Here is a 576,716-nt window from a genome sequence, read left to right as displayed (position 1 = left end):
ATCCGGGTCACGGCACCAATGTAACCACTCCGGTTCTATTTGTCCCACTCAGAGTGGGATCTGAACCTACGTCTCCGGCATGGGAGGAAGGCGCGCTAACAAGGACGCTAAAGACTGCAGCCTCTAGTGTCAGTCCTTAGTGCACCTCATGAGACCAGGGCAGTGAGGTTTACATAGCTCTTACTAGATGGCCTCTGTCACATTAGCATATTCTGCAGCGAGGTGTCTTGAGGCGCTTGTTATGGTGAGTTCCCTGGGTCTTCACTGTTTGGGCTTAGTGATTCTGTACTATTACCCAACCTGATTCAGACAAAACAGCAAGGCCAGAAGTGCTCTGAAAACTGTAAACACCAGTGTCATTTTCATGTCTGTTTAATAATGGAGTAAACAGATGCAGTCGTGCCAGCTGAGCGATTTGATACTTTTGATATCTGGGGAACTGTGCTGCAGTGGTCACACAAAACATAAGTAAAGCCATCAATCATTCATTACCAGCCAAAATTTTATAGTAGCATATTCAAGCTGCAAGTAGAAAACAGCTAAAAATAAAGACATCTTAAGATGCTGCTTGCTACATCTCAGGGTATGACTCCTCAGTAAATCATTGTTGTTGTTGTTCTCCACTGAGAGGGATTCCCTCATGATAAAGTGACACCACGTTCTGACATATACACTACTTCCCCTGTCCCACAGATAAAAATAACAGATGAAATGCAAGAGAAACAAACAGAAAGACATTATTTCAAATCTGAAACTGAAAATCTATTAATGTAAGGGCTGAAATCAAACACATGGGAACTCACAACAGAACTGAGACATAGATACACCCCTGCTAGATCCAGATTACAGTTACAAGGCTGGAAAATTTATTTTTATTATATTATAAAAATAATTAAATTTATTACAAATTTGTTTTATTTTATGTATTAATAAAATCAGTTAATTTATAAGTGTAAATATAATAATATTTACAAACTTTTTACAAAATTAAAATGTATATATTTATAATAATAATAATAATAATAACAATAATATTTTTTTTTATTATCAATGTATACAATCTGGAGTGATTTGTAACATAGAAACTACACTTTTCACCATATTTACACGCTACATAGTCTATGTAAACATAAAAGTTTGTGAAGAGGAGGATCAATCATAGAAAAGGAAAGAAAAATCCTGTCAATAAATGAGACCCTTTGGGAGGCTGAGGTGATAGTGTCATCAGCTGGGTGACGAGTGTGTGCTCTCACACAAAGACAAGCTTTCAGCATGCCAGTCAGAGAGCATTTACGTCAACTTACCACCACCACGTCTACTGGGAATACCAGAATAACAGCAATAAGAGAGATTCCTCTGTGAAGTGTGTATATGTCAGAGTGAAAACTTCACAAATACGTAGTGTGGGTATTTAACTTGCTAGATGTAATAAATAGAACCAATTAAAAGATTTTTATGTGTATAAATAAGCAAACAAATGTTACATTTAAAGAAGAAGCGTGTAAATTTGTTCTATATTAAAGCACTTTCTCCTATCCTAGCTTAATGCTCAATGATTGGTACTTTAGTGGGGCAAAAATGAATGACTTTTCAGGTACACTCAAGTAATTTTTTATGTTGTTGTTTGATTATAGAATGAATGACTCTTATGAACTGGTTCTTGTTAGTGAATAAAAAGCATACAGTGCTACCAATGTAGCCTGATTCATGAATGACTATAATGAGTCAGTTCTTTTTAGTGCTTACAGCTCACACTTACCAGAAGACCTAAATCAGTGTAGCTACATATACCAATGCATTTTGTCAGTATTTTATAAATATTAATGAATCTTTTTTTTTTTTTTTTTTCTCTCCAGTTTATTTATTTCTTAAAGGAATAGTTCACAACTAAAATGAAAATTCTGTCACTATTCACTCAGCCTCATGTAATTCTAAACTTGTATGACTTTCTTCTGTGAAACATGAAGAAATTTTTAAAGACAAAAGAGTTGGTGTTCGGACATAAACACAGAAGCACTGCTCTGTGTTCACTACGTGAACAGCATAGGAGACTGACAGGGAAGAGAAAAAATTGTTGAATAAAGTAGTTATTTTTGTTTTGTTTTTGCACACAAAAAAATATTCTTGTATTCATAAAATTAAGGTTGAACCACTGTAGTAACATAGATTTTAACGATGTCTTTAATACCTTTCTGGACCTCAAAAGGTGCAATGACGTTGCTGCCTATGTGTGGTTCAGAAAAACTTGGATTTCATCAAAAATATCTTAATTTGTGTTCCGAAGATGAACGAAGGTCTTACAGGTTTGGGACGACATGAGGGCGAGTACAGAAATTTCATTTTTGGGTGAACTAACCCTTTAAGAAAAATTCCTAATGGCTTAAACTACTTTCGACCCCAGAAGCATTGGACTCTTGCATCCTCTGCTCAGAAATTACATCTGGCAGCTCAAGGTTCAGGTCAGTCGTAGAGCCAGTTTTCTTTCATATGATATTGATTTTCCTCCTGACATCAACGTGCTTCCTCCCATGCAAACAACAGCATTGAAGAAAGACAACCATTGTAAAGCACGCAGGAAAAAAAAAAACATCCTAGTAACAGCAGATGAATTCCTGAGAGCGGAGAGAGGCACTCATCCCCTGAGCTCTGCAACTCAACAGGCTGTAGTTAACATGGTGTTCAAAGAGGCTGATGTCACAGCATGATCTTGCTGCTTGCCCTCTCCATTGCCTGCTGGTGCTCTGCAGGGATAAGCCCAGGAGCTTTGCAGTGCATTCTGTGTGTCAACGAGACTTTCAACAGGAGCTTGAAAGTATCCAACAGGGCATTTTGGCATGATTTAAAACAGTGGAATGTCCTCTTAACTCCATCTATAATTGAAGCGGAGAACCCCTGGATGTCACCTCGCGGTCCACACAAACTGTTTTTAGAGGGCACTTAGACCGCAACATGCTCCATTTGCCTTCAGGTCATATGACACATACCAGTCGCTGGAAGGAAATGGTTCCCGGAGAACACCTATTTATCCTAAAGGTGGAGATAATAGGCACTTAGTGAAGTTCAGAGTTAACACTTCTATACACTGATATTACGCCTGATTGAACAATTACAGGCCACAAAGCTGACTATCAGGCTAAAAATAAAGGGGGCGAGAGCAAACAAAAGACAAAATATATTAATAATTCTGGTCTCCTTGACGACGCTCCCTCTCTGCAGAACGCCCACACAGGCTTGCTGAGCTCTGGGCCGACACCATGTGCGTTTCTGAGGCTTTCCGGGCAATCTTCGCTTTATGTGCCTTTCCTTCTCTCACTTTCACCTTGAAAGCTCTTTGACCAAACTCAGCCAATAGGTTACAGCTGAATTAAATTAAAGGAAACCACCAGCATTCATCATAATGTTTCTGAAACCCCCTTTTTTTTTTATAATATGCCACACAGATCAACTGATTCATCTGAAGTTTTTTTTACACAAAGCTTGACCAGAGAGCAGAAAGTATGATAGGAGCAGATAAAAGCAGATAGGAATAGATATAATTACATTTTCAGGGCCACATGCTTTAAAAAAAACAAAACAAAAAAACAAGAAAAAAAAAAAAAAATGTAATTTCATAAAGCCACCCCCACTTCCCTCTTCACCTGGGTAAGTACCACAAACATCTTCAAATCCTTACTAAAGATGATATTGGTTTCCAGGGCAACCACTTATACTTGCCACACATATTGTGCCAGAGCGATCATCTGCTGTGTATCCATGCAGCACTATCACACTGAATATGTTTCATTCGTGTTTGTGCACGGATGAGAATTTCAGTCCTGTGCGTCAGTAGCACTTATGAAATGTTCCCTGACTTCAGATGTTGTCAAAAAAGGCAAAGACTGCCCCTCAACCCATCAAAGCAAAAGGAGAAAGATGATATTCTTTTAAATGCATCCATAAGTAATTTGAGGGGTCTTTCCTAGATGAATCTCATGAAAGCATGGGAAATGTGAAAGGTCACATTTCACCCCAACTGAAAATACATACAAGATATATGTTGCATAATAAATTAAGCCTTGAAATGAAGATGTTTTGCATTTGGACATTATTTTCATGAACAGTAAACACATTTCCTGCTAGATTCTCATTACTGTAGTAAGTACGGATATATTGTTTCAATTTCTGTTTTTATTTATTTATTTTGGTAATTTGTCCTTCTTTCAATTTCTTTAAAATAATAATAAAAAAATATGGTAACACTATTTTACAGTGCCATTGTTACACATGTTACGTGTAGTTAGTATGGTAAAAACTATAAATTATGCATAATTACATGCAACTAACCCTAAACCAAACAATAATCCTAACCTTATTCCTATAGTATAAGTACATGTAGTTATTTAATATTACTCCATATTTATAATTACACCTTAACATGGACACCATAAAATAAAGTGTAACGATATATGTATTTCTGTCATTACATACTGCCAATACATACACAACATGCTGCTGTGAGCAAGTAAGAAATGCTGCTGCTGTACAATATACCGTACATGAATTACACATAGCAGATCTATACAGGTGGAGCTGGGGAAGGTGGAGGGTTTCTGAAAGCACGCTGCACTGCTAAGGCATATGCTACCCAAGTATTTGAAGGTTGAGCATGCAAGCTCATTGGATACTGATACAGCAGGAACCAATCAGCTGTGCCCTATAGATAACAATGTGGTTATGAACAGGTTGAGTTAAAGGACCTATTAGCCTGAAGTAAACTTTGACTAAAAGCCTTCTTTACGCCGGAAAAAATAGTCCCTGACCGTGAACAGCAACAGAAGTTACATTATTACACCATTAGATGGCGGCAAAGACTGTCTTTATGAGTGTGTCAGTCAGTAGCGAAGACATTTACATTGAAAAGACTGAATTGTTGTGAACACAGAACAAGACACAACTGACAAATGCTTTGACTAGTGCTGTCAGTCACGGGAAAACCCCTTAAATGTTAAAAGGTCAAGATAATACATTGGACATTTAAAAAGATTTTTTATTATGAACATAGGACTGACCTAAAGGAAAATGTTAAATCTGAATGCAGGTAATAAACTCGCTCACTCGATCTCTTTCTCACATCACACTTCTACATAATACAGCAAGCTTCAGTGAACAATATCAATTGAGTACAGTTTATGTTGCTAAGAGTGGTTGCTAAGGGTGTTGTGTAGTGATACACAGAACCGTTGGGTGAAGCGGTCATAGCCGTGTTTTATCGTGAATAAAACACAGCTACTGACCAATCAGAATCAAGGACAGGAACTAACCATTTTATAAATAAATAAATAAATAAATAAGTAATTTTATTTTTTCGGGGTGAAATGTGACTGGAACATGCTCTTGACAGGTTTTGTGAGATTCACCCCCCTGACTGAACACAGAACAGCAGCAGTATATTGATTATGTCTGAATGCTTTTGATTTCTGAGAAATATTCTGCTTGCTAACAGCACATTTTGACAGGGTAATTTAATACCGCCTGTGCTGGGTCCTCCTAGAGAGGCTGTGTAAGCAGCACGGTCCGTTAGATGCAAATTGTATTTAATTCATTTTTATGGAAGAGTGTTATATTTTCAACACTTTTTTGCCTTTTCCAAGCAATCTTGCTGACAGACAGCTTGGAATGGGATATTTCATGCAATAATTCTTTCACTATGGCTCAACTCTATAAGTGAAAATATGTCTCTCTGTGTGTAATGACGTTCCCACTACCCTGATTTTAGAAGCGAAATGAGAGAGAGAGACACTAGTACAGTAAAATGTAATGTACATAAGTCAAATCTTTTTACTCAAGGCACTGACCTTACTGCACTGACAGCATGAGAGCTTTTAGTCTTTAACAGCCCTGCCACTTCCAGTCTGAAGACAGTATACAGCTGCACGCACTGACATCAAGAGCACAAGATTGAAAAGTAGACCTTAATAGACAACGGATGGATCACATTTCAAGCTGAAGCTGTGTGGACATTTCATGCAATACATTTTAGTTACAGAATGTTAGGAGATTTTGACGAAAATAGCAACTGTAGGAGCAACAAAAGGTAAAAGGATCATAAACCTACTTCAAAGGAACAATCCAGGTTCAATACAAGTTAAGCTATTAAATAATTTCAGCTTGTCCAAAACCAATAAAGATTGTGTTGTGTTTTCAGTGAAGTGGATTTCCACTGAAAGACTATGGAACAAGATAATGCACCAGAATAAACTTTAAAATACTGTATTAAATATATAAATATAACCATAAGATTTTACATTACATAACATATACATAACATGTGACTATTGTGACTGAATTGCTTACCAATCTTGTCTGAGCAATCATTCAACCTTTACAACTGAGTAAAGTTGTAAAACAGGAAAGGATGTGACATAACTACTATATGCTTAAAGGGGTCATGAACAGCAATTTTTTTTTATTTTATAATGCTCTCTGAGGTACACTAATAATGTTATCAATATTTTTACATCAAAAAACATGCTAATTTAGAAGTAATAAGCTATTTTCTATCTAGTTTTTGATCCTTTCTTCCAAACACTTCCGATGTTGAAAAATATCTCATTACATAGTTAAAACATTTGCCAACAATGTAAAAAATTTATGTGTATTACATATGTACTACATTAGTATTAGTGGCAAATAAAGTTTAAGTACTTGGAGTTACCACAGTTATAATTGACAAAGGATGACTTACGGTGTTTCTTGTAAACAGAATTAATGTACCATTGTTTGTCACTCTATCATTTTTATAGGCTATTCATAGTTCATTCCTTTTGATAAAGTGAAAAACATATACATTGTCATTTGCAGTGTTGTTTTTAAAATAAAAAGAAATGTGTTGTAATGTCTGACTGATGACAAAACAGAAGATGTAGCTCACTGAAGCTTTTATTCAGGATTACAGAGAATGTCTTAGATCAAAACAATAACAGAAGCAGCATTCTCTATGTGCTCTCTTCCATATTTGGGAATCTAATGCATTAAACTGATAAATGCCGAAGCAAAGAAAAGAACAGCGAATCATAACTATCACAACTATTCAGTTTGACTGCGGTGCTACTGTATATATACTCAGTACATATCAAACAATCTGTAACAGACGAAGCAATAATGTGTTACGACATTACTTTCGGGTCCAATGTAGTCGACACGGCATCATCTTTTATTTTCAGTCTCTCTGAAAAGCCTGCGGCGAACAATTTTGTTTAAAAACGAATCCGCAGTAAAATGAAGCGAACAAAAGAACGGTGTCTTACTGTCGCGATCTGACTGGAACTTTGTTAAAAGTTCATCCATGCTTTCTTAATGTTAAAATCACAATGAAGGCAATGCAAAGACTGTGTTTTTCCACAACTTAACACTTCAAAATGTCTTGTAATCCTCAGAGGCATTTCTATCGTTTTGTTGCTGGAGTAATTCTGTGTTTGCGTCTGTCTCGTATTTACTAGTACATGACATGTGCGAAGTGTTGGGCGGGGCTAAAGAGATAATGATGTACAAGTAGGCGTTGGTCTTCTGTAGAGGCGGTCTTTGGTTACACTATGACGTAATGATGTGACAAAATTCGAAACAAGTCATTTTCTGAGCTTGGTTTCAATAAAAGCTGTTTTTGCACTAACAAGGAAGTTTTGATTTCTGAAACTTACAGGACATTTTTATAGTACAATGACCTTTTATATATGTCAAAAAATCAAGGCAAATTTGATTTCTCAATTCATGACCCTTTTGAAATCACTCACATATCCAGAGTTTCTTATCTATCTGAAACAGCAGTCCCACCACTAAAGTGTTTATTTAGACAACTTTACAGCTCAAACAACACATTTTGTAAGAGAAAGGTTCATTAATATAAATCATAAACCAAGTAAAGCCTCAAATTAGTTACTACCCATTGTAATTTAGAGCTTGTTTTGAAGCCTGAGCATCCCTTTAACTTTCATGAACAAAGTTGTGTATTGTTAGACCATAACAGCACAGTTGAATTAACTGACTTCCATTGACTCCCATGGACAATTCTATACAAACAATTCTTCTTCATTTTGTTGAACATATTTTCTGTGGTAGTGTTGTTAACCAAAATTAAACTAAAACTACTAAAAATCATGTTTGCTAATTGAAATAATAATAAAAAAAAGAAATAAAATAAAACATAAATATTAAGCAGAAACTTAAAAAACCTAAACAAAAATCATAAATGTTGGTTTGTCAACTAGTTGAAATAAAATAAGTTTAAGTTGGAGTACTAAAATTACTAAATCAAAAACTGAAATATAAAATAAATTAAAGCTCATTGGAACAATATTTAAAAAACAAAAACTATTAAAATGACAGAAGCACATAACAAAATTACTAAAACAAACAAAAATTTAAATGAAAACCGAAAACACAAAATAAAAGCTACTTCAAAATATTAATAAATACTATAAAAGTATGTAAATAATAATAATAAAATAACACCATTCTGTGATAATCAACAACATGCCCCACAGATGCAGTCTCAGAGCTTTACTTGAACTGAACAAGAAACATTGGTGTAACTTTCAAGAACAAACTTCAGCGTATGATATGATTATACCACAACCCGTCACAGTTAAGAGTCATTCTTTTAGAGCTTGAGCAAAAACCAATGAAGATATTCAGAGGAAACCCTGGGAAAGCAGCAAAAACAAGCCTCTGGGGTAAAAATCTGGAGTGCATCTCAGTGTAGCACCGTTGTCTCAGTTTATGCGCTTGAATGCTGTGGGGAAACCACAAATTCTTCTGTAATGTCACTACCGAACCTCTGGGACTGTTACTTTTGTCATACAACGTGACGGCAAGACATTCGAAAAACATCCACTCCGTTGATTTTGTTCTTCTTGGTTTCATTAACACACGTACTAACTAAAATCTTGATGTGTTTCATGTCTGTCTCTGGCATGTCAGTCTAGCTAATGAGGTACCACAATTAAACGTTCAACACACACACATGCGCACACACCGCCTGCCCACCTGACACTCTGCAAGTGCGAGCCTCATTGCCATGGCAGCCGGCTATTTATACACTACGCCACACAATCAGGCCTTGTCACAGTCGACAGGGGCGTAAGAAAAGCCGTGGATATGTCAGTCAATCAGGACATGTTTTCCTGTGACTCACTGGCTAATGGCAAGAGTTAACAGGTTGGACTAATCATGACTGGATGAGGCAGTTGTGCAATTCTGTCACTATATTACCTCCAACAATCTATCACACACATCACATACAGTTACACCTGCCGTTTAACAGTCTAAATGTCAACAGTTGAGCATCATTTACTTAAGTGAAATAGACCTGACTCCACTGAGGGGTCAAGATTTGGTTAGTGTGGCCTTGTTAGCCCTTACTTGTAGGCTATACATACTGTTCTGGAAACAGCTCATGGTTGACCAATAGGGGTTTACCTTTAGCCATGTAATGTATATTTACATACACTACCAGTTTGGAGTCAGTATTTTTGAAAGTTTTTGAAAGACGTCTCTTTTGCTCACCAAGGCTGCATTTATTTGATCAAAAATACAGTAATAGTGTCACATGATCCTTCAGAAATCATTCTAATATGCTGATTTGGTGCTCAAGCAACATTTATTATTATTAGCAATGTTGTGTTGCTTAACATTTTTGTGAAACCTTGATACATTTGTTAAGAATCCTTTGATGAATAGAAAGTTCAAACGGAACAGCATTTATTTGAAATCTTTTGTAACATAAAAAATGTCTTTACTGTCATGATCTTTACTGTCATGATTTAAACTAATTTAATGCACTCTTGCTGAATAAAAAGTATTAATTTATTTAAAAAAAAAAAAAAAAAATGATGTTAGCAGATGAGATGCACACAAAATTGCTGATATTAAATGAATACTATAGAATATTTTACACAAAACTTACTCAAATTTCAAGCAAACCTATTATTTTATAATTAAATCAGCATAAGTCAACAATCAACTATTCCATATTCAAGCACCTTTAAACAGTTGAAAAAGCTCTGCCTTGATACAACAATGGGCTATTCAAGCTGGGATGTTGAAGAACAATATCATTTAAAGGCAAGCTGGGGTCGAGGAAATTCTAAATTGAAATTCCTAAAGCCTTTGGTGTTGTCAGCCACACTTACATGAGAATTGAACAAACCAGGACACTTACAGGAGAATCTGTATTGAACACACCAGGGGCCTGGAATTGAAATGAACCAAACACAAAATGAAAGCTGTTTCATGTGACATATTGACAGTGTAAGGTCCTGTTAAATATGTATGTGTGTGCCTGACTATAAATATCAGAATAACAGAACAGAGGTTAGTACATGGTAAAATTACAACTGGGAAATATACTGTCACCAATACATATAGTACAAAGTTCACAAGTACTAAAACAGTTAGTTTTATTTTGTGATATTAATTGTTAAAGAGGACCTATTATGCCCTTTTGCAAAGTCTTTTGGGGTCTACTAGGTTTTCATGCTTCAGTGTTCAAAAAACATCTTATTTTTCACATATTTCACAGTGCTGCAGCATCTCTCTTCCTGGTCTGTAACGCTCTGTTTAGTTTTTGTCTCTATGAAACCCCTCCTTCCGAAAAGCGCATTGTGCTCTGATTGATCGGTTGGATCAGTGTGCTGTGGTTGGTCAACTGCTTTGAGTGTGTTTTTGGAAATGTCATGCCCCTTATCATAACCACTTTAGATCCTGGGTGGAAAAAACAGCACCTCTTGGACATGGTGGCAACACACTACTAATGCAACTCAACCAGGCCTCATCCCCTTTATTGTGTATGCCTTAGGCGGATATTATTTAAATGAGGAATATTGTGACATGCACGATCCAGGAAGAAAACTCAAGACTACAATCAAAGCATTTCATGGAGTTCAGAAACAGTGCTTAGTCTGCTTACTGATAAAGAGAATAACTCCCTTTGGAGTGGACTTTGTGCTTTGTAAATTTGCAGACCTTTTTCATGATCAAACAGCAACATTACACACTAAAGAAAGTTGAAAATCTTCTAGCTGTATCTCAATACTAGTTTTACTTGATCTTAGTGCTGCATTTGATACTACAGATCATAACATACTTTTAGATCGACTACAAAATTAGGGACAGGCATTAAGGTGGTTTAGATCATACCTATCAGACGGTTACCATTTTGTCTAAACAGGGAAAAAAAACAGGGAAAGATAACATCAGTAAATTACATAGTGCCACAAGGATCTGTGTTAGGCCCTCTGTTATTTTCTTCTATTAAATTCAGATAAGACTGAGGTATTACTTATTGGACCAAAAACATGCAGAATCTCTTAGAATACAATTTGCATTTAGAAGGTTCAAGGATGTAATGTTACTTCATCCTCTACAGTAAAAGACCTGGGTGTTATATTTGAAAGCAACTTGTCTTTTCGAAAATCATATTTCATATGTTACAAAAACAGCCTTCTTCCACTTCAGAAACATTGCTAAGCTACGGAACATGCCATCTGTTTCTGATGCAGAAAAGTTAGTTTATGCATTCATGACATCTAGACTGGATTACTGTAATACATTACTAGGTGGTTGTCCTGTATCCTGAATAAACAAGCTACAGTTAGTCCAAAATGCAGCTGCTAGAGTTCTTACCAGGTCAAGAACACCAATTTTATCATCTCTACACTGGTTATCTATTAATTTCCACATCGATTACAAAGTATTGATACTGACCTATAAGGCCCTAAATGGTTTAGCTCCTGTGTTTATAACCGATCTTCTATCGCCCTACAATCCATCACACTCTTCAAGATCACAGGACTTCCGGACTTCTGGTACCTAGGATATCTAAGTCCACTAAAGGAGGGAGCACGTTTTCACATTTGGCTCCTAAACTCTGGAATAGCCTTCCTGATGATGTTCGGGGCTCAGAGACACTACCCCAATTTAAATCTAGACTAAAGACACATCTCTTTAGCCAAGCATTCACATAATACATCTCATAATCTTGTACTCCAGTTATATCAGATCAAATGCACATAATTATCTTTGCTTGAAATGTTATGAACAACGTTAATTACTTTCCATTTGTTTTTCTATTTTATCTCAGGATGCCCATCCCGAGGTAACTAGAGAGTACGTCAGTTCCAGTTTGGATCCAGCCTCTTACGAAGACTTCAGATGCCCAGCACCTGTAAAGAGATAACTCCAACTCCTGCGAGGACTTCAGATGATGCAAACTCCAAATCAACATGCACCAATCCTAATTTTTCTATATATTTTGTAATCATTATGTTCACAACTTGTAATGATTACTTCAATGAGCTCATTGTTTCTGTCTATAATTAATACATGATAACAAATCACTCAATCACACAATTAGCTAACTGCGTGATCTGTATATGTACATTCCTGAAATACATTACTTGGACACAGTCGCCTCTGATAACAAATTACTCCAAATTGTAATGTAGACACATGCATTTTCTGTAAAGCGGCAATTGTTCCAACTGAAATATTGTGTAATGCGTGACCCCCTGTCGCCGATCTGTTGTGTAGCGTGCACACAACAGCAACAAAATAGTACCCCAGACCGTTGTGTAGCGTGAGAAGAACAGCGACCTGACAATTTTGAAAATCGTATAGTGTGTTCCCAGCGTATGTCAGTATCTCAAAATATACAAAATCCTTCTCAAAGCACCACAGACAGCAACATTCCTATACATGTGATGCTATGATTTTGCCTGTATTTACCTATAATCCATTTTCCTTCTCAGAAACAGTAGTTTGTGTAAGTAGTCATTCAACTTTGATGCACATATGAATGAATACTAAGATACTTTTTTTCCTTTCTCACACCAGCAAACACACTCTCAATCATATCACTTCAAAGATAATCTCAAGAGAGCTGAACTATTCCATACGGTCTGCATAAGCAGTCATGTATGCAGGCGGAGTGTGTGCGCCTGTATGCGCGGATATGCCTGTACGGGTAATGTTTCATATTGCTCTCTATTCCTGTCATTCCCTGGATGCTTAACTGTCTCACAGAATAATAATCACACTGACTGCTGTAATCCCTACTGTGCGCAGAGGTTTCCCTGATATCCCCACTGTGCTGGGCTGCGTTGAGCTTTGCTGAGCTGAGCCATCCCCCGCCACACACATACACACACATTCTTGTCCTCACCCTCCCTGGATCACTGCTATTAACAATACGGGCCAAGTAATCCTAATTTGTACCTCTAAAGAAAGCTAATCCATTATACAGAAATAACTAATCTGTAAAGAGCAAACACCATTCTTAGGCTGGAAAATCCTGTTAGCGTCTGCTTGATTACCTTACCATTAGACTTCCTGTGAAAGCGCTCTAAGTTCAGTCACATGGCTAACCTCATCAACCGGGCTAATGTCTGCAGCACTGTTGATTTCGGCTACAAATTGAGTTAATATTTCATGCTGACAGGGTCAGTTTTACTCCACGGGAGAACTAATGCTAAATGTGGCTATAGTGAATAATTCACATACCTGATAAGACTAAGTGTGGCCGTAGTTAATTATTAATGATCTTAATATTGCAAAAATGCACTGATCAATGCATTTCTACAGTGAGTGGGAGAAGTGAGTAAAAGGAAAGATGTGGAAAGAACAGTTGGGCTGAGTGGCATAGCATTGCAGACAGCTCCAATCAGAACAGCACGTCTCACATGACGACAAGTGAAGAATGATGCAATAACTAGTTTGGAGTTTTTTCTTACAGATAGAACTAAATCAAAAGTAGCTTTAACCTGGACAAGCTGCTAAATTTCAGTTACAAATATTCAAAATGAAAAACTATGCCATATCTGGGCTGATTTTTCAAGTTGTAAGAGTACAGGTTTTTTTTTTTGATTGCATGTGACTTTCACTGCTCTGAGCTCCAACAGACGTGTTTTGGGGTTAATCTAGGATTAGTGCACCTTGTTCAAACTCTCACCTTTAAAGGTAAGATCAGTGGCAGTCTTAAAAGTAAAGTAACATATCAAAATTCTAGCACACATATCCTCTGATTTGACACAATGGCAGAGCGAATCAAAGTCAAAGTATCTGAGATCAGACATAACAACTGTCATAAAGAATACAATATTGAAAAATTGAAGTGCAAATATGTCAAAACTGTTTTGATCCACACTGCGACAATTGTCTGACATATCATGCTACGTACTGTAGATGGATACATACAGATACTGAACAATTTCATCATGTCAGTTTCTATCAACTTTACAAGTGAATAAACAAAGGTCCAGGTGACTGATGATCACTTCTTGTGTCACAGTCAAGCTGCATCCTTAGCATATGCGCCCATCCGCTTGTGGGACTCTAAGCTGACAGCATCCTCCTTTCAGTGCCCAGGTGAGAGGGCTAACCTATCTGCATATTCATGACTGTGAAATGGACACGGTCGCCATGGAGACAACTCTGTCTCATACGCTGATGTGGACACGGACCACTGAGGACTTTTGATACGATGTTTCATACAGGTATAATCAAATCTGCATGAGTTCTACAGCCAAAACTTCATATAGTATCCACTAAATAAAACTTTTTAACTGCGTTTACCATGTATTCATGAATCGTAAACACTTCAGTACAGAATACAAACTTTTATTCACTCAAAATGCACCCCTACAGTTTCTAATCCTAAAACGTGGGATATTTTTCAAGTTTTTTTTTTTTTTTTTTTTTAATTCAAATCAGAATAAAAGCTATCATCTGACATTGGAAGTGATTTGCTGGTGCTGATCTGCACTGCGAAAGCATTAACATGATGAAACACCACATCCTCAACAATGAAGTCCTGGCAGGATTTTAATTTTAAAAAACACTTCCCTTACTGGACCTTGGCACTAAAAGAGATTGAGTAAATCTCTATCACTCACAGGCAGAAGACACTAAGCTATGTGGTTTCAGAACCATGGACAGCACCATGGAAAGTTCTTTTACAAATTCACAGGACATGCCCAAAAGTCTGCTTATGCTACTTATCAATGCCTTGATAAATAATTAAATATGGAAACAGACATACCATGTTGACCTCAGACACCATGTCTATGCTCGCCACATCGATGCTCATGCCAACCGCCACTGGTGCACCTTAAATGAGAAGAAAAACATAATCCTCAAGTTCACTGAAACATTTATTCATTTTATATCAATATTTAAAACAATCTTTAAATTTTTATGTAACATTAAAAGTAAGAAATAATGAAGTGAGCCACAACATACCTCCAAAGTCTGGTCGAAGACGAATGTCATAGCCTTTCAAAAGCTTGTCTACTGTCTCTTTGACAAAAGACATGTTTCCTGGTTCATTGGCGCTGTAAAGAAATAATAAAGAGGGTTATTCCGTCATATTAGAGCCCGGGAGTTCTATGCTCTCGCGCCATGGTCTTCACCAGCTCTTCTTACCTTTGAGCACAGCACATCACTGCCACAATTACCGGTAATGAAAGAACACCAAACAGCCTTCGTTTCTGTATTCCAAACATTCCTTATACTCTATCAGACAAGGAATCGAGCGACAAAACGGACGTTGTAAGGTTTCCTTGCGTAGGTAACAGGTTACGTTATTCCATCAGTGGGTCTTTGCTAAAGAACTCCAATTACTGTCAAACACGCGTAAACAAATCGCTGCGATCCGCGTTTTCGCTTTCTTGCGGAGACTGCGTTATTTGGTTAGGTGCTCGGTGAATACAATGCATTTTGCCCAAGACACTACCGGAGCTTGCAGCAGGGGAGTCGGTGTTTGGGGCACAGCCAGATCTCCATCCTTCGGTTTTGACGCTCGTAGCTGTGCTGTCCCGAATCTACACCCTCTGTTGAAGTCTCAGTCTTACGCCTCTTTTTTGTTTCAGCTATAAGCAAAGCAAGGTCTTATGACTTATTTTCCCACATATAGCCAACAAAATACGCTTGTTATCAAATGTTCGCTCGGGAAAATGTGAGAATTGGAAACTGAAACTGAAATTTCGGCTACTGATTTCGAAAATGATGACCGAGTCTACCGGAGTGTGATGAAATTGACATGTGAGCACGAGGACTTCACTATAAGTAAAGTGGTCACGTGACATTCCACAAGCTACGCCGTTTTGTTTTGTGTGTAGTACGGAGTTTATCGAAATAACGCTTTTGAGTGTCAATTCAAACAAAAACTGAACTGTATATCACACCAAAACACAGGTGTTGTTTCGTTGGGCTTGTTATCTAGTAGAAAAAGTTTATATACACGCGAGTAAACGTTGAAGAGAATAACTGGGAAGGGTTTCCACAACTTTTCGTTCATGGAGAGCGACGGTGAGTATTTTAGGCGATTTATTAAAAAGCTCGTGAATTCTTGCCGTTGCTGCTGGTGGGTGTACATCAAAAATCTTTGTGAGGAGAAAGCAGCCTGGCTACAACAAATCCGCATGGATGATGACCAAATCACAACTTCTTGCGTTGTAAATTCATCATTTGCTGTTCAAGTGCAGGAAATGTAAACATCAGGTTTGGGGCTTTCTTACCTTGATTGGAAGACAGGAACCAAAGAATGGTTGAGGAGGGGCCATAAACAATTGATTCGTTTTAAATATACGTAAGTATATATATATATATATATATTAAATAGATATCTCATCAGTATTTTCAACAAAATTTCAGTAAATCACAAAATCTCTTGCAACCAGAATGCGCAAAAATCGCACTAGCCCTAAAATTCGCTAGTATGTAACCATATAAACATGGTTAAAACATGGCTTAAAAACATTTTACCTTTATAAAGTAACCATAATCACTTTCTCATAGATATAGAAATAAATATATTATTAAAAACGTAGCTTTAAAAAAATGCCTTTAAGGTGTGCTAATAATAATGATTAAACATGTTACTGTCATAATTGTTAAGTAACTACTCGGCTCATTCTTTCCATTTGAGTGTTATGGACACTAGTAGGCTAATCTTTCTCTTTCTCAGAAGATCATTTTAGCTGCACAATACATCAAGGTATGGTGGTATCAAATTGCAGTGCTTTATAATTTTATTAGAACATTACATTTATAAGAACACCTCCTGTACTGTACGCACATACTGTACGTGCACGCTATAGTGATAAATAGAACATCATAGCACAGAGTGGAAGAAAAATGCTTTATTGACACCTTCTGTGATACAATCAATCTGATATATTACTTGTTCTCACTACCACTCCCCATCAATGGATATTAAGGCTCCTCCATTGAGCCTCTAGACAATTTTATTATACATAATCAGATTTTCAGTGAGGCTTGACAGTCTGCTGGAGATTAAGCCGAAGTGTAATGGCTTCTACCAAGCTTTAAAAACTAATTAAACTAATCCTGTTAATTTGACCTGTGTTCAAAACTGGTCTGCATTGTTCTGACTGAAAGGTTGTTTAAGGGAGCTGCTGGTGGATTTGACATGGTCAATGGTCGAAGTTAGTGGCCTTCTTAAATCTCTCAAGCTGCATTAGACTAGTGTGCAGACTGATGCCTGCCTAATGCTTTTAGAAGCAGATGCCGGATGCAGAGGGATGTGGCTGTGCTTCCTGGTACTGTTTCAGAAGCTTTATTCCAGAGAGGCGAGGGCTGAGACTCCACTGAGATGCTTGTTTTTTTCAGCTTTCTGTACATACTATTCTGTTCTAGCATGGCAACATTTAGCATTTGATCCACTGCCTGAAAAAGTGTTAGATATCTAGAATTGTTAACCAATATTAATCTGTTTTAGGACAGCTAGTTCTGTCTGTACCAGGGTAACCATTCGAAACTGAATGACTTTTAAATTCCCATTAAGTTTGAATTTATAATTTGAATGTAAAGAAAATAGAATTACAATAGAATTGATGTTCTAAGAAAATTATAAAACAGTAATTTTTAACTAGGAAAGTAAAGATTATTAAGTTCTTGAATGTTAGATGTTAAAATTTTTATTGAAATTTGAAATTTTGCAACTTTTTTTGGAAGGGGAAAGCGCACTTCATTTCCCATTGTTGAATTTCTTTGAATTGCCAGTTCCTATCATTCCATTTCAATTTACAGTTTAACTTTGTGTGTGGCCAGTTCCAAACTCATGGATTGGCATGGTGCAAATTCTTTAGTTCTGAAATTTGCAACAACCCTTTTCTGTACAAAACTAAAACTTAAAGTTTTAAAATTATGCTCAGTCAGTGCCCTTGTACCTTTTAATGTCCCGTTGGCATTAATAGAGTATAATGTATTCAATATTGTTGCAAAAAAGTTTCTAAGATTTTTTTTTTTTTTATAGCTGTACATGTGTAGCTGGAATGATTTCTATGCTTCTTGCAGCATAAACATTTATCAAGAGCAGCTACTATAAGGAGAGAGATAGAAAGCGAGGGTAGCTCTGAACAGCACTTACCCACACACACCCACATCCCATCATCCAAACAAAGCACTCCACTCACACATCATCTGCAAATGCAAAGGCTCCTCAGTGTGTGGGCTGAGCAAATGGCACCAAGTCATGGTCACACACCAAGCCAAATGCTGTTAATGCTGTAGATTGCCTTTAAAGCAACACTAGTCAAACACGCTGTGGGAGGACTAGAACCTTTCACTATGATCCCTGTCTCTGCCTTTAAAATGACCAGTGTCCCCTGACCTCTCTAATTGTGAGGTAAAAGGCCACGTTCACAAGTTCACAAGGCACTTTGCCTTATTTCGCCCACTATCAAAGCAGTTTTGTGATCTACTATATAGGGGTGAGGTAGTATCACCAAGAGGGGAATAAAAACATGGTTATACTGGTTTCCACTGAAAGGGTTTTTCCTTCCATTTGTGTCAAATTGCAGATGCAGAAGACCTCTCTCCTCTGCACGCCCCCACCACCCCCTCCAGATTAAATGGACACAGATAAATAGATCCTCTGGATGGAGTGAATATTGCTCTGTGCTGAATGAATAATGTATGTACGTGGCTGACATTGTGGGTCTGATTTGTTTTAGATTGAGACAGAACTCTGCAAAATTACTCGTAATGTCCATTGAAAATATTCAGACCCCTGCGATACTACGGAAAAGATGCATGGACTTATCCTGAGACGTTAACAACATGCAGTAGACAATGTGTAGGAAACAAAGATTATTGGAGTAAGTCTTACAAGAAAATACTATTGCAGTCTTTCTACTTCAAAATGTCATGTTTAATTTACTTGTTTTTTTATTTACCATACACAATGAGTAACTCACCTTGTGTCATAGATTGCAAACAGCTTTTTATTCCCATCCACAGCATTCCTGCAAAACAGAACAGAAAAGGAGGTGATGTTACTATTCCCATCATTCAATGCCATGTTACTATTTTTGGAATCTACGCACTCTCTAACAATTGTGATGTTTCTGATTGTGTAGAGTGAAAAAAGAATCCCAAAAAACATTACGAAATATATCACTTTTAAATCATAACAAACAGTATGTCTTGGGTTCAAACAGGCTGCTTTTGTGTCTTTCTAGTGATCTTAGTTATTCAAGCTCCATTTAACGTGCACATACACACTAAACTAGATCAGGTTTATCAGATGCTCGCAGGACACAGGTGGACCGTAGAAGTAACAGCTGCTCTTGTGTGAAAATCTCTGGAGTGCACATCAGTGGAGTCAATCAGCAGTCAGACAAAAGCGCTTCAAATCCCCAAATCACATTACTACAATATCACATTATGCTTATTCAACAAACTGTCTGTACTGTCTTTATTAACCTAGAAATAATCTTGTCCTAACGAATGCATGTTTTTTTTTTCTTTTCTCGATAGCACTGTGACCATTAAAACCAACCCAAAGCAGATGTTTAATTTACTCAGTTGAATCAAAGACTTTCTTTGATTCTCTTGCTGTAAATTGATGTAACGCCTTCAACGTGAATTACCCATAGTGTGTGCATTTTATTGAGATTCTTTAATACACAAGCTTGTTTATTTTTGAAGTTGTAATCTTAATGCATTTATAGTGTTTTGCTTGATCACTAGAATAGTAGTAATGTGTATGACACTGCAGACATTTCCCAGTTGTCTTGTCACCCCAAATAAGCATAAAATGTGTCATTATAAAGAAACTAGTTCAATAAGTTCTTTTCACTTATGCACAACATGAAATTGGAGCAGGTAGAGCTTTTTAAGGTTTTCATTTATTGACTGAGACACTGCAGTGATATCAGCATCAGAAAAAAATGGGATTAGAGTTCCCTCTGATGGCTGTCCTCATTACTACTCCATTCTGTTTCTTAGAAAACAATACTTGCTCTCAAACCATTTTTATATAGTCTTACCAAATCAATATTATGTATATTTGACTGATACCTTGATATCTTTATATAGCCTACCTAGACTTCATATATATTTTAACTCATTTATACGCAGGACTATTCTATAATTTACAACCCGTTATAATTGGGCAAAACTGGTACTTTTAAACCATAAATATCCCCAGTGGAGATATAATGATCCGCATGTAGAGAAAGCCAGTCTTCATTAAACAGCCTGGCGCAGGGGGGCTGCCTAAGGGTAAACGCTCGCGCGCAAAATGCATAGTAAGCAGAATTGTTGGGAAATCCACTCATTTTCTAGCGTCCGCGCGCCGGCGACGGGGTAATCGCGCTTTTCTCTGAATAAGCTCAAACAAGATAAGTTTCAAAACCCAATGGCCGCTTAAATTTCCCTCGGGGGGTAATTATGCAGCGCGAGCGGAGGTGACGTCCTATTACTTTGGTCCCAAATACGAACAAATGCCACTAGAGTGACAGTCGGGCTAGAGTGAGGAGAGCAACGGACGTCCAAACTGGCGACCCGGTAAGCGGAGAATCCTGTTAAACTCTGTAACGCCTCAACGGTTGCGCAGATAAGCGTTGAGATGTCGTGCTAGGCTACCACAGAGGAAAGAAGGGGGAAAAGTAATGGTCTGTTAAAGGGAATGTGTTGACTAGAGGGAGAATAGGGGAAGAGAGAAAAAGTCTATTTTAAGGGCTGTCTGGTTACTATCGTTCAATTGGATTTAGGAGTGATGAAGAGGTCTTTGGGATGCGGGGGAAAGGAAGGGATGCTCTGCAGCGGTTGTTCAGTCACTGAATCGTAAAAGAGGACAGAACAATGAGCCTGTATGGTTGAGACTGGATATATCTGAAGAACAACGCATCATACTACTGCTGTAAGCTGAACGTTGCGGGATTTTGCTCACTGCTTCAAAAGGAATTCATTGCCATTTTTTTTTTCAACGTGGATCTACTGCACCATTCAGGTATTTAAGGTAAGATACGAGGCTTTTACTGTAAACTATCTCTGCACTACTCTGCTTTGTAGGACTTACTGTAAATGTTCGACAAGTTTATACGCCAGAGGCTGTTAAAACTAAGCATTACAGCTGCTGCAAACTCAGCGCTCCCACAGCTTTTTACAAACCATCACGTTGAAAGAAATGTTGCAAACTGGCATTCAAGGGAAATGCACAAAACATGGTTGTTTGACAGAACGGATTCTTAAAGTTTAAATTTGAAATAACTTGTATAGTATCTGATATTGGCAAATTAATAGTTAAAAATAAAGACATTTGAATTATTATTATTTATTTATTTATTTATTATTATTATGATTTTTATTAAAATAAATAATAAAAAAGTCCCAATTTTAACTGTAACATGGCTGATCAGAGCTGTTTGTTCAACACTTTTGGTTAATTACTATATTTATTGTTTTTAAGTTTACTGATCATCCTATTTTAGGGATTTTGAATGCACATCTATTTTTATCTTTCCTTCTTGATTTATTTTAAATTAATGTGTGCATAATTTCATTGAGAATGGTCAGATTATCATGCTTGTATGAATGACTCCATATGCTGGACTCTTTGCAGGTATGGGATATGGACCACACTGCAGCACCAAAATGAGAAGTCTGTGGGTCGGTGTTTTGTTCATAACTTTCACCTGCCATCTGAGGTAGATTACATGTTTAATGTAACTTTCTATTTCTTGTTGACTTCATATTATCTTCTAGTTAATTGCAGGAGTAAATTAATTAATGTATGCATGTATGTCTATTGATTCATATCTTAAGAATGCACATTTTCCAGACCATTTTATCAGTGTGGTCACCTAATGGATGGGAACTAATACTTGTAGTTATTAATTATCTGTGGGGTCTTGTGCATCAGCCTCTCCCAGTCTACTACAGGGACTCCTAAAGAGTCAGAGCTCAATGATAACATCACAGTATTTACACGAATCCTGGATGGATTGCTGGATGGCTACGATAACAGACTGCGACCTGGGCTTGGAGGTAAACTCTGCCTAGATACCATTTTCATCAAAAAAAAAAACAAACAAAAAAACAAAAAAAACAATCTGTAGCAAGATCGTGATTTAGTGAGAGGCGTTTTTTTTCTTTGTATATTAGGGCAATTTATGTCTGGCATTGACCTCCAGTAGTTATTCTGAATAGATGTCTTCAGATAGATGGTTTTTGAAAAACAGAGAGAACGCCTGCACATTCCATCGTGACCAGCAGCATGAAGGACTTTCAAAAAAAAAAAAAAAAAAAGAGAGCGAGAGAGAGAGGGAGAGATGCTGCTTCTATTCAATCCATTAACTGTGAAGAAAAGTACATAAAAAAAAAAAAAAAAGAATCTGTGTTTTCATACAGGAGATGTTTGCACAGAGCAGCAGTGATCACTGAAATTGCCTGGTCCTCTGTGAAAATCAAACGGCCACTATTTCCCAGCACTCGCAATTACAGTGTTCTTGCAAGAGACAGAGAGAGAGAGAGAGGGTGGGAGAGAGAGAAAGGATATGAATGTTGCTGCTGACCTTGAGAAAGCTATCGTTCTTTGCAAAAGGTGCAGGTTCATTGTTCTCAGAGGTCGAAACCATGCCATTATGGCAGAGAAAGAGAATAAACACAGGCTGCTTTGTTTCCATGTGAGAGAGTTCAAGGAAGCACATCTCATAACTGTAGCAGCAGCAACATGATGTCAGTTGATAAATGATGGATTTGGACTTGATTTAGTGCTTTGAGAAGGAAAGTGCAGTCAGCAGCCTGAAATTAATTGCTTTTCATTTAAAATGAATGCAACTAACAGAAATAATGTGGGTGAATCAATGAGTACTTTAATGGAAATTCTGCATGTATTTTATATAATATATACATTCTCTATATATATTTACTATATATGTTTGTATGTGTGTGTATACACAGACACACACACACACACACACACTATTTACATATATATTTATATATATATTTATACGGTAACACTTTACAATAAGGTTCATTAGTTAACTAGTTAACATGATCTAATAATCAACAACATTTATTAATTTTAACTTTGTTAATGTTAATTTCAACATTTACATGCAACATTATTAAAATCAAGAGTTGTATTTGTTAACATTAGTTAATGCACTGTTAACTAACATGAACAAACAATGAATTGCTGTATTTTTATTAACTTTAACGTTAACAAAGTTTAACAAATACAGTAAAAAATTTATTTGCTCATGGTTAGTTCATGTTTGTTAATACATGAACTAATGTTAACTAATGAAACCTTATTGTAAAGTGTTACCATTTATACTTTATTGGAAATTCTCTCTCTCTCTCTCTCTCTCTCTATATATATATAGTAAATGAATATAAAAAAATGTGTAAATATAATATAAAATATGCAGAATTTCGATTATAGTATAAATATATAACATCCAAAATTAAACTTAATCTAACAAATCACTTTTTTTGTGACTTTACAGAGAAAGTGACTGAAATTAAGACCAACATCTTTGTCACCAGCTTTGGGCCAGTGTCAGATACTGAGATGGTAAGTATTTAAACCATATTCTTTCTTCATGATGAAACACCATTCATTCACCTCTACAGCTGGAAATTCCCAACTGAGATCACTCTTCATCAAGACCCCCTTCATTAAATCCTGCCTCCATCTGTAACATTACTTCACCTCTGCAACATTTCCTGAAATTCTGCATGCAATATCTTAGGTAGGTCACAGTATGATCTGATGAATGAAACTATTGTTCATTTTTATATTCAGTCATGTGACACATTTGATTTTGCCTTCAGGCAAGGTCGTCGCTGTAAATCATGGGCCCCTGGAGAAAAAGTTTATGGGGAGGCCTTAGTGGGCCCCTCCTCCTCATCACAGGGCCTGGGGTCCCCTCACGACGACCCTGCCTTCCACTGCACACTAAATGAACATTTTCCTTTGAACAGGAATACACCATTGATGTGTTTTTCCGTCAAAGCTGGAAAGATGAGCGTTTGTGTTTCAAAGGGCCAATGGAGATGCTACCTCTGAATAACCTGCTGGCCAGCAACATCTGGACACCTGACACCTTTTTCCTTAATGGCAAAAAATCCATTGCTCACAACATGACTACGCCCAACAAGCTTCTAAGACTGAAGGATGATGGGACATTGCTATACACCATGAGGTACCAGTTTAAGCTACAATGCCTTGTCATTTCACAATATGAACTGCTGTCTGCACGAATGGATTAGATTAGTTATGGGTAGTGCAGCCATACATTTAACCTTCATCTCATTTATGGCCTCCTCACCCTTGTTTTGCACTGCTGAACCCTCTGCCATGTGACAGATGTGTTAAGCACACATGAACTCGGCTCCTGCTGTACTCAGCATCTCATGTTCCACATCGTACAATCTCAGTGGGAATGTTCAGCTTGCCCCTGCTAAAGCTTTTTCTCTATACTTTTTGTCTTCTCACAAGAGGACACATGAGTTGTTTTCATTAGTGGTTCCACATGCTTTAGATTCCTCATGCTTATTTATTCTCTTTATATTTCACAGACAAAATTCTTCTTGCTCTGTTTATGCTATAGACTTGATACTTCAAATCACCCTGCTTATTGAGGAGAGGTGTGCTATTACTTCTTTTAAGCAATCACAGTGATTTTCCCAACAGGCAAAGAATTCACATAGCCTTGCATTGAAAATGGATCAGAAGCATCATCTCTCGGGTTCAGAATATCATAGAAGCTTTGAGGTGGGCTCTTTTGATTTGGTACCTCATGTCCTGAGGCCATGTGTGGGATCTTTCAGGCCCCTAGGCAGGGTTCAGCAGTAACCTTGTTTGTTTTTTAGTTTATTTATTTATGCCCTGCTGACATTTTTACAGGCCCTAACACAAAAAATTACAAATTAATATTTTTTTTATTTTTTAAAATTTGTATATTTATTATTTAAATAATTACTACTTTTTATATGCATTAATAAATATTTATTATTAAACATATTATTTTATATTCCCTTTTTTTTTACAAATTATTTTTAAAATAAAAAATTATATCATAAACTATGGAGCTCTACTCATGACATGCAAGAAAAAAAAGTAAATCGTGCATACGATTTACTAATTCGTTCCCTTGATTTACTAAATTGTGCGCACGATTTACTATTTTGTTCCCTTGATTTACTAAATCATGCGCGCAATTTACTAATTCGTTCCCTCAATTAGCTAGTAAACAGCAATTAATTCATAAACACTTTTGCTGGAAAATGATGGAATGCGGTATACTGCAAAATCTTAAAAAAAAAAAAAAAAACTTGTATTATAATTTTCAATCTATTATTACTGAAGCTACCAAGACTAATCACATTCTTGCACTTTTGACTAAACCTCATTTATGTTAGCCAGTAAGATTCGCAATTTTAAAAAATCTTTTGACTTTTGTTAGTGTACTGATGCCCCAAAGGCTCTATTTGGGAACCCTGCAATAACGCAGAGGCAGATTCAAAATTTGTTGAAACTCCACACACATTTTTTTTAGAAAATGTACCTACTGTATCTAGTTTTTTTTTTTTATGCCTTAGAACCAGTTATCCAAGGGTGTTTCAACCTAAGGGTGTTCCAGAGAAAAGAAAGTCAGAGGGGGGTGAGGCAAAATAAGAGACAGAAACAAAGGAAAAAGAGAAAACGGAAGAGATTTTGTGGCTGTATGTTTTATGCCCCTGTTGTTGAGTTGTTCTTCACAGACTGTCTGCTCCATTACTCGCAGTACCAGGGTAGAGCGAGAGAACACACACACACACACACACACATGCACACACTTACAGTCACATACACACACAGTTTCTGCTCTCCAAGCTATCATCAGCAACAATCTACTGCCAAGTGCCGTGCACTGCTGTGTTAGTGCTGTATAAAAGCCGCTATTGTTGTTCTCGAAATGGCATCAATACTAAATCCTCTCTATAGTAGAACCTGCTTGTTTAAGTGCTGAATTTTGAGGCACACAATCGTAATAGTGTTTAGATTGTGGTGGTTATGTATTAGTTATTTTTATTCTCCGAGGTTACAGTTATGATGATCCATTATGTAATGAGTTTTTAGCCGTTATTAACTCAAATTCAAATGCAATGGGGGATTTGGTGAGTTTTCCATAGAGGTAACAATTAGATTTCATGTAGTGGGGCTAAAGTAATATAAAATAAATGAAAAAGGCAAAGAACATGGATCATTTCATTTACACAAAACACATTCTTTTCTCATTTGCGAAGCTTTGCTGTTTCAGTTTTATTGTGATGTATATTGTGAGACCAAACACATGTTACAAAATTATTCAATTGATAAAGCCTTAGATAGAGCTGCTTTTTAGACTGTAGATGGAATGAGACCATCAATCAAACATTAATGACTCTGAGAGGAAATGACTTGGAGCATGTCATTTAGAAATCAATGGTGGAGCTATTGTAGCTTGCCTACAATAAACTCTGCCCAGTGTTGCATTTCCTAACAGTGCAAACCATTAAAAGGGCTTTTTACCACTCACTAATGCGCACATTGTTTCCGGAAAAGTGATCAGCAGTAAGGTTTTTTTTTCTTGTTGAGATGGAAAGGAGCACCTTAGCTGCCATGAAAAAGCAGGGCAAAACAGTTTCACCACCCACATTCTAAAAGTGGAATGCAGTCTACAGGCTTTTATTAGAGTTAAAAAGGAGGTTATGAGACCGAACAAAAGGGAGATGTTCTAGAAACTGTCAAATCTTCTGAAGGATCTGCCATGTTTTTAAAATAACTGCTTAGCTTGAGTTTGATGTTGAGAAAAATGGTGCAGTAGGCAAACATGCATTGTAAAAATTGCAAATATAAAATAAACATTTTAAAAGATGTTAATAAAACAACAGGGCTTTAATTTTTTATTTTTATACATTTTAACATATCCAACATAGACATTGAGGGGGACACATCCACTTCACTATTCAGATTAATGGTTGACCAATATGAGTTTTTCAGTAAGCGATCCTAAAATTTTACCTTAAAATTTAATATCTGTTTATATTCTTGTGTATGTAAATAACTGTTAAAAATACCACTTGATAATGACACATATCTGATTCTCCATGTTTTTCAAACAGCTACTTGACTGTGAATGTGCAAATTAATGCAAAGTCCTGTCGTGATAGCATAATTTCCATATATTGCAATGACATACATGCACTGTATATGCAACCTGAAAGATAAATACCTTTAATATTAAAAAGCACAAACTATTACTCTTCAATAACTATATCTCTTCAATATTTAAGGAAATAGTAAGAAAGTAGTATTTTAAGTCGGGCATTATTTAAATAAACCTGAGGTTTGTATCTTAATATTGTGTTAGCACAGAATCAGCCACCATTATTTATAGATACAGACTTTTTCTATCCACCTTTTTCCTGAGGGGCCTACTGCATTTTGAATTATTGGTGGAACTTCCGGTTTGGGGAACTTCAAATAATAAATAATCCTTATCAGCCAGTTTGACTGTATGAGCTGTCAATTTCCCTTCATGTTTTATTTTCAGACGTCAGAAGAATAACGTAACACTTGGTATTTTAATGTGACATGGTATCACAAGAATATCTACGGCAAGAGCTCTTTTCAGTCGCTGCATTCTTTTCCTCCTGATTATTTTCCTTTTTCATTGTATTCTGCTGTAAAAATATGAAAAAAGACAACATATACTGCGCATTTGTGGTCTGCTCTCCTGATTTAATTTACGATATATCCCATGAATAATTCACTGGAATGCACTAAGAATCTCTCGTTTTTCTCCCAAAACCCCACGTCTCCTTTCAGGTTTGTTTTCACACAGATGCTTTAAAATGTAATTGTCTTCCCGTTTCACTTAAAATCCCTATCAGCAGCATTTACTGGAATGTTTCTAAAGCAGGTAAATACAGTATTTGTTATCTGTCAAAATGACGGAAAGCACTTTGAGATCAATGCTAAAATTAATGAAATTTTTTGATTAAAGGCACAATATATATATGAGTAAAGTATCCAAAAACCACTAGAACAGTGTTATATATTTTGTTGACTTGTGTACTTACATTATCCCAGATGTTTCCAAGAATGTTTAAATCCAGAGAAATAAGCAATTTTAACCAAGACATGTGCGTCGCCTATGAATGACATCATACCTACGTTACCCTCAATTTCCGGTTTTATTTCATAGAAACCATGTAAACACCAAAAACGCTTTAATATATTGCGTTTTATTAGACAAGGGAACAACTGTTTGGGAACAACTGTTCTGTCTAAAAATACATTTATAGACAGAAAACTAATCATTGTTATATAGCTCAACACGTCTTATTGTTTGAATCTCATTTTCTTGATTATATTAATGTGATATTCAAATATCAATCTAGCTTACTGCAGTGTGCAACAAATGTCTCATAGCAGCCGCTGCAGAGTGAACGCACAGAGTAACGCTCTCAAATGTATCTAATATGATAAAACAGCACTGTGTTACCCCACATACACTTGACCGGAAGAAGAGGAAGCGGCGACTGTGGCATAATAAAAGTTCCGCTGCTCTCGAGGCGTGTCGCGCTCGTGTCTCATTAACAATCGCTCCAGCGGCCACGTTCAGCTCCAACATCACTTGCCCTGCTCTGCTTCATACTACAGTAATGTTAATAATCTCATCCATGAACATGATTTCTGTCCGAGTCCTTTTGGATTCTTTTCCCCTGGCTGTGAGGTGAAGACGACATCTCCCATGATTCCGCGCTCAATCTCGGCATCATCAAGTTACGCCTTTGTTTTGAATAGGTGACCTCTAGTGGTGAAAAATTACATATTGTGCCTTTAAGGCAACATACATAATACTGACATATATTACTACAGTGATATTTAACACATCCGTAATATTGCTGCAGAAATAATCAAGATTTTGGGGCTATTCATTGTCTGTTGTAGTAATTTGATAATGCTTTTACACTTTTAAAGTTCCTTTTAATGTTCGAAGGTTAAAGGATGAGAAGAATAATGTCACTTCATTGTACCCAGTTTTTTAAAGCTTATTATTGTGTTCATAGAGCAAACCTTTTTTCTGATTGTTTACAGTTTAACAGAAGTTACTCCCATAATTCGCGCAAAGCATCTTGGGGCATAGGAAAAAGGTGGATAGAATGCTCTATGATATATAATTTATGAGCTTTAATGGGCTATCACAGACCAAATAAAGCTCACCGTCAGGATAAAGCTCTGAGCGCTCACCATTTGTCAAGGCCCCAGTGCCACATCATTTCGTCTCCACATCCAGCAATGCTGACCTCAGCACTAACTGTGTTCAGTAAGTACATAGCGAGCCCTTCGCCTCCCATATGGCTGGTTTTGATAAAGTTGTGTGAGCTGGTCGAATGGAGGTTGAGTTTAGAGGACAGTCCTTGATTTTTCCAATACAGCAATTCATCATGGAGCTGTCAGAGATGAAGGCCCTGTGCTGATTAAGTGAAGGAACAGCGCCTCACGTGTCCCGCCCCATTAATTACATTCTTGCAGGACTTTCAGTCAGAGATGCAACCACGGGCCCTTCAACCCTGGTCCCATCCTCAGTTGCTGATGATGGAGGTTTTAAGCAGTTCCAGTTCCGTGGCAATATCAAGCCCTTCATTACACTGTCAGCTGAGGGTCAGTGCTGACATCTTATTGCATTGCTTACACCAAAGCACTGAATAGGCTCCAGTCGGGACATTAAGGGAGGGCTTAATGGCCACAGGGTGGCATAATAAGCCAGCCATCCTGTTCTCATTATGGTAATGCTAGCTATGATTAGCCTTGATCTCATATAATTGCTTTGCTAAATGGCCTTGCTGATGACTTTCTTTAGCAGCAGACTTTGGACATTGATTTAAATAGACTGTATGCAACCAGACATTGTAAATATCATGGACGAGTCTGTTGGATGCATGAACATTTCTTTGTTACACGCTTCTTTGCAGCAGGAAATTCCTGAAACCTTTAGCTGTTTGACAGAGGGACAAATTATGTGATGCTGCTTCCATTTCATATTTCTAATGTCATGTTAGATCATTTATATACTCTATAACATCCAGCTATTGGATTCAAGGGCACTCTCTCTGTTAGGATGAATTAATGTTGTCCAGTTGCAAAATCCATCTGTCACATTTAATGTGTTTGGCCACAGATCTTTTCAGGAAATCATAGAGTTATAAAAAAAAAAAAAAAAAAAAAAAACTGTTTCATAAGTGGTCCACTAGAGGGGGCTACAGGACAGTGGATTTAGCCACTGCAGAACCACTGCAGCGTTCTCCACATCAGGGGTTTTCAAACTTTTTGATACCAATGATCCCCTTGTGGGGAACACCATAAAATATAAAGGCAGCTATCGGTTTTCATAAGACTTATTTATACTGTGTGTGAAATAAAGTGATTTTTATTTATATGTAAAGACGACATGTATGCAAAAATAAATAATTTACTTTTATGTTGTCACTGTACTAAAGCCAATTATTAACAGTACTTTAATAATTTAATTTAATTATTAAATGCATTAAAATTTCTTTTATTACTTAATTTATTAAAATATTATTTGGAAAAGTTAAGCAGGGTTTCTGTGGTGTTAAAAAGGATCATAAATCAGCTGCCAAAATTCATAAAGTCATGATATAAATATTGCATGCATTGAGAAAAAGTGAATATCTTCCTCAGTATTTTTGTCCTGTTTTCCAACGCAGATATCTTTAAATAAAGATACATTTACTTGAGATGTTAAACGAAGTCTTGAAAAATTGAGCAAAATTGAGTTTATACTTAAAACAAGAAAATATCTGTCAATGAGTTATGACAACTTCCCTTTGAATTAAGCTGATTTTTTTCTGAGCCCATTGGCAGATATTTGTTCTTGTTTTAATCATAAACTCACTTTATTTCAATTAATTTCACATAAAACAAGACTTCATATTTGATGTCATTTTGCATCTCAAGTAAATGTATCTTGATTTAAGAATCTTTAGACAATTGCACTGAAAAGAAGACAATTCAATGGGAGCAGAGCAATTCGAGCTTATTTGTAAGATGAATTAAAAAGTAATGGATATCTGTTGGAAGTTGTATTTTCAAACTCTGAAGTGTTGCTAATACAACTCATTGTGTTTCTCCTTAGACATAAATATTGACGTATATTGGGTTCCCTGAAATGTATTCTTTAAATTTTCTTTACTCTGTCTTAAAAAGTCTTAACATTTACCTTCATAAAACCTGCAGAAACCCTGGTTAAGTTTACAGAATTTTCTTTCTTACCTACTATTAGAATAATATTAGATGTATACCTGAACAGAAACAATTAAATTTGTATTGCACTTTTCACAATAAATGTCATTCCAAAGCAGCTATAATCAGTAAACATTAAAATTATTGCTTTTAAGTTCACAAGTGAAAATCACATTGTACAGATTCATTTTCTCTCTCTCAAAAAAAAAAAAAAAAAAAACCAAGCGAAAAATAAAAATAAATTAAAAAGATTTTTTTTTTTTTTTTTAAAAGACTGGCTGACAGTGAAAATGAAACTGCAAAAAGTTTAACCAAAACCAGAAGTTATTCTATGAAGTGAAAGCATGTATAATATCCCTTAAAATGAAAAACTAAATAATGAAAAGCAACAACAATAGTAATTTTATGTACAACATAAAAAAAATATTTTTCGAAGTAAATAAAACAAAGATTATTGGAGTATGCTTTACAAGAAAATAGTATGTCAGTCTTTCTACTTCTTTTAGTTTATGTCATTTAATAATTAGATAATTGAATAATTTAATTGGGCTGAAACTGAATCAGTCTTCACTAGTTGGTGACAGAACTGAATGTAGTATTTCAAAAAAAAAAAAAATTCTTGTATTCCTCAAATATTTCAATAGGTGGCGCTGTCAGCTCAAAATAGGTCTTTTAAATCCTGCAGTATGCATGAATGAAAACTGAGAATAATTGAATAGGAAATGGCATTTGTATGTATGTGTTTATGCAGTGTGTGTGTGTGTGTGTGTGTGTGTGTGTGTGGTTATGAGCAAAGCCAGAATTAGCAGTGATTTACTTCACCGATTTGGCAGCATTCCTACTTCTGGCACATGATGGCACCCTTGTTCTATAAATACATCTAAGAGCTCTCAACACAAGCAAGCTCAGTCTTCCTATTAATATACACTCGTTATTCAATCCTATTGCTTACTTTAAGACGATTTTCAATCAGAAAATTGATTGAATCATCAGTGTTGCAGTGATGATTGTCACTATGGTGATGATAACTTAAGGCATGTTTATATTAACAACTGATCTCTAAAACATATCCTCAAAAGTGCTGATCTAGATTTAATCATATCTTAATGTTTCTCTCTTCAGATTGACCATATCAGCCGAGTGTCCCATGCAGTTGGAGGATTTCCCTATGGATGCTCATGCCTGCCCACTCAAATTTGGCAGCTGTAAGTCCATGAGGTTTTATGTTGAATGTGGAAAAATCCCCCTTGCCACACATAAAGTAACTCTTGTACATGTTTCATTGGCATTACAAAAAGATTTTAAAATAGCGGATTCCAAGAAATCTTAACAGATCCCTCTAATGCTATAGTGTGTAGTCACTCAAAATGCACAATTACATCTGTTATTCAGTTAATGTGAATAGCATCTTATATTCTTATTTAGATGCAAGTATAAAATTGTGGAATATATACAGTACATTGGTTGTCTTAGCACAGCATGGTTTCATTTATGAAACATTAGCATGGTAACAGGAGCAACATTTTTCAAGTGAAATTCCCACTACGGGAGATGAAGGGAATTCATCTTTCTGATATTACGTACCAAACACCTTTGCATTAGTTTTTCTCTCTGCATATTTTCTTAATACGTTTTAGCTATTGAAATATTGAGTAAAAAATTGTGTACTAATTTGACCCATTCTTGGCAGACTGGTGTTTAAGGTATGTCTAAACATATATTGAGTTCAGTTTAGTCTCATTATCACGTGGCATCCTGTCCAAGAGCAGGATTAAGATTATCACCTGGTGCTTGCAGGGAGGAGGGTGACTTGAGGACTGGATTAGTAGGAAGGTGTCCTGCCATCCCTCCCACACTCACGTACACACTGCACACATATAAAAGAAAGGCTTTTTTGGTTCTAAGAAGCTAGGAATGACCTGAGATGAGCTCAGCTTTCTTTGATGTTTAGGGCATTACAGGATAGTGCTGTACATGGAGTTAGGATACTGCAGAAACCATGACAGACAGCGCTTAAGAGGGGTGTCACTCATGTTTCAGGATTGTGCATATCAGAATATTTGATCAATTGTACTTTCGGAGCTGCATAGTAAAATCCTAAATCCTGATCTGACTTTCTTTAGGTTTTGAAGACCTCTCATTGGCTCATAGGTGTTAAACACAGATAAGAATACAGAAGAAATCAGTTTGGCCCGTGGGATGATTTGAACGTTTAAACATTTAAATTAAATCATGCTAAAAAGGTTCACGTTTATTATACTGGTATGATTCGTAATATTAATTTTTCTTTTTTGGTACAGCAGGTCAGATAAGCTCTTTCATTTGTGTTAAATGTTACAGTTATAGTCATGGGGTAATAAATATTTCCATTTATCAATTTTGTATGTGTATTTCATTTTGTGAAAGTTGCTCTTGAAATGTAATAGTTGCATAAGACCATGTATTTATGCTCTCCATGGGTACATCAAGGTTTATCAAATAAAAAATCGGCCAGCATAAGGTGACGTTTAATCTAATCTGGCCCGTGACCTAAAATGAGTCTGATGCCGTGCATTTGGACATCTCGTAGGCTTCCCAATGCGATTGGATGGATTGTTAAATTAGAACATCAGTTAGAAGTACAGTAGGGTATAAAAGGTAATCACACTAGTCTGTATGGTTTGACCTTGATGTATGTAGACAACCCTTCAAACTAATATTGAACCAGCCACACTGCATCAATTTAAGTGAAAATATTTCTCCAACAAGGCTTAGTAGTTCAAAAGATCTCTTATTGTCAGTTCTGGAGACTGGCTTAAGTTCTCCAGGATTTTTTTTCCTCAGCAAATTCTTGTTTGTTCTGACATTTCAGATCTTTCTTATGGACGATAGCATATCCAACAACATTAATTGTTTTAATTTTTTCCCTCTTATTGATTGTATCATATATCATCTATTTGATCATAGAAACAAGAACTACCTTACCCACCATAAATATTTAATGAAGGCTGAGCATGACTTTTATAAATGAAGAGTACGGTGTTAATAAACATGAACTATTCTGTACAGAAATCATTGGCTTTTAGTCATTTTGTTTAATTAGTAATTTCTCTGCTTTTTTTGAGATTTTTTAATTTTACATTCTACTTAAGAATTAAAACACCCTGTGAGCTATCTCAAATGTCTCAAATGGTATTAATTATTCATTGTCAGGTGGTAATTGAAAATTTAGCCTTCATTAAGACTTAGGAACGCTCTTACCTCGAGTTCACAGACTTGTTTAACAGCATTTTCCCTGCGAGAGTTACTCGATATACAGGCGGCAGAGAATTAGTGATTTAACTTGTAAATCGCACAACAAATGTGTTTACTTGAAGTATTGTGCTGTGTTATGTAAAGGGTTATATAAATTCTGTCTGCACTTAGCAGCTTTTGTTTGGCTGGTTGGATAACAGTGACAGACGCCTGATTTTAACTGTCATCTCAACCAAAATGCCCGAGAAAGGCAACCCTGCCTATTTAAACGACAACAGTTTTGAGTTGTGAAAATATTGTGTGCGTTATGTTAACGTGGAGCCTTTTCAGAAGGAATATTTTGCTCTTCAAAGAGACGCAGACAATCATTCTTGTAGTTAATCTCCACAGACACAATGTACATCTCTGGCTATGGATATTATCCTTTACATGTAAGCATCTTGAGTGAATCCCGTACAAAGGCTTGAATTCAGGATTAATGTATAGTCAGAGGGTCATTATCACAAAATAGCCCCTGACCTGAAGCTGAGGAGTCTTGTATCACCCTGAGAGGGTTTATTTTGCTGTAAAGACTGGCTGACTGCACATTATCCTACTTATTGCATGGCTTGACATGAAATATTGATTTGCGTTGAAATTATTTTATTAGTTGAGATGAAAGAGACCGTCTAGGAGCTCTGAACTCTTCAAATGACTGTCTGACTGTACATTAACCCACATATTACTCGGTTTCTTGACAATTTAATAAATAGAGATTAAATATTGGTTTAAATCTAAATTATTATTTTAGTTTACATATAGAGACTTTGGAGAGAAAACACAAGTACAGCTATGTATTTTTTCTAGATGAGCCATCATTTATACAGTCATTATTCAGCAATAACAACCACAATAGTAATTAGCTATTTTCTGATATTTTTCTCTCTGTCTTTCACTCCATATTCTTCATTCTGTATCTCTTTTTTGACATTTACTTTTTGTCATGTCCATTAAGGTTTATTTTATGACATTAGTACCAATATACTGTATATTTAGCACTTCCCGTACTGCAATACAGCCTTCGGGCTCTCGTGCTATGCAGGCCAGATTCACCTCAAAAGATTATATACTGTAGACCAAAGATTACTGTGGGATGATTCAACCTTGTAAAGGTCCCCAATGATGAATCATATTTTTGTTCAGATTAATCCAATATATCTCTTCCCAGAGAGTTTTGGGAGAGAAATAAGCTAAGGCATAGGTCAGCAATGGAGGATGTACTGTATGAGGCTGGTCTACAAAATAACTTATCGATATATAGGCCTTTTTAAAGGATAGGCAGTAAACAAATATGCGAAATCATTCAAAATACGTCCAAACACAGACATTTCAACAAGCATTTCAACAACCAAACCTTATACAATCACAAACATATTCTGTAGTTTTAAGAATACTATCTGTGTTTGGTTCTCAATCTGCTGAGCTAAAGGCTAAAATTGTGCTAGCTGGTGTATATAGTATTAGATTCACCTTAGGGCAGCCAAGCCTTATAATCTCAGTGTAAAAGAAAGACAGGGTTTAGGGACAGGTTGAAAGGTGCGGAATTTGTAGGAAAGGAAAGAGTGTTATTTCTTTGCATAAATGGAGTTTATATTACTCATGTCATTCTGGGAGTAAAAAAAATATTCATATGTAATTATCAATGCTAATTAAAGGCCACTGTTTCAGGCTAGTGGAAAATATCCTTGGTGAATCTTTGTCTTTCCTGAATGTAGAGAAGTTTAATCACATTAACGGCAAAAGACTATCATCATTATTTTATTGAATTTTGTTAATTTAGCCATTTAATTTTTGCAGATTGTCATTGTTTAGGAATGATTTGAGTGCTAATTTTTATAAGTATAGAAGAGAGAGACTGAAAGAAACCTAGAGGCTAATTCAGTTACTTCACATTGTCATTGATTTTAAATGCTGAAAGGCCTTGAATGTTACATTAAAAGCAAGAGTAGAGATGCACACAAGCAAAATGAAAACCCTGACATTTTATACATGATTAATTTAGAATTTAGAATCAAACAAGCCTCTCCAAGATTTGGCTCTCTCATTTATAGCTAAACCTTTATATGCACACACACATTCTGTCAAGCCAATCTCACTGAACAATTTATTTTAACTGGAAAGTGTTTCGGTCATGTGTGAGTAAGAAGGTGATTCTACAGGCTATTCACTCTGTGGGCTGTGGTGACCCTGTCTAAATGAAGAGCTACATTTGTTTCCCTCAAGTCTAAACACTTGACCTATGAGAAATATTTTGTCCTCCATTTGCTAGACCTTGTCACTTCCTTTGCTGTTTTCAGTATGTCAAAAAAGTATAAAACCTCTCAGAGTGCTCTGAGTATAATATAAACACAAAAAAAATATTTTCCAAATTCACATGTTGTCCATTATACCGTATTTATCATTCTAATATGATTTTTATTATTACCACCATATACAACTTCAGTCTCCTTCTTAGTTCAATCCATCACTGCTGGGTTAAAAATAACCCAAGTTGGGTTAAAAAAGGACAAACCCAGTGGTTGGGTTAAGTGTTTGCCCAACCTGCTGGGTAGTTTTATTTAACTCAACTATTGTTTAAAAAATATTGTATTGCTTGCTTAAAATGAACCAAAAGTATATTGGAAATTAACATGTATTAATATGTTTAATAAATAAACATTTGTTAATAAGTTTAATGAGTAATAATTAAACAATAAACATTTATTAATTCTTTTATTATTTCACCTTTTGATTATTATTGTTGCCTCTATAGTGATATTGTGTCTGATTTTTAATTTTCAACCTATTTTGGGTTCATTTTAAGCCAGCCATATAGTAATTTTTGGGTTAAATAAAACTACCCAGCATGTTGGCCAAACATTTAACCCAACCGCTGGGTTTGTCCATTTTCAACCCAACTCGGGTTGTTTTTAACCCAGCATTTTTTAGAGTTTAGTATTGGACTTGACAAAGTTTATAGTTTTCCATTTTTAACTTACACAAGTTCAGAGCTTATTAGGATCAGCTGATGTCCACTAAATTCAATCCAATTAGATCCACTTACAATCACCACCCATAATTAGTACCAATACTGTCTTCACACTCATTATCTTCATCTCCCCACCTGAACTTGCACCGAGCTCCAAACACTTTTCTTTTTGATATCTAACCTTAAAAAAATAAGTCTCCGGTTTCTAATAAAGTCTGAAATTTCACACATAGTTGGTTAAGGTTTATATCATAAATGCACAATAATTATGACAGCAGTAATGGATAGAAAGGGAAAGGGAAATAACACAGAACACAAGCATGATAACATACTGAAAATATCAAAATATTGAAAAAGCTTGTAGAAGAAGTAGCACTATAGTAACATACAAAAAATACCAGTGGAAGGTAGTTTAGCAACAAGAAATTTAGAGAGATTGATAACTTTCTATAAAATCACTGGTCTTTATTCATGGAACACAGAATTTTTGTTTTGAATCATTGATTCGAATGCAAAAATACTATAGCATAATAAAACCCACTGTGAACTTTTTACAGTAAACATTAAACATACATCTGTCCTAAAAGTGTGTTAACAATGTGCAGTATAAGTGTTTTATAAATTGCTGTACTTTTGAATAGAAAATCATAGGACTTGCCAGCATTTTGCACTAGCTACCTAAATATGCTCTCTGTCCAAGTACTCAGTATTAACTTTAAAATCTCATTTGGCAGGTTCCCTACAGAGTCTTAATAGGCAATGTGTGGACTTGTCCTCAAGTGGACTGTCCATTCTGAGAAGTGTATGAGGATGGCCCAGAAGCTACTTGCCTAAAATTCCTTACATATAACATTTCAACATGCTAAACTCTTTTTTTCTGCAACCATCCAATGAAATATGACAGTTTTTTTTTTGTAAAAGCCATGAACTGTGTTCAGAGGAGCATCTGGTTATGAGTATGTGTTAGTCATGATTTAGTCAGAAGATTTGTAGCAATATCGATAGCGAGTTTGATTTACCTATAATCAAGGGAAGACAATTTTTGAACTTCGAATAAGTTTGCAGGAATTTATTGGGGGTATCTAAGGCTATGTATTGTAGGTCTTTGTGAGTGTGTGTGTGTGTGTAGATTGTTGGCAGAATAATCCCTCAGTCTAGATGGTCGAAGTCAATCTTAATTGTGATGGAGACATCCATCATGAGAGTGGCAGGATAAATGTTTTGTTTCAAGATTGAATGTCACAATGGAAGGAGGGGGCAAAAGTGAAAAAATAGAGTGAAAAGAAAGTCAGTGATAAGAAAGCTGCAGCTATTTTATGTGAAACAATCATCTACTGAAAATTTTATTTCATATTGTGTTGAATCTGTTCTCATGTTGATTACAGTATGTACATTAATACTACTACTAAAATACTATTATTTAAAAAAAAAAAAACTGAAATTAAATTAAATTACAAAATAAAATTTAAAATGTTTATTTGTGGATCAGCGTATTATAAGAGGATTGCCTGCTTTTAGATTTAGTGGCCCTTGCTTTTATTGTATAGGACAAACAATATAAGGTTACACACTTTTTTTTAATTTTTTTTTACATATTTAACAAAGACTTGCTATCTCTTCAATTCATATCATTTGAGGTGGCCTAATACACCTGGCGCTTTGTGACGCCAGGCGTTGTCGCAAGTGTTTTTTGCTAGTTTCAGCCAGAAGCAGTTATCATTAATTTTACGTCCAGCACCCATGTTGTTTAAATAGCAAATGCCTTTGCGCCCTGTTTGCCCATAAAATAGGGCCCGAAGTGTTCCATCTTGTTGTCTTCAACTGAGGTGTAGCTGTCTGTGAAAATCTCTTTTTTTTTAACCTGATGGTCTGATCCTATTATTCAACACAGGTGCAGATGATTAAATTTATTACTCCCAGCTCTACACTTGGCAGGTACACATTGTTGATGAAGCAGATATTTCCCCATGATTGACAGGTGTAGACACTGTACCTCCTTAATATGAAAAATGAGACTTGCCTGCATGCAAATCACAATGCAATCAACTGACAATGACTGTATAATCAAGAGTGAGTAACACTTATATAACCTTATTTAAAGATGGTACTAAACAGATTACATTTAATTTAAACTAATCTTCCAGCCACTCGCTGTGTCTGGTTAATAAGCCATTATCACTGCATAATCTAACTTTGTGGCAGGTATAAAGTGTAAACTACTGTGTGTTTTTTCCAGATGCCTACCCTATCTCAGAAGTTGTGTATAAGTGGACTAAAGGCCCTAGCAAATCTGTGGTAGTGGCAGAGGAAGGGTCACGTCTCAACCAATACCATTTGATTGGCCACAGGGCTGGTACGGAAGATATCAGCACAAGTAGAGGTAAACCACTTTGTCTGACCCAATCCCATTCATTGTAATGAGTGTCACTCAGTCAATTGGTAAAAGATCTGTGAATCAACTTCACTGTTAGGACCAGAGTCCAAAACGTTTTTTTAGTATCTCCCTAAATTGAGAAAATATAATGCCCATAAACAATTCTTACTGGCCACGAAAATGTATTTTGTATTATGTTTCTTTCAGAAAGATTTTACATTTCTTTAAAAAATTCATATAAATCAATATTATTGTTATTGTTGTTATTATTATATTTGTGTCTGTTTTCATTGTTTTATACACAACGTTTTTATTTATTATTTATATTTTATGATTTATGATTTATTTTATGTATTATTAAATATTAATATTTATAATTTACAAATAATAATATATTTTAAATATGTATATTTATAGATAATATTATTGATATATATATATCCAAATCAATATTATTGTTATTGTTGTTATTATTATATTTGTGTCTATTTTATAGTTTTAAACACACAAAATGTTTTGTTTATTTTTTAAATAAATTATTAAATATTAATATTTATAATTTACAAAAATAATATATTTTAAATATTTATATCTATAGATAATATAATTGATTATATATATATATATATATATAATTAATAATAAATTATTAAAATAATTTAGCTTACAGTTTGATTTTCATGAATTACATTGCAGTTCCTTATAAAGTCCACATTGCAATTCATCATACAGCTGTCCACTGACATTTTATTTACTTGCTAGTAAATCATATATATGTATATATTTTTTTCATAGTTGATCTGATCTTCTACCTGATCTACCTGTTGCATCTCATGCATTATTTTCAGGAACAAGATGTGTTGCATCACACCATTTCAGTTTTTTTCTTCTACATTGTGTGACGTTATCTCTCTTAAATAAAGTGATAGCCCTTTGGTGATTATAGCTTTTTCAAATCAAGCTGGATGACAAATGAGTGATGAGGATTTCAGTACACCTCCCACTCATGGCCAGCTGTTTCTAGGGCCAGCGAGAGTACAGGAAGAGATGAAGATGAAAGAGCGAGAGAGAGGGAGGGGAAAAAACAACACTTATCCTGAGCCATTGGGCCTGGAGGGTTAATCCTTGTGCCTCCCCATCAGTTGTGCTTTTACCATGTGACGTCGGTCAGCCGCCATTGGCTCAAGCCGGCAAGAGACACATGGGAGCCTAACGAGGGGGAGAAGGGGGCCTAGGCGGCATCTGCTTAATTCGGTTATGTAAAGAGAACTGGTAATACACTCATATCATTGCTGCCTCTAGCTTTGTAATCATTAAGCATGGGGGTGGGGGTCGGGGGCTTCCCCTTGTTCCGCCTTTCTGGATGTACATATATGGATAACCGTGCTGAGCTGGCATACAGTCATATTCAATAACACATTATCATATTTTGATCATGAGCTAGGAAAACACTATCAACTGCGCTGACCATGTCATGTTTTAAACCCTGCTGAGCCATCGCTCTTTCTCACTGTGATTGATTTACACATCAAAGTTCGCCAGCTGTCATCAGGTAGCCAGAAGCTTTTTCAGAAACAAGCTCCCGGGTCACAGCCTTCCTTTCTGGGAGATCCTCCCCCCTTCCGATTTTTGTTCTGGCTGACTTGCAGGACAAAGGTCAGCTGGTCATTACTGCTGCTAATCTGAGGTGCAAACCTCTTTACAAAGTCAGAAATAGATCCACAGGGACTTCATATCATGAGCGCAGGGTCATTAGCTCAACTTAGAAAACCCAGTGGAGAAGAAAGAAAGAGCAAAAGAGGGAAAAAAGGCTTTCTAGAGTCTGCCAAACAGGGGTGAAATTATCTCCAGTGGAAATGTCAACATTCAATCACATGGCCCGCACTGTAAAGACATCCAGATAACCTGTCACCTTTTATTAATAAGAACTTCCATCCAGAAAATAGCACCTGCCCTTCCCAACTGTTTCAAATTGATTTAGAAGCTGATCCCTGTCGACTTTCAATGCTATGTTATTTTTCTTTGAGTGTAGAAAAGCAAAACACTCACCAGTTGACCAGCATGGCAGCGTTGTTCTCTGCTATGAATGGGAGTTCTCCATAAACACTCCAAAAACTTAGCAGTAAAATCCACCACAGTCGCATGTTTGCAGCTCTCAGAAGATTCCCACCCCGCAGGGCACATCCAAGGCGGAATATCTGAAATGGGGCACTGCCAGTTGTGCTTTCTTCCCTGTCATTGAAATAAAGGGGCGAGCGAGCCGAAGGGGATGCGACGAGCCCCTCTTGAGGAGGACATCTTTGCCCCCAGGGCCCTCACGACGTTCAAACTTTCCTTGACTTCCAAAGCTCAACAGCTTGTCGTCTTCTTCATCTGATCCACTTGATCTATCCCCTCTGATCCCGACTAGATTTAGCGTTTTCACTATGTTGTTTTCGTCCTTCTTTTGTTCCCTCACTCTCTTTCTGCGTGCTGAGAAAGAGTATATCCTAAACACGGATGGCCTGGCCTGACAGAATGGATGGAACTATTGAAAGAGCGAGAGACAGACGTGTGTGTGTGTGTGTATGTGTGTGTGTGAGAGAAGCCTGCAGGATGCAGATTGTGACAAGGGATTAGTGGGACACAAAAATCCGATTTTGCCAGGAGAAAGCAGCAGTCATCAGTGGATTTTCTATAGTTTATCAGACTGTGTGGCTCAAAAGGATTTTTTTAAAAAGCTTCAAATTCAATCTTCGCTTGGTTAACAGGATATATAATGTTTTTTCACTCTGTATTCTCTTTTTTATTCCAGTTAATGATTTACCTCACCATGTTCCAGTGCACAGTGTGACAGCTCTCAAACAGACCATAAATGTTACTTTTATTTAGATGATTCGATCCATCGCAGTTTTTATTCCTTTAAAGTGATTATATTATGTTGTACTTTTTACTAATACACAGTTAAATCATCTTTGTGGTCAGACATTACAGTAACTGTCCACTATTTGGTGCTAATGAGACCACCAACCAGGAAGTCAAAGTGCTTCCCTTTACTCTGTAAGAATACTGACAGTACTGTTGGAAAATTCCATAATCACATCACTTCCCAATTGTTTTGATTTATCTCATATTATTATGTCTCTATCTTCCCTTGACTTGTGTCTCACCACCTCTCTCTCTCTCTCTCTCTCTTTTTCTCATTTTCTTTTTAAACCTCTCAGCTGGTTTGCACTTATCCCCCCAAGAGTTTAATCACACTCTATCCCTCCCTCTCTTAGTCCCTTTGTTTCTTCTCTTACTTATTTTTCCATCACTGTGTTCTATTCTCATCCTTCCTCTCATTTCGTTAGGGCCCGAGCACCGATGGTGAGAGGACCCTCTTGGAATTGCCCCATTTATTCTTCTTCTGTTTCATTGTTCCCCCTGCAGGTCAATACACAGTCATGATGGCCCATTTCTACCTAAAGAGGAAGATCGGTTACTTTGTGATTCAGACTTACATGCCCTGCTTCATGACTGTCATTCTGTCCCAAGTCTCATTCTGGCTCAACCGTGAATCTGTCCCTGCCAGGACTGTCTTCGGTTAGTGCCTCCTTCTACAATTTTTTTTTTTTTTTTTTTTTTTTTTGTACATGTATCAGGTCACCCCATCATGGAAGCTGTCACATTGAGATCACATGCTTTTGTCAAAAAATAAATAAATAAAAAAAAATCTTCATAGTTTTAATAGTTCATTTCTTTTCTTTTTTAGAATTTTTAGTATATAAACTTATTTATTTCTGTTAGTTGCCAAGAAAACATTTGTAATTTTCGTTGTAAGTTTATATATATATTATATATTATATATATATATATATATACATATAACGTTTATAGCTTAGATGATTGACTTGAAAAGTTGAGTAAATTCTAACGTTAATGCTAATGCTAATAGCTTTCTCCGGTTATTATAGATCTCTTAGACTGAATTTTTTTGATAATTCAGGGGGTTTTTTTTTTAAAAAAGAAAAGTTTTTTCTACATGGACTGGGTTTTCATCTAATGAGTGAATCCAAAATTAGCTGTATAGTATTTATAGCTTATGTGATTGGTTAAAAAGTTATGCTAATGCTAATAACTTTCTCCAGTTTTCATAGATCTCTTACACAAAAGCACACACACTGATTGCACCTTTAAAAACTCATTATAGTGTACTTCATAGCATCAGATATTTACTCCCCAAAGCTTGACTGTATGCAGAGGATCTTTTATAACTATATTCCCTTTTCACTTACCTAACATGTATGGATTCTTAGCTATTGTTCCTTTTGGCCATCAGTTAATGTTTTGCTTGATACATCGATAATTCTCATCAAAATGGAAATCAGAATTGACTGATGCAATCAGAGGGAATGAAGAACTAATCCACTCAGATGACTGTTTCTGAATTCACACCGCCATTCCCATTTAATTCTGAGGCCTTGAATTGTATCTTGGCAATAATCAGCAATAATAAGCGAGCAGACAGTCCACAAGGAATATGCCCACGCAAACAACATCTCTATGACTGGCCAACAAAGGATACATCAAAACATAACACTTTCTCACACACATACATATACAAATATCCACGAACAGAGGCTCAAAGGCTTGCTCGCTGATATCGCACATGTGGCCGTGTTTTATTTGCATAGCCCGAGGCTGAGAAATCCCGGAGCCGTGTGCCTAAAAGACTGTAGTACCATAGCTATTTATGTCTAAAAGTCTCTTTGTCCGCTGCCTGGGGCGATCTGCAGATCTCCCTCTGACAGGGACAGAACACCTCCGCACCTTCAGCAATTCTCCAGAACTATTCTCAGGTGCTTTACATAAAGAATTAAATAATAATTCTGTCACACCAAGGGCATGTTAGATATTAAAAACGGTTATATTTGAACTGCATTGCTGTGTTTGACCCTTCACTCCCACCTTTTGTACATTTATTTTTTCTTTGATAGAATAAACCGCATTTCTGGGAATGAAATGATCTTAATGTCAGTATTCCCAGCTGGTTTGCTTTGTTTTGTTGTTAAGATGAGTGTATGATTCATGAACCAATATTTTATTCATGCAAAGTATTTTAAATATTAAAAGAATAATGTTGGATGAAAGACAAAATATCCCTGCTTGCTACTGGTAGCCGCATTCACAAAATGACTGAAAAGATTTTGATGGATTACTGTGATCATTTTCGGCACACAAATTTTAAAATGTTATTTTAAAAGCATTATGTGCCTTGTATGAAGAAGTTATAGTTTAACACTTACATATTTTAAATTAATACCTTTTTTTTTTTAATTAAGCATGTTGTTTGATTTATGAAGTCTTACAAAGATGCAAACCTTAAGAATTTAGATTATATTGTCTATTATATTTTTAATTTAAGATTTTTAAATGTTTTTGATAGAAGTCTCATAAGCTCATCAAAGCTGCATTTATTTAATCAAAAATACAGTAATATTGTAAAATATTCTTACAATCTAAAACAACTGTTTTCTTTTTGCTTATTCTGTTTCTATTTCTGTGATGGTAAAGCTGAATTTTCAGCATCTATTACCTCCCAGGATTCTTCAGAAATAACTCTAATATTCTGATTACTGTTTAATCAAGAAATCTTTTGTAACATTATAAATGTCTATAAATTTAATGCGTCCTTGCTGAATAAATGTATTCATTCATTCAATCATTTATTTTTAAATCGTATCTTATCTCGATGGTATTATGGTTTCCTCAAAAATATTAAGCAGCAGTAGTGTATTTTATTTACTTTGCTTTAGAAATCTCTTATCTTATAATATTCTTAATATCTGTGTTTGATCCATCACAGGTGTGACTACAGTGTTGACCATGACCACCCTCAGCATCAGCGCCCGCAACTCTCTTCCCAAAGTGGCGTATGCCACCGCCATGGATTGGTTTATCGCCGTTTGCTATGCCTTTGTGTTTTCAGCACTTATTGAGTTTGCCACAGTCAACTACTTTACCAAACGCAGCTGGGCATGGGATGGAAAGAAGGCCTTGGAAGCTCAGCAGCCTAAAGTAAGTTAGTTTGTTTTTGAGTGTTTGTGCATATGTGATATTCAACTCTCAGAAAGAGCCTTTTTTGAGTGCAGTTGCATAACATGACAGTTCAGTTCTGTTTGACGTGAAGGTTACAATACATTGCATCCCTCATAATGGTTATATAATGCTCTTTTTTTAATTGTTTTGAGACACCCGAACAGTTTGAGAGAGCTCAGTCACAACATTTCAGAGGGTGACACTAACTCAAATGTCAACAGCTTTATTAGTGCTGCATTTGAGTTAGCTGCTGATGGATGTCACATTTTGAAATTCTACAGGATGAATTTTTAGCCTTTACCCAGAATGCCCTTCAGACCAGCCACTTCATTGAAATTTCTGAGAGCTGCTTGTTTGATGTACATGTAAATGCCAGGTTTCTCCTTATGCAAGATCCATTTTCACCCAGGTGGTAATTTTTCATTCGCACTGGACAAACAGAATTCAAAGAGCAGTCAGTGCACATGTCACTGTGGTGAGTGTGTTAGTAAGGGCTCTACATTCAGACCTCTGAAGGTCAGATCTGGACCTCCAGCACAGCTTTCTTAAATGTCACCCTCACTTTTTTTTATCAAACACCAGCTTATTCCTCCTCTCCTGCTGAGGAGTCTTTCTAAAAGCCCAAAACCACTGCTGTGGGGTCCTTCTTTAGGCAAGAGCAGGAAGTGATGTAGACAAAAGACTGTTCATTATTGGCAGTATGGTTTATACACACATTCGATCAAAAATACAGTAAAAACATTGTAAAAAATTATTACAATTTAAAATAACTTTTTGTTTTCTGTTTAAATATATTTTAAAATGTAAATTGCAAAGCTGAATCAGCCATTACTCCAGTCTTCAGTGTCACATGTTTCCTTTTGAAGTGGAACTTCTGTGCTGCATCTTAGTGTTGACACTATAGGGAATGCCCTTATGTAACCACACACCAAAATATTAATTGGCTGACGGTAGTCCATGACGTCACAAGCTGAGCACCCGTGAGTATAAAAAGCCGCCTGTATTATACTTCAGCTTTTTCGTCTTTAGGACCCGTTTGTTTGTAGTGTGTGATAACAAAGATGAATTATGGAGAAAACAAGCAGCCAATGCTTTAAAAATCACATGCCTCTGTGTCCTTGTTTTACGACACCTGAGGACACCCACGATCTTTGTGTTGTTTTGCTTGAGAGTGGAGCACTCAAGTTCAGCACACGAGGGGGCTGGATGTGTTCACTGTGACAAATTCACAGTGAAGAAGCTTAGCCATCTTCTCGATGGATTAGAGACAAGTATCTGCACCCTGCGGTTCAGGTTAGACTTAGATTGTGGCGATAGCAAGTTCGAGCTGGCAGAGGTGGCTTTCAGAAAGGTGTTTCTCTTTCTCAATCCTCCATTGCCGGCTCGAACGATCTGCTGGATCAGGAAGCCCATTCGTTGGCATCTTCAAATCTAGCAGAGAGCATGTTGCTGGAGACATCTAGGTCTGAGGAGCTGGAAGTAGTAGGAGAGGGCAAAGAGCGTGAGAAACAGAAAGTTGTTGTAGACTCAATGCTGTTTCTCCTGGATCTTCACACTGAGGTGGGGAGATCCTGGAAGAAACCGTATTTAGCACGCATTTTTACTTTTCCACTTTCAAATAATGTGAACATGGAAGGATTGCGCGAGCAGGGATTCGTGAAGATGTCCCATCGAAGAGACTCTTGCTAGCTATCTCTTGCAGAGTGAGGCATCCTCTTTGAAGGCTCCGGTCTTGCCATCTAAACAGTTACAGACCACCTTGTGGTTGAATGGCAAGGTGCGGATCAGGCTGGTGGTGCCCTGCACACAATGGATGTTTTCCAGGCATATCTGCTGAGAGATTTGGATCAGGAGCAGGGATTGTCTCCTGAAGTGGTCGCTGAGCTGCGCCCCACCACAGCTGCTGCTATAATTTCCGTCTATTTCGCCTTTTAGAGCTTCCAATTCTCCTGGCCCGTCTTCAGTGAGCTTGAGACAGGGTCAGAATGCAAGCATGGCCACTCATGTCTGAGAACATCCAGCTCCCTTCACCTGCTCCTTTTAGACAGGTGCCACCTTAGGGTTGATGCAGGGTGAATGGAGTTATGTGGCTAATAGAGTGTCCCTCTACTTTGTTTACCTCCCTCCCCAACTACTGTTGAGTCTTGAAGTAGGGATATTGCTCCCTATATTGGGTGATCCGTGTTGAGAATGCTGACAAGTAGAGGTAGATCGCCTGCGGGGCATCCCTCCTTGTTATCTGTTGCATAATATAGTTTAGCGAACTAAAGAAAGCTTGTTGAATGAGAGCTTGTTGAATTAGAGTTAATGGGCAAACTACAATATGTCCTTCTCTTTTTTTGCCTCCTGTCCTGAATAATGATATGGACGTTTGCTCCTCCTTGGTTTGGTGTAAATGCTGAAGGTTGTAGCTTGGGTATTATGGAGTTAGGCTACATCTTACAAAAACAAGTAATTCCACTCCTATGGAATTACTATGCTGGGGCCCTAATGACCAAGGTTTTTAGCACCCTGCATGCTCCCTTTGGTAATATTGCTCAGGCAATATTGCTAAGGTGATAGCAAGGCATATTACAACACAGCCGAGGCTATGTTGTGTATCTCCCCTTATAGCAAGGGAGGGAGGAAGGTTGTACTAGCCGGGACTTCTGCTATGGAGCATAGAAGCTTGTGGATTTTTTTCCCTAGCACCCGGGATGTTGGCTTAGGGAGTAGCGCCACTATATACCTTTTTGCAAGTCACATTGGATGCGCCCTTGGGGTTGACGTGCTCTTGACTCCGTTTTAGTTCCGTAGGGTCGTTTAATGCTATGCCTACTGTGTTTGTGCATATTCACAGCTTAGTGAGGCAGGCATCCCTTCATCATGGCATAGTGGTTATACGTTCCTCACAACGTCAACACCAAGACACAGTGTCGAAGTTCCACTTCGAAAGGGAATGTCTCAGGTTGCATATGCAACCAGGTTCCCAGAGTAGGAGACACTGCGCCTCATTGCCATACCTCAGACTTTGCTGCACATCTCCTTTAGACAAAAGAGTTGATGACGTGTAATACAGATGCCCTTTAATACTCACAGGATTTCCACGTATGATGTCATGGACTGTCATCCACCAATAAATATTGAAGTGTGGTTAAACACGTGCTTCAGATACTGGTCACGTGTTCCCCATAGTGCCAACCCTAAAGCCCGGGATACACTGCACGATTTTTGGCTGTCCCAGACGAAAGATTGCCATCGTGAAACAATCGTGGCGATTTCTGTGATCGTGGCTCTTAATCGGTGTCATGTTATAGCCTACGATCATTTTCTGACAGCGTCAGAAATTCAGCATGATCAACGCACAGTGTGTTTGCTGCTACGACCTACGTCTACTGACCAGCCAATAAAAATGCGACATGAAATCAACACGACATGGTGCTAAAACTTAAAACTGCTTACCTCAAGCTCTTTTCCCTTCTTCTTTCGCCGCTTCCTTTTTTTCCCAGCGCACATAAAAACTACAACTGCCAAAGTGTGATTCAACATAGTGTTTTGTTTACCAGTAGCGCATGCTGATGACGTTTTATTCTATAGAAACTTGCATCGTAGCCTACGAGTCAGTGGGTGTCATCATCGTACAGTATACATGCATGTCGTACCCAAGTTTAGCAGATCCATGTCGCACAGTGTGATAAAGTAATAATCTTATAGGATTGCTAAAATCGTGCAGTGTATCCCGGGCTTTAGACACAGCGTCTTGTTCCACTTCTCACCGAATCTGGTTGCAACCTGAGTTGATCCTTCAGAAATTATTTTAAAGGGATAGTTCACCGAAAAATGAAAATTCTGTCATCATTTACTCACCCTCAGGTTGTTCCAAACTTGTATAAATTTTTTCGTTATGTTGAACACAAAGGAAGATGTTTTAAAGAATGTTACAAACTGGCTGGCTAAAAACGGCTGGTTACAAACTTTCTTCAAAATATCTTCCTTCGTGTTCAACAGAACAAAGACATTTTTACAGGTTTGGAACAACTTGAGGGTGAGTAAATGATGACAGAATTTTCATTTTTGGGTGAATTATCCCTTTAATATGCTGATTTGACAATATTTTTTCAGCATTCTTTGATGAATAAAAAGTTCAAAAGAACAGCATTTTTCTAACGATTTAGTCTTTACTGTCACTTTTGATCAATTTAATATATCCTTGCTGAATAAAAGTATTAATTTCATTCAAAATATTACTGCCCCCAAACTTTTGAATGGTAGTGTATGTGTGTATAAGTGTTCTGAGTTCTTTACAGCAATTTTGTAAGTTATTCAATGAAAATCTTTCACAGCTGTTAACTGCTGTGACCAGATCATAAAATCTGTTTCTGAGTTGAGTTGAACTTGAGAATGGATCTTTCCAATTTGATCCAGTTCACAATGGTTCATTGAAAAGGCTTGTTTTCAAACCAGGCATCGCTACTTCTCTAATGAACTTGACATAAATTTTGGTCTGTTCCTTTTACTAAGCTTTTGTATGGCTTCAGAAGACTTGTAATACAGCACATAGACTATTTTAATGGTTCTTTTGCATCTCTTTTAAGCTTGAAAGCCAAGGTGAATAGTAATAGTAAATGGGGTTGCTAGAAGTCGGATTCTTTTGTCTGCCACCCCTATAAGCTGGCATGGTGACAGATTACCTCTGCCCACCTGAAAGTACTGGAAGTGCTGGATATATGCAGTACAGCAGGATTTTTAGAGCTGTAATCACTTCTCTTCAATCTAAAGTAATTATACTAATTGTGGAGAAAAATCCTTTAAAAAAAGCATAACTTCTGTAGATGAACATTTGCCCAATGTCTCACTGATTGAGAACAGAAGATTACTGTAATAAACTAAATGACATTTCACTTGGAAAAACTGCCTCGAAGTCACCTGCACATACTCAAGTTCAATCTACCGTCTGAACTGCAGTCTCGACCACTCCATTATTTTACTGTTGCTTTTTTAATTAATCTCTTCTGCTGGCCCTGCAGAGGCCATTGTTTAATGTTCAAAGTCAGATCTCTGTTAACCCTGACTGTATTTCACCTTTAATTAGAAGTTTACGACCTTCAAACTGGTTCATTATCTGGGCTTTCTCCAAACAGATAGTTAGCAGCTTCATTCTTACACTGACAATCTTGTTTAAAATCTCCTGACTCTAACAATATCTTCTCCTCACCTTTCTCAACCACAGAAAAAAGACCCACTGGCGCTCTCCAAGAAGCCAAACAATGCCTGTTCATCCGGAGTTAACTTCACCCCCAACATCACAAAGGATGCAGCTATCTCCACCATCTCCAACAGCACCACTGTTCAGTTGAAGAGTGCTGAGACCAAGCCCGCAATGGACCCCAAAAAGACATACAACAGCGTCAGCAAAATTGACAAGATGTCCCGGATAGTGTTCCCGGTCCTCTTTGGGACTTTTAACTTGGTCTACTGGGCCACATACCTCAACAGGGAACCGGTGATTAAAGGTGCCGTTTAACCCACACAAAATACCCAACGCCACCGCAACATTCCCTTCACAGCCTCTTTTTCTTCTCCACTTCAGTATCCAGTGACAAGCTAATCTTGCAAAAATTGATGACGAGCACTCATTTACTGCACCTCTCACTTCGCTAATCTATAAAAGGAGTGCTCTTGTTGCATTTCCCTCTTGATATCATAAATTGCATGGGAATATAATTGCCATATTTGCCTTGACTTCTTATTTTATATTTCCCTGGTTTCCACTGGTTATTGCATTCATTTTACAACGAAATGAGTGCCATACAAGCTACCATTTCATTCATGAAAAGTTTCCAAAGGACCTGAACAAAAATTAATGCATTTGGCATCAACATTAATCACAGAATAAAAATGATTTTTGAAAAGAAGTACAGCAAGGCCAAATGCTATGCAAAAACCTTTTTCTACTATGTTGTAATGGGTAATTGCTTATAATGAAACCCTTGCTTTGTATTAATGGACTTGAGGCTTCTCTTCTTTATGTTTAATGGCTTTAGCATCAGTGGAGTAAGGCAGACAGATGCTATGCTAAGTTTTTAGCCATGCTAAAAATATTGCCTTCTGAGGGATTACTTCATAAGAGTGCTCGGAAATGTCCCGCAATTACTGATTTCACTTTCATTTGTCATTTTTTCTAAGCTTTTCTGAAGTAGCTAAATAGAATTGCGCACCTTAGGCAGCTTTTCACACTTTAGACCAAGATATTCTGCAAGGTGAACAAGGTCGGGTTGCAGCTAAGACTTTCAAATCATTTGTACATAGCTTGTGTATGCTTTGCTTTTAATGTAGATGCGGCTTAACATTAGTGAGGAAGAGCTGAAAATGGTTCTGCTACGCTACTCTAATGTGCAGCCAAAGCGACATGAATGGGAGCTAGCTTGCCGATGGTGTAAACGCAGATTGTATTGTGAAATATTGTAGGCTTTGACAGAATATGCCATTTCTTTACAGTTAATTGTTTTTAACTTGGCTTTTCATGCTGTTTAGGTGACAGACATTTTCTTACTTTTCTCTTTGTTGTAAATTGGTCAGTGGGTTTTGAGGTTGGAACAAGTCAGCAAAAGCCTTAAATGTTGACACCTAGTGATTTTTTTTTTTTTGCGCTACCAAGACTAATGTGAAATGATCAGGTAAAAAGCTCTGAAAGAAAAATGAAAGAAACATTTACATAGAATAATTCATTTTTTTCAGATTCTAAAAACGTAAAGAAAGGAAAAAAAGAGAGAAAGAAAGTCAGACATATAGTAGAAAGGTGGAACCTGCTGTTGTCAAGCATGTTAAAATGGAAATGTCACACTCTGGCCTTCAACCGAAATGCATGGCTACTTACTTGGGGAATTACATGGAGGAGAGAACAATGACCTTGTTACTGCGAAAATGTGACTCGGGAAGATTCGGTTGTTATCCTGTAATCATTCTATTCTGAACTTGTTACATGGAAGTGAGACAAAAAACTAGGTGAGCCAATAGATGATGTGTAGCTCATTAAGAGGCCAACTACAAGAGCCATTAAGCTCAGCTCCTCTGTATGCCACTCAGGCCTATAGGCGAATGAATCATGGGTAGAGTTCAAGTGAGTCAGTAATGTGCCCTTTTATAACAATGGATGTTTCCAGAAATGTACAGCTGTTCCTCAAAGCATACATGTCTGAAGCAATAAATTCTGCCTGATATGTTTCTTGACCAAGTTCTGTGATTACTTCTGTTCGAAGACATTTCTTAATTGCAATCTTTAGAAATAACCTGACCTAGAATGTTAGTGACATCACCTTACAAGGAAATGTTCCCACATAAATGAGCTCAGTTAAATGAACGAAGATCAACAAGAATCTTATTTACATCAAAAAATATTATGCTGCTCGTTTGCTTTGGTTAACGCTGAACCATGTGCCATGAGATTGTAGGGGTTTTATGTTTATTGGGTTCATGGCTGCTATTCACAGGATCATGGCAATAAGACTGCACATGAAGCTTAGCATGATATTTTCCTAATGGAACAGTTGCTACAGAAGCCACTGTAACTGGAAGAAGGATTCTTCCTGGGATTACTCCTGGGATTATACAAAACGCACACATACATGCGCGAGCAAACACACATGCACACATCAAGACCAGAGTTCCTGGAGCAGGGAGGATGCGGAATCCTTCCTCTGGTCCTGTGTGCAGGCAACATCTGGCCCACATCTGTTTGAGAAGGATTTAGCTTCACTTAAGTTGCTTTTTCCAACCAGTGCTCCTATAAATGGTACCAAATTAAACTAGAACCAGTGCAACCAAGTGACTGCAATTTTGCATTGTGAGTGATATATACTAGCATATTGCTGTACACTGGCAGCTGTGCTCAGTGTGTGATGCCCTGTACAAAGTACACAGAATATACAAATTAAATTTGTGTATTCTACCCATTTACATTTTTTTTTAATCACCATTCTTAGGTAAGCTTTATGAATGTTAAACTATGTTACTTTGTTTCAGAGTCACACTGACATTTATTTGACATGTCACACTGTTGTTGGGGGCTCACGGAAAGACTTTACTTCATTTTATTACATGTAAGGCAAATGTAAGCCACTCCAATATACTGAACTCATCCCTCACACAATAATGCACAGCATGCCAATGGACTTTAAACCTTTAATCCCCTGAGTGGCGGAGTGAGAGCTTGGAATCCTATTCCTGGTGCCGGACCGGAATTCCGCTAGTGTAGAGTTTAGAAGCTGTCACTCAGATATGTCATTACAGATTTATGTTTGTATTGTGGATAGATACCCAGTTGCTTTCATTTTATTATTAAGAAAAAAACATAGATTGCATATCCTAAAGCTGAAAATGCATTTTCTTGTCAAAAAGCGTTTGGTTATGTCACTATTTTGATTTAATCTATTGTGCAGAGATGACAGCTGAAAACCATTTAAAGTGGTAGTGGCACGATTGTTAACATGGAATACATTTTTAAAAAAGTGACAAATTACATTGACCATCCACAATTTAAGCATAGAGATGTCAAAACTAGCAATGATTTAAAAGCAGTGTTTAAAACAGTTTTACACTGTAATATTTTTTATCATTATTGTCCTAATGTTTTTGATTCCATCCATTTAACTATCAATATTTGTTTTCTAACTGATTTTATTCACTTCACTTTTACAGGGTTTTGTTCTGCATTTGTTTTCTCAAAGTTGTTTACTCAAAGTGGTCTAAAAAGTGCACTTTTCTAGAATGTTTGGCACTACTTTGATTGTATATCAAAAATTACGTTTTCAATTCTAGTGAGTCAAAATTTGTGACAGTGCAGTTTTCTTGTGGTTAGCTGCACTCCTTTTTTGCTCTTCCAATGTTTGGTTCAGTATGTGCTGTGGTTAACTGTGTGCTGCACCTCCAATCTGCATTACTGTAATCAGCCACAAGAGGATAGTCTATCATGCGTTTGAACTGGCCGAGTTCATGCTCCCGCTAACCCAAAAAGGGAGACACCATACCGTCATAAGAACTTGAAAACAAAGCGAATCAGGTCGACGTGTAGTTTTATGTGTTATTAAAGCTAGTGTGCAATTTTTTCTATGTTAAAATACTTTATCTTATATTCAGAGACCATTATATGTAAGCAATTTTAGGCTGTTTGCTATGTGGTAACGTTCGATCTCGACAAGCACGTCATAGACTCAACCAATGAGGTGTGTTTGGGGCGGGGCGGGGGAGTGCACGAGGAAACCTGTTTGAAACAATCGCCTTTTTTTTTTTTTTTTTTTTTTTTAATTACGTTGACGCTGGTGGAGTAAAAACTAAACACTTCAGCTTTTTTTGTACATTTTTTAATTAATATTTGATTATATCTTTGTCAAAATGACAAAAGACTTCTTTCAAATAATCAAAAGTAGATTCGCCTGTGGCATTTTTTAAGCGTACCACAGATACTGAACTTTCTAGAGAGAAGTCAGGAAAATCTCACAACACGCAGAGCAAAGAGAGAAAGGGGCTTGTTTTTTTCCAAAGTGCGTGGGCGACTGGGAGCTGCCTGTGGTGATAAATGTCGGCGCTGTCTCTCAAATATTATACTGCATATGTGCACCTGCTCATACAGACGCAACAATGCGAGGACAAAGTACGGATAGACATTTCTCCAGCTTTAAATGTTAAATTAGCAGCAGTAGTTATGTATATCCGAATCAGATAGTAATAGAAAGAAATAAAGAATGACGAATAACATTTCACTGGCAATAATAGCCTACGGAAAATGGCAAAGTACAGAAAACTGCATTTCTATTTATATTTATGTGCCAATGAATAATACCCTGTGATAATTAATTCGACTCCAAATTGGATGATGACATTTTCTTCACCCTCAATCTTGTTCTATTATCGAGTTAATCGCACTGCGATCAATGCACGTGCAAAGTAATTGCTGCAATTATGCGCCAATTTTCATTTCGAACACAGTCCGCGCGGAAATCATTTACCTAGCTGATAGCGATACTGTAAACAGCCGCTTCTTAATGTCTCTCCTCGAAGCATTCTGTCGCTGAAAATATCAGATGTACCCGAAGAGGATCTCAAGTTCCGCTGAAGCGTCTGGGAAAGCAGACTTTGTTTTTTATGACGTAATTTGAAGAAACTAACGGACGCGTTAGAGGTTTGAAGGTGTCCACTTTGGAAGTTTGCGCTCTGTCTCTGTGCGAACGTCAGTATGTGTGTCTGGTGGTGCAACTTCAAGGAGCAGGAGGGGCTCTTCTATTATTTGATCTCGCTAATTGCCAATGTAAGTGAACTTTAAGCACCGGACACTAAGCCGAGGAGGTCTTACCGTTCCCGTTGGACTATAACCTAGACTACTCGCCACTGTTTTAATTGAGCCTGGAAGAAAAGGCTGCAGCTCTGTCACTATTTTTTCTTCTTAGAAGAGTCTCCGTGCAGTGTGCCACATTCAACACGGAGTCAATCTCACCTAAAACATGTCCACCAAATGGTTCCTCTACTTCTTACTTCTGTCAGTGTTTCGTGCATGGTAAGTGACGTTGCTACCCTCTTTGTCTTGACAGGAATTAATTGTTTATAAGGGTAATTCTGTTTATCCGTTGCAGATTTCTTATGCATAGTCTAGCCTGATGCCACATAATATATCACCAATCTGGCGACGATGATGTGATGCACGCACTAAGCACCTAAGTTTAAGAATAAGTCTTTTGATTTGTGCTATTTAAGAAGTTAAGAAGACTTTGTGTATATGTATTTCAATCTTCGAATGTGTTGTTTTTTCTGTCAGCGCTTTTGTAAGACAACTCTATTGTCATGTCTTCAAACATCATATCTGTGGGAGTAATCTATGAGAACGGTCTTTAATGGATGGGTTTCCTGATAACATAGCAAATTACGCTTTTAAAATCATTTTAACTACCGTCGTACGTTATTTTACGGTAGAGATAACGCATGTGTGCGTCGTTACCGGAGCTGTCAGTTCCAAAGGTGCTGTACTAAGTATGTCCAAAAGTTTGTCTTCCTAACCAGAAAATAGCGTGAAAACGTGGAAATTGCATGCTGTTTTGTCGAAAAGTTGTTAAAAAGTTCTGAAATTAATTATAGAAATGATAATGGCTTTGGTAGGAATTGGCTCAACTTGTGATTAATAATTTGCACGCGACGTGTATCATGCATGTTGCATTATGTGACTATGTCTCTGTTATGATACAGTCAAGGCTGCTGGAGCGGATTTGGACCTGCCCTTGTAGGAGGAAGAGACTCAAATGTCCTTTGTTAACATTTTTTATATATTTATTGTGTATTTGTAGAGGTTAAACGATATTGTTTTTCTTTGACCAGTTTAGCTATTATTTTAACAAGTGTCAGATAACTGATATTTAGAACCAATATTTAATTAAATTTTTTTAAATCTATTTATCTTTCTTCTTTTGTTTTATCTCTAACTGACACAATGCTAACTAAATAAACACCTAATATGTATTATGATTTTTTTTATAGTAATAATAATTAGTGTAACAATATATTGCAATACAAAAATGCAACAATGTGTATCGTGGATAGTGACAATATGTATTGTGTATAGTTCACCCAAAATGAAAATTACTGCGTGAGAAAAAATTCAAGTTTACAGAGTTTTAGTGTCAGTACGACATTAAACTACTATATATAATGTTGAATATAATGTATAATGATTCAATGGGGGAATATTTGTGGTAATACCTGATAATACCAAATGTCTTATGTTACCAGTAAAAAGTGGCCTACATTACTTTAAATATATCTAGTCAGTGACAGATTGCAAGCATATTCGAATACAGAATAATTCTGTATTTTCAGCTTCAGAATCATGAATATTTTTATTCTGGTGTCACCATTGTCCTGTGCATTGGGTTACCAGCACTAAGTCCAAGCCTATTCATTTCCACCCCCAATTTAATACCAAATTTAGCATTTTAATCAACAGTAAATTTTTTGTTAAACTTTTACCTATGTCTTGGAATATTGCAATAATATCGTATCGTGAGTTCAGTATCGTGATATGTATTGAATCGTGACATGAGGGTATCGTTACACGCCTAATAATTAGTAATAGTAATCTCTACAGTATGTTTTATTTATTTAAACTTGGTTTTCTTGGTAAAAATCTCTCATAATTTAAGAATATACTGCCTCTTTATTGCAATTAGTTACTTAAACTTGTCAAAGTAGGCCTTTAGAAAGTTGTCAAGTAAATTTAGGTCTTTGAGGTTGTTTTTCTCAGATTTAGTGTACAATGGTTTGCAATGATCAAAATACATTGATATAATTTAATTAGTCCTCTGGTCTCTGATAAAATGTGGAAAAAAGAGAAATGTCCAATTTAGATAGCATGTAATGATGTGATCAGAGGCTATAGTTAATTTATGAAGGCTTTTACAGCCTGGATAATGATGCTTTTGTGAAACATGACATATCACTGTAAAAAAGGATTGTTGGTTTAACTTAAAAAAAGTAAGTTACCTGGTTGCCTTCAAATTTTGAGTTCATTGAAATTTAAAAATTTGACTTAATACAATGAAGGCGATTGGTTTAATCAACAGAAACTCGAAATATTATGTTATCTGAACCACATTAATTATTTAAGTTGATTTGACAAAAGAAAAAATGTTGTGATAACAAACCATGAAAATATTTTTTTTACAGTGTACCTACTGTACATGTGAATAAAGTTCTACTGAGTGCTTTGGGAAACCCAGCCTTTAATTGTCTTTTTTTTTTTTTTGCCAGTGCAACTGTGAAATGGTTTCCACTGCCATATTGTTTTTTTTTTTGTTTTGTTTTTTGTCTGATTGCTAACCAGTCTTCCATGCTCTGAAAAAAATAGAAAGTTTTCTCTGAAAATGGTGACTAATGAGCTTCTGTTATTCCACATTGCTGTAATTGTTCAATTTTGACAGATATAGGCTACTTTTAGTTGAATGTATTAATTGCAATTGTTTTTAAAACCAATTGCAAATGTTGTCTTCAAAACAATTCATTATTGAACTCTTTACACAAGCTGAAACACAGAAAATGACCCCAATGGTGACCTGTGAAATGCATTTTCTTTTATTTCTTTAGTTCTCAAACAGCCGCTTCTGAGGATGATGAGTACGACGACGTTACTGTGAATCAAATGTTGGCCCCCAAAACCCACGAGACAGACGCAACGCAAATACTAAACAACTTACTAAAGGAGTATGACAAAAAACTGCGCCCAGATATTGGAGGTGAGTGGTTTTGCAGATGTGAGCATTGAGCTGTCCATGGTACTGAAATTCAGTCAGCTTTACAGCAGTCAGCCTTACTCAACTTGAGGCTCCATTTACAGGCATTACATGCAAACAAATGTATGTCATACATAAATTGAATTTACTTGAAGTCCAACTGTTGTGTTTACCCCAACAATTCATGCATTTGTAAACTGGTGAAGTGCATTAGCTTTGTACTGTGGAGTAGAGAATACAGCCGCAAATTACACTAAGCGACACAATTTTCCTCGTACTAGTAAGAATAAAAATGTCAAATGTATTCACTGTTTGAGAGACATTGAGAGTGAGCAACAGCTAGACTGCTGGTTTATTGTTTTACATTAAGTAATTGAATTCCTGGAACTGTGAAATATTTTCCTGTGATTTTCTACTTATTTATACAAGCAATTTTTTTTTTTTTTTTCCTTTTTCCTTTTTTAACCATACAGCACTCTTAATAGCCTCATGTACTGCTCTACAATCCACTTTGAATGTAATTTTACAGATTTGCTTGTTTTCATGTGTTTCAAGAGTTATATTAGCTTACAGAGTGCTTCTATGAGAGCAGGATTCATAGATCCGACAGGAAATTTCAGGCATTCCGTCAGAATAACATGAAATTGTCATTTCACTCAGACTAACAACATATCTCAAGGTTGAGATTGATGCTATTTTCTAGTAAATGCAACTAAATAGAGTGCCATGAGAGGAAATCACAATCTGCAATTCAAGCAGCGCATTCTGTACTCAATCTAAAATGTCACCGTAGAACATCACAACCGCTCTTGACACATCTGTCAGGTCTGTTATTGGTTTTGTGGCATTGTTGTGATATATTGCATCTTATTGGATTCGAAGCATTTTGGAAAGCCTATCCCTGCAAAAATCTTACCGTTTCTACATGTTTTTTGTTTCCCTTCAATGAGATGAACAACCTCCATGTTTGATGGATGACAGTCTCAAAATTATACTTCTTATACTACTGTCTGATTTTCAAGAGGAAGACTATGTTTATGTGCTCACTTACACACACACCACACCTACAACAGCCCACACAAATCAAGCATATTGCCTCAGAGCCACCTTGCCGTGAAATAGCTTTTGTTTTTTCCCTTTGTAGCTCGGTCTTTTTGGAGAGAACTGTACCGCTATATAATAATCAAGGATGCCACTGAATGGCTGTGATACTATGTATGAAGACAGCTACATGAGACCCTGTTAAGGAAGTAGAAAGATTCCAGTTGAAGTCCCTAGAAATTGAGAAGCTTAGATGGTGGGCACGTCTCAGATCTGTCAACTCGAGTGCAGAGAGGGTCAATGAACGAGGCTTTAATACACTTTCTACAACTGGACCTTCTGTTTCCACACACACACACACACACACACACACACACACACACACACACACACAGAGAGAGAGAGAGAGAGAGAAAAAGACTCTTTCTCTTTTGTTCATTATTTCTCTCTCTCTCTTTTGCTTTACCACCACTTTAGATTGTTTGTTCGGAGACAGAAATGTCATTTTCTTGTTTTTTTTTCTAGCCACAAATTCTGATAAAAAAAAGAAAGAAAGAGCTCTTGAACCAGATTTTCAAATGCAAGTTATGAAGTACAAGAATAGAGTGCAAATAATAGAATCCTCTTGACCATAATTGTTTATCCAGTGTTTCAGTATTAAGATGGCGTGTTATGCTGTTCTGTCCAGCTTCGTGTTTATTGAATCAGCAGGTCTGCAAATTAGCATTACTGCAAATGGCACAATTACGGATGATTTATGAAGTGTTAAAAACAAACAACTCCTTAGGTACCTTTATAACATCAGCACTAGTTGAAAACTTTTCCTGATTCTTGTTGGACACAGTTTAAGCATGATATTAGCATAAAAAAATGATCTTCTTTGTAGAAACATTCTTTATTTGTGCATAAATCCCAAGATTATTCTGTAAACCCTCCTCAATAAGAATGATTGTGTTTACACTATGGAAAAACCATGCAGATGATTTTATTGCAGAAACTTACAGAACTTAAATTCAGTTTGTTTTCCCTTTTGTCCTCTATAAAATGGTAAAATATCTACAGATGCTGCATGTTCCTTGAGTTTTATTTGTCAAATGTGCACCGACATAGTATTGTGAAATATGCTAACAATGAAAGATTAGAGAACAAAGACCCTCATCAGAGCTCTTCTGGTACATTACAGACTCTTTTACTGTTTATCTGCATATTTTCTGAAATCCCCTTGTACTGAAAACCGGTGTATTGTACATCGTTATTGTCATAATATTACATTTTACTGTGGTTGTACAAAGCACTCTCAGGTTATTTTTCTATTCTATTCTTATTATGCCTGTTACGATAAGAGGAGCTTCTGTAAACACTTGCCACTGCCAATTTCCTGATTCTCCATGATGTTGTCCTCGAACTCGTCTACAAGATTTGATTAGATTATGGGACTGGTGCATTATCCTGAATGCCTGTGATTAATAGTACATTAACGTCACTTAAACATGGTGTTGTTTTATGGAGCTTGTCAACGGATGGTAGTCCATCTGTGGAAGTGAATTAGCTGGAAGGGTGCAAGTTGGGTGCAAAGAACCTGTTGCTTTGAGCTTGTATTTATCAGCTTTGTTTTCTCATTAGGGTCCATTTTGCCAGTGAATTGACCAGTGGTTCACTGACTTCTGGGTATTAGCATCAGATGGCACTCTTCCCTCTTTAGCATTCATTTGTTGTTTTTTGCTTCTTTTGTTGGCCAATGTTCAAGGAGCCATCTGTGCTAAGCTCAATCAGCTAGTTACAAGGTTGTCTTTTAAAAGGGTCACATGGCTACTGCTCTTAGTGTACTGCATTCTAAAAGCATGAAAACGACTGGTGCATTAAAGCTAATATGCAGTGCAATTAGAGAGAGGGGCAAATGCTTTTTTCAACAAGGAATTCAACAGTAATACACTAAATCACACTGACATGTTTTGGAAAAGATGGATGCATATTAAACAGTTACTAACAGGCTAATTAGCTGTTTTGACATGCAGTATAGCATGTTGTTGAGTCCATCTTAAACCAATATCTGTCTATAGGAGTGTTTTAAAGATTATATGATATAATTAAAGGAGCACTTAACCCAAAAATAAAAATTCTCTCATTATTTACTCACTATATATATATATATATATATATATATAGCAACGGCAAGGTCATGGGTTTGATTCCCAGGGAATGCCTGAGTTTGCAATTATTTAATAATTTATACAATAATTTATAATTTATAACTAATTTATACTGCGTGATATTGCATTTATACAACAGTTCGACGGCACAAGTAGGGGAATAAATAAGAAATAACAACAGAATGTCTTCAAAACTCTCTTTTGTGCAGAACTACTTCCTTCCACCACGGATTAAAATCTCAAGCTGACAGTTTGACCAAGGCTCAGTTACTAATTGTAAAACATCACTTTAGAACTAGTAATGAAGGAATGATGAGTCCCTCCATTGAAACTCATTGTACACTACAGTATTAATGAGAGAGAGAGAGAGAGAGAGAGAGAGAGATTGCCTGAGCAATAGAGCTGTGAATCTTTGGGTATACAGCAAATCGATTCGATTCACGATTCATCGGTGTTTGATTCGATTCAAGAACATTTTTTTGCAAATTCAGAACGATTCGAGCTGATTCACATTAAAATTCAATGCGATTCAATTAATTCGATTCGATTCTCCATTTTAATATGCATTCATAGGGTTATTGAAATGCTTCTCCCAATGTGTCTTAGTCAGGATGAGAATTACACAGCGACCTTCAGGCGGTTAGAGAGTGGGGGAAAAAAACAAAACAAAACAGAAACCTTTTGTCCTTTATTAATGTTAGTTCATGTTAGTTCTTAATGATGCTACATAACTTTATTTTAATAGCCTATAAAAATTGGCGTTTGTGGAAATTTACATAAGCCAAAATTTTAAAAGGCTTTAAAAGTGTTGTTAGGCCTAGTTCTAGTAAAGTGTAGGATAGTGTTAATGGCTACACAACCTTATTGAAGTGTTCCAGGTACATTAAACATACTACTGTAATGCTTACATGGAGAGACTACCTTAGAATATCATGCACTTTTCCAACTAATCCTAAACTAACTTTTCTTCACGGAATAGTAAGAAAAGCCCTCTTTGTTCTCTTTATACGGAACATTTCCCTTATGATGATTCTGAAAGAAAACGCGCTGGTTGTTTACTGTTGCTGTAGTAACGAACGCAACTTTAATGCACATCTGACTGATAGATAAATCTTATTTCAGTGTTGTTAATGTTGTAGTTATTTCAGCAGTTTCCTTCGTGCGTTCAGTTTAACGACATTAGGTTCATCATTTCATTTATCATTCATTGGAACTGTGCGTATGCATTTAGACACTTACATTATGTGTTTGCTCCGTCCATGCAATAAATGCGCGCCCTTGAATAAGAAGGGTTTTAACGTTACTTCAGCTGCTCAGGTAATGTCAATGGTATGACCCATTTCCGTAAAACTTGAGTATTTTATCTTACAGAAAACAACGGTGATGTTTCCACACAATAAAAAGCGTTTTATTGCAACAATAGTGACCACGCAATGACCTGGCAGCTTTATCAATGGCTTGAGCAGTGTGACTCAGGACTATTGCTATTATAATAGAGACTGTCATCTGCTCATGTGAACAACAGTGGCCATCCTGAGGAGAGCTCAAACATGGGCTTCTCAAAAATGTGCCAATGAGAGCTACGGACGGAGCGCGAGCGCAATCCAGCAGCGGTAAAGAGTGCAGCGCGTATTTGTGAATGAGAGCTGTGAGGGCGCGAATGATGGCGCACAACGTCTCCATCAATTCGCACGTAGTAATTTAATGTTTATATATTTTAAAGCACTGAATTGCTATAGAATCGCGATTAATCCAATTCTTAACATTTTACATCTATTATTGACCGAAATTAACAATTCACGATTCAAAAAACATGTTTCAAGATTGATGCGTATGCATCGTTAGGATTTGTAATCGATGCATAGAGAAAATGAGTGAATCGTTATACCCCTACTGAGCAAGCATTACCTGTGTCTGATATAACATTCATTCTTTAGGACAATGTCCATAATATTATATCCATTATAAAAATCCATTTGAATGTCCGCTGAGGAAAGCGATCTTTGTATTTGTCCTTTTTACAGGAATTTTCCATAGCAGCGCTAAAACATCATTCTTTTTTTCTTGCGACTGACTCGTAAAGTTTGCCGCTCAATCCATATTACGCATTAATGGACCCTTTCTCAATACCAATACATATTATTTATATAAAATAATATTTATTGAACAATAATAGCCATTATAAATGACAATAGGAAATAAACACAACTGTACAATTCAGTCAAACATACAAAAGCAGTGCTCTACAGGATGTAAGTTAAATACATCCTTAATATTAAATTATTAAATGTAGCATAGCCTAATTCAGTTTCCTCAGGAACAAGTAATAAATTAACAAGACAAAAGATTGCCTGTTTTATGTACCCAAAATGAATTATATCCCATGTTTAACCAATATAAGAGACAGCGGCAAATACCCGAAGCACTGGCCGAGATGAAGCTGTTCTCAGAGGGTACACGAACACTGAACGGCTGCTGCCTGGAGCTCGCCTCTCCAAAAATGTCTAAATAAATTGCAAAATAGTTGCTATTAAATATGAGACACATATTTCAGGTCTAAACAACTACATTCTTGCCAACAAGTGTAGTATTTGTAAAAAATACGCTGGATTTGCTCAGCCGCCATGACAGTCGAAGTGAAAAGGTAGAAGTGCTGTTATCACTAGAATATCGCACGGCTCTCAGCCAATCAGATTCGAGAACCAGAAAGAACTGTTGTGTGTGTGTGTGTGTGTGTGTGTGTGTGTGTGTGTGTGTGTGTGTGCATATATTATATATATATATATAAAATGACTGATTAATTCATGAATTGAATTTGTTTGATTCAATGATCCACTTGACTGGAGGGGAAGACTATCGGCCGTATTTGGTTTTGGTGTTTGAACTGCATTTTATTTTCTCATTTAAAGCCATTGTATAGCTTTAGAAGACTTTGAACATACTACTTAAGACTTATTGACTACTTTAATAGTGCTTTTGATTATTACGAACTGTAAAAAGTATCAATTTGTCATGACAGATTTTTGATGAACTGCTCCTTTAAATGAGATGTCTAAACGGATCTCCGGGGGCGGGCATCTGCACGAGGTGTGAGTGCACTTTTGGTATTGAGCCGCAACTGTCGCAGCAGTAGCAGTGTCACAGTGGCCCAATTGTGTCAGCTCTCTTTTGGGCTGAGCTGTAGGGGAAACCCTTCAAAGTGGGTCAGCCTCCCTCTTCGCTTGCTTTTCATGTACATTGAGCCTCGCTCAGCCGGGCGACATCATTACCAGGGTAAAGGAAAGACTGGGTAAGAGGGAACAGGGACATTAAACGCATGTGACACATGCGCATTGGAATTCAGGAAGCGAATCCTGGGCCATCCATGAGAGTTTCCTTGATATGGCGGATGGCGTATGGTGAGTGGCAGACTTGCTAGAACAATCTGCTGTGTCTGCTGCATAAATAGAGGGAAAAAGAATCGCTTCACTTTGGATAAGCCCCATGACCAGCCCCCTGGAGGAACACTCATTATAAAGTGCTAGTTTGTGTTAGCCCAGATTCATCCATGCAGCAGAGAGATGGAGAGAGCTGGGGGCGTGGTGGAGGTGGTGTGGGAAAGTGGGGGGAGGTGGGCTGGTCATTACTATGTTGTGATTTTTATCGTGGCGGAGAGACAGTGTGAGGTGAGAAAGAAGTAATGATCCAGAAACAAAGAGCCAGAATGTGGGAGGGAGGAAGAGAGAGAGGTACTGTACACAAGCCCTCAGGCAAAAGACTGTTAGTGTGGGAAAATTTGTGTGCATGTATATGTAGTGAGAGTGTGTAAAGCTGACTTGTGTAAAGCACATGCCTCCACCTTTAGGCCGTTCTTGCCATCAGCGAAAGCAACTTTTGTTTCATCATCAGCCACTAAAAAACATGTAAGCATGTGTGTTTGTGTGCCAGAAAGAGTGTGCCAAAAGTAGCACCATAAAAAGATTTGATTCTCACAGGCACAAGCCCAGGTGCAGCACCTCTCTGAACATGAATACTGTGCAGAAACGAATCCCTCGCTCTTTTCTGTTTCTTTTTCCTTTATCCCTTTTCTATATATATATTAGCAGCAGTCCAAAACAGTCCTGGTACTAATCCACAGAAGTCACTTTTTCACTGCCACTGTGCAGTACATGCACTGTACATCTGTGTGACATGTTTGCTCAAGATCTGACTGATTTAGTCACTGTAATCACTGGAGACTGTCAAACTAAAATCATGTGGCATTACAGCCAAATAACCTTTAGGTCGACCGATATAGGGATTTATGTACAGAGAGAAGGTTGGCCAGTTTAATACTGATGTCAATTTACATTTAGCTTGCACAATATTGTTGACTCAAAATTGAAAAAGGTTAAAGAAAAAGTCTATTTCAAAATTATTGCAATATTTTACCTCAAAATACTATCAGTAATTTCATGCCAAAAGTGATATTTTAAATTGTTCAAAGTGACAGTAAGACTTACATTGTTGCAAAAGATTTCTATTTTAAAAGAATGCTGTTCTTTTGAACTTTCTATTTATCAAGTGAAAGTGACCTGATGTGTAGCTAAGTATGGTGTCCCATACTTGGAATTTGTGCTCTGCATTTCACCCATCCAAGTGCACACACACACCGTGAACACACACCCGGAGCGATGGGCAGCCTTTTTTGCTGTGGTGCCTGGGGAGCCATTGGGGTTTAGGTGCCTTGCTCAAGGGAACCTCAGTTGTGGGTAATGAGAGTGGAAGAGAGCGTTATTCATTTACTCCTCCCACCTACATTTCCTGCCGGTACTAAGACTTGAACCAGCATACCTTTGGGTTACATGTAACATGGTTTCCACAAAAATATTTAGCAGCACAAACTATTTTCAAAATTAATAGTAATAAGAAAAAATTAGCATATTTCTGTCATAACTCTCGGAGTGTTTGGCATGGTAATGGATATGACAATGCTGACAAGTTTAGTCTTGGCGGAATAGGTCTGCTATGCTGCTGCTGCTGCTGCAGAGCAAGTACCGGACTTGTTACTGCCAATACGTACACAACACAGTGCTGTGAGCAAGTAAGACATGCTGCTGCTGTACAAAATGGCATACATGAATTACCCCCCATCAGAGCAGGTGACAATGAAGACTGAACAATACAAGCCAAAGGTACGTCATAGAAAATCATCATGCAGGAGACCAGGAGATGACAAAGGAGATGATTCAGGGCCCCCCAGCAGTTGTACCGCCAAAACATATGTACTGCTGCTGCGAAGAGCCATAGGAACCGCGAGTGCTGTTTGGCTCCAGTATGGGCTGGTTGAACATGCTGACGTCAACAGTTTCAAGCAGTTCTCTGCATTTTATTATGACATAAAGCTCATTCAATCTAATCACTGCGTTGTAGTATGCAAAAGATTATAATTAAGGTATTATGCATGAGGAGGTATCACTTCTCTTGCCTCTGTCTCTATTGTTGTCATTCAGAGACATCGTAGGTGCTCGTTTCCTCAGTGCTACAACACAAAAATGCGTTTTTCTGCGCCGCAACCAGAGCAGAAGTTTGGGTGCATGTGGTTTGTTTTGCTGTAATCTACCAGCACAAATGGAAAATATTTTCGCATGAGATCGCATTACAGCGGAGAATTCAAATGTCACAAAAGTGCTAATCATTCACCTATGTGTTCGGACACGCAAGCCCGTGTGTATGTTTCCCTCAGCACAGCAGCACATGAGTGTTGTTTGTTTTTTACCCGTGATGCGGTCAGAACTGGAGTTTGAATACGAACACATGAAAAATACAATTGCTACACGTGGAGCGCGCATATGATCGGTTTCAGCACGGAGCTCCGCGATGAGTTTAACAACTCTAGCCACGTGGCTCATAGCTCATATACAGAATAAAGTATCCGTGTTTAAAGTTTTTATAGACATATTTCACACATTCTCCTGCACCAAACATGAACCAGCACGGTGTATGCACATCAAGTCTTCTTCAAATGAAATATATGTGCAAACTGGACACTGATACAGTGGTGTGAACGTGATGACACAATTATTCTAATAGACAAAAGACTGATTTAGATCGAAAATTCAAAGAAAAATGGAAAAAAAATAAACTATGTCTTTATTCTTTCTGTGTTAAACTACGTGTTGTTTATCATGAGACTGCAGTGCTCGTAAACGTAATCAAAGTATTATTAGCCCTTTTAAATATTCTTTCGCATTTCTCCCTTGTGCTTGGGAGTTTGTTGTCATTTTTCTCTGTGCTCATATATTAATATTCATTATTCTGTATAATGAGTGTGTTGTAGGTCTGTGTTTCATTGGTTATTCTCTCCCCTCTTCCCCCACTCTACACTCCCACTTTTCCAGAGCTTTACACGCCCATTTTCACAGAGTTTTTGAGCTTTGAGGTGTGAACGACCAGGCTAAAACAGGGGGGGTTTCATGACCCTTTAACCCTAGTGGGCTATGCTACTATGCTAACAGGAGGCCATGACTCTGAACTGACGTGCAGCAAAGTCCCTTTAAGACAAGTCATTTCACTGGCATATTCGCTAGTTGATAATATGCTTAGTAATGCAGCCCCAAAGGCATTACAAAATCTTACCAACCCCAAACTTGCATATTTTATATTAATATTTTAAGGACCGTACAGAAACATATTGAGTAAAAGTTTGTATTACTTCAGTTTTACACTAAAATACCAAACATAAAACAAAAAAAACATTTTAACCCACATAGTGTATCGCCAGGACCCTTCTGATTCCCAGCTCTATTCACTAGCATATTAACAGGACATGGCTTAATGTGCTGCCATTAACTTTGTTCAGTCTTTTACTGTGTTCCCTCTCTCTTTGACTCTGTGTCTTCTGTGTATATGTTTATTTAATGAGCTGTGTTCCACCGAAACTCATTCATCTCTACGCAAACTGCACATCCTGTTCTAGGGTCTGTGGAAGCGACGATAAACACTAAATGCATACAGTATGATATAACTGTGACAAATTGGAATCATCAAAATGGTTTAGTTTTGCACAAAATTGTTATTTGAGGTGGAATGTTCTTACAGACCCAAGAGAGCTTGTACATGAAATTGCTAATTTCCCAGGAAAAAATGAATGATGTTGCAGGTTACCTTAATATTCAAAAATGGAACAAATGCAAGGAAATGATTTTGACATTTTCCATCTCACTTGAGGGCATCTTAGTCTTTAAGAGTAGAAAAAGAGCTTCCTTTCAGACATTTCTGAACAATATCCGTAGTATGTGCGGCTGCCGGCAAGGACAGACACATAAGCAACCTTTCAATAATTTAAGTTCTCATCATCAAGGTCTGATTTGCTTACTTCATGCTCAAAATGAACATAGCTGAGTGAACTGAATTATTAACAGTCTTTCGATATTTCGAGAAACAGAAGGAAGCTTTCAATCACAATAATAGTTTGTTCTATAGATATATATATTTTAGACCTTATATAAGTCAATCAAGGTAAACTGGGTAGCTAAAAGTGCAGTTAAAGGGATAGTTCAACCAAAAAATCAAAATTCTGTTATTATTTACTCATGTTGTTACAAACCTATATGCATTTCTTTATTCTGCAAAACACAAAATAAGATATCTTGAAAACATGTTACACTCAAAAATGAGATTAGCTTCTTGTTTAATTTGCTTATTTAAAATGAGCTAAATCAACACAATTGAGCATTTTATCTGTGTAACTTATTACTTAATTTTATCACGTTCAACACACAAATTTGTAAAATGGAAGTTTAATTAATCCTTTTCGTGTTGCAACTACGTGAATAATTTTTGTTGACATAACTTTTTAAATTTCTGTATCCTGACACGCTTTGCTGTTTTCAGAGGGTACATCTTAAAATCAAGTGTTATTTTATGTGTTTTTGAGTAAAGGGAAAGACTGTTCAGTGTTCAGTTATGTTAGAGATTTATAACAATTTTTGTTATGCTAAAGTTCTTATGGTTCTTTTTGTGCTAAAGAGTGGAGCTTGTATCTCTACATGAGGTGAACATTGTTTAACTTGGTGCTTGTTTATTACATATGATAAAAATGAAGTTATATTTAGCATGCTAACATGCGCAATTGCTGGTATATAGTGACTAACGTGAAATTAATTAAATAATCCTTTGTAAACTGAGTTTGACAAACTTAAAATCGAGTTAAAATATTATATTAATTTGACCTAATCCAATTAGCTCAATGAAACTGACTCAATTTAATTGGAGAACATTTTTACAAGATTAAGGGTCAGGGCAGTGTTTTTTTCTCCATACAATGGAAGTCAGTGTTTTGGACCCCACAAACTTTCATTGTAAGGACAACAGTTGATACATTCTTCTAAATATATTCTTTTGTGTTCCCCAGAAGAAAGTTCGTTCCTGTTTGGATTGACATGAGCTTGAGTAAATGATGGCTGTGTCCAAAAGCTTGAGCAGCTGACTTGTTGCATCGCTACCCTATCAGGCAGTGACTTTGCAGGCAGTGTTTGGGCATGAATATACCTCACGAAACTGATTTCAGACAGGCTTCTGAGGCAGCATAACCATTCAATGAGGTACAACAAAATAGAGGGAGCTTTGATGATAACTAAGCAAATATTTAATTACTACAAATTTCTCACTAGAAATGACATCAAAAGTGGACAAACTTTGGTCAAAAAATGTGCATTTACGCACAAACTGACAACCGAATGCAACTTTCAGATGCCCTTTTTAATTTGTAGCTCAACTGTCACACAATGGAATGCAGAGGATTGTGTGATATCAAAGGCATTGAAGGATACATCTATGCTGCCTTCAAAAATTGATCAGATGAAGGTATCTCAGGAGACATGAAGTGAAGCTAACATTAGATTCGCATTTTTATGCTTTCGCATGCAGCCTATTATAGAATTCTTTGGGTGCACTATACCTTTAATGCTATGGTCTGCGGACATTCTTGACTTGTCAACAAATTCCCCTCATTAACACTAATTATTTTCAAGACCCTCCTAGTTAAAGCCTTACCAGTGGTGATTGTCCTGGAATTGGCTGCTAGTCTTTATTAATCCCTATTAATAAAGGTCAGTGAGCCCAGCTGTCAGAGTGTTTCTCCGTTCTCCTCTGGCCCCTCAGCAGGCCGACAGACTGATCCCAGCCATTTCCACTGGCCTGTTACCTCCTTGTCATGCCACCTGCCTCATATGTCTCTTTCTCTCATAGCATCAGTGACATCTTTCAGGTCTTGACTTGGATATCTGCCCCTGCTCATTGAATATTTCAAAACCCCTTGACATTTCATCTTGTAATGATCCTACACGCGTTTGCGGAAGGAGGGCGGGAGCTAAGGAGAGTCAGGCTCAGCTTCATTAATCCAAACCCTTTTGGCTTGAAGCGAAAAAGCATCAGCCAGACACGATTCTGCTGCTCATTCACCTGGACTAGACCCCATTTATTTAGTGTAGTGATGCCGAAATCCTTCATAATCCAGCGAGTGTGCAAGAAGTCTGACGCTCCTGATTAGGTAGAAAAGGTGAGCATGAAGGAACGCTTAACACCTTTCTGCCAGGATGTAAGACTTAAAGATCACCCTCCTCCACAGGATCACGAGTACTTATCGCAGGTTATCACCGCTTCAGACACAGAGTGACGCTGAGATAAGTTACTGTGAAATGCCGTACGTTTATTTCTTCAGCTTTGTTTAATCAGAAGAGCATTCCTCTCTGTATATTTCAGATAAGTCTTCTAGATTTCTTTGACAATGAGAATGGTGCATAAAATAGATAAATAGCATGTTTTTGTAACCAGGGTTTCCACAGAATATCAGAGAATTTTAAATTGTGAATTTCACGCCTGGAAGAGTAATAGAAGGTATTAAAGGGGTCATGAAACAGATTTTTTTTTATTGTTTTATAATGTTTCTGAGGTGCACTTATAATGTTAAAATGATTTTTACGTCAAAAAATTGTCATAATTTAGAAATAAATGGCTATTTTCTACCCTGATTTTAGCCCTCTGATTTGAGAGCTCTGCTTGAAGGGGCGTGTCTGCTGTGAGACTTCAGTGTAAACACCCACTGCTGTGATTGGCTGACATCTTTGCAATTTGCAAATTAGTATTACATGTGGAATCCTTTCGAATACTTTTACCACATTTTTACTATTACAGCTGTTGAGATTAACAATTGATTAACGTTGTTTACTGCATTATATTTAGATCTATTCCTATCACATGGAAGGTTGCAGTGTTTAACATTGAGCAGATGACAGTCTGTTGATCACGTGAATCGCAATGTAATTTCTGCACTCTCACGAAATGCTTTCACCCTAACTAACAAAGCAAACACGATTTAAATACAGTAAGAGATTCATTGGTAGTGTAAGAGCATCACTATAACGGGAGTTTTGGCAAGTGTCCAGATAAACTCGCGCTGTGTGATCGACAGCTTTAGCCATTATAAAGAGAGCGTTCTTTGATGTAAAAATACTAGGATTATATTATTCATTATGAATTTAACTGTTTAAAATTACCAGTTTAAAAATGAAATAAGTTACTTACAGTTTGTGGGGTCTTTGCTGATTCCAGAACAGTTGATTCCTGATCTTTGAGCAGAAGTTTTTTGGGCAAAGCCAGCATCGTATTGCGACCTGTTCTCAAAACAGTCGCTGGTAAAATGTAGGGTACAAACAAGCAAGTCAGCGGTGACGCTACTAGGACGTCCGTTAAAAATAAACTGAATCTATTTTTCTCTGACGTCGGGATCTTTGGGCTTCTTATGCAAAGATGATGTTTTTCCACAGCCAGGAACAGCACAACCTCTGCGTGGCATCGCAATCTTGTTATTATCACAATCTTATCGTAAACAACTATAGGCCTAATTTAGATCCACTCGCTGCTCATCGACTGAACATCAGTGGGCGGGGACAATTAAGCGATGATGTAAAAGAAGGAGTTGTTGTCTTGCGCCAGAGGCAGTCGTATGCAAATGATTGAAACAAAGCTTTTTACAGCTTGATCATATAAACGCTTTTTTATTGATGACGAGAACATTTTAAGTTATGGATCTTGCAGGATGTAATAATGATACAAAGACCTCTTATATGCCAAAAGGCCAAGGAAAATTTGATTTCTCATGTCATGAGAACTTTAAGGGTAACCATCTGTGAGATATGTACTGTATATACCCTACAGTTCACAAGTTTGGGGTCAGTAAGATTTTTAAAATGTTCTTGAAAGACTGCATTTTGAAAGGCTGCATTTATTTGGTCAATACAGTAAAATGTTAATATTGTGAAATATATTATAATTTACAGATTTGTGGGAACCATGATACATCTTTGCATGATACATTTTTTTATAAAAAAAAAAAAAAAAAATTAAAATCAGAAAATGGAACCTTGTTGTAAATTGTTTCCGTTCATTACCGATTATTGGCCAAATCCTTAAAATGCCCAAACAAGGATTAATTGTCCTGCCGATACATTGCTCTGATCAATATTAATAAATATCATTGTTAACTATATCTATTAAGGACTGGTTCCTGACATACAGATGAAAATTAACATTTTTGAAATTGCTTATCCAGTAATCTCACATACTTTTAACGGAAATTTGTAGCTCTAAAGGTGTGTGGGAAGCTTGTTATCATATACCAAATACAATATCATTCACCTATTGCTGTATCATTCATGTCAGCAATCATAGAAGATCTCTGCCAAGCCTCTTAATTTCTTTCCATGGGAATAATGCAATAACTTGTCTTGACAAGGACACTATTTATTTGATCTGCACTAGTAAGGCAAAATTCTGCCTGTGGCCACAAGCTTTGTTTTGTGTGCCGTCTCTGTCAGCGTATGTCACACTAATTGACTAGGGTGTAATTCCAGGACTCTTCTCTGTCTGTCCCTGTCACTTTCTGTCTCTCTTTGTCTCTCTCTCTTTCCTTTCCACACAAACACACACACACACACACACACACACACATACACACACATACTTGTATATGTGGTTTACGGGGACTCTCCATAGGCGTAACAGTTTTTATACTGCACAAACTGTATATTCTGTCCCCCTACACTACCCCTACTCCTAAACCTACCCATCACAGAAAACTGTCTGCATTTTTTGAATTTAAAAAAAAAACACCATTTAGTATGTTTTTGAAGCCATTTGGTTTACGTTATAATACCCATGTCATTATACACATTTGTGTCCAACAATCCAATATTCATGCAGAATTCGTAGAACTCTGACTCCAGTAAAAAACAAACAAACAAAAAAAATGGATGGATGAGAATAAAATGATAAATGCGATGTAGAAACATGAAGGAGAGGATTTGAGAGAGCTGGACATTTTGAGCCCTCATTTATGAAAGATGACAAACATATTTATAACTGGTTTGCATTGGAGCTTAATTAATGTTCACATAGTTTTAAATTTTGGCACATTTTTATTCACCTGCATAATCTTGTTTGTTTAAATAATATTCAGGAATATAGACAAACAATGTGAATGGAAATTTTGAAATTGGTATATTATTGTATACCTGTCAATCAGTGCAGTCAAGTAATAGATTTTAGCATTAGTATTAACTTTTATTAACATTCTATACAGCAATATGCATATTAGAATGTCTTCAACTATTGGCCTTTTAGAAAATAAACTGTTAAAAGGCTCTTCATACTGTTAACTGTGGACATACATCATATTAGAATAGTCTTTTTTTATGAAAAAAAAAGGAAGCAATTTCCACTACATCTGAAATTATGTATTTTGTGAACATTTTAATCACATTTTAAACATTTTTGGAATAAAGCAGCGACTATTTTGTCTTGCTAAGGCAGTTTTTCTATAATATGAACCCCTTGGACATGTTAGTGTCCATAATTGAAGGAATACTGATTAATTTATAAAATTCATAATCATAAATGCAAAGATATGCATATTAACATATCTGCTCTGATGACACTGTGCAAATGTACTGTAATTTATGTTTATGCATTATGCATGACCTAATGTGTGATTGTACGGGGTTGTTGACCAGTGATTATGAACGACTGGATTTTTCAATTAAGGATAGCTGAATTACAGGGAAAAAATGACTGAATTATGTACCGAAGATTACAAACTGGGGTTGATGGGCCAGAAGGAGTAGGTGTCTGTCTGATAGAAATGTGTGTCAGTGGAAGAAGCAGTTTCATTAATGCCAATTTATTTAGGGTGAATTTACACATACGGGGGAAAGTTTCATAAATGAGGCAAGTTATGAAAGCTGAAGACTAGCATGTGAAAGAAGAGGGGGGGAGGTGAGAAATGACAAGAGAGGGAGAAAGAGATGATAGAGAGATCACTTGCCCACTGGTCATATCAGCCTTGTTTATCATGCCCTCCCTATCTTCCCGGATGTCTCCTGTGCGTCTGAGTGTTTGACATTGATATGGTTCAACTTCACTGTGACATAAACTCCTCCTCTGACTGGTCATTACTCTGCTACAGATCAGCTGCACTCACCCCCAAGGGATGTTTACATGCCCCCACATGCCAGCCTTTCCGGAGGCATCATCTGCCTCGCTGAGGTTCTGGCGATGACCACATCATCTGATTAAAATCTGTTGATTCTCTTTCCCTGCAATTTCTTCTCTTGCACCAATACCCAGGATTCTCTCTATGAGTGTGGCATGCAGAGGTGGACAGATGGTGGACAATATGTTTGTTCTGGATATGTTTTAAAATGTAAAAACGAAACAAAAAACTTTTTTTCTAGGCTGTAATCGCCATGTTGCATTACATAAAATACTTATTATACTACTACTATATATTATACTACCTATATATATTAAACTACTACTAAATATTATTTTGTCTTATCTTTATTTATTTGATACAAAATACAGTAAAACTCATAGACTGTAAAAAAAGATTGATGATGCACCTTCATTCTCTTCCATTGTAGAAAAGTAAAGCCGCCAGTGCCCCAAGATGATGCTGAGATCTTGCGCTAATTACATTGTGAGCCCGAGTCTATGCAGTAGTGAGCATGAAGTGGAAGTGCGGTATCAAGGTCCCGTCCACGCAAAATCAATTGCAAGCACACGCCCCTGAACTTTTTTTAAGTAGCCTGACTGCACCAATTTTGATGTCTGCTGATTGTAGTACAATTGAAGGCTTGTTAAAGGTGCAATATGTAAGAATTTTGCAGTAAAATATTCAAAAACCACTAGGCCAGTGTTATATATTTTGCTCACTTGAGTACTTCCGATATCCCAAATGTTTGCAACTATTTATAAATCATGAGAAAATTGCAATTTTAACCAAGGTTCCGGGACGTGTACGGAGTCGCCTGTCAATTGCGTCATATCCGTGTTAATCTCGGTTTCCGGTTTTATTTTGTAGAAACCATGGAAACACCAAAGACGCTTTAATATATTACATGTTTTAATAGACAAGGGAACAACTGTTTTGATATATTTATAGACAGAAAACTAATTATTGTTAGATAGCTCAACACGTTTAGTCTTATTGTTTAAATCTAATTTTCTTTATTATTATTTTTTTTGTGAGTACCATGCTTTACCATGCCTCAGAGAAAAACACTATTTTGTGAAGTAGCTAACATAGCATAATCAGATGCAGCTTTATTTTTAGTAACTGTAATACAGCATTTTCTCCATCATACAATAGGTTTTAAAATTAATTGCATGCCATTTATCAACACAAGCCATCCAGCTTTTAATATGATATTCTAAAATCGATCTCGCTTACTGCAGTGTGCAACAAGTGTCTCACAGCAGCCACCGAGCGAACGTAACATTATAACATCGTTTTCAACACACTCAAATGTATCTAATATGATAAACAGAGCTATGTTACCTCATACTCATGACCGGAAAATCTGAAGCGGCGCCAGCGACTGCGGCATAATAAAATTTCCGCTACTCGTGAGGCGTGTGTTGCACAATCGGTCCAGCGGCCTCGTTCAGCTCCCACAACACTCGGTCCTGCTCTACTTCATACTACAGTAATGTTAATAATCACATCCATGAACATGATTTCTGCCCGAGTCCTATCCCGATTATTTTCCACCGGCTGTGAGGTGAAGACCACATGTTCCAAGATTCCGCGCTCAAACTTGGCATCATCAAGCTACGCCTTTGTTTTGAATAGGCCTCTAGCGACCTCTAGCGGACAGATAATTTTAAATATTGCACCTTTAAAATAAGGTAAATATAACTACTAACCACATAGCCATATCCATCTAGCCACCTGGGGGCGATCCAAATGCTTTGGCTTTAATATGCTTTGGCTTGAATGTGAAATGTTGCAGAGCTGAATTTTCAGCAGCTATTAAGTATTTATTGTCACATGATCCTTCAGAATTCTTTATAATAATAATGCTGATTTGGGTATTATTGTCAATGCAAAAAACAGTTTTGCTGCTTAATATTTTTTGTTGAAATTTTTTTTTCAGGATTCTCTGAAAGTATTAATTTCTTAAGTCTTACTGATACTAAACTTTCGAATTGTGTGTGTGTGTGTGTGTGTATTTTTCTTAATCATTTCACATTGTTTCTTCATTTAAAATTTTCTCAGAATAATATCTCATTCTGCTTATTTCCATTTTGAATCCCAGATTTTTAATGTGTATGAACATGGAGCTGTTATGAGATCCAGATGTGACATTTTATTTTTGGCTAAAATGTATGCTTGGCCAATGTGACAGCAGATATATTGTGTTGCTGTAAACATTGAAGTATTTAAGTTATAATCTGTTAAAACAGCATGGAGTGATGTGTGGATTATGTCATCGGACTTGTTTGAGTGTTTTTTTAACACAAATGCAAGCTGGCCTCAAAGACATCTGCTTGGCTGATGATGCATTCACAGAGTTTACCATCACCCCGAGCAAGAAAATCTGGACGATTAATGCATTCAGTGTTTTTTTTCTTCCCATTGCCAACTTTACACTACACAGAGAACTGGTGTGAGGTTATAAATAATACAGCAATTTGTGGTATTAGTGGGATGTAAAATTCTACAATATTTTGGTACAAATACTAAAATAATCCATTAGAAGCCTCTAGGTGCTATAGGTTTACTAGAAATCAAAGCTTATATGTAAATGGCGAGTAAACACAAGCTTTGCTTTGTTGCAGAACTGTGCTGAAATTTGGATCGCATACTGTGAGAACATTATGAATACACCTACGCCAAACAGGAGGAGATGAAAGGTGTTGGCCAATGATTCTCTGTTGTTGACTCATAAACACCACTATAATGTGAAAGATCTTTCCGGTAAGAAATGCACTTTAAAGAGCATGCAGTACTTTTTATTTCAGCTTTGCAATTTAGAACAATTTGCTGTTATTTTGCAGTTTTGACAGGCATTTCATTGGTGTGTAAATGTTAGTCCACAATGAATCCAAAGGTCTTTTTATAGCCTTAAAAGCAACGTAGAAGCCATCTCCTCTTTAAAGTGTCACATTTACCATTGCTTGGCAAATTTTTGCCAGCTAAATGCAGTCATTTCAGTAGGAAACAACAATGGGTTGAGTTGGTCATGCAAATTTGCCATGTTGATCAACAGAAAACATCTACAACTATTACCAAAAGACAGTTTACCTTTTTCGCCTGCAAAATTTTGCTAATGTGGCTGCAAGGCCCTGAAACACTTCAAGCAAAATCGAAGAACGAACTGGTGTGGCGTCGTTTCGATCAAAATCAGGCTAAAACAAAGTTTGTTTCTAGTTTGTTTTGGGAGTTTAAAACAACATGTCCTCCAACCAATACGCCCATATAGGTCGTTTGTCACTTCCCTGAAATACGACCCATAGGAGCGTTTACTAAAGTTGCGCCCCTATCGACAACAGGACACTTTCATTTTAATGCATTGTACCCTTTTATCTGCATCATATTTCGGGTTTCGCGTAACTCAATTGGTAGAGCATTGCAATATACAACAATATACAATGACGTGATCATGCGATCGTGGGTTCAATCCCAGTACATGCGTTACGCATGTGCTCATAAAGTGTATATGCACTATAAATCACTAAGGGTTAGTTTAGGGTTGGGGTTGGTGTAGTCGTTAATAAAAAAAATGAGTTTTGCTAAATGGAAATAGGACAAATGGCGGATAAGGGACCGTGTAAAAAGTCCACACATTTAATTTAAATGAACACGCATTTTGATTGGTAACAGCGGTCATACGTCATGACAACAGACATAACACGACACTGTCATTATTTTTATGCCAGCTAGAGGGCGCATGACTTTAAAACGTAAATATAGGTCATAATAAGGTGCTTGAAAAAACGTCCTATATGGTCGTTTTTTGGAGGAGGACAGTCTCGTTTAAAAAAGCTTGCCAAAGCAAACTTTCCGGAAAAGTTCACTCCAGTTGGTAAACAACTTCAAACTACCAGTGGCAATTTTGAAATAGGTAGGTGTACTTTGACGTGGAAATCTTCTCCGGTATATTTCTTCTGTTCAGTCCATTGCAGTCAGATGTCCATGAGTAAAAATATGAACACACACTGGAGGCAAGTCATCTTTATTTATATAGCGCTTTATACAATACAGATTGTTTCAAATAGCTTTACAGTGGTAAATAGGAAAATAATGATTCAGTGATGCAAACAGAATTCAATTCTGCTGTAGAGCAGATCTAAAAAGACAATAGTAATCAGTCATTATTCAGCTGAAATCAGTTCAGTGTTGATTCTATGTGGTTTAATAACTGTGTAAAGTTCATTAATTATCGCATGAGTTCGATTCATCTTTAAAGCAGCTTTGAAGAAAACAGTGATCCATCTCAACACCTCCATCAGGGAACGGAGGTTACAACAGTAAGACATTCTCATCCAATAGTGTCAGTGCATTCAAGGCAATAATATTGCAGAATATGCAGAGCTGTTGCATACATATCCACGTCGATATGATCAGATGCTTTCTTAACTGCTATTTTCTCACCGCTGTTGTTTTAGTTGTGTGTTTATTTTGTTATAGAGAGCGCAGCCCATATTTACATATAGGCAATATTTTAAACACTTTCTTGTAAGTGTTTAAATTATTGCAATGACTTTGAAAATACTACGGATATTTTCCAGGAAATGTTTCAAGAGGGACATTCGCCTTGCCCCAAGCCACAGTGCTGATTGGTGAGCGCTCAGCCTTCCCCTGCTGTTATTTCACTTGCACAGGTCAGTTGAGGTTAATGAATAAGAGCACAGACATTTTCCTGAGGGCAACACGCACTTCTCTAATGGAACTAAACAACTACACCAAACTTCACAGCGGTGTAAATTACAAGTAATATCTCCTACTACCCATTGCTCGTGATGGTCCGACCCTTTCTCAGCTCCTCCCTCACAGAGCCCTGTGAATAGCATTAAAAATGTATCACTTTCTAACATGACCAGGCTCTCAGAGCTTCTGCGGTCTTAATATAAGCTCCGACAGGCGGTGGATATTTGCAGGCAGCTGATTGGGATGGAATTTGAATTGCAGCGTCTCAGGCGGCAATGCAGTTTTGGAGACGTGATGGTACACTCTCGATTTGCCTGAGCAATCTTTCATTAGGGTTTGGGCGTAAGTGAAGATGAATGTTAGCCTCCCAGAATCCCTCCTGTCCACTTTTCATTTTGACTGCTGATGAATGGATGTTCACATGGCTTCAGAGAGAATATATACAAGCCATTCATATTTGTAAGCAAAGCACAGCACAGCAGTATTTTAAAAGAGGAAAAGTATTTGGAGGGATATCTATTAAAATTTAATGTGCAAAATGGAATGGAAAAGCTGTCTTTTTCTTTTATTGGATCTTGCTTAGTGTGACTTTGATAAAGTCTAGACATGAAGTAACAGCACTAGCATTGGCCCTTTGGAGGCGGCTGCTGAGATGCCTTTAGTTATCACTCTAAATTGTTACGATCTTTCAGTCAAACCACAGATGCTGAGCTAATTATGCTGTTGCCTGTTAGCAGGTGAAGTACCAGACTAAAGATGTAGTCTTGCTCTCTTTGAGCTTGCAGGTTGACCTTTTGATGCTGGCTTGACATACTGTAATATGCATTCATTGTATGTGTATGTTATGATTATGAAATGTGGGAGGAATTTTCATACAGATTTCATTTTCATCAAGATTTTGTCTTGATTGATGTTATTTACAGTGGGAGCTAAAATGCATTTACGGATTAAAAACCATTTTGGTTACACTTTATTTTGATTATCCACTTTAGGCATTCTGCTAACTATAAGTAACTTTGCAACTACATGTCAACTAACTTTCATTAGAGTATAAGTAGACTGTAGTAGACTGTTAGGTTAGGGTTCGAGTTTGTAGAATACGTTACTTGTAGTCAGTAGGATGTCTGTTGGGGGAACTACAAAATAAAGTGTTAGCAGATATTAAGCAGACAGTCTAATACTCTAATGAGAGTTAGCTGACGTAGTTGCAAAGTTACTTGTAGTTAGTGGACCATCGAAATAAAGTGTAACCATTATTATTTATTTATTAATTTACAGAAGCAATTCACTATGCATGCATTGCATCGGTATTACCCAAAAGCTATTTCTACTGTAGTCCTATAGACGGTAGTCAAAAATGTACACAAAATACATCCCCTTTATGGCTTTATGAACAGATTGCACAAGGGTAGATATTTAATATTTAACATTATTATGCATATTTCTGCATATATAATTTTTCATACATTATATACATGAGTAATATCACACGAGTGGCCGTGCAATATGGCTGTATATCAGCACGGCTGTGATTCGGCTGTAGGTAATCACAGCATGCTGATGCTGATATACAGCAGTATCGCATGGCTACTCACATAATATTGTGTTTATTCAACAGTTCGACGGCACAAGTGAGTAAATAAATAAGAAACAACAACGGAGTGTTTTTAAAAACCCTCTTTTGTGCAGAACTACTTCCTTCTGCCACGGATTCAGTCAAATGTACAAAAGCAGCGCTCTAGGATTGAGGTTAAATATAGCCTAAAAATGAAGTTATAAAACTTAATTTTCTCCTTAACCAAAATCGATTTGCTCTGAAACATGTAATAGATTAATAAGACCAAAGATTGCCCGTTTGAATTGAATCTCATTTTTCACCACTATCTACATAAGAGCCAGCTGCAAATTCCTGAAGGACTAGCCAAAATTAAGCTGTTCTCTGTGGATACATGAGCACTGAGTGGCCGCTGACAGCCTGGAGCTCAAACCTCCGAAAGCCTCTAAACAAATTGTAAAATAGGTGCTATGTTTATATGTGAGTCACATATTTGAGGTCTAAATAACTACATTCTCACCTAAAAAACTTAGGTGACCCAACAGTAGTATTTGTAAAAACTATAGTGGTTTTTCTTAACCACCATGACAGTCGCTCACAAACGGTGAAACGGTTCCAGTGCTTATACTGGGGGAATATCGCACGGCTCTTAGCCAATCAGATTTGAGAACCAGAAAGAACTATGTTTGTGTTTGAGTGTTTAATATATTTGTTTTTGGTCCATTGTCTCAATCCACTTTCTTTTCACACTGTTGTTTTATACCAATATTTAATCGTCATATTAACAGCAACAATAAAATGTTATTCAGTAGTAATCTATTTATGTCCTGAATTCTCTTTATACCAATGATTTTAAAGAGGCAAATTATATGACAAAAATGACAAAAAAAAAAAAAATGCTAATGTTAAAATAAAGCACAACTAAGTTCGTGTTTATTCTTTTGTGTGAGCGTGGCATGAACCAAGGCAGATGGTGGTTTGTACTTCATACATTCTTCTGAAGCTCCTTTGAATGTGGTTTATTTTAACTGTATAGTGCAGGTTGTTGTCTGTGTTTATCTGGAGTGCTTACATAATACTACTGCACTAGAAAGAAAAAAGAAAAATACAAAGGGCATTTCATGGCATTTCTATATTCACTTAAAATTCCGTTTGGATGGTAACGTGATTGAAATTTGAAGTCCTTTCAAATCATTTGTACCCTGCATGTATTCATCATGGATTAGGAAATCTCAGGCATAGCAATAAATTCAACTAAAAGATTTCCATCTTACTTTCATTAGCTATGGGAAACATTAATAATCAATGTAAGTACATTTTCATACTGAACAGTATTGACAGGAAATAGATTGGTCTAATTAAAAATGTAAAACTGTAGTCAATATTTGTATGAGCTATACATTCATTTGTGCTTATTAAAGAGTTGAATTAGCTATATACAAGGTTCTACTATTTGTTCTACTACTTCATTGATGGCCATTCAAAATTAGCCATGTTTTATCAGTGCCTGATTCTTGATTATTTATAAAGTATAAAATTGACTTTTTATTTGACTGCCCAGTCAAGCAAGAGCCACTAAAATGGTTTGGAAAGGTAAAAAATTCTGGCATTATAGGCCTACTTGGTTGCTACATATAAGATTGGTTTCCTATGAACTTCATTTCATATTCAAGATAGCTGTACATGTAGATAGTGGACACAGAGTAAGCTCGTTAGGTTTTGTGACAGACTTTTCATCAAATGTTATTTACCTCTAAATGGTTGCATCATTAACAGGTTCAGGGTTTCTGTGTTTAGAGAGTTTTAATGGCTGTTTATGGGGTGGTGGATGTCATCATTAATGTTCCTGCTCTCGGTCTGTTGCGGGTGATTTAATTAGTGTGTCTATGGTGATTCTGGGCAGAGAGCTTGCATATTAATGCTCTCATCGATGGACACACACAGCTCTGGGAGGAAACATAATGGTGCAGGGGCTAAATGTGGCCATGCAGGGTTGATTGCTGCTAATTTGTTTCTCCCCTATGATGACGGCTGTGCTGACAGAAAACGTAAGACACGACACAATGTCCAGCCACGACGTGGTCACTTAAAAAAAAACAGGATATACTTTGATCGCTTCCTTTGCTTTTGTGGCGACTCTTGTGAGATAGCTGAGAAATTCATGGACACATTGCCTATTATGAGTTCTGTCTCATCTAACCTATCAACATGCCCAGTGCAATTTACATCTTCTTCTTAGCAACACCAACACCAACCTCCCTTGGATAACATTAGAGGGTTGTAAAATTGTAAGAGCATGCATTCTGCTATGCCACTGTCAATACATGTTAGCTAGATAACAATACGACTCAAGCCATTAGTGTCTCAAAGGACTATTTGTCAAATTGCATTTCAAAGCACATGCACTTTATTACAGTGATGTTGGAGAGAAGGGATATCCCTCAGCGGCACAATGGGATATAAATGCATGATGAATCCCTTCGTCTGCATGTGACAAAATCCTGTTGTTAGACTGCAAAACTTTCTGCACTGATTTAATTTGCCAAGACATAAGACCTGTGTTGGACTGGATTGCATAATGATGTTTGTGCAATTTACCACGCGAGCGTGAATGGCTGGTTGTAGCAAGGGAGAGCTAATACATTTAAAAGATTGCTCTTTAAATGTTGGGTGGAAGCTGAGCATGAAATCCCACCGATGAATTGTTCATGACGTGGTTCGATAATGTGGAGGCATGGAAGAGGATGCAGGGAGGCCCAAAGTGCTCCTGCAGGAATACAGATGAATGAGAGGTAGAGCACAAGACTGTCACAGGGTTCAAAGCAGACTTTAGCTTCAGCTAATGTTCCTCTATCTGCTTTCTTTTCTCTTCCTTTTCTTTTTTTCTCCACTTTTCATGCAAAAACTTCTTGTACCATTCCAGGATCATCAAACACCTATACTTATTTCGAAAGCCCCAGAAGTAGTAGCTTAAGACTTAACATGAGGCTTAAATATGCTTAAATAATATCCAAAAACCACTAAAACAATATTTTGTTGACTTGTGTACTTACATTATCCAAATGTTTCCAACAATGTTTAAATCCAGAGAAATCAGCTATTTTAACCAGTGCAATGGCCCATGTTGTTGCATCTCCTGTCAATGACGTCATATCCGCACTACCCTTGATTTCCTACCCTAGAAACCATGGAAAACACCAGACACTTTAATATATTATGTGTTTTATTAGACAGGAGCAACTGTTTGGATACATTTATCGACAGAAAACAAATCATTATGCATTATGCATCATTCAACACGGTTAGTCTTATTGTTTGAATCTCTTGTTTTCTTGATTTACCACGTGTAACATGTAATGTTCATTGGTTAGTTCCATTTAGTTACCTTGATTGTGATCTAGTATGTTTGTTTACTCATTGATTGTAATTCGCTTTGTCTTCCATTGCATATAAATGTTTTACTACTTGTATTCACTTTGTCTTAACTATTTATTTGAAGCACAGAAGATTTTTAGGGACTGAGAAATTTGCTTTTGCTTTCTTCATGCACCTTAAACCTTTTATTTGATCACATATATATTTTATACAACTCTTCAACAAAATTGATCTGATCTTCAATCTTGGACTCAAAGCCTTATGTTTCTTGTATTTATTTGAATTCAATTTTTGTTTTTCGGCTAGGAACGCATATACCTTTTTTCTGATTTATTCATTTTGAATTGAGACACCCAACTTCCATAATATATTCATTATTTTTTAGCTCAGAAGAAGTTTATTTCTCTATTTTTTCTATCATTCTCTCCTGTTATAACTATCTTTTTTCAGTGTCTGCCCAATATTTCCTTGTCGTCAGCTGTTCATTTGTAAATTATGAGGTTACTTAAGAGGTCTTTGGGAATTTACAGTTACTTTGAACATGGTGGCTTATTGGGTACAGATGACTTGTTGCTAAAGCATTGGTTAGTCTCTTAATAACTTGCATAACAAAATTGATTTACTAGCAAAGAACATTTTCTTCATTGTGAGTATATAAATAGTTTAATTTTGTGACTTGGAATGCAACAAATAGCTTGCTCGTGTGTGTGCGTATGTGCCAAATAAAAACGATGGTTAAAGCATGATTAACAAACAAATGAAATGTGTGACTACTTTTTTGTTGATATTTTAAAAGTGAAATGGCAAGTTATTGAGAACATTGTTATTATTCCTTATTTTAATTAAACATACTGGTCATAGCATACATTTCTTTCAAAGTGTATGTGGTGGCGGATTCACTAAAATACTGTAGATACTGGATCTGGGCTACATTTTCTAAAAAGCATTGTAAGCCTAAGTAGATTGTAGAGCCATTGGCGCCAATGGTCTCTACGATCAACTTAGCTCACAATGCTTTTGAGAATTGGAGCCCTGGCTTGTTGCTGCACAAATTAAGGGTCTGTTTTCTACTTTGATTTTCTTCTAGCTTGTCCTCTTGCAAGTATTGTGCCTCCAAATAGTTATTTCTACATTTATTTTTACCTAGTTTTCCCCTCGTCTTCACTTCTTTTGGCTATGTAGGCACATCTGTGTGTGTAGAGCAGTTAATGAGTTAGTGTGACATTTGATGCAGGTGCTTGTCCTCATCCTAACTCTAATGAGTGGACATCCTTTGTCGGAGACAGGCCCATGACCCCCTCACCCGACAGCACCCCACAGCTGCCAGCGGACACCAGACGACGGTTACCAAACAAGAGTTTACATGGAATAATATTAACCAGGCTTCCTCCCTGACTTTGCAAAGTAAGGTGTGAGAGAGGAAGAGTGAAAGCGTGTGGATGGTGATGCTCAGCCGTAATAACATTGGCAGACAACAGGGAGAGATCTATAAATCTTATATGGAAGAGCATCCAAACATTGTGTGTCCAGATCCAAACACTAAGCTCATTAACTTTATTGCACATATCATAGCACAGCAACAATATCTGTCTAATATGTATCATTGCTGTAAATTGAAAGCAATTACAAACTGTAAATGTAATTTTCCAGCTGTGAAATAGGACATTGGATGATGAACTGTGACTTACGTGAGTAATGAAATATTCATGGTACTTAGCTGTTATTTCCCACATCGCATTCAAAGTTGACAGCTATGTGTTATAGTTCTTTATAATTAATCAAACATATCCAATAAAAGTTTAAAACAGGTACGAACTATTGCTCCTGTGCCTAATAAATGCTTAATGTTTATAGCAGTGCATATACTGTACTTAGCCAGGGACATGGTCTTGGTTTCAAATCAAAGCATTCAATGTTTAGTCTAGTCAAAACATGAAAAATGAAGAAAACAAATTAAATTTGTAGTTCAACTAAAATGTCTTTTTAAATCTGTTAAGGATATTTATAGAAGAAAGTCTAAGCTGCTAATACATGTAATAAAATACACATAATAAAAGTGAATGGTGACTAGCTAAATGTTTCAAGCAAGATTTCAAAATGTAGGACCTTACAGCAAATGAGGCAGGGATGTGATCAGAAACTATGCCGAAACAGTGCAAAAAGGAGAATTCCACGAAAGGCCCAAGTCAACACTTCAGGACTGCATAATCTGAGATCTGCCAATGTGGCACGAGTGCGTCTAAAGCTAATTAACTAACTTCTGCATAGCTGCTAAGGCTGTTAGCTGCTTACCTGTTATTATCAAGTGAAATCTACTTACTATTGAATTTAACATTCATAAAGAAATTAAGTAAATGTTACTTATATTTCATTTATTTAATTTCACATAGGCCCGGTTTCACAGACAGGGCTTAGATTAAGCTAGGATTAGCCCTTAGTTCAATTAGGGCATTTAAGTAGCTTTTATAAAGATGCCTTAGAAAAAAAACATTACCGGTGTGCATCTTGAGACAAATCAGTGGCTCTGACATATTTTAAAATATGTCAGTGCAAGTTGCTTTCAGTTAAAACAGCTGAAACATGCATTTTAGTCTGGGACTAGCTTAAAGGGTTAGTTCACCCAAAAATGAAAATTATGTCATTAATTACTCACCCTCATGTCGTTCTACACCCGTAAGACCTTCGTTCATCTTCGGAACACAAATTAAGATATTTTTCATAAAATCAGATGGCTCAGTGAGGCCTGCATTGCCAGCAAGACAATTAACATTTTCAATGCCCAAAAAGCTACTAAAGACGTATTTAAAACAGCTCATGTGACTACAGTGGTTCAACCTTAATGTTATGAAGTGACAAGAATACTTTTTGTGTGCCAAAAAAACAAAATAACGACTTTATTCAACAATACCAATATGATGGGCGATTTCAAAACACTGCTTCATGAAGCTTCAAAGCCTTACGAATCTTTTGTTTCGAATCAGTGGTTCGGAGCGTGCATCAAACTGCCAAAGTCACATGATTTCAGTAAACGAGGCTTCGTTACATCATAAGTGTTTCGAAATTTCAGTGGTTCACCACTGGGGGGGGGCGTGACTTTGGCAGTTTGATACATGCTCCGAACCACTGATTCGAAACAAAGGATTCGTAAAGCTTTGAAGCTTCATGAAGCAGTGTTTTGAAATCGCCCATCACTATATATTGTTGAATAAAGTCGTTATTGTTTTTTTTGGCGCACAAAAAGTATTCTCGTCACTTCATAATATTAAGGTTGAACCACTGTAGTCACATGCACTGTTATATATATCTAACTGATATATCTTTAGTACCTTTCTGGACATCTGAAAGTGTTAATTATCTTGCTGGCAATGCAGGCCTCACTGAGCCATCGGATTTTATGAAAAATATCTTAATTTGTGTTCCGAAGATGAACGAAGGTCTTACGGGTGTGGAATGACATGAGTAATTAATGACAGAATTTTCATTTTTGGGTGAACTAACCCTTTAAGCCTTGTCTGTGAACCCGGGGGTTATAGAATTAAGTAAAATCTACTTAAATAAGTGAAGTAAATTGAACAAAATTAAGTTTTTACTCAAATAATCTAACATTTAATTAAACCATGCTTTTAAAGTGTATACTTAGAAACATCTAAATAAATAATACAATGGATATTGTGAAACACCATATCTACATAATAGAAGTAATGCGGCACTCAAACAAACACAGAGACTTCAATACTTACAATACATAATGACGGTAACATTCAATAGATCATTTGTTGGTATGAATGTGTCATTTTGAGTAGAAAATAACATGTACTTAAGATGTAACGCAAGTTACTAAACCTAACAACAAAAGCAGTGATAAAACAGTGTAAATACTGCTGGTAAAGAGAAAAAAAAAATAAATAAATCAACCTTATTAATTATTCATGCCCCATGTTCTTTTTCTGTATTTTTGATCAAATTGCCTTGGTGAGCAAGAGACTTAACATTAAAAAAAACCTACTGACCTCAAAACTTTTGAACAGGAGTGTACATTATATCAAATCTACGAATGAATGAATGAATGATATTTAGTAAGCTGCATGGCTAACATTTAGTAGAATTGCTACATACAAAAGTCTCATTTTAGAGGATGTGTTCAACTGCATGTGATTAATTGCATAAATCACCAACAATAAACCTTGAAGTCCACACACAATTTAAATGTATCCTCTTTGCATATCATGACCCTAATGTGGTACTGTCTGCATTACTTTGAGACAGCATGTGAGAAATCAAGGCAACTGACACTGTTAATTCTTGCACAGATGGAAATCTTTATTTTGATGCACACTCAGTGAAGAAGGCATTTAGGAAATGAGAGGGGAGATTGAAAATGTCATGCTCATATTTAAGTGTAAGCACACCTGAGGGGGTTGTGCCCACTCGAGCACTGTTGGACTGACAAGTGGTCAGAGGTTGGCTAAGGCAACATGAAAAAAAAAAGGGGGTTTTGTGATACTCTTCTCCATTCCGGTTGTTATATTCTTTAAAGATTATGACAAAATATACTTTTTACATAATCTGTTTTTATATCAAATTAAAGCAACCTGTTTTTTTCTCACCAAATCTACTAGCCTAATATATAATGCCATTTTTTGATTTTCTATTTATTTTATTATATTAAAAAATACATCTATTTTACAAAACATGTTTAAATATTGTGGTGGCTCTCAGGAAAAATGTTTCCGAGCCATGAAAATTAAAAATTCTGAGAACAAATTTAGATGTTTCACAAACATTACCTTGTCTGACACTATATGCTGCTATGAGAATATGATGTTGATCATACTTGACTCAGTGTCTTTTTGTCATTTTGTTGTTTTGTGAAGAATGAACCCCTCCTTCATCTCTTCGGCTACAGAAAATGCTTTCCTAATGGAGGGTTGTCAGACCAGGCTTTCACTCATATTGAAATTCTCACAGTTCTTTTCCTTTTCTTCCCCCCTCCAACTTTCCACTTCATTTCTCAAAAGTGACGAGTGCTTTTCAGCCACGCTTAATGTCAATCAAGCTAATGTTTAAAACTGTAGATTATTGTGATAAACTGCTTAAAGAGGAAATCCTTTAAAAGAGATTTCAAATGGATTCAGGGAGAGAAGATTATGCAATGTGATGACATCTTGGTGCACAGACAGTTCATTCATCAAACTCATTAAACATTGTCATACATAAAGTTGCTTTCACACAGGATGCATAAACAGCTGAAGAGTGAAACAGTTCCTAATTTTAGTTAAAAAAGCAAAACAAAATAAAAACATTTTTGTTTTATGGCAATGAGTCTCATGTCATCTTACTTACTTTCTCTCTCTTTCTCTCTCTCTTTCTCTCTGCAGTTAAACCGACAGTCATTGATGTTGATATCTTCGTAAATAGTATTGGACCTGTGTCATCAATAAATATGGTGAGTGAATGCATGTCCATAAAGCTGTGCTATTTTGGTCATTATGAAGGTCATTTTGATTATTTTAAAGGGATAGTTCACCCCCAAAAATTAAATTCTGTGATTATTTACTCACCCTTAAGTCATTCTGAACCTGTCTATTATATTATATTATATTATATTATTATATTATATTTCTGTCAAACACAGACAGAATTTTTGAAGTATCTGCTGCTATTTTCCATAAAACAGCATAAATAATGAGAGAATTTTTATTTTGGTGTGAACTTTCATTCCTTTTCCCTATTTCTCAGTCACTCTCACATTCTCTCTTTCACACATTCAGTAGCTACAGTTCAATCCCATAGGTGACACATGGCTGTAGGTTTGAGTTGAAAGCAAGGCCACTAGCTATCCCTCTGAGATGTGAGTCCAATGCTTAAGCTTCATCTCCCCTGAGGCACGGAAAAGCTTCAGGGGAAAGACAGAGGAAGAAAAAGTAAGAGACAGAAAGAAAATATGAAGACTTAAAGTGAGACATAGGAAGAGATTATCTGTTTTTTGCACATTAGTTGCCACTTGATATAATAGTTCATCATAAAAATGAATCGACTGGATCTACTGTTATAAAAAATTTAATAAAGCAGCCAGATGTTCCATATTTATGTGCGCTTCGATAGATATAATATGTTAATGTGGACAGCGGTGACAGATCTCTTCAAATGGATGCTAAATTACCCTCGAGCTCAATTCTGTCTTTGGCTCCCAATCCATCAGATTCATCCTTGAAAATCCGAGTGTGTATTCACTTCCAATTATTATGGTCCAGGGCTCAGAGAGCGAGAGAGAATGGTTGGATAATAAGTAGCGCCCAAACAAGCACCTGAAGAAATAGCCGCTATCGATTGATATGTCACCTAACAGTGTGTTAAGGGCTGTTTTAAAGCCTTGAGGGAGATGTTTCTTGGAATTCACAGCAGACAAGAATATTCAAGAATGCTGAAAGTTTTCAAGGTCTAAATGTTAAGTTTAAGTTTGGAACACTGACATTCTCTTTAGACTTGCATCTGAATGGAACAGAGGTTGTGACCTCCCCAACGAACCCATTCATGCATATTCACATGATTTATTTGCATATTCAGCCAAAAGAAGTAACAAACAATTTTTCAGAGGAATTTGGCGTTCACAGCTGTATGAATGGAAGTCAATTAACATGAAATATCTAATTATCTTCCTATCTTTTCATTTTGGTTTATTGCGTGGGTTTTATGAGTTGTCAGAATGCAAAGAGAGTGCGAGAAACATTTAAATATGCTTGCACTAATCTATTATCGTGTGCTCTGCAACACCGTGTCTCTCCATCTCCCAATATCTCATTTATTGTTGGTGACAATTTAATTTTCTTGAAATGCCGCACACACAATTACATTGTCAGGCAGGTTATTTGCACATCTGTGATAGGACCTGCTCAGCCAACAAAGCGAATTGCATTTTATTTATTTATTTATTTTTTTGCAGCTGGCCTTTACACCGTCCACCTTAGTAAATAGAAAGTTTTACACAACAAAACGAGGAGAACGCTAATATATTGTCGAAGTATATATTAAAGGCAGTATATATTGTTGCATGTTTGTCATATTGTACTTGTAGTGGAGATCTTAATGAGATCTTATAATGTTTAGGACTCAACAACACCCTCACCAAGGCATCCTTTCTCCCGTCATGCTTAATTCCTGCTGTTTGTGCTTTCCTTTGTTGGGCCACTACCCTATTACATAGTGTGGAAACTCTAGAAAATGAATAAACACCTACGCAGAAGTCACATCAGTGATTCCAGTGGGAGACTTTTGGTTGTGCTGTGGAACTGAATCACTAAATGCTCTTCTAGAGCATCATCGTGCTGCATGGGTCAGGTGTGACATACAGGGACATACTGTAGCAACCATTTTAACCCTTCCACAACAGTTTTTATGATTTTGGGGGAAAATAATCATTATATTTTAAAATTGTATTCAGACATGTAAAGCAAATGATTAAAGATCAAGCTGAAGCCATTGCCAACAAGTTGCCCTGAAAGTTGATCTAACAAATTTGCAAGCAGTAAGGAATAATAGTCATAAATGATTCAGCAAATCATTTATGTCTATTGGCTGAACATTGTGTCACCTAATTAATATATGTCACCTAATTAATATATTCATAAGCAGTGTTGGGAGTTACACATTACAAGTAACACAAGTTAGTAATCAGATTACTTTTTTCAAGTAACTAGTAAAGTAACGCTATACTTTTAAATGTACAACAAAATATCTGAGTTACTTTTTTTAAATAAGTAACATCTCGGTTACAAAGGTAACCCTCGTTCCCTGAAGGAGGGAACGGAGACGTACGTCGGTCTGTCCGAGATACGTCGAACGTGACCGACTGAATGGAAACGCAAGTTGGTAACACTTTATTATAGGGTATTTTAAGTAGTTGCTTATTAGCATGCATATTACTAGAATATTGGCTATTTATTAGTACTTATTAAGCACATATTAATGCCTTATGCATGACCTTATTCCACATTCTTAATCCTACCCAATACCTAAACTTAACAACTACCTTACTAACTATTAATAAGCAGTAAATTAGGATTTTATTGAGGGAAAAGTCGTAGTTAATAGTTTATATGTGTTCCTTATTCTAAAGTTTTTTTTTTTTCCCCATTTATTGACTGACTCCTGTTTCCATGTTGAGAAAAATTGGGAGTAAATGCAGAGGCATTGTGTGCGCTGTGTAAACATGATGTTTATTGTAGTTCTAGACTAAATGTTAGCATGAATTTACTCATTTCACTTGCACAAAAACAGATTCAGTATTCCTCAAAATGAATAAAAACAGTGAAATGCAATCTCAGAATACTATGCAAACCTGCAATAATTAAATGTTAAAAAACACAAATATGTAAAATGTATTTAATGTATTCACTTTATTTACCAATGGCTTTGCTGCTGACCTTCGATGATCCAATTCAGTCATACCAATAAGCAAAAATTACTTAAGTTAAATATCACTTTTGTGTTTAATTTTTAATTTTTATTTTTATAGATGAAGTAAGAGAGGTGAATTGTTTATCATTTATTAATAATTATATATATATATATATATATATATATATATATTTATTAATAAATGGTAAATGATTTATTATTGATTTATTAAGTAGCATTACAGACAATAATGTTTTTTAAATAATGTCTTTGTTTTAATGCAATTTTAACTATGATTAATTACACTTATTATGGCATATACTCTTTAACTTGTAACTGATGTAAATATTTTGTGTACTCTGCTTTACTTATCCTTGTAATTATCTTTAATGGCATACATCATTTATGGACATTAATAAATACAAAACTATTATCAGCAGCTACCAAATCAGCTTTACTTGTAATGGACAGGAAATACTGTGTGTAATTTACCTGCAATTAAATCAAGCCATTATTATTCAAATTCACGCTGTGATTGTAGATTAGCGAAATAGAGCTTAATAATTGGTATGCAGGATGTGCCAAAACCATTGTCAAACAGGGACAAACTCTCGTTATCTCTTGTTTGTGGCACCAGAATTCCTGCTGGGCCGCTCCATAATTGTGGTAGCTAACACATTTAATATGCCATTGATTTTTGTCTTTAAAGAGGTCTTCATTTGTGCTTCTTGTTATTCTGATTCTGAAAAACTCTGAATAAACTTTTAATACAGGAAAGTGAATGTACAGGTGTCTGTGGAAAGAGCTTGCACAGGTGCAGATCTGGTCCTCTCAATGCTTCACCCATCTTCTCCTCCACCACTCCAGTAGCACAACATTTAGACACAATAAATTAAAGGCCTAGGAGAAAATTGAGGATCGACAGGATCAATTTCCTCCAACACAGCAGGTCGCTTTTAGCTGCACCTAATTCTTCATGTGCCATTTAAAATCCCAAGGATTATAGGTAACAATTATATGAAAGAATGTGGGGATTAGTTAGTTCAGCAGATTATCACCATCACAAAACACAGTTAATACCCCGCAGAGACAGGAAGAGGTCCTGTCTCTCTGTGCTCAGCATCCTTGTCCGGCTCACAACTCCCTCCAGAAAAGGTGAAAAGGTTTAAGCACGGTTCTCAAGCTTCAGTCCTTTTCTGGCTGACTGTGAGTGTGGCCACACCTGATTGCCCCCAGACCTTGGCTCTTTCAACTATCTCATCCTCAGCTTGCACTTCCTTCCTGCTCACCTGTTACAGATTGCAATCATTTCCTGGGGAGAGACAATCACTCACTGCAATTTTTTATTCTTATTTTTTTCGCCAAAGTATTTTGATTTTGATTGATTATTGTAGCCTTAGATTTTCATGCCCACCTGTTTGATATCTAACAGAGATGGTATGTGATTAATAAGCTGTGGTAGTAAGTAGGTTGGCTCAATACCAAACAGACAGCTGAATAGATGTTATATAGTGGGAACATTTGGGAACAATTATTGGATCATAAATCATTAAATGATCATATGCGCATAAAATGTGTTAAAATGATGATGAAAATAAAAATATAGAATTTATATAAAGAGGTGAGAGTGAAATAAACTCTCTAACCTCATGCCACAGTTTTCTACTTCTTCAGAAATGAAGACAGTTAGCCATCAATTGTAGCAAAATTAATTTTTTTTTCAGCTACATACAAACTTTAATCAATATAATCAAGACTATCCATGTACACGTATTAGAGTATTGTTTTAATTGTTCATGCACATAAATGTCTATTTTATCATTTATATTGTTTTATTATTCACTTATTTTAACTTGATTACTTATTTTAATACTATTTTATTATGTATATATATTAAATATTGCATTATTTTTATGCGTGTAATGCATTATTATTTTGACATTAAAATGTAACACATTAAAGTGGTCCTATTTTGCTTTTTCCATTTTCAACTTTCTTTAGTGTGTAATGTTGCTGTTTGAGCATGAAAACAACCACTCCAAATGGAGTTATTCTCTATATCAGTAAGCAATGTTTTTGAACTCAACTTGTCCCAGGAACTTTTCCCCCGAGACCTGTTGCTGTCTGCGTTTCCATAGCGGTCTAAAGTACGGTGAAGATGAGTCTGGTGACGTAGGACTGCGCGTGACTTTCCAGTTCCCGCTAGATTTCGTCCTCCACAGCTTAAAGGGTTAGTTCACCCAAAAATGAAAATAATGTAATTTATTACTCACCCTCATGCCGTTCTACACCCGTAAGACCTTCATTCATCTTCGGAACACAAATTAAGATATTTTTGTTGAAATCCGATGGCTCAGTGAGGCCTCCATAGCCAGCAATGACATTTCCTCTCTCAAGATTCATTAATGTACTAAAAACATATTTAAATCAATTCATGTGAGTACAGTGGTTCAATATTAATATTATAAAGCGACGAGAATATTTTTGGTGAACCAAAAAAACAAAATAACGACTTATATAGTGACGGCCGATTTCAAAACACTGCTTCAGGAAGTTTCGGAGCGTTATGAATCAGCGTATCGAATCATGATTCGGATCGCGTGTCAAACCGCCAAACTGCTGAAATCAGGTGATTTTGGCGCTCCGAACCGCTGATTTGACACAAAAGATTCATAAGATTCGAAGCTTCATGAAGCAGTATTTTGAAATCGGCCATCACTATATAAGTCACTATTTTGTTTTTTTGACGCACCAAAAATATTCTCGTCACTTTATAATATTAATATTGAACCACTGTATTTACATGAACTGATTTAAATATGTTTTTAGTACATTAATGGATCTTGAGAGAGGAAATGTCAGTGTCATGTGGCTATGCAGGCCTCACCGAGCCATCGGATTTCAACAAAAATATCTTAATTTGTGTTCCGAAGATTAACAAAGGTCTTAAGGGGGTGGAACGGCATGAAGGTGAGTAATAAATGACATTATTTTCATTTTTGGATGAACTAACCTTTTAATAAAGCCTGAAGCTCGTCGTCGGTCCATCGTATTTTTAAACTCCAATGTTGATTCGAATAGCAAACAACTCTTACTGCACACACCGCAACAGACTTTTTAAAATGGTGGTTGAAATAAAATGCTGCGTGGAGTCAACCAATCAAAATGCTGGGTGAACTCAACCAATCAGCATGTTCATCACCCAAGTCCCACCCCCGAAAGTTCCTGAACTTTGAAAAAGTACTACCTCGTGAGCAGGGACGTTTTGAGGGGAGAATTTTTATTTTATTCAGACCCTGGTTCCTGCGGGCAAAACATACCGGGTACCACCCCAAAGTCCCTAGTTCCTAGGGAAAGTTCCAGGGCTTTTATAAAAGGTCATAATAGGTCACCTTTAAATTTTAATTCTAAATCAGGCATTAATGTATTTTCACACCGCTAAACAGTAAATTTGCTTTCACGCTTTCTGAACTGCCGAACTGTAATGAACTGCAGAACATTGTTGTCAGGAACCTCAATATGTACAATACAGGTATCATACCAATACTTTTTTATACCACTATACCGTGAAACTCTACCTGTGGGAGAGATATTGAAATTGAAATCCGTTCATCAGTCTACTGCCATTACAAAACTGGCAGTGATTCTGTCTTCTGAATTCAAACATATCAAGACCTGTCAAATCTCTATGTATCTGTCAGTGGTGTTTACATACTGAGACTATATTTTGATAACGCATGCACTGTATTGCATATACATCTAAATCAAATTTTCAGTTGGTTTGGTTGCGCTGATAAGGCCGGGGAGAGCTCATTTCATGATGAAACTTGGCTGTCACTTGTCATTCACTCCTAGGCTCTGAATGAATGGCACATTTTGCACTGCAGCTCATGTGTTTGCTTTACTAATGCTTAGAGAAGAAATACTTTATTGTTTGGTTTAAATGTGCTGCTACAGTTACTATTGATCAAATCTATTTTTGTCCAAAAATATGAGACAAACTGTGTCTGTGGAAAGGGCATCAATAACAGGCAGTTCATGCAAGGGTTCAAGTTTAGTTGGTTAGCATGACCCAGTTTACCCCTGCTGGTAGATGCTGTAACTACTCCCTCTGGCAACTTTTTACATTGACAGCCATTCAAAAGAAAAAGAATAGTGCGATATTCCGTGAAACCACCAGAATCTTTAAAAATACAGTGATACAGATTTTTGGTCATACCGCCCAGCACTACTTAAGAGCATAATCTATGTCCACATGTCATACTAACAAGAAACTACGCTTCGAACCACAGGTCGAAGCTGTAGTTCCAGTCACACAAATCTGTGATGTTAATTGTGAATGTTTGTATGAACTATGGTTTCAGAAAACCAGGGCCTGCACAAGCTCAACTGCCGCTCTAATTCACACTCACAAAATAAACTCGATCTTTGAGATGCAAATGAAAGACTGGAGGTTTTGTTTATTGATAAACTTGCACTAAGATAAAAGCATGCACAAGCATGTTTTTGGATTATTATTGTTTTTTCATTCTGAAAAAAAAAAAAAAAAGAAGCCTGCAACCACTAGCTGCAACTGCAAACTCGGTATTTTATAATAAGCATGTCTCCTGGAAGATTCGGGAGAATTCCCGGTGGGCCGCTGATAAATTGGGCAGGCAGTAGCCTACCACTTTGACATTAAGACAGTTTTACACGGGACGCGCAAGGCACAATTCTAGTTCATTTTCAATATGAAACACATGGAAAGCCGCAAATTGGTGGTAGTTCTAGTAGTGGCGAAGTGACAGTGTGCAAGCGGTGCCAGGTGAGGTTATAAATATATGGCGTATATAAATATTATGCACACAAAATGTGAGCTACGTGACTTCTCCCCCGCTTTCTCTCACACACATGGGATGAGCTAAGTCCAAGGTAAGGCTAAGGAGATGCACTTCCCCTTTAAAAGCACATCAATTTTAATAGTTTCTTTATGTGTTGCCGCACAAACTACACAGCCCAGCATAAACACTCCTGATAAATAATATGTTATTAAACATCTGTTTTCACAAACCACTGTTAATTTTCACAGAAAAGCAGGCATACTGTTTAAGGGATTTGACATGGCAGAAACCGCACAAAGAGTGCTCCCTCTATAATCACTAAAAAGCTGTCATCTTCATCACGATCTCACAAAGTTCTCTTATAATAAATCAAGCTGTCTGCACAATCTCTTACTTACATGTCTACAATTTGTTTGTTATTGTGAGAGGATTTGCAAGCATGCAAAACTCAGAATCCACTCACCTCTCAAAACGCCAGAGTTTTTAATAATTGCTAACTTAAACACCTCTGATTGGCCATTGCTTTCAAGAAATCAACAGATATGTATGTGATTGGCTACATTGCTCAACGCTGCAAAAACACATTGTAAATAGAAACCTTTGATGTTCTTTAGGACGCAAACACATACTTGCATATACGCACTGGATTGTTTGCCAAATCTGTTTTGCCAATATGCTATTATTACAGAATAAACTGATCCTAGACCAGCAGTTTTTCCTCCTAAAAGCAATCAGAAGGAGCAGCATGCAGTGGTTTGAGTGAGAAAATTCCACGCTAGCAAAGAGTATAGAAGCTAAGAGGCAAAACTCTGATGCTTTTTGGGTAACAGCCACTAGGTGAGACTTCGGTAGCGCGGCTGCCATTTTGAGGTGAAAATGCCAACTGGACAATAGAATCCATCACATCTTACGCACCAAAAACCGGCAAATCTCACAGCCAAATCAGAAGTGCAATAGAAAATTTCTCAAATTAAGTCATCAGTAAATTTTATGACACCTACAGTAAATGTTGTATTGTCTTTTATACGTTTTATTTGATCAGTTGTGGAATTCAACCATTACACATTTCAGGTAGGCTATAACCTACTTTATTGAGTATTTCCATTTTATGCAACTTTGCACTTTTACTATTAATAGTAAATTAATAAATTAATAATTAATAAAGTTAAGATCATGATGGCAGAAAAATGGCAGAAGTGTATTGCTGCTGCTGGGTGCTGGTGTTGCAATGGAACATTCTATTGGCTTTCACTTCTTGTCAGTATAAGTTCTTTGACGCTAGCCTCAAGTCCGTGGCCCGGAGAAGGCTATGCACACACACACATACATAAGCCTACCTTTCAGAAGTCTTAAAAATCAGTTGTAGTTGTATTCGTTTTTATGACATTTTTGGATGTAGGCTACATCAGTCTGTTTTGCATGTAGGCCGATATGCCGCTCTTGGGTGGGGGCAGGGCGGATTGTGGCACTTGGTAGAATGAAGGAAATTTGGGTGCTCGGGTGCTAACTTTTTGATATAAGTGAAATAATTCCAAACGAATGTCCAAAAAATAAATTAACTAAATAAAATAAAAAATCCCTCTCTTTCTTGCCACCCTAGGCAGCTGCCTAGTTCACCTATAGGCATGCGCCGGCTCTGCAGAAAACACCAAACACTATTGACCTATGTTAGTAACAACATATAACAATACATTACATTTCGGGAAACATGCCTCAGTTTACAAACAGGCAGATTTCAGATGGGAAAGAGTTTCTCCCTCAGGCTGGAGTGCAGGATTACTAAGAAGGTATTGAATAAGGAAAACAGCCATCAGCCAACATCTGCTTGTCAGTTTGAAGTCAACGGTCATTCCATTCACCGAGCGATTCAAGCTTGGCCTTGGCCAATGACTACCTGAGGGTGTGCAGGCTTATTGGAAGGGTAAGAAATGGCCTGTGTGAGATGATCAAATTATTCAGAGGGCTTCTGTTAAGAGGCAATTCGTGATTATCTGAACGGCAGCACAGGAGGCTTGAATAGATTTGCAATGAAAATAATACTGTAGTTTGCTTACAGTATGATATGATGCTATAAAAGTGCTTCAGAATTCTGAATACTCCTAATAGCTGACCATGATTATCAAAGCTGCATTGAGTGCTGCTTGATTTTTGTCCACATGAGAAATCAGCTTTGCTCATCAATCTAATTGTGTGAAGCTGAAATAGCCAACTTCATAGTATTCACTGCAGAAAACGGGTCTCAAGCGCCATATAATTTGATTTTAATGGCTCTATAGAACATGAGTCAGCTAGCAGCCAGACACTGAATAGGGCTGATAAATTAGCATTAATCATCCCTGTTCCTCGTGTCCCTAAACCGCAACTGATAGTATAATTGTAATTAATGGAGCTTTAAGATCTACATTAAAATGTGAGATCATTCTACTTATCATCTTGATCTGTTACCTGCCGCACAGCTAAAAGCACTGACAACATGATGCAGTTGATGTCGAGGTGGATCCACATTAGCTTGGCTGATGTGTCGAGCTAATGTCAAGCCCTGCATGAAAATCAATGATCCCGTGTGAAAGCCGAGATATGATTGATAGCATCAAACGGAGCATCATCCTTCAGCTTCCTCTGTCGGTGGTCTACAGTTTACATAGTCAGGCAGGAATGTGCTCTCTCAGACAAATGACAGGTGTCATTGTCGTCTGTCAAGAGGAGAAATATTTCTCCCGTGGTACAATAGCTGTCTTTAAGGTGATTTATCAAATGGAGGAAATGAGGGGATTTAGCATTATTTACTCTCTTACTGGGAACATAAATGTGATGTTTTAGTTTTTTGGTAACACTTTACAATAAGGTTCATTAGTTAAACATTAGTTAATGTGTTAAATAACATGAACTAACCATGAGCAATACATTTGTTACTGTATTTACTAATCTTTGTTAACGTTAGTTAATGAAAATACAGCATTAACTAATGTTAACAAGATTTTAATAATGTATTAGTAAATGTTGAAATTAACATTAACAAAGATTAATAAATGCTGTATAAGTGCAGTTCATTATTAGTTCATGTTAACTAACTAATGAACCATATTGTAAAGTGTTACCAGTTTTTGTTTTTTTGTTTTTAGTATTTTTATTTTAGTTTTTGGATGAACTATTCCTTTGTGGTCCTTAATTTTTATTCATACTTTTCATATGAGCTATTGTACTAATCTATTTTCTTTGTTATTAATGTTTATTTTTGATTATGTTTTTTTTTTTTTTTTATTTAAATATTTAAATTTATTTGTGGTTCTTAATTTTTTATTTTTATATATACATTTTTTTTGGTCATTATTTTAATATTATTATTATTATTATTATTATTATTATTGAATTAACTATTCCTTTAAAATCTTTGTCTTTGTGGTTCTTAGTTTATATATATATATATATATATATATATGAAGAGTTTGAGTATAAGAGTGTGTGTGTGTGTGTGTGTGTGTGTGTGTGTGTGTGTGTGCGTGTGTGTATACAGTATCTCACAGAAGTGAGTACACCCCTCACATTTTTGTAAATGTTTTATTATATCTTTTATTGTGACAACACTGAAGAAATGACACTTTGCTACAATGTAAAGTAGTGAGTGTACAGCTTGTATAACAGTGTAAATTTGCTGTCCCCTCAAAATAACTCAACACACAGCCATTAATGTCTAAACCGCTGGCCACAAAAGTGAGTACACCCCTAAGTAAAAATGTCCAAATTGGGCCCAATTAGCCATTTTCTCTCCCCGGTGTCATGTGACTCGTTAGTTTTACAAGGTCTCAGGTGTGAATGGGGAGCAGGTGTGTTAAATTTGGTGTTATCGCTCTCACTCTCTCATACTGGTCACTGGAAGTTCAACATGGCAACTCATGGCAAAGAAGTCTCTGAGGATCTAAAAAAAATAATTGTTGCTCTACATAAAGATGGCGTAGGCTATAAGAAGATTGCCAAGACTCTGAAACTGAGCTGCAGCACGGTGGCCAAGACCATACATTGGTTTAACAGGACAGATTCCACTGAGAACAGGCCTCGCCATGGTCAACCAAAGAAGTTGAGTGCACGTGCTCAGCGTCATATCCAGAGGTTGTGTTTGGGAAATAGACGTATGAGTGCTGCCAGCATTGCTGCAGAGGTTGAAGGGGTGGGTGGTCAGCCTGTCAGTGCTCAAACCATACGCCGCACACTGCTTTAGATTGGTCTGCATGGCTGTCGTCCCAGAAGGAAGCCTCTTCTAAAGATGATGCACAAGAAAGCCTGCAAACAGTTTGCTGAAGACAAGCAGACTAAGGACATGGATTACTGGAACCATGTCCTGTGGTCTGATGAGACCAAGATAGACTTATTTGGTTCAGGTGGGGTCAAGCGTGTGTGGCGGCAACCAGGTGAGGAGTACAAAGACAAGTGTGTCTTGCCTACAGTCAAACATGGTGGTGGGAGTGTCATGGTCTGGGGCTGCATGAGTGCTGCCGGCACTGGGGAGCTACAGTTCATTGAGGGAACCATAAATGCCAACATGTACTGTGACATACTGAAGCAGGGCATGATCTCCTCCCTTCAGAGACTGGGCCGCAGGGCAGTATTCCAACATGGTAACGACCCCAAACATACCTCCAAGATGACCACTGCCTTGCTAAAGAAGCTGAGGGTACCTAAATCATCCTATTGAGCATGTGTGGGGCATCCTCTAACGAAAGGTGGAGGAGCACAAGGTCTCTAACATCCACCAGCTCCGTGATGTCGTCATGGAGGAGTGTGTCAAAATATTGACACTTTGACATTTTCACTTACGGGTGTACTCACTTTTGTGGCCAGCGGTTTAGACATTAATGGCTGTGTGTTTAGTTATTTTGAGGGGACAGCAAATTTACACTGTTATACAAGCTGTACACTCACTACTTTACATTGTAGCAAAGTGTCATTTCTTCAGTGTTGTCACATGAAAAGATATAATAAAATATTTACAAAAATGTGAGGGGTGTACTCACTTCTGTGAGATACTGTATATATATATATATATATATAATTTTTTTTTTTTTTTTTTTTCTCTTTAAATTCTTTTTATATTTTTTAAAAATGTTTTTAAAATCTTGTTCTTATTATTATTATTTTATATATATATTTAGATGTATTATTTCTTTGAAATCTTTGTGGGGTTTTTTTATTTTCTTTTTTTATTATTTTTTTTTTCTATTCCTTTATAATCTCAGCCCTTGTTATTCTGGCATATATTCTATTACACTCTATAAATAGTCATTTTCCATGGCCATCACTTGCCGTCCAGCACCTTCAAAAGATCCTCACTAGTCTCTAGCAGAGCTAGGCGGGATAATTTTTTAATGGAGCTAACTCTTCCTATCTACATACACATCTCCAGCTGTATGAGCTCAGCCACAAGCTTTCTCTTGACATTAGATAAGAGGCTGAAATCTGTCTCTGGCACATCTGAAGAGAATTGCCAGTAATGCGTGCTAGGAAATCACAAGGGCCCTGCATATAACATTGTCTGGATTCTGAATTCTCTTGATCCCAGGTTCAGGCAAATAAAAATAGCTGTTCTCTCTCCACTAAAATGCTCTTGATGTCACAAAATACGTCTCCTGTGAATGTCTTTATAGCATGACACCTCAGTAACAGAGAAAATGAAGACGCAGTGATAAGCTTGTACCAAAATGGGTAAAATTAACTTTGCACTGAATCGATTGTCCTCCTATACTCAGCGTTTGTTATGACCTTCTTTGGTAACAAAGATTTAGTCAGTGATATGGCTAAGATAGCTAAAGCCGAAAGTCATTTAAAAGGCAGTAAGTTCTGGGGCTCTGACAGCTCGTTGTACTCTCTTTTTCTCAGATAGACCTTTGCATTGACTTCTTCTCTGGCTTCTTCTTTTTTTCAGGTAAACAGTGTGAGTATAAGAAGGTGCTATGACTGGGCAAATCACATAGACAATGAGTTTCACCTCATTAACAGGGCATGGCTTGAAAAGCCCTGCTTCAATGTGGCGGTACCAAGGGTGGCTATTTTTAAACGTCTAGGTCAGTCTGTGTCCTAGGCAACCATGTGTAGCTAAGGAAATCCTTCACTGTGGTACCCATCGATAGTAACATGCTGGCAAGCCAGTCTCACCCACACAAACCCTCCAGTACAGTTGGATCTCTTTAGTGCAGCCACCTACTTGCTTTCAGTGAGGTATTTAAAAGTCAGGAGATCATATGAACAACTTTCCTGTCTATGGACGTTTGCAGACATTACTGCAGGTTAGGTCTAGTTTCATATGTGATTGAACCAGTTTCAGGCATGTTTTGACTGCCATTTAACTCTTAGGGCCCTATCATACACCCGGAGCAATGCGAAGCCAGACGCGACGCAAGTGTTTTTTGCTAGTTTCAGCCCGACGCAGTAATCATTTTCACATTCAGCGCCACGTTGTTTAAATAGCAAATGCACTCGCGCCCATCTGTTCGTCCATACAATGAAAGTCAATGGGGTACAAAAAAATTTAGACATTTTGCAAAACATTATGATACTTGTAACACTTTATAGTAAGGTTCTATTTGTTAACATTAGTTAGCTACAATATTTAACATGAACTAACAATGAAAAATACTTTTCATTTATTAATACTGAAAAATACTTAAGCATTTGTTAGGCTTAATGGTAATTTCAGCATTTACTGTACTAATACATTATTCAAATCAAAAGTTGTAACTGTTATTATTATTTAATAGACCTGAGCTAACAAGAATAATTGAACTAATGTAAATAAAGATGAAGAAATACTGTAACAAATGTATTGCTCGTTAGTTATCGTATACATATACAGCACTAGCCTCGAGTACCTTATTGCTTTTATAAAATGGTTACCACACAATACAAATATTAAAGCCAAAAATATGTATCAATGCGACTTTTATGAAGTAAACTTTCAATAAAAGCCTTCCTTCCGCCAGAAAAAAATAGTCCCTGACCGTGAACAGCAACAGAAGTTACATTATTACGCCATTAGATGGCGGCAAAGGCAAAGTCTTTATGAGTGTGTCAGTCAGTAGTGAAGACTTTTACATTGAAAAGACTGAATTGTTGTGAACACAGAACAAGACACAACTGACAAATGCTTTGACTAGCGCTGTCAGTTACGGGAAAGCCCCTCAACTGTTAAAAGGACAAGATATTGCAGCGGACATTTAAACAGATTTTTTTATTATGAACATAGGACTGACCTGAAGGAAAATGCTAAATCTGAATGCAGGTAATAAACTCGCTCACTCAATCTCTTTCTCACAACACTCTTAATACAGTAAGCTTCAATGAACAATATCAATTGAGAACATACAGTTTACGTTGCTAAGAGTGGTTGCTAAGGGTGTTGTGTAGTGATACACAGAACCGTTGGGTGGAGCGGTCATAGCCGTGTTTTATCGTGAATAAAACACAGATATTGACCAATCAGAATCAAGGACAGGAACTAACTGTTTTATAATGTTAGTTAATGCATTAACCATTACTGTTAACTAATCGCAAAACAGAAAGCGTTAATGATATACTTTTACACTAGCAGGTCATGTCGCGGCTGTTTAGCAAAAAAAAAAAAAAAAAAAAAAGATTTACACAGAAGATAGCTTTTATCGCATTGCTTTATCTCATCACGTCTGGTTATGAACCTGCTTCTAAAATCTAACTGGTCGATAGTAATGTTGTTCCAGGACCAGTAAGAATGTTGATCCAGGAATATGTCCTGCTTAGGTAAGTTACATTAAGCATGTCTCCTTGGAACAGTGTGTTGAGGTTATATTTGTATTTGAGCACACAAAAAACAGCATTTTACACTTATCTTGTTGTTCAGATGTGTGGAAAAATCCTTTAAACATTTACAAGCTTAAGTGGAATTAGTCAATGCATTATAAATATTTCAGGTTTTTCAAAACAACAGAGTCAGCCAGTTTCTCATCAGTGTCACTTTGATCATACACATCAACAGCAGTAGCACACATAAAAACACATTAAAATGGGTTTAATAGAGCTGCAAAAACTGTTAATGAGTTAAGCAGCCCCACAAATATGCAGTTCTATCTTATGAGTGGTTATTTTCTTAATGAATGCCTCAGAGAGAACATTATATTATCAGCAATCCAGGTACTGCCATAATCAGCATAGTGCAAATAAATTAGTGTAATACTAATGCTGAATAGAAAATGAGAATAATAACAAAAATCTTTAGGCAAGAAGTGGTTTCTTACATTTTTCTCTTACCCATGGACATCATAGTACCAGAGTGTGTGTGTTTGTGTTGAACAATGATTCAAATGGATAGCTAAGACTTTTATATTATTAAAAAGGGCAGCACTGTTTTATACATTGATAATAATAAGAAATGTTTCTTGAGCACCAAATCAGCAAATTAGAATGATTTTCAAAAGGACTGCTTCACATGAATAAATTGCATGTTGAAGTATATTAAGACAGAAAACAGTTACTAAAACTTCTAATAATTATCTTACTAACAATATTACTGTTTTTACTGTATTTTTGATCAGTGCAGCCTTGTTGAGCACGATAGACATACCTGCAGACTAGTCGCTTTTTGGCGAAATTCGCCATTTTAAATCCAAATATGTAATTTATGTGAATCGTGTAGATACGAAGACTTTTTTTTCCGTGGGGAGTGAGGGGGGTCGGGGTGAAATTGCAAGCACAAAAAACCTCACAAGAATTGAAAATGGGCTACTTTCCCATAGACTGGAGGGATGTCTCTCCAGGTGTCATGATTTTTCTTGGTGCTCTCTGACGCGACAGATCGCTGTAGCACTTCAGTTCAAGCAGAGCACACGTGAACTGACCATCTCTTCCGCTTTACATCAAATAAACATGAATGAACATCCAAAGGTATGTTGAAAGATACAGTATAACGTACCGAAATCAGTATCAGTATCGATTAATCAGTTTCAACCGCGGAAAGGCGTCAATAAAACAGCTTGTACAAATGTCACATTTACCGTCACATTTACCTCAGAAAAGCCATTCAGTGTCCAAAAACTCATTAGTCATTTACAAAAATGAACTTAGAGAGGAGCATTTTGCTAAATATATGCACTACAGGCTATTGCATATTCATTGTATTTGTACTTAACATGTGCTTCAATATTGAATGTATAAATCCGTTTTATGACAGCCACCATTTAAATGGTGAATGCTTTGTTTACATGTTAAAATCACAAACATTTTCTCCTGGGGGAGAATACCCCCCCGACCCCCGTACAACTATTTAGTTCGTAAATATGTCACATTTTTCACCTCTTTTTGCAGGTATGGACAGACTTCTCTGAAAGACATTTTAAAAATCTTACCGATTCCCAAACTTTTGAATGGTAGTGTATACCTTTAATTTTTGATCGTCTTCTTAATAATATTTAAAAATTTCCATTATAGAATTTCCATTATTAAACACCAATGTTCCGACTCTCTGAAAAAAACGTCCTTGCTCTAGGCACAATCCGCTTCCACTCCATAGTGCTCACAAACTCATCATAAATGGCATAGTTCAGGAGCAGTTTATTTTTTTCTTTTCTTACTCTCAAGGTTTTTGCTCATCCTTTTTGCCATTTTTTTTCTAATTGTTTTGCTTTTAGAATGAGTCACCTCAAACTGTCACCACAGTGTTCCAGTCGTGCTGTGATAATCACTAGATTCTGTGTGTAAGCAGGAGATGGAGGAGAACTAGGGGCTAAGACTGAAGCGCTGCACTGAGTTAATGGAGGATGGGTTTACTCACTACTTCAGAATGAGACAGAGCAGATTGAAGTGGACACCATTGACAGAGATTTGGAACAGAAACCAGAGAGACATTCTGCCAGAGAATGTCACCTTGAAGTCAAAGGGTCATTTACGATCAGGAGTGCACTGTTTAGATTAATGGAGTGCAAGACAAGCAAGGCAGACAACAAACCACTTTGCTTGTCTCATTCCTGCACTGCTTCTCGAAAGGCTAAAGGAGACTTTAGACTTCCAACAATCTCAAGGCCGGAACTGAAAGGATCATGGGCGATTTTGTCTGTGTCTGAGTGTTTCGCAGTGTTTTCGAAGCCTGTGCTTTGGTAAGGAGGGTTTCGCTTTAGCTTTAGAGAGAAACTGAACAGAAAACAAGCATGAGAACCTAAATAAAGATACCATGACTGAGGTTTGCACTGATATCTATTACTGGGGATTCCATTGAGATGCCAAAAACCCCTTATGATCCTCTTGTGAGTTCCTAAAATATTTGTACAAAAACAATTATTATATGCTGTTTTCAAAATAGAAAATAGTTTTATATATATATATATATTCAATTTTAATTAAACACTTAATATTTTAATGTTTTTGTTTGTTCACAGAACTTTATGAAGATATTTTATTTTTTCCAGCAATATCTTATCTATAGAAAAAAAAAATCACAATTAATTCCAATTAATTAGTTTCTGACTGTATTTAGAAAGCTGAATTAAATGATAAAACTATTAAATTTGGTGCATATGAATGTAAAAATTAAATATGCTAAACATTCTTTATATGTGAAATTTTCTGATCCTTTCAGGGTCTGGAAAATGTATTGAAGCGAATACTTTCATGCAACCCTGAAAGACATTTAAAACATATAACTCACCAAAGCCTGTTGTCCTTGTTTAAATATTTTGGTATTTTGGCTCAGAATCATTTGCCAGTGGCTTTTGAACCAAAAACGTATGAATTGTTGTGAAGCAAAATTATCTCAGTCTGTGACTCATTTTCTGGTTAAATGGAATGCCAGCATGGGAACTCAGATTAACAAGATTGTTTTTGTGTTTTGTCAGTGTCACGTGATGCACAGAAACAAATCACTTAAAGGAACACTGTTATAACACATAAAAAGCACACTGAGCGTCATTGTGCCTTGGTGTGTTTGTTTTGCTCTTTTATTTTGGAATATTTGTTATATCTTTTCAACCCATTCAATATTATGACACTTTAGTGTCATTACTGAGATTGACATCTTCTTCACACAAGATGTTCAATTGCTTCAAACAGAAGATACTTTTTTTCTGAGATAACACCAACCTCTTACTCATCATCTCACAAAGAAAAGGATTTTAATTTCCTTTGCCCCCAAAACATAGATGATTGCATATAAATACACCAACTGCCATCTGCTTACACTATCATAATCATTATCGCTAGAAAATTATATTTCCTCCTGAGAATCCAGCTGAATGTCATGGGGTCAGTATATTTTAATCATGAATAAATGCATACTTTTAGAACTATCATTGTGAGGTGTTTCTTTCAGCCATAAAAAATAGGTAGTTTCAAACAAAGACACAGCAACGCACTGTAGTAGTGTTTCGATTTGGAATGAATCGACTTTTTTGAACAAATTGTTTAGTGAATGATTCAATGACTCAATGATTCAAACCGCTGCTGAATGAACATTCAGCATTTTGTTTTGTACAAATCGGTTGAATGAATGATTCAGTGGCTCACTCATTAAGACGCACTTGTCTAATTCCTGAATGAATCAGTGTTTTTAAACAAATCATTTGAGTTATTTACAAAGACAGTTACTTGTATCCACCTGTGAAACTAGTGTTGTCACGGTACCAAAATTCCAGTAGTCGGTACCAATACCATTAAAATTTCGGTACTACAGGAAAATCTGTTGGAACTATTTTACTATTTTGTTTAACTAGCCTATTTTTAAAAACATTAAATATGATGGTAATCATACATATAAATATTTGGAGCGTGTGTGTGTGTATGTTTGTGTGAGTATATATATACCTCAATGAAATAAATTTTGAAATATAAAAAAAATAAATAAACAAATGCTCAAACATCCATTTTGTAACAAACATGCATGTTTATTTTAGCTGTTCCATCAGTGAAACAACACACTACAGCCTGTAAAACTATGAAATAAAAATCAGTAAATAATGGTAACCTAAATAATAAGAAAGTTAAGTATTATTCTAAAAAACATCCGTTTTTTTATTTCCACACAAAGATGCGTCATATAGCCTACCGCTCTGCGCTTTGAGAGGGATGTGGGACACGAGCAGGAAAGAGACCATTTCTCTTTAATAATATCTTCATGTTATCTCCTGATGTTACAAGCAACTGACACTTGTTGTAAAAGGTCTGAAGAGCTAGTTTTATCTTCAGCAAGACATTTAGGCTATGTTTGATTTTGCGCTGCCAGAGAAAGCGAAACTAAAAATCACCGCCGTGTGTGAAACGCGCTATACAAATAATGTTGACGCGCCTTATAAAGTCTAATAACAAGCACAAACTGTGTTAAATAGAAATTGACATGCAAGCAAAAAGGTTTCTGTCCTACGGTGTTTTTTCTACTTTACCACAGTAAAAAATGCGAATATAATAGGCCTAATTAAAAGCGAACCAAAGGAAGAAACGTTTATAATCCCCTGAGCGAAGATTTGGGAAAAGAAACAGAGATTCCATGTTCAGTGGAATAACTAATGGAATATTGTTAAATTCTCTGCTAATCGGGTGACCAGATCACGATTCACAAAACAGAATACAAAGCCGACAAAGCCTAAATGTATGGACTCACGTACCTCTCTCATTCGGCATGAATCCGAATGTTTCCATGGCTGCGATGTCACATTTAATATGCTAACCTATTATTTCTTCTGTAAACAAAGCTTTGTGCTTCACTCGTGTCATATTCACGTAAATACTGCCACAGTCCTATCAGTGGGTACCGAATGTACCCGGATACTCGGTACTCCCGGTACTACAGAAAAGCTGGTATCGTCACATTTTCAAAATTTCAGTACCAACTTGGTACCGAAGTACCGGTACTTATAACAACACTATGTGAAACTATATAATCTACAGAAAGGGTCACTGAAAATACATATGTAGCTAAAACTACCCTAGTGCTACTAACAGAACTTATTTTAATACTTAAATTTGCAGCTGCATGTCAACTTGAAACTCAATGATTGGAGGTTGTATTAGATACATTACTGCTACAATCTATTTCATAAAATAATGGGGATTTCACCAGAAATTTTCAATTTTCAAAAATGAAGTAGATTAATTGAAAATACTGATGTGTTAGTTGGAAGTAAATATCAACTTCCTATGTGCTACACTTCACAGATAAAGACACAGCAGAAAAGCATACCACTTGAAGCTATTCCCAAAGGTATCAAGTGCATTCATCCAGAACCTTTCCACATCTAAGACACATATCAGACCAACTGGTCATTTGGGTCCTGACCGACTGACCAGTAGGGAGTTGACCGGAGCCGTAATGTATGGCATAGTTCATTGGCCAGTGTCTCCATTACCTCCAGTGGGTCAACACTATAATCCTTAATGTTGGCATGCTGGATGTTTCACAACAACACAAGGGAACAGATTGTAGCTGTTACATAGAAATCATCTTTTGCCTTTGACAGAACTGCTGGCTGAGAGGCTGAGAAGTGATTTGCTTTTCTATTATGCCTGATATCTAGCAGAGAAGTGCCGCTATTTATGGTCTCAAACTCTTTCCCAGTCCTATGGCGCTCTTGTCTTGTGCTCGCTCACACACATAGACACAAAATTATTTTTGTTCTGTTTCTGTGTTGCCTACAAAAATGCTGTTGAACATTTTCACCGTTATTGCAAAAAGATACAGATTATTGAACACTTTTTGACTTTCGGTATTGTGGTCACTAAAAGTAATTAGAAAAAAGGTAGTAGTAAAAAAAGAAATTGAAAATAAACAGTTTGAGATGAATCTAAACAGTACAAAATTATAAAACTCAGACAATTCATGAAACAGCAAAAGTGTAAAGGTGAAGTGCAGAAATATCAAACTATTAATTTAACCAACAACTATCATAATTAAACGTTGTATAAATGTATAACATTTAAAACACATCTGATAACCATTATATTATATTATTAAAGCTTTGCCTGACTATCTGTGACTATATCTGTGGTTTTATTGTTTATTTATTTTTTACCCAACAGTTATTGTTATTATATTGGATCTTTAGTTTCGAGAGAAAAAATCTGTCGGGTTTTGAACTAGCAAACTAGACAAAACATTTGATTTGTGTAATCAGACTTTTGACTCAAAACCTTATATTTGCTGAAATATAGCCCTTACAACTAACTTGTCTCAGTCTCTCCTATAAAGTACATAAAAACTTATACAGTATACCATCGCTGCCAGGTGGAATAATCGGATGTTCAAAACTTTTCAGGAAATGGAAAAAACGGATTTTTTTTTTTAAAGGGGTGGTTAATTGTGATTTCACTTTTTTAACTTTAGTTGGCTGTGTAATGTTGCTGTTAGAGCATAAACAAAATCTGCAAAGTTACGACGCCCAAAGTTCAATGCAAAGGGAGATATTTTATTTTAAAGAATTCCTTTTAAGGACTACAAAAAACGGCTGGTAGGGACTACAACAAGCTTCTTCCCGGGTTAGTGACATCACTAACCCTAAAATTTACATAAGCCTTGCCCCTGAGAACATGCAACAAAGTGGGCGAGGTCATATTGGGCTGCTTTAGAGAAGAGGAAGAGTTGTTGTAGTAGAGTGTTGTTGCCATGCGGTCATTTTAGGCCGGACTGCTTCACAAACGAGGGTCAATTCAATGCTGGATTTGCACAAAAGATTAACATAACAAACATGCTAGTCCATGAGTTGAATCAACTCCACAGCAACTATATAAATTTATCCACTAACAATTCAGAAAAGTCCAGTTGCATTCTAAAAGTTGTAACTTCTTCCTGAGTCTCTCCATCAGTGTCCGAATGCAGTTTGAACAATGTAAGGCTGAACACCGTTACTGACAATCTTCATTTTGGCTGTGTGAGATTCTCCAGCTTTGTTGTTGTTGTTGAGCAACTTAAGCGTGAGCTGTTAAAGCTCCACCCTCTTCTGGAAAGTGGGCCGGGAGCAGCAGCATATTTGCATTTAAAGGTACACACAAAAATGGCGTGTTTTTGCTCACACCCAAATAGGGGTAAATTTGACAAGCTATAATAAATGATCTGTGGGGTATTTTGAGCTGAAACTTCAGAGCTGAAACTTCAGAGACACATTCTGGGGACACCAGAGACTTATATTACATCTTGTAAAAGAGGCATTATATGTCCCCTTTAAATAATTAATAACTGTGTTGTTGATATTGTGGCTTTATATATTTAAATATATACTGCACACATAAATATATGTGTCAGAGAGATCATTCAACAGGTCCTGTAGGGCAAACAAAAGTCATAGTTTTTTCCCTTTGCATGCAGTAATGACTTAGAACATGATACGCTGAATTAAGCGCTTATCAGGAATGCATTACCAATAGCAAACTCTTCATTAAACATGCATTAATAGCTAATTGACCATAGCACTAGCATTTAAAACGTGTTTATAAGAAAACTGTCTAAAAACTAATAGAACATTTTCAGGATTGATTATTCTGAATGCTTTTCAAAAACTCTCTACAGATTACCACACAATAACAAAAAAATGTTGTCAAAAGAGGGAGTGTGTTTACTCAAAAATAATCAGCTGTCCAGATTATGCTGTTACAAAAAACAACGTGGAACTGAGGTGAACTCAATAATTCAAAGCAAATAAAAGATGCACTGCGTAGAAGAAATACACAGGCCTTGTCATAAATTAATTCCCCTGCCCATTATTAACCATGATAATTAGCTAATTAATGCTGGAGAAGTTGCTCCCCAAACCTCCCACACACAAGGAACACGCAGCAGGCATCGTTCATCCCCTGAGAAGCCAGTGTGAGGGAGGTACACCATTCCCAAACTCCTTCCCTCTTTCATTGCCTAGAGTAAGAGGAGGATGAGAAAGGCCTTCCACAGGATGAAGAAAGGAGGACACGCCGCTCTCAGTGTGTTAACCAGGAGCGATGTTGATCTCTCCTGACGTTAGCTAACCAGGGGTTCGGATCACATGCATTTGCTGCACAAGAGCAACACCTACGCCTTCTGTGCTGTTCGGGCTGTGACGGTTTGGGGGGTGGAGGTGTTACTGAGGAGAGGGGTAGAACTGTTTCATCTGAGCTCAAAGAAAAGGTACAATCTTGTTGCATCAGCCATGTAATTTATTTAGGTCTCAGTTTTATACAGAACAGTCAGCCCCCTGATTCAATAGTGATAGGTTTGTGATGTATTGAGGAAGAATGCTTAAACTAGGGTTGGTAGAAAAAAAAAACGTATTAGTTTGTCCCACTTTAAATGTGATTGTTTTTTTGTTTTTTTTCACACACACACACACACACACACACACATATATATATATATATATAAAATTTGAGCCCATTCTGATGGACAGATGGGCTCAAATTCATCTCACTAATTTCATTACCATTGTGACAAATGCTGACACACAGCTCTTTCTCTATTTCCATGGATTTTTTATTTGAGAAAAAGCTTGAGGGAGCACATTAAGGGCAAGTATGAAAGCATCAGACGAGCATATCAGCTTCTTACATGTCTCATTCTTGCTTTTCCCCTCTGTCAGAGCATAATAGTGATTTTAATGCAATTATTCAAATAACAAGAGCTGAAACTCTCTCGCCACATTGGAGTGATGTGACCGTGGAGTGCACCTGAAGTCATAAGAGCTCATTGTACATGGCTGACTGATGTGAGTTGAATTAGACATGACATCATGGCACTGTACCTGAGTATGATGCTAAATAACTAAAGAACAAATCAGATGAGTCAGAGTAAAATGCCGTTGAACATTTTGTTCTTGGCGTTTCATTTTAGTTCTATGTGCACTCAAGGATGCAACCTTCGGTCACTTTTAAATGAATACTATTGAAAATATGGACACTTAAAAAGCACTGTCCTCTTAAATAAAAATGTTTTCCCCCTCTTATACACTGATTTTGTCTGAACATAATTTTCTTTTTTGAAAAAAAAAAAAAAAAGTAAATGTCATTGAAAGGGTTAGGTCACCAAAAAATGAAAATTCTGTCATTAATTACTCACCCTCATGTCGTTCCACACCTGTAAGACCTTCGTTCATCTCGGAAAACAAATTAAGATATTTTTGATAAAATCCGATGGCTCAGTGAGGCCTGCATTGCCAGCAAGACAATTAACACTTTCCACTGCCCAGAAAGCTGCTAAAGACATATTTAAACAGTTCATGTGACTAGAGTGGTTCAACCTTAATGTTATGAAGCGACGAGAATACTTTTTGCGCACCAAAAAAACAAAATAACGACTTTATTCAACAATACCAATATGATGGGTGATTTCAAAACACTGCTTCATGAAGCTTCGAAGCTTTACGAATTTTTTGTTTCAAATCAGTGGTTCAGAGCGTGCATCAAACTGCCAAAGTCACGTGATTTCAGTAAACGAGGATTCGTTATGTCATAAGTGTTTAGAAACTTCAAAGGTTCACCACTGGGGGCCGTGACCTTGGCAGTTTGATACATCCTCCGAACCACTGATTCGAAACAAAAGCTTTGTAAAGCTTCGAAGCTTCATGAAGCAGTGTTTTGAAATCACCCATCACTAGATATTGTCGTAGTTTTTATTTATTTATTTTTTTTGAACGAATGTCTTACAGGTGTGGAACGACATGAGGGTGAGTAATTAATGACAGAATTTCCATTTTTGGGTGAACTAACCCTTTACATACGCCTTTATACAATTTGGGGTCTATTCTTTAAGTGGTCATGAATTTACATACTACCTTGTAAATTGGAAAAGCAAAAGTCACCAGTTACTAAATTACCATTTCTAAATGGGAAATCTCTTTGGGATACTGTTGCTAATCAGGACCCCAACAGGAGTTAAACACAGAACAGGAAAACATTTTCAAGCCTGTAATTTAGAAGGTTGTTTTTTTTTCCTCTCGTTCATAATTAAACGTGTAATGTTTATGTAAAAATACTTACATGTCCATGCATTCAGCCTTACAGAGTAATGCTTCATTAATAAGCATAAAATAAGTTAAAAGCTTTACCTATTTGTGTGGATGCTTGCATATGGGAGTCTTATCTGTCGGAAGCAATGTGGCCTGCGGTGTTACTTGATAAACTACATCCAAAACTTTAAACAGCATTTACCAAAGTTTAATTTAATTACCGGGCACTTTTATGACCTCATATTTGTTGAGATTCATCATGGGATATGTGCACTTTGTGAATTTATTTGTCACACTGCAGGACCATTTAAAAGAACTAATGAAGGCAAACAATTTATGATTTTAATATGCATTTGGCAACTACCCATTGTGATTTTTACATAATTTATTGATTTATGATTTTAGCTTTTGTTTACAAACTAGAGATAATGGCAGAAAACCACTTGTGATTTCAATCATTTTTGATGCTAGAAGGAAGTTATTATGTAATTTAAATGGAAAATATAAAGAGCATGCTAAAGTTTTGTCTTTAAAGACTTGTCAGTGGTCATATCTGTTAAATGACAAATTTATGATAGCTTCTAAAAAAATTGCTTCCATTTTTAGTACTTCAATGATCTGTGGAAACTGAGAACATGCCACAGATTTTATATACATATAAACCTGTAAAAGTATTAATTTGAGGAAAGTTTACCTCACTAAACAGAGACAGTATCACTGACTTTAAATGTATGTAGTTTTATGTATATAAAAATGGCCAATAATTTGCAAAATAATCAGCTTTATAGGTCATCAGTGGGAACACATTGAATATTATTGGGGGGGTTTTTTCTTTCGTTTTTTTGTTTTGTTTTGTTTTTTCTCTCTATTCACTGTCTTTGCTTAAATAGAAATACAAACGTGGGCTGATAGTTGCAACTGTACGATGACTCTAAACATGAGGAGCACTTAACAAAACACCATTATCATTCCATGAGCATGTGAATGCACCTAGTACAACTCCAAAAGCCTTCAAAACTCATCATAATTCAGTTCACTTCATTACACCGTAAACCATCCAATGATTATTGCAATTCAAGGTCAGTATATAATTACTTTTATTAATTACCTGTGCCGCAGCTGTGTTTTCTGTTTTACCCTAACAGGCGGTTTGATTTCCACCTACTCATCCATTGGTTAGCTGTTGCACTGATTGACACAGCAAAGCGATATGTGTCTTCACTAATACATGGATAAGAGAGGAGACGCTGGTCTCTATATAGATGGCCTTGTTTTGAAAATGTATTGATCACTATGGGAGCTTTTCATCACTCTTGTGGTCTCTCTGCGCTTTTTCATGTGACAAATTGGTCTGCTTATCACACAAGACATTTTCCCTTACGAATCAAATTGTCCATTATCTATCACCAGCCCCCGTCATCTCCCACGCATACACTGATGCAGAGACACCCCTAGTCATGCAAATGACATTGGTACATTGCACTACTACTTGCTATGTATACACAATTAGCTCTAGTAATACTGGATGTTTTTAAGAGAAAGTGGGTTTTAAGAAAGTGTGGATTGTGTATGTTTCATATCAAAATAGTATTTGCATATTCTTCTGCTGGATTGCATTTCCACTTCACGCTCCAATGCAACTAGTGTCGAATAGATCCAATTGCACTGACCTGCATAAAATTGGCATACATTTCCATACACTGATTCAAAATACAGTTTTTTAATGCCCCTGCACAGACCAGGAGAGACACGTGAATAAGAAACGAGTGATGAGTGTTTGTATTGTTTGTCTGTGTTTGTGGTGTTCCAGAACAGAGTAGCCTATGTAAGTGGTGTGGAGTGGAAGCAGAACAAGTTGTTGTGTGATTTTTGCTGTAGCAAGGAGTCTTGCAAGTCTACATATACATTTATTAATTTAGCAGACACTTTTATCCAAAGTGACTTACAAAAGAGAATAATAATGCAGAAGCAATTAACCCAATGCAGACAATGCAAGTAGTGCTACCATACAAAATTACCAATATTTCTTAATTAAATCAACCACAGTGTTTGTTGTCTTGTTCACGTTGCGAAAGCAGAATTAAAAACATAAAAAAGCCAAGAACGTGCCGCAGTGCTTTAATGATTTAAAGATGGAGCATGATGATAAATGTAATGATTATTAGTGCTGACTCACTAATGATTGTATGTAGTTGTATGTGGAAAACAAAAACACATTAGCATTTCTATCTAACCTGTTCCTGACAACCTCTGAATGTGGTTTTAGTAAATTGTTTCTCTCTCTCTCTCTCTCTCTCTCTCTATATATATATATATATATATATATATATATATATTTAAGGGCTGGCGAATTAACGCGTTAATTAGATTAATTAATTACGGGGGAAAAAATTAAATGCGTTGAAAATTTTAACACACTTGCCCCGCCCCCAGACCCGGTCGTCAATGTTAAAATATTTGAGATGACCAGTCAAATCAAACTAGGCGGGCTTTATGTTCACAGAAGCTGCTGAGCGCGAATTCCAACGCGACGTTTCAGTTAGCGGTCGTAAAGTGCGTGATAAGATGTAAGTAACTAAACTACCCATTTCTTGATAACTGTTTTATGCTTTAAATGTTAAACAACCGACAAAAATAATCAGGGATGCAAACTAATAAACTTCAGTCTGATTTCGCCATTTTGAATAGTAGTTGTAATTTACGTGATTCATGTAATAATTAGTAGCCTAACTGTCAATGTGAGGGATCAAGAAACAATAACAAAGCCGATTTGATCATATATTAGGTATATGATTAATGATAAATGCACATATTGTTAATTAATTTAATAAACTTTGTTACCTAGCTTTATATATATATATATATATATATATATATATATATATATATATATATATGTGTGTGTGTGTATATATATATATATATATATATATATATATATATATATATATATTTATTTATATATATGTGTGTGTATATATATATATATATATATATATATATATATATATACACACATATAAATATATATATATATATATATATACACACACATATATATAAATAAATATATATATATATATATGTATATATACACACATGCTAATGCCGAATGAAAGGCTTATGAGTAGATAGATAGATAGATAGATAGCAGAGGTATGTGAATGATTGTGATTGTTAGGCCAGTCTAAGACACTCACACACATGATGGTGTGCTGACCCAATAATCATTACAAAAGAAACCTGTAATCCAGTAATCAGCATCACAGCTGCCAAAGAGACATGTGTCTGACTGTCACATGTATATATATTTCCATTATCATGTAATCAAGAACAAAAATCAAGTTTTTTCCCAAACGCATTTATGAAATTATGATATTTTTATGCTGATATTGTCCATAAAACCTAGGGTGTTTACAAACTTTTGTAGCGCACTGTATGTAGACCACAAAAAAAAAAAAAAAAAAAAAATTGTGTTCTGAAAGTGCCTAAACAAACAAGGTGAGTTTGGTGGAAAATCACTGAAGTATGCTGAAGAAAGTAGGTCATTAATCTAGAACTGTGCATGCAAAAAAATACAGGATATGAAATAGAGACATCTCTCTCAGGGCAGCAGAGCTCACTTTATCTCAGGCGTGAGATTAATATACACACCACTGTCATACAGCAGCAAAGGATGCATACATTAACAAATTTTCACATCTGGCTATTTCAGTACATTTCGGGTTGAGAAGGTCATGAGGAGTGTTCCCGTGTGGGTCCTCTTGGCAGGCTTGGATCTGGCTGATTCAGCAAGATTGTCCCAGTAACTTTTTCCTTTATGTATAGCAGCAAAGTTGGTGAGGTCTGAGAGTTAGCCTGGAGTGTGACACAACGACAACAACGCGATAAAAGAAAAAGAAACATTTAGCAAAAGCACCACAAGTGCTCAAACAACAGCATAAGGGTAGCAAACATGATCAAATACGAAAAGGAAAACATCCCAGAGCTGTTGGTAAGTCCCAAAACTCTCTGTCTTACAAACAGAGTGTGAACGCTAAGACAGTATTCCCTTTGATCTTGCCTTTTAAACGGGATCTGTTCAAACCCCCAACATTGCTGTAGTACAGACAATGCAATCAAGACACAGTTTTCCTGTTTGGAAATAGGCTCGGTTACAGTAGGACACGACACGTGATGACGTAGGATGTGGCAGAAGATCAAAGCAGGTTCCAAATCAAAGCTGCAATTGTGCACCTGCCATTTGATATGGAGATGCAAATTCTGCTTGAGTCTGATGAAGTAGCACAACAACGAAGTAAGCAGTGATGTCATTGAGTGCGCTGAGCTCCATACCTGCTCATTTGTTTGGAATAATGAGGTAGCTTGAAGTTGAACTCGATATTCATGCATAGAACATTGTTTTAAATTAACTTAGCTGTAGATGTGAGTCCCAAATGAGTTGCAAATTGGTGACGATTGAAGAATTGATTGACCTTACACTTTAGTTCATTTCCCACTCATGCAGCACATACAGTCATCCATCAAATGTTTCCTGTTATATTCACCAAGTGTTTCCTGTTATTTTGAATCACAGCTTTGATTTATGATATTACGGTTGGTATGAGTTCAGCTTTCATTTACATGAAGGCTTTGTAATATATTTACATTTATATATTTATTACTCTCTGGAGTGCTTGGTTTTGATTGGTCGATCATGACAATCTGCGGTCTGATATGTCCATGGACTCCAATTTCCTGCATAGTACTATTGCAGTTCCATATAGATTTTATTTTTATCACATATTAAAATTATAAATAAAATTATAACGAAGGGAGTAATTTAAAGTTAGTTATTTATTTCTTATTTTGCAGTACTGACCATCTGGCTGTACTTTGTCATATCCCATAATACCAAACTTTTTAAATCTTATTTACGCAGGAAATCATACTCTTTTTATTGAAGGATGAAGAAATTACATCTTGCTGCTCCTGTAAAACTGTTAAAATATACTTTTTTTGAACAGCTTTTAATGTTGCCAGACAGCAATTTGTTCTGAAGGCTCTTGAAAGGATGTTTAGTCGTGTCAACAGGAAAACAGTATTTTATCTTAAGTTTGCATAAAAATATAATATATATTTTATCTTTCTGTATGTAAACTATTTATCTGGGTTGTCTGTCTCATTTTAAATGTTTAGTTGCTTTTTTAAGCTGATTTTACCCAGTTCTTTCCGTGAATATTAAGCTTAGATGCTGACATGACATAAAACAACAAGAGCAAGCATCATGTAAAATGCTGTGGGTACAAACGAAAGTCGCTGGAATATTTTGAAGACTGAATGTGGCCCAATAGTCATGGGGATCTGTGCTCTCTGATTTTTACAACAGCAAATCTATTTGTGCATGTGCTGTTGCCTGTTTAACCTTGTGTGCCCCCAATTTCATTTCAGATTAAACACACTCAATTTTTGTGGTCGCTGCCATTCTTCTATTTAATTTCCTCCTGAACAATGCAGTGAGGAGGGGGATGAGTGCCTTTCATATGTAATCTGCCTCTGCAGTAGATCAGTTTATTACAGGAAACTATCAAAGAGCACAGGACATGATGATGGGAAAGTGAGATGCATGTCAGTGGGAACTCCATCTATAAGAGTAAAAAAAAACATGCACAGACACATCCAAATTAAACCCTGCGGCTCGTGATGAATTTTTTACCTCTAATACACCACTATGTCCAACTGCCTTGAGCGCACGCACAGCATCCGGTGTGTGAGGTCTGAATGCACTCTGATGCCGGAAGTGATCACTCGCACTCATTGCCATATACGCGCGAGAGATCACTTCCGTCATCAGAGTGCATTCAGACTTCACACACTGGATGCTCAAGGCAGTTGGACATAGTGGTGTATTAGAGGTAAAAAAATGATATAAATACTGTTCGGTTTCTTGCACAAACCGATCGTTTCATGTCTTAGGACATCAATGTGTCATCACGAGCCGCAGGGTTTAATTTGGATTTGTCTGTGCATGTTTTTTTGAGTCTTATAGATGGAGTTGACATGCATTATACGACTGACAGACCGCAACGGTTGGAGTTCAAAATCATCATTTGTGTTCTACTGAAGAAACAAAGTCACCTACATCTTGGATGCCCTGGGGGTAAGCAGATAAACATCAAATTTTCATTTTTGGGTGAACTATCTCTTTAAAACAGTCAACGTGACTGCAGTGGTTCAACCTTAATGTTATGAAGCGACGAGAATACTTTTTGTGCACAAAAACAAAAATAACGACTTTATTCAACAATCTCTGCTCTTCAATGTCATTATTCTTATGTAGTTGCCTTAGTAAGCATGGTGAAGGCTTCCGTGTTTACGTCCGAATGCCGGCTCAGTATTGGCCAAAGCTGCACACACGAGCAGCCAATAATGAGTCGGCGTTCTGACGTAGAACCTGTAAGCGCTGGACGTAAACAACATATGAGAATGACACAGAAGAGAAGGGTGTGGAACAACATTAATGACAGAATTTTCATTTTTGGGTGAACTAACCCTTTAAGAGTGATTTTCAATAAAACATTTTAAAAATCTTTTATTGTGGGCCAGCCTTTATCATCAGTCCTTATTCAAAAACCTGTTTTTGTCTTACCCTAAATCACTATGGTAAGCCTATTTTAAATGTTTATATTTTAGACCTGGTGGGATGGTTTTCATGGGAAATTGCGTACATGCGTCACTCTCCCATGCATTGTCTCGTCATATCTGTAAATAGAGAAAAGTTTTCTGACTCCGGCTTTTTTGATGCGTGTATGGTGTGGGACTGGGATAGGTTAGTTGTTACAATGAGCGAGAAAGGTTGACATGGACCTTGCTAAATCTCCAAATTCCAGAGAATCACCCATTTAAAAAAAAAAAAAAAAACATTGAACAGAGGAGAGTCTGCTTGCAAAAAGAGAATGTGACAGAGCTTGTAATAATACAAGAATCAACATTGACTTGGCTTTTTGGTGATGGGGAGAACTGAGGGATTTGAAAAGCGACGCGGGGATTGTGTTTTTATTACTCAACAAGTGAGTAAGGTATTTAATTGAACAGATAAACTGCCATATGTAGCTTTCTAACAGAGTTCATTGTAAAGCATTATCTATTGTGAAGGATCATTTCATTATGGTTGTTGTAGCGCTGTGTTGGAATTTATTTTCAAGGAAGTACTGTGTCTGTTAATGGGTATAGGTTCAGTAACGTCTTTCAGTCAGCTTGAGATCCTTTCCATCTAAACTGGTTATAGCTCTTAAGCCTAGTAGTGAATGTTTTATGAGCAGTTGGATAAACATATTCATCCACACAGTCAAACAGAGCCAAAGCACAACCAAAACAGTGTTCTTCTGTGAAATGCATTCAGTTTTGTTTTTAACCACTAGAGAGCCTAAAGTTACATAGTGTGCCTTTAACTGCACATTTTAGTATAGCTTTTTTCAGTAATGAGCTACATTTTTCAATTCACATTTATTTGTATAGTGCTTTTCACAATACATATCGTTTCAAAGCAGCTTTACAGAAAATGCTTGTCTATTACAATTTAGAGTGATCTGTTATCAGAGGTGACTGTGTCCAAGTTATTTATTTCAGAATTGTACATATACAAATCATGCAGTTAGCTAACAATGTATTAGTTTAAATAATACGTTGCATGACAAAATGCTCCATCACTTTTTCATCAACCAGCATTGCACACACAACTGCACAGCCCAGTGACCCGAGGCACTTTTCAGACGCTCTCTCCTAAACGTTTCTCTCTGTAGCCTTGAGAGTCCAATTCATTCTAGCAAATCGTTCATTCATATAAATGAACCAATTCAAAACCAATTCACAACCAATTCACAAAATCACTAAGTCACTGCACAACATTTTGGACATTTTCTAAGCAATCTCTGTGATATAAATTAGTGTATTTTAGTTTATTGTTGAATTTTGTAATGTATTTTAGTTTATTGTGCCACAGAAATACAGCTCTGATTAAATTATGAATTACATTTAGAAATATATTGGCCCTTTAAAGAGTTTCAGTGTTGTTATATGTTCATAAATTGTAGTGTAGTTAACTATTTTGTTTCTTGACTGTCATTTTACTGCATTCAATTGTGAGTAGCTTATAGTTTCAAAGGAGCTTCCTCAACATAATTACAGGCTTTAGGTTGCATCATATATTATAACGACAGCTTAATTGATTGAGTTGTTTAATTTGTTTGACCACTTACTGATGATTTAATGGTCTGTTAATGATAAACAACCTCCAGAGTGTGTGTATCTTTGCGTGTTCCTTTTGTGGTATTTGGATGTCATTTATGACATGATCTTTTTAATTAAAGTGCGACTCTCTCACTTAAGGTTAGTGGTGACCTTTTTCTGCTTGTCTAACACTTTAATGGAAACATTTTAAAGACACTTCTTGCTTGAGGAAAGCACAGATGAATGGAATGCATATAGACTAGCTTTATATAGGCTAGAATTTATGTGTATTCCCTGCGAACTGAACCAATGACCTTGGCATTGCTATGACCATGAGTTGAGCTATATATATCTATATTATAATATATATTATTTGTAATAAAATATTTACCTTGAATGGACTTTTGTCTGCATTTTGCATAAATATAAATGTACTATAATTTAGGGATTTCAATAGTAATACTGAAGCCATAGCAAGTCCCACTGTACATTATAATATAAATTGTCAGCCATATTATATAGCTACCTTTTTCAACTAAATTTTCAGCCATATTATATAGTAACTATAGCTCTTTATGTGCATAAAAACAAATATAGCTGACAGTATTTTGACAGAGGATGTCAGGATGCATCATAAAAAGCAGGATTGTGAAGTCAGGGCAAGTGTGTTAACTCATTTATATGTGGCTTCAGGGAGGTTGTGATATTAACAGCATGGCACAGAGGTATGATACAGTTTGTGTATATGAACACTGCAGGGTGATCTTTAGCCATCTGAAAGATTAAGAAGAAAGCAGCATGGAATGTTTAGATCGAGGTTCATGGCTTTGCCTCTAGCTTGGAGCCGTAACCTATTTAGCTGTTTCAGTAAGGCTGGAAAACCCTGTAGTTCCCATCGATAAAATAACCCTGGGGTGTCTGTAATGAGGGCAGCAGCACATGCCACCAGCTCTGCCAGCGAGCATATGCAACCCTCTTTCGGAGGCTGAGGTTGACCCCGCAAAATTCTGCGGCATAATCATGAGCACTGCCAACATTTCTCCACAAGTCAGCGGCCCACTTATCTGTCACTTGGTCTGGGTGGGCTAAGATGATCAGAGAAAAATGCCACTTTTCACGCCTTTGGGAAGGCTGTCTGCTGGAGACCATCACGGTCTCTGTTTCTCTTTCGAGAGGGTGTGAAATGGAGGGTTTGAGTTTTGAAGTACCAGGTAAGCACCTCAGTTAGATGGTGAGTTTGAACATGGAGAGAGATGAAATGATGGAAAGAAGAGAGGGGCGGAGAGAGAGAGAGTGGGAGGAACAAAGATTACTGTGGGTGGAAAGGTGAGCACTTGAGACGGACACAGACAGAGGGGAATGCGACATGGAGAATGTGAATGAGGGTGTGCAGGAGTGGGGAGAAACTGCGGGGAGGTGAGACAGAAAGGGAGTGGAATGAGAAGAGTGTACATGGAGGACAGAGGGAGGGGTGAGAAATGAGTTGGAGTAAAAAGCACTGTAAGCACTTTTTCGCTTCACTGGAAAGTACATGAATCTGAAAGGAGTTTTCTCCAAGAGGGAATTCCTTCAGTGAAACTGGCTTTTTCTTTGAGCGCTATTCACAACTACTTTGTGTCTATTTCGAGTCTTATGTAAAGCTATAGTTCACCTAAAAATGTAAATCCTTTCATTATTTACTCATTCTCATGCCATTTTTGAAGAACATCCTGGACACAAATCAGTATAATGAAACTGAATGAGGGGCTTTCAAGCTCCAAAAAGACCAAAAAAAAAAAAAAAAACACCATACCTTTCGACTCATGTACTATATTCAAAGTCATACAATAGCTTTGTGTGACAAAAAGACCAAAAAAAAAAAGTAAAAAGAGTAAAGTAGTAATTTCCGATTCAAGAACTAATTGTTCTTTTGAATGTGATCTTTTTAATGAATCCAATTCACAAATCAGACAGATCCTAATCTCGAATTCTCACTTGCTCGATAAATATCTTAAAATTCAGCATGTTCTTCACACAAAAGCTATCTTATAACTTGAAGGACTTTTAATAATATTACAAGTCCACATGAGTCATTTGTACCACTTTTATGATACGTTTATTGTGATTTTTTCCATCCTTTTTGAAGCTTGAAAGCTCGAGTCCCATTGTAATTTATTGTAAAAGTTTCATATGAGGGTGAGCAGGATTTTCTTTGTTGGGTGAACTATCCCTTTAAAACATGAACAGAAAAGAACAGGCTTGTTTCTAAAATCCAAAATGTTCACAAGGTCATCCTACTTTCTTTTAATTGGATAAAAATCGAATGCAGAACAGTTCAGACATTTCTTTAACTAGAGACTTTCACCTGGAGGTAAATTCACAGAGTTTCAATGAGGACGAAAACAGCAAGCTCCATTATTAAGCCATAGGGGATGCTAAGTGTTAATTAGCATTGTCTCAAGAGGATGAAAAGTGACTGTTTTTCTTTGAGAGGATAACGTCTTTGAGGAACTCACTCCACATGATCTAAATGGTTGTGGCAGTTATTAAAAACACAGACTATAACACCAATCCAACGCAAATGCTTAGTCAAACTAACAAGCACAACTTATTATCTTAGCAAGCAAAAACCATTGTGCATTGTAATCTGTACCAATGTTGCTGATGCTGTCAACACTGTGAGGAAATGTTACATATTATATTAACATTGGTTTCTCAGTGGTTTAAAGATACAATTTTACAGGTTTGTTGACTGTAATATAAATGCGGCTCCTTGGAGTCCATGGTGTCCTCAGGAGACGTAGCACAGATCTGCAGCTCGGTTGGAAACAGAACTTTTCCACTGACTAATCTAAAGAGTTTACTCAAGCCTTCTGAGAATACATTGTTATTTCCTTTACTCATTTCTCGGGTACAGAAGTTGCTGAATAAATAAATACAAATATCTTTATGCAGTTTTTAATGGAATTTCTCTAATTTAATTTACATTGCTAAGTTTGTAATGTTAAGATTAGCTAAATGATAGTAATAGTTTCTATGGTCTGTTTTCAGAATTACAATTATATAAAAATTTCATAATATACTGTTAAAAAACAAGGAGACATCTTGCTTAACCGCATCTTTATTAACATAAAGGAAGAACTCATTGAAGCTGCACTGACAATAACAGTAGGAAACTTTTGTGTAATTACGTGGATAAAATGTATATTTAATTAAATGGGAAACTGTAGCACAAAAGTATAGTTCCTTTCAGAGTTTGTGCTTTGAGAATGTATTCTTTATTCTTTCCTTTTTTGTATCAAGAAGAGTATTCCCTTTTAGCATAGCTTGCCATCACAGTGGATGAATGCCAATCATGTTAGGTCTTTATAGAGTTGTCTGTGAATTGAGATTGTACTCTTAAAGCTTCAGTCTTTTATAGATCTGTGTAAAGATAATATAATGCCTCGGTACAATATAGAACAATGATCCCTGCCATGTGTGAACAAGCATCATTCAACATTACATTACATTGTGCAGATTGAATGTATAACATTGGATTTCTTTGTGGAATTTGTATTTGGAAGATAAAGTGCTTGTGAAACTTTTCATTACAGTACAAATATGCATCCCTAGTCTTAAATAATGTCCATTATAACTAAATTAAATGGATAAATACATAAATACTTTTGGCTATAGAGAAATATGCTTTTTGGGCCCAGACGGTGGTTTAAAACTTTGACCCCTGACCCCTTTGATTGTACATTGCAATTTCATCAGTTCTTGTTAGACTTTGCATCAACATTCTTGTTTGTTTGTTTGTTTGTTAATTAATGTAATTTAGTTGATAATTCTGCCTTTAACTGCAACTTTTGGTTGTCGTTTGGTTTTTGCATACTATAAGTACATACTTTGAATTACTGGGCACATGAAGGATGGTAACACAGACTAGGATTTCTCTGAATTTCCTAATAAAATTTGGCAAGAAAGAATGAACTTTCTTAACACTTTGGAACACCTCAGACCCGGACTCCCTGCGGTCTATTTCCTGCGGGCCAATCCCCTGTGGTCGTGTCATGGCTAAATGCCATATTCATTTAACGCTGCTCCATACCATCCCCCTGGACATGAGCGTTCCAGAGCTTGCATAACTGTGCCTTGGCCTGTTTTATCATTCATTCAACAGGCCTTTATTTATATATTCTCTTTCTCAGATGATAAATGGCACAAGGAATTTAATTAGAGCTATGGGAGGAGAAGGAGCCTGATGAATCTGATACTGTGTGGCTCTCACACACAAATCAAAGGTGAAAGTGTGCGTGCGTGGGACAGCGGAGCAGGGAGATGTCATTACCACAAATGGCGTGATGTGCCTGTCAGGCGTGGTGGAATTAACTCACTCATTCTGATCTCAACAGCTGAGGGAGCCACTCTGCTCAGGGAAATCACTAATCTGTATGCAGGTCATTTGTGGACACGACTGGAACCGGAGCAGAAAATGATTCCTTACTCACAAGAGCCTGGGCCAGACAATTTACTGTAATGAGTGATATTCCTACTAGTCCTTCAGAAATTTCATATGAAAATATTTCCACTCTCAAATACTTTTGGAGAATATTTTTGAATGAAGCCTTATGGAGGCGAGTACACAGGTGCAAGAAATCTCCCTTGAGGTTACGACACTTTACTGGGTAAAAATAGATTCATATTTGTGGAAAACTGCCATCAAAATGATATGTTCTTTGAGAGCTGACAAAGCCAGGGTGGTTTTGCGTATACTGTAAAAAAAATATTGTTGGTTTAACTTAAAAAAAAAAATAAGTTAACTGGTTGCCTTAAAATTTTGAGTTCATTGAAATTAAAAGTTTGAGTTAATACAATGAAAGTGATTGGTTTAATAAATAGAAACTCAAAATAAAAACCACATTATCTAAGTTAATTTGACAAAAGAAAAAAAAGTTGTGATAACAAATCATGAAAATATTTTTTTACAGTGTATAAGTAATAAGTAATACTGATGTAAACTATGGTAATTGCTTATAAACCTGATTAGGCTAAAAATCACAATTATCCACAAATAATAAAACTTGTCAACACAATAAAACCAAGTGAAACATATTCATTAAGTGATGATAAAAAAAAATAATAATAAAAAAAAACACAGTTCTTGGAAAAAAACAACAACATAAAAGCACTATAAAAGAACCCCTGTGGTCACTATGAACTGTCGTTGTTTGGCAAAAAAAAAAGAAAAAAAAAAAAGGCATAAATCATTAAAAAGGTTTCTGCTGTTTTTCCACTGAAAAACAAAATAGCAGCATATATTATTGGAATGACATCAGGGTGAGTAAATAATAGCCGAATTTTCATTTTTGGGTAAATTAATCCTCAAAAGTGCATTGATATTTAACTCATAGCAATAGTAGATCTAGCAGTAGTAGTCGTTCTTACTGAAATGCAGTTGTACACATTGGTTATTATCCTTTGAATCAACCCCTACATTGAAACCAGCAGCTAATGAATGTGATGATATACAACCACTGACATAAATGTGTCTGTCAGGACCTCCGAGGAAGGGGAAATTAGTTGTTTCATTTCTTATTTATTAAATAAGTCTCCCCAATGCAGTGAACCACAAAGCAGGAACCTTGATTTTATATGTATTCTCCACACATTACCCTTCCCACAGCAGTCCCGAAGGACAAAAACAAGTCTGGTGGATTCAAACTATGGCAGACTGTTAATAACAAAATTATTTCAATGGAAATCCACAAACTGCCAAGCCTGCTGAGTAAATGTGCGACCTAGTAAGTTATGTGAGGGCTTGCCTTGCGATAAGGACATCCGGTGGGACACAAACAAACCTGTTGCCACATTCCACCATTTATAGTCCGTGGGAATTTTGCACTGGCACAAAACATCTTTACACACTTATATACATCATAGTACAATAACTTTGTATACTTTTATTGTGTGAGTCGTGTTTACTAATGTTTCGGCGATGTAATTCCTTGTTTATCACAGCAGTAAAGCTTCTTTGAATCTCTCCCGCATCGGCATCAGCTTTGTGATTTAGAGTGCACACTCAATACTGTAAAACATTCGTTTTTTTTTTTTTTCCTTTTTTTTTTTTTCTCAGCGTTTGATGCTTGCCTGCAGCTTTGAAGCAGCACTCCAAAACCTAATTAATATAACAGATTGTCACAGCACACAGACTGTGAAAGTCTGGAACTCTCAAACAACAAGAAAATGTTTAAACTCATCTTATTATATGGGATCATTCATAATCTTTCTGTTGAAAATAACAAAGTTAATTTTACTTTGTGGCTTATAAAATGGCACCAGTTTGACTTTAGGCTTCTTTGAACAAACAGTCTCTCTCTATTGTCTGTACATTGTTTTTGTCCAGATGTAATGGAATCACTTCACATTAGTTCTGTTTATTCTGACGCTCAACACATTTTCACTTGGATGGCGATTAGACCTGAAGTGATGTTCTTTTCCGCCTACCTCTGAACTCCCTTTAGCTTCTGGAACAAAAGGTCACAATTATGGCCTGACTGCTCTCATGCCCACTGACTTGTGATAAATGAGACTGGTATTATAATGAAGAGACCCACCTTTGGGGAGAGATAGCAAAAGGTCAAATGACTGTCAGGCCAGCGCAGGTACGTGGAGTTGGAGGGTGACAACCACCATTAATTATGAAGGGGGACAATCAGTTTAGAGTTGTAATAGAAGAGGAGATGCCACTATAACAGAGTTTTCAAACTTTTTAATGTCAAGCACTAATGTTGTCAATACCGACTTCGGTACCAAGTCGGCACTGAAATTTTAAAAAATGTGATGTAACCAGGACTTCACGTGCTCAACAGATATGTCTGTGATTGGCTACATTGATCAGCACTGCAAAACATGTTGTAAATAAACATCTTTGACGCTCTTCACTGAGCGCTTACACAGATACACATGGCAGCCTGTGAAAGCAGGCGTCTATCAGCGATCTGTCTATCAGCGGATATATTAGGGATCCGCTGATAGACACCTGCTTTCAAATGCTCCCATGTGTATCTGTGTAAGCGCTCGGTGAAGAGCGTCAAAGATGTCCATTTACAACATGTTTTTGCAGCGTTGATTATTGACATATCTGTTGAGCACGTGAACACAATGGCCAATCAGAGGTGTTTAAGAATCCGCTCATCAGTGCTCAAAATGCTAGAGGGAAATGCTGGTATTGTCACATTTTTAAAACTTGGTACCAAAGTTGGTACTTTTGACAACACTATCAAGGAGAACCCCTAAATATAAAGATCCCCTTATGATCCTGTTTCTTCCTAAAATATAATGGAATATACACTATTACTTTCCTGTAAAAATGTTTGGAAAAATATACATTAATGTATGTTTTCATTAATAAAAGCCAATTTCATGTGAGAGAAATGGTTATAATTAAGACATGCTGTTTGCAAAATAAAATAATTGGCTGTCCTGTCATTGCCCTAAAGCCAAAACAATTATTAAGTGTGTATTAAGTTGGCAGTGTATCTTTTTTCTACCAACTATTAGAGCAATGTTATATTATATACGCAAAGAGAATCATTTTATAGCGCTTTTCACAATAAATACTGTTCCAAAGCAGCTTTACAGAGAATATTGCCTTACAGCTCCCAGTGAGCAAGCTGAAGGCAACAAACACGATGAGAAACTCTCCAGAAAGATATAACACAAATACAAACTCTCCTTGAAAGTATATATACATTGCTAGTACAGAGAAATGAATCCTTAGAAAGAAAAATAAGAAATGTTTGTTAATAGAATACAATAATATTCTCATTATTATTTCCTTTAAACGTAGAATAAAATATGAAATATCAAAATGTTATTTGATTATTTATTTATTGCATTTTTTATTACATTTTTTTCCCCCTCGCACCACCTTTTGGACCCCTGTGGGTCTGCTGACGCCAGTTTGAAAACATTAAGAAACATTCAGAGCTCTTTTTGAATGTATTCAAACAAATATGAAGCCATCACATTGAGTTTGGTATTCAATATGGTGACATTTTAAGGAAGTCTCTGTCATGTAGTGCACACATGCCCACATTTATCTTGCCCATGGATCTTTTACTGAGTTAGCGCAGGTCACATTGATCAGATCTGTGTGGAGGTTTGTGCAGACTTTACTGGGGTCAGTGTACTTAAAGGCTGGCCGGTTGAAACGGATGGAGTAAATTAGCTGGACGTTTATAGGGCTGGATTCAGACATCAAAGCTGGAATAGATAATGAGGCCATTAGTCTTCCTACCTCAAATCACTCTAAAGAAGATAGGTCTTTTTCAAATACACATTCACACACACAATGATTCATAGGCACATATTTTGATTGGACTGCTTCCACAGAATAGTTCTAATCGTGGCAAATGTTTGAAATGGAAATTGATTTTGAGCTATTTATGCACCATTTCAGATGCAGTGACTCTTACACCTCAGAGAGCCTGTCAACTTCTGCATTCAAGTTCTGGCATAGATTCTGCATTAGGGTTATATATCAGTGAGACATTTACATCCTACATAACATTAATTAGTACTGATTAAATGCATATCCTCTATTAGTCTCTGCACCCTATTATGTATTTTTCAACATTCATTCTGACAGTAAAAAAAAACTCCATGGACTTGGATTCAGTGTACCATAGTTAATGTATTAATGGTATGATCTGATTTCAAAATTACCCCTTTTTGGAGGCTAATTCAGACTGTAATGGCAAAGAACATTTATGAAACAGCTGTTTAGCTTTCAGCAAACTCTGGCCTCATTCGTTTTTTGTTTAATTGTTGTTGCCTAGCCCCTTTTAGCTGTGTTAAAAGGATCCATCCTTTAAATTTCCTGCGCAGTAATCCAAGACCTCTTGACCCCGGAACACACTGCTGAAAATATATGATATGAAACACACTGTGGCTTTAACAAATGTGATTAGGCATTTTTCCTCACAGGTTGCATGGGTCAGATTCAATATTTAACCATGTACTCAAGTATTCAGCAGCCTTTGAGGGTATCTGTACAACTGCTGGGATGGTTTATAAAGCCTAAGAAATCCCTGCAAGTTTGTGGACCATGAGGTGTGATAATGTGTCTTTCCCCACATTCAATTCCTGTGGCTCCTACTGCCAGCTTCTACAGTGCCAGAACCTCATAATCCTTGTTAAAGTATCTCAAAGCTGACTCTGACTTCCATCCAAACCACAGTGGGATCAGCGGTGCTATCACTGAATACTGAATAATTCTGGCATTAATTTAAGGTTCTATGAATTCTGACTGCTACTGTAAGGCTCTGTGTTTCCACTCATCAGAGCTGTTTAGGAATAAATCACAGTGGGATTATGTTAAGTGTGCTAAAGAATACTGTAAAGGCAAGGTTGTATTAGAATGGGTTAAATTTTTAATATTCAATGTACAAGAATAGCGACATGTATTTGTGGTTCAAAAGTGATGACTATTAGAGCTGCAATATATTATTAAGTCAATATGTCATTCATCTTCCTTGATACATGACTTTTTTTTTCCTTTCTTATTTCCACAGGAGTACCAGATTGACATAATTTTTGCGCAGACGTGGACAGACAGCCGGCTCAGATATAACAGCACTATGAAAATATTGACTTTGAACAGTAATATGGTTGGACTCATTTGGCTACCGGACACGATCTTCAGAAATTCCAAGAGTGCAGATTCACATTGGATTACTACACCAAATCAGCTACTTAGAATATGGAATGATGGGAAAATACTTTACACTTTGAGGTAAGCCATCTGATCTTTGATAATGAAACTGATAGGAGTAAGAATATGAATAAAAATAAAATGTTATTTATGGTTAAGTGTGTGTGTTTTTGTTTTGTTTGTTTTTTTTTACTCCCAAAACTATCCAATACATTACAAAAAAATGTAAAAAAAAAAAATATATATATATATATATATATATATATATATATATGTAAATATATATATATATATATATATATATATATATGGCTGATTGGCTGGTTAGTAAGGTAATTTGTGGCAAAAAATTATATCAATTTCAATTTTAATATCAATTTTATCAAATATATGTATTATATAATTTATCAGTTGCTTTCTATAATTATGGCACTTGAGCACAAAGAATGCGCACAATTATTTTTTAGAAATCTTAAATAAAAAGTCAGTGTGAACCACTAGTGACAGTGGGTCGTTGATTTTCAATGTCTTTATTGAAAATGTTTTTTATTCACTACTTTTGACCATTGCAAGATAAAAAGTCAAAATAGGGAAATGTTGTTGCTGAACATGACCTGTCGGCTGTGTCGATTCATATAGAATCACCCTGACAAGGCTACCAGAAGAAAAGAAAAGTAGATTTTTAAGACCTACAAGCTTTTGACAAGGTCATAACAGCACTGTAGGTATAAAAGAGAAAAACAGGATGTAATAATAAAGTAGGCAGTAGGTCAGTGTCAGTGGTATAATTTCAGGTTTTTTTTTTTTTTTTTTTTTGCACTTTCTTGAAGTAAGGGGTAAAGTACTTGAGTAATTCTGTGTAATACTTAAGTATTATTTTGTGAATTGTGTACTATTGACACTGAATATTTTAGGTTATATATAAAATTGCCTATATATAATTAAAAATATAAATAAATATCATTTTATATATTGAAAATTACACTTTGTATAATATCTAATGAAATTGTAAGGAGTAAAACGTACATAGTATTATGCATATTTTTCCTATGTATGTCTACCTAACATGTGTATAAAAATACCATTCCAGGTTAATACAGGTTAAATACTTTTGACAGCACTTGTGGTTGATTACCAGAGAATTGAATTTTGACTTGTCCTTCAGTTCATAAAAAAAGAACAGAAATTGTGCTAACAATGGAGACCCAACAGGCAAGATAGCTAGAGGGAAATGTCAAGATGTTTAATTTTCTATTTTTTCAAGTGTTTTAACATATCAATGAATGATTTTTTAAGTTAAATGACTGAATTTTAAGGTACAGTAATGTATTTGGCTGGATGCTAACACACATGCTAACGCAAACGATATGCAACAAAAGGGGCTTTTCGCACCGAATAGTTCTAAGAACTCAGTTATATTCATTGATTGTCGTAGATTTTTTACTTCACGAACATGGAAAACAGCGATAACGGCATTTACCTGTTGTCTGCAGGGTTGTGTTCTTTTCTCCGCCCGATGATATGCAATAGGCTTACTTAAAGTTGTCATAGGAGATTTTGTCTCTTAGCCCCACTTTTTGCTCTTTCAGTCATGTAAATTATGCTTTTACATTCCATCTTCATTATCATGAAACCCACGACACACAACAAACACAACTCCGATCACGGCGTCTTCCATCCACCAATTTGTAGCGTTTGTAAATGCTGCGCTTAAAGACCCTGCTGTCGTCCGCTTCACAGTTCCTATTCTGGGTGCGAATGCAACCAGGAACATGGCCCGGGGAAGAAATTAGTTCTCGGGGAACTATCCTAGTAGCTAGTTCCTAGAACTAAGTTCCTAAAACTATTCGGTGCACCTATTTACGTCACGGATAGTTCCTATAGTGCTGGTTTAGACCCTACTCCAAAAGGAATTCCTAGAACTAAAATTGTTCCTAGTTTCTGCGGTTGTAACACGGCAAAATCCGGGTACTTCAGCCAATAATTCTAGGAACTATGAAAAGGTTCCTCTGGTGTGAAAGGCCCTAAAGAGTGTTATTTGATTTTATCAGTCTATTTCCAAAGCAGGAACTACTTTATTACAATAATAAAAAAAAAAAATTCACTTTCACATTAATTTTTGACTAGATACTTGTGTACGTTTGAATTCTTTTGTACAGTTTCCCTATGCTTTTTACATCCCTGTTTCTGAATTTGAAAGCCTCTGTTACTAAACATGATGTCCAATGCTTTTAATCAGTTACCCAGACTGTCACTTTGCAGATGTCACTTTGACATTTTAGGCGCCTCTATTTCAGATTAGGTCATCTTGTTCACAGTCCTTGATGAAATATCAAGAGCTGGGATGAATTTAGGTCCACAGTCATAAATTTATGCCACTTTCCAGGGGTAAAATCCACAAAAGTCAGAAGTCACTGTCAAAAGCACTATGTCAAAGTGTATTCTCTGACACAGCAAAACACCGGGTTCAGCCCTGATAAGTAATATTTATACTTGATGGATTTGAGATGTCTGTGTTATGATCGGAACATTAAAGCCCACTGGATATGTGAACAAAGATCCACCAATCCTCTATTTTTTCCAAAACTCTCGTCTTTCAGTGACATCACCCCATCTTCTGAGCTCCACTGTGAGATAGCCTTTCGGGGTCTGGTGTGACTCCAATGTCTGTGATGTTGAGATGTGATGACACTTGTTCATATCCAGCTAGCCCAGTTTGGTTCATTGCTTGTATTTGTGACAGATCTATTCAATAAGACTCTAGGCTAGGTTTGACCAAAATTAGGCCAGGAAGCTGCAAAAACTGTCTGTTATATTATTTAACAGTCCACTGCCATTGGGGCTTGTGAACAAACCATTGGATACCCTGCATGGGCAGCAGCACAGTCCTCTGGTTAATCTTTTATAGGGGCCAATCACACTGTGGATGAACTGCACAACAACCTCTATTGCTAGTATTTTGTGGTGGACTTGTGGGAAAATAAAATTCTTTTGATTCAAATGGCAGCTGCAACAAAAGTCCATTTAAGAAAGACTTTGCCCCCCTCTCTTGAGAACCATAAAAACATTGTCTATCCCTTGTTGATGCAGACAAGGAAAACTATTTTGAGTTAGTGGCTTTGAGATAGCCCTCTGTCACATGGCGACTGAGTGACCATGGTAAAGGATCTGTACAGAAATATCTTAATGGTAAATTCAAGTTAGTCAGTCAAATGTGAGAAGAGCTCCTGAATTCCTTTGGGATTTGTGGAAGTACTGGTGAATATCCTTAACGCTGCATTCACACGGGGTGCCGGCGTAGACAGAGGGCGTGTCTGAAGCTTGGTGCTTGCACGACAACAGCCAATAACATTACATTCCGGTGTTACGTGAACGCAATTGGCTAGCTTCTGGGCTAGGGTATTTGCATAAGGGGATCTGATTGGCTGACGCCTGCATTGGTGTTTAAAAAGTTGAAATTTTTTTACCTTCTGCTGTGAGCAATGCCAGTGACACGACGCACCAGAGCCCACAATTCAGTTCGACAATGCATGACGTCACCCATTCAAAGTAAAGGAGAAGCGTTAATGCCGACATAACCGCAATAGCAATACATAACCGCAGTAGTATTAGGAAAAAGAACAAATACAATAAAATTGCATATCTGAAACCATAAAAGTTTTTCTTTCTCTTATTTTTTTTAATAAAGCACTAGAGAGAATATGTGCTAACACCACTGTAGACATTACTAATGAGAGCAGTAATGTGAATTACAGTATATGCTTCTGGCACTTCTCGTTATAAATACATATGTATCATCACGGCAGACTGGGGCGCACATGAGAAAGCATCATTTGCTTATAGCAAACTAACACTGTTGAAAATCTAAGCAAATGGTTCACACATTTTCTTCAGCAGTGAAGTATTATCCCAGTGTCGGCTACACCGACAAAACCCAAAGCTGCTAGTTAGTTACAAAATGCGTAAAACCTTTTTCTCGTTTGAATTGCAGTGCCGAGTTAAGGATTCCAACTTTGATTTGAAGAGAAATGTGAAAATGTGAAAAATATGAGTCTGTCACATGAAACTTGTCTACTGTCTTTTCATAAGTCTGAAACTACTGCTGCGGTTTTCCAAATATAGTCAGATGAGTGGGTGTCCACTGAAGCCGACTCTGCCCTAGTTATTCAAATCGGAACATCCAAACACACACTGCTACGTTGCTTGTCATGTCCTTTTCAAGCTGTCCCATCAGAAAAGCTTACCTCAACGAGAACAACAGCAAGATCAAGACCTTGTCTGCTTAGGTTCAATCATGATTTAAAGGCCATGTGTTCAAATAAATATACTGAGAGAAAGTTGGCATTAACTTGGCAAAGAACAATGAAGCACTTTCACAAGAGTGAGAGTCAAGTCTGATATTCAGCACAAAAACATGAATGCTTTTATATTGCTGTTATAGCCAACATCAATTACAAAGACGTTTATATTGAGTAACATACTTTAACATTCAAAAGTTCAAAAAATACAAATCTTACCGACCCAAACTTTTGAATGTTAAAGAATGTTATATATATATATATATAACGGAGGCCGGCTAGTAGTTGCTGTGCAAGTAAACCTCACTCCTCTGATCTCAAGAGATGCTCTAGCGACTGACGCTAAAGGTTGCAGCCTTTAGCCTCCTTGATAGAGCGTCCGACTCCCACGCCGGAGACCCAGGTTTGAGGCCTGTGCAGAGCGGGGCGAGTAGAACCTGGGTAGATGGGTTACATTGGTGCTGTGACCCGGATGGGAGTGAGGTTTAGGGGGGTGAGTGTAACGGAGGCCAGCTAGTAGTTGCTGTGCGAGTAAACCTCACTCCTCTGATCTCAAGACATGCTCTAGCGACTGGACCTGGGTAGAGGGGTTACATATATATATATATATATATATATATACAGTGGTGGTCAGAATTATTGGCACCCTTGGTAAATATGATCAAAGATGACTATAAAAATAAATCTGCATTGTTTATCCTTTTGATCTTTAATTCATAAAATTAGCAAAAATCTAACCTTTCATTGAAGGAAAAGTATTGAAAGTGGGGGGAAAAACACGTTGGCCACAATTATTGGCACCCTTTTATTCAATACTTTTTGCAACCTCCTTTTGCCAAGAGATAACAGCTCTGAGTCTTCACCTATAATGCCTGATGAGTTTGGAGAACACCTGACGAGATCAGAGAACATTCCTTCATACAGAATCTCTACAGATCCTTCTGATTCCCAGCTCCATGTTGGTGCTTCTTCTCTTCGGTTCACTCCACTAATTTTCTTTAGGGTTCAGGTCAGGGGACTGGGATGGCCATGGCAGAAGCTTCATTTTGTGGTCAGTGACACATTTTTGTGTTGGTTTTGATGTTTGTTTTGGATCATTGTCCTGATGGAAGATCCAACCACGGCCCATTATAAGATTTCTAGCAGAAGCGGTCAGGTTTTGTTTTTTTATCTGTTGGTATTTGATAGAATCCATGATACCATGTATCTGAACAAGATGTCCAGGACCTCCAGCAGAAAAATAGGCCCACACCATTAAAGATCCAGCAGTATATTTAACCATGGGCATGGGGTACTTTTTATCCATGTGTGCACCAAACCCATCTGGTGGGTTTGCTGCCAAAAAGTTCTTTTTTTAGTTTCATCTGACCATAGAAGCCGGTCCTGTTTGAAGTTCCATGCATCTATTTGATAAAAAATACAGTAAAAACAATAATATTGTAAAATATTATTACAATTTACTAGAATTGTTTTCTATTTTAATATATTTTAAAATGTAATTTATTCCAGTCATGAATTTTCAGTTTCCTTTACTCCAGTCTTCAGTGTCACATGATCCTTCAAATATCATTCTAATATGCTGATTTGGTGCTCAAGTAGTCATTTCATATCAATGTTGAAAATATTTTTTAGTAGTACATGTAGTAACATGTAACTATGTCACATTAAAATGAAGTGTTAAGTTAACTTCTTTGAAAAAAAAAAAAAAAACTTTTGAATAGTAGTGTACATTTCAAGTTAAATCGAGTTTAGCCAGTTAGTAAGTTTATTTTCCTTCCTAGTGCTTTTTTAGAAAATGTCAGCACTCTTGGAATGCCTCGTCCAATCAATGTGTAAAAACAAATGTGACTGTTGTATAAAGCTATTTAATAAATCTTTTTATATAGCTTTCCAGACCTATGCTAAATATACTTTAGGATTCTCTAGTACTAATGAAGATGAAGTTAAAACAACAACAACAACAACAGACACAGAACAAACGGTGCTTCTTTGGCGGCAGAGAAGTATTTTAGGAAAACAGCTACTTGGTTAATGCATCTCAGGCAGGGCGATGGCCTATTCAGGTATCTCTCAGCTGCCTGAAGACCACAGCGTCTATTTGGACTAGAGGAAATTTCACAGGCCAGTGGAGAGACTACATCATGCCGTCTCCAGTGCTCCGTGAAATATTTCCTTGGCAACAGGAGAAACAGTGCTGATGCTGAGGGGCAAATTCTGAGGATAAAGCCAATCTGGAACAAAGGCTAACTAGATACTCCCATATGGAGCTCATGATCGATATTCAGTGACACAGCAGACATGCAGCAGTGGTATTTAGGAGGAGTGTGAAGAGAAAAGGGTAGTGCAGACTATGAAATGTCACTCTCTATTTTAATTGCAGTCATCGGAGCTTTGAAGTAAACAATGCTGGATTTTGTGAGTGCTGTAAGCTTTCTGAGCTCCAACGCACAGAGCTCGATGGCACGGATTCAGGTCTGAGCTGAAAAATGAATATTTGATTTGCCATACCTCTCCATAATGCTTAATATGTGCTGTTGGGCCGTTTGTTTACCAATATGGCAATATTTACCATGATGGCTTCTTTGTCACATATTTGTGAAGGCTAAGGTTGCAACAGTAAGCCAATTATCCACTGGCTCTATGTTACTCACTGAAGCAAGGGATTGTGTTTAAGCAGCCAATGGAGCACTGTGTATCTACTTGTCTATTCATTTTAAAAGCTCTAGAAGCTATCCACCAATTTTTCTTGCAGAAGTTGGAATTTACATATAATCTACTTGATGTTTATTTATCATATTACTGTTTCCAGACTTCAGAATAAGGGTCAGGCACATTTAGTGTTTCAACCCATGAAAAAATAAAACATTCCAAATAAGTTTATTTCACACTTTTAATAATTGGGCACAGGCATAACATCTAAAATAGCAAAATATTAGCAATTTAAATGTTTCTATTTCATCAGGATGCATGTCAATTTAGAATTTATTCAGTATCTACCACAATGCTAACTACATGTATAGCCAAAATACAGGTAACAGAATGACTCCATAGATATACAGATGTCAAGGAAGGGGAGAATAATATTTCTGTGTCATATTAACAGTGTCATCCTTATTCATGCTATATGGTTAATAAGCATGCAGTCAACACAGCTGTGGTTCATTATATTCTTCCTGTGGGAGAAAATAATTAAAACTTTAAATCCTACACTAATGTGTGAAACAGACGCTTCAAACGTCAGTGATTTCACCTGAGCGTCACTCATGGGCTGTCAGAGAATTAAAGAGAATTAAACCTGTTTCCGAGTAGACATCTGTCAAACAAGCTTCTTCAAACTGCCAATTTCTCATCCTGAAAATTGAAAGTGAAATAAGTACTTATTTTTTGTCCCTCGTGAGGGCAACAGCTGAATTATCATGAATCAAAATGTAATCATTCACTCCTTTTTTGTTTGCTTAAGTAAAATAGGATTTAGATATTTCACTTACATGCCATGACCATGACTTTTTTATTGTGCACTGCCCTTCTGCTTTATATTGTTCAGACATTTTCTTATGCACTGTAACTGCATGTTGCTTCTTCTCTTCATAGATTGACCATAAACGCAGAGTGCCAGCTTCAACTGCATAACTTCCCTATGGATGAGCACTCCTGCCCCCTCATCTTCTCCAGCTGTGAGTATCTCTTCCCTTTAGTCTCCTCGGATTCACTTTAGATTTCCATTTCTTTTCTTTTTTGGTTGTGAATGTTTTGGTTGTGATTTGTTCTTTGTACAAGACAATCTTATGTATTCATGTAGCTACAACAATATTAACATGCCTTATGAAATGCGTAACTTGAAGCATATTAGTACAGTGTTGCCAGGGCCGTGCATAGACATTTTGGGGGGGCAGGTGCTCAAGTGAGTAAAAGGGCACCCCTCTTATATTTATTTATAAAAATTAAAGTTACATATTGTTGATAATCTTTTAATTAATTACACTATTTAACATTATACTATGGAAGCTTGTTTCCTCCACTAAATAAAAAAGGGTAATTGACTTTTAAGTTAGAATTGCGAGATTTAAACTGCATGTTTTAAAGTGCAATTCTGTTTTGCGAGATATGAACTCACAATTCTGAGAAAAAAGTAAAAATTGCGAGATATAAACTCACAATTCTGAGAAAAAAGTCAGAATTGCGTGTTATAAAGTCAGAATTGCGTGGTATAAAGTCAGAATTGTGAGTTATAAAGTCAGAATTGTGAGTTATAAAGTCAGAATTGTGTGATATAAAGTCAGAATTGCGAGTTATAAAGTCAGAATTGTGTGATATAAAATCAGAATTGCATATTATAAAGTCAGAATTGCGAGTTATGAAGTCAGGATTGTGAGATATAAACTTACAATTGCGTTATGTGCAATTGTGAAGGAAAAAAGACTGACATTTTTTCTCAGAATTGCGAGATATAAACTCACAATTCTGAGAAAAAAAGTCAAAATTGCGAGATATAAACAATTGCAAGTTTATATCATGATATTCTGACTTCATTACTTGCAATTCTGACTTTATATCTCGCAATTCTGACTTTATAACAATTCTGACTTTATAAGTCAAAATTGTTATATCACAAAATTCTGACTTTATAACTCACAATTTTGACTTTATAACTCACAATTCTGGCTTTTAATCAAGCAATTCTCACTTTATAACTCGCAATTCTGACTTTATATCACGCAATTCTGACTTTATAACTCACGAATTAGTTTAAATCTCGCAATTCTGAGAAAAAAGTCAGAATTGTGAGATGCAAACTCGCAATTGCGAGAAAAAAAGTCTGAATTGTGAGATAAAAAGTCACAATTACCTTTTTTATTTAGTGACGGAAACAAGCTTCCATACTAATCCACTGTAACAGTGGTTTAATAGTGGTTTAATTTTACAGCTTTGACAAACAGTGCTGAAGTTTAGGGCAAACACGATTGTTACCTGGCTGTTACTGTCACCAATAAAGGCAGGTCCGGGAGATGCCTGCTCTGCAGAGTGCTGTGGTAGCTGTGACAAGGGATGTTGGAGTGTGTTGTTAAGAATAAGAATAAATTGTTGTGCGCACACTGAGAATTGATGCAACAGATGTAAACAAAAACTAAAATAAAAAAATGTCTTGCAAAAAGGGCACTTGTCTAGTCAGAGGCCTAAAGGGCAGGTGCTTGAGCACCACTTGGGGTCTATCTGCGCACATGCCTGAGTGTTGTGTAATGGAGGCCAGCTAGTAAGAGCTGTGCAAGTAAACCTCACTCCCCTGGCCTCAAGAGGCGGATTAGCGACTGAAGTTAGAGACTGCGGCCTTTACTGTCCTTGTCAGCACGCCTGCCTCTCATGCTGGAGACACCGGTTCTTGAGTAGGACCAGTTACATTGGTGCCGTGACCCGGATGGGATTGAGGTTTAGGGTGGTGAGCATAACAGATGCCGGCTAGTAAGAGCTGTGCAGGTAAACCTCACTCCCCTGATTTTCTTCCAATGTTTCGATTAATAGCAAGTAAACCAGACTTGCCACAAAAGCAATTCAAACTCTATTTGGCAATATTTCACATGTGAAAGGGGCGTTTATATTGGAGTCTCAGCAGCAAAAGAAATGTACTGCATAATTTTAAAGGTGCAAGAGGAAGGAAATTGCCAATGAAAAACAAAATAATGACTGTTTTGGCATAAAAGAAATTACATTATATATGGACTTCAGGGGAAAAAATAAGGGGAAAATGTACGAAATGACCCTCTTAACTGAGAAAGACAATCAGAAGTGATATTTAGCCTGTAAAATTGGATTTTATGGATAATATTGCAAGTGCGCTGTTCTGATGGTAGACCTGGTATTGCTGTAGGGAATGTGTCACAGCTGATTAGGATTTCATGCTTTATGATGTAATATCTCTTTTTTGCTCTCCCTATATTCTCTTACATAGAAACTAGGCCATGGATTTCATTGCATGTATACGCCAAGGGCACGGATAGGCTGGTAATTACTCTGCATGTCCGATGGGCTCTTGAAAGCTGGCTTCATTAGAAGGGTGTCATGAGTGACATTACTCAAGGGTGATGGGTAATGGGTGATGCATCTGTGGTGTTAAGAGTCCAGGCAAAGAAGGACATAAGTAAATTGGAAAAGTTTGTGTCCCTGTGTAATGATTTCTCACTTTTATTTCTCACCTAGCCTCTGTTTCTACCCCCTAACACATATCAAGGCTCTCTGCTCATCTCAAAATGTTTTTTTCATACTCATTTGTGGAGCCATGCTCAGAATGACATACCGTACCAACATCCATTTACAGAAAGCTACTATATGTGTTACACCATTTCAACAGTAATTTTATTAGAGATTGTATGGAAAGTACTAAGCAAAGATGTTCTTCCAAAAAAAAAAAAAAAAAAGTTTTATTGAGAGAAACCTGTTATAATAAATGTTATACAGTTAATGATTGCATTATAGAAGATATAGGGAGTTGGAAAGTATTAGCAGATTTATCATTGCTGATAATTAGTTTTGATTTGATTTGTAATATGTCTGAAAGCTTGACTTTGAGTTGAAACGCTGAAGAAAGTCCTACATCTAGAAATATTTGAGGGTTGCTCTTTCATTGCCATGGAGACTTTTTATCTCAGACTTTTAGTTCTTTTGGCAAATAGTTTGTGTCATTGTTGATATCTCTTTCTCCCCAGGAGGTACTAAAGCAGGTTCCAGGGGTTCTTGAAAAGATTTTGAAAAATTTAAATATATAAATATATAAAGTGGATAATATGACTTATATATGACTTATTTGAATCATGATTATTTCATGAGATATATACACACATATCTAGATATTTCTGCAACAGTGTTCACTCAAAGGGAATAATGTTAATAATGGTCATTGTAGTTATGCTAATGATAATGCTAAATAGTATGCGGTATAATACGAGTTCAAAGAAACACATTTTTGCTTTGGTGTCGATGAAGAGGTACTTGATCCTTACTGATGGGGCTATGAGGTATACAAAAATGGCTGCTCTAGAGGAGAAACATCTGACAATCAGGAGACTGTAAGTAAAAGTCTCTATTCATCTACTTTTAGTTGTATTGCTGTCTAGAAGAAGCATTGATATATTAAATGGATCATTATGCTTGCTATTGCTACTTTTCATACACTTTCTGTTGTACACTTTCATTTATAACTTAATTAGTAAATTGATGACCATGCATCTTAGACTTGTGGTCTGTTTCTTTGAATTACTAATTGTTACTAATTATGAATTCTGGTGTGTAGGTTTTTATCTGTTCTAAATTGGGGCATTCAATTATTTCCACTCCATCTTTAGAGCAGAACACATTTATTTATAAAGTTTTTACTGCAAAACATGATTTTATTCCACCTTTGTCTCATTTTCCAGTACAAACTTAAATCAAGAGACATTTACTTTAGAAGCAAAATGATAGGAAATTAAGTCTTGTTTTCTGAGACTTTAATTTTTCAAAATTAATTGAATTTATGCTTTAAACAAGAAAAACAGCTTATAAAAAAATCATACTAAATGATGTTTTTTGAAAATGTAAAAATGCAGAATATTTTCTGTGATGGTTATGTTTAGCGTAGGGTTGGGATATAGAATATACCATTTGTATAATTTAAAAATTATTATGTTGATGGAAACACATGTGCATGTGTGTGTTCTTCTATATATGGTTTGTGAGGACACAAATGTGTGTAATGACATTGGTATTACAACGTAAACATGGCTTTAAAAAAAAACATGTTTTTTGTTTTTTTTATTCAAAAAATGGCAAGTGTTTTCTGTGATGGGTAGGTTTAGGGTTTAGGGGTAGGGGCTCGAAAATGTCATTAGCTCAGTATAAAACCAATGTCCTCATAATGATAGATGTACCATCAGGGGAAACAAACAGATGGTCAGCCTTTATATAGAAATAAAAAGATTTAAATACTCCTTGACAATTTAGCATTCACAGGTGATTTGGCAAACTTGAATGACTTGGTATTTGTAGAGTGACAGTGTTCAGAAACTCACCCTTTTCAGCCGTCTTTCAGGCTTCTGCAGGAGAATCTTAATTTCAGACAGAGCTCATTCAATACAACATGAGTTATTACTCATGGTTTGAAGATGGCTTCATTAGTAGTAGAACGATGGGAATATCCCCAGCATTTAACCTTATCATGTCACGCAACTCCCAGATTGCTGCGGGAATTGCTTCAGTGAAGGCATGAATTTAGATCACTGAGGGAATCACCTGTCTGATGCTGTGAATCACAATCGCTGTGTGAGTTTGAATTGGAGCGAAATGCCAATGTAGAGATGTCACGACGGCATTGTAAGTAGCTCATAAGATGTCGTTGCACCCCCAACCAACCAACCAACCAACCCTCTCCTCACTGTGCAGGGATGCATCTTTACATGACACCCTTTATGCCTTGGAAACCATCTGTCTTCTCTGTTTTGCCTCTGTACACTTCTGTCCTTGGCACTGGTCCATAAGATGCAGATGCACAGCAGAAGTTGTGGTCCTCCTGTGTACAATATGCTTAAAATTTGTAACATTTTCCTGATGTATAATATCAGGCAGTAATTTTTGCACTGAGCAGGTTGGATTCAACAAAACTTGGACATCAGGGGGATAAATAATCACATAAATAAAAATTTAATGATCAATTTCCCTTTAAATATCAGAGGATAATGACACGTAACAGCCATTTATAATTGCCAGTAGGGTCTGTATTATTCTTTTTTTTCTTTTAGATTGTCAATTGAGCATGACATTATGGCCGAAACCAAGAAGATGGAATATATCTGTATTTAATCATTTGCGAAGATCTGTTTAGGTAGTGTTCCCCTTTAACTCAACATGTTCACTAAAGTGGGACACTTAAGTGTTCAGATGAATTATGATATTAATCAACATACTATTATGAGCTACCATGAATCATGTAATACAATGGTGGGATATTCCTGATAACTTAATTGTAGCAGAAAGTGATACCCTTCTGATTGTAACTGGTTTTACATGACCATGCTAGTCATTTATATTCTTTAGCTAGTTGATTTAAATATTGAATCTGAAGAACTACCATTTAATTGGGCCGAGATTAACCTGAGGAAATGTGATGACTAACTTGTAAGACTAGTCTTAGTAGTTTATGCAACCAGCCCCAGGTATTATATGATGATGTAATTCAGTTGAGGCTTCTTGACAATGGATGTAAGTAATGTTTTTTTTTTTAGGGATAATTTTAATTCTCTTTGTCTAATGGCCAAACTTTCTCCGTAGGGCCTCTAAAACACAGTAAAGGGCCGAATTTTCACTGTTGAGGAAAGGAGAATGAGCCATATTAAGCAATCCCTCAAGCTTCAGGACACCCTCAGACCTTTTCTTTCTCTAAGCTACTTTCTTCCATTTCCCTGCTGCATTTGCCATTTGTTTTTGAGAAACCAGCGCTGGGTTCCAAGCCTTGCATTTTAAATTCAATTGATATGCAAATGAAGGTTAATGCCCATCAGGCAGGACCTTGCAGACCTTTTCATGTTAGCGGCCACATAGGAGCGAACGTACTCGGACTGAAATGCCTCCCCCTGTATCAGTCACAGAGAAAATGGTCCCCCATCTGCACCCGAGAGGAGCAATTTGCCAGAAAGATTATTTTAATATTTCACACCTCGCTGCCCAGCACAGCAGCTTGTCCTCTAAAGCATATTTAACAGACTCAAACATACAGTGCTATAGTCTCTGTGTGCGTAAACAAACAGACAAATGAAATGCTCCCCAGCCATTGTGTCTGTACCTGCCCTGCAGGGAATGAGGAGCTTTCAGGTGTTTAACAGACCTGGCACCAGGCATCAGGTTTGTCCGCTCTGGTCCAGTTGAAACAAGCTGTCGAGTAAAGTGGGCACGTTTCTACCTGTGTTTAGCACCTGCCTCCTGGCTATGACCTTTCACTATCTAATGACATTAAAGTGGCATAATTTTTTATATATTTTTGGGCTTCTTGTCTTTTATTTCATTGGACAGTGAAGTGAAGTCGGAAAAAAGGATGCAGGCCTCACTCTTAACTGGCATGTAATGCAGTCACTCCTACTAGCCACTTTGGTGGGTTGAATTTTATATATAATATATACTTTTTTCAACTGTAGTCTTTTAAAAAGGCATCTGAAATAATAAACTAAGTGCAATGTAGTGCTGTCAAAATTATCAATTTTTCTATATCGATACTGAAATATTTGAAATGCTTTCAATACTCATTTTCCACAGAATAGATACATGATACCAGCTTTCTCGCTCTCTCATCTCTCCGACAGCGAGTTGACACACAAACCCGCCTCCCCTCACTCACTTGTTTCATTTGCTCCGGATGGATATTGTTGGTTTTACAGGGTTTGAATTTCGGTGTGGGATTGCGCGTATTGCACATAATTTTACTCATTCCCACAGATTTTGTGCTCACACATAAAGCGCACATAAAGCCACCTCTCAGTACTAAATTGAGTTCTTTTACGCTGCTTATTGCACTTAAACAGTCAAATACACACAAAATAATGTCAAAATGCTGGTCTTGGCAAGTATCCATGTAAACACAGTCAGTTATGTTTTAAGTGAACATAAACAGTTGAGAAAGAAAACGCATGTGTAACAGTATAATGGATTCGTGCGTCAGGTCTTAAAGTGACAGCAGCCTAATATACCTGCTGCCAAATTATGAGATAATATTAAAAATGTCTATATGGCAATTTTTCCCTATGATATTGATGTCAAAATTGTGGCCAGTGAAAATGATAAGCAGCACTACAGAAGACAATAGTGTCGTTATTCAAGACAATAGTGTCATTATTCAGAATACAAAGTGACATCTGCAAAAAAAATAATGCTAGATGCTATACACATTGCATCACAGCAATGTGTGATTTGTGTTGAAGTGGAAGAATAAACAAATCAGAAAAGTCAGAATTCAAATGGAACAAATATTTACACACTTTTCATATAATGGTCACTACAAAGGCACATTATTCAGATAAAGCAATACCTGGTTGTGTCCATGCAACATGCATCAAATCCATCAAGCAGTATGACCCAAATACTGTTTGGAGACCTGTTGAAAAGTCTTTGGTCATGAAACTCTGTACAGTCGGTAATGAAGATAGATGGAGTGTTCAGACTCATTTAAAAGGTGGGAAAGTGCTGCGTGTGCTTGCAATTCCTGCAAAAACCACCTTTTGTGGCCCTAACCGATGGGAGCTGCTTTTCCTGCCGCACAGAATCACCTTACTGCCATTAACTCATCGAATTGCTTTGACTTCGTTTCATGGATTCGCTTGGAGGGGAAGACATTACCATTATGAACGCTTTCATGCTCTGATGGCACTTCCACTCAGACATGCCAGATCATTTATTGGTCATTTTCAAAGGATGGTCAAAAACAGATCTTGACGGATATTGGGGTTATTAACAGAGAAGCTTCCAGGGAATAATTTGCTTACAATAATGTTCTCAATAATGTGTGAGACTAAAGAAGCGACAGGTGACATAAAATGACGAAGAGATTTGGAAATTAGGAAGGGACTAAGCAGTATGGAAAAATGCAATTCACAAGATTATAATAATTTCCAAAATCAAGTTGATTGGCAGCTTATTTAGCAGCTTTTCGCTTCTGCTGTGCAGCACATAAATCATAATAAACCTTGTCTTTTTTGTGTCAGTATTAGGAAATTCTAAGCTTGTTCCCATTCTTCTGTTAATTTGTTTTATGCTCTCTCCACTCTTTTATCATCTGCAATACACTTATGGTTACGTCTCTATGGTTATGTTTTTAGTGTTTCTAATGTTGTAATAGAATTGTCAACTTCAAAACATCTTTTCTCATTCTATTTAATGCTCCCTCAAGTAATTTAAGGGATCAAATCACTGTCATAATACAAACTTAAAAGGTCTGTGAAATTAGAGGACCTGCCCATTATCTTTACTCAGTTTATAGAATCATCAAAGGCTTGCAATAAAAGGTGATAAAAAGTTTATGCAGCTGAAAGTTTTAAATGAAAATGGTATATACTGTGGTATATTTGACTAAAAATAAAAGTAACACTCTCCTATTTCCAAGCTTTGATTAAAAAGGCAATCAGTAATATTGTGAGTTGAACAAAGGGAGGATGTTATGTTTCAAATTGAGCAACACACTCAGACACCAATTATAGTGCTGATCTAGGACAGAATCAGTTCATTAAATAAAGTGGGAATTTTTAAATGATGATGGGGACTGCTGTGATTGCCTTTTGATCATGCACCTCTTCTGTCTGAAACACAGCTCTTTCTTTCAACAGGCACTAAAAGAGCACATGCTGATCTCTTAATACCTAGAAGTCAGAGGACTTGATGAAGATTAATGATTAAGTATTGCTGGGAAGTGGGAAAAAAAAGTCTTCAAGTAGAACTAAGAAGATCATGTTAACACACAAAAAAGTATTTTACAAACAACAAAAGTTGATGAAATTAATGCCCGACCCTCAATAAAAGCTCAACCCTAGTAAGGTTGCTGCACATTGGAACACCAAATATGGTGTTCCAATGTGCAGCATATGGACTTCTTTGGTGTTCTACAAAAGAACACCAAAGAAGTCCAAACAACATTGGACCCCATTGACCCCATGTTTTGTGTTCCACAGAAGAAAGTCAATCAATCAGTCAGTTTTGACGATTAGAACATTTAAAGCCAGTTAGCTGCTCATTTCTCATTCTCTGTGTTATTGAAAGTTGCCTATTGGTTTGATCAGTGTCCAGATATAGCCTGTTATTTGTCTGGCAGAAGATCTGCAGAAAACCTGAACAATTTGCTAGCAGGACTTGCTAGCTTGCCAAATTAAATTGGTCATAAGTTCTTTTGAGCACTTGAATTGGTTTAAAATAAAGATTGCATGTTAATTTATTTGTGCATAACCTATTTACCATTTATTAGCCTTTGTCATTTTGTGGTTTCCCCACCCCCATCTGTCCCCACAACTTTTTAAAACAAAGTAATGTTTTAGTATGTTTGTTTCTTACTGTTTCTCACATTAATCAATAACTGGGCTAACATGCTGTCATAACTTATGATTTACCTCCTTTGAGCCAGGTCAAAAGATCCTGATCATGTTACACTACTTACAGATACATGTGTGGTAATTTGCTTGGAAAATATGTGTCTGAGATATTGCTTTTTCACAGCAGTTCAGTAAATAAGAATATTGTGCAAGTTGCCAGTTGCTTGGTCTGTTTTTTTTTTTTTTTTTTTGTTTGTTTTTTTTTTTGTTTGTTTTTTTTATCCTCCAATGAATATAGTTCCAAATGAAGCTACAGCCGAACTGTTGCTCATTTCCAAGCAACACACAGTAGGGGGCATTTTATTCCTGAATGAATTAGCGTTTTTGAACAAAACAGTTAAGTGAATGATTCAATGACTCACTGATAAAAAGAGTTACTTGAATTGTTTCTGAATAAATCACGATGTTTGAATGAATACGAATGATTCAATGATTCACTCATTAAGACAGTCACTTGTCGCCACCTACTGGCGTAACATTATAACCTGCAGGAAGTGTCACTGAATATACAGTACATAAATTGATATATTCATGTATATTTGCACTATAGTTCCAACAGCCAGGCTGATATCAAGATTACCTCTTTTGCAACCAGCGTGTTTTTGATTCACTCTTTTCTTTTTTGATTGTTTACTCGTATTTCTTTTCTGTTTTTGCCTTGCCTGTGCATATTTTTATAACTTTTCCCTTCTTGTGTCCTCTGTATGGCCCACAGCTACACTGAAACCCATCTAAAACTCCCTAGTCATTGTTCCTCAATAAGCGTTGTGTCTATTTTCTTCTTTAGTACTTAAGGCCAAATCTGTCACACCAACCTTGACTAAAGCCATTGTTTTACCCATGTCTCAGCTGGTCTGAATGTGACTTTGTCTCTGTGCATATTCATGCTTATGTTGTATGCTAGCTGTGCTGATTATTGAGTGAAGAGGAGATGATTTTGCAATCTCTTTTAAAATGTGTGACTAAAGAATTTACTCGCTCTGCTTTTGTTGGTGAGATGTAAAGCTCCACTCTGCTAGATGATTCCCCACATCTCTGTATCAATGGTGTCACTCAAGATTATTTTCATTGCTGTATTTCTCTTCTCCCCCTTCTTGTTCATCAAATAACAAAAGATAGAGCTCATGCTGATTTTATTCAAATTGTATTTGGAGCTGCTTTTCAAAAAGAAAGAATGTTTTAATCGAAAATTATTAATATCTCATTTTTAAACATCAGAGAAACATGTTTGTTTTTTGCTTACTTATTTTTTCCACAAGCATCTTTGACATATTACCATATTAATATTATTAATATTACATATTATCATCATGACCCTAAAACTAAAATTATATTTTTTACTTAACTTTAAAAAAAAATCACTACCGTTCAAAAGTTTGGAATGTTTTTTAGATTTTTTAAAATGTTTTTAAAAGAAGTGGCTCACCATGGCTGCATTTATTTGATAAAAAAAAAAAAAAATACAATAAAAACAATACTATTGTGAAATATTACAATTTAAAAGAACTGTTTTCTATTTGAATATACATTTTTGGATTCATTTATTCCTGTGAATTTTCAGTAGCCATTACTCCAGTCTTCAGTCACATGATCCTTCAGAAATCATTCTAATATGCCGATTTGATGCTCAAGAACCATTTCTTATTATTTTCAATGTTAAAAACATTGTTTTTGCTGATTAATATTTTTGTGGAATCTGTAATACACTACCATTCAAAAGTTTGGGGTAAGTAATTTTAAAAAGAGAAAGAAAAGAAATTAATACTTTTAATCAAGGACACATTCAATTGATCAATTGTGCCATTAAAGGATTAGTTCACTTCAGAATTAAAATTTCCTGATAGTTTACTCATCCCTATGTCATCCAAGATGCCTTTCTTTCTTCAGTCAAAAAGAAATTAAGGTTTTTGATACCTTGATTTAGGTTTTAATTTAGGTTTTGATATCTTAATTTAGGTTTTAAATTTAAGTTCAAAAACCTTAATTTAATTAACAGGTTGAAGGTCCAAATTGCAGATCAGTGCAGCTTCAAAGAGCTCTACACGATCCCAGCCGAGGAATAAGGGTCTTGTCTAGCAAAACGATCAGTCATTTTCTAAAAAAATATATATATATATATACTTTTTAACCACAAATGCTCATCTTGCACTAGCTCTGTGATGTACCACGCATTATGTAATCACATTGGAAAGTGTCTACAAAGCGAATGAGCAAAGATTAATTCAAAGGCCCTCTACAAAAAAGGTAAAACAATGATGTCGGACGATTTTGAAGTTAGAGTACAAAATGAGTTTTTTGCCCTACCGCAGTACTTCCGCCTACATTACGCGTGACCTTTCCCACGTGATTACGTAATGCGTAATTTTTAAACTTTCGATTCATAAAAGAATCACGGTAAGATGGTCTTGAGCACCAATTCGGCATATTAGAATAAATTCTGAAGGATCATGTGACACTGAAGACAATTCTTTAATTTGCAATAATATTTCACAATATTACACAATGTTTTTACTGTATTTTTGAGCAAATAAATGCAGCCTTGGTGAGCATGAAAGACGTCTTTCAAAAAAGTTTTTTAAAAAGTCTTAAAAATTCCAAACTTTTGAGCGATGGTGTATATCAATGTCAGTTGTTTTTTAGACTGTCCATTATTTTGGAAAGAAGTAGTTTTATCTCTGACAGTGTTCATTCAGAGCTGGTCTGCCTGTCATTGCATTCTCTCTGATTTTAGCCAAATAATCTCAGTGGACACAAAAGCCAACCAGCCAGCTCTGCATACCCTATAAGTCTTTTGCTCTCCTGCTCTGATAAAACCAGTTACTATACAAAAAAAAAAAAAATCATGCCATAGGAGGCTGTAGTGTGCAGTTTTGTGCTTGTGTGTGTGTGTGCGTGCGTGCGTGCGTGCGTGCGTGCGTGCGTACGTGCGTGTGTGTGTGTAAAATGATTGAATGTTAAACTAAGATCAATCTGTTTGTTCTTTCCTTATTTGATGGTATTGCTGCAGGTCATAAGATGAGCCATAAATCTTTTTTTGCCCACATGACCATGACATTCTCAGCCACTTTGGCAGACAGAGGCAGAATGTTTAAACTGGAATGTATGACTCGCATTTAGTCTTTGACAAATCAATAGTAAGCTCCTTTGTTGATGAATGATGAAATTACAAAGTTATTTGTTGTGCTAGCAAGGCATTCTCCACACACCCTATTAGGTTTAAATCTCATAGTCTTCCTCCTGCTGCCTGATGTTTCCACCATCACGGGAAGCTCTTGCATGCTGTGATTCATCAGCACTCCTTTCTTCACCCACTGAAGCCAATGAATGGTGTTCTGGTTCCCATGGCGATGGCTATTTTTTCCTCTGATTAAGTGGAATTTGCTTGTACCTTTTAGCCCATCATGACCTAAGGGTTATACAGTAATGAACCAAGGACAATGCATATGGCGGAGACAGAGACAGAGGGTGGCAGGGCGACTGTTGGGATGAAATGGAGCAGGAATGTATCTTTTACACTGACCATGGATAATTATCAAAAGAAACATAAAGAGATCACCACATCCACCTAATGAACTGAGTATAATGTAACAGAAGTGTGGCATCAAGCTGGACACAGCTGGCTACTTTTTATAATGTCTGAGAAACAAACAGTTCAACAATATGATTGAAAGGAAAACAGCTGTAGGTGTTTTTACTGTTTTGCTTCGAGTGACAACAGAGTTTAACAGAGGCCACGTACAGTATATACTGTTAAGCAACATCTAAAAAGCAAAAATTAATGTTTCCTGCTGGCTTTTGCACAGTAGTGAATGTCTTTAATTTGATTCGTTCACGTGATTAAACATCAGATTAAAACAACAAGGGTCAGACTATTGTTCTCGCTGTTTTAACCATGCACTTATTTAGCAGTTAGTTTCTAATAAAGTCCATCCAAATTACCATTAGCTAAATTTTATTTACTTGCCGAAGCCAATTTTTATTTTGCTTTTGGCGCTTGTTGAGCATTCATTTGGACCGTTATACCACATGAAGAGGGTTTGAGAGTTTAGTTTAGTTATAAACTACTACTATTCACTATTCTACCAGCAATAATACCAATAAAAATATATATTTTTAAAAATATCTTTATTTATTATATTCATACACTCAAACAATGATAATACAGTTTCGGCTCTGGCCCCCCTGGTACCCCCTAAAATCATCTGGAGGCAGCATCTATTTTACTATTGTGTACACAGAATTTTAATTGAAACTATTTTGCTGATCCTTTGCAACCTCTTTATGGCTGATTGAGCCAAGAAGTTGTAAACTCTATACAATACACTACTAATTATTTCTCAAAGTTCACAGGGATGGCACAACGGGATTTACTCAGAGTGAGGATGAAGATTTTTCAGCTTATTTCTGTGCCAATTAATAAAGTGTTTTGTTTTTCCCCCATTTCCTTTAACCCTATATATATATATATATATATATATATATATATATATACTACTGCTCTTGATAGTGCCAATTAACGGGATTGTGAATTTAATGCATGTCCAGCAGGTGTTTATGAAACATCGGCTGTGGCTAAATTAACACTATGTATTCTCCCCAAATTACACAGTAGTAGTATTGCACAGTGTAAGTATAAAACACTTCGTACTTTGAATAGTTCTAGTGATTTGTCTTTAGATTTGTCTTGTCATTGCAAATATATATTTTAAAAATCTGTCTGATTATTATTCACTAGTGAAAAATGTCATCAACCAATTGTGATCAAGACCATCTTCATTGCTACTTGAATGCCCTCTGCAGCACCAAGGAGGTTTTAATGAAATTCAATTCATCAAAAAACAAAATTAGCAATTTTTTTTTCATATTTAGTGTGCTTAATCTTTTAAGAGAATGACAATTACCTCAGATGGCTATTAGTCTTGATTACCATTTAACAGCACAGGTCAGTGTGTGTTCAACAGAATTAATATGTATTTGTGTGAAAGTTTAATCATGCTGTCTGGGTGAAGTGCATCCACTCACTTATCAAAGAATGCTCTAATAACAGAAACTCTTTAAACTATCTTAAGACAATGTGGAACATAAATGGCTTGAACATCAGCATCCTTGCAGCTATGAAAATTCTCTTTTCCCCAACCTATATGAATTTCTTACTTTCTTACTTAATTTTAAAGAATTGTTCTGGTCTCTCTTTGCCATGCAATTACAATGAACAGGTACTGAGTTGTTAACAAATAATTAAAGGGTTAGTTCACCCAAAAATGAAAATTCTGTCATTAATTACTCACCCTCATGTCGTTCCACACCTGTAAGACCTTCATTCATCTTCGGAACACAAATTAAGATATTTTTCATAAAATCCGATGGCTCAGTGAGGGCTGCATTGCCAGCAAGACAATTAACACTTTCAATGCTCAGAAAGCTACTAAAGACATATTTAAAACAGTTCATGTGACTACAGTGGTTGAACCTTAATGTTATATGAAGCGACAAGAATACTTTTTGTGCGCCAAAAAAAAAAAAAATAACGTCTTTATTCAACAATATCTAGTAATGGGCGATTTCAAAACACTGCTTCATGAAGCTTTGAAGCTTTACGAATCTTTTGTTTCTAATCAGTGGTTCGTTTCGGAGTGTGTATCAAACTGCCAAAGTCACGTGATTTCAGTAAACGAGGCATGTGTTTCAAAATTTCAATGGTTCACCACTGGGGGGGGCATGACTTTGGCAGTTTGATACACGCTCCGAACCGAACCACTGATTAGAAACAAAAGATTCGTAAAGCTTTGAAGCTTTATTAAGCAGTGTTTTGAAATTTTCTTCATGGGCATTGAAAATGTTAATTGTCTTACTGACAATGCAGGCCTCCTGAGCCATCGGATTTGATCAAAAATATCTTAATTTGTGTTCTGAAGATGAACAAAGGTCTTGCGGGTATGGAACGACATGAGGGTGAGTGATTAATGACAGATTTTTTTTTTTTTTTTTTGGGTGAACTAACCCTTTAAGAACAGTTTAAGAACTGTATCAACTGATTCATTGAAAAGATCCTAATCAAATCTTACATCACATCTTCTTTCATGAATTAGCCAAGTAGAGGCACTTATCAAGCTTTTCAGTGAGTAAGGATTTAAGTATTGGTCTGTTGCTTTCAGAAGTATGGCTATTGTATTGAAGTGTGGTGAAGTATTGTATGGTTCCAGAAGACTCATGCATCTTTTTGTTTAATCACATTGAAATCAGTCTTTAAAAATTCTCTTTTTTGTGAACGTAAGTAAATGATGACATAATTTTAATTTCTGTGAACTATCCCTTTAAGGCAACATTTAAAAAAAAAGAGTGTGAAATATCATACACTTAGCAATGCTTAAGAGACATGGATAATTGATGCAAGAGCAGCAACGGTGATCAATTTTAAGATTAAAGCTCCTGAGCCTCAAGAGAGGCTGTTTCAAATCTCTTTTCTGGGCCACAGGTTGTACGCGAGAGACATACATCTCAAGGTTGGGTGTCAGCATCAAGATGGATGCTGTGTATAATCGAACCAAACTTCTCATTTACTTGTTCTCTCTCTCTGCCATTGTCTTCCCTGTGCCTGTGATGTGCGTTTTATTAGCATGCTCTGGGCTAGAGACAAATGCTGCAGTTCGATGCCTGGCACTGGGCTGCACTCAGGCATCCATCACAAGTGAAGGGGGCGCTAGGGGTCAATAGCTTATGCTCTATGTAATTACAGATGGATACCCACGAGATGAAATGATTTACAAGTGGAGGAAGAACTCGGTGCAGGCGGCTGATCAGAAGTCATGGAGACTTTACCAGTTCGACTTCATGGGCCTGAGGAACACCACAGATATAATTAAGACAACAGCAGGTAATTTTCTACTATATTGTTTGGATCTAATGAGAGTATGGTTATGAATAAAGTATGATTTATTGGCTATTGATAAATAGAATTTTTTAGAAGGCTGATATACACTACCGTTCAAAAGTTTGGATTTATTTGATAAAAATACTGTGAATTTATTTGATAAAAATACAGTGAAAAAAAATGTAATATTGTGTAATATTATTACACTTTAAAATAACTATCTGTTTGAATATATTTTAAAGTATTATTGATGGTGAAGCTGAATTTTCAGCAGCCATTACTTAAGTTTTCAGTGTCACACGATCCTTCAGAAACATTTTTTATTATTATCAGTGACAGTGGTGAAAAACAGTGCTGTTTAACATTTTTTGCGGGAAACGTGATATATTTTTCTTCATGATTCTTTGATTAATAGAAAGTTCAATGAACAGCATTAATAAACTTTTGTAACATTGTAAAAGTCTGTCACTTTTTGAATTTAATGCATAACTGATTAATAAGGATTATAAGTAGTTATAAGTATTCATTTCTTTTTTTTTTTAAAAATGCTGACCCCACACTTTTGAACGGTGATGTAAATATCATAATGTAAGTTTTAGAGCTATAAAGTTTGGTTCAAAGCAACGTTTCTAACCCAGGTATTCTCATCCAATGTAGTATGATTAAAAATGCTCAATATAATATCTCCCTTTAATTTACATTATTAAATTATGCTAAACTAGTGTTGACCTATTTTCTCATGTAGCTACCTTTACATCCTTGTTATTGTCCTGTATTCATCACACCATTGTATTTTCTGGTAGACAGACATTTGCATTTGTTTAATGTTGGTTTTACTCTCTATAGAAGCGACTAGATCAACCAAAGATGATACATGAGGTTGTTTTGCTTGACAGTAAAAATATAGATATAATTTCTAGTACTGTATGTGTCCCGCCTGCAGTATCTTAATAGACCCCCATTAAGATTGAAATCTCTGGGTCCAAAGATTGTAAGCAGTTGAAATGTCACTTCAGTTAAAGCACTGCTGTACGTGCACTATTGGATGACATTTTCTCAGGGCCTAGTAAATCTTAGTGTGAACATGGTCAATGGACTGAACTAGAAATTTTATATCTTCATATTCATATACCAAATCTGTTATACAAGAATGATGCAGAATGGCATTTTTGGTGCAAACTGATTTTACATTGAAGTTATATTAAATCAAAATATAAAGTAATGTTTCATATTTTCAGAGAGAGATAAAGATTGCACCAAACTTTGCTTTGAGGTAAAACTGATTATATTAACAAATGAAAATTGCATACAGCACAGTAGCGTTCCTATCATTTTTCAAATGATCAATACGAGAGGTCTATATATGAGAACTGCAACATGAATTTAAAAAAAAACCCAATTAGACTGTACTAGGTCTTTTGATCTTTTTCCAAATATTGCAAATCATTTTGACTGTTAAAACAAAATGATTTGCAATATGTGAAAAAAGATCAAAAGACCTAGTACAGTCTAATTGTTTTTTTTTTTCTTCCTATAATTCCACACAGTTTACTCTCAGCCTGTGAAAATGGATAGAAACTGTTTATCACTGTATGGATGATGAAAAAAAACTTCACACTTCTGTAGGCTACAATGAAAAGTTAAAAGGTTTGTTTAGGCCTCCAGACAAAACAGTAATAATGACTAATAATGAAGTTCACAATATCAGTGCAACATGAAAGAAACAAGATCATTTCCAGACATTTCAAAACTTCAGATTAGGCCAAGTATAAGGCCCGTGAGGTTTAAATGAGTAACTATACTGTATATTAGCATAGCTCAAGAATCTCTTCAATTGAGAGTTTTTGCATATTAGCTTAACACCTAGATTTCTCTATTTGTACCATTTCAAATTTCACTTAAAAATAGCCTTGAAATATAAATATAACCATGTCAGTAAAGAAAGGAGAAAAATTCTAAAACATTGCAATTAAATCCAAGCTAAGATATTTTCAAGGTTGGTCAGTCTCTTAAAAAGTACAAAAATGAAAACTGGCAGGAGGGCTTTTCAAAGAAAATATAAAGGCAACAATGACCTTCACATTTCAGAAGTGTTAGACTTGCATTGTCAATGCATGTATGAATAAAGTTTAGTCATAGAAGTACAACAATGTATTTGAGACACCATTGGTTTCTTCTTTTTAGAGATGTTTCATTGGCAAGATCTTTTTCTCTTTCTAGGTGACTATGTGGTGATGACTGTATATTTTGACCTAAGCAGAAGAATGGGATACTTCACAATTCAGACCTATATCCCCTGCATACTTACTGTGGTTCTCTCTTGGGTCTCCTTTTGGATCAAAAAAGATGCAACTCCAGCCAGAACAGCACTAGGTACATGCAGTAAATACAGACACCTGGTCCTTGTGTGATTCATTCATGTGTGACTTGATGTTTGTGTTTCTTTAAAAAAAAAAAAAAACAAAAAAAAAAAAACAGCAGTATTAAAGACACTTTGACATACAATATGTTTACTTTACAATAAGTTACTTTGGCCCTGTACTGTACACACTACAAAGTTTTGGGAGAGATTTAGAGTGCCCCTATTAAACATTTTAAAGGTGCCTAGTTTTGCTTTGGAGGTCTCCTACAAAAGGTTTATATGCATCCAAGCTCAAAAAATGCTTTAATTTCCTCATAATATGCATTGCAGCATCGCCTCTTTTCTCACAGTGTCTGAAATTGTTTGATCAAGGACTTCGTCTCTCTAAACCCCTCCTTTCTGATAGCTACTCTGCTCTGATTGGTCAGATGGCCCAATCTGTTGTGATTGGTCTACGGCTAACAGCGTGTGTTGGAAATTAATGTCCATTACCATACCTGAGGCTTCCTCAACGCTTGTATACACATTGATACGAACTGTAACAATGGCATCGGTTTTACTGTATCAATTTGAGCCCGAGTCCTCATCCTTTAGAAGTGCATGCGAAGTGGATTTGCTTTTGCAGCACAGAAAACGGCGTCTTCTTGACATGACAACATAAACAACACAAACCTTAATCTTCCGGACCTCAGGGACAACAACAGTGCTTGAGGGCGGGTCAAAGTAGATGTTGTTTGCGGGCAGCCAGTGAATACCATAGGCTAGCATTATGCAAATTGGTAACAAACCTACGTAGGTTCATGCAGGTATAAGACTGGAATTACTCATTTTAGGCAGTTCAGAATTGGTTCCGTCTTTCGGGAGAAAATAGCAGTTTTTCTACCATTGGGCCAAACCATTTTCATTGCTTAATTGTTCCATTCCATGCCGATCCGGCCCAGCTGGTACAGATATGGTTACATTTTGCACTGTGGGGCTGATAACGGAGCTCTTAGGAATGTAATCCAAATGCGCCTAGTCATTGCTTTAGTAACACAAGAGTCAACAGACAGTATGAGATAGTATTAATAGTGACTGCGTTATAGAAGATGATTCAATTTCTTTTAATTTTATTATTAACTTGTATTTACTTCGCTCAAATTACACGCTTGGCCAGCTACAGAGAAACTGGTAGCCAGGCTAGGGGTCGAATGAAATGTGTTTTTCAAGGCCGATGCCGATACCGATTATCAAGGGTGTAACTTTGGTTTAAGAAGTGGGGGGACACAAAATGGGGGAAAATGTTTTAGATTTGAATCCCATTTCCTGCATTTACATACATTTAGGGACTATGGTGATACAAAATCCAGGAAATAATTAAGTTGATTTTAATAATAAATTCTGCCAAAAAGAATATTAAACTATGTATAAGAAAAAGATGTCTTACTTTCTTTATTGTTTAATAGGGGCCGATCACCAAGACTTGAGAGAATCATTTTATAAAAGCAAAAATGTTCACCATTAATGTTTTGTGTGTGAGTAAAATTTAAATAATGTGAGACTCAATTTCCTCTGTTAAACAAACTTTTATTTCAAACTAACCTGAAAATGTAATACATTTTCTATCATACATTGCTGACAGAAAATGCTGCAGGTTTACAGTTGACTCATTTTCGTGGTACACAGAATGTTCTACATTAAATATTTAGCTAACAGTCTGAAGTTACTTAGCAACAGTGTATGTTAAAGTTAGCTCAGTCAACATTAGGCTAACATCAACAGGTGTAGACAGAAAATATGATTATCCTGACCTGAGCTAATTTACTGAATCAACCAACTCACATCTCCTTTTTTTCTTTTCATCAATGATTACATTAAAGTCATCTGTTGCTGTTTCTTGCGTTTCATCGCTGACTGTGCCGAAACCGCAATACATGCTCATTAGAACTTTCAGTGAGCTATTTTTAGAGTGTGCATGTGACGTTCCTGGACGCGGACACATGAATCGACACATATAGGCTCTCTGTGTCCTGCTCGGTCCTGCTCCTCTGTGGCGAACTGGCGATGACGGTGTGCGGTTAAAAAATCATAACAAACGGATTTGAAAGTGGGGGACACAAACGGGATTTTTAAAAGTGGGGGGGACATGTCCCCCCTGTCCCCAGTGGAAATTACACCCCTGCCGATTATTACACATCAGGTAGACCGATAACCGATATTTTGAACCGATATATACTGTATGTCTGGTGTAAAAATGAAAATGAATGTCAAAATTAAGAATAACATGGGCTCTGTGAGAGTGTGAGAGTGCAAAACTTTCAGTCCCTTCAGCCTTCCGCGTTGATTGGCCAGACTCGTGACTCCCAACAAATCAGATGAGCAGTGGGCGGACATTGCTCTAGGCCACAGAGTAGTGAGTTCCGACAGAGGTGGCTGCATTAGAGCCAAATAGCGCATTTTAAAATTTAATTATTTTATCGGCAAACCGGTTTTGAAAATGACTGATAACGATATCCATAAAAATCTACCCCTAAGCCAGGCAACAGACGAGTGACCAATCCTGAGTGGTGACGTCAATACACACATTCTACCAGCATGGTTCAGCACGGTTAGCCAATTGTGCTGAGAATTCTGAGCCGAGAACGGTTTGTATTCTTGCCGTGGCGAACAAAGCTCAAGTGGAAATATAACTGGAACCATGCCTTAGTGTTCTTAGAACTGTTCGGCCCAATGGTAGAAAATCGGCTTATAACTCTATTTATCATGAGCTTTGTTCTAAACTTTGTTTATCTTTTACATTCATAAACAGCTATATTACACACTACATGAAAGGTAATATCTGAAAAAGCATTATAGGGGCACTTTAATGTTATAATGAATTTCCTGAATTATCAGTGCATTGTGTGTACAGAATACAGAAGTCATTCACAAAATTGTAATGGTATTTATTTTTATTTATAAATAAAGTTGACATACTATGAGAATGAAAGACAGTTTCATTGCAAAAAAAAAAAAAAAAAAAAAATGTTTTCGTAAGAAGAAAATCTATGTGTTTTCTTTTTGGTGTGTCTGTTTGTTCACATTTATTCTTGTTTCATTACAGCGCTTCATCTGTTTTTTGTTTGCTTTACTCATTTCTTTATAGTTTCCTGCTTTGATTAAGTCCATGTCCTGTCCTGGTAAATGTCACTTTTGTCAAGGTAATTTTGCTTTTTTTCAGTTTTCATGTTTTCATTTATCAAATAATTAGACTTTGATATATATATATTTTTTTTTCTTTACATGTATCCCCATATTATTCAAGAGATCTGCATGTATCTTGCAACATAATTTAGAAAGGCTTTTAATCTGTCTCATGATGTAGCTTGATTAGCTTGCCACTCTAATGCTGTATTGTTGGATTACCTCTGAGCACACAACAGATAACTGTGGCCTGAGATGGTGTTCCCACTGAGTATTCTCAAGCTAACAAGCAGGATCAGTGACGGTCATAAAAAAAAAAAAAAAAAAAAAAGGATCATAGATTGACATAAATTGGGTATCTACACTGATCCTATAGCTAACTGCTAAGAAAACTGGAAGAAAAGGCCCTGCACAATCTATGTTTGGAAGAAAAGAAATAAACTGGCAACATACTCTGAGAAGAAAAAGGATGAATGCAATTAATCTGTCTGACAAAAGAAGTCATTATACCTTCAGTGGAAAGAAAGGGAGTAGGAGAAAAAGTAGAGATTTGCTTTACAGGCGTCCGGTTGATCGATGAAGTCCAGAGAGAAAGGTAGCTGAGATAAAATGTGGGAGAGAGAAAGAGCTTGGGCTCACAGCCATGGAAATGTCAGGTTAGAAAAGGATGTGACCAAGACAGAACCCAGAAAAATAGTGAGGGGTCAAATATAGGGTGGTCAGTCAGACGTTGAAGACATGTCCAACTTAATCTGAAAATGCATTTTGTGTGGTAACATTTAAATAAACTGCTTTTGTACATAGCCAAAAAGTATATAGAAACCCAAACAGCTCACCCATACATGCTTTGTTCATTTTAAAACCATGGGCAATAATAGGAATTTGGTCCTTCTTTTTCTGCTATAACAAATGTCTCTCTGCCGGGAGGACTTTCCACTATGTTGGAACACGGCTGCTGGGATAAGAGCATCAGTGAGGTCAGGCACATTGTTCAGATTTATCCCAGAGGTCTTCAGTGGTGTTCAGGCCTGGGCAATCAATTTCTTCCATGTTCCCCACTTTGTGCAATGGGGAATTAGCATGCCCATTCAACAACATCAACAACAAAAACTCTATTCACTTAATGCTTAATGCTTATATACCTGCTAGCAATAACTAAAATAGTGAGACCTTTTAATTATAAGGGGGTGTCCACATACTTGTAATGTAGTGTATATTATTTAATATGACTAAATCTACCTGACTATATTTAGTTATACAAATGAAAGTAATTTTAAAGGTCAGTCGAGTTAGAAATAGCTCCTTTCAAGGTTTTCAACACCCATATGAAAGTTTTTGGGTGAACTATCCCTTTAAGTCCTAGCTGAAACAGGAGGCCTTTCTGTTTAGAGTTTACATGTTCAAGAGTTGGATACGACTGAAATGGTTAATGAATGAATGAATCTTCCACACAGTTTGACTATCATTTCAATAATCATTTCAGTCAAATTAAAATAAATAAAATAAATTAAAATATAGATATATAAAACAAAGAGAACCAGAAATAAAATATAGTACCATTCAAAAGATTGGAGTCATGAAAATGTTTAAAATTTGTATTCAGCAAGGATGCATTAAATTGATTAGACATTTAAAATGATACAACATTTATTTCTATTTCAAATACATTTTTTGAATTTTCTGTGGAAATGAATTCATTGATTATATTATATGAAATTAATATGACATGAATATATTCAACAAAGAATCTTAAAGTCCCCCTGCGGTGAAAATTAAGTTATGTCTATCTGGTGTTTTTAACATGCTTTAAGATAAAATTCATAAGTCAACACCATTGCTGAGTATTTTCTCTTTAAAACTGCAGTAAACCAAAGACATTCTCAAACCCGCCATTTGAAATCGCTGGTGTTTCTGACGTCACAAACTACCTTGTAACCAATCACGTCAACTTTAGCATATCATTAACTGACCACACAAGGGAGTCTCAAAAGAAGGTTATTCCGGTATTTTATTTATTTTTTTGATATGTAAAATCAGGTAGATTTATCAATATAGCAGGTGTATGATGCATATTATGATGTTATGAACTATACGCCTTTCTCCACTGATGTTGTTCAAAGTGTGCAAATCTAAGGATGCTGCTTGTTAGAAGGCAGCTGTCTGACTCGTGAATGTGAACATGGTTTGTGTAACATTAGCAACACATTATTAGCTGTTTAATAACATAGTCAAGCAAAACGCTAATCATATTAATTACCGTTATGTGTCCGATGTTGTAAAGAGCGATACCATTGTGCAGCGTTTACCTCAGTAAGTTGACCAAGTGGATCTCTGAGCTGGCGCGAGCGAGTGGAGGCGGGGCTAATTATCATATTCATAGATTCATGTATATTAAATGAGGCAAGGGTGTAGAGTTACATTTCAGCTATTTTAAGGCATTAAGAATTTTTTTCACAGGAAAAAATGTTTAAATATGTAATTTTGGTGATCAAAGATGAGTTTTAAGGGATAAAATAATTGACTACAGGGGGACATTAAAAAAGTATCAGTTTTATGGTAATATTTCACAATATTAGTTGTTTTTTAATCAAATAAATGCAGATTTGGTGAGCATAAGAGACATCATTCAACAACAAAATAATAATAATAATAATAAAAATAAATCTTATCGACCCCAAACTTTTGATAGTGTATATTTATAATATTATAATGATATGCATTTTTTCAAAATCAAAATGTCTCACTTTTGAATAGTTGGAAAAGACAGGGGGAAAAAAAGGGAAATTATCTAGGGGAAGAGTAGAAAAGTACCGAACACACCTTACAGCTGGTCTACAATCATTGCAAACTCTTTCAACCCACAAACCAACAGCCTGGGTACCATCACTGATAAGTACAGGAAGTACAGCATAACAGTCATTTGAACATCCAGCCAGTTGTTATGTCATTCTTATCCATCGCAAAAAAACAGATGAGAGAACTAATGAGGCTAAAATGGAGCTAAGCAGTTCAGGAAAGAGTGCCATTTTGAAATGCATATTTCATTCGCAGGCTTTTCTGACTCAGGCAGGCAGTCATTTAACTAAGTGCCACTGTATCAGGGGAAGTCAGTCTAACAGGTGAAGGTAATCACCATGGCCAGCAACAGCAGAGGAAAAAAGGAATGGGGTGCAAAATTTCTCTCTGAAATAGATGAAGCTTGCTTGTTTCCATAGAAACCCTTGCAAAACAGGGGCACAGTCACTGGTTCTCTGAGGCAACTCTAAATGTCCATGCAAGAGTGGAGCTAAGAATGTCTACATGCTTCTAAGATTCTAGGTGTTTGTGTGGGTGGAATTTTTTTAATTTGCAGGTGTCTCTGTTCCTATCATATGCAAGAGAAGGACTTCAGCATCTGGACAGGTGTCAAATTGAAAGGAAAAACAACAATAAAGGCATATAATAGTGTTGTTATTGTTTTTTTCCTTTCCGAGGAATAGAATAATAATTTGCGGTAGTGGTGAATTATGTTGGCGGTTAAAGTATTGCATTACTTTTTTTCTTTTATGTATTGCCTGTATTAAAATCCTGCCTATGTCAAGCCAGTCACTTATGAGGTTCCATTTTAGATAGGCAGCCTAGTGAGGCAGCTCACTAGATATTGGAACAGAGCTATTTTTTATACGTGTCCAACAAGAACCAGAGCAATGGCGTCTTAGATGGAACCTGCTGGAAAGGAATCAGGTCTGCTCAGTGAAAAAGCATCACATAATTAGCTTAGAGCCAAAAAATAACAGTGTTTTGTATTCAGCAGAGATATGAAACTACATTTTACTCATGCTAACCATGTCAGTGTACGCTTTAGATGATTTAGCTCATATTTTTCATTAGCAGGCGTTTCCTTTGTTACCAGCCTTTCCATCTAATATCCTCTTTTGATTATGCAGGAATAACAACAGTATTAACCATGACAACACTCAGCACGGTGGCACGGACATCACTACCCAGGGTCTCATACGTCACAGCAATGGACCTTTTCGTCACTGTCTGTTTCCTGTTTGTTTTTGCGGCTCTCATGGAGTATGCCACACTCAATTATTACTCTTATAGCGCTCGTAGACCAACCTGCAACAAGACGAAAAGATCGGTGAGTACCATGTTCTGCCCGAATCTTTATTCTGCAGAGTTTATGCTGTTCTTTTTTTAGGAGAAAGCTATGCATCCTGTTCACACAATATATGTAAGGGATTTTTTTTTTTTTTCTTACTCTAACAGGGGACTCCTGAGCTTCTAGCCATCTGTCAAAGTTTCATGTCCACCATGTATATTAAAACGAATACTGAAATCTTCCAGGGGAATTTTTAATACAGTCAGTAGACTCATTTTAATTTAGCATCAATGTGCTTTGGTTTGTACGGAACCCCTAAAGGTACATGGTGGTGGAGAAAAAAGTGGGATGGGAGGAAAAAATGTTTTACAAGAGAACGCAAATATATTTGCGTTCTCTCGCAAAACTTTTGCCTTCTGGCAGTGGTTCAGAAAGCTCTGTTCACAATAGAGCAGTTCATATTTTGAACTTGAACAAAAAGAAATGCTTTTTTAAATAGAGATCACTGTTCTCCCACAATTCTGAAAACAAAAACATAAGACAACTAAACAAAATAACATGTAATTTACTTGAGGTTCTGTCAAAATATTCTTTTTATAAATATCTAAAACGTATATATATATATATATATATATATATTCATTTAAATGAATATGTTATGATAAAGAAATGAATTGTTGAAATTAATTAATCAAATACATTTTAACAGCCTCTGGTCCCCACCTACTGGTGTAATAATGTAATAGATATAATCTTTATTTGAAGCGTTACATTAGTTTCAAAGGTCAATTAATAATTTTGATCGCGGCTGCCACAACATCAGTGTTTATATCCAGACTTTAAACTTTTATCCCAATACTTTTGTTACTATTTGAGGTTTGCAACAGTTGTTTTATAACAGTGAATATACAGTTATTTGACAATTACAGGTCACTACATTGTCTGCAAATGCACTATTTCCATAGAATGTAATGCTATGCTAATATGACAAATATGAGAAATTTGCTATGGTTGTATATTTAGTCTCCACATTTAGGGAATGAAGAACATCCAAGCGCCCCATTCCGAGCCAATTCTAAGGTACATTTATCAATATTATTGAATGTTATTAAATTGTAATGGTGCAATTCACTGTTAGCCATATTCCGTGTAGCATTTTAATTGGTCAGTCGTCTATTCTGATCGACTGATAACTTTTGACGTTTAATCCAGAAGCGAAGAGAATGAATTTCTTGTAAAGAGATATCCGTGAGTGCACAGGACAGTTTGAAGTGAACGCGCACATCTGTACACGAGGGGAGGCAGTTCATAAGAGCACAGTAGGCCTATATTGGAGAGCACGCATCCAGTTTTGTGCGAGAGTGAAGGAAAACCGCGGATGTTAGATTCATGGATGCACTCTCGCGTTACAATAATGTGCTCTTGACATGTCATTTCAGCTAAAGTTTTGCAGGAGAACGCATATAGCTTTGCGAGAGAACGCAAAAGTTTTGCACAGGAACGCAAATATCTTTGTGAGAGAATGCAAACGTTTTGTGAGGGAACGCAAAAGCTTTGAAAAATATTTTTTTCCACCACCATGTCCCTTTAGAGAGAGAGAGAGAGTGAAATTATAGAAGAGATATGGAAGTAGCATTGGTAGGGTTTAGCAGTGATTATTAAATATGTATGAATATATACATATACACTACTGTTCAAAAGTTTGGAGTCAGTAAGATTTTTTAAAAAGCTGCATTTATTTGATCAAAAATGCATTAAAAATCGTAATATTGTGATATTATGATTCAGGTAGAGTCTATTATTGTTTTACTTTCATAACATAGTGATGTACTATTGCTATTAAATATATGCAGACAGAAGTCCCTTTTCGCATATGTGTTTGTTATAGGCGATCTCTCAAGACGGCATGGTATGGAAATATGATTTCATTAGGTTGATGTTGTTAGTCTTTGTCAATGTGTGTAATGTGATGCTAAATTATGGTTGAGCAAGCACGTCTTACTTTTTATTCATTGTGTTTCTCCGGTGACAGTCTCCGCAGGTGAAATTTTCCCACTCTCTCGCCGATCACTCATTTTGATTAGATCTTATCTCTGCTGAGAAGCACGGATAATTACCATAGCAATTTTACACGAAACAAATATTACCCTATAGGTGATCTCACATATATTATCTTTCAGTTCTGTAATTACCATGCTTTGCTAGTTATGTCACTATAATGAGACAAATAACTGGGAATAAGTGGCAGAATACTATTGGAGAATTTTCATTGTGTGGTCTTAAAGGGTTTAGACAGCCATGCTAAGGTCATCGTACTTACCCGTGAGAGATTGATGCTGCACTTGACATGCCCACCGAAGAGAAGATAGTTCGAGTGAGTGGGAATCTCTTAGAAGCCACCATGATCTTATGCTTTGATTGACAGCCCACTCTGAAGGATTTGTTTTGCTCATAGATTAGATGCACAAGCATACACTTTAAATACAGTTTTGTTGTTCGATTGGATAAAATATTGTGTACAGTACATGCAAAACACATCCAAATTTATGACTCCAAGGTTTTTTTGGATGCGTATTGCAAACGAGAGCCCTTAAAATTCTAAAAGGATGTTGTTTTTTATCCAACAGAACTACTCAGTGCTGGATGTGGGTCCTCCTCCCACAGTTATCACGCTCAACAACTCCATGTACTGGCAGGAGTTTGATGATGCCTGTGTTTATGAGTGCCTGGATGGAAAAGACTGCCAGAGTTTCTTCTGCTGCTACGAAGAGTGCAAAGATGGAGCATGGCGAAAGGGCCGTGTGCATATAGACATTTTGGAACTCGATGCATACTCTCGTGTCTTCTTTCCCACCTCTTTCCTATTGTTCAATATTGTCTACTGGGTAGGCTATTTGTATCTTTAGCGGTCCCACACACCTCACGACACAAAGGACTTGACTTTCGGTCAAGAGAAGAAACAAAGAATAGACTGAACCAGGACTTTCAAGGTACAGTAAAAAAGAGTGGATACTGGTTATCAGAGTTGAGCTGTGGTGATACAAGGACTTCTCCAATAGGAGATGAAAATGAAAAATGAGACTACAGAAACCGAAAGCTACAGCAGATACGTCAAAACCCTTAAAACCAGGCTGTTTTTATATGGTCAGGAAGGATATTGCCACAAGCTCTTTAAGTGGTTGCAATTCTCTGGCAGAGATCTTTGCCTTTTGTTCTTCAGGTACCAGGGGGGAAAAAAATGATTCACAATGTTCCTCTCCCACAATCTCGTCTTTTTATGGGTGAGAGAGCAACTGTAAGAAGTCAAGGTGCGAAAAATCCTTAGGCCAAGATAACGTGAGAAAAAAAAATGCCTTGTATAGCATGTCACCCTCTGACTTTTGGTGTCTCTTACAATCCTGGTAGATCGTTCACATGACTGGAAACCTGTCATCTAGCCATCAGTCAAAACCAGACCGGCTTTCATGTAAGCGGAGCTTTCAGAGCCATCTATAGTGCCTTCCACTGGAGGAGAAGCCATCAGGCAGAGAAATCTTAGAAATGATGGCAAGAGCATCATCTGGTCTTGACTGACCGCTGATGGTTTTGTTTTGGAGTTTATTCAACCTTTAGTTATAGTCATCCATTATTTTAATGCATTCAACATGTCTAAACCCATTGTCACTGCATGTTATAGTATTAAGCTCTACCCTGAATCAGCACAATAATGGCAAGAGAGTAGAACCATTTTGGAAGATTTGGAATATTAATTAGTATGTAGATTGCAAGTGTTTGCCTATATTTCTAGATTTTTATAGCATAATTTTTCCACACAAAACAAATGTTATTTAAAGATTACATTTATATATTATATAGTAGACTTTATTTTATTTTGAAATGCCTAAAGTCTATTAGCATCAGTTTATTAGTTAAAAAGTGCATGCACAGAATGGATCATAAGTTCCTTAGACTCTCACTCTTCAGTCCAGTCCAGCTGGCAAAATAGTTGCTATCCATGTTTACGCCAAGCATAGCAAAATCAACACCGCCCAAAGGAAATCAAGGAAAGTGGGTGTCTCTGGATCTTCATGGACACATTTGCATTATTTGCAGATTTTATTATTCTGTTTAGGACTTGCAGGTTTATTTACTCTCATATACAGTCAAACCAAAATTTATTCAGACACCTTGAACATTTCATTCATTAATTCAGTTTATTCACTATAGTTTAAAAAAAATGGTAATAAAATATGACAAGATCTCAGAGTTAAACTGTGTCAGAAAAAAAAAAAAAAATCTTAATTATGTTAGATAACACTTGAGCAAAACATGGTCAGGTCGAAGTGTCTGAATAATTTTTGGTTCCAAATTTTTATCAATTTTACTAGAAGTCCACTGTATGAAGAATTTTTGGGTATAATATGTCACAGTTTACTTTATTTTGCTATCCTCACTTACATAAATGAACTATAGTGTTCTGCACCCACTAGTAAAAATATATCAAAAATATAAAAAATGTCTGAATAATTTTTGGTTTGACTGTACATTATTTTTCTCACAGAATACAGGAATTATCTAGCAGAATATCAAGGCTGTGCTTTTCCAAACAATACAATTGGGTTGTGGTCTTTTTCAAAAAACAAACAAAACAAAAGGTTACACTTTATTTTAAGGTGACCGTGTCACGGTGTAATTATACATTTAAGTACTGAGTAATAATAATAACTACATGTACTTACTATAGGCTTGGAATTGAGGCTTGTTTAGGGTTAGTTGCATGAAATTATGCATCATTTATAGCTATTACTATAGTAACTACATGTAACGTGTAACAAGGGCACTATAAAATAAAGTGTTACCGAAAAATCATACAGGTTTGGAGCAACATGAGGGTAAGTAGATAATAACCAATTTTATTTATTTATTTATTTTTGAGTGAACTATCCATTTAATAATAAGATGGAGTGTCAGAATAATACTTAATCAAAACAGTAATCAGTAACACCTTACAAAAAATGGTTCAAATGGTTGCACTAAGTGCATCATTGAAGTAACAATGAACAGCTTTTTTTACAGCCTTTATTAATCTTGGTTAATGTCAGCTTATAAATATACTGATGTTCATTGTTAATTCATGTTCATTCATATTACATTAACTTGTGTTAATTTATACAACTTGAAATGTTAAAATGAATTTATGTATAAATTAACTTTGATTAATAAATGCTGTAAGTGTATCGTTCATTGCTAGTTCATGATACCTAATGCATTAGCGAATGTTAGTGAATTGAAATATGTTGTAAAGTGTTACCAAACAATCTTCAGCACACTGCAGTAAACCCTACATAATCACTGTGCTCATTACCAAACTGTAATTCACAATAAGAGTTGTTACTGTGTTGCCTTAGGGTCACCTGCACAGAGATACTGTGAGATGATCCATTAGGAGGGATCAAATGGATTAATATAAGGTATCTACTTCAAATTATAGTCATTACCAAAGGATTCACATTAGCTGAAAACATTCTGAGGCAATCTCAAGCTCTTTGTCTTCTTTTCTTGATTAATTATTTTGTAGTCATGATCTTCATTATCATTATTGTCTCATAGGTAAAATGTTAATGTGTGATGCACACCAGAGGCAATATTATTGTTATTTTCTTCCTCAATGATTGTAGCATTTTGGTCCGTCTGATACCACTGTGGTGGGCTGTGGATTCTACCTGTGCTCTGCACCAGTTTCAGCTCTAATACATCTGACCAACAGAAGGTATCAACGTTTAATCAATCAAATAATTTCCACCCGCTCTCTGTAACTTTAATCTTTGGAGTCACGTTTTTTATTTGATTTCATCTCTGACACTTACTCATTTTAGTTTGTGCCAAGCGTCTTTGTAAGGTAATCTTTAAGGATTGTTTCGCAGTCTGTTAACGATGTTCTGAATAACCAGAAATGTGCTGTGATTTGCTGCCAAGCCGATTCTCCTCTTGCATTTCATGAGCTATAGTGATTTTTCTGTTGTGGCTTCTTGAAGGTGTCAATCCACTATTGACCTGTTTTGCGATTCTGTTTGATGATAATCTGTGAGTGCTTCAACATGTTGTTATTGCGGCTGTTAACTCAGTTTGACGTACAATAATTATTAGCTGTTCATTTATAGTGGTGCTAGAGCTTCAAACCATCATTCGACTTTAACCACCATTCGAGAGCAGCGGTTTTTGCTCTTTACACCCAAGGAATCAGACAAATCTGACTTTGCCAAAAGTTAATGTTAGTTACCTAAAGCCATATGCTGGAATTAAATCCAATTATACTGCTTTTTATAGTGGCCTAATAATGACATTAATTCCAATGACGAAGTACTCTGTGGAAGGAAATAGAAAATCTTGAGCATTAGCCCTGGATGTATTTCAAGCTTATTTGGTCACGTTTTGTCATTGGGTGTAGACTACTGGATATCATTCTTCACCATTCAAGCTAGGGGATTTTTTAAGCGCAACAGATATAATGTTTAGGTTTTTTTTTATTATTATTATTTATCTATATTTTTTGCAAGGATAAAAAGATTTACACATTCAAGTGACCTTTAAGAGGGTGGATATGCTATCCTTAATGATATATAACATGCATTCACTGAACACTCAGTACTCTGGTGAACATGATTTCACCAAGTATGTTCCTGGATCAATGTTTTTGTTGATCCTAGAACAAAATTGCAATCAACCAATCAGATTTGAGGGATAAGTTTACAGTGTATGTCAAGTTTAGGCTTACAACCAGGGTTTGGTGCTTCTACATCAGTGATATTCACCTACTGTATCATTTCCCTCTGATTTTAGGGAGAAGTTATGGGTAGGGTTGGGTTTAACCTGGTCTCATGGAAAGACGTACCTGTGGGAACATATTTGCGAGTCGCAAACATACGTACCAATACGTACATATCACTGCAGTTTCCAACAGAAATGAACACTAGAGGCAGTAAAACTGCAAGCGCTTTTAATCGTTTTCATACACAGGGTCAGATTATGGATTAATAAAGACTTGTTTTTATGTCTCCTTGCACAATATTATGTTATGACTTCAAAACTCTTTTTACCAAAGTGCACGATTTGTAAACAGATATGTTTCTGATTTGCTCAGTAGGCTAGTTTAGATGATACGGAGGTGGACTTAGAATGAGGAAGTCTTGGGTACGAATCCGGGGAAAAACGAGTCACGGTAAAACAGCTCAAAGATGAGAAATCAAAATAAGCTTATACAGGACGATTACGGATGCTTTTTATGTCACATTTGCTTTTGTTTTGTTGTTGGTGGTACGTTATTTTAAAAAATAATGGAGCATTACACTTTCAGCGCCACTCACCGGACAAAATTTCAAATCAGAACTGCGGTGATTCGTATAAAAACCAACGTCATAAAAACGTACCATATTCACGTTTATCTGTTCCGGCAAAAACATTAACATGCTTTTAGCGTCACTCAGTGGACATTTCACATTGAAACTGCGGTGATTTGTACGTATTGGTACGTATTTTGCGACTCGCGAAAACGTTCCCACATGTACGTTTTTCAAATGAGACCAGGCTCGTTTAGGGGTAGGGATAGGGTTAACACTAAATTTTCAGAGTGGAATGTTGATCCAGGATCAACAAAATATGTTGATCCAGGAACATGTCTTACTTAGAAAAATCACGGTGACCCATATTTTATAGCATCTTTCCCACAGTCCAGCCACTAAGCAGACCAGATTAATCTGGTTTTAAAAGTGGTCATTGCTTACTTTCTTTCTTTTTTTTTCTTTCTTTCTTTCTTTCTTTCTTTCTTTTTAAATCATCGAAATTTGTAAATTATTAATTAACAAAACCTTCAAAGTGCAGGTCGACCGTTAAAGGCTGAATGCCAAAGAAATCTCATTCACCGATCTGCTATGAAGATGGCTCCCCCCCATTCATATCATTCATTTTGCTTAAAAAAAGTTGTTGGGATTTGTTTGTTCCTTACAGTACAGTAAATTACAGCATAATTCCTCACACTTGAAAGTGTCCGAAAGCTTTTTGTTTCAAGTGGTCAGATTAAGTAGCAATCAATGTCAGTGGCCTGTACTGTTTTTGGGAATAGTCTTAAAATATAACCAGTCCTGATAGCGATAATAATAATAATAACTCTTTTCTCTATTGCCCCGGTCACACAGACACACTTTGTGCACCTCTTTTTCACATTAACACACAATCTTTCATTGTAGATTATTGCTTTGTGTTTACAATGACAATTTGGTGTGTATTTCTCATGTTTCTATGGTTTGTGAGTGCTCACAATGTGCAGTGTTGTCAGTGGGGTTGTCATTTGGATTTGATAATAGAGGGTTTATGTGAGTTTTTGGCCTGTCTATAAACTCATTTCTATTTCTTGTGCTATTTTCATATATGTAGTTCTTTTTATAATTGAATTGTAAAGTGCAGAGGTGAATCAGAAGATGTGAAATAAAACTTTGTTTTCTTTTTTCCCATTTCTGTATATCACTGCAATCTTACCTGCACTTTATAAGTGACTTAGTTCAATGTATTTACAACAAATTAAAGGTATTTTGTAAGTAGGAGCAAGTTTCTTTTGCTAGCTGAAAGGTTTGAGTTTTTATTCATTCATCTGTTTTTATCATCTCATTTAACACTGTAATTAACAGTACATGGTCCGATAAGACTGATGTAGGAGAATGTTCAAGTCGATTCCACATTGATTTGTGCCCCAGCAGCTGTCAATAACAACCTCAGTGCCTATGCATTAAAATAACCATTGTTTATATTCAGTGTTATCAATCCTCTTAAAGGGACAGTACACCTAAAAATGAATATTCTGTCATTATTGACTCACCCTCATGTTAATCCAAAGCCGCATGACTTACTTCCATGGAACACACAAATTGTTCTTTTAAGTTGAATTTTCAATAAATCAGTTGATTCAATACAGTTCTGAAGGAATTATTCACATATGGACATCGTTTATGATACTTTCACGGTGATTTTGCCATTATTTTAAAGCTTAAAGGCCGTATGGGTTTAGAATGACATGAGGGTGGATAAATAAGAACAGAATTTTCACTTTTGGGTGAACTATTCCTTTAAAAACACTACCCGGTAGAGAACAGCTTCTGTGTTCTCATGTGTTCTTGATGCAGTGCAGATTACTCAGCAATAGTTGACTGACAAAACTGCATCTCGGCTAAAAGCAAATCACAACTAAAAATGAAAATTTCCTATTTTCTGAGAGGAAATAAACAATGAAAACATCAGAAGCAGTAAGCGTGTAAAACTGGGGATCTAAAAGTAGGTTAATGCTGTTAGTGCTCCGTATGCATCCACAAAGGCCCTGCGCTCTCAAAATTATTCACTGAGCATTACCAACCTTGAGAACGCAGTATTTATAAAATGCAGAGGGAGACGGGTGGATGATTATATTTTATAATGTCACAGATCCGATTCCCTGGGCAAATGGATGGGTGATACATGACGTCAAAATAAGAGATAATGATGTATCTGACATTTCATCTAAAAGACTGTCCCTCTAAAGTTCACTAACCCGGGAGAGACATGTTATTACATATTGTTAAATTACACTTTTTTATGATTTTTTTGAGGGGAAAGGCAATATCAATTGGCATTTGTAATATGAAAAAGGGTTCATTAACACTAGCCCTCGAAATTGCTTCAGTGAAAATGCTGATCTTGAGCATTGCACTTAATTTTAGGGTGTATTTACACGACTACGATGTAATAAAAATGGAAGTTTTTCCTTGCGTTTTCTGCGTACAGATGACAACATTGTCAAAACAATCCCCATTCACATGGATCCGCAAAAAAATGATTAAAAACCCTGTATTTTGCTGCCAGGCCAGTAGTTTACTTTGTTAAGAAACACTACACGCATATAGACTGAACACGTAATACGCATGCGCATGACGCCACTGTTTTCACAAATTCCCATTTTTGTGGTTTACATGGAGACAATAATTGTATCGTTTTCAAAAACTTGCACTTTGAAAAATGTTTTCAAAAGTTTGCATTTTCAGGCCCACAAAACGACGTTGTAGTGAAAATGAATGGCCAAAACACAAAACAACAGTTTTTAGTTGAAAACAGTGTCCCCTTACGTGTATCTCTTTAGAATTATAGCCTAACAAAAATATTCCCTAAATTTAAGCTGGCTGGTGATACAGATAGTTATTAAAAACTAATAATGTAGCAAACAAATTAGGAATGAAAATGAATTTAAACATGTGGAATTGTTTTTGTTTTTTTAAATGTTCCTCTTGCCTCTATTCTGATGAGGCCTGAATCTCTCTAACACTAAACTTGGAATGGTTGCTATGGGAACATTGTTCATTCTGTGTGTAATGAAGTGAAGCCAAAGATGAGAGATGACTGATTTGGAACTGGAGTGTCTGACCTACTTTTTTAAAGACATTTTAACTCCTTGTCTAACTTACATGCTGTTTGACATAATCAGTCAACTCTCACCAATGATGAGTTTCAGTGGTTATATCACATCACACCATCACACACCGTCTCACAGATAGTTTTCCCACCAACTTTCCTGAATGAAGCATTACAGGATTTGTATTTAATACGATATTTAACAGATCTATCTTAAAATTTAATGCTCAGAGGTTTTCGTTAATTTTAGTTTTACCCCTCACCTAATTTTAAAATTTTCTTGAAACCACAGGGGGTAATGACACCATCCACAATCTGAATGCTAAAGGTGATCATTTTTATGTTCAAATATTTGTATCCTCTTTCAATATGCAAACTATATGGAAGCTTCCTTTCACCACTGAATAAAACATTTAAAAAGGTAATTGCGACTTTATATCTCACAAGTAAGATTTAAAGTCGCAATTCTGAGAAATAAAGTCGCAATTCTGAGAAAAAAGTCAAAATTGCAAAATATAAACTCAAAAAACAATAAACTCTAAAACAATTTTGACTTTTTTTCTCAGAATTGTCAGATATGAACACACGATTGTGAGTTAGGAAGGGCTTGACTTGTTAATATTGTAGCCTGAGGATAATTAAATCTCTCGAACTGAGCAGAATAACTTACATTTTTCTGATTAATTCATTGCAAAAGCAGCAAAAATGTTTGATGGATTTGTGTTCGATAATATTATGCAGTCTGATAGGATCATCAGGAGACATGTTTTCTCATATTATAATGAATATGATGCAGCGGTTTTGATCTTCATCACTATATTTACATGGTAAAGTCACTTTATTCACTGAAAGTCTCATAGTTTTTATTTTGCATTATTCTTAATCAAATGGAAAATTGTGGCTTTTAAAAAAGAAAATGAAAAGATGAAGCCTCTTTTTTGTTTTCATCCAGGTTTTCCCAAAACGGATCCTCTGTTATTTATGGAAGCTTGTTTATGCCACGGAATAAAAAAATACAAACGGTAATTGCGAATTTTTATCTCACAATTCTGACTTTTTTTCTCAGAATTGCATGATATAAAGTCGCAATTGCGAGTTACAAAGTCAGAATTGTGAGATATAAACTCACAATTCTGAGAAAAAATTCAGTCTTTTTTTACCTCTCAGAATTGGACTTTATAACTCACAATTTTTGAGTTTATAACTCACAATTCGGAGAAAAGTCAGAATTGCAAGATATAAGCTCGCAATTGTGAGAAAAAAAGTCAAAATTGCGACTTTTTTCATCTCACAATTCTGACTTTTTCTCACAATTGCAAGTTTGTCTCACAATTCTGACTTTTTTATCGTAATTGCAAGTTTATATCTCACAAGTCTGACTTTTTTTTCGCAATTTTGACTTTATATCATGCAATTCTGAGAAAAAAAGTCAGAATTGTGAGATAAAAATTCGCAATTACCGTTTGTATTTTTTTATTCCGTGGCATAAACAAGCTTCCATAAATAACAGAGGATCCGTTTTGGGAAAACCTGGATGAAAACAAAAAAGAGGCTTCATCTTTTCATTTTCTTTTTTAAAAGCCACAATTTTCCATTTGATTAAGAATAATGCAAAATAAAAACTATGAGACTTTCAGTGAATAAAGTGACTACCATGTAAATATAGTGATGAAGATCAAAACCGCTGCATCATATTCATTATAATATGAGAAAACATGTCTCCTGATGATCCTATCAGACTGCATAATATTATCGAACACAAATCCATCAAACATTTTTGCTGCTTTTGCAATGAATTAATCAGAAAAATGTAAGTTATTCTGCTCAGTTCAAGAGATTTAATTATCCTCAGGCTACAATATTAACAAGTCAAGCCCTTCCTATCTCAGAATAACAGCAAATCTTTGTTAACCTCATACATACTCCAAACCTTTGATATGTGCACACACTGTTCCTGCAGGCCGTTCATTTGAATGTATAAATGATTTTATCGCTTTACATAAGCACTTTTTCGTGTCCATAACCTAATAACACCTAAATAAAATTTAAAACACAAATTTAAATTGCCCCAAAACCCTTTTCATCTCAGTTTCAGCTGGCTAGAATTATGAATTATTAACTCTCCATTTGGCTTTCACTTTATGAAGTTATGTCTTCAATGTCCCTGAACACAGTGCAGTGTTTATCTGGGGATGGTGAATTTTTACCTTTTGTCATTCACTTAGAGACTTAACAGTGCGGAACATATTTTTTTCTCTAAAAAACTACATGCATTTTTTATTGAAGTATGCACTCAGTATGAAACATTCATATGTCCTCCTAACCCAGGTACAGCAAGTGTGTGTTTAATGTCTCAGCAAACTTTTTTATTTGTATTTATTTTTATGTTATTTATGTTTTTGTTTTCATAAAACTACAGTCTCTAAATGCTACCAAAGAGCTTTCAGACAAATGAAAAATCTGGGGCTATGTATTGAGAAGGGCACATGACAGCATGACATCTTGTATTGCCAATGTTGACCAACATGAGCATTTCAAGTGTTTTGCAGTCCTAAAAAGCGACTCCAACTGAATCAATACATACAGTGTTCAGAGGCCATGCACAAAATAAATATGGAGTGTTATGACAAATGACCTGATTGCACCGACAGTGTTAAACAACAATATTGTATCTCTGTCATTTGATTCAACGGATTCTGTGCTCTGGAGAAAGTTTTTTCCAATGAAATGGATTCTAAAAATAAGAATTGCACTAGCCTTGATCTTCAGGCATATCTAAACACATCCACGTCCATCTGATCTAATCTAACAACTCTGTGGTAAGTTTTCTGTAAAACACTTTCATCTTAATAGTTAGCTGACATGACAGTCTTTGTTTGTTTGTTCATTATGTATCAAAAATACATTAAAAATGCAGTTCATACAGACAGTGACTTCTTTGATTAACACTTTTTGAATTTCTGTATAGAAAATTAACATTTGTTTAGCAAATTTTGTGGGGCTTAAAAGATTAGTTCACTTTCAAATGAAAATTACCCCAAGCTTTACTCACCTTCAAGCCATCCTAGGTTTATATGACTTTCTTCCTTCTCATGAACACAATCGGAGAAATATTAATAAATATCCTGACGCATCCGAGCTTTATAATGGCAGTAAGCGTTACCAAACGAGTAGGAGCTGAAGAAAGTGTTTCCATCCACATCCATCCATCGTAAACATATTCCACATACGGCTCCGGGGGGTTAATAAAGTCCTTCTGAAGCGAAGCGATGCGTTTGTGTAAAAAAAAAAAAAAATCTAAATTTAACAAGTTATGAAGTGAAATATCAAGCTTCCACCAGACCGCCTTCCGTATACTTACGAAGAAAGTGTAAAACTCTAGCAGTTCAAAAAGCTTACGCTACATCCTACGCCTTCCCCATTCAACTTATAGACTGACGCAACAGCAGTTTACACTTTCTTCGTAACTTGAATATGGAAAGCGGTCTGGCAGAAGCTAGATATTTCACTTCATAACTTGTTAAATATGAGTATTTTTTTACACAAATGCATCGCTTCGCTTCAGAAGGCCTTTATTAACCCCCCGGAGCTGTATGTGGAATATGTTTGATATATGGATGTGGATGGAGACACTTTCTTTAGCTCATGCTCATTTGGTAACGTTCACTGTCATTATAAAGCTTGGATGCGTCAGGATATTTATTAATAAAACTCTGATTGTGTTCATCAGAAAGAAGAAAGTCATATACACCTAGGATGGCTTGAGGGTGAGTAAATCTTGGGGTAATTTTCATTTGAAAGTGAACTAATCCTTTAAATTCAAAATGTCTAGATGGTATATCTGCTCAAAGAAAAAGGTCACACTAAAAGGCATGAAAATATATATATATATGTATTAAAAATCTAACAAATTTTTAAAGTAGTCAGTATAAACAGGAAAAGTTTTGGTTTTATTATTATTATCTGTAAACCAAATAAAAGTGGTGTAAGCAACACTATAGGAGAACTATAATTATAGGAGGATATAATGTTGATTGTTTCAATGTTATTTTTTTTATTTGAGATATTTTTTTATTTTTTTTTATTGGTAAAAGGTTAAAGTTAGTTCATTAATATGTATAAAATATATTTTTGACATGAAATTTTTTTTTCAAAATGTGTACACTTAAGTACTTGAATTCACTTGATGGTTACACTGCTTGAGTCATTACTGTATATGAAAATGGCATGATAATTGCTTTTTTAATGTATGAGACCAACATGAATACAAATATTATATTTCTAAGAACTTGCCACTTACATTTTTAACTGCACATTTACAAGATTTCTCCTGTTCGTCATCTCAGATATCTTAATTTGTCACTGACCCAGTTATTTATATAATTCATCATGTGCATTCAGAATAACACTGACAATTTGGTAATTCTCCCTCTGTCATTTTCACTGCTGTCAGTTCCAGACTTCTAACACATGCTGCTATTTATTTTTATGTAGCCTGGTTTCCAGATTGGGTGATGGATGTTTGTGAATTTAGCAGGACAGAAATGTCACGGTCTGTCTCTCATCTTTCCCATAACCAAGCATTCTGCCTCCATAGAAAAGCCCGATGAAAGTCCATCAGCAGCAACAAGCCTCTACATGAAAGATGGAGCGGTATTGTGTACGCTCCACAGATCCAGCTGAGCTATAGGCCTCTCCTCTTTTAAGGTTATACTGCACCTCCTTCCCATCCCTTGAAAGCTTTTACAGTTCAGTTGTTTAGCTTTCCAGCACTAAGAGCCTTCATATGAGTCCCTCTCTTGTCACATCTATTAGAGGGCGAAAACATGACATTTGTCTATCCAGAGAAAAATTTGCTTTAACACAGTGACCAGTGTCACACAAGATGTTTCAAAATGTTTCCAGGCAAACATTCTTCCGCAAAAGAAGCTGTAATGTGAATGAAATCTGACACACACAAAAAAAGAAGTTTCAAATGGATTCAGTCGCTCTGTACTACACATTTTGAACTCTATTAGCACATTTTTAAAGCTTCAATACTTGGCCAAAGACCTCAGCATTGCAAATTTTCTAGGAGCAATCAATATCTACCCCTTTCTATTTAGTGAAGTCTCAATTGTTACTAAGGCAACAGGGAAGACAATGAGCAAATTGAATAAAGTGATGTCATGAAAAGTCAGAACTGGCACATCAATTTCCTGAGAGAGATTTTCATTGAGAAACATGTCTAAAAGCTTGAGCAGAATTTTTGCTGACCGATTTGAATCGCAAGCTTTGTGCTTTATTGAAAATGTGATTTGATTAGAATAACCTTTTGTTTGACGGGAAATTTTTTTATTAGATGAAATATTTCCATTTACATTCCAATTGCTGAAAAAGACACTACTGAATTATGGCCACTGATTAGTAGCAATAGCAGGTTGGAGGTGGAAGTGGAAGTTCATTGTTCAAGCAATGTCATTATTGAAGCTGTAAAGCACAGAAATGATTATAAGACATACTTTTAACCATTATCATCTCATAAATGGACGGAAACTAGACCACTTCATAATTACATTTTAATCAAGAGAGTGTCTTTAGAAGTTCCTTTCTGGGTCTGTAGTGATAACAAAAATAACAATTTTCCTTTCAGCCTCTGCTTGTCTTTATTCCTCTTTACTTTATATTTTATTCCTGCAGAATCTTGCTCTATTTGCAGATGGTGTAAATCCAGTTAAAAAAAAAGAAAAAATAGAAAAGAAAGTGAGATCTGTTTTTCTGCATTCTCAGCTATTTGCTTCAGCTCAGGACTCCAAAAGTTTTTCCTCTGTCAATACTAATGCCAACAGCTTGACCTTCCAAACAACAAAAGTGTATTAGTTCACGTAGCTCTGAGGCAACCTCTGGTAAGTGAAATCAGTAATGACTGCATCTTTTGATACCTAAGCAATTTGCTTGAGTGTTGTTCTTAATTGGTTATACTTTGGATTGTAATGGTTCAATGGGAATTGTGAGCAATGATGAACCACCCAACTAACTCACACTCTCTTTCGGCTGTTCGCTTAGTTCAGGACAATTGATCATTATGCAGTACAAGGTACAGAGGTAGTAATTGGGACGTCCAGTAAAATGTCTCATGGGGTTTTCAACTGGAACCTTCACGGGCCTCATTGTAAAAAATGATCATGATTTTAACGGTAAAAGTCTGTAAAAATGCTATGGTGAAAAACTGTTAATTGGTTAACAGAATGTTTCTGTACTACGGTGAATAAATGTATTAGATCTAACCGTACATTTAATGCAATTTTACAGTAAAATACCATTACATTTACAGTTTTTGGAAGGGAAAAAGAACGTAATTGTATATTTTACAAAAAAAAAAAAAAACGTAAATTGACTTTCCCAGAGTTCCCTGCATGACACTTCACATTTGATGTATTTTTGTTGAACTGTTTCTTCTTATTTTTTTCTAATCAGTTATGTTCATTAGGGTTTTATGTTACATCTAATGTTGTTAAATTAATGTTTATTGCATTTTTTATTAATTTAATGTGTGTTACCATGATGGTGTTTAGTGTTTGTGTGAATGACACTGCACCTTCTATATATTAGTATTGTCCTTCTCAGCTGCTTGTGATGAACTTTGATTCATCATGTGACTCTCATCACCACTGTGTTTGGTGGTTGTTAGTGTATTATAAAGATGCAAAACAAATATTAGTTTTTCAATAGGTAAATTAACATTCTATCAGTTAATGAAATACAGTATTTTACTGTAAATTTAAGTTAAATCCGCAAAACCTTAAAGGGTTAGTTCACCCAAAAATGAAAATTATGTCATTAATTACTTAGCCTCATGTCGTTTTACACCCGTAAGACCTTCGTTCATCTTCGGAATACAAATTAAGATTTTTGTTGATGAAATCCAATGGCTGTGAGGCTAAAAAAACAAAATAATGACTTTTCTACAACATCTAGTGATGGGCGATTTCAAAACACTGTTTCGAATCTTTTGTTTCAAAACAGTGGTTCGGAGCACCAAAGTCACGTGATTTCAGCAGTTTGGCAGTTTGACATGCAATCCGAACCAGATAAACTCGAAGCAGTGTTTTGAAATAGGCCATCACTAGATATTGTTGAATAGTCATTATTTTGGGCAGTTTTTTTGGTGCACAAAAAGTATTCTCATCGCTTTATAACATTAAGGTTGAACCACTGTAATCACATTAACTGTTTTAAATATGTTTTTATACCTTTCTGGGCATTGAAATTGTAAATTAACTTGCTGGCAATGGAGGCCTCACTGAACCATCAGATTTCATCAAAAATATCTTAATTTGGGTTCCGAAGATGAACGAAGCTTACTGGTGTAGAACTGGTGAGTAATTAATGACATTATTTTCATTTTTTGGGTGAACTAACCCTTTAAAACGCTGCTACCATTTTTTTTTTTTTTTTTTTTACTGTAAATTTCTGGCAACCACAGCTACCGCTTTTTTTACCGTAAATTTAACGGATTTTTTTTTTTTTTTTTTTTTACAGTGAATCAAAGTGAATAGCATTTAAATTCTTTAAAGTGAGTTAAATTTCAATGTTTTTAAAGGTTACTCATGAAAACACAAAACAAAAGCATGCGCATCAATAGCAGATTGCTCAAAGAAGGTGGTCGGCCAAAAATAATTCAAAACAGAAAAAAATATAAAGCCAGCACACTATGGCACCAAAGATATTATATCTTTGGAGCTGTGGTGTGCCGACTTTATATGTTTTTTTTTTTTTTTTTTTTTAAAGGTTACTCATGCACAGTGACTCAAGTTACAGGTTACAAGTATTGTTAAATTTATCTCATACAGAACAAACAGAAGTACTGTAGGCCTATAAATAATACTTGCACACCTTAGAACGTTCATCTGCCAATCAGATTCAAGATTCAAGATTCATAAAAATGAAATATTACACAAAATGGAGTGATGTATTTCTTTGAGCAAATATTTTTTATTTATACATCATGCACACACAGTTCACACAGAGTGGTTGATTCAGAAGGTTAACTAAAAGTTCAAACTGTACATAATTTCAAAGCCAACAATAGTGCATTGTTTCTTTGTATACCCGATTTTCTGATAAGAAATCTAATTAGGTTCAGGCAGAACCTCATTTCCCTTCCCTGCAATTACTTGATACATGTTTATAAATGATAAGCCTTTGTGATTGAAATATGTTTTAGTCATAGATATGCAAATAACTCATTATAGCAGTCGAGAGCAAGAGAGTCCTCTATCAGCTCTGATCAAAAGAGGCATCACTTTGGTACTTGCCTTCTAAAACCTGTATTCTTCTCATCAAAGTATGTTTGGAGAAATTGTGGGGTGCCATACTGTCAGGCTTCAGATATGGTTGACAGTGACACTAAGTCTCCAGGGATCTCAGGAACAGTACCTCTCTCCAATATACGTACTCTAACACCAGCAATTTCATGGGTGAGGATTTACTGCCATTAGCCTTTGTCCAGTTTCTTTTCTCGTGTGTCCTGAGTGACTTTCCGAACACTTTATTTAATTACAGTGCAACATCTTATGAAAGTACACATGCAATTGTTAAAAAACATTAATTCTAAAATGGATAATTCAGACTTTAACCCCAGAAAAAAAGCACACCTGTGAATGAACATTCTATATTAATGTGCCAAACTGCTATACTGCCTGGCAACCGCCTAACAGCCTAATGTTAGTATAATGAACTACTTGGAAGAAGAATTGTTTATTTGATAATTAGCCGTAATAAATGTAACTCTTCATTTAACACCGGTGCCTTTTATCATAGCAGCCTATTGTTTATGCCATTTTATTAAAAAAAGCAAAAAACTGCTTAAAGGGATAGTTCACCCAAAAATGAAAATGTTGTCATCAATTACTCACCCTCAAGTTGTTCCAAACCTGTGTGAATTTTTTTGTTCTGCTGAACACAAAGGAAGATATTTGGAAGAATGTTTGTAACCAAGCAGATCTCGCCCCCCACTGACTACCATAGTACGAAAAATATACTATGGTAGTCAATGAGGGGCGAGATCTGCTTGGTTACAAACATTCTTCCAAATATCCTCCTTTGTGTTCAGCAGAACAAAGAAATTTATACAGGTTTACAACAACTTGAGGGTGAGTAAATGATGAAAAAATATTTATTTTTGGGTGACCTATCCATTTAAGTCTGGATGTACTGTAACAGTGATTTTACCACTGAGTACTCTAAAAAGCATTGTATGTGCACCATACATGTGTCTTATTGCTTTAATATTTTTCTCTCTCTCTCTGTCTCTCTCTCAAATATATGACTTAGAAAAGCAGTCTAATTGCTCATTCCTCATGTTCTCATACTGTATATTTGAGCATAATAACAAGGCATACAGCAGACCACCCACTGAGATATGACACTTTGTGCACAAATCTCAGCACTTGTCAGAGTTGTAGAATTTTTTTTTTTTCAATGCATATACTGTAGTAACCTACATGGTGACATTTTAATGTGTCCTCCAAACCATTGTATAAATGACTGATGGTCATATCAGCCAGCAGGCGGTGATAAAGATAATTAAAGATTGATCTGTCTCAAAAACAAATGACTTACGTGTTATCATCTTCAATCATAAGGCAGCCATTTAAACTCCAGTATATCCCAGAGGACTGTCCCTACATTTATTATACTTCAAGTCACTATGGATAAAAGTCATATAGCAAATAACTAAGCTAACCAGGAATGCTCTGTTTTGACAGTTCGTCAAATTGCAATAGTGCATTCAACATAGATGACGATTACTGGAGGAGTTAAAGATGAAAGATGGACTGCTGGTAAATGTACAGAGTACATACAACATGACAGGGCACAACATCCAACCCAGTTCCCTGAGATATGGGCCTTTGATTTTGAAATGGAGGTGAATTAATTTTTTATTCAGAAAAGTGTTTGTCTATCATCGAGACTTTGGACATCCTTCCCATCCCATCATTCAGTAGGTAAGGAGCAAACTAAATGGAATCTGTCCATCTGAAATGCATCTTTTCAGGCTTTATACATCAGTACGCTGTGGGCTCTCCAGAAAGCTCTAAAATGGCTTTCTTTAGCTTCCATTAGCTTTTCATCTTTTATAAGATGTAGAATACGGCTTCTTCGCAGAGGAAGCAAACTCCAATACCCTCATACACATGTAAAGAAATAGAATTAGATTTAGATAGGTTTTAGTTTGTTACTAGTTTGTATAATTGTTTGTTTAAAGCAATCCAAAATGCATCCAAAAATGAAACATTGTTTACGTCAGCATGACAATATGACTTTCCTTTCCTTTTTTAGTTATATATCTAAATATATTGTAATACTTTCACATCTTTACAGAAAAACATTCATCTTCATTTGTAGGCATGCAGTCATTTTGAGAAATCAATTTGCCTTGATCCTTTGAAATATAAGAGGTCTTTGAACCATTAAAAAATCCTTTCATAGTTTCATAGCTTAAATCATCCTCCTCGTTCAAAACAAAGCATTTATTTAATCAGGCTCCAAAAATAAATAAAAAAAGCTCGTTTTGATATTGCGAGATCTGTGATGTCACATGGGAAAATTCAATTGCATATCTCTCCAGAGCAAGACATTGACGAATAGTTATACGTCATCATCACAACATAGTGTGTCACTTAAAGGGTTAGTTCACCCAAAAATTTAAATTCTGTCATTACTCACCCTCGTTTCATTCCAAACCTGTAAGACTTTTCATTTTCGGAACACAAATAAAGATATTTTTAATGAAATGTGAGAGATTTCTGTCCCTCCATTGACAGTCTGCAACTACCACTTTGAGGGTTCAAAAAGTTCATAAAGAGATCGTAAAAATAATCCATATGAATTGAGCGGTTGCTTTTATTCACTAAAACACAAAACAGAAGCTGAACCGTATTTGTTTGACATGCGAGAACAAACCTTAAGCTTCCGTTTACCGTAACTGATATGCGAGCTGATGAATGTTTATATGTGAATAAAAGCCTAAATTAAACAACAAGATAAGTAAATGAAGACAGAATTTTCATTTTTGGGTGAGCTAACCCTTTAACGACTGACATTTGCCTACACTGGATGTGAGCGTTGCTTCGTGTCAAAAGCAAATAGAACCCATTATAATCACTGATGCTGTCTACACTTTCTACAGTATACACTTTCTGGCATACTCCACGCACTTGAGTCTATCGCAAATGAAAGAGTGAAAGAATGTTCGCTTTGACGGATCTAGTTTAAACAGCTCATTTTGCATCTCTGTATAGACTTCAGAAGGATCCCAGCATCTAAACGTGGAAGGTTTAATTTAATGCTGTCCCGGATCGCGTTGGAGGATTATATGTTTGTTCGGAGCATTTTGTTTTGTAAACGAGGCATAGTGTAATGGAGAGTTCGCAAATAAACTTTTGTTGAAAGATGAAGCAGCCAACTGTATTGTATCTGACAGCAGCTGCACCACAAACTGTAAGCAAATGATTTCATAATGCTTTGTCTGCAAATAATGTTTTTTTTTTTTTTTTTGTGGATAATGTTTTCAAAAAACTTACTCACGTCTTAACAGTTGCCATTTTCTGACAAGCCTTAAAGGAGCCACGCCTTAAAAATGTATCATTTCAGACAGAGGGTCAGAATGAAGGGTGAAAATAATCATTTTTCCACCTATATATTTCTGGGATTTATTTTGTGCAAAAAAAACATTATTAACATTATAAGTGAACCTCAAGGAATATATTAAAATAATGAAAAAATCCATGTCATGACCCCTTTCAAACTTTACATTTTATTTAGAAAAAGATTTCTGGTGATAATATTAATCAGTGAACCAAGTACAACTGTAACTTATATACTAGAATGGTAAGAGCAGTCAAACAACTGCTTTCTGTTTTTGTAGCATAATGTTTGGCTGTGTAACCAGAAGATGTTTAATCTTTCTAAACACCTTCTTTCTCTAGGACAGCAGATGCCTTCTGGTATGAAGAGGCATTTCAGTCTCAATTATTAGATTTTGTGTCTCTTCTTCTCCTATCTAGGGCTGCACTGACAGCCCTACCCTGAGGTTGGATTTCTGCTTTGCGCACCCTAATAGATCTGATTTCTCCTCAGCCTGATGGGATCGGTAGATTGATTGCTTCAGTCTGGCACCACACGGTGGTGTGGGAGCAAGATAGAAGGTGTTCCCATGGAGACATGCCCAGATGTGTCTAACACCAGGAAGGCGAAGTCCAATATACAAAAGCAAAGAGACAAAACAACTGCCAGGACAGTACACGTTCAACAATAAACCTGTCTCTCTTTAAAAATAAATAAATAAAAGTATTTATGGGTCTGTCAAGCATTTCATGCAGGACTGAGAAAAAGAAGGGAAAAAAAAGTGATAACTTCTGGAAAAAAAAAACAGTCAAGGTAGGTACTGTATAGGCTTTCTGTAGCAGGATCACCTCAGGCTGCTTTGCAGAGAATCACAAGCCTATAAACAGAGCATGAATGTTCCCCACCCTCCATTACTCTTATTATGTCTGCAGGGATATCTTACATCTAGAACCTCTGTCAAATGCATCCTCTCATCTCTTGCCTTCCATCGGCAAGCCTGGCTAATGGATGCAGAGATCCAGTACTAATGAGCTTTGACACATTTTCAAATCCTGTCCTATATGCCCCGGACCACTTTTCTGGGATTCACAGGTGAATAAAAGCAACACTGAAGACAGCAGCGCCGAATAAAAAGGAAGGTGAAAGCGAAGTACTGTACATTCTGTATATGAGCAGTAAAAGTGTTAGTTCACCCAAAAATGAAAATTCTGTCACCAATTACTCACCATCATGTCGTTCCACACCTGCAAGACCTTCATTCATCTTCGGAACACAAGTTAAGATATTTTTGATGAAATCCGAGAGCATTTTTTATCTTGCATAGAAAGCAACGAAATGACCACTTTCAAGGTCCAGAGAAATAGTAAAGACATCGTTAAAATAGTCAACGTGACTACATTGGTTCCCTTAAAGGATTAGTTTACATTAAAATGAATATTACCCCAAGATTTACTCAAACTCAAGCCATCCTAGGTGTATTTGTATACTTTCTTCTATCTGATGAACACAATCAGAGTTATATTAATAAATATTCTGACACGTCCAAGCTTTACAATGGCAGTGAACGGGACCAATGAGTATGAAGCTCAAGAAAGTCCATCCATCCATCATAAACGCACTCCACACGGCTCCAGGGGGTTAATAAAGGCCTTCTAAAGTGAAGTGATGTGTTTGTGTAAGAAAAATATCCATATTTAACAAGTTATAAAGTAAATTACAGCTGCAAGCAGCGATGAAAGGGCCCTCACGTAGATTAATGTTAGAATAACGTTATACAAACCAAAAACTAACGTTCTGGGAACGTTAGAATAACGTTAGAATAACATTCTGGGAACGTTAGATTAATGTTAGAATAACGTTATACAAACCAAAAACTAAAATTCTAGGAACGTTAGATTAACATTAGAATAATGTTATACAAACCAAAAACGAACGTTCTGGGAACGTTAGATTCACGTTAGAATAACGTTATACAAACCAAAAACTAACGTTCTGGGAACGTTAGAATAACATTCTGGGAACGTTAGATTAATGTTAGAATAACGTTATACGAACCAAAAACTAACGTTCTGGGAACGTTAAAATAACATTCTGGGAACGTTAGATTAACGTTCTGGGAACGTTAGATTAATGTTAGAATAATGTTATACAAACCAAAAACTAACGTTCTAGGAACGTTAGATTCACGTTAGAATAACGTTATACAAACCAAAAACTAACGTTCTGGGAACGTTAGAATAACATTCTGGGAACGTTGGATTAATGTTAGAATAACGTTATACGAACCAAAAACTAACGTTCTGGGAACGTTAGATTAACGTTAGAATAACGTTCTGGAAACATTAGATTAATGTTAGAATAACGTTATCCAAACCAAAAACTAACGTTCTGGGAACATTAAAGCTGCAGTCTGTAACTTGTTTTGGTTAAAAATGATCCAAAATCAATTTTAGAGCAAGTACATAACCAGCCAGTGTTCAAAACTATCTCCTTACCTTAGCCTGATTCACAACAGTAAGTCTGTAATAATGTTTCAAAATAAAATCGGTACTGGTGGGTTTCCGCGGGAAATTCGAGCATGCAGCCATTCGTCTTTGCGCTATTATGTCACATCTGTAAACAGAAAGGGACTTTCTGTTTACAGATGTGACGACTTTCTGTTTACATTTTGCCACATCTAATTCAGAAACCCATACGTAAATTTTCACCACTTCTGACGCGTGTGCAAAGTTTCACAAGTTTTCGAGCAGGTTTAGGCCCTCAAAAATGCGATTCATTTCGGAGAAGAAGAATAATTGACTGAGCAATTACAATAGGGTCCTCACACCACCGGTGCTCGGGCCCTAAATATCTAGCTTCCGCCAGACCGCCTTCAGTATTCAACTTTTGTTTTGAACTGTGAGAGGTGTTACACTTTCTTCGTAAGTTTAATACGGAAGGTGGTCTGGTGGAAGCTAGATATTTTACTTTATAACTTCGTAAATATGGATATTTTTCTTATACAAACTCATCGCTTCACTTCAGAAGGCCTTTATTGTTTTGTTTTTGCACACAAAAAGTTTTCTCGTCGCTTCATAATATTAAGGTTGAACCACTGTAGTCACATTGACTATTTTAACAACGTTATTACTACTTCTCTGGACCTTGTGGGAATTTCGTTGCTTTCTACGGGAGACAAAAAAACCTCTCGGATTTCATCAAAAATATCTTCATTTGTGTTCTGAAGATGAACGAAGGTCTTGTGGGTGTGGAACGACATGAGGGTGAGTACTTAATGACAGAAATTTCATTTTTGGGTGAACTACCCCTTTAATTACTCACCCTCATGTTGTTCCAAACCCATAAGACTTTCGTTCATCTTCGGAACACAAATGAAGATATTTTTGATGTAAAATCATTTGTTCAATTCGCCACTAATGTAAAGTGTGACCAAAAGAAAGACACTTTTGACACGGGAAAATGTTTCAAAAGCATCAAAAAGTGTCAAAAATGAAGTGCGTTGTGAAGTACAAGTAAATAAATTGTCACAATCATTTCAACGACATGCTTCAAGTATCTATAGAGACTTTTTTGAAGTATGCTTAGAAGGTAAAACACATACAAGACGAAATAATAAGCTTTTTAACAATAAAACAGTTGATCTTTAGATTAAGATATGATTTCCCTAGAGATAGAGCTGTCTGTGTCTGCAGCCTTGGAAACTGAATTAAATTGAGGCACAAAGCTGTTTGGATAACTATGCATGATATCCTATTACGATAGTTGAGAGATGACTGTTAAGATTCACTCACTCCTCTACAAACAAGAGAGATAAAAATCCTCTCCTCAAACACAAGCCATCCTTAAGCCATCCATAGAAGGGACAAAATATCACTTTGCATACACATATTTAGGCTATCCTGATAAGATTTGAAATGCAGTAAACAACTCCTTGTTTTAGAGGAATGTTTAGCGATTAGATAAATTCCTTGTGCATGCAAGACAGTGCAAGACAAATAAAAGTATTATTCAAATACTTCTGCCTTTATGAATGTAATAAATATTTGCCCTGATTATGATCCATTTTGGGTCACAGATGGAAAGACTGTGTCAAGTATTGTAGGAAGGCACTGTTTGTTACAACAAATTGTGTCATTAATGTCACAAATGTTATTTAGTCATTTTACATTCATATTTCTAAAAATGAATCTTCCAGTGAGGATGTTTGTTGAAATCTGAGAGCTCACAGCTGCCTCCAAAAGTTTAGATGACAGACTGAAAGGAGTAGAGTTTGTTACATTTACTGCTTTTCAAATTAACCTTTAAGTGAAAGGATGACATTTCTATGCTGCATGTGATTAACATTGATCAAAGATTTGGATGTCGAGCTGTTCACGAAATAAAAGATGTACTGTTCTGGAGTCTATTAGATTTCTATATCAAAATCTAAACCTTGCAAAAAAGTGTCAGGTATTATTATTATCATTAGTGGTGTGAATTAACGTAGATAGGATTGTCATTGGAGATAATCAAACTTCAATTAAGATTATTTTATTGGAAGAGACAAGAAATAGAGTAGATACAGTATTTAAGATGTAATTACTGCAGAAAAGTACTGGTTTGAATACATTACTTCTTGCTGCCTGAAGGTGCAAAATTGATATAAATAAAAGGAGAAGTGAATGAAGACGGTGACTATAGCCGTGGATTACACGCCACACAGGCTATGACACAGGTTATTCTGAAGGTTATTCTGTCCTGAAACTCTGGTTCTCATGGGACTTGGCTCACACATAAACTGAAGACTCTGTGCATCAGAGACACATTCACAAGGCCATTCTTGCTAAAGAGACCTATCGATGTGACAGATGGTGTGTTGCTGACGGAGCAGAAAAGATGTTCTTTGCTGTTAAGATGTGTCACTCATAGGGTGAGCGGACACTGGGTCACCTCCTCTCACTGAGGGCGCAGATAACAATGCAAAAGTTAACATGTCAAAGAAGCACAGACTGACTTCATTCTTGTGTATTTTGTGACTTGCTACAATAAGAAGGAACTACTGGATATAAGCTACCTGAGCAATGCACACATATTTTGTAATGTACAAAATGCAGAAGAATGGACAAATATTATGATTACTAGTTACACTGTCCTAAAGAAAATTCACTGGATGTTGGAATAGTGCACACTACTGTTCAAAAGTTTGGGATCAGATTTTGTTTTTGTTTTTTTTTTGGTATCCTTTTAATTCATAAAAAAAAAAAAAAAAAAAAAAAAAAAAAAAAATCTGATCCCAAACTTTTGAACAGTAGTGTGCACTATTCCAACATCCAGTTAATTTTGTTTAGGACAATGTAACTAGTAATCATAATATTTGTACACACACAGTTTCCATTACAAATATTAAGCAGAACAACTGTTTCTAAATATTTCTTAAGTACCAAATTAGCATATTAGATGATTTTTGAAGAATCATGTGAAACTGAAGGCTGGAGTAATTTCTACTGAAAATTCAGCTTTGCCATCACAGGAATAAATTACATATTAAAATAGAAAACAGTTATTTTTAAATTGTTATAAAATTTTCACAACATTACTGTTTCACATCAGTGTAATTTTAACCTATGTTAATCATGCTCAAAATTGACAGATTATATATATATATATATATATAAACTATAACTTTGGTATATAACTAGATATAATCTTTATATTTTTTTTACTAGTGGGCACAGAACACTATAGTTCATTTATGTAAGTGAGGATAGCAAAATAAAGTAAACTGTGACATATTATACCCATAAATTCTTCATACAGTGGACTACCAGTAAAATTGATAAAAATTTGGAACCAAAAATTATTCAGACACTTTGACCTGACCATGTTTTGCTCAAGCGTTATCTGACATAATTAAGATAATTTTTTTCTGACACAATTTAACTCTGAGATCTTGTCATATTTTATTACCATTTTTTTTAAACTATAGTGAATAAACTGAATTAATGAATTAAATGTTCAAGGTGTCTGAATAAATTTTGGTTTGACTGTGTATATGTATGTTTTAGGAATATATATAAAGATATATAATTATAAACTGCCAGTGGTTAAACTTAACTTAAACTGTTCAGAACTGTAAAAAAAAAAAAAAAAAAAAAAAAAAAAAATTTCAGACATATCAAAATGTTTAATGTTGTCTTTGTTCTCTGTCATGTTTTTTAAAATTAATAATTGTACAGAATTACACCAAACTGTTAAACAATGAACAACTGTTTAATTGAATAAAAAATAAAAATAAAATAATAATAGCAATAAAAAAATATATAGCATAGATAAGCAAATTATATTTCTATAAATTATATTCAATGCATCAATTTAATACCCTGAAATATATATACAGCTATCCCACTGTGTGCTACATAGTACAACAGGTACAGAAAATTTTGGATTGTGCATTGTCACAGCATAACAGGGAGCTGTAGAAGTATATCTTTTTCGTAAAAAAAAAAAAAGAAAAGAAGAAAAAAAAAAGGAAAAGAAGGAAAAAAAAGAAAAAAAAAAGGAAAAGGGAGGCAAGGATAGACAGGATAGCGAGAAAAGAAAAGACGACAAAGGAGAGACTCATCCTATGTTCATTAAATGAAGAAAGTTCTTTGAAATTCTTGAGAGAATTACGCAGATCTTCTAAGAAGGGAAGATTAGTCAGTACGTCTCACATAGCCTAAATGTAATTTCTTGATAGCTAAATTCAGGCCAGCTAACCTGAGAATGAGGTCATGAGCAATCTCAAATCTTTATTTGCGCTGAGTAAAGATAATCATTACATTTGCAGAGGCCATGGGCATTTGTGTCCATTCTCATCCACAGTAGGGTAAAAAACGCCCAGTTCCCCCAGGTCTCATTCTCATCATCTTTAAAACACATCTGGGTTCAAAAGTTTAATGTGATAGTACTCTAAGCTCTATTTATTCATGAGATCGTTTAAATTTTCTGAGCAAGGCCTACTATTTTAGGTCTACTCGCAGATGAGATATGTTAGAAAATATTTAGACATTTCGAGTGCAATATTTTTTACTGTGTACACTCAAAGCTATCAAAGCGGAAACAACGCCTTTCAGAGAAAATCCCTGTGTTTTCTGTGTCCAACAGAGCTGAGTGCTGTTCGAGTACAGCAATCACTGTTCTCATATTTATTATCCTTTAAATGATAAATGCATCCATGCCTCTTGGTATCATTGTGTGTTTCCCTGACATATTATAGCACTTCATGTCTATCACCTCTAGATCTATCTCAGCTGATGGACACACAGATGATGCCTTCAGGTGTTTCATGCACTCCCAACATAAAAGCTGTTCCAAAAAGGTTATTCCTCGATGTTCCTCGTCATACAGTGGAGAAGCCATTTGGATAGATGGATGGATGGATAGTAGTGTACACAATTCCAATATCCAGTGAATTTTCTTACAGTATTTGTTCACATTTTTGCACTGCATTATAATGCGTAGTTCAATATAATGCAGGGCTCAGCAATGCTAATGAAGTATAAAAAAGAGGGGCTAGCCTTGAAAACAAGATGCAGAGAACCCAGGCAGTAAATAAATAAATAAATAAATAAAAGTATGTGTTTGACAGTAGAAAGCTTTTGGCAACCCCTGGCCGCCCCCATGCTGCTGAAGGTAAGACTAATGAGAGGGTCATCAATATGAATGTCACAGTGACTAGACTGCTTTCACTGGCACTGACATGACTTGTGTGCCTGTGTCTGTGTAGCTGGCTTTTTCTAAAGCCCCCAAAAACACCCTTTCGCAACAACAACAGGAAAACATACGGCATGCCATTGCTGTATCCATGGATACAAGAAGAGCCTCAATATTAGCCGCAGGGATTTCAAGAAAACTCTTTAAAACTGTCAATCAACAACTTTTGAAGTCACAGCTTGTTACAGGTGCCAAAGTATAATATAGATTCCTGAAATATAAAATAATATAATATTAATATTTATATAATTAATAATCAAGGTCTTTTGCCAGCAAAAATAATATGAGACATATTTTATATGCAAATGATTTAGTGGGTGTGACCATGAAAAATGTGTTGCAAAATCATTGCTGCTAAAAATTTGATAAAAAAGGATCTTAAGCTTCTTTTACAGCAGTCATTGATTTTTGCAGTTTATTATTTCTTTATTTTTGCATTAGTTTATTTATATGGAGTCAATTTCATGCCATATATATTTGCAAAACTGGTATTGATAATTACAATAATGTTCAATAGTTAACATTAGTTAACTACATTAGTTAACTAATAATGAACTATGCTTATACAGCATTTATTAATCTTTGTTAATGTTAATTTCAACATTTACTAATACATTATTAAAATCTGGTTAACATTAGTTAATGCACTGTGAACTAACATGAACAATGAACAGCTGTATTTTTATTAACTAACATTAACGGAGATTAGTAAATACAGTAACAAATGTATTGCTCATGGTTAGTTCATGTTAGTTAATACATTAACTAATGTTTAACTAATGAACCTTATTGTAAAGTGTTACCGCAAAACTTTATTGTTTAGCAAATATATATATATAGCATGGAATTGACTCCATACTCCAACCCTAATCAAACAAAAATTAACAAGCTAATCAATGTCTTCAGAATTACAAGCTATAGGCAGGTGAGTTTTTTTTTTTTTTTTTTTCCCAGGGTTGGAGCTAAACTCTGCAGGACAGCGGCACTTCAGGACCGACTTTGCCTTTCCCTGTTCTAAGGTGTGCAATTATTTTCAGGGAAACGCACAGCAAGTGGTTCCAGGCAGGTCTTGACCACATTACAGTTCCATATCACTTCGCCAAATGATTTCAGTTATTTCAAAGGTCCTTAGAGCCTACAACACAAAAAAACCAAAACCCTCAACGACGTTGGCCAAGCAAATAAATATATTAAACAATAGGATAAAAATGACAAATTATTTTTGTTTCTGCCACAAAACAATGTTTAATTATGCACGGAAAGTGTATGTTCTCTTTCTCCCACTCTCTCCCATCCGAATTTACACAACATAGTACAGACACATACAGAAATGTGTTGTCAGCCCTGCTTTGGCGATTTTATCAGTAAAATCATTTAGTGACATAAAAGCTACATGACATTTCTCATTAGCGAAATAACGGCACTGTTCTTGAAGCAGATAAACTTACAGTTTCGCTATTAGTAGAGACGCTGCTGTCGAACACTATTGAGAGGAACAGACTCAGGTAATTTACACACACAGTCTTTCTCTCTCTCTCTCTCTGTAATAACTGCATTAATAACTAATCTGATAACTGATAGTTTAAATAGTATAACCGAAATAATTGACTCCAGTCCTTTGAATTATTAGAAAATAATGCACACCTCAGGTGTGTGGCCGCTTCTCGTCATGGCCGCATAACCACCTCGAATGTGCATTATTTTCTTATAATTCAACGGATCGTCGTCCATTATTCCTTACATAACCTTGAGTGTGTAGTCTTTCTATATTCTGTATTCTCTCTTACCTTGTTAGCCTGGTCTGTTTTGTGATTGTTTGGTTTAGAATGAACTCTGGAAACATATGCTGTTTTTGGAATGAATTTCAAAGGTCATCCCTGGAAACACACAGAGGTTGCTGACTGACAGCGCCAACACTGATCTCATCTTGTGTCTTATTACTTTGGGCTTCTACAGGCCAAGGTTCGATTATTCAGAAACCTTCCACTGAGTCTCCCCTAAGCTCTAAACCCAACTTCTTAATTACAGTCGACATAACCCATTTAATCCCATTCTAATTAATACGGGACTCGGCATGCAGTAGTATTGGGGAGAGAAGGGCAATGAAAATTAGACACAGACTACAATCAGGGAGAGAGCAAACTCGGTCAGAGAGCTGAAAGGACAATTACAGTATCTGTCTTGGTAGAACAAAAGAATAACAGTTTAATTCACATTGTAAAACCGCCATGTCAGACGAAGCCTCCTACACAGCTTACCGGGTATTTTTCCCATTCGACACCATGCATAAAGGAGATTACAGATTAGTCAAATGCTATATTCATATGCAAATGATGATACTGTATGTTTATGAATGCTTCTATATGCTTCTAAACAGCATCATTCATTATCCAGCATGCTCTCTTTAGCCTCTGTGATTTGGCAATGCGTAAACATAGACCAAGATCGATTCAACAGAGAGTTTACTTAAAATGCATGATGCATTTAGTCTCTAGTTCTGATTTATTCAAAATAAGTCATGTTATTTTGATAAAGTAAAAAGTTTTGGCAAGCAACACACACACTATCATCAGCAGTAATTTCAGCAGCCATTATTCCAGTCTTCAGTGTCACAGGATCCATCAGAAATCACTGTAATATACTGATTTAGTGCTCAAGAAATGTTTAAAACAGCTGTGCTGCTTAATATATTTGTGGAAACCATGATATGCTTTCCCCAGAAATATTTGATAAATAGAAAGTCCAAAAGAACAGCATTTTTACTGACCCCAAACTTTTGAATGGTAGTGCATTTATTCCGATATTTTTTCTTTGTATTATAGACTGCCAGTTAAAGGATGGTGACTTGTGAAATGTGAATTGTTTGGGACTCTGTGTTCTGCCATCACTCAATCAGTATCATAATTTTCCTTCAGCGATGTCACACTGCCTTTATGGCCCAGGATTGGTTCCAAAAGCTCTGTCGTCTTGTAAAAAGTTTTTAAATTGTGTACTTTCAGGTGCTCCTGGACTAGCCTGAATAACACTTGCCACTCATTTTATGTTCTGAAAACTCGGGACTCACAGGTTTGAAGTAAATCAAATTAGCTTAGATCTACTGTACAAGCTGCTCTGCCTATCAGTGAGTAAGAAGAGTATCTATTCCACTCATAAAGTTGGTGTCAGAGGGTTTAGATACTTCAGTAACGAATGACATTTGACAAGCTCAGGCAAGACTTTCAGTTATGTTCTCACACGAAAGACTTTAGAGTGATTCACAGACTAGAATTAAAACTACAGGAATATGAGGTTGGAAAAGATCCAAACGCTTCCCTCCCTTAGGGATCAGCCCTCAAACAAGCGTAAAGCACGTAGATTAGATAGCGGGTGATGTAGCACCACAATAATGACTCATTCAGTGCTAACTAACGTTAATCACTGCTGGCAGCTGGGGTGCAGATCCAGCTCTTTAAATGGCATTTACATTGCATATTAAGCCTTGAAAGGCTAACCTGGAAGAAAGAAACTCAGAGGGGCACACTGAAATGAAGGACAAAATTGCATCAGTTTAGCTATAATGAAATTGTATCTTCACGTGCTTTGTTGCCACCACCCAAAAGCCTGTTTAAGCCTTCGATAATGCAATTTCCTGCCAACCTCACTGCCGCAGAGATGTGATTTTCACTTGAAACAAGAAAGAAACAATGTAATTTTTCTGTGAAATAAAACAGAAAACACAATACTTTAAGGACACTGCACCAATTGTGAGATTCCCAAAGGACTGTCATGGCAATACCACAAAACAATTCAAACGCAGGCCTACTGGCTTTACTCTGAATCAAAGCGTTGCTAAGGATCCCTCTTTGTTTTCCATACTGATGAAAACATTTGTGAGACATAAAGATGCCATTGCTTTCAGTTTTGGTATGAAAAGAGAAAGAAAGGCGTAATTCAACATGACCTTCACATGATCAGAATCAAAAAAAAAAGTTTATAAATTGACTTTTAGTAGAAAACAGAAATACAACAGCTAGATAGAATTACATAATAACATGAACAAATACTTATATTTTAGATATATCATATATATAAAACTATTTCTTAAAAAAAGTATAAAATATAGTAATTTGCATATTTGCACGTAATTGTAACAAAGAGTTTGTATAATACATTGACAAGCTACTCATGCCAACGACAGTTATTTGACTGGCACAGTACTTTATAATCTGCCATCTTTGCTCATACCACAGAACGTTTTGAGTCGTAAATGCCATGTAAATATATTCACTCTGCAACTGGAGGGAAATAACATCCACAAGAACAAATCCACGCACAGTCTCAAGTCCTCCATTAGTGACAAACCTGAGTGACAAACCTGACAGAAAAAAAATCTCTGTCCATTTCTCGCTTTCAAGAGCCCTCCAAAAATGAAGTCTACTACACTATATGTTACCAACAATCCTGGTAACAATCTTGACCCTCCATTGTAGCTTGTTTTTGTCTAATTTGCCAGTCAAAAGAAACTGAATTTACATGACAGACTTGATCGCTATAAGTAGAACTGAACTGATTGAATTTCCTCAGCTGGTAAAGGAAGTGCAATTTGCAAACACAAATTTGATAACATTGCAATATGTGGCACAGCAGTCAGTTTCCACACACTTTCTAAAGGTTATATCACAAAGGACATGCTAAAGATTGTTGTTTTATTATTAGAGCTTTTGTAAATAGAATGAGAGGGGGGAAGAGAAGGGGGACGCACAGAAACAGTCTGGTTTGATTGAATCAAACAAACAAACAAACAAAAATGATCAGAAGCATCTGTATAGCTAAAAAGGTATATCGGAATCTGTCAGAAAAATCCCATTCCATCAAATTCTGCAATACACCATTTAACACACATTTCTAATTCAGACCCTGTAGACCCGGGAACATTTCAGAAATGTAATGCCTCATGTTAAAAGCTATTTTCTGCAGCCATTATCCTATAAATCTCTGCATTACCTTATTTGATAGAAAGTCAAGGGAACAATAAGCTGGAAACTAATGGAACCAGCTGACAAATGTTGCTGACAGAGATTCAAAATCCAAAAGATCAAGAAATGAAAGGCAAAAATTTTAGGGTTGCTGTGTAAAAGGGAACGGTTTAACATTTCAAAAAGATTATTTATAGGTTTGGTGGAAAATGTTTTGAATGGACAGTTCAAAATTTTACATTTATAGTGGGCAAAATTTGTCTTAAATTCTTTTTTAAGTCTTATTTTGCATCAAATGTGTCACGGTGATACTACAAGGAAATAACTTGTGTTAGTATGCTAACGCTCTATGGCTCGGTTTCACAGACAGGATTAAGCCTTAGATCAATTATGGCATTTAAGTAGCTTTTATAAACGTTCACTTGAAAAAAACATAACTGGTGTGCATCTTGAGACAAAACGATGGCAATGACATATTTTAAGATCTGTCAGTACAAGTTACTTTCAGTTACAACAGCTCAAACATGCATTTTAGTCTAGGACTAGCTTAAGCCTTGTCTATGAAACCGGGGGTATGAGTCTGAAACATGCAGTGGATTTTCAGGAGATGAAGATGCTCAGCAGATGTTGCCATGGCAGAAGTGTTATCATGCCATATGTGCAACTGTCTAGCCCAGTGTTCTTTATTCTGAGACTGACTCACAGGAGAACTGACTTACCTTTTAACATTCTCTCTTTCCCAAGGCTAAGTACACACACACAAACTACACAAGAATCCACAGCCATATATACATATAAACAGATACAGAGCTGTAATATATGCTCACGACCACTGCTGTATCTTCTTGAGATTTTTATTTGTAGTTCCCTAAGCTGCCATTGTGGGAGGTGTAATTCAATATAAGAATAAAAACAATTTGTATTATTACTCCAAATGCTGGTTTTATTTTTTTATATAAAGGTTCATTGTAGGTTTGACACTTAAAATCGCTGTTTGATGATACTTACACACTTTTAAGTTTCTTTGTCTGCTTGTTTTCTTCTGTATGGAAGCCCATTTCCGCCACATAAGAAAAATATTCTAAGATAAAGTCAGAGTATTATGAGTCATATTGTTTTGGCATAATTAAGATATTTTATATCAGTCAACATTTTGACTTTTATATTAATGTCAACTATGACTTTTGTCATAATTTTTTACTTCTGTGTCATAATGTAACTTACTATCGCATAATTTTGACTATTTATGTGCAATTTTTTTTTTTTTTGTGCTAAAAATGCTTTTTTCTTTTTAAAAAATGTAATAGGTCTGTGCTTTTTCTTGATTTTTTGAGGCATCAAAAGTATTTGAAGATTTTAAACTGCCAAAATAAAAATTAAATCAGGCAAAATCATACTTTTGTGAAATTTGTAGCATTCTACAGCCTCTTATGAACTAAAGACGTATGGTAGCAACTTCCCGAAAACGATCTTTGACATTTGAAATTGTTTAGGCATTTATGGAAACAAGGGAATAAGCAAAGGCATTCTGGTTTCTGAGTGACTGCTTCATTGCCCAGTGTCGCCTGTGACATTTCATGGTTGCTGGAGGTAATCAGCACCTTTTTGCCGATTTCATTTCCTCCACCTCCAGTCAGGGCCTAATGGTTAGAAAGTCAGACTTGTAACCCAAAGGTTGCGGGTTCGAGTCTCAGTACCGGCAGGAATTGTCGTAGGGGGAGTGAATGTACAGCACTCTCTTCCATCCTCAATACCAGGACTGAGGTGAGACCCTTAAACAAGGCACCAAACCCCCAACTGCTCCCCGGGCACCTCAGCAAAAATTGGCTGCCCACTGCTCCGGGTGTGTGTGTGTTTGTACACTGCTCACTGCTGTGTGTGTGCACTTGGATGGGATAAATGCAGAGCACAAATTCCGAGTATGGGACACCATACTTGGCTACAGCATTCCAGCTATTCCATAATAGTGTGGTGATATGCATGCACTGATAATATGCATTCAAGACGTGATAAACAAACAAAAAGGCAAATTACAAATTACATACAGATACACTGCATTTCCCACAATTCCAAGTTTTCCTGTTTATATATAACATTTCTTATCTTGATGAATCTTAATGTCTTTTCCCCATTCAAACTGAATGCTGTTGTGAGATTCATCATTTCTTCCCATGCATGATTGAGATGCTGGGAACAAGGAATCTTGGTACACACAGGTGTTTAGTCTGATATGGTTGAATATGTAGCTGCCTGGTGCATGAAATATTCTAAAAGCCACTGAATCAAATTCTCAAATGAAGGTTTGATGGTTCTTTTTACTGTACAACAGTTGTTAGTTCCAGTCACAGAACATGTACAGACAAGCAATAAACTGATCATCCTTTACAAGTTTTCAGCAAATGTTCATAATGGGGGTAAAATAAAGAATTATTCGCCAGGGGCAACACGCGTTATTAAGAAACATGGGCGATTATATTATCTACACACGACTATCTTCAAAAATATAATCTCTACAGGTAAATGGCAAAATGATCTGATCAGTTAAATATCAAATACATTTATGTGAAGTTATAATTTCCAGATTATTATTGATTCATAAATGAATGCTTTAATAGAGGGTTTTAGTAAGGTCCTTTCTTATATGGTGGCATTTTTTAAGCTGCTTAAAAACATGTCATGGGATTAATATAGAGATAATTGTATCTTGCTATTAATTTACTTTAAGTACTTACACATTTAATTCTTCATATAGCTGGTAGTTCTGTAGTGGATTGTGATAGAAATGATTAATTAGGTCTGTGCTGAAATGGCCAAATTAAAAAATGGTGTGCACTGATTAAAACACAGGCCATCTTATGCATCACTGATTACATAAACTCTCTCTATGCAGTCAGATGCAAGATTTTCTTGTTGTTGCAAACAAACAGTGACTGAAAACAAAAAGCCTGGGAACACCCATAACAGTAACACTTTCTATATGTCCTGTATCCACACACTGTATAATGCAATTATAGAGGTCTTCAGGGGTATATTTACATTAATGCTGTAAATAACTGTAACCACAATTAATACTTGCATATTCACGTTTAAACATTTGTGATCAATGTTTAATGCATTATAGTTAAAAAAGGTATAACAATTAATAGGTAAAGTAAGCATTAAAATGTATTATAACTGTGGTTACAATTATTTACAACACAAAACTTGTTATAAGGTGCATTACAGGCATCACAGAAAGTGCTACCCAACTACATTTTGTGGTAATGAAACTTTTGTCATTAAAGGGTTAGTTCACCAAAAAATTAAATTTCTATCAAAATACTTACTCTCATGTAGCACCAAACCTGTAAGACCTTCATTTGTCTCCGGAACACGAATTAAGATATTTTTGATGAAATCCGAGGGTATCTGATACACACATAGGCAGCTACGACATTACACATGCTATTTTCGTTACAGAGCTTCAGTGTTTACGTCTGAACGGCGGCTCATTATTGGCCGGCTTTGGTCACGTGAGCAGCACGACGAATGCGTAAACCTGCGTTCAGACACAAACACTGAAGCTCTGCAACGAAAATAGCAAACCACTGTAGTCACGTTGACAGTTTTAACGATATCTTTAGTACCTTTCTGGACCTCAAAAGGTGCAATGTCGTAGCTGCCTATGTGTGGATCAGATACCCTTGGATTTCATCAAAAATATCTTAATTTGTGTTCCAAAGACAAACAAAGGGATGACACGAGGGTGAGTACTTAATGATATAAATTTCATTTTTGGGTGAACTAACCCTTTAAACCTTTGCAATTAAGTTGTTTCATACATTATATCTGTACTTATAGCTCACAAATAAGATGAAACAGTGCTGACCAGTTTTGTGAATTAGATAATATCTAATTAATTGCAGACTGTGATGGGTCTTAATTATTTAATTGTATGAATTCTACAAGATTAGAGTTTCAATATTTCAACGATTGTGGGCCACACAGGATCCCTTTCAAAAATGTCTCAAAATGAAAACGTTGTAATCCAAACTGTGCATCAATAAATAAGCAGATAGTTGGCATTAAAAAAAAAAAAAAAAAAATCTTGTTTTTTTTTTTTTTTTTTTTTTATTAATTATTATTATTTGGCAAATATAAACAGGTTTTCCAAAAATCTCTCACTTATCACATTTGTAGCATTATCACAAAACAGCAGTAGCACCATAGCAGTGTGATACACCTGTAAGAATACATCAGATGATCAGATGTTCCCATAGTTTATCTTCTCTGTACCTCTCCTACATGTAAAGATTAGTCTCTCAGGATGAATAAGGTCGACGAAGTCTTCATGGATCCATCCAAGAAGAACAGACACGCATTTGCATCCACACTCAAACACAAACCTGAAGACACACCAAAAGTCTTTCTGGCTCCCCATGTAGAGGGAACGTTTATGTGTTCCAGCCAAGTCCGATGTGAGTTGCGAGCAGGTAGCACATGCCTATTGTGCAGGTCATCAGCATCATGGGGAAGCCCAACCTGTGAAATAAAGCACAGTGAGAGTTCATATACAGAGTCCCTACATGAAAGTTCCTACCAAGATGAAAATTGAAACTTAGAAAGTCTGTAAATCCCACACTGCTACACTAAAAAAATTCAGGATCAAGCATTTGGGACAAGAATCTGGAAGACTGGAATATAGACATTCTTGTGTCCCAATAAAAGTTCATCCCTCAGCATCTTCCCATGTTTCATCCCTACTCTATCTTTGTTCCTCTTTCTATCAAATGACAATCTCTGAACAGTTCCACATTATTTCCCGTTCTGCGGTGCATTTGTTTATGCCTGTTTGTGTGTGTGCGTGGGATTCGATTCTGAACAGCAGGGGTCTCGGCGCTCTCCCGCTGAGGAGCATGGCAGGCACGTTACCCGCTTCATCGAAGTGGTATTAAAGTGTGAGTCTTTATACATTATGGCAGAGTCAAAAGCAAGGGACAACAGCATTAAAGTATGATCTCCAGGCATTAACCATGAAGTCAAAGGCTGGAGACGCAATAGACTGATGATACCCGTCCCCCCATTTAACGTAAGCTGCTTTCCTCAGCCTCCGCAAAGCCGTCAGTGTGGACTGTCCTTGATGCACTCGCTTGTAAAAGCATCCATCTGGAGAGTGGAATTACCATTGTAATTACAACTGGACACTGGCCTAATCTCCACACTCGATCGGCATGCATCAGTGCCCCTTTGACCCTCAGTTCAACATGCGGCATCTCATCTGCCCATGAGGATTAAACTGCATGCCGTCCAACCTCACACATTATCAGCAGAACTAAGAATTGCGCATGGAACTCTGTTGAGTAAATCAGTACAAAAGAAATCAACAGATTATAAAGGGAAGTGGACAGATTATACTGGGAAAATGGACAATAGCACACAGCAAACATACCAAGAACTATATAATCTGTTTGTTTTCAAAACAATGTCTGTGCCCAACCCTCGATTTATCAAATAATCGAGACCAATATAGTAAATGAGATTCTGTCACTATTAAATCACCCTGATGCCAATTCAAAACTGAGTGCTACTATTTTTCTGTGGAACACAAAAGAAGAATTTTAAAGCATCAATAGGGGCTTTTGCACCGGGTAGTTATAGGAACTAGCCACCAGAGCAGTTCCCAGAGAACTAAATGTTCCCCTAGGGCCATTTTTTCTGGTTGCATTCACACCGGCAGAAGGAACTCTGAAGTGACGTAAGCCACGCTTGTTGTTGTGACTTTTATTTTGATGGTGTGACGGACATTTATTTTGACGACGTTGAGAACAGCAGAGCCTGAGCCATAGTGCTCCCATTCTCCTTCTTCATTAGTTTACGATCTGTTTAATGACAAAAAAAAAAAAAAAGTACCAAAAGTGGCCCATACCACATTTGTGCAAGATGCCATGTCTTCTGAAGCAATATATAGCTTTGTGTAGGGAACAGACCAAAATCTGTTCCCTTCAGTGAGCTGTTAACTTGAGAATCACTGTGACTGGACCATTGAAACAGACTGAACAGATCAGTAAAGAATCAATCTGAACTGGTTCTTGTCAATGAATCAGTTGATTCAGTTTACAAATCAGACTGGACATTTTGTTCACGAATCAGAACGATGCCTGAATTGAAATTACTTGCTCATGAATCCGAATTGACCCACTGCAGCAGTTCCCTGTTTAACAGTTTACTGGAGGGGATTATGGAAGATTATCAGCAAATTATGAATTTAATTCATGTTGTGCACAAGTCATATGGACTACATTTACGGTACTTTTTTGCCTTTTTTTTTTTTTTTTTTGTCATTTAACACATTTTAAAGCTTAAAGGCCCTTGACGATTTTTCAAAATTACATTTTTTTTTTTTTTATTACAGAAAAAAATATTTATAATAAGTATAATAGTGGCATATGAGTGGACTGTTTAGGAAACCTGTTTAAAAACCTGTTGTTTTTTTTTTGCAAGTGTGCTTGGTGTTACCAAAAAATCAGAAATTACACACTGCACCTTTAAGTAGCAAATCTGTGTCTTGTTTTTGCCCAATGGCCTGCTGATCTGAGTTGTCTCTCTCTTTTCACAAAACACTGAAAATCCACATGCAATTTTAATAATTTCTGTTCTGTTTACTTCGCTGATAGTTCATAAAAGAGTCAGGTCTTGTTGCTGAATATAAAATCCCATAGAAAGGGATTCTGGAATGAATAAGTGAGTGAAAAGCTGCTGAGATGACGAAGCACTTGTGAGGATGAAAGCTCTGGACATCCATTTAGCCCGAGTGCATACCTTCAGCAGCCCAGTGTATGCAGACTGAGTGCATGGGTAAATACAGAACATTTGGGGCATAGGGAAATCAACAAGCTAAGAAGAGCAAGTGGGCACTGATTGAGAGGAAAAGAGAGGAGGCAGATGGAAAGCAAATGGATGATAAAAAGAGTGAAAGAACAAGTAAACGGGTCAGAGAGGAAGAAACAGAGTTTCCTGATAATGTTGCAAATCACAATCTCAAAAAAACTCTTGAAATTTAGCAAAGATGCTTAATTGAGGTGTTCTTTAAGCCCTAACAGTAGATCATTAGTCAATCTCAAAGATGTCATGAACTGATAAAATGTATACTTTAAATGCAGTGTAAGTCGCTTTTTCAAATTGCACAAATGTAAAATGTAATGTAAAAATGAACTACAGCCAAAATTGTAGCTTGTCTCCTTAGCACTAAAAAACAGTGTAAAATTAGGAATCAAAATAATGAATCGGTAAACGGAAAGGAATTGAAATAAGAAATTGGTGAAATAATCAACCAAGAAAAGGGCTGTCAAAGCACACAAATCTAGAAAGAAAATGAGACATGAGAGTAAGACAATCGCATTAGAAATTAAGTGTCCTCCAGCGCTTCCTGTCCTCTATTTCATCTATCTAACATTCTCTAAAATTAGATTAGATTATTGGAAAGCACATATTTTAAGGTTGAGTATGACAAAGATCACAGCTGGTCCAGAGCACAAGCCAGGTGTTCAGTATCCGGGAGGCAGGTGGGGAGGCTAAATGCTGGATTGCATAAGGAACAGGTGTGTATTAGCTGTATACGGCATTTGTGTGACATACATCAAAGCAGGTGCACGTGCGTCAGGTTGTGAGGGCAGGTCAGGCGGCTAATGCACAATTTGAGTGATGTGAATGAAGCAGCCAGGTGCCTGATTCATAAGAAGTCAAGTGGACAAATCGATGTGCACCGAAACACAGAGTATCAAGGGTGTGAGTTGTACAACCTGAAAAGCAGCTCCACATGTGGTTTGTTAAACTGGCTGAATAAAATAAATAGCACATTAAATGGCACTAAGTACTGCATAAAGCATCCTAAAATAAATTCATGTTTTGTCTCATCTTTAACGGCTTAATGAAAGGAAAAAGGTGATACAGTCCATTATGTTGAGGACAACAATGACTTCAACATGCATATTGAGGCAGTCTTTCAAGCTATTCAGTGCATGACATTCACATTTATTCATTTAGCAGATGTTTTATCTAAAGTGACATAATCTTTTTTATTTTTTTACTACAGGGACAATCACAGTGACCCTTAGTTTAAATATTTTGCTCAAGGGTTAGATGATGGCAACTCGTTAATTATTCCTTCTTGGGTTCAAATCTACAACCTTTCAATTACAAGCTTAGATATTTTACCATAACAACAACTATACACATAACAAGAAGCTTTGAGGTGTCTTAAAACTGGAACCCTCATGGTGGGATGTTAAAAAACAATGCAAGACACAATAGGCATATAAGATAATCTGAATGCCTGGGGTGATCTCGAATACGAATTTGTAGTAATAATACATATAATGTACACATACCTGTACATTTTTGATATTTACAGAAACATACAATATGTATGTATGTATTGAAAGGTGTATTGAAAGCTTAAAACTTAAAAGTACTTGCATGTGAATAGCTTAAAAACATAAAACTGCTTGTGAATCCTACAGTAAATAAGTCCATTTTACAATTATACGGATATTTTTGAGCTCCTAACCCCACCCTGATGTATCTTAAACTAAACCTATCCAGTTCTCTATACATTAATAGTCATATGACAGTGACAATTTTTACCATGCAAAATGTCTAACAGCTAATCCACAGCATTCTTATAGTCTTTAAACCCAAAACCTTTGAATTATAAGCTCAGGTCTTTACCACTAAACTACAACATCCATATGCATGACCTTGGGGGAAAATATGTTTCGAGTTGAGGGAAAAATGAATGATTCTTTTATCCATTTTGTCCACCCTTCCTTGCTCAAGGCTATAGACTATGTGGCACATTTTGTATTAAAAACCCTCGACATCTCAAACACGAGATGAGATCAGAACAGCTATCTGCCGCAATCTTACCCAATCTCACTACAAGATTGCTGATGTACACAACATTTCCTTACGACTGTGAAAACCCATCTCATGTGGCTCAGAAAGCGTCAGAATGGCCATTTTTAGTTATAACTGGAGGAAAAAAGTGGAAAGCCATTAAAACTAGTGAAGGAAATGACTTTCTCAAAGTCACACAAAGACGCGGTACTGAGTGGGAATTAAGGTCAGAGTTGATTAGGTCTGATTATTTCGGACATTATTATAAATGCCATCATCGTCATCATTCAGTACTTTTCAATAGGGACACACCAGATGGTTTGTCATTTGGACATCCACCATTATCTTACATGCCAGAGTTAGGGGGCACATGATGGATTTTGAAGGCCAAAGTGGCTTGGCATGGTGCTGGGAATAACAATGTGATCCAAGCTCTGGGTTTGTTTGTACAATAGGCCATGATTGCCCATGGTTACACACACATATGCTGCTTCTCTCCTCTGTACAAGCACAGAAATACAAGTATATTCACACCAACAGATGGGGGAAAGAGACTGACTGGGAATGGAAAATAGGGATGTGCAAAACTACATATCAAAATTGGCTAGTATAGGTTGAATTTTTCAGAACAATTTGTTTACAAGTCATATTAATATTAATAAGCCCTAATCAAGCTGGTTTTGGCCACCAAATTGACACATGTCTTGTATGTTTCAATAAGACATGTCCCCGGCTTTAAAAACAGTAATACTGAGAGTAAGAGACTACAACAAAATATAGGGATCTCAAGACTGTTTTTGCTTGCAACAAGGGCTTTAAAGGGGATATTTATCATTGTCCTTGTGGGCACATCTTTTGATGAGGAAAACAGCTTATAAATCACACTAAGTGGTTTTTTAAAAAATCTAAAAATGCAGAAAGTTTTCTGTAATGGTTAGGTTCAGGGTAAGGGGATAGAATACAGTTTGTACAGTATAAAAATCATTATGTCTATGGAAAGTCCCCATAAAACACAAAAACCCAAACTTTAAGAGAAAGCTCCCCACGATATCAACAAGCACAACTGGGGAAAAAAAAAAAAAAAGTATAATTTTTTTTTTTAGAAAATCTATAAACTAGTTGAATTTACTAACTGACTAGTTGATTAAGACCCGTCCCTATAGTGGAAAGCTGGATGAAATTTCTGAATTAAAAAAAGAAGATAAGGAACTGTATTTGCATGAAAATATGAATCAGTCAGAAGGAAACCAACTAGTGTCTATAATTTATTTTGTCTCAATGTGTTTTTGTGTCTGTTTTGAGGTCAGAGAGTGTACCTCTATTTCTTGCAAACTGCAGTTTTACACAGTTAAACTAACTTGTATCCATTCTCAAATGCATTTCAGTGATAATACAGGGAAACTAGACAATACCTAAAATACTATCATATGATCCAAAAAGATTAAAGTGATTACCCTTTTACTGCTGAATGAAGCTCTATCAGGTAAGGATATGTTATGTTCCACAAATAACATCTCATATAAAGTCATTATAAATGTTTTCTAGGCAATGAAACGGTGCTCCTGTAATCACAGTTCATTCTGGCTTTATATCTGGAAGCATGGTCATTTTAACAAACTAATTCTGTTTGCAACAAAACTGATTACTGATTTGAGGAATAGAAATGATTCAAAAAACTTTGTTGTTGCAGTGTACACCATTTGGGCTTGCATTTTCCACCACTATGAAAGTGGTAGCTGAATAGAATCTCATTAGAAATGACAGAAGAAGAAGAAAAAAAATTTAAAGGAGCTCTCTCAATATCATCTTTAAAAATGTAAGAACTTTTAGAAATCTGTGGAAGTAGACTAGCTGAGGGCTATAACTGAGCTGTCTACTCTAAAGGGTGTAATGCGGAGGCAAACAAGCAATAAGCAATTCCACTCACTACAAAAAAAGAAATAGAACAATGTTTTACATTAGGCCATTAGATCAATCTGGTCTCTCTAGGAATATAAGTGAAACTACTGTGTGAAAATCAAAAAAATGGGGACAGAAATCACAAGGCTAAAACCACAAGCTTTCTGAATCTAGAAGCGTTCACAAGCTTTCTGTAGATGAAGACATCACAATGCTTCAACTAATTGAATTAATTGGGTAATTCAAACCCAGGATATGAAAAGCACTAGTTCAGTAGCATGTTGATACTAAAATTAACAAGAGAAAAAATCTTTTTCTTTCTACAGTATTGTTCAAACTAATTAGTTTCCCATGCACTTACAGAGGGGCAGTTGGTTTTGAGCAGTGGACAATCAAATGCGCTTCCTGGTCAAAATGCCTGTATTGGTGAGGTATTAATGTAAACAGGCAGGACAAAAAATAGATGTGTCAAAATATTTGATATCTGTCATTAGGCCTTGAATTGCAAATGGAGCTGAATTATGTCATTTTATTGACAAACTGTCTTTTAATTTATTTCTTTGATCTTTACTGATTATTTACTGCATTACCTTCTTGAACAATAGCAATGAAGCATATTTGATTTGGAGTGGCATTGAAATTGGTATAATAAATTCTGCAAACAAAAATTCTGAATTTCAAATATCAAACAAAATTAAATTTACACACCAGTCAGTTCTCAGGTTAAATTAATAAAGAAACCGAGCAACAATAAAAATGCAGTTAAATAATAAATCCATTAAAATTTCTATCTAAACTAATATAATATATAGAGTATGCAAATGGATGTGTTCTTCTGAAAGCTTGCATCTCTCACACACACAGACTCACACACTGATCTTTCTTTGCTGTGCAGTAAACCTGTATACCCAGGTGTGCCACTTAAACTCCCTTCCTTAATTACAGAAGCATGACAGCATCCATCATGCTCCCAATGTGACTCTACAGCAGGAGCTATATATAGCTCCAATCTAGGTCCTCCCTATCTGCAATAATGGGCCCCTAATCATTTGCCAAGACTCACCCTCAAACACACACACACAAAATCACATGAGACTTGAGGTTGACAGCCTTTAGAACTACAGCACCTTAATGGTGACTGCAACATCAGGATCAGGATAAACTTTTAAAAGCCTTTTCTCTTTGTTCCTAAATGAATGTTAAAGAAGAAATCCATTAGTATGTAGTCCGATTTCTAACAAGCATTCCTATGTGGCCAAGACTTTTACAGCGCTTCAAACAAATGGGAAAGTGATATCATTTGACATGGAGAGGGGGTCTTATTGCAGCCCGGTAATAGCATGAAACTTTGATCATAAAAGGTCTGAATGGGTAGCAATCATGATTATGTCTAAAAGCTATTGCATAAAGGTTAAAAAAGTGGTTATAGTGCGAGTTACTCTGAAAAAGAATCATTTAAGTGGCTCAGTTCTCAACAATTACAGGCCAATTGTACAATTATAATCTCTAAGCACAGCATTACAAATAGGCCCATAAACAGTTGAATGACTTTGATAATCTCAGTACAATCTTAGTGAAATTGAATCTTTAAATAAAATCAAAGCAGTCATACAGCCACATTCCGAGTAAGTGGCCTAATAATGCATTCTTTTGGTATGAAGTATGAAGACCAAGTGAAACCTTGCCTTTTTATCTCTTGAGTTATGATCATATGCAATGTACCATTGGCTATCAAGAAAGAAAGAAAGAAAGAAAGATAGAAAGAAAGAAAGAAAGAAAGAAAGAAAGAAAGAAAGAAAGAAAGAACAACCGACTACAAATCAATTATTGTGAATTGTAATTTTACGATTGATGTGCTTAAGGATCCCATGAAATCACTTGATAAGCAGAGTTTTTATGTCCTATTAAAAGAGGAAGAAAAATTTAGTTAACTCATATCCATGAACTATGATTTGCTGCAGCACATGCTGGTTGGTCGCAGGAGGAGGCTCAGTCTCATTCCAGAGAGCACTGAATTTGGACTAAAATTTGTGTGGCACACCACGAGCCATCAATATTTGATCCACTTTCCTGGAAGAGAAAGACTATACATTTTAAATGTGTATATCTGCTAAAAGCGATTTTTGTCAATGTTTCAGCATACACTAGCATATAGATGGCCCCAGAGCTAACAGACATGGGCTAAAATATTATTTGTATTCCATATTTTATTTTTCTACAGAATTCTGAGGGAATTCTGCATGCATAAACCATGCTTTGATTTTGTATCTGTGCCTCCAATAAAATCAAAATCTATGTTCCAAAGAACCCTTTAATTCATTGAAAACTAAAGAAAAACATTCAAGAAAACTTTTTATGGCAACTTTTTTGTGTTTCTCCTGCTTATCCTTATTACGTTTGTTTACCACTTGTTCTTGAAAGACAAAACTTAAAAACTTTATCTCAGCACTTTTGCAACTCTTTGGATTGATAGATTAAGCAAAGCACTAAAAGTAAAATTCAAATTTCCATACTTTCGTATTCTTCAAAAAGCTTACGCTGTATGTCCTACGCTTTCCCTATTCAACTTACGGAACGAACGCAGTGCCAGTTACATTTTTTCCGTAAGTTGAATAGGGAAGGCGTAGGACATACAGCGTAAGCTTTTTGAAGAATACGAAAGTACGGTTTTGGCAGAAGCACTTGGAAGGCGATCATTTGTTTATATAAAGCATATACATTTAAATTTTTTACGAAAATGACCAATCGTTTCGCTAGATAAGACCCTTATTCCTCATCTGGTATCATTTAAAGCCCTTTGCAGCTGCAATGAAACTATAATCTTGACCTTCAACCATTTGGAGGCCATTGAAGTCCACCATAAGGAGAATAATCCTGGAATGTTTTCATCAAAAACCTTAATTTCTTTTCGACTGAAGAAAGAAAGACATGAACATCTTGGATGACATGGGGGTGAGTAAATTATCAGGAAAATTTTATATGAAAGTGAACTAATCCTTTAATAAATACACATTTGGTGGCAATCCTCCCTGTCCGGTATGTGTGCACACTACATATCTCCATTCAAACTGTTTAGTCACATCCATGTTTGAATGTGTCTGCTTTCTGTTTTCTTTCCATGTCCCAACCTACCCTGCCCCAGACCTAGACAGTTTTCATTACACAATACGCTATACAACAATGAAATAAACCGTTTTATTATTATAAAATGCATTCAATATTGTTTTAAAGCCAGAAGGTAGCAGAAGGTGCATGACTGAGGCAGTGAAAAAGATTTGCTCTATTATTTTCTCTTTAGGTGTTCAGTTGTGTACAGCTATTACATCTCGTGGAGAGGATGTCTGTGGTGGTCCATGCAGAATGGGATTCATTGTTCTTGATTTACCATACAGGGTAAGTAATTGATTCAGTGCCAAATGCAGATTACACACCTGCAGTCTCCAAGCACAGGTTTGGTATTGTGTGTGGCACAGAGGTATCAAGACACAGCGGTTGAAAATGGGAATGCTAATTACATCACATGACGTGGGAGATCCGCAGAAGAGGAAAGCGAGGCTTCGTCTATTGGAAACAACAGAATGAGGCCCTTTCCAAGTAAATCAGACAGTATTGTCTCTGTTGTTTAGTTACACTGACTGTTTATCTGCTCTGAAGAAAGTCGATGGTATTCATGGATTCTTTACTGGAAGTGTTTTGCAATAGACTCAGTTTAATTAATTCAGCATTAATGAAAATGCTGATGCATTTGTATGCAAATGCATACATCTATATTTATACCTATCTTAATCTAAATCACATACACACATTCAGATGCAAATATATATCTTGTATAAAATACATGCATTACTGAAACTCAGTTTTCCTTTCATTGAAACTACAATTTCAGAGTACTGTGTTTGAATTAAGCACCACATAATACATCCTAACAAGAGAATTAAAGTAAGAAAAACTAGGAAGAGTACATGTAAATGATAACTGAAATATAATAATAACACAAAAACTTTAAAGCTAAAGTGTCTAATTTTACACCAAAATTATATTATATTATATTATATTATATTATATTATATTATATTATTATATATTATATTACATGTATACACACAGACTTAGGCTCTCAAGGTGTCGAGGTATAAAATGAAATAGTATTACCATTTTTACAAAATATATAGTTACTATAGTTACTAGTGTGCTAGTCAATTTAACTTTGTTAGATTGGTCTCTACATAGTAGCAGCTTCTTACAATTTTTACTAATGTCTTTTCGTTGGTGCAAAGTAAAAAGAAATGCAGTACTAATTACACATTCTCATATATGTCTCTTGCTGACCTAAAAGGCAAGCAAATATACAAAATATGTTTGCAATCAAACTGTTATGGTTAATTTCACTATTTTGCTTATATACTCCACCAGGTTCTTCTCTTGAGAGCTGCTCTGGTCACACTTGTGTATAAAGGTGTCAGGAGGCAGACTTACAGCCTATCAATAATGTGCATATAACATGGATTTAGCTCTGCATCATTAAAGTTTTACAGCTGGTCAGAATATGTCTCCATATGTCACTTTATTAATTCTGCAGTACACTTAGAGGGCTTGGCCAGAGATGGAATTGCCACCAGAAGATGGATGTTGGAAAGAGAAAAAAAGTGCTCAATATAGGCAACTTGCCCTGGTGTGATAAACATGCTCCATTTAAGAGCAGGTCCCCAAAGCCTTGGTCATTCTGACTACCCTCCTCATGCCAAACACGGTCAGTGATGGTTTTCTGATAAAAAGTATATATGGAGGTCAGAAGAGCAAGGCTGCAGAGCCAAGTGAGTCATCACAAGCCAATATCGCCACTATTGGGATAGGCTAGGGTGAGTGGAAAAGGACAGGAGATTGACAGGAAAAGAAAGTGATGCGTGGTTTAATAAAATCTGGACTCATCTGAACACCAATGGAAGACTTTCTGTCACTTACAATGAGAGAGATCAGACCAAGACTTTTGGAGCAAGTACAAAGTTTAGATTAAATTCATTTCATTGTCAGAGAACAACACAGAATGCAGCATGGTCACTTTTACACTTTCACAGAAAAGTACAGTAATGACATTGGATTGTAGCCCTGTAGCCAGGGTGGAGCCTTGACTGAAGGGCTAGGTGGAACCTGGGGACTGGCTGGCGGGGGCGGAACCAGGGTGTATGTGATATCCAGCGGAGCAGAAAGGTCGACGGACCAGGGCGACATCCCCGGCCTGGAAGCCCAAGGTGGAGCTGCTGGCTTGCGGGCCCGAAGCTGAGATGGGGGTTCGGGAGACCGGAGCGAAGACAAAGTGAGTGAGGATGACGGGGAAGCCGAAGGGAAGGAGAAGCCCAGGGGAGCTGAAGAGGTGTAGGGTCGAGGCGCAGGGTCGAGGCGCAGCCAGAGACCCTCGAAGTCAGAGGCAGAGCAATGACTGACCAAGGCTGAGTCGAGGGGGTGCAGAGCCGGGGCGGAGCCAAAGGGCTGACAGGTTGAGGTAAAGACAAGAGACAACAGTTTGATTGGCTTTGATTGGCTTGGCTAATGTGAAGCCAGGGGCTGAACCTCAAATCGAGCTGGTAGACAGGAGGCCCGATGCAGAGCCGAAGAGCCGCATGGAGCAAGCAGCGGAGCAAGTCAACAATCGTGACAGCTACGCTATTTTACTTCAGAATTCTAGATCTAACGAACCGTAGATCTGCTGGTCTTTATACGTTCAGTTAGATTTTGCACTGCAAACATCCATGACAGCTTTTAACTTATCCATGCTGGCAAATAATAATGGTACCACCCGGCGTGAATTATAAATAATTTTAATAGCACATCCATTCAAAACCCGTGGTCTATGTCGCATAGTAAAGTGATCACCGACAAAAATGTTTTGGGCGGGGATTAATGTAAACACAGTTATCGGATAACAGTCATGTCTAATGAGAATGTAAACAAACAGGCGGGACAAAAAAAAAAAAAATCAGATTTTGTCAAAAGATCAGATTTGTGCATTAAGACTTGCAGTGTAAACGCAGCCTTAGTTGGCTTAACTACACTTTTAAAGTACATTAGCTAAAAAGATTGAAGTTATAGCTAAAATTAAAGCAAAAAAAAAAAAAAAAAAAAAAGTATATCGTAAATATTGTTCTTAGATTCGGAATAGAATAAACTAGTCCCCTGCTCAGGTGGTCTTGTTATTTTACATATCAAGAGAGGAACAGTGTAGTACAATGTCAGCTGCTTTGTGAAGCACTTGTGAAGCTCAGTGGTGTTCCATCACTAGTTTCTAACCAGAGCGCCAGAGAAAGTATCAGTCCCCCCTTCATCCCCATAGCAACCGACCAATCAGCCAATTACCAGCTGAGCTGAGGACTTACCCATTCATCACAAAGTTCTAACCATCACAGGGTATTCAAATGAAGCCCCAAAATACAACAAGAGAATATTCCAGGATTACATCGCAATTTATCTACTTCTGGGACTGTACCTGAAGTGGTATTAAAGCGGTTCAGATGATATGCAGCAGTTGATAAGGATGACTTGGATTCTCTGTGAGTATCAGGCAGGGGGGAGGTTAATGATGAATGAGCAATTACTCAAACATCTGCTGCCACCCTGTTTGTTTTCCTAGCACTGCCAAAAAAAATAAGATCCCACAGGCGATTCCCTCCTCCCTCCCCCACCCGCTGCCACCAGCCCATCCCCATTTGGCTCAGCCCGGAGTCGCCCAGCTGCTCTACCTGCCTCTGGACAGTCCTATGGGCCCTAGAATGAATAGGAGAGAATCTCATGAGAGCACGCGGTGAACAGGTCTTTGGCTTAGGGGAGGTGCTTCATTACTGAAACAGAATCTGAAGCAAGTGGCAGCCGTTCAACTAAAAGTGAAGAGCGAGGCAGAATCTGGGGTTCTTGCTAACACTAGGATGGATTGGATTCACTCCCAAGATTAGCTTGAATTGATCTACCTTATCTCCCTGTCTGATGTGCCGTTTAGACTGAGCTCCCGTTCCTTCCCTGTGTTGAGCCAAGGGGCCTTGGGCTCTGTCTAATGCCATTGATTTCTCCTGTTTCAGGGTTTAAAAAGTGCCATGGCCCCTCAGACAGACAAGCAAAAGAACCACAAAATAGTAAGTGATTGCTTGTCAATGAAGATGTATTGTTAGGTCATAGAAAAATATTAAAATGTTATATATATATATATAATACAAAACATTATATATATATATATATATATATATATATATATATATATATATATATATAATACAAATTTTAATATTTTTATTTATATATACTATTTATATAATTTTATTTTTATTTATTATCTGTTATACACACACACACACACTATTGTTAACAGATAATTCATTTAAATATTTAGAAATTAATGGAGAATAAGCCTTTTTATAAAGTATAGGAGGTTGAGTACATTTCAAAGTAAACTGTTAGTAGTATTTAAGTAAATCCAAAGACACAAAGTCCCAAAGGTATCAGTGAAAGTGTGAAGTGCCTTCATGTCTGGCTCTGTGCTAGGCATGTCTGAACTTCCTTTTCAGATTCTATATACTCTGCATGAAAGACCCCACTGTCTCCCACCGGGATCATTTCACAGTCCAATCAGATGTGCATTCAAGTTCCTCTTTTTCACCATTGACCACCAACACCCCACCAACTGGGAGAAAGCCAGATATCTGCATGCATCTGTATGTGCATGGAAAGCACTTCCATCGAGCAGGTGGTAACAAGCAGGGAGAACCGAATCAAAAGAGACGGTGAATATCTTCGCAAGCCTCTCACCAAGAGGTAATCAGCGAGCAGCTCCTTTTCCACATTCAGATGTATTTGTTGATACGCTAGAGAGTGCTTGAAATCAAGCTGTCTTAAGAGTCTCTCTAAAACTAGATCTGTCACTTCTTAAAAAGAGAGGCACACTTAGGGATATTTTTGGAACATGGTGAACATGCTCCATTTACATTGATTTTACACAGAACATGTAAAGACAAATGTGTTCACAACAAAAACTATATTAATACAGAGGACTTACAAGAAAGTTCATACTGTATATTGTCCTTCTCTTCTTTAACTCTACTTGCGTATTAAGTCAACACTGGTAGCGACAATAAGTAAGCAATAAAGTAGAGTAACCAATAAGTACATTTATATATAATCGGGCTAGATTTTTACATAGTCGAGCTACAATCTTCATCTCTCTGTCCAAGTATATATGGCACAACGGCTAATCAAAAATTTGAAGGATTAAATACAGTCAACTATTTTTCAGAGCATGCACATAACACCAAGAGCAACTATAGTGTGATTAAAATGTATAAATGTTGGACAAAACCAAAATTCAAACCGCATTATCTTGGTCCTGTTAGCCCGACAGTATGATTTCAGTCAGACTAAAGCATTTACACGACATAACATTTAAATAAGTGAGATTGTGTTGAGTGCCATTTTGATTATAACTGATGGTTCTGCTGTTCTCTTTCTGATTTTGCTCCATTTTTAAATAATGTATTTTATAAAGTGAAGACTAGAGAATGAAGAACATACCAGTTGCATAAACATAACCATTATGTTAAGACTGTGTCCTAAAGGATTAGTTCACTTCAGAATTAAGATTTCCTGATAAATTATATTATAAATGTTATGTTTATGTCTTTTTTTCTTCTGTCAAAAAGAAATTAAGGTTTTTGAGGAAAACATTTCAGGATTTTTCTCCATATAGTTGACTTCACTAGGGTACTGGGGCAGTTTCAATGCAGCTTCAAAGTGCTCTACATGATCCCAGACGAGGAATAAGGGTCTTGTCTAGGGTCTTTTCCAAGAAAAAGAAAAAAATGTATATACTTCTTAACCACAAATGCTCATCTTGCACTGCTCTGCGATGCGCGACGCATTATGTAATCACGTTGGAAAGTCACGCGTGATGTAGGCAGAAGTACCGTAGTAGGGCAAAAACTCCATCTCATGTGTAGAGCCCTTTGAAGCTGCATTGAAACTGCAATTTGGACCTTCAACCAGCTGTACCCCAGTGAAGTCCACTATATGGAGAAAAATCCTGGAATGTTTTCCTCAAAAACCTTCATTTATTTTCGACTGAAAAAAGAAAGACATAAACATCTTGGATGACATGGGGGTGAGTAAATTATCAGGAAATTTTAATTCCGAACTCAACTAATCCTATAAGAACTAATTTAATCAACTAGCAGTTAGTTAGGGGGTAATCAGTCTTACTTTTTGGTATCAAATTAGACCAGTCTAGGTTTTTATGTAACTGGTATAAAAAAAAAATTATGAACAGTCTTGAAGAAAAATATTTGATGACTAACTTGTAAGACTAGACAGTTTATGCAACCGGCCACAGAGAAGCAGCAGATTGCAGCAGCTGCTTGCAAGCAGTGTTTTAGAGTTTGCCCTGAAACAGACCTCCTAAGTGTCACTTAAGCTACCAGTGGCCAACAGATCTGGCTGGAATACTCACAGCTTTCCCTGAAGAGTAAAAGTACATGATAGGCTATAAACATCTGGACATGAAGTAAGAGCACACAAAAGACTATAAACATCTGGACATAAAGCTAATGGATTGACTCTTGCACTCTTGGGTAATTTTGCTGTTAGCAATACTAGTTTCGACAAAGAAGAAAACACATTCTTTTCCTGTAGGAGTCTGGTGCTCATCGCAGCTTATTTTGGCTAAGAACTGCCACTTAGACAGAAACAGACCACCTGACCAAAATGTCAAGCAACCGAATAGAGTCATGGGATACTGACTATAGAAAACAAATAGAGTGGCATTAAAAAATTACCAGATACTGGCATAACTTGTTTCTTTAAAACACAATAAAAACAGTAGAAAATGTGTGTGGAATTTGAGATCAATTTCCTACCACAGTTGGACACAAAAGACTCTCTATTTTTAATAAAACCTGTGGAAGAATAAATTTGCACCCAATATAAATACCTGAAGAACTCCATGAAGGAAAATCCATAGCCATGCTGTTCAGCAATCCCAGCACACACTACATTTGCAGATGCTCCAATCAGTGTCCCATTTCCTTTCAAAGAAAAAAAAAAGGGGGAAAAAATGAATGACTATCTTGGATAACTCTAATAGCCTGAATAAACATAGACATTCATTTATATTTAATGAAAAAAAAAAAAAGTGTGCCCAGTGAATTTTCCATGTACGTATACTCTATCCAATCATTTGAGTCTGCCTTGAGAGAGAGATCTGAGAATTTGTAAATGTTTAAATAGCACTACATGTCCTCTACAAACGCAGCACTGCACAAACATGGATCTTTATAAATGAATATTAGAATTGATTTGGTGCCAATGTGCACAGCAGATTTTGTTATGCTGATTGCAATTTAAAGTTCTCCACTGTGCAATCACTCCTGTTAGAGGATCAGCCATGAAATGACCTTCAGTGCTAAACTGCAGAGGTGATTTAGCAAGGGTTTCTTTTGTAGTACCTCTTTTGATAATGCATGTCACGAAGAGTCCAACTCAAATCACAGGTATGATAGCTTTCTGATGAAGGACAGAGGTCATCAATTCATCAATAGCATGTCTAAAAACATTTACTCTGGAGCATCTAGACGTGTTCTTCAATTTATTGTCCCACCTCTGATCCAAGTGGCTTCATCAGTTGTAGTATGGTGGAGATTCACAGACATTTAAAGCCACGCCTTAATCTCATAAGACTTGCAAAACTAGGATGAAACTTCCATTGTTATGTGCCTTTAGCATGTCAGAAGTTTCTGTTTTAGACTGTGGTCAGGTCATTTACATGTCTTTATCATTCAAACACCTTTAATATTTTGTCTTGGCTATGAAGAAAATCCATTATAAAAATAGCCTAAAAAATGTTTAACTTTGATAATTTAAGCAGTTTGAAACAATCATAATTGTGGGATAATTATATAAATATATATTTAACACAAAATACAACTGTGATGTAAGACATTAAAAAGACAACAAAAAATAAAGTTAAATATAAAGGATCTTGATTCCTTCACAAAAGTATTGCCAACACCACATTTTCAGTTTAATTCCTAAATGTCTTCTAGGGGTTCAAGTTTCTAAAAGCAGTTTATAGCCATCAATTTATCATTTCCTAAAGGATATATTTCTTATAGTGTGTTGTTGGGCCATGTAGAAGAATGGTCTTGATATGAAATGTTCACATTTCAAAAGGTGTCAGCGTGACAACAAAACCAGAAGCCTGCCTTAGCATTCCATGGATCGATAATAGAGCTAACACATCTCTTGTGATTACTCTGTAGGACTGCCACATCTCTCTCTCCGTGTCCTTAGAACCAAACAGGCAATGAGGCATTTTCAGATGGCCTTGTAAGCACACTACATTCCTAAATGTAGAGCAATCTATTGTGCTCTGTTGTGCTTTGAAAGCGAGTGAGGAAAAAGTGAGTGGCACTGAAAAACCACAGCTTATTAAGGATGACACGATGTTATAAAATAAGACCCGTTTTCTGATTCGAAAGTTTGAATTACTCGAATAAAATAGTAAAGGATATCACAGAAACATCACGAAGCAAATACTTCTTTGCTTGTAGGAGGTGGCTTGCAAATTCAAATGAAACGCTACAAAGGATGTCTTTTAAAGGCAGTGTTCATTTCAGTTCATCAAACCACTTGAACCAAGGTTGCTGTAATGGTATGTTTGTTTTAAAACACACTTGTATAATATAGAAAAGAAATGTAACTGACCTCCAAGGCAAGCTCCCATAGCCAATGCAAAAATGAGAGGTTTGATTGGCAGGTTGACATCGGCATCTTGACTGAGGTTTATAAGCACAGGAATCTATGGAAAAAAAAATAAACAAACTTAGTGATGGATGGATGGATGGATGGATGGATGGATGGATGGATGAATGGATGGATGGATGGATGAATGAATGGACAGACTGACTGATAGACAAAGAGAAGGCATGAATCACCTGATCGTAATTCTCATAGGCAATGTAAATGAAGAATGAACAATTAAGCAATGCCTATTACAAACAGCCATCTGTCAAGAACTAAGCATTGTGAATGTCAGGGTCATGAAGAGTGTTATGTTCAATAATTCTGACAGCCGTTCAACCTATTAGCAGATTGAGTCATATTCTTCTACTGCACTAGTCAAGAACAAGAAAATCAATAGTGGATGACATTAGATTTCTTTTCCATTTTCCTCTCTTTTTGCACAGACACACAGTTCGAAAAAAACAGCAAATGAAAACCTCATGAAACAGCATGTATGAACCAAATTTCACCGCATTGGCCCAGGCATGAAATCTACACAGATATAAACAAGACAAAAACACTTATGGCTCCACAATGGCTATAGCCATCAGTACTAAGCATGAGCATATAATGGTGAGAGGCAGAGAATGCTTCCCTGTGGTGACAACAAGAATGCATCCATTTCTCAAGGCACATAAGCATTCGATCTTCCCACCAGTGTTGCTTAATTTAAAGATTGCATATTTGCAGAAAATGCCTTCTGCCTTGAAGATTTCAGTGTGTAGCCACTTGTCTGCTACACGCTGGCCTCCCAGCTAACAGCGGCTTCAGCTGCAATCGACTTGAATAAATTACACAGCACAACTGTGATTACATTTTCTACTACATTTGCCATCCGGTTCATTCAGCTGTGGCATCGCCACCGTGGATGGGAGGGCACCAGGAGCCAAAGCAACCATACACTTGTGCTGACAAGAAAATAGCAGTTTTATGTTTGCAGTGGAGCGCAAATAGCAAATTTTAATCTGTGTGGAAAATCCTAAATTGACACAGGTGGCATAGAAAAATTTTCACAGATCTCAAACATGATCTCTGTAATCACAACTCATATTAGTCTATTTATTATATATAAAACAACTGTTTGATAATTAATGTGGATTAAACTTTCATTAAGTTGTCTATAAATGAGCAGCTACACCGGAACAAGTTTTATTGGGGACATTTTTTCGTTTTTTTACGAATGTTAAGAGATAAGGATAATATAAGGGATAATGTACAGCCAGCCAGTTTTAAATCAAAAAGTAACCCCAACAGAGTAGCCATGAGGGGAGGCATCTTGTATCACCTTGAATAAGGTTTTTTTTTTTTTTTTGCAATAACTGACTCTAGAAGCAAAAAAATGGAAACCATATTTATCATATATTGATATACATATACAACCATTCAATAATTTTAAAGAAATTAATACTTTTACTCAGCAAGGAAGCATTTAATTTAGCAAAAGTGACAGTAAAGACTTTTACATTGTTTAAATTTACAAAACCTTCTGTTTCAAATAAATGCTGTTTGAATTTTCTATTTATCAAAGAATCCTGAAAAATATATTATTTCTACAAAAATCTTAAGCAGCACAACTTTTTTCAACATTGATAATAATAAGAAATATTTCCTGAGACCCAAAACAGCTTGTTAGAATTATTTCTAAAGATCATGTGACACTGAAGAAAATTCAGCTTTGCCATGACAGGTATAAATTACATTTTAAAATATATTAAAATAGAAATCAGTTGTTTTAAACTGTAATAATTTTTCACAATATTACTGTTTTACTGTATTTTTGATCAAATAAATGCATCTTACTGACCCCAAACTTTTTAACTATAGTGTATCAATAATTAAATTATTTTATAACTTGATAAAAAAAAAAGAGAGAGACTGGAGCAATACAACTCGGACTTGGAGAAGATAAGTGGCGAGGGAGAAAGCTAAATTTTACAAAAGAAAAATTGTTTAAATTTGTTTTGCATAATGACCAAGGATATATTTAAGTGTATATATAATTATTTGTCGTCAGTCAGATTCAGTTGGATATGCTGGTTCTCTCAAGGAGGTTCTTTTGGGATTGCTTTTATATCTATTGCAGGATTTCCACTGAGAGTTCCTGAAAATATAGCATCAGTTGTGGTTCAAACTAGGTCTACCACAAAGACAGGACTTATGGTTAAACAGGTTAAGAACGGTCAATGATGTTCATGTTATGATCACCTTCATTAATTCCCACAGGCACTTTTATCCAGTTTACTTGTTGTAATTACAGAAGAATCCTTGGCAAGTCACCCAACAAATGGCCAGGGACACAAAAGAAGATCTACAAACATAGTGAGGGAGAAGAGAGAAATGACTGCGACCATGTATGTGTCATATATAATCCCTTATAGACGAGTCCAGGGACAGAAGTAAACGTCTTCTAGACACTGTATTGATATTCAGATCAGATGTTCAATGCTCCATATGGATGTCAGTGATTGTGTCACGTTTGAAAATGTATAGAATACTCAAACTGAACACACTGTGGACCTAGACATGGTGAGCACATGAAGGCCAATTTAAAATTGCTTTATGCATGGTCAGTGTAATATGTAGTCAATATAATACCATTTAAAATTCTGACCACAGAAACACAGAAATTTACTGTTTAGACCAGTATGAATTTCCATGCCGGTATATTCTGCTTAGTGCTGGTTTCTAGCATAAAAGGGTATTTCTAATGAAGCTGGTTGACCAAATGAGATTTAAAAGTGATGAGTAATGAGACTTAACAGTAATGAGACCTTTGGTTAAGCTAGTTAGGAAGTCTGGTGGGGACACCAGCATACCAGCATCTATACCACTTTTCAAGAGGGCAGTTCAAAATAACTGAATGCATGCTGATTTCTGTTGTTGGTAGAGTTGAAAACAGGCTCACTCTGTGCTCAACAAAAATGAAGTGCCTGTCTAACTGCATGGCCTTTTTAGATTCAGATTGTTAGAGGGCACTGCTGAGAAGTCTTTTCTGTATTTATACAGTGAAGAGTCCTGCAAAATCAATGCGATTCAATGCCACCACAAGTGTATGCTGAGCTCAAGTCCATTTCACCCTGTTTATCTCTCCTTTTTCACAAAGCTAGAGAAAGAGACAGATGGTAAGAAAGAGAATGAGACAAAATAAGAGAGCTGCAGGTCAACCAGTGGTCAGCTCATCCAACAACCAACTAGATGAACAGAGTAAGATCTATATGTAAATGCTCCCTAAGAAACGTATATAATCGGGGTCAGATTAACTGGCTAATCAATTAGTCATTCAGGTAACTTAACAACAAGTTTTTAAAATACTTAAGTTTTGCACATCCATACTACTAGAGGTGAGAGAACGAGAGAAAGCAAGTAAGAAAAGAGGGCAAAATAGACAGATCAAATGTAACATGTAGAAAACGCTGGAGAAGAAGGAAATGAAAAGGCTTTTGAAATGCTAAGTGATTTCTGGAGTGACTTGTCTCTTCATCTGCCCTGCATTCTTCCCTTCTGCTCATTTGGCAGTGAGCGATTGGCAGCACAGCTCTGTCTGTTTGGTGGCATGTTCATCATATCAGCTCACAGCACGTGTTCCTTCATGATACACATGATTCATGCGCTGCTCCGATAGCACATCATCACTCACTACTGTTCCTCACACGATTCAGCCTACTATAGAGGATAAGATGCACTATTTTCACCTATTTGTCAACAGAACGTGGGCAGTTGACATGTCAAGCAGTGATGGCAGTGTCCTGCAGCATGAGCTATAAAACTATTTGAAAAACATATTTCTAATTAATTTATTAACATACAACAGCTTCTGTCTTCTACATTGGCCAAATATTGTTAAAAAAAGTACTGGAATGTTGCACCTTTTACTTTGTTTGCAGGGGTTAAATGGAAAGAACTCTAAAATCGGGTGGTCTAGGCAAGATATGTCAAGTTAAGTAAGGGATAAAATACATGAATTCAGTCATTATCAATACATAAATCACTTCAGGTTCATCCAAGACCCTCCTGGTTCACGAGCCTGATCCAGGTGACTGTACATTGCACCTTACACGTGATTTCTTGTTTACGGAACTGTATAAAAGACTGTGAAGGCCAGGGGTCCTCAATTAGCGGGCCTAGGTGAACATAAGAGACTTCTTTTTTTAAAAGCATGAAAAAATACCTTTTTAATCTGACTTTTGAACTGTAGTAACATTCTATGAAGTTTAAAAGATTAAAAAAATAAAATTGATTATATTCAACTTTATATTCAAATCTTGATGCAACCTTTAAAAAAAACTAAAAAAAAGTTAAATATAATGGAGAAGATAGTGTGATTTAGAGATAGTTTTGTTTTACCACATCTTTGTGTTTGTGTGCAAATGGTTGACGGAGTGTGTGCGTGTTCTTTACCATAGTGGCAGTGAAGGGAATGTTGTCTATAAGAGAGGAGGCCAGCGCTGAGACCCACATGACCAAAATGATGGCGATGGCCAACCGCTCATCCTCTGGCACTGCCTGGGAGAGAAGATAACAATAAAATATGTCACAACCAAAAACATGCACACACAAGTCCTGTCTCTCTGTCAGTCTCAAGGCCCATAGATGCCAACACAAAGGTGGGAGGCTTTGCAGACAATGTGTTCATGACACAGTCACATTGAATTCATTATTTCACGGTCTGTTGCTTTGATAAACCAAAACATACCACCACACATGTACACAAGCAGACATAAACACTTTCTCACCATATGCCTGTTTTTTATCCTGATAATGTATGTGAAAATGCACGGTAGCTTTGTTTTTAAGCATGTACGCGTGCTGTTTATTAGAACATGGTTTTATTTCAGTCATTTCTCCACTATTCTTCTCTTCGGTTGTTTATCTACTGTACATGGGCAGATTTTAGGGGTTCTGGTGCTGATGATTGGATTGAATGCATCAGAGATCCACAGCAGCACCTGTCATGAATAATTACTATGATTGTAAAAGGCCCGCACACCAAACACAAGCTGACGGGTCTATCAGAGTGTGATCGCCAGCCAGGCAAAGCTGGACACTTCCAGGCCTGTGGAAATCTCTCTATTTATGGCTCACACAGCCCCACTACTGGATCAAAGATAACAATAATTTCAGCCAGCCACATTATTTAATGAGGTTCATTTGGCTGGTTTACAGTGTTTTTTTATGTGTGGAAACACTTGCTCTTAGAATTATGGTCTATGTATGAAAAAAGAAAAGCTATGGAGTACAACAGTGCCTGCCCACTTTTCAGGAAGTATTTTTCCTGTTCTTTCCTTTCTTTTAATCACATCATTACGAACTTTAATTTGAAGCAAAAAATGTATTTGAAAATCAAACAAAAAAACAAAGGTACAAGACTGTGTACTTAACATCTTTAATGAGGGAAAGAAATATAAATCCTTAAAGCACCGCAGATGAAAAACAAATGGAAAACAATGGAGAATTATAAAACTATTTATTTAAAGCTGTTGATATTTTATGTTCATTGCTATGTATATATACACACAAATACTTAAGTAGTTTGAGAGAGAAGGAAGAATCTATTATGTCATTTGCAATGCTTCATGTGAGTGGGCAGATGCCAAAAAATTTGCTTGTTGTAATTCTCTGATTGGTGGAGATTTCTTTGCAGAATCATGGGTAATGCACTTTCTCACCAGGACTCCCACTGTTAAACATGATTATTTAAAAAAAAAAAAAAAAGTCGAAATAATGCGGAATGATGGGTATTTACTATCTATTAGCAACCTTGTACTCAGGGTTGCCAGGTTTTCACAACAAAACCTGACCAATTGCTCCTCAAAACTAGCCCAATCGCATTTCAGGGGGGGTCCCATGGTAAAAATCGCATTCCGGGGGGTAAAATGCGCGTTTTTGGCAGGGCTTCCCTGGTAAAATTCGCATTCCAGGGGCTGAATATCAAGTTATTTGGGGTCGATTCAACCCGTGGACATGAAAAACAACCTGTGGCAACAGTGTAAAAGTAGCCTAATTCTGCGGGAGAACCGTGGACTTGGCAACACTGCTTGTACTGTTGCTCACAGTATAGGCCTGTCTTTAAGGTTTATAAGTTACTGGTAAAAATCAATTCCCCTATTGAAAAAAATAATTTTACTTCAAAACCCAACTTTTGCACTCCATAGGCTAAGCTGCTGAAAGTGGTCACAGCCACAGGAGACGCATTTGATGTTGCTTCCAAGTGTAAACAGCAACATGTGTCACCTCCCCACTTGTGATCGTATCACCCAGGATTTAATATCTTATCTTTTTTGATAGGTTTTGTGCTGATTTACATAACTCATTTAGTGAGTTGAGCACCAAGGAAACACAGACAGACCCTGCAAATATAAATTCCTAGTGAAATCCCCCCAAAGACTGTAGAAAATATTTCTGGAGCAAATACTTACTTTTATCAACACCGCTGTCTGCTCCCCAATGTAGTCGATGAGCTGCAGCTGGGCTAAGGCCTTAAAACACACCAAAGAGAAAATCAAGCCATAGACCAGAAACCAAAACGACAGACATTTAACCTGACAGTCCTGATTTTCCATCTTTTAAACAATGGAAGTGGAATATCAAAATTCATATATTTTTGTCCCGCTGCTTGTGGTGCACACTGGTATGAGTGATTGTGAATGTTGGCTCTGCTGTAGAGGGCAAACAGTTTATCTTGGAGAAGCATTAAGCTCCCCACTGGGCCCAAGGGGTGGGCTTCCCTGTGTGAATACTGTCTTCCTTACAAAACAAAGGATTAAGCCAACACAAACAGCAAACCCAGCATTTATGCTGCTGACATGCTAACTTTTCCCTTACTTAGACTCCCAATCTCTAAGTCACCCTCTTTCTTTTACTCTCTTTATTTAAGAACGTGATAGATAAAATAAAAATAACAACACTCTATTATATACACTATTAAATATTTTATCTTTCATGACAATGCACTTTAAATATTGTTTCTTTTATAACAATGCACTTTTTCCCCTTAGGCTTAGGGTCGGTTTTGTAAAAAAAAAAAAAAAAAAAAATAAAATATATATATATATATATATATATATATATATAAATAAAATAAAAAAGATAATTAAAAATAGATTACAATTAAAAGAAAAAGAATAATTTTTCTTACAATAATTGAGCAAATTAATTTGACAAAGTTGCTGCATTTAAAACATACAATTGATTGATTGACTGATTGACTGATTGATTGATTGATTGATTGATTGATTGACTGACTGATTGAACATGACAAGCCTGGAACATACATACAAAACAACATGGGCCAGCGCCCAACTAAACGGTCTTCTCAGCCTTGTAAACAATGACTGTGATGTAATACATAACAGAACATTGGGATATGTGGGCGTTTGTGTTTTCAAGCATGTCTGTGTGCAGTTCGTGAGCATTACCATACCTCCATAAGCACAAACAGAGCAGCAAAGAACAACAGAGTGGCCCATTCCACTCTGTGAAGTATGATCTCAAAGTCCTGAATGTCAGCCAGCACCAGTAACCACAGAGCTCCCAAGATAGCGATCCAACCTGAGGGACAAAACAGTACATCAAGCCAAGATCACTGGAAAAGTACAGAGAACACTGTGAACACAAATGCAATTTTATTTCCTGTTGTTGCACGTAAAGGTTTTAAGATAATGGAATCCTGGAAAACAGCCGACCGGTAGTTAATGCAATGCATCAATCATATGTTATGCCTCTATCTATCTTGCCTTCCCATGACCACAAACACATTCTCATCAGCCGACCACAGTGGTCCTAAATCTGGTATTCCACTCACACAAATCCTCAGTCAGCGGGAGAGAGACCAAACAGCGGCATTCAATTAAAAACACAGTCCAGCCACCCCTCAAACAGACTCATAAACGCTCTGCACATCAATACACTGACACCACAGGAATTCTGCGACACCCCAGTGGACTACAGGTTGTCAGGGTGTAAGAATAATAGGCCTAAGCCAGTTACTGGATAGTCTTCATTAAAGGCTTCTGTGATGTGTTTGACACTAATCTAACTACCTCAGTCTAAATAAACGATGAGAACGCAACTACAACAGAGATAACAGAACATAAATGTGGTGGTTTCCTTGAGAGAGTTCATACAAATTTAGCAACTCATAAAATACGTACGCTTTAGCAAAAAAAACGTGAGATCTTATGAATTCGTACGAATTAGCCTCCTCGTAAAATATGTACGAATTGCCGTGAGATCGGGTTGGTACAGCCTTCAGTTGCATTGCTTTTGAAAGAAGTCTCTCATGTTTACCAAGGCTGCATTTATTTGATCAAAAATACAGTCAAAACAGTAATATTGCAAAATATTATTAAAATGTATAATAATTGTTTTCTATTTTAGTATATTTTAAAATGTAATTTATTCCTGTGAAGGTAAAGCTGAATTTTTAGCATCATTACTCCAGTCTTCAGTGTCACATGATCTTTCAGAAATCATTCTAATATGCTGATTTGCTGCTCAATTAACATTTCTAATTATTATCAATGTTGAAAAAAGTTGTGCTGCTTAATATCTTTGTGGAAATGTATGGGGGGGGGGGGAATATTTCCTTTTGAAACATTTTTTCAAAAATATATTTTTTGTGTGTTCCATGGACTAAAGAAAAAATACAGGTTGGAAGAGGCTGAGTAAATGATGACAGAATTTTCATTTTCATATGAGTGTTTCCTTTAAGTTGTACAGTAAATATCATAGCAAAATAAGAGTCAGCTCCACTCAGATGTTATCGTGATATCAATCTGAAAAATCTATGGAGGTGAAATAAAAAGGACATTAACTGAAATGAACATGAAATGTACACGCTGTGAAGAAATATTGGCATATATTTTACTACTGATTAGCTGATGTACCTTTTCCCAGAAGCCTCTGGGAATAAAAACACATGCAGCATGTCAGGAACAAAATGTACAAGTCACTAAAGTGAGACTAATAATACGGCGTGACGTGGGCCAGTGTTATAATGCTACATCATATGCGGTGGTAGAAGTCCATCATAATAAGTGTGCCATTTAGAGATCAGGGCTGTGCACAACTAATGCGTCACATGTCAGCCTTTGACCTTTACTATAATAGCCACAAAAAAGCAGGCTTTATTCTGGACCTGCATATTACATCCAACTGTTTGACGTTGACCATAAAAAAAAAAAAAAGACTGGCTGCAAATGTTACAACAAACGAACAAAAGCCATTAGTGCAGTTAATGAATGCTTACATACTGGGAGAAACATTTACAAGCAGTAAGATCAGAGTTTAAAACGTATTTAAGTGCAGGTAGTAGATTATCATCTCTAGGTTGTGTTTTACCGGAGCAACGACTAAGCATCCAGATAAAATGGCTCTTGGAAATCTTATTCCACAGTACACTGTTTGTCATCATTTACCAAAAAGCAGTGAACAAAAGCAATTACATTTCTTGTTATTTTACATTTATTTGTGCTGTATTAATATTTCTATTGAATATTAATTCTCAATTTATTAAGAATACAAATATGAGAGCTTGAAAAGTGGATGGTGTTCGATTGGTATGGTGTATATGAGTGTATTTTGGCCTTGAGTTAAAAGCAGGAACACGTAGTGTGGACTCTGAGGAGTTTAGTCCTTGAAGCAGCATGTGTTGAGCAGATGGTCACTCCACACTATCAAAGTTTTGGGGTCGAAATGATATTTTTATCATATAACAACACAGCGCCTTTGTCTGAAGTGGACAATCAGAAACCAGGTCCTGTGACCAGCAAGGGGCTCAATGGAAGTGGTTCTTAACTGGTGCGCCACAATCCAAAAAATGGGTCACAGGTCTGGGGAAAAAATGCTAAATGTAAACAATAAAATTAAATAAAAATGAATAAACTTTGATTTTTAGGGAGTTCTTTGTTAATATTTTGGCACATATTTATTAGTTACATGGTAAAAGCATGACAACTTTGTAAAATTAAAACATTTGATTTTAAAGCAGCCATATTATGCACTTTTACAAAGTCTTGATTTTGTATTTGGGGTCTACTAGAATAGGTTTTCAAACTTGAATTAAAAAAAGACAACTTTTTTTTAAAACATATTTTTCATTGTTGTCGCATCTGGACTTGTCTGTAACTCTCTGTTTAGATCCTGTCTCTATGAAGCCCCTCCACAGTGTGCTCTGATTGGTCGGCAGTAACAGTGCGATTGGTCAACCGTTTCGAATCGATAATGCCACGCCCCTTATAACTGCAAGTTTCAACACACTACCATAATAGGTCCTCTTTATTATTCCTTATATTTTTGGTAGATAAACAAGATCTTTTTTGGGTTGTTCATGTAAAATCTGGGTCTCGTACGTCAAGCAGTTTCAGTTGAGTTTTGGTTTATGTTCGCTGATCATTGTTTATATGTAAATAAAAGCCTAAATTAAATCTGTTTATCGTATAAAGCGATTGAGTCTCTTCAGAAAATTTGGACTAAACCACTCAATTCAGAGTGGTCCAATCCAAAAACTAAAACTATGGATTAGTTTTACAATCTCTTTATGAACTAACTCACTAGTATTTTGACACCAGAAATAGTCATAAATGTCAAAAATCTAACCCACACCACTCAAAGCGGAATAGTGATTTACTGAGCAATTATCTAAAGACCCCACTTCAACCAGAAAAACTATTTCCTGTTAGCCAGCCAGAGGCTTTGAACTCCAGCCAGCGATGCCAGTGAGTGAAGTGCCTCCATTAAAAAAAGCTGGACAATGGTCAAACAGTTATTATTATTAAAGCTTCCCACATTTAGCACAAAACACCACATGCATGCACAAATACTTTTGGGATTATGACCAACACTGGTCAGTAAATGCTGCAACAAACCGATACGCTATAAATCATAGCAGAGGGGGCGACAGTATGCTTCCAATTCAAGCTAAATTTGATTAAACAGGTGAGTGCTGGAGATTGCCCGTGGGAAATCATTTAATAAGGGATGAGAAGGACGAACAGAGGAAGAGCCAAAGACAGGAAGAGAAAGTATAGAAGAAGAGAGAGAAAGACTCAGATGCAGTCACAGAGAGGACACAGATGTACTGTAATTGTGGGAAAAGGAAACATGGTTTTGATTTAAACAAGGTAAGGATCATAAAAGGCAATATTGTTCAGAATAGCTGAATGATGGAAGACAAAGTTATGTAACTAGTTAATGGAATCTCCAAGTCTATTTACAAATAAAAAAATAAATAAAAAAAAGTGGATTGTGGCAATCAGGATGCAATTTTTATATGTAACTGCAGCATAATGCAATGTTGAAATTAGCTGTAAAAATAAGAGTCTGTAAGTGACATGCATTATTCAAATATCTGTTATGCCCCTCATGTTTGGATGATACCCTAAAGATGTATATTTTAAAATAAAACTAATTCCAAAATTAAGCTCCAATTTCCCACCAGAGTCTTTGAATATCCTCTCATCTAATGAAAACCCAGGAGAAAGAAAATAATAAAGCTTTAATCTCTTTGAGACTGTGATTGCAAAATTTGTTTGGGTTCTCATTAGATTAAAAAAGTCAAGAAGTATCAACCTGATACTTAAATTATAAATATGCTTTTTGAGGTATTAAACAGAATTCAGGGTCAAACACAACATGAGGCATTTCATGAAAACTTTCACGTCACAGGTGGATACCTTAAGTTTTTTCTCCAGTGAAAAGTAACAACACATAAATCACAATTCACCACCAGATAGATAAGACTGACAGACATCATCTGACTTTGAAAACACTTTTTTTTTGTTGTTGTTTTTGTAGATACAAGCATCTTTTCTCAAAGAGTAAATTATATTCACTGATTTGAATGGCACACACACACACACACACACAGAGAGAGAGGCACTGCAGCTCATGCGTGGTGTGAAATGAATCCCAGACTTCTTCCACACTGGCATTGGGACGGTTTTGTCACAACACAAGTCCAAAAAAAGTAACTTTTGATTTGCTTTCCGCTTCAGTTTTCCCCCACGGCATCCAACTGAAGATGGATGAAGAATTGGGGGCCTTTAGCAGTGCACAGCACAAACAGAGCAGAAAAAATGAGAAAGAAAAGGAGAGAGAAAAAGACTCTGCAATTAAAAGAAGTTTGCTGAGAAACCTTGGAGGCTCATTCATCATACCCAAAACAACACAGGCATTCCGACCCGTTGAGTGAGACACAAACACAACCTCATCATGTTCTTCTTTTTTAAAGCAAATGTGTTTCCACAAGCACCTTTTTATAAAGAACTCTTGTCTCTCTCAGGATGTTCCAGGAAGAAATGAGCTGTTGCGTGTTTTCTACTTTGATTAATCTTCCTCTGTTTCCTCATTCATTATTTGGTGGTACAGCTTTTGTGCTGCCCAGGAGATAAATTATGTCTTATATCTTAATTTGGTTATTTATAAATGACTATATCAAGAGATGAGATACATTAGTAATATTTAATATGCATGTGCTGCAGATCTTAAATTAATTTTTTTCTAAAATTTAAATAAATTAATAATACTTCAAAGTCACAGTACGGAAGAGTTTTTGGTTAAAAATTAACAAAACTCAATATGTATAGCTTCAGATGCATCACAACCCATGTTAAAAGTAACTTCATGTGTCAAACAGAGATGGCGTTAAAGAGGCCAAAGTTTATTGATTAACACAAGATTCTTAAATTAAAATTTGCATGATGTTTTCTATGAACCTTTTTTTAGATTTTGAGAGTGTGTTAATATCTTTACTTTCAGAGTAAAGTCTCAAACTGAGAATCTAACTGATATATTTTTTAAAAAATCTGTTATGTCCTACATATAAATGTTTTCATGGACCTATATAAATGAGCCTTTTTTTCCCCCTTAACACTCTTGGATTGACTTAAAAATCAAGAAAACTCCCCAGATGCACTGTTACTGCTAATGTTGTTCATAGAAATGTGCTAATGTTCACTAGTCATTTATAGAAGAATCAAATTGTAATTACATAATTTTTCTGGGAAATGGATGGCCTTGGGGCTTAAGAATCACTTAATTGTCATGAATGTGCTTTTTGATAGAAAGTCATGTGGAGCTCTGTGAGCACAGTGCATCCTGTGTGCTTCATTGCCCTCCAGCAGGCGCACTGTATCCTCGCCCATGATTAAATAATCAATATCAAAGGTCAAACGGAGTGGTGATGTGTCAACCTAATGAAAGTCTAATGACAGTCATTTGCAGCCCATACTGGCCGACCCTGGTTTTGATCAAAACGAAGAACTGAGGAGAATTCAAAAGCAGAACCACACTGTTTTTTGAAAATGGTAATGTAAAGTGATTATTTTTGCGATCAGTGCCAATTAATTATATACACAGCTGTGGAAAGGCAAAAAAAACAACAACAAAAAAAACATGATTTTGTATGTATGAAGAGATGAGATGTGATCATTTTGAAAATAATATTCATGTGTCATCCCTCCATAAGATCAAACTGTCCACAAATGAGAAGTGATTATCAATACACAATCAGACCCAAACAATATAACAATCTAAGCAAGCTATATGGCTGGCTGGCATTCTCTGATTGACCATCTCTCATTCACTAATAATGTTTGGTGAAGTTCTCAATCTCATTTCCATCAGTAATTGACATCTCATTCACCGTGTAATAAACATGTACATAAACCAGTTCGACAAAGCTAGAGCAAAAAGGAAGGCTGTGTGGCGGGAAGAAAAAATGTACAGGAAAAAAATTAAAACAGAAACAAACGACTAATTTTGGGGCGAGTAATACTAGCTGTCTTATTTAATCTCACGCTACTCCATTGTTATGGCTTTGTGTTGATGTCTCTTTCTACATTTAAAGCCCAGCTGCAAACAATTACCACATCAACACATTGAAGGATATACACGCACCAATTAGATCATGGGAGGATGTGGCCAGCTTTATTAGAATAACATTTGTTTCTCTATTTTAATTCTATAAACCCTAATATAATGCATATAATATGAAATGTTTCCTCTGTGGTAGAGGAATTGGCACATTTTTGATCATTTCCAAAATAGCAAAGTATTCTTGTGATTCCATTTCCTCTGCTCAAACAGAGAGGAAACAAGCCCTCATAATTAGATAGTGAGGCGTGTAAACAGCAGGGCCAGTTCAGCAATAGAAACGGATGAAGCCTGATTATTTGTGTCCTTGTTTGTCCCTCTCTTACCCAGATCCAGATGTATGGCAGGAACAAAGGAGTTCAGGAAGAACATAAAGATGACCACCCCAAGGACAGTCAGACACTTGACCAGGAGGATTTTGTCAGTTATTCTGTGCTGTAAAAGACCATGAAAGACATGTTTAGAGACAAGACAGAAAGAAACATGTCTAATACCTATTATGCCCTCTAAACGAGCGTTTCTTGTGGGTTTACAAGGGAAGAGATGCAATGAATGCACCTAGAAACATATCTTTTGTGTTTTTACATCAAAGGTCATACATCCAATTAAACTCCAATAAATGGTATTTAATAAAAAACAAACCCAGACATACAGATTCAACTGCAAGGCTAAAGGTAGTGTGTCCTAACCAATGTTTTATTGGCTGCCAAGCAAAAATAAAACCATCAAATTTCAATTTATTATTTAGAAACCAAACTATAAACACTGTAAACACTTCTGCAGTTGTTTATGCGATTACAAAATTGTAAATTTGAACATGCTTATGCAGTTCATATTAATATTATTGCATTAATAAATGTAAATTTGTGCGTAGATGTGTTAAGGACATTTTGTTTATTTTTGTACAAAAATGAATGAATGAATGAATGAATGAATAAATGAATTTGAGAGCCAGTGCTCTAAACGCTAACTCCACTGGAAGTTTCTTATAATTTAATAAGATAACATTGGAAAGATAAAGCAGGGTTAGCAAAAAGATACACTTAATCAATCAGAGCCATCTTAATGCAGCCTTGTTTTACCTTTTTTTGCAGTTCTTGAATATTGTGCTCCCAGTTTTTGTCTTCCTGTGATATTTGCCTGTGAAAAGAAAGGAATAAAAAAGAAAGGAGTGTGTTAATACATCCTTTCAGCCAGCATGGACACCTTCAAATGAGTAGGAGAGGTGATTTCATGTGGTCACCTCGAACCTTTTCTACTCAGCATGTGAGGCTGTAAATGGTTTCTGTGATCATTCTATCTGTCATCAAAGAAAACCACAAGCTCCGCAAAATCACAAGCAGAACTAATCCAATTTCTTTAGTTAAAAGAAGAATTTATTATAACAATAAAAAAATAAATAGGCTACTGAGAACAAAATTATTCTGCATGATTAAAATTTCAGCTCTCTACAAGGAGGGCCTATACAATTGAGAACAATTACCTACTTTTCTACATGTTAATTATTTGTCATTTATCATCCCGGGCTTCTGGGTATGTGTTTTTGTCAGACACAACAGGTGTCATGCAGTGGGAATGGATATATTTTGGACCTGATACAGTGGACCTGAAGACATTTATCTTGATATTTTATGCAATATCAAAAAGGCTTGAGACTTTGAGAATGCATCTTGAATATAAGTGTGGCTTAATTTGTTTTGTTCATTTTGTTTCCACCATTATCCTCATGACATTTAGACAACACAAGTGAAAAAAGTGAAACAAGAACTAAAAACCTATTTATAGTCATCATACATCCATGATTTTAAACATCAAGCACGGTGTACACAGACTGCTTCTATTTTAACCAGACGCATGATTGTAGCACCTCTGGAAGGTCTTGAGCTTCTTGCGCAGAAGGCTTTCCAGATTGAGAACCTTCTGCATGAGAAGACACTTGACGGCAGTCTCCTCTCGGCTGGCAGGGTTAATGCGATGGGCTGTCTGCCTCCACACCAGAATCTCATGCTTCAGTTCTGCAGGGCGACACAAATCGTGACAAGATAAAGGGTTCAGCAGTAAAACAGACAAATACAAATTAAGATAAGAATTTCAAATCTATTCCAAAAAAACTGTGAAGAAACAGATAACAAGAACTATTAAAGATAGGGATTTATGGTCAAATAGAGCCAAAAAGAAAAAGGGAGGGACAATTGTAACACTTTTTTAGCTCATTTATTCAGAATATTTTTGCCCAAAGCTTTGCAATTGGACCATCTTTGACATGTCTGTAATCACTACCTATGACAATTACTTTCATAACTTCATTTATCCGTATACAGCTAAATGCAGACAGGCCAATCTCAGAATCTTTTTTAAATACTGTGACCGAATTAGTCCAAAAAAGGATGGAATGGAAGCGATAACGGTTTAAAATAAATGTTTGATTTGAAGAAAAAAAAAAAACAATACTTAAAGCTTAAGCTGACTTAAAGGGGTCAAAAATTGAGAAATCAAATCTTTTGACATATAAGAGGTCATTGTACTATAAAAATATCTATATTAGAACTCAAAACTTCCTCATTAGTCCAAAAACAGTTCTAAAACAACTCATTTTGGATTTTGTCACAGTATGCCGTAAAAGTGCGATGAAAGACCGCCTCTGCAGAATAAAATCAATGTTTGCCCCGCCCACCAATTCACGCATGTCATGTAGCAGTAAATACGAGAGACGCAAACACAGGATTACTCCAGCAACAAAACGATAGAGATGCCTCTGAGAATTATAAGACATTTTAAAGTGCCAAGTTGTGGAAAAACACAGTCATTGCATTGCCTTCCGTGTGATCCTAACATTAAGAAAGCGTGGATGAACTTGAAATTTTGAACAAAAAAAGCTACAAATCGCAGCAGTAAGACACTGTTCATTTGTTCGCTTCATTTTACTGCGGATTAGTTTTTAAACAAGACACAGTTTGACACAGGCTTTTCAGAGAGACTGAAAATAAAAGATTTGAAGAATAGAATAGAGTGTCGACTACATTGGATCCGACAGTAATGTCGCAACACACAAGTGTGAGTAACAATGTTTTTCACTATTGCTTATTTATACTGTAGCGCCGCAGTCAGACTATGAAAAGTTGTGATTGTTCTTTCATTTGCTTCAACATTTATGGGTTTAATGTGTTGAATTCCCAGATACGGAAGAAAGCATGAAAAGAACACTGCTTTTGTTATTGCCATTCACTGTAATCCTGAATAAAAGCTTCAGTGAGTGACATCTTCAGTTTTGTCATCAGTCAGACATTACAACACATTTCTATTTAAAACACAACACTGCAAACAACAATGTACACGATTTTTACTTTATCGAAAAACATGAATGATGAATAGCCAATAAGAACTACAATGCGACAAACAATTTTACATTCATTCATAATTTTGTAAACACAGTAAGTCATCCTTTGTCAATTATAACTGTGGTAATTCCAACTTTATTTGCCACAACTATACTTATAAAGCATATGTAATGCACATAAATGTTTCAAAATGTTTTAAAATGTTTCAACTAATGAGATATTTTTCAACATCAGAAGTTTTCAAAACAATTCCACACAATTCAGCATTAGCCTGTAAAACTATACTAACTTTTCATGATTGTAATTATTATGGTAACTGTAAATTAATTCTATGGTGTTATTCTATAAAAGTAACACGGACACCCCAAAAAGTCTAATTTAGTGACATTTTCAAACGCTTCTTTCAAACTGCAGTGAATTAGATTTTTCCCCCAGCAGATTAAAATGGCTGTGAGTTTACTTTGGAGTCTGACACTGTGAGGCATTTACTATTCATATTTAATAACTGGAAACCCCAGTTTCAGAAAACAATGGTCAATAAAGTAGGTAAAAAAGGACAAAAAATAAAAGACGGATGGATGGATGGATGGATGGATGGATGGATGGATGGACTGTCAGACATACATGACAGATGTAGATAGATAGATAGATAGATAGATAGAATGAGGGTGAGTAAATGATGACAGAATTTAAATTCTTTAATTTTGAAGGAAGAGGGTGAAGCGCAGACTAAGCAGTTACAAAAAGAATGGAGAAGGTAAGGAAAGAGAAGATAAGGGAGAAGGAAAAAGGTTTTGTACTGGTCCTTCAGCATGACTCCTCACCATGTGATGGTGAGGCTGCTAGGAAAGCTTTCCAGAAGCTAATTGACAAAGGAAAAACATGCTGATCACAATCGACACAGTAATGCATCATGCCGAGGGCCTGGAAAACTATATCAGCCGCACAGCAGGTTTGATTTTTTGAAAGTGAGGCTCGGTGGGGACTTAAGGCTTTACAGAATTAGAAATTGGACTGGCATTGAGTGGTCACCATCAGGCCTAGTGGAGGTCTTTCGTTCCAGACGCAGCACACACGGGGAACCAAAAAAACGATCATTTAAGTTCTGTTCCTTATAGAGCAGAGTTCTAAAACTTTGCATCAACTCCACACCGACCAACACTCTCTCACTGTGTTAGCCACCAAATAACCCAATAATCACAGGAAGGGGGATTTGCATTCTGGCTGGTGCTAGTCCCATGCTGATGATGTCAATCCTCACAGTGGGCAAAGGCCAATGGTGTGGGAGAAAGCATGCCCTTCTGCCTTCTGAGAAAGAAATTCTCTTTTTTATTTGACTGTCTGTCATTTTGTTTTATCCCTAAAGTAACAGGAACAAAACATACATAATTTAATTAAGTCTCTAGGTGTGACACATCCATTCATGCAACCTGCAGGGTGTTTTTAAAATAACAGTTCTTTTGTAGGTGTTCTGTAAGCATGAACAAATATAATCAGTTTCTAAATTAAAATTCTCAAATACTTATAAGATTGGTAATGACACCTAATATAGTTATACTATAGTAGTCAACATTTGAAGTGGATCAAAATAAGTTAATCAAAGTTGTCCTAAGAACTAAGCTATCCTAAGAAGAAGGTTTTAGGGACAACTTTGATGAAAGATTTTGATCCACTTCAAATGCTGAATACTGTATATATTTCACTATATCACGTGGAATTACAATAATTTATCTATTGCAAAAAATATCAAAAGTGGTACCAAAAGTAGTTCAAATGACGACAGGTTGCAGCTGCAGTCCTCTCTGTCGGTATATACAGTAATAGTTACAGAGCAGAATTAAAGGGGTCATATAATGCCACTTTTACAAGATGAAAAGTCTCTGATGTGTGAATGTGAAGTTTTAGCTCAAAATATCACAGAGACCATTTTTATAGCATGTTAAATTTGTCACTTTTTGAGGGTGAGCAAAAACGCTCCGTTTTTGTGTGTCCCTTTAAATGCAAATCAACTGCTGCTCCCAAGAAGAGGGTGGAGTTTCAAGAGCTTGTGTTAGCAGCGCCGATTACCCCAGGCAGACTCACTGAAAATGTCAGAAACTGTTCAGCCTTTTATGTTCAAACCAGAGTCGGATAATGATAGAGAGACTCAGGAAGAAGTGACAACACGTAGAATGCAACAGGACGTTTCTGAAAGGTTAGTGGATACATTTATGTAGCTGATGTGAAGTTAACTATCTTAAAGTCATTGATTAGCATATTCTGTCATGATAATCTATAAATCGCTTGTGTGGGAACTGTTGTAAGATGCTTACAGAGCCAGAGAATATATGCTGCATGAAGATATAACAGGTATAGCTTAGTTTAATTTCGGTTATAACTTAAGTTGCTTTTATGACATGCCATTGCATTTGTGTTATGTACTGTATTACCATAACATGGCCTTACTCCCTTTTTTGCATGTTCTTGGGGGCAGGGTTTATGTAAATTTTAGGGTTTAATGATGTCACCAACCCAGGAAGAAGCTTGTTGTAGTCCCTACCAGCCGTTTGTTGTAGTCCTTAAACAGAGAATTCTTTAAAAGAAAATACATCCCTTTACATTGAACTTTGAGCGTCCTAACTTTGCAGATGTTGTTTATGCTCAAACAGCAACATTACACACTAACTAAAGTTAAAAAAGTGAAATCATAATCAACCACCCCTTTAAGGTTAATAATTGTTGAGAATCTTATCCCGATTTGACGTTTGGGGTCTCTGCTGAGAATGGAAAGAAGATTGCCGAATAAAGGTTTGTTCCTTACAAACGTATGGATTCTAAAGATGTGGATTACAGTAAACAAATAAAATTGATTACTTTTTTACTTTTTTGTTGCGTTTTGGCGTATTTTATGGTTTAATTGTTAGTCACAGCATAGGACTATACTGAGAAAATGCCTTTTGTAAAATTACATGATATACAATGGTTAAAAGATTACAAAAATGCTGTTCATTTTAAGGGTTTAAAATGGAGTCTTATTTAACATTATGTACAGTAATCTTCTGAAACGGGTTTGCAGCAGAAGTCACAGAACAGAGCAAACGTTTCGGTGTGTATGAAATGAACCACACTCTACGTAAAAATACACACAGATATTTATAGATCACGTTGTTTTATACTACTTTCTCATCTTGCCCAGATTTGCAGGTTATAAGGACATAAAACTGCTGTGACACTGGGCTGATCAGCATGCAGCTCTCATACACCATTTCATAGAATCAAAGGATGACTCAAATTCCTGGTTTAAATTGGATGATCAACCACTGTATGACTCTTAGACCATTTAGAAAGAAAACATCACGGTGATAGAAAAGGTTTTGTGCTTTCCTCACATTATGATTTGTGGGTATGGTGAAAGCCTCTCTGGGAGCCCAAGAGCCTGTATTCAGACTATGAATGGCTGAAATGAGTGGCTTATTAAAGGAGCTATTGTCATACTTCAGGTGTGAGCTCAGGTGTGGAGGTATATGGGAGATGTGAGGAGTTGGTCTCTGTGGAGCAGAGGGAGCAGCTGCTCAAGAGGCTAATGGCCATCTGTAGAGAGAGCTCGACAACTGGAGGAAGACTCATCTGATTATTTTGTCTATTTATTTATACAATAGATAATGGAATAAAAAGACCAAAAACCACTTGACTGAGGTTAAAAATGATCCAAAAAAGCAAATGAAATACATATACTGTATAAAAAAAGATGTGATTATCTTGAATAGAAGCTATCAAATGGATTTTGCTACTTTTTACTACTTTTCTTTCTTCTTTTCTTTTTTTTTTTACTTTTGCATCCCATTTGAAGCTTCAAGGGTAAGTTTACTTAAAAAAAAAAAAAAAAAAAAATGTTCAAAAAAAAAAAAAAAAATTAAAAATCAAAAATAACAAAATTGTTTAATCTTCAAAAACTTCACACTGACACAATCTAAATGTTGAAAATCTGCCCAAAATTCTGTTATCATTTACTCACCCTCATGTCATTCCAAACCTGTATGACTTTTGCGTTAAACACAAAAGGTAGTGTTGCCAGGGTTGGCTTTTCCCGCACAATTGGGCTATTTTGAAAATGTCGTAGGAGGAAAAATTACAGAGCCGCGGACTGCGTTTTTTTTTTTTTTTTTTTTTCATTACTTTTATAATGAACCGTGGTCGCCAAAACGATTATATGTAGGCAAGGAAAAAGAAAAATACTAAATACTCATTTTACTAATGAAAGCGGGAGGAACTGTATGGAGGCGTGTTTGATTTCACATCACAAACTAGAGGTTACACGAGTTTCAAACACATCAGGAATTTTAAGGCAGGTTAATTGAGTGTGCCACTGTAGATTAATTGCACATTGATGCTTGAATAGACAAAACAAGGGTGAACGTGGAGAGAAGAAGGGTGGAGGAAGAGAAAAGAGTATATAGGCTATTAATAATGGTCTTGGCTGAGATCAGAAAACATCAGAGGATCTTACTTTAATGTATGATGTAAAAAGACAATATGCATCTTAAGACAAAAACTAGCTTATGGAGTTTTATGGATAGCTGCAGTGTATAATGTGACAGTCTCACATTTTAAACAATTTATTGTGCAAACTGCCTCAAAAAAATAAAGTAAAAGAAGAATTAAAAGTTTACTACATATAAACTAGTCTAAAAAAAGAAAGAAAGAAAGCCTGTGAAGGTAAGGAAATTGTAATATCCATTACTAGTACATCTATTTGTTTGCTCATTAATTTCAATGACTGGCCAGAATGGAAAAATTTTTGAGAAAATATATAAATCCTGTTTGTAAAAGAAGAAGGGAAGAACAGAACACATCTGGGCTCTCAGTGGAGGCGGTGATGAAGAGATGACTCCCTAGGTGAGAGTGGTATTGACCTGTCAGTGTCTATGATGGCTTTATCAGCCTTTCTAGCGGTGTTAGCACCTTCACACTTGGGCTAAATGTGCCCTGTTCCTTCAGAATGTCATAAATACACAATTCCTTGACACTTCAAGCAAATGTTACACAATGGTAGATATCAAAACACAAGTAAAACATACAACCTGACAGGCTGATTACAGTACAAACATAACCATGCTCTAACATGCACTTTGTTAGGATGTATTTTTACAGATAATAATATGAGAAAACTATTGTGGCATGAAGGGAAAAAGAAGAGGCCAAATAAATAAATGTTTCCCGAAAAAAAAAAAAAAGAAAAAAAAAAAATATATATATATATATATATATATTTCTTCAAAATACAAAATGAGTTTTGAATGGCTGTCAATGGAAAAGGATGCCTTGTGAACCAAGAAGGTGTAATTACGACATCTACCAGCAGGGCTAAATGGGCCATGCTAAACCAGCCAAACCTTGACCCCTCAAAAAAGAATAAAAGGGAGTCCTGTCTGAGAGTAGTGCATAAGTCTAGGTCTTGAGAGAGGTCATCTACGACAGGATTTATGTATTTAATACAGACGCGTTAAGGCTTTCAGCACAGGCTCATCCGATAAGAATAATGGAAATATCAGGGAAAACAGCCTGAAGGGTACAGAGAGACTAAACGCATCAGTGTGATCGTAGGAAGTGGGGGAGGAGGGGAGGATGAAAAATTGATGTATTGCTGAGGTTATAATCATCCATGAAAGGGTAGACTGTGCCTATCCCAGTCACAGGGGCTCAAAGGCCAAATGTAAGGAGCTTTGGATAGGATATTAGATTTGGTGTAAATGGTGTATGAACGGTGTATGACACTCATTCACATTTTCATATAGGAAGAACTGCTGGCAACAAGGAAGATCAAGTGTGCTCTCAACCACTCCATGGTTTTTTAGAAATGATTGCTTATTCTTTAAGATCTAAGTCAATAGGATTCTGAATAAATTTTTTATTGCACATGTCAGAACAAAAGAGCTTGAATCATAAAGGGAGGAAATCCGAGTTGCCCCGCAGCACACTTGAGGATAGATCCAAGTGATTTTGGGAAACCTGATGCGCAGGAACAGAGCAGAATAAATTAATACTCACCCACGATTTCGCTGGATTCCTTGTTGTAAAGTTTCTTATTCCAGTACAGCATTCTCAAAAAAGGAAATGAGGTCAGCAGCACCAGACAGATTCCCAGGAACATGTAACCCGTAAAGGCCGCAAAGTCAATCCCCTAGAGGAAGAAGAAGGCGGGTTAATTTTCACCCTTTTAAAATGTGACTACAGTGAACTTGTGCCATTAATTTGCTGCGGTATTTCATGAAATATATTCTAAGTATTTTAAGTAGAGATCACATCCACTTTACTGGCTCTCCATGTAATGTGGATGGAGGCCTTGATTACATTTCATCAACAGAATCACATTCCCCATTTTAATGCTTGAATCTTGATGCGTTTAAACACTTATATAAGATTTAAATGAGCACCTGCATAAGGCATAAATCCTCTTAAAATGCACTTGACTATTTATTAATTATCATTCATATCAAGAGCACACAGCCTTCTAAACATCTAGCTTCAGATATTTCCTTGCCTGTGCACCCACCTCATCTCTCATCATAACCAGATGGCATCAAATTTTTAAATGGCACTGATAGAGATGTGTAAAATAGATCTGTGTGGCCTGAAATCTAATCCTACGACTTATCTCCCAGTACACGGCTGGTGTATAACCCATTGTAGTGAAGTATCTATGCTTGTTTACACAGTGACATATTTGTATACAAGCTGTACAAGGATAATTTACACAGATAGAGAGAAAAATGAGATAGCTGTCACAAGGGGAAGTTGTCACAGGGCTATTCTGACGCAAAATATAAAGTCTCAAATGCTTGTTTTTGTATGTTGGTTTTAAAACCTTTTTTAAAACCCTCTTAAAGGCCGAATGAAGTGCCTTGGAACATGCAGCATTATTTAGTGTGTTGACGTAATTTCCACTGAAATAGGAAGATAGGGCGGGACATATCGAATAGCTCCTCCCCTTTTTAAAAATAGCCAATTTTTTTTTTCTTTATATCGCAGCTCGGCCAGAGCCGTTGTTCTCGGTAAAGCTGCGGTTTCCTCCTAATCTCTAACAGTTTCTCCTCCTAATCTCTTTAAAATCACTTTAAAATATCAAATAGGTCCGATATGTTTTGTGGTTTGTGCAGAGTCGCGCATACGATCCGCTCTGTGCTATCGTGTCTTTGGACCAAAGCAGACTGTCACGTTGCGGCGGTTTGCGTGACACTAACGTGAAACTTCATTCGCCCCAATGGAAAGCATATTTACACTGTCGGAATCATTCTCTATCCCTTATAGAGTGCACTATGTGCTATTCACCATGTAGGAAATAGTAAATGTGTGAACAAGGGACCGATTTATAATGTAGGGGGCGGGACACTTTAGATTCTAGAGAGCATTTGATTGGACAAAATCTAATGAGAAGCTAAAGTGCAGGGTGATGTCATCAAAATCGTTGATCCATATTGGCGGAAGTGATAGAATGTAAGTTTTGAATGGCAGGTTTATTTAACGGCAGGTTACCACTGTGACAAATTAACGCATATAGCGCCCAAAATCAATGGCACAAACGGTCAACAGGTGTTAAATTACCTGTATCTTTTTCTTGGAAAATAAAAAAGATGATAACATTTTATTAAAGCTTATACCTTATATTGTATGTGCCTATACAGAAATGGACCATGAAAAATGATAAATGGGTAAAAAAAAGTGACAACTAGACCCAGTCTCCTCTATTCTGTAAAGGAACTGGCAAGATACAAGATAATTGCATCCCTGTTGTAGTTCGGCTCCCCACATTGCTTAAGCTTGGAAAAAATCCAGGATGTAGAGGTACTTTTTAGAAATGAAAAAAAAAAAAAAAAAAAAAAAAAAAAGGTTGGTAAAAGGGTGTTTTTTGTTAGTTAGTATAACATCCTTAAAGCAGCTCGAGGTACTAAATTCTCCACCCTTAAAACAAAACCATGATTGAAAGGATAAACATGACCTTGTATGATTTAGAAAAATAAAAAATTAAGATGCAAGCAAACAAACAACATGTCTAATCTCAGAAGCCAGACAAACGTGAATGGAGACAAAAAGATATGTAACTGGTATACAGTGACCTCTACAGGAGATCAGGAAAAAGAGTAATAGTGAGGGAGAGAGAGAGGGAGAGAGGGAGAGAGAAGCTGAAAAGACAGGCAGAACAACTGAGAGGATCGCTGCAAGACAAGGGGGGAAACATATGGATATAAAAATAGGAGCAAACAGTTCGTTTAAAAATGAAAAGTCATCATTTACTCGCCCTCATGCCAAGAAGCGATGTCTGATTTGTGAACAAATCTGTCTTTTGAATGGGATCTTTTCAATTAAACTGTTGATACACTTAAAAAAAATAACTATTTGTTTAAGAATCAACCTGATCCAGTTCTTCCGGTTCTTTCAACTTATTGACTCAGTGATCCAGTCATAGAAGTTTCAGAATTCCAGTGAGTAAATTATGAAGAATTTTAATTTTGGAGTGAATTATTACTTTAAGATTCAAATAAAGAATGATATAGAAGAATGATATTGGAATTTCTTCATTCAGTACATCTAAAGGCCAAGAGCTTTACTGAACCTACTAAAAACAAGAGATATCCTCACAGATTCATTCGGGCTAGCTGGGCTTGGGGATCTGTCGATAGCATTTCATTAAAGCGGTCCTCTGCTTTATTCCTCATGGACTTCCTGTGCTGTTGAGCTGAATGCCCTATCATACAGAGTAGATGCATAAGTCCTCATTACTTTGTCAGTAATGCAGTTGCAGACAATAGGCAGTGTTTGTGGATACTTCTTTGTAGATTCTCTTGTTTTGTCCTGAAGGCAGGCATGTTGTGATAATGACTTAGACATTGTGTGTAAATGAGACCTCCCCTCACTCCATTTCTGTTGTCACTGTCCCACTTTTATCAGCCAAGAAAATAACTTCAAAAAGCAATGGAAGTGGGAGAGAAGAGGGAATGAGAAATAACTATGCAAAAAAGACCTTCACTGTTGGCGCTAGCTGATTAGTGAGCAGTCGGGGGCCACGGTCAAACCAGAGTCCGCCAAAGCCTATCTGCTTGGGGCCTGGAGAAGCGCTGATTGGCAGCTGAGATTTCTGGAAGTGTGACTGACGGCACAGTAGATGCCAGAGAGAGAGAGCACAAGGTGCATGAGATGTCTCCTCAGCGACCCTGAAACACTCCTTATGCCCAGCCACAAATGTCTGATCCACAGAGAGCTCCACAGATGGATGCTTGACTGACCAAATGGCAACATCCCTGCTGTAGTGATCCTGTCGAGACCGATGGGGGGGGGCCCATTTCGAATCGCACAGCCCAAACAAACAGAGAAAAACAAACAAATAAACAAAGAGGCCACAAGTACAGGATGTTCTGTCATGACTGACTGCTTCCTCGGAAATGTAGGACGGGCAAAGATCGTTCAGGGTTCCCACGGTAAAGGAAAACCTGGAAACTTTGGGGATTTAAAAATTGTGATTTCTAGGCCTTTAAAAAATTTTTAAAAAATCACGATATCATTTCCTAATCACATTTCCATTTTCCTTCCTTTCTTGAACTTTCTATTCATCAAAAAATCCTGAAAAAAATAATAATATGATACATTTCTTGACCACCAAATGAGCACATTAGAATGATTTCTGGAGAATGGAGTAATGGCAATTCAGCTTTTCCCTAACAGGAATAAATTATATTTTAAAATATACTGAATTAGAAAACAGTTTCAAAGTATTACTGTTTTTACTGTATTTCTGATCAAATAAATGCAGCCTTGGTCAGCTTTAGAGTCTTCTTTCAAAAACATTAAAACAATCTTACCAACAGCAAACTTTTGAACGGTAGTGTACAGCATGACATCCCTTTTCCAGATGTTACTGGTCTTATATACTGGTCTTAAAACATTAATTTGCTTTTTTAAGTCAAGGTGTTTTATAACATCTTTTGAGGTTGATTTGTAAAGCACATTTCTAGCACTGTGCTTTCTATTAAGCTATATGGCACCATGTCATCCATCTATTTGTACGGCAGAGCTTTCATTCAGATTCCCGAGGCTCTAAAGATCCTGAGGCTGATTGGAGCTTAATAAACGGATTAAGTGACTGCTGGAGAAGGTGATGGCTTCACTAGACTCAAATTAAATCCAGGTCTATACACAAGCATACAGACACGAGTCACAAAATGCACACCCTCATTCACTGACATAATATATTGCAGTGAACAACAGTTTACACAGCATGTTCAAAGCTAGTTTAAAGGATTAGTTCAAATTAGAATTAAAATTTCCTGATAATTTACTCGCCCTCATGTCATCCAAGATGTTTATGTCTTTCTTTCTTCAGTCAAAAAGAAATTAAGGTTTTTGAGGATAACATTGCAGGATTTTTCTCCATATAGTGGACTTCAACAGAGTTATTTTAATTCTGAAGTGAACTAATCCTTTAAATTTTGAAATTAAAATTTTTGGTGCTAAATACAAAAAATCAAAAGCATAAAATAAAATTATGTGATACCTCAAGACACTAATATCGGTGTTAGGTACAGTAATAAGAGCACTCATTTAAAAAAATTACTTAAAAGAATTTTTAATCTTAAATACAGGATCAATAAACTACATTACACCAGCTCACCCACATACACTATAAAAGCACCTGTTTGCACGAGCTTAAATATAGTTTTGGATCATACAGTCATTCACAGAGAGCCTAGAGTTTCATCGACTCCTACCTCTATTGCATCAGGAACTCGAGTCCTCAGACACACACACAGACATGTGTAAACCAGAAAAGTGTTTCATAATGCAGGGAACCTCTCTTAGTAATGCCATAACACTGTTATGTTTGACTGATTTTAAGAGCCAACTAAATAGGTACCAAATCAATGAACAAAGCAATCAACAGATAAGCAAATGACATGTATTGAATTGTGTATGTGTGTGTGTGCGTGTCATTTTTTGCACATGAAGTTGTATCACCATTCATCATCTGCATGTTGTCAACACAAACAGAAGCCCTCTCAAATATAAACAAATGTGGCCCGTGTAACACAGAGATAACACAAACCACTGCATCCATGTCAATAATTACAGCAGATGCAATCTCTCCCTACAGAACAGAATGGATGAATCTGTCCAGCTTTTCACACACGTGTATTGTCACAGCCCTCCTCTGTGCATCTGCTACAGGAGCATATTTATCACCGATGTTTATAAAGTTGGAAATTTAGAGCAGGGGGCTTCAGTACATTTGATGGGTTCCACCCTCCAGAGATTTAGGCCTGTCAGAAATGCAAGTTCATGGATCTTGGGTTTTTGAGAAACTTCCCACTGTCAATTGCAGCCCAGCAGGAAGTGACCTTGATGTGGAAAATGTAACATGAGCATGATTACCGCTGTATCATCCTGTGCAACAGCCAGTTTGACAGACAAGGACAATGTTTCTACTGAGCCACAAATTAACTCAAACCCCACAGCGATTTCAGCTCTGAAAGCCAGCTGATGAAACAACAATTTAAACCCGGCACCTTTCTGTCGCCAATGGAGGAGTGTGAGGAATAACTAAATTAAAAACTGTGATGGCAAATATTGAACTTCTCATGAAATATTTAAGTCGCCCTCGTTGATGGGTTTTAATGGGTTTAATGACCTTTCTTACTAAGAGTCCATTAACACTTTTACAATAAGGTTCAGTTTGATGTTAATGTTTGTTCAATGTATTGGGTATAATTTCCTAAGAATGAATGAACAACACTTTTACAGCATCTGTTAGCCAAGGTTAATGTTAATTTCTGCATATACTTACACAACTTTAACATCTGAACTTAAAGGGTTAGTTCACTCAAAAATGAAAATTCTGTCATTAATTACTCACCCTCATGTCATTCCACACCCGTAAGACCTTCGTTCATCTTCGGAACACAAATTAAGATATTTATGATGAAATCCGAGAGGTTCTTTCATAGACAGCAATTTAACCACCACTTTCAAGGTCCAGAAAGGTAATAAGGACATTGATAAAATAGTCCACATGACTGCAGTGGTTCAACCTTAATTTTATGAAGCGACAAGAATACTAATGAGAAAATTAATGACAGAATTTTCATTTTTGGGTGAACTAACCTTTTAATTAGTTAACATTAGTTAATAAACAAACATGAATGAACAGTGAACACATTACTTAACATTACCTAGATTAATAAATGCTTTATAAAACTGTTATTCATAGCTTCCATTTACTTTTGGCACTGTTCTGTTATCAACAAAGTCTGTGAAATTTGCTGTCTCTATAGGTGGATTTCATCCAATTAGCCTTTTACTGATAGAAATTCGATACATCATTTTGTGTATATCACATATTATTTATATTTCCAACAGCTATATTGGTAAAAAAAAATCCCTTGGATGGAATTTTGGCTATTGTTAGTTCACGATACCCTAATTAACTAACGATTTGAACCTTATTGTAAAAAGTTACCAAGAACACTCTAAAACATGATGTATATTGAAATAGGGTATATCCTGAATGAATCAGTGTGTTTGAACAAAGCAGTTGAGTGAATGATTCATTGACTACCCCTGTCAGGGCCACCCCAAGCATGAGGTCCCCCCTCAGTCGTGATGAAATGCTATTAGACTGTCTACATCTTATCAAGAACGACAGTACCGTCCTCTCCTGATCCTAATAGAAATTGCTCAAGAGACTACCACAAGTACAACAGTCCACAAGCATCCATCTGGTTCAGGTGAAAATGAAACCTAACTAACATGTAATCTTTTGCTTTGACTTCTTTTGGGGGGCGCTCAAGCCTAAACAGAATATTCAGACCACCCGAAATCCCATTGTTCACTATAATAGAAGCAGAAAAGTCCTCTCTTTACCTTTGCATGACCCAAGCCACTCTTGAGATTCTCTCTTCAAAACACACTTAAAACGTGAAGCAGCACTCAATTAAAATAGCTAATTTAATGTGCTTCTCACACTAATTCATCCATCTCTGTCAAAAAGTGCGATGGGGTTGGAAATCAGTTTCGCTGACAAGATGTTTATTTGGCATAAAAATGTATGGCTCCAAATAGACTGAGCTTTTTAGGCATATAGCTGTTCTTTTGGCGTGTAGCCTTTTAAATAGACTGTCAGAAAAAGATGGATCTCCTATACTTTTATAGCCACCCTCTTTCCGCTCGCTTTTTCTTTTGCACTGATACACACACACACACATACGGTTTTGTGTCTTTAGTCATTGTGTCTGTGGTAGTGTGTGACAGAAAGAGCTGCAGGGTAGAGTGGCTCCAAAGAGAGCATCTTTAATCAGCATCTGGAGCTGGAGATGAAAGAGCTCTATTTCGTCCTCTGTGTCTCATTCAGGGTTTTAGCTGGACACTTACACATACTTACTGACACACACTTTGACCATATACACTAATACATTCACATACACTAGCACACATGGCTTTTAAACATTTTCTGATGCAAAACTTGTCATCACAGGTGGTTGCCACGGTGTTGCTATGCAGTTTCTAAGGTGTTCCTAATGAGTTCTATGGGGTTACTAGGAATCTAGGTGGCTGCTAGGGTGTTTTGGGTAGTTGCTTAGTGGCCAACGTCAAATCTGCATGATGTTCTATTCCCTTGATCTATTTCCAGTGCAATTTCAATGCAAATCTATGGGATTTTCTTTGTTTTATTCAAGTCTGATTAGAAAAGAAATAGCACACCTCAACAAGGTGCACAATTTAGGCCAGGAGTATACTTTATGCAAATGTTAGGCCGAAGCACTGCAAGTGCACAGATCCATTGAACACATTTAATGTGCGTTCATGCGCTATGGTGACAACAACAAATCTCATGGGATGATAGAGCTAGCTTCAAATGTCTTTGCTATTAAATCTGATTTGTTATTATTCAGGTAAACATACTAATGAGATCTATCTTTCTCAGCAACATTCTTACAAACTGCCCCTGACAATGCAGTGGATGATCTAAAAGGGGAAAACTATCTGTAGAAGCAGACAGTTTATGCTAATGCCAACCTGCGGCAATACCAAGAACGCAACGCACACTTGAGTTGTGTCATGAAATGTACTCAAAGAGTTAGCCATTTGAACAGCATTCAAATCCAAATCCTAAATAAGAGCAATAAAATAACACACCCAACTACAAAAACACAAACTGGCAGACACTCAAGTAAAGTCAAACAAACTCCAAGACATATCCTGTGCATTTAGTGATATCACCGATGAGGTCGTGCATTGATCTCTCTCTGAATGTGAAGATGAAAATTTCAATCACAGCCACAAACCTGGGTCACACTTTTCTGTCTCCTCCATTAAAGTGAATAATAAATCACAAAATGTCCCCTCACCTTTTCAATCAAACCGATATTACACAAGGCTCAATGAACACAAAACCACACAAGACTCTCTGCTTTGAGGTCACATCAGAAACCTGGAGATTATTCAGCCTGCCCGTGACCTTGTCCAATTGGCAGGATGGAACTTTAAATTGTGTTTTCCTGTGAGTGAGGGTTTGATGGAAAGAGTTTGATCATAGACTCCGAGGTTGTATAACGATGAAAGAAAGTCCTTGTGCTACTGTTCTGTGATTAGACTAGAAAAGTACACGTCGATTTTGCAGACCAAATTTTTGTAATCAATCACATCCATCAGCTAGGCATTGCTTCACTGTGCTTCAACAGATTTATGTAACACAGTTGTTAACAGGGAATCTTCACAAACTTGATCATCATAAAATCTGTTTTACATACAAAAAGAATTGGATATTTACACTCAAATGGTAATTAATGTGCTAATATAATAAATAAAACTGGCTAAATTGTCTGGATTCAGTCAGATTTACTAATGTGCGGGCAGTGTGAATACCTTACTTGCTGTTTTCGAATACAGTGAAAACAGGAGTGAAACTATAAATAACAAGTCTATTGCAGCCAAACATCTTGCATGCTCCTATTTGGAAATTCTGGTCTCAGAGTTTGTACACAATGACTGTTACAGGTTTGCGGTTTTGCTTTTACTGAAGTTAAAAAGATTCAAACTCTGCTGAGAGAAAAAGAGAGAGAGAATTTGGCAGAGTGTGACTGAAGCTGGCAAGAAGTATTCCTACATAATTAATAGTCTGAGGTGTAAGACAGGATGCCATGGTGTTTTAGCCTTGAGTAGATAGTGACAGGGTGTTTTGGCACGAGGCTATCATTCTATGCCAGAAAAATGCTTGGTCGCAAATGTGTCTCTGTGTTTTGTTTATTTGTGCAGTCATGTATAATTTGTCCAACAAGTTCCCCAAGACACTTTCAACAGGCACACAGCAGCAGCACAATATCCTTTCACCCGTGAATGACCCAGCATCAAACGGTAACGGGGAGAAATAATTACATACTTTTTTACGCAGATCCTGGTTGGATACGATGATGACATTGGGGGGATCTCCAACAGCAGTGGCAGCTCCTCCGATGTTGGTGAAGATTACCTCGGCAATCAGGACATGCCTAGGGTCCAGATTAAGTACCTCACATAACCTAGAGTACAAAAGACATCACAAAGCCTGATTAGCATGGATGATACTGGAACTTCAATGCAATTCTATCATACTTTCATGATTTTTGTCATAAAACATGCAAAAAAAATCCCACAGGGGTGGGACCTGAACATAAGAAGGCGGCATCAGTGCCTGCCCCCTCTTTCAGCGGCGCTGAATATTTTTTCCATTCAATTTTCCCATAGGGATTTTAAAAAAGTATTTTTTAAAGCATTGTAAGCCATGAACCAAGGCAACCAGCTATGAGGTGAATCATAACATTATAAACTTTGTTTGAAGCATCAGACATTGAAAAGACTGTGTACTTAACGGCTTTAGTGAGGGAAAGAACTACAATCTCATGAAGCATTGCAAACAGCATAATATAATTAAAAACAATGGAGAAACATAAAACTACTCATTTACAAATGTTGATTATATATATATATATATATATAAACTATATATTTTAAGTTAATTACAAAATATGCATATAGCGTAGCGAGATTGACTCGATTACGTAATTCGCAGTGCTTCTTGGGAGCTAAAGAGCTCTTTTAGCCGTTTTGCCTTTTTTTGACTCTGATTGGTGGAATTTTCTCCACAGCATCATGTAGTTTTTCACCACAAATTGCACTGTTAAACATGATTATTTTAAAATAATGCAGGCTGATGTTTTCAGCAGAAGCAAATAGCATCTATTAACAACCTTGTAGCTTACAGTAGGGCTGTCTTTAAAGGTTTTTAAGTTATGGTTAAAAATCAATTTCCTTAGGGAGAAAATGAATAGGAAAAAATACTTCTGGAACCCGACTGTTGCACTTTATAGAGACTTGGTGATGGGATAGATTGATTTGGGTCTGTAGCAACCACCCAGCAACTACCTAGAACACCACAGCAACACACTAAAAAAACACACAGAACAACTAAGAAATCACATAGCAGCAAACATCACAATATCCTTAGCATCGTGACCACAAGTTTTACACAGGCTCATAGTTTTTATATTGGCCATATTTGTAATTGTACCATAAAATATGGAGAGGAAAGGGCCTGATTCATCAACAGCAAAAGCTTAAGCTGAGGTGCACAATATTCAAGTTTAGTTATTAACACTGAATTTCAAGCAAATCTTAAGATAAGCAAATCAGTTTCCCTGCTAAATTGGCATGAAAAAAATACTTGCACAAGCAAATTGCCTGTTATCAAAAAGCTGAACTCTGTAATTTCTTAAATTCGTTTTTTAACGAGTGTGTGTGTGTCCTGTGTTTCTAAACCCTGAAGCCCTGAAGGTGTTTGAAGATGCAATTGGTGATGCATAATCAAAAAAGGAGTCATTTCTCACCAGCAGTGTCATGAAAATGCTGAGGCAGCGGATAACATTTTAATGGCTACGTGAAATATAGATTTATTTTATTCTACCAGACTAAGGATTTTTAAGGTCCACATAAGATGATAAGAATTTGACAGATGAAATATGCAGAGGTTTAAAAAATAAATCCAAAAATATCCACACACACACACAAAAAAGATCCTTACTCCAAAAACAAAAAAGTTGATTTGTTGGTCTTTTTTTTTTTCGAGCAATGATGTGGCATGAAACAATTTTACACAGTGTCTAACTGATTCACATCACATCTTCTGAAGGAACAGGGTGTCCAACATGACATTAAATAAATAATGCTGTACATCAGGATATAAAACATAAAAGACTCAGGAACAACAAATATAATGTGCACAGGTACCCATGAATCACACTGTGAGATGATGTGTAACGGTGAAAGGATGGAAGGTGAAAATAAGCTCAAATGGAGCTGAAACGAGCAATGAGGTGGGAAGTTTATAGTGCGGAGACATGACTCTTTGTCTCCTCATATAATTCTAAGCAGACTGACAGAGACATTCTTGTCCATAAAAAAGCCAAGGTCTTCTGGGAATTTTTTTTTTTTTTTTTTTGTAGTAGTAGTTCAGCTAAACAGCCTTCTTTTAAAGGAATGTTTCAGCTTCAATGCAAGTTAAACTCTATTGACAGCATCTGTGGCATGTTGTCAATTACTAAGAAAATAAGTTGGATTCGTTTCTCAGATTGTAAAAAATAGTCAGGTGTACAGCAAAGCACTAAAATAGCCCCTTTCATACATAGTCTTTACTGAGAAATGACTTGATTTTTTTGACACACAGTCTTTAATCGGTTCTGGCAATTTATCGGTATGAGAAGTTGTAACATTAACAGTAAATTATTGGTATGGTTCTGTGTGTGTACAAAGAATGAAGATTACCAGTATGAGCACGTACAAAGTCAGAACACACAGACGTAAGAAGTCTGCTTTTGGCCAATCATAAAGTTCTTATGGAGATAACGTGATAATGCTGCGCTGATTACAGTTTTATTATGTAAATGTGTTTAATAGTTTTCTATGTAAATGTGTGCTAGATGGACATATTTGACCATTGCGCCACATCTCGCAGCTTTTCTAGCGTGTCACGCTTGAGACCCAGCCTTCTTTTCCATTCATCAACGCTGTGGCTCTGTAGTTGGATACTATTATGTGTGTCTTATGTTTTTAAGGGCAAAATGTGTTCTGTTTGATCATCCCCTTATGAAGTTAAAATGATGTCAAATTGAACCGAATTGAAATGAAATCGCTTCTCATGCGGACGAATGAAGTCAACAGCGCAGCGTTTAAAGATCATTTCCGATGACTGACATCACACAATTTACCTGTATTTTGGTGATGATGTGTGAATGGTCTCTTAAAGGGATAGTTCAACCAAAAATGAAAATTCTGTCATCATTTACTCCCCCTCAAGTTGTTCCAAACCTGTATAAATTTCTTTGTTCTGCTGAACACAAAGGAATATATTTGGAAGAATGTTTGTAACCAAGCAGATCTCGCCCCCTATTGACTACCATAGTACAGAAAAAAAAATACTATGGCTGTCAATGGGGGGGCGAGATCTGCTTGGTTACAAACATTCTTCCAAATATCTTCCTTTGTGCTCAGCAGAACAAAGAAATGTATACAGGTTTGGAACTACTTGACGGTGAATAAATGATAACAGATTTTTCATTTTTGGGTAAACTATCCCTTTAATGGTAAAAAGCCAGAACTCCATTGCTTGTGTGAACAGCATATTTGTGTATTTACCAGTAAAGTAGTTCTGGTAATCTTACAGTAATTTACTGGGATTACTGTGTGAAACTGGCTAATGAAAGTGTATGGGGCCGGGCATTCAGGAGGTTTCCTGAAGATTCACAAGTCTAAAAAAACATTGTATTTTAATGTTTATTCCAGTGCAATTGCTTGCCACAGAGACTTACATTGTAAGCACATTACTAAACTGGGTTAAAAAAAAAAAAAAAAAAAAAGAAGTCAGAAGAGAAAGAAAGAGAAGAAGAGAGACTGATTTAGGAATAGCGACCATTACCTGATTGTAACAGGGGTGAAGAGCATCATAGTTGTCACATTATCAAGAAAGGCTGACAGAATGGCCGCAATTAGACAAAGAATGATAATCATGGGCCACACTCTTCCTCGTGATAACTGATACGCCTGTGTGGAAACAAAGAACATGGTTGGGAATACCTTAAAGATTGTAACTTCACATTAATGAAAACTAATTGGGTCAAAAATAAATTAAGCGAAAAATCGCTTGTCTTTGTTTATGACCATTAACAAAATCATGTTTTCAAAAAATCCTGCAGTGGAAAGGAGAGACAGATTTAACAGCACCTCAAAGACAGAATCAAGAATGGTCCTCGGAGGGGGTCTCAGAACACAATGTTCAAAAGTGAACTTAAATGAGGAATTGACTCTAAAAACTGACACAGATCCACAGTGTGTTTGCTCATTCAAGCTTTAGCATTAAAAGAATGTTCAAGTCTGAAAAGAATAATAAAAAAATAAATAAAAAAAAGACCTGCAGTTTAAGAGCCTGTCGCTATGGAGACATTATCAGGCTGTCTGGAATCATTCTAATCAAGTGGTAACACTGGGGGGTTGTAACCCACCTGTGATGTCATCACTTTCTGACTCAAAACGATGGTAACTGACAAAAAAAACAAGAAGTAACACACCCACATATGACTACACATACTGATAGAAGAAGTGTGAGATGGTGTTCAATCATGAGGGTTGTTTCTATGGCAATGTTTTAATTTGTGGGACATGCCCTTCTCCAGAACTCTGTTAATATTCATGAATGGGATGAGAGGACATAAGCGTGTGCCCTCATAATGTCCAGAACACATCCATAATGTGTGGCTTTAACAGCAGTGCACGGAATTCCTGAAAATAAGGGATGAGATATCCATCCAGTGAAGCTCATTGTAAGATTTATTTTTAGGCTTTCATTACTTCGAACCCATTTTCTTCATGACTTATAAACATTTGCATCATCTGACAAAGATTTGTTCCATCTGATTACTTTTCACATCTCTATTGGGGCTTGATATTCACCCATAAATTTCATATATAAAACATTTGTGGGGTTCTCATCACTTTGCTTGAGAGTGAATGATAGGGGTTTTAAGGGCAGCTGCTCCTTTGCCCTAAAGCTAACTGGGTAAAGTAGCATCACATTGATTACATTGACTAAATCAAAAACAGGGATATCAATAATGTGAAATGAAAGCATATAAGGCTGATTCAATAACAGACCACATGCAACCTGTTGTTGACTGTTAGCAGTAATTTGTATGTGTTTGTATATACTGTAATGTACATAAATGTTATTATAAAATATATAATATTAGATTTAGAGTGGGTGGGATAGATTAAGTGGCCTAATTTTACAGAGAATATGAGGACATAACCAAGAAATTGAATTTTGTTTAAGCAGACATCTACAAAATAAATCACAAACAAGCATGTGCAATGAGAAAACTCACCTTGACTGCACAGTAATCAAAGAAACCAGTCTCAGAGAATATTGCCACCAGTATCATCTGAAAGTAAATAGTAAGGGTTATGAGACTTGAACATTTCATGCTTTCTATTTTTAGTGCTTACTGCCACATGTGTTGCTATAAAATCACATTACGTCTCAAATGCCACACGCACGGTCTCTCACACAATTTCATGCCACATATATCCTTCGCAGTTTTTTTTTCTTTTTTTTTTGGTGCCTAAGATACAGAAACAGACATCCTTGAAATACAGAAAATCAATAAAGAGAAACATTAATATTTCTGAGTTTATTAAAGCTAACGTTTCATAGTCAGTCTTTAAAATTGACAGATGCTGTGATTCATTTTCTATCATCAGTCTCTGATTTTCTTTTATGCCTTTCCTCACATACTCCTACATGTAGTCTTTTGGATGAGGGCTGATTGAATGTATTTGTTTCCATGGAGACAGCAGCTGAACAAACAGAGATCTTGAAAAGGGTGGCACTTTAGCAATAATATTAGAGAGGCTGTGTGTTTTTAATCTGTATTTGTATGTTTTGGTCACATTTTGTTGCACTACCATGTAAAATATGGACTAATGTCATATGCAGACAACCAGCCATACCCAACAAACATTTCACATGTTCTAAAATCAACCATGTGTGCTGCTGCTGCAAAGTAAGTGTGATGCAAAGAAACACCATAAATGATCTCAGAACCCTAAAGAACTCTTCCTAAAAGAAGCACTAGGTTAACAGCAGATTAAAGAAAGGTGCCCCACTAAGTGCCTGTCAGGTTGAGCAACCTGAGAGGCTGATATGGGTTCAGGTTAGGGGTTGGATCAGGGGCTTGTCAAGCACTTAGCAGGACATCTTTCTCCAACAGCATCTCATTACTTCAGAGACAAGGTTCTAATGCTGTCTGAAAGAATTAAGATTAAGATTCTTTTTCTGAAGAAAAGATGGTGGTGGTTGCTATGCATTTTTTCTATGCAATTGCTAAGCTGTTCTATATGGTTTTAATGTGTTGATATGTGGTTTCTAGGGTGTTCTGAGTGATTTTAACATCCTGCTATGTGGTCACTAGGATGTTTCTAGGGTGTTCTGCATGGTTCTAATGTCCCAAATGAAAAGAGCCCGCCTCCTAGTCTAAAAGACATTCTGGTTGCTTGATTTGGCTTAGATAATTCCATCAATGGTAGTTTTTGCCCATTTTATCATCCACTAGTAGAAAGTCAGAAGTCCAAACATCACACCACTTTTCAACAACTCACATGATTTGAGGTATCATTCACATTCATAGCACAAACGGTGCACTGATTTACACGTCAAACTTCAATTCATGTTTTATAAACAGCTGTAATAGTGATAAAATAGCAAGCACTATTAATAAATAGACTTTACCTTTTTACTTTTTTCATTTGAAAATGCCCTTCTGTGACTTTATAGTATATTTAATATATATTAACTATACTACTATGTTGATTGAGTAAAAAAGCTGCAAGAGAGCTACTATAGACCTGTTAGAATTATACTTACCATTCCAAACAGCAAGGCAAGTGTCTCATAGTCAATCCATTCCACAACAGTCATCAGACTCGGCCTCTACAGTAAAGAGACAATGGAATGAGAAGCTCATCTCAGATACATAGGAGCATTTTAACATTCCAGACTTACAGTAACTGTGTTCTCTGAATTTTTGAAATAATGGTGCCCATTATGATAAAAAAAAATATTGTTGCAATTAGCAATCACAACATAAAATTTTGCATTAGAATAACTTCCCATGATTTAACTTGAGGTAACACAAATATTCAAGTTCACTTAATAGAATTTTACATTTCAAGTTGACTAAACTTAAAATTGAAGGCAGCAGCACATTATATATAAACAACTAATATACAGTGGGTACGGAAAGTATTCAGACCCCCTTAAATTTTTCACTCTTTGTTATATTGCAGCCATTTGCTATAATCATTTAAGTTCATTTTTTTTCCTCATTATTGTACACACTGCAACCTATATTGACAGAAAAACACAGAATTGTTGACATTTTTGCAGATTTATTAAAAAAGAAAAACTGAAATATCACATGGTCCTAAGTATTCAGACCCTTTGCTCAGTATTTAGTAGAAGCACCCTTTTGATCTAATACAACCATGAGTCTTTTTGGGAAAGATGCAACAAGTTTTTCACACCTGGATTTGGGGATCCTCTGCCATTCCTCCTTGCAGATCCTCTCCAGTTCTGTCAGGTTGGATGGTAAACGTTGGTGGACAGCCATTTTTAGGTCTCTCCAGAGATGCTCAATTGGGTTTAAGTCAGGGCTCTGGCTGGGCCATTCAAGAACAGTCACGGAGTTGTTGTGAAGCTACTCCTTCGTTATTTTAGCTGTGTGCTTAGGGTCATTGTCTTGTTGGAAGGTAAACCTCCGGCCCAGTCTGAGGTCCTGAGCACTCTGGAGAAGGTTTTTGTCCAGAATATCCCTGTACTCGGCCGCATTCATCTTTCCCTCGATTGCAACCAATCGTCCTGTCCCTGCAGCTGAAAAACACCCCCACAGCATGATGCTGCCACCACCATGCTTCACTGTTGGGACTGTATTGGACAGGTGATGAGCAGTGCCTGGTTTTCTCCACACATACTGCTTAGAATTAAGGCCAAAAAGTTCTATCTTGGTCTCATCAGACCAGAGAATCTTATTTCTCACCATCTTGGAGTCCTTCAGGTGTTTTTTCATGTGTCTTGCACTGAGGAGAGGCTTCCGTCGGGCCACTCTGCCATAAAGCCCCGACTGGTGGAGGGCTGCAGTGATGGTTGACTTTCTACAACTTTCTCCCATCTCCCGACTGCATCTCTGGAGCTCAGCCACAGTGATCTTTGGGTTCTTCTTTACCTCTCTCACCAAGGATCTTCTCCCCCGATAGCTCAGTTTGGCCGGACGGCCAGCTCTAGGAAGGGTTCTGGTCGTCCCAAACGTCTTCCATTTAAGGATTATGGAGGCCACTGTGCTCTTAGGAACCTTAAGTGCAGCAAAAAAATTTTTGTAACCTTGGCCAGATCTGTGCCTTGCCACAATTCTGTCTCTGAGCTCTTCAGGCAGTTCCTTTGACCTCATGATTCTCATTTGCTCTGACATGCACTGTGAGGTGTAAGGTCTTATATAGACAGGTGTGTGGCTTTCCTAATCAAGTCCAATCAGTATAATCAAACACAGCTGGACTCAAATGAAGGTGTAGAAACATCTCAAGGATGATCAGAAGAAATGGACAGCACCTGAGTTAAATATATGAGTGTCACAGCAAAGGGTCTGAATACTTAGGACCATGTGATATTTCAGTTTTTCTTTTTTAATAAATCTGCAAAAATGTCAACAATTCTGTGTTTTTCTGTCAATATGGGGTGCTGTGTGTACATTAATGAGGAAAAAAAATGAACTTAAATGATTTTAGCAAATGGCTGCAATATAACAAAGAGTGAAAAATTTAAGGGGGTCTGAATACTTTCCGTACCCACTGTATATATACACACAGGTGCTGGTCATATAATTAGAATATCATCAAAAAGTTGATTTATTTCACTAATTCCATTCAAAAAGTGAAACTTGTATATTATATTCATTCATTACACACAGACTGATATATTTCAAATGTTTATTTCTTTTAATTTTTATGATTATAACTGACAACTAAGGAAAATCCCAAATTCAGTATCTCGGAAAATTAGAATATTGTGAAAAGGTTCAATATTGAAGACACCTGGTGCCACACTCTAATCAGCTAATTAACTCAAAACACCTGCAAAGGCCTTTAAATGGTCTCTCAGTCTAGTTCTGTAGGCTACACAATCATGGGGAAGACTGCTGACTTGACAGTTGTCCAAAAGACGACCATTGACACCTTGCACAAGGAGGGCAAGACACAAAAGGTCATTGCAAAAGAGGCTGGCTGTTCACAGAGCTCTGTGTCCAAGCACATTAATAGAGAGGCGAAGGGAAGGAAAAGATGTGGTAGAAAAAAAGTGTACAAGCAATAGGGATAACCGCACCCTGGAGAGGATTGTGAAACAAAACCCATTCAAAAATGTGGGGGAGATTCACAAAGAGTGGACTGCAGCTGGAGTCAGTGCTTCAAGAACCACTACGCACAGACGTATGCAAGACATGGGTTTCAGCTGTCGTGTAAAGCCACTCTTGAACAACAGACAGCGTCAGAAGCGTCTCGCCTGGGATAAAGACAAAAAGGACTGGACTGCTGCTGAGTGGTCCAAAGTTATGTTCTCTGATGAAAGTAAATTTTGCATTTCCTTTGGAAATCAAGGTCCCAGAGTCTGGAGGAAGAGAGGAGAGGCACACAATCCACATTGCTTGAGGTCCAGTGTAAAGTTTCCACGGTCAGTGATGGTTTGGGGTGCCATGTCATCTGCTGGTGTTGGTCCACTGTGTTTTCTGAGGTCCAAGGTCAACGCAGCCGTATACCAGGAAGTTTTAGAGCACTTCATGCTTCCTGCTGCTGACCAACTTTATGGAGATGCAGATTTCATTTTCCAACAGGACTTGGCACCTGCACACAGTGCCAAAGCTACCAGTACCTGGTTTAAGGACCATGGTATCCCTGTTCTTAATTGGCCAGCAAACTCGCCTGACCTTAACCCCATAGAAAATCTATGGGGTATTGTGAAGAGGAAGATGCGATATGCCAGACCCAACAATGCAGAAGAGCTGAAGGCCACTATCAGAGCAACCTGGGCTCTAATAACACCTGAGCAGTGCCACAGACTGATCAACTCCATGCCACGCCGCATTGCTGCAGTAATTCAGGCAAAAGGAGCCCCAACTAAGTAATGAGTGCTGTACATGCTCATACTTTTCATGTTCATACTTTTCAGTTGGCCAAGATTTCTAAAAATACTTTCTTTGTATTGGTCATTAGTAATATTCTAATTTTCTGAGATACTGAATTTGGGATTTTCCTTAGTTGTCAGTTATAATCATCAAAATTAAAAGAAATAAACATTTGAAATATATCAGTCTGTGTGTAATGAATGAATATAATATACAAGTTTCACTTTTTGAATGGAATTAGTGAAATAAATCAACTTTTTGATGATATTCTAATTATATGACCAGCACCTGTATATATATATATATATATAAAAATTTAATCGCGATTAATCGCACACTTATTGTGAAATTAAGCATACACCATTTATCTTGTTTAACACGTCCATGTTGCCATCATTGCCTATATACAGCAAAGTAAACCATCAGATTGAAGTGCGATTCTCACAAAACTGGATTTTTCAGCTTTTTTCAAGGTAAATTTAGATGTCTTTCCAAAAAAGGACACCAAATGATATTTTTTCATATAATTCATACATTTATGTACACCAAAGCACCCATTAAAAAAAAAAAAAAAACGTTTCAGAATTCACAGTGTATAGTATGTGCAACAGCAAAGAGCTTGTTTACATTTTAGACAAGTCAAGTTGCGATACTGAACAGGACCACATGGAAACGCCAAAAAAACCTAAACCAACCGCCTTGACCTGCATATATATAAAGTACACAGCAACATACACAGGACAAATCCAAACATTATCCTGAATGTGTGTAAAAACAACGTGAATGTAGTGAAATGTGTCTGTGCATAAATACAATGTGCGATCAGTGCGTCGAGAGCGCTCATACATGATTTGTTTGTCCATCAATATAACGGACTCATGCGTGCTTAATGTACGATTCCTGTACGTCACCGCAATCGTCTTTACCTTGATTGCAATCCTCATCCATCAAAACTTTCATAGCAAGAAGCTGGTTTGTTTTATCCAGCCGAGAAACATTGTTTGCATATCATCTGGCCATACAGCGGTGGGATGTTTCGACGTTCCATTCAGACAGGAACAGCGCGATGCGGGAGGGCTTGCGCTCTTCAGATACAATGACAGAATATCACAGAGAGTTCGTGTTTTAAAGCGAAACAGACACTGGAATAAATAATTCTCTCTGCCATCTCTGATATAATCAGCATGGACTTTAAGGTTATCTAACTGCGTGACGTAAATTACGTTATGACGCAATTTCACATGCTTCCATTAACATTAACAGCCCTAATATATATATATATATATATATATATATATATATATATATATATATATACACACACATACACACACACACATTGCTGTTTCAACTTAAAAAAAGTGTTGTGCTGCCTTCAAATTTTAAGTTTAGTCAACTTGAAATGAGAAGTTGTATTAAATACATTTTAACGTTTTTTTTTTTTTTTTTTGCAGTGGTCTACAAGCTGTATTCTGATGATTACTGGAGTATTTACCAACCAAACAAGTTCAAAGTTCATAAAGTTTTTAGTTTAAAAACAAAAAAAAAACATTTGAGACTACAGAGCTCTGGGTCTTTTTAAAGGGCACTCCATCTATCAAACAGACAGAAGTGCCCTGAGTAATTTCACTTGCGCTCAAATAACGTACTTATCTCCAATTTCTGTAATACAATAACTAATTCGTAGAGCCGCAGAGAGAAAGTCAAGATTTAAATTATTCACAATCTTACGCTTCACATTAGAGTAAATCAGTGCAATTACCGCAGATATCCCATTTATGTGAAATGGCCCAGTCCGATTTACTTAATTGTGTAAATGTAGGTGTTTTTATCTTTATATCTTTATATGAAGCTCATGCTCAGTAATTTGAATCTAAATTTGCCACTATAAGTTATTCATGCAGACTTCTGCACATGACAGAATGCTGCTGTGCTCTCATACTTTAAGCTAATAAAACTAAAGACCATCACTGCAGTTCTCAAAATTAATGAAGTCCCAGTGTCCAACTCTTGACACAATGTAAGCAATCTTCATCAGAATTGAATAAATAACATTCTCTAAATCCAAAACTTACATCTCCAATGAAAGCCAGTGCTGCCAGAGCAGCCAGGGATCCTAACATTGCAGCCAGAGTGCGGTGAACAATCTGCAAACACAGAATTTTTTTTTTAAATTAATTAATAAGGTAGAAGAACATTTTTTTCAGTACAGTAATAACTAAAAAAAAAAAAAAAAATTGTTTTTGATCATATAATATATTATATGATATATAATATCATATAATAATAGCCACAATGTACCACAAACTAGATTTGAGCATGTTATGGTTGCTAGGATGTTCAAAGATCTCACCCCAAAGTCTCTCTATTATGTTCCCAAGGGCCTAGGGCCTAAAATTAACACTTGCCAAGCTCCAAATGAGAGTAAAAATTTGAGTTGGCGAGCGAAGGAAACAGTGTCAGTCGCCAATTGGCCAGTAATAATTTTTTGAATTCTAAAATGTGAACAAACTTGAACTACGCTCTGTACAATTGACGGGTCAGTGCTTCAACATCACAAAAGTTTCAGCCTTTCCAATGTAAATATACAAGCGCTGGAACACGCAAAAGGGGATTTGTTACTCTTGTGCTGTGTGAGAAGTTTAAAGGGTTAGTTCACCCAAAAATGAAAATAATGTCATTTATTATATAATACAATGTACTACATTAATGGATCTTGAGAAAGGAAATGTCATTGCTGGCTATGCAGGCCTCACTGAGCCATCGGATTTCAACAAAAATATCTTAATTTGTGTTCCGAAGATGAACGAAGGTCTTACGGGTGTGGAACGGCATGACGGTGAGTAATAAATGACATTATTTTCATTTTTGGGTGAACTAACCCTTTAACATTCGAAGCGCGCAACCTGAAAGCCGCATCTCTCAGACAGTGCGCAAACTTGAGCTTTCTTTCATGCCTTCCTGTGCTTTAATGGACAAATTCACTCAAAAAACACCTGTCTCGGCAAGTATCCTAGTAAACATAGTCGGTTATGTCTTAAGTGAACGCAAACACAAAACACATGATCCGTGTGTGCTTCCGGTCTTAAATTGACAGCATCCTAATAATCCTGCTACTGTCTGCTTTTTTAATGTTAACCAAACAACAAAGGACAATCTAAAAGTTTGGTGTCATAACTGCCTGTTTTTGTGTCCTAGCTGGTAAAAATTTGGTTGGTAAATTTTCTTAAGTCACCAGCCATTGGCAGGTGTGGCAAAAAATTTGTTTTATGCCCTGAATATAAGCCAATGTGGTTTTCTTGCTGTTTTATCACCCGCCAGGCAAAAATAATGTCTCATTGCTTTAAAAAAAAAAAATAGCACAACTCATCTAAACAAGCTGCATGATATGAGGTATCATTCTCACCCACAGCACAAAACTGTAATACTTGAGATTAGGTGTTTGTTCAAATCCCTAACCCTCCGCATCAGCAACGGTAATAGTGATTCCTGCCTCAGCAAACACTATTATAAATGTTGGACAACTGAACAAATTTGCTGCTTCAAAATGCCAAATAACCCTCTTCCTCACACTTCATTTATGTTCTTTTGCTGTTTGATCCACCTCATTTCTTACATTAAATTCATTCTGACCCTTTTGTGCACTCTGATAATCAAATGATAAATTACGCTCCACAATAGATATGTGTCAGGCGACAACATCTTCTGATTTTCCGCTCTTCAATCACCCTCTGGACTAAATGCACCGCCTTAAAGTGCACGGTCAGATATCAGCATCTGTTTTCTTGGTGAGAGCACTTGACTGGGACACCTGAATCAAGCTTTGTCTGATGCACCTCTTTCGGTGTCATGTGGCAAGATGGAGCAGTCATTACAAGACTTTGTAATCAGCTAGAAGAGCGAAAGAAGGACAATGACTACATAACATGCAGACTAACAGCTAATGACTCCAGTCTCCAAGGAGCAAGTAATCTGTGTCAGTCCGACAACTTCCCTGAGGGGGAAGAACACTTGGTGCAATGTTGTGATTGTAAGTCTAAAACAGGTCATTAAGATAAATGGTTGAACACTGCTTTCTGAGCAGAATTAATCAGCAACATGGATATACATTGTGTTGCTTTGCATAAGAAAGTATCCTCTGAGACTAATGTTTCTCTGTTTTGTGATTTAAACCAATTACTCTTAATTATAGGCCAAGAAACAGTTTATGGCTAAATTAAATGTCAAAATATGCCTGTGTGAGATGTAATGTTAGTTTTATACCAAAAGCCCCCCAGTTACTGAGAAACTGCTGCTCTAGTCTAATTTAGGAATAATCTATCAGCCATTATTAAAATGTTTACAAGATATCTGCAATTAGATTGTGAAAATACATTATTCATGAATCTTTTAAGGCATATTAATATTTATAAGCACATCATACTATTATATATCTCAGATTTCAGGTTCTGCCCTCTCTTGGGGCAAATGAGTTTTAGCTATCAGAGTTGCTGATGAAACTCACCATCTGAGCCCTTTTAATCAAAGTTTTCAGAGTGCTGATTCTAGATCAGCTCTGAGGATTATCACCAAGCTGCTGTGCAAGGCAGATAGGAAGAACAGGCCCGGGTCAATACAACAAATGCTTCCTTATTTACAATGGGGTCCTAAAGTCTGAGACCACAGACTTCTGTGGAATCTGTAATGCAAATCAAATCTATTTTAACTTGGAAATAAACTCAGTTTTAGATTTTAAACTAAGAAATGTTATGACATAAAATGAACAAGAAATATTTAGGATTCTGCACTTATACTTCGCCACTAATCAAACTAGCTGATTTGTGACACTGACCATGTGAACTCCTGTGTACAAAAGGGTATTGATGATGACAGATATTCTTGCTTCCATTAAAACACAAGACTCTCTTTTGAAGATCTCAAATCATGCCTCAACACAATCATTAGGTTGTACAAACAACTCAAGTGCAAAGGTGGGTCAAACAAAATAACAAGACATTTTGAAAGTCATTTAAATGTTAATTTGTTTTCACTCAAATTGCCATGTTAATAATGTAATTATAAAAAATATTACATTTGAAAAATTCTAAATAGGGAGCATTTTTACTAGTAGTCCAAGGCTTTTGAAGTTCAATGTCCAGTACTGTATTATATCATTTGATTCAGCAGTCTATTAAAAGCTGATTATGAGGGCACAATCTGGGCAGCTGCACCTTCCATCTGGCACACACACATACATGTGCGCTATACCATTTGCCATTCAGATCAATAAATGAGAAACAGCAATATTTTTTTTTTAAATGGACTGGGTAATGGTGGCTATGTTTCCTACTATTAAATATCAAGATCAAAAAGTTACAGAAGTATAAATGAACATAGAGGCACATGTAGACTAAGATGAACCACGTGAGCAAGTGTTGTTTAGGTGTTATGTTACTTCTACTGAAATGTCTTGCTGTGTCGTGTGAGGCATTCATCATTACAAATAAACAGACCGCACTCAGCTGGACAGCAAAGCTTCTCGGTTTTTCTTTTTGATGATTTCTAAAAAGTCTGAGAACTAGATCTTTGAGTTCATATACAGATTATAGTTGACTGAAGTTAATATACCAAGGAGTAATAATTTCTCTTAATGTTTTAAAATGGCCAGCATTCCAATAGAATAGAATAGAATAGAATAGAATAGAATAGAATAGAATTAGGGCTGACAACATAACTCATTAATTTGGTGCAATTAATTATGGAAAAAAATAACGTGTAAAAATTATTAATGCTTTTAACACACCCTGCCCTGGCCCAAACCTGTACGTCATCTTACATTGCATGTAGTTTAGTTACGAGCATGATGTAGGGTATAAAACGGTTACCACACAATACAAATATTAAAGCCAAAAATATGTATCATTGTATCTTTTATGAAATAAACTTTCACTAAAAGCCTTCCTTCCACCGGAAAAAAATAGTCCCTGACCGTGAACAGCAACAGAAGTTACATTATTATGCCATTAGATGGCGGCAAAGACTGTCTTTATGAGTGTGTCAGTCAGTAGCGAAGACCGAATTGTTGTGAACACGGAACAAGACGCTTTGACTAGCACTGTCAGTCATGGGAAAACCCCTTAACTGTTAAAAGGACGATAATACATCGGACATTTAAAGAGATTTTTTTATTATGAACATAGGACTGACCTGAAGGAAAATGCTAAATCTGAATGCAGGTAATAAACTCGCTCACTCAATCTCTTTCTCACAATACTCTTCTACATAAAACAGTAAGCTTCAATGAACAATATCAATTGAGAACATACAGTTTACGTTGCTAAGAGTGGTTGCTAAGGGTGTTGTGTAGTGATACACAGAACCGTTGGGTGAAGCGGTCATAGCCGTGTTTTATCGTGAATAAAACACAGCTATTGACCAATCAGAATCAAGGACAGGAACTAACCGTTTAATAAATTATAATAAAGCAGTCAACAATGTGATTATCTGATGAACTTTACCTGTTATCTGTTCTCAAAAAAAGTACCCCGGTTTTAAAAGCACCTAATCAGCAAAAAATTCAGTCATTAGTTTGATTTTAAAAACAGAATGTATATTTTCTTAGCACCTTGATGACAGTGTAGCCACATTTATGAAGCATTAGTATAAACGTCATGTTTCGGTAAAAGTGGAAACATGGGCCCCCAGTGTCTCCATTAGCATTCACAAAGGCCTAATTAAACTATTCAAGACACAGCATGTTGTCCCTCCTGAAGAAATAAATGTAATTAAGAAGGGAGGTCCCCTCTGCCCTCATATCCCCCTGGAGCCACACTAAAACGGAGCTTTCTCGCAAACTCTAAAAAGTGTGCACTACAGGGAGAAGAGAAAGTTAAAAATGTGGAGGAGTGTTTTGCTGTGAGGCTCTGTAATAATCTACATCCCTTAAGAGCTGTTCACACTAACAGAGATATATAGTGACCAAAAAAATGAATAAATATAAAAATGGAAATGATTCATTTCACTGGAGAGCTGGCCATTTCAGTCAACATGAGCGAAAGACCAGAAAATTGAGTTCTACTACTACAATAAGATCCAAAATAGTCCACTAGTGAAAATGCTTCTATTTAATACAATTTTATAATGAATTAAATTATCAGCATTTGAGTGAATGACAGAATGTCTTATTATTCAGTATGTCCCTCTGATTGACAGCAGCACTCAAGCTGCATGAACTCCACAAGTTTGTCCAAAACTGGATGTTTCATGTTATCAGCATGATTTGCAGTATGCATTTTTGCTTCAATGGAAGCAAGGGACATCTGACATTTTCGACAAAGGAGTTCACATGGTCAGTGTCACAAAATTGCTTATTTGATGAGTGACCTAGAAATAATGCAGAAGAATCCTTTACTTTTCCTCATAACTTTTCTCCATTTAAAATTTTGCAAAAGCTCAAAACTGTATTTTCAAGTTAAAAGGAAAAATTAAAATTGCTTTCTGATATTTGGACCAATACAATTTGGTGTTGCAATAAAATATGACCAGCTAAATCCACTTTTCGATTCATACATCGGTTTTAGATATTCCAAAAATCCAACATACTTCGGTGGAATCAGTTTGTGTGGGCCTGGGCCAGTAGAAACCTCTTCCTGTTAACTTTAGTAGAGCCCAGTGACCTCTAGTGCTCAACAGCGGTACAAAGAAAAATCATGAATAGCCACTGCTTAGGACTTATCAGTATAGCGCTGGATCTGCAAGCACAACTTTTACCCACCGTGACATCTACTCTTCCTGAGAAGTTACAAAAGACTACAGACATGTACATACAAACCTCAGTCGATTCTGCACAGAGTCAATGTGGCAAAACAGCCAAGATGATCTTGTTTATGGGGATGAAATATGGGGATGAGTCATGAAAGACCATTGAATGGATTATCTTGCAGTGTGAAAAGAATGTCTTCACACCGACACCTCATATTTTACCTCAAAGATGATGAGCACATAGACTCCTGCCAGGATCAATCCAGCGATAAGCACCTGTGTTTCCACGGTTACATAGAGCGACTGGTGAGTCATGGACAGAGGGACCACCTGACTGTCTAACAGAAAGGCCTGCACACTGATCAGAATAGGAGCGCTTGAGGGGAAGACAAAGAGACAGATTACAGAGGTGGAGACACATTAAAGCACAAACCATGACAGGAACTACTGCAAAACCCATTATCACATGATCACATTTACTGAACTATAAGCTCAATTTAAAATCTGATTAACTTAAAATCTGAAATCTGACAGTTGTGTGACAAGATTATTCTACATTTTCAATATTCAGTAGATGCAATAATATGCACTGTATAACATGAAATGTCTTTGCATTTGGTCCTGGCTTTGCCAGTTCATTAATGGAACTGTGCTGATCTTGTGTGATGAGGAATGTGTAATCGTACCTGCTAACCATTTCAAATGTCCTTGTTCTCATAATTTGGTCACTTCGTTGGGAATGCAATGGTATTGTCCAGTTATAAAGGACCTGTTGGAAAAATCTTACCGTTTATATTGTGAATGTTTAGAATAATCTCCATATAGACTATTCAAGAAAAGAAAATATTTGCTATTTATATTTCACATACAGCAGCCTCAAAAAGTATTTGGATATTATAAGTGACACATTAAAATGTATAAATGCCTTTACATGATATACTACAATATAATAATATAACAATATAACAACCAATATAATAATACAAAACAGTATAACAACATTTATTTGGCACTTATTTTAAATACATACATATATTAAGACTTATTATATTATATTATATTATTTTACATTATATTATATTATATTATATTATTTTATACCATTCAAATGTTTGGGGTCAGTAAGATATTTTTTTTTTTTTAAGAAATTACTTTTATGCTGTTCTTTTGAATCAACTTTCTATTTAAAGAAACCTGGAAAAAATGTATCACAGCTTCCACAAAAATATTGACCAGCACAACTGTTTTCAACATTGATAATAATGAAATGTTCATAGAGCACCAAATAATATTAATATTTACTGTAATGGTTATAATGGCTGCTGAAATTCAGCTTTGTCATCACAGGAATAAAATGACATTTTAAAACATTAAATATAAAACAGTAACTTTAAACTACAGTCTTTAAACAGTATTACAGTCTGTAATAATATTTTTTACTGGTTTTACATTTTTATCAAATCAATGCAGACTTGGTGAGCATAAGAGACTTTCAAAAACATTAAAAAAAAAAATCTTACTGGCCCTAAACTAAAGCATAAATACACTTTTAAAGCTAAATGTTTCACAAAATTAAGACAAAAATAATTTTGACACTGTCTGGTTGCCATACATTTTGAAATGTGTCTATAGTAACCACAGATGAAGGTCATCACAATGAGTCTTTAACTATATTTAATAATAGTTTATTCTGCTGGTAAGATAAAGCACATAACTGTTCCTTTCGACTGTGTTGAATAACAACTCTAACCTGCTGAGCTCTTCTCCGGCGAGGCCCTGCCTCCTCAGTCTGCTCCACCTGGATCAGAATATACTCCTGGGCCTCTTGTACTGCTTCCATCCCTCCCAAAAACGGCCCACCAACCTGCAGCTTCAGCAGGGAGTTGTCACGAAAATCAGTAAGATTCATGGCTACAGTGATCATTTAGGTTAAGGACAACTTCTATGGACTAGGGATATAAAAGAAAATATACAACAAAATATCCATCAAGCGTTAACCCTAGTGTTTTGGAAGAGTTTCGCGAACAGATGTCAGCTGGCCATCGTTTCATTTTGGACAGACAATTCCCTCCCACCAGCAGAAGGTACTTTGCAGCACTTCAGTGCATTGTTCACTCTTCACATTCATCTCTACATCTCTGCAGGACTCACAGATTGCCACAAGTATCAGGCAGATCTGTTGTTATGCACGAAGTCATAGGCAAGACTGTTACCATGACACAGGCCGCTGTAAATAGCAGATGGTGAGATTGTCACAGAAACGGAAATGAATTAGCGCAGCCCTTCAGTGCAATCTCCGAACCAAATATAAAATCCCTGCAGGGTCTGAGGAGTTAGCGCAGTGGCACGCATCATCACAATATTTGACTTGTGCATTAATGATTCTTATTTATCTAGTCAAAGCAAAGCCAAACAATGCAGATTCTCTAAAGTACACAAATGATGAGGATACAGAAGCTCTCAGTAGATGAGACTGCCAGCATCCTCCAGGGGCTCTCCCTGTCAGGATACATGCTAAAAAACAGCTGATGATTCAAATAAATATAGTTATTTCAAAGTGTCACAAAGGCAGACAAATAAAATTCGAGCTATGTAAGTAATAGAATCATATTATTCTATATTACAGAAGAACTTCATAAACGTTGATCAGGCCTGTACAACTTACTGAACAGAGAACAACAATGATGAAGATGGTGATGATTTTTGTTGTCCTTAAGCAATATCTGTAAAAGCAAATGTAGGCATTTGTTATGACATCTACTTTGCAACAGAAACACAGTTAATGTGTCCCAGACAGTCGTTAACAGAGGGGATTTTGAATTAGAGCTACAGTAAAGAGCTTTGCACAACCATTTAATACTTTCTGCCTTATCCTACTCAGCTTTGTTAACTTTGCTTAACTTTAGTTAGTTTGTGGTCGGTAAGATTTTTAAATATTTCTGAAAAAAGTGCCCTATGCTTACAAAGGATGTGTTTATTTGATCAAAAACACAGTAAAAAACAATTTAAAAGAACTATTTTCTTTTTTTAAATGTTTTAAAATGTATTTTATTGCTGTGAAGGCAAAGCTGAATTTTCAGCAGCCATTACTCCAGTCTTCAGTGTCACATGATCCTTCAGAAATCATTCTAATATGCTGATTTGGTCCTTAAGAAACATTTTTTATCATAAATGTTGAACAGTGAATACGTGAATAAATGAAAACAGTTAATATTTTTGTGGAAACTCTCATACATTTTTGCCAGGATTCTTTGATGAATAGAAAATGAATACTAATATGAATCAAAAGTTCAAAATAACAGAAATAGTAGAAATAATAATATTATACATTTCTTTACTGACACTTTTGATCAATATGTCCTTGCTGAATAAAACAATTTCTTTCCCAAAACAAATCTTATCTGACCCCAAATTTGGAATGGTTTGAATGGTTGAATGTATGCCATACCTGATGGGGGATGATAGTTTGAAGTAATGTTCACATTTCTCCATGGATGTGATGTGGGACAGACTGGTCACCTCACTGCCAAGCCTGCACCTCCTCTCCAATTCAGCAGAGCTAGCCTCCCATGATTCCTCTCCAGACCCCAGGCTGGGCTCATGCAGCGTCATGTAGGTTATACTGCATAAAACAGTATAAAAACAATGGGTTAGACACTGTGGTGCTTGCCAAATATTGCTCTGTTTGAGTGATCACAGACATTAGATATCTGTTTAGGTGCAAAAATTTAATAGTTTGACCTGGGAAACCTGTTTGAAACAATCATTAATTTTAGAGTCCCACTCGATCCTGCTAGTCGCATAGGAATTAAACACTTTACCAATTATTTTCACATTTTAGGCTAGTTGTGAAAATCCACTAACTCTAAGCTAACTTTTACTATCATCCAAAGTAAAAAATATATCTGATTCTCTTCTGCAGGTAGAAAGCGATCATTCATCTAAATGCTAATAGCAGCCACACGACAGAGATTAAGACCAAAGAAAGGTGTTAAAAGCCTTTTATGCTACACAGTTCTGACGAATTCATGCTAAGACAGGATACAAGTTCCTAGGCATAACTAGAGGTTTTTGTGTTGATTATAGGCAGCAAGATAGATTATTCCAACTGAGAACACAATATAATCGCTTGCGGCATTAGCATTCAGCTCACTGCCTTACAGAGGGAATGAAAAATGTATTACCGAGGGCAGCAGATAGCAGCCAGCCATATTAGCACTATGACAACAGTTTACTACATGTAGGCTCCTTGATCTCAGAGGGCTGTTATGATAACACAGAGAAGGGGTCTGTGGTGTTACTGTAGGGGGCCCACCAATTGTTTGATACCAAACTAATGTGTGAAAAACTGAATTATGTTAAACAAAATGAATTTTAATTTAACTACAGCTAGTACAGCAAGAAGCTAAACATCAGCAGTGTTTCATTATTAAAATATAATGGGTTACACTTTATTTTAAGGTCAGGTGGCATAGTTACATTATACGTACTCATATAAGTAATGAGTTATATTATTTAACTACATGTACTTACTATAGAGTTGTGGTTACGGTTAGGTTTAGGGTTAATTACTTGTAATTATGCATAATTTACTGTTACGACTATAGTAAGTACATGTAGTAACGTTTAACTGTCACGTTAAAATAAAAAGTTACCATATAATGTGACGTATATTACTCTGTACATTAAAAAATGTTATTTTAATGGCTTTGCAATTTAAGAATTATGACAAAGTTTTATAAATACATTAATATGGTACTATATGTTATTATAGGCCGAGTTCAAAAAGCAATAAGGCAGTGGTTCTTAACCTTTTTGACCTCATATATCCAGGTTTTTCAAAACTAGGGGAATCACTGTTCTTCAAAGAAAAAAAAAATCCTACTGGGCCCCGACCCTATGGCTGAGAAAGACTGCAATAAGGGTCCCAGAGGAGACTGAGCCTGGTTTCTCCCAAGATTTCTCCATTTCTGTCTCCAATGGAGTTTGGGTTCCTTTCCACTGTCACCTTTTGGCTTTCTTAGTTGGGACACTAAATATTCGGAAATATTAATGACTTGAATACACTATTGGTTGAGAACTGAACTGAGCTGGATGATTACATCACTGTTTTCTCCAGAGCTGCTTTATAGATGTATTGAACTCCATGTGAACTTTACACAGTTATTGAATGGAACTGAATCAACACTGAACTGATTTCAACTTAATAATGTCTGTGTACTATTGTCTTTTTTAGAGCTGCTTTACAGGAGAATTGAACCATTATTTTCCTGTTTATCACTGTAAAGCTACTTTGAAACAATCTGTAAAGTTAAAGGTAAAGTGCTTATAAATAAAGGTGACTTGACCTTACATAGACAAACAATGAATACATTAAAATCCTGTGTTTGATTCAATTTGAATTTTCATTAGCAATGAGAGAAGGCTTATCCTACTCAATCCGGCTTTATATGAGATTTTCTTATTGTACCTGATAAAATAAAGTTTAGTGAAAATAGCAATATTCAGCATTGAAGAGAACATTTTGTTGGGACATCCCAACAAAATTAAATACAGGTGTAATCCTTATGCCTATGACTCTTCAAACATTGTTACATAAAAATCAGTGGCTTTAGAGTTCTGGTAGGGATGCATGGGTGAATCAAGGACACATGCTGAGGAAAACAGGAAATAAATGGAACAATAAACAAAATGACTTGAAGAACTAAGAACTACTATAGTTGCTTCCCACATAAAAAATATTGATTTGTATACAAAAATACAAAATGTTTTAAATGGAAAATTGGAGATTGTTATGCAAATAACATGGCTAATAATAAAATATCCCTGACTTGTTAAGTGAACTGCGCTGTGAAAATTTTTCCAGTCTGGGATCACATTCAATCTGTTGGAATCATTCCCTATTATTATAGAGCCTGGCAACTGAGAGTGCAGATAGCGTACTGCAGGCAGTGTTTGGTTTAATTAAGAAGTACATAGAGGTCAAGACCACTTCATGATATCAAAATGCCATACATTATGTAAGGAACTGTGTTTGCCTTCAACCTGGCAATATATAAAGTAATTGTTGAAAATGAAGGTCACAAAGCCACTTTTTCTCATTACTGAATGAGAACAAGGTCGGTAATTACAGACCCCAGGTAATATTCATACAGCTGTTCTGCAGAAGCCTCCTTGACTAAAGCAAAGTCAACAGGTCTTTAGAATCTGCAACTTTGGAAGAAAGATGCAGAAATTTCCTGTGTACAATTGATTAATGCTTTATAATAACTTGCAAAAGAATATGAAATTCTATAACAATTAACAGATGATTAATGAATATTGAAATAGCCAGAAATGCCATTACATTTTGATAGTACAGTTTGGTATATATAATCATATATGAATGCACATCAACCTCAGATCTTGTCAAAGCATTATAAAATGATTGCAAATGACTAATTGAAAAAAAGTTATTATGAAGTATGTGTTCCAGTGGGTTCTTTTTTACTTACAAACCTTCATTGAATTGTTTACTGCTGAACAGAAAAAAAACAAGAACTAAAGAACAACAAAAATGAAATATTGTGAAACCAACTAGGAAATATAGACTATACATAGTCTCACCTGTCATTTTGGGGGAATGTGAGAAGGGGTGACCGTTCTGTGTGGTTGGCTTGGTTGGATTTGCCTTTCAGGAGGTTTACCATGCTGAAGCTGTGCCTGGAAACAAAGAAAGGGGACTTATTAAATCCGAGCATGATGTCTGTCATAAATAACATCTCAGCCACATTTAGAAATCAATTCTTGGCATCCATTTTTAATGACTCTACTATAAAAACAGTCAGCCGAAATAAAATGGAACTAAAAGTCTTTGAGCAGATCTGAAAGTCATTCTTCCTTTTCGGTCTCTTCTTAGTCATCTTTACAGCACTATCAAACATCTCGGTTTAACATGTCAAACAAGGTCTAAGCTACATGATCATAACATAAATGTAGATTTGCAAACAAAGGCACGTGCACAGATAGACCCCAAGTGGTGCTCAAGCACCTGCCTTTTTTGTCTCCGACTAAATAAGTGCCCTTTTCTAAGTGTGCATTTTTCTTTAATTAGACCCATGGCATCAATTCTCAATTAAGTGTGTGCTCGAAAACTACATTTAAAGGGATAGTTCACCCAAAAACTGCATGGTGGCTATGACGAGGGATGAAGAAGACAGGGAGGGGCTTGTGCAGTCTCGTACAGGTTTGGTACAACTTGAGGGTGACTAAATAAAACAACGCCCGCAAAATTGAGGATATGGATATGAAATATGTTATTTTGTCTTCTATGATTATATCATGTGATATCAGTTAAGATATATATTATGAGCAAAAGTGCTGTTTTCCTGAATATCAGAACGACTGCAAATGTAATTTTAATATTTTCATTTTAATACAACAGTTCATGCACAGTAGGCTAATGTAAATTTTGACTGTTCATTTCATGAAAGAAAATAGTTCTGAACAAAGCAGTTACATCTCCCTGTAACACAGGCTGCGTTTAAAACCTTAAGCAGCTAACTTGTTGCCTCGCCTCAGGCAATTACTTGCAGGCAGCGTTTGTGCACGAAGGTACCTCACAAAACTGATTTCGGACAGGCAGCGTAATGGTTTTAAAGATCTACAACAAAATAGCGCGAGCTTTTAATGATAACTAAGTGAATATTTAATTACTACAATAGTAATTGGTCAAAAACTTACATTTACACACAAACTGACTACCAACTGCAACTTTCATCCGCCATCTTTTTTTTTTTTAGCTCAACTGTCACAAAATGGAATGCACAGGATTGGGGGATATTAAAGGCAGCAAAGGATACATTTAAGCTGCCTTCAAAATTTGATCAGATGAAGGTATCTCAGGAGATAGGATCATTTACATTTTCTGTATCATTTTCTGTATCATTTACAGAAAAGTATCATTTCAATTTTTCGTTTCACATTTCTATATTCAAAATTTTACATTTAAAACACTAAGCATAATGCCAACAAATGTAATTAATTTAATATTTTGTAGTAGTCTAATTATGAGAGAGGTGCCCTTTTTTTTACTTGAGCACCTGCCCCCCAAAATGTCTGTGCACGGCCCTGACAGGTTTCATCTCCAAAAGATTAACAGCAATTGTATAAGTCATTCTTCTGATCCATTGTGTCCTCCTACAGCTGTCTGTAGGCAGGCTGTCTTGATGATTTAACTGACACCTCATAACTTGTCAGGGTGAATGTGGGCATCAGGTGGTGTGCAGATTCACAGAGGCAATAGTGTGTCATGGTTATGACAGGTTAAGGACAACATCATTCTGCTTATCTGGGCCTTGAAGACTAAAATAATGTTCTGTCCTTGGTTTACATGCTATAAAACACAGTGGCACGATGAAATAAATCAAACAATTGCTTTGTTACCTTTATCTGTGCCAGTGACAGGCCCATGTAACGCATGAATCCCCCACAAAAGTCAGTGCCACAGTCTCATGATTTTAAAGTTATCTTTTAACTTATGTCATATATCAGATATCCTCCAAGTTTAAAGAAATGGGGAATATAATGCATATAAAACCTGAAATCCTGACCCAAGAAATCAGTTGTTTCTAGTGCAATGTCCCACAAATGTGTCCATAGTGTTTTGCACAGTTGCATTTCTCTTGAGCCTACAGCAGGGGTTCCATGGCAGTAAAGCAGGGGGTCTGCCAATTATTGTTTGATTCTAAACTAATTTTTGTGGATTTTTTTCATTAAAAAATGACTTTAAAATACAGTATTATTAATTAAACAACTACAACAGTAACATTTTACAGTTAAGGTCTCATTTGTTAACAATAGTTAATGCATTAACTATCATTAACTAACAGTGTGCAATACATTTGTTACAGTATTTATTCATCTTTGTTACCATTTGTTAATACAAATACGAATATGTTTGTCTAAATACAAATATGTTCGTTGTTAGTTCGTTGTTAGTTCGACATGTTCACCCATGTCCATTAAATAAATATTAACAGATACAACTTTTGATTTTAATAATGTATTAGTAAGTGTTGAAATTAACAATAACTAAGATTGAGGGCTGCTTAAGAAGTGTTTTTCATTGTTAGTTCAAGTTAACTAATGCAGTTAACCAGGGTTAACAAATGGAAACCTATTGTAAAATGTTAGTAAAACCAAAAAAGCTAAAGTTTCCGCTAAATGTTTAATTGTTATTCCTAAATTAAAATGAATTAAAATTCAATTGTTCTGTATATGGCATGCATCAATAATTATTTTAATGGCTTTGCAATGTAAGAATCATAAACAGTATATAAATATATTAATATGGTACTACACACAAATTGTAGTACCATAATAATATATTTCAATATAATTTGAGCCACTGATAGTATTCCTTCATTTGGTAATCACACTTTATCCTCTCAACCTCCTCAGACAAGGACATCTTTATTTACTGTAGTCATAAAGCAAACATTTCACATCTCATATAGTAAATAACAGGAAAATCAATATGAGTCTCAAGAAGAAGAGGGGTAAGAGAAAGGATTGGTTCTGAGCTATTGCTCAGAGACAACGCCAGTGTTGATATTTTTTGGCCTGTATGAATAGAACAGATGGAAATCCCGAGAATTCTGCAGGCTAATTACTGGAGCCTCTTCAGATTACTAATAATCGTGAAAAATTCTCTGTTTGTCATAATTAATGACAGTTTAAATGGGTAAAGTCCCTCTTATCTCTTCAATTGGCTCTGAGATTGTGTGTGTGAGTTATGGAGAGGCCTTTGCAGAATGCCAGAATAGATCAATGTTGCTCAGCACAGGCCAGACTATAGAGTCAACCCCAGTCCAATTCTAACACATCATTGGGCAAATCCCAAACCTCAGCTGCTTAGCATTACAGAGGACTCAAACAACTCACCCACCCCTACCGATGCCTCAGCTCACTGCAAACAGCTGGGACAGGATGTGTGTGTGTGTGTTGTGTGTGTGTCTGTGTGCTCCAGACAAGACATAATAGCCATGGCCTCCAGGATATATCCTGGTGTTGAGTTTGGGCAAAAGGGAGATTAGACAGGATATTTCGAGGCCTTTAATCCCTCTCTCTGCAGTTACACAACGGAGAGGAGATTTGAAATGTTAGCTCACCGAATGCAGGATTTATAAATGAAGTAAAGCCTTCTCTTATTGTGCCTGGATCTGAGTGTGTGAGGTCCAGATGAGAATGAACGAGGGGGGGGGGGAGTACATAACCCAGTGGGACACCTACCATCCTCTTAGATCTGGCCTAGAATACAAGTCTAATTTAATGCTACTGGAGACACTCAATTTCATTTCATATAAAGATTTGCATTTACAGCATTACAAAAGATTTCTATTTTAAATACAGTAAATGCTGTTCTTTTAAACTTTCCATTCTTTAAAGAATTCTGAAAAATGCATCATGATACCCACAAAAATACTAAGCAGCATAATTGTTTTCAACAATGATTGTGTTTTTGAGCACCAAATCAGCACATTATAATGATTTATGAAGGATCATGTGACACTGAAGAATGGCTGCAGGAATTTAGCTTTGCCATCACAGGAATAAATTACATTTTAAAATATAAAAAAAAAAAAAAAAAAAAAAAATGTAATAATACATTATAATAATATCTTACAATATTGCTGTTTTACTGCATATTTTGATAAAAAAAATAAGTGCAGTCTTGTAGATAAAAGTAAGTGCAATCTTTTGAAAGTTGAGAGACTTTCAAAAACATAAAAATATCTTACTGACCCCAAACCTTTGAACTATGGTTTACATTTGTGTGTATATATAGATAGTAAACATATGAGATTCTTTCTATACTATTGGAAATTTGCCGTAGTTATATATAAACTATGGCATATTTCCCATAGAACAGAAAAAGAGAGTAAACAAGCAACTACTGAAACCTTTTATAAATGGAATATTTCCCATAAGACAGAAAGAGAGAACAAACAACTATTGAAATGCATATTTTGTGATGTGTTGTGTGATGTGATCAGCTGATTTCATTGAGAGCAGCGGTTATCATTAAAGGATTCCTGCAGGAAAGCAGTCATGAGAGTAGAAGCAGATCTGATCTCATGCATGACTAACAATTAACCACGTGATGGCTGAAAACTGTAGTGTCTAATCCGAAAAAAAAATTTTCATAACCACAAGTTTAAGATTAAGACCCCCATCGTCATATTCTACAGTACCATCTCACACACATTTTTTCCCACATATACACACATTTGCAATGACGTTACTACAGTAATGTGACTCCACACGTGAGCACCAATCCTCTTTAGAGTCGATTAGCAGCTGTTTCACACAGAAAAGCTCTCACAAAGGGTTCTGGGGACCTTATATGCCAAATGCGTTCAGCTGAATGTCAGTCATAATAGTAGAAGTGCAATGTTAATGAATTAGCAAAGCACATTTTACATTCGTATTCTTTTTCGCAAAATTAATGATTTTCCCAGCATGAGGTTTCTCAGAAACATATCTTAAAGGTGACGCATGTTATTTTATTCATATTAAAATGCTTTTTAATGTGCAGAGACAACTACAGTATTACAGGCACAACATTGTTCTGTTTGTGCTTTACTTAACTCTACTTCTATAATAAAGGCAAATAAATAATGGGGATCAGGTATGTTTTTGCTTTTTTTTTTCAATTTATGAAGGTGCTGTAAATTGAATTGTTATATTTTATTGTAATTGTACAATACTATCATATTTTGTACATGCAACGTAGCTAGATTTATTGTAAATGAAACTAAATTTATATAATTGTTTCAACAAATTTACCATCAATACAGATGCTGCATCTATTACATCCACCATATTTTCTCACTGACACAACCCCAATTTGGAAACTCTGGGCTTAAAGGGTTAGTTCACCCAAAAATTAAAGTTCTGTCATTAATTACTCACCCTCGTGCCGTTTTACATCCGTAAGACCTTCGTTGATCTTCAGAACACAAATTAAGATATTTTTGTTGAAATCCGATGGCTCCGTGAGGCCTACATAGGGAGCAATGACATTTCCTCTCTCAAGATCCATAAAAATACTAAAAACATATTTAAATCAGTTCATGTGAGTACAGTGGTTCAATATTAATATTATAAAGCGATGAGAACAAATATAAATACAAAACAAAATAACGACTTATTTAGTGATGGCCGATTTCAAAACACTGCTTCAGGAAGATTCGGAGTGTAATGAATCAGCGTGTCGAATCATGATTCGGATCGCGTGTCAAACCGCCAAACTGCTGAAATCACGTGACTTTGGCGCTCCAAACTGCGGATTCGACACGCTGATTCATTATGCTCCGAAGCTTCCAGAAGCAGTGTTTTGAAATTGGCCATCACTAAATAATTCGTAATTTTTTTATTTTTTTTTTGGCGCACCAAAAATATTCTCGTCGTTTTATAATATTAATATTGAACCACTGTACTCATATGAACTGATTTAAATATGTTTTTAGTACCTTTATGGATCTTGAGAGAGGAAATGTCATTGCTCCCTATGTAACGTTAGGCCTCACGGAGCCATCGGATTTAAACAAAAATATCTCAATTTGCGTTCCGAAGATTAACGAAGGTCTTACGGGTGTAAAACGGCATAAGGGTGAGTAATAAATGACAGAATTTTCATTTTTGGGTGAACTAACCCTTTAAAGAAAGTTTACATTTTTTCCCACTTGTAATTATGACTTTGTGATGGCCAGTGTTGGGGGTAGCACATTACAAGTAATGCGAGTTATGTAATCAGATTAATTTTTTCAAGTAACTAGTAAAGTAACACATTACTTTTAAATTTACAACAAAATACCTGAGTTATTTTTTCAAATAAGTACCGCAAGTTAATCTGTTTTCCCATTTATTGTCTGTGACGCCTCTTCCGTCCCTATGTTGAGAGAAATCTTTTCATAAAAAGTAACTAAGTAGTGCAATTAGTTACTTTTTTAGGGAGTAACGCAATATTGTAATGCATTACTTTTAAAAGTAACTTTCTCTAACACTGTTGATGGCCTAAATCAATCTTTCTTACATTACATATCATTTGAAACCCCAAGAACTTCTGTCCTACCTATCCTCTTGATGGACGTCGGTGTAGATTATGCAGTGTCCCGAGGGCATGGCTGCAGCCTGCAGCAATTTCTGTGTCTCTCTTTTCCCAGAGAATCCCTCCAGCAGGCGAAGCTCATCAAAGTTCCCAGCCACAGTGTCAGATTTTCTGCTGCCTACCCTGCTGGAGTGACCCTGGCCTCCAGTTTGAGACATCTCCACCTCAATATTACTCTTATTCTCCAGGTACATCTTCACTCCAGCACACTGGACTGCAACTGGGGGGAGAAGGGGCACATTGAGGTCAAATGATCTTTTAATGCAGCATAGGTGTCATATTCATGGTTAGCAGTTGAGACAGGTCTTTTGAGACTTACATTTCAAAATTAAAATGTAAGAGACTTCTATAAGCCACATAGAATAATGTTATAGAGATTCAGAACTGCATTGCGTATGATTTTATTCCATAAGGATGCACCTGCCCCCTCTAGTGCTTCACATGCTAGCAAATACACTCAAATAAAATTCACATTTTTCCATCAGGACTCGTTGTAATTACCAAGACACGTTGGATATATGTAATAATAAGTATTAATGCACAGAATGAATTTCACAAACAGTATTGTTAACCTCTATTGTTAAAGTGTATGGTCACATTTTATAGCCCCACAGGTCCCTGTGTGATTTTCAAGTCTCAAGCACTTAAAGGTACACTATATCTAGAGGTTACAAAAACAAAACTGAGTGCATTTGGTGGAAGAACATTGTTTTGGTTGTGCTTCGGCTCTGCGTGACTGTGTGGATGAATATGGTTATCCTACTGCTCATAAAACATTCACTACTAGGCTTAAGAGATATAACCAGTTTAGATGGAAAGGATCTCATTCTCAAGCTGACTAGATGAAGACGTTACTGTAGGTATACCCATTGACAGACACAACACTTCCTTGAAAATAAATTCCAGATAATGCTTTACAATGAACTCCGTTTGAGAGCTACATATAGTAATTTATCTGTTTGATAAAATACCTTACTCAGTTGTTATAAAAATAAATGTAAAAACGCCACTCCCACACCATATACGCATCAAAGAAGCCGGAGCAACTTTTCTCTATTTACGGATATGACAAGACACGCATGAGCGAGTAACGTATGTATTTCCCGCAAAAAAAAAAAAAAAAAAAAAAAACATCCCGCTAGGACTCGACATTTTAGACATACACAGTTGCTAACTTCCTTAAGCACTTACCCTCGGAGGAATCCTCGCCGCCATTTTGAAGTGCGTTCAACTTCATCAAGTGGGCGAGGGAAGTTTGGACATACATACCTTCGAGTCTACTCAATGGCTGCGTCCGAAAACTTGGGTAACGTTAGCTGACTTGTTGCCTTGCTGTCTTATCAGGCAATGACTGTGCAGGCAGCATTTGCGAACAAAGGTAAGGTTACCTCAGTAAACTGATTTTGGACAGGCTTCTGAGGCTGCATAACGGTTTAATGATCTACAGCAAAGAGCTTTGTTGATAACTAAGCAAATATTTAATTACCACAAAAGTAATTTCTCACTAGAAATGAGATCAGAAATGGAAAACGTTCGTCAAAAATTTTATATTTACACACAAACTGACCACCAACCGCAACTTTCAGACGCCATCTTAATTTTTTAGCTCAACTGACTCAGAATGGAAAGCACAGGAATGTGGGATATCAAAGGCAGCAAAGGATACTTCTGTGCTGCCTTCAAAAATCGATCAGATAATTGCAGGGCCTAAAATGAACACTCGTTAAGCGCCAAATGCAAGTAAAAATCTGAGTTCTTGAGTTTATGAAATGCTGTCAATCAGCAGTTGGCCGGTAATATTTTTATGAATTCAATGCAGTCTTGTGAGAACATGAACGTGAATGACGCTCAGGACAGTTGGCAGGCCAGTGCAGTCTCTTTACGAAAGTTTAAGCCTTGCCAATTAAAATATTCAAGCGCAAGAAGACGTGAAAAGGAAACTCAATTTGCTACTCGCTGTGTGGGAAGTTTTCTGTGTGGAAACATCCAAAGCACGCTCTCAGAAAGCCATGTCTCACACAGTGTTTGAATACTTTTACGTCTTCTTGCGCTTGAAAATGCCCGTATTGGCAAGTAACCTCGAAAACATAGTTAAAAATTATTTTCGTTAACTGAAAGTTGAAATAAAATAAAATGTAGAATATTTGATTAACATTTTTTAAATCTTTTAAAAGTTTAAGTAGAATTACTAAAACTACAGAAATAAAAATAAATCAAATATTTTAAAGACTAATAAAAAAAGACAAAATCACAAAAGTACTAAAACCTAAACTAAAATTAAAATGGAAACTATAATAAGTATTAAAAAAAACTAATTAAATTAGAATTAAATATTCATGAATATTATAATAGTACATAAATAACACTAAAATAACACTGCCCTACTCTAAATCTAACCACTTCAATCTAAAATAGAGATGGAGAGGTCTATACACACAAAATATTGTGACCACTGATCTCTAAAATATAGTCACATAATACAATATAATACAACTATTATATAGATATTCTAAGCCATTATGAAGTCAAAGTATTTAAAGGTGTTAAATGTGATGGCATGCAATACATTTATCTCAGTCATTAAATACAATAAAATTAAACTTACTAATTCCATGAATTCAATTTTCTATGAGTCTATTCAATACTGAAATCCCTAACCCTAAGAATGAGCAATGATAATAGTTTTAGCAAGCGCCACTCATTAGATTGACATTATTAAACAGCTCCCCCTAGTGGAAATTGTGAGAAGTCAGGGCACAAAATTAAAAAAAGACTTTTTTTTACTAGCAGACTGCCTCTTGAAAAAAGTCTCAATTGCAGCAGATCGAGCTTACTGAAAATTCATTTTTATATAATAGAGTATGACATCACTTCACACACGCCTATGTAATTTTAGCATTATTTCTGTCTATGACCAATCCTTTTGATGTGTTTGTGCAGAAAAAAGAGAGCCATTATGTCCTTGAGACAACAACTTAAGTGTTTGTAGTCCTTAGCAACCACGGGGAGTGAGAAAAAACAAACCAACTTAAAAGTGGTACGACTAATCAATGAGAAGCCAAAACAATAATGTTTAAGGAATAATTAGTTATGGGGCTGATAAACCCCTTTCTGGAGTGTCCATGGTAATTGGATTAGGACTAGAGGTTGCCCTTTTCTCAAAGAGCCGTGTGCTACAGTCCACACACAGAGGAGAGTCATTGTGTGTTGAAAGCTCAAGGTCTGCCTTAATGGATGCTTGGGCATATCAGTGACCTGTGACCAAGTGACCGGTGCTTGTTTGATTTCCGTTCCTCGCTGTTGCAAACAAGCTCCATTGTGCCAGTGGTCAATACAAAGTGCTCACTGTAAATGTGTTAACACAGCTTGCAGAAACATGTAATCTGCCATAGAGTGGAATTTCTCTGTCTACCCCTCTTCAAATAAGGCCTGGCTCTAGTTTAGAGATGGAAGGTGGGCCGTACTTTGCGAGTCTCAGGGTGGGCCGAACAGTGGGAGGGTGCAGGATTCAAAAGCAGACTCAGGTGCAGATGACATTACTTGCAAGTCATTCTGCAAAAACCAAACATTAGTGTTGAATTATTTATTAACTTTGTCAAATTTTGTTGTTAAATCAGTGGTTCAGAATTTTACTTTACTCCATCTCATAATGTTATGAGATGTTTACTTATTAAAACTAAGATAGATAGATAGATAGACAGACAGTCAGACAGTCAGATTGACGGATATATGGATGGATGTAGGCCTGCAAATTAGAGCAAAGGTTTGAGGCTTTTCCTCTGAATCAGAGCAATATTAATCTGCTTAAAAAACCTTAACACACACAAAGCTCTCACACACTTTCTCCAGACATTACTGTACATTCCTTTTTACTCCCTCCCTCCTCTCTCTCAGTGTGGGAAGAAATATTATAATCCATTGAAAAATGCATTCAGTACAAATACTGTGTATGAAAATGAGACCATTTCAAAGTAAATAAAAAACGCAGAGTGATTTTTTTTTGTGTGTGTGTGGATATAAAACGCAAATTGCAACCCACACTTACGTAAAATAAAATATAATATTGAAATGACAGTCTGAAATATTAATATTCAACATTTAAATTACATCCAAAATCAAATATACACTATATGCAAATTATAATTGAATTGTACATACACTGTTGTAATTTTGTAATCCTTAACTAAAAAGTCTTTCTTTTTTAGTTTGTTCAGACTATAGAAATAGAATTAAAAATATAGGGAAATATTTTACCTATCATATATAATTTTAACTGTATAAAAAAATTTTTGCAACAAAACTTAATTCCTTACCTGACAATGCAGAGAATTAAATGAAGTGGGCAACAAGATAATGAATGATGAAATGATGATGATGATGATGATGATGATATTATAGCATTAAAACGAAATTAAAAAGTCAAAAAAAAGGTCCGGTGGGTCCAAACAGGTCTGACTAGCTCACGAGTGCCGCACACAGGCTACAGGTTTTCATGAGCTCAAGAGGAGGAGGAGGAGGAAGATGCTCACTCTTAAATGGAAGTTGTAGACTTCTTCTGTAAGAAGGAGGGAGTGACCCACAAAAAAACTCTGCACATAGACAGGAGAGAGTGAAAGAGTAAATACACAGCCCTCCCTCTTTCCTGTTCTCTCACAGACCCTTGGATACCTTGTGGAAGTGGACACTCATTAACAATGTGAGTTTAAGGCATGCCCAACTTTCCCTCAAATGCCTGAAGACACCCACCCCTTCAAACCAAAACAATACACACAATGATCGTTTTAATCTGTTTCTTGTGCCCACACTCAAATATTACTCACTAGCAACTTACTATGTATGACGTTATTGCTTAAAGCTTCTCTTACTTGCACTAGTTGAAGGAATCTCACTGCCCTACTTTACATCCGTCTTACTGCCCAAGACCTGCATTTACAAGGAGTGGTCCAATCCTCTCTCGAAGATATTCCTATGTAAAAACAAAAACAATTTAATATCTCAGTCTCCAAAATTGATACTCAAAACAGTTGATCAGTCTCTTGAGGTGCAAAAAAAAGAGCAATATGAGCAATAACAATTTTGCCTAGTCCTATTCTGTTTATTTTACAGCTTTACATAATATTTCCACATTTCTCTACAATCTGCAATGTAAAATGTTCAAGCATCAATTTAAAAAACAAATAAAAAACATCTGAATTTACAACTCAACCGGTGTCAGCACTAATGAGGAGACATACCGTGCAGATCAATGGCACGGTTCACAGAGATGGCAAATTAACCATGAAATTCAATGTCAGAGGTCATATGACATCATCATCTTTATGCATCAGAGGAAATGATATAGCAGAAAAGACCTAAAATATCTAGAAGTGGGGTGGCAAACTGTTGACACACAGTTCTATGCAGGGACTCAATGATCAAGTGCATTGCACCCAAAATTATAAACTTTCTTACATGCCATTGTGAATCACGTTTCAGAATAAAATGAATGTGAAAATTTTATGAAGCAGCCAGAATAAAAGCAGAAGAGAGCTCAATGATCATGGAGGTGATGTGGTGTATCACACGGGTCGGAAAGAGTGTCGTTGATCGCTGTGGGGAAGAGGAAAGAGTGAAAGAGACTTTCATGTGACTTCTAGTAGTTTCTGGATTTTGGCCCAGTGCGCAGAGTCTGAGGTCTTCACTCATCTGCACTTTTCTCTGAGGGTTATGGCCAATATAACAACACAGAATTTTCATACAAGACAGATTTTTATGCACACGTACATTAAATGTACATTAATGCAGTCCAAAAATCTGAGACCACATTGGGAAAATACAAAACAAAAAGCAATGCAAAACAAAAAAACTCAGCAAAAAGAAAAAACCTAAGCAAAATTAAACAAAAATCAAAAACTAAGCAAAACAAAACAAAAAACTAAGCAAAACAAAAATACTAAGCAAAATGAAAAAAAACTAAGCAAAACAAAACAAAAACTAAGCAAAATTAAACAAAAAACAAAAACTCAGCAAAACAAATAAAAACTAAAAACAAAAAAATAAGCAAAATGAAAGAAAAAAAAAACAAACTAAGCAAAATAAAACAAATAAACAAAAATTAAAAAAAAAAAAAAACTCAGCAAAATGAAACGAAAAAACAAAAACTAAGCAAAACATAACCAAAACAAAAAACTAAGCAAAATGAAACAAAAACTAAGCAAAACAAAAACTAAGAACAACAAAATAAATAAACAAAAATGAAAAACTAAGCAAAACCAAACAAAAAACTAAGCAAAACGGAGAAAAAAAACAACAACCATGTTTTGGTATAAAATGCATATGAAATATAGATTTGTCTAGGTCACTAATGAAACAAGAAAATCTGTGATATTAACTCATTGGATCATAACTTGTAGAGATCATGTTCAAGTGGTGCTGTCATTAAGGTAAAAGGGGGACTTTTTCCTCATTTTAATATGTACTGATGAAGGCATGATACTGATGAGAGATGACTGATTTGAGAGTAATCAGTAAGATAAACTATTCCTTCAATCATACAGCTGTTTTGATTAATGTATATTTCCTAAGCACTTCCTGCATAGTCCTCAAAGAATAAACCCTGGATATGATGTACCAGTAAGAGTGATCCTGTGCATGGGAGCCCATTTAGTGTACATTAGAATCGGAAGAGACTGTGAAACCCACTGAGGTGCATAATTGGACTTTGTAAGGTCAAATAGAGTCTTCAGATAATGAGGAAAAGAGACACACAGAGGTAAAGTATCCAGTATGTGGCTATTGAGATCCCATAAAACATCCAACAGACCCAGCCATCAAAGGATCCCATCCGTCTGAGCTCTCCTAATCGCAAAATTCCTCTAAAGTCAGTTATGAAAAAATTGCCCACACACATGCCCTCCTACAGTGGTGGGTGCTTATGCAACGCTACCGAATGTATTCAACACTTCTTACATAACATTTCATTTACTGAATCGACAGGAAGAGCAAGAAGAGTACAGGAACACCTCAATTTTAAGAGGAATTAAAGCTGCATTTCAGAAAATATTCATTGAGGTCCACTAAAAATATTGAGAGTATTATTTGAGAGTATCATATAGTATAAATTCTATAATACTATATGACAGTAAATTTGTTTTAGTATTTTGCAAAATAACTACATTTCTTATGAATATAGATTTATAATGTTGGCCATCATTTTGGTTATTGCGCAAAATAAAAAAATATTACCATAATATTGTTTGGCATGTATTTGCCAAATAATGCTTTTCACAAACCAAACCACAATTTGTTTAACACAAGTGTTTTGTTTTTCTCAGGCTGTTTGAACGATTTATGAGAGAATGTACAGTAAAGTCAGACCTTGCTGCTGCATTCTAAATGAAGTACAGTTTTACATCCCTGGTTCACTTCTTCTGTCTGCCTGGAGCCAACCCGACATGAGTAGAGCACCTGACACATTCCAGCATAATGCGCTCTGTGATTTCTGCTTATGAAAGAAAGAAAAAAGCATTAAGACGGTGAAGAATGCTCCTGATTTCTAAGCCAAATTAAGCCAACCCATTTTTTCTTTCTGTCATGCACCCCTAATATCCTTTCATCTCCTCAGCCTACGTCACACTTTGATGTAGGCAGAGGATAGAGGAAGCGGGTTTACTATGTAAACTTTGACCTCTGAGCTTACTACTGTGGCCCATTAACAACAAAGCCTGTGAACCAAAAGTAATGTATGCAGAGCTTGAAGGCTCAGCCGATTCACGGATAAACATCACTTGACTTTCCTATGGCTGCACGTGAGAACTGTAAGGGGGTGGAAGTGGTCACTCTCTACCACGTAAGCCAGTATGAGTTGTGCAAGTCATTATGGGGATTTTATTAAACCGTTTACGTTTCAGAGGAACGTGCCTTAAAAGGTCTGGAAATCCCACACAAGACCAAAGCCAAAGTAGACTGAATCTAAAGTGTGTTAACCTGAAACAATGCCAATCGCTTACATATTTGGGGATTGCAAATATTAAATAAATAAAAATGTAGTTTTAGAATGAGTATGACTTCATTATTATCAATTATTATTACCAGTATCAACACTGAAAGGAAACATTAGGAGGTAGGAATTACATTTCAAAATTTGGGGGTGTGGTTTAATCTCACAAAAATATTCAACCATTACCAATCTTTCCTGTTGGACAGTGAATATGGATTTATAATATTGGCCATCATATTGTTTATTGAACATATTAGCTGTCGGTACTGCTCAAAATGCTATGCTAACACAGTCTACAAAAAAAGTATAATTATGTAATTTAGAAGAAAAAAAAAAAAAAAAGATTCTGTGCATTTCAAATAGTATATTGACCAATATTTTGACTGATAAATATCAATATCAGCTAGTTGTTTTTAAGGTCTGTATGGAATTTTTCCCCAATTCAAATGTGCAATACAAACACTCAAATATACAATTATATAAATTCAAAATCGGAAAAAAAATAAAATAATAATAATAAACTTTCAAGAGAAATTTGGTTTAAATTTATTAACAGAAATTAACATTTATTTATAACATGGGAATGAGATTTCTCATAAACACATGGCACAATCAAATTATATACATTCCATAAGGAGAACAGTGCAGACACATATGGGAGGAGAGGATAGTGACCGACAACCTAAAAACAACCCCTGATCAGGCTTCCACTGACCAAATGAGAACACAAAATGTCCTGCTCCAAGTTAAAAAGGTTCTTAAAGAAACACTGCTGTTTTCAAATAAAGAGGCGAAGCTAAAGTTCATAATACTAGCTATTTAACACAAAATTGATGTGAAGATCTTCACATAAATGCCTGTCAGGAGTCGTCTACCACAGTGCTAGGCTAAGCGGTCTGTCCTCTGTAATAAAACATGAACACAACGTTTAACACAAAGAGATGTGTAGTTTCTCCTGTCTTCCTGGTTCTCTTCACAACAAAGATTAAAAAAAAAATATCTCTCTATCTTGCTTTTCACCAGCTTATAGTGCTTTAAAGCTAATTGCACATGATATACACTTATTTCTCTTCATTTAGTTGTATTTGTGTCTATGCACATATTAATAAGTGAGGTTAAAACAAACATTTTCAGTTCAGTTTTCATTTAAACTTTTTTCTTGTCAGCTTATTTTCAAGACTTACTACAACTTATCACACCATGTCTGTGTGTGTGTGTGTGTTCGTGTGTATGTGCGTGTTTGTGAGACGGAGTTTAACCAGCGGTTAAGAGTTCAGTGTCCTGTTAGGTAATCCTGTGTAGAGTCGGAAGCAAACGAGTCCGCATCCTCATTGTCAGAGTCGTCGCTGCTGTCATCTGCGGCAGGCTCACCGCTCAAAGCAATCCGTGCGTAGTCATCCGTGTCAATGGACTTGCAGAAGTGAATGGCGTATTTGAGTTTCTCCTCCAAGACTAGCTTACAGGAGTAGCGAGGCAGCTTGAGCAGGAAGAAGCAGGTGTAGGACTCCGGGAGGAAATGGTCGGGTGGGTTGTATTTATCCAGAACCTGGGCAAATATGGCAAAAACTCTAAAAATGAGCAATGAGCAATATGCACACATATGTATATAAAGAAAGCATGAACTGTAGGGGGGGGGGCGCTCATTTTAGCTATTTATGGAAATGTTTGTGCACATGTGTGTTGGTTTTATCCATCCTATTCATTGCATTTATGGACTTGTTTTAACTCGTTCTTAATCATCTTGTGTATTTATTTATTAATCAAGGTGAAGCAAGAGTTAATTAAAAAAAAAAAAAAAAAAAAAATGGTATGCTCCAATTAGTAAGCGGGAAAATTGGAGTATTTAGGGTAGCCGTTGTCATGACAAATTGGGTCCTCCCTCGAAATTGGGTCTCCCCAAACTGTCAGTATATACGAATTATATTAATTTAAAATACCCATATACTGTAGCTTACTATATTATGCGCAAGAAAACAAATTAGTGCATAATAAAACCAATTGAATGTAATTTCTTACACTTTATTGTTAATTCAAGTGTAAGTTAACTGTTAATTAATAAATAATAATTATAAAAGCCTATTAAGTGAATAATTGAACATCATTAATTTGTTTTATTTATAACTGAAATATCTGGACATTTAACACTTGAAGAGTTTATTTGCAAAAAACGATAAACAGCAATTTAAAAAAAGAAAAAAAAAAAAAAAAAAAAAAAACTGTCTGCGTTATTCTCCACATATAGGACGTACTGAACCCTAAATATTTTGTGTTAAAAAAAGCCGGTATTGTCCACTGTGAAGGCATCGCGAGTTCACGTTTCACAGCAGAAACTGACAAGCGCCCTTGTTGTTTGTGTACAGAACCCGGTAAGTCCATTTTAGCTAATCAGTGCGCAGTATTCAGGCTGCTAGTCACTTCGAAAAGACGCAAAAAAACAACGACTGTTGGAGTTATCTACTTTTGCTGAAAAAACAAACTTTTAATATATGAAAAAACATACTTTCCATGAACTTTAATTTTGTAAGTTACCTGTATTGTTTTAGTTATTATTACTAAATCAAAACAACCCAACTGCAGTTTGATTGATATTACTTGGAATGCACAATCAAAAACATGATTTATCAGAATTAATAAAAAAAGGAATTAACTGTTTTTGCAAATGAACTCTTCACTTAATTCAACACAATTACATTAAAGATGATTGTAAATACATGTAGGGTAAGTGAAAATGCACGTATAAACTAAGCTATCAGGCTAATCGGGTATCTGTATGCTATGCTAGTACATAAGATAACTAATAGAGACATAAATTGTCATCATAACGTAATTGAAACAACATTTATTATAACATGATTTTTGTAGGACTTGTAAACAGACACTAAAGAGAGTACATTTTAAAAGCAATATGAACCAATGGGATCGAGTGGGGTCCTAATGGAGACCCGATTTCAGGGGGGACCCAATTTGTCACTACACTTTCACTAGTTGAAGGGAGGAATGGATGACGTATTATGGTTTAAGTGAATTTGAACAAGGTTATTAAAGCGCTGCTTGAGCGCACTGTCCATTCACGTCCATAAATGATGAAGAGGAGAGTTGATAATGTACCCAGCATTTCTAGTTTTTAAAGATAACCTGTTTTATTTCTGCTCCCAACCAAATTTATTTGCACATTTTGCACTTCCGCTTGTATTAAACACCTTTTTGGTCGCTCCCGTGTTTACATCTTGGTGCAATTCTCCTTGTGACCGCCTGGGTCCCCAGTACAGTTTGGACTGACATATGGGTGGGTAGATTTTAATTTCGGGTGAAACCATCCCTTCAAGTGATGCTTTTCAGAGTTACAAGTTACCTGCACCACAAAGTCTCTTCCACGGAAGTCTGCAATGGTCCTGGGAAGGCGCGTGCGACCCCAGACGAACCGGAGAAAGAGTGAGCGTTCCGTGTTAGAGAAAGACTCCATCACCTCCCAGAACCACTGGATGAGAGGAGCAGTGGGCTCCACCCCCTTATACGTGGCCACTGATTTGAGCAGGTGCAGGGGGATGTCAGGGCTACCACACACCTAGACAAACACAAACAAGTGACATGAAGTCTAATAAGAATTCCTGACGACATGTTTGCTCAGTGTGTTTATGTTGAAGCAGCACTCACCATGGTCTCCAGCTCATAGCCAGTAAAGAGAGAGAGGAGAGGCACCGGTACCACACGAGCCATACCCTCCCTTACTGCAGACACCTGCTCATCGAATTCATGCAGCCTGGAAGAACAAAACAACAACATACCAGCAATATTTATTTTATTCATGAAGTGGTTCTTTACTCAGGATGTGTTGGTAAAAAATCAAATTAGTCACACCTGTAGTTTATTGCTAGCCGCACATATTCGCTGCGGTTCTCTAAGGTGATGTGGGAATGTTTGGAGCTGAGCTGGACTTCCTGTCCACAGGCACTGGGCACAGTGAAGGGCAGAGGCATAGCCTCAAACTCCTCCGCAGATGCCTCGTTATCTCTGATATACATCAGACCGGGAATGAAGTCCTTGTCCACCTAACACAAAATGAAAAGGTGAGGTAAAATATTGTGGAAAACAAGCGAGCAAAACGTTATTTTTATAAATACACCGTTCAAAATGTAGGGTACAATTTAAAAAAAAAAAAATTAATACTTTAATTTAGCCTTTGATCAAATGAAAAATGTGATCAAATTGATCAAATGTGAAAAAATAAAGACATTTACTGTGTTAAAAAATATTTCTATTTCAAATAAACACTTCTTTTGAACCTTCCATTCGCCAAAAAAAAAAATCCTGATAAAAACAATATATAATGACTTCCACAAAAATAAGCAGCACAACTGTTTTCAACATTGATAATAATAGGAAATGTTTCCTAAGCACCAAATCAGCATATTATAATTTTGTAGAATGATTTCTGAAGGATTATATGACACTGAAGACTAGAGTAATGGCTGCTGAAAATTCATCTTTGACATCACAAGAATAAATTAAATTTTCAAATACATTAAAATAGAAAACTGTACTTACTGTATTAACATTTAACAATATTACTCTTTTTACTGTATTTTTGATAAATAAAATCATTTTTACAGCATAAGAGACTTCTTTCAAAAACTTACAAACCCCAAACATTTAAACTACAGTGAATTTAAATAAAAAATTGCCACTTTTCAGATTCAGGTACCAGCAAACCTTAAAGTTGTAGTTGGATGAACTGAGTAATCTAGCAGGAGAATGTTCTATGGAGGAGACTGTTTCCATGACTTAGGTTTATTCAAGATTCATTCAACAAAGATGACTAAATATAATCTAAACCTGTGCAAATGACCATAGAAAAGGAATGAAAGGAATGTGTGGGTGTCTTTGAGTGCATCACAGTCAGCGTCTCACTGTTGTCTTGTGCTTGGTAATCTTTCTCTTTAACCTTTCTGATATCTCCAGGCAAAAGCAACAAACAACAGCTGCTCTGTGAGCAAGAGACATCCTGCGCTGAGAAACGCCATCACTGCAGACGTCTCAGCAACACATGATCTCCGCGTGAATGCAGGAGATGCGTACACTCACATTCATTTTTACACATCACACGTGCATGTGCGCACACTCTCTCACGCTTTATACCTCAAAGATCATTCAATTAAAAAAAAAAAGAAAAGCTATATATGTATTAAGTGTATAACATTCCTGTAATTTTATGTAAGCAACTGCTGAGAAATGCAGTATTACTGTAGCATAAACATACCACATAGATTTAGAGAAAGCTGCTTACAGTACATATGCATTACAGGCGCTAGGTTTTATGACTGTCATCTATATCAGCTGACCACAATCAGGACAAAGGTACAGAATGCACAAGAGGTATGTGCTCTCATTATGTTCATTTATATAATGGATTCAAGAGGCCTTGCCATAAGCTGCAACTACAGACATAATTACTATGTCATGTATAATCCTGAAGTGCTGATTGAAAAAAAACAACAACAAAAAAAAAAAAAACAACAAAAAAGCCAAGACAAAACACCACCAAAAAGCCGCAAAACACCAAAAAAAAAAAAAAAAAAACATCAAAAAGGCCCTAAAACAAAACACCACCAAAAAACAGCAAAAACAAAACACCAAGAAAAAAAAGCCCCAAAAACAAAACAAAAAAAACAGACCAAAAACAGAACACCAAAAAACCCTACCAAAAATGGAACAAAAACAAAAAAAAAAACTTCTACTTAAATAATAATACTACTTAAATAATAGTAAAAATCTAGGTTAATTTTGTAAGAATTTTAGTAAATTTTAATAACCGTGGATTCACACACACAGTCCTACCTCACTGAGATCAGCGATGGTCAGGTTCATGCCTGCCAGCTGTTTCCACACAGGTTCAGCCAGGTACAGACTTAGAGGACTTCCTGTACGGATTGCTATGCCTAGGAGCACCCCTGTACACAAATAAAAACAGAATAGTTTACCAACAAATCTAATGAAGGAAATACCACAGCTGTGAAATTATAGACTTTTCCCATCAAGTCTTTTCAGTGTAGGAAACACAAGCAGGTGGTACCTAGGAAGCGGAACATGCTGATGTGCAGAGGGGACTTGGCAGCTGGGTTGAGCAGGAAGCAATCTCTGTTTGCTCCTGACTCGTCTCGCCCATTAGGAGTTACGATGAGGAGAGGAGTGAGACCGTTCTGTAGTTCCTCACACATTTCAGCAATAGATTCACTGTATCCACCGCCACAGTCATCGACCGACTCGCCTACAAACACACACAAGGTTAGAAACATGGTGTAGATGGACCATGATCTAAGAGCCTTTTCTCCAAATCCCCTCTTTCATGTAGAAGCATCCCTCTCTAAATATAAACTCACCCACAAACTTGACCTTCCAGACCCGGTGTGGCAGCAGCAGACTGTCAGGGCTGAAAGAGCTCATCTTCGCACACATCTGCCCGAACACTGACTTGGTGCCATCTGGCCCTGCCAGTCCTCCTTTACTGCGGGAACGCTTGACCTGATAGAAAGAATGAGAGAGTATGAATTATTACAGGGTTCTCCATATACAGCACTTCTGCTCTGAAGTACTGTATAAATTCCACTCTTATGCTTTCCAGCTCTAAGACTTTGCAGATCCCAGCCAGACTCAAGGGGCCCTATTAGAGGGCCACTGGCCCATGAAGATACATATTTGGGGGTAAATCTCATGACGAGCAGATCCAAAAATAAATCACACATTCATATGCTGTTTAATGAACTCATCTCTCAAAATATTAAGATTTAGTGCTGCTAACTCTCACTCAAAATGGAAGCTAAAATAAAATGGATAAAAATCACAAGGTGTACACAGTACTTGTGTGTCCATGCTGACAGGAAGGAGCAGGAAATGCAACAGTAATTACGGTGATTAGGGAAAGGGAGACAATTTTACGGAGGACCCGCTAGCTATTTTGGCCCATTAAAAGTAATTGTTCATTTTGGATTCTGCTTACCATCCTAATGAACTCCCAAACCAAGTGGGAAATGCAAGTAAAAATTAGCTTTGGTGTGGAAATAACATGCATTTTTGGTGAATGTTTTTCAAAATTGAAACAAATACAATTAAATAAAATTTAAAATTGCAACAAATAACGATTGTCTGATTCTTACTAAAGGTAACTATTTAATGTACTGACATAAGCACCTGCAAATATGCAACTTTTTAAATGTTATAATTACATAACTAAATAAATGAATTAATTCATTCACACAAAACATTTATTTTGGTGAGATGGTGAGATTTACTGCATTGTGGTTGAATGGAAATCTCAAACCACATTTTGTACACAAGTGTACCTGTATCCTGTTCAGCTCCACCACTGGACCATGCTGTCGGTCTCTAACCATGGTGGCCTGCACCACCTTACGGAATGCTGCCTCCTATAGATATTGAACACAAAAATGTAAATAAATATACTTAGGAATTGTAATAAATAATACTCCTTTAAAATATTCTCACCTTGCCCTGTGATATGAGGATTCCACGGAGTGTGTCAAAGCCAACGGAGACACCATGTCCAGTCTCGCCCAGTCGTCCTTCTAGGTCAAACATTGGGATGCACGGGCAGAAGAGCTCCGAAATGTGGTGCAGTAGGAGTAATCGGTTCCTCAGGCCGATGATGGCAATTTCCTGCAAGTGGTTGTACTCCATAGGAACCTACAGACAAACATTTAATTATTTACACACAGCATTTAGCATATTTAAAAGGCTGAATGTTTAAATATTTAGTTCTTTGACATTTTTTGTAGCCTTATGCGATTTAGCTATATTTGGTGACACGGTACCTGAGCAGGCAGTTTTCCAGCATTGGTAGGTTTACTAGTGGACCAGGCAAGTGTGTGTGCTGAGCCACAAGCCACACGGTTGATCTTCTTGCCCTGCAGTGCTGCCACCAGCCTGGGCCGCTGAATAGCATTGGTGGTCCCATCACCGAGCTGACCCTCATCATTGTCACCCCATGTGTACACTTCACCTGTGCATTTACATTTGTGTATTTAGCAAATACTTCCCAAAATAAAAATGACTAATTATACAGACTGTCCCAGACAAGAGAAAATACTAAATATCTATATATAGGGTATCTGCAGGTTTTTTAAAATAAAATTTAAGGCTTTTTAAGACCTGCACAAACAAAATTAATACCATATAGTAGGGGAAGAGCAAATTCTATGCTAGCGACCAAACCATAAAATTATGATTTAAAACAACTTTACCATTCAAATAATAAAAGGTTTTCACAAAAACAAAGTTTTATAAAATGATAAACCTCACGTTTCTGCCCTTAAACCATTTTTAAGAAAAGAGGTGAGCCAAAATTATAAATGAGTATATTTATATTAATTTAAAATATGATGTATATCCAAATTTTAAGAATAGCATAGTTAAAATTTTTTAGCTTCTTTTCGAACCACCAGCTGAATGAAAATGCAGATGGTGCTTACGGAACAGCAGAAATATAGTGGTTACCCTGGTAATCCCTGTATACAATGCAGCTGCATCTTTAAAAATGCGATGAGTTTGTAGGAATGATATAAACACCATAAGGTAAACATGATCATAATTCTTTAACAGTAAATCAAGAACAATAGATTGGCACAATTGCACAGTATTCATGGATTGTAAACAGCCCTGAAACCGTAAATCTGTATAATGTGCAACAGCGTCACGTTTTTCTTTGAAAAGTGCAGCGGTCACATTTATTTAATTAAATCAACACCCTTTGAAGTTTAATATTCAAGTTTATTAAGCCATTTCGTGATTCTTGTTTTACTGTCCCCAAATTGAAATAATAATTAAGACTTTTCTTATACCATTTAAGATACTTAAGACTTGTTATGGCCTTAAATTTGATAAAACTAAATTTGAGACTTTAAGGACTCAGGGGGAGCCTATATATAAAATATAAAAAATGCTTTAAAGACCCTATAGATCTTAAACAAGATTATAATAAGGGTTACAAAGGCCTGCTTAACACAAATAAAAACAAAAACACTGAAGTCCAGATGACCTACCATCCTCTGTGCAGCACACACAGTGAAGAGAACCAGTTGCTATGGCAATGACCTTCTTGCCTTGCAAACCCTGGACCTGCCGGGGTCTGCGAACATGATCATCCGAGCCGTGTCCCAGCCTGTGGTAGTCTCCCTTCCCCCTAAAACACACATGAACATGTAAACAACTCTATATGTGTCCTCAGTAAATAAAAGATCAGTTTATGGTACCACTGTATTGTGGAATTGATTACCATGTGTAAACTGCTCCAGACTTGGTGAGAGCCACAGAGAACTGAGAGCCGCATTCCACTTTCACAACACCCAATCCGGTTAATGAGTCAATCTAAGCAGAGAAAGAGAGAATGAGATGTGAAGAGTCATACAGGAATCACTAACAAGAAAATCTTTGTGCTTGAGTAACTGCACAAGTAGTCTCACCTTCATAGGCACTTTACATCCGTCACTACCTCCTCGGCCCAATTTGCCATAGTCTCCATCCCCCCATGACCACACCATGTCATCATCAGTCAGACACAGAGTCTGGGCGTCCCCGCTGCCGCATGCAACGTCTATCACCCGGTGACCCTGCAGAGCCTCCACCTATACACATGCAAAGGCAATGCACATATTATACATTATACCACTAACTAAACTTTATTTAAAATCCCTTTTCAAAATTGCCCAGTACCAATAAAAATGCATAATGAACGCACCAGTTTTGGTTTAAGCTGGTCTTCACTGTCTCCATGACCCAGGCGACCATAGCGACCTTTGCCCCATGTGTAGAGCTCTCCAGTGGCTGTAATGCAGGCGCTATGGGCCCCACCGGCCGCAATGTCCACCACTTCCACACCTCTGAGAGACTCAATCACGCGTGGACGGTCACAAGGGCTGGGGAAAAGACCACACATACTGTACTGCTTAGTACAAGCTGCTATAACAAATCAGTGATCGTCTAGCACACATATTTGAGTGAGTAATAACTTTTGATTCTTTAAGGAACTACAGGAAGTACTGTGGTACCATACAGTGATGTAGTAATATGATGGTATTCTGACATATCCCATGGTATAGAGTTCAGAATTTAAAAGGATAATCAAAGACACGGTTACGATTTCAATAGTCCACTTTAGACATTCTACTAACTACAAGTAATTTTGCAACTACATGTCATCTAACATTTATTAGTGTATTAGTAAGACAGTTAGGTAAGGGTTAGTAAAATAAGTTGATGTACTTGCAAAGTTACTTAAAGTCAGTAGAATGTATGTTGGTGAACCATCAAAATATTGTTAGCAGATATTAAGCAGACAGTCTAATAATACTCTAATGACTGCTAGTTGACATGTAGTTGCAAAGTTACTTATAGTTAGTAGAATGTCTAAAGTGGACTATCGAAATAAAGTGTTGTCAAATACACTTCAAAAGAATACCACTGGATGGGTTCTAAAAATCATGGTACAACTATGGTACCACGTCCAATAATATACTTTTCTGTAAGCATTTGTCTTCTCTGTGAAAATGGAAAAAAGTTATGATGAAAGTATGCAAAAATCACTGCATGAGATTAACCAAAGGTGCCCATGTGAAAAGACAACAGTAGTAACCACAGTATGGGGCTGACCTTCTGTTTCCATGACCTAGTTTCCCATCTTCAGCCTCTCCCCAGGAGTACAGTTCTCCTTCAGAGGAGAGAGCCAAACAGTGCTTGCCCCCAGAGTTCACAGCCACCTTCCGGATAAAAACATGCTGAATTGACTCCAGCAGGGTCGGAGTGGAGACGGACTCTGTGCCTCCTATTCCCAGTCGACCGCCGGCACCATATCCTGTAGCGTACAGCTGAGGACAGCAAAGAGAAGTTACTAATGACATTATTCAGCTGACATAATGAATAATACTAGAGACTAGAGCAACTGCTACAACAGAGGTCCTACACAACATAGTTGCAGTTACAAATCTAAAGCAACCTTGCTGGTTGGAAATTAAACATTTTAAAATGTAAAAGCAGATGAAACCTTACTTTTCCATCAGCAGTGACAGCAAACAGGGTCTGCTCTCCACCGATCAGCTGAACAGGTCGCAGTGTGGCTAAAGCTTCTGTTGGTGTGGGAACCTTGACTTTTGCTCCTTCAATACCACCTAACTGACCCCGGTGATTGTGTCCCCAGCCATAGATGGTCCCACTGCCGCCCGCTGAGAGAGTCCAATCATCTGGCCGTCTATATAACAGTAAACCAGAAAAAATAACAAAATTTAACAAATGACTTTGGAATCCTGACCATTAAAAGGTGCACCAAGCCATTTTTGCTTATGTTTCACTAGTTGAAACAACACATTACCTGTTCATCCACTGAACTAACTGCTCATCCTGCTCCCTTTTAAAAAGGTCATGACTCTCATGAAGCGTGTTCATATTCTCATAGTCTGCCATCAGCTCACGGATTTTCTTTGCCACCTAGTCAAAATGAAGAGATTTTAGGATCAGTATCAGTTGTACTTGAAAATGTTTTTACATTATATAAATATTACAGTAAAAAATTCTGTATGTACATTTTTTTTTTTACACAGGAAAGCAAAGATATTTCATTAAATCAGATGCATATACATATAAGAAGGTATAAATGTATAAAATAGCTTACAAAATGCTTCACTTGGGTAATTAAGTTAATAGCACTGTCAAGTTGATGTCAAGATATCATCTGTCATTTTTGTCTTGACTGTCAAGAATCTCAACCATAAAGTTCTCTCATTTCAAACCATTATTAGAAATCCCTACCTCATCCAAGAAAGGGCGGGGCAAAGGGGTCCTCTTGTCCAGAGCCACTGCCACTCTGGAGGCGGTACAATAGCGACGGAACCACGCCCATTTGTGTGTCTCAGCACAGCATGGAAGAGTGTCCAACTCTAGATCACATGCAAGTGCCACCAACACCTAAAGAAGACAAAAATAAAACATTTTTTCTGTAAAACTCATCTTTCAAAACTTAAGTAATTCTGTTAGGCAGACAAACACACCTTGAAGAACGGGCTGTGGAGTAGCTGTTTGCCACCCCTGACTATAGGTTCCTCATACTCATACTGTCTCTGTAAAGCCTCAGGAAGTCCTTTCACCAGAGCAGCTAATGCACTTCCTGTAAAACTCTACACAACATGCAGAAAAAGTTAATTATACAATTACAAATACATACATATACATATAGTCTAACCATTCAATACATTACAATACAAAAATGTACATTGTCTAACCATAGAGCGAGCCTCTCCTTCGCTATCTCCTAAGAGGCGGTTGATGTTTATGGATTGCCCATATTCGGTGGTAAGGAGCTTGCGTAGCCTTTGCAGGGCCCACATACGATGACCTGCCGCTGACCATGCACATAGAAACAGAGACACAGAAAATATTGATTATAAAACTTCAAATTTGAGATTTCAGGATAGCATAAAATAACCTTGTAATATTTACATTACATAGACATTTAAATTTAAAATTAGTCTTGTATAATATTCGAAATTACAAATAAAAAAAATAAAAAAAATTATATATATTACACACACACACACACACACACACACACACACTCAAACTCTTTCGTATCTAATAAAGCAATTAAATTGTTTTTAAATTATTCTGAAAATTCTACCATTCTGATAATAGAACTACACATTTAGGTAGCATTGTGGTTTTGAAACAATTCCAATGTCTATGATAACATCCTAAAAATCGATTTTTTTTAAACTTTATTTATATTTAATAAAAAAAAAAAAAAAAACAAACTTGAATTTCCACGATGAATGGCCTATTTCAATGTCAGAAAGGAACATTTCACCAAAATGAGACAAGTTTGTGGGTATAATAATATAAAAACTATAAACCCTTCTTTCAAAAGGTTCTTCTCTTACCCAACGCGCTGAGCTGGGCACAAGCAGCAAGTGAGGCTGCCAACCTCGGCACGATGCTGCGATTTGAAGCAAAGTTCAGGCGAAAGTCTAGCAGACATGTTACTAGATCCATCGAAGGGCAAGACAGAATGCAACGGTCTGACAGGAGGTCTTTAGGACCTGCAAGTAATTCAATAAAAGGTCAAGCACTTCAGAATATCATATTACATATGAAGCATAAAAAATGAAGTGATGTCACATTAAACTGATGTACCAGCAGCAGGCATGATGGGATAGACAGTGAAGCGCCATCCCCAGCCATTAACAGATCCGTCACTGGTGAACTTCCATTTGAGCTCATCTCCTGGAATCCTCAATTCACTGGACCAATCAGACCACTCACGACCTGAAGGGGTGGAGACAAGTAAAGTTGTGTGACCAATAGTTCTAACAACAACTTTTTGACTGGTGTTTAAATAAAAAGACAAAATAATGTCACCTGATCGAACAGACACAATCCTATTGGCTCCATCCATAATGGTAAGTGGGTCATGCCTCCTTTCTGTTGAACACTGGCGATCAAACTCTACCCTCAACCCTTCAGCACCTGAAATCATTTCAATAATAAAAAAAAAAAATATTCAAATCTCCTAAATTTTATTCATTATTTTCCACAGAGCATCTATACTACAATTCAAAAGTTTGGGGTGAGTAATATGTTTAAGAAATTAATCGTTTTATTCAGCAAGGATGCATTAAATCGATCAAAAGTGCTGTAAAGACCTTTACATTTTTATTTTATAAAAAAATAAATAAATAGATAAATAAATAAATAAATATAATCTTTTGAACTTTCTATTAAAAAGATCCTGAAAAAAAAAGAATCATGGTTTCCACAAATATATTATGCAGCAGCATAACTGTTTTTTTTAACATTGATAATAATAAGAAATGTTTCTTGAGCATCGAATCAGCATATTAGAATGATTTCTGAATAATAATATTAATAATACAATTTATTTATAGGCACCTTTCAAAACACTCAAGGACACCGTACAGTAGAATGATAGTCATAAAACAAATCAAGACACGATACAACAAGCAACAGCTATATAACACAATATTTAAAACTGATCAGAGAAAGCTAATTTAAATAGGTAGGTTTGATCATGTGACACTGAAGACTGGAGTAATGATGCTGAAAATTCAGCCTTTCCCTATCACAGGAATAGATTACATATAAACATTTAAAATGAGAAATTTTAAATTGTAATAATATTTCACAATATGTTTGTTCTTCCTGTATTTATCATCAAATAATAATGAGTTAATTCATTCCCATTTGCTTTTCACTGTGCTAAAGTTTAACACTTAGGTTTAGGGATTTGTTCAATTGAGCAATAACAACCATTTGGCAAGCACCACTAATGAGGTTGTGAAAGCTGCTGAGATATTACATAAACAGAAAAACACAAGGTGACCTGGTATTTTCACAGTTCCACTGGTGGAAGTGTCGTCAGTGTACGGGTGACTGCTCTCCACCACCACAGGCTGTGAGGACAGTCGTCCACTTTGAGAGTCTGTGGCCACATCCTCTAACTCAGTCACACACAGCTCCAGCAGCATATCTGCCACCTGCATAAAAATTCATTCAGATATGAGCACAAAGATTTAAAAGATGAAATCCATTTTAGAAAACATGTAGTTAGTAACAAAAGAGCCGTTTTTTGGTTTTTACCTGTGGGAAGGCTGTACCCATGCCAGATAGCACAGCAGACAGCACTTCCTTGCCTTTATCGCCTGAGCGCAGAGACACAGCCAGTTTCAACAAGTCTACCATCACACGTGTGTCATCGGGAACCAGCAGACTGGTGAACTCATCCAGATATTGTGGCTCTGGGCCCACTGCTTTACTCTGGCTCTCAGAGTCCTGTACCAATAAATCAAACCAAGCCACTATAAATATCACTTCAGTTTATTTATACAGTAGTCAACATTTGAAGTGGATCAAAACCATCAAAGTTGTCCTAAAACATTCTTCTTAGGACAACTTTGATGAACTTTTTTGATCCACTTCAAATGTTGACTACTCTATATGGGATTATGGCACAACATACAAATGTAATCTTTTTTTCCAAACAGACTTAAATTGCATGCATTTCATTTTAATTGTCAGGAACAAACATTTACAAAGTATGATCAACAGGAACATTTCTATGACCGGTAGACAAGAATTCACTTAGGTCATTCTGCTATTTTTCCTCTATAATGCTCAAGCAAAGAGCCATACATTTATAGGATTCCTTAATCCAAAATAAATAAATAAATTTTAAAAATAAATAAAATAAAAGAAAATAGCTGGCTTTGTCAAACAACAGGACAATAAATCCCTTTCGGTAAACAAAACAAGAAACACACAAGCATAAATTGTGACATGCATCCATGATTATTAATTCATTATCGCAGTTTAAGAAAATTTGAAATAAGTTTTCAGGCTGGTGAATCAAACATTTATATAAAAAAATAAATAAATAAAATAAAAATCAAATCAAATAAACTTAATAAATAAATAAAAATAAACCAATTGAATTTGAACCAATTGAAATCAATAAATAAAATCAATCAATTAAAAATCAAATCAATCAAATTAAACAAATTAAAATAAAAAGCATATAAACAAAAACAAACAAACAAATAAATACATTTATAAACACTATTGCAAGAAAGCATTTGTGACTGACCTCCTTGGTTTTGGTCATGGTCTCAGCAATGATGCTGGCGGCACCAGGGTCATCTGTGACTGGGATGAAGGGCCGAGATGAGGCAGAGGCAGCGGAAGGGGTCACTGCTGAAGACGGGGTAGTGGCATCCTCAGATGTGGTCACCTAGACCACACAATAACATACAACAGAATGAGCATTTAAATGCAGAGCATGTACTGTTTTTTCTTTGTTTTGTTTTTTTTTTTTCGTGAAAGGGAAAGAAAGAGAAAAAAAAAAAAAAAAAAAAAAAGAAGGAGAAAGAGTTGAACATTTTGGGATACTGAAAATTAATCACAAAATAAACAAAAAAAAAAAGTACAGCAAATGTGAATGAGGCAGCATTCTTCACCTCTCCTCGTTTGCTGTCCATCCAGGGGTGTGGACTGACCCTCTCCTCTGTCTCTGAGGGCAGGGCTGGACCCTCAGCCTCACAGGGACTGGAAGCTGATGAACAATCTGAAGGTGGCACCGGAGAGCTGGAGGGACATTCCAAAGGAATCATACAGGCAGGCATCAATGCTCCCACCACTGCATCCCTACGGATTTCAAATGACATGAGGGTGATTAAGTGATACCAGAGCTTTTATTTTATTTTATGGAACAGAAAAACAAATCAACCTGGGATGAAAAGTAGTTCTAAAGCCATTAAAGTCATACCTGGCATACATGATCTGCAGGGCAGAGAGCACATGGGACAGGGCCTGCTGTTTGGCCAGATTACCATCCAGAGAGAGCAGGATCTTTGCCAGAGATGGCCTATTGGGCTTCACATTGCTCACACCATTCAGCTTATTACTCAGTAAAGATGGGTCACTGTCTGATGGCACACCTATAAGAAAAAAAACAACAAAAAAAACACCCACAAAACTTCAACTTTAAGTAATAGGCACACAGCCACACCAAAGCAATTGAAATGGGGCAGATTTTACCAAGATAAGAGGCTCCAAGAGAGTCTCTGGCAGTCTGGAAGAGGACAGGTTCATGGACAGAGGGTGTGGTGACATCTACGGTGGTCCAGGCCACGCTGTGAGAGGAGCCGCAGGCCACACGGGTAATTTTCTGCCCCTCTAGACCCTGCACCAGAGTAGGCTTCCTGTTGACCGTGGTTGTGCCGTTTCCCTGCTGCCCATGGTCATTATCCCCCCACGCGTACACCTACCGAAACAACACTTCATCTTACACAAGCACTAAAGCAAATAGCTTTTCATCAACAAAAGGCGAGTTGTGTTTAGCATGCATCATCAGTTGTTTAATGTGCCAAAATAAAAAACCAAGCAAAGTATGCAGGTAAATGCAAAAGAAAAAAAAACGTAGCCCACCTGTCCAGTGTCTGTGACAGCCAGGCAGTGCAGAGCCCCCACAGCCACATGAACAATCTTCTTCCCCCTCAGTCCTTCAACCATCTGGGGTTTGCGCACGTGAACGTCTGTGCCGTGACCCAGTCGGAAGTAATCGCCCTTACCCCTGCACAATACAACATGACGACATTTCAATCATGTTAGGGATTACTCGGGGAAAAAAAGTAACTCATACCAATCATGAATTGTATTGTAATGCCTCTGAAAAATCCAAATCTCCTCTTAAATTCATACCAGGTCCAGACAACTCCAGATTTGGTGAGGGCAAGGGAGAATTGAGCTCCACATTCGATCTGACACACCCCCTGCCCATTCAGACGTTCAATGTTCTGAGGAATGTTACAGCCTTCACTGCCGCCACGGCCCAGCTTCCCAAAGTCTCCATCTCCCCATGAGAACACTAGTCCTACAAAACATACATAAACATACATTCATATACCTTCAGCAATGTATAAAAAAAATAAAAATAAAAAACACAACACCACCACAAACATCAAAAGAAAAACAAAACACCTCAAATTAAATCTACAAAACAAAATGCAGGTATCTACCTTCATCCGTAAGGGCGAGAGTCTGGGCATCTCGACTGCCACAAGCTACCTGGACAACACGATGGCCTATAAGCACCTTGACCTGCAAACCAGATACAGACAAGTTTGATCCAGTGCAATGAGGGACACACTGTACTAAACAGAATTCAGTTTATTTAAATTGTTGTACAAAGCGCATAAGCAAAGTTTCTTTAAAACAAGTCAGTTCACTCTGCAGTCATCTTGGCAATTTGACAGATGTTTTCTATGTACGCAACAAGCATACAAGTACAGCTCCTATTTACATGAATGGGGAAAGACTGAAATCTCCAAAATGGTCAAGATTCAATTTCAAGTACATATTAAAAAATAAATAAATTCTGACAATGACATTATAGCTCATTTAGCTCAAATCGCACTTAAAACTCTATTTTTCAGTCTTGTCCAGTTAATGGACAAAAAAAAAAAATTATTAAAAGGGCAGTTGGCTCTTATAACTCAAAAGCTGGACTTGGAGCTGCCGAATTGAGCATTATTGTGAATTTCTCCCATTCATTTTTCAAAAAGTTGTACATCACCTCCACCTTATATGGATTGCTCTGCAAAAAAAATACTGGAACCCTGCAGTTCTAAACCGAGAATTCTTGAGTTTACTGAGATAAGTAAAACAAATACCATTTTGGGTCTGAGCTGAGTGGTGTTGTCCCCATGGCCCAGGCGGCCATATTCACCCAGACCCCAGCTGTACAATTCTCCACTGGAGGTGATGGCAGCACTGTGAGAGCTACCACAGGCGATATCTCGAATGCGCTTGGTTTTCAACGCCTCGATTAGCCGTGGCTTATCACAGTTCCTGGTTTAAAAAAAAAAATAAATAAATAAATTCTCATCACATCCCTCTAGAAATCTTGTACATGTTCTACATTACTGTTGAAGTTGCAAATAACCTACATTCGGCTGAAGTGCCCAAGCTTGCCATCATCTCCTTCACCCCAAGAGAACACTTTACCATCCACAGTCAATGCCATGGCATGCCTTCCACCTGCACACAAACAGTGTATCCAATTTAAAGAACCAGTTCTGACAACATGGGATGCTTTCCTTAAAATGGAAAAAGGGCATACCTGAATGTACAGCAACCTTTTTGACCACATAGTTGCTGAGGGCAGATATCTGTCTTGGTATGGGGATGGTTCCACTGGACAGTCCTAAACCAAGTCTTCCATTAGTGGCCTCTCCACAGGCATATACTTTACCTTCAGCAGTCACTGTAAAGACAAAGAATCAATCATTCATTTGGTTAATGAGTAAAATGTAATACTATAATAATACGCATTCAATGCCATGGCAAATAAAGTAATTTCAGATTTAAAATACAACTAGGAAGACACATTGGTATCTTGCATCATACTGCAAAAGGGCACACAAAGTCATTTGTTAGTGATTTTTACAGCCTTGCGTCACACACCCAGGGTTGGAAATTTCATACATCCCTTAACTACTGGTATAAATCACTGTAATACATGGCATTAAGCAGCCAGAAAAGGATAAAAGGCCTGCTTTTGTTATTTTTAAACAACTCACCAGCAAAAAGACTTTTAGAGCCTCCAGCCACCTGCACTACATTCAGAGCAGACAGCGTCTCTGAGAATGATGGGACTTTGATCTGAGAGAGAAAACAAAACACCAAGATTTATCATTGTAAGCTATAGCTTAAAAAAAAAAAAAAAAAAAAAAAAGTAAAGCCTTTCAAAACTTCAAGGCCTTTACCGAAAATATTATAGATTTGTCTTTGAAAGCTGTAGCTTAAAAAAAAAAAAAAAAAAAAAAGTTATGCTATCAAACCTTCAAGGCCTTTACAGAAATTATAGATTTGTCTTTGCAAGCTGTAGCTAAAAAAAAAAAAAAAAAAAAAAAAAGGTTTTTAAACATTCAAGGCCTTTACGGAAAATATTGTTTTATATCAAATAAATACATTTTAAAAACTACAAAACTGAATGCCTTTTTTCACATTACTGACCTTGGACCCCTTAAGTCCTCCAAGTTGGTCTTTATCATTGAGACCCCAGACAAAGACTTTAGTTCTGATGGTGGCAGCAGACTCCAGCCCGGACAACCTCTTTCGAGACAGACTGCAAAGAGAGATTGAAAAAAGAACCTCAATGACATACCAGATAATGCATTTTCTTCTATGATAAATCCTCAAATCACACACCTTCCAGTCGCTGTCTTCTCATCTTCCTCTTCCTCATTGTCAGACGCCAGGAAAGGCACAGTAGCCAGATCTTCATCCTCTGCACGGACACGACCCACAATGCTCAAGCCATGGATCTTACAGTCGATCCCTGAACTCCGGCACTGTTTTATGGCAATCTCGATGTACCTGTGATACTGAACACACAAATACAAGAGTGCTCAGCATCCCTAAAGAAACAGCCCAAAAGAACAGACGTTTGTGAGGAAATTCAAACCAACATCTGTGCAGTCATTGAGTAGAGAGACCGCGGTGTCTGTGGGATTGATGTTGATGGTCTTCAGCTCAATCAAGTTATTGAGCGAGCTTCCACCTGAAGGACAAACGCAGTTTATTAGGTCACCCATTAAAGGTTAGATTATGACTGACCTGAAAGGCTTCTTGTGTTTTTTTTTTTTTGTTTTTTTTTACCTGACACCACCACCAGTGAAGGCATGTAGCTGCTGTCAGCTGGATCTACGATCATTTTCAGTCTGTGGACCAAGATATCAGGGAAAAGCTCCAACCTGATCCAGTGCTATTGAAAACCAGCAAAATAAAACATATAATTGATTTTCAATTAAACTTTCAAACAAGTGTTTCGAATTGATCTTTAATATGCGAACAAGAAAATTAACACTGTAACTAAATTGTTGTTTTACTAAACTGTAACTTTATTGCAAGTATAGTTTTTTAAAAAATATCTTACTGACCCCAAACATTTGAATGCTAGTGTATGCATATAATGAGACAGACCTTGCCCTGAGAGCCTGAGGACTGCCAGCACTGCTCTCCACAGTCAATGAGCCGACACGCCTGGTTAACGGAGGACGACACGCTGAGGTTCTTTACCACTCTGGACCACTCGTCAATCAGCATACCACGCTGACTGCTGTGATGTCTCTTCAGCTGCTTTCCTGAGCGCCCACTGAAGGTTTGTGACTGACCTAAAGAGAAATTATTAGGTCAAAAAGGACTGGTTACATCCCATGAAGAAGTTTACACTGCTGTAATGCCAAACTACATAAAGTAGCTATTAAATTATACACAGAAATTTCTCAGACCTGGTTCATTTATTCGTCCGAATGAATGTCTAGGGTTGTGTTTACGGGTCTTGAAGCAGCTCTCACAAAAGTCAAAGTCATCACAGCTCCGACACTTAAACCTGGGGCCGTTTATAGGGAACATCTGACATCCATCACACCTAAGGAAAGTGAAAGGTGAGAAAATGTTTGTTAGTTGTTTATTTATTCATTGTCTTGATATTATTTGCACTTGTACTGTGTGTACCTGACACCAGGATGTATGCTGGGCACAAGCTCCATCTCTGACAGCAGTCCAGTCCAGTGTGACTGCTGAGGAAAGTCCACTATCACATCTTTCCCATTGGCACTGAAGGCTGGACACAAATGTTACACACAATGATGAAACTTAAATACAGTTCTTAATTATAGCTGAATAGACAGCCCTGTTCTACAGGTTTGAGATGTATAGCAAAACAAAATTGCTATATACAAAAAGGGATAGCTCACCCAAAAATGGAAAACATACCAGTTTTGAATAACATGAGGATGAGCCACTCATTTTAGAGGTGAACTATTCCTCTAAACCTGTGACAGAAAAATTGTTTAAACACAATCATGTTACCTTTGACCACACCCACACTCCTGTGAGTGACAGATCCCCACTTGTACTTCGGTGTTGTGACCGAGGGCTTCACTCGCACTTTATCACCAATCTTTATGTGAGACGGAGAACTCTGAGGAGGAAATCCTGGGAAACACAGAAATGCAAATAAATAAATAAATAAATATTTTATAATGACAATTCACTATAACTGAAAGCTTTAATTTATAAAAAAAAAAAAAAAAAAGGTTTAAATATAATTAAAATAAAAATGCAGTTAGGACTTATACAGTCCTTATAAACGGTTTAAGAGCAGATCAGAACGAGAATTACCCAGCAGCTCAGTGTGGATGTAACGGACCCAGTAAGTTCCTCCTTTTTGCTGCCAGTCACACTGCACATTTAGATCATGCAGGCCATCTCTGTCCAGCTTGATCACTTTCCCCACATCTCCCTCATATACTTCCTCATATGTCCTACAGCAACGCACCATCATGCCCACCTGCAACACACAGTTCAATCAGTTCTTAATTAGTGTTCTTGTTTTCCAGTAAAATTTTAAATATTTACTAAAGAAAAATTGCATAACATTTTTCCAGAAGAATAATAGCTTTTTCTCATTTTAAGCATAAATTTAGGTTGCTTCTACATCACATTAATCTCATTTTAAGGATGTTTCAATAATTTTACAGGAAACCCAACATTCCATTTTTTTAAGTGCATATGCAAACCACTAAGTAAAGAAGTGTAGCTCCTCACCTGAATGTTCTCTCTCACATATACAGCGTAATCATCGTTGCTCTGAAAATCCGACCTCTTTTTAAACGTCTGACTCTCAGTAACCACAACCCCAGGAGGCTGACATGCAAAAGAAAGAGCGTTAGTCACACATTAAATGACTACAAGTGAATCTTCACCTCATATCTGGTGTGTGACGGATCAGTTTGTGTACATATTATTATACACACCACAGGGAAGGCTGGCTCAGGCTCCTCTAGCTCTTCCAGCACCTCTTCATCAGAGTATTCATCTGATACAGTATCTGCATCTGACAGATCTGTAATGTGAACATCTGGATGGTCCAACAACCAGCCCACCAATGCCTCTACACCTGAAACCCAAGCAATCATGAATGAATGTATTCTTACAAAAAATACGGTGGGGATAGCATGACACAGATATATGGTACTGTATGAATACTATATTCATATAACATGGTATTTACTCCAAGATACTTGAAAAATAACAGTAAAACCAACATGCTAGTGTACAAGTGACCATGGTATTTCTATTGTACCATGTAAGCAATGCAAGGGTAGGAACTTTGAGTACCCAAGCATGTAGTGCCAACTCTGAATACAATTTATGACAATTTAACATTTCAAAAACTTGAGCTATTGGTGCATTACCTGGCACTCCAGAGGCGCCTGTGGTTCCAGACAGTGATTTAAGGGCAAACTCAATGTTTTTTCTTTGAAAGCCCATCTCCATCAGCTGCAGGACGATGGGAGCAGGGGGCACAGGTGAGGTCTTGTGTTTCTTCTGCTTGGGTGGGCGCATATGCTGCACAGTGACCGGTGTTGTGGCCTCGCTAGAGCTGCTGTCCTCAAACAGAGGGGAGGACGGGTGTGTGGATTCAACTGCCAGGTACTGACACACAGCCAGAGCTGCTGCCTAAACACACATACACACAAAAACTGAGTGAAGACATTTGAAATTCAGGGGAGAAAAAAAATATGGAGGAATGGGGTGATGTAACATCTAGTACATCTTTAGCTGGTAACTGAACCGTTTAGGTTCACATTCACATACAATGCATGTTCTATCAACAACATATGAAACATAGTATTTCCACTAAGAATATTTATTAAAAAAGTAACATTACTTTATAGAACAGTTCAAAAGTTGGTAAGATTTTTAATGCTTTTGGAAAAAAAAAAAAAAAAAAAAAAAAAATGCTCTCTTATGCTCACCAAAGCTGCATTTTGTTGATCCAAAATACAGTAAAAAAAAAACAAACAAAAAAAACAGTAATATTGTGAAATAATATTTATTTATATTTATTTTATGTATTATAAAGTAATTAGAAACAAACAATTTCAAAATGAATCAATTCGAAAAAAAATGATAAAAAAAACAAACAAAAAAAAAAACACTTTTGATCAATGTAATGCAACTTTGCTGAATAAAAATATTTTACAATAATAAAAAAAACTGTATTATATTATATTATATTATATTATATTATAAGCAAAAGACATAAATAACACAGCTATTATATAACTATTATAGCAAAAGCATGTCAAAAGCATGTCATTTAACATTCATTCAATAAAAATGTCAAGGAAGTGTAAATGTGGTCTCTGACCTCCAGCTCCTGGCGGTGGAATATGGCTTTGATGGGGGAAGGTTGAGTGGAAGCTGACAGCAGCTGCTGGAGGAGGATGAGGGGAGGCTGAGGACCCTCAGGAGACAAATCTCCCACATCAGGAGATGACACACACTGATCCTCTAAACACAAACACACAAAATCATAACATTACACAATTGTCATTCCCAAAGAAAATAGACTGTTGTTATTGTGAGCAACATATCGATCTTTGTCAGAATAGAGCGGTGCAGGGATGACATCAAAACCTGGAAGAAAATTTTGCCAGTGGTTCGCTCAAGATTTTCCTATGGGCTTTTATAATGTGGTTTTTCTCTACAACTTTAATTACATAGCCAAATCGAAAATGCGAATTTTAAGGCCGTTATGTTTAATTAAAAAAAAAAAAAAAAAAAAACGTGTTTTTAATTAGTAACTAGATAAGAACGTTTGGGGTGTGTGTGCAGTTTATGTTGTAGAACAAAATGTCCAAGTATCAAGTTATGTTTACCACAGACCTTATTTTACTCATAAATTGAAAAACTCTATAATAAAAACCCACAGAATTATCTTGAGGGAACCACTGGCAAATTAGTCTTCCGGGTTTTGACATCATCCCTGCACCACTCTATAGGCACCATATTTAAAAGCAAACACCAAAAAAAATATATATATATACATATGACCACCAGGGGGTAGTGATGTGATACAACCAGATGCAATTCTGTTCAAATCATTTCCAGTACATTACAGTCAGTTTACACTTAGATATTTAATCTTCATCACAACTGTGCCAGCTTAGAACGATAAAAATTGAAACACTTATGGCACCACAGCATGGAAATATCATTGCACCTGTAGGATTGGGGCTGACGTCTATGACGGCTGGCTGAGAAAGGATCTGTCGGAGTTTGTCCTGGTGGGAGAGCAGAGCACGTGCTGCCTTCAGGACGTATAGCCTGAGCTGCTGACACCGCAGCAAATGCACATCCACCTGATCCGCTGCAATGACAAACAAACCAGAATACATATTTTCATACATAGATTAGTTTGGGTGGAACAGATGATTCTGCATGTTTCAACAATGCAAAGAAGCACCGTGGGTGTCATTATACTCTGATGATACCAATTGTAGTTCTGGATTAGTTCTGGATAATGATTAGCAAATTCATATAAGGGCTTTTCGCACTGCGCTTAACTCCAGGTTGTCGTTGTTCTAAACACTGTTTTTAACCCCGGGTAGGGGAATGTTTTACCCTTATTTATATTATTTAGAAGCGGGTTAGCACAGCTTTTTACCCAGTGTTATAAAAAATAATACTTACTTTTGCAGTGTTAACCCTGCATTGCGGTTCCAAACTTGTACAGTGTCAAATGGTGCAGTGTTAGAATATTACACCTAGATGCTTAGCAACAGACAACCAATCACGTGCCTCATATTCACATGCTTTATACAATCATGGAAACACAGCACGTTGTATAAACAGCAGTTTTAGCACTTGAGGGAAAAAAAAGAAAAAAAAGAAAAAAAAAAAAGTGTCAAACAGGGACAGAAAACAATTGGAGTGACCATTTCATTCTTACCTTTATAGTCCGAAAAGTCCATTCAGGATAAACTTGACAGTCGGCAAATTCGGCAAAATGTAATATGAGAATGCGCAATGCTAGAGCCCTTATGTAAGCATATGACGTGCAAAGTTCGTACAATCAGTGATACTGACACCGAAGAATTTTTTTGTTGTTGAGCTAACAAGCAGCAGTCTATTTCTGATTCATGATGTGATGTACCTGTAAGTCCTCTGCTAAGGGATTTCTTCATGCGTTGTTTCTCCAGCTTGCTTCCTGCCAAGTTGACTAGCTGTGCCCACACAGTCAGCATGGGCTCAGTGAAGGGCAGGTTTTGAACACTGAATGGAACCATGTCAATCTGCAAAGATATAAAAGACAGAAAATAAACATAACATCAACCACAGAGATAAACAATGCCTATGTTTGTAAAAACATACTGCTCTTCATAGATCTTCAATATATAGTACTGTATTGTTTATTGTCCATATTTTACACTACCATTCAAAGGTTTAGGGTCTGTAGGATTGGGGTTTGCAGGATTTGGGGTCTGCAGCCATTACTGGAGTTTTCAGTGTCACATGACCCATTAGAAATCATTCTTATATGCTGATTTGGTGCTTAAGAAACAGTTGTGTTGCTTAATATTTTTTGTGGAAACCGTGATAGATTTTTTTTTTAAAAGATTAATAATAGAAAGTTCAAAAGAACAGCATTTATTTGAAATAGAAATTTTTTAACGATAAAAATACATTTACCTACACTTTTTGACCAATTTAATGCACCCTTGCTGAATTAAAAGTATTGATTTCCTTTAAAAAAAAAAAAAAAAAAAAAAAAAAAAATCATACTAACCTGACCCCAAACTTTTGAATCGTAGAGTACATGTGCAATTTACAACAGAGAACACAGAGTGGAATACTGTATCCTACAATGCAATGCGCTCAACTTTACCATCCAGCAAGATGAATGAACAGGGAGTAATACTGCATGTTAGAGAATATGTACCGGCTTAAGCTGACTGAGCAGGCAAACTTTGCAGTTCCTCATCTCGTGGAACTGAACAGTGATTCGTCCTTTAGGTGTGATGCGAGTCACAGTGCCCTCCCCATATTCCTCATGAACCACGGGTCCACCCAGGCGCAGACGGCCATCAATCCCACCAATGACTGCCAAAACAGCCATCAGACTGCCCACAGCAGGGGCTTCTGCATTGGGGAGGTAGTCTTCAAGCACAGCCTGATACAAACACAGTGTAGAAGAATTCAAAATCCTCTAGCCAGGGCTCAATATCAATATATAGCACCTTAAGTCATCATTTTACAACACTATTATTGGTTGACTAATGAATGTGATACATTTGACTCATACCGCTTCAATGTGTCTGCCTGCCATGACATCACTGATGCCACTCAGCTGAGAGTTAATGTATTCATTAATGAGGCCATTCCATTGGCCAAGGGAATGAAGTATACGCAGTACGGCCACTATTTCCTCTGCTAGGGTACTGCTGTGAGTGGCTGTCAGAGAGGCTTGAGGGCGGGACTTTCTCCTACGCATCAAGCCTTCTGTAAAACACCAAACGTAACCAAAAAAAAAAAATTAAGGTGACATCCTGATATCAGCCTTTGCACTACCTGTAATCAAAGAACTTAAGCACAAAATAGAAAAATGCCACAGTGAGAAAAGGAAATAATAAATGTACAGTACCCCTGAGAAGGGGCAGATCTGAGGAACAAGTGCTGAGAAGGCTTCCGAGAAACCCAAAGAGTTTCTCCACGAGGAACTTCATATCCTGTGAGCGCTCAGTCTTATCCCAGGATGGTAATACTGCCTGTAGAAGCCGCAGGGCAAGAATCTGCCAGGGAGCGAGGAGAGATTGATAAAAACATGGCACTAAATGGATCCTATCAACAGCACTAATGTGTACCGCTCAGCTGCACTCATTTTAACCCTGTGGTACTCATGAAAGTTTTAGAATGACAATTATACAGTTAATGAGACTAGGAAAGCTCTCCTTCTCTTGTTAAACCCAAACAGAACTCATGATAAGAGTTAAATGAAACCACAACAGTGCTGGCACCTGTCTTTGTAGCGTGACTGCAGTGAAGGACTGGTGGCCCTCCACGATGCGTATGAGTAGATTTATCCAGGCAGTGGAGCTCAAGGTACTGCACATCTGGGGCATGAGAGCTATACTGCGAATAAATCCCAGCGTGCACCAGCTCCTGTGCTGCTCAAGGGACACCAGCTTGTGAGATGAACAACCTAAAGAAGAGAGGGATAAATATGGTTTAAATATTATATTTTGAAAGGACCCTCTATATATGAAATGTCTTTAACTACTATGTGACATTTAATAATTTGATACAATTTTAAAAAATAAATAAAATAAAAATACCAGTCTTGTCATTGGCTCCGCTCTCCACCAGTATCCTAAGTAGACCGCACAGAGTGCTAATGGCGTCGACCTGCATCACCTCAGCATGAATCCCAGAAGACAGGGACAGTGTCTTCAACAGGTTAACTGTACTGGTCAACATGATCGCAGTAGGGTGAACACTCTTCTCCATCACCTCCCCTTCTGAGAGAAAGAGAGAGCGGTTGTATAAATCAACATTGCAAGGTTGAATACAATAAAACACCAAGATTGGGAAGTAATTCTTATGTTCTCTGGAATGGCTCAATGCCACAGCAGAGTGCAGCACTAACCTGTGTCGTCCTCTGTGTCAGAGTCTTCTGTGGCAGGTTGGGTGGCAGGTGGCGGCTCGGCCAGTTTAAGGTCATACTTGCCCTCTTTGCCCATCCTGTAGGAATTGGTGCTGCTGGTATCCCACTGGACACGAATCCAGCCATCTTCTCCCAACTCCCCAATCACACGCCCTAGGCCTGGAGGTGGGCCATCCTAAAACACACGATACAGGAACTTAAATGAAATGACCCGCCATTTCCACACTTAGAATGCAGAATTCAAGTGTACACAAATGCAAACACGTCGGAATTAACTAACCTGGTCTCCCCACTTCCAGTCAGGTCCTCTCATCACCCTAGTGCCGATCTTCATCATAGCTGCCAACTCAGGGCCGGAGGCGGGGAGAGGGGTGGGGGTCGTCTCCTTCCTGGACTCCTCGAGAACTGTGGCAGAGTCTCCATGAGCTACAGAGCTCAGCTCCTCCTCACTGCTGTCAGAGCTGGGACCTGTAAAATACAATGCTGACACATTCATACCAAGAAATAAAAACCACACCAAATAGAAATAGAACCCCATCCAACCCTATAGAACAGAACCCACATGACAAGAGATTCCAACTGCACTATAAAACAAAGAGAAGATGCTAACCAATGAGTCGGAGAACACTCTGGGTGAGGGCGAGGATGCCGGAGTTCAGCAGGAGGCTGAGACTGTTGGCTCCGTGTTTAAGAGTGAGCATATGGAGCATGGCTAGCAAGAAGCGCGCCTGAGGGATGGTACCCAGACTGGGGCCTGCTGGGTTTTCATTAGTAATAGTCTGCAGAGGCACTGGCTGCACACCTGGATGAGAGGAAACAACAATAAGTAAAATGAAAAGACTACATACTCTACCATACAAAAATAAGATTTATTTATTTTAAGGAAAGGACACATAAAATTGATCGAAAGTAAGAGTAAAGACTTTTATAATGTTACAAAAGATTCCTATTTCAAATAAAATGCAGTTATATTCTATTCAAAGATTCCTGAAACATTAACATATTAAAGAAATGTTTCTTGAACACTAAATCGGAATATTAGAATGATTTCTGAAAGATCATGTGACACTGAAGACTGGAGTAATGGCTTCTGAAAATTCAGGTTTGCCATCACAGGAATAAATGACATCAAAAAATAAAACAATTATTAATATTTAACATTGTAATAATATTTCACAATATTACTGTTTTACTGTATTTTTGATCAAATAAATGCAGCCTTGATGAGCACAAGAGGCTTTTTTCATAAACAAAAATCTTACAGACCACAAACTTTTATTGTGTATAATGATAATACAGTTTTTGATCTTTAAACTTACCCAGCTCCTTGAACTTGACACTGGCCTCTAACAAGATGTTGCGGACGTTCTGGATGGCCCAGGCATAGAGTTTACCGAACGTCACCTCCAGCAGCATGCGGTTAAATGGAGGAATGAGATCTACATCCTTTAGACAGTCAGCCAGAGGCTCCCTATTTAAGCAAAGTAGATATTAATGTAAGCACAAGCATGCTTGAAGTGCTATTCATAGTTTATATTTTGCACTTACCCAATATTGGTCCCTTCAGGTATAACTCTCTGCCAGCCACAAAGCATGGCATACTGTACAGAGGGCAGGAGGAAGTTTTTGGATGCCAGCTTAAGCATAGTGTCTATACCCTCCAGCCGGACCTCAGCTCGCTCCAGCTGTTTAAGGAGGCATTTCCTCATCTTCTCCACATCCAGCGGCTCCTCTTTCAGAGCAAACTCAACGATGGTGCTCATGAGGCTGGACTGAGAAAAGGAGCCCTGAACACTGTGCCTAAACCAGCGGTACTTCTGAACGCTGCCTATGGTGTTTAGCAGAGGCTGCCACTTATCCTGCTACAAGTTAAAAGGACGTAAAAAATAAAATAAAATTAATAAATAAATAGGACTGTCAATCAATTCCATTTTTAATTACATGATATGCTTTTTAATCTAATCTAATCAAGAGTATAATAATATTTGTAAAGAAAAGCTAAATAAAAAGTATTTAAAACATGTCACATTTATAAACACAAAAAGACCCCTACATTTAAAAAAAAACAAACAAAAAAAAAAAACATTAAAGGCACACTATGTAGTTTTTTCGCCGCTAGAGGTTGCTTATTCGAAACAAAGGCGTAGCTTGATGACGTCTTGATTTCGCAGAATCATTGGAGGTGTTGACTTCATGTCTACAGCTGGTAGAAAAGAATCTGACAAGACTTGGGCAGGAATCACATTCATGGATGAGCTAATGTATTAAAGATTTATTAACATTACTGTAGTATGAAGCAAGGTGTGGCTGAAAACCGCTGGAGCGATTGCTAATGAGAGACAAGCGCGACACACGGCTCGAGAGCAGTGGCGGTTTAATTATGCCGCAGTCGCCATTTCCGCTTCTTCCGGTCATTCGTATGTGGGGTAACGCAGTGGGGTAACGGGGCGTACGCTCAGCGACTGCTATGAGACACTGCTGTAAGCTAGATCAATATTAATCATGCTAAAACATGGTACTCATGGTTATTTTACACAATAAGACTTACTGAGTTGACCTATATAACAATGATTAGTTTTTGGTCAATTAATGTATCCAAACAGTTGCTCACCAGTCTAATAAAATACATATTATATTAAAGCGTCTTTGGTGTTTCCATGGTTTCTACAAAATAAAACCAGAAACCGAGGATAACACGGGTACGATGTCATTGATAGATGACGCACAGACACAGTCTGTGTCCTGGTTAAAATTGCTTATTTCTCTGGATTTAAACATTCTTGGAAACATTTGGGATAATGCAAGTACACAAGTGAACAAAATATATAACATTGTTCTAGTGGTTTTTGGATATTTTAATCCAAAACTCTTACATATTGTGCCTTTAAAAGCTACCAAAACTACACATTAAAGGATAATAAATAAATAATTAACTACAACTGAACAAGATGCTGTTGAAGAGGAAGGTATTTAAAGAAACTTGAGAAGGACAGTGACTGTAGATATAACACATGGAAATAACAACTAGATGTCAGAGCTGCAAGAGATATTTTTAGACACAGCTGTGATAATCTCTGACTGAGATATGCATGATTCAATTAGAGAGAGAGAGAAAAAAAAAAAAAAAAAAAAAAAAAGGGCAAACCTTTGCAGATTTGACAGTTGTTTGTTTCTTGTCCACAGGGGCGGGACTGATAGGAGCAGACGGCTCCTCATTGGTCCCTTCCCTCTCCATTTTACACTCCTCCAGATCAGCTGACTCTGACTTCTTAGGCACTGAGAGATTAAGCAAAACATACTATTATTATAGACTGAACATTTTACATTGAACATTTAAATGAACTGTTAGACTAATTACCTCTTTTTTTGCGGCGGTCTCTGATCAGTTTCTGCGTGATCCTCTTCCAGCGAGGCTGAGAGCTCAGCAGCTTCAGTTTGGACACAATGGACAGGTCGTTACTGACGGCAGGCCGGAGCTCATTAAACAGGAAACGCAGCCTCTCGATCACTGGGGCGCACACCTCCTTATAAGAGCGGCCCTGCTCCTGGTGAGTCTGTACCATACAGGAAAGATCAGAGAAGATGGGGTCAAAAAGGTTGTCATGGTGTAAATGATAAGGTGACATACCACAATACACTTAAACACCATTTACACTTGGTATTAACATAAATTAAAATGTAAAGCTACAGTAAAAGGTACTAAAATTAATCTCCTGTAATTGCTCATTTAAATTTCATCCCAAATTTGACAACTCAAGCTGAATATTTCAAGGAAAAAGGTACAATATAATACATTTTTTTAGATTATTTACATGTTTTTGCTCACTTTTATCAGAGAACACTTGGCCTGGTACACCATTCGACACACATCAATCACAGATTTGGGGAGGGACCTCTGTTTCCCCTGGTCTACACCCAAGGCATATTGATCAACAAGAGAGAGGGCAACATGACCTGCATAAGAAAACAGATTTTACTATTAATGAATAAAAAGGAATATTCAAAGAATAACAAAACAAGACAGTCAGTAACAATAAAACTTATAAACTGTTTTCGGCTAGTTCAGTGAGCAGGATTTCAGAAACTAAAACTATAAACATTCAATACAACAAACACTTTCTAAGTTACCAAGGTCCTGGTGCTTGAGAAGGCAGCAGAGCAGCAGGCGGCCCACTTCCTCTACAGGATGTTCTGGTGGAAAAGTGATGGGAGTGATGAGATGGTACTGTTTACAGCACCGCTCGATTTGGCATAAAAAGTCCTGCAGCAAATAAGAAAGAATCCAACATTAACCATCAGAACAAATGATGCAGTATCTGTTCTGATAAACACATTGACAGTGAAACCTTAGGGAATGGACTGTATAATAAATAATACTAAATGAAGAGACAAATAAAAATTATAGTCTTTCACTATGTATAACCTTCACAGTGTGGTCCTGGGTAGTGTTGTCAGCGATGGCCTGCAGGAAGGGCTGGGCATGATCACTCAGGGTGATTCTGCGGCAGTAGAGTTTGGCTTTGTCTGGTGTGGTGGTCCCTGGAGAGCTGCAGTGGTCCTCATCCTTCTCCTCATTATAATTATAGTGGATCTGACTCGTCTGAAGACCACCGAAGAAAATAGATGACTGGAGCCATTCTGGAAGGCAGAAGAATAAGTTTGACTTAAAATGTGAAACGTTTTAATCATTTTAAGAGTTTCTTTTAACCTGTTAACGTGTTTTACATGTTTTTTTTATTCATTTCTTTTATTTGTGTCTTGATTTTTTATGCACTACTGAAACATTTGTAATATCATAACTTAATTAAAGAGACTCACTGGCACATTCTAACTCTATGCGGGAGAGAGGGGTGCTCATAGCAAGATACGAGGCATGTAGCCCCAGCAGCAGACCCAGGTTCCTCTCAGCATCTATAAGAGGTGAGGACAGACTGCTCAGGTCAGGCGTTGTCACCATTTCCTGGTTGGGCTGGACAAACAGAGAACCAACAAGAAAAATGAAGTCTGAACTTTCTTGTAATAAAGCAGGTTGAAACTGGTGAATACAAAGTCAGACAGACCTCCATGTACTGGCCCACACAAAAAGCTTGCATGGACTCTCTGGTGTCTTCAAACTGGAGAGCGGCCTCTAAAGCTACCACAGGATCGTCTCCAGCAAACTGGGCTATGAAGGAAAAACAGATGCCAATGAACTTACAAAACTATTTATTTGAAAATGAATTTCAAGTAAAAGGTTTCGGGCATTTTAGTAGCATGTTCACTATACCGAGGATGCTGTTCCCGGTTAGAGTCTGAGCCTGGAAGTCTTTAATGTCATAGACCTTCCCATCAATGACAGTCCAGAAGCCACCATCTTTATTATGATTCTCAAGGTCAGCTTTGCGGATAAGTGACACTTCCTCGTTGTTCTTTGAGCTCGGCCCATTGAAAAAGAATCCTGAAAAGAAAGAGGTCACAGCTAATTGTGCATCACTTCTCTTTATTTACTCTACTGTGAATTTCTGCGTTCTAATATCTTTAATAAATGGACTAAATATTGTGTAAAATAAATGTTCCTTTACATTTCATACATTTGGTATTTCTCACTTACCCATGAGTCCAGGCCATGCAAGATCCTCATTATCATCTCTCTCTGTACCAGGGGCGAGATGGTTAAATCGGTCCAGGTGCTCCAGTAGAGCAGCGAGCAAAGGAATGGATCCAGTCTCCTGCATCAGGCCAGCATCATGGGTCAGCAGCAGCACAATAGATACAATCAACTCTGGTAGCAAAACACCTGGAGGATGAAGGAACAGGATGGTTGGCAAATGAATATGAATATCATCTACTACTACTATTACTAAAATATTCTGTTTAAAATCATCATTTAATTCACCCTCATCTTATTCCAGACCATCTTATTTAAACAGAATTTTAAATTTTCTTTAATGTCAGAATTGTTCTAAAGCTTTATTTAGTCGAATCTTATAAGCTTTATTTAGGTTAATCTTTTATGTTAACATGAAATGGCATATTCACCTGTGAGATCTCCCTCAAGGACACGTGCCACCTCTGCAAAGTGACGATGGCTGTTGAAGGCGATGCTGGTGGCCACAGGAAGGATATCCCCAATGTGTGTGCACAGCAAAGCCATGTACTTCTTCAAAAGAGACCCAACTCCCAGAATCTCTGAGTGACTCAAAGCTGTGACAACGAGAGAAACTGTTGACTTGATGCTCAAATGGTGGTTTCTATAACAAAATCCCTGGTCATAAGACCATGCACACAAAAAATTCAGTTCTTCTACTTACTGTATCCTCCCACACCCACAGTGCCATTGACACCCACATACAACTTGCAGACCAACAGCCTCTGAAAGCGCAGCAGTAGGTCCAGAGAGGCCGAGCGCTCTTTGCTGACCTGCTCCGTGTCTTGGCAGTTTGAGATCCGTCGTGCCACATCCTTGAGGCGAGCTATAGTCTGCGAAGCAATGTTCCTACAGCACAAAGGAAAAGAGTTACTACAGGCTATACACCAGAAGGAGCAAGTTCAGTTAATTAAGAAAATGATACTTTTGTTGAAACCCTCTGTAAGATTCCAAATGACTGATTGATGAACACAGCAATGCGAGTCTGCAGTACCTGAGCAGCTGTTGGACCAGCTGGACCAATGGAAGGCTTTGTTTGTTGGCAGACTCATAGATGCCGGTGTTGATCAGGTCTTTGTCCAGTGTGGTGCGACAACGATGCAGAGAAGAAGCACTGGCTTCCTGCTCATCAATCTCCTTTTCTTTCTGTGCCTCCTTCTTTGCCTCAATATCCTAATAGAAGATGAACAGAAATTAGTTAACTGGAAAGTCAAAACACAAAACAAAACAAAACAAAACAAAAGAAATAAAAATACATAAAATAAAATAAATAAAAAAAATCAATAAAAAAATAAAATAAAATAAAATAAAATCTTGTGTATATTAGGTCTGGGATTACACCATTACTTAAAATTTAAATGATTTTTGACACTTTCCCCTCAGGGGTCATGAATCTGTTTCCTTCTTTGTTTTTTGGCAGTACTCTGTTGACTGTTGCAAATATAAGGCAATAAGGGTGAATAAATGATGAAGTGACTAATGAATAAAACATGCTGACCTGGATCTCGGCCGTGATGGCAGCGTTCAAAGCAGACTCCAGCCCTCCATCCGCCATCAGACTACTAACCAAGAGGTCGATCATGAAGCGGCGGCCAGGACTTACACTCATCTCATTAGCAGATGCTAAAAAAACACAAAAATGCTTTTCACCCTGAGAGTTGTGCTGGAAACAAATCATCACCTTTTTATTTATTTATTTATTTTTTTCCATTTTTGCACATATCCAAAAATGCTAAGACAGCCAGCTAATATGATAGATATGATAAAGGAGAGATGCAAATATGGAGTGTTACAGTATCTAGCAGTTTTCGAAGGACAGAATTCATGCACTGACCTGCATTGGGCAGCAGTGAGGACAGGGCTCTTGCTCTTTCCTCCGCAGTGGGCAGTAGCACTGACCAGCCACTCTGGAGCACGGCCTGGGCGGCCGCCTGCACGGTGTTAAGCACCCCGGCGTTGCTGGCCAGCGTCACCACCGTCTGCTTGAGGTTGTTAAGCAGCCCACTGCCCAGGCCCAGACCCAGCTCCTCAGGATCCACCTGGTTACTGATGGCTGCATGGAGCTGAAATAGATTAAATACAATGATGATTTTCATTTCTAAGGGAACTATAACTTTAAGTGGACACATGCTCTACCATTCAAACTGTTATTTTAGAATAAATTAATGCACATTCTGTCATTTAAATGGAAGAAGGATAAAAGTTTAGATGACTGACCTGTAGTCTGAGCAGGTTGAGAGCGGCCACAACCATGCATTCTTTCTCCTGTGCCGGTGGCCAATCAGAGCTGCCGTCCATACCCTCGCTGACCTGCCGCAGCAGCAGGTCCAGCTGGTCGAAGGTCATAGTGCATACGTCCACCACAAATGGCACACGGAGCCCCACGGACCACTCGGAGCATGATGACCATGCAAAACTCTGAGTGACAGAATACATGAAAGATAATAAGCACACACAGTCAAAGTAGTATACAACGCATCACATCTTGGTGACTGATAGTTTATACCTGGCCAGGGCCGCAGGAGATGCCCACTATGTGTTTGGAGTTGAGCCCCGGCAGGGCTTTAGGTTGCTTCTTATTGGAGAAGAGCGTGTCAAAGTGCTGTAGTTTATCATTACTTCCCCAGCTGTGCACCTCCCCTTCTTCTGTGAGGGCCAGGCAGTGTGTAGAGCCAACCGCTACATCCACCACCCTCTTACCTAAATTGACAAAGAATGAATGTTAAGAGCAGGCTTTACATTCAATACTCTTACATTGCGTGTTCGTGCATTTTGAGGGTGAAGCAATGAAGGGAGGGGTGTGTTTGTTTGGGTTGATTTCAAATATCCTTTAACTACAGTAAATGCATAAATATTTAGCTATTGGTTAGCTATTGGTTAGAATAGTTTAGTTAACAATAACAACACTGCTATATTTTGATGAAAGACTGCAAAAAAAAACAAAGGTTTTTTCCCCTTCAGAATAATGTGTGAATTAAATATTTCACAATGAGGAATTGTTTCCAATGAAATCAGGAACATGTATAGAAAAAAAAAAAAAAATTGTCATGTTGACTTTGCCTTCAGGCTTTTAAAAACCTGAAATACTTTGTGAAAACACAATGGTTGAAAACAAATGAAAACTCTGAACCTTGTAGACTGTCAAGCAGTTTGGGATAGCGGACGTGTTCGTCAGTGCCGTGGCCGAGTCTTTGATTGTCTCCTTTGCCCCAGGTGTACACCTGTCCATCTTTAGTAAGAGCTACAGAGAACTGGCTCCCGCAGCAAACCTTCACGATATCCAAATCCTGCAGCTTCTCCACAAGTTTTGGCGTCTTGCATCCATCGCTACCCCCACGGCCGAGTTTACCGTAGTCCCCATCACCCCACGACCATACCTGACCTGTAAAGAGTAAGCAAGAGAAATATGATCATATCATCCACTCATCCTCTTAAAACCATTTCTAAAAGTGCTCTTTTCAGATGTCATACCATTCTCAGTCACAGCAAGGGTCTGAGCATCTCCACTTCCACAAGCCACATCAATCACCTTAAGCCCCTTTAAAGAGGTTACCAGCATGGGGGTGGTCTGGTCCTCACTGGAGCCTTTAGGAATAAGGTCCAGATGTCATTTCACTTTGTCCTGAGATAAGATTCTACATGTCTTGGTATAAACAGCAGTGGATTTTTGCTGGGTTTATACTGTAAATATTACCGTGGCCCAGCCTGCCGTAGTTTCCCCGGCCCCATGTGTACAGCTCTCCATCTGCTGTGATCGCTGCACTGTACGTGCTGCCACATGCAATGTGTATGACTTGCTTCCCTGTCGGCCTCCCTGAGAACACTGAAATCATGGTGGGTTCCTCTAAATACCTGTAGAAGTGCAAGAAATATACAACAAATCATCAATTGTGTAAAAAGAATTATATATGCTTTTTATATTACAAATCTGGCTTTCTAGAATGCTTCATTTTGAATGGTCAAATAACAACACTAATTGGTGAAATATGTTTATAATTAATGCTAAACTGTACAATGCACCTCCGCAGAGGCATTCCGTTCGCCATTACGTCATACGTCGGGTCAGAAGTTACTCTTCCACCGCAAATTGATGATCGCGGCACCTGCCGGAAGCTAGTTATTATAGTTAATAAAGTTTTAAATATGGATATTTTTATTACAAAAACCCATCGCTTCGCTTTAGAAGGCCTTAATTAACCCCCTGGAGACGTATGGATTACTTTTATGATGGATGGATGTATTTTTTTGGCTTCAAAATTTTTGGCTTTCAAAAGATTTCTATTCCAAATAAAATGATAATAAAAAAATATTTCTTGAGCATCAAATCAGTGTATTAGAATGATTTCTGAAGGATCAAAAATCAGCTTTGCCATCATAGGAATAAATTAATTTTAATATTTTATCAATGTATAAAAAAATTTTTTAAATTGCAATAATACTATACAATATTTCTGTTTTTACTGTATTTTTAAGCAATCAAATGCAGCCTTGGAGAGCATTAAAAGACATTTAAAAAACCAACTCTAAATTTTTGAGATATCATTGAAAGTGTGATGGCGTTGGTGTGCTCTTACGTGGTGTCGCCATGTCCCAGCCTGCCTCCATCTCCACAACCCCAGGAGAACACCTCGCCATTAACTGAAAGAGCCAAGTAGTGCTGCCCATCAGGATGAGCTGCAAGCTTCATTATTTTCCTAGATGACAATGCGTGGACTAGCATAGGTGCCTGAGGGGAAAATCACAGGTTTATTGGTTTAGTGTGCAAAACAAAATCTGAGACAAATCAAACAAAACAAAAGACAAATCTGGCTTATTAACAGCAATACGCACATTCACATTAATTTGTGAAGTATAGGGAAGTAAAACAAACAAACAAAAACATTAAGCTAATAAAATGAGGGACTCACTAGAGTGGTACTTTTATAATTTTGTGTGTAGACAGCACCAGTGATGGTCAGAATGAAAAAACCCTTTTCTGAGCAGACAATCTGTGTGACACCCAGGTTTGACAGTGCCTTGCACTGAATTGGTCCATTCACATTAGCGTAAGGCTTCCATCCAAGCAGACCCCAACCAATCACCTCCTGCAGTGTACCCTGAAAGTGAAATGATATAAAGAGATTGAGCTCTATTAAGAATGATTTTGTTTTTCACATAGATGGATTATTGCACAGTATACTGACAGCACAGGGACATAATCACATTTAAATGAGGGTTCCCTGGGGCTTGCTGGTGAATCATTGTGCTCTAGAGCTAAGAAGTTGCTTCAGCACAAACAACTAAATGGGGAAATCTAGGCAACCAGGTAGTAGATGACATAATGCTAAGCTACTGTTACTTCCTGTATGACACTGCAAATAAAATGTCAGAACATGACTGAGTGTGTTGCATGCAGTACCTTGTTAGAAGTGGGTGAGCTGCACTGCGGGGGGCTGCATGGGGCTGCCAGGCGGTCCAAGTGTGCCATGACGACTACTGCTGTCTGCCGCAAATCAATTGCCAGGTCATTATCTTGAGGCAGTGTAAGGTAGCGCAGAAAACTCTCATTTGGGCTCAGAGGGGCCGAAAGGATCTGAGAACAAAAGTAGTGAGATGTAAAACCTGGAGAACAGCGCAGTTAAAAAAATGATTCAATGATTCAATCTCACCTCGATTTCTTCTTCGGGAACAGGTTCCTCTTTACTGCTGTGGATGTTCTGGAAGCGCTGCAGGAGGGGCAGTAAAGGGGCGCTGGTGCCCTGGGTTGAGCGCTCATTATCCATCTCTCTGGTTCCACTGTCCCAGAGCCTCAGCAGCAGCAGAACTGCAGACAGCAGCTGACTACAGCACAAAATAGTATTTATGAATGAGACCCGAGACTTTTGGAAGGACTAAAGGAAAAGTCACATGCAAAGTCCAAAATTAACATTCGCCAAGGGCCAACTGAGAGTAAAAAAAAAAAAAAAAAAAGAACTCTTTCAGTTACACATTTTTAGGAATATTAGCAAAACGCATTTTGGACCTTGGTAATATGTAACAATTGTGAATACCTGAGAGTTCCTCGTTGCACTGCGAGCTCCAGCAGGATGGCCAGGGCCAAGTGCTGATCCTGCAGGGGAATGTTACTGGATGCTTTTCCACTGGCACTTCCATGGATGTCACTGAAAAATCAAAATATAAATGAGCTTAAACAGCAATGAGCATTAGAAATGTGTGAACTTATGATCACTTTATGTTAAGGGGGGTTGCTATTTCATGCATTCTGACTTATTTACACTGTTAAAGAGTTGCATTCTCATGGTAAATATGGCCAAAGTTTCAAAACACGAGTTGGACGTATGACGTATGTTTGTTTGTTCCCGGGATTTCGGTGACGAATTCGGTGACTTTGCAAACAAGTCCCAGTTCGGTGCTGGATTTGCAGATCACGGGTGGTGAGTAAAGCTGCATCAGATGTCTGTGTTTTGTTGGCAATCGGCGCGCAAGTGCATAAAATGTAAAAAACATTTGTTCCCTTTTTATTTATAATGATGTCACAGCTTGCAGACGATCTCTACGCAAAAACCGTGTGCGCTCGTGACTCTTTAGCTCTGCCCACGGCACTGACGGCAGGCACGCCTCCAGGAGCTTGGAAATAATATTACAACTTCTGCATTTGGGAATAGTGAAGATGACTAGTAGTAAACCTGAGGAATTTGGTAGCCCTCTCGACGACCTCCAGCCAGACAGGAGACACTGTGCCCTCATCAAACAGAGTAGCTTCTGGGAGAGCCCGAAGAGCGTCTAAAGACTCCTGCAGTAACTCACTGCACAGGTCCGCATCATCACCTGAGATGGCACAAACACACCAGTTAATGAGTGTGAATATAAGACTTCTTTATATAGTACATGCTTTAATGGCTGTCATTACCATGCTGTGCTTTAGCTACTATATATTTCAGACAGTCTGCACTGTCAAACTCAGAGAAGTTGCATCTTTAAATTCTATACTTTCTATTTGGAACTTAATGGACACAAACCCAAAGATAGGATTATCCATTATAAATCAATGGCAAAATATGGCATCAGTGCAAAAACTGCCGCTTTAATAATACTGTAACAACAGAGTTAAAAACAAGTCTCAAAACCATAAAACTAACATTATACAGTAAAACACATTATTTACAAAAATCAATATGGTCCACAGCCTTTTATGTGCTCACTGCTTTATTCTTAAATGAACCTCTGGATGTGAAATGTAAATATCGTAAAGCAGGCCTTCTATAGACCATGATACCATCCAGCACTATGTACAATCTCTTATGATGTCTCTTTTTCACCAAAGACAGGAAAACATGAACACTATAAATTTTAACACAGGATAAACATTTACCCTTCCTCTCATACATCTGCCTCCTCCCTTTCCTATCCTTATTTTTTCTCTCATATTCTCACAACTATAGCAGTTCTCAGTCGTTCAATGGAATGTGCATATGGCTCAGGTTTCAGAGCGGCTTTATTTCCTGGGCCAGAGAGGCTGTATCCACCCATTCCCTGTGGACACTGTGCTGCACTGCTCTCAACATCTAAACAGATCACAACCAGATCTCCCACCAGTCTGTAAACCTCTGCCCAGACTCAGGGTTTTAGCTAAAAGCAGAAAAGAAAATTCTGCTCATGTTTGCCCTCAACTCTGAGTTAAGCTGCAAAGTCGACCTTTTGTAGCACCACTACCTATCTGAAGTGGAGATTAATGCCGGGCCAAACAGAAAAACAATTTCATGTGCTTCACATTAAGCTCATAAAATCTACAAGCTGAGCACGTATTTGACACAACAACTTTAGTAAATGTAGGCCACATAAAAGTTGACAAGAACTCACTAATATGTTATACAGGTGCTGGTCATATAATTAGAATATCATCAAAAAGTTGATTTATTTCACTAATTCCATTCAAAAAGTGAAACTTGTATATTATATTCATTCATTCATTACACACAGACTGATATATTTCAAATGTTTATTTCTTTTAATTTTGATGATTATAACTGACAACTAAGGAAAATCCCAAATTCAGTATCTCAGAAAATTAGAATATTACTTAAGACCAATACAAAGAAAGGATTTTTAGAAATCTTGGCCAACTGAAAAGTATGAACATGAAAAGTATGAGCATGTACAGCACTCAATACTTAGTTGGGGCTCCTTTTGCCTGAATTACTGCAGCAATGCGGCGTGGCATGGAGTCGATCGGTCTGTGGCACTGCTCAGGTGTTATAAGAGCCCAGGTTGCTCTGATAGTGGCCTTCAGCTCTACTGCATTGTTGGGTCTGGCATATCGCATCTTCCTCTTCACAATACCCCATAGATTTTCTATGGGGTTAAGGTCAGGCGAGTTTGCTGGCCAATTAAGAACAGGGATACCATGGTCCTTAAACCAGGTACTGGTAGCTTTGGCACTGTGTGCAGGTGCCAAGTCCTGTTGGAAAATGAAATCTGCATCTCCATAAAGTTGGTCAGCAGCAGGAAGCATGAAGTGCTCTAAAACTTCCTGGTATATGGCTGCGTTGACCTTGGACCTCAGAAAACACAGTGGACCAACACCAGCAGATGACATGGCACCCCAAACCATCACTGACTGTGGAAACTTTACACTGGACCTCAAGCAACGTGGATTGTGTGCCTCTCCTCTCTTCCTCCAGACTCTGGGACCCTGATTTCCAAAGGAAATGCAAAATTTACTTTCATCAGAGAACATAACTTTGGACCACTCAGCAGCAGTCCAGTCCTTTTTGTCTTTAGCCCAGGCGAGACGCTTCTGACGCTGTCTGTTGTTCAAGAGTGGCTTGACACAAGGAATGCGACAGCTGAAACCCATGTCTTGCATACGGCTGTGCGTAGTGGTTCTTGAAGCACTGACTCCAGCTGCAGTCCACTCTTTGTGAAATCTCCCCCACATTTTTGAATGGGTTTTGTTTCACAATCCTCTCCAGGGTGCGGTTATCCCTATTGCTTGTACACTTTTTTCTACCACATCTTTTCCTTCCCTTCGCCTCTCTATTAATGTGCTTGGACACAGAGCTCTGTGAACAGCCAGCCTCTTTTGCAATGACCTTTTGTGTCTTGCCCTCCTTGTGCAAGGTGTCAATGGTCTTCTTTTGGACAACTGTCAAGTCAGCGGTCTTCCCCATGATTGTGTAGCCTACAGAACTAGACTGAGAGACCATTTAAAGGCCTTTGCAGGTGTTTTGAGTTAATTAGCTGATTAGAGTGTGGCACCAGGTGTCTTCAATATTGAACCTTTTCACAATATTCTAATTTTCTGAGATACTGAATTTGGGATTTTCCTTAGTTGTCAGTTATAATCATCAGAATTAAAAGAAATAAACATTTGAAATATATCAGTCTGTGTGTAATGAATGAATATAATATACAAGTTTCACTTTTTGAATGGAATTAGTGAAATAAATCAACTTTTTGATGATATTCTAATTATATGACCAGCACCTGTACTTGGTCGATACATTAGTCAATAATATCATGGGATGCCTTCATATGCTTCATGTTCAGTAATGCTTATGTCAATATTTCTAAAAACCTGGTTTTGAAGAAATGGATTCTGGTTTTTGGACACAATATTCTGTCTTTGCATGTCATTTCTCATGCGGTATGACACAGGAATCCTACAAGGGAATCATGGAGTAAAATACAGTGTTAAAGCTTCTGTAACCTTCACATTAAATGGAAAGATTTCTGAACAGGTGATCCTATATAACTTCATAAGAGCCACAGAACAACTGGAGATTCAGGTAACACAGGAGGAAGCAGTAAAGTAGCAGCAAATCCTCGGATTATGTTAAACCACTCTTTCTAAGAATTTGACTTTAAAAACAGATGTCTTAAACATTTTGTCAACAGAAGCGTTGTTCTAATCAAAGCCTGTTTCGGGAAATGGATGCTGGGTAATCTGCAGGTAAGTAACCCTGATGGCCAGCCAAACCATGCTGGAAACGGCTTACCTGATCTCCAGGCTCGGCGGAGGAAGGCAAAGGCAAAGGAAAGAGCTGCTCTTGATCCCACCCTGGCCAAACCCTCCACTCCTTTACTGACTGGTCGAGTGCTAAGAAAACAGACAAAACATTTCGGACCATTATTTTTATTGCTTCTAACCAGATCAGTTTAAAAGATAATCCAACTTCAAATCAAAGCTATTTTTCTCATACCTTTTATTATCAATGGCAGAGAGCGGAGGGCTGGGGGGACTCTTCCAGCGCACTTTGTACTTTTCCTCCATCATGCTGTGGGTGAGTGAGATAAGGTAGCGCTCCAGGATCACCAGTCTCTGGCTCAGACGCAGGGCAGAGAGTGTGCTCTTAGCTGTCTGCGAAGACAGCTTCTGTTGGTCATCTACCAGCGCCATCAGACAGTCCTTTAGCTCTCCAGTTTCTGTACAAATAATGGAAAAAATAAAATTATATTATATTATATTATAATTTGCCAATGCACCCACTTACATTTCATACAGTTGATTGAAGATGAACATAAAGCAGGGCAACAACTTATTGTGTGATATAGCCAATAGAATACAGTTAAAATGCCCCTAAAATTGAAGATATTGGGGCAAAAATTGTCGTCTCATATTTATCATCATATGATATTTAAGCAATATCACACAAGAACTGTTTTTGTCCTGAATAGCACAAGTGCAAATGTGATATTGATTTTATACAACAGTTCAATAAATAAGAAGTTAAGACTGTTATATTTTAGACACAATATTGTCTGTTTTTTCTCAATTTTGCCAATGAAAATATTACCTATAAAGCCACAGTGATGTTTCATTACTGAATGAATCTGCATTTTTAATGAATCGGGTGAACCAATGATTCAATGGCCCATTCATAAAGAGAGACATTTACTGAATGAATCAGCCGTTTAATCAAATTAAATGTATGAATGACTCAATGAAATACTTAAGACATTTACCGGCACCTACTGGCAGTTTTAGTGTCTTATTTAGAATATCATTTCCTAAAATAAATAATTTCATATTTCAATATTAATTAAAAAAAAACAAAAAAAAAAACAACACAAATACATTTAAAACTCATTCATCTCACTGCATTATTTATGGAATTTTAATTGCAGTGTATTCATGCCACCTCTGAGCTGAAATAAACAGTCTGTAAATATATCTAAATACAAATTCAGATGCAACTTCTGGAGAGAAAAAAAAAACAACAACATTGCTGTTTTAGCCTAAAAGTTTATTTTTAATCAATTCTATATTTAATCAAAATATTGAAATAAAATATTTCTTTCTAAAGCTACTTTTTGTAATCTCTATTTGATACTTTTCTCATTTAACACAATAATGACTTTAAATGATCTTTTGGGGGCAATTTCTTAGCCCTATTATATTATATATAATGAGTTTTTTGACAGCCCTATTGTATGATATTTATTTTGGTCTACTACTTAAAATATTTGAAATGTTGCAAAACATAATACAGTATCAAAATACCTGCTCAAGAGGGCTTTTAACTTTTGCTATTCAAATCCCAGACTACACAAAAGTTATAAATAGTCTTTGTGTGATGAACACCGTAAGGCATTGGCATTTTATTGCAGTTTTGGATATTGTGATAGCACTTACTTTTCATCTCACTGTTGTACCAATTAAGTAAGAAATATCTTTTGCTTATTTGAAATACAACCTTAAGCTGAAAAGCAAAAAAATGCAATATACAGAGATAGAGATATTATATATATATATATATATATATATATAATGATGTCTTATAACGATGTCTTATAACAATGTATGATGCAACATGAGCCCTTGAAGTGCATTCCGATCTAAAGCTTTCATTATGCTTGCCTGAAACTGTCTGCCTGGCTCCAGTGGACTGTTGTTATGGATGTGCATGCATTCATCTCTGCATAGCCTCTGGATAAAAGCCTCATACAAGCAGACAGGGTGAATTAAAATAGCCGATCTTAAATCCACTTAAGCCTTATGTAAGCCAAGCTGCCTAACCCTCACAGGCCCTGAAGCAGCAGTCTATACAGCACCAATAAGAGGTTATAGTGCATGGAAGTGTGAGTCTGAGCGAGAAAAAGAAAGTGTTTGAGCACGTCACACAAAGATAAGTAAAGGAAATGCTTTTACTTTCCACATAGCCGTTTGACAATTTGTATCGCTTTAAAAGGGTTCTCGCAGAAGCTAAAAAGCACCAGCATCCATTTATTTCCTGCAATTCAATGTTTTGATTCTAGTATAGTAGTAGTTGGTGCTGTTATCAGTAAATGTCCCTTTTTTTCCTTACCACTTTTATTACTAGAACAAATGGAGAGATGATGGGAAATGATAGGGCCCTTCAATTGCTCTCTTTCAGGGGCCAGATTATCCAGATCAAAACACGCAGGCCATTTTACAAAAGGAAAACTGAGGGGGGAAAAAAGATCTTCTACAATCCATATCAAAATGGTCATTTGATAAAGAGTAGTAATTTTACATGAGGAATACATTTAAAACCGAAGAAAATAAAACAGCCTTTTTTTTTTTATAATTTTCCCATTTAGCAAGCAAAATTAAACCTTTCTTTATCCTGCATGTTAGAGTATATCAAGCAATAACCATGAAACCAAAAGTTTTGGGTCTGTAAGAAATTTTTGATGTTTGAAAAAAAAAACAAATGCTTACCGAGGTTTGCTTAAACACAATAAAAACAGTAAAATTTTGAAATACTATCATGCTGCATAATATTTGTGTGGAAACTAATACATTTTCAGTATTCTTTGATGAGTAAAAAGTTCAAAACTACAGCATTTATTCAAATTGTTTCATATAAAAGTCTTTACTGACTTTATTTGCACTAAACTGTGTTAGTGCATTCTTAACGAATAAAAGTATTAATTTCTTTTAAAAAAATTAAATAAGTAAATAAAATCTTATACAGACCCCAAACTTAATTATGGCAACTTCACAGCACCATAAAATCTCTTAACATACAATGATAAAGCCCAGTGTTTATCCTATGATGCTGAATATACAGCGCCATAGAAGAGAAAAAAAAAAAGAAAAAAAAATCTATTTAGTTATTGTAATAAAACATTTTTAAATTGTATGGTGGATGGGCTTCCCCACTACATGAACAAAATTCTGTTTGAAACACTGGTATGGACATAATATTTTGCAATGGGATGTTAAAGAAATTCAATTATAGATTAAAGAGACCTATATTTCACAATCATGCTAGTTTTACTCTTATGAGTGACAGTGTATTTGGGTGGGACACAACCTTAATCAGAGGGGTTACTACCATGTCATGCTGATGGAAAGCCATGTAGGCCCCCCATGAAAATGTTCTTATCATCACCCACCAGAAAGCTGCTCCACCTAGACCTGTCTGTAAACACACATGGCCTACAACCACACATAGGGTAAAAATAACCTCGCAGACAGCATGTACAGTTACCCGAGCCCCAAACACCTCACGCGCCAAGGGGAACCAGAAAACACACACACACAAACCGAGACACATGGAGGGTAACACACACTGCCAGAGAGGGAGTAGGTCACCTATGTGGTGACAGGGCTGAATAACTGGGCCACATTTAGATGTGGCAAATCCATCTGCTATCCTACATTACAGTGCTGTGCTGATGGGGAAACATGGCCAATGGAAACTCAAGAGTTTGCAATTAGATGTCATGTGCTGAGCAGGGAGAACAGTGTGTGAAGTTGGGACCATTGCAGGTGATGAGATGCAGGATGTAGAAAAGGATATTTTCTACTGCATTGTGATGTATATCCGAGTGTAAAAGATTATCAAAAAAGAAAAAAAAAGGGCAGGACTCGATTTTGTCCATCGTATGGAAGCTTGTTTCCGCCATTAAATAATAATAAAAAAAAAAAAAAAAGGTAATTGCGACTTTTTCTCTCTCAATTCTGACTTTCCCCCTCCTCGCAATTGCTAGTTTATCTCACAGTTCTGACTTTTCTCAGAATTCCGTGATATAAACTCGCAATTACGAGGGGAAAAAAAGTCGAGTCCCACCCTTTTTTCTTTTTCGAAAAAACTGACTTTTTCTGACTTTAATTCAATTGCGTGTTATAATGTCCAATTGTGAGGGATAAAAGACTGACGTTTTTTCTCAGAATTGCAAGTTTATATCTCACAATTCTGACTTTATACTCACAATTGCATGTTATAAAGTCAGAATTGTGAGATATAAACTTGCAATTCTGAGAAAAAAAAAAAAAAAAAAAAACAGAATCGCAAGTTATAAAGTCACAATTGCATGATAAAAACTCACAATTGCAAGAAAAAAAAGTCAGAATTGCGCCTTTATATCGCAATTGACTTTTTCCCACGAGTTATAAAGTCAGAATCGTGTGCCAAAGTCAGAAGTCGCAATTCTGACTTTTTTTCTTGCAATTGTAATTTAATTAATCACGCAATTGTGACTTTATAACTCGCGATTCTGTTTGTTTTTTCTCAGAATTGTGAACTGTTTTTCTCACAATAGCGAGTTTATATTACACAATTCTGACTTTATAAAAAGTCAGAATTGTGTAATATAAACTCGCTATTGCGAGAAAAAAAGTCAGAATTGTGAGAAAAAGTCGCAATCACCTTTTTTATTTTTTTATTTCGTGGAGGAAACAAGCTTCCATACCATCAGGAATTGATTGGATCACTGTTATTTGCTATTGCTGTGATCTCATGTGAGTGACAGAAAAGAGATTTTTGCAAGAGGGAGGGGAAGTTATTTAGATTTACGATTACAGTGGCACATGAATTTAAAAAAAAAAAAAAAAAACACACAACAACTAGTGCACTAGTGCTGAATCAAAGGACTATGGAGCAAAATTATAGACACTATCCAGTCTGTAAACTGCATGTAATGATGTCTACACACACTATAGAGAATGCAACTGTTCCTTATTTTGTGTGAGAGACACGTGTACAAGTACTCGAAAATTTGGAAGAGATAGCATTGATTGACCATGAAAACAATGATCAATGTGCGACATGGCTTTCACTGAATTATACACAAGCGTGTTGAAAATGAGCATCATTTTTAATTTTGTGGTTGGTTACAGCAGCATGGTGGGCAGCAACAGCATCCAAAACACTGGACACATTCCTCCATTTTAAACAGCTAGACAGCATGAAACTGAATGAAACAGAGTGCAAGATGTGTGAAATGCGTTTCAGAAAGTATTTTTAGATACGTTTTTTTAGTGTGCGGGAAATCCTATGCAGACTGAGCCAATGACGTATGAGTGGGATGACCTTGCAAGATGGCAGTCAGAGGATGCAGTAATCAGCATGTTGAGTTCAGCACTCTCTATTTGAACCCAGAGCATGTCATTAAGTATCACCACCCACCTGGCTGCCTCCCCCAGTCCCACATCTCAATGATGGAGTGATGGAAAGATGAAGCCGCCACTGCCTCCTCCTCTTCCTTCTTTTCTTTATCGTTTGTATCATCTTTCTTTTGGGTGCAATCAGCACAGTCCTCTGAGAAATTAAGAAGTTTAAAAAAAAAAAAAAAAAAATTAAGAAAACTAAAAAAACATCATGAAAAGAAGCCAACTACACAAATATATAGTAATCCAATAGGATTCAAGGGTAATGTGTCTTTTACCTGGATGGGCGGACTCTTCTCTGTCAAAGACAATTTCTTCATCCTTCACCATCTCGTTCCACATCTCGCTCAGTCCTTCAGGAGAGAAGGCTCGCTGTAACACAGAGGAGATATTGTTATAGTTTCATAATTTTTCCAATTAATTTATTATAATTGTAAGGAAAGAAGACTTAAAGATATATTTTCAGTTTAATGACACAGAAAATATGACATTTAAATATGTTGATAAAAGTAAAGCTACACACACACAGCCGTTTAAAAGTTTGGGGTCGGTAAGATTTTTTTTTTTTATGCTTACCCAAGACTGCATTTATTTGATCAAAAATACAGTAAAAACAGTAATATTGTAAATTAACTGTTTTTTATTGTAATACATTTCAAAATGTAATTTATTCACGTAATATCAAAGTTGAATTTCAGCAGCAATCACACACATGGTCACATGGTCCATCAGGAATCATTTTAATATGCTGATTTGGTGCTCAAGAAAGATTTTTATCATTATTATTATTATTATTTTTTTTTTTTTTTTTTTTTTTGTGGAAACCGTGATACCATTTTTATCAATGTTCTTTGATCAATTAGAAAGCTCAAATGAACAGAATTTACTCGAAATAGAAATATTTTGTAACATTATAAATGTTAACAAAAGTGGCAGAGATGTTTTGGTTACCATTAGCATCTATAACATTTCTATTTCGGCCAACTAGTCAGCACCATCACCTTATAATACTACCAAAGGCTCACAGAGTACTTGAGCAGTAATTACTGAAACTCAGAGTCCAGACTCAAGTTTCAAATGTCAAAAAATTAAACCAACTGTAAAAAGCAGAGAGACTTTCACAACCAAGTTGATGCTAATAACAGCTACAGCACCTTGAGCAATACTCCAAACAAATGTCACAGAGACTCAAACATACAGACACACACATAAACCCCATTTTGGGGTGTTGATTTCATAAGTCATCATTGCACTACTACCAAGAATCAGTACTAAATTCATCCAGTGTTTAGAAACTGAATCTGTGTTGAACAATTATTCACAGCAGAAGTATTTTCCCTTCAAAACATGAGGGGACATCTCTGCAGACAAGATGTCAATAATCATATATATATATATATATAGCACATTTACACGCTTCTTAATTTAGAAAATGCCACATTTTTATAAGCCAAACCGTTTGGTGTGACAACTGAAAAATCTAAAATAGACATAATCGAAAACCATAGTCCTCACAGAATTGGACAGTGTGGAGAGAAAAAGATTGCTGTATAATCTACTAACACACTTAACAGCACAAACCTATTTTAAAACAGTTAAAAACCATTTGTGTGTGTAAAAATATAAATGGAAGTTAACATTAACCTATCGTATTTGGTGGTCATATCAACTATCACTAACAAAAAGCTACTACAAAGCAGTATTACCATGGTTTTGGGACATTTTGGGACAATTTACTCTTTAAAGTACCATGTAATATCTAAATGATTATGAATATTAGAGTATATGAATATGGTAATCATTCAGTACTATTTTATATTCAAAAGAACAATGGTATTAGCTACATGGTACTTTTTAGAAGACTTGGGTATCATTTAGTAGAAATGCAAGATCAGCTCTCCGTTAATTTTGGTTAAATGTTCGTTTTGGTCAACCTAACATTTAGTTTGTGTTCACATTTGTAGTTTAGTTCTCTTGGTTCTTCTGGTCCAAAAAAAAAAAAAAAAGAAAAAGAAAAAAAAGAAAAAGAAAATACTACATTTAGTACATTCACACAATTATTATTTATCACCAAACCTACAAAAAAAAAAAAAAAAAAAAAAAAAAAAAAAAGGATGTATATTTTGTAACGGAACTTGTCGAACCTCCAAAACAATGCTTTGTGCTGGGCAAAATGCACCCGCTGTATGTGCGTACATATGATGGAGCTGATAACTCGTGAAGAGCTTATAAAATGTGTAAATTTGTCCGCGTTGGTCCGCGTTGTCTTCCTATTTCATTCGAACCCCACCATAGTTCGTTTGGAAGTGGACCGAGACCCATCTTTTCAGCAGGCTTTGTCCGCTTGTTTGGTGCGCATATTTAGCATGGTAGCGTTCACACTTATTCAAATGATATATTAACAGAGCAATTGCACCAGGGTTCATTTTAATTGAGCCAAACATGCCCTTGTTAACTACCAAAAATTCTAATTGATTAAAGGGGGGAGGAGGCATGATGACATGGCAACAAGATGGTTAATAATTAGGGCTACACAATTAATTGAAGTAAAACCAAAATCGTGATATGGCTTAGTGTGGATATCAAATCACAAAGGATGCGATTTTCATCAGAAGAATCACAATTACACTTTTTCATGCAGTGCTATTAATAACATCTCATGTTCAAATTTAGGAAAAACAACAAAATGATTCAGCTTCTAACATTGAAATCACTGAAACATAACTGAACAACAAAAGTTAAGCAAACTTTCAAAAACAAAATTGACAAGCTAACATGTCTTGTTTCAAGCTCTAGTCTCCCAAAATAAATAATTCTTCTTTATATATATTTCTCAGAAACAAAAAGAAACCTAAACAGCTTCTGGCAAGTTCACAATATTCATAAAAATCTGGCTGAATGAAAAGTCTCCCTGTAAACACCAACAGGAGGTCAGAAAAAATAAACATAAAGAGACTTCTGTTTGCTTTGAGAGCTCTGACAGCAAGGCACATTGACTGAAATGCTGTTACCCCATTGCTAAGGGAACAGTGTTTAAAAACACACACAATACAAGCTTTTCAACAGTTTAGGACCTCAAGCAATGCAACTGACCAGAAGAAATTATTTATCTACTGCCATTCAGCATCAGTACTCACCGAGAGACAAGATACAAAAGATTTTCAGTGTCAACAAACAATTTCTGTTTCTGCTGAGACTTAGTACCCACATTGCTAAATGTTGACCAACAGTGCAACCAAGTAGCTTTCGGATAAGGACTTTAATAAATCCCTGCCCCCCTAAAAAAACATAAACACTCTATATTTAGCATCAAGGCTGGGACATCCTAGACGACAATATTTGGACCGATGACAAAATTCATTCATGACAAAATTTACCTGCAAGTCTATCTTCAGCCATTTGTCATGGAAGCGCAGCTGGGCATCAAGGGAAAAAGATGGAGACGGCATCCTTCCCTCGGCTCTCCAGGCTGCAGATGCAGCCTTCCTTAAAGAGACACATTCACGAAACAAACAACAAGTTAACACTGTGGCGTGAAGTTCTGACAAGCAAATCAAATCATGTCAAGCTATCTATTTCTCATTAAAACAACTATCCCACCCCAGTTAATATTGATTATTTGCATATAGATTTTTTCCAAAGGCACAGTAGTTCAGTCAGTGCAGTACGGCGTGTAGTTGATTATATAACCTGGCAGTTTCAGATAATTGGGAACCAACTTCATAGCCAAATTTTAAAATGTATTCATTCTTCATTCAGTATAATACCTGGTGTTAAAGATTCATCATAAATATCTAACGCATTACAAAAATAAAATAGGCTTAGAAAATCACACCAAGTAATTTTAAAGGGACAGGTCATCCCACATTGAAAATGTTCCAAATCCAGACATTTTCGATAATTTTTGAAGGATGTCTTTTCCATGAAATGAATGGTGAAGGAAAGTACTCAAAATCAAAATAGTCCACACTACTCAAGCACTAGGCTATATTTCAAGTCTTCTAGCATGATATCTTTGTGAAACACACCAAAATTACGTCGGGTCAGAGGTCACCCTTCCGACGGAACTAGACTCTCTCATGAACGTGCATACAGCCGTTAATGGAAGCCAGTGACTATAGTTTAAATATGAATATTTTTCTAACAAAAACCCATTGCTTCGCTTCAGACACACTGGAGTCGTATGGATTACTTTTATGATGGATGGGCTTTTTGGAGCTTCAAAAACTCAGGCACTGTTCAACGCTCGGAAGAACCAGGATATTATTTAATATAACTCTGACTGTTCGGCTGAAAGAAGAAAGTCATATACAACTAGGATGACTTGAGGGTGAGTAAATGGGATAATTTTTATTTTTGGGTGAACTATATCTTTAACCACTGAGATCAAATCATTGAATCAATGAATTGAACTCAAGAATCACCCAGACTGATTCTGCGAAAAAGAGCAAGCAATTCTTGGAATATAAGCGCACAAGTAAAATAGACAATTTTATAAGGGATTTTGTATCCATTATGAGATATTTTTTAGTCATCCTTCATTGTCATTGCAAAACACATTCTTCAAAATTTCAAAATGGCTTCGAACTGACACAAGGATCGGCAAATGTTGACAAACGTTTAATTTTTGTGTGAACTGTCCCTTTAACTTCAAGCCTAATCAACCTTGAAATGTTATAATGTGTCTTCCACCTCTTCCCGCAATGCATAAAAACGGACAAATGAGCAATATTTAGCATACAAGTTGTAAAATATGAAAATAACATCATTAAAAAATATATTAAAATATGATTGTGGAACTGTGTTAAAGCATACAGACCTGATCGGACAGGAGAGCATCACTGAAATAATTTATTAAAATAAACTGGGTGTTGGCTTGGTCACATTCTTCTATCCGTATCTAATCTCCTATGTCAACATCTAGATGTGTATAAAATATTGTTGTTGTTGCTGCTGTTTTAATCAACAGATGTTGCTGTAATGCTGCAGGTTGCTATCTGTGATCGTGTGTTGTTGATGGAACTCAGGCTGTCAGCCGTTAGCAGCTACAAGACAGGACGTTCCCAAATACAGCGCTCTGACCTGCTATTCTTGAACACAACACAGCCTATTAATACCGCAACCCAGCTATCTTTTCCTATCCTAAAAGTCATAACGGAATCAACGCATCTTTTACCTGTTCGGTTGTCTTATTGAATCCTTGCTGCTTCGGTCCTACCACCAGCTTCACTGCACTTTAATGTCGGCCATGTCGTGTGTTGACTGACAGTATCTGCAGCCAAACAAATGTAGAAGAACCAGATGACGTACATCAATCGGAGGGCGGGACGACGCAAGGGCCAATCACAGGCTGGGATAGACACACATGGAGCACGGCGTTCATTAAAATTGAGAATTTATAAAATGACGTAAATTTAGTTTTACCGCATAAACTATAATATACAAAAATTTTAAGCTAAAAATGTATAGGGGATATATATATCATATTCTTTGACCCGTCATATTCTTTGACAATTTCAATCATTTTTTGATTCCACTAGGTTCCTTTAATTGCTGGTAAAGGTAAAGTACAAATATTCAGTGTAGTTTCAAAATTAATAAGAGGTCATAAAATTGCATGTGTAATTATAAAAGAATTAGGAGTTTTAGATGGAATATAGCATGCACCGCAGCACTAATTTTTCTTTATTTATTTGATTTTATTTAGTTATTAATTTAGTATGTACAAAGTATAAATGTGGGACTAACTAATGAAATCCTCTATATTTAAAATGCCCTTGTTCTGAATTTTTAATGAAATTTTTTATTATTGCTTAAATGAAATACAAACCATGCCTCACATAAATAAACATAAAGATAAAAGACAGAAAAATATTACAATCAAAATGTTAATCATCAAAAAATATTCATCCTAAAAATACATTGCACAGCTTAAGGGCTTTTTTATGCATAGGTTATAAGAATTTGAAGAAGATCGATTTCTTCTGCAAATACTATCTGAATATGTATAAAATAATTGTCCAAAAACAGAACATTATTAACCATAAATTCAATATCACAATTCATAGAAAAAAACTACACACTTTATAATCTTAACCAAACAAAAAGGTTGCCACAAATTGTTTTAGAAAATTTGCATGAATAAAATAAATATTCCAATGTATTTTTTATGAAAATTCTGTGGTCATTTAATCACTCTCATGAGACTGACAGCCAAAAAGTTACTACTCACTTATGTTGCATTTTTTTTTTTTTTTTTTTTTTTATACAATAAAAGTGAATGGTGGCAGTTGAACTATGTAAGCTTACTTTTTATATTACAACGCCACCTGCTGTTAACAGCTTGAAGATCTGCGCAGCCACCTCATATTTGTACTACAGATATTTTGAAACTCAAGCAATGCAAGGAAAACAGCATGGGGCTTTTAAATATAATTATACTGTTTTATTTGCGTTAAAAGCGCATTACTTTATCTGTTAGATTACTCTTTATTAGTTTAGTCCTCTGCTTTAACCAGTAGAGGTCGTTAGTTTGGCAAGGAACTCCTGTGAATGAACTTCCGGGATGTAATGTATGCCTATTCATATGTTTTTTTGCATTTCTAGGCGAATAACAAAGTCCACAACATAACAAGCCTATTAGGGCTTCATCATCACCAGTCAGAGTGATTTAAAGACTTACACTGACCGTTCATAAACTCGCATATATTTATGGACGACACTTCATTCCCAGTCGCTGGTGTTGCGATAGCCGTTGTGTCCAGTTTTATAAATGGATCCACGTTTGTACTACAGAAAAAGGGGATACTGCGAGCCCGCAAATCAGGTATTACACATCAGAAGACCATTATTCCCCTATTTTGTCCCAAAGAAAAGTTACAAGTCCTGTCCAGATAAAACTGCCCAGATTTAATATTTAAAGGATAAACTATGTCATTACAGGTGGAACTTACCTGGCTGACTGTGTGTGGTGGTGTGGTACACTTGCAAGTGAGTTATACCTCTATATATGCAAATAAAATTAAACTAATGTTAATAATAGTAGTTTAAAATTGTGTGTTTATGCTTTTTTTAAGTGATTGTGGGACAAATAGGGAATTTTCTGGCATACAATGTTGCCCCGGCAGTTGTGGTCACTCCCCTTGGAGCCCTGGGTGTCCTGTTTGGGTGAATTTCTTTATTATATTAATAATTGATATTTTTCACTAATTGAAATGTATTCAATGCTGTGGTCTGAGCGATCTCAAAATAAATATTACTGCAGCAACAACATTTGACATTAATTTCACATTTAAATCACCATATCAGAGCACCTCTACTGTGACCTGGAGTGATTTATGTGATTTTGTCTTTTCATCATTAATCAGGGCCATTCTGGCATCCTGGCTGCTTCAAGAACATCTCAATCTCATAGGGAAACTTGGCTGCGCTTTGTGCTGTTGTGGTTCAGTTGTGCTCATCATTCACTCACCCAAGTCGGAAAATGTGACATCAAGAGCAGAACTAGAGGAAAGACTGATGGGTCCAGGTATGATAAACATGACTGGTGGTGGAGCCATAATTCATCTATTCTCAATGGTAGTCTTGTGGTTAAAGTGATAGTTAACCCGAAAATGAGAATTCTGTCATCATTTACACACCCTCATGTTGTTCCAAACCTGTGTGACTTTCTTTCATCTGTGCAACTAAAAAGAAGACATTATGATGAATGTTGGTAGTAATGTTGGTTTCGGTTCCCATTGACTTCCATATTGTGGACAAAAAATACAATGTAAGTCAATGGGAACCAAAACGGTTTTCTTACGAGCATTATTCAAAATGTTGTGTTCTGCAGAAGAAAGAAACAACATGAGGGTGAGTAAATGATGACAGAATTTTCATTTTTGGGTGAACTATACCTTTAAGAATAAGGGCCGAAAACACAAAACTGATACAAAGGATACCACATGAATTGCAAAGTTATGGAAATCATCTATTGTACTTTTGTGCAAATCACTTAACGGCAGATTTTTCCAAGGGGGCTATTCCTGCAAATAGTGTCTATTAGTTTGCTTTGGATATGAGCATTTGCAACTCTTTTTTTTTTTTTGGTCTGTTTTTGCATAATACATCGATACTTGCCTAACAAAAAAAAAAAATATATATATATATAAGAATTTTAAAGGTCCATTTGTTTTCTCTGGAATGAGTCCTGTTTCATCATCATTATATTAATTGAAGTGTGGAGAAATAACCTTAACTCACTCTCATACATACCATACCATATTTCCATTTATGTTTCAGTGTTCCTGGTGTACATCTCACTGGTGGTCTTGTTACTGATCATACTGATTGGTTGGTTATCTCCAGTTCACGGAAAATCCAACATTATGGTGTACGTGGGCATCTGTTCTCTCCTTGGGAGTTTCACTGTGCCGAGCAGCAAAGGCCTGGGACTGGCTGCTCAGGAGGCCTTCGGTGGAACACCTACAAGTGATAGCAGAGCACTTTACCTCTTCCTGGGGTTGCTGGGAATTCTCATAGTCAGTATTCTGATCCAGTTCACCTTTATCAACAAAGCCTTGGAGAACTTTAGCTCTAATATGTTTGAGGCCATTTACTATGTGACCTTCACCTCATGTGTCATCCTGGCCTCCGCAATTCTTTTCAGGGAATGGACAGCACTCTGTATTGTGGACTGTTTGGGTATTCTGTGTGGTTTTATCACAGTATCTGTGGGTGTTGCCTTATTACGCATCTCTCAAGAAGCTAAACTTGCATGGAGCCAAACCAAAGCTAAAGAGGACTAACTTATGAGCACATTTTTTTTTTTAATCAATACCTGACAGAGTTGGTTTCACAAACACAAATGGGATATGATGTGTTACTAGTAATTCACCAAATAAGGGAGTAAATTCAGTAGTAAATCCAAATAAGGGAGAAGTCCTATAACATTTTATAGACTAGATTATATTAATTTAAAAAAATGTATTTTAATATGGAATTTACCCTGATTATTATGCATCAGTTTTAACTCAGTCACTAAATACTTTTTTAATAAAAATAAAATAATGATTTAATAATTATATAATTATTTAACTTAATTATAATATATAATACATTTAATTGCTTATAACCTCTGTTTGAATAAATCACAATTTCTCCATTATAAGAAATGGTTCTCTTGGTGTTAATGCTTTTTTTTTTTTTTTTAGATTTGTAAGTAAATATTTAACCAGGTAAATATAAAATAAAATATTAACGTTTTTCATGTTTGTATAAAAATAAACACTGGCAGGATTCCGTCTGGAATAACTCTATGGCAACAGTTTTGGTCAGTCTACCATCAATAATTTAATGTAATTGTAAGCATGGCAAGATGACGGCCAGCAGGGGCTGTTTTCCTTACCTTTGTAGACAACAGTTGTCTTCCTAGTCTATGGACTTTCCTACTGCATCCTGATCCAGTCCCACCAGAGAACGGAAATCATTTCAATCCCAGAGTAAGTTGTGTGTTTTATGTAGGTATTCCAGTAGGGACATTTTTGTTTATATTTACAGCTTACCCTTTTAATACCCTTTTAAAGCAACGTTTTATCTTAATCGATTTTATCGTTTGCTCTGTGGTTGCGAATGTTTGCCGTATGAAAACCAGAACCGAAAGAGTTATTGTGTGCTTGTATAATCTATCGATGTTTATATATTTTTATACATGTTAATAACATACTTTACCTATTTTATACTTACAACGTTACATTGTAAATTTGTTTTGATAAGCTGTAGGAAATACGCTGTTTTTAGTGTCAAGAGAGATACCTGTAATTTATGTGTGGTTAACTTGCTCCCCTTGTCTTAACGTTTACCTATGTGCAACTACTGTACGTCACTAGCTCAACATAAAGCACTCATACACTTTAGGAGAGGAGGGAAGGTTTTTAAGATTTAATATATTTATAACAAAAACAAGATTTCACCTTAATGATTAAAACGCACTTTACATTTGGTTAGAATGTTTAAACGCATGATAGGAAGACTTTAGCACAGGACGTAAGACGACAAAAGACCAATCAAAAGAGAGGTTCCGCGCATGCGGAACTGAAGGAGATCCGACTTGCCTCTAATCGGCTCTTTCGAACAATTCATTTCAAAGAACCTGTTTAAAGAATGCATTCAGTGATTCTTTTACGTCATGACGTTTTGCTGCATCATATGGTCACTGGCAAATCTAATCAATTTAGATTTGCAAAAAATTATATGAAACACTGCTAAATATTAATTTACAGTTCACAGTGTTGATAAAATCATACAGTAAATTCAAAAACATATTTTTCAAAACGTTTCATTTGTAACAATCGGTGGCTAGAGAAACTCTCGAACCGAATCAGTCTAATTGAGTATTTTATTATTAATCTGTTATTGCTATATATATTGTTATATGTAGCAATTATATATATATATATATATATATATATATATATATATATATTAATATTTATCTTCTAATTAGTGCATTATTTAATTCCTATTATATGTACTATATTAGCAGTTTGGAAAATGGATGGATGAATTTCAGTCTAATTTATGAAAGAAAATGTTCAGACCGAGTTTTGTGAACCGGTTCAATTGATTATTTGAAAAGATCCGACTCAAAAGAATCGGACATCGGTACTGTCTGTGTAGGTGGATCTGTATGGGTTCGCGTCAACATCGCGTCTGAATTTCATGGTCGCGAGAAAATGTGAAAGTCAAAACCGTGAAATATCTGTGACCGGACACGATGTCGAGCTGATCGCTGGAATTTAACTAGGTACTGTGAATGACTTCATAACCTCCGTTAGCCACGCGTGTGTTTTGCTGTGAATTGTAAAGCTAATTGGCTAGGCTATTCGGCTGGGTTTGGCTGTATGAATAAGGTAATTGTCATAATGTTGACATATGAAGAAGATCTCGCCTAATGTAGCGACAACCAAACGCGGACCCTTAAGAAATATCTGGTTTACGCTTGGTTAAAATGAACATGGGATGTTGTACCGCTGTAAAGTTTGCTGGATCAGCTGTATGCTCATGTCTCGCGCCTTAAAGAGATAGTTCACTCAAAAATAAAATTCTGTCATTATTTATTCACCCTTATGTTGAAACAAACCTGAATGACTTCTTCTGTGAACACGCATAGAGATCTACAATGACAATCTCAGTCAGTTACTATTTACTTCCATTTTATGGAAGTGACGGAATAAAAAAAAGTAACTAGGGTGAAACCTATTGATTTATGCTGATAATATATTCTTTAAGTCAACATGTGTTTTAGGACTTCGAGCCCGCGTGGTTTATAGAGTCATTTCCTGTCCTATGTCATCTTGTAATTGTCCATCACACACACTGTCATTCTTCATTCTCCCTTAGAGCAGTGTGCTGTGTTGACATGAATGTAAACTCAGATCTTATGAGCTGTAATGTGTGTAATGTTTCTTATAAAAATGGTACGATACAAGATTTTATCCCCAACTTGGAATTTATTGTAACTTATTTACATAATTATGATACATTTTTATTTATTTCTTGCCAGGCACTGCAGTTGGCCAGGATTGTTCCTCTGGACTGAATCTTTGGTGCGTGTATGTCAATGTGACGAGAGGAAACTCTACCGACAACACCATGGGTCAAGACAGAGGAAAGTACGATTTCTATATAGGCCTTGCTTTGGCAATAAGCTCTAGTATATTTATTGGCGGTAGTTTCATCTTAAAGAAGAAAGGACTCCTTCGACTGGCCAGGAAGGGCTCGATGCGAGCAGGTATGTTTTCTTTCTGTAAGCTTTTCATCTAATTGTGTCAGAAAAACATACACCGTTCTAGGGAGGTTTAACTGGTATGGGTGGGAAACATTTTTGAGATGTTTTATTCAGACACACCTGTTCAGTATCTGTCTTTGTTTAAATTTAAAGGTGCAGCACAGTACAGTTCACTTGCCACACACTTTTTATTAATCATTAACTCTGTTTCCATGTCATTGACATCACCATACTGAGATATTTAACCCTGTATGGACTCGTGTCATTTATAATGACAACAAAAATAAGTTTTATTGTTAAAAAGAAAACTATAACCAATCACTTTTCACTTTTATAAAGTTTTATTTATTCCAGTTTTGTATTCTGTAATATGATAGCATTTTATTTATTTTTTTTTTTTGGTTGCTTGACAACAAACATAAGCATTGTATCTCTTTTAAGCAGTTTTGTATTTAAATACCTCGAGTTGATTTCAAACTTGTTTTTGTTTAAATAAGGTGTATTGAGTTATAGTTTACTTTCCTATCATTGATTACATATTTAGTGTATAGAGTAGTCTAGGTTCCATTGTACAGTATTAATAAGTTATTTTGTGAAATTATATTTTGTTTTCATAAAGAAATGAAACAGAAATGATTATAGTGTTTTTTTTCTTTCAGTATAAATAACATTTAAAAAAAAAAAGTATTTTAATTAACCTAATAAATGAATTAATAAAGAGTGAATACAAAAGAACAATCAACACAGAGAAAATACATTTTAAAGATGTTTGTTACATTTCTGATAATTACACATAATAAATAGGCCTTTTAAAGTATCCACTTTTTTCATACAAACCCGATTCCAAAAAAGTTGGGACACTGTACAAATTGTGAATAAAAAAGGAATGCAATGATGTGGAAGTTTCAAATTTCAATATTTTATTCAGAATACAACATAGATGACATTTCAAATTTTTAAACTGAGAAAATGTATAATTTTAAGGGAAAAATAAGTTGATTTTAAATTTCATGGCATCAACACATCTCAAAAAAGTTGGGACAAGGCCATGTTTACCACTGTGTGGCATCCCCTCTTCTTTTTATAACAGTCTGCAAACATCTGGGGACTGAGGAGACAAGTTGCTCAAGTTTAGGAATAGGAATGTTGTCCCATTCTTGTCTAATACAGTCTTCTAGTTGCTCAACTGTCTTAGGTCTTCTTTGTCGCATCTTCCTCTTTATGATGCAAAAGATGTTTTCTATGGGTGAAAGATCTGGACTGGAGGCTGGCCATTTCAGTACCCTGGATACTTCTTCTACGCAGCCATGATGTTGTAATTGATGCAGTATGTGGTCTGGCATTGTCATGTTGGAAAATGCAAGGTCTTCCCTGAAAGAGACGACGTCTGGATGGGAGCATATGTTGTTCTAGAACTTGGATATACCTTTCAGCATTGATGGTGCCTTTCCAGATGTGTAAGCTGCCCATGCCACACGCACTCACGCAACCCCATACCATCAGAGATGCAGGCTTCTGAACTGAGCGCTGATAACAACTTGGGTTGTCCTTGTCCTCTTTAGTCCGGATGACATGGCGTCCGAGTTTTCCAAAAAGAACTTCAAATTTTGATTCGTCTGACCACAGAACAGTTTTCCACTTTGCCACAGTCCATTTTAAATGAGCTTTGGCCCAGAGAAAACGCCTGCGCTTCTGGATCATGTTTAGATATGGCTTCTTTTTTGACCTATAGAGTTTTAGCCGGCAACGGCGAATGGCACGGTGGATTGTGTTCACCGACAATGTTTTCTGGAAGTATTCCTGAGCCCATGTTGTGATTTCCATTACAGTAGCATTCCTGTATCTGATGCAGTGCCGTCTAAGGGCCCGAAGATCACGGGCATCCAGTATGGTTTTCCGGCCTTGACCCTTACGCACAGAGATTGTTCCAGATTCTCTGAATCTTTGGATGATATTATGCACTGTAGATGATGATAACTTCAAACTCTTTGCAATTTTTCTCTGAGAAACTCCTTTCTGATATTGCTCCACTATTTTTCGCCGCAGCATTGGGGGAATTGGTGATCCTCTGCCCATCTTGACTTCTGAGAGACACTGCCACTCTGAGAGGCTCTTTTTATACCCAATCATGTTGCCAGTTGACCTAATAAGTTGCAAATTGGTCCTCCAGCTATTCCTTATATGTACATCTAACTTTTCCGGCCTCTTATTGCTACCTGTCCCAACTTTATTGGAATGTGTAGCTCTCATGAAATCTAAAATGAGCCAATATTTGGCATGACATTTCAAAATGTCTCACTTTCAACATTTGATATGTTATCTATATTCTATTGTGAATAAAATATAAGTTTATGAGATTTGTAAATTATTGCATTCCTTTTTTATTCACAATTTGTACAGTGTCCCAACTTTTTTGGAATCGGGTTTGTATTTCACCCTTTTTTAGTCAAATTTCATGTACTGTACTACTGTATATATTGTATGATATTGTTAGGTCAAAGGTCTATATAACATTAGCATATTTATAAAACTGATTTGTGGATATAGTTGATTTTGTTTTAAACAAAGTAGCATTTAAAAGTTAATAAAATAATACTTTTATTCAGTAAGTAAATGCTAATCTTTAGAACTTCAAATACTGAAAAAAAATCACAATTTACAAAAAAAAAAAGCAGGACAACAGTTTTTAACACTGATGATAATATGTTTTTTGAGCACCAAATCAGTATATTAGAATAATTTTTAAAGGATCATGTGACACTGAAGACTAGAGTAATGATGCTGAAAATTCAGCCTTGCCATCACAGGAATAAATGACTAACATATAATATATTTATATATAGGAATACATTTTAACATATATTAAAATAGAAAAATTAAATGAAAGATATTTTTAATTGTATTAATATTTCTCAATATTACTGGTTATACTGTATTTTTTATCAAATAAACACATGGGCATAAAATACTTCTTTCTAAAACTTGAAAGTCTTACCAAACTCAAATGTTTGAACTGTAGTGTATTTTATAATGTGGATCATAGAGGGTTAATGGAATACTCTGTTTAACATCTATTCAAAGTTCACTGTTGGCAAACACTGATGTCATTTACCTTTTCCTTTGTTGTACCATTTTAGTTCTTTGACTGTTGACATTTACAAAAATGTCTGAGGGATTATAATGTTTGAACCAAGTAGTCGTCAACAAGTTTTTTTCAATGTTGATATCTAGAAAGTAGGGTGGCCAATAAATGATGTTCAATGCAATTTAATTAGAGAAAATATGACACACACCAAATTGCTGAAAGTAAATATATTGTATAATTTTGAAACATTAATCATCTTGCTTACCAGGGCAAGGAGGTCATGCATACTTAAAAGAATGGCTTTGGTGGGCTGGCCTGTTATCAAGTAAGTGACATAGAGTAAACGACTAATATTCATCTTAAAGACAAACCTGAAGCAGCTGTTCACATACAGCATATATTTATCATGTTTGTGGTTCAGCTACTTGGAAGTAACTATTTTATTTCTGTCTGTTTTGACAGTGGGGGCTGGTGAAGCTGCGAATTTCGCAGCATATGCCTTTGCTCCTGCCACCCTCGTCACTCCTCTCGGGGCTCTCAGTGTGCTAGTCAGGTTTGTCAACCTTTAATGAATTTCTCATTTTGATGACATCCTGTTTATTGTTAATGTGCAAATAAATATTAATGGTACAGGAGTTGGAAAGTATTGTAAAAATGCATGTTTTGATGCAGGATGTTCGCACTGAGAACTATAGTATGTTTCAGGTCAGTGGTTTAGCTGTAATTTTTGTGGTTTCCTTTTTTTGTTTTGTAAAACTTAATCTTAGTTTTTGTAACAACTTCTCAAAGTGCTACTACTCTTAAAGTTAAATGTCAAAATGCACAAAAACAAGCTACAACACTGTATGAATTTCTTTGTTCTGCTGAACATTTGGTTGCTGACATTTTTCAGAATGTCTTCTTTTGTGTTCAGCGGAGCAAAGAAATTCATACAGGTTTGGAACAACTTGAGGGTGAGTAAATGATGACAGAATTTTCATTTTTGGGTGAACTATCCCTTTAATAGATTTTATTGTTGGAAGAACCAGGGTTCCAACCATATGGGAAAAACCTGGATATTTGCATAATTTTAAACATGAGAATTCTTGATCTTTTTTTTTTTTTTTTTTTCTAGGAAAGCTAAGATCTTAAATATTTTAATTTTGAGTAAATGAAGACAGAATGTTTATTTTTGGGTGAACTATCCCTTTAAGATGATTAAGTTAATGTTTGGCTGTTTTCGCAGTGCGGTACTGTCCTCGTACTTTCTGACAGAGAGGTTGAACCTGCATGGAAAGCTTGGCTGTCTGCTCAGTATCCTGGGCTCCACTACCATGGTGATACATGCACCTCAAGAGGAAGAGATCGACAGCCTGGAAGACATGGCCAAAAAACTGGTTGATCCAGGTAAATTATGACATGTAAAGACAATGAAGGCACTCCTGGAATATGACTCAGCAGTGCAGATAGAAACCACTCATAGAGGAGCTGAATTCAGCTATTGTAATATGAATATGCATTGTTGTGTTCTTGATAAGTGAAATGCTTAATTGCAGTTACATAAAAGTAAGATTCTTTTAATATTGAAAAGAAAAGTCTCTTATGCTCACCAGGGCTGTATTTATTTGATCAAAAATACAAACAGTAATATTGTTAAATACTATTACAATTTAAAGGGTTAGTTCACCCAAAAATGAAAATTCCGTCATTAATTCCTCACCCTCATGTCGTTCCACACCCTTAAGACCTCTGTTCATCTTCGGAACACAAATTAAGATATATTTGATAAAATCCGATGGCTCAGTGAGGCCTCCATTGACAGTAAGTTAATTTGCACTTTCAGATACCCAGAAAGCTACTAAAGACATATTTAAAACAGTTCATGTGACTACAGTGGTTCAACCTTAATATTATAAAGCAACGAGAATACTTTTTGTGCACCAAAAAACAAAATAACGACTTTATTCAACAATATCTAGTGATGGGCAATTTCAAAACACTGCTTCATGAAGATTCAAAGCTTTACGAATCTTTTGTTTCGAAACAGTGGTTCGGAGCGTGTATCAAACTGCCAAACCCACAGTGGTGAACCACTGAAATTTCGAAACACTTATGATGTAACGAAGCCTCGTTTACTGAAATCACGTGACTTTGGCGGTTTGATACACGCTCGATTTATGTCTTCTGATTGGTTCTTCTGTGGACTTAGAGGCTTTTGCTGACAAAGGGAAGTGGCGTTTAGCGGTTTCTGCCAACGAACCAGTATTTCTGAATGGGATGACACTGGGATTGGAAGCATTCGCTCAATATCATTATCTCATTTTTGACTGAGGTGGCGTTTAGCGGCTTTTGCATTTGAACTCTTCAAATGTTTCTTCAGGTATTCTTTTGAAAGTAATTTTAAAAAACATAAAACAAATCATATTTGTCTTTTCCTTAGGCTTTGTGGTCTTTGCAACAGCGGTCATCATCACAGCTCTCATCTTCATCTTCGTATTGGGCCCACGCCACGGGCAGACCAACATCCTGGTCTACATCACTATCTGCTCTGTGATTGGTGCCCTGTCCGTCTCCTGCGTGAAGGGATTGGGCATAACCATTAAGGAGGCCATCGCTGGGAAGCCAGTGTTGCGAAACCCTTTGGCCTGGCTGCTGCTGCTCAGCCTGATCGCTTGTGTCAGCACACAGATCAACTACCTGAACAAAGCACTGGACATCTTTAACACATCCCTGGTGACGCCCATCTACTACGTGTTCTTCACCACCTCTGTGCTCTCCTGCTCTGCTATATTGTTCAAAGAATGGGAACACATGGGGGCCGATGACATCATTGGGACGATGAGCGGGTTCACTACGATTATCGTGGGCATCTTTCTTCTGCACGCCTTTAAGGACGTTAGCATTAGCTTGGCGACACTGGCTGTGTCCATCAGGAAGGACGAGAGGAACGGTCCAGTATTAAACGGCATGGCTGCTCAGAACCACTCCAATTATGAGCTGCTACATAATGACGTCACAGAGGACTTTGACGACAGAGAGTCCGGGTTGCCTTTCGACAGCGTCTCCAGAAGAAACGGCACTATGACTGTCTCTTAGGTTCAAGGAGGAACCGATATGCAGCAGTTCATTTATGAAAATGTTTGGCTGCTCTATGGACTTTTAGCATTTTTGTTTTCTTTTCAGATGAGATAAAACCTAAGACAATCAACTCTCAAAGCAAAAAAACAAACAAAAAAGATGGACCAATCGATTGTACTAAGGTTTTTTTTTTGCCTCGTTTTTTTTTTTTTTTTATTCCAACTAGACTACATGGTAAGCTTCATCTCATTCCTCATGTAGCACTGTAAATATACAACTGTATGTTTTTAAGAGACTTTTGTTATATTTTATGTACAGATATCTGTATTTACATGCACTGAGTTCCTTTCTACAAAATCAGTAGTTGCTTTGACTTTGTAATAAAGACATCCAAGTGGAATCATGAGGAGACCTTCTCAATTCATCACTGCCTGAATGTAATTTAAAGGATAGTTGACCGAAAAATGATCATCATTTACTCACCCTCATGTGATTTTTCTAAGCGTGTTTTTTCACTAAAAAGAAAAAAAGGCATAAAATCTTCTGAAGGCATTTTTCTTACAAGCAGCCAGTTTTATTTGTAAAAGTATGTTGTTGTTTTTTTGTTTGTTTTAATTCGGTTAATATTCCGTGACATCATAAAGTTTAGTCCATTATACTTTGAAATTAGATGCCATTTTAGTCATTCAATGAGTTCACAATTAAACCAAATATTAAACTCCACACATTAGTTTAAATATAGGTCAACATTTTACAAAACATGTGATAACGGTTCTTGTTGTAAAAATCTGAGCCCCTGGAATAACATTGTAATGAGTACACTTTTTATATACTCAGTGCTCAGCGTAAATGAGTACACCCCCTTTGAAAAATAACATTTTAAACAATATCTCAAAGAACACAAAAACAATTTCCAAAATGTTGACAAGACTATGTTTTATATAACATCTGTTTAACTTATAACATGAAAGTAAGGTTAATAATATAACTCAGAGAACAAAATTTTCAGTTTTACTCAAATTAGGGTGATGCAAAAATGAGTACACCCCACAACAAAAACTACTACATCTAGTACTTTGTATGGCCTCCATGATTTTTAATGACAGCACCAAGTCTTCTAGGCATGGAATGAACAAGTTGGCGACATTTTGCAACATCTATCTTTTTCCATTCTTCAAGAATGACCTCTTTTAGAGACTGGATGCTGGATGGAGAGTGATGCTCAACTTGTCTCTTCAGATTTCCCCATAGGTGTTCGATTGGGTTCAGATCAGGAGCCACTGAATCACTTTCACCCTGTTCTTCTTCAGAAATCCAACAGTGGCCTTAGATGTGCGTTTAGGATCATTGTCATGTTGGAAAAGTGCACAACGACCAAGGGCACGGAGTGATGGTAGCATCTTCACTTTCAGTATAGAGCAGTACATCTGTGAATACATGATGCCATCAATGAAATGCAGCTCCCCGACACCAGCAGCACTCATGCAGCCCCACATAAGGACACTGCCACCACCATGTTTCACTGTAGGCACCATGCATTTTTCTTTGTATTCCTCACCTTTGCGACGCCATACAGTTTTAAAGCCATCAGTTCCAAAAACATTTATCTTGGTCTCATCACTGCAGAGTATAGAGTCCCAGTAGTCTTCATCTTTGTCAGCATGGGCCCTGGCAAACTCTAGGCAGGCTTTTTTGTGCCTGGGCTTTAGGAGAGGCTTCTTTCGTGGACGGCACCCATGCATGCCATTCTTCTGCAGTGTACGCCATATTGTGTCACGGGAAATAGTCACCGCAATTTGGCTTTCTACTTCTTTAGATAACTGCAGTGAACTTGCATGCCGATTTTCTTCAACCCTTCTCATCAGAAGACGCTCCTGTCGAGGTGTTAACTTCCGTGGATGACCTGGACGTCTCTCTGTGAGAGGGTTGCAGTTCCATCTTTTTTTAATTTTTGTACCACTTTTGCTACAGTATTCTGACTGATAAGTAAAGCTTTGCTGATCTTCTTGTAGACTTCACCTTTCTGGTGTAAAGAAATTATTTTCTTTCTCTCGTGTTATTTCTCTTCCATGTGGTGCCATTGCTGACAGCATGAAATGGGAAGGGGTTTTAACACCCTTTTATAGTCAACTGTCTGCTGGACACCTGTGTAATGAATAATTAGACTCACCTGTGGTTGAATTCTTGTTAAATTAGACATTTGTAGGTCTAAAATTTAGTTTTGCTCCAGAGACTTTCAGTGGGGTGTACTCATTTTTGCATCACCCTAATTTGAGTAAAACTGAAAATTTTGTTCTCTGAGTTATATTATTAACCTTACTTTCATGTTATAAGTTAAACAGATGTTATATAAAACATAGTCTTGTCAACATTTTGGAAATTGTTTTTGTGATGGGTTAGATATTGTTTAAAATGTTACTTTTCAAAGGGGGTGTACTCATTTACGCTGAGCACTGTATATATATATATATATATATATATATATATATATACACCCACAGTATCTCACAAAAGTGAGTACACTCCTCACATTTCAGCAACCATTTTATTATATATTTACAAGGGACAATACTAAAGAAATGAAAATTGGATATACTTTAGAGTAGTCAATGTGCTGCTTGTATAGCAGTATAGATTTACTGTCCTCTGAAAATAACTCAACACACAGCCATTATTGTCTAAATAACTGGCAACAAAAGTGAGTACACCCTAAGTAAACATGTCAAAACTGTGTCCAAAGTGTCAATATTTTGTGTGAGCACCATTGTTATTTAGCACTACCTTAATCCTCCTGGGCATGGAATTCACCAGAGCTGCACAGGTTGTTGCTGGGATCCTCTTCCACTTCTCCATAATGACATCACGGAGCTGCTGGATGTTAGACACAATTCGCTTCTCCACCTTCCGCTTGAGGATGCCCCACGGGTGCTCAATAGGGTTCAGGTCAGGAGACATACTTGGCCACTCCATCACCTTCACCTTCAGCTTCCTCAGCAAAGCAGTTGTCATCTTGGCGGTGTGTTTAGGGTTGTTGTCATGTTGGAAAACTTCCGTTCAGGCCCAGCGGGAGGGCATCATGTTCTGCTTCAGAATGTCACAGTACATGTTGGAATCCATGTTCCCCTCAATGAAGTAGAGCTCCCCAGTCCCAGCAGCACTCATGCAGCCTCAGACTATGATGCTACCACCACCATGCTTGACTGTAGGCAAGACACAATTTTCTCGGTACTCCTCACCAGGGCGTCGCCACACATGCTGGACACCATCTGAGCCAAACAAGTTTATCTTAGTCTCATCAGACCACAGGACATGGTTCCAGTAATTCATGCTCTTGGACAGGTTGTCTGTTTGCAGGCTTTCTTGTGAGCCAGCTTCAGAAGAGGCTTCCCTCTGGGACGACGGCCATGCAAACCGACTTGTTGCAGTGTGCGGTGTATGGTCTGAGCACTGACAAGCTGACCTTCCGCTTCTGCAACCTCTAAAGCAATGCTGGCAGCACTCATGCATCTGTTTTTTGAAGCTAGCTTCTGCACCTGACGCACAGCACGAAGACTCCAATTCTTTGATCCACCCTTGCGAGGCCTGTTTCGAGTAGAACCCATCTTGAAAAACCTCTGTATGACCCTGGCCACTGTGCTGTAACTCAGTTTCATGGTGTTACCGATCTTCTTATAGCCTAGGCCATCTTTGTGGAGAGCAACAATTCTAATTCTCAAATCCTCAGAGAGTTCTTTGCCATGAGGTGCCATGTTGAACATCCAGTGATCAGTATGAGAGAACTGTACTCAAAGCACCATATTTTAACTGCTCTAATACAAGATACACAAATTTGTATGGTCCTATCAAGCAGACAAAAACATGAACATGATGAATAGGACATGTGGCTTTGCATGGTTAAACAACGTACAGCTGTTATCACTTAGGGTGTACTCACTTTTGTTGCTATAGTAAATCTATACTGCTATACAAGCAGCACATTGACTACTCTAAAATATATACAAGTTTCATTTCTATAGTATTGTCCCTTGAGAAGAAATACTAAAATGATTGCTGAAATGTGAGGGGTGTACTCACTTTTGTGAGATACAATATATATATATATATATACACATACATTCCAACCTATTTCAACACATCCTGAAGATCTTGATTAGCTGGTTTAGGAGTGTTTGATTAGGGTTAAAGGCCTCTGGCAGAGACTTTTTTTTCTCCGAGATGCCCTCAGTGTGCGTAAACAATGACTATTTATATTTTGTGTGAACTAGTCCTACAACTTATTTACTTTTTCAGTAAATAAAGAGCCAGGGAAACCATGTTTGATAGATATTTATTGAATTAAAATCTGATTACATAATTCAAATACTAAAAGGCATGTTTATTGAGAGTAAAAACTTGGTTATGCTTAAAGTTTTATTCAGGATAATAGAAGAAAAAAAATCTTGCATGCAATCATTCAACACCACCAAATAGAAAAAAATACCGCGGGTCTCTCACCACAGCAAAAGCTTAAATATTCAGTTGATAAAACCCACTTGGCCATTTTCCAACCCTTTCCCATTGCTTTCCCCCATGTATAAAACATGAAAATGAGTAGTGCTGTGCTATCATTAACATATAAAAGATAAGTCATTTATCTATAATAAGGCACGAGTGTGTGTACAAAAAAAAAAAAAAAATCAGCCTGAAATACACTAAGTAAAACTGTTTGTCTACATCATCTTAAAACATATATTAGCCTAATTTACCAAAGCCCGAGACATGTGCAAAACCAATAATGGTACAATTGATTGGTGCATACCAAATCACTAATCGCAAGGCAAATTACTGGCTCTGTGAACACTACAGGCTGGCATAAGAAAGGCTTCTTTAAGTAGAATGTGACAGTGAAACTGGTCCTAAACTTGTCGCTAAATATGCTCCCCTCTACCATCTCTTCCACTTCTAATTGGTGCAAATGTACGGCAATCTCAATTACTGGCCAATGACTGATGGATCGGAGGCTGAAAGCAACGGACATGTTCTACTGGCATGTTCTCTCCATCCCCAGACTTCAGGTACTTGTTTAAAATGGCGAAGATTTCATCATTCAGAATCTGGAACTTGCGAATTCGTTCACCCATTTTCTTTAGAGGCTAAAATAGGAAGGAAACAAATGTATTAGTTTTTGTCTTGATTGCAGAAGTTGCAAGAAAAATACACCAAACTCACTTAGAAAAACTCACCACACTCTTGATGATTTCATCTTTGCCGTCATGTTTCTGCACCTTCAGGAGATGGTAGCTGAAGTCCAGGATATCAAAGCGTCTGTGCTGACCGAGTAATGTGATAATCATGCAACCGGCCCAGTTGAGACCATCTCCAAAACATTGCCTGGAAGGGGATCAAAATGCTTTAAAAAGCGCAAAATCCTAATTTCAGTGTAAACAGCCGTTCTACATGATGAAATAAACAGGGGATCAGTTTCCACTCACTCAACGGTGAACTCGTGAGCTCCCACCGGGATGCAGTACACAAACTGCATGGCGCTCCACAACCTGTGAAACTCCACGCACTCATCCACGTGCATCACGCCATTGCTGGGCAATGGGCCGCGCCAGATCGGGTCATCCAGATAACCGCGGATCCGAGTCAGAATGACCTCGAACATGGAGAGACCGCAGCACAGCCGTTCTTTAGTCAGCAAGTCACCCTCACGGGCGATGGCAATTTGCTAATGAGAGATTGTACAGGGCTATTGATTAAAATCGGACCAGCATGGCTCGCTTAATTCGTATCAAGACTTTGCGGTTCCTGACTACAAAGACTTTACTACTACTAATTAAAAAAAAAAAAAAAAAAAAGGTAAAATATAGCTGCAAACCACAAATATTTACCATTATTTATACATTTTGACCAGTAGATGGCACTGTCATAACATTTAAGTGGTATTGTGACAATTCTGACTTATGTTAACTTACAAAATGTTTCTGAGATAATGCCTCACTTCCTGTTTGGCATGTCTTTGACAGGAAAAATTAAGGTGGTCTGGAGTCAAACACCAAAAATTCACTGCTAATCATCTTGTAATGTTGTGTTTGTTTCACTTGGTTTTACAACTTCCTAAACATTCAATATAACTGGAAGCAGATTTCCGTCACATATGGAAAATAATTATGCTTTGGTAAATTATGATTATGACAAGTTATAATTATGACAAAGTCAAATTTATGAGATACTTTGTCATCACAATTATGAGACAAAAAGTCAAAAGTATTACATACTAAGTAAATTAGGACAAGTTAAAGTTAAATAAGAAAAGTCAATGACAAAGTCGAAATTGTCATAATTATGACCTTCAATTTCGAATTTGTGTCATAATTGTGTCAACTTCAAGTTACCAAAGCATGTTTTTTTTTCTTATGTGGCAGAAACAGGTTTTGGACTTTGAAAAGACTTTCGGCACAGAAGCAGCATAAAAAGAAAAAGAGTTCGATTACTAATGCCTTTTTAGAAATAACAATTAATGTAATGAAAAGTGACCAGTAATACCAGGATAAAGTACTACTAATTTCCTCAAGTAAACGTTAGCCAGAAATCATGATTTTTTTTTTTAAAAATAATTAATTTGCCCATTACCACTGACACAACTCATCAATAAAAAATGAATCTGGAAGGCTCTGGGATGAGATCAAAGCAGCAGTTAAGTGTGTAATTGGAGATGCTAATGACAATAAGTAGATGTGTGTGCTGCAGGCAGTAAAGCAGCAGAGCACGACTAAAGTGGCTGCCGGAGCAGTGATGTTTCACCCACCTGAGGGGTTCCCAGACGCTCAATTAGAGGCACCAAATGCAGTGCTGTGTATTTGGCCTCCAAACGCTTCATCTTTGCATCCAGACGTTCACCTTCTGCACAAGTGTGGGATGTAGAGGGATTATTGTTATGTTTGAGGAATTGATCACAAAGCATGCTAAAAATACTGAAGATCCTCAGCAAACATACATAAACACGAGCTAACCTTTAACGTGAACTCTTGGCAAGATATTCTGGAAGGGCGCTGCATGCAACAAGTCACACACCTCCTCTTGAGACTGCATGAAAGGAGAAAAACTAATTTCAGAAACGATGGTTTCAAAGCCTGAGTTAAATTCAAAGCAGCAATCTGAGACAAGCGTCCATTGCTGCTTTGACACGTACATGCATAATCACAGAGTTTTGGTGCATTAATTTAGCTCTCAGCATGACCAGGATAAATTCTGGTCATGTTGGTGAAGCACTGAAACCGTTAATCCCTGGCTCAATATTCACAAGGAGTTTAATTAACCGAGAAAACAGCAAAAATTAACCATAAACACTAATACATGCTGTAAAAGTACTGTTCATTAACATTTCATGTTAGCTATTGTAATGTTAATGCATAGTACATGTTTTTTTTTTATGTTCTATACATTGTTTTTATGATATGCATCTCTAAAAATAAACAAAAGGTACTTTAAAGCAATCATAGGTGAGCATGTTGAAGGAGTAACCATTAGTAAATGAGTGATATAGGCAAGAGAGATTAATATTTCATATAAATAATATTATGCATGTAGATAAGTATTCGTCTATTTAGCTGTACAAAATATGCTGAATACCCTAAAAAAACAAAACAAATGGCAACATGTCAGAAAGGTGTTTTAAAGCATGTCCGATTAAGCCTTGGCACAGATTTCTATGGTAATCAGGTGCGGTTCCAGTAGATGGAGCCATGCAATCACATACACCACTGACAGGAGCTATTACGGATGAGGCTGTTGACATTTAAATTAAAATGCAGAGAATTACATCTGACAGACCTGATTGCATCGACCTTGCCATCAGGCAGAGCAGGTACTTTCACACAGGCATAGAGATTTTCTCTGGCAATGTCTATATTTTAACAGACAGCCCTTGATTGTTGACACTATATAATTTGTAGTTTAATAGTGGTGGAAGACAGAATCTCTCTGGGTAACTTTCATAATTATGACTAATGGCTGGCATAATTAAATAGCAGCTTATCACATCTGTGAAGAGTCTCTTGAGTGTCTGGATGAACGGCAGATATTCTCAACCAGGCTGCAGTGATGTTTCAGCCATTATGCAGTGAAAACCCAACCAACTTCTTTCAGATTTCAGATAAGCTTCATTATTGGTTTATGATCATTAATTTTTGATAATGAAATGTAGAATCAAAAGGGCACACATGGACAAAACATGTTATACTGCACTTAAAAGCCAATGAATTCTTGTATAATTATTATAACATACTGTTTTGGATCTCACATTATTGAAATATAGCTAGGTGTTAAATTGGGACTTAAGAGGAGGCGGAACTCGAATATATTACGACTAAAATATCACTATGTAGCACCTAAATATACAGTTTTTCTCATACATAAATTAATTTGAACCTAAAGTTGGAGATGTCAACTACCCCAATAAAAAGAAAATATAAGTCTAGCTGATATCAGTCTTTGCCGAATGTTATTTATGCTGTCTTCACATGCTATCGGATATTTCCTACTTCCCACTTCTGAAGTTGTGATTACGAGGATGGAATCATGGAGGACACCAGGTTAATTCTTGCCTATTTATTGGGAAAATCTATTGACACGTGAAGGCAGCATTACTGTGACCAGCAAATGGTACTTTGGATTTATTTGTGCCCTAAAGTGGATAAAGTCATTAACAAAATTACAAATCAACCCTAAATCACTTTCAAAGTTTGAAAGCAGCCAAATGGCCTGTCTTTTAGATATAAAAGATATAAAAAATTCATCACTTTTGATTAAAGTGAATTGCTACCATTCAGACTTTGAAAAGAACAGAAAATAAGCAGCAAAGTCGGTTCTTATTTGTCAAGAGGTGTAAAAGTGATCCAACAGCATAACCATAACAGCAAGATCACACTGGTTGTGCTTTTAAAGTGACAGTGTTGCATAATAGAAACAACAGCTCTATCCAAAAAAAGGGCACGCTCATGCAGGCGGTGTGATCTGTAACCTGTTAATAATAGACATTTAATCAAATGTGCACTGCTTTCATGTACAGTATGAAATAAACCGTAATCTGTAAGACCATTCATTACCTTATACTGAGCATTGTTATAGGGGCTGGTTGTTCAAAAGAAAAAAAAAAAAAGAAAAAAGGTGAAGCTGATCTGCTTCTTAAAATGGTTGAAAACTGACAGTGCTGCCACATACAACACAACTGAAGATGTGTTCCCATGACAACAGTGTGTCAAAGTCAGACATCGTAAACACTGAGCAGGTGGCAGACTAAATGGAAGTCACCTGTTCTGTGTATAATATATTCCTTTTTCCTGTCATGGGTTCATGAATAATTCCTAAGTAAAAATGTAGAGATTCATTCATGATTGAAGACTTTAGTGAAGCTATGTGTTTCATGTGTCACTCATCTCAGCACAAAGAAGAGAACATAAAAGAATCACAAAAGAAGATGTTAATTAGTTAAGCTTACTACCCACACCACACTCTTTACTGTAAGAATAGAAAAATATGTTAAAACCACATTATTAATTTACTGAAAAAGATCCGTTTGGTGATGGCACGTGTATGTTAACTGACACTTTGCTTAGCTTATGTGCTAAAAGGATATTCTTACTTGGGTTATAATTTCTTCTTTAAAGAAAAGATGATGGCAAAGTAGGATTAGTCAGTAACATTTTCAAGGCATGGTTTGGTTTAGTGATGTGGTGAGGACAAATTTCTGTAGTATGGTATGAGTGGTCAGAGATGTTGTGACAGCAGAGTTGTATCATACCAAGCTCTGTTCACTCAGAAGGCAGAAGAGCACTGCATTTCCAACTTCCCTCAGGTTCTGGAAGCACACGGTCTTCAGCTCAGCATACTCCACAATGTCTTTCAACTGGTGGTGAAAGAACTCCAGAATTCCTGCATCCGGGACACAAAATCATGCATTATAGTAATGACAGCTTCATTTTGTTTTAGGAAATGTTGAAGTATCTTAAAAAGTATTCCTCTAGACACCTATTTTGCATTTGCACATTGCACAGTAATTTATACTAATAGATCACATTCCTGTATATATATTAGGGCTGTCAACATTAACGCATGCGATTAATTCAAAATCTTTAACAAAGGCGAAATTGCGAATTGCCACATTCCGTTCCTTCCATTTAAAGTGGTGCGTTTATAGCCCAAATCAGTCAAATCCTGTAACGTGAGTTTCATAAAATGTAGTCAACTGCGGGACGTGCTTGATATTAAAAAGAGTTATGAAGCTGCGCATTAACTTGTGAAAGAGTACTTGCACTGTTCCTCAGGTGGATTTATGTGCACGCGCTCCAAGACAGAGCAAAACACGGACAAGCGACATTTAGGCTACCTACTTTGGGCATCGGATACATGCCTAAAACGGTCAAATACACACAAAAATATGGCAGATATTCTCATAAACACAGTCAGTTACGTCTTAAGTGAACAAACAAGTAGGAAAGAAATTGAATGCGTGTCAGTATATTAGATCTGTGCATTTGCTTTCAAAGTGACAGCAGCCTAATATTGCTGTGTGTGTCATTAATGTTAATCAAACAAAAGAAGAAAAAGAAAAATTACCCACTGCACTTGACTGAATAACTTTAGAATTAGTGTAGGCCTATATTTAATTCATAGAGTGAAGACAATGCAGTGTTGTAGTGTTTTGTTGACTAGAAAAATAAGCTGACCATACATGTCAGAATAAGTCTTAGTTTTGGCAAAGGAAATGACTGAAATTGTCCAATCTGTCCAATTTAATTTGCTGCATATAACAAATGATGACAAAATACGTGTTAAGATAAATGGTGTATGCTCAATTCCATAAGTGTGCGATTAATCGCGATTAATCACACAAAAAGAGTGCGATTAATCATGATTAAAAATGTTAATCTATTGACAGCCCTAATATATATATATATATATATATATATATATATATATATTCAATACTGATTTCTGCATCCAAATTTTGTTGTTTCATCCCTATATTCAATCTTAAAAATTTATGAAGAGCCAAAAGAATCTATAGTGACTTTTTATGTCAGTAACTGCCAAGAATCCAAGAATAAGCATTAATCTTACAAGCAAAAGCTTTTAACTACATATACAGACCCTTTGCCATTTTTCTACCCTCTGCTTTTTTCTCTCTCTCTCTATTCCACCCACTTAATTTCATTCTTTCTTTCATTTTTTTTTCTCCAGGCTGTCTGAAGCCCACATAATCAGACACAGTCATGATTTCAGCATGAAGTGCACCCTCTCAGTATGGTCACCCAGAATGTAATAACAAACAAAGAGAGTGGGAAAGATGGCGAGAGGCAATTACCAAACCTTCTCAAGTCAAGAAGGGTCTGATTAAGTCTTATAAAACACCCAGCATCTGCTGCATAAGCTCTGCTTAAAGCACCAATGTGTGAATGACACTGCGGACTGCCAATCTGCCCAACAGCACAGTTGGACTTACCAAAGCTTAATAATTTAGTGCTTATCTTCTACTTGGTGATATTTACACAAGGTCAGAGTTCCTCTCTTGGGTCAGAAAATAAAGGCTTATTTAGGAGTGTGATTTTCACCTGGCGAACCATACTCGTGGCGAGGCAGACGGCATATTTTGGGCATCACTTCCATGAGGGTCTTCACATACTGCAGGATGGTGCCCTGAAGCTGCATCGGAAAGAACAAGACGACAAGGAGATTTCAGCAAAAATGTTTGTTGATACGGACACATCCTGAATATGACATTCTTTGACCTTGCTTGTTGCTAGCAACATGTTCTACAGTTTGAAACCAAAATTAAGGCATCACTTGAGAGGCTCTAGTAGGAAAGTGGTTGGACATAAATACAAAATACAACATGCATTTCCTCTCACACATTCGAGAGCCGCTGATTAAAAAATAGATTATGTCTAGGGTCTTGCAAAAGCCCCCAGATCTCCATACACAGACTTCAATTTGCATGCTCGTGCACGTACCAGGCTTTTGACGACCTTTAACAGCTCTTCCATCACAACAGCGATTCCCTGGTATCCCAGAAGTCTACAAATAGCCTTAATATGTGGAGGTCCCAGGAAGTTCCGGTAGAGGCCATATATGCTACTGTATGCCAAATTCAAGGCCTGAATCATCATGAAAAAGAAAAGAGAGCATGTTATGGAATGCATGGACTAGAGCAAACCTGAACAGTTTATGTTGAGGCATAGTTTGATTTGTTAGTTACTACTCTTTGTATGTCTATATGTAATTAAAGTAATAGCAGAAAAATTAAATAATAGTCTCCTCCCAACAACACAGTTCAGCACCAGCTTTTCACCAGACATTCATCAAAAAGAGAAAATGTAAACATTACCCAAGTGCTGGCACAAAGTAACAAAGGGTGTGTGTATATATATTTTAATCATGACATCTTTTGAAATAGTTTTAACTAGGGCTGTCAGCGTTAACGCGTTATAATTATAATTATAATTATGTAATACAATTTAATGCATTTAATGCAAGAAACTTACGGAAGCATGTCAAATTGCATCATAACATAATTTACGTCATGCAGTTAGATGATCTTAAAGTCCTTAAAAATCTTAAAGTGATTATATCAGAGATGGCAGAGAGAATTATTCATTCCAGTGTCTGTTCCGCTTTAAAACATGAACTCTCTGTGATATTCTGTCATTGTATCTGAAGAGCGCAAGCCCTCCCGCATCGCGCTGTTCCTGTCTGAACGGAACGTCGAAGCATCCCACCGCTGTAAGGCCAGATGATATGAAAACTATGTTTCTCGGCTGGATAAAGCTAACGAGCTTCTTGCTATGAAAGTTTTGATGGATGAGAATTGCAAATTAAAGTAAAGACGATTGTGGTGACGTACAGGAGTCGCACATTAAGCACACGTGAGTCCGTTATATTGATGGGCAAACAAATCATGTATGAGCGCTCTCGACACACTGATCGCACATTGTATTTATGCAGACACATTTCGGTATGTTCACGTTGTTTTCACACACATTCAGGATAATGTTTGGATTTGTCCTGTGTATGTTGCTGTGTACTTTAGTATATATGCAGGTCAAGGTGGTTGGTTTAGGTTTTTTTTTGGCATCTCCATGTGGTCCTGTTCAGTATCGCAACTTGACTGAGGGTGCGCAATTAAAAAAAAAAAATTAATCTATTGACAGCCCTAGTTTTAACATGTTAATGAATATGGCAATTATCTACTTCTGTTGATTATTACTGCTGCTGCAGAGCAAGCATGGACTTGTCAATACAACAGACACGCTGCTTGGATGGATGGATGTCAAATCTCCTCATTTTATTCAAAAATTACCCATGGCTCTCAATGACTAGAAGGACTAAACTAAACACTTTACAACATGCCAATGATTTTCTTATAAGCTTCCTTTGTTTATTGGTGTCACATTACTAAACCAAATTAAAATAAAATAGTTTTTAAACAGCAAACAATTCTTTGAGTAGTAACGAAACTGGAAAGAAACAAGTTCCCTTCTGTTATTCTAATAAGCAAGCAGTACTTGCAAATTGACCGATTAAAGATTAATCATAAATGTATGAGCATAAATGTCCGTAGGTGTTGTGGCAGTGAGTCAGGGGAGACAGGTCACCAATCTGAGGGAGTAATTGAGATCACAGTGGGGGAGGAAAAATGCCATGTGTTCCTCCAATGATTGAGGGAGAAAGGATGCGTAAGAGACAGAGGACAAGCAAGAGAGTTCAAGCTCTCCCAGCTGTAATTCTGTTTAAAATGCACTCTACGCAAAACATTGATGTGTCGCCTCCCTCCTCCCCACAGCACTCTCTCTCTGCTTTATGTGCCGTCTGCTGTTCTAATCAGATAGAAGAGCTTTTCTGTGCAGCGGTGTGGATGTGGAGCTCTTTCTGAAGCAGACTTGAGCCATGTTAAACAGAGAAAGCCACAGGTCACACTCTCTGAACGCTTCAGAGGGATTCTGTCAGCAACAACAAGACGATCTATGAAGTGACTCTTCCCATTTCTTACGGTAAGATTTTTGCTCCTTTACCTCTCAATTTCAGTTTTACCAGAGACACCTGTCTCTCTGTTAGACTCCCAAAGATTTTTTTTTTTAAATGGGTGTGAATTACCTGTAAAGAATGGTAAAAGACCAATTTAGGCAAGCACTGTCTGAAAATACTACTAAAGAGAAATCAGCAGCTAAGCAGATCTGAAACAGACTGGAAAGAGTGACAGGTGTGTAGAGTGAGAGAATACACATTCTGTTTTCCTCAGACTTGTCTGAGTGTTATTGACAGTGTGCTTCTGGAAGATGCAAAATGATTATTGTTCAAGCTTTCACACGGTGCTGACTGCTGAGTAATTACAGTGCTAGTGTGTAGTGTAAAGGTTCACCACTCATCCACACAAGACCAATGGTGGTGATTTATTGATTGAGTTGATGGGCTTCAAACAAACCAAAGCCATGAGCGGCAAGTGGAGGGAAAAAAAAAAAGGTAACTGTTAAGAACAAACTAACACACATTTTAAGCCAAAGATAAATATCCAGAAATCTATTTCTGCTCTCTAGGAGTTAAAGCAGAGGACATCAGAAATAAATAAAAGTTTACAAATATAGAAATGAAAAATTAAAATAAAATAATCATGTATTAGTGTTTGACCATGCATAATTGATGGTTGATCTTAAAACAGTGAACACTGAATAAATAATAATTTGTTATTCCATGACATTTATATCATTTTAACCTCAAAATTATATTTATTGTGCTGTAATGCCATTCAATGACTCGAGAGAATCCCTTAAGAACTTCTCTCTTGGCAAGGGGATATATGGATGTAACGTCAATTGGAAATTCACATAATCCTGCTTTAGATACCTTCATACCTAGTTTTGGAGGGAAAAAAATTAGATACAAAGTAATCAAGGCAGATAAATAAAAAAAATCTGTCCTTGTACTCAATAACCTGGTGCTTTTCCCCAGTAGATAAATCTGCTTTAGCTAACACCAAGCTAGAGCAGGGCAACTGTACTTGAATGGAAAAGAAAATTGAAATGACAAAAGAGGATATAACCATGAAAAAAATCCATCTTGTGTTACCTACTCAACCATTTCAATGTTAATTATCACAATTTGAAAAACAAATTAGACAGAAAAGAACAAAAAGAACAGAAAAAAAACAAACAAACAAACAAACAAAAAAAAAGATACAAATGTAAGTCTGTATAGACTACCTCAAATGGAAAAACTGCAGGTTTTTGATATACCCATTCTCAACCATCAGTGTTACTAATTTATTCCTTTTGACAAAGCCCTTCAATTCAAAACCAATTTCAGTTCTGAAACAAATGATTGAAGTTTTCCAATTCTTTAAAAACATGTTTTTATGCCAGAAGCAAGCCTATTGGTAATGTATTATTCAATGTATTACCATGCCTACCATTGTATTACCATGCCTTGTTGTGCCACATTCAAGGTTAGAAATTATCTGAAATCTGAATAAATGTTTTTATTTCCCCTATTTTTCCAGATTATTCAAAATCGTTGCATGACGTCTCAATCCAGCCTACATCATCAAACTGTGCGTGCATGAGAAAGTCTTAACCTAAAAGACAAACTCAACATGACTATCACCGTTCAGAACGTCACCGCCACCTCTGCCATCGTCAGCTGGCCGTCTTCTCCAGGCTGTGTGGACACATTCTACAGCGTCATGTATCACCCTAACTGGAACAGCCTTCTGATGGGTTACACACGCAAGAGTTTTCTGCGCGAGGACAGGGTTCCCGTGAGCCAGACGTCTACCAGTCTGGGCAACCTCAGTCCTCAGACCACATACATCCTCTGTGTCACCTGCCAGTCTGCAAATCCCACCAGAGAGCAGTGCCAAGTCTTTAGTACCCTAGATGAGGGCACTGAGCTCGGGGAGAGCAGCAGGGAGCTGGCAATGGGAGTCTGGCTGGCCAGCAGCATTCTCTTGCTGATCATTGCCGTGGCTCTGCTTTGGGGATGTCTCCACACCATGTGTCCAGCAAAAAGGAACCCAGAAAGAGGTAGCCAGCCAGGTCCGAACCCTCCACACCTGGCTCTGACCCCCATGGGTGGGAACATGAGAAGTGAAGGAAGAAAAAGTCTATACATGCCCGGTTGCGGCGAGGAGGACTTTCAGAATGCAACAGTGATCGAGAATCCTTTTCGAGTCGAGCGTGGCAGAGAAATGGCAAACGGGAGTCGTGAACTTCAAACATCAAGTAATAAACAAAGATTTGGCCCCGAGTCAGAATAACTGGGCTGGCAAATTGTCACTGTGACATACAGACCCTCAAAATTGAAACTATTAGAACCTACACAATGAGGACCATCACCGGGGTGGAAACCAGGCAGTTGGGCTAGGCTGACCGGGTTAAATTAGCATTTAAATGTCAGATAAAAACATCATTAACTAATCAACCAGACTGAACAGAATCAGCTGAAGGTTACACCTTAGGTTACACTGTAATACTATGGACTTTAAGGTACACATAGTGTGTGTGTGTATATTATATATATATATATATATATACACACACACACACACACACACATATATAGCTTTAAATGCATATGTTTTTTTTTGTTTTTTTTTTGCATTTTATGTCTCTGTGAGTTGATAGTCTCTGTTTGTGCATTTATTGATATCCTCTGCTTGAAATGTATCTTGCTTACCTATCTATCTTGCTTAATAAAAAATATTTCCCTGTATGTTATGGTTTGTGACAGGCATATTGTAACTGCATGTGAAAGTTGGAGATGTAACTGATCTAGGTGTGATATTTAAACTCATTCAAACCCACCTTTGAGCCATATAGGTATTGTGGCTGGGCGTTGGGAGGCTTGTCTCTTTGAAACTCTTGTGAAAACGGCAGTACAGTGCGAACAAATCTAAAAGAAAAGGTAAAAAAAAAAAAAAAAAATTAGATTTTTGTATTATTGGGTTTGTTACCCAGTTATTGTCATCTGTTCAATCAGGCAGCACTCAGCATGTCCACTCTAGCCCCATTCACAGGTAACAATACAGTGGAAAAACTCATCACACAAGTCAAATCACAGCTTTCAGAGTAACATGTTTCTAAGGAAAAAATTACCAAAAAAAGGTTACAAAATTCTGTGCTGGTTAAAGTAACTTGGCTGTGAGTTTATATAAAAGGAGCAGGTGAGAAGTAGCATCAGTGTGCTCTGTGTATCTATCCATCACTCTGAGAGTCACCTGAGAATCAACTAGACACAATGAATGAATGTCATTCACTCTTTATCAAAAATAAATAAATAAATAAATAAATAAATAAAGGTCTTCTCAGGGGTGAGCTGGAACCTTATTTACAGCCCGAGCTGCAGCTAATATTGTGTCTCAGTTTCTGAAATCTTTAAAAAAAAAAAAAAAAAAAAAAGAGACGTAACCCACAAGGATGGCATCCCTTCTACCAGTTATGAACTGTATTGAGACCACAGCTGAACCCTGATGGTGTCAGTTCATTTTAATACTATATGCCTCTATATGGTTACATTTATGATGAATTTGCCAGATATCAACAGGTCTCTCCCCTGAAAGCCCACAAAATGTTGTAAGCCACCAACATGACAGTGAAAAGATGACTTTAGTCTTCTTTTCATTCCACATTCACCCTACCTGCACATCACTTCCATATACTTCATATTGAAGACCTCACAATTTGGTCATTGAAATATTTCCCACTTCACTATGGTTCCTTACAAATCTCTTTTTTCTCACCTGCTGTCATATTTGATATTTGGGTCAGACTGTACCTTGAAAAATGATCGTGCTTGAACTATTCGACAGTAAAAGAGATACGAAAAGAAAAAGTGATGGATATAACAGCAAAAGGTAGACAAACACTCAATTCACAGAAAAAAAAGATTAATAAAAAGGTAATTGATTTGCCTCAAATTGCTGCAGATTACACACTTATCAAAAGCTGCAAACAAAAATCTGTGTACAAGAGTGTGTCTCAAGTGTGGAAAACACTTCTGAAACATAACAGCCTTTTCCTGGTTGAAATAAAACAAACATTTCAAACATATCTTTTGATTACTCACATTTAAGCATAAACTATAAATAACTAATTAATTAACTCGATAATTAATCATTCTCTAAAATTAAAGATAAAAAGCAATGCTCCATCTTGATCTAAGTGTCTTGGGAATCTGGCTTTTTGACAAGTGATGAAAGAAATGTTCTTTGCAATTTAACTTTTAATCTCAATCACTTCTGTTTAACTGAAATATGGATGAATTAATACATATTGCAACAGCTGAAGCCTGAAAGTACATGAATATAGCTGTTAATGTACTATCCATTATTTATCCTACCAGAAAAGATTAGTAGAGCCTGCGTGATTCTTTTTTGTCTTTTAGTTTTATATGTATAAAATATTAATACACTTTAAAAATAATGACCATTTCAATGTTATATTTATATATTATTTATTAAAAATATATATATAATAATAATAATAATAATATGATTATATATATAAAAGGGAGGTTGATTATGTATTACCAGAATTAATTCTCTGTCCAAATTGTCATATCAATTCAAGTCCCCAAAGTAACTTACTAAATTCAATTACTACAGAAAAATGTCATAGAAAAATGTAATGAAAAGTAATCCTGTTCGAATAGGGATTTTAAAAACAACCATTTAATTATCATATTTATATATTATTTATATTTAACAAAAAGAAATTCTACATAACTTCAAAATTATTGTGGGTTTGGGGGGTGATGAGCTGACCCACCTGTTCGTGGAGCCGTTGTAACAGTAGTTGGGCAAGAAGTCATAGTTGAGTTCCCAGAAGACATGGAGTGTGATTCTGCCATAGGGTGCGGATACGTTGTGGTTTGCCTCGCGAAACATTGCGTCGATACTGTCCAGTGTCAAATACTTACTGAGGAGCTTGTGGGTCATCCGGTTTATCTCCAGTAAACCCTCCAACTCCTGATCATAGACAAAGAGAGAAGTGCAATTGAGGCAAAAAAAGCCCTCTCATTTTCTGACACAAAAATAATGTTTACAGACAATGCATGTCGATATATACACACACGCACACAAGACTTCTGACAACAAATTTGTATGAAAACAGATAAAGAGCCTTGGAACAATTTCATGACATTTTAAAAATGCATCTGTCACAGTCAGACATCCAATGTCTATATATTCACAGGCACACACACACATATACAGGAAGCAAATATTAATAAAACGATTCACTCTCTGGCAGAGCCAGACTTGGCTAAATTATTTCTGCTGCACTGAATTTCAATTCTACTATGAGAGCAACCTCTCTTTCATTAAAAATCCTAAATGGGCAAATACTCAGCTAATTTACACAGCTAAAACAAGCTGAACAAATTCAAGGTTTCTGTAAGCGAAAAATGAAAAATGTCATAAAAACAGAGATTTTGAAGGATAAGGCACCATGATGGAAGTAAGGTCCTCGCTCTCAAAACGGTTGATGGCTAGCTCTAGAGATTTGTAAAGCGCCGAGGACACTCGCTGGGTGATCAGGCGGTTCAAGTCGATTGATCGTCCAAGGAGCTGCAAGAGAAAAGGACAAAACAAGATGAGTGGACTTCAGAACAGCACAAATAAACAGGAATGAATACGTAATCGTACAGAAGAGTGGCCATTCTTACCTGTACATGTCTCTGTTTGAGCAGCGTCTCATAACGATTGGAGGAAGGCCACGAGATGTTGGCACCTTGATTCTTACATTCAGCTCTTAGTCTCTTATCCAGGAGGAGACTACAGAAAGAAATCATGTTACAGAAAATAAAAGTCCCCAAAATTACTTACATTACTAAAGAAAGATTGTTACATATTTGTCTTGTTACATATTAAAAAATTAAAAAATGTTACATATTAAAAAATTGTTACATATTAATTAAGGATTTAAACAGATTTACCTTCCAGCAAGAATCTTGTAGTAGGCAAAAATTTGATCAGCAAGTTTGTAGACAAACTGGTCAAAGCAGAGATTCACCTGGGAGTAAAAACAAAAAACCAGATGCACAATCACTTAAAAGAACATTAAAGGAAATTAAATGCAAAATGCAATAACTGATTTAAAGATTTTTTTTAGAATGTAGAAGGTCAAGAGGGTTTTACCTCAGCTTCAATCTCATCATAAAGGAACTGCTTTTTAAACTTTGTGAGAGCGTAGTGTGCGCTGTCGTTGTACAGATCCAGTGAATACAACACGTACCTGTGTAGATCAGACAGATTTAATAGCATATTTTTTGCACATGTACCATGGCAATTCATGTACTAAAAAATTTGGGTACACTTTATTTTTAAGGTGTTCTTGTTACAGTGTGATTATACATTTAAGTACTGAGTAATATTAATTAACAACAAGTACTTACTACAGTGTTAGGGTTTGGTTTAGGGTTAGTTGCATGTAATTATGCATAACTTACTGTTATTACTTTATTAAGTACATGTAACGTCTGTAACAAGGACACTGTAAAATAAGTGTTATCAAAATGTCATTTTTTTGTTCTCACTCCATCATAGAGGCCTCTTTAATCTCGAGGATGTGGTCAGTGAGGATCCAGGGCATGGACATCTCAATGGGGAACTGGATGCGGCGGCCCATTGTGAGCTCCAGAAAGAACTCACGGAACCAGAGCTGGGACAAATCACAGCACTGCTGCAGTGTCTCTGCAACACAACAAGCATGCATAAGAGACAAACATTAACACTGCCTGAACACATTCAACTAAACAGACTGGCCCCAAAAACTATTTGGACACTTAAAGTCACCATGATATCAAAATGAACAATTCTTATTTTTTGATGGAACACTGCCGTGTTTATTATAAATGATTTATTAGCTCACATAAGAAACATGTGCCCTAGTAAACCCATTAAAAATATTAATGTGCCCCTCCCCCTTGCTATGACATCTCTTCTTTGATTGACTGGCTGTGAAATAAGGATCTCCAATGGCCAGCCAAGTTTCAATCCCTCCCCTCCAGCAACCTGTCACTCAAATTAAAAACACTTTATACGATCCAATCAATTCCTGATGGAAGTTCCATCCTACATTTTTTTTCTCATTTGAGAAGTTGTAAGAAGTTGCAGAAAAGCAATTCCAGTTTAATGCCTTACTTAAAATGTACACATTTATTTGCACTAAATAAACTATGAAACCAAGTGGCATGTGCAAACAAATGATGCTAGACCTTTTCCCAGGAATATTTTTTTTTAGTCTGACAAGCAGGAAGTGTCCAAATACTTAGAAAAATTGTAAAATACTTTTGCTGTTCACTACAGCTTGAAAGTGTGTTTGTGTTATTTTTCTTTAAAATAAATGACACTTGCTAAAGCAATGACATTCATGCATTTTTTTTATGTAGCTTTAAAAGGCCGCTGCGGATGCAGATAATGTATATTGGTACATAGTGATATGACACTTAAAATATGGTAATTGCACATCAGTTTTAGTGTTCATTAAAGGGTGAACAAGCAAATGTATAGACTAGGGAGGACAGGCATTTAGCCTGTTCCTTACCACTGAAGTTGAGCAGATGAGTGTAGAAGAATGATTCACGATGGAACTTCTCTATGTCCAGGATGGTTGGTCCTTCAAGACTACTGCGCAGAGTCTTCTTTGAGCCGCTCTTATCAGCGACCAAAGACTCCAGCATGGTCCTGACCATATACAGCTATACAGAGGAACAGAGGGAAGCAGCAGATGAAAGGACATTAAGTCTCTGATGCAAAGTTGGACATCTTTACTCTCCACACGTTCGGCCACTCCTCGACAGACAGAGTCATATCACCATTCTGCTCTCGTCATCTCAACACTGGTGGGGGGCTCTCCTTTGCATTCTGGTCTGAGTGCATTAATGTGCTGATGGAGGGCATACAGGTGTCAAAGCCTTCCTGGACATGTCAGACAGACATCAAAGGACTCGTCTGTATCTCTGCCCTTGGATTCCATCTGGAATTGTGTGTGTATGTGTGTCACTGTATTCAAATACTGAGAGGCTACATTCATTGTTTGGGTCATTGTTTGGGTCAAATTGTCCTGTACATAAAATAAGACAGTGGTTTTCAAACTTTTTGATGCAGGTCCCTCAAATATGATCCCCTTGTGAGAGGCAACCTTCCTAAAATATATAGGCAGCTACATAAAAATAAAATGTGATATTATAAAAACAACAAAATTAATAATTGCTTCCAAAAAATAAATAGTTGGATAGTACTAAAGAAAATAAATTATTTTTTTTTATTATTAAGCTCGGAGTGTATCCGAGTTTAAGATTTCTTTTGTTTCCCCACAAAACTATATGCAGATTTTTTCTATAATAGTGCTTCCAATGGAATAAAAATATTGGGTAACACTTTATTTTAGGGTTCAATTCTCACTTTTAGCTAGTTGCTTATTAGCTTGCATATTACTAGTATATTGGGGTTTTTTTATTAGTGCGTATAAAGCACATATTAATGCCTTATTCTGCATGACCTTATTCTACATCCCTTAATCTTACCCAATACTTAAATTTGAACGCTACAAAAACTGTTTACAAATTTGTCTAAATCTGTGTTAGTGAGCACTACTCATTTGCCGAGATAATCCATCAACCTCACAGGTGTGGCATATCAAGATGCTGATTAGACAGCATGATTATTGCACAGGTGTGCCTCAGGCTGGCCACAATAAAAGGCCACTCTAAAATGTGCAGTTTTACTGTTATTGGGGGGGTCCGGAGGGGTCCGAAAACCAGTCAGTATCTGGTGTGACCACCATTTGCCTCACGCAATGCAACAAATCTCCTTCGCATAGAGTTGATCAGGTTGATTGTGGCCTGTGGAATGTTGGTCCACTCCTCTTCAATGGCTGTGCGAAGTTGCTGGATATTGGCAGGAACTGGAACACGCTGTCGTATACGCCGATCCAGAGCATCCCAAACGTGCTCAATGGGTGACATGTCCGGTGAGTATGCTGGCCATGCAAGAACTGTGATGTTTTCAGTTTCCAGGAATTGTGTACAGATCCTTGCAACGTGGGGCCGTGCATTATCATGCTGCAACATGAGGTGATGGTCGTGGATGAATGGCACAACAATTGGCCTCAGGATCTTGTCACGGTATCTCTGTGCATTCAAAATGCCATCAATAAAATGCACCTGTGTTCATTGTCCATAACATACGCCTGCCCATACCATAACCCCACCGCCACCATGGGCCACTCGATCCACAACGTTGACATCAGCAAAGCGTTCACCCACACAACGCCATACATGCTGTCTGTCATCTGCCCTGTACAGTGAAAACCGGGATTCATCCATGAAGAGAACACCTCTCCAAAGTGCCAGACGCCATCGAATGTGAGCATTTGCCCACTCAAGTCGGTTACAACGACGAACTGCAGTCAGATCGAGACCCCGATGAGGATGACGAGCATGCAGATGAGCTTCCCTGAGACGGTTTCTGACGGTTTGTGCAGAAATTATTTGGTTATGCAAACCGATTGTTGAAGCTGTCCGGGTGGCTGGTCTCATCTTGGAGGTGAAGATGCTGGATGTGGAGGTCCTGGGCTGGTGTGGTTACACGTGGTCTGCGGTTGTGAGGCCGGTTGGATGTACTGCCAAATTCTTTGAAACACCTTTGGAGACGGCTTATGGTAGAGAAATGAACATTCAATTCACGGGCATCAGCTCTGATGGACATTCCTGCAGTCAGCATGCCAATTGCATGCTCCCTCAAAACTTGCGACATCTGTGGCATTGTGCTATGTGATAAAACTGCACATTTTAGAGTGGCCTTTTATTGTGGCCAGCCTAAGGCACACCTGAGCAATAATCATGCTGTCTAATTAGCATCTTGATATTTAAGAGAAATAGACCTTTTGTGTACATAGAAAAAGTCTTAGATCTATGAGTTCAGCTCATGTAAAATGGGGGCAAAAACAAAAGTGTTGCATTTATAATTTTGTGTGTGTATATATATATATATATATATATATATATGTGTGTATATGTGTATATGTGTGTGTGTGTCCCAGTTTGACCAGATTGAATTCTGTCTGTATGGACCAAGAAGGTCTATAATAGTAAATTATTTATTTGCATTCCCTTTCCTCTCAATGGAAGTTGTTTGGTTTTTAGCAGGGCAGGCATTTCCCCACTTTTCATCACAAGATATTAACTTAATACCAAGACATCAGCAAAGTATAAATTTTGCTTCAGAGACATGATACTTTTTGCAGAAACTGTGGTGAAAAATCAAGCATGATCATACAGAACATTGATGAAAAAATAAAAACATAGGACATGGAAACAATCCTTCACCGTGCGCTCTATCAAATTCAACTGACTATTGAATCAGGACACATTTATGAATCTCTCTCAAAAAATTACAATAGCAAAGCACTGAGATCATGTTGAGAGGCAGCACCGATTACAGCTCAAATCCCTGAGGCGCTATTGACATTCAATACAACACCCTTCCACGGCACACCGGATTCCACTGTGCTTCATGCAACATCTGCAGCAGAAGCGAGTGGAAGATTACAAGCTCTTCTGAATGACACTGGGGGAGCGTGTGACCGTGTGACCGCGTATGTGTGTGAGAGAGAGAGGGAGAATAACAGGTTGAAAAAGCAGATAGCAATATGACTTATAATGTTAGGTTGTTTCAAGTAAGGAATTACATAAGGTGAGAATGAGATTAGGTGACGATATGTAGCTAATCTGAAATCAGTAAGTACAGCTTTTGGACCATGTTTGAAAAAGGCATCAGCAGCACAAAAAGATTTTCCTCAGAAATAGATTTCCTCAGCCTGAAACATACTCTACACAAATACATGACCCCAATGGACTCGATGTCGATATATCTAGCTACGCAATATAAATTTTATGTGCCGTTGCATTCAGAATGAAAATAATAAACTACATGCATTTGATGGTAACTCTGTTGCCCCCTTGAGTTCTGAGATTTGTTACCGTCACTGTAATACAAAACATTATGCATGTATAATGGGGTTGCTATATTGTCTGCATTTGTGTAGAGTATGTTTCTGCCCTTTATATGGTATAGATTCTGAAAATTGGAGAGCCGCATACTTGAGTACTGGAGGGTCCTACGGCACGACGAGGAACTTTGATATCAAATCCCCCTTTAGGGTCCTTCTCGCCCCGCAGCGCTGGGTCATTATGTGGCTCTCTGCCCGTCTCCCAATCACAGATGGTCTTACGGATGGCCTGGAGGACACTGGAACAACATCACTGTCAGCTTACACAGACTTAAACCACTAGAGCAGTAAGACAGAAAGATCATTTGGTTTGGTGCTCTGTTGTACCTCTGGACGACGTTCTTCTTCCTCTTGATAGCCTGACGCAGCGGTTCTCTAAGCGTGACCTGGGCAAAGTCTTGCAGAGCTGAATAGATGGTGTGACGGATGGCGTGGTTGAACACGCTTTCCATTCGGCCCATCAGCACCTGCAAGCCCTTTATCATCGCAATGACCTAAACAAGTAGATAGAAGCACATTCAGACAAAGAACTGGAAAACGAACACTGACACCTCAGAGTTACTTTGGATACACTAAACAATTGACACTGATTAACTTTTAATTCACAACAGTTCAACACGGATGTCAATTTAGTCATTGATCTGATTCATTTAGAGAGGATTCATAAGGCTGATTCAAAACACAGGCCTACACAGAGTTTGATACTGAATTTTAGGCATTCGAAAGAAATAATAAATATAATTAAAGACAAAAATAATTCATTTTAATTTGAAATAAAATTAAAATAATAATCTTTATAATTAATTAATTATAAAAAAATATTGAAGGACACCTGAATTAATTGTTCAGCAATTAATTCAGGTTAATTGATCCTGAATTCATTTTCAGACTAGGTGTGGAGAGCATAGAGGTGCAATGACCTTTAAAATAGTTGTGAATGTATTTTGTGCTGAAAATTATAATACAATGCTATGCATCTGAGCTTTGGACCTGCAGGTGTACTGACCTCCACCAGAGCAAACTTCTCCTCGCTGGTGTAGTTGTATCTGGTGGCACGTTCATACTCCTCAGCATTGTCTGGGCATTCTTTGTTGGAGTATTTATCTGTAGGGTGCACCAATTTCCAGGAATACTGCAAAAAGGAAAACATTTTACAATCTTTCATGTATAATTGCTTATGATGATTATTCTGCAATATACCTTCAATGCTGCTTAAAAAAAAAAAAATCATCAAATTTCCTGAAACTATGGTCCATCATCTCCATCTCCAACCTAATTAGCTACAAATATCAAAATCCATTTTACTAATTGCCAAAAATGGACTTGTTTCAGGCTGTTTCCATGGCAACAATATTTCATAAGACTGCCAGTATGGAGTGTTTTGTTTGGAACGTCTGTTCTAAGAGAAAAAAAAAAAAAAAAAAAAAACTGAAACCTGACTATTGAAGTGAAATCAATGATTCAAATCAAAGGTGAAAACATTGATGGCCTTGTGGAAGTAAGAGAAAGAACATACATATGTGGCTTGACAGGCCCAATCTACTCAATGAATGAGGTTCAAGCTCTTTGTATTGAAGGGTGGGTTGGTGCAACTGAAAATTCGAGGTTAGTTAGTCTTGAGTGAGTGCACCAGGCTGGCTTATCTGCCTGTTGAAGTGTGTGGTGTGAATGACTGTCCTCAGACACAGAGCAGGACTTAAGCAAAAACATTTGAGAAAATATTTGCTTTTTGAGTAACTCAATTAGGCAGCTGAACACTTCTCTCATACGGGACATGGTGGGAAAAAAAAAATATGACATGGTAGGAAAAAATATATTTCAATGCTTTTGCAATCGGCCACAAAAGTTTCTAGGGGGAACGCAAAGATTTTGCGAGCGAACGCAAAGTTTTTTGGGGGAATGCAAACATTGCAAAAGCATTGACATAAAATTTTTCATATTTCTTTCCATCACCATGTCCCTTTAGGAGCTCCGTACAAATCTCTACTGTAAGCACATGTATCCACAGCATATCTGAATCTCAAAATTTAAATTAAAACAAAACTTCATTCGAGATTCAATTTCAAGACAGTTTTACAATAATTTGACTAATTTGGTAATCAAGTAATCGGTCGATTATTTATTTTTTGGGTGGTAATAAAATAGACCTAAGCAAACAGCCTTTAAAATGACTTTTAAAAAAAAAAAACATAATGAGGCAATAATCTTTGGTTCAAATAAAGTATTAAAAGCAAGTAATCATGTGGTTTTTAGAACAACACTGTTAAAATACATATGGTCATGTAAGCGAAATTTTAAAATTCTCTGTATGATAATTAAACTATAAATAACAGTGATTGACCAATCAGAACTAAGTATTGTAACTGATTCATCTTTTAACGTTCTTTAAAAAAAAGGAGAACAGAAGGTATGATATTACTTTGATTAGTGTTTTAAGAACATTACAATGAATAAACATATCTAAAGTGCATTGATGCTATAAGGGATCGTTGTCAAGGTGAATTAGTGACAGTGAATGTCATCACTGAGGTGATAATGGGACACATGCATAGGGTATGTTAGATACATGTATGTGTGTTTATTTACTTTATTTAATAAAAAACTATGGGCTCTGTTCATACTCCGCTGTTTAAAACTGCATGAACATTCCATTCAAGACACAGCTAACAAAGACTGTACCACTAATAGTGTATATATAGTCAAGAACTCTAACTCTATTCTTTTTGTCCAAACTATCCAAAGTTAGAGCTCTGGAGCACTGAAAAGTTTGGGGCTCAAAAATGCGTGTCATTTGGAACTCATTTATAGAGTTATTTTTATTAAAAATATAAGTTGATAATGATTAAACACTTCAGTGCCCTCCAAAGGCACCATTATAGGTATATAAAGGGATGGATTGCATATGTGCATGTGTGTGTGTGTGTGTGTGTGTGTGTGTGTGTGTGTGTGTGTGTGTGTGTGTGTGTGTGTGTGCGTGTGTGAGAGAGAAACACTCTGGTGGTCACTCCAATACTGCAATGATATAAATACTGTAATTGAATGAATAATGCCTATATTTCTACTCTTTAAACCAATAAATACAAATGTTTAAGGTACAGTAGCACCAACACCCAAGCCCCTCGCCCCCTCTGCTGATGACCACATCAGCAGAGGGGTTGAATTTTTTTTTACAATTCAACCACTGAATATACTATACATAATACAAACAATCAACTTATGTACGTTATGTATTACAACGAATGCCTGCAGAGGGCACCAAAGGCCTGGTGATTGCTGTTGTCCCACTTTCCAGCAGATCAAATCCTTGTTTAATATTGGCCAAACAACATTTAATTCAATATTTGGCCATTTTTTTATGATAGAAATGCTACAGCCACTGTAATTTCTTGAACAAGTATATGTGGATATCAAAACATGCAAACACAGAGCAAGGGTTTAACCTTTTATTTTGAAATCACGATGAACAGTTCGCATATTTAGAAACACATTAATGTATTCTCCTGTGTTGGAGTAGGTTTATAAATGATTTCCCTTACCAATCTGATGAAATGGCAATCGTGACAGCCCTAGCTTTAACTATGCAGGTATATTGAAAAGCAGCATGAACTCAGACAAGCATCACCCACATAATCATCATGGGTCAAAAGTTTCCCTGGGTGGTGTTCACATGCACAAATATGACAAGTCCACTCACCACTTCCATGACCTGAGCACTCCACTGAGAGAGCAGCTGCAGGCCCTGCAGAGCCAGATCAAACAATTTCCTGTATTCAGAGTCAGTCTTCTGAGACTCTTGACGCCCTGATCCGGTCACCACCTGTGAAAATGAGGAAAGGATGAGATAATAAACAGCAAGTAAACAAGATAACATAACATCTAACACAACTACTGTCATTAGAGAGAAACAGAGCAAATTAATGAACCACTGAAATCTCATCACACAAGCTAATGGCAAAACACCAGGATACCTGCCGCATCCTACAGGAGCAAGGGCTGCATTCAAAATGAACAAACAGAGGAGGAAATGCCAAAACCCTGCATCTCTGCATTCATTTCAGCAGTCCAAGACAGCACAAGACAAGCACTGTGTCAAAACCCCTGACATCTGACAACCATAGCTGTGGACCGAACAAACAAATTCCTCCCCGCTTCTCCTCATCACTGGGCTGCTGTCACTGATAGCAGACCCCTGCTGCCAATGTGTTCTCATTACAGTGCTGCTGCCATGTCTTAATTGACCTCCTCCCCTCACATTTCCATATTCATCTGTAAGACTACAGAACCACTGGGGTCAGAATGCAAACTTCGAGTTGCGGAGATTGAGCCTTGAAACTATTCAGCCATGGAAAAGGGAATAGTGTATGAAGCGAGAGCTGCTCGCCCTCCCACGGCTAATGAATATTCCTGAAATCTACTCGCATGTGCAAAATCAAACTCAACAAGAGCAATGTAAACTACTGTAGCTTCTGATTCTCATTAAGCCGTATGATTGCCGTACATTAGTGCATATCTGAAAGAGATTTTTCAGCATCACATATGCTGAGGCTTAATTCAGTCAATTAGCAAATTTTCAGCTAGGGAAAATCAGATTTACCATGAGTACTAGAGTATACCGTACTATATATAATGTAATTTATTCCTCTGATGGCAAAGCTGAATTTTCTGCAACCATTACTCCAGTCTTCAGTGTCATTCTAATATGCTGATTTGGTGATCAAAAAAAATTCTTATTAACATCAGTGTTGAAAACAGTTGTGCTGTTTCAAATTTTTTGTGGAAACCATGATATATATTTTTCAGAATTCTTTGATAAATAGAAAGTTCAAAAGAACACCATTAATCTGAAATAGAATTCATTTGTAGCAAAGAACTTAGTGTCACTTTTGATCAATTTAATGCATCCTTGGTGATTAAAAGTAAAAATCTTACTGACCCCAATCTTTTGATCGGTAGTGTGTAACAGTAATGTTTTCCTAACAATGTGCTATTTTTCAGAATAGTTTGATTTGACAGTTCAAGTGAAGCATTGCATTGACATTTGAAATTTTGTTTTTGTTTTACATGTTTCTATAATTTACAGGTAAATCAAATCCAGGCTGGATGTTTAACAAAAAGTCTGTAGCAGTGGGAGATTAAATCCATCTTGTTAATATTGAGGACGATACTGCAGGCAAAAAAATTTTTTCAATCCAACCCAAAAGAGAATAACTTTTGCCAGTTTCTGAATCAAAGAACGACTCAGAGAACTAACTTCGTCAGAGGTCTTATGTTTAGAAAGAGCAAGTCATTTGGCAGATTAGGTAACAGACATTTTGTCCCCCGCCAACGTCATGGGAATATGAGTCAGTCCATGGTGACTGTGGAGTCTTCACTGCATTTGTTTAAAAAGACAGTGAAGAAAAACCTCACCTCACTGTTGCTGTAGCGAGCCAGCTCAGAAATGAAGCGCATATGGTCTTCACGGATTTGAATCATCTGCTCGCAGATATTATACTGTGGACTACTGCCTGCAGATGTGCACGACCACCTAGAGAATGGAAGAGGCCAGGCAATTAAAAAACATGCAAGGATCTAGTAAATACTTCAGCCAAATATTAAAATAGACAATTGTTACTCTTTCACAAAAGGCAGAAATTCAGAACTGTGTATTGTTAACATTTTTCCTTTCCAAATGTTACAAAAAAAACAGCATGTAGGCATAGACTACTAAAATACCAACCAGTACATTGTTAAAAATATCTTCTTCTGTATTCCACAAAAGATAAAGTTATATGAGATCGGAAGGGCAGATTTTCATCTTGGGTAATCTATTCCTTTAATTAAAGTAAGCTAAAACACATCTGCAAGCAACAGCGTTCTTATTCAAGTATGGCCTGCTAGGGCACTCACCTAGACTTGTTTTCCTCATAGTGGGCGCTGGTTTTGATATAGCGGGCCAGTTCAATTTGCATGTCACCAAACAGAGGCACTACCTGCAATTGCTGTAGGAGTAGAGCAGAATGTCAAATCACATCAAAATCTGTCTCAGGTGACCCTAACACAAGTGGTCAGACAAGACAGACCACTGTTTACTTCAGGAATCAACATGCATCTCAAATGCATTCTCATTTGTAAAGGTCTGAGTTTTCATGACCTTCAACAAAAGCACACACACACACACCTTGAAAAACTTGTCAATCTTTGTGAGGTTGATTCTCTTCTTGGCATCCAGTTTGTAGATGTTGCTGTTGGTTCCATCCATGAGATAGAGACCAAAGCCCATCACCTACAACACAGTCACAACAAATTATGTGGAGCAATACCTTAATAATATCTATATTTTTAGTTGTTTTTTTAGTTTTTACATTACACTTTTTGAATCTGCTTGGCAAGATGGTGATACATAAATATCAAGATTCAAATTTAATACTGTCAAAAGCCTGAGAAATATCATCAAAAACATGGTACTATCCTTAACTAAAAATACAATGGCACTACTTATTGTAGCGTGAATTTATACTACCTTTCAAAAGTTGAGTCAGTAAGATTTTTCTACTTTTTATTCAGCTAGGACTGCATTAAAATTATCCTAAAAGATCCTAAAAGTAACGGTAAAGAAATTTATGATGTTACAAAAGATTTCTATTTCAAAAAGATGCTGTTCTTTTAAGCTTTCTATTCATCATAGAAAACTGAAAAAAAGATTAAGCAGCACAACCATTTTCAGCATTGATAAGTTTTTTTTTCTTGAGTACCAAATCACCATATTAGAATGATTTCTGAAGGATCATGTGACACCAAAGACTGGTGTGATGACAGTGACAGGAATAAATTACATTTTAAAATATATTAAAATAGAAAATTATTTTAAATCATTATAATATTTAATAATTTTACTGTTTATATTGTATTTTTTATCAAATAAATGCAGCCTTGGTGAGCATAAGAGACTTGTTTCAAAACATTAATAAAATCTTATTGACCCCAAACTATTGAACTGTGATGTATAAAGTTCAATTATTCAAATTATATAGTAAATGTGCATTTTACCAGATGCTAGAGGATAGTGTGTAAATGTCAGTGTGTTCATGCTTACTTTGAGTAGCATGTGTTTCTCACTGGGGGTGAGGTACATCTTGTTCTCGTAGTAGTCAACACACAGGTTAACAATGTCTGCCAACAGCTCATCATATCCGTTAATCACCTCAAGCTGCTGCTGTAGGGACTGAAACAGAGATGCCCGTCAATATCAGTTACTCATACAAAGAACATGTCTGAAGCTCTGCCACATGTATTTGTGTTCATTATGCTGCTGTACACAGAGACTTGGAGTCAATTTAATGATTTTCAGTGTTCAGAAAACACTCAAATGTTTTCATCACGGTTGCAAAAACAAATCAACACTTTATATTCAATGCATTTTCTCTTTATTAATCGTTAGTTCACAGAAAATGGTGTGGTACCTGAGTGATCTTGTTGTGATTGGCCAGAAACATGGATAAGTTCTGAGATTCCTGAATGGAGGACGGCTCGGACATTTTTCTAAGGAACTGGGCAGCTCTAATGGACAGAGATGACAATATAAGTAAAGAAGAGAAAGACTGATGGAGGACATATCACAATGAGGCCAGTTCAAGCGTTATGTGTCACTAGTACAACAAACAATTATATGTAATTCAGGACAAATATAATAAATTGTTGGATTTATTTTAAAGAAAAATAAACATTTCATGAAAAATACAAATATTGTCTGACACTTATAAAAATATGTTCCTTTTGTTTTTTGTTCTACTACTGAGTAGACTACTGAGTTTTGCCCTATCTACTGAGCCCTAGAAAGACAAACAAACAGAATAAAAAAGAAGACAATGATAGAGACATAGAGAAAGACAGCAAGAGAGTGACGAGAAAAGTTAGATGACATGAGGTGGAAAACTGGATGGGAGGTTGACAAATTTGACATTTCATAAAGTGTGTTCAGCAGGTGGTCACGCTAAAAATAAACTTAAATCCACACAAACACTCTGAAAGAGCAGGGAGAACAAAACTAGATTGCTCTAGTCTCTTCAGGGATATGATGGTACGCAGATTCTGTGCAGCATCTCTGTTCTGATTATCAGAATTTTACATTGGCTGTATAAATGCACTAAATAAAGGCTGTACTTTTGACATTTCTATCCTGAAAACAATGCATCATGGTTTCCACAAAAAATATTAAGCAGAACAACTCATTTCAACATTGATTATAAGAAGAAATGTTTCTTGAGCCCGAAATCAGCATATTAGAATGATTTCTGAAGGATCATGTGACACTGAAGACTGGAGTAATGATACTGAAAATTCAGCTTTGCCATAACAGGAATAAATTACATTGTAAAATATATAAAAATAGAAGAGTTCATTTTAAATTGTAATAATATTTCACAACATTACTGTTTTATTGTATTTTTGATCAAATTAATGCAGCCAGACATTACATGCAAAGACATTACAAAAATCTTAAACTCTTGAACAGTAGTTTGTATGTGTAAACATTTTCTTGGTTTGAAATGTCTGTTTAATGCCAATGAAGTACCAAAAAAGTATGTATGGATCAGCAATAACTACTGACTAGAAGATGCAGCATGACTGCCATCTAGAGGCCGTATGTATTAATGATGAGGCTAGATGCAGAACTGAGGCTCACAGAAAGCAGTCTGTGGTTACCTCTTGTAGGCGGAGTGATCATTTTTGACGCTGCACTTCATGTTCTTAAGTTCGTCCAGCACCGCAAACATGTTGATGAACTTCCCCAGCGTGAGCAGATAGGCTTCAGACACAAAGTCCTTCCTCCGCTCGGCGTGACAAAGACGCCGCACTTCCCCACAGAAGCGATCTATTGCTGTCCTCTGAGAGAAAAGTAAAATGAGAGAGAAGCATTAGTGTATCTTTAACATCCTGTACTCAAATTCAGAAAACAGCGTTAAGCTTTACCTGAAAGTACATGAAGTTCATTAGTTTGGTGACCTCGGGCTCGAGCACCTCCACTGTCTTCTCATAGATCTCTACTCTGTTAGGCTGTTCATTACACTTCACCTGAGAGAGGGACAGATGGAGAGGGTCAAATAAACAGACAACCAGTCTGTGTTGGTGATGTTGAGAGTTTTTTGAGATGCTTCGGACATTACTAATTTACCTGAGGGATAGCTCTTGAACAGCTTCTCCATGTATACAGCATTACAGCATACTCCTGTCCTTCCTCTAACATCTCATTCTGCAACACAGCAAAATTTTATTACGAAATTAAAATACACTTGAGTAACTGAATGCAGTTGGATAAAACTTTCCTTCCTTCCTTTCTTCCTCCCTCAAAAAATAAAGCTTTAGGATACTGAAAAATCTAAAACAAAAACAAGTTATTAAGTAAATGAAGAAAAATATTTAAGATTCTACATTATTTCTAGATTAGTTTAAGTATTACTTCAATAAAATAATTCATAATAAATCAATGTTTTAATAGTCAATTTTTCCAATTAAACTCAAATTGTGATGAAAATAATTTTATTTATAATTAATAATAAGATTTTCTCTTACATACTACTAATAATAGTAATAAAAATAATAATAATGAAAAATAAAAGGATTTCTGGACTATTGATCTCAGAATTGAAGACCAATATATACATACATTGCAATTCAAAAGTTTGGGATCGGTAAGATTTTTACTGTTTTTAAAATAATAAGTCTCTTATGCTCACCAAGGCTGCATTTATTTGATTAAAAATACAAAAAAAAAAAAAAAACAGCAATATTGTGAAATATTATTACAATTTAAAATAACTTTTTTCTATTTGAAAATATTTTAAAATGTAATTTATTCCTGTGATGCAAAGCTGAATTTTAAGCATCATTACTCCAGTCTTCAGTTTCACATGATCCTTCAGAAATCATTCTATGCTGATCTGCTGCTCAAGAAACGTTTATTATTATTATCAATGTTGAAAACAGTCGTGTAGAATTTTTTTTTTTTTTTTTTTTTTTTTCTTTCAGGATTCTTTGATGAAGAGAAAGTTCAAGCATTTATCTGAAATAGAAAGCTTTTGTTACATTATACACTACCGTTCAAAAGTTTGGGTCAGTAAGAATTTATTTATATATATATATATATATATATATATATATATATATATATATATATATATATATATATATATATATATATAAATTTTTAGGAAATTTAAGAAATTAATACTTTTATTCAGCAAGGATGCATTAAATTGATCAGTGACAGTAAAGACATTTATAATGTTACAAAAGATTCTATTTTGAATAAATGCTGTTCTTTCTATTCATCAAAGAATCCTGAAAAAAAATCATGTGACACTGAAGACTGGAGTAATGATGTTGAAAATTCAGCTTTGCCAACACAGGAATAAACACATTTTTACATTTTAAAATAAATTCAGATAGAAAACAGTTATTTTAAATTGTAATTTTTTTTTTTTTTTTTTTTTTTTTTTTTTTTTAAATCAAATACATGCAGCCTTGGTCAGCATAAGAGACTTAATTTAAAAAAAATTAAAAATCTTACCAAACCCAAACTTTTGAACAGCAGTGTACATCAAATACAGATTCTACAATAAACCTTTATTTCATGTTGAACATATTCCCAAAAAAACAGATTAACCCACTTAATCTTAAAATCTTAACAACTCAGAAAATCTCCCCTAGAGTAACAAAAAACCTTTCACTCTGTGTGTGTAGGACTAAACTACTTCCACACACTCACACTCACACTCTTCAATTCCTCACTGCCAAACAGTCCCTGGCAGCTATTACCTCTCACTAATAAAGCACACAGCAGTTCACATTCAATACAAAAATCATTCAGAGCGGCCCACTTCGCTTGGCCAGGCTCCTCAAATGAGCGCGGTGAACGCGGACAATGAAAGACTCTAATGGGCCCTCTTGAACCCTTTCAAGCCCCTGACAGACTCTTTTAGCAGGGCTTCCATAGAACTTCCTTGATAGACTGGTTCAGACAGCTGAGGTTAGCTTTACAGAGCTGTGATGGGGTCAAGGTTTTGTGAATTTAGTGAACCCAAACTGTTACTGTGGAAATGCTGAGAGGATCTTACCATGTTGGAGTGGACAGTGGCCTGCTCGATGTAACGGGCGATGCCTGTCACGAAGGCATTGCGGTCCTCAAAATTGGTGTTAAAGTTGGGCTGAGGGTGGCAAAAAGAAGCAGTGTGGTTATGCAAGCACTGTTTTGTACGTGTTTAGGTAATTTGGGTTTATATATCCTAAAATATACTGAAGATCTAGATCAAGTGTGCCACACACGTCCTGAAAAGTGAAGCCAAAGCATTTGGATCGCCCCCTGGTGGCTGGCTGCAGTATAGGTCATAAATTTCACCCACTCCATGTAATCGAATGAGACCCGAGTCGAATGAAAAAAAACATTTACACTTCAAATCCTTTTTTCCAAAGATTCCAAAAATTTCTGTCTTTTTAGGTAGTTTTTATAACGCAAATGTATGTTCAAGTGTTTTTCCAATAATTATAGCATCAATAAGTTATTTGATGCTATAAAAAAAGGGCGTAACATCACGATTGACAGCTGTGTTTGCAATTGAGTCTGCGGAAGCGGGAGTATGGCCGGGTCCTTGATACCACAGCTCCACCTCTTAGACCCTACTCTGAAGTAGGAGCTAATTTAGGTCCCCAAAAGGAGTTCCTAGAACTAAAATCGTTCCTAGTTCCTGCAGTGCGAACACTGCAAAATCCGGGTACTTCAGCCAATAGTTCTAGGAACTATGAAAATGTTCCTCCGGTGCAAAAGCCCCTAATCGCTACTGCGCAGGCTCAGCCTCTAAAATAACATAATCAGCAATGAAAGTTTCTGGGATATTTTGGCTTCATTTTTCTACAGTGGAACGAAGTGGAGACACGTCATCCATCTTTTTTTTTTACAGTCTATGATCCAGATGGAGGGCTGCTCTGGGGTCAGTTTTTACCTGGTAAATGAGGGACGAGGGCAGAGGCTCGATGCAGGGCTGCTGATCTGGGAGCGGCAGCTCCTCCAGCAGGTCCACATTGGACAGAGCATCTTCCAGAGTCACTGTGGACGCCATCACTCTAAAACAAAACATGAAACACGTATGAGACATGAAGACTGGCTACATTCAGGACAGCATACTACTAGTGCTATAAACAAGTTATGCATATTTTATGCAAGCAGATTACTGCATTTGTCAAAATGTGCAGTATACAACAGATCGTTTGACAGGAATACTGTATGCCCATCTCAGAAGCAGCACACTTGACTTGACCTTTCACTTCAAAAGTGATGAATCAGAATAATATCAACTGCAATCTTTATCTTGAATCAGTATTTGATCATACTGCCAAAGATTTTCACACGAAGACATTATAAAGCTGAGATGACAGCTGGACACTGCTTGGTTTCAAGCACTTATTGTTACACATTGCATACAGTTTTAAGCTTTGCCATCACAGGAATAAAACCGTTATTTTAAATTGTAATAATATTTCATAATATTACTGTTTTTACTATACTTGTGATCAAATGTTATATATAAATAATAGTCTTATTAATATGTTTGTAGCAATATATTTGTAGCAATATCCAACAATGCATTGTATGGGTCAAAATCATCGATTTTTTTTTTTTATGCCAAAAATCATTAGGATATTAAGTAAAGATCATGTTCCATGAAGATATTTTGTAAATTCCCTACCATAAAATATATTAAAAAATGTATTTTTGTAAGTAATACGTGTTGCTAAGGACTTCATTTGGACAACTTTAAAGGCGATTTTCTCAACATTTTAATTTTTTGCACCCTCAGATATAATAGTTGTATCTCGGTAACCATAGCAACAGGACAAGCAAGAGGTTTAATAGCTGACAGGAAAAAATAAGACTTCAAAACATTAAAAAAAAAACGTCGTATGCAACTAGGCAACTTTTCACACCTCACAGCACCGCCTGTCAGAATGAAAGTGCCCCCTCCTCCACCTACTTCCTCTCATGGGGCAAAACCTCATATTCGTGTAATAATCTGGCACAATGCAATAAATCTTTCCTGTAAAAGGGAGTTCATGCTAACAGTGATTTAATTGCTACAAATTCCCAACTCTCACTGAAAATGAAAATTTAATGAAATAAATTGGTTTGTCAATGCAAATCGCTGTGAAACAGTGCGAGAACATTTTGCTTATCACTTGTTTTTTTTTATTTCTGCAGCTGGTCCAGAACCTGTACATTAAACAAACATCTGATTGGCTGTGATTGTATGTCATGTTTTGCAGCAGATTCACATTTCGCATGGACAGCCAAATTGCTTGTTGTTTAACTGGTAATGGCTACAACAAGTGTACGGCAGTTGCTGACAAGACAATTAAATGATCTCAAAGAGGAAACACAATGCAGGCCTGAGGAAATAGAGAAGGGCTACTGTGGTCTTGTAGAGATAAACTGTAAAGTCAGATAAATACTGACAAAGACAAACTTAGTGTGCTGTGGACATCTAAATTTAGATTAAGTAAGGCCCTTGTGTATCTGATCATGGTGAGGCACCTCTAGAGAGTTAAAAGAGAAAGGAACTTAGAGAAAAAAGCAGAAGGAGATATGTGATGAGGAAGAGAGTTAGTACAAGAGAGTGGGCCACTGCAGTCTATCATGAAGGACAGAGTGTCTCTAGAGACACAGTTCTGATGATATCAGACACAAACACTGCTGTGGTTGACACTGACAGCTGCTTCTGCAGAGTGCTTTTGACTGAGCAGCTGTCCTCTAAAATGTTAATCACACATTGAATTAAAGCTGAAGAGTGTCATTTGTTTTGATGTTAAAATACAGTCTTCTAGCACTGTGTAATGTGCACAGACAACAATAAGTAAGAACTTGTATGACTTCCTGAAGAATGTAAACAGGGCAGGACTACTTGTTTGGCATTTTGGAACATTATTATTATGTTTGGACATTATTCTTTTTGCAATTCAGTTTTAAGTCACTAGTGGCGAAATTTGAAATTTTGAAAAATTAAAGGAACACTCCACTTTTTTTGAAAATAAGCTCATTTTCCAACTCCCCTAGAGTTAAACAGTATGCAATGATATTATACAGGGAGCGTGCCTTGCAACCATGGAGACATTTGTGAGAGGCGCTGCATAATATCATTGATATTACGCGTAATATCATTAATATAACGACAGCAAAGTTCCTTGATTATTACGCCGGAATGAGAGTAGTTCCTAGCCATATCGGCCTAGAACTTTTCATTTTCTGTCGGTCTTAGTAAACGATGTAACTACAGAAGAGTCAAGTTTTAAATAGGAGAAATATCAAAACTCGTTGGTCATTTTTGAGCAAGATGCTAACGGTCTAATCAGATTCAATGATCTATGCCAAGCTATGCTAAAAGTGGTACCGCCAGACCCGGAGATCGGCTGAATGGATTCTAAAACGGTAAAACTCAACTGTTTAACTCTAGGGGAGTTGGAAAATTTGCTTATTTTCAAAAAAAGTGGAGTGTTCCTTTAAAGGGATCTGAGATTGAACACAGATGTTAGACTGAATTAAAATCTACTATGAAATCTAATGATGCAAAAGTACAATTCAGATACTAATATTTTTAAATTTTTGTGTGGTTCAGATACCTCTCGGATTTCATCAAAAATATCTTGATGAACAAAGGTCTTACAGGTTTGAAACGACATGAGGGTGAGTAATTAGTGACAGAATTTCATTTTTGGGTGAACTAACCCTTTAATGTACTAATATGCACCCTTTAGGGGTACATACGGTCCAAAAGAGTACCTTTTGAAAGGGTACTGCCCCAGTGACACCATTTTCCTTAAGGTGAAGGGAACAAAATAATAATAAAAAAAAAAGTATAAATATATACTTCACACATGTAAATCTCAACAAGCTGATCTTTGACAATGATCTGAGATCAGCACAAAAAAAAGGTGACGCAACTCAGAACTGACATCACACGATTACTGCACCCTTCTCATGAGCTGAGTTAGTGTTTAGGAATGTACAGTTTGAGCTGATGCTGTAATTGCAGCTGGTATTATTTCCTGAGGTATTATGAGCTTGTTACACCCACTTCTAACCATGCAGGACACAAACAAACTTCTGTCCTTTAAATATTCAAAAAACGTCTATTTATTTATTTATTTTTATAACCTTGACACAGCATGCAGGTCAGCATCTTTTGTCGAAAAGGAAGTGGGTTAGAGGCTGTGGACAACAAGAAACAACATCCCAACTGTGGGTTTTATCTGTCAAAAATGAACAAACAGTTGCTGATGAAGTCTAGCACTTTTCACTGTAGGCTCACTTGCCTTGAATATAATGCAGACCTGAATGATCACAATTAAATTCATAAATAATTTTTTTTATATATTGCTGCGAGATAAAAAGGGAAGTCGTCTTGAGTAAGCTGAACATTGTTCCTATTTAATGTTGCTGAAGTTCCCTCTTTTCAGATGACACGTCTTTGAAAAAAATGCTGAAATGCAATCAGAAATCTTGTCTTTTCTCATTACTCACTGGCAGGAAACCGGATCATTAAAACAAAGTGGCCCCGTCATAGAGAATGATGTGTTTTGGTCCATCAGACCACTGCAGTTAAAAGCAGAGCAATGTTGTTTAGAGAGACCACAATCATTCCACAGGCTTTACAAGCCTTGTCATGTCCCTGAAGTTCTACATGCCTGAATATTTCTCCACGGGGCAGGTCACGATCAAGCACAGTCATATAAATGGGAATGGCAGCAGAGAAAATCTCTGTCTACTCTTTTAGATGCCCAAATTGCACTACATGACTAAAGAAAACATAAAAAGGGCTGTGGTGTTCCCTTTACCATACTGCACTTTTGATTTTGGCACCACCCCTCTGTCGAGCTGACTGTCCGTGGGCATGAATACAGAAATGTGGAATTTGTTCCCTTGTTTTAGTGATGTTGAACTAATTTGTTGCCTTTTTTTGATTTTGATTTTGATTTATCTAAAACAATAGAAAGGCCACTATTTACTAAAACGAGGGAACTAATTAAATTAGTAAAACGTGGTGACATATATATAATATATATATATATATACACACAATATATGCTTTTTTTCCCCACATGTCATGTGCGGGGCTCAGTAGTAGTTTTATATAAATAAGCTGTTAAAATAAACACTGACAAATAAACAGGGATATCGGGGTGCAGGCAATAGAAAATCTGCAAACATAACCTTTAAGCCGAGAAAACTTTAAGAAGAAAAGTTCTCTTAAAATTTTAAAGGACATCACTGAAAGTAGGCAGTTCAGTAAGTTCAGGCAGTTCTTTATCAAATAGGGTAAAATATGATTTCTTTTGCTGAGATGCTGTGGTTTGTTGCTTTGAAGTCAGTCAGACAAATGCAGTGCTCTAGACTAACATTTGAGAGCAGTGGCACCAGTGTCACTAAGTTCTACAGATGGTGGCACCAGCACCTGATTTGGTACCACTGGGGGGGTGGGGGGATTTTTAATCATAATTTAATCATAAACTTACTATTATTTTGCATTAATAAGTGGAGTAACTAATAATGACATGCTTATTTCTTGGAAATGCAAATTTGACAGTAAAACACTGAGCCTGAGTTGAGATGCAAATGAAATTAACTTTTTCTAAAGGGTTAGTTCACCCAAAGATGAAAATGTCATTTATTACTCACCCTCATGTCGTTCTACACCCGTAAGGCCTTTGTTCATCTTCAGAACACAAATTAAGATATTTTTGATGAAATCCGATGGCTCAGTGAGGCCTCTATTGCCAGCAATGTCACCGAACTTCTCAAGATCCAGAAAGGTACTCAAAACATATTTAAAACAGTTCATGTGAGTAGTGGTTCTACCTTAATATTATAAAGTGACGAGAATACTTTTTGTGCCAAAAAAAACAAAAAACAAAATAATGACTTTTCAACAATATCTAGTGATGGCCGATTTCAAAACACTTCTTCATGAAGCTTTAAGAATCTTTTGTTTTGAATCAGTTGTTCGGATCGCATATCAAACTGCTGAAATCACGTGACTTTGGCGCTCCGAACAACTGATTCGAAACAAAAGATTCGTAAAGCTTCGAAGAAGTGTTTTGAAATCGGCCATCACTAGATATTGTTGAAAAGTCATTATTTTGTTTTTTTGGTGCACAGAAAGTATTCTCGTCACTTTATAATATTAGGTTAAACCACTGTAGTCACATGAACTGTTTTAAATATGTTTTGAGTACCTTTCTGGATCTTGAGAAGTTCGGTGACATTGCTGGCAATAGAGGCCTCACTGAGCCATTGGATTTCATCAAAAATATCTTAATTTGTGTTCTGAAGATGAACGAAGGCCTTACGGGTGTAGAACGACATGAGGGTGAGTAATAAAGGACCATTTTCATTTTTGGGTGAACTAACCCTTTAACATGTTCTGTAACACGTAAAAACCTAATTTTTATAGGGGAAATTTTAAATATTTTTGGTCATCACATTAAAAATAACATTTAAATTGGGCTTTGTTAGCAAAAGTGTAAAGCATGTGAAAAGTGCTTGAATTTCACTCTCAAAAGGTTGTACAATCCCTAAAATGAATAATGTAAAAAAATTCGACTATTTCTGCCACAATACCATGGTTACAGTTAGCGTTACTACATTAAATCCATGGTGAATGTTGGTGATTTATGGACTGTAAAGCCTTCTATAACTTCTTCGTTCATGGTACAATGTTTCTCCTGGTTTCCATGTCAGCGCTGTTTGATCTGATATCTATGGTTTATAATAACAAGAGAATTCTGCACAAAACTTTAATGCTTCTCACTAGATATAACAGTGATGTTATTAATAATGCTGCAAATTCAAACACTTTCTCACTGGATCTCCCACGGTGTCACGTCATCAAGATTGGCCTGCAAATAAATCTGTTCTGAGCTCGCGCGGCACTGTCTAACATTGGTCCGAGCAGATAAACTGTTTCGTTTGCCGTTTGTTGTTTTTCATATGCAACGGAAATGGCAGCTCTTATCAGTTGGGCAACGTGGAGGTCACACCAGTGCAACCTCTAACAAAATTTAGTCGCACCAGCAAGAAAAAAGGTGGCAAAATGCAACCATCTAGTCGCAGTCTGGAGACTTGAAGTGGGAGCTTCTTGATCAGAATAAGCTGTAAAGTGAAACAGACTTCATGCTAACTGCCAATACACAAGACTGGAGACTGCTAAGCCCATTCAAGAATAACTACAACGGACGTTGAACTTGGACGTCACTTGACGTTGGACTGTCTCCAGTCCTATAGCCAGAGTGGAGATAAGTCACTGATTCTGAGCATGTACATAAATCACAATCTCAAATGAAAGAAAAAACACAAACTACTCTCTAAAGTCAGACAAACCTATGAAAACTCTAGTCGGAATTTCTAAAAATATCAAAACCACAATAAACAGTCCAGACCAAACATTCCCTGAGGCTGACACTGCCATCTTCAGTGCGAGTCGTGCGACATCCCATATGCCTCGCTCTGGCCGTGTGCCCTGAGCTCTTTTACTCCTGGACATCCACTAAGTAAGTATTAAACAAAGTACAGCAGCTCTCGAACACACTGAGAAGATTTCCACCTGTGTTGATGGATATCAGCCGACCATGCCAACACATGACCTCAACTCCAGCTGCATGCAGGATGAAAAAGGCCTTTTTTGCACCACGGGTGCTGTGCATACTCAACACCTACTGCACACGGTGCCTTCCTCTCTGAAATGTTCATATCTTCACACACACATTTTCCTCTCATGGCAGCAGAGGTGGTGGCACACGACCAAAACTTCAGTGCAGCACGCACTGGTGTGCACGTTCTAACTGAAAATATACACAGCTTTGACACATAGCGCTTTTATTTCACACTTTATTATCACACTAACTTTGAATGTCATATGAAGATCATATCTTGCTGCATTACACAAAAAAAAGCATATATATGCATCAAAGTAAACTTGTGATTACTTGCCATCAACTGTGTTTGGTTGGATCTTTTAAGCCTTTTTAAGATGCCTTTCCACTATCTCCGACATTCTGATGTATGATTGTCCCTCTTAGAGGCGGTTGCACAGAACTTTCAAACTGGTTGTGATGCAGCCCTTCACTTATTCGCCATGGTAAAATGAATTAATAATGAATGTAAGAATACATATTCACACAAATCAAATGAATACCAATACCATCTGAAAGAAAATCATAGTAGGTTTTCTAGGGCTAATCAACATAAATAATTATTTAATTATTTTTCGAACACAATTACTCATAACCACCCATTTTACAGAAACGGTGTTTAAAGATTAACATTTTAGTGCAAAAATATTGGTAATTCTTACCTTACACTCATAGTTTTGATTAAAATACATCACATCTGGCCGGGCAGTCGCACAGCCGCAAAAGTTTGAATATTTTTCAAAGCTCAAAACGGATCAAAATTTTCACATACGCATATGGTCGATACTCAGCACAGATCTCTCCATTGGAAATGAAAGACATCCGATTTGTTGTTTGTCAGAGATGGTGAAACGGTGGATTAATTTGTTCTAAATAATCTGCTGAATCATAAAACCCACTCAGGCTGCCAGAGTGGAACAAATAACTTCCTAAAGCATCATTATCAGCATCTCAACAGGGTGTGGGCTGAAGAACCACATGCCTGAACTTTCAACAGCCCTGCTGACCTCCAGCCGATAAAGACATTTCCCTTCCTTTTCTGTCTTTAAGTCACTTTCAATCCAGAAAAGAACTGGATTAAAGATAAGGAGAGGTGGACTGACACCACAGAATTGGTTTACAGACATAGACTAAGCCTAGTTCTCGACTAAAGGGATTTTCAAAGAGAATCACCCCTGACAGAGCGGTTTAATCCATGTCTAGTCTTAATCTGCATCCAGAAAACAAACTGACAGGGTTTTAGGAGACAAAATAAAAGTTTACAGTGCTGTTATTCAACTCAAGTGGACTGCTCTGATTGAAGATTGCTCAAATAGCAAGAAAACCAATACAAATCTCTGATTAACTCAGTTTCTGTAAACCTTAATCTTAGAACGTCAAGTAGAAAAACAACATTAAACATATATAATGAATATATTATACATGTAGAACAGTGGAGGAAGTTAGCTGATTTTTTTTTTTTTTTTATATAATATTTTTGTCCCCTTGGAGTTATTATCAGGGGCATTTTTCTATATATATATATATATATATATATATATATATATATATAGATAGATAGATAGATAGATAGATATAGATATATATAGATAGATGTAGATAGATAGATAATCAGTGGGTGTATCTGACAAGCAAGAATGGAAAATTATCTACTATCTAAATGACAAACATACAAAAAAAAAAACCTCACTACATTACTTACTGTTCCATAACTTAACATACAGAAACACTACTATTCAGTTTCAGTAAAGTTGTACAGAAAGCTGTTCACCCAAATTACGCGACAAACTACAACGCATTCATTATAAACTGCGAAGCGTTCTCTTGCGTTTTCAGTACATACAACTTCGTTTATTTTAATGAGAGTTCTAGTTAGTCGCGTCGACTGTAGCTCTTCGCGTTTTCATACGCGCAGTCTCGTGAACAGGCCCACTTTATCCACGACGTAAAACTTCAAACAACTCAAAGGAATTCAACCCGACAATACCTTTCCATTCTGCCTTACACATGCTGAAACATAAACATATACTAGAACAAAACTACGCGAACGCCAACTATTTGACTGCCTAATTAACTACATAGAAAGCGTTTGAAAAAAGACAACACCCAGAATGAAAGTAAGGGAAAAGCTCCGCTCTACCCACCCTTACGTGAGATTTCCAGGACAAACTATCCGCTGCGCTTCGACTATTCATTCATGCATTTTCCGTTGTGATTTCCAGTTCTAAGGTGGCTGAGAGGATGAAGTTTTCGGTGGTTAATCTGTGGTGGTTTGAAGTGGCTGAGGGAGTTTGCGGAGAAATCCTGCTCGCGGTGTGTTGTCGAAAACGCAGCTCAGGCTGGAAGTTCCTGTTGCGCTCTACATGGAGATTCAACAGGAAACTCCAGCGCCGCAGTACAGCGCACTGCCAGCAGGGGGCGTTCAGGAATTTAAGTGTCCGTAGGATTAAGAAAATGTAAAAAGTAAATATTTAAAATAAACATTTAAATATTAAAATTTAAGATATGCTAATACTTATATGTATATTCATCCCCATCCTATTGCATTTTGTTTTATTACATATTCTTATATACTTTGCTTTTATTTTCTTATATTCCTCCTTTCATATATTTCTTTACCACATCCTATTTATTTTCCTGTATTGTGTATTTCAGTGCTATAAGCAATATTATAATATCGAGCCAATGAAGCTTTTGTTGTTCTTATTACTGTGACAGACTTTAAAGGTAGAGTTACCTGAAGTGTGAGATGCGTATACACTACAGTTCAAAAGTTTGGGGTCACAAAATGTTTTAACGTTACTGAAAAAAAGTCAGAAGGCTACATTAATTTGATCAATAGTGACTGTGACTTATTAATATTGTGAATTTTATGCAATATTGTTTTTTGCAGCCATTACTCCAGTCCTAAGTGTCACATAATCCTTTAAACATTTTAATATGCTGACCTGTTGCTCAAGAAACGTTTCATGTTATCAATGTTGAAAACAGATGTGCTACTTGATATTTTTGTGGAAAGCATGATACATTTTTATCAGGATTTTTTGATAAACAGAAAGTTCATTGTAAAATTGTAACTAAAGTCTTTTTAAAGAATAAACATTATTTCCTTCTAAAACAAACCCAAAACTTTTGAATGGCAGTGTATATGAAAAAAAGTATAATGCAACATTATACTGTATCACAAAGCCAGGGCAATTATTTTAATATATGCAATCCATTCAGCACAATGAAAAACAGCTTTAAGCAACCACAAAACAAATTTACAAATTTAGGCTTAAACTGCATACAAATGTACTCTACAATTTTCATTGTTAGCTCATACTATGTACAGAATTTCACATATCCGCTGCATGTAGAGAAAAATTAAGTTTTACATCTGACATATTGAGTCGCAACACTGGCCAACAATGCTGAAAAACAAACAGCTAGAATGTCCACAAAACATTACATTATGTATCTTGATGCAGCAAATGTGCTGTAGACAAAGTAGACAATTTAACACTGTAAGTTAACACTTAAGTTTCACTGTTTACAGACACAAAGTGCTACTTCTTTACCAATGAAGTGCTATGAAGTGTCTGTCTCATGTGCTATGATGTCAGATATCCTTGTACAGACAAACAAGAACAGTACAGCAGCCGTCATGCAGCAGTACAATAAATAATGTGTCTTGTGTTCATTCAATGCTCTGGATTGGAACCATGTTCAATCTGTTAACACTGTTCAAATCCAGCCATTAGCGACAGCGCCAAGGACTCCACTGTAAAAGAAAACAAACACATATGTTGAGTAAAACTAAATATTTCTAAATCATAATCAGGAGCAGTGGAGGACTTACAATGAGGAAATGAGCCTCTGCACACAGCCTTGTTCAAAATGGTCACAAGAAACATGTGACAGTTTTTAAAATCAGACTCCATTTTGTCAATCGACTCGATTCTGAGGAAGAAATGAAACATTTTAAAGAATGTTAAAAGCCATGTAGAAATAGCTAAAGGGAAGTAAAACCTCATCCTCATCAAGCTGAAAGTAAAAGCTGCAAGATGAGGGCATGTGGCTAGACTGAAACATCTAAAAAGATCCCAAAGTTTTAAACTTACTTCCATGCCCCAAAACCAGCCTGCCATCTGTCTGAGAAGATAAGAACTAAATTCAGCACTTTCATGATGGCCTCCTTGACAAAACTGACCTGCAAAGACACAGTAACCCGAATTGATGGATCAGAAATAACACAAATGTCTATAACAGGTTAAAAGTAAAAACTAGGCCAACCTCCATGGGGAAGACAGCTTACTGAATTAATAAGAAAAACTGCAAATGCGACGTGCAAGAATGAGCCAAAATGTACTATTTGTTTCCTGACAGACACATTATTTGGCCTGTATAATTTCAGCTTACTTTCTCTCTGAGCAGACATCGGTCATGAATGGTGGACAAGTATCTGTAGTGGATTTTAATGAGCTGGTCCAGGTCCTTTGCCTCCTGTACTTGGTGTTGAAATTCTAGACCTGTACTATGTAGGATCTGTGAATGAATGCATGGTAAATGTCCACATGACAATAATAAAAAAAAAAAGTTAAAATCAAAACAAATTTTTCAGCATTTTCAAAACTCTACAGCAAATAAATAAAGCATATTTTCCATATGTCAAACTTACCCTAGTCATAATGTAGTTGTGCAGGCTGTTGACAAAGTGCATGAGTTTGACCCTCAGGAGAAACATCCTGTGAATCTGCTGGTTTATGGGCTCTTTGGCTGTGCTTTCCTCAGATTGACCTCCTTCTTGCCTCTTAGCGGCCACTGTCAAATCTGTAGGAAGACTCTATTTTAAGATCCAATAACAGCAAGTGAACTAAAACCATCCTGATCTGAGAATACTGTGAATTAAGTTAGTTCTTATTTCACAGGGACAAAAGAGCTGTGATCGTGGAACAAGTTGCAATGGGAAGTTACATAAATATGAAGCATGTAGATATCTTATTGGCATGTGCTTTTAATCGTGTATCTTTTTAAAAAAAACATGGACTAGCTTTACTTCCCTCTTGTTTTATTACATATAAGCAGAAGTAATAAGAACTTTTGAAATGAAATCATATCTCACCACTGAATCGTAATGTGTCCAGACTATATTTGGCCCATTTGATCTGAAGCAACAGTAGGAAGACCTGATTGTAGATTTTCTGACACTCTGAACTAATAACAATATCTACAGGCCATGGAACCTGGTGAGAGAAATTATGCACAATTTATAAAAACAAAATGCATAATTTATAAAAAATATTATCATCATCAAACAAATACATACATTTACATTAAAAATATTTAAATTTATTATAAACGTGTTAATACAATACTCAAAGCAAAAAAGCTAAAAGAATCATTTTCAAAATCGAAATTAAGTTTATTGAGGGTTTCTAACCTTATAACTCAGAGTAAGACCATCAAGGTTATTCACTGGCTGTTTTTTTCTTGCAGGATCAATAGTTTCAAGAAATATGGACAACCTAGAATCATGAGAAAGATGTGAGAGAAACATAAGTGAACCACAGGATACTGAGTGGTTAAAGATAGTCTTGAATGGTAAACCACAGGATCTCTAGAACTCCATGTGCAGTACCGGCTGCTGTCCTCTGGGTGGCGCTGTCCAACAGCCTCTTGCAGCTGCACATTGAGGAATGCCAGCTGCTGCCAGCTCTCCTTCTCCAGAACTTTGTCAAAGATGGCTGTGTAGAAATCATACATAGTATCTCCAGCCTCCAACAGGAAGTAGTTTCTCATGGCCTGCAAGTACCCCAGAAGCCTAAGATTGAAAAAAGAGAGAGGTTCAGCCATAAATGTTCTACAAAATTATACTGTGAGGTTTATGCCCAAAGGATTCTCCCGCAGGATGTCACCTGTAGTCTTTCTTCAGGGTTCTCATGAGGTTCCCACAGCATTCGATGTATCTCCTCTCAATATGTGGATACAGACAGGAACGGAGCGTAAGCTCAAACGTCTGACATGTCACAGACTCGGAGGAGCGGTCCAAAATTACACTGCCGCCCGAGAATTTCTCATGGAAGTCATTCTGCTCTAAATAAAGCCTGCAAGAGATAACACACATTACCACAATGGAAAACAAGCTAATGAAATTGTGAAGAACAAAACAGTGTCTTTATATAGTTACATTAGAGCTGCACGATTCTGGATAAATTGAGAATCACAATTTTTTATTTTATTTATTTATTTTGGTTAAAGTAGATATCACGATTCTCTCATGATTCAGAATAAATTATTTAAAAAAATGAATGAATGATTCAATTACTTAAAGGCTTGTTTCATTACTGGACAAATCAGTGTTTTTGAACAAATCTCTTGATTGATTGATTCAATGACAAATTTTAACAGTAACTTGTCGCCACCTACTGGTGTAACAATGTAAATGATAAAAATTTTAATGTCAAGTTCATTTCAAAAGATGATTTACTCTTGTTTTGATCGCTACCATAGACATCAGTGTCTATATGCAAACTATAAACTTTTATTCCAGTACTTCTGTGATAATTTGAATGTTTGTAAGAAATAATGATACTGTGTGGTTGAAATGACAGCACAGATTTGAATGTTCGATTTGAATGCAGATTTCGTTGTCATTTAAAGGAACACTCCACTTTTTTTGTAAATAGGCTCATTTTCCAACTCCCCTAGAGTTAAACAGTTGAGTTTTACCGTTTTCGAATCCATTCAGCCGATCTCCGGGTCTGGCGGTACCACTTTTAGCATAGCTTAGCATAGTTCATTGAATCCGATTAGAGAGGTGCTGCGTAATATCATTGCGCCTGCTGCACCCATGGTACGGCAGCAAAGCTCCTTGATTATTATGCCGGAATTAGAGTATAGTTCCTAGCCATATCGACCTAGAAAATCGCAACTTTTCATTTTCCGTCGGTCTTAGTACACGATGTAACTACAGAAGAGTCAAGTTTTAAATAGGAAAAATATTGAAACTCTTTGGTCAGTTTTAAGCGAGATGCTAACGGTCTAATCGGATTCAATGAACTATGCTAAGCTATGCTAAAAGTGGTACCGCCAGACCCGGAGATCGGCTGAATGGATTCGAAAACGGTAAAACTCAACTGTTTAACTCTAGGGGAGTTGGAAAATGAGCCTATTTTCAAAAAAAGTGGAGTGTTCCTTTAAGAATAAGATTGTGTGGGTGTTTGAATTGAGATCGCAATCCTTTAACGATTAATTGTTATATTAAGACTGAAGTTTGAATCTTTGAAAACAAACTCTATATTTAACCTCCTTGGTCACACTTTATATTGGGTGTCATGTCTTTAACTACTATGTATTTACATCAAAGAAATTGTTTGGTACAATGTACTAATGTTCATGTTATATTGCAAAACACTTCTGCTGCTATTGAGGTGGGATACGGGTAAGGTTAGGGACCGGTTTGTTGCTTTAAGTTGTAAGGGAAGGGTCAACAGAGTAATTAAGGATGTAAATTACAGAAATTAACTACAGCTATAATTTCATGCATGTACTTTTTCAGTATACTGTAAGTACAATGTAAAAACATTTATATACACAATAAGTGTATTGTATCAAATGATTAACTGAAATGTTATTTCGTAGTATTTAAAGACACTTAATATAAATGGGGACCACATCCTTTGCTCTTTTGTGTGTTATTCAGTGACGTCAAATAATTTATTCTGTATTCTGCTGTTACCTTGCAAAATTAATGGCCAGCAGGGGGTCATGGATGTCATCCAGCTCCAGATGACGTGCTACAATGGACTGCATCTTGATCAGGCTCTTCTTAGTGGCCTGTTGCTCGGTAACCATATTCGTAGGTGATTCTTCTCCATACCGAAGACGTGTCTGCACTGACTCCAAGAAAAGCGTGTACAGACTCTTTCTTTCGGCATCTGCAGAGACATGAGTGTCAGAAATATTAAGAAAATAACTTCCTATATGCTATAATAAACATTATAAAAATGAAGTAAAACAAACTAAAACAAAAAACAAATCTAATTTTTTAAAAAATATTTTAAAAAGAAAAGATGATTCCTTCAAGGTTGTTACCATTAACAAAAAATATACAAATACAAAAATGTGAGCGTGCAACAAAATAAAAACTGTACTGAAATTTGAAACTATAAAACAATACGGATAAATAAACTGAATTACAGAGAAAATTACCTCTGACTATCAGTATCTATTCTGAACCACCATGTGACATATTCACGTCATGGGTATAACTGACATCAGCGACACTGCATTAATAAGCCAGCATGCAGCAAAGTAGTAGCTCATGCAAATAACATCATAAAACATAAGACATTCCAAATTAAATTTGTTTCTCATTTAATTCAGTGGTTCTCAACCTTTTTGACTCCCTTTGTCCAAGACACAATTCAAAACCCCCATGTAAGCTAAGATACTTCTTATACTTCTGCTGTAATTACACATCTGATTGTGTTCTAACTTTTTGATTTACAGAAATTAAGCACATAATATACAACAAATATATTAAAATTAAAATAGTTACAATCTGTAATTTCAGTAGATTCAAGAACTATTTTTTGTCTTCAGGATTCAATCATGAATATATGTGACTTTCCCACTTGTTTGTGATTATGAGAATATCACAAAAACGCAAAAGTTTTTCAAATTATTTTTAACTCAATTTTCTCAGCAATTTTTACTCAAAATACATGTCAGATAATAATGTATATTCGATAATAATGTATATTCAAGTATATACATCAAACCACTAGAACAGTGTTATATATTTTGTTGACTTGCATACTTATATTATCCCAAATGTTTTCAAGAATGTTTAAATCCAGAGAAATAAGCAATTTTAACCAGGACACGAACCGTGTCCGTGCGTCGCCTATCAATGAAATCATTTCCAGTTTTATTTTGTAGAGACCATGGAAACACACTTTAATATATTATGCTTTATTTGACAGGTGAGCAACTGTTTAGATACATTCATCGACAGAAAATCATTGTTTTATAGCTCAACACAGTAAGTCTTGTTTAAATCTTGTTTTCTTGATTTACAGCGAGTACCATGTTTTATCATGACTAATATCGATCTAGCTTACTGCAGTGTGCAACAAATGTCTCATAGTAGCTGCCGAGCGAACGCACAGAGTAGCATTATAACAACTTTCAACACACAAATGTATCTAATATGATAAAACAGAGCTTCGGAAGAAGTGGAAGCAATCATCTGCGGCATAATAAAAGCTCCACTGCTCTCGAGCCGTGTTGTGGGTCGTTTTCATTTTTGGGTCGTCTCTCATTAACAATCGCTCCAGCGGCCTCATTCCGCTCCAACGGTTTTCACCCACACCCTGCTTCATACTACGGTAATGTTATTAAATCTTTAATACATTAGCTCATCCATATGATTTCTGCCCGAGTCCTGTTGGATTCTTGTCCACTGGCTGTAGACGTGAAGACAACACCTCCCATGATTCCGTGAAATCAAGGCATCATCAAGCTATGCCTTTGTTTTGAATAAGCGAACTCTAGCGTCGAAAATTTACGTATTGTGCCTTTAAAAATACATAAACTAAATTGAAACTGAAAACCAAAATACAAAATCCTCTGCAGACACTGACCTCTGGAGGAGCCATCTGGCTGTTCGGTCTCCTTGCAGTCCAGGTTTTTCAGCAGCTGCATGGATTTGCCAGCCATGATGATCTGCTTGAGTACAGGCTTGAGGAAGGACACCATGGTGTGCTGTCTGCTGCTGGATGCCTGCTCCCCGCCAGAGCTTCCACTGGCAGCATCGCTGAGCCTCTCCTCGCTCTCCACTGTCTCAGAGACGCTATACAGCGTGTAAGTGGCATACCAGAAGTCCCTGTGGTTTACTGGTACATCCTTGTTCCTAGTAAACACGTCCATATATTTCTTTATTTGGCAGGCAGCTTTGTAATACGCAGGATAATGTGAAGTCATCCAGTGATTAGTGCAAAATAAACCCCAAAAGAGTGATCAGCATCCCGACACAACACTGAGGGGACTTATATCACCCTGGCCTGAATGGATTTATTTTGCGATAATGTCCGGCTGACTGTACATAATTCCTTACACAGAGTACAGTTCAAAAGTTTGAGGACACTAAGATTTTTGAAAGAAGTCTCTTATGGTCACCAAGGCTGCATTTATTTGGTCAAAAATACACCCTATTTTTACTGCCAGAATCCTGACTAACATGCTACGGGTGTCCTGCAGATGGTGCCGCAAGCTTGTGCAGCACTGTCAGAAGCAATCCGTGGATGAAATTTTTTTTATTAAAAAACGTAACAATTCACGTCATACTTTTCAGGCCGGAAAATACAGAAATCCATATAAATATAGAGAAAAAAAAAAAAAAGAAAAAAAAAAAAAAAATCACAACCCTGAATATTGTGAAATATTATTAAATTTTAAAACAACTGTTTTCTATTTTATTATATTTTTAAATGTTATTTATTCCTGTGATGCCAAATCTGAATTTTCAGCAGCCATCACTCGAGTCTTCAGCACCACATGATTCTTCAGAAATCATTGTAATATGCTGCTCAAGAAAAATTTAAAACAGTTGTGTTGCTTAAAATTTTTTTGTGGAAACTATGATGTATGTTTTTCAGGAATTTTTGATAAATAGAAAGTAAAATAAAACAGCATTTATTTGAAATAGAAATACTTTGTAACAATGTAAAAGTCTTTACTGTCACATTCGAATAATTTAATGCATTCTTGCTGAATAAAAGAATATCTTTAAAAAACAAATTTGACCCCAAACTTTTGAATGGTAGTGTACATAAACGCAAGTTTTTTTGTACCTCTGAATGATAAACTCTTTGGCGGGGTCAAATAAGTGACCGTGAACAATCCATTCATCTACAATCTCAAGGTATGGCCGGACCGTTTCTACCCAGAGAGAGAAAAGAAGTGCCACCTGATAGGAAGGGGAGAAAAAAAACATTTTGTGATATTAAACTTTTTATAATAAGCAAAAAACCTGAGCGGTACACTGATAAAGGAACCAATTTAAGCATTTAATGCTTTAAAAAAACAGACACACTTACAGACTGCTCAGAGGCCTCGCCCACGCTGTCATATTCTATGATTGCCTTGTAAAGGGTGTTGAGTAAGTGTGAGGCTCGCAAAACGTTGGGTGTTTCCGTCGGCACTTCAGCCACTCCTGTGCAGAAAACCCTGTGCAGCATCGTGATCTGAGCCAGATGAGGACTTAACCGTTCCAGCACAGATGACAGAGTCACCGTCTCATCTATGAAAAATCACCATAGAATTAATACTATAATTAAACAAAAATAACTGTGAAAACACTTACAGACACAGAAAAAACAACCTTTGGCAATAATGTCTTTTTCGATAATATTGAGCTCTTCTTTAAAGCTGGTGAAGTATTTATACAGGGCCCACACGAATGCTTGGTAGGTTCGGAAGGGAGGCTCAGAGCTCTTCTTGGAGGATGAGGAGGAAGAGTTAAGACCTGGAGGACAGGGCTCTGCACTGTGGCCGGTCACTTCATCAATAAACTTTTGCAGACGGGAAACAGCCTGCCCATAGGCCGCTATGTGCTCCAGTACAGAGTGAAGACAGTTCTATACACACAAATAGGAACACATGAAGGAAAGCACTTTGAACCATCAATCCTATGGTTCTATCTTACACAATTACAAAAATAAATTCTTTATTTTAAGTGTTACAATGTAATTAGACATTTGTTACAGTGTAACTATACATTTAAGTAGGGTACAATTGGGCTAATGGTGCCCTGGGGTAAAAGGCACCTTTGATTTTATTTTCCTCTAAACCACTAGATGGCACAAAAACTTGACGTAGTTCTTTTCAAAACATCCGCTTTTCAAGATGCATGTGCAAACTGACGCGATCATGGGCAGCAGCGCAAAGCTGATTCTGTGCTAATTTGATCTAATATTAGATATTTTTTTTAAATGTTGTAGATTTAAGTAGCAAATGAGAATCGCTAAAATTATTGAATATATTTTGAGACAAAGGTAATTAAAGCAACAGTTTTTTAATAACGGAAAAATATGTAAAAGTATGGTATTTGGGGTAAAAGGTGTCCCTGCTGTTTGGGCACAAGGCACAATAATTAATATGATAATAAATAACTGGCTGACTTTTTTTCGATTTGTTGACATGACAAGGTTAGATTCAGATGGTAACTATCATATATTAAGTTGGGTGTCCACCTTAGAGATAATTACCATGTTTATAATGAAACCATCATATTTAAAATATAATATTAATCATATCATATAATAAAATATAATTTATTGTTAGTACTGTAAATCTATATGAAATCACTATGGGATCTTCAATGCTTTCAAAATCTTTACTTTTAAAAATAATTTTGTTTCTGTATTTTTAAAATATATTTTTATATTAACATATTTCAATGACAGTATATTTACTGAACAAAAATGAATGCTTTTATTTATCAAAATAGAAAATAGTACAACCTTTGCTAAAGTGATTGTTTTGAACAAGCATTAACTTAACGTTATTAACTTGACGTTATTAAAAACATTATTTTAGCTATAAGATTTTTTTAAACAAAGTAAACAACTTTTATGATTTATTTCACACAAAATCTGTTGCTCCATAAATGTTCAATACGAACATTATCATACATTATGCGTGTAGTGAAAATCACATTTTTTCTCAAGGTGTCTTTAGCCCCGTTGTACCCTACTGTGTAATAATAATTAACTACATGTACTTACTATAGGGTTAGGATTAGGGTTTGTTTAGGGTTAGTTGTATGTAATTATGCATAATTTATAGTTATTACTAAAGTAACTACATGTAATGTGTAACAAGGACTAAAATAAAGTGTTACCATTTTCTTTTACAAAAATCAAAATAACTATATATAATTATAAATGATATTTAAAGATTGTGATATGCTGTATGTTGGGACCCTCTAAAAAATGAAATGGTACACCTCAAGAGGTTTATCCCAATCAATAAATACATTTAATTAAATAAAATCTGACTGGCACTTTCCCTACTTCACATGAGCATGGTCAACTTCCAACAAATCCAAAAAACTTAGGCCTGCAGGGAATGTGGAATGGTGAAAAACTGTCTCCACTCACATTAGTTAGATGAGTGACCACCACATCATTCCTTACAGTCACCTTGCCATCATTGTGCTGGAAAATGAAAAGTTTTTTTACACCAGAGAAGAGCCTGAGGAGAGGCAGAAAAGAACACATGATCATTCCTGTGAAAAAACCTTGATATGAGCAATGAGTCATCCTTGTGAATCATTCTCCTCCCGGTTAGTAAACATTCAAGTGTCAGCAATCAAGGCAATGTAAAAAAAAAAAAAAGTTCATTCCAGAACTGCTCATTCCCTGCAGGTTTAAACTCGTATCCTAATACTTATCCACATATGCAATCTCCACAAACATAACATATGCACTTTCCTTTGGTAAGAGCAAGTCTGTCCAGTTTGTTAAATGTAATCATGGCAATCTTACAGATATCATACCAAAGAGTTTCCCGAATCACTTGTGTCTCTGTAACAAAAGACTTCTCCTCAGGCAGGTAGAGAGGCCCAGTGTTATACAGGTGCTGATCCCTGTAGATAAAGAGAGTGACTTAAATCTATGCAAAATGACAACATGAAATCTTAAATAAAAGCAATTTAAAGCTTGAACAGCATTTGCTTCAAAAACCTTATTAAATCATGGCAGAAAGTCCAAATGAATGGGCTTGTGATGCTGAAAGCGAAAAATGTCTTACCAGACGTTGTAAAGGTTGGAGTGCAGGTGGAGGCTGTGTGGAAAGCGGGGAGAGTTGGGAACCCAATATGAAGTGACAATATGCTGCTCCAACCAAGCCCTGGAGTCCGGCTCACCCACTACAAAAACAAGACAGTAGGAACTAGGAGTCCTGATAACAATCTTCATGAACTAAAGATTACTTTGAGAAAATGTGATAATACTGTCCCTTACCAGTCCAGGTGACTTGAACCGTCTTGTCATTCTGCTCGTGGTCCTCCTGTGGTGTTCTGTCTACCTGTATACCAGAATCCTCTCTGCTCAGGGGCTGCTGGCTATCTTCTTCTTCACTCTCTTCCTCAGACCAGTCCTGCCAAAAGATCAAATGATCGGTTGTGCTCTATTACTGCTAACATACCTATAGTCAGTTTAGTATACAATAGCACTGAGGGGTCAAGCCATCTATCGCCTTGTCCCAAGGTTGGTGGGAGCACCTCAGGATCTGTACTGAAGAATTATTGTGAGGAATAATGTTGGGGGTCTGTCTGTACACACACCAATTTCAATGAATCAGTTCCTGGTCTGCTGTGATTGGTCTACCACTTACAGCGCATATCAGAAATGAAACGCTGATTATATCTGAATTTCAGCTCCACAGGCTTCCTCATTCAGCACTTGTATACAGTGAAACAAACAGCAACGATGGTGTCAGTTTTACCATATCAGTTTTGAAGTATTTTATTATTTATCATAAAGGACAGTTTGCTCATAATTCATGCGTTACAAAAATGTTAATGCTTTTAATATTTTAAATCTATTTTTAAATCTCTTCAAAATCTTTTAAATCTTTCTTTTTTAGAGCAAATTCATAAATATTAATATTAATAAGCTGACAAATCATTTATAAGCCATATTGACCAGCCTTTTAGTATATGATACTAGACAAGAAGTGATCTAATAATCTAATAGAGTTCACTCACTGGAGTGTCTGGAAAGGGCCCAGTATCAATATCTTCTCCTTCCATGAGGTATTTTGCCCAATCAAACTTGTCTTCTTTCTCTGTAGAAATAAACATATTAATTTGTAGCAATATTAGTTGCAGTGTTGTCCAACAGTATGCATGTGTTGACACAAAAGAACATAAAAATCTAACCCGTTTCTTTCAATCTGGGTCTTTCGCAGTAGTTTGTGTTGGATGGAGAGTCAGACAGATGGAGTAATAAAGCCAGCATACTGTAGTGGGCATCAGTCTGAAGACAGTAATAGAGATAATCAGCATATATTAGTGCTCCAAATACTCTCTGAATGATGTCAGTGTTATCCCACCTTGGTTCCCTCAGTACTGGGAAGAGGAGAACTGAGAAATTCTTCAGTTAGCCGTATCCAGCTCTCTGCTTTACTTAAGTCAGAGTGGACCATGAGTTTCTCATGAATCCTGGGAGAAAAAGAAATCTCAATAATTAATTTTAATTATCAAAATATCAAAAATATAAAAATAATCAAAATAAAATAATCAAAGTGCACATAATTGTGCAAAGCTTCAGACTTCATACCCATTAATGGATCGCTGCACATTATGTCTGTTGACATCAAGAAAATGGTGAAACCTATCAAGACGGGAAAAAACATGATGAGAGCTTTATATTGATTTATGTGCAAAAATAAATGAAATATTAAGTGCAAAATGGAAAACAATTATTAGTTTTTATTCAAGTATTTAGTTTTTTATTAGTGTTCATTAGTTTCGTCCATTTCTTCTTCAGTTTCCTTTTCACAAATACATTCAAGCCATTACAGTAATAAACAAATGGAAGAATAAATGAACCAAGTACTTACTTGAAATTGGACCAAGTAAACTTCAGAGCCATTTGAAAGTTTTGATCTTCCTCATCCTGGATGGCAGTAAAATGTGAGATGAGCCTTCGGGTCTCCAGCTCCAGCTCCTTCTCAAACCTGCTCCAGTGAGCCATTCTGGATTCAAGGATCAACTGAAACAAAAGATACATATAGATAGATAGATAGATAGATAGATAGATAGATAGATAGATAGATAGACAGACAGACAGACAGACAGACAGACAGACAGACCTGCTTTTTGGTTGTGATGCTGACTGTGACGAGCCGTTATCAACCGCTGCGGCTAGCAAAACAAGAAACAAGAGTATTCGCTACATGTCACAGATAAAGCAAAAATAATATGCCTTCTCTCTCCCGATTATAATCCGATAGCGAAAGTCGAACTGAGGGCTGAGTTTAATTCTATTTATTTTTTTATCATATTACATGTTTCCTCTGTTGCCGCCTCCATGACTTCAGGCGCTTCTTCTGTGGTTCCATGTGAACAATAATAACACTGAGGGGAGCTTTACTGCCACCTATCGACCAGGAGAGATCATGGCGAGACACAACAACTCAACACTGCCAGACAAAAAAAAAATCCATTCAGTATACGAAAATATTTCGTGTACATTTGTATCTGCGTACCTTTCAATCATAAAGTATTTTATTATTTTGTAAGAGTTCTGAAGAGACAAAGTAAAGGACAGTTTGTTCATAATTGATGCGTTACAGAATGTGCATTTACTACAAATAGTTCGAACAAAAAAGGTCTCAAATTGTATCTCACTGCATCTAAACTGTACTTTTCAAAACAATGGTTTTGGTATTTCTGTATGTTTTACATAACCTACGATTGTTCTCAATCATGGAAAATATACAGATTTTAAAATTATAATTGTATAATTCATGGTGATGTTAATTAATTTAATTATTTTCGTATAGATCAATTTATATTAAATACAAATATAAATGCTCGTATTTTGCTAGGTAGTCGAAGCTGGTGTTATTTTTCATTTGCTTGCTACTGGATACGATTAACTCGGCTTTATGAGTGACCTCTTAACTATCCAATAACAATCTTCTTATGCACAACTCCCACTAGCCAATCCTGGCGCAGGGGGCGGGACTTGTCCCATTACGGGTGAGAAAAAAGATTCCACCCTTTTAACTTTACTGCTGTAATCAAACGGTATTCATACAGGTAGGAGTCGAGCAGTTCGCAGAGATCCGCGTCACTCACTCCGTTCAGGCCATGAAGAGAAGGCTTCAGAAAAAATACATCATCTTGATTCTAGGATACTCCGTGGCGCTTCTTTTAATTCCCTACGTATTAGATTACCGGAGCAAATCGCCCCACATTAAGGATGGATATCAGCAACAAAAGTGTCCCGATCTGGAGAGCACCATCGCTCTGTGGAGTAGCACCAGGACGGGCAATTCAACGGAGGTGGAGGACTATGGCAACAGGAGTCAGTCCAGAACGCACATATACCTCCACGCAACCTGGAGGACAGGTTCCTCATTTTTAGGGGAATTATTTAATCAGCACCCTGATGTGTTTTATTTATACGAGCCCATGTGGAATATGTGGCAGGCGCTTTATCCAGGAGATGCGGGTAGCTTACAAGGAGCAGTGAGAGACATGATGAACTCTCTGTTTAGATGCGATTTCTCAGTGTTAAAACTCTACGCAGGCTCGTCCAACATAAGTACCGCTTTTATTTTCGGCTGGAAAACGAACAAGGTCATTTGCTCTGAGCCTCTCTGCAAAGCGTATAAAAAACACGAAATTGGGTTAGTTCAAGGAGACGTCTGTAGCAAATGCCAGCCCAGAGATATCAAAGAGCTGGAGAAAGAGTGCAAAAAGTACCCCGTGATGGTCATCAAAGACGTGCGGGTTTTAGATTTGGCGGTTTTGGTGCCTCTCATGCGAGATCCCGCCATCAACCTCCAGATAGTCCAGTTGTTTCGCGACCCCAGGGCTGTGCACAACTCTCGACTGAAGTCCAAATTGGCTCTGGTGAAGGAGAGCATACAGGTGCTAAGGAGCAAGAAGCAGAGTGACAAATACAAGCGCCTTCTGGTGCCTAGCAATAGGGTCCACCGAGCCGATAACTACGTCTCGAGCGCAATGGAGTTAATATGCGACAACTGGCTCAGCGACATGTTGCTTGTTATGAACGCTCCGCCGTGGTTGAGGAGAAACTACATGCATCTGAAATACGAAGACCTAGTGCTCAGACCTGTGGACGAGCTCCAGAGGCTCTATCGTTTCGCCAACCTCACCCTTTCTAAGAACATGGAGAAGTTTGTGATGAACATGACCCACGGACAGGGCTATTCTTCAGATAAACCCTTCCTCATATCATCCAGAGACGCCAAAGAGGCAATTTACGCCTGGAGGGAAAGGCTGAACGTGGAGCAGGTGAACCAGGTTGAAGCCTACTGTAGTGAGGTCATGAGACGGCTGGATTATCGAAAAAGGAACATGGACAATACCTAAAACCACCAAAACATGAGTATATGGTAGGTTACATGTCTAAATGGTCAGGGTATATGGTGAGCTGACAGCATTATTTGGCCACTATTATGAAACACTAGTTTTTGAGACTCAACAAAAATGTAAATTATATCAGGTCACACTTTGCATTAGTGTGCATTTTACAGTATTGTTACAGATGTACAGAGTGTGAAAAGTTCTATAGTTTTTGGCAAAGATATTTGGCATGTTTTTTTGGACATGCACCATGGTAGTGCCATTATGTTCCTGGAAGCAACTTAAATAACATGCTTCATGAATTTCAATACTAAGGTAACACTACCAAAAAAAAAGATCTTGCCAACTCCAAACTTTTAAAATGTACCATGGTACAGTCTGTCACTGTACATTTTTACAAGCTTATGGTAACTAACTGAATTAGCACCATTCAGTACCACAGTATTCTTGGAATACCATATAAAAACCATCATATATATTAAAGTACCATGCTATTACATCTGATACCATCACTGTACCATGGTACTAGCATTTTATTAAAGGGAAATACAGTGGTACTACAATAAGTAGAGAATTAATACTCAAGCAGGTACATGTATTTATTTTTTAAATATAAAAATGTACTATGGATTTTGGGGCATAGTATTATAGTAATATTTTTTTTTGTAATCACTATGCAATTCCATAGTATATTTTTATAAGGGAAATGCCCTTTATTTAATATTATTACTATTGTAATTGAATTCTATTTACATGTAATATGTGTAATAGGGTCACTGCATGATGTTCTACTACTAGATGCAAAATGTGGCATCCATGATAAGAAGGGGTATGTTTTCTACTGCTTTAGATTAGCACCGAGTTTGTAGTTGTTAAATGAGTTGGTTTACATTCATCTAGCACAACTATACATTGATGCTTTCATCCGTTACATGACAAGAGTGTCAGTCCCAGATTGAATATGCAACACTGTAACCAGTGTAGTTGTAAAGATGTAAATTGATTTTATTGGCAGTGTGCTGTTATGCAATATATCTGAATGCCATGCACATACGCTAAGAGACGAACAGCCTTATGGCAAGGGTTGAAGCACACTTCTGGTGTTAGTTCTGATCTATATATAATGAGTTCTGTCTTTTAGAGCACTCAGTTTGATTTTATTATGCTTAGCAACCCCTTGGGGAGACGAAACATGATGCTTTATAAAGTTTTTTTTAAAGATAATTGTTTATTGTTAATTAATGTTTGTGTATAATATATTAACATATATTAATGTTGAAAATGCATAAATGCTGTAAAAGTGTTGTTCATTGTTATTTTATGTTAGCTATTTCACAAACTAATGCTAACATACAGAACCTTGTACTAAAGTTAGAGCTGCATGATTAATCGTTAAAAGTTCATGGTAAATCGCCTTTTGAAAGTAACTTAAAGGAAGGGTAGGCATCTTTGGAGTGGCTAGCAATAGCAAGCTAGCTTTGAAAGCATAAGATCCCACCCTCCCTTCAGAGCGCTCTCCAAAGCCATGCCTTCTCCAGAGCAGAGTCTGCAAAGCGTCACAAAATGGCGTTAAATTACCTCATGTCTTCATAGCACATAACATTACAAAAATAATTAAAGCTACAAGCAGCATTGAAAGGGCCCTCACACCTGGTGGCCTAAGGAAAACAGCGAATAGTGGGCGACATGCATTTAAGCGGGTAAATATAGGAGAAAAATAGCAAAGTCATTTTAATGTGCCACACTTCCTGCTGCCAGCAGGTGGCACTTTGACATGTCTGAGTTACAATAACTTCCTGTTTTGTTGCGTTAATTGCATACGTTAGCACTTAGCCAAGTGTTGCATGATTTAACGTGTCTAGCATGTTTGGCACTCGATGGCATGTTTTAATATGTTTCTGTCAGTGCATTACAGTGTAATTTTTTTGAGTAATTAATGACAGAAATTTCATTTTTGGGTGAACTAACCCTTTACAAAGAGACAAAAGAAGAGTCGAGTTTAGCCGAGGTCATTGATCCAGTCTGAAACTGACAGCGCATGGTGCCAGTGGAGTCATGGGATTAATACGATCCTCTTGAACTCTGCAATGTTCTATGGTGGTGTAATTTTGTCATTTCCAAACAGGCCTGGATCAGCAAAATGACCAGTTTTATCTTTACTCTAGTCAATATAATGGGGAAAAATGCTGTAAGTGGAGTCAGCACAACAAATTCACCATAAATATCTTCTCAGCATTGTGACCGGTAAAAATATCCAACAGAAGTATGTGTCAAATCAATTAGCCATCATGCTCGAGTCTAATTTCATGGCGAAGGATGTAAATGGTGCTCTATAACAGACCGATGGATCATGATACAGGCTTCTTTGTTATCGCTATCAGAGGCATGTGATGGGGGCTGGTGTGACCTAACAGACTGACCACACGTGGTTGGAACAGGCTGAAATATAGGGACTGCTTTGTGCTGGTTAGTCCCTGGAGGGACCAGTGCTCCCTGAGCTGAGCCTGTCACCAGCTCAATCTGTGAGGGCTCTGCCATGACTAACTTAGACATGCTGGCACCAGACATACATCCCTGACCAGTACAGACCTCTAACTGTCTCTTGGTACCAGAGTTCATCACAGGCTTGTATAACATATTTTTGAAATGTTTTTGGTTGCTTTTGGGTTTACTGTTTGGGCATGCCCATGCATTTCATCTGTTTTGGATGGTTAAAAAAACTAAAAGAAACAATAAAGTAATATAATAATTGTATTATTAATCTAGTATTAGATTTAATTACATACTATTTTATCATTATTATTGTAATAAAATATATATTACTAATAATAATAATAATTCCCACGCATCCTGGAAAACCTGGAAAATCCTGTTGTTGTCCTGGGGCATTATTTTAAAAATGTGCTCGTGTTTTCCTTCAGGCTTTAATTGTTTCACTCCCTGAAAAAATTTAACGTTTAGTAGCAGAGAGTGCTATGTTTAGGGATGCTGAATTTCAACACATGAAAGAATTTTGAATGATGATGTTTAGTCTCGTGTTGGCCCCTGCAGCCTTTAGCTGATGATTTATGAACTGCTCAAATGTTTGCAGTAACACACAGCCTGTTTTATTTAGTTCTGATTGTTGGCAAAAGTACCCGTTCTTTGATACCAAGTCGTTACTGAAATATAAAAAAAATGTAACGCTGCCTGCCTTTTTGCTGTACCGGTAGTCCATAGCACCGGGTCAATCTGGTACCTGCTGACAGGCGGCTGCTTTCAAACGCTCCTGTGTGTATTTGTATGAAGTCCTCTGTAAAGAGCATCAAAGGATCTATTTACGCATGTTTACAGCATTGAGCATTGTAGTTAATGTTGAGCACATGAACGCAATGTCCAGAGGTGTTTAAGAATTCAGTGCACCAGAGTTCTACACGCTCGCAAATCCTTTCACTATAACCAACAGTGTAAATACGATGTAAACAAGATTTATTGATTATAATGGGAGTTTTCACAAGACTAAGAGTGCAGAACTCGGTGATCTAGCACTAAACAAGTGATTAACAGGTTCAGTGATTATAAAGGTGCTATTTGTTTGCTATCTGTTTATATTTCATTCGCAATTTGAAAATTTTATTTTTCATGCTGCTAAGTACGAGCCACAAAATTTCAGGAGTTAAAACCATTTTTAAATATTTAAATCTGAAATGGTGTTGACGGACATAGTGATAACCATAGCAACAGATACAACAAAAATAGTCAAAATAAATCTTTGCATTAAGTGTAAATGCAGACTAACAGGCTTGCCACTTGTTCTATTATATGTGTAATGTTTCCTTTTACTTGATCTGTTTAAAGCAAAGTTTACTTAATTTAAAAATATTTGAAGGCTACATGCTAATGTTTTAATGTATTTAAAATTATTATTAGCATTAACTGACTATTTAATATTTTTATTTTGAAATATTAAAACAAAATATTTAAATAGTTCCTATATATATATATATATATATTTTTTTTTTTTTTTTTTTTTTTGCTATGGTATTGAAATTGGAACCGAGAACCAGTTGTCATAATGTATAATTAAGAGCTCATATTAAAAAACTGATTTTATAGTTAAGTCATGGCCATAAACTGCACATATTTTAAAGACTTATGGAGAGAGGAATATATTACTTTAGGGTGTGATCCTTATCTTTTATTTCCGCTGTTAATTTCCTGGGAATTGATTGCTGAAAAAGAGGAAGCCCGATAATGATCAGTCTTGAAGGGGGGGTTAATAAAAACACCAAAATAAACAACAACAAAAATATTAATATATTAGATAATCTAATATTAGATTTAAATATAATATCTTATTCTATTGGTAATTTCTAAGTTTCATTTACACACTGTACTATTATGACTTAAACTTTGTTGACATTCTAAACAAAATCAGTGTTTTTAGTAAATGTCCCAATATCCCCTGTCCACAATAACACAGCTCAAGTTATTGTGTTTCTCTTTGCTGTAGGAGCCTGATGTGCTGTAGGAACAAGAGGACAGAAGGGGAACAGCCTGATATGAAGCTACACCAGGAGGTACTGACGGAACTGAGGAGCAACACCCCAGGATCTCCTTCAGCCGTCATGGGGCACAGAGTAGACGAAAGAAGAGTTTGATAAGAGAGACACTTATAAACCCACCGACCTCAAATGATACTGACAAGAATCCTGTAAGAAAAAGACTAACAATAACAGAGGGGAATCCAGTTCATAATGAAACGGCTACCAAAGGCTCAGTCCCGGCTGTGTCCTGACAGCCAGATTTTATCCTCAATAATCCCTGCCCAATCCCCAGCAGCCCATAATCAGCCACACGAGACAGGCGCTTGGGTCATTACACATGCACTAGGCCTGGAGACGGATATCCCGTTGGGTGGATTTCATAATGAAAACATTCCTTGGCATTCTTGTATTCATCAACCACGAATGAAAAGGGATTATGCATTACTAACACTCCAATATCTGTGGTACCACCCAAAAAAACTGACAAAGTGCAATAAAATGAACTAAAGAGCAATAGAAAAGGGTGTAGTAAGAGTTTTCCCAAAGGAAATTCTGACTTCTCTACAACAACTCACAACACTCCCACTGGTGTGAAGTTTCCCAAGTTCCTCCCGGACATCATCAGTTTGTTCTTTTTGTGTGAAGTCTGCATCGGGCTGTTAGACTATGCAGACTGTTTTGTTCATGTATGTATAAAGAGGATAGGATTGCAATTTGAATAGGTAAATGGGCGGAACTTCTAATCAAACTAAAACACACGATCATACGTTGAGGATACAGGTGTTATTGTGCTCTAATAGAAATGCTTTTACTGGTCAAGAAATTTGACGGTATTATCATTTTGTTAACGTTGTTTTGTTACCTTTTAAACAACATTTACTCTAAAGCTATGTGAACCATCAGAATTACTAAATGAACAAATCCGTTATTTATAAATAAAACTTGTACATACATTTTTGTAGTAAACACTACTTTTGTTGTTTTATTATTATTTAGAGACATATAAAATAAATCAAATACCTTATTTAGGTATCGCTACTGTAGCCAACTTCGATATTGGCTATTTTCATAAATGTACAATTGTTAAACTTAAATGCATACCACAGTTTTGTCACATTATTTGACAGGCTGAGTGCATCTTTATGTATAATAATAATAATAATAATATTAGTAATTTAAATGGGGGAAAAAAATAGCACATATCACAGACATAAAAATGGCAGCTTATGGATTTTTTTGTTGTTTGTTTATATGGCATATATTGACATGCAGAACAGCAAGTAAAAGATGAATGCTACAGGAGGGAGTTACATATCCTGAAGGTACATACAAGTCCACCAATAATACGGTCAGGAAAAAAGCTATCAAACATATAAGAGTCATTCAGCAGAGAAGTGATTTCATAGCCCAGGTGTTGCAGGATTACATGTGAATTCAGTCTTTTGCTACAGCCGGTTTAAGGTTCTGCACCTCAAAATGCAATTGCCACGAAGCCCATGAGGCTCATTTTCTAGCCAAAACTCCACATAAATAGTGCAATTCTCCTCAATTCACATTTAGGTTCTGAACTAGATTCTGCTGAAGTTGTCTGGTGATGCGTTTCCTCGCACAGCTCACACAGCCCTGTTAAAAGCAAACGACGGACAGACTCAAGTGCAGACAACTGAGGCAGCTGTAAAGGTTATTTCATGGAAAGAGTGCAAGGTTAGTTTATTATGAAGTTCAATATAAATTGGAATGAATGATAACTTATTTCAAACATCTGCAAGTTAGTTATTAACTAAATGCTTGGACTTTAGACATTTATTCATTAACAAGAATTCATTTCTAGACACGGAGGATAGAAGGAATGCACGTTCGCGGTTGATGGCACGGGGCCATCCGTATACTGTATGAACAGACAGCTGGGTCAACATCATGCCGAACATTACAGATTCCTAATTTCAGAATCGCCGACTGCCATATAGCAACTCATACATAATGTAAAGATCCACGTACAAGAACATTCTAACGTGAGGAGGCGCAAAATGAACGCCACACACGTGAACTCTTTGATTCTTATATGAAGTCTCCTTGATGATTACATCATCCCTCGTCGCATAAATTCTGTCTGAGAGTGTGCAAGTGGTTAATATTCTAATATAATACAGCAATACATGCAAGGACTGCAGCTCAGCTGCAGCTAAAGTGCATGGCTCATACACTCTGGTTGCATCCAGCTGTTAAAAATGAAAAAAGTCCCACGTCTGTGCAGATCAACATTCATATTAACAACAACCAGCATGTAAACCTGGCTTTCATACAACCAAGATATTGCAGAAAATGTAAACTCCAACTGACTAAAGTTGAGTATTACAAGGTTCCCATATGCAGTCATGAGATAAACATGCACTCATGTCAAACAATGTATGGCCTGCAGTATTTACAAACATTATGATCTGCTCACTCATTTGCATGATGGTAGAGGTGAGCATTTTAATGCAAAAAAAAAGATCATCTAATGTAATACTGGCTGTTTATATGTAAAAACTGACTTCCCTTCAAGAAAAACTGGCTCAGTCATATATGTCGATCTTATTTCTAGTTTGTGGCAGCATTTCTAACAGAAAACAAAGAATTAATGACTTAAAATGTTAATATGTGGCAGGTGGTGATCATATGAAAGTGAATGTTAAGGGCAGCAGAGACCGTTCTGCGTCAGTCCATTATCATATAAAACAGCAATAAGGACATTTAGTGTCCAAAGCTATTCGAAATGCATTCTTAACAGCAGTTTTATATTCTTTTTCCTCCTACAAGTCACATTTTCATGAGGAGACAATGAATCACAAAGTCAGCCATATCATCAATTACGCCACCTCCATTCTGGTAAATACATCCCGAGCGCAAACCCTCCTGCTCTCCATCTTTCTGTTTCTTTGATTTTTCAGACCCACTGCATGAAATCTTTGGAGGGGTCATGAATGGTCAGATGGAGTTATGTGCAAGAAAAGTTAAGGTATGAAGCACAGGGAGGCGTGATTTAAGGTTTGGGGGCGGGGTCAAGCGTGGTCCTCGATGGGGAAAACTAAACGTGTGCCACGGCTCAAAAGCTCATGTTCACGTGTATCCAGTTCTCGTTCCAGAGCGTCTTCCGATGTGCTGTCGCTGCGTTTGCCGTTCAAGCCCCAGCTCCCGGCTGATCCTTCGGGGCCGGAGGAGGACGAGGCTCCGTTGGCCGTGATGGCCGTGTCGCCGTAGGTCAGTGTCAGGTCTCCTTCGTTCAGGATGAGGTCTGAGTCACTGTCTCGCAGTGGCTCGTGGTTCTGTGGAGCACAGTGACAAGTCGGACATGAAGGGAGGAGGACGGTGCACACACACTCACACACACTATTCAAGCGCAACACAAAGGTTCATGAGGGACACTGTGGAGTCACAAGAAGACAGGATAAAAAGAGAAATACACTTAGATGTCCTTATGCAAGAGAAAAATCACACACTTACCTGTGTGTAATGCAGCCTTCAAGATCAGTTGGAAATACTGTAAAGTTGTGTATACGAATGACCAACAAAGTCATTTAGAAGTGGAAAATCAATTCTCTCCAACACTGTTGAATGCTTGATTCAAACACGGTTAAGGTATTGACGGCATGAGCGGTTTCTAAGCAACATGCTGAATCAGCAACAGCATTTCCAGGATAAACATTAGAAAAATGTCTTGAAATTTAAAAATTTGAAAATGTCTTGCATAAAATGATTATATAGGTTGTGTAATAGTGACGCAGACGTGTTCATGTTTATTCACAGGATTTTGTTTTTCTTTTACTGTTGTTCATTGTGCATTTGTTTCGTTTAGACTACTTTCATATTTTGTTTCCCGTTTGATCATGTGCCGTCGCAACAACGAAAAACTTGAATGTAGGAGCTTCCCAGCTGAACTTGAAGGCAGCATAAACAATGATGGCAAAGCAGCAAATTTACACAACTCTGTTCACATTATGTTTATGTAACATTCTGCAATAAAACAATCTCCCATAGTTTAAAGACTTGCCATTCACAGATCACTGTGTTTAATGGTACTTCATACAGTCACTGGCTTCTGTTGAATGGGGGTTGTCACTGATGCACAATTATACCAGGGGATTATATTGTGTGCCAACAGATCAAACAAACTAAACTCTGTTATGTAACAGTTAGCTTCACATATAGCTGCTGTTAAATCCTTTGAGAAGGATCTAAATAATGCCTGTTCCATGTTAATGGTTTGGGGTGGTGTGATTTTGTCTGTGAAGATCACCTGTTTAAGCTCTAAAGACTGAGCACTAGACCTGAGCTCAGTGTATCAGCAGAGTTGAGGAAAGTCCTTCTTATCTCTTATTGCACGGCTCTCAGGGATGATTCTTTCAGATTTCAATTGTGGCATTCTGAAAACAAATTTTTTTGTATAATGACCACTAAACTGAATAATTAATCAGTCAACAGTTGAGTGAAAAAGAAAGAGGCTCGGTGGTATCTTTTTTCATACAATAAAATATATTTATGTTGTTTATTTGCTTATTTGCAAAGTAGCCGTGTAATAAGAGGAATATTGTACAGTTAAATCAGTCATTATAGCAAAATAAACCTCTCTTAATATTTAACCCACAGCTTATAATGTACATAGTTTATTTTTGCTTTGCCACTGTTCCATTGGAAGACAAATCAAAACCATAAAAACCACTATTGGAAACAGTGCATGTCCAATCAAAATAGAGGTGCTGCTTATTTTGCAACAATGACTGGCTGACTGTACATTATCTCATCCTTAACCTGCATAAATGAACGATTATCATTAAGAGAACTTTTCTGCCTGAGTGCCCTTTAGTGATATAGAAACAAAAAACACTTTCAACATGAAAAATTTTTAAACAAAGAAATAATTTCAAGAAAGAAAAAGCCTGTTCTTCAATTTTGAAACATAATACAAAACAGATTTAACTAGAGGAACGAAAAAAGTACATAAAAAAATAGCATCAATTTAAATGAGGAATACATTAAGAGAACCTTTTTTTTAATCTCAGATTTAATGAGCAAGCAACTATTAAACACAGTTTGAAGAAGTAAAAATGGAAATGAAAGTTTTGTTTTTAACCCAGACAGCGAAACAGAGAGAGAGAGTCAGGGTGAAATGAGAGGATGAACAGCAAAGCAAGAAAATACAATTGAAGTAAATAGTAAAAGAGGTCATGAACCTTAGTTCAAAATTAAAATTCTGTCATTAATTACTCACACTCATGTCATTCCAAAGACTTTCATTCATTTTCGGAACACAAATGAAGATATTTTAATTAAATATGAGAGATTTCTGTCCCTCCATTGACAGCTACACAACAACCACTTTCAAAAAGTTCATAAAAAGATCGTTAAACTAATCCATATGAATTGAGCGGTTTAGTTCAAATTTTCTGAAGAGACACAATTGCTTTAAATGATTAACAGTTTGAATTTAGGCTTTTATTCACATATTAACATTAATCAGCGAACATAAACAGAAGCTCAACCGAACCTTCTTGATGCGTAAGAACAAACCTTATTGGTTCTCGCGGAAGCTCAAAAGCAAACATGCTTGAGCTTCCATTTACCATAAATGATGTGTGCGTTGGTGAATATTTATATGTGAATAAAAGACAAAATTCAATCTGTTCATATAAAGCGATCATGTCTCTTCAGAAAATTTGGACAAACCGCTCAATTCATATGGATTCGTTTTACGATCTCTTTATGAACTTTTTTAAGCGTCAAAGTGGTAGTTGCGTAGCTGTAAATGGAGGAACGGAAATCTCTCATATTTCATTAAAATACCTTCATTTGCGTTCCGAAGATGAATGAAAGTCTTACGGGTTTGGAGTGACATGACGGTAAGTAATTATTGACAGAATTTTCATTTTTAGGTGAGCTAACCCTTTAAATCAATGACAGGCTTTAGGAGGGCCTAGAGAGAACAATCGAAACAAGAAAAGAGGAATAGAAATATACATAGACGGACACACTGGAGTATTTAGATGGTCTGACCCAAAGGAACTACATGACACAATCATTATGACTCATGCACTGAGGAAAGAACCATTGTCATTATATGTCTAAAAACAGATAACTCTTTGCCAGTATTCTAATCATTCCATCCGCTGTAGCTATGAGGGGCATAATTGTGTTACGTGGGAGAGAGGTGGGCGATCAAGCAGTTCTGCAGGACATTTAGCTCATTGTGACCCAACAGCACAAAGTAAGAATACAAGACGTTTGTGAGCTAAGCTAAGCAGCCCGAGCCACAGTATGAGCATTGTGATGAATAGGGGAATTTGCAGGAGTGAATGGTGCTGTGACCGCTGTGAATAACTGTGTTCTCCATGCTTGAGATATTGGAAAGCCTCTCGGGCTCACCATCATCAGAGTGGCATCATGAAAGGCTCTTTTGTGAGCGGGCACACACTGAATGCGTCTTCCTTCGGGTCTGTGTCCAGTCTAAAAGCCCCAGTGCTTTTGTGCATCTGTCTGTCTTTCTCTCTTTTCTTTTCAAACAGGGTTTCACAGAGCAGCAACAACACTGGAAAGCAAGCTATGGAAACCAAAGCGTGCTGTTGAGGAACTCAGAAAAAGCTACTTCTCTGGAAACAAGGCAAAGTGCAGTGTGAAGTAATGACCAATAAACTGGCAGATAATGGGCCGTTTTGAGAATACTGGCATTGGGTTAATTCCAAAATCAGTTTAGATCAACCTTGTCAGTGGATGTGTTATGCATATGTTTTGTTTTCACATATTTTGAATTAAGAGTAAATTAAGGGTTTTATTTATTTAAAAAATCTAATTACATTTAAGAAAAAAATACAGTAAAAACAGTAATATTGTAAAATATTACACATTTTATAAATATAATTTATTCCTGTGATGGCAAAGTTGAGTGTGTCAGCATATTAGAATGATTTCTGAAGGATCATGTGATGGTAATGGCTGCTAAAAATTCAGCTTTGCCATCACAGGAATAAATTTCATTTCAAAATATATTTATATGTAAAACAGTTATTTTAAATTCTAATAATATTTCACAATATTACTGTTTTTGCTGTATAATTAATCAAATAAACGCAACCTTGGTGAGCATAAAACTTAAAAAAAAATGCAAATATAATTGATACTTATTTTTCTTATATTTTATATACAAAATATAATTAAAAAAAATAAATTATGAAAATGAAATCATCTACCAGATTGACTGATTTAATAAATGTGTGTGCGTATGTGGTCTTACCTCATAGGCCTGGGGGCTGGTCAGACATCGAGCCAGCGGACCGCAGCAGGCCGGCAGGGTGGAGGTCAGGGGGGGGCCGCTATGGGTCAGGATAGGCTTCAGGTAACTGTACTCAGGTTAAGGGGAATAAATCTGCTGAAGTGTCAAATGTCAAGCAGATGTGAACCACGGATCTGTACTGTCACATGAGGCTACAAGACTCTGGTGGATGTAGACCAGTGGTCAGCAACCATATAGGATAATCACAGAAGCGCGCACCTTTGGTCGCACGAATGGATTGTCACATCTGTGAGCTAGCACAGGTTAAAATCTCACACTTTAATAGTATTTATAGCACCTAACTTAATAAAATGTGTTGTGTGACTATGAGGAATGATTACCTCAAAATATACATTGTACGCAAAAAAGTAGCTTGGACAATCTTTTTGTGATCTGTAAAAGAAAAAAAACTGGTTTTGAACCTTATCAGGATGAATAAATAATGAAAATTTTTTTTGGGTGAACTAGTTAATTCATACATGCCATGAATCAATAATGACCGCAAGACTGTTACTTCCAACATTTGTCCAACAAAACAATCAACCAATTCAAAAATAGCACTGCTTATAATGGAAGCTTCCAAATTCAGCATGGCAGCAGCAAGCACTCATCTCAGAACAGATACGATTGAGTTTCAGCATCATAACCGCACAGTAACAGATCATCATCTCCTTAAATAGTTCACTCAGAGTGTAGCACACACAGATCTAGGTAGGACAGCTAGTACGCATTTGGCAGCAATGTTGAGTTTCTTATTTTTGACAGACGAGGATAAAAATAGAGAAGGCGGTGGTAGTGTCAATGGCTTGAAACCAAGTACACTCTGTGATATATTGGGAGTGTATAATATTTTTGAGGGGGGAGCTGAATGTCCCCTGCAGACCTAGAGAGAGGTTGCCAGATAAAGACTCTGGAAAATATCTCTATAGGATGTCCAATAGCGTGGTCTGTTACCCAAAGAGAAATAAAACAGGCTGCTGGAACATTTCAATAGCAGTGGCCTTTTGGAAAGCACACAAACACACTTTACTTCACTCCCGAGGGCCTGTGAAAAAGGAACCGAATGTTATTAGGTAGGTTGTTGTGACAAAAAGACAATACGCATGTAAGCTCAAATGCTTGGCTGTGGGCGCACAGAAAATTGCAAGCTAAGTCTCCTAATAAACATCTGACATAAGCTCTGAGGACCTGTGAGTCACCACATGTGGAGCTCCTAGCCACAGCTGTGCAGGAAGTGGATTGAGAAGTATGTGAGAAAATGTGTGTGTGTGTGCTACTTTCACCTTTAAGCATTATTTCTAGCAACTGTGAGTTAAATGAAACCCTTTTCTTTTGCTATTTTGCGCCTTTCACCACCCACGATCATCTCACTGAAAAGGTACAGCTACAGTACACCACTCAGCACAAAATAATTGCAGTGGATGGGCCCTGCTGAGAGCTCAAGAATCACTGATTGCTTCATTCGGGACTTAAAGACTTTGTGAAACTGGACTGCAGTCATTTGATTTTCCGTACAAAAAAAAAAAAAAAATATACGCAATGACATTTCCAGCAGCTCGTATTGAGGTGCAGAGCTCACACTGGAGCTTTTTTTGGAGCGGGAGTTACGCAAGGAGGTTGAGGCCTGTCGGTTTGGAGCTTTAGAGGCTCAGTTAAGGCCTCAGAGGAAGTAAATCATTGATCAAAATAGCTATCCTAAGAAATCTTAGAATCTTGCTCACGCCGCATTTATATTCATCCAGATCTTCTTTAGTGAGTTTCATCAATATGTGTCTCTATTGTTTGTTTTGTGGGAGCAGTTGTTTTTTGCTAGTCATTTGCATGGAGGCAAAGTAATCTCACTGCCTAGGCTCACTGAAGAGCAGAGAATAGAACGGTGAATGCAAGAAGTAATGCTCAGCCGTGCTCGAGTTCTTAATGACAGGACCACAAAAGCGTGTACGTGTGTGTTGTTGTGAATAGCATGCTGAAAGGATACTTGTGGTCAAAAGTATACCAAAGTCTAAAGAGCCAGGCGCTTTCCTGCTTGGTCTTGCTCTGCCCTTCTGACTGGGTTCCATCCTGAGGAGAAAGAGGAAGCAATTTTCATTTGTATAACCTAGGGCAGGGTTCAGAAAGCCTTTTAACATATATTATAATATACTATACCTTAAGCAAATATTGTGACATAGAAAAGCCTTAAATTAAAATATTATTCAGGCAGACAAGAAAATCATTGAATAGATGTTACAAAAACTGACTTTAGAAGTCAATATATTGTTTTATTTCCATCATTGAACATCAGCCTGTGTTTAGCCTATCTGTATATTATGGGCTTTCACACCGAATAGTTCTAGGAACTCAGTTATAGGAACTAGCCACTAGGATAGTTCCCAGAGAACTAATTTCTCCCCCGGGCCATGTTCCTGGTTGCATTTGCACCGGGAATAGGAACTCTGAAGCGGCCAACAGCGGCGTCTTTAAGCGTGGCATTTACAAATGCTAAAAAACGGTGAATGGAGGATGCCGTGATTGCGCTGTTTGTTGTGTGTCATGGGTTTTATAGTAACGGAGATGGAATGTAAATGAATAATCTATGCAACTGAAAGGGCAAAAGGTGGGGCTAAGAGACGAAATCTCCTATGACAACCTTCAGTAGGCCTATTGCATATCATCGGGCAGAGAAAAGAACACAACCCTGCAGACAGCAGGTAAATGTCGTTATCTCTGTTTTCCATGTTCGTGAAGTAAAAAATGTTTACACTGCTTTTTAAAAATGCTGGGTGCCGGTGTTTGACATGCGTTTGACCAATCAACGTACACTTACGTCACTGATAGTACCTATAGTGCTGGTTTGGACCCTACTCTGAAGTAGGAGCTAATTTAGTTCCCCCAAAAGGAGTTCCTAGAACTAAAATCGTTCCTAGTTCCTGTGGTGCGAACATGGCAAAATCCGGGTACTTCAGCCAATAGTTCTAGGAACTATGAAAAGGTTCCTCCGATGCGAAAGGCCCTATTGAAAATATTTAGAAGTAAACCAAAGGTTTAGAAAGCTGACACTTTAAATGTTAGCTCAAGTCTGCCTTTTAGGTAATAAAGGCTTAAAAGTGCAGTATGTATTTTCTGTGCCAAAAAAATAATGAAAGTCTGTCATTTAATTATATGTCTACTGGCAACATAATACCAGGCCATATAGAAAAATTCAGCAGACTTTCGAATGGGTGGAATGAAATCTGATACTTAATCAGTTATCCTAACCTACAGTTAACACTCAATATTTATCCATATTTATCAGTTGACTCTGTATATGTAGTGAAATAAGTCTCACTCTGTTCTTTCAATTGCAAGTACATTTATCCAAGTTCACCTAATCTCATGAGTTCAGCTTCAACTTCAGCTTCATTGCAGTTAAAGAGATTACAGATTAACACGATCACAAACAAGCTCACAGTAACACTATACTGCAACCTGCCCTAAGCTTACCATATTCCTTAAGTGTTAATACTATAGTGAGGACCACTGTTAATAAGATAAGATGTGTGACAAATACAGAAAGTGTACATCAACAAAAGTAAAACTGTACGCATGCTCATCAGGGTGGTCATAATACCAAAAAATTCAATAGTTCATCCTAGCACAAGTAAAGCTGCACAATTTTCTAAGCAAATATTAACATAAATATTAATCAATTAAAATAATGGCATGCATGTAGTAATAAAGGCATAAATTAAGAGCAGTAAGTTCCTCTTTTCAATACTGTTGTTTGATTAATATTATTATCTAATTTTTATTAACACTCCATGCACAAATCTTGATTTTGACACAAACCAGGGGCTGGGTTTGACACATTCTTAAGAATAAAATCTTTATTTATTATTTTCTTTTTTCTATAAATTTTATGTTTATTATCATACCTTTACCAGAGGGTATGAGGTAAAATTATTAAATAATTTAATGGGCTGTTTCAAATATTAAGCATTACAATACTAGCTACATAGAAAATGTATTACTTCTATTATATTTTACTTACTTTACTTACTATTATATTTAACTCAACATACTTGTATCAGATGTTCGTGTTCCAGACTGAAATACTAAGGGTTGTTAAAAGGGAGACAGAGGGAAATAAAGGGCTCTTAAAGACCAGGCAGTTCCTCTCACCCACTGACCATGTCCTGCTTAGGCAATATATAGACTTCCGACAAACTCACTTATGTCTGTTTAACTGTTTACTATCTGACAGTAATGTTGAGAAATAATTTACAGTGGAAAACAAAAAGGTTCTCTCACCTGAGTTAATTTATTTTATTATTTAAAGCATTTCTTAAGAACTGCACTAACTGTAGAGAACAAACTTCTTATTTTTTTGTCTTAAAGGGATAGTTCACCCAAAAATGAAATTTCTGTCATCATTTAATTCAACCTCATCTTTTATGTTCCACAGAAGAAAGTACATCATACAGGTTTAGAACGACATGAGGTTGAGAAAATGCCCGAATTTCATTTTTGGTTGAACTATTCCTTTAAAAAGGTTTTCATGAATCTGGCCCAGATTGTTAGTTCTAACTGTTTACATTTATCATCCCACTATGTTTATCAATAAGTGCGTATGACCTCTTATGGTCAGTCGCAAGCACAAGCACTCTTCAAAGAGCATGGAAACTCTTTGACTACTGATAACTGCGTTTTCTTCTAAACGAGAGTGTGCTTCTGCTTTTGCAGAAGCCAAGAAGAAGATTGGCTTCTACTGATCTGATTTCTGTCATTGCCCTATAATGGAACCAGTTTAAACCAGGATGAACAGAGGAGAAATGTCATTAGTTTCCAAGGTGTCCACTCCTAATTAGCTTTGCCATTCTAATTTGAGTAACAATTCATGATATAAAAAGCAACTTGTGTCTCTACATTGGTGCATGAATTTGCACTTCTTCAAAAATACCCACGGGTTTTAAACACGACACGGAAGCAGTGCTGACACACATTGCCAACAGCTAAGAGGTGTCAAGGTTGTTTACATGGCCACTTTTGACGGGGTCCACAATTCTTTATCTTAAGAAAACCGAAAAAAGGAAACTACGTGTGGTTTTGTAGTGCCTATATATGAGGTTTCACATTAAAGTGCAAAAGGAACAGTATGGTGTTAGTGCTGGCAATTCAGAATGAGAGTTGCACATTTTACAAAATAAATGCAAGAGTGCAAAACCATAAAACTAGGGTGTTCTGGGTGGTGTTGCTAAGTTCTTCCTTCAGTCTATTGAACATTATGTTCATTTAAAAAGTGCTAGCACATGTCTCCTTTAAAGCATCACTTATGTCCATAGCAAAAGTTTAATACTTGAAATATAATGAAGGTAAAAGCTTCATTGGCAGGAGGGCAAAAACATATTGAGACTTACTCCCTGAAGGACCTGGAAGCTGTCCCCACATTGCTGAAGATCCTGATCAGGGTCCACTCCAACTCTGAAAGAGACAGAAACTGAACTGTGAGTCTGTGAGTGTGCATATGTGACATAAGCATTTAAAGCACAGTGCAAAATGCAGCCACATATGTGCCGTGACCTTTTTTAGCAAAGCCCACAACCAGCAGCAGCGCAATAAAAAGATAAAAGGTGCAGTGGACTCAAGAAGAGAGATATTGATCATGTTATGATCTTATTTCACACAACATGTCTACTGCAGCAAGGCAAGAATTCCACTTGGAAGTAGTTAGAGAAATGAATTATAAGGTCTACAGACAATTTAACAGCAAGTTAAAACAAAACAAACGAGGGATGAACAAAATATCAGTACCATGTCTTGAACTTATTAAAAGGAATTAAATAATAAAAAGATTAATTGAGGGAATAATGAAAAAGAAATAGGAATAGTAAAAGTTCCAGGTCTATTGTAGTTATTACAATATTTATATATATATATATATATTCACTCTTATTTGTGTCTAATGTGTCAAAAATGCTAAACATTTCTTGTCTCATCACATTCAGTTATGAATTACATTAATCATATTAATCAAATAATAGCATGTTTTCAATTAAAAAACGGTGAAATTTCAACAAAAAAAAAATTTAGTTGTTTGCTGAATATTTCAATTATAAAACAGTCGTAAAATATTAAATGTTTAGCTACTTACTCGCCACATACTCTTTCACTGCTAAAATGAAAAGCGTCGCATTTGAATTCACACTCGTCTTCTGTGAACAGTAAGCCCCGCCTTCTTTGATTTGATTGGCCAGCTCACTCATTCTGACAGTGATGAGTGCTGTTAGACAGCTGAGGCAGACCAGCCTAAAAATGCAACTTTTAAAACTTTTTTGTCATCCTAACAACAAACAGAATGGTGCATAATGGAGTAGAGCAGAGCAGCATCAATAATATCAAATACTGGGGGGGACAATTTGGCCATTTCTAAATATTGGGGGGAATTGTCCCCCTCAGTGTCTATGGTGGTTACAGCCCTACTATATAGTTTATCGTCAGATATTAGAGATATTTTTATTTATCAGTATCAATTAATATTTGATATATAAAACTGTACATGCTCATTGCACCTATTTTTACATTTAGATTACTGTCACTGAATCTAAATTCTAATTTAATAACACAAATATAATCTGAAAATATTTTTTCATACTGTACATATAACATTGTGATGCCTAAATACACTTTACGATTTATTTCAGTTTTTAATGTTTTAATTTTAATTTTTTTAGTCAAAGTATAGAATTTTAATATCGACCTATCAACCATTTATTGGTTAGTGTTGTTAACTAAACTATTAAAAATTATTTTTGTTAATTGAAATAAAGCTGAAATAAAATAAAATAAATAAATATTAGATGAAAAAACATAATACTAAAATGTACTAAAATGATTAAAACTGAAATAAAATCCAAATAGAAATATTGAAAAAAAAAAAGACAAAATTAAAAAAAATATAAAAGCTTCAAAATATTAATAAATACTAGTAGTACATAAATATTACTAAAATAACATTGATTGATAATTATTGGCTTATCGAAATCAGCGAGATAATCATCCCTAAAACGTCTGTGGTTGTTTCCTGTCTATGTCAGTCAGACGGTCTTTTCTTGTGTATGTGGATGGTTCTTGAACAGAATAAGCTGCAAAGTGGACCAGACTTCTGTCTGTAGTGGAGGCCAAACTTGAGTGAACAGCCAGACATGTTCTGCCATTCACTTGACTGGCTGAAACAAGAGGAGAACCCAGCAGACCTTAAGAGCTCAGAGGGTTAGATTCTGCTGAGATAAATGACACAATAGGTGAACTTTCACTTTGGCCTTTAAGCATATTTACTGATCTTTGATCCTATGGCTTATCTTTCATTCTCCCTCTCAATTAAAGCTGTGGATATGATGTGGCTACTGGCTTTTGAACCCCAAGGATCAACAGAGACTTCATTGTGATGTTAGGCAAAGCTTGAGGGTTAGCAGATGCTCAGGCATTCTCCGCCCATGTGGACAAGCGCCAATGAAAACAAAAAGAGCTGACTTATCTGTCTTTGCTCTCACAAGTAGTTAAACCTTTACTGAATGTCTTATTTTTTCACAGTCAGCAAGGAAGATTTGTTTCTCAAAATGTGGGTGACATTAATTAAAATAGAGAAGCAAAAAAAACAGTTAACATGCTTCTGCCAAAGCCAGTGACACATATCTGTGACAAACTGGGTGTCTTAACAAGCTGCTGTTGTTTCTACCACGTCTGGAAGAGAACTGTCTGTAAAACAAAAGACAGTTTCCCTCCCCAATGGTTTAGAACAGGAGTTGATTTGCTCATGTGCAAGTTACATTGGGGAAGGGGAAATGGTGGGGAAGGAAAGAGCTTGAACTTTATTGGAAGAAAATCAGGATGGTAAAGACTTGAAAAAACGGATGTAAAACAATATAAACATTAGACTACTGTAATGACTAGGTTTGCAGATGGAGGATGGGCTACATTAATGGGTCACAAGGAGGTCGGCGGGGCCAGTTATGACAAAAGGGGAAAGTAAAGATCGAGGGAGAGTACCACGTGCCGCCCCTAACCACATTCTACACAGTCTGCACACGGCTGCGGAAAGCATATATATACATGGTGGATGCTGAACATATCCTTCCTGTAAGACGGTCAGAGCAGCTCTCGTTGTCGACCTGTATGCAGTTGCAGATGTACTGAGGCCAAGGACAGCAGATTGTTGGTTTTTAATGCAGGTATAAGTGGAAGCTTATTAATTTCGAATGCCTAATCTTGTTTCTTTTGATGCCTTGGTATTACTCATCTGCAATCTTAAGCCAGTGTCGAGTCTTTGCCATTGAGCTTTGTGTACAGATTTCCTTTAGCACACCAATGTGAAAACAGGAACGACAGCACACACATTCTTTCAAAGTGACTCCCACCAGTTTTAAAAACAGCCCTGGAAGAAATGCACTGGCACAACATGGAGACTAACCACTAAGAACAAACATTTGAGTGTGCTGAGTAAGTTAACTTCATATAAAGGGGTACTATACTGAGTAGAGGAGGAGAAGAAGATTATTACAGATAATACAACAGAATAGAATTAATACTAGACAGAAAAACACTGACAAAGCAACATTCAAGTAAAAAAATTTCTTGGTTTTTCTTCTTTCTTTTTTTTTTTTTATCTTGGTAATTACATTTAATGTAAACAGCAACTGAGAGATTCTTGTGGAGAAATCCAGACAAAAGAGCAACAAATGAATAGTATACATTTGCCCTTAGTTGTGTATTCTTAAAGTGCCCTATTATGCTATTGTAAATGTTCCTAACTTCTCCTACAATCGATTTACATGCATCCAAGGTCAAAAAAACACTTTAATTTTCTCATAATATACACTGCAGCATCACCTTACTTCTCACAGTGTCTGAAACAGTTTGATAAAGGATTCGCTCTCTCTAAACGACTTCTTTCTGAGCGCCTAATCTCTGACTGGTCAGATGGCCAAGTCTGTTGTGACTTACAGCGCATGTTGAAAAGGAAACGCCTATTACCTTATCTGAATTTCAGTTTCGGAAGCCTTCTCAGCTTTCGCAGCAACCAAATTCTTCCAGGCCTCAGGTACAACTACAGTGTTTAAGGGCAGGTCAAAGTCGATGCCGTTTGCAGGCAGCAAATGAAGACCATAGGCTGGCATTATGCAAATTTATACCCAACTAGTGTGTCTTAAATTTATGGTTTCAAACAGGAATTTTCATTTCAGTGCATCATTATTAAACAAAACAGGATAGTAAAAGGAGTAGAGAAGATTTAGCAGGAACGCGGTACAATAGAGTCTTAAGCAACCAAGACACAAGTGCTTGATTAAAGCAGAAGCCCAGACATTACAGTATCAAACACCAACACAAACGACTGCTTTTATTGTGCATTGTACAAAGTGAGGTCAAAAGGTCACCGCCACCTGTACAAGACTGCAAAGTCCATCATCACCTGATGTAATTCCTCAGTCTACGCAGCCTCTCCTTCTCGGCAGCAGAAGACTCTCCAACCCTGAGCACAACACAGAACTCTTGAGACCAGCCCTGCAAACAAACATCCTAACATCTTCTATTCAGAAAAAGTGAGAAAAACTTTACACTCTGGTGTTTCTTAGACTCCAAATGTTGGTCTTTGTGTCTTTGTATTGCTATTCGTGTTTCTTGGACCATCACATGAAAATGTAACAAAATTAAAAATGTTGAGGAAATTAACATTCCAAAAAAAGGGATACAATAGTTAAATGGTCTTTTTTTGGCACACTGAGACAGAAGAAATCAAATTATGAAGTTCGAAATACATTTAAACTCCTCTGCAAAACAGACATTTCCTATCCGATACATAAAATGTGTTTGGGGCTTCACATTCCTGCTCTGAATTGGCTCTCTGTGCTCTGAGCTCAATGTTTATAGAGTAAGTGGAACCTCCCGGGACTGTTCTAGAAAAGGGAGAACTAGCCAACACAGAGGAAGAAAGTCTAAACCAATGCAGAAGACAGCCTTATGGCTTAGATCTTGAGCAACAGACAGCTTTCAACCACTGTCAGGCTACTTCAAAAGTGTCATAATACTGTATATAGGCTTTTCTCAATTTTCAAACAGCGTTTTATTAAAAAAAAAAAAAAAATCTAAACAAAATTAAATGTTAAATTAAAAATAATTAAAATAAAAATAGTAAAGTAATACAATTGCCACAATAATACCTTTATGGAAAACAGCACTTAATATAAATGTGAAAGTCATGCTTTGCATTCTGCAATGTCTTTTTCCCCCAGCACTCAGACATTACATTGACAAATGCCTAAAAGTACACCATCGATTCCAGTTTTAACAGGGAGCTATGCAAAAGCCTCTCTTTAATCTCAGGTGGCCTGGTCAGCAGTGGCAAAAAAAAAAAAAAAAAAAAAAAAAATATTGCAGTGGCATCCCATCTGTTTATTTGAGCTAGACATGAGCCTCTTCTCTCATCCCCACTTAAGTACAGTAGCTGTGCAAAATGTTTTCAACGAATTATCTGATTGCTTATTTTAATTGCACATTGATTAGCCTACAGTTGCCCAAAGCAGGAGACAACCGCAGTCGAGTTAAGAATAGTCTGTATGTGTGAGTATTGAAGAGTAGCCCTCACTCAGCATGGAAAAATGTAGCGTGAGCTAGTCCAGGGGTCAATTGTAGTGCATTTGTGGAAATGGAAACCCTTTGGAGAATGAGAGAGTATTACATCCATCAAATTTAGTTGAAAAGTAGAACAACAAAAAGCCAGCGGTGAAATCCCTAAATGCTCAGGAAACACAGCTGGCAGAAAAATCACTACTGTTAATACATTAATGCACTGTGAGATCAGAGGACTGTTATTCTTACTGTGCAGAATTTAAAATAAGAGAAACTGCAAATGTCTCTTTGATCTGCCGGTGTATTGTCTGATTATTGTCCTATAACCATTATATATATTTTCCTAGCATTAGTTCCACTCATTTGCAGGGTTGGAATTATCCGCACACACACACATTGGATTTGGCACAGGTTTTACGCTGGATGCCCTTCCTGACGCAGCCCACCACTGAAAGTGCACTCACACTCACACACAGCCAATTTGATGTATCCAATCCACCTAACCAGCATGTCTTTGGACTGTTTAGAGGAAACTGAGCACCTGACCTGCAGGAAAACCACGCAGACACAGGAGAACATGCAAACTCCAGTCCACACAGAAAAGATTTCTGGCTCTGCCGGGGCTCGAACCAGGGACCTTCTTGCTGTAAAGCGACAGTATTGTCCTACACCAATTATATTGCCAAAATTCATGAATCTAAAGTTGCTGTGCTGTAACACTAAATAAATATATGAATCTTTATTTAGAGGGTTTATGCATACAAAGGGAAATTAAAGGCCCTTCAGAAAGAAACAGGAAATGATCAATATCAGCTCTCATTATATGTTCCCTCTTCTCTGCTTTGCATACAGTACGTGCACTTGCATGCTGTGGTCCTTACCAAAAAATGTGCCACATTGATAAGTAAGGATTAAAAGTCCCTTCAATAAGATTAAGTGGTTTTTTTTTTACCATTAAAACTTAAAACTCACTTTCACACTCAGGGTGTTCTATGCAGTTACTGATTTTTAGCATAATGGGTAAGGTGTTACTTGCTATGTGACTGCTTACTGGCCCAAGTCCTTTCTTCAATGTAAGTACATGGACATTTTTTTTTTCACCCATTTTATCATCTACAAGGTGAAACTCTTAAGTCCGATTGCAAGTTATGTGAAAAGTTAGGGTTTATTCAAATTCCTAACCTAAAGCAATTGCAATAGTAAATTGTAGAAACCTCACACACTCAAAAAATGAACTTTCACTGTTGTTAGTTTCACTTAAACCATCCTTGTTCACATTACTTGAACTCATGTAACTACATGAACTTAATTTAACTGAGTTGTTTCTACTAAAAATGAGTTGTCAGATTTACTTAAAGGGGTGGTTTATTGCAATTTCACTTTTTTAACTTTAGTTAGTGTGTAATGTTACTGTTTGAGCATAAACAACATCTGCAAAGTTACAACGCTCAAAGTTCAATGCAAACGGAGATGTTTTCTTTTAAAGAATTTTTAACTGTATTTTGGATCCGCGCCGCGCATTCGGTCTTAAAGTGACAGCAGCCCCTGCTGATTTCTGTGTCATGAATGTTAATCAAACAACAAAAGAAAAAGAGAAAAATCACTTTTGTAGTTTTAACACAGATTATGTTTAATTTATACAGTGAGACTATGCAGTATTATTTTACATTTGATTATTCAATTTCTGTAACTGAATACCGTTAGACTTACCTGGAAAATATAAAGCACTATTTATTTCATTTGTATCTTTGTTCTATTATATTTATCTATGCTTGTAATGTGTTCATTATTTTCTATGTGTATTCACTCAGCTACAAAATCACCCCAATAATCCTAGAACGATTAATTCTTTCCAAATAGAGCTTTTCAAGTCATCGGGTGAATTTTTTTTTTTTTTTTTTTCTTCTTCATATCGCAATATATAAAATCGCAGAAAAACTAAATATTGTATTGTTCAATATCGTGCAGCCCTAGATTAAACTGTTATTTTATGTGTTTTTCAGTAAAGGGAAATATGTTGTTAAGTTTATGTTAGTGTTAAATGTTAAGTTATGTTGGACATTTAGAGAAGTTTCTGTAATATTTTTGAATTTTGTGGCTACCATTATGCAGAAGAGTGGCGCCTGTGTTTAGGCTGTGAGCGCTCATATACGCATGTTTATAGGATGGAATTCCTGCTCTCAATTCATTTGAGCTTGTTCAATGAGTTGTGAGTTATTTTTTTGAGTGCATTTTGTAGAGCAAATAGTTAATTTAATAAAGGTAAATTAAGTCAATAAATGTGTTCACCTTGCGTAGTAAACATAAAATTAAGTAAACTGTACATATAAATATTATGTATGTATGTAACAGTGACAAATTCACTTGAATTTCTTTTGTTCATACAACTAAATTGTTATTTGTACAAATTACTCAATATAGTTGCATGGAACCACTTGACACTGCATTTTTAAGTAAATCCAACAATTCATTTTTTTGAGTGTATAAGCTCTGTTACCATGATGTACACACTGGACCACTGGACAGACAACTGGACAATACAATCTTTATACTAATGTTATGATTGATATTAACATTTTTATTAGTGGCATTGACCACTTCAGCATACGAAACATGAACTGTTTACAATACATGATTGTTTAGGTGTGCCGGTTCACCTCATGTACAATGTACAATCCCAGTAGATCAGCAGTTTCTGAAATATAGAGCTGCGATTCCCAAAAGCATTAGGATCCCATTGTCACCAATGTTCTCTATGATCAACTTAGCTCACAATGCTTTTAGGAAACGCAGCCACCAACCACAATGCCATGTTCAAAGTCACTTAAATCACCTTTGTTCCCCATTCTGATGCACAGTTTGAACTTCAGCAGATTGTCTTGATTAGATTTTTGCGTTAAGCAGTTGAACAGGTGAACCTAATAAATATATTTTGTTTTAATTCAGCTTCATTTCAGGTATTGAAAACTATTTTTAATAGTTTAAGTTAAAGGATTATTTCACTTTAAAATGAAAATTACTAGAGATGCACCGATACTAAATTTCTCTGCCGATACCCGATTATTCAGAATGATATCGTCCGATGCCGATACCGATATCGATAGTTTGGTTTTTCTTAAGGAAAAAAAAATCTCTCCCAAATAATGTTGCAAACTATACAGGGAACCCTCTCATTTGGTACACTACCATATTAGAGGTTACAATTAACAACAGAAGTTTTATATTCAGCTGCTGTTTGTTTTCAGATATAATAATTACACTCAAATAAAAACTGAAATGTTTGTATAAAACAGTATCACATAAGGTAGTTTTCATAAGCACATGTTGTCTTCAATTTACACAAATCTAATTAACAGTAAATAAGCTCCTCTCTAGTGTTTTTTTATAGAGAGATAGCTAAGGAACATTGGAAAACATTCCTGAGGTAAATTTGACATGATGTGACATTGTTCACAAGCTGTTTTATTGACGTCTTTCCGTGGTTGAAGCACAAATAAAGTGATTACATGAGACGTGATACATTCTGGTAAGTTGTACTAGGCTATATCTTTCAACATACCTCTGATGATCATGCATGTTTTTCGAGATATAACTTGTACTGAAGAGGAAGAAAAGACTCGCGCTCCGCACTGCCGCCTGAACTGAGGCATTACAGCGATCTGACACGTCACATTTAAGAGCGTCAAAACGCCATTTATTGTTTGAATTTCATGATAAAACGGACAGAATTTGAAAACTTAAACTTTTATTCTTATCAGACGTAACAAAGCACAAAGCCTTTTGCGATTATTGGATGGGAGGCGTTACAAATAAAAATGCAGGCAACCTTGGCTTGAAAAATGGGTGATTCACAGGGTCAAAAAGAGCCTGCTTTAGTGTCACTATTTTTAAACTGTTAATGCGTTAAAATTCAACACGAAAGCTGGTTTGCCAACTGCCAAGAAGAAGAAATTCCACTCTAGTGATTTTCTTCACACACACGTTTTTCCGCACCCTTTTGATTGACAGGATATAATCGGCCCTGATCATCGGCTGTTTTTAAACAATCGGCCGATGGCCGATAGTGATAATAATAGCTTTTATCGGCCGATACGATTGCTGGCCGATACATCGGTGCATATATAAAAATTACCCCAAGCTTTACTCACCCTCAAGCCATCCTAGGTATATATGACTTTTTTCTTTCTGATGAACAGTCAGAGAAATATTAATAAATATATTGACGCATCCGAGCTTTATAATGGCAGTGAACAGGATCAATGAGTATGAGCTGAAGAAGTGCCTCCATAGTGCCTTGATATTTTTTTTTTTACACAAACGCATCGCTTCACTTCAGAAGGCCTTTATTAACCCCCCGGAGCCACATAGAGTACAAGTTTATGATGATTGGATGCACTTTCTTCAGCTCATACTCGTTGATTCTCGCTCACTGCCATTATAAAGCTCGGATGCATAAGGATATTTATTAATATTTCTCCGATTGTGTTCATCAGAAAGAAGAAAGTCATATACACCTAGGATGGCTTAAGGGTGTGTAATTATATACACACACACACACACACACATATACAGGTGCATCTCAATAAATTAGAATGTCGTGGAAAAGTTCATTTATTTCAGTAATTCAACTCAAATTGTGGAACTCGTGTATTAAATAAATTCAATGAACACAGACTGAAGTGCTTTAAGTCTTTGGTTCTTTTAATTGTGATGATTTTGGCTTACATTTAACAAAAACCCACCAATTCACTATCTTAATAAATTAGAATACTTCATAAGATCAATAAAAAAAAAAAAAGGATATTTTAAACAGAAATGTCAGGCTTCTAAAAAGTATGTTAATTTCTATGCACTCAATACTTAGTTGGGCCTCTTTTTGCATGAATTACTGCATCAATGCGGCGTGGCATGGAGGCAATCAGCCTGTGGTACTGCTCAGTTGTAATGGAAGCCCAGGTTGCTGTGATAACGCCTTCAGGTCATCTGTATTGTTGGGTCTGGTGTCTCTCATCTTCCTCTTGACAATACCCAATAGATTCTCTACAGGGTTCCGGTCAGGCGTGTTTGCTGGCCAATCAAGCATAGTAACACCATGGTCACTGAACCAGTTTTTGGCACCTTTGGCAGTGTGGGCAGGTGCCAAGTCCTGCTGGAAAATGAAATCAGCATCTCCATAGAGCTTGTCAGCAGAAGGAAGCATGAAGTGCTCTAAAATTTCCTGGTAGATGGCTGCATTGACTGTGGACTTCAGAAAATACAGTGGACCAACACCAGCAGATGACATGGCAGCCCAAATCATCACTGACTGTGGAAACTTCACACTGGACTTCAAGCAACATGGTTTCTGTGCCTCTCCACTCTTCCTCCAGACTCTGGGACCTTGATTTCCAAATGAAATGCAAAATTTACTTTCACCTGAAAAGAGGACTTTGGACCACTGAGCCACAGTCCAGTTCTTTTTCTCCTTAGCCCAGGTAAGACGCTTCTGACGTTGTCTTTGGTTCAGAAGTGGCTTGGAATGTGACAGCTGTAGCCCATTTCCTGAAGACGTCTGTGTGCGGTGGCTCTTGATGCACTGACTCCAGCTTCAGTCCACCCCTTTTTGAAGCTCTCCTAAGTTCTTAAATCGGCTTCGCCTGACAATCTTCTCAAGCCTGCGGTCATTCCTTTCACTTGTACACCTTTTCCTACCACACTTTTTCCTTCCAGTCAACTTTCCATGAATATGCTTTGGCACAGCACTCTGCGAACAGCCAGCTCTTTCAGCAATGACCCTCTGTGACTTACCCTCACTGTAGAGGTTCTTGATGATCGTCTTCTGGACAACTGTCAAGTCAACAGACTTCCCCATGACTGCTGTTGGGATTACTGACCTAAACCCAGTATTTATACCCTGAAAATGGTAATTTAATAGAACTTGAAATTAAATATTCTAATAATTTGAGATACTGATTTTTTGATTTTGATGAGCAGCAAGCTGTAATCATCAAAATGAAAACAAAAAAGTCTGGAAATATTTTACTTTATGTCTAATAAATCTAGAATATATTTAAGTTTTACTTTTTGAATTAAATTACAGAAAAAAAAAACCTTTTTCATGATATTCTAATTTATTGAGATGCACCTGTATATCCCATTTAAACTTAAAACTTCCTGCGTTTGACATCTGTTATTGTCATGTTTGCATGTCACTGGACATGCAAAAATCTCTGAAACAGCATCAGTGCATTGTGATCATGATCCATGGGATGCAGTGCAAGCTAAACAAAAAAGCCTCCATTAAGAGCATTATGTAGCAGCGGGAGACTCAAGACAATTAGTTATGAACGCTGTCTGTTCTTACTCCTGTCTGGTCATAATTCCAGTCAGCCTACGTAAGGCCAGTGCATTAGCTCTCAATTACACAAATCCATTTAGTTGGTTATTGAAAATAATTTAAACCCGTATCGCCCTGATTTGTTGGCATTAAAGGACAAAAGCAACTTCTTTTCAGAAATACTGTTGTTAACGCAGCTTAGGTTCACCTCGCCATGGCTATCCTGCACATATCTGCGACTCAATGAGTGCACAGCAGTTTTGCAGATAATAATGTGAGCTTCTCAATCCCATTCTACATCAGCTGCCATCAGCACTGGTCCTCAATAATCCTCTTTATTCTGACAAACTAGCAGCACTTATTAATTGCGCCGTACCAGCCAGCCCCTGCTGAGGACAGCCAGACAAACACCAGCTCTCAGCGACATAAACAACTCCAGCTCTTTCCCATCTGCTTGAGTGCAGAACTCTGGTTCATTTTTCTGTGCAAATTTACCTCAGAACAAACCAAAATGGAAGAGGGTACACAGTTGACATGCACATTATGAAACTAGCCACAGTCTTAACTTGATGCCTGATATACCCTATATCACACCGCAAAATGGTCATGAGAGGAAGGAAAATCACATGCGACCTCATTAGTTAAAATCTGCTTGATTAATAAAATGAATAAACATGTTTATGGTGAGTTTTTCTGCCACCTGCTGGACAGTCTGTGTAAGTTTTTCTCAATGCTCACCAAGTCAATCCACTGTACTATTTGAAAAACTCGATTTTACATTGTGTATGTGTTGCTTGTCCATTTAAATCTGGACACCTTGCTGTTCACTGTGATTTCCAGGGTGTCTCCATGCTGTTATTCTAAGGTATTCTGATTAGTTGTTAGTACATTTCTATGTGGTAGCTTACTGGTCCAAGTCAAAAGAGCCCAATTAAAGTCTGTACGATGTTCTAGGTCTTTACGATCCTATTTGTAAACACTCAAAAATTCCTAAATGTTCCTACAAACAAATTATAAAACTTCCTATGCATGAAAAATGCACCTGAATCCATCTCACTCTCAACAAAAGGGTCAAATAAGGCACTGATCAAGGTCTCCTGAACTCTGACCTGATATGTAGCCAGGACAGCATTGGCGTGGTGCCTCCTCCAAACACCCAAACTGTGAAGAACACAATGAGCAGGGTTGTGGTGAACATCATCTGTCGCGCGTATGTGGCGGTGTCGCGGATCGCCAGAGCGAATGCCATTGCCCCTCGCAGCCCTGCAGAGCACAAACACACATGCGGCAGTCACAACAGATTTTAGTAAGAATGACAGCGCTGCTACAAATAGAATGCCAGTAAACTTAAACAGGCAAACAGAGCCATCACACTCGATCAGATGTTTTAAGGGTACTGCACTTTGCTGTCCTTTTAGCAGGGTGATGTTGCTGATCTGGAGGGAGCTGCTCCACATCAAGAGCCGTTATTAGAGATGTTCTGATTCTGATGCCTCATTTCACTCTTAATTTAGATCTCGATAACCTTCAGCAGGGTGCTGAAATCTATTGAGAGTTCACATCAAAGAGTCTGACACTAAAGGACACTAGAAAACTGATTCCATTGATTTATATTCTACTTTGTTGTTTTTATTAAATAGTTCCACATCTTTAATGTCATGCAAGTGTGAAAGAAGAGGAAGTAAGCCAGGTGTGGTCACCATACCTGCAAACATCATCATGTGCTGAAAGTTTCCACTGATTTTGTGTCTTCGGCCAAGGTTAATCAGGAAAGACAAGGGGTAGATGTTCAAGGCCCGGCCGATAAAGATGGCTATCTGGTAGTCAAAATGTTAAGGAATTTTTTTCTCACACAAAACAAATTAAGTTTTAAAAGAAATCTAGACATATACTACCATCCAAACGTAAGAAATGAATACTTCTATTCAGCAAGGATGCATTAAACATAAATGCTGTTCTTTTGTACTTTCTATTAATCAAAGAATCCTGAAAAAAATGTTTCAGTTTGCTGCATTTTAGTCAAAGAAATGCAGCACTGGTGAGCATAAGAGGCATTAAAAAAATTACCAACCTCAAACTTCTGAACTGTATTATAGATTATATAATTTAAATTGTTAGTTAAAAGTTTAAAAACAAAGATAATGCTGAAGATCAATTATATAAACTGGCAAAACTTGTCCAGATTCATGATTTGATTAAACTATTTTTTTCCGAATTTAAAAACAAGTACTGTATTGTATTCAGTACTTATAGCACACATATGAACCATATGGAATCATACAAACCACTTTTATGGTGCTTTTTGTCCGTTTTGGAGCTTGCCAAACATGGTGACATTATTACAGAGATTTCTACAATAAAAGTAAAGTAATTAGCTGCATCTAAACCTGTACACAATGCCTCCTAGTGGTCATAAATCATAAATAAAAGATGTGATAAAACAGCCTTGAATTTACCCAGATGTTCTATAGTTGGTTTGGTTCACAGGCAAATATCTGTAACATGCTGTCAAACTCTCAAAATTGTTAACTGAGGTTAAATTCTAGGAGTTAACAAGCTTCATTTAATGTATATTACCGCCTACTCGTGTGAAAAAAAATAATGTGAAACTTTCATTTCAACTGAAAGACAAGGGTCACTTCATGCATTTTCTCTGATTGGATAGCTATCCAATCGTAAAAAGACCAGGTGTAAATGCCCTCCGAAACGCTTACGGTTTAATATTTAAACTCGATCACTTAAACCACTTCAGGAGGTGGTTTGAGGCGTATTCCAAATGAAACTGGACAATTTTAATGCATATGGTTGTTGAAGCTGCATATGTAAATTTTACTTCCAAAATGGTAAAAAAAAAAATAAACAGCAAATATGACAGCGCTACTGCAACACGCATTGCCACAGACACGGCCCACCGCAGATGAATAGCTGAACATCTCTTCAGCAAGCAGATGTGCAAACTGCATTTGGCATCACACCCTGAAGCTCAATGCACAATCGCTTTTGTTGACGTGAACTCGAAATTTGCATATAGTAAATGGATTTATATTTGTTTTGTTGAGACACATTTATGTGGCCAAGTGTAAATGGAACAGTTTTAACAAATCTGACAGCTATCCGATCAGTAAAAAAGGCATGACGTGACCAGTTATAAACAGGCCCAAGGATACAAAGGCTCCAACAATGAAAATGGGGCTGAAGACGTGATTCTGGAAGGTGAAGAGTGCCAGGCCCATGTACGAGAAGATGAAGTTCTCTGCCAGGAAGTGCAGCACTTCAAACAACTGCAACAGCAAAGAAACATACCACACATGAAGCAGTCTGCACCTTACAATCACAGTTGTTCAACTAAACAGCTGAAACAACATTAACACAAGAAAAATAGCAAAATCAGGTTCAAACTGAACTGGAAATGCATGCACCTCTTCTCTATACTCAACACTGGCTTTTATAACATATGTTAGATATAAAGCTGAGGCTGATATCTTCAATTTTTGTTACTCCAGTCTATAACTTATCCACAAACCGGAGCTTTGATAATAGTGAGTCTGGCCCCTGGAGAGAAATCCAGTGCCACAGGGGTGTCATAATTACTGCATGCACCCCACCTTGCTTCATCACATTGCACTGCTCCGACAACACAACAGGGGTGCTGGGAATTCATTTAGCACTATCCCTCGACTTGCTGCCCCCTTGTATCAAAGCATCTTTTGAAGTAGAATACGCAGGGCTCCCATAACCCCTTTGTTCTTTCCTACATACATTACTTTTTCAACTTTGCCACAGTTCATATCACTCTGGTTTTATACCAGCTGCTCTAAGAGCAGAAAACCAGAATCCAATGTTCATGTATTTTCCCCTGAATACAGCAAAAATATTTTACCTGTTTAGTACGTTTGGTCGACTCCTCCGAGAGATTGTTGTAGGTATAATGAGCCTGTGTGATTCCACAAAACAGCACAGCGACAACACCTGGAATAGTAAAGGAAATCAGCATCATATGTGGCTTTTTTCTTCCAAGTGGAGGATGGGATGAAATTTCAATCCGGGCTGGAGGTGACCAATAAAACAATCAAATGACAAGGGCAAATGACTGCACACATTTACACATCAAGGATGTCAACGTTCAACCACTCGACCCTCCCAGGTACAGCAACACAGAGTTTTAAGTTTTTGGATTTTATTTCACTTGTATTTGTATGCAAATTATTTGGCAAAACATTTTTTTGTTGTTTTTTTGTTTTTAAGATTTATTTTTGCTGTTTTTGCATTTAGACAGTACAGCTGGAGAGAAGACAGAAAGTGAAGTGAGAGGAGGTAAGATCAGGAAAGGACCACAAGCCGGGACTCGAACTCGGGTCATCTGAAGCACAACTGCGCCACATGTCGGAGTGCTGCCCACGAGGCTATCGGCTCTGAACCATGAACGTTAAATATTTTTCATGCTAATAAAGCACATTAAAATTGAACAGATTATCTTTTAAAAACCAGATTATGACACTATTTTTTCCAGTTGATGCTTAACAACAGTAAATGTTGTGCTGTTCCTAGAGGAGTTGCATATATACTATAGGTTGATCTCTAGGTTACCTAGTTGATTAACCACTATGCTTTCATTATGCACCCACATAAACACCCACCTGTGAATCCACATGCTTCAGCCAGTAGAAAAGTACTCCAAGACATGAGGAAGAACAGAGCCGTCTCCAGTAGAGGGAAACAGTGCAGCTTGGTGAATTTTGTCACGTGGATAAAGTTAAGAATTTAAACCACACATCTGATTAGCTAATCAGTGCAAAAAAAAAAAAAAAAAGATTGTATAAAAATAATCAGTGTATAAAAATATACACTACCATTAAAAAGTTTGGGGGCTTTAATGTTTTTGAAAATAAGTATCTTATGCTCATCAAGGCTGCATTTATTTGATCAAAAACAAAGTAAAAACAATAACAGTGAGAAGTATTTTTACAATTTAAAATAAAATGTTCTAATTTAATATATTTTGAAATGTAATTTATTCCTGTGATGGCAAAGCTGTATTTTCAGGAACATTACTGCAGTCTTCAGTGTCACATAACCCTTCAGAAATCATTCTAATATGCTGATTTGGTGCTCAAGAAACATTTCTTATTATCATCAATGTTGAAAACAGTTTTGCTGCTTAACATTTTTATGGAAACCGTGATACAACTTCTTCAGAATAAATAGTTATAAAGAACAGCATTTATTTGGAGGAACATTTTAAATATCTTTACTGTCACTTTTGATCAATTTAATGCATCCAAGGTGAATAAAAAGTATTAATTTCTTAATTTCTTTAAAAAAAAAAAAATAAATCTTACTGACCCCAAAATTTTGAACGATGTGTATACAAACTGTATTTACTAGGTACTCTTGACAGAAATCTAATGCTGTTTAGAGGATACTGCTACAGTGTTACTACGTTTGCAAATGTATAAAAGAATAAGCATCACAATGCATTCAAGGGCATGAATGTAACTCATTCGGATAAACCTAGATATATTTAGAAATATAATTTCATGACACCATGCAAAAGGATATGAGGGCAGTGACTACTCCAGTGACTGCTCCCATGGCGAAAGAGCCACTGAAGATGCCCAAGAAGACACCCACCGATTTGAAGAAGGCAGAGGCATCAAATGTGTGTGTGTTGACTCCTGCAGGCTGATACGCCACAATTGACCTTCATACCAAATATAAAACAATCCAAATTAACTGACTGTGCTTATCTATGACCAACGCAGCCAATGAAAATGACATATTTAAGATTGCATTTTTAAATAATTCTTTGACCTGAAGCATAATGTGAACCCAATACCATTTTATTTTAAAATTATTTTATATGCATGTTATTTTTTCCAGCAAAGTCTAAATGCAACACCGTATTGCAGTGATATTCTGACTACAGGGACAAATTGTGTAAAAGGTGCTGAAGCAAGAAGTGAGAAACAGTAAGCTCTAGCTTATTGTGTCCAAAAGGGGGAGCCAGAGCGCCATCTTGAAATACCACTGGAGTTGCAGCATCATTAGTTTTTACTATTGAACACTATAGTGAAAAATGTCCCCAGCACACCCTCTGTGCTGCCAGCCTGGGAAATCCCGCCAAAATCCCATTTTGTCAACTGCCGCAGACAAAACACGTGATTTTACCCTCTTTTTTTTGTAGCAACAGAAAGGGAACAAGAAACTGATACTGTTTGAAGGGGGACTCACGATGAAAGCACTATGGAGACTGCGTCGTTCATGACACTCTCTCCGAACAGCAGTGCATAGAGATCACCATCAGCATGGAGCTCATTAAAGATCGCAAGCACTGTGACTAAAAACACACACATAAATCAGCAAAGAGATTATGTATTAAAATCCTGAAATGTTATTGCTCCACTTGCTGGTCAGTTAAAAAAAAATGTTAGCAGTTCATATAACTGATGGTAAATTTCAACATTTAACAACAACAGCATGTTTATACTATTAGAAAAGAGAACAAAGCGACAGCGAAATTAAAATGGACAAAGAGAGAGATGACATACCTGGATCTGTGGCAGATATGATGGCACCGAAGAAGAGGCAGTCTGTGTAGTAGAACTTGTCAGTGAGTTGACCGAAAACATGCATCAGTTTCACCACCCCATACATGAGGTTTCTTTCAAATAAAATTAAAAAAAAGTATGTTTAGAATAGCATCTTACGATATACTCAAAAAAAAAAATGGTGGATTAAAAACAACCCAAGATGGATTGAAAATCAACAAACCCAGTGACTGGGTTGTTTTAACCCAGCGGTTGGGTAAATGTTTTATTTAACCCAACTATTGTTTAAAAATTACTATATGGCTGGCTTAAAATTAACCCAAAATAGGTTGGAAATCAAAAATCAAACACATTACTAGAGGCAACAATAATCATCAAAAGGTGAACATTTATTAATAAGCAATTTAATAAATGTTTATTGTTTAATTATTATTCATTAAATTTATTATTAAATGTTCATTTATTAAACATTAATAAATGTTCATTTCCAACATATTTGGTATTTTGGGTTCATTTTAAGTTTTGCGTTCATTTCATTTTAAACAATATTTGAGTTAAATAAAACATTTAGCCTAACCACTGGGTTAAAACAACCCAATCACTGGATTTGTCCGTTTTCAACCAAACTTGTGTTATTTTTAACCCAGCATTTTTTAAGAGTGTACTAATCATACTATTTCAACAGAATGGAAATGTTCTATATGCATGAAATACACAGATATCCAACTACATATTCAACTAGATTTTGAACATCTTTTTTGACACATTGATTTTTAACACTGAGAAACATTTTTCACTCAGAATGGTAGGACAAAATGCTCAAGGTATTAAGCGCAAAGTTGGAGCTCAACTGGCAGCAAATGACAAAATGCATCTGACGGTGACTGAGTACTGCTGCCACAAATTCCATTACGTGCCTGAACCTGGCTCTTGCATTATGTCATTGGTTAGCACACAAATAACTTTTAAGAGTTTAGGTTGAAATTTATGTGAATCTATAAAAGAAAGCATTATAATTACATGCTATAACTGGCTATTATCACCTTCTGCTTTTTTTAAGTTTGCTTAAATCATCCTACTCTGTGACAAGTAATCAAAAGTAGACAACAGTTCACTCCTTAGCATAGTTCTGTTACATCTATAAAATGAGTTTCTGAGGCATGTCATGGCTGCTCCCACTGTCTGTCGGTAAATACAATTTCATGGTCAGTGGGAATACAGTCCCTGCGTTCCAATGTGCATACCACCCACCCTATTCGGCCTAAATAGCACTGAATATTACTAATGTCACATACTATTTAGGATTGATAGTATGCACATTGAGACACAGGCTATGAACCTTAGTGACTTACCCAATGACAAAACAGGAAATGGCAGTGCCCAGGAAAGCATAGGTTATAATGGATCCTAGGTTTCTGAAGAAGTGTCTCTAGAAAAACAAGGAAGAGAAAAATGGTATGAAAAATATCCTTGCCCTGAGAAAACGGTTCAAACTCTGTTGTATGTATTATTTATAAAATAAATACTTTATTATATAATCATCAAGGCTGTATTTATTTGATCACAAATACAATAAAAACAGTAATACTGTTTAATTATTTTTACAGTTTAAAATAACCGTTTTCCATTTTAATATTTTTTTAAATGTATTTCATTCCTGATGGCAAAGCTGAATTTTCAGCAGCCAATACTCCAGTCTTCATTGTCACATGATACTGATTTGGTGCTCAAGAAACATTTCCTATCAATGTTGAAAACAGTTGCGCTGCTTAATATTTTTGTGGAATCTGTAATACATTTTTTTTCAGGATTCTTTGATTAATAGAACCTTCAAAAGAATAGCATTTATATGAAATAGAAATCTTTTGCATAAATGTTTACTGTCACTTCTTATCAATATAATTTGTCTTTGCAGATAGACAGACAGAAATATAGACAGATGGACAGACAGATAGATACATCTTATCTTCTATTTTTCGATCCTTGCTCGTTTACAGAGCAGATTTTTCCTGTGTGAGTATCAGTCACAAGATGCTGAGTCACTCGGTTGCTACAAAGCACAGCAACTACAAAATAATTTGATGTTAAACCTTTCTCTTTCACTGTCAAAACAGCTTCTTCTGTTGCAACTCCTGCACTGCTCTTTCTGATCAAAGTCTTTCTGTGACTGTGCAGTGAGTAGATGGCAACTAATAGTAATCACGGAGATACAAATACAGAAAATACAGTTGGTTTAAAATGAAACCATGTTACCACACAAGCTAAATTCCAGCCAGCTAAACTAATTAAGACAAACAGCTTGGGAGAGCAAATATGAAATCATTCTTGAAAGCAGCAGTTCTTGAGGGGAAATGAAACAATTTTCATAGCAAGAGAGTAAGTCAGTGAGCTAAATGAAACTAAGAAAGGTAAAGAAGAGGATCAGAGAACAAACATTTTTACAGGAGTTTCTCAGAGTAAATGGTCTTAAATCTAACACAAGCCCATCAGTTACATCTATACTGTAGACATTGAAAATAAGGGGAGTTTTCTGTAGGAGCAGATTTTGTGGTGGCTTTAAAGGGATAGTTCAGCAAAAAATTAAATTTGTCATAATTTACGCACCCTCACATCATTTACAAGTCTGTATAACTTTCATTTTCTTGTGAAACACAAAAGAAGATATTTTGAAGAATGTTGGTAACCAAACAGACATTTCTCTGAATATCTTCTTTTATGTTCCACAGAAGAAAGAAAGTGACAGGTTTGGAACACCATGACATTTTTTTTTTTTTTTTGGATAAAGTATCCCTTTAAGGACTGTTCATACCAAGTGTGAAAATTTGAGGTGCTAAACATCTTAATTTCAATTACTGCCAAAGGTCATACAATCTCCTCACTTTTCCTCCATTCTGTAAGGATCATCAAAAAAGTCAAATGTGTAACAAAGAGAGGAAACAATGCCTTGTGCTTCTGTCTCAAACACACACAGCTGGCAGAAGCCAGTTCCTCTCACTTCCTCAGGGCCTCCCTGCTCACTCAGCACAATCTAAACCATCACATTAAAATCTGGAATGCAGAAGTCATAAACATGATATTCATCTGTTAAACACTGCAGTAAAATACATGAGCCGATACTGTATATACATCCTGTTTCATTACATTTTGTTCTGTGTAACCGGCGAAATTACGCAATGCAGTCTGTTACAGAGTGGGGCTACACGACTAATCATATTTTAATCGTGATCCTGATTCTTTAAATATAATCATTGCAATATTGGTAATATATGATCTGAAAACACAGACATACATGTATGTTGGGAGTTCAGCAATCTCCATTGTGATATTCTGCTCAAATTAAAGTGTCATATACAATCAGCCTGTACTGCTTCACGAGCCGCTTGTGCCATTTGCTGCTATTAAATCTGTGAGCAAACCCTCTCAGTGACTAATAATAAATCCAAACACGAATCTCGATTAATTTCATTTGCAATTGTGGTTGCTGAATAAATGCACTTACACAACCTCTGTGCTACAGCACAAAGTAAAACGTTAACATAATTTGGAATGATTGGAATTAAAATTAGGAATTTCACTGTTTTAGCTTTCGAGAGAAACTTCTTAAGGTTTTAACAGTTTTTAACTTTTTTATAATGAGAGCACGTAAATGTATATGATAAATACAATAAATCAGGAAACTCAATGAGGTAAAATAAACCCAGCGTATGAGTTGACGTTCTCGTGAAAGTGCAATAATTCTCATAAATGTAATAAGAAATTTCTCGAATGAGAGCAATTGTGATTAATAATCACGATTATCATTTATGAGTAAAAATAATCGTCATTGTCGGCTCTAGTAGAGAGTACTTTACAAATGTCTTTGACTAAGAACACTTATCACATGGAAAGTCAAAGCAGGCACTAGTTAATTTGACACAAATAAAAACAATGAAGAACAGAAGTACGGTGTTCAATATGTCATATTGTTGTGTACTTGGGTTACAAACACCCAGCCAACAAAACTTTAAAAATATGTCTTTTTGGATGAACTATGCCTTTAAAGTATTCATGAAAGTGTAAAAAAAACAAAAAAAAAAAACAATAAGCAATGCCTCTGTACACTACGTCTGTGTGTTGGTATTTGTGCCAATGTTGTTTACTGCCAAAAAGCTCTGTAATACTTCTATAAATAAGCCAAATTAACACCGTAAGCCACTGAATAATAGGTCATGGGGAACAATAATGTTAAACACTAAAACCCAACCTGGCTTCACAAATTATACAAAGGTCACAATCTGACTTCCCATGTTAAATATACATTAAAGCATAACACAGTTGGTCCCACTTTATATTAGGTGTCTTTAACTACAATGTACTAACATTTAAATTAATAATTTAATACAATGCACTTACTGTGTACATAGGTTTTTACATTGCAATTATATTTTTAAAAATATCTGCATGTAATTACATCTATAATTACACCGTTGACCCTTCCCTTACCTTTCAACCCACCCTTAAACCTACCCATACCACCAAACCAGTCTCTAACCTTATCTGTATCCCACCTCAATAACAGCAGAAGTGCTTTGCAATACAATATAAACTTATTTTTTGTTAATATACTTATTTTTTGATTTAAGTACATAGTAGATAAGGACACTTGATATAAAGTGTGCCACACAATTTAAAAGGTGTCAGTGTAATTAAAGAGAATTTTGACCAGCTCTCAGCTCTCATCTAGTCCGAGGCAAAACGGAAAAAGAACAGAGCTCAGGTTGCCTTAGAATAGATCATATTTCAAAATTTCATAATGTAAAGAGGTAAAGAAGCACCTTAACCGATGAACGCTTTACTAAACAAGCCAAACAAAAGCTAAAACAATAAACGATAAATTCCTTGCTCACAATATCACTCATACCTTTTTGAGGCTATATCCGGCATGGAATATGATGGGAGGTAGCAGAATGTTGAAGAATACCTCTGGGTCAAAGGTCACCTGCAACAAAAAATATTTAAATGTTAATTTGTTAACAAACAAATATTTATCATAAACACGTTTAAAATAAATGTTTTTACTAATCTTGTTAAAGACCTCATGAATAACTTGACATTGCAATTGCCAATCCTGTGTTGATGTATTTTCTATTAAAACAGGAAGTTGAGATGAGACATTGTTGGGACGTGTCCTTTTTTAGTTTAATTCATCATCAGGAGGATGCTGGTGTGTCATAATGGTAGGTTTTGAAATTAATAATTTACCATTTTTATTTATGAGCTGCTGTTTGTTGGCTGTTGTACTATCAGATCAATAGCAGGAGGTATTTATAATTTAAATACATTTTATTAACTTTTAAGAATACACTGGCATATATGACTCGGTCTTAAAGAATGACCGGACCTTATTAATAATTTGATTCAGCATGTATTGTTACATTTTCAGTTTTCATTTTAATTTTAGTTTAAGTTTTAGTCATTTTGTTATGTGCTTTTGTCATTTGGCTTTTTATTATTTCTATTTAGCTTTCATTTATTTTTATTTCAGTTTTAGTTTTAGTAATTTTAGTACTTCATCTAAACCTATTTTATTTCAGTTAGTTACCAAGGCAACATTTCTAATTTTCTTTTAAAAATTTTTTTAGGAGTTTCATACAATATTTATATTATTATTATTTCTACTTTGATAGCTTTAGTTTTCAATAACACTGCTGAACAGGAGACAGAAATTAAACTTCCAAATGAAATTTCATCCTCTGACAAACCTCTGCTGCAGTTTTATCAGAGGGGTTTTTATATGTGAGTATGTATATTATTGCTGTTGTACCTTGCGCAACATGTCGTTCTGCTCCACACTGTGGATTTCTCTAAGGTTGATCTCCCCCTTGAGAGTGTACTCAAAGAACTTTCCGCTAACGTTGAGGAGCACCGTGCTGACAGGACCTTCCTTCAGGGTGCAACTCGGAGGAGTTTTATTATGGTAGCTGGTGGAGGGAATGCCATACCGCAAAATAACTCCCACCAACAGACCTGTCCGACACACAGAAGATAAATCACTCACATACACATTCAATTCATACACTGTGGGGGAAAAAAAGGCTTTCTGAAAGGGAAACTTGTTTGGAAACAACAATTTTTTTTTTTGCAGTGGTACTGAAATTACACTTTTCTCCTTAAAAGCTCAGTATGAGCAGATTTGTTTCTGTGTGATGACAGGGAGTAGAGATGAGAGCCTGCTGTGTTAAATCTGGGTATTTCCATGCTAATGCTAATGAAGTGCCAGAGGAAGTCAACAGCACACACAGCATGGACTACAGAAACAAGAACAGAGGCAAAAAAAAAAAAAAAAAAAAACACAATATAGAAACACCCCCCGCCCGCCCGCAAAAAGCATGAAAAATACACTACTTTGATTTAAAGCTAGGTCTAGACAGAAGTGATTTGATGGAAAACTCTGCTGATTGCTGTTGAATGAATTTGAATACGATGAAATGTGTTAAATGCACTGCAATCTACCCACTCACTCTCAGAATAATGCAAAAACTTTACTTTTATGGGTACAATTGCTTATCACCTACCCTTAAAGAGACCTAAAAGGTAGTAGTACCTTAGGTTAGATATTAGTACTCTAAGGAACTGATATGTACCTCTAAAGGTAGATAAAATACAAAGATGTCTCTTTAAGGGGACTGCCCCAGTGACAATCTGTTGTACCCCAACAGGTCTCATTTTTTTTGTGTTTTCTGACAGTGCATGGTCCCCAAAAGCATAATTAAATTGGCTAAATGTAATAATTTAACAGACAAGTAGTGATATGTAGGATTAATTCTGTGTCCAATTGCGTAATCTGGAATTTTTCGAAAATACAATCTGCATGTAAACACATTAACAATCCAGGATCCAGTGCTGGTAAATACCAGAACTACACCACAAATAGTTCAAGGAAACAAAAACAAACACATTTTGTGCTGAACAATATAGGGAACAGGGAAAAAATCCCTTTTAATTGGTCCAGAGTGAATATGTTTTTAAATGCTGCTAACCAGTTAATAAAGTTACCTTATTCTTAAAATCTTTACATGTAACAACAGAATTTTTTACACTAAACTTTCGGAATTGCACCACTTTATGTTGCCTAAATGGTTTATTTGCTTGTGTGTAGGAATGCACGATATATCTGCCACCATATCGGTATCGGCCGATATATGTTCATTTTTAATGTTATCATTATCGGCCCAATAAGAAAATTTTGGCCGATATATTAAAACCAATAAATAATGGATTATTTCCTTCATCTAAGACACTTCAGATGTGCACTGTCCACAATTATGGTTTTAATTTGCTTGAAATATGATTGGAATCGCTTCAAAAAGGAAAATACAGTTAAGTACAATGTACAGCTCAAGTCATTATAATTGTGTGCTTGGGACATGGCTTTTAATGGTGAGACTTTTCTTTTTGTAATCTCTCACAAATTATATAAGATTTTTGATGTAGATTTATCGGCCAATATATCAGTTATCGGCTTTCAAATTTAAAGAATTATTGGTTATCGTAATGGCCAAAATGTTTATATTGGTGCATCCGTGCTTGTTTGTACTTATGAGGGGAAAGAGTTCACATGTCCAGTGCTAAATTGTGGAAACCATGACAACTTCTGTACCAAGAAAGCTATGCTGTCTATCAAATATCAGTTATTCTTAGAATTTTGTCAGAAGTATTTAAATGTGTTTTAATGTGTTTTTGAAAAATATAATATATAAAATTTAAAATATAATATTACATATATAAAAATGTATTGTTTTTTATTATTTCAAAGCTCATGAGCAAAATGTAATTTCCTTTGAAAAAAAAATATCCCATTCTTTCATTTAATTCTATCCAGGTACCATTTGGAAAGGAGGCCTCTGAAAATACAGTTCCTATTCAGAAAAATATTTCACTTCTAATCCCTGAACTACTGACTACAATCTGGCTACAAGAAGCATATTTCTTTATTAGTGGCCTCACAAAAGAAGCCGTGTATTTGGTTCTTGTGGCGCTGTCAGCATCATGACATAATATTCCTGTGGTTTGAGAGTCATAAGTCACATGCCATTCACAGCTAATGTGATTGTAAGAAGAAATCAAAAATGGTGCAAGATGTTGCATTAAACATATTTTCTTAAGTAAAGCATCTCCTATTTCAGTATAGCAGCAAGCCTAATATCTGCAGTGAAACTGAATTAGGCCCTGTCCCAAATGGCACACTTCATGTGCACTTTCGGTCTTGTGGACTTACAATGGCTGCTGCGTCCGCGTGTCCATTAAGTCCACAAGACCGTAGGGTGTCTCATTCGTCATTCAAGCTTAAAGAAGGGTGCTCGTGAGCGCCCCCTTTGCGGCTGCTATGCGCCCTCGATGTGCACTTCTGCTGAGCCCGCAAGTCTGTGAGCTACCCTCTACTTCTACTCGGCAGTCCAAGCGGCATTACATCGTGAAAGTGTGGACTCAGAGGAAGACCGTGAGGGTTTAGGGTGCCATTTGGGACAGGGCCTTAGAGGGAAGAGGTGTGAATGCACATAGGGTAGGAGTAATATAGTGTGTGTGTGTGTGTGTGTGTGTGTGTGTGTGTGTGTGTGTGTGTGTGTGTGTGTGTGTGTGTGTGTGTGTGTGTGTGTGTGTGTGTGTGTGTGTGTGTGTGTGTGTGTGTGTGTACACACAAATCCCAAGAACTACAGTGGTCATTGGCATGTAGACAGGCCAGGATACGACTTCCAGCACTAAACTTAACATATGGAAGCTAGTTTACAGTTGAAGCACATGCTGTGTGCAGCAAGGCTTAAATGAGCATGTGTAAGGCATTAGTAATTGGGTTAGCATTACAATTACAACCCAGCAGCGACAATGAGTGACCTTGGATATCCCCCATCCAGTCAGAATCCAGGTAATGCAGCTTAGTGTTTGTCTTCCCCTGCACTGTTGAATATGTCACAGTACACCAAAGCAAAACACAATTACAACACTTTACTGGCAGAATCTCTTGTTCTTCAGGGACAGAAGGGGTTGTAGAGCAGAAAGCCCCTGACAGCCCAGTCCAAAGGCTGTGACATATACAGTAGAAAATACAAATAGAAAGAAAATCCAACACACCCAAGTAGACACAACTGTAACATTACCATCTGTCCAGCCGTGAGCAGGTGTCTCCATTGTGTGAGCTAAAGTATTGCAACCTTGATTCCACATGGGAATAAAAAAAAACTACCTGAGCCGAACAGGTTCAATGCAACAGCTGAAGTCAAGCCTGCTTTGTATTTGCAGGCAATTCATCTTAAAAAGACGTGCAAGGAGTAGAATGGGGCAGATTAATAAGGAGGAAGAGCATAATATCAAAGCTAATTACACACTAGAGAAAGCTCTGATGGAGCATTTGATGGATAGGAATATGAAAGATCCTATTTGAGGGTGAGGAAAGAGAGAGCAGTTTAAAATCAAGTTATAGCTATAGCGAATTGGAAATTAAAAATAACCAGATCTAGAATCAAGGAAGCATTTTCTAGTTATAATACTTCTAATAATATGAATAGAACAGCACTGACGTATAGGCCTATGTACCGTTTGAAATCAGAGGATTATCAACCTGATGCTCACCAAGCCTGCTTTTATTTGATCAATAATGCTTTTTTATGGGCAATGTAATTTATTCCTGTGATGGCAACGCTGAATTTTCAGAAGCCAATACTCCAGTCTTCACATGAGCCATCAAACATCATTTTAATATGTTGAGGTTTGACATGTGCCGATATACGGTAATAGGATATATCACGATAATGAACATTCACAGTATTGTTATCGTGGGCATTTCAAAATACAGTGAATAATTATTATGAATTATTCAGATTTTTTGTACTTTTAATACTTTTCCATCAACCGGTTAAAATTCCATGAACCTTTCCATTGCATAAAAGGTTCTTTATAGTGGAAAAGGATATTCAGATTTAAATATTTTTCACAAGAAGAAAAAATGGTTCTTTTAAGAATTTTCCATCAAAAGTTTCTTTGGGGAAACAAAAATGTTTCTTCTACAGTCTTAAAAATAAAGATTGGAAAAGGGGTTTTTTTGTTTGTTTGTTTGTTTTTGCGGCATCATAGAAGAACCATTTTCAGTTCCCCAAAGAAGTTTCCAGTGAAGAGTTCTTAAAAGAACCAATTTTTCTTAAAAATAAATAACATTTTAAAAATCTAAAGAACCTTTTGTAGAATGGAAAGATTCCATGAATGTTAAAGGTTTTTCATGGAACTATCAATGCTAAAGAACCTTTATTTTTAAGAGTGAAGCTTCAGCAATTACATGAAAATTTGATATTGTCATATGACTAGTTGAGGTGATCAAGGAACATTTCTTATTATTATCAATGCTGAAAAGAGTTGTGCTGCTTAGTATTTTTGTGGAAACCATGATACTTTTTTCAGCATTCTTTGATGAACAGAAAGTTCAAAAGAGCAGCATTTATTTGACATAGAATCTTTTGTAACATTATAAAAGCCTGTACTGTCACTTTTGATCAATTTAACGTATTGCTGCTGAATAAAAGTATTAATTTCTCTTAAAAAAACATCTTACTGACACCAAAAACTGCCATAATTAGCATAAAATCACCTATGATGAGTTTCATGTGTACTGCAAAGTGAACTGGAAGTCCCCAGGACTTTCTGAACTGTTGTAACTGCTGTTATTTAATAGCAAAGGTAAATTTGCTAAATGTGGTTCTTCCCAAAGATCACATTCTAAGCAAAGTAGACTAGACATGATACTATACCATGATACTATGTCAGAAAGGTATGTAAAGACTCCCAGGTCACTTCAGATGCATGAACATTTGTCAAATCTATCTAAACAATATTTACAGCAAAGGTTTGACTTTTATGAAACCAAACGGAACAACATATAGCCAAAGCAAAACACCCAAAAATGAAATTTCTGTCATTAAGTACTCACCCTCGTGTTGTTCCAAATCTGTAAGACCTTCGATCATCTTCGGAACACAAATTAAGGTTTTTTTTATCCCCCAATAGAAAGCAAAGTAATTACCATCATTCAAGGTCCAGAAAAGTAGTAAAAACATCGTTAAAATAGTCAAAGTGACTACAGTGGTTCAATCTTAATGTTATGAAGCAACGAGAATACTTTTTGTGCGCAAAAACAAAACATAAATAATGACTTTATTCAACAATTTAGTCTCATACACAGATGATGCAGAGTAGCGCTTCCGTGTTTGCGTCCGAACGGCGGTTCAGTATTGGCCGACGCTGTTCACGTGAGCAGCACGATGCATGCGTGCGATGCTGACGCAGGAGCCGGCCAATAAGGAGTCGGCGCTCTGAGGTACAACACAGAAGCTCTGCACTGCGTCAACTTTTCTGGACCTTGAATGATGGTAATTATGCTGTTTTCTATTGGGGGATTAAAAAAAAAAAAAAAACTTGGATTTCATCAAAAATATCTTTTTTTATCTTTGTGTTCTGAAGATGAATGAAGGTCTTGCGGGTTTGGAACGACATGAGAGTGAGTAATTAATGACTAATTAATGAATTAATTTTGGGGTGAACTATCCATTTTAAGCCAGCATGAAACAGAAGTTCAGATGCGATAGTCTTTTCTTCCCTATTGTGACAAATAAGTATTGTTCCCTATTGTTACAAATAAATAATAAGTATTCTCATATTACATGTCAAATTTCACATCCATTGATGCAAGTGGTCTGAAAGAAAACCCAATATTATCCAGTTCAAGAATAAAGCTAAGCTTTATTTCGAATATTGCAAGGACTTTATTTGACAAATGCATCTACCCAACTTTATCTGCAATAAAGACAGCAAACACACTGTGTAAGAGTCACTATGGGAAGCAGAAAGTGTATGACTTCAGTACTCAATTTTTAACTACTCCCCCACATTTGTGGCAGATACACAAATATTTGGTTTATTACATTCAAGCGGTGTTAGTATTCCACTATGCTTACAGAAGAAGAATATACCGCTTCGAGTCAAAACGGAAGTTGTGTGCAGTCATGAGAAAAGGGCCTATTTTAAAAAAATAATGTGCACAGATAAATCATTTATAATAAAGACGGCAACATTCTGTGAAAAATTACAATTGTCGATTTTGATTTTGATTTTGCAGTCTATAATAAACTGAGTCAGAACACTACTGTCTAAAGCACCTTAACCAAAGAAGGGTTTAACCAAATCAGACAAACTAAGCACATCAAATAAGTGTGGTGTAAGTCTAACCAGCAAAAACAACAACCATAAGCCATTAGGTAAATGACATTTAACCCCGCCTTTCTCTCATGTCCAAGCAACTCTTGTACTTTAGACTGATGAGAGATCTCAGTTTCACTAAAGACGAGACACATGTGAAGAAGTCTGAAGTCTGAAGGCCTTTGATTTTTCACACTTGTCTTACTGGATTAGTTCACCCAAAAAAATTAACATTCTGTCATCATTTAATAGCCCTCGTATCATTCCAAACCCATATGATGTTCTTTCTTCTATGGAACAGACATACAAGCTTCAAAAAGAATGTATAAGCAGCACCACAAAAGTATCATAGAAGTTTCACAAAAATTGTCTGAGTGATAAATAGACTTTGTGCATTGCTAATCTTTTCCTACAACTAGCTTTTAAACAGTGCAACTGGGTTTGTGTACTGGATAAACTGATGAAAGATTCAACTCAAAAGAGCAATTTATGCACATATCAGACATCACTCCTTCTCTCATGAATACTAGGGCAGAAGGAAAGGTTTGCAGTGAATAATGCCTTAAATTTCAATATGTATCCCATTCCCAGCTGTCAAGTGGCTTCAAAAGACCTGGAAAATGGTGAACGATTCGCATCGCTTTTTTACTGTCCTTTTTAAAGCTTCAGATGCCATTTATTGCAAATTCATGGAAAAGCAACCATCACAATTCTTCAAAAAGTCTCCCAGAAGAAAAAAAAAAAAAGGTTTGAAGCAACATGAAATAAATGCAATACAACCTGAAATACAATAGCTGTCACTATTCAAAGCTAGTATGAGGAACTCAACAGGAGTTATGTCAGAAACAAAATAAGAAACGAAACAACAGCGTCAGAGACCATGAAAAGACCATTTCTTACACACATATAAAATATTATGCAATATCAAAACTGTGGGTTGCATAAAGGCAAACACATGTGTCAGTTATTATGGTACATTCAACAACATTAACGAAACCAACAGGAGAACATAATACTTCAACACCACATCGAAATGGCATGACATTCGATCCACAAGGCTTGTTGTATTAGCACTCGTAGAGGCTAGCAGGCTACACGGGCTCATTCATTTGAGGCTTAGCTAAGGGGTTTACATGATGGCTGTGTTTCAAAACCTAGTGAGCTGCTTATCTTGACAAAAAATGAGCAAAAACACACGAACTAAAAATTATTCAGCCATGATGACTCGGTACAATAACGGCCAAAAATGCTATCGAGCTCGGCGGCTCATTCGGTTTTGAGACACAGACGATGTCTAACGCCTTTAGCAATGTTAAAAAGACTCATCCTCACCGTATATCATAGCCAGTCCGGTTTCGTGCAGGAAGCGCACTCTTCTGTGTTTGAAGAGCCATATTGTGAGGATAGTGAGTGTCAAAAGCAAAATAAATGTAAGTAAATTCACGCTGTCCTGCCTGTGACTTTCCTCTGCCTCTTTCTCCGTGGCAAGTTCCTCCATGCCGCCGTCATCTGCTCTTATCCGATAACATTGGCTTAAAATGAACATTAAAATAGGAAACCGTGATCTGTGTCCTAATGCATATAATGTCCATGGCTTTGGTGCTGTGACCGCCTCCATGGTGCAGGATGCTTGTGGCGGGTTCCCTCGCACACTGCCTCAGCTGCGTCAGGTAGAGTCAGAGGCAATAATGATGTATATCAGAGCAGACCGCAGCTCAAGCTCTTAAAGACACACGCACACAGCTACTCTACTCTTACACTATTTCTGTACTTAGCACGAACATAATACAAAATTGGGCCTGAAACTCTTAAATAAAGTATTTTTTTTTTTAATTTTTCAACAGATGATCAGAAAAGGTTGTTCTTAAAGGGTTAGTTCAACCAAAAATTAAGATATTTTTGTTGAAATCCGATGACTCAGTGAGGACTCCATAGCCAGCAATGACATTTCCTCTCTCAAGATATATAAATGTACTAAAAACATATTTAAATCAGTTCATGTGAGTACAATGGTGTGGAACGGCATGAGGGTGAGTAATTAATGACATTATATTCATTTTTGGGTGAACTAACCCTTTAATCTTCAGAAGATGTTGATTGTCATTTGTCAACCAAAGAGGTCAAATTAAATATGATAGGCCTTATTTAAAGGGTTAGTTCACCCAAAAATGAAAATTCTGTCATTAATTACTCACCCTCATGCTGTTCCAAACCTGTAAGACCTTCGTTCATCTTCAGAACACAAGATATTTTTGATGAAATCAGTGAGTTTTTGGCCTCCAATAGACTGCAAAATTATTACCACTTTCAAGGCCCAGAATGGTAGTAAAGACATCGTTCAAATAGTCCATGTTACCACAATGGTTCAACCTTAATGTAAAGAAGCGACGAGAATACTTTTTGTGCGCAAAAAACAAACAAATATAACGACTTTATTATGTATACGGAAGAGAAGAAATTGTTGAATAAAGTTGTTATTCACTTCATAACATTAAGGTTGAACCACCATGAACCACCATTTTAACGATGTCTTTACTACATTTCTGGGCCTTGGAAGTGGTAATAATGTTGCAGTCTATCGGAGGCCAGAAAGCTCATGGATTTCATCAAAAATATCTTAATTTGTGTTCCAAAGATGAACGAAGGTCTTGCGGGTTTGGAATGACATGAGAGTGAGTAATTAATGACTGAATTTTCATTTTAGGGTGAACTAACCCTTTAATATGATAGGCTTTATAAGCTGTTTAGTTTCTATGTATTTTATAAAAGCTTTGAATTGTTTGCAGTCCTGTCTAAATAGCTTTTAAAACACTGATTTGTTCTGGTTTCACAGTTGTCTAGCAGTAAACTTTTAAGCAAATAATGTGACGACATGTCACTTAGTATATGGGCTATAATCTGGTTTGTAGTTAATGACACGCTTCAATTAAAGAAAAATATTTAATTTATAAATCTTTACAAAAACTTGGGTAACAGGGTTGAAGTTTGGGCTTGGTGATTGAGAACAGGCTGTTTTAAGAGGTGATACAAATATTGTTTTAAATTTCAGTGGAAGATACAAACATTTGAAGCAAAGTACTTTTTTCCAAATCACTGAAAATTGAGTGGTTTTGAAGAATGTAAAACTCTTAATATGACCTCCTGTCCTCCAAGGACTATAGCTGTCACAATAATTGAAACAACAGGAATTTTAGATTTCCTTTTTTCTCTTCTGTGTGCTATCACATTTCCTTTGCTATATGAAAAATGCAAAGTCATCATTTTCTTGTTCTGAGCACTCTACTGTGTTTAAAACTAACTGACTAAACTGTTTTTAGGAGTTTTGTATAACCCAAAAATAATTCATATGTAGTTTACACTTATGCAGAGTTCACAAATGACTTCACACCTATAGCTCAGTTCAGAAAAAGTTGCCAGAATTTGGTTACAATGCTGTAGACATCAACATTTTGCTAGTCAGGTCTGAAAACAACTTCTTTCTGTGGTTTCTGAAAAATGTATTATTGGTAAAGACTAGTCTGTATTTTATTTTAATTAGTTGATGTTTTTGATCACACAGATGAGTGCATGTAATTTACCGGAGAACATTTTATGTAAGTTGCTAAGCAGCTGAACAGCCAAGTGCAATACTATTTGTTAGTGTTTCCTGTATGTCACATGTTTCATTCAAATGCGCCATATACAAATATTTTGGCAGAGTCAGATCCTGAAAAGTCCCAAATTGATTAAATAAATTTATCATTGTTTAAATTCACTGCTTTCATGTTGCCCTTTCCCCTAGATAAGGCGTAACACTTGCAAAAAGTATCAAAATAGCCTTATAACTCACAACGTTTCGGTTTCATGACCTTCTTCAGGCATATGAAGGTCATGGAACCGAAACGTTGTGGCGAAGAAAGCTATTTTGATACTTTTTGCAAGTACTGATAGTGTGCAGGACTTTCTTTTGTTTTTGAATTTAGATTTTTTTTTTGGTCTTTTCTCCTTCGCACCTATCTATTACCTGCAGGAGTGTGAGGGTAATTGTTAGTTGACAGAAATCCTTATGAAAAACTTGTCAGATTGAGTTCACATAAAAGCAAATAACTGACATCTTTTTTGTTTTCTTGGCACGCAGATTACAAATAACATGAAAAATGTGAGTAGTTTTTCCATTTAGACTTTATTTTCCCAGTAACATTATTTGTTTGAAATGAGTGGTGCTAATTATGTAAGGAATTTAATGTTAAGCACAGTGATATAGAGCACAAACACACAAAACCATATAGCCTCTTACTGCATGTTTGTACATTTCATTCAACAAGCAGCAGTTACTTTCCTTTCTTTTTGAAAATGCAGTTCAACCTCAGCAATATTTTAAAATGTTTAGAATGCATATGCTGTAGTGTTATTTATTTGACAGCACAATCTGACACAATGATGAATAGGTTGTCAATGAAGTGATAAACTGTATTTGCTGTTTTTGCATTTTTTGTAAAAAACAAACAATATATATATCATATATCATATATATATATATGAAGACTTCAGATGCAAAAGCAAAAGTGCAGCCTGAAATTTTCTTCTAAAATTAGCATTTTTATCAAGCTCATGTTTAGGTTCAGTAATTTCACTTTAATGGCAATTAATAGGTCCTTTTCATTGCCATTAAAGTTAAATAAATGAACGTAAACATATGAGCTTGATAAAAAACGCTCTTCATATGTATATATATATATATATATATATGTGTGAATAAATAAATATGTAAATAAATATAACAAACCAGACAACCAAAAATGTAATTCATGTGCACCAGTATGATTCACATTAATTATTGTGTAAAGATGAGTTTACACAATGCACGAACAAAATTTTCCTTTTTGTGCATAAATAAGGCAGTGGTCAAATGTCGGTAAGACCCCCCACCCCACCCAACCCCACCCCTCCCCTCCCTTCCCTTCCCTTCCCTTCCCTTCCCCCCTTTCGCAGATACGGCTCCGCTTTGATTCGCTGTTACCTAGTAACGCGGTCCGCTGTAGTGATTGGCTCATTCGAGGGTCAAGGAAACGGGAAGCGCACAGGTTGCGTGTTCTTGATTACTTTCTGGGGAGGGAGAGTGAGACAGAGTGCTACTGCGACTGATCGAGAGTATTTCAGAAACGCGTGGCATTTACAACAGGAGGGGCGCACTGACATATCGCACGACTGATAGTCCATAAATGGGGTGCTTCTTCTCCAAAAAATCTAGGAGAAAATCTCCTAATAAAGACTCTGCTTTGCCCACTGGAGACGAGAGCGCTACGGGCAATGACCTCCCCGAAACCAACAACACTGCGCTGGGCAGCAACAGCAACCAGGAGGCTCCAAAGCAATACAGCTGGGACAAACGAGAAAAGGTACGACGCTGCGTTATAATAACCCGTTTTTGTTCACTAGAGTCTAGAGACTATACACAGACAGGGTATTATATGTTGCATAATTTCTTTAGGAAACATACAAAATGGAATTAAGGTCCATCAGAAATGGCCATTATCATATGCGTTAGCTCAATTGTTGGGCTTGTTAAAGCCCATTTTACGCTGTTCACTACATGCGTAATCACGCTAGCGAAGGGTTTGGCCCCTCTTGTTCAGTGTTTATGACTGCCACTGTTGCTTTCGATTGACCATCGATACGAGAGTCTCTCGGCGGTTATAGGTTTTCACATGCTATGGTAAATTATAGACAGAGCTTATTATCGGCTTAAAGTCAGGGCACGTAACTTGTTTGCCTGGCGCTTGCCCAGATAGCGTTGTGTTAGGGATTAGCACATAAGTGGTGTCGCCATCAACATGCATGACACTATATCAGAGGGAGGAAGGGAGGGTGGGAGTGTCCGTCTGCCCCGGTCTGCTCCTTCGGCCACAAAACCATACAAAGCTTTGAGAGCTTTTGAAGTATGATTCTATTATGTTTTAATATTGCCCTGGTCGATGCACTCAAGTGCAGATTGAAAGGCAATAAATACAAGAAACGAGTCCAACAGTTTGTTAGTTTTCTCATATGGTATGTCAATAGCAGTGTCTGATCTTATGGATTAGACCAGTAATTCGAATATGGGGTCAAGGCCCACTAGAGGGCCTCAGTAAACTTCCAAGGGGCCCCACAAGATGTATTTAAAGGTATTTATGTAAAGTATTTTTATATAAATCTAACTTGAAAGCACTTTTCATTTTGTAGTCCTAAATCTGGATGGGAACTAACATTTTCAAACCTTTGGGAGTTTCCTATGGATTTTTAGCTTGGCTATTTTAGATTTATGAGAAGTCTGTGGTTAAAGTCAGCATGAAATGAAAATTCACCCTATCTATTGTGTAAACGCATCTCATTGTGAATGATTCATTCATGTACTATATTCTTTTTTCCATTGTAATTTTTAATTAAAATGTCATGCTCTAGTGATGTTTGCAAGACTCATCATTGATGACACACCCACAATCAGCTGCGAGATCTCATTCATTTTTGAGTCCAGCGACAACATCTCAAAATCCAATCAACAACCGATGCATAGAACTATTTTTTCTTTTCCTATAATCCTTTACGCTCGGATGTATGTCACAGTATGGTAGAAAAGATCTTTTGCTCCATCATGACTTGAACATTACTTGGAGAGACTTTCACAATATAAATTATTCACATTCATACAAGTTTTTTTTTTAAATACATAAACTGGTAGTATGTTGCTAATTAAGGATTAGATCTACCAAAAATATGCAAGTTTACATACTCAACAAATCTGACCTGTAGTCCTTATGTATCAATGGGTTAGCAACATGCTAAGTAGATGTTATAAGTAAATATCTGGCCTAATAACCCAAATGTCTCAGGTTTGATCCCCGGTTGGCTGGGATAATCTGTGAACTCAAGAGGGCTATTTAGCAAGGGTGTTGCTATGTGATTGCTAGGGTGTTATGAGTGGTTGCTAGGTGGTTACTTACTGGCCCAAGTCAAAAGAGCTTTTAAAGTCTTCATGATGTTCTGGTCCGTAGATACAGCAGAGATCCATCCTTCAGTTTAAATCTATGGATTTTTTTTTTTTTTCCCCATTTTCTATTTTATCATCCGCCAGACTAAAACTGATTTGCACACTACCTCAAAAAGTAAAATCTGAGGTGTCATTTGTGTCACAAACAATGTGGAATTAGTTTCTAGTCAAAGTTTAACCCTGTAAAGCCTGACATATGAAAAATCATTTTTTAATGAAACAAATTATAAACAAATTATATTGTAGCTATCATATTTGATACATCAGGCTTTTATGGCCTATATATTATGATCTAGTGCGAATATGGAGCTCACACTTGAGGAGGAAAAAAAAAATCAATTTCATTCAGAGCTTCAAACTTAGCAAAAATATGCAGTTGGGTGCAGATGTTATTTATTTTATGGCAAAATGTAAGCTGAAGTTCTGATAGCTTATAATGTAAATCAACATAGACTACCTACATAAAATACATACTGTATAAATATCAGTTGTCACTCTATATCTCCCAATAATCTTAGTACTGCATTTCAATGCTTAGTTTTAGGAAAGCTCTATAGTTTTAACTTTGGGGGCAAAAAAAACGTGTAATAAACACACGTCCTGTTACATCCTGTTGTGAAGGGAACCAGAAAGCAAAGAGCTGATAATGGTTTTATCACTTTTTTTTTAAGTTCTCCTTTTATTGACCTTGACATGTTTGCACTTTTTTTGCAGGTTGATCCCAAAGACTTCATGCTGACAGGCCTCAAGAATGAGACTGTGGGTCGGTTGCCAGGCAAACTCAATGGCCAGCAGTTTGTCATTCAGGATTGTGAGAACTGTAACATCTACGTATTCGACCATTCAGCGACTATTACCATTGACGATTGTGTGAACTGCCGCATTGTGTTAGGTCCAGTCAAAGGCAGTGTGTTCTTCAGAGACTGCAAAGATATCAAGTGTGTGGTGGCCTGCCAGCAGTTCCGTACCAGAGACTGCAAGAAAATGGACGTCTTTTTGTGCTGCGCGACCCAGCCAATCATCGAGTCTTCTACGGGCATGAAGTTTGGCTGCTACCAGTATTACTACCCTGAGCTGGCTTTCCACTTTAAAGATGCGGGCCTCAGCATCTTTAACAACAACTGGAGCAATATTCATGACTTCACACCCGTTTCTGGAGAGACCAATTGGAGTCTCCTAACGGAGGATACTGTTGTCCTGGAACATGTGCCTCTACCAGATCCTGAGTCAGAATTCAAGTCTGTGAGAATCTCTTCTGAAGCAAGTCGGAGCATCGTGCCCCTGACCAAAGGAGGCCGGCGTACAGAAAGTGAAGAGTCCTGCCTGTTTGTCTTCTTTTCTGGGGACTACACAACTGCTAATGCCCGCAAGCTTATTGATGAGGTTAGAACTACTTTGATAGAGTTGATGCTGTTGATTGTCATTTATGGTTGCGACAGTGGGCGATCTACAAACTGACATCATGTGCAGCATATTTGTTCTTTGAATTATATTCAAGCTGGAAGTTAATCAGAATGAATCAAAATTTCCTAATGTGGCATTTCTGAAGAAAAGCTTTGTGTTTATGCCCTCAGTTTAACGTCTAGTTGAAAAATAGTGAGTTCATAGGAAGTTTTTCATGTTAACTGGAAATTAAATCAGCTTTCTTCAGTCACCCCACCTATATCTTGAAAAGAGGATGTATACTATTCCCACTTCACTTATATTTGTAACTTTTATCCATCTTTGTCTGCTGGAGATGTTGCTTGCAAAAGTGTGTAGAATTTAACACAGGCTTCATATCAGTTCTAGTGTGCTTTTTAGTTTCATAATTGCGTAAAGGAAATGACTGACTGTCTGAAAATATCTTTGGTTGTTGGCACCTGTATTGTCTAATCTTATATTTTGTTACCAAATACAGAATGGGCTAATCAGGAAGGGTAAGTTTAGCTTCATAGTTATATGGGTCTGATTTGACAATTCACTGAATAATTGCTTCAGTCATAGTTAAAACCGAAGTCAATTGCTCTGTGGCTTCATGCCATGAATCTAGCAGTTAAATTATGACAATTATAATGCACTTAAAAGAACAACACATTTGTTTTTGACAACACAATTTATCAACCCATTATTAAAAGCATATTTATATACAAGTATTATCAAATATTTTTTTTTAAGAACAGAAAAACGGCACATTATAAAAAGTTAGTCATTCACATTAAGAATTAAATAGGGTTGATTTCATGCAGATATCAACTAGAGCGATATCGCAAATTCATGTAGTTTTCACTAAACCTAACTTTGCACTCTGCATTAAAAGGATTTGTATTATTTAATCAAGCTGCAAAGAAATTCTCAGAATTAGCAGAAAACTTTTAGATATCATCTAGCTGTACTAAAGCGATTGTATGAGGAAGAGACAGAAATAGACTAAATATTTGCCGTCATGTGACCTTTTTGTCACTGGTTTCATTTAGAAATCTACAGCGATCATTTAGATTTATTTTTATGGTTCTCAATACAAAAAACAAATCCCAGCATGTCCAGCAATGAATAATCAAGCTAATTTGCAAAAACATTTTCTAACATAATTTTTTTCTGTATTCATTTAAATGCAGGCGACCACCAAAGGCTTTGTCCTCATTCAGACCAAAGAGGTTTCCATGCGCCCTGAGGATGTGAACCGAGTGTTCCAGAATAATGCAGAGAGCCTCACTGAGTGGATCACCAAAGGTGCCGTAATGTATTGTGTTATACCAAATAGGAACATGCACAGCTCCTTGTGAAAAATATGTCTGTTAGCAAATATAAATGTTATAGCACAATCATCTGTGTTCCTGCAGGTCCAGTGGTAGCCCTTGAGCTGAACGGAGATGGTGTGGTGGAGGCGTGTCAATCCATTGCCAATGAAGTGTTTAACGGGACTAAGGTAAATAAGCTGTTACTTCTCATCAGTATTGGGGGTAACGCATTACAAGTAACACTTAAGTTACGTAGTAAGTTAGTAATCAGATTACTTTTTTCAACTAACTAGGAAAGTAATGCATTACTTTTAAGCTTACAACAAAATATTTGAGCTACAATTTCAATTAGGAAATGCAAGTTACTTTGTTTTTCCGATTTATTGACTGACACCTCTCTTGTCCCCATAATTGGGAGTAAAGTGCAGAGGCGTTGTGTGCGCTGTATCATCGAAGGATCATTTCACTTTTGGGGTGAAAGGGACTTTACATTTGCCAAAAATAGAACTTTTATTTATTTTTTGTTGTTGATGTTGTTTTAAAAAAGCAAGCCCAGGTGAGAAAAAGTAACGCAAAAGTATCATAACACATTGCTTTCCATAAAAAGTAACTAAGTAACACAATTAGTTACTTTTTTAGGGAGTAATGCAATATTCTAACATTACTTTTAAAAGTAACTTTTCCCTACACTACTTCTTATGTCCATTTATCGAGTATGTGCTCTGATCATCTAACGGTTTTCATGTTATCTGCTGCTTTTCTCGCAGGTGTTTGTTTCTGAGAGCAAACAAACGTCCTCACGTGATGTCGACAACTTTTTCAACTTTGCTGACATGCAGATGGGACTGTGAAACTGGCGCAGAGGGGCACCTTACCTTAATGTGGGTTTATATTTGTTTGGTTTTGTAAATTTTGTCATATTAGTGAATTGGAATTACTTAATATGCGAAGCCACTGATATCTCAACATTTTGAGGGGTTTATAACCACTATTTATTCGTACTAGACCATTTTGCTCTGTGATCTGACAATTTTACATTTTCATGCCTATGAAACAGACAAATAGTCAGTTAGGTTATTTGGATCCAATCAGGAAGGCAAGTGCCTTTAGATAGAGAACAAAATCAAAGAGAACTGGAACTTTAGTCTAATCAAACATTGCTGTGGACAATTATATCACGTATATGCTGAAAATAATGAATTTGATTATATAGATATTTATTTAATTTTTTTCCATAAATGTATAGCTGGAAATTGTTTTATTCTATTTTGCTTAGATACATATTTCCATTACATATTGTATAGTCATTTAGTTTGTGTATACTGGATAGCTGTAAAAAATTACTGTTAAAATATGTCAATTGCCAGAAAACATGAATTGTGTTGAATCAGGTTTTTTTATATAACAGATATATACCATGTATTTTATTTCTTTTCCTTTTAGCATGACTTTTGACTCGCCTCCAAATTATATTTTCTGGGGTTTCACTATTTTATTTTATTTTTTATTGTAAACAAATGACATTTGTCCTCCAAGTTTAAGGTAACACTGTTCTGAAAAGAATGTAAAAATTCAAACTGATACTTTGAATGTACTACTAAAAGGAGTTGTCTCCTTCACACTGCTCTATTTTTGTAGGAACGTTTTAGAGAGCACAACTGTCCTGTGACCAAAAAACAAAAAAACAATTGTACATGATAGATTCACAGTGTACCTTTTTTTTTTTTTTTTTAATTATTATTATTTCTAAACAGTTCTTATTTGTATGAGACAATTTTGTAGAACTGAATATAAGCTGTGATTTGTCAATACATTCATTTTGGTCTAAAGTTGCATCTCATCTCTTTTCATCTACAAATAGACACAAAGCTACATCTTAGTACATGAATATATTAATACAAATGTCAATTGGTGTAAATAGTTTTGTCAGGTTTACTCTACTGAATCAGGCTTTTATTGTTGTGTAATGTCACAACAACAATTTGTAGGCCAACCTGGAAGGTTATGTGGTGAGCACATTACTTGAAGAGACTTTAATGTTATGTTCTACAACATAAATTAAGTTGCTAAATAAAAATTACAAAGGTTATCTGAATTGTTAAGCTCAAAACACACACATATACATATATAACACTACTGTTAAAAAGTCTGGTGTCAGTAAGATTTTTTGAAGAAACTAATACTTTTATTCAGCAAGGATGTATTATGTTGATCAAAAGTGACAGTAAAGACGTTGTTACAAAAATTCAAGAAAGAAATGTAACCACAAAAATATTTTTTACACAAAAATATTAATTATACAAAATATTAGCAACTGTGATAATAGTAAGAAAGGTTATAAATTTCAAGCAAATTGTTCATGCATGCAGACTACAGATATATACTATGATAACTGCTTATAGGTAGCTAAATTATTATTGCTACTTTAGTTTGTATTCTAACATTAACTACCTCACAGCCCTGCATAATGGCAACTATGGGACATTTAACTACCCCTGAAAAAGAATTTTGCTATGCAATTTGCACTGGCGCTCTCAGTCAGTAGGGCCATGAATGGGGCGGAGTTTAGGACCCAGCGCTCGGGTAGTACAATAGAGCTGTTGTGCCGTGGTGAGAGGGTGATTTCTGCTTTTGGGATATTGACAGTGGGACAAGAAAGAAAAAATAAAGGAAAAAAACGAGTATTTGCCGCACTTCTGGATTGCTGACTTGAATACAGCCTTGCGGAGTCTATCGCCGTGTGCGATCGTCCCGAAACACTGGATTTTTGGATGTGAGGTAAGGGTGCAGCATGAACAATACTGCTCGTGTCTTCACACAGGGTTCAGTGTGCCAGTTATCCAGGCAGCGGGGCCTGCTGCTTCCTACAAATCCTTCACGAGCAGGGTTTTTCGTCCACATTAGACAACTGAGACAATATTAGTAGCAGCGATACCATTATGTTTGCGTTAAAGTTTGCGATCATGCTCTGAATGACGTTATATACACACAGGAAGTGTTATTAAGGCAGTAGAAGGGATTGTAGTGACTGGAGAGGGTTCGTCATGTAGGGCGGCTCGAGTTTGGCGCCAAGGCCGTCAGAAAACCTCGCGGGTACAGCAATGGAGGACGCCAGCACGTAATGCTCACACATAGACACTGTTTAGTGAGACTTCACAGTAAAGCATTGCTGTTTACCCTCCCATTCTTTATTTAGCTGTGTGAACTTGCATATATGTTCTCCCAGCATGGGCATAAGTGAATATTAATGCCAAATAGTCAAAATAACACAAGGGCTCGCTAAATATGTTTCTCCCCGTTGCATCATGCTGGAGATTTACAAAGAGGTGATGTGGTGTTTGAGTTGATTTAAGTCTCGTGCAGTGTGTGAATGGACACTAGGTTTTTGCATAATTACTCTACTATGTTTTTCGCCTGAATTTGTCGCCCACTTCTCATGGTCTGCATATAAATAGTGTAATCAGACAACTTTGTTTTTATTTTGAAATGTATTTCTTTCTCGTTCGGTAAAGATCATTAGCGCAATGAATGATTAAACCGATAAAACGAATAAATGTATAGAAATGACGTGCACCCTGTACAGTTTAATTAAAAAAATGACAAAATCAAGTTTTAATTCTGTAGCGGTGCACCGTGCAACAGAAAGTTTGGAGCGGAAGTATCGTTGTTGGAATGCGGGAATGCCCTTCTCGAGCTTCCGTTTCCCCCTACTGCTTCCCGCGAAATACTATGCTTCTTGTCGACGGTTGATTCAGCATTACATAATGAATTATAGGCATTTAAAATGCTTATTAACATTTTTGCTGAAAGTTAGTAAAGTGTGTAAGGTCAGTTTTATAGTACTTCTAATAGTCGGTACATGAAGGTTTGTTGGTATACTAGTCTAATGTGAGGTAGGTGTCGAGGTGAAGTAGTCTGGGCACTAGGCGGAGGGAATTTGCTTTTAGTGAGTCGAATCTTCCGAATCATTTCACTTAAAACATTTGTTTATAGAATCGTTCAATACAGATTTGTTGTCATTTGTAAGGGGGCACCTACAGCTATCATTACGCTGCTGATAGCCCCTACAAATGACAGCAGAGATTTTTTTTTCCCTCCATGTTGTCAACTTTTGAGCTTGACTTTTATCAAGTTATAGAAAAGTCTACAAAAATAATAGCCTAAATAAACTGAGTTTCAGTATCCTTCACTCTTGAAAATAAAGGTTCTTTATTGACATCTATGGTTCCATGAAGAACCTTGTAACATCCATGGACCCTTTCCGTTGCACAAAATGTTCTTTTATAAATTTTCTTTAGATAATTAAAATGTTCTCCAAACACTAAAGGTGCAGTCGCATTTGCTGTTGTTTGGCCAATTTTCGAAATCCAGTCGTTTCAATAGGAATCAACAATTTGCAGGAATGTTTTCAGGAATTTTGTGTGAAGAAGAGCTCCCCATCCAGATTTCACAACAGATTCAAGTTGGTCAACTGGATTTGCAGTGTTTTCTGTGTGCTTCATATATCACTAATAGACAAGGGATCCTTTTGCCTAAATTTGCTTGTGACCGCACACCTTAAGAAAAAAGAGTTTTTAAGAGCTGCTTACTAAAAGTTTTTTGGGGAACCCAAAATAGCTCTTCTCCCTTTTGAAACCTTTATTTTTAAAAGTGTTACATCATTTTAATTCAGTATTCTTTTCTCTCTTTTATCTTCTTGTTGTGAACGAGATGGATTCGCATGACACACTGGACGATTGTCATGCTCTGTCTCATTCGGTCAGTCAGCACTGCAGATCCGTGTTCACAAAAAACATCTCCCAATTTGTTCACAAACAAGATGCCCTATTTCAGGTGTTTTCAATCTTTTAGATGCTTCCAAATATGGTCATCTTCATGCTAGGGACCCCCATTCTAAAATTTAAAAGGCATCTATATATTTTCATGTATAAAGACTAAATTTATACAGTGAAAAATTAACATTTAAATATATGTAAAATAAATGTGAAAATATTTAGTTTTTGTTATTGAAAAATTCTATTCACTATAGCACTGTACTGTTCAATTAATTATTAATTTAAATTAAATGTATATTTAAATTTTTTTTTTTTTTTTTTTTTTTTTAAGAAAATGTATTTATTTTTCCTTATTTTTTTTCTTTACACGTTTTCCTCTAAACTTTTCCACAGACCCACTAGCACTCCCTTGTGGCCTCCTGTGGTTCCCCAGACTCCAGATTGAAAACCCTTGTCCTTGTTAATTTTGCTCATTTTTCATTTAATGCTGCTTCCGGTGTCGTTCATACTCAACGTTCGTTCAGTGAAGAGGCATATGCTTTCAACAGGTCCACCAAATATTGCTCGGGCTGCACTTAAATACTTTTGGTCTGCTATCTTTGAAAGCAGGAAGTGGAGAAAAAATAGTCAGTGCACTGAAAGTAAACGAACATTCAAGAACATTGAATGTTGAAATGTTTTCGTTGAAAGTAAACAAACATGCAAGAACATTCTGAAGGATTTGTTCAAAACAATTTGTTTACTAGCAAAACACCATTACTTAAATATAGTTCTTCTTAAGGGTCAGTTCAACACAAAATCAACAGCAAATTTAAAAAGATGCATAGGGGAGAAATTTAAATTTCAAAGATCATTTTTACAGTGCATTTCTAAAAGAGCCAGTAAATGGGACAGTTTGTTGGCACACTAGGTCATTGTGAGGTGGGTGTGGGGGTGAAGTAACTCAGCAGCCTCTGATCTGTTAGTGTTGGGGTGTGGGGTGGTCTGTCTGGGCAGAGCATTGTGCTTTATCATGGTGCAGTAGGAGTGGGGGTTGGTTTTAGGACTGTGTCATTTTGTCTTGCCATTCTGAACTACAATGCAAGGCCACCCAGATTAGATAACCTCCCCTTGCAACAAATTCATGTTTGCCTTAAAACCTTGCAAATTTGAGAAATAATGTCAGTTTACCTTTCCTAATTGGTCTTGATTGACACAACCCTCCGAAATAATTGGTCTCATTTATACAGCCACAGAAAACTGATACATTATAGGTGGATTTAAGACTAGGTTTCAAATAGAGCCGATAGATACGATCCAATTCCTAATAATCAATGTGGTGAGCTAGTCACAGCCATTGTTTCTGCTTTTCATCATAGACTGTTTTAGTTTACCACTCTCATTCCTTCTTAAATGCAGAGCCATAGATCTTCACCCATTCAGTCTCATTAGTGCTTCCTTTTTAAAACATTCGCACTGTGCGAAAGGGGGAGTGTGTGCGTCAGAAGCAGATGTTCTTCTCTGCGCTTGAAAGCTGGTCTGTTACTGTCACAAATGTGGCTTTAGATCCACATCAAGTCCTTCATGGAGCAGTGAAGAGTGCTTTTTCCGTTTAATTAGTCTGGAGACATTGCAATATACGAGTATGCAGTCTAAAATTGTCTACATTTGATCTAATTAATAATAATAACTAATACTAACTAATAAATGCTTGTTTAGTACAGTAGTAGTAGTAATCCATACCAGCTTGATAATATTAATAAGGATCATGCTAGAATTATGTTAACCAAGTGAAATGTGTAAAGAATTGGTAACATTTTTACTGACTGTTTTCTAACCACCTTCAACTATTGTTGGGGCAAACGGACAACCTCTCCTCATACAAGCCATTGGTTAAGTCTGAAGTTGTCTAGTAGTTGTCTATTTATAGTAATTACACACATCAAGTTAAATGTTTGTTTATATAAGCAGCAAATACACTATTGTGCAAAAGTTTGTGGCTGGCAAATTCAATGTATAATGAATATTCAATATATTGCAGAGTTTATTTGACCGCACACTTAGAGGAAGGTTAGGCAGTTTTGGAGAGGCTAGCAATAGCAAGCTAGCTTTTAAAGCAAAAGATCCCATCCTCCCTTCAGAGCGTCTCCAAAGCCACGCCTCCTCCAAAACACATGAACGCACACAGCCAAAGCAGAGTCTGCAAGGCGTCATGAAACGGCGTTAAATTACCTCATGTCTTCAGAGCACATAACATTACAATAATAATGAACATAAACAATGTAAAGAGCTCTGGCTTCCTCAGAAGATGTACATTTTTTTTATGTATATATATATATATATATATATATATTTTAAACCACTTCTATTATTTCTTTTTCTATTAGTTTCTAGACTGTAGGGGTTCTGGGCAGACCGCACTAGTACTCCATCCTGTATGCTAAACTGTTACATAACACAGTCACACAAATTCCCTCACTTATTGTAGGTTTTAGGGTTGATATGATGGCGAAATTACTTGAAATCCTGTAAATTCCTGTTGTTTTGTTTGTGAAGTGAGTCCCTCAAGCCCGGTACACATTGTCTCCCAAACGAAAGATGACCAATCGTGGCAATGTATGTGGTCATGGCTCCTAAATGGTGGTCCTGTGTCATACAGTCAGTGAGAGAGGTTCAAAGACGGCCGTTGTCACGGACCAAAGGTAGCCTGGGATAATTTTCTGACAGTGTCAGAAATTTAGCATAATCATCTCACAGTGTGTTTGCTGCTACGACCAACGTCTACTGACTAGCCAATAAAAGTGCAGCATGAAATGGCGTAACAATCAACGCAACATGGCGCCAAAACTTAAACTACTTATCTCAAGCTCCATTTGCAAAATTGGCATGCCAAGTTGGTTTCTTTTCCCTAGCCATGACCACATCCATATTCTCCTCTTTCGCTTCCTCTTTTTCAGCACACATAAAAACCACAATTTGCCAAATTGCCAAAGTTATCAATAGCGCATGCTGATGGCGTTTTATTCTTCTATACTAACTTGCGTTGTAGCCTACGATTCAACAGCTGTCATCATCGTACAGTCTACATACATGTTGATTCATGTCGTACATTGTGATTTGTAATGATTTTATAGGATTGCCGAAATCGCACAGTCTGTAGAAGGCATCAGGGAGCACCACGGCTTTAATTCACAACATGCTGCTAAATATGCCTTCTCGACTCTTCTCATCCTGTTTGTGGTATTTATAGTGTCCGCTCTGCCAGGCAACTGCCTCACCAGCCACAGAAATAACCAACTCAAACGATAGCACAATGTTTTCAAAAGTCGCTACACAATGGTCAGAGACGTCCGTCTACATTTTTATGACCCTAGCAGCTTTTAAAACGCAACTTCTCCCAGAGGTTTACTATGCCAAGTGTCTGACAGCTAAGGCTTTTTGAAAAATATCAAAACAATATGCAAGAAAAAAGAACTACGTAATGAACTAGTAATAAAATAATGAATAATACAATAAAAAATAATAAAATTTACTGTTCACTTTATCTTCCTGAGTCCTTCTTTTTCGTTAAACAAAAGAAGTGTTTTTTTATGGCAGTGTGCATTAATCTAATCAGAAGAGTCATTACTTTAAATAATTTGCCTTGCTTAATATAAGCTGTCCTTTCAAGGTGTGTCTGTACATAGTTTCATACGTGTGGTTTGGCTGCAATTGCTCCTAGTGAACCAGGTTAATATTTATTTAAGGAGGCCCCTCAGTCAGGTATTGGAGTCTAATAAATCACAGCACAGACTGTGCTTTGCTGAGTGTCTATCAGTCCTGTTACCCTCCACTACCTATTTTACCACCCCACATTTAGAGTGTAGTTTGTGTTCTCTCCTCATGTCTTTCTCCTTTTTTCAGGCATGAGCGAGAGGCAGAAGCACAGCAGAGGAAAACAGTAGCATGCTCTTTGAATTTATGGTAAGTAAAAAAGAGCTCAAGGAAAGGAAAACCATTAAAGCTGCCCGCTATGGTTATATTATACGATTGGACATTTATATATATATATATATATATATATATATATATATATATATAGCATAGTAAAGAATTATTACTATGTTCATGTGTCATTTATTTAAATATATTTGGTACTTAAAAGAATACCATGGTATTACCATCAGGGTTCCTACGCAGTTTGAAAAGTATGTAATTTGATTTGAGTAATTTCCAGGTCTGAATCAGTATGGAAAAAAGAAAATGGAGTATGGAAAAATATTTGTGTTTTCAGACATTGGACCTATTCAGTTTTCTATAATTTAAAATTTTTCATTCTTATTTCTATCAGAGAAAAAAAAAAAATCATAAAAGCAGATTGTTTTCAAGGCAAAAGTTTAGTGATCCTTTAGTGATTGTCAAACACGACTGAATGAATTTAAGGCGCACATTTTCATTATGCAAAAATGCTGGTTATAAAGCAGTTTAGGTTTCTTCTTAAGTTCTTATCATGTAAGTGCATATTATCACTTTGAGAAAATAAAAATAGTTGCAGATGACTGTACTATATACCAAATATAATGCTGAAAATAATGATGTAATAACCATTTGTTAAATATGGTCTAAAAACAGCCGAAGAGGTTTGGAAATTTGAGTCTGGAAAAGTATGGAATTTTGAAATGGAAAATGTGTATGAAACTTGTACCATGGTAAAAGTAAAAATCCTCCCTCAAAATTAATAATCAAGTAATAATTTCAACAACTATCAAAAAAAAAAAAAAAATAATAATCAACATATTAGAATGATTTCTGAAGTATCATGTGACACTAAAACGACTGGAGTAATGGCTGCTGAAAATTCGGCTTTGCCATCGCAGAAATAATAAAAATACCAGTACTTGTAATACTATTTTCTTCTGTTATGTGAAAACATCTCAGTGAAATCATTGTGCCTGAATGGTTTAGTGGAACGTGGTTGAGTTGAAGATGTGTTAGAGCTGGACTTCTCTTTCATTGCAGGATACGTCAGGATGAAACGACTCAGGACTTCAAGCAGCAGTGACAGTTCAGACAATGAGAGTGAGTCAAAATGAGCCTTACAAAATTTGGAGTCTATGTGTAAATTTTATAGAGAACAAAAATATATATTTATTTGTGGCTTAATCCGTTGTTGTATCATAAAGGTCCCTCGACGTCCTTTTCCTCTAACAAGTATGGAAGCAAACCGGGCACCCCCGCCTCTGCGCAGAAGAAACCAGCAGAGGTAAACACAGAAGAATAATACCTTAACCTGTTTTAAGACCATTGATTTTTATCAGCAGACTTATGCCCAATTTTACTATAAAAAAAATTCATTCATATCATTCATTTAGGTTGATATTTGGCCTTATTTCTCCCTTGTAGGTGTTCAGAAAAGACTTGATCAGTGCCATGAAGCTGCCGGACTCTCACCATATTTCTCCAGAGGATTATTACCTGTTGGCGGACACATGGAAGCAGGAATGGGAAAAAGGAGTCCAAGTACTCGCCAGTCCAGACACTATCCCTCAGCCCTCCGTGAGGTATGTAACTTTGAATAAAAGCCAGTAAAAACATGTTTTTGGACATGTACCATCTTGTATGTGACTTAAAGGGATAGTTCACCCAAAAATGAAAATTCCGTCATCATTTACTCACCCTCAAGTTGTTCCAAACCTTTATGAATTTCTTACTTCTGCAGAAGATATTTTGAAGAATGTCTGCAACCAAATAGTGTATGGACCTCATTGACTTACATTTTTATTTTTCATACTATGGAAGTCAGTAGGGCCCATCAACTGTTTGGTTACCCATATTCTTCAAAATATCTTCTTTTGTGTTCAGCAGAAGAAAGAAATTTCCAGTATAATTTTTGTTGTTCTCGGTACCAATTTCGTGACCAGAGCAAAAACAGTTAAATTAAACAGTTAAAATTTAAAAAAAAAACATGGTCCCATTTTGTTTCATCCATTGGTCATCGCTGTCAGTTATCGCAGTTTCCTATTCAATCATGCATTTAGATGTGGTTGTTCTTAGCAGCATGAAAAATTAAACTTGTATTCAGATTGTGAATGGCTAATAAACAGAAAGCAAGAGAAGAGCCCTCCCTTTATAATCACTAAGGCTGTCAATCTCTAAAGCGCAAACTCACTGGTTTTTTTTTTGTTTTTTTTTTTGTTTTTTAACTGTTATAATAAAAATAAGGTGTCTTAACTATACAGTAAAACTCTTATTTACATCATTTACACTTTGCTGGTTATAATGAAAGGATTCATTGAACAAAACAAAACCTTGTACGTTTCCAACTTAAGACTAGCACCTCTGATAGGCCATTGCATTCACAAGCTCAAGAGATATGATTGTGATTGGCTACAGTGCTCAACACCTGTAAAAACACACTGTAAATAGGAGACTATGACACTCAAACATGAACGAGAGCGTTTAAAAGCAGCGTCTATCAGCGAGTACCGAATACACCTAGTACTCTGTACTACTGGTACTGCAGAGGTGCTGGTAACGTCAACTTTTTTTTTAGTTGTTTTTTATTTTTGTTTTACTACCGACTGGTACCGGTAGTACTGGTCATTTATAATCATTTATAATAAATACTGCAATATTCCATTTAAAAAAAAAATTCTGTTTTTTTGTGTGTGTGTGTGTGTGTGTGTGTAGGATAATAGCAGAGAAGCCAAAGGAGGTCCTCTTCACAAAACCGAGGAAATATATTCAGTGCTGGAGTCAGGACTCTACGGAGACTGGTTATGTCAATATCAAGGAGCTGGCGGAGGCTATGTGCAGATATGACCTAGATGATATGGATCTATACTGGCTCCAGCAGCTTAATGCAGAGCTTGGGACGATGGGTAAGAGAGAGCATGCCTGTAAAAGCTAGGCTTTGTCTGGTGTCTTCCCTTTAAGATTTGGTGCCATGACTTGCTTCAATGAATAAAGTACGACTTGTATGTTACATTTAGGTGACGGGCCGGTGGATGAGCTGACGATGGAGCGGGTGATGGAGGCACTGGAGAGGCAGTGCCATGACAACATGAACCACGCCATCGAGACGGAGGAAGGGTTGGGAATAGAGTACGATGAGGACGTCATCTGTGATGTATGTCGCTCACCTGACAGTGAGGAAGGGAATGACATGGTCTTTTGCGACAAGTGCAACATTTGTGTGCACCAGGTGAGACCTTTGATATCATCAGTAAATTGGAATCTGCAGGATATTTTGTCAAGAAAAAATTCAAAGACTTTTTTTTGTCTAACTATCCTGTTATGATTTTTTTTTTAAATGTATTTACATTTTTGTAATATTGCAGATATATAAACTACTGTTCAAAAGTTTGAGGTCAGTAAGATTTTTTTTGTTGTTGTTAAATGAAATTGTAATAGTTTTAATGCTATAAAAGGTTGATTTCAAATCCTGAAAAAAAATTAAGGAGCACAACTGTTTTCAACATTGATTATAATGTTTCTTTAGCACTAAATCATCATATTAAAATGATTTCGAAGGATCATGTGACACTGAAGACTGGAGTAATGGCTGCTGAAAATTCAGCTTTACCACAACAGGAATAAATTACATTTTAAAATATTTTAAATTAGAAAGCAATAATAATATTTCACAATATTATAGTTTTACTGTATAGCCTTGGTGAGCAAAAACTTTTAAAAATCTGTCCGACCCCAAACTTTTGAAGTAGTGTAGTTTCTGTTGTAATGTTGTAAGAAGTTTAATTGTGTATTGTGTTTTTTTTACTTGAATATAGCCTTTGATGCTCATGAATATAAGAGAAAAAAAAATACATATTTGTAATATTTCTGTAGTATATGATTTTATTAAGTATTGTGAAGATAAGTTTATACTAAAACTCATCACGCTTGTATATTGTTGCAGGCCTGCTATGGCATTGTGAAAGTGCCTGATGGAAACTGGCTGTGCAGAACTTGTGTGCTTGGTATCAACCCTCAGTGCCTTCTGTGTCCCAAAAGAGGGGGCGCAATGAAGGCCACCAGGGCGGGCACTAAATGGGCTCATGTAAGCTGTGCCCTCTGGATACCGGAGGTAAGTTTTATGTCACAAAAATGGAATTACACCTACTTTATCATCATGCTTGTATGATCTTAATGTTGCTTCATAAATAATAATATTATGAAATTGCGCTTCCTTTCCTATGTCAGCATATTTCCTATTAGTTAGTTTATTTAAGTGTATAGATAGTCTCAGAGTTAACAGATATGGGCTAAAAGCCACAAAACTACACTTTTGATTTTATGGGATCTTTAAAGAAAATTAGTATTAAGAATTTGTTTGTTTTTAGGTGAGCATTGCATGCCCGGAGAGGATGGAACCCATCACCAAAGTGTCTCATATTCCCCCCAGTCGCTGGTCGCTCATCTGCAGTCTCTGTAAACTCAAGACTGGAGCCTGCATACAGGTAATGTATCACATTTTTATTTCACTTTTTTTTTAATTAATGGAAGAAATAATTTGTTTAATCAATTATTAAAATAATTTTTCTAGTTTTGTCTTCCAGGCTGTCCATGTTTTTTAACACTGTCTCTTGTCTTCCAGTGTTCGGTTAAGAACTGCACCATCCCTTTCCATGTCACTTGTGCTTTTGAGCACAACCTGGAGATGAAGACCATCCTGGATGAAGGTGACGAGGTCAAGTTCAAATCCTACTGCCTGAAGCACAGCAAACCTAAAGCAGGAGAAGCGGGTTTGAGTCCGGCCCGTCATAAACCTCCGACTGAGACTGAGAAACTGGGCTTGAGGGCGCAGAAGCTTCAGGAGCTGGAGGAGGAGTTCTACACACTCGTTCATCCTGAGGAAGTGGCCCAAGACCTTGGAATGCCACTCCACCTGCTGGATTTCATCTTTCAGTACTGGAAGATAAAGAGGAAAAGCAACTTTAATAAGGCCTTGCTGCCACCTAAAGAAGATGAAGAGAACCTGCTGCAGCAGCCACAGGAGGACAGCATCCACACACGAATGCGCATGTTCATGCACCTGCGGCAGGACTTGGAGAGGGTGGGTACTCCCGCCAAATGGAAGACATTTTTGTGTTTGTTTTGTTTTTTAGGCATAGGTCTAGATGTGCAACAACTGAGTAGTCTTTTTCTTGCTGTGAGCAATTTTTTCCCGTTATTATCCATGTTTCTTTCTTTTTTCTTTTTTCTTTTTTTTTCTTTTAGTTTAGGTCTGCATTTAGTGTTCATAAATTGCTTTTGATTGGTGTCTGATTGGGCTTCCTCAAAATCAAGTAGTTTTAAAGACAATCCAAGACTAGTCGGTTTTCAAAATATGTAATTTTGCACATACCCATTATCTTATTTTATTTGGTTCTCTCAAAAGTAATAAATGCACAATTCAGTTGGTTTATGTACACTACCATTCAAAAGTTTGGGGTCAATATGATTTTTGAAGTCTCTTATGCTTACCAAGGCTAAAAAAAAAAAAATCTTTTTCTTTCTATTTGAAAATAATTTTAAATCAATGTTAAAAAAAAAAAAAAAAACATTTTTCAAGATTCTTTGATAAATGTTAAAAAACGCATTTATTTGAAATTAAAATCTTTTGTAAGATTTTAAATGTATTTACTGTTTACATTTGATCAATTTAATGCGTTCTTTCAGAAAAAAATTCTTACTGATCATAAACTTTTGAATGGTAGTGTTGAATCATTGCTTAAATCATCAGTATCGTGTTGTGAATTTTTGCTATTATGATTTTTATTTTTATATATATATATATATAATATATGTGTGTGTGTGTATGTGTGTCATTTTGTCAGGTGAGAAACTTGTGCTACATGGTGAGTCGAAGAGAGAAGCTGAAGCTGTCCCAGAGTAAAGCACAGGAGCAGATTTTCAATCTACATGTCAAGCTCATTAACCAAGAGTTATCTGCAGGTAATTTTCATTTATTTCAAATAAAATGTTATTTCATATATATATATATATATATATATATATATATATATATATATATATATATATATATATATATGTGTGTGTGTATATGTATATGTGTGTATATATATATATTTTCTTGATTTTCCGTGAGTACCATGCTTTTACCATGCCTCAGAGAAAAACACCAATTTGTCAGCTAAGTAATACAGCATTTTTTCCATCATGCAGTACATTTTAAAATTAATTGCATGGCATTTATCAACACAAGCCACCCAGCATTTATTAATATGATATTCTGAAATCAATCTAGCTTACTGCAGTGTGCAACAAGTGTCTCACAGTAGCCGCCGAGCGAATGCTCAGAGTAACGTTATAACATAATTTTCAACACAGTCAAATGTATCGAATATGATAAACAGCACGGTGTTACCTCATACACTTGACCGAACAAGCGGCGCCGGCGGCTGCGGCATAATAAACGTTCTGCTGCTCTCGAGGCGTGCGTTGCGTTCGTCTCTCATTAGGTTCAGCTCCAACATCACTCTGCCCTCCGCTGCTTCATACTACAGTAACAATCTCATCCATGAACATGATTTCTGCTCGAGTCCCGTCCCGATTCTTTTCCACTGGCTGTGAGGTGAAGACGACATTTCCCAAGATTCCGCGCTCAAACTCTGCGTCATAAAGCTACACCTTTGTTTTGAATAGGCGACCTCTAGCGGCGAAAAAAAACTACATATTGTAGCTTTAAAATAAACTCATATTTTATTTTTAAAATTAAAATATATTGTTAATTATTTTATATTTCATAAATGGTTAAATAATTTGTTTACATGTTTATCCTTGGACTCTAGATTTACTGGAGTTCAAGTTAAATTCATGCAGCCAAAAAGATCCAGTGAATTAAAGGGTTAGTTCACCCAAAAATGAAATTTCTGTCATTAATTACTCACGGGTGTGGAACGACATGAGGGTAAGACCTTCGTTCATCTTCAGAACACAAATTAATACATTTTGATGAAATCCAAGAGGTTTTTTATCCTCCATTGAAAGCAACAAAATTACCATATTTAAGGTCCAGAAAAGTAGTAAAAACATAGTTAAAATAGTCAACGTGACTATAGTGGTTCAACCTTAATTTTATGAAGCAAAGAAAAAACTTTTTGTGCACAAAAATTGATTCAACAAATTCGTCTTTCACATGTCATTCTGCTACGCTATTTACGCTGCAGAGCTTCCGTGTTTGTCTGAACGCCGACTCATTATTGGCCTGCTCTGGTCGTGAGCAGCACGACGCATGCGTGTGATGCTGATGCAGGAGCCGGCCAATACTGAGCCGGTGTTCCGATGTAAAACCTGCAAGCGCTGAAACATAAACAGCGTAGCAGAATGACAGGGGAGAGACGAATTTGTTGAATCAAGTCATTATTTTTGTTTTGTTTTTGCCCACAAAAAGTATTTTCATCACTTCATAACATTAAGGCTGGACCACTAGCTTTCAATGGAGGATAAAAAAAACCTTTCAGATTTCATGAAAATATCTTGTGTTCCGAAGGGTGAGTACTTAATGACAGAAATGTTGTTTTTGGGTGAACTAACCCTTTAAAGATAATGGTAATCTGTCTTTTGACTATCCAGCACCACTGACTGACTGACTCCTACTTTTATTGACAGGGCTTCCAGTGTCCTCTTCTTTAGAGAACCTATTGTTCCACCCTCCTCCCAGGATAACCCTAAAACTCAAAATGCCCAAAGTGTCACTTGGCAATGGCAAAACCAGCTCCAAATCTGGTAATGGACCCCTGTGCCCAGATAACAGCGGAAACGTATATGACACTAGCGAGGGAGGCATCGGACAGGGCAAACCGCAGCTCCATCTCGGACGGGTACGGATAGAGGAGCGCGCCAACGGTCTCTTGCCCGCCTCCATCTACATACGGCGAGATGGTGGGACTCCCCCATTGGCCATAAAGCAATCAGGCAAACCCCTAGCGCTGCATGCTGCCCTCCACGGTCAATCATCCAATGGGAAGAGCAAGATTGAACCAGAGAAAACCCGCCCATTGAAATCCAACGGCATTATGGACAAGCCCGTACTCCAAAGAGACACTTCCTGCCAGACGCCCACTGAGAAGGACACATGCAACAAAATTTCAGGGAAAGGTCAGTCAGGTGGATTCCACAAAAGTTCTCTTGAGCACTTCAGTCGATCTCTCAAGGAGGCCACTGTTAGTTTAGTACGAACTGAGGACCTTCGGGCCTTTGAGAAGAACGCACGGAAGACCTCTGCATTCTCCAAACCAGTTTCCAATGAGCAGCCTCTAGGTGGCAGCAGAGCATGCCAGGAGAGCGACGGCTACTGCCCGGACGCAGAGCTCAGTGATTCTGAGTCCGAGGCTAAAGGGAAGTGCCGGAAGGGAGGGAGGGGGCAAAACCAGAGAGGTCCAGCTGGGGACTATGTCAGGTCAGCCAGCCGAGCAAAACTGTCTTTTGGCTCTAGGACATCAGTGCAAAGGTGACAATCTTCAAAAGCATCTCAAACCCACTGCCACAAATTACCGTAGTTCTTCAGCGGTAATTGGAAGTGCCAGATTCTGTTTTCCTCTGTTGAGGATCAGCCGATTGGTTTTTAGTGCAGTGTGCCAAAATATCCTTGCTGGCTGATTGCAGACGTGCAGATTGGTCTATTTTCAGGACTGATATATATCACTGTGTCTCTCTACCCAGCCATAGTGTTTCTGCTGCAGCTGCACTTGGACTCAGTACATGAGAGCATGTGTAAAGTAGGTTTTATGGGCCGTGAAGCAGTGTTTCTGTACATAAAAGAAACCTCCGTTTTTGACTGTACATAGTAGTTTGTTAAGATGTGGAGCACATTCTGATGCTTTCCACGTACTGAAACATTATCATACTTTCTTACTGATATGCTTATGCAAATAAATAAAGACTTAAGAACTCTAATCTGACAAATCATGATTGATTGTTCTGAAGATCTGCTTGTCTGGTTGGACTTTTTTTTTTTTTTTTTTTGCCTTCTTTTTCTGTTCCTTTGTCTCTTTGATCTCTTCCTCTTGCCTTAGTGGTTTTCACTTCTTTGCTAATGTTAGAATTGGCATGCTTAAGTTAGAAAAGAAAGTGTTTGTGTGCAACTGAAATGGTTTTCCATCTGTCTTCAGAGTGTGAAAGGATATGTCAAACCTTAATGTTTATTCTTTTCTTTTCTTTTTTTACTCAAATCCATTTTCTGTCACTTCTCAGCGCCGAACCCTTTCTTATGTTTGCAAAAGACCATAAAAATGGCCTGTAATAAAGCGAGACTGGATTTTTATGTGCTTGATGTAGTGAGTGTTTTAGCACAAGAAAAATAACACGTTTTTGGCGTAAAAGCATTTATGTGTGCATCCAAGTCAGTCAAATAAACTGGGCTCTCAGTATTAATGACAAAAAATTCAGAGATCTCCTGAAACCCAGGCACAGACTTTTGTCCTCCTGTAGAGGTCATATTTTAGCAAATTTCTCTGAGACTATACATGTGACAGATTTAAGTCTGGATGTCCTGTGCTTTCAGGGCTTTTCAGAGATACCAAATGTTTGGAGGTTTGACCATAACTCCCTCTCCTTTAAAAATGACTGACATTGACTGAATTATCAAATTTAGCACTCCTTTATGGAAATATATTTTGTAATTATCACTTAAATCAGACCAAATTTCAAATTGTCGTAAATAAACTTTAAAAGTTATGGGATTTCAAATGAGAATATGATTTTTTTTTTTCTTACGAAACGGGGCAACGATTTCATACATGACCTCTGAGGATACCAGACTTGCAGCAGGCATTCTGGGGAGACAAAAGTGAATAGGGAAAGAAATTGTATATCTGTATTCCTATGAATTATGAGCCAATTTATTACTCCCATATTACACTTCTTTTCATTACATATTGCCCCAAAAACACATTAATATGTAAATTAAATACAATGTATAGATACATTGTATAGAGTCGGGCTACCCATTTATGGCCATGTTTACACACACATATTGTACTGTATAAAGTAAAAGAGTATATAAAGGCATTGTTATATATTTCACGAAATAGTTGAAAATCATCTTTATACAAAGTTTGTTTAAAAATTAGCCTGAAACCTAAAATTTTGCCTATACATATCTTTTCATTTTCTTAATAATTTAGTCCTGTGTCCTCTACAGAGGACATAGCATAAAATATGAATAAAATATATTTTTTCAAAAAAAAAAAAAAAAATGGTTTCTTATGCTCGAAACAACTAAATTCATAAAAAAATCTGGTTCTGGGGAGGTTATATTCAAATGTTTTTAAAGACTTTTATTCAGCAAGGACCCATTAAATTGATCAAAAGTGACAGTAAAGACATTTATAATGTTACAAAAGATTTCAAATAAATCCTGTTTTATTTGAACTTTCTACTCATCAAAGAATTCTAAAAAAAAAAAAAAAAAAAATCACGGTTTCCACAACAATATTAAGCTGCACAACTCTTGTTGATAATAATAAGAGAATATAATGTTGATGATAATGTTTCTCGAGCGCCAAATCAGCATATTAGAATGACACTGAAGACGGGAGTAATGGCTGCTGAAAATAATGCATTGCCATCTTAAGAATAAAAATATATGAATATTGAAAACAGTTATTTTAAAGTTGTAATAATATTTCACTGTATTTTGTATTTTTGATCAAATAAATGCAGTGTTTGTGAACATAAGAGATTTTGCGACCCCAAATTTTAAACGGTAGTGTGCATCTGCCACTTCAAATTGTGAAGTTACAAGTTATGTTCATGTAAAGCTCTAAAGCAGTAATTAGTCTGTCATTTTCCTTCAACCTCATTCTTCTCGAGGAGCCCTCTGGCTAGTCCAAATGGAAGTGTTCTCCACAGTTTTAATCATTTTCTTCGCTCCAGAAACCACAGTTTCTGCACTCTGTGGTGATTCCTCAGGCTGTACCTGCCTCCTGCTGTCAACTAACACAATGAGAGAACTCAATAATGAGTGAATCGTTTACATTCTGAAGGGGTTTAGTCATATAAGATGTGCTTTCTGTTGATCTGATGAATGCAGAACAGTTAAAATCCTTGATTCATATTGTGTCTTACCCTCATAATTGTGCCACATTTGAGTCATCAGATGGTGTCCATTATGCTTAACTTGCTTCAGTTTAAAATACTCATTAAGCAGAGTAGTGGATCATTCACTATTGCTGCGCAGAGACATTTCCATTTCACTAAAATATTGATATGGATCAATAATGATGAGCTCCACTGTCATCTGATGTTCTTTTCAAGCTTAACCAGGTTATCTTTAGACTCAACTGATTATTTTGGTTGAGCGGCTGCTGTGTTAGCTGCTACAGCAGGACTTCAATGCTGCCTAAGGCTTATTGACCATTTGAAGGAAAAAGCTGAGTTTGACTCCAGTGTTAAACCAGTGCAGCACTCGCTCTGTTGATAAAGAAATATAAATCACAGCAAGTAAAAGAAACGCAGTTCTGCAGCTTTTATTGGTAAGGGATAACAAACAGTCAGATTTATTGTGGAAATAAAAAACACTGGACCTCAGGGTTAAGAGGGAGCTGTAAAATTTTAAAGGATTAGTTCACTTTAAAATGAAAAATTCCCCAAGATTTACTCACTCTCAAGCCATCCTAGGCGTATGTGACTTTCTTCTTTCTGATGAACACAACTGGAGTTATATTAATAAATATCCTGACGCATCCAAGCTTTATAATGGCAGTGAACGGGACCAACGAGTATGAAGCTCAAGAAAGTGCATCCATCCATCATAAACGTACTCCACACGGCGCTGGGGGTTTAATAAAGGCCTTCTGAAGTGAAGGCCACCTTCCGTAATCAAATTATGAAAAAAATGTAACTGACGCTTTTTCCGTAAGTTGAATACGAAAGGCATAGGACATAGCGTAAGCGTTTTGAACTGCGAGAGGCGTTACACTTTCTTTGTAAGTTGAATACGGAAGGCGGTCTGGCAGAAGCCAGATATTTTACTTTATAACTTGTTAAATATGGATATGTTTCTTACACAAATGCATCGCTATGCTTCAGAAGGCCTTAATTAACCCCCCGGAGCCATGTGGAGTATGTTTATGATGGATGGATGCACTTTCTTGAGCTTCATACTCGTTGGTCCCATTCACTGCCATTATAAAGCTTGGATGCTTCAAGATATTTATTAATATAACTCCGGTTGTGTTCATCAGAAAGAAGAAAGTCATATACACCTAGGATGGCTTGAGGGTGAGTAAATCTTGGGTAATTTTCATTTTAAATTGAACTAATCCTTTAATTTAGTTCTGAGCATTATTGATTATTTAGAAATTCTATTTGCAAATCTATTTCCATGACTGATGTTACTGTAAATTACAATATAATGTTAATTGTCAGTGCAATTATAAGTATGCATTGATTACTCCAAAACAAGTGTAAACAAGTTTTGTATCACCTTGTAATATTCTTATCGTAGATAACAATATTTATGTGTACTTTGTTCAACATCAACATTGAGAAGTATAAATCAATTTTAGCATTACAGAAAGTTGAGTACTCCTTTTATAAAGCACCAAGTAACCTTTTTAGTCTTGGTTTAACAGTAGCAAAGAACTAGATCAGGATTCCAAACTGCAGCAATGATCAACCTGCTCTAAAACACCTGTGTGTAAGTTGAGTGAACTCTCTCCTTGATTGGCTGGTTCAGACAGGTGTTTGACTAGAGCTGGATCACCATGAACAAGGTTGGACACTCCTTAACTAGATGAACCTGCATGTCCACATGAGAATAGAAAAACAAACAGGAGAAATTGAGCTTGAAATCAGGTCATGAGCAAGAAGTATTAACATTTTTAAACTTGCAACACATATGAATGAATTAAGTGTCTTATGACACATTTTTACAATGCACAGTGCTTTGAATATAAAAGTAGCCTACAATACCATTATTACTACACTACACTGCCACTATTTTTTTAAAGAAATTAATACTTTAATCGGCAAGGATGTATTAAATTGATCAAAAATGACAGAATATATATATATATATATATATATATATATATATATAGAACTATGTGTCACTGAAGACTAGAGTAATAGATGCTGATTATTCAGATTTGTTATCACAGAAATACATTTTAAATTGTAATAATATTTCACAATATTACTGTTTTACTGTATTTTTGTTCAGATAAATTCAGCCTTGGTGAGTATAAGAGACTTCTTTCAAAAACCCCAAACGTTTGAATGGATATTGCTTTACCCCTTCAATGTCTATATATATAGAATTTTGTATGAAAACCACTATTTGCCAATCCTTCAAATCATATTATTACAGAGGAAAGAGAAACATAGAGCAGTAACGCTTTATTCATTGATGGGATGTTTCTTTTTCCAAAGTAGCTACTACTAGAAATCTGATACTAGGCTACCTACCAAAAATGTTTTCACCTGAAACTGTAATTTATTATTATTATTAATATTATTATTATTATGAATGAGATTTCCCTGATGGAGAGTAATGTGATTTTTAAAAAAATGCATCCATTAGGATCGTTCTATCACCATGTGTACAATCTAACTAGAGCCATTGAAAAATTGCAGCTTGGAGCACAAAGACTGAATACCATCTGCTTGTGTTCTGTATTAATATTATGAACATTTGACTATTCTTATCGCTGTTCAACAATTTGCATAATGTGCGAAAGCCCTATTGTGCTATGACTGAAGTACTATATTGTCTTGCTTTCCAAACTTTGTCTTTAAAAGGGGTTTTGTGACATAATACAAGACAAAGAAGCCCTTGGAGCTACCCCATGCTGTTCTTATGGAATTCCAATGAAGTAAAAAAAAAAAGGTCAACTGGAGTCACTGCGCCAATAGTGAACTGGATTAAGTTGGCTTTGTTAAATTGAAAACAATGGAACTGCACAGCTGGAATAAACAGGTTCCATTACTTCTTTATTTTCACAGTAGTTTTTCTGAAGATGTTAGGTAAATGTAACTAATCAAATTAATCTGCATAATAGCCTAGTGCTACAGAGATTTCTCTTCTGTGTAGTAGTGATGCTGTGAGGTATTAGAGAAAAGTCCCGTGTCATCGCGAAACACTGTTTCTCTTACAACACTGAGGTCAGCAGTTTAGCATTCTGCCTCACTCACAGCAGCAGAGAGGAGCTGCATCACCAGTCCCATCTAGAGAAAACTATATAGGGAATTAAACTTGTCCAACCAGATGTATTCTATATTTTAAAAAAATGACTGTGTTGACACACTCATTTATCGTTTGAACCGCTGTCTCGTTATAAAGTACAGAAGCATGCCTAACAATTAAACGACTCCTTCGACCGCTCGCATGACAAAATACAAATCCTACTATGGAGAAGGTTTATGAATAATAATAAAGCAAGGCTGATGACGCTTCCTTCCGTCTAGCCAGTTGCCCTAATTAATATTCATGAGCAAAATTTTTCATTCGTAAATTTGTTAGCGGTCTCTCCAACGTCTGCCTTTCAGCAAATCATTTCGCCCTACGTCTTGTTACGTCATTGATATTCATAAGTCAAGCTCAGCAAATCATTTCGTCCTTCTGGCCGAGCGTCTCGTCACGTAATTAATATTCATGACACAAGCCTTCACCGTAGTAAATGTCTGAACCTGTCAGACCGGCCGGGTGGAGAATGCAGCGGACAAGTGCGCCGTTTTTATCACCATTTCTGTTCTCGAATATCTCCTCAATGGACAGATTATCGAAACGTCCAGTAGTACGTAGATTCGTTTGATGATTGAAATGAAAGGAAAACTCTGAAATAAGTTTAATTTCATTATTACACGGTGAAGAGAGAGTTTCTTCCGGACTATTTCGGTTTTCAACGCGGGATTTTGTTGTGGATACCCAGCCTTGTTCAACCTTGTGCCGCCAATGACAAGTTCAGCACCGCGTAACATCCACCTCACTTTTACACGACCACTATGGTGCTTTGGGAATCAATGAAGTGGACGAATATATATGACATTTCCTTGCAGCATCTGAGTCCTTCAGCATCAGAATCTGTTGAAGCCGGTTTAACCTGTTCTCAAGTGTCAAGTCTACCGAATAAAATTGCTTTAAACATCATTGCTGAAATATTCTTCCTGGACTAAGAAACAACAGTTAAAGCCTGGTAAATCCTGATATTTTATAACTCATGACAATGCATATTTCAATTCATTTCATTTGAATGAAATCCCGTATTTGCATAGCCACTAGTCTTTTCCATGCTAAACAAACCACAATGAATTTCCGTTGCTGGTTTGTTGTTGGTCTTGATGGTGGACCAGCAACATGAAGCTGCTTGACCTAGGGAGACTTTCTGCTTAAGCCTTAACTATGCTGGTGTATTTTTAACAGGGTGGTCTCTTTGTGTTTGTTTTGGATATTTATCAAAGTTTAAGATTGAAGTTGAATGAAATACAGTACACATTCTCTCAACTTTTACATTTTGACAGTAATTCAAGATGACATCTGCGATCAGCCAAGTGTCATTGAGTGAGCTGCCCATGGATAACTGGATGGCCAATCTACCCAGTGCACTGTGGGATACCCCTCTCTGTTACATGGCTATTCCAGGTATTTAACCTTTCATTTTCATTAATATGTTTACTAACCGAATGCAAAATCTTTTTCTTAATATGCATTTCTGAGTACTGAAAAAATAATATATAATAATATATAAAATATAATAGGGAATTTGACTTTTTTTGTTTTCATTAAGTGCCCGCAATGACAAGCTTTTTATGGTTTAAATTTAATATAAATCCACTATGTATTGAAAGTTTGGATATTGTTATTTTTGAAGGGTGCCATTACTTGATGAGAGTGACCGCAGTTCCAATTTCTGATTAACTGCATACCTTTTATTTATTTATTTATTTTTTACAGTCTGCTTATATTTGCTTAGACAGTACAGTTCAGTACCATTAAAGGGATAGTTCACCCAAAAATGAAAATTCTGTCATCATTTACTAACCCTCAAGTAGTTCCAAACCTGTGTAAGTAACCAAACAGATCTCATATACCATATACCATAGTATTTTTATTTTTCCTCCTGTGGTATTAAATGGGGGGTGGGATCTGTTTGGTTACTGACATTCTTCCAAATATCTTCCTTTGTGTTCAGCTGAACCAAGAAATTCATACAGGTTTGGAACTACTTGTGGGTTAGTAAATGATGACAGAATTTTCATTTTGGGGTGAACTATCCCTTTAAAGGATTAGTTCACTTTCATATAAACTTTTCCTGATAATTTACTCACCCCCATGTCATCCAAGATGTCCATGTCTTTCTTTCTTCAGTCGAAAAGAAATGAAGGTTTTTGATGAAAACATTCCAAGATTATTCTCCTTATAATGGACTTCAATGGCCTCCAAACGGTTGAAGGTCAAAATTATAGGTTCAGTGCAGCTTCAAAAGGCTTTAAACGATACCAGACGAGGAATAAGGGTCTTATCTAGCGAAACAATTGGTCATTTTCGAAAAAAATGTAAATGTATATGCTTTATATAAACAAATCATCGCTTTCCAAGTGCTTCTGCCAAAACCGTACTTTCGTATTCTTCAAAAAGCTTACGCTGTATGTCCTACGCCTTCCCCATTCAACTTATGGAATGAACGCAGCGCCAGTTACATTTTTTCCGTAAGTAGAATAGGGAAGGCGTAGGACATACAACGTAAGCTTTTTGAAGAATACGAAAGTACGGTTTTGGCGGAAGCACTTGGAAGGCGATCATTTGTTTATATAAAGCATATACATTTACATTTTTTTCGAAAATGACCGATTGTTTCGCTAGATAAGACCCTTATTCCTCATCTGGTATCGTTTAAAGCCCTTTGAAGCTGCACTGAAACTGTAATTTTGACCTTCAACCATTTGGAGGCTATTGAAGTCCATTATAAGGAGAATAATCCTGGAATGTTTTCATCAAAAACCTTCATTTCTTTTTGACTGAAGAAAGAAAGACATGAACATCTTGGATGACATGGGGGTGAGTAAATTATCAGGAAAATTTTATATGAAAGTGAACTAATCCTTTAATACTCCTGGTCATTGTGTCATTGTCTAAATGGCTTTGTAGGGAGCCATAATGCCATAACCTACTGCCTGGATAAGAATGACCGCTCTCCAGTGGACCCTACTCAACCAGATATGTTGCAAAAGCTGGACAAGTACATGAAACCCATCATAAGGCCATTTGTATACAAATGGGCAATAGCACAGGTACGTAGTTGTCTTTAGGCCTTTCGAAATTATTGATTGATCATCTGATCGTGGTTATTCGATCTAATTGCAGCTATTTGAGATAACTGCAATAATTGTGAAGTTTAAATTTTAATCAAGTTTTGGGAGTAAGAGGAATTCCAAATAAGGGAAATTATATCAATAGCATATATGATAGCATATTTTCAGTTCAAAACAGCGAAATTTGATTAAAAAATGAGTAGGTTGCATCATTGGATAGCTTATTTCAAAAAGGATATTAATTCTCTAACACATTTTTTGTGTTATGAGTATTTAAACATGTGTCATTTTGCATTAAAGGTGCAATAGGACATTTTCGGAGAGGCTAGCAATAGCGAGCTAGCTTTCAAATCATAACATCCCACCCTCCATTCAGAGCGTCTCCAAAGCCACGCCTCTTCCAAAACACATGAACACGCACACACACAGCTGCTCTTGGCAAAGCGTCACATGAGACGGCGTTAAACTGCCTCATGTCTCAAAGCACATAACCTTACAATAATAATGATCGTAAACAACTTAGAGAGCTTGTACCTGACTGCTGCAGATTCATTTCGGTGTTGATACTGTTGACATGGATACGCATAATTCTGAGTCTGAGGACGTAAACAGCTCCGGTTATAATGTCACGGGTTGCCATCTCTTAATTATGGTTGTTATGGCATGAACACAGCATAAGCTCGTTGCTTTGATTCGGTAGGAACTATAAAAGGTGGCTGCTGTTTGTTTGTGATGCTCTGTGACCAAGGTCTGTCTATAGAAACTCTGCATAGCATGAAATGTGCTGATGACTGCGCAAACAGGGTGCGCGAGGGTATGTAAAAACATACATCGACAGGCAGGTAGAACATCATATTCGGACAGAATATAATGATTGGATGAACATTGTATGGTCCTATGCCTTCCACAGACGATATATAATACATTTAGACCCTTTAACATAGTGATTGCTATCAGGATATGAGAAGAATTTCAACCAGTATAACAAAAAATGTTTCTGTAGAGAGAGAAAGAGAGAGAGAGAAACACACACCTATTGCACCTTTAAATGTGTGTTAAAAACAAAGACAAAATGCAACAGTGTGTCCAACACAATGTGTTAATTATTATCCAATCACATTGCTGCTTGCGTCACCTCGTGAGCCATTATTTATTGTTCTTACGAGCAAGTCTCCTTGTGCTTCAACTTTTCATCATCAGTGGATATATCTTCGATGTGTGGAGGTAAGAAAAATGTCTGTATTTGGCATTAGAGGCTTTCAAAGCGTCGTTTGTGATTATTTGTTGACAGTCGAGGCTCGAGGGGCATTTTACACATATATGCAGTAGCCGGAAAACTGCTTCAGGAATGGCAGTATGAGCCGTGCCAACGCTACAAGATTTCGGTGGTGGGAACTTATTTTAATGAGCTTTATGGTTTATGGCTTTTGTTTGATACATTGTGAGTTGAATCACTTCTAAATAATCAATGACATGTTGTAGCCATGCTGTGATTCGGGAATTTCACGGTGCCGTTTTCTGCATCTCTCTTGAAAATGAACGGTTGCCACTTATTGTGTAAAATGCCCTAAAAAGTTAAAAGGTTAGTTCACCCCAAAATGAAAATAATTTCATTCATTACTCACCCTCATGTCGTTCTACACCCGTAAGACCTTCGTTCATCTTCAGAACACAAATTAAGATATTTTTGATGAAATCCGATGGCTCAGTGAGGCCTCTATTCCCAGCAAGTTAATTTACACTTTCAGTGCCCAGAAAGGAACTAAAAACATATTTAAAACAGTTCATGTGAGTACAGTGGTTCTACCTTAATATTATAAAGCGATGAGAATACTTTTTGTGTGCCAAAAAAACAAAATAACGACTTTTCAACTATATACAGTGATGGGCGATTTCAGAACATTGCTTCGAATCTTTTGTTTCGAATCAGCGGTTCGGATTGCGTGTCAAACTGCCAAACTGCTGAAATCACGTGACTTTGGTGCTCCGAACCGCTGATTCGAAACAAAAGATTCGAAGCAGTGTTTTGAAATCGCCCATCACTAGATATTGTTGAAAAGTCGTTATTTTGGGGGGGTTTTTGTCACAAAAGTATTCTCGTCGCTTTATAATATTCAGGTAGAACCACTGTACTCACATGAACTGTTTTAAATATGTTTTTAGTTCCTTTCTGGGCACTGAAAGTGTTAATTATCTTGCTGTCAATGGAGGCCTCACTGAGCCATCAGATTTTATCAAAAATATCTTAATTTCTGTTCCGAAGATGAATGAAGGTCTTACGGGTGTAGAACGACATGAGGGTGAGTAATTAATGACAGAATTTTCATTTTTGGGTGAACTAACCCTTTAACATTATCTCTGACGCTTAAAATTTTCTTTGCTTTCTAGCTAAAGTTAGCTTACTATATTCTTTATGTGAATAAATAACAAATGTGTCTTTATTTTCACTTTCGCAGCTTTGAATGGAAGATGCTCTTGAAGTACTTGTGGCAGTTTTTGACAGTGACAGGCAGATATGCGAGAGGCTTCATCTCACCGACCTTCACCATCACTTGTATGCTCTGCACTTGAACAAATACATAAATAAAAATTATTAAAGTTTAAGATGCTGTCAAACACCACATTTTTTGATTCAAACTTTATTAACCGTTAACTCTTCAGGAACTTTTCACTCAAGGAACACTGTTAATGTTTAAATGACTATTTTGATTGTTGTCTTTTTTTAATTGTTTCTTTTTTATGTAAATGTAGCGGGATTAATAAATTCTATATAAACTACATGTGAGTTTGTTGTGTTTTTATTGCATACAAGTTTTGTTCAATTGGATCTAAAATAACATATTGACAATGTGTAACTATATAACACATTAGTGTGTAAAAAATGTAAACCATTTTTGTGTTAAGAGGAATAGCACATTGGTTGAGTTAAAATTAACAAAATGTGTTATCCTATTCTAGACACAAAAGTGTGTTAAGAAACAATACAGGTTGTTTTTAACACATCATTTTTAAGAGTACTCTGTTAAAACTAAAATGTCACATTGGAAATCGCATTCATCTTCTGCGAACAGTTCTTTTGATTGATTGGCCATCTCCATCATTTTGACATTTATGAGCATTGTTAGACTAATGAGGCACACCAGCCTAAAATGTAACTTTTAAAAATTTTGTCATCCTAACATCAAACAGAGCAGTGTGTAATACAGTGCAGTCTATAGTGGTTACAGCCCTGTCTATTAATAGCATTTTTTTTGTTTGACAGTTAATTGTTAGTACATGCTTAGTTTGTCATCACTGACGTTTTCGGAAAGTGCATTTGCATTTTTTTTGATTAGTCATAATTTCATAGTCATCACCATTGTATATGTTTCTATATTTTCCATTGGATTACTTGGAACCATTTTGGACAATGGTTGCACAATTCACATTTTCAGTTACATGAACAAATAGTAAACTGTCTGGGTTCATTGAAAGCCTTGGTGTTCTTCATATGTTGAAATACAAAATCATTAATACTAAATCAGAGAAGGCATGATCAAATTCTTTATATCCAACAATTTTGACTGTCACATTTGAAAAAACACAGTAATGGCTAAACACGTAAAAGCCGAAATAAATGGTTATGCAGGTATCGTATGGTATCAGATCTCTCATGAGGTTATAGACCAATTTATGTCAGCATGCATCAGCAGATTCCTGTAGAGCACGAGTCTCTGAAATCTATCAGCATGAGAGGCAATAAATTGCAGTCTGTTGTCGTGGAGAAATCAATTAAACACTCAGTGGCTTTGCTACTGTGAAAGCTTTGAAAGCACAATTAGATGGGATAGTTATGACAAAAGTAACATTGACGTATGAGCATTGTCCCAAATCTATAGGATAGACAGAGTGTTACGTTTTTAAAGAGATGTTTGTCACTTTCAGTGGTTTCGCTCGCACTGTTTGTCTCCATCTGGCTGTTCAGCACTATCTTTATGCACCTGCATTGTTAATGAATGTGCTTTACATTATTTACCATAGGAGTCTTGCATTAGGGAGCAGTTAGATTGTGGAGTGCGATACTGTGACCTGAGGATAGCACATCGGCCTAATGACAGCTCAAATGATCTGTACTTCTACCATGGTGTTTATACCACTATAACAGTGGAGGTAAGACTCTGAAAACAATTGATCGAACAAAAGATGTACATTTAAGACTGCCAAGGCCTTTAATGATTTAAAATATAGCATAACATTTCCCAGTATCTGTTTGTTGTGTAACTTGATATGTGCCGTAGTTCTAATATGTTAGATGTTTGAAGAATAGAAATACATGCTTTTTAATTGAATCGAACTAATTTATTGTGTTATTTCAGATAGTATTAAAAGAGATCAGAGAGTGGTTGGATGTTCATCCAAAGGAGGTAGTCATCCTCTCATTTAGCCACTTCCTTGGCCTCAGTCAAGAGCTTCACACACTGCTTGTCTCAACTATAAAGAGTGTTTTTGGTTCCAAACTCTGCCCCAAAATGGTATGCATCTTTTTTTTTTTTTTTTTTTCATTAAATTTTTAGAAATAGATGATGGGAACAATATATATACAATAACAATATATTTCCAATGCTTTATGAAAATATACTTTTGATTTTTCTGTCAGGATCGTGTGGCATTACGGACATTATGGAGCCAGGGTCATCAAGTTATCATTTCATATGAGCACAATATTGCCAACTGCCACAGAGAATTGTGGTTCCATATACCTTATTGGTGGGCCAACAAGTGCAAGGCTGAAGCGCTGATCGAGGAATTTGAACGTAGAAAACAAAATGGCCGACCAGGTAATCCTTAATGATATGCCATTAATTAATTCATTTATGTATTAATTAATAAATTTATTTATTCTCTAAATAAAAATATCATCCTTGGAAAAGTGAACATGTTTCCTCTAACAATAATTCATAAGCTATTTTTATTAATTATTATCTTGATAAAGCTATCATCTTTGGAAAAGTGAAATGTTTCCTATAACAGTAACTCAGAAGCTTTTATTTTATTTTTAATTTAATTTAATTTTATTGATAAAACAGTCATCCTTAGAAAAGTGAAAATGTTTCCTGTGATAATAATTCATAAGCTATTATTTTATTAATTATTTTCTTGATAATCTTTGGAAAAATTAAATGTTTCCTGTAACAGTGACTCATTTATTTATTTATTATTTTATTCTCTTGATAAAACTGTCATTCTTGGAAAAGTGAAATGTTTCCTGTAACAGTAACTAATAAGCGTTTATTTTATTTTCTTGACAAAACTATCATTCTTGAAAAAGTGAAATTAAACATCAGTTTTCATGTACACCATTTTCCACAGGCGGCTTTTTTGTGACTGGCATCAATCTTACTGAAGATCTGAAGTACATATGCTCCCATCCCACAGAATCACTTAAGGATATGGTGATGTCTACATATCCCATGTTACTTAGCTGGGTCAAGCAACAGAAGCCTGGCTCTAACACTGGCTCCCTCAACATCATAGCTGGTGACTTTGTGACAGAGAGCCAGTTTATACCAACCGTTATTGCACTGAATGAAAATCTGCTCAACAGGACCATAATACCAGAGCCTTGACCCTCTTAGAGTCTGCACAATGTATTTAACATTTGAAGAAAGAAGTGTTTGTTGTTCTTGTGATGTTTTTATACTAGTCAACTTTGCACTTTTTTTATAAGGGTGCTTACACACTAGAGTTTATGCTGCGTTAGCTCCATTCATTTCAATAGTGATGGTACATTGCAACCATACCCTCAAAATGGATGCTGTCCATCAAATGCTCTTTCATAGAGCTGTATCCAGTGTGTAAGCACCCTGAGGGTGATAGATAATTTTGAGTTATGGGTAGAATAATGTAATGCACTGACTATTATTACTTGAATTTACTGTCTTAAGCTTATTTATGCAGTCTCCAATATATACCTCTGATTTTGCAAAAATGTTGATCATTTTTAAGGACCTAGTTCCAAGTGGATGTCATTATCAAGTACCCAGTTACCACAACTTTACATACAGTACAGCACCAGTCAAGCACATTACAGGACACAATAAGTTCACTGGGAGGATGAGAGTTTCACAGTTTGCATGAGAATTGCTGAAGACTACTCAATGCAAGCCTGCACAAATAGGATTATAAAACACTCAGGATTGTTCATTCTTTATTATCAACTTTATACTGTGTGGAATGGCTATGGAAATATGATTCAAATAAGTACATGTCTGCATGGTGCACACAATCAAAAGCATGAAGAGTCACAGAATATTACTGTGGTTGCACATATTATGTTCTCTGCCATAGTAGCATGCAATAAGATATCAGTTTGCATTACAATTATGCTTACACTAACAAAATATCAGCAACTGAATGGAATATAAAATATTCATATTTAATATTTGAAGGTTTCCAATAAATAAAACATATCTAACTATATTCAGTTCTTTGTATTTTTTATTAGCTATGCTTTCACAAGTCATAGATTTGAATTTCAATGTCAATTTTTGTTTGTATTTCCTTTATATCCACCAAATTTGGCATAGTCCTTCAGGGGGGTGTTCCAGAAAGCAAAGTTAACTTACCGTCACATATACCCTGAACTCTCGGTTGATTAACCCAAACCTTGCCTACTCAAGGTATGCAGGTTCCAAAAACTAATGTTCCCGCTTAACACACAAGACATTCTCAACAGAGCGACAAATCGATGATTCACCGTAAACAGAAGCGCGCCATTCTACTTCCTCCTTCTTCTTTTGTTTAATGGCGATTTAAACACATGAAAAAATACTATAGTAATTTATACTATAGTGTTTTTTAACCATACTATAGTGAAGTACTTGAATTAATTTGTTGTGGTAATTCTATAGTTGCTGTGGTAATATAACAACTATATAAACAAATTACTTCACCCAATACTGTTTTCTACAACTATAAGGTATATTATACCACAATACACTACAGTTTACTGTAGTAAAAACTAAGGTATACTACAGTATGTATATACAGTTTATCAGTCACTGTAGTTAATTCTACAGTATGCTGTAGCATTCATTAACAAAGTGTTGTAAAATACTATAATATATATAGCCTACAGTATACTACAATTTACTATAGTATGGTTAAAAACATAGTATTTACTTTTAATTACTATAGTATTTTTTCATGTGGGTACATAGTCTATATAGTGCATATCACCACCTATTTGGTGGTTGTGCAATCATTTTTTCAAACTTTTCGTTTAATAAGTAGGCTAACCTTTATTCAATGAGAATCAGAATTATATTGTTTGTTTGAATCTAATTATTTAATAAGATATCACATATGTATTTTATTATAGAAATACATTATAGCATAGAAAATGTCCCATTACAAAAAGGGGGGAAAAAATTGAATGCAGATTCAATAAGATAAATAATAAATATATTAGAATTGAATAAACATTTAAATATGGTACTGTGATAGGTTGCCACCTGTGCAAGTCCATTCGTGAAATTTCCTCATTACTAAATATTCCATGGTCAACTGTTAGTGGTATCGTAACAAAGAGGAAACAATTGGGAACAACAGCAACTCTGCCATGAAGTGGTAGACCACGTAAATCACAGAGCGGGGTCAGCGCATGCTGAGGCGCACAGTGTGCAGAAGTCGCCAACTTTCTGCAGAGTCAATAGCTACAGACCTCCAAACTTCGTGTGGCCTTCAGATTAGCTCAAGAACAGTGCGTAGAGAGCTTCATGGAATGGGCTTCCATGGCCGAACAGCTGCATCCAAGCCTTACATCACCAAGTGCAATGCAAAGTGTCTGATGCAGTGGTGTAAAGCACGCCGCCACTGGACTCTAGAGTAGTGGAGACGTGTTCTCTGGAGTGACGAATCACGCTTCTCTGTCTGGCAATCCGATGGATGAGTCTGGGTTTGGTGGTTGCCAGGAGAACGGTACTTGCCTGACTGCATTGTGCCAAGTATAAAGTTTGGTGGAGCGGGGATTATTGTGTGGGGTTGTTTTTCAGGGGTTGGGCTTGGCCCCTTAGTTCCAGTGAAAGGAGCTCTTAATGCTTCAGCATACCAAGACATTTTGGACAATTTCATGATCCCAACTTTGTGGGAACAGTTTGGAGATGGCCCCTTCCTGTTCCAACATGACTGCGCACCAGTGCACAAAGCAAGGTCCTGACCTCAACCCGACCTTTGGGATGAATTAGAGTGGAGACTGTGAGCCAGGCCTTCTCGCCAACATCACTGCCTGACCTCACAAATGCGCTTCTAGAAGAATGGTGAAAAATTCCCATAAACACACTCCTAAACCTTGTGGAAAGCCTTCCCAGAAGAATTGAAGCTGTTATAGCTGCAAAGGGTGGATCAACTCCATATTAAACCCTACGGATTAAGAATGGAATGTCATTAAAGTTCATGTGCATGTAAAGGCAGGCGTCCCAAAACTTTTGGCAATATAGTGTATATATACTGTATATATATCACACATCTGAATACCTTTTAACCCAAACTAGCCCAGAGAATAAGTTGCTATGGCTACTTACATACCCTGAAAGTTACATCCGTTTTGGTACCAAAGGTTGAGGTTATTACTTACTCTTAAACATACCCAGGTATGTCACATAACCTGCTTTCTGGAATACCCCCAGGCTGTTCTGGTTTAATGTTTGTTGTTGTTGATGGTTTGAATCTGTATTTACCTAATTTTTGGTTATTTATGTCATGTTTGAGTTTCAGTGTAACATGAATAACAACAGGTGAGTTATTAATACTGAAGAATTCTCTGATTCTATCAACACAAACAGAAGCAAGAGAGAGCAAGAATTAGCTGACATGGAATGCAGCATTTAACTATGCTTTGTTCTATTGATTTTGGACTCTGCTGAAAGCCTTTAGTCAAAGTTAACCTTTGATAATGGGGCTTTGTGTCTCTATCCACCTCAAAGATGATAAAAATGATGAAAGGTCACAGATTTCCAATCCACAGTTTGGAATAACATGTTGACAAATTTGAGAGAGAGAGAGAGGAAAAAAAAGAAAAGATAAGAAAACTAAATGAATTGTATTGCCATAGTATGTCTAAAGGGAATATAAGACTTTAGTAAAACTTGATTATGTAAAATAAATTAAGTAACAGGATGGAAAAAAAAAGAGCGTAGTCAATGATCCGTGGTGAGAACGTCTAGCCTAGGCCCTACTTTTATTATTATTTTTATTTTTATTATTTTTTTTACAGATAGCTGTAATTTTGATTAGAGAAATAAAACAGAAACACATCCAATATGCTTAATACTAGTGCTATGCTAGTTTTTTATGTTAGAAATGAGTGATGTATCCGGGAACATGACAAAAAAGTTAAGATTCACCCCTTTTTATTATCATAAAAGATAAAAGAAAAAAAATAATTTTTATCTTTTGTGAATGTAATATTTTATCCAAAATATCTAGGCTATATGATAGGGAAATTAAAATGTACTGCAGAACAGGAATGACCAAGATGACTATCAAGTACAGGAAAATAGATTTTTGGGCGGTTTTAACTCTCATGAACGAAATCAGCTGTACAGCGCGAGAGACTGAAGCCGCAGGGAACAAGGAAATACAGAGTTAGCACGTGAAGTGTCTTTCATGTCCACGTATAGTCGTAACACGTACAAAAGACTTTTGTTTTCGTAGAAGAAGGAGTTTACTAACCGAAGTTATGTAGTTACATTTAAAAAGAGTTGGGCTTTGAGCCTCGTTATCGATGGTGTGTTATCTGTTGTTTCGCTTAAACACGGACGGTTTCAGCGAATCAATTCATTTTGTTTTCAAACGCAGCAATTTAGAAGCATTTGTAAAGAAGTACTGGTTTTATGCACTCCGGTAAACTGATGGATAACATTAAAGAGGCTGAAATTAATCACGAGGAATGGATGTCATGTTTGCCAGAGAAACTGTGGGATGTCCCTTTAACGAATCTCTCAATACCAGGTGAGCCCCTGCGGAAGGACAACGAAAGTGTCAATTACATGTTTTTGTTGTTGTTGTTTTAAACTAGATGTAACCTGTTTATTTATGAAATGTTATTATTTAATCTATTATTTCATTTTATAATATTTTACCAAAATAATATAAATTACTGCATAATATATTGTGCTTTACTTTGCAAATGATCATTCTGAAAATAAAAAAGCACACCAGATACTCACATTTCTATCTTACACCCCAGTTTTCTGTTAATATAGATTTCTAAATCTTTCTAAAGTAATCTTGGATAGATACAGTGATAAAACATATGCAAAATAGTTTATTTTTCCTGCCCACAACATTCACAGGGATATGAAATGTTGAGTTTAAATCTTTCCAAAACATTTGTTTTCAGGTAGCCATGATGCAATGAGCTACTGTCTGGATATCACTTCTCCTCTGCTCCCGTCTGAGTCAGACACCTTCAGATTGCTGGATGGAGTTTTCTGCTGCTTCACCCGGCCAGCTATTTATAGATGGGCCACTACTCAGGCAGGAATATACCTCAAATTTGTTTATTATTCTGACTGCTTAAAATGCCTAATATTTCATAGCAGAGGTACAAGTGCTTCTCCTATTGCTCTCATAGTGTCAGTATATTGGTTGTGCAAATTCAGGCATTTTTACATGAGAAATGTATTTGTAACACCATATCAAAGTCCCTTATTGTGTTGCAAGCAGGTGCAAAACATAGTGGAGCAACTCACAGCAGGCATTCGATACTTTGATCTTCGAATTGCCCATAAACAGTATGATTCTTCAAATGAGCTTTACTTCACTCATGTAATTTACACACATGCGACCGTCATTGTAAGTATGCATGTTGAGATGGGTCAGCTATTTAAGTTTGCCATTTTATTCTTTATTTTGTGCATTTTCTGCTTTATAGGCATGTTTTATTTTTTAGAAAACTCTACAGACAGTTGCTTCATGGCTTGAATCTCATCCCAAAGAAATCATCATTCTGGCTTGTAGTCATTTTGAAGGACTGGATCATAAACTGCATGAAGAATTCATATATTCTCTGAAGAAAATCTTTGGCTCTAAGCTGTGCCCTCGCAATGTAAGAAACCATTTGGAATTTCAGACGCAACAATATTTTTCTTTAATATCATTCTGATAGTATGTTTAATACAATACAGGTTAAAAATGTAGAATAATTAAGATCTTTAATGGCTTTGAAAGAGTCTTATGCTTAACAAGGCTGCATTTATTTGATCAAAAATACAGTAAGACTAGTAATATTGTGAAGCTGATTTAGTGTTTAAGAAACATTTCTTCTTATTATTGTCAATGTTGAAACAGTTGTGCTGCTTAACATTTTTGTGAAAACAGTGATACACTAGCATTCAAAAGTTTGAGGTAAACAAGGACACACTAAATGAATCAAAAGTGACAGTAAATAATATTACACAAGATTTGTATTTCAAATAAATTCTGTTCTTTTGAACTTTTTATTAATCAAATAATCCTAAAGAAAGCATCATGGTTTCAACAAAAAAATTAAAGAACAAAAACTATTTTTAACATTAATACTACAATAATAATAACTACAATAATAATTGATCATAGATTTGCACCAATAATAATGGATACTAAATGAGCACCAAATCAGCATGTTAGAATAATTCTGAAGAATCATGTGACACTGAAGACTGGAGTAATGATGCTGAAAATTCTGCTTTGCCATCACAGGAATACATTACTTTTTAAAATATATTAAAATAAAAAACCCAGGTATTTAAAATGGTACAATTATTTTACACTATTACTGTTTTTTTCTGTATTTTTTATCAAATAAATGCAGCCTTGGTGAGCATAGCAGACTTCTTTCAAAAAACCCTCAATAATTCAAAACTTTTCACCAACAGTGTATATAAAAACATTTTGGAGTTGGCACTCATACTAACACTTTAAACAACAACAGGCTCAAAATAGGTTACTGATTTGTTTTGTGTCATACATATTTTTAAAGGAAGTCCTACTGACCTTGCGGAGCCTGTGGACATCAGGCTATCAAGTGGTTCTATCATATAAGGACCAGTCAGCAGCACGTCATGTGGAGTTATGGCCTGCTATCCCTTACCTTTGGGCCAATAAGCCTAATGCAGAAGAGCTGCTCCAGTATCTTGAATGGCAGAAACAGCTTGGTCGACCTGGTGAGAGAAGCTTTTGGTTGATTGTAATTGGAACAAAATGATGGTTCCACTGGTCTCTGATCAGAATATTTCTTTTGCCCAGAGGGTTTTTTTGTAGCAGGCCTGAATTTGACAACAGATCGATGCTTCATCGCCACGCACCCTCTGGAATCGATCCAAACTCTGACCATGAAGAATTGGAACTGTGTGAGGAAATGGCTAGAAGATCAGAAACCAGGAGCTGAACCCACAAGTCTAAACATAATAGCAGGTGACTTCATTGGACCTGTCCCATTATGCTCTATTGTTATTGCGCTCAACAAAAAACTGCTGTAATCAAGGAGCTGTTGAAGCACAATGACTTTAGATGTAAGGTCTCTCCCGGAGTTTTACATCATCAATCAGTGACACGTTCAGTGACGTGAACTGTATTTACATGTGGGATAGAAATGGTAGCTAGCAAACAAAAACAATCTCTAGTGTTCATTTTGATCATGGCTTCTCTTGAAAAGAAAACTGGAAAAAACGAAGACATGTGTGTGGACCATGTGGTGGTTTGTTGTTGTCTCACTAATTGCGTCATCAGGTTCTGCAATTCTATTGGTTTTTGACTTGACGGTTATTGTAGGAGAAATCACACTACAGGATTGTGCGTCAAATGTTCCGACACTGCCAGAATTTCGTCGGAGGCAATAGTCATTAATCGGCTGTTGGTGAACATGTCAAACTTACAATCAAAGGCTTCTAGGATCTGAGGAATCTTTTAGAATTCACAAAATTTGTCTTAAGATGGGCAAAATCGTACAGTGTGAACCCTGCTTAAAAGTGTGTGCAGGTTAATGCCTAAATGCAATATTTTATCCTCAGTGTTTACATATGCCTTTACTGTATCTGTATGCTGCTTAATGAACATTTTTTGATAGAAAGCATACATGTATTTTATAACAATATTGTTTATATTAACACAAATCAACTTTGCTTCCTAATGTCTGATTTTATTGTAGTAAAATATAGTTTTGAGATATTTTAAATACACTGTTTATAAAGCAAATAAATATATACAAATCATTATTTTGTGAATTATTTTGGATGATGTTGTTCTGGCTGTGAAACTGGGGCCGGCTGTTACTAGGTGACCTGAAACAGCTTCCTGTAGCGGCCATATGCAGCTTGGCTAATGATGACCTTGACATTGGCAGTGCAGTCATCTCCAACATCATCTACCGCCTGAACCGTCGCCTCCTTATACAGCCAACTGTGAAGGGAAAAGGACACCACATTAGCAAGTCTTTGGATAAAATCATTCAATCCCTTATTCATTTTGACTTACGCTAATTGAGGGGTGTTGAGCTGCACTTTGAGGGTCATTGTTTGTTTTCCGGTATACTTAACAACCGCTTCTTCAATCTTTTCTTTTAATACCTCCAGTCCGTGCTGTTTAAGAGCTGATATGGGGGTAACCTCAGGATCTCTGGCCTCATATCTGTAAAATGTATATAAAACATATTTATATGTATTAAATTAAAAAAAATCTCGCTCATGCAAAATGTCATTGCCTGTGTTCAAAGTGTTTTTTAAAAAATTTTAAAAATCTTTTCAAGTCACATGATTTGAGGCATCATTCATATCTGTAGCATAAAATTCAAGGTAAGTTATGTTTGGAGGTTTATTGACTTGGGTTTTAAAATAGTATTTGACTATTTGTTACTAAATGACTGACTATGTCTCTCACCCTTCAATGAGGTCAATCTTATTGTGCACCTCTATTATGGAGTTGAGGAGTCTTTCTGGAATCTGAAGATTCTTTAGGACGTTCAGTACATTGACCTTTTGATTCACAGTTTCTGGATGACTGATGTCTCTCACATGAATTATAAGGTCCTGCAAAAGGAGAGGGTGTTAAACCTTCCGTAACTTCGGTAACACTTTACTAAAGTCTTTATTTTTAATGCATTAATTATGTCTTGTAATGCATCTTATAATGCATTGTATGGTCTCATGAATAATTGTATCTATTAAACACACCTTTAGAAAGTATAATGCATTAAAACACATGACAAACAATGAATTTCAGATGTAACAAGTAATGTGCACATATAATTCATTTTAACTTTGGTTACAATTATTTATGAAAGGATATAACGCATTCACTGATCTATATACATTTATATAGATAAGTGAATGCATTATAATGTACATTATGAATACCTTTATCGTGCATTATACATAAATCTATATCTAAATCTATAACATCGCTAAAAATGAAAAGTTTTGTGTTTTGGGTACGTACAGAATGTGTCACATCCTCCAGTGTGGCAGAGAAAGAGTCAATAAGCTGGTGAGGGAGCTGGGACAAAAAGCCAATGGTGTCTACATACAGTACAGTCATGTGACTTGGCAGCTGTCCTGCATGTACAGTAACATCCAGGGTGGCAAAGAGCTGGTCTTTAGGCTGAAGACCAGCATCTCCAGTCAGTGCTTTAATCAGAGTTGTTTTACCTTCAGAAACAAATACAGTTAATGTGTTTCTTACTATCTCATATAATAGATTAACAATTTAATATTTATCCAAACCTCACCACAGTTGGTGTAGCCCATGACAGAGATGATGGGAAAGTCTTTGTGTTTGCGCTGGGAGCGCAGCAGGTGCCTCTTCTTTCTAAGTCGCTCCAGGGCCGATCGGATCTTCAGCTCTCGCTCTTTCAACAATCGCTGCTGCACTTCATACAAGGTTTCACCTGAAGACAACATTTTAGTTCCAGTTTACATTAACCTGGGATTAAAAATGCCCCTGGATTAAAAGTTTCCTTACCTGAGCCCATAATGTACCTTGAGCCGCCACCTTGCTGGTCTAAGTTTGCTACTTCATTTCTCAGGCGTGATCTTATGTGTTCAAAAAACAAAAATATGTTAAATCTGTGTTACTTATTAGTATGATATAAAAGTGATTATACCAGACTAATAATCAGCAAACTGGACAAAATAAAACACACCAGGGTCATCGGCTTTCATTGTGTCGCAAGGTACACTACTGTTCAAAAATTTGGAGTTAGTAAAGAATTTTTTAAAAGAAATTAAAACTTTTATTCAGCAAGGATGCATTAAATTGATCAAAAGTGACAGAAAAGATTTTTACTTCAAACAAATGCAGTTCTTCTGAACTCAAAAGAATTCTGAAAAATGTATCACAGTTTCCACAAAAATATTAAGCAGCGCAACTGTTTTCAATAGAAAACAGATAAAAGATAATAATAATAATAATAATAAATGTTTCTTGAGCAGCAAATCAGCATATTAGAATGATTTCTGAAGGATCATGTGACACTGAAGACTGAAGTATTGGCTGCTGAAAATTCAGCACTGGCATCACAGGAATAAATTACATTTTATATTAAAATAGAAAACAGTAAATTTAAATAATCCTTCACAATATTGCAGTTTTTACTGTATTTTGATTAAATAAATGCAGCCTTGGTGAGCATAAGAATCTTAAAAAGAATCTCAAAAACATAAAAAGTACTAACCTTAAACTTTTGAACGGTAGTGTTTGATAGGAAAGAATTCTTGATTTCATCAGGAAACAATATAGTAAAGAAAAAGAGTGAACTAACAAACATAATTTACCTGAGCAAGGGAATCTCTGCTAAAGAGATCTGCAGTTTGGCCTCTTTTGTTTTAGCGTTACATCGGAAAATGTGCAGAACAAGCGAGTACCTATCAAGAACTTTTACTCCCCAGGCTTCCTGCAGTTCTTTCTGAAACAGAAGTATAACACATTGCATGTTTCTAAGAAAAAATTACTGACACTTTAATTTACAACAGTATTCAAAGTAGAACTTATTATGGTTATATTACAGCGATAGAGAATCTAGTACTGTTTTATAGTAATTATATACTTCATGCATCATAATAGTTAAAATATATTTTCTTTAGTGCACAAGTTTTAGAAGCCTTTGAAGTGAACATTTCTGCAACCACAGTATCATGCTCTGAATACTCACTTCCGAGGAAGGTGAAAGGCGCTCCACGTTCACAAAGACAGCTGTGACCCCAGGTGTAGCTTTGATCTTTTCTTAGCAATGTATCAGCACATAAAAAAGATGTCAATTTGTGTCTAAAATATATGATTTATTCAAAACCAGTAAGCTATATACCTGTAAGAGTCTGGAAGTTTCCCTTGCCGAAAATTCTTTTATTTTCTGGTGTCTTGGTAGAAAGGATGATCTTGTCAACAACGCTCCATTTGTGTAAAGTGTTCACCAGCCCAACAGCCTCTTCCATCTGAAGTGCCGCTGTTAAAGGGAACAACACTGTATTCTGCAATATGTCACATTTATACACTAACTGAAATCAGTGCAAGTAGTACACTTTTACCTGTGGTAAGATACTGCTTTCTGCTGCCCCATTTCACATCAGGATGAACAATGAAGATCCTGTGGTCTTCTTTACCAATACCTGTGGGAATCTGCTGCTGGAAAAGCTCCTCTATTTCAGCTTCATCAATTTCATAGTCTTCTTCTTCTAGGTTGTCATCTGTGCTGTGAGTTTTGCTCTTGAACATGCAAGCTGTCAAAGACAAAGGCCTTGCTGGTAGAACTGGAACTGCAACCCCAGTCTTTAAACTTTGTCTTGTGCATGGTAAGATGGTAGCAACTAATTTTGAAGTACATTGAGGAAATTTGATTGGTTTACATTTAGCAAAGTTCATGTACCACCTACTCAAGACATGTTTGCATAGAAACACATGCTTGGTCAAGACACTTATCTTGTTAAGATTCATCTGCTCAGGTTCAAGTTACAATATAAACAACGCGTCCAAATCATACAAGCGATCTAGAACGAAATCAGCAAGAAAGCCATTTATTTTACTGTACAACTAACTGCATATCTGGTTCACCATGCATGTTTTGATACGTCTTCTTCTCTTGTGTTTAACACCGGCGACTGTTCAACTGCGCCACCGGTAGGATAGATGCGGTATTAAATAAATCAATTCTTTATTTTATAAATAGTACGCGGTTATTTCAACTTCCCTTTTTTAACAAATTAGAAATAAGCTGAGAAGAAATCTAAGTGTTTTTTCTTTGTTGAATAGTTAAACATAATCCATCCACACGAAGAAAAATATGACCTCCGACCGATGACTTTTATTTTGAATGTATTTTAGTGGGCGTAAAGTGTCCTGCAATGCATGACTGTCCATAGATATGTATGTTACTAGCAGTAGCCTGTAATGTCTGGTATCTTTAAGGCAATGTCGAGTGAGTAGATATTGTTGTTTTCGGATTATGCTATTTCATATATTTTAGTTGCTGATAATCTAAACGTTGCGTCCATCATTTCACTTTGCATTTAGCAGTTCATACTGTCAAGTTTTGGACTGATTAAATGTGTAGATGTTTGAACCTAAACACAAAAATTGTATTTATGTTTTGTCTACAGGTGTGCTTCACATAGATCATGTTTTGACTGTGCTTTTAAGTTCAATCACACAAAACTACAATGAAACTAAAAACATGTTTTTTGTTTTGACTGGATCTGCTTTGACAAAGTTCAAAAGTGCAGAGTCCCAAAACAAAATCCAACAGATGAGACAGCTGGTTGAAAAAAATGGTAAGAGTTGTGAATCATTTATCCTGGAACAGCTAATAAACAAACTTGGTCTTCTGTCCTCTAGAGTTTCGTCTGGCTGTGGTGCAATTACATGTGTCAAAGATTAAGGCTGACAATTTAGGAAGAGCACAAAAACTTGTGAAGGAGGCTGCAGGCCAAGGTGCAAAAGTTGTGGTCTTACCTGTGAGTATTACATTCTCTATCTTTGATTATATATTACTACATAGACATTGGTTTATAGAACAATATGACATTTAATAATCCATTATCCATGTTTTTGCAGGAGTGCTTCAACTCCCCTTATGGAACCGGGTTCTTTGCTGAGTATGCTGAGAAGATCCCAGGAGAGTCCACAGAGGTGTTGTCAGAGGCAGCCAAGGAGTGTGGGGTCTATTTAGTGGGAGGTGAGACCCTCAGACGCAAACCAGCACATGTATGTATGGTTGATGCCATTCATTTCCATGGCCCTTACATGATTGTGTCTATGTTGTAGGTTCCATTCCTGAGGAGGATGGAGGGAAGCTCTATAACACCTGCTCAGTTTTTGGACCTGATGGAAAGCTGCTTGTGAAACACAGGAAAGTGAGTGACAGTAAAGACATTTATATATTTATATAATGTTACAAAAGATCTCTGCTTCAAATAAAAATGCTGTTCTTTTGAACTTTCCATTCATCAAAAAATCCTGAAAAATGTTTCATGGTTTCTACAAAAATATTAAGCAGCACAACTGTTTTCATTATTGATAATAATAAGAAATGGTTCTTAAAATCCAAATCAGCATATTAAAATGATTTTTAAATCTGAAGACTAGAGTGATGGCTGCTAAAAATTTAGTTTTCCATCACAGGAATAAATTATATAAAATATTTACAATAATAAATTTATATAAAATAAAATATATTAAAGTAGAAAACTGTTGTTTAAGTTGTAATAATATTTCACAATTTTAGTGTTTTTACTATATTTTTGATCAAATTTCTTTGAAAAACATTAAATGTTACCAACCCCACACTTTTAAACAATATTATATGTATATAAAATATTTCATGATGTATTAAAATCATAAGCCTTTAGATTAACAATTTGGCTAAAGTAAAACATGTTATTAAAATGACTCCAAAAATTATGCATTTATACTCTTCTTTTTTTTAATTCTTATTTCCTTTCAGATTCATCTCTTTGACATTGATGTACCTGGGAAAATACGGTTTCAGGAGTCTGAAACACTAAGTCCAGGAAACACTTTATCCATGTTTGAAACCCGTGAGTGTGTATTATAGAAATCTTCACCATGTTACCTAGGGATAGATTGGCACTATATTTCTTATCGGCCAACATATATATATATATATATATATATACATTGACACCTTGCACAAGGAGGGCAAGACACAAAAGGTCATTGCAAAAGAGGCTGGCTGTTCACAGAGCTCTGTGTCCAAGCACATTAATAGAGAGGCGAAGGGAAGGAAAAGATGTGGTACAAAAAAAGTGTACAAGCAATAGGGATAACCGCACCCTGGAGAGGATTGTGAAACAAAACCCATTCAAAAATGTGGGGGAGATTCACAAAGAGTGGACTGCAGCTGGAGTCAGTGCTTCAAGAACCACTACGCACAGACATATGCAAGACATGGGTTTCAGCTGTCGCATTCCTTGTGTCAAGCCACTCTTGAACAACAGACAGCGTCAGAAGCGTTTCGCCTGGGCTAAAGACAAAAAGGACTGGACTGCTGCTGAGTGGTCCAAAGTTATGTTCTCTGATGAAAGTAAATTTTGCATTTCCTTTGGAAATCAGGGTCCCAGAGTCTGGAGGAAGAGAGGAGAGGCACACAATCCACGTTGCTTGAGGTTCAGTGTAAAGTTTCCACAGTCAGTGATGGTTTGGGGTGCCATGTCATCTGCTGGTGTTGGTCCACTGTGTTTTCTGAGGTCCAAGGTCAACGCAGCCGTATACCAGGAAGTTTTAGAGCACTTCATGCTTCCTGCTGCTGACCAACTTTATGGAGATGCAGATTTCATTTTCCAACTGGACTTGGCACCTGCACACAGTGCCAAAGCTACCAGTACCTGGTTTAAGGACCATGGTATCCCTGTTCTTAATTGGCCAGCAAACTCGCCTGACCTTGACCCCATAGAAAATCTATGGGGTATTGTGAAGAGGAAGATGCGATATGCCAGACCCAACAATGCAGAAGAGCTGAAGGCCACTATCAGATCAACCTGGGCTCTTATAACACCTGAGCAGTGCCACAGACTGATCGACTCCATGCCACGCCGCATTGCTGCAGTAATTCAGGCAAAAGGAGCCCCAACTAAGTATTGAGTGCTGTACATGCTCATACTTTTCATGTTCATACTTTTCAGTTGGCCAAGATTTCTAAAAATCCTTTCTTTGTATTTGTCTTAAGTAATATTCTAATTTTCTGAGATACTGAATTTGGGATTTTCCTTAGTTGTAAGTTATAATCATCAAAATTAAAAGAAATAAACATTTGAAATATATCAGTCTGTTTGTAATGAATGAATATAATATACAAGTTTCACTTTTTGAATGGAATTAGTGAAATAAATCAACTTTTTGATGATATTCTAATTATATGACCAGCACCTGTGTGTGTGTGTATATATATATATATATATATATATATAAAATCATTATTTTATTTTATTTTTTCAGTAGTATCAATGTTGGGTATATATCTGCAGATACTGGATTTTTGTGCTTGCTTATTTACCCAATTTCTACATTTAGTTAATCTGTAAAAAACAAAAAAAAAACAACAACAAAAAAAACAATGTAATATTTAGCAAATCTCAATCTGAATATCAATTTTCCGTACTGTACATTATAATGTTGTGATGCCTAAATTCACTTATAGAATTTAAAACAATTGATTTCAGTTTTTAGTGTTTTATTTTAAATGTGTTTAGAAAGAAATAGTATATTATTTTGATATTGGTCATTTATCATTTCTCAATTATTGCCTATCAGTATTTGGCAGAATATATTGGTGCATCGCCAATGTTACCTTTATATTTTTGCTCTCCCCAGATGTGAAGTCACACTGTTTATGTCTTTCTTTGCAGCATTTTGTAAAGTAGGTGTTGGAATATGTTATGACATCAGGTTTGCAGAGCTTGCACAGATCTATGCCAAGAAAGGTGAGAATTCTTAAGATGGCATATGTGAACAATTTGGATAAAATATAATTTAGGTATGCTTGATGTGATTTCCTCATATCTCTGTCTATGTAGGTTGCCAGCTTTTGGTATATCCTGGTGCCTTCAATATGACCACAGGACCAGCTCACTGGGAGCTTCTGCAGAGGGGGAGGTCTGTATCTCAGACCATCTAGAGTTTCTGAACTATTCAGTTCCCCATTCCCCTGTAAGACAGTTTGTGTCCTTTTCACAGGGCAGTAGATAATCAGGTATATGTGGCCACTGCTTCACCAGCAAGAGATGAGACCGCCAACTATGTGGCCTGGGGTCACAGCTCTGTAGTTAACCCTTGGTAAGTGCTTTCTCTCTTATTTGCTACAGGTTATGCATATGTTAGTATAGATTACTATGGTACCTGTGCCCTCTTTCCTTACAGGGGGGAGGTAGTTACCAAAGCTGGGTCAGAGGAATCTGTTGTATATGCTGACATAGGTGAGTTTCAGTGTTTTAAATTTATTTTAAGGGTTAGTTCACCCAAAAATGAAATTTGTCATTAAGTACTCACCCTCATGTTCTTCCAAAACCTTTGTTCATCTTCAGAACACAAATTAAGATATTTTTGATGAAATCCCCCTTTTTTTTAATCTCCCCTAGAAAGCAATAAAATTCAAGGCCCAGAAAAGTAGTAAAGACAAGTAGTCAACGTGACTACAGTGGTTCAACCTTAATGTTATGAAGCGACGAGAATACTTTTTGTGCACAAAAACAAAACAAAAATAACGACTTTATTTAACAATTTTTTCTCTACCCTGTCAGTCTACTATGCAGTTGATGCAGTGAATGCAGTGCAGCGCTTCCTTGTTTACATTCGAACGCTGGATCAGTATTGGCCAAAGCTGTTCACGTGACGTAGAACCCGGAAGCTCTGCAATGTGTCTTCAATGTAAACTGCGTAGGGGAATGACAGGGTAGAGAGGAAATTGTTGAATAAAGTTGTTATTTTTGTTTTGTTTTTGCGCACAAAAAGTATTCTCGTCTCTTCATAACATTGAGGTTAAACCACTGTAGTCACGTTGACTATTTTAATTATTTATTTAATTATTTATTTATTTTCTGGACCTTGAATGTGGTAATTTCGTTGCTTACTATGGGAGATAAAAAAAAAAAAAACCTCTCGGATTTCATCAGAAATATCTTAATTTGTGTTATGAAGATGAACGAAGGTCTTACAGGTTTGGAACGACATGAGGGTGAGTACTTCATGACAGAAATTTCATTTTTGGGTGAACTAACCCTTTAAATTGTGAGCTATATAGAGCACGTTGAGCATAATGCAAACATATTCTTTCTCTTCTGCTTGTAGACCTGCAGTATTTGGCTGATGTGCGTCAGCAGATCCCAATCACTACACAGCGACGGAATGATCTATACAGTGTTAACAGTGTTCAGGAGGGCTGAACACTCGTACAGACGAAGCACTGCAGTGGACATTAAGTCTTGATTTATGGCAGACTTAGTCAGCATTTTGTCAGGTGTTAGAGAGAAGCCTTCATCTGTGTGAATGTGGGGAATCGCACTAAAAAGATGTTTTAATTATTGTGAACAACAAGTGCCTCGTAATTTGCACTCTTGCTGATGCTCTTACAATGAAAAATTGTATTTGGAATAAATAAAAGAACTTTCATTCCTTCTTTAACATCTTAATGTAGTGGTTAAAACATTGGACAGTTATTCCTGGACTGGTAGAATGGTGCATATTAAGCATTATATTATTAAGATAAGTGATTTTTAATTTAAAATCATTTCTTTTTATATTGGCACTATTAAAGCTAAAATAACTGATTAAAATATTATCTGGAATATATTTACATTTTATAAGTTGCATTTTTTTTTTTTTTTTTTTTAACTGACTATTGGAGTAAATTGAATTGTTACAAGGCTAGTTTACGTTTTGTGCAGTGTAAGATTATAGGTCACAGCATTAAGGAGCATTCCGTAATTAAATAATTTAATAAAAATATTGCTCCAGGATTGGAAAGACAAGCAATTCCGGAATTCCAGTGCTTATATATAGTTTAATCCATAAAAATTAGAAACTTGGTGTCAAAAGATTGGAAGGGGAGCTTTTTTTCTTCCTCCCAAAGATGTGTTTTCTGGCTCAGTGACCAGTTATGTGCAATGTTGTATGGGTTGGCATGGCAACTGTGCCCCCTTTTCATGCAGGGGTGAAGTTGACAAAAGCTGGGTCAGAGGAGGCTTTTGTATAATTGCTGACATAGGTGAGTTTGATAACTGTTGCATTTAGATAATTTAAAGTAAGGGATTTAGGGGTTATTTAAAACTGTTATTTACAGAAAGCTATTCAGTTCCCAATATGACGTGGTCATCTTTCTGGTTCAATGTATTTTCTTAGTACATTGACTTATTGCACATATAAATGGACTATAGACAATGGCAGATAAGATCCATGTTCATGTAACCTCTAACAAAGGGTAACTAAAAGAATTAATGTGGGTTACAACAGAACAAAAACATTTTAATTATTGACAAGAACAAGTGCATCACAGTTTGTACTTTGTTACTAGTTCTGCTATAAACAATTAAAATTCTATGTACAATACAGTCATAAATGTTGTCTCCCTGGGGCTTTCCATTTACACTTATTTTAATACAATTGTTAAAGTATTACACAGTGATTACAAGGCAAGTACCTTTTATATATGAAAATGTGGTGCTAAAATTGTCCTACTGCCACATTCAGCGCTGCTAAATATTTTAATTTTATTTAGTAACAACAGCACCCCATAACAGATAACAGCGAGAATAACATGACAGTGGAACATATGACTAATATAGTAACTCATCTGCATTTCTGCTCAAGCCTGTCTAACCATTTTGGAAAAAACAGGTAAAGTTATTAAAGTTGTTTTGAGCTCTTTCCCAACAACATAGCATGTTATAGATATTTGTAATAATCTGAAAATGTAATGTTTCATCCAAATATCTTATAATGGTACAGCAAGAATGTATGTGTATCATGTCTAGATACTTAATTATAAAGTGTTTGAGCTGTATATTGAATACAGATAAATTAATATTCTTTGTTTGACCTGTTTTATTCTATTGTACTTTGTTGAAGGCCTTTTGTTTAGCTGTTTGTATGGAAAAAAGAGGATATTCAATGAAAGAAAAGCATAAACCAATGGCCTTGAATGAAGTTTGTACCATCTCAAGGTGATTCATCCACTGAATCAGATTATGAAGTGAAACTCTGAATCATTTCCAGTGTGAATAAGCATTGCAGAAGTTAATGGTATCAACCTAGAATGCCTTTCCAAACCATGTTACACATCCGTCTCTGGAAGGGAAGCCCATTGCTCCAAATCGAACACAATCATGCCAGTGCCCTCGCTAGATGAATCATCTGCAACACAAAGAAATTACTGTCATATAACAAATCCACATAGTTAGACCATCACATAAATTGGTCTTTGGGTACCTCCACATTTGTGTTGCTTTCTTTTTCTATCTTGATCCCATTTACTCTGGAAACCCAGAGACGCAGCCACCAGCAAGAATACAACCACACAGAGAGCAGCACTGAATGCCCACATGTGCTCTGACAGCCGTACCACCGATGTACTTGACCGAACGCCAACTGATCACACACAAAACTCACATAGTAATCATATTTTTAATTGGTGTATGGTTGTGTTTTTTGTACATCTCAGGCTACCGTATTATTCATGTTACAAGACATCCACTTGTTTTACATATTATCTGGTGTATGCAAAAAAGCCCACCACCGTTACGGAAACTGACAAGGTACTTACAGTTCGTTGCTGTTAAAGTTTCATTCAGCAGGTTGTTTTTTATGACACAGGTTACAGCAGCATCTGCTGATATGTTGATGGATAGGATACTTGTGATGTTGTAGAGTTGAGACTGTGGTAGAGTATTTATTAAAGTTGTGACTAATGTTTCTGGAGGACGCTGTGTGTGGTTGACAAGCCAGTAGATGGATGGAGCAGGAAATCCTCCTCTAGAGTTGCAAAACAGTCTGGATTTGCCACCATCCACTCCATTCTCTCTCAATAAAGTAGGATGGCTGAAATGACCTGCAGATAAACAGGTTGAATGCTTGAAACCAAAATAAGTATCAGAATTAAAAGTCAATATTTGCATTAAATATTTTATCTTTACCTGCGACGGTGAGACAGACAGTGCAAAGAGAGCAACTTTTTTCACCATGAAGCTTAAGATGAAAACTGTAATTATGTGTATCTGATAAATGTATGTCGTGTAACTCCATGGAGAAATCTCCAGTTTTTGGGGCTAAAGATGACACTGTAGTCCGGATACTGTTGGATACATTTTGATCATCCACTTGTCCCTCTATCCAGACTGCAGTGTGCACTGTTTCCATTCCTCTTCTCCATTCAGATGAGATGTGGAAGGAGGTCAAATTTTTTACCCCAGTATAAACACATGGAAGGAGAGCACGCTCCCCAATCACTCCCACTATGCATTCATCAGCTAGATAGTAGATAGGAGTTAAAATTTAATCTAAAGTATAGCCTACAGTGTAAAACAACTAATCAACTTTCAAGACAGAATCAAGAGAGTCGATTGAGCTGGAACTAATTCAAACACACCCACAGGACTTACCTTGTACTGATGTAACACTTGTCACGCTAAGCAGCAAAGCACCAAACCAGGTCTCTGTCATCGCTCAAAGATAATCATGTGGTTTTTGTCAAAAGCGCACCCTTAAGGAGACTGGTACAGCGAACTGCTATCAAACTGCTATAAAACTGCCGTCACTTAAAGTTGTTGTTAGGTCATATTTTTGGGCTGTGCCCAAAACCAAAATGACATGCCAAACTGTCTGCATTGGCTATAGCGCGAGTAATCAAATGAATGGAACTTCCTGGTGATTTTAGAAAGTGTAGGCTAAGGAAATGCACTTGCCATAGGCTATATGTAAGCAAGCAAGTAAGTAAATAAATACATTAATTAATACATTTCAAAGTTAAAATAATTTGTAAATTTTATTTTTCATATTACCTTGAAGTTTCACAAAATGTTGTTTGATTTTAACCCATAAACACTGTCAGAACAAATTTGACGTGTTGTTAAATGTTCTCAAAAGCTGTCAAATCATATAGATAGATAGATAGATAGATAGATAGAATAAACTTGGTTAATTGATTGGTTTAGTTTTTTAGATGTAAATGTTGCATCATCAGATCACTATCATTGCGCTGAACCCTAACACTGATCACGTGACTCAGCACGCCCCTGCGTAATCGCCAATCCCCTCTATGTCCTACACTACACATATAGTGATTGGCGTAGAAAGGTTTTTTTGCTATAACCCTCCCGTTTACTGTAAACCATTTACAGTAAGTAAGAGAGAGCTGTTCACTCTGTGATCTCAGGAACCCGGTATCTCATCGTCAGCCATATCCGGAGTACGCATGGCTTCACACGCTCAGAACGACAGCTCAGCCGGCTTCCAGCCGGTCTTTAAATCGTTTGCCACAGATGCGATCCACGTTGGTTCAGAGCCGGAGCAGTGGAACTCTATGGCCGTAGTGCCTCCCATTTCATTGTCTACCACCTTTAAACAGCATGAACCGGGAAAACACGCGGTAAGTTGTAAGGGTTTGATATTAAGAATATATTAAGTGCTGTTTTGTGTTAGTCTGATATTTGATTATGTATATTGTGATATGTTGTTATGAACGTAATCGATGCGTGTACTGATCGAGCACGCGACTGTTATTGTGATTCGACCGTTTCCATTTAAATGGGTTTGGTGTGAAATGTACAATGGCAGGACTTTTAGTGTGAAAGAAAAGTATGATTTTTTTTTTTTTTTTTTTTTAATTATAAATGTATTCATAAATATAAAATAATATATAAGGGTAACTACATAAATATTAAGGTTGTTAATCGTTAAATCTAAGTAGGTGTATTTGTCACAATGACTAAGCAAAGTTTCTCACATTATGCTGAAAAACCAGACTAAACCGGCTTTCTGGTTTTAGATGGTCTCTAGGTTGGTTTGCTGACTGGTTTTTAGAGGGTCTTTTCAGCTTGCCTTTACTTTGTTGGACGATCCTAACCACAAGCAAGGACTATTTATGTTAACTCTTAAAACATTAAAAAGTGAACTTGACATCTAAACAACACCACAGGTTGAGGTCATTATTAAGCTAAAAAAAGTTTAACTTGCTGGTTTAAGATACTCTTAGATGATTTAAACTGGTCTCCTAGCCCCAGACCCCTCTAGAGCCAGTCAACAGATAATAATATTTAGGATACCTTTTCATAAGGGTGGTTACAGATTACATCAGCAAAAGATGCTGCAAGTTGACTGAATATTTACTCAACCACCACATGAGTCATGAGAACAGCCAGGTGGTTAGAGTAAAAACACATGTTCACTTGTGAGCTGTTTCTCTTTGTAAGAAGTTAAACCACAACATAACAGTATCAACTGGAGGCTTTTTTTCTCACATTTTTAACTTTTCTATGAATTTAAATGGTTTCTTTATTGCTCACTCACAGATTTGACACTTTATTTGCACAATTCAAACCACTTGTGTTTGCTTAGTATTTTGAATTTTGATTTTATCTGCCAGGGATTTGAGTACAGCAGGAGTGGAAATCCCACTAGAAACTGTCTTGAGAGAGCAGTTGCTGCTTTGGATGGTGCACAATACTGTGAGTCCATCACCAACACAAAATCATGAATATAATATTTACAAATGACATTGCCATAAACCTAAAGGTCTGACTTTCCTCATAGGTCTCGCTCTTGCCTCTGGATTGGCTGCAACTTTGACCATTACGCATCTTTTTAAGGCCGGAGATGGAATTTTGTGCATTAATGATTTATATGGAGGTAAGTTACCGCTCCTAATAATAAATAATACAGTTAAACTATTGCACTTGATATAAAGTAGAGTAAAAAGCAGAGATTGAGCTGGGAGAGATGCTGAGTGTGTCACATTTCCCTCCCACCAGGAACTAACCGATATTTCAGGAAAATAGCTGCAGAAGTTGGCCTTGATGTCTCTTTTGCTGACCTCACAAAGCTAGAAGAGCTAAAGGCAGCTCTAAAACCAAATACAAAGGTACACCTAGCAGAGAAAGCAGATTATGTTTTTAAGAATGTGATCAAGTTTCGAAATCTTCCTCCTTTTTTTTTTTTTTTTTTCCTCGGCAGTATATAGATCCGCCTCTTACAAAACTACTGTGTGAAAGGGTGGATGGGGAAATATTTGGTTACACAATTAAATCTGACAACATATATGTTAAATAGTTCTGGGAAGTACTACTTCCCAGAGAACTAAAATGGAGTAATAAATATTCCTGTTTCTACAGATGGTATGGATTGAAACGCCCACAAACCCTACTATGAAGGTTGTGGACATTCAGGGTTGTGCAGATATTGTCCATGAGCACAACAAGGACACAATTGTTGTTGTGGACAACACTTTCATGTCAGCCTACTTCCAGGTATACACATTTATTTTTCTTAGCTGGTGTTTACTAACTAAGGACATGAAAGACAATTAAAAAAATAGTTAACTATGTAAAAATTAATTTTATTAAGCTTTGTGTACAATACTCCAGTGTAAAGATAGAGTTTCCTTATACAGTTCATTTAAATATTTCACCATTTTTCTCATCCCTGGAATAGCGACCCCTTGCACTTGGAGCAGACATCTGCATGTACTCTGCAACAAAATATATGAATGGTAAATACAACTTAAAATTATAATTTATATAATTGAAAACATGGTTGATCCAAGTTAAAATGATCTATATAATTCCAGGACACAGTGATGTTGTCATGGGCTTGATTTCTCTCAACCGTGAGGACCTCTATGAACGGCTGAAGTTTTTGCAAAATGGTAAGGCTACCAAAAGTTGTGATAGTCTTTTCTTCACTCTTGTGACGTATATCCGAGTGAAACGGCTTCTTGAAGAAGAAAAAATGTATGGCAGGACTTGATTTTGACCATCGGGAATTGCCTGGATTTTTGGATGGTTGTGGTTTGTTACTGCTGTGATCTCATGTGAGTGAAAAGTCAGAGACTGCAAGAAGGAGAGGGAAGTTATTTTGCTAAAAGATTACGAGGACACATTCATTTTTTTTAAAAATAATTATTTGCATGAATAAATCATTTATAATAAATACTGCAATATTTCATAAAAAAAAATAAGATTTGTCAATTTTGATTTCATGCTGATAATCTGTCTGATAACATCCTTATTTTCTACAAATGGCTCTTCTCTTTATGGCATGACTTTGTGACTCAAGCAGTTTATAGCATATTATTTAATAAGAGACGTTTATTAGCCTTTGAAATACAGCCAAATTATTGGACTGTACTAACAATAGAGAACAAATGGCTTGCAATGTATAAAAGATAAAACATATAGGCCCAATGCACATTTGTAATAGATGAGTGGTGCATACTCATTTGGTACAATAATTTTTTATTTGGACAGGAATCTTTGAAGAAACCACAAAAAAACCTTTGTTTATGAAGTGCTAAACCTAATTGCTGTTGTACTATCAGCTTTTTTTTTTTTTAATGATGTAATCTCAAGGCCACTGAGCTTATCACCAAAGAGTGTTAAAGGTTCAGTTCAATGTTATAATGTACATAAATATGTAGAACTTTTTGTGTTTTAACATGCTAGAGAGAAGCACCGGGTGTAATCTTCAAATATAACTCTGCGAACAAGGAATTCTAGCAAGAATGAAGTTCTTTTATCTACCCTATTGGGGGTCTTTTGTAAGGGGCAAGAAAAATGCCTTTCATTTACTTGAAAAGAAAGTTACTTGTCTTCAGGTGAAAGTAATATCCTGTTTTAATATCTGCTGGCGATATTTCCCTTTTGTTATTGCCTTTAGTCTTATTGCTGAGCAATTTTGTAAAATGTAAATTTTCTTTTCATTGCCTGACTGTAACACTGAAAATGAGCTTGAGTCAGAAAAAGTAGAAGGTTTAATGTTATCTCTCTTCCTCTATCTTTAATTCAGCACTTGGTGCCGTTCCCTCTCCATTTGACTGTTATATGTGCAGCCGGGGTCTGAAGACACTGCACCTGAGAATGAAGCAGCACTTTAAGAACGCACTGGCTGCGGCACAGTTTCTAGAGGCCGACCCAAGAGTGGACAGCGTCATCTTCCCAGGTGTCTATGATTTTATTGTCACATTACATAGAAGTGTATGTCAGGTGAATTTGACATATATTGGTAATTGTTCAAATAAACCCTCTTAATATAAGATTTCAAATGAATGCAATGGCAAATGTTTGAGTCGATGATAATAATACTGTATGGGTGTGATATTGTGAATTTATATACACTACCCAAAAAGTTTAGGGTTGATGTTTTATTGTATTTTAAAGAAGTCTCTTATGATAAAAAATATTGCATTTATTTATTTATTTATTTATTTATTTTATTAAAAATAGCGTAAAAAATTGTATTAAACATTTTCCCCCGGTTTCACAGACAAGGCTTAAGCTAGTCCTAGTTTTTTTTTTTTTCTAGTGTACATTTATAAAAGATATTTAAATGCTTTAATTGAACTAAAGCTTAATCCTGGCTTAGGCTAAGCCCTGTCTTTGAAACTGGGCCATTATGATTTAAAATAGTTTTCTATTTTAATATGTTTTAAAATGTAATTTATTCCTGTAATGGCAGGATTTTCAGCAGCCTTTTATCCAGTATTCAGTGTCACATGATCCTTCAGAAATCATTCTAATATGCTGATTTGATGCTCAAGAAACATTTCTTATCATGGCTGAAAACTGTTGTGCTACTTAATATTTTTGTAGAAACTGTGATGCCTTCATGAATAGGAAGTTGAAAAGGACAGCATTTATATGAAATAGAACAATGTAACAATATTAAAGTCTTTACTATCACCTTTAGTCTGTTTAATGGTTTAATGTATTCTTGCTGAGTAAATGTATTTAATTATTATTATTATTATTATTATTATTATTATTATTAACTGATCCCAAACTTTTGAATGGTAGTGTAGGGACCTCCTTGGTATTATAACACCTGTAGGCAACATTGAAGTATTGTTCAAAATCAACTGATGTTGAGAGAATTAATTTTTTTTTTTTTTTTACTTCAGGTATTCCATCTCACCCTCAGTATGAGCTGACAAAGAGACAGTGCACAGGCTGTCCTGGGATGATTACTTTCTACATTAAAGGAAAACTGGAACATGCCTCAACTTTCCTCAGCAATCTGAAGGTGCTTTTAAGCTTCATATGTAGTTTAAAAATCTTTATCATCCTACATTTTAAAGAAACTATGTTGTATTTTGCATTTCAGTTGTTTGCGCTTGCTGAAAGTCTTGGTGGTTATGAGAGTCTAGCAGAGCACCCGTAAGTACTGAGCACACTACTAGCCAAATCCGCTGACTGAGGGAAAAGGTTTGATTTAAAAGCAGTGCATATAGAAAAAAAAAATGTTGATTTTAATTTATATATATATATATATAATTTGTTTATGAAACATGTATACCAAGTATGCATGGTTGTAATGTGTAAACCCGAAAAAAAAAAATCGTTCAAGCTTATTTTGGATGGCCACAAGGGGGCACTTTAATGTTGTACAAAAAGGAAATTGCACTTTTGTTGTCTGAGCAGTTTGTATCATTGTAGAACATTATTCAGCAGCATTTAATGGAATATTTCTTTAGGCTATTCTGTAGTCAGCCTTTGATATAAAAACAGTTAATGTTAATCACCAGATGGCTTTTGAAACATTGTGACAGATTAATGATACTTACGGTTCACAAGTAATCCACTAAAATGTGAGTGATAATGTCACAGAATTATCTCTTGATAAATCTTTATTGAAATCACACCTGCACCAATGTTACCATGATTTATCCTGGAAAAAAAGATTTGGATCAATCAAAAACTCATTTTGAGGAGACATTTCATCCACCTCCATTTCCCATGGTGCACTTTTTCTTTTCCAGAGCGATTATGACTCATGCTTCAGTGTCTGAGAATGAGAGGAAAGAACTGGGCATCAGTGATACTCTCATTCGTCTGTCGGTGGGCCTGGAGGATGAGGAAGATATTATTGCAGACCTAGACCAAGCCCTCGCTGCTGCAGTGAGTGTTTCACAACACATCATTTTTAAAGAAAATATTACTTTTATTCAGCATGGAAGCATTATTTTGATAAAGTGCCAGTAAAGACATTTAAAGTGTTACAAAAGAGTAAATGGTAAATACTGTTCTTTTGAACTTTCTATTCATTAAAGAATAAATGCTAAGCTTACTAACCACAAATTACTGGTAAGGAAATTAGCAAGAATTAAGCAAATGTACTCCCTTAAAAGCCATTGTTGTCTCAGAAAAACATCAAAGACAGAATTAAGTTTTTGGCAGAAAATGGGAAGAGTGATTCAGGGTGGTTCAGCAGATTTGTGTGGAGTGATGAATCATGATAAAACGAGTTGCATGGAGATGCACCATAGCAGTGTCTTTGAAGATCTGGTGCGAAATACAATAATGTTCTTATTTAAAGAGGAATGATCAGATATTTTATTTCAACAAGAAAATGCTCCTGCTCATACTGCAAAGATGCTAACTGGGAGACATTTTTCAACTGCTCATGAACTGTTTGAAGCCATTAACATTGAGTAGAACAACAAAAAGCTGTCTGCAAGTTTACCCACACAGCTTAAACATTTAAAGAAAACAAAGTGTAGGCTATCCCATACTAAATTACTTTATCTACAGTATTTGTGCAATTTTTGCTAATTTTCTGACCAGTGATTTGTGGTTAAAATTGTAAAATGTGCACCATGAAAAAGCTAAATATTTAGCCATTTTTGGCTTGGCCTATTTTTTTTTTGCCCGGGAGTGTGTGTAAAAAAAAAACAGTCCAAACAAACACTTTCAGTCTCACTGGTCCCAAATATAGATCTACAGATTGCCAGTACATTATGTGTATAGGATACCAATGTTATTATCACCATGCTAAAGGCATTATACGTAATTGTGTGCATTTCTATTTGTAGAGCCTCATTTTCAGGTGCTTTCATGTGTTTAATGGTGCATCCTCTTGTAAATTGATTTCATTTCCTTTAATTTTTTTTTTTTTTTTTTTTTTTTTTAAGCGTGTCAACACCAAGATCATAATAAGATGATTTCTAAAGGATCATATGACACTGAAGACTGGAGTAATGGCTGCTGAAAATTCAGCTTTGCCATCACAGAAATAAATTACATTTAAAAATGTACATTAAAATAGAAAACGGTTATTTTAAATTATTAAATACTTTAAATTGTAGTACTGTTTCACAATATTATTATTTTTACGTATTTTATTTTATTTGTTTTTGTGTAGACTTTTTTTCATATATTATATTTAAATACATTATTAATACAAATACATTTTATTAAACCAAATACTCATTTTATTCTCATGTTAAAACCAAGATAATTTTCTGTTCAATATCGATTAATCTAATGTCATACTTCCGGTTTCTTTTTTAAAACAGCATCCAAAAAAGTAAGAGGCTGATCAAGATCAATCAGGAACAGCAGTGATGCCACATGTGGACAAGACAAGGACACTTTTTTTTTTTTTTTTTTTTTTTAATTACTTGGTGTAAGACAGTTATATGTCAGGGAACAAATCACCTCAAGAAACTCATTTTTTCCTCATTTTTTTTTTTTTTTTTTTGTGTTTCTATTTTTTGTAATAGATTTATGAGATAGTGGGGCTAAACAAAACAGACTCCACTATTAAAGTTTTAATACAGAAAAACACCAGGACTGCAAGGGAAATCTGATATGATGCAAATGAAGATTTGTCTATTTTTATATAGACTGTTAAAGTGAGTGATTCAAGTTATTTAATCAAGAATTACAAAAAAAGACACCCTCAGAGCTCTCTCTGCACAAGCGCACTATCATTAGTCTTTATTTTCTGCAACAAAATCATGCCACCTCATAATGTTTCAAATCACCTTTCATTGATCAGTTTTGTATTTTAAATACTAGATATTGACTAGATGCTTTAGCGTTTTTGATTCTGAAGGATCACATCTGATCTTTGTCTGTGCTGCCAGACCCATTAAAAGCCATTTGTAGTCTCTCCCTCTCTGTTTTGTCTTCTTCCTGAATGTCTTTGATGGTGGTACACCATAAGAAATCACTTTGAAGTCAACAAGCACCACACATGTAATTGGAGGATAAATAGTAAAAGACATAACTAATGAGCCGATCTAACAACACCATCAATAATGCTACAAGGACAGCTTGAACTGAGAAGTAATTATTTCTACAGTATATATTAGGCTTAAATTTATTTCTACGATGGGCATGATGCGATAATTACATTACTAGTCCTGACAAGACTAATTCGCTGTCTCTTAATTTGCAATGTAAGATTTTTAGGGTGTACTGAAAGTAACTGAATAATGAAGAAAATGTTAAGTGACAAATATAAAATCATGATGGCAAATATTTCTAAATTCTTGACAGGAAATTTAGCCTTTTTATATACACTGTTTTACTGATAAATGACATTCAGTGGGAGTCAAGTCAAGCTGGTTGCGGCATAAAACTGTCAGAAAGCATATCAATAACTTTTTGTTTGTCACTATATTTCAATGCCTGTTTTCCACAATCTTTCCACAAGGCATATTCTGTAATGAAAAGCACCTCAATTATGTTATTTTCTGACTCAAAGGAAATCCATTTAGCAAAATGTACACACAGGAAGCACAACACCATTAACCAGGTATTCTGTGACGAAGGTTGTGCTCAGAGCCATTAACTCTACATATTACTGCCATATATCTATAGGAACCACTGACATTTCCATTTAAGCTATATATAGTGCATGCAAAATGTCATCCCTAATCTCTTAAAGGGTCAGGGGTGTAAAGTTCATTGCATAATGCTTATTTATAAATACTGTTTAATGTTCATATAGTTTGGGAGCTGTATGTGTTACAGGTAATAGAATGAATTGAGCAAAGCTGAGGTTGCACCTCTTGTGTGACCTAATGTTCTTTTCCTTCATCCACATTCATGTTTGATCTTGCCAGGCTCCTTTCATGCTCTGCTTTCCAATTTTCACATATCTAAAAGAGAATATATTGTTTGATTCACACCCACCCATCACAACAATGATGGCTGATCATTGACAATGTCATAATGATTTTAGCAGGATTTTGCCATTAACATAAAATGCTAAATATTTTTAGTTTATTTTTTGGTTGCACGACCAACTTTTAAACTATTTTGCAACTACTTTGCAACATTTTCACGGTAGGTTGGTGATGGCATTGAATCCTCCTAATTCTTCTCCTGACCTGAGATAATAAAATTAGCATGTACATATTTTCTTTTCAGCCCCCAGTTTCACGAATATATGTAATATGTATGTAATTTCATAACTGTGACTAGTAAGTGAACATCTTATGTTAGTCTAAATGGAACAGACCAATGTTAGCTGTCACTGTTAGCCACTATGCTAGTAACAATCGGTCAAGGTCATAAATTGAGCATATTGATCATAAAACTTACATTTAGTTGTTATTTAGTCCTGAAGAGATGTTTACATATAGCCCACAGGACAAATTAATAACTGAATTTAACACTTGATTCTTAATGTGTTGTTACCTGGATGATCATCAGCTGTTTTTTTGTTTTGTGATAGTTGTTCATGAGTCCATTGTTACCTGTCCTTTTCACAATAAGGAAGAAAAGATCTGTTGTTATTTCAGTTGTCAGAACTATGATAATATACTCAGGTACTGCACATTATTTGGTTTTCCTATGCTTTGTCGTGCCACAGGCTGGTAAAAGCTATGTACCTGTATAAAAAGTGGAAACTGAAATTTCAGTTCTAACCATCACATAGCCAGAAAAAAAAAAGGCTTAAAAGCTTACCTTTGAGCAATTTATTAAAATGATGGCTATGAACTATGAGTCATGCTATTACAGGACAGACTAAATGTTGTGATAATGAATAGCCATTTCATTCTCAGAGATTTATTTTGCTTTCACACTTTGATTTAAAGTTTCTTTAAATACTTTTTCACTAAAATGGGTAATAACAGTCTCTTTCACTTCATAGGCGCAGGTACAAAATAATGAAAAGTGACTTTGGCCAGTATGCATCACATTAGAAATTTTATAGGTGTAATTACTGGATGATGACACATTTCGTCCCTCATGTCTTTGTGAAGATGTGCCAGTTTGTATGCAGCTTTGGCCATGTAAGGTCATCCAGATAGATTAAGTGGAAAATGACTCGAGCCGTCCATTTGGTTTAAGAAAGCTGTTGGCTTTAGAGATTAGATTTCTTAAAACGTTTAAATGGTCAATGATTGTAATCATGGTTATGTAGGACAAAAGGTATGTTTGTTGTTTGTTGTTGGTTATTTACACACACTGTATGAGTAATTTTTCTCTTTCCCTTGATCCTCTCAGTGTTTCTCAAACTTTTTCACTTTAAAGGTAGGGAAGGGTTCCAAGCCCCACCTGTCCCCAATCGCCCCAACAAAATTGTAATAAACTAGGCTTTTAGTTTAACTGTTAAAATTTATTAAAATATAGTTTATTAACATAACATTTTAAAAACATAACATAATGTTAAATAACAGCATTAAAAACTTTAAAATAGAGAAAATAAAAGTGCAATTATATTATCACTTTGTATGAAAAGACTTTGTTCAAAAGTAAATAAAAATAATTAGGAATTAGCCCTTTCGTGCGTGAGTTTAAATTAAAATATTCTAGCTGAGTTTTTTGTTTCCCTTTATTGTTTCCATGGCGACGCCTCATGCTTGTCACGTCACACACCGCAGCTACAATAACACAGTATGACCGATGTATCGCTTTTATTTAGTTTCTCCTTTTTTAAAATATTCACAAACTTGCTTACCATGTCATCAACTATCAGATATCCCGATTCTCAAATATGTGTAAGTGAGTGTGTTTTGTCGTTTAAAAACCTATTTAAATGATCTTGATTTATAACGCGAAATGGGCGCCTGTCCTGTCAGTCGGATTTACAGCACGTGAATTCATCAGTTTCTCCCGAGATCCATGTAAGTGGCCGGTGATCTGGGAGAAAAATAGAGTAAACTTTTTAGTTACTTACACTTTGTGTATCTGATATGAATAAAACAAGTCGGCAAATTATATTTGAATTGATTGTTATTGCTGCTTCCAAAGACATCAGTGTGTATTTTACAAGCTCTTAATGTATTGTTTTACTAGTACTTATGGATTTTTAAATGTCTGAAACCTAAAATAAACATTATGTTGTTGAAAACACTGCATAGTTGTGATAAATGACACTGCCAAAAGCGCGAAAGCACGGTTTGAATCTGGCAGTTATGTGACATCGCTGAACGTTCTAAATCCCATATGTGGGACCGTACCGATCAAAAGGTTAATAAAGATGGGCGCAAAAAAAGATGTGCACAAAAATGACCAAATTTCCTCCCGTTTGTCGCGCCCCACTTGTCATGTCTCTATTCCCCAGTGGGGTGCGCCCCAAACTTTGAGAAACGCTGTATTACGCAGTGCATCTTTGTTCATTAATAACCTCTTAAAGATGCTGTTTTTATCTTGGACTTTGCCCAAAGCCATTGGTAACGTAAAAGAAATAATACAAACCAGGGGCTTGAGTGCTGTTTTTTTGTTCTTGAGTGCTGTTTTCATTTTGTCAATGTTAATGCTAATCTCTACTTTTATTAAACTTCCAGAGCTCAAATCATAATAGTGTTCAAGAGCATGTCTGCCAAATCATGCTAAACTATATTTCCAATGGACAAAAGCAGAAAACAAAAACAGCTCAGAGCTTCACAATCAATAAGGTCCTGTTCATGGAATCTCTCATCCTCAGTTTTTCTTTCATTTGTGCTGGTGCCACTGCACATAATAGACTCGTGTCATGTATCAATCTTTCAGAAAGGCAATCGAGGTAATTGTTTTGGTTATCTTTGCAAACTGGAAATAATTCCTTTGCTGCTCATTCATTCTAAATGTATGGGATGGATAATCTGCGTTATTTCTATTAAATCTGATGTCTTATGAAACCATATAGTAACCATAGAAATCCTTCTTTATTCCTTGCAATGAAGAGACAGGAAATGAAGAGCAATGAAGAGACAGGAAATTTAACTGCTAACATTTTAATTCCTCAATTATGTCTGTTAAAATAATAAAATAATTTTGGCTCTCCAGCAGGTTCAGCTCTGGAATGAGTGAAATCAGTCGCATGCATCACAGGAGCATCTGTTGAGTCAGAGACAGAAGGTTCATCAAGGTAACATTCAGTTCTGACAGGAACAAGATTCACTCCTACAGTGTTTTACTCTGACACACACTAGAATAAAGATTACTTGTGATTCAGCGGAACGGTATTGTCAAATACATCAGTGCACAGAGACAAACCACTTTCCTGTACACTAAAAGCTGAACTTTATCATAGTGTAATAACACTCTGAGTTTCAGGCATGAAAAGGATGCATTTTGTCATTTTCTTCCTTAATGGGATCCATTATTTTCTTTTAAGAAGCAAAAACAAGACATTTTCTATTCAAGTCCAATTTCTATTATTTAGCTAGTTTTTAATTTTCTTATTTCCTTCAATTTAGGATACTGGTCACTTCTGGTGAAATTTGCTTAGTTGGGAATTTATGGACCCTCTTTTAGGTCCTTAGACATCCACTGGTCTACTGTCTGACCATGCATGTACAAGTTGACACTAACTTTCAGATAAATCAGTCAGAGAATATTTATTAAAAAAAAAATGTTGACATCCTGATAACTGCATGACCAAAACACAGTGCAGCAAAAAGCAAAGTTCAGGCCATCTCAATTTGGAATGAACTTTGACCTCCATCTGGTGAGAGAAGCCTCTCTTTGAAAGCACTAATAGGATCCTCTCCTCCTGCTGTGATGTAATTGCAAACCCACTCCACTCATTAAGTCGAGGATGTCTTTCAAAAACTCATGGAGTGTTTCATGAATAGGACAATTAATTAATTGAATGACGATTCAAACTCAAGTCTTCTTGATATTACAGGCCTTTGTACATACATTATATATATATATATATATATATACAGGTGCTGGTCATATAATTAGAATATCATCAAAAAGTTCATTTTTTTATTATAAATTATTTTTAAAAATGAAACTTTCATATATTCTAGATTCCCTACATGTAAAGTAAAACATTTCAAAAGTTTTTTTTTTAAATTTTGATGATTAGAGCGTACAGCTCATGAAAGTCCAAAATCCAGTATTTCAAAATATTAGAATATTTCCTAAGATCAATCAAAAAATGGATTTGCAAAACAGAAAAGTTCAAGTTCTTTAAAGTATGTTCTTTTGTGCACTCAATATTTGATCGGCAGGACATATTACAGCAAATGACTTGCTCCTAGCCCAAATTACTGCATCAGTGAAGTGTGGCATGGAAGTGATCAGCCTGTGGCACTGCTGAGGCACTATTGAGCCTTCAGATCATCTGTATATTGTTGGATCGACTGTTTCTCATCTTTCTCTTGAAAATATCCCATAGATTCAGGTCAGGCATATTGGCTGGCCAATAAAGCACAGTAATATCATGCTCAGCAAACCACTTGGAAGTGGTTTTTGCACTGTGGGCAGATGCTAAAGTCCTGCTGGAAAAGGAAATCAGCATCTCCATAAAGCTTGTCAGCAGATGGAAGCATAAAGTGCTCCAAAATCTCCTGGAAGATGGCTGCATTGACTTTGCACTTGATAAAACACAATGGACCAACACCAGCAGACGTCACGGCCCCCCCAAATCATTATTGACTTCAGAAACTTCACACTAGACTTCAAGCAGCTTGGATTCTGTGCCTCTCCAGTCTTCCTTCAGACTCTGGGACCATGATTTCAACATGAAATGCAAAATTTACTTTTATCTGAAAAGAGGACTTTCGACCACTGTTCACTGTCTAGTTCTTTTTCTCCTTAGCCCAGGTAAGATGCTTCTGACGTTGTCTCTGGTTCAGAAGTGGCTTGGTAGTCCTTTTCCTGAAGATGTCTGAGTGTGGTGACTCTTGATGCGCTGACTCCGGCTTCATTCTACTCAATGTGAAGCTCTCCCAAGTGTTTGAATCGGCTTTACTTGACAGTATTCTCAAGCTTGCGGTCATCCCTGTTGCTTGTGCACCTTTGCCTACCCAATTTCGTCCTTCCAGTCAACTTTGCATTTAATATGCTTTGATACATCACTCTGTAAACAGCCACCCCATTCAGTAATGACCTTCTGTGACTTACTCTCTTTGTGGAGGGTGTCAATGATTGTCTCCTGGACCATTGTCAAGTCAGCAGTCTTCCCCATTAGTGTGGTTTCAAAGAACAAAAGATACCCGGATTTTATACTGTAGGGATGGTCATTTAATGAAACTCAAATGTAAATATTCTAATATTTTAAGATACTGGATTTTGGACTTTCATTAGCTGTACGCTCTAATCAACAAATTAAAAAAAAAAACTTTTGAAATGTTTTACTTTACATGTAGGGAATCTAGAATATATGAAAGTTTCATTTTTTAAAATAATTTACAATAACTTTTTCACGATATTCTAATTATATGACCAGCACCTGTATATATATATATATATATATATATATATATATATATTTTTTTTTTAATATAGGCTATACAGGCAGTCAAAAGTTTGGAATAATTCATTTTTTTTTATGTTTTTAAAACAAGTCTCAAAACAGATTTCCTTATATACATAATTATGCAGGAAATCTGGGATTATTAGTAGAAATTGATTCGAATATACAATAAATATTACTATACATTAAGTCCTTATTAGCAGGGGTGCACATAACTTTTGTGGTCTGGTTCTCAAGGGAGTACCTGGAGATGTTGCTTGGTACTCGCACTTTACACGACATGCTTATCCTAAAATCTGTCCTCATCACTTTCCTCCTGACTGCTCTCCTCACTATCTTCTTTTCTCTTGAACATGGTAGATGATGATAATGATTTTTTTTTTTAATGACACAGACAACAGCAAAGGCTGCTGTCACTTTAAGAAGGAAAGCACGGACCGAATAACTGACACACATCCGGTTTCTTTCTCAACTGTTCACTTATGACATAACCGAGAGAATACTTACCGAGACGGATATTTTGACATAATTTTGTGTATGTGTCCGTTAAAGCGCAAGTAAACGCGAAAGAGGAATTAATTCGGTGTTTGAGCGCTGTCTCTCTCTCACTCGCGTGCGCGCGTTTGGGGGGTGTGAGGCTGTGCGCACAGATAACAGCCCGCGAGTCCCGTTTTTCGCTTCTTCTTCCGCTTTTTAAATCGTTTGAATGTGTTAATTGGCGAGACAAAACACGTCCAAATGATAAACTTTTACTCTATGATGGTTAAATTTAGCAGTTAATCGGCGAATCACATGCGTGCCGAACCGTTGGACCTTATCCGTACGGATCACGGATTAACTGCGATCCGTTGCACACGGTACACCTAATAATTAAGGAACACACTTAAACGTGTCCCTGTGAAGTGGTCCTCAAAAATGTTGGTACTCAAAAGAGCTTCAACTCTTCAACTGCGCATCGTATTTTTTTTATTTTTTTTACCGCGCATGCGTACCTGCATACCACTTATGTGCACCACTGCTTATTAGGCTATTATATTGTACTAGGGCCTACACTGTATTAAAATCCAAGGAGTACCATGCTTCATCTTGTTTGGAGCAACAGTATAAATGCTTGGAAATACACTGTTCAGGGCAGGCATAACATTATGACCACCTTCCTAATATTGTGTTGGTCCCCCTTTTGCTGCCAAAACAGCCCTGACCAGTGTTGCCAACTGCTTTCAATTAAAAGTAGCTAAAACTGGTAGCTAAATGCCACATCATAATGGCAAATTCATTGATCTATATAAACATGAATATAGATCAGTGGGCAAATTAAGAATCTAGATAAGGTTTGTCCAAGAAGTTGCTAGATTTGTCCCTAAACTTTTGAAAAAAGTCTCAAAAGGGGCAGGGAAGTCACTAAATCTAGTGAGAAAATCCCTAAATTGGCAATACTGGCCCTGACCCATCGAGGCATGGACTCCACTAGACCCCTGAAGGTGTGCTGTGGTATTTGGCACCAAGATGTTGGCAGCAGATCCTGTAAGTTCTGTGTGTTTACGAGGTGGGGCCTCCGTGGATCGGACTTGTTTGTTCAGCACAACCCACAGATGTTTGATTGGATTGAGATCTGGGGAACTTAGAGGCCAAGTCAACACCTCAAACTCATTGTTGTGCTCCTCAAACCATTCCTGAACCATTTTTGCTTTGTGGCAGGGCGCATTATCCTGCTGAAAGAGGCCACAGCCACCAGGGTATACAGTTTCCATGAAAGGGTGTATGTACATGGTCAGCAACAATACTTTGGTAGGTGGTACGCGTCAAAGTAACATCCACATGGATGGCAGGACCATTATCCCAGCAGAACATTGCCCAAAGCATCGCACTGCCTCCGCCGGTTAGCCTTCTTCCAATAGTGCATCCTGTTGCCATGTGTTCCCCAGGTAAGCAACGCACACACACCCGGCCATCCATGTGATGTCAAAGAAAACGTGATTTATCAGACCAGGCCACCTTCTTCCATTGCTCTGTGGTGCAGTTTTGATGCCCACTGCTGGTGCTTTCGGCGGTGGACAGGGGTCAGCATGGGCACCCTGTACGCAACAAACTGCGATGCACTGTATATTCTGACACCTTACTATCAGAACCAGCATTAACTTCTTGAGCAATTTGAGCTACAGTAGCTCGTCTGTTGGATCGGACCACACAGGCCAGCCTTCGCTCCCCACGTGCATCAATGTGCCTTGGCCGCCAATGACCCTGTCGCTGATTCAGCACTGTTCCTTCCTTGGACCACTTTTGATAAATACTGACCACTGCAGACCGGGAACACCCCACAAGAACTGCAGTTTTGGAGATGCTCTGACCCAGTCGTCTAGCCATCACAATTTGGCCCTTGTCAAACTCGCTCAAATCTTAAGCTTGCCAATTTCTCCTGCCTCTAACACATCAACTTTGAGGACAAAATGTTCACTTGCTGCCTAATATATCTCACCCACTAACAGGTGCCATGATGACGAGATATTCAGTGTTATTCACTTCTCTGTTATTTGAATAAGTTGTGAAGCAGGATATTATTTCCTGATGTATTTTTGTTGACCAACATCCACTTTAGACTATTGGAGATATTGGAAACCTTTAAAAGGCTACAGTTCAGACAGGTCAGCCCTTTTACTGGCATTAAAGTTTTCACAGGCTATCAATGTCATTTATTGTTGAGCTAATTATTAATTTAATCAACGTTTATCATTACGTGCTGTTAATAATACGTGCTGCTGAATCATTTACAGCACTGTACGAATAAAAAATAAAATTCTGTAACAAAATGAATTACATAACCAGAGCGAATAACTGCACTGATCACGTGACCCAGCACGCCCCTGCCTAATCGCCAATCCACTCCATCCCCTTACACGGACACAGTGATTGGCGTAGAAAGGTTTTGTTGCTATAACCCAAATGTTTGACAGTAAGAGAGAGCTGTTCACTCTTCTGTAATCTTGGGCACGCGATATCTCACCGTCAGTCAAATCCTGAGTACGCATGGCTTCACACAAGCAGAAAGACAGTTTAGCCGGCTTCCAGCCGGCCTTTAAATCGTTTGCCACAGATGCGATCCACGTTGGTTCAGAGCCGGAGCAGTGGAACTCTATGGCCGTAGTGCCTCCCATTTCATTGTCTACCACCTTTAAACAGCATAGTCCGGGAAAACATGCAGTAAGTTGTAAGGGTTTGACATTAAGAATATATTAAGTGCTGTTTCGTATTAGTCCGACATTTGAGTATGTAGATTGTGATATGTTGTTATAAACATAACGGTGCGTGTACTGGTCGAGTGACTGATTTGCGCTATTTCCATTTAAATGGATGTGATGTGAAATAAACAATGGCAGGACTTTGTGTGTAAGAAAAGTATAAATACCAGTCTAAACTGGCTTACTGGTTTTAGATGGTCTTCCAGGCTGGTTTGCTGGCTGGTTTAGAGGGGATTGGCACTTTTCAGCTCATCCAGACCCAAGACCAACAAACCTTAGGCTGGCTTAAGTTTTTGTTTTTGTAAAGAAAATAGAACCTGTTGGAAAGATCTTAATCACAAGCCCGTCCTATTTGTGTAAACTGGATGATTTAAAATAAACTTGACATATAACAACAATATGGGTTGAGGTCAAATACTTCATTATTATGCTTAATTCTTCCTCTGAAAAAAACCGCTGGTTAAGTTAAGTTTAAAATGGTCTTAGCTTATTTAAACTGGTCTCCCAGCCCCAAACCTCTCAACCAGTCAACAGATAATATTATTTTGGATACTTTTTAGTAAGGTTGGTTACCTGTTACATCAGCAAAGATGCTTCAAGTTGACTGAATATTTACTCAACCATGAGTCATGAGAACAGCCAGGTCAGTGGGGTTGAAGTAAAAGAACATGTTTGCTTGTGGGCTGTCTCTAAAGACACCACAAACTAATAGTACCAACTGTACTTGACGGTTTTAACCTATGAATATGATATCTATATAAATTTACATCTTCATTGTAGTTTTTTATTTTCTTTATTGCTCGCTTACAGATTTGACATTTTATTTGCACAATTCAAATCATGTTTGTATGCAAAGAATTTTGAATTCAGCGTTTTTTTTCCCCCCCTCTCTCTCTAATGTTTTATCTGCCAGGGTTTTGAGTACAGCAGGTGTAGAAATCCCACAAGAAACTGTCTTGAGAGAGCAGTTGCTGCTTTGGATCGTGCACAATACTGTGAGTCCATCACAAATACAAAATCATGAATATAATATTTACAAATGACATTGCCATAAACCTAAAGCTCTGACTTTTACTAATAGGTCTTGCACTTGCCTCTGGATCTGCTGCAACTTTTACCGTTACGCATCTTTTTAAGGCCGGAGATGGAATTTTGTGCATGAATGATGTTTATGGAGGTGAGTTACCGCTCCTAATAATAAATAATACAATTAAACTATTGCACTTGATAGAAAAGAGAGTAAAAATCTGAGATTTAGCTGAGCGAGATACTGAGTCTCTCACATTTTTCCCCACCAGGAACTAACCAATATTTCAGAAAAATAGCTACGGAATATGGCCTTGATGTCACTTTTGTTGACCTCACGAAGCTAGAAGAGCTAAAAGCAGCTCTAAAACCAAATACAAAGGTACATCTAGTAGTGAAAGCAGATTTTTTTAAAGAATGTGATCAGGTTTTAAATGTTCCTTTTGTTTTTTTTGCCAGTAGCTCTGCCTCTGACAAAATTACAGTGGGAAAGTGGGTGGATGGGGAAATATTTGCTCACACGATTAAACCTGACAGCATATATGTTAATTAGCTCTGGGAAGTACTACTCTAACTAAAATTGGGTAGTAAATATTCCCGTTTTTACAGATGCTATGGATTGAAACGCCCACAAACCCTACTATGAAGGTTGTGGACATTCAGGGTTGTGCAGATATTGTCCATGAGCACAACAAGGATGCACTTGTTGTTGTGGACAACACTTTCATGTCAGCCTACTTCCAGGTATACACATTTATTTTGATGGTCTTTTAATGATTTGGAGCAGAACATTAAGGACATGAAAGACAGTTTAATGGTGAGTTAACTATGTTAAAAGTACATTTTATTAAGCATTGCATACAATACTTATTTCATAAAAAAAGTCAGTGCAAGGATTTCCGTTATACAGAAACTAGGTGTTCATTTAAATATTTCACAATTTTTCTCATCCCTGGAATAGCGACCCCTTGCACTTGGAGCAGACATCTGCATGTACTCTGCAACAAAATACATGAATGGTAAAAACACATAAAAAATAGATATAAATCTTTTATACAATTGAAAATTTGGTTGATCAAAGTTAGAATTTCCTGTATAATTCTAGGACACACTGATGTTGTCCTGGGCTTGATTTCTCTCAACCGTGGGGACCTCTATGAACGGCTGAAGTTTTTGCAGAGTGGTAAGGCTCTACCTAATCTAAACAGAAACCTTTAAAGTTTATATTTGGTAATCTGTCTGATAACATCCTTATTTTCAGCAAACAGCTCTTTCCTTTATGGCATGACTTTGTGACTCAAGATCAAAAGGGCTGTAGTGTATTTCGCAAGCAGTTTATAGCATATTATTTATGAAAAGAAGTTTATTACCGGATAAAATAAAGCCAAATTACCAAAGAGTGTTAAAGGTTCAGTTCAATGTTATAATGTACATAAATATGCAGAACTTGTTGTGTTTTAACATGCCAGAGAGAAGCACCGGGTGTAATCTTCAAATATAACTCTGCGAACAAGGAATTCTAGCAATTCCTTGTTCGCAAGTTCTTTTATCTACCCTATTGGGGGTCTTTTGTAAGGAACAAGAAAAATGCCTTTCATTCACTTGAAAAGAAAGTTACTTGTCTTCAGGTGGAGGTAATATTCTGTTTTAATATCTGCTGGTGATATTTCCCTTTTGTTATTGCCTGTAGTCTTATTGCTAAGCTGTTATGTAAAATGTAATTTATGCAAATGTACTTGCACTCCCTCTTGGTTTTGAAGTACATAGCTCAGAGAAGGTGTCAGGAAAAACTTTTTTAAATCCTTGTCTTATCCTTGTATGTATAATTTGAGCAAGCTGTAATTATATCAACTTCAGCACACACCTCCCAACTGTTATACTCCTGATGTGATGATTAACCTTGTGCTTTCCTTTAGGTACATTATAGAAATATATCACATTGCAGATTCGTCCCTGACTTAACACTGAAAATGAGCTTGAGTCATTTGCATAGCAGAAGTAGAAGGTTCATTTTCATCTCTGTACCCCTATCTTCAATTCAGAGCTTGGTGCCGTTCCCTCTCCATTTGACTGTTATATGTGCAGCCGGGGTCTGAAGACACTGCACCTGAGAATGAAGCAGCACTTTAAAAACGCACTGGCTGCGGCACAGTTTCTAGAGGCCGACCCAAGAGTGGAAAAAGTCGTCTTCCCAGGTGTCTATGATTTTATTGTCACATTACATAGAAGTGTATGTTGGGCAAATTTGACATATGTTGGGAATTGCTCAAATAACCCATCTGAATATAAGATTTAAAAAAAAGGAATACAATGGTAAATGTTTAGTTGAGTTGATAATACTGTATGGGTATGATATAAAAATTTCAAACATGCAGATTTGGTGCTCAAGTAACATTTCATATTATCATCACAGATGAAAGCGGGATTGCTGCTTAATAATAAATGTATCAATTTCCACAAAAATATTAAGTACTTTACTATCACTTTTAATTAGTTTAATCTGTTCTTGCTGAATAAAAGAATTTAATTAAAAAATCTTACTGATCCCAAACTTTTGAATGGTAGTATAGGGAATTCGTTGGTATAACACCTGTAGGCAACCTTGAATTTTATTGTTCAAAATCAACTGATATTGAGAGATTCCAGTCAGACTTCCTTGACTCTTGATCATATTTTTTTTTTTTACTTCAGGTCTTCCATCTCACCCTCAGTATGAGCTGACGAAGAGACAGTGCACAGGCTGTCCTGGGATGATTACTTTCTACATTAAAGGAAAACTGGAGCATGCCTCAACTTTCCTCAGCAATCTGAAGGTGCTTTGAAGCTTCATATTGTTTGAAAATATTTTACATCTTAAAATTTTAATGAAACTATGTTGTAATTTGCATTTCAGTTGTTTGCGCTTGCTGAAAGTCTTGGTGGTTTTGAGAGTCTAGCAGAGCACCCGTAAGTACTGAGCACACTACTAGCCAAATCCGCTGACTGAGGGAAAAGGTTTGATATAGAAAAAAAACCCCATTGAGTATATTCAGGTTTATTTATTTTTTTATTTTTTTTTGGTTGTTTATGAAACGCATATACTAAGTATGCTTGGTTGTAATAAATGTCTAAGCACTAAAAAAAATCATTCAAGAGGGCTTTTTTTGTATGGCCACAAGGGGGCGCAAGCACTTTAATGTTGTGCTAAGAGGAAAATGCAGAAACAACACTTTTGTTGTCTGAGCAGTTTGCGTCATTGTAGAACATTATTCAGCAGCAGCTAATGGAATATTTCTTTAGGCTATTCTGTAGTCAACCTTTAATATAAAAACAGAGTTAATGTTAATCACCAGAGGGCTTTTGAATCATCATTGTGACAGATTAATGATACTTACGGTTCACATGTAATCCACTAAAATGCGAGTGATAACGTCACAGAATTATCTCTTGATAAATCTTTATTGAAATCACACCTGCACCAATGTTACCATGATTTATCCTGGAAAACAGATCTGGATCAATCAAAAACTTGTTTTGAGGAGACAATTTATCAGCCTCTGTTTCCCATGGTGCACTTTTCTTTTCCAGAGCGATTATGACTCATGCTTCAGTACCTGAGAATGAGAGGAAAGAACTGGGCATCAGTGATACTCTCATTCGTCTGTCGGTGGGTCTGGAGGATGAGGAAGATATTATTGCAGACCTAGACCAAGCCCTCGATGCTGCAGTGAGTGTTTCACAACACATTTGTATGTACATACATACATACGCACACACACACACACACACACACACACATATATACACACACAAACACAAACGTGGACAAAATTGTTGGTATCCTTGATTAAAAAAAGCTTCACAAAATAGAAAGTGGCTGTAAGAAAATAGCTGAAGCATTGAAAATCCCCATTTCCACTATCAGGGCAATAATTAAGAAGTTCCAATCAACTAAAGATGTTACAAATCTGCCTGGAAGAGGACGTGTCTAAATCATCCTAATGCGCTGTGAGGAGGAAAATTTGAGTGGACAAAAACTCTCCAAAGATCACAGCTCGAGAACTGAAGAGATTAGTTGAGTCTTGAGTCTCAGAAAGCCTAAAAAAAAAAGATCAAACAGCACCTACATCCCCACAAGTTGTTCGGGAGGGTTTCAAGAAAAATCCTCTGCTCTCATCTAGAAACAATATCCAGCATATTCAGCTGTCAGACAAGACTGGAACTTTAAACGGGACCGGCTTTTATGGTCAGATGAAACTAAAAAAAGAGCTTTTTGGCAGCAAACCCACCAGATGGGTTTGGTGCACACATGGATAAAAAGTACCCCATGCCCACGGTTAAATATACTGCTGGATCTTTAATGTTGTGGGCCTATTTTTCTGCTGGAGGTCCTGGACATCTTGTTCAGATACTGATTCAGGATAATGATCCAAAACAAACATCAAAACCAACACAAAAATGTGTCACTGAGCACAAAATGAAGCTTCTGCCTTGGCCATCCCAGTCCCCTGACCTGAACCCTAAAGAAAATGAGTGGGGTGAACTGAAGAGAAGAAGCACCAACATGGAGCTGGGAATCTGAAGGATCTGGAGAGATTCTGCATGAAGGAATGGTTTCTGATCTCTTGTCAGGTGTTCTCCAAACTCAACAGGCATTATAGGTGAAGACTCAGAGCTGTTATCTTGGCAAAAGGAGGTTGCAAAAAGTATTGAATAGAAGGGTGCCAATAATTGTGGCCAACGTGTTACGGAGAAAAACATTTATTTCATAATGTGATCCCCCCCCCCCCCCCCCCCACACACACACACACACTTACACACTTTCAATTCTTTTCCTTCAATGAAAGGTTAGATTTTGGCTAATTTTATGAATTAAACATCAAAAGGATAAACAATGCAGATTTATTTTTACAGTCATCTTTGATCATATTTATCAAGGGTACCAACAATTTTGTCCACATCTGTATCTGTATATATATATATATATACACACACACACATATAATATCGTGTGTGTGTGTATATATATATATATATGTATATATATATATATATATATATATATATATATATATATATTTATATATAAAATATGTGTATATATATATATATATATAATTATATATAATTATATAATTATATATAAAATATGTATGTATATATATATATATATATATATATATATATATATATATATATATACATATTTTATATATAATTATATATAAAATATGTATATATATATATATATATATATATATATATATATATTATATATACAGCTTGAATAACAGTGTAAATTTGCTGTCCCCTCAAAATAACTCAACACACAGTCATTAATGTCTAAACCGCTGGCAACAAAAGTGAGTACACCCCTAAGTGAAAATGTTCAAATTGGGCCCAATTAGCCATTTTCTCTCCCCGGTGTCATGTTTGGTGTTATCGCTCTCACTCTCTCATACTGGTCACTGGAAGTTCAACATGGCACCTCATGGCAAAGAACTCTCTGAGGATCTGAAAAAAAGAATTTTTGCTCCACATAAAGATGGCATAGGCTATAAGAAGATTGCCAAGACCCTGAAACTGAGCTGCAGCACGGTGGCCAAGACCATACAGTGGTTTAACAGGACAGCTTCCACTCAGAGCAGGCCTCGCCATGGTCGACCAAAGAAGTTGTGCATGTGCTCAGCGTCATATACAGAGGTTGTGTTTGGGAAATAGACGTATGAGTGCTGCCAGCATAAAGGAGGTTGAAGGTTAAAGGAGATTAAAGGTTAAAAGATAGACTTATTTGGTTCAGGTGGGGTCAAGCGTGTGTGGCGGCAACCAGGTGAGGAGTACAAAGACAAGTGTGTCTTGCCTACAGTCAAGCATGGTGGTGGGAGTGTCATGGTCTGGGGCTGCATGAGAGCTGCCGGCACTGGGGAGCTACAGTTCATTGAGGGAACCATTAATGTCAACATGTACTGTGACATACTGAAGCAGAGCATGATCCCCTCCCTTCGGAGACTGGGCCGCAGGGCAGTATTCCAACATGATAACGACCCCAAACAGCTGAGGGTAAAGGTGATGGACTTACCAAACATGTCTCCAGACCTAAACCCTATTGAGCATCTGTGGGGCATCCTTAAATGGAAGGTGGAGGAGCGCAAGGTCTCTAACATCCACCAGCTCTGTGATGTCGTCAAGGAGGAGTGGAAGAGGACTCCAGTGGCAACCTGTGAAGCTCTGGTGAACTCCATGCCCAAGAGGGTTAAGGCAGTGCTGGAAAATAATGGTGGCCGCACAAAATATTGACACTTTGGCCCAATTTGGACATTTTCATTTAGGGGTGTACTCACTTTTGTGGCTAGCGGTTTAGACATTAATGGCTGTGTGTTGAGTTATTTTGAGGGGACAGCAAATTTACACTGTTATACAAGCTGTACACTCAATACTTTACATTGTAGCAAAGTGTCATTTCTTCAGTGTTGTCACATGAAAAGATATAATAAAATATTTATAAAAATGTGAAGGGTGTACTCACTTCTGTGAGATACTGTATGTACATGTCTAAACAAACACTTTCAGTCTCACTGGTCCCAAATAGATCTACAGATGCACTGGGCATTATGATATTGAAGTTATCTTCATGCTAAATGCATTATACGTAATTGCATTTCTATTTGCAGAGCTTCATTTTCTGACCAAAGGTGCTTTCACATGTTTAATGGTGCATACTCATGTAAATTGATTTTATTCCCTAAAATATGGCATTTTTTTTAAGCGTGTGTCAACAGCGAGATCGTTTCAGCCCATAAAGTTCAGCGATCCATCTCTGAGAGCACAGGCCATTTCCCCTCTCTCTAAAGTGCACAGAAAAATTAGTCTCCAGGAAATAAAGACAAATCAGCTCAGGTCAGAGTCTGAGAATTATTCCCATAGAAACGTATTTGTGAGGAGAAAGCTAGGAGTTTGTGTGCTCTGCGTTGGCTTTGCTCTGTGCAGTTTCTCTGGAAGCCTGTTCACTCTATTGGATGCAGTGTTTAAGCGTGATATCGCAGCGTTGCAGACGTGTGAGCGGATGCTTATTAGAAAACAAAGGTGCACCAGTATAGGTTGCTCAGATTTGAAAACAGGTACACCATGCACCCTATTATTCCGAAAGCCTAATGATCATGTCTCAGAGGCCCTTTTCTTCTGTCAGAAATTCAGTGCCAGCCCTGCAGTTCCATATGCTTTGCTGCTCATCTGAAGAGAATAGAAATGAAATCATGACATGTATCCAATTGATATCTGAAATCCCTCTGAGATCATTACAATAGGAGCTTTTGTGATTTGCGGTGTGTTTTAAGTTGATGACACATGTTCTGATGGGGTGAATTCCATTAGGTCTTGGCACACAGTTTTCCTTTGAGAGTTATAGATCTTCTGTTTCCTCCATTCTTTCTGAAAACCGTAGGTTAATTATCTGCAATTATATGAGGTTAAGAGCTGTCATTTTTTTTTTTTTTTTTTTTTTTAAGATTAAATATGCTAATGTTCACAGCATTTATTGAACCGCTCTCTGCGGTGAGCCTCAAATTGCTGCCTCTGTGTCCGGGTGCTGTTTCAACCAGTTGGCAGAAACTGGGGCTCTCCGTATCAGCTAGCTAGTGAACTAAGGACAAACCTTGACCTTATAGGGTGATATAATCAGTTATATTGATTATATCAGGGGTGCCTAATCTTGTTCCTGGAGATCTACCTTCCTGCAATGTTCAGCTCTAAATCAGATCAAACATTGTTGCAGACCAAATACACCCCTTTGTGACAATGGTGTTCCCTGGTGGAAGTGACCTCTTTCAGCAGGTTAAGGCAGCCTGCCACACTGCTCAGAATGTTCAGGAATGGTTTGAGGAACATGATGAAGAGTTCAAGGTGTTGCCCTGGCCTCCAAAAGTCACCAGATCTCAATCCAGTTGAGCATCTGTGGGATGTGCTGAACCAACAAGTTCGATCCACAGCGGCTCCACCTTGCAACCTACAGGACCCGAATGATCTGCTGCTATACAGTCTATATAAGACTGTATAATAATTAAATCAAATAAATGCACAATTGCTGAGCATAAGAGACTTTTTCAGAAACATTAAAAAAATCTTACCAACCCCAAACTTTTAAATAGTAGTGTAGTATAGTGTTTTTTTTTTTTCATTTATATTCATCTATAAACCCTATTAAAATTTGATTGCCTTGTTAAAACCAAGATATTTTTCTGTTCAATATTTAATTAATCTAATGTCATGCAACCTGTTTCTTTTTTAAAACAGCATCCAAAAAAGTAAGAGGCTGATCAAGATCAATCAGGAACAGCAGTGATGCCACATGTGGACGAGACAAGGACACTTTTTTTTTTTTTTGTAGTGCATTTATAGTGTACTTGTTATATGACAGTTATGCTAAAAACATTAATTGCCATCTTTTCATTCAAAGAACAGGAGATTTGCTGCTTTTGTCTTTCTACTTTTTGTAATTATAGTTTGATGAGGTAGTTAGGCTAAACACAAAAGAAACAAAACTCTCAAAAAACACCCTCTTGTTTTCTCAAGTAATGCACAAGCACACAATCAGTCTTTATTTTCTGTATCAAAGATGCCACCTCATAATGTGTCAAATCACCTTTCATTGATCAGTTTTGTATTTTAAATACTAGATATTGACTAGATGCTTTAGCGTTTTCAATTCTGAAGGATCACATCTGATCTTTGTCTGTGCTGCCAGACCCATTAAAAGCCATTTGTAGTCTCTCCCTCTCTGTTTTGTCTTCTTCCTGAATGTCTTTGATGGTGGTACACCATAAGAAATCACTTTGAAGTCAACAAGCACCACACATGTAATTGGAGGATAAATAGTAAAAGACATAACTAATGAGCCGATCTAACAACACCATCAATAATGCTACAAGGACAGCTTGAACTGAGAAGTAATTATTTCTCTACAGTATTTATCAGGCTTAAATTTATTTCTACGATTGGCATGATGCGATAATTACGTTACTAGTCCTGACAAGACTAATTCGCTGTCTCTTAATTTCCTGAGCAATGTGATTTTTAGGGTATGCTGAAAGAAAATATTAAGTGAAAAATATTTATTCAGGTTGGCAAATATTTCTAAATTCTTGATGGCAATTTTGCCTTTTTATATGTACAGTTTTACTGATAAATGACATTCAGTGGGAGTCTGGTCAAGGCATAAAACTGTCAGAAAGCATATTAATGCCTTTTTGTTTGTCACTATATTTCAATGCCTGTTTTCCACAATCTTCCCACAAAGCAAATATTCTGTATCAAATGAAAAGCACCTCAACTACTTTATTTACTGACTCAAAGGAAATCCATTTAGCAAAATGTACACACAGGAAGTACAACACCATTAACCCAGGTATTCTGTGATGCAGGTTGTGCTCAGAGCCATTAACATATTACTGTCCATATATCTCAAGTATGGGAACCACTGACATTTCCATTTAAGCTATACATAGTGCATGCAAAATGTCATCCCTAATCTCTTAAAGAGTCAGGGGTGTAAAGTTCATTCTGTAATGTTTATTTATAAATACTGTTTAATGTTCATACAGTTTATTTAATGTTCATATAGTTCGGGAGCTGTATGTGTTACAGGTAATAGAATGAATTGAGCAAAGCTGAGGTTGCACCTCTTGTGTGACCTAATGTTCTTTTCCTTCATCCACATTCATGTTTGATCTTGACAGGCTCCTTTCATGCTCTGCTTTTCAATTTTCACATATCTAAAAGAGAAGATTGTTTGATTCGCGCCCACAAGCCTATCACAACGATGTTGGCTGATCATTGACAATGTCATGATTTTATCAGGATTTTTCCATTAACATAAAATGCTAAATATATTTAGTCGCGACCAGCTTTTAAACTATTTTGCAACTAATTTGCAACATTTTCACAGTAAGGTTGGTGGTGGCAGCGAATCCTAATAATTCTTTTTCTGACCTGAGATGATAAAATTAGCAATTCCCACAGTTTCATTATTATATATAATTTCAGAACTATGACTAGTAAGTGAACTGTTACCAGACCAGACCAGTGTTAGCTGCCACTGTTAGCTACTAGTAACAATCGGTTGTGGTCATAAGTTTATTATAAGGACCATAAAAATTACATTTTGTTTTTATTTAATACTGTCGAAACAGATGTTTACATATAGTCCACAGGACAAAATAATAACACAAATTTTACACAAATGAACCAGTTCAAAAGTTCACATACGCTTGATTCTTAATACAATGTTGTTACCTGGATGATCAACAACTGTTTTGTTCATGTTTGTTCTGAGCAGTTAAACTGTCCACTGCCTTTAAGTCAACATGAAATAGAAATGTACCCTATTTTCATCCTATCTATTTTCTAAATTCATCTTATTGATCTTAGTGTGAACTATTCATCCATCATCCATATTTTTCTTTTTTGACCTGGTAATTTTCAAAATGTCATAACTTCATAATGTCATAATCTTCCCCTTGCCCTTTCTTACAATTAACCACAATCTGCCTCCGTCCAATCAATCCGATCGAACAAAGTCCCCTGGTTGCTAATCCTGTTATGTCACAACTATAAGAAAAATAGGTACTGCACATTATTTGGTTTTCCTATGACTTCAATTTTACATGCTGTGCCAAATGCTTCAAATGCTTTATATTTAAATGCTTTATATATGCAATGTACCTGTATAAAAAGTGTAATCTAAAATTTCAGTTACACATTCTAACCATCACAGAGCCAAAAACCAGCTTAAAAGCTTACCTTTGAGCAATTTGAAAAAATGAAGGCTTAAATTATGAGTCATGCTAGGACAGACAAAATGTTGTGATAATGAATAGCCATTTCATCCCTAAAGATTTATTGTGCTTTCATATTTTAATTTACAAAGTTTCTTTCAATAATTGTCTTATTTCACTTAAATCAGTAATAACAATCTCTTCTCATTTATAGGCGCAGGTACAAAATAATGAAAAGTAACTTTGGCCAGTATGCATCACATTGAAATTTTATAGGTGTAATTACTGGATGATGACACATTTCGTTCCTCAGAGTGTCTTTGTGAAGATGTGCCAGTTCATATGCAGCTTTGGCCATGTAGGGTCATTCAGATAGATCAAGTGGAAAATGACTCTGTTAAACTTTGAGCCATTCATTTGGTTTAAGAAAGCAGTTGGCTTTAGAGATTATACATTCTCAAATTGTCTAAATAGTAAATGATTGTGGTTATGTAGAACAAAAGGTGTGATTTATGAATGTTTGTTGTATTTACACACAATGTATGAGTAATTTTTCTCTTTTACTTGACCCTCTTTTTGTAATCCATTACACAGTGCAGACTAACACAGTGTAGCTATAAAAAAGCTTTGTTTATTCTAATAACCTCTTAAAGATTCTGTTTTTATATTGGACTTTGCCCAAAGCCATTGGTAACATACAATCAAACCAGGGGCTTTGGTGCCATTTTTTGTTTGTTTGTTTTTGAGTGCAGTTTTCGTCATTGTCAATGCTAATCTTTTCTCCTTTTATTAAATTTTTCGCGCACCAATCATAATAGTGTTCAAGAGCATGTCTGCCAAATCATGCTAAACTATATTTCCAATGGACAAAAGCAGAAAACAAAAACAGCTCAGAGCTTCACAATCAATAAGGTCCTGTTGTGTTCATGGAATCTCTCATCCTCAGTTTTTCTTTCATTTGTGCTGGTGCCACTGCACATAATAGACTCGTGTCTTGTATCAATCTTTCAGAAAGACAATTAAGGTAATTGTTTGACTGTTTCAGTTGTTATATCTTTGCTAATTGGAAATTATTCCTCTGCTGCTTGTTCATGTACTTCTAGATATGATGGATGCAAACTGTTATTTGTACTAAATTAATGTCTTATGAAACCATAAGAATAACCATGGAAATCCTTCTTTAATCCTTGCAATGAAGAGACGGGAAATGTAACTGCTGAAGTGCTAACATATCCTTTTAATTCCTCAATTATGTCTGTTAAAATAATAAAATAATTTTGGCTCTCCAGCAGGTTCAGCTCTGGAATGAGTGAAATCAGTCGCATGCATCACAGGAGCATCTGTTGAGTCAGAGACAGAAGGTTCATCAAGGTAACATTCAGTTCTGACAGGAACAAGATTCACTCCTACAGTGTTTTACTCTGACGCACACTAGAATGAAGATTACTTGTGATTCAGTGGAACACAATGCTGAATTACTTTATTTTCCTGTGTGAGGGACAGTATTGTCAAATGCATCAGTGCACAGAGATGGACCACTTTCTTGTACACTAAAAGCTGAACTTGAACATAACACTCAGGCTTTGAGTTTCAGGCATGAAAAGGATGCTTTTTTAATTTTCTTCTTTACTGGGATGCATTATTTTCTTTTAAGAAGCAAAAACAAGACATTTTCTTTTGTATTAAAGTGTTGTTACAGAATTATTCCAACATGTTCTCCAATCCAGTCCGTTCTCCTCTGGGTCATGTATCCTTCAGCAGCCAGTATATAAATTAAAGTCTATGGGTGGTCGAGCTTTCTCTGTTTCAGCTCCATGTTTGTGGAATGCATTACCATCTGTGATTAGAGACTCTCCAACACTGGACTGCTTTAAGAATTCTTTAAAGACTCATCTTCATAGAGCTGCTTATTGTAGTTGACTGTGATTTGTTTTATTGTACTGTCAGTTTTGTTATTTTATAATTGTGATGTAGCGCTTTGAATTTAAAAATAGCGCATTAGAAATAAAATGTATTATTATTATTACTTGAATATTCTCTGTGCATGCTATAGTAACTATAAATTGAAGTATAGTCTAGTTGTGAAATTTCTTTTTTATTTCCTTGATCACTTCTGTTGAAATTTGTTTAGTTGGGAATTCATGGAGCCTCTTTTAGTTCTTTAGACAGGCACCTGGTCTATTGTCTGCCCATGTACAAGGTGACACTGACTTTCAGATGAATCAGTTAGAGAACATAAACTTCTAGGGCTTCTTGGAACATGCAGTTCCCTCACCCCCCAAACAAACCAGAAACACACAGGCTATGATTCATAAATCAGGTGACATTCTTGCAAGACCAAAATGGAGTTATATTTCATCTATGAAAGTGGAAATAGGTGTGATGATTATATATAATACATATAAAAAATACATATATATATGAAAAAACAAGAAAAACATCAAAGTTTTCTAAAAATAGCATGACCAAAACACACAGCGCAGCACAAAGCAGAGCTTGGATCAGCGCAATTTAGAATGAACTTTAACCTCCATCTGAGAAAAGCCTCTCTTTGAAAGCCCTAATAGGATATTATCTTGTTTTCCTGCTGAGATGCAATTTCAAACCCACTCCACTCATTATGTTAACACTCAGTTATCCGAGGATGTCTTTTACAAACTCATGGTGTGTTTCATGAATGGGACAATTCATTCATTAAATGACAAATCAAACCCCAGTCTTTTTGAAATTGCAGGCCTTTGTGAGCATGTGTGTGTGTGTGTATGTATGTATGTATGTATGTATGTATGTATGTGTGAGTATATATATATATATATATATATATATATATATATGTGTGTACAGTATATAGTATTGTAAATATATATATGCATGTTATTACAGATGTAATTCATCTCTGTAATTACATCTGTCTCTTGACCAGTCCCTAACCTACCAGTATTCCACCTCAATAGCAGAAAAAGTGTTTGTATTACAACATGAACTCAGTAAGTGCATTGTACCTAACCATTTTTATAAGTACATTAGTAGTTAAAGACACCTATTATAAAATGTAACAAAAATGAAGAATGATGCTTTAATATTACAGTACAAGTTTTCTTTTGCAACACATATAATTTAATTTTTGTTTACTTGCAATTAGTTAGTATTATCAGTGTGTTTCCTCTGAATTCTCACTTAGGAGGTTTTGAGAAAGTTTTCAGTTCATTACACCATTAAAATCTTTTGAAAAGATCGATTAAGGGAAATCCAATTTTTCATAATATGAAAGAGTGTACAGTATAATTTACTTGTGTATAATACATTTGCGGAACAAAGGGTAGAAGAATTTCTGTCTTTCTCTATACAAGATTCAGTGATACGATTATTGTAGATGTAGCTCTAAAATGAGTTAATAGGTTTTCCTCAAGACTCAGTATCCTGGGAAAGCCATAAGCAGCACTTTCAGTGCACGGTCATAAATCAAAAAGCTGCACCACAGCACCATACAATGGCAGCTCTTATCTATAGACTTTGACTCAGCAACATGCACTGAATTTGCCTGAGCAAAGGACCGTCCAGCCTGAATTATAGGGTCTTCACTCATTTAGACAGACCTCCACAGGTCAGGCAGAAATGTACTTGAGTAGCTCAACATAAACCATCTCCCTCTTTCTTTCTTTCTTTCTTAATATACAGAAGGAAAAAAACACTTTTCATTCTCAAAATCATTTTTCAGACTTTATTTTCTCAGGCATAAATTTATTATGTGAACCATTTCATCACTCTAGCTTAATTGTGACTGAAAAAAATGTTGGCCTTGCCTATATGACGATGATAAATGGACAAACATGATCAACCATCAAACCTTGAAAAACTGTTGAAAAACATGTTAAAGTAAAAAAAAAAGATGAAAAAAATAGTTTTCTGTAAAATTACTGTATGTTTGTTTTAAAATTGTTTTAATGGTATTAAGAGAATATGGTTCACCATTTCAGATGCTTAATAAATCAATGTAGAACTGATTATGGTGAGGAGGTGTGTCCGTTTGCACTGATCAATCTGAAAAAGGAATGATGATAAATGACTCCCAGATCCATGTTTGACAGGTTTACAGATATACACTTCAAACTGAATTTGAACATACCTAAAGTCCTTTAAATTACTGCAACATTAGCAGCCTTTTATACTGCTTTATGTATTCCCATATTGTCAGTTTTATGTGCAATCTGATATTTATTATTAGCTGCTACTTTAGAATACAGACCACTTAATAATTATGCGAAGCACTAAATGTACAACCTAATCAATTCTGAATATGCTTTTAGAGCAGTATTCTGGCCAACACAGCCAGTTATTTAAAATATAGATTTAATGTACCACACTCTACAGCTGCAACTGCAGGAATGCTTAGCTCTCTGCTGTGGTTATTCAGCCTATATTTCACCTCTGCAGAGGTCAGACCAATCCGCAGTAGCTGAAAATGTGAGGTGTTTACAAAACACTATAATACGGGTCTCTTATCTTAGCAGACAGAGGGGAGAAAATGTATAGATTTATAACTCTTAATGCAGGCAACATAAACTATGAAATAAGCGCTCTGCTGCACATAGAGTTAGAACTTGTCCTTTATTCGCCTTTCAAACAATTACTGTGTGATTTCTGCACTACTAGTGTCACCGAAAGGAATTGCTAAATTGCTAAACAGGTATTCCAAACACTCTTCTCTCTGCTTTTGGTCAAACAAACTGCTCCTCCCCAAACTCACTCCATTGATTTAGCCATGGTTGAAATTCAGATTGAAATGAGTCTGTATCATTAAGCCTATGGAGTAAAAGTTAGATAAACATTGTGCAATTGTGAGACCAAAATTAACACTAGTGACATATAAAGTTGCAATTTGGAGATATACAATTGCAATTACCTTTTATATATTTATTTTTTTACTCAGAGGCAGAAAATGATAACGCATACTCATTAGTTTATACGTTAAACTTTGTCTTCACTGTTTTGAGCAGTCCTATATTAAAATAAAATGACTCCTGACAGAGTCAAATAGCAAAGTCAATCGAGAGACCATCTGACAGTTTACATTCTCATTTATCAACTACATTGTTTTCCACAGCTTCAGGATGAAGCTGACCAGCACTTGCTCTAGGGATCAAGATCTCTATACTTCTCGACACAAAATCAATTCCTGTGGTACTCTTTCTTCCTCAAAAAAAGACTAAAGCTAAAAGAAATAATTATGCCACTGAGTGCACAGTGATAATAGAAAATAAAACTTTTTTTACACAACAAAGAAAGCACATTTCACAACAATTCTCACATAGTTTTTGAAAGGACATGAACCATATTGCATCTGTGCTGGATTCTAATGTGAATTTCCCAAGTGTTCCAGCTTTTGAAGCACATTTCCAATTTTTTGGAGTACATGCTGAGGAACTAATTTGCCATGGAAACAACCTCAACCTTTGAAGAGCTGGGTGCTGTGATGTGCAAATGAAAAAAGAGTCATGATTTACACGAATGCCAATTTGTAGTAATTGCTTACACTGTGTAATTATTCCTAGAGAGGTTTTAGAAATAGCCTCACCTCAAGGAGCCAATGAGACCCAAAGGTGATGAGTCTTTCTATGAAGTTATTTTCTCAGCTCTTCTGAAACACTTTAATACTCCTTGGATACATTTAGAATAACAATGATGTTATTTAAGCTTCCAGGATCCTTTATTTCATCATGGATTGCAACATGATGGTACATAAAACAAGAATTTAGTATGTATTCTAAAACACATGCAGACATATGTATTTATATATTGAACATGCCCCCATGAGCATGAACAGATTCATGTTTACATAAGCTCCAGCTATTGTAATTTCATTATATACAGCCTTTTATCCCACACAAAAGGTGATAGCCACACGTCACAGCAGTTTAAAGTGAGCACACTTATTTATTGACTACTATGTATTTTTATCACTAGAAAAGAGTGCTGATTGATATAGGTAAAATGAGAAATGCCTTGTCCCAGAGGACACTGCGTACATATTTATAATGTTTCTCTTTAAGTGAACATATAAATATTAATGATGAATATTCATTCAGCTTTCCACTGCAGAGTGAGAAATAAAAGGACTGTCAGCTTTGCAGAAATTTTATGAGTTATACCATCACTCAATAGCTCAGTCTTGAGGCCATGTGGTAATTCAGTAGTGCGTGCAGCTAACTATTGCGAAGGAGATTTTTCCCCTGTGAAATACTGTATTTCAATAATGCTGTATTTTAAGTGCCATTCTAGGGTAGTACATCTTTTATACAATGATGGATTTGCTTATATGACACTATCTTTCGCTGTGACCCAGAATTTTTTTATGATATAGTTTTATGAATAGTTTTATGATACTTTTGTAGTTGCTTTTACCTCATTTTGGAACTTGAAAGCCTCATTCCACATCCACTTTCATCAAAGAAATAAAGTACGATATTCACCTTTAGTGAAAGTCACACAGGTTTGAAATTACATCAGATAGGGGTTATGTGCAATCTAACTTCCGTATTCTGTAAAACAGATCAGATCGCTTCCGATTTAGGTCTTTTGTATGTGCTTCATGAAAAAAAAATTGCTGTTTTATTCAAGATAACTTAAAAGGAGCGAGCAAAGATGAGCATAACTGATGTCCCCTGCATATGCAGATTGATATTTAAAAGCTTTTTTCATTTTTCTTCTTCACGCTAAAGTTTAGATATTTAATAGAATAAAACGCCTATAACAATGTGAACTAGGTAGTTTTGCTGATTACCTTAAAAGTCCATAGATATGCCGTCAGTTCATACTGCTGTTAACACTTTCTCTGATAAGCGGATACAATGAGACCAGTCTTCCGGTTTGGTCATGTGACGTATGACATACACTATATTGCCAAAAGTTTTGGGACTGCCTTTACGTGCACATGAACTTTAATGACATCCCATTCTTAATCCATAGGGTTTAATACGGAGTTGGCCCACCCTTTGCAGCTATAACAGCCTCAACTCTTCTGGGAACGCTTTCCACAAGGTTTAGGATTTTTTTTTTAATTGTCCAAAATGTCTTGGTATGCTGAAGCATTAAGAGTTCCTTTCACTGGAACTAAGGGGCCAAGCCCAACCCCTGAAAAACAACCCCACACCATAATCCCCCCCTCCACCAAACTTTACACTTGGCACAATGCAGTCAGGCAAGTACCGTTCTCCTGGCAACCACCAAACCCAGACTCGTCCATCGGATTGCCAGACAGAGAAGCGTGATTTGTCACTCCAGAGAGCACGTCTCTAGGGTCCAGTGGCGGCGTGCTTTACACCACTGCATCCAACGCTTTGCATTGTACTTGGTGATGTAAGGCTTGAATACAGCTGCTCGGCCATGGAAACCCATTCCATGAAGCTCTATACACACTGTTCTTGAGCTAATCTGAAGGCCACACGAAGTTTGGAGGTCTGTAGCTATTGACTCTGCAGAAAGTTATTGCAGACTTATTGCACAGGTGGCAACCTATCACGGTACCACGCTTGAATTCACTGAGCTCCTGAGAGCGACCCATTCTTTCACAAATGTTTGTAGAAGCAGTCTGCATGCCTAGGTGCTTGATTTTATACACCTGTGGCCATGGAAGTGGAACACCTGAATTCAATGATTTGGAGGGGTGTCCCAATACTTTTGGCAATATAGTGTATATCAGATTGAGTAGGGGCTATGTATAAATTCAGAAAGCCTTGTTATTAGTGACACCAGTGGCCATTAAGTGAACTGCAGTCAGCAACTTGAAAATGAACAAAAGTCATGGATTTGGAATGACATGAGGGTGAGTAATTAATGGCAGAATTTTCATTCTATGGTGAACTAACCCTTTAAATTATCATAGCTTTTATCATATGCTTCTTATATTGTTTTTGAGATTGCTGCGGTTGATATACCCAGTAATTCTGCTGTATCTTTCCAGACAGAACAGTAAAGTATAATCGACCAACAGCTAATGGCATTACTCTGTGACCTTTGTCACATCTAAAAACTAACACTGAGATTGGCAGTCAGGTTTTGGAGGATGGGCTAATATAGTGATCCAGAAAATCCTTTCAATTAATGCTCCACAGACTCAAGCTTTAGTGTAGTATTATTAGGTTACGTTCATATAGCTTAGTGTTTAGGATGAACAACCGTATTTCATCTAGCCTAGATCAAAAGTGATTCTAACTGTTGCTACTAACTGTATGAACCAATAATCCGAAAATAAATACGCTTTTTTTAAACACTAAAGTAAATATCATGAGTGATTGCCACGTAGCCTACATAACCAGCGACACAAGCTCATCCGTCAAATCTTAATTATTGGACAACGACTCTGCACCACAAAACCGATGGGAGCAGCTCTGAACAGCGATTGAGTGTAAAGGATGACACAGTTCATATAGCCTAATTTGTCTCAGACCCTGTAAGTTACCTAACTTGTTTCGTTCCATTGACACAGCACATGGTTTACCAAAAATGTGGTTGTGAGTTCTGAGAATTTAATAACGTCAGTTTCCTTTTAAAATGCGGTTGTCATGCTCATTAATAATTAACTCTGTGTGAACGTAACCTTTTAGCACTTTAAAACACAACTGACAGTTAATATTGTATTCACTATTAAAATATGGCTAAATATGTTTGTGGAACCAAATGTGCTTGTTGAACTCTTAAAGGGTTAGTTCACCCAAAAATGAAAATTGTGTCAGTGCTTACCCTCATGTTGTTCCAACTGTGTAAGACTTTCGTTCATCTTCGGAACACAAATGAAGATATTTTTGATGAAATCTGAGAGCTTTCTATCCCTTTATTGACAGTTACGCAACTGACACTTTGACGCTTCAAAAGGTTCATAAAGAGATTAAAACTAATCCATATGAATTGAGCAGTTTAGTCCAAATTTTATGAAGAGACATGATCGCTTTATATGATGAACAGATTTAATTTAGGCTTTTATTCACATCAACTCACACATCAGTTGTGGTAAACGGAAGCTCAAGCATGTTTGCTTGATGTGTGCGAGAACCAGTGATGTTCATTCTTGTGTTACGCAGAACATTTGCGCTTTTGTTCTTGCGCGTCAAGCATGTTCGGTTGAGCTTCTGTTTATGTTCGCTGGTCAATGTTTATGAATAAAAGCCTGTTAAATTTGTTCATCATATAAAGCGATTGTGTTTCTTCAGAAAATTTGGATTAAACCATTAAATTCATATGGATTAGTTGTACAATCTCTTTATGAATTTTCTGAAGCATCAAAGTGTCAGTTGCGTAGCTGTCAATGGAGGAACAGAAAGCTCTCAGATTTCATCAGAAAGATCTTCATTTGTGTTCCAAAGATGAACGAAAGTCTTACGGGTGAGTAATGACAGAATTTTTTAGGTGAATTATCCCTTTAATAAAACTGGTCATGAATACTAATCATATTTAGACATGAGTGCTTTGACAGGCTTATAAGAGAAATCTGAATGAGACAAATGCAGCTAACAAAATACTTATTGTGTCTAGATATCGCCCTATGAATCAACCACTCTGCGGGATATAAATAGATGACAGTGCGAGTTAGCAGAGCCAGAGTATTCTGTCACAGAAAGTTTTTGCCGTCCAAATATGGTAACAGTGAAGGCGTTAAATAACAGCACATTTTTACTCTTTTGTTTCATAATTGTTTCACAACATTTCCCAAAAATTCTACAATATATACAAATAAAATGTCATATATAAGTTATATAAACACTGTAATCGACTGTTTGAGCTAAAGAATAAACACAGATAATCAAGCTGTCATAAAGTTATTTCTAGATGATTTCTCTAAGGGAGTGGACTACATTAGAGTACATAATCTTCTACTGAGGGACCCTTAGAATTGCGGTTGTCTCGAATCGAGCTTATGTCTCTCTATCTAGATCTCAATAGATTAATTTGTGCTGAATATCCTACTGAATTATTTATGAAGTCAGCAGACTGGATCTAAACAGCTCGATAGCACACAGCACAAGCAGCTCACTGCAATCCTTCATCATATTGGACTACTGTTTGTTTGATTGTGATTATGTTTGATTCAATTATGGCTTGCACTATATTTTCTGCCCATTATACATTGACCTTATCTGACACAACTATCTCCTAATTAGTTTATGATGTTTAAGATATTTAAAATGGTGCTTTGACTAATAATGCTGACAGTGTATAGCTATTATAGCCGGCTGAATATCATCTATGCTGCACTCAAGTTCAACATTATTCCAGCCATCTGGTGTATTCCTGGCTCATCCCGCTACTAGAACATTTATATAAATTATTCTATGATGGTTTCTGTTGCAGTGGAGGCCGTGGATGGTATATCCTGAAGGTCTCCTCAAGCACTAATTTATTTACGCAGGGCTCTGAGCTCATAACATCAGCACCATCTGTCTCTAGAGCTGGAGAGGAAGTATAATCACCTGCTGGATTTTGTTAAATGCAGATATGTACGTGACAACAAACAACTGGTCTGAATAATCAACAATTAACAAACCATATGGTGTTTTTAAGTGACAGTTATTATGACAGTATTTATGTATAATTCAGCTGACACAAAACCACTACCCGTTCATCTAGTCTGCATGCTTAATCAGTATGCAGTTGATGTTTGGCTCTTGGATGCAAATGACAGAGCTCCACCTCTATTATAGTAATATCAGGATTTGAAGCAAGTTAGATTGCCAAGAAGTTCTTTCATTTAGACCCTGGAGGACCTAAGCCATCAATCCAATGAGTTTTTCCTGGTAATGCTCTGGACATTCAGTTGCATATGATGAGTCCAGCCATCTGTGCTGACTCATTTGGATTCACTTCCAAGGGTCTATACAATGGACTTCTTTGAAGACAGTGTATTTGACATCTGAAGAGATGTGTATTGCTTTTTTCTGCTCTGTAATGCATCATCCTGCATCTATTAGTTTTACTGGGGGCATAACCAACAAATGATTTTAGTTTAACTTTTAACCTCAGTGCTTTGTTGAGTTCAAACTTGTGACATATTGTACTATTACATTTGAAAAACGTCAGAGCAATTATTGATCATTTCAGGTCCACAAACCATTAAAATCAAAACCTTTTCAAAAATAAAATGGCTTTGAGAATTATGGTTGACAGGTATACAGCTTTTGTTACGCTAGATGATTTTAAAAGGTATAGTACGTGAAAGTAATCTGAAAGTGGTGGTATATTTCGTGATATTGATTGAATTTAAAGATGTGAACAGATCCTATAGATTTTAGATCCAGCTTATATTAGATTCATGGATCTTTTCATTCGAGTTGAAATTCACATATGGGCCCTAAATTGACTTTGAACAGATCTGACAGCCTAATTAAATAGCTACGGCTGGTTCATTGTTCTGCTTCTGCAGTGACTGGTTACTCTGGTTGCCACATGATACATAGATACATAATGCTGTGGACAGGAATTATATTTTTAATATTGCTTAAAAAAAATCAATGTACATGTAATTGGTAGAATATAGACTCTCTTGATTATCTGTTGCAAATTGGAATGCCATATTTTCACAGATATTTGGTATCTTGAAGTGGATGTTGCTTTATTTTAGAGGGAACTA

General features: G+C 36.6%; 21 protein-coding genes and 1 long non-coding RNA gene across 43 annotated transcripts in view; 13 read left to right on the top strand and 9 right to left on the bottom strand.

The window, feature by feature from the left end:
* Positions 1-16,067, bottom strand: part of gabrb3 (gamma-aminobutyric acid type A receptor subunit beta3) — a 48,087-nt gene extending 32,020 nt beyond the window's left edge. Inside the window, exons 1-3 of one of the 3 annotated variants that reach the window (XM_051897500.1) lie at positions 15,454-16,067; positions 15,271-15,362; positions 15,071-15,138 (exon numbers count right to left, since the gene is read on the bottom strand). In XM_051897500.1, the coding sequence (XP_051753460.1) occupies positions 15,071-15,138; positions 15,271-15,362; positions 15,454-15,533 (240 nt within the window). In that variant the 5' untranslated portion in view covers positions 15,534-16,067. The remainder of the gene's footprint in view (positions 1-15,070; positions 15,139-15,270; positions 15,363-15,453) is intronic. The other 2 variants (XM_051897501.1, XM_051897499.1) reach the window with 2 other exon arrangements.
* Positions 16,068-16,178: 111 nt separating this feature from the next.
* gabra5 (gamma-aminobutyric acid type A receptor subunit alpha5) lies at positions 16,179-53,472 on the top strand. 4 transcript variants are annotated; one of them, XM_051897505.1, is made up of 11 exons: positions 16,179-16,338; positions 21,051-21,298; positions 21,902-21,986; positions 22,202-22,326; positions 23,796-23,863; positions 24,274-24,494; positions 32,711-32,793; positions 40,066-40,209; positions 43,615-43,767; positions 46,031-46,242; positions 51,473-53,472. In XM_051897505.1, the coding sequence occupies exons 3-11, from the start codon at positions 21,904-21,906 to the stop codon at positions 51,764-51,766; spliced, it is 1,383 nt and encodes a 460-aa protein (XP_051753465.1). In that variant the 5' UTR covers positions 16,179-16,338; positions 21,051-21,298; positions 21,902-21,903; the 3' UTR covers positions 51,767-53,472. The 4 variants fall into 4 exon arrangements, with proteins under 4 accessions (XP_051753465.1, XP_051753466.1, XP_051753464.1 ...); XM_051897506.1 differs by lacking the exon at positions 16,179-16,338 and adding an exon at positions 16,404-16,618; XM_051897504.1 differs by lacking the exon at positions 16,179-16,338 and adding an exon at positions 19,304-19,322.
* Positions 53,473-55,263: 1,791 nt separating this feature from the next.
* LOC127514767 (gamma-aminobutyric acid receptor subunit gamma-3) lies at positions 55,264-179,129 on the top strand. Of its 2 annotated transcripts, XM_051897935.1 has the most exons (10): positions 55,264-56,791; positions 59,365-59,513; positions 91,242-91,309; positions 134,734-134,954; positions 142,763-142,845; positions 158,996-159,133; positions 161,351-161,503; positions 168,581-168,780; positions 169,765-169,821; positions 171,369-179,129. In XM_051897935.1, exons 1-10 carry the CDS (start codon positions 56,739-56,741, stop codon positions 171,645-171,647), a joined length of 1,401 nt encoding a protein of 466 aa, XP_051753895.1. In that variant the 5' UTR covers positions 55,264-56,738; the 3' UTR covers positions 171,648-179,129. The 2 variants fall into 2 exon arrangements, with proteins under 2 accessions (XP_051753895.1, XP_051753897.1); XM_051897937.1 differs by lacking the exon at positions 169,765-169,821.
* A 28,037-nt stretch (positions 179,130-207,166) lies between these two features.
* On the bottom strand, positions 207,167-290,969 carry oca2 (oculocutaneous albinism II). The gene is made up of 24 exons (XM_051898164.1): positions 290,600-290,969; positions 289,373-289,628; positions 282,862-282,957; positions 279,704-279,877; positions 278,921-278,978; positions 278,708-278,780; positions 278,006-278,166; positions 276,942-277,024; positions 276,478-276,631; positions 270,591-270,662; positions 265,212-265,277; positions 263,674-263,730; positions 262,212-262,336; positions 258,645-258,783; positions 249,269-249,401; positions 241,771-241,918; positions 240,986-241,043; positions 240,230-240,338; positions 233,452-233,579; positions 232,448-232,507; positions 230,430-230,534; positions 225,954-226,047; positions 224,182-224,275; positions 207,167-207,968 (listed from the first exon to the last, which is right to left on the bottom strand). Exons 1-24 carry the CDS (start codon positions 290,673-290,675, stop codon positions 207,881-207,883), a joined length of 2,607 nt encoding a protein of 868 aa, XP_051754124.1. The 5' UTR covers positions 290,676-290,969; the 3' UTR covers positions 207,167-207,880.
* Positions 290,970-297,908: 6,939 nt separating this feature from the next.
* herc2 (HECT and RLD domain containing E3 ubiquitin protein ligase 2) lies at positions 297,909-351,733 on the bottom strand. 4 transcript variants are annotated; one of them, XM_051895990.1, is made up of 92 exons: positions 351,616-351,733; positions 349,817-349,925; positions 346,718-346,811; positions 346,459-346,590; positions 341,281-341,503; positions 341,077-341,177; positions 337,765-337,906; positions 337,129-337,239; positions 336,748-336,919; positions 336,498-336,671; positions 336,007-336,195; positions 335,674-335,825; positions 334,794-334,951; positions 334,571-334,684; positions 334,230-334,481; positions 333,606-333,799; positions 333,317-333,517; positions 332,934-333,162; positions 332,598-332,722; positions 332,094-332,272; positions 331,764-331,948; positions 331,492-331,656; positions 331,064-331,249; positions 330,740-330,910; positions 330,534-330,637; positions 330,292-330,442; positions 329,897-330,111; positions 329,602-329,734; positions 329,300-329,427; positions 328,832-329,027; positions 328,619-328,749; positions 327,022-327,335; positions 326,793-326,944; positions 326,084-326,275; positions 325,754-325,941; positions 325,456-325,648; positions 325,145-325,327; positions 324,827-325,011; positions 324,454-324,601; positions 324,115-324,311; positions 323,752-323,982; positions 322,966-323,104; positions 322,033-322,179; positions 321,178-321,320; positions 320,219-320,483; positions 319,778-319,920; positions 319,569-319,667; positions 319,143-319,311; positions 318,831-318,956; positions 318,474-318,582; positions 318,248-318,387; positions 317,940-318,130; positions 317,616-317,721; positions 317,426-317,517; positions 317,166-317,341; positions 316,971-317,082; positions 316,535-316,616; positions 316,075-316,218; positions 315,902-315,992; positions 315,626-315,803; positions 314,972-315,053; positions 314,655-314,826; positions 314,382-314,526; positions 313,992-314,217; positions 313,720-313,891; positions 313,412-313,598; positions 313,042-313,185; positions 312,039-312,230; positions 311,782-311,935; positions 310,800-310,907; positions 310,575-310,706; positions 310,322-310,480; positions 309,668-309,786; positions 309,437-309,562; positions 309,198-309,353; positions 308,761-308,876; positions 308,442-308,640; positions 308,046-308,260; positions 307,135-307,312; positions 306,860-307,021; positions 306,673-306,764; positions 306,440-306,579; positions 305,213-305,400; positions 304,887-305,084; positions 304,724-304,807; positions 303,764-303,905; positions 303,457-303,651; positions 303,222-303,334; positions 301,245-301,435; positions 301,041-301,146; positions 300,739-300,951; positions 297,909-298,932 (listed from the first exon to the last, which is right to left on the bottom strand). In XM_051895990.1, exons 2-92 carry the CDS (start codon positions 349,886-349,888, stop codon positions 298,660-298,662), a joined length of 14,493 nt encoding a protein of 4,830 aa, XP_051751950.1. In that variant the 5' UTR covers positions 349,889-349,925; positions 351,616-351,733; the 3' UTR covers positions 297,909-298,659. The 4 variants fall into 4 exon arrangements, with proteins under 4 accessions (XP_051751950.1, XP_051751953.1, XP_051751952.1 ...); XM_051895993.1 differs by having other exon boundaries at positions 325,145-325,324; XM_051895992.1 differs by having other exon boundaries at positions 327,022-327,332.
* Positions 351,734-352,738: 1,005 nt separating this feature from the next.
* Positions 352,739-355,572, top strand: nipa1 (NIPA magnesium transporter 1). Its single transcript, XM_051895999.1, has 5 exons — positions 352,739-353,265; positions 353,382-353,429; positions 353,516-353,606; positions 353,807-353,967; positions 354,723-355,572. Exons 1-5 carry the CDS (start codon positions 353,151-353,153, stop codon positions 355,226-355,228), a joined length of 921 nt encoding a protein of 306 aa, XP_051751959.1. The 5' UTR covers positions 352,739-353,150; the 3' UTR covers positions 355,229-355,572.
* Positions 355,573-355,786: 214 nt separating this feature from the next.
* On the top strand, positions 355,787-364,751 carry nipa2 (NIPA magnesium transporter 2). 4 transcript variants are annotated; one of them, XM_051895997.1, is made up of 6 exons: positions 355,787-355,921; positions 357,985-358,212; positions 361,563-361,619; positions 361,757-361,847; positions 362,520-362,680; positions 363,714-364,751. In XM_051895997.1, the coding sequence occupies exons 2-6, from the start codon at positions 358,074-358,076 to the stop codon at positions 364,367-364,369; spliced, it is 1,104 nt and encodes a 367-aa protein (XP_051751957.1). In that variant the 5' UTR covers positions 355,787-355,921; positions 357,985-358,073; the 3' UTR covers positions 364,370-364,751. The 4 variants fall into 4 exon arrangements, with proteins under 4 accessions (XP_051751957.1, XP_051751955.1, XP_051751958.1 ...); XM_051895995.1 differs by lacking the exon at positions 355,787-355,921 and adding an exon at positions 357,058-357,225; XM_051895998.1 differs by lacking the exon at positions 355,787-355,921 and adding an exon at positions 357,086-357,331.
* Positions 364,752-368,662: 3,911 nt separating this feature from the next.
* On the bottom strand, positions 368,663-410,502 carry cyfip1 (cytoplasmic FMR1 interacting protein 1). 2 transcript variants are annotated; one of them, XM_051898235.1, is made up of 31 exons: positions 410,253-410,502; positions 401,373-401,493; positions 400,491-400,580; positions 398,549-398,626; positions 398,347-398,448; positions 398,080-398,261; positions 396,837-396,933; positions 396,470-396,598; positions 395,555-395,659; positions 395,284-395,375; positions 394,804-394,921; positions 393,089-393,211; positions 390,401-390,526; positions 389,722-389,888; positions 389,486-389,633; positions 385,927-386,080; positions 384,917-385,073; positions 384,519-384,615; positions 384,317-384,393; positions 384,047-384,155; positions 383,829-383,948; positions 383,149-383,348; positions 381,187-381,274; positions 376,345-376,488; positions 375,946-376,036; positions 374,136-374,266; positions 371,347-371,419; positions 371,142-371,236; positions 369,823-370,061; positions 369,574-369,721; positions 368,663-369,483 (listed from the first exon to the last, which is right to left on the bottom strand). In XM_051898235.1, exons 2-31 carry the CDS (start codon positions 401,487-401,489, stop codon positions 369,319-369,321), a joined length of 3,762 nt encoding a protein of 1,253 aa, XP_051754195.1. In that variant the 5' UTR covers positions 401,490-401,493; positions 410,253-410,502; the 3' UTR covers positions 368,663-369,318. The 2 variants fall into 2 exon arrangements, with proteins under 2 accessions (XP_051754195.1, XP_051754196.1); XM_051898236.1 differs by lacking the exon at positions 410,253-410,502 and adding an exon at positions 408,407-408,534.
* On the top strand, positions 376,495-381,180 carry LOC127514952 (fibronectin type III domain-containing protein 9). Its single transcript, XM_051898240.1, has 2 exons — positions 376,495-378,381; positions 379,884-381,180. Exon 2 carries the CDS (start codon positions 379,977-379,979, stop codon positions 380,637-380,639), a length of 663 nt encoding a protein of 220 aa, XP_051754200.1. The 5' UTR covers positions 376,495-378,381; positions 379,884-379,976; the 3' UTR covers positions 380,640-381,180.
* Positions 410,503-411,279: 777 nt separating the features above from the next.
* tubgcp5 (tubulin, gamma complex associated protein 5) lies at positions 411,280-424,340 on the bottom strand. Its single transcript, XM_051898237.1, has 25 exons — positions 424,171-424,340; positions 423,976-424,027; positions 423,724-423,875; positions 423,441-423,494; positions 423,214-423,322; positions 423,041-423,137; positions 422,867-422,946; positions 422,121-422,256; positions 421,909-422,026; positions 421,655-421,744; positions 421,257-421,350; positions 419,477-419,732; positions 419,193-419,395; positions 418,947-419,062; positions 417,738-418,006; positions 415,829-416,027; positions 414,006-414,194; positions 413,729-413,911; positions 413,531-413,615; positions 413,213-413,333; positions 412,769-412,920; positions 412,510-412,635; positions 412,212-412,300; positions 411,950-412,050; positions 411,280-411,871 (listed from the first exon to the last, which is right to left on the bottom strand). The coding sequence occupies exons 3-25, from the start codon at positions 423,855-423,857 to the stop codon at positions 411,825-411,827; spliced, it is 3,048 nt and encodes a 1,015-aa protein (XP_051754197.1). The 5' UTR covers positions 423,858-423,875; positions 423,976-424,027; positions 424,171-424,340; the 3' UTR covers positions 411,280-411,824.
* Positions 424,341-424,823: 483 nt separating this feature from the next.
* On the top strand, positions 424,824-431,720 carry chst7 (carbohydrate (N-acetylglucosamine 6-O) sulfotransferase 7). The gene is made up of 2 exons (XM_051898238.1): positions 424,824-426,252; positions 430,716-431,720. Exon 1 carries the CDS (start codon positions 424,979-424,981, stop codon positions 426,227-426,229), a length of 1,251 nt encoding a protein of 416 aa, XP_051754198.1. The 5' UTR covers positions 424,824-424,978; the 3' UTR covers positions 426,230-426,252; positions 430,716-431,720.
* A 704-nt stretch (positions 431,721-432,424) lies between these two features.
* slc9a7 (solute carrier family 9 member 7) lies at positions 432,425-475,416 on the bottom strand. Of its 2 annotated transcripts, XM_051898241.1 has the most exons (17): positions 475,049-475,416; positions 467,301-467,503; positions 466,398-466,475; positions 462,850-462,926; positions 461,498-461,610; positions 461,181-461,286; positions 460,509-460,650; positions 459,587-459,692; positions 458,830-458,918; positions 458,117-458,230; positions 456,655-456,766; positions 456,059-456,212; positions 447,477-447,536; positions 443,428-443,491; positions 440,031-440,113; positions 438,014-438,119; positions 432,425-434,054 (listed from the first exon to the last, which is right to left on the bottom strand). In XM_051898241.1, exons 1-17 carry the CDS (start codon positions 475,332-475,334, stop codon positions 433,791-433,793), a joined length of 2,157 nt encoding a protein of 718 aa, XP_051754201.1. In that variant the 5' UTR covers positions 475,335-475,416; the 3' UTR covers positions 432,425-433,790. The 2 variants fall into 2 exon arrangements, with proteins under 2 accessions (XP_051754201.1, XP_051754202.1); XM_051898242.1 differs by lacking the exon at positions 447,477-447,536 and having other exon boundaries at positions 475,049-475,415.
* Positions 475,417-478,759: 3,343 nt separating this feature from the next.
* Positions 478,760-485,271, top strand: rp2 (RP2 activator of ARL3 GTPase). Its single transcript, XM_051897779.1, has 5 exons — positions 478,760-479,094; positions 481,437-482,105; positions 483,320-483,434; positions 483,545-483,630; positions 484,210-485,271. The coding sequence occupies exons 1-5, from the start codon at positions 478,918-478,920 to the stop codon at positions 484,291-484,293; spliced, it is 1,131 nt and encodes a 376-aa protein (XP_051753739.1). The 5' UTR covers positions 478,760-478,917; the 3' UTR covers positions 484,294-485,271.
* Positions 485,272-485,996: 725 nt separating this feature from the next.
* Positions 485,997-501,075, top strand: jade3 (jade family PHD finger 3). 2 transcript variants are annotated; one of them, XM_051897493.1, is made up of 12 exons: positions 485,997-486,220; positions 492,100-492,159; positions 493,195-493,254; positions 493,359-493,438; positions 493,579-493,736; positions 494,866-495,056; positions 495,168-495,379; positions 496,094-496,261; positions 496,518-496,634; positions 496,772-497,230; positions 497,994-498,111; positions 499,789-501,075. In XM_051897493.1, exons 3-12 carry the CDS (start codon positions 493,206-493,208, stop codon positions 500,631-500,633), a joined length of 2,397 nt encoding a protein of 798 aa, XP_051753453.1. In that variant the 5' UTR covers positions 485,997-486,220; positions 492,100-492,159; positions 493,195-493,205; the 3' UTR covers positions 500,634-501,075. The 2 variants fall into 2 exon arrangements, with proteins under 2 accessions (XP_051753453.1, XP_051753454.1); XM_051897494.1 differs by lacking the exon at positions 485,997-486,220 and adding an exon at positions 486,540-486,560.
* Positions 501,076-506,771: 5,696 nt separating this feature from the next.
* Positions 506,772-515,892, top strand: plcxd1 (phosphatidylinositol-specific phospholipase C, X domain containing 1). Of its 2 annotated transcripts, XM_051898053.1 has the most exons (7): positions 506,772-507,317; positions 507,643-507,763; positions 509,270-509,412; positions 513,454-513,582; positions 513,789-513,944; positions 514,070-514,250; positions 514,783-515,892. In XM_051898053.1, exons 2-7 carry the CDS (start codon positions 507,652-507,654, stop codon positions 515,037-515,039), a joined length of 978 nt encoding a protein of 325 aa, XP_051754013.1. In that variant the 5' UTR covers positions 506,772-507,317; positions 507,643-507,651; the 3' UTR covers positions 515,040-515,892. The 2 variants fall into 2 exon arrangements, with proteins under 2 accessions (XP_051754013.1, XP_051754014.1); XM_051898054.1 differs by lacking the exon at positions 513,454-513,582 and having other exon boundaries at positions 506,774-507,317.
* A 3,120-nt stretch (positions 515,893-519,012) lies between these two features.
* On the top strand, positions 519,013-522,665 carry si:dkey-66a8.7 (PI-PLC X domain-containing protein 1). 2 transcript variants are annotated; one of them, XM_051897980.1, is made up of 6 exons: positions 519,014-519,423; positions 519,815-519,951; positions 520,141-520,269; positions 520,367-520,522; positions 521,435-521,618; positions 521,701-522,665. In XM_051897980.1, exons 1-6 carry the CDS (start codon positions 519,306-519,308, stop codon positions 521,931-521,933), a joined length of 957 nt encoding a protein of 318 aa, XP_051753940.1. In that variant the 5' UTR covers positions 519,014-519,305; the 3' UTR covers positions 521,934-522,665. The 2 variants fall into 2 exon arrangements, with proteins under 2 accessions (XP_051753939.1, XP_051753940.1); XM_051897979.1 differs by having other exon boundaries at positions 519,013-519,423; positions 519,815-520,269.
* Positions 522,572-526,542, bottom strand: gtpbp6 (GTP binding protein 6 (putative)). Its single transcript, XM_051897966.1, has 10 exons — positions 525,972-526,542; positions 525,752-525,889; positions 525,599-525,669; positions 525,222-525,352; positions 524,410-524,480; positions 524,177-524,335; positions 523,888-524,096; positions 523,330-523,478; positions 522,928-523,080; positions 522,572-522,852 (listed from the first exon to the last, which is right to left on the bottom strand). Exons 1-10 carry the CDS (start codon positions 526,375-526,377, stop codon positions 522,726-522,728), a joined length of 1,614 nt encoding a protein of 537 aa, XP_051753926.1. The 5' UTR covers positions 526,378-526,542; the 3' UTR covers positions 522,572-522,725.
* A 156-nt stretch (positions 526,543-526,698) lies between these two features.
* nit2 (nitrilase family, member 2) lies at positions 526,699-532,082 on the top strand. The gene is made up of 10 exons (XM_051897987.1): positions 526,699-526,858; positions 527,275-527,393; positions 527,494-527,614; positions 527,704-527,792; positions 528,383-528,476; positions 530,304-530,378; positions 530,472-530,550; positions 530,632-530,730; positions 530,815-530,870; positions 531,742-532,082. Exons 1-10 carry the CDS (start codon positions 526,831-526,833, stop codon positions 531,834-531,836), a joined length of 855 nt encoding a protein of 284 aa, XP_051753947.1. The 5' UTR covers positions 526,699-526,830; the 3' UTR covers positions 531,837-532,082.
* Positions 532,083-532,433: 351 nt separating this feature from the next.
* On the bottom strand, positions 532,434-535,585 carry LOC127514797 (ICOS ligand-like). 4 transcript variants are annotated; one of them, XM_051897984.1, is made up of 5 exons: positions 535,047-535,585; positions 534,582-534,914; positions 534,212-534,496; positions 533,878-534,052; positions 532,434-533,802 (listed from the first exon to the last, which is right to left on the bottom strand). In XM_051897984.1, the coding sequence occupies exons 1-4, from the start codon at positions 535,105-535,107 to the stop codon at positions 533,919-533,921; spliced, it is 813 nt and encodes a 270-aa protein (XP_051753944.1). In that variant the 5' UTR covers positions 535,108-535,585; the 3' UTR covers positions 532,434-533,802; positions 533,878-533,918. The 4 variants fall into 4 exon arrangements, with proteins under 4 accessions (XP_051753944.1, XP_051753943.1, XP_051753945.1 ...); XM_051897983.1 differs by having other exon boundaries at positions 533,878-534,036; XM_051897985.1 differs by having other exon boundaries at positions 533,878-534,036; positions 534,582-534,811.
* A 105-nt stretch (positions 535,586-535,690) lies between these two features.
* Positions 535,691-563,093, top strand: LOC127514791 (cystathionine gamma-lyase-like). 2 transcript variants are annotated; one of them, XM_051897976.1, is made up of 12 exons: positions 535,691-536,032; positions 537,029-537,110; positions 537,196-537,291; positions 537,414-537,523; positions 537,774-537,908; positions 538,093-538,150; positions 538,229-538,306; positions 539,446-539,598; positions 540,557-540,678; positions 540,760-540,812; positions 541,415-541,553; positions 562,617-563,093. In XM_051897976.1, exons 1-12 carry the CDS (start codon positions 535,859-535,861, stop codon positions 562,629-562,631), a joined length of 1,215 nt encoding a protein of 404 aa, XP_051753936.1. In that variant the 5' UTR covers positions 535,691-535,858; the 3' UTR covers positions 562,632-563,093. The 2 variants fall into 2 exon arrangements, with proteins under 2 accessions (XP_051753936.1, XP_051753935.1); XM_051897975.1 differs by lacking the exon at positions 562,617-563,093 and adding an exon at positions 542,951-543,549 and having other exon boundaries at positions 535,693-536,032.
* Positions 547,594-554,228, bottom strand: LOC127514799 (uncharacterized). Its single transcript, XR_007930704.1, has 2 exons — positions 553,508-554,228; positions 547,594-547,712 (listed from the first exon to the last, which is right to left on the bottom strand). It is a non-coding gene; the product is annotated as an uncharacterized LOC127514799 (long non-coding RNA).
* On the top strand, positions 547,674-559,115 carry LOC127514792 (cystathionine gamma-lyase-like). The gene is made up of 13 exons (XM_051897977.1): positions 547,674-547,743; positions 551,785-553,284; positions 554,236-554,317; positions 554,404-554,499; positions 554,621-554,730; positions 554,958-555,092; positions 555,310-555,367; positions 555,454-555,531; positions 556,391-556,543; positions 557,040-557,161; positions 557,242-557,294; positions 557,916-558,054; positions 558,253-559,115. The coding sequence occupies exons 2-13, from the start codon at positions 553,111-553,113 to the stop codon at positions 558,262-558,264; spliced, it is 1,212 nt and encodes a 403-aa protein (XP_051753937.1). The 5' UTR covers positions 547,674-547,743; positions 551,785-553,110; the 3' UTR covers positions 558,265-559,115.
* Positions 563,094-576,716: the final 13,623 nt, after the last annotated feature.

The sequence above is a fragment of the Ctenopharyngodon idella genome, chromosome 6 (genome assembly GCF_019924925.1).
Source record: "Ctenopharyngodon idella isolate HZGC_01 chromosome 6, HZGC01, whole genome shotgun sequence".
Taxonomy (NCBI): domain Eukaryota; kingdom Metazoa; phylum Chordata; class Actinopteri; order Cypriniformes; family Xenocyprididae; genus Ctenopharyngodon; species Ctenopharyngodon idella.
Note: the sequence above shows the minus strand (reverse complement) of the source record. Positions and strands in the feature narration are given on the sequence as shown.

Bases quoted from the DNA above. Each gene is read 5' to 3' on its own strand.
- si:dkey-66a8.7 (XM_051897979.1), top strand. From the start codon at position 519,306: ATGCACTCCGGTAAACTGATGGATAACATTAAAGAGGCTGAAATTAAT. The intron at 520,270-520,366 runs GTAAGTATGCAT...TTTATTTTTTAG, and splicing joins ACACACATGCGACCGTCATT to AAAACTCTACAGACAGTTGC. The intron at 521,619-521,700 runs GTGAGAGAAGCT...TCTTTTGCCCAG, and splicing joins GAAACAGCTTGGTCGACCTG to AGGGTTTTTTTGTAGCAGGC.
- chst7 (XM_051898238.1), top strand. From the start codon at position 424,979: ATGAAGAGAAGGCTTCAGAAAAAATACATCATCTTGATTCTAGGATAC.
- cyfip1 (XM_051898235.1), bottom strand. From the start codon at position 401,489: ATGGCGTCCACAGTGACTCTGGAAGATGCTCTGTCCAATGTGGACCTG. The intron at 389,889-390,400 runs GTCAGTACACCT...CTACTTGTTTAG, and splicing joins AGAAGTTTGCTCTGGTGGAG to GTCATTGCGATGATAAAGGG. The intron at 384,156-384,316 runs GTAAATCTGTTT...TTCTTTCTGTAG, and splicing joins TACAAGATTCTTGCTGGAAG to TCTCCTCCTGGATAAGAGAC.
- nipa2 (XM_051895994.1), top strand. From the start codon at position 357,841: ATGAATGTAAACTCAGATCTTATGAGCTGTAATGTGTGTAATGTTTCT. The intron at 361,620-361,756 runs GTAAGTGACATA...CTGTTTTGACAG, and splicing joins GTGGGCTGGCCTGTTATCAA to TGGGGGCTGGTGAAGCTGCG. The intron at 362,681-363,713 runs GTAAATTATGAC...TCTTTTCCTTAG, and splicing joins CAAAAAACTGGTTGATCCAG to GCTTTGTGGTCTTTGCAACA.
- LOC127514952 (XM_051898240.1), top strand. From the start codon at position 379,977: ATGACTATCACCGTTCAGAACGTCACCGCCACCTCTGCCATCGTCAGC.
- LOC127514797 (XM_051897983.1), bottom strand. From the start codon at position 535,107: ATGACAGAGACCTGGTTTGGTGCTTTGCTGCTTAGCGTGACAAGTGTT. The intron at 534,497-534,581 runs GTAAAGATAAAA...GTTTATCTGCAG, and splicing joins TGTCTGTCTCACCGTCGCAG to GTCATTTCAGCCATCCTACT. The intron at 534,037-534,211 runs GTAAGTACCTTG...GTGTGTGATCAG, and splicing joins AACTTTAACAGCAACGAACT to TTGGCGTTCGGTCAAGTACA.
- LOC127514767 (XM_051897935.1), top strand. From the start codon at position 56,739: ATGTCCACCAAATGGTTCCTCTACTTCTTACTTCTGTCAGTGTTTCGT. The intron at 56,792-59,364 runs GTAAGTGACGTT...TTATTTCTTTAG, and splicing joins CTGTCAGTGTTTCGTGCATG to TTCTCAAACAGCCGCTTCTG. The intron at 91,310-134,733 runs GTGAGTGAATGC...TTATTTCCACAG, and splicing joins CTGTGTCATCAATAAATATG to GAGTACCAGATTGACATAAT.
- nipa1 (XM_051895999.1), top strand. From the start codon at position 353,151: ATGGACGACACTTCATTCCCAGTCGCTGGTGTTGCGATAGCCGTTGTG. The intron at 353,430-353,515 runs GTGAGTTATACC...GCTTTTTTTAAG, and splicing joins GTGGTGTGGTACACTTGCAA to TGATTGTGGGACAAATAGGG. The intron at 353,968-354,722 runs GTATGATAAACA...TTTATGTTTCAG, and splicing joins GGAAAGACTGATGGGTCCAG to TGTTCCTGGTGTACATCTCA.
- rp2 (XM_051897779.1), top strand. From the start codon at position 478,918: ATGGGGTGCTTCTTCTCCAAAAAATCTAGGAGAAAATCTCCTAATAAA. The intron at 482,106-483,319 runs GTTAGAACTACT...ATTTAAATGCAG, and splicing joins CCCGCAAGCTTATTGATGAG to GCGACCACCAAAGGCTTTGT. The intron at 483,631-484,209 runs GTAAATAAGCTG...CTTTTCTCGCAG, and splicing joins AAGTGTTTAACGGGACTAAG to GTGTTTGTTTCTGAGAGCAA.
- gtpbp6 (XM_051897966.1), bottom strand. From the start codon at position 526,377: ATGAATCTTAACAAGATAAGTGTCTTGACCAAGCATGTGTTTCTATGC. The intron at 524,336-524,409 runs GTAAGGAAACTT...TGTTGTCTTCAG, and splicing joins AAGGTACATTATGGGCTCAG to GTGAAACCTTGTATGAAGTG. The intron at 523,081-523,329 runs GTGAGAGACATA...TACATTTTACAG, and splicing joins AAGATTGACCTCATTGAAGG to ATATGAGGCCAGAGATCCTG.
- gabra5 (XM_051897505.1), top strand. From the start codon at position 21,904: ATGGGATATGGACCACACTGCAGCACCAAAATGAGAAGTCTGTGGGTC. The intron at 24,495-32,710 runs GTACCAGTTTAA...TTCTCTCTTCAG, and splicing joins ACATTGCTATACACCATGAG to ATTGACCATATCAGCCGAGT. The intron at 32,794-40,065 runs GTAAGTCCATGA...TGTTTTTTCCAG, and splicing joins CCCACTCAAATTTGGCAGCT to ATGCCTACCCTATCTCAGAA.
- LOC127514791 (XM_051897976.1), top strand. From the start codon at position 535,859: ATGGCTTCACACGCTCAGAACGACAGCTCAGCCGGCTTCCAGCCGGTC. The intron at 536,033-537,028 runs GTAAGTTGTAAG...TTTATCTGCCAG, and splicing joins ATGAACCGGGAAAACACGCG to GGATTTGAGTACAGCAGGAG. The intron at 539,599-540,556 runs GTGTCTATGATT...TTTTTACTTCAG, and splicing joins GGACAGCGTCATCTTCCCAG to GTATTCCATCTCACCCTCAG.
- plcxd1 (XM_051898053.1), top strand. From the start codon at position 507,652: ATGACATCTGCGATCAGCCAAGTGTCATTGAGTGAGCTGCCCATGGAT. The intron at 513,583-513,788 runs GTAAGACTCTGA...GTGTTATTTCAG, and splicing joins ATACCACTATAACAGTGGAG to ATAGTATTAAAAGAGATCAG. The intron at 513,945-514,069 runs GTATGCATCTTT...TTTTTCTGTCAG, and splicing joins CCAAACTCTGCCCCAAAATG to GATCGTGTGGCATTACGGAC.
- LOC127514792 (XM_051897977.1), top strand. From the start codon at position 553,111: ATGGCTTCACACAAGCAGAAAGACAGTTTAGCCGGCTTCCAGCCGGCC. The intron at 555,532-556,390 runs GTAAGGCTCTAC...TCTTCAATTCAG, and splicing joins GCTGAAGTTTTTGCAGAGTG to AGCTTGGTGCCGTTCCCTCT. The intron at 556,544-557,039 runs GTGTCTATGATT...TTTTTACTTCAG, and splicing joins GGAAAAAGTCGTCTTCCCAG to GTCTTCCATCTCACCCTCAG.
- tubgcp5 (XM_051898237.1), bottom strand. From the start codon at position 423,857: ATGGCTCACTGGAGCAGGTTTGAGAAGGAGCTGGAGCTGGAGACCCGA. The intron at 422,947-423,040 runs GTTAGATTTTTA...TTATTTCTACAG, and splicing joins ACCCAGATTGAAAGAAACGG to AGAAAGAAGACAAGTTTGAT. The intron at 419,396-419,476 runs GTTGTTTTTTCT...GATTTTTCATAG, and splicing joins AAAAGACATTATTGCCAAAG to ATGAGACGGTGACTCTGTCA.
- oca2 (XM_051898164.1), bottom strand. From the start codon at position 290,675: ATGTATGTCCAAACTTCCCTCGCCCACTTGATGAAGTTGAACGCACTT. The intron at 270,663-276,477 runs GTAAAATATGAG...CTGTGTTTGCAG, and splicing joins ATGTGCTCATCATCTTTGAG to ATTGTTCACCGCACTCTGGC. The intron at 207,969-224,181 runs GTATTTATATTG...TTTATTTCACAG, and splicing joins TCCTTCATGGAGTTCTTCAG to GTTGGGCTTCCCCATGATGC.
- herc2 (XM_051895990.1), bottom strand. From the start codon at position 349,888: ATGCCGTCTCCATCTTTTTCCCTTGATGCCCAGCTGCGCTTCCATGAC. The intron at 341,178-341,280 runs GTATGAGAAAAA...CTGTTTTCTTAG, and splicing joins TCTGCCATTGATAATAAAAG to CACTCGACCAGTCAGTAAAG. The intron at 304,808-304,886 runs GTGAGAATATTT...CAATATCTATAG, and splicing joins TCCTCATATCACAGGGCAAG to GAGGCAGCATTCCGTAAGGT.
- nit2 (XM_051897987.1), top strand. From the start codon at position 526,831: ATGTCTGGTATCTTTAAGGCAATGTCGA. The intron at 527,615-527,703 runs GTGAGACCCTCA...TCTATGTTGTAG, and splicing joins TGGGGTCTATTTAGTGGGAG to GTTCCATTCCTGAGGAGGAT. The intron at 528,477-530,303 runs GTGAGTGTGTAT...CTTTCTTTGCAG, and splicing joins TTTATCCATGTTTGAAACCC to CATTTTGTAAAGTAGGTGTT.
- slc9a7 (XM_051898241.1), bottom strand. From the start codon at position 475,334: ATGGAGGCGGTCACAGCACCAAAGCCATGGACATTATATGCATTAGGA. The intron at 447,537-456,058 runs GTCAGAGTTCAG...TGTTGTGCTCAG, and splicing joins CTGTCCTGGCTACATATCAG to GGTTGGAGAGTCTTCTGCTG. The intron at 434,055-438,013 runs GTAAGACCACAT...TGTGCTCCACAG, and splicing joins CCAGCCCCCAGGCCTATGAG to AACCACGAGCCACTGCGAGA.
- jade3 (XM_051897493.1), top strand. From the start codon at position 493,206: ATGAAACGACTCAGGACTTCAAGCAGCAGTGACAGTTCAGACAATGAG. The intron at 495,380-496,093 runs GTGAGACCTTTG...ATATTGTTGCAG, and splicing joins GCAACATTTGTGTGCACCAG to GCCTGCTATGGCATTGTGAA. The intron at 496,635-496,771 runs GTAATGTATCAC...CTTGTCTTCCAG, and splicing joins AGACTGGAGCCTGCATACAG to TGTTCGGTTAAGAACTGCAC.